A 466728-nucleotide genomic window follows, 5' to 3' on the forward strand; every position below is an offset into this window, starting at 1 on the left:
GAAGGAAGGAAGGAAGGAAGGAAGGAAGGAAGGAAGGAAGGAAGGAAGGAAGGAAGGGGGAGGGAGGAAGGGAGGGAGGGAAAGAAAGAAAGAAGAAGAAAGAAAGAAAGAAAGAAAGCAAAGAAAGAAAGAAAGAAAGAAAGAAAGAAAGAGAAAGAAAGAAAGAAAGAAAGAAGAAAGAAAGAAAGAAAGAAGAAGAAAGAGAAGAGAGAAAGAGAGAAGAAAGAAGGAAGGAAGAAATAGAAAGGAAAGAGAAACAGAGGAAAAGAGAGAAAGAGAAGAAAGAAAGAGAGAAATAAAGAGGAAGGGAGAGAAAGAGGAAAAAAGAAAGAGAAAGAGGAAGAGAGAGAGAGATAGAGAGAGAAGGGGCTGGAGAGATAGAAGAGGTGAGGCACTTGCCTTGATTGTGGCCAACCCCCGTTTGGATCCCTGGCACAACCTAGGGTGCCCTGACCACACTGCCGGAAATGACCCCAGAGCACGGAGCCAGGAGTAAGCCCTGAGCAGCGCCAGGTGTGGCCTGCCAAGCAACCAAACAAAACAGCAAGTGTTCGTGGAAGTCTCTTTGGGAGTTCTTACCCGTCACGCTGTTCTCCGATCAGAATGGGGGGAGCTAGGCCACACAAGGGGCGGGACCCCTGGGCCCTTGGGCTGCGGGTGCGTCAGGGGACAAGGAGCAGCGTGAGGGCTGTGGGTGCCAAGGCCTGATTCGTAAACACCAAATCTTGTTCTCTGGCCATCCTGTTCTTTAATGTTTGGGACCCTGATGTTTTCAAACCCAGACCAAGCCGGGATGGCGCGAAACAGGAGCGGTTCTCCCCGTCCACCCTGGTGGGGGCCCGTCCGTGCCCTACTCCTCTACCTGCCTGCTCCCGCTCTCTTGTTTTGTTCTGTTTGGGGGTTCGGGGCCACACTGAGCTGTCCTCAGGGCTGACTCCTGTCTCTGCACTCAGGCCGGGCTCAGGGATCCATGCTGGGAGTTGAACCCGTTAAGTGCCCTTCCCATTGTCCCCTGGGTGGAACGTCTTAACCAAGACTTACTATATTTATCGCTTTTCTGATATTTCTTCTTCAATAATAGGCAGATTTTTTTTTTTTTGCTTTTTGGGTCACACCCGGCGATGCACAGGGGTTCCTCCTGGCTCTGCACTCAGGAATGACTCCTGGCGGTGCTCAGGGGACCCTATGGGATGCTGGGAATCGAACCTGGGCCGGCCACTTGCAAGGCAAAAGCCCTCCCCCGCTGTGCTATCGCTCCAGCCCCATGGGCAGATGTTTTAAAAGCAGCCCAGAGAGACTGGGAGGAGAGGAGCGCAGGTAAGGGGGCATGCAGCGAGCCCGCTTTAATGCCCAGCATCCCGGCTGGTCCCCCAGAGCACCGCCTTGAACTTAGAGCTAAGAGTGAGCCTGAGAAAAATAAATAAGTGCACAGGACTTTGGGGACAAATGACGATTTCTCCAGAGCACTGATAATGTTGCTGGTGTGATAGCCCAGCGGGTAGGGCGTTTGCCTTGCACATGGCTGACCGGGTTCGATTCCTCAGTCCATCTCGGAGAGCCCAGCAAGCTACCTACTGAGAGTATCCCGCCTGCACGGTAGAGCCTGGCAAGCTCCCCGTGGCGTATTCGATATGCCAAAAACTGTAACAAGTCTCACAATGGAGACGTTACTGGCGCCCGCTCGAGCAAATCGGTGAGCAACGGGATGACAGTGATGATAGTGTTGATGCCTGATAATCTTGCAGTTGAAACACCACTTTTGAAACTTTAGTTTGTCTCCTTTCTTCCACCTTCTTCCTTTACTTCCTCTCTCTCCCCTTTCTCCTTCCTCTCTCCCTCCTTCCTTTCTCTTTTCCTTCTTCATCTTTCTGTTCCTTCCTCCCTTCAGTCCTCCTCCCCCCTTTCCTCCCTTCCTTCCTCCATTTCTTTCTCCCCGCCTTGCCTTCATCCCTCTCTCCCTCGCTCCCCCCCTCCCACACCACACCACACCACACCATACCTGTAAGCATGATCCCAGCAAACAGACAGGAAAGCACAAGTCTTGGGGGAGGTGGAGAAAAGGAAGTCTCGTGTACTTTTCCATGTAGAGAAACCAATGAAATCACTAACTCTGGGGCTGGAGCGATAGCACAGCAGGGAGGGCGTTTGCCTTACACGCGGCTGACCCGGGTTCGATTCCCAGCATCCCATATGATCCCCTGAGCACCGCCAGGAGTAATTCCTGAGTGCAGAGCCAGGAGTAACCCCTGAGCACCACTGGATTTGACCCAAAAAGCAAAAAAAAAAAAAAAAAAAAAAAAGCAAATCCTACCTTTTCATCAGGGTGAGTGGATGAGTGGGCCTGATCCTAAGAGGAATAGGGCAGACAGAAGAAGGGGTGGAACGTCGATCTGACATTTCTCTCGAGTCTGGGAGAGCCAAGGCTAAAATCAGAGTAGAGCGCAGAGCACCCAACACTGGGAGGGGGGGAGGGGGGGTAATGGAGAAAGGGAGCGAAAACTCAACTATACAAGATCATTAAGGCGGGAGCTACTCGGAACGGCCTAATTACTGCAATTAACGATGGTTTTTACATACTTAATTTTTTGTTTAAAAATAATTGACATAATTAATTAAGATGATCATGGCAATTAGCAATCATGTCTGTGCGCTTCCTCGTTTTTGTTTTAAAAATGATAGAATTGACTTTAAGTGTTCTCATTACACGCATAGAGCTAAGAGTGAACCCTGAGAACACACCACACACACACACACACACACACACACACATGAAAGCACGAAAGTAGAGAGAGTGATGAGTAACGGACGAGTTGTAGCCTTGATTGTAGCGATGATGGTCTCAGATGCAAACTTATCTCCAAATCATCTGGTGATGCAGCAAATTATGGACAGTTTTATAGACAAATTTGGGCTTGGGGGCTGGAGCAATAGCACAGCGGGTAGGGCGTTTGCCTTGCACGCGACCGACCCGGGTTCGATTCCCAGCATCCCATATGGTCCCCTGAGCACCGCCAGGAGTAATTCCTGAGTGCAGAGCCAGGAGTAACCCCTGCGCATTGCCAGGTGTGACCCAAAAAGCAAAAAAAAAAAAAAAAAAAATTTGGGCTTGCCGGTGCTATGTCCACAGAGAAGGTTTTGCAAAGAAGAAAAGAAGATGGAACTATGGGGGAGGGGTGTGCTCTGCAGACCCCCAGGGACAGAGCCACTCTGCCGTCAGGTGCTGAAATATGATATCACAGCTTGTGAGACTCCTTGGCCCCTTCCCCCTGAATCCCCCTGAAATTCCTTTCCTAAGCCTATTTCCCTTGAGCTACTTCCATGAAGTCAAAATCTCACAGAACCGGGTGTTCCAGACCGGAGTGTGCGTCCTGCTTTGCCAGTCCCACGTGGAAGCCCTGAGTCCCCCACCCCCTGGGGAGCTACACGGACATGAGTTCCTGAAGGAAGTCTTTGAAGCCATCTGGTCCTCTCTCACTCTGCCTGCACAGCTGTGGACAGGTCAGATGAGGACACGGCAAGATGGAACCTTCAGCAAGAGCCCCCACCCCACCCCCCACCGGCAGGCACCTTGGTCTTGGACTTTATAGCCTCTGGAAGTGTGAGAAACCCATCTTGCAGTAGCCTCCTCATCTGTGGTATGCTGATAGCCCAAAGAAGACCAAGACACCAAGAGTCTCTGCTGTTGTGGCTTTCAATCCCCCCCTATTAGCTGGGGCTTGGCTCATGCTGATGGCCGCAGAGGTCTTCGTGGGAGCAGTTTTTATAGGCCTGGGAAGAGTAATTCACCATCAGCGTATTAGAAGGCGTGCCATAAATCCTGCAGGGGACGGGGGTCTGAGGGGATTATTGGAAACCGTTTAAACACTGCTCCCAGCCCATTCATTTGCCCAGCAAATGTTTACTAAGCTCCAAGCACCTGCCAGTATTGTACCAGGAAACAAAGCAGGGACCCCCTCTCTCCATGGGGGGTCCCTGTTCTGGCGCAAAGCAAACACGAACAAAGACCAAAGGAGACAGCAGGGCAGTGTCAGAGAGTGACAAGAGGTGTCCCTAAAGGAACAAAGCCAGGGATCGTGGTGGAAAGCGACAGGGCATGTTGTGGGGGCTCAGGGGAGGTCCCTCAGAAGAGGTAACATTTAAATTGAGGTCTAAGAGGCCAGCAGAGACCTGGGAAAAGAACAGTGCAAGATCTCCGGCACAGGGTTCAACAGCAAACCCCCCAAGGCTGAGGAGAAATCATGTCAAAGCCTTTTCATGCAGAGCTTGGCGTCCTCACGGGGTGGGGGAGGGAAGCTGGAGGCGCTCACCCAACAGCTAGGGCTTAGGCCCACCTCTCCCGGGCCAACCAGCTTGAGCAAGCTGACCCGGGTAGACCAGCAGTCCTGAGAGTGTGGTGCAGGCTGGTTCCACTGACACGGGTTTAGAATCCTGGTCTGCTGCTTCTCAATGTCAGGGGGTTAGAAGCTTGAGTGGTGAAGGTCAAGTGTTTGGTGTTTTCCTCAATGGTAGGGGGCTGGGAAAGGTTAAGTGTGTTTGTAAGAGGAGCCAGCATTTATCTAGGGGGGCAACAGCCATTCGAGCCTTATTACGGTATCCAACCTTTTCATTCAAAGCCTGATCCTCCCTCAGACCCGCCCAAGAGAATCACTTGGGAGTCAGCTAGGAAGGCAGAAACCCTCGTCCAGCCAAGACCTCTAGGGTAAAACCCCACGTCTTCTCTTCTTATAAAAAAAGTTACCTAAAATTTTCATTATTATAATTAGGTCACATGTTTACAACAGTGCTAATGTTTATGGTTTGGAGGTTATTTATTTATTTATTTATTTACTTATTTATTTATTTATGGACTGGAGCGATAGCACAGCAGATAGGGCATTTGCCTTGCATGCGGCCGACCCAGGTTTGATTCCTTCGTCCCTCTCGGAGAGCCCAGCAAGCTACTGAGAGTATCCCGCCCACACAGCAGAGCCTGGCAAGCTCCCCGTGGTGTATTTGATATGCCAAAAACAGTAACAACAAGTCTCACAATGGAGAGACTTGTGACTGGTGCCCGCTCGAGCAAATCGATGAGCAACGGGGATGACAGCGATACAGTGACATTTATTTATTTGGTTTGGGGGCCCCACTTAGCAGTGCTTAGGGCTTGGTGTTCAAGGATCACTCCTGGCAGAGCTTGGTGGGCCAGTGTGGTGCCAGGAGTTGAATTCGGGTCAACTCAGTGCCAGGCAAGCACCCTGCCTGCTCTACTCGCTCTCTGACCCATGTTTATGGATTTGATACGCCCAGTTGGTTGCACAGAACCACCAGGAAACTATCCAAGACCCTCCATGACTGTCTTTATGTTATCTCAAGTCCAGAGGACTCTCCGTTCTCCCCGCCCCACTTCCCACCTTACTTAGGAATCTCAGTGCAGTGATCCAGGGCCAACAGTTTCCCGTCATTTGAGGCTGCCTTTCCCCTTGTCTCACCTCTCTACGGAACAGGTGAGAGAGATCATCTGGTGTATTTCCTCATCCCTCTGATTTGTTCCGTTCAACATGATGCCCTCCGGTTCGGCCCAGGTTGCAGCAAGCTGGAAGATATCATCTTTTCTTACAGCTGCACGGTAGTCCGTTGCGTCTGTAGACCTCAATTCACTAATCCATGCATCTGTCGTTGGACACATGGGTTGTTTCCATGTGCTGGCTATTGAACTCAGTGCTACCATGAACACAGGTGCACACACATCTTCTCAAACTAATGTTTCGAATTACAGTCTATGTGAATGTTCTCATGAACATTTTAGGTGGAGAGTCCTTCTTTGCACCCTTGATTTCGTTTCATCCTGGGAAGAAAGACATTAAAGCATAGATAGCCATCTGTGAAGTAGAGTTACGCCATCCTCTCTGGGCCTTCAACAAATAACCTTCTTTTTTAAGAGTAAACATTTGTGGAATATAAAATAACACAATATGAGACCGACACCCAAAGACAGTAGAGACAGGGCCAGGAATCTTGCTCCATGGTTGGAAGCCTGCCTCATGAGTGAGGGAGAAGGCAGGTGGGGTAGAGAAGGGATCACTAAGTCAATGATGGTTGGAGGGATAGTTTGGGATGGGAGGTGTGTGCTGAAAGTAGATAAGGACCAAATGTGACGGCCTCTCAGTATCTGTATTGCAAACCATAATTCCCAAAAGGAGAGAGAGAGTATGGGGGAAATTGTCTGCCATGGAGGAAGGGGGAGGGGTAAGTTAGGGGTGGGGGGGTTCTGGGGACATTGGTGATGGAAAATGTGCACTGGTGGAGGGATGGGTGTTCGATCATTGTATGACTGAAACTCAAACATGATAGCTTTGTAACTGTAGCTCACAGTGATTCAAACAAAAAGTCTCAGAGAAGGCCCCGTGGTGCTTGTGGACAGTATAGTGCCGGGGGTTGAATCTGGGTCAGCTCCATGCAAGGCTAGTGTCCTACCCACTGAATTATCACTCTGGCCCCTGTTTATGGTTGATTGGGCTGGTGAGAGGGAATTCAGAAGGAAGAGTTAGAGCTTGTAAGCGTTCATCAGACAGAAGAGAAAAAATTTTTTTTTGCTTTTTGGGCCACACCCAGTGATGCACAGGGGTTACTCCTGGCTTTGCACTCAGGAACTACCCTTGGCGGTGCTCAGGGAACCATATGGGATTCTGGGAATCGAACCCCGGTTGGCCGAGTGCAAGGCAAATGCCCTACCCACTGTGCTATCGCTCCGGCCCTGAGAGAAAAATTTTTTTAAAAGCATAATGTTTGGTGTTTAATTTCTGTTGGGCTTGTTCCTCAAACCAGAGTGAAACAAGGACAGATTCCCCTGAGAAACCAAGACCAGCCAACCACGCTGAGTCACAGCTGGTGTGTTTGAGGCGGGGGAGAGCACCTTGTAATAAGCTTGTAATGTTCCAGAAAGAGGAGCAGTTACCAGCACTGATTACACGCTCCTTCTGGGTCTGCTGGCCGAGAGGTCAGGGCTCCCAGAGGAGCCCGGATGTGGATGCTTGTGAGTCTCTGTTACCTTATTGCAGAGTCGGCCCTGGAACGTGACTGGACCCTGGTACAGCCAGGGGTCACTGCCCAGAAAATTAGGGCTGTCTTGTCTCCAAACCAGTAAGTGAGGAAAGTGCAGCCTTGGTGGAAATGGTCTCAGCATTCATGGGGACAGATTAAAAGGCAAAGAGAGAATATAATTTATAATTTAAGAGCCCCAGCACAAGATAGAGTGAAAGACACTTGGGTATGTGCACGTGCGTGCACACACACACACACACACACACACACACACACACACACACGAGTTCTGTTGCCTGAATGTCTTCAGGAAAATGACTGCAATTATTTTGCACAGGGAGGATAAATGTTTCCCAGAATCAATGAAGGACATTGTTCGGACATGATTCCCTGGCAGGGCAGGACAGGAAGGGCCTGAAGGTCTATTTTACAGATGGTTTGTAAAAGTGTTGGTGGTTCCATTGATGACTTGTAATGCATCGGTCTTGTCCACAAGCAGCAAATGGGAGGGCAGATGACCCCAGCACCAAGGCGACCCAGAGGCCGTCCTCTCTGTCCATCACTGGGCTCAGTCAGGGCTCTACCGGGGCTGAAAACATCAACCTACCTCAACTTCACTGTAGCAGAAAGGCTAACCAAATCAAATCCACACAGAGGTGTAGTGAGGGTCCTCTACACCAGAAATCAGCACAAGTTTTCTGACAAGGGTCAGGGAGTAAAACCTTTCCGAGTTTGTAACACTCAGAGCCTCTGTCGCAATCAATCAACTCTGTTAGAGTCTCCTGAAAAAAGAGTCATCGGTCATGTGTCAAAAAGTAGCATGGAATTTTTTGAATAAAACTTTATTGACTAGGAAGGGGCGCGGGGCCGGGCGGCAGGAATCGGCTTGGGGGAGGTAGGTCCGTAAAAAAAAATAAAATAAAAAATAAAATAAACCTTTATTGACTAACCGTCCACTCCATTTTCTACAGTCTCCCCTCACCCCTTCCTTCCCACCTTTCTTAAATATTTTGTGCTAAATACCGGAAGTCGCAGACAAGCTCTGCACTCAGAAATCATCCAGTATGTGACACAGAAAAGCCATTTATAAAGAAAGTGATGCTTGGAGAAGAAACATTTTGTTTGTGTTGTCCTGCAATATTAATATCCTAAAGCCACTGCTCTGGAATTACCGGAATGGGGGTAATTTTTTACCCCCATTTGTCAGAACAGAGACGAGAGCTCAAGGGTGAGGGTGTCAAGCGCCCACCCTCTGTGTGCGCCCCTCTGCCCTGGTGTAGCGTGCCTTCTCCAAAGAGTCTGTTTGACCTTATCAATCAACCTACCAAGAATTTCTGGAACACAAATTAATGATGAGTCAGCATTTCTATGAATTTCTCAGCTGATCCTAGAGCCTAACTCGGAGCAGCTGAGGTGGGGGCAGGGGGGTCCTTAGATGTGCTCTGAGACCATCCACAGCAGAGAAGGTTAAGGCAGGTGGAGTCCTTGAGTGTTTCGTTCTGTGACTTATTTTCCCAGTGGCTTCACTTTCTGGCGATAGCACAGTGGTAGGGCGTTTGCCTTGCACGTGGCAGACCCGGGTTCAATTCCTCTGCCCCTCCGGCAAGCTACCTAGAATATCTCGCCTGCATGGCAGAGCCTGGCAAACTACCTGTGGCGTGTTTGACCTGCCAAAAACAGTAACAACAAGTCTCAAGATGGAGACGTTACTGGTGCCCCTCAAGCAAATCGATGAACAATGGGATGACAGTGACAACAGTGACAACTTCACTTTCTAGGCTGATGTTGATGACCTAGAAGTAATCCCGTGCCATTCTGTAGATGGTGATTCCTAAAAGGTCCAGAGCAGGGAAGGAGTACGGCAGGTAGGCGCTTGCCTCGCATGCGGTCGACGGTCAACCCAGGTTGAATCCCCAACATCCCCATGGCCTCCTGAGCATCCTCAGGAGCACTTCCTGAGCGCAGAGCCGGAAGTAAGCCCTGAGTGCCTCCGGATGTGGCTCCAAAACAAGCAAATAAAGATCCAGAGCAGTGAGTGTACAGAGGCTGGCAGGGGGAGAAGCAGAACATGTCCTAGGGGCTCAGAATTATTTTGTTTTTAAGCTTCTCCATCTCAGTTTTACAAAAATAGATTAAAAAAAAATAAAGATCATCTTCAGGCCAGGAACTTGTGATTGTCACCCATAAAATTCCCTGCTTGCTTTGAGAAGTTGCCTGAGGTGGCATGAAACTTCCTGTTCCGGGACTGAAGCAAAAATCCAGCAGGGAGGATGCTTGCCCGGCCAGAGACTGACCCAGGTTCAATCCCCGGCATCCCGTGTGGTTCCCTGAGCACCGCCAGGAGTGATCCCCGAGCACAGAGCCAGGAGTAAGCCCTGAGCGTTGCCGGGTGGATGCATATCGATCCTTCCTAGCCTCCTGCTTCTGAGCCTCAACCTTGTGAGGTGCTCGTGGAGGCTGCTCTCACTTGTCAAAACATACACAGCAGTGTGGAGTCCTGTCAGCAAAGCATGCTGGGAAGATCCCTGGGAAGCTGAACACCCTGAGGGAGAGGCTTGGGGGCCCCAGAGAGCCCGTGTCTCAGACTTCCAGACTCACATGCGATCTCCGTGGCATTCCCTGGATAAGTCTTGGCCACTTGTGTGTAGACATGACCTGCAGAAACATGGTCCCGTCAGCAAGCCTGATTGGGAAAGGCTGCCATTCTCCTCGGGTTCTAAAGGGGCCCTATGCTCCCGGTTAGTGCCTGGGAGCTGCCACGAGGGTGGGTGGGGGCAGAAGGGCAGTTAGCAGGGAGACAGCAATAGTTGGAAATGATCAAATGATCACTTTGGACAGGAACTGGGTGTTGAAAGTAGGTTAAGGGATATGCCTGATAAACTTTCAGAATCTGTATTGCAAATCATAATGCCCAAGAGGAGAGGGAGGGAGAGAGAGAGGAGAGAGAGAAGAAGAAGAAGAAGAAGAAGAAGAAGAAGAAGAAGAAGAAGAAGAAGAAGAAGAAGAAGAAGAAGAAGAAGAAGAAGAAGAAGAAGAAGAAGAAGAAGAAGAAGAAGAAGAAGAAGAAGAAGAAGAGGAAGAAGAGGAAGAAGAGGAAGAAGAAGAAGAAGAAGAAGAAGAAGAAGAAGAAGAAGAAGAAGAAGAAGAAGAAGAAGAAGAAGAAGGAAGAGGAGGAAGAGGAAGAAGAAGAAGAGGAAGAGGAAGAAGAAGAAGAGGAAGAAGAAGAAGAAGAAGAGGAAGAGGAAGAAGAACAAGAACAAGAAGAAGAACAAGAAGAAGAACAAGAACAAGAACAAGAAGAACAAGAAGAAGAAGAAGAAGAGTGCCTGCCATAGAAGCTGGGGGTGACAGGAAGGAAACTGGGTACATTGGTGGTACGAAATGTTCACTGGTGAAGGGACAGGTGTTGGAACATTATATGACTGGAATGCAAGCATGAACAACTTTGTAACTGTGTATCTCAATGTGATTCCATTTTTCAAAAATTTAAAAAGGAGGGGCTGGAGCGACAGCACAGTGGGTAGGGCATTTGCTTTGCACGTGGCCGACCCGGGTTCAATTCCCAGCATCCCACATGCTCCCCCGAGCATCCCCAGGAGTAATTCCTGAGTGCATGAGCCAGGAGTAACCCCTGTGCATCGCCGGGTGTGACCAAAAAATATTTTTTTTAAATTATAAAGGAAGGGGTGTACCTTTTGGCTGTCCAGGACCTCTATACTTTAAATATATATATTTCAAGTAGAGAGGGCCTATACTTATCTGTAAAAGTTCCGCAGCAAAGAATGAGCATTCTCTCACTTCTAAGCCAAAGAAGAGAGGAAACTTTGAGAATCTCAGGGAGCCCGAGAATGAGCCCTAGACACGGAGGAGCTTCCCCCCCCACCCCGGGCTGGAGCGGGGTGGTCCTTCCCCCTCTGTGGAATGATGAAGGTAATGGTGCTCTGCTGTTTGCTACAACATGAAGTAATTTCAACTTCTGCCTCACTTTGAAGTCATGTCCTTCCCGCGTGGGTATTTCATTCTCCTTCTTCCTTTAGAAACAGATGGTTTATGGTATTAAAGGAAAGTAACTGTCTCTTATCAGTTTATACTTGCTGTACAGAAAGAAAAGGCCTGAAATGTGATAAGACATCTGGGCAATACCTTGGCTCCGAGTGTTAGCTGGTGAGCAGGAGAGGTGTAGACAGCTGACAAGTGCCTCATCAAAAAGATGATGACTGGATCAAAGTGGGGGACAAGTGAAAAGTCCTCACACCTCAGAATTCTTGCCTGCCTCCCTCCTCGGACCTCTGCACCCCCACTCCCCTCTGCACCCCCACTCCCCGACTTGGGATGCAGTATCCTATTGTCATTTCTCCCATGGAATTACGAGTTTCCTCATCCTTTGGTCGCTGGGTTCATTGGTTGTTGACTGTTTGTTTGGGGTTAGGAGATTTTGTACCCACGTTGACCCAGGTGGTTGTACGGCTTAGGGTCATTCACCTTGGATGATGTAGCACAGTCCTGGGAAAAATGGCCCATTCTAGTTGTTGGCAGTTGGCAGTTTCGGCAGGGAGCACTGTAGGGACGTGGTTGGTGCAGGCATTCTGCCTGCAGACAAAAGCATTCTGTCAGATGCAGACACCGCGGGGCCCTGTGGAGTTGATGGGTTGGAGGCAGGAATATGTTCAACTGAGCCCATTAACCAGTGGCTTAGTTTATTCCCATTGCACGTGTGGGACCTCTCAACATTCCCCTTTCTTTCTCAGAAATGAATAGGGATGAGCCATATATTTCATGGCCATGCCAAATTTAGAGCATCCTCCCCCCTGGCTCCCAAGGAAGGGGCGCTAATATTGCTAAGTAGGGTCGAGAGTTCTATCTCTTCTTCTTCCTCGCCCACACTTAGCATTAGCGTCTTTCCTTTGATTTTTTTGTTGTTGTTGTTGCTTTTTGGGTCATACCTGGCGATGCACAGGGTTTACTCCTGGCTCTGCACTCAGGAATCACTCCTGGCGGTGCTCAGGGGACCATATGGGATGCTGGGGATCGAACCTGGGTCAGCTGCATGCAAGGCAAATGCCCTACCCATTGTGCTAACACTCCAACCCCATAGCGTCTTTCCTTTGAGTCGCAGAGGTGAGTACGAGCAAAACCTTGGCCAGCATTTTCCTACTGTCTCTGCAAGAGATTCCTCACAAAAGCACCGGCAGTTTGGAAGGGGAAAGTGTGTGTTTGTGTCTCGTGGATCTGAACCTTTGGGTGCTACAATTTTCTAACCAATGCAGGGAGGTCTTTATACATTCTGCAAAGAGTTCTTGAGTATGTGTCGAAAATTTTCTCCCCATCCCTGTGCGTTGCTGTGTCATACTCTCCCCCTGCCCCTCACCCCAACACCTGGCTTTTGGACTAGTGGTTCTACCCAGGGGAACCATGGGACCATTGAGGACCAAGCTCCGGGGTCTGGCATGCAAAGCATGTGCTCCGGCCCTCTGAACCATCTTCCTAGCCCTTCTCCTGCTCCTCCTGTCTTTTTAAAACTTTCTTACCCCTCTGTGGAATTCAGACATCTCTTTGTTGAGCGGATCTCAGAGGAAGGTCATGGAGGGAATTGTGTTCCTCTGCCTTCCTGGACCAGAGCTGTCTTCAAACGCTCTGGGGCATGTGACTGGGGATATGTCATCTTACTTGGAGCAACCGAGTCTTTCTGTTTTTTACTGAACCACTGTGGGATACACAGTTACAAAGTTGTCAGCGATTGGGTTTCAGTCATACAATGTTCCAACCCCCCATCCCTTCACCAGTGCACATTTTCTACCACCAATGTCCCCAGTTCCCTCCCTATCACCCCATTACCACCCCCACCTGCCACTATGGCAGACACTTCTCTCTCTCTCTCTCTCTCTCTCTCTCTCTCTCTCTCTCTCTCTCTCTCTCTCTCTCTCTCTCTCCCCCCCCTCTCTCTCTGCATTACAGTTTGCAATGCAGCACTGAAAGGTTATTATGTATCTCCCTTTACTTCCTTTCAGCTCTTGTCCAGAAAAATCATTTCCAACTATCATTGTCATCATGGTCCCTTCTCTGTCTTAACTGACCTCCCCCACCCCCCATCCCTATTTGTGGCAAGTTTCCAGCCATGGACCAATCCTCCCGGCCCGTATTTTCATTGTCCTTGGGTATTAGTCGCATACTGTTTTTTTTTAATATCCCACAAATGAGTGCATCAGTCTATGTCTGTCCCTCTCCCTCTGACTCATTTCACTCAGCACGACACTCTCCATGCCCATCCATTTAACAAGCACATTCCATGGCTTTGTTTTCCTGGTGCTTGAGTGGCATTTCATTGTGTAGATGTACCATGGTTCCTTTATCCACTCATCTGTTCTGAGGCACTCGGGTTGTTTCTAGATTCCGGCTACTGTGAATAATGCTGCGATGAATGTAGAAGTGCAGAAAGCACTTCAACGTGGAGCAACCAAGTCTTAAAATTTGAGAGTCACGTGAGTAATGGCGGACCTGCGGTGGGGTGTACCCCCAGGGATGGCGGGCAAGAAAGGGCAGGCAGTCTATTTAATGCCCGTGTAGGAAGAGTAATGCGGCGGAAGAATTTACCTCCAAATCTTGGTCAAGGTGCAACAGGTTCAAACTTTCCTACATCCAGCACCACCTCCGAGTTCTGAATCCACACAGCCACGGGGCCACTTAAAAAACTCACGTCTTGTGGATCCATAGCCATGGCACAGTGGGGAAGACACTTGCCTTGTACACATGCACCCAACCCGGGTTTGATCCCCAGCACCACATAGGGTCCTCCTTCCCCAGCCCCTCCAGGAGTACCCCCAGGTGCAAAGCCAGAAGTCAGTCCTGAGCACCCCCGTGTGTGGCTCACAAAAATAAACACACACACACCCCAAAATTCATCTTGTCGCCTTCCCTGGTTTCGTCAGGTCCTTCCTACAATTGTCACAGCCTGACCCGTCCCTCACACCCTTGGTCCCCCTCCCCCCACCTTATTCCAACTCCCAAGGTCCTCAATCTCCCCTTCAGGAAGAGACAGGGACTCATAGCGCCCCCTCTGTCCTGGATTCACCTTCCGTGGTGACCCCTTTCCCTCGGGGAGACGATGTGAGGGTCATGGGGCAAAGGAGAAGGGGTCTGTCTCGCCCTCCTGGGACAAGCCCATTCTCGGGCGGGGACGCCCGAGTGAGGTGCGGGCAGGGCCAGCTGCTCGTCCTGAAGGTGCTAGGGAAGCAGCTGGCGGATAGCCCCCTTCCCCGCCCCCCACCCCCACCCCCGCTCGGCTGCCTTCCTGTTCAGGGCATATGCTCTGCGGAGGGGAGGGGGGTGTCTCCCGATTCTCTCTTCTCCCAAGGATGCCCGTCATCCTAGGTCCCGACACCCCAGACCTAGGCCAGGACTCTTAACGAGAAGTTCCTCCTTGGGGGCTGCGGGTGTGTGGAGGGCGACAAGGAAATGGGGGCGAATGGTACCACTCAACTCCTCGCCCCACCCTTCAAGGCTGAGAGTCAGATGTCCTCTGGGCAGTCAGAGAGAGAGAGAGAGAGAGAGAGAGAGAGAGAAGACAAGGGTCATGACTGTTTCCTGGCACATGGCTGACCCCAGTTCAATCCCTAGCACCGCCCACGGCTCCCCAGGACTGGCAGAAGAGACCCTTGAGCACTGAGCCAGGAGTAAGCCTTGGGCACCCCCAGCTGAAATCTATATACATCTCTCCCCGAGCTCCCCTCCCTCACTCCTCACTCCTCATGACTTATTTTCCTCTACCAAGTCCTGCCAAGCTCAGGCCAACTGTTTTCTTGCCCACCCTGAGGTTCACGGGGGAGGTGGGCAGGGACAGGTGGGCCACGGACCCGCAGTGCCCAGCATGCCCCAGTACCTCCGTCCATCCTGTTTTGTCACGAATACGTCACTCACGTAGGGTGGCGTTTACAGGTTTCAGAGGCAGGTGGGGCAGAATCCAACATCGCCACCCATCCTTCCTGAAACCAAGGAGCTGGCTTCCGAGGGCGCCGACTCTCCGGGACTCAGTTTCCCCGCCCCCCCTCCATCAAATAGGGTGCTTAGAGTGTTCACCCATATGGAGGGCGTGGAGGTTGGTTTGCGGGGCAGGGCAAGAAGTCAGCGGCGGCCTCGGCCACCACCAGCTTGGGCGGCTGCTGTCGAAATCCGCCCCAGGAGAGCGTTGGCCAGAACACGCCAGGCGACGGCCACGAGGTTCCCACACTATCCCCTCCTGTTTCACAAGGCCGCGGCTCTTGGGCCCCTTCCATGCCTGCGATTGTGTTTTCTGGTCTCTGGCTCTCGGCGGAATGCCATTTCATGCGGTTTGGGGAGAGATGAGGTTCCTTGAAACTCCGGCCCCGTGGCTCTCTGGAGATTCCTCGGAGATAGAAAAAGCCGATTTGGCTCCGCTCGGGACCTGTTTGAACGTCGGTTGCCCAGACTTCAAACAGCCGAACCCCTTGGACTTCTCACCCATTTACTCTTGGCAAAGAAGCGGCTTCCTGCTTCTGCCGAGTGGAGCTTTCAAGCGCAGGGGAGAGGCTTTCTTGGACAACAAACAGCCCTTTAAAAACAATATTTTGATGAGTTAAGTGTAAATGAATCAGAAACACATGGATCAAGCTTTTCTTGATGTGCACATGGGTTTAATCGTTGCTGGAGGTGGGGCGAGGGGAAACGGGCTTGAAGAACCGTGTCTTGGGTTTTATCAAATCTAAAATGTGGGGGGAGTAATTCAAGACATTCCACACGACCCCAAATGTAGCCAGATTTTCCGATTCTGCGTCCAAGGAGCCACACAAGATCTTTCTAGCAATTTGGACCAAGCCCGCCAAAGGCCCGGGGTCTGGATGCTGATTGGCTGGGCCGAGCGCTCGTGATTTATGAGCCCATTCAAAGATTTATATGTTGCCATTCTGACAAATTCCTAACCCACCCCCACCAAAAAGTGCCCGAAGGCAGCTTTGTAAATATCCTTCCTGTTAGAAGCTGCTTCCGAGTCACAAAACTCACCTTTGCCTTTTTCCCCCCCAGCACCGCCCCACCCCGTTACCCCCAACTTAAGCCTCAGATTCCCCCCCACTCCAGCCCCCCATGAGGTTGGGGGGGCGCCAATGAGAAGGGAGGGAACTCATTTCACCGGGGCTGAAACCTGCTCCCCTTTGGAGCCGGTCTAAGAATGACCTCGTCTCTAGAAGCTGCGGGTCAAGGGGAGGTTAGAGCCAGAAGGCTCGTGAGTTAGTGGAGGGTGGAGGAGCTGGAATTTTATAACCGCTTATTGCGCTCATAAAAGAAGGAAAGCTAAGATGTGTTGGCGGCAAACGCAGCCAAACGCTCGCTCGATTAGGGCGCGGGCTGTTCCCTAGGGGGAAAGCCCTGGGCTTGGGGGCGTTTGGGGGGGGCTGGAGGGGGGACCGGTCTTCCTCCCTGTCCATGGGGTTACCAAGATGGAGTTCTTCCACGTGAGACCCTAGGCTTTCTGCCCCCAACACACACACACACACACACACACACACACACACACACACACACACACACATCCATCCCGAGTCACTCCATGCTCCAGGGGCCCCCAAGGAGGCAACACTTGGCATCAGAAGCAGAAAAGTGGGGTGGGGGCCGGTGGGAAGCCCCCACGCCCCCGGTACGGATTGGTTATCCCAGAGCCCTGTCTCCCTGGAAACGCTGTCCAGTGAGGCCATGAGGGGCATCTCGACCAGGCCGGGGGCCAGCACCGGGAGGCCGCACTGGGAGAAGCTTCTGACCCGCATGACACAAGGGTGCTTCTGAGCTGGCACCAATGTAACCCAGGGCACCTGGCCGTGCCCATGATGCTTCCCGGGGCTGCCTGCCAGCCGGTCCTGAGCTGCAGGGAGTGAGGAGGACGTCGGGGTGGGGGCAGTCGGTGTTCCCCGGGGAGCCCCCAGCTCGCTGCTGGAGGTGGGTGCAAGGCTCTGGGGGGGGGGGAGCCAGTCCTTAGCCTGGGGTTCCCGCGGGCGGGGGCTTGCTGAAGGGGAGCCCTCTCGGCTGTGAGCGGAAATATGCTGCTGTGGCTTCTCCAGAGAAGCTGAGCTTCCGGGGCCAGAGCGGCAGTCTAGCGGGGAGGGTGCCCGCTTTGCATGTGGCCGACCCGGGTTCGATCCCCGGCATCCCATAGGGTCTCCCAAGAAGCACCACCAGGAGTAATTCTTGAGTGCAGAACCAGGAGGAACATCACCTGAGCATCGCCGGGTGGGGCCCAAAAAGCAAAAAAAGAGTTGAGCTTCCGTCTGAGTCTGTAAGTCCCTTCTTGGCCTGCCCCCCACCCCACCACCCGCCAGCAGGAGAAGAGTGTTTCGGCAAACGCACACAGGAGGGTCCGTCTAGTGCATCAGCCCATCTTCCGCGCCAATCCCTTGGCGCTGTAGAAAATGCAGACCGGAAACTCTCCCCCTGAGTCTTGCACGGCCCCCGTGGCCTCCGGTTCTCCAGTTCAGCCGCTGGTGGTCACCCTCCGCTCGGGCTCCCGTCAGCCGTGGCGCCCCCTTCGCTGGGAATGACCCCCGCCTTGCCACCGCCCTCTCCCCTGTGGGCACTCCACTCCCCCATTAGGACCCAGCGCAGGGGCTGGAGCCATAGCAGAGCGGGGAGGGCGTTTGCCTTGCACACGGCCGACCCGGGTTCGATCCCCAGCATCCCATAGGGTCCCCCGAGCACTTTTGTCAGGAGTAATTTCTGAGTGCATGAGCCAAGAGGAACCCCTGTGCATTGCTGGGTGTGACCCAAAAAAAATGAAAAAAAAATTTTTTAAAGACCCAGTGCCAATAGCCGTCCCCTTCTCCCCTGAGAGCTGACCGGACGTCACCTGCCTGCCTCCCCACTCTCAGGAAGCGTCCACTGCCAGGACCCTGATATCTCGCCCAGCGCTTCCTCGAATAACCCCAAGATAACTATCGGTCGCAGCGATGCAAAGCAAGATGCGTTTCTTCCCCGCCGGACACTGCACGAAGCCCCAGGCCAGCGGCTGACCTCGGGCGGCTGGGAGCGCCCAGATAAACTCGCCTCTCCCCCCGCACCCCTCCTGAGCTCACCAGCTGTCGGCCGGAGCTCGGGGGCTCGACCCCTCCCTGGGCAGATGCAGCGAGTCCGCTTGACTCAGCCGCCATCTGTCCTCTGCTGCCGTCAAGCCGCTGGTGACAGCCGGCTCCGCAGATAAACACGCGGCACGCTTGAGCCCCAGCTCAGCTGCCCGGGAGCCGGCATTCGCCGAGTGACGTCAACGCTGGGCAAACAGGAAAGGACGAGCGGGCAGGGAAAGGACCATCCGCCCCGGGGCTGCTCTGCGGGGAGATGAGAATGTCCTGAGGTCAGGACAGCTGAGGAGCACTGGGACACAGAGTACCAGTAGCGGGGACCAGCGGTGTGAATCACCACTGCAAGCCCACTTGAAGGAGATTGGAGGGTGGGGGGCCAAGGAGAAGGGGGGGGGCAAGGCAGAGGGGTCATCGCAGATCGATTTGGACGTCGTCTGTGCCCCCCTCCCCCAGGGCCGAGATGCACGCTTGTTCTCTGGTGGGTCACAGGGAAGCCAGAATACACCTGAGGCTCGCCCTTGTTTTAACTGAAGTGAAAAAAAGGAAGGAAGGAAGGAAGGAAGGAAGGAAGGAAGGAAGGAAGGAAGGAAGGAAGGAAGGAAGGAAGGAAGGAAGGAAGGAAGGAGAAGGAAGGAGGGAGGGAGGGAGGGAGGGAGGGAGGGAGGGATGAGGGAAGTGAGGGAGGAGGAGGGAACAGAGGAAGGAAGGAAGGAAGGAAGGAAGGAAGGAAGGAAGGAAGGAAGGAAGGAAGGAAGGAAGGAAGGAAGGAAGGAAGGAAGGAAGGAAGGAAGGAAGGAAGGAAGGAAGGAAGGAAGGAAGGAAGAAAGGGAGGGAGGAAGGAAGAGAGCACTTCGTGAATCCTGCCTCTGAGGGGTAGAACCTCGCTCTGCCCGGGAGACCCCAGATTAATTAAATGGGGGGAGGTGATAGATGGAAGCTTCCTTCAGAGACTTTTCCCTGCCAGTAAAATGAAGGTCAGCAGCCCGGAGGGGCCTTGTGGCGGGCAGGGTCCTGCCTGAGTGGAGCTGATCCAGCTCAGTCCTCCGGGCGCTGCGGGGAGCAGGCCCCTCGCTCTGCCAGGGTGGCCCCAAGTCCCCCCAGTAACCGACACTCGGAGTGGAAAGCGCGTCTGTCCCCTCCCTGCCCGAGTCGCCGGAGCCCTGCTGTACGCCCCACCCAGAGCTGCGACAAGCTCTTTCGTTCACTCCTTTGCCCAAGCTTTCGGGGGCCACATCCGGAGCATCTCTGTGTGTCTGGATCGCTTCTGGGTCCCTGAAGTGGGTGACAACCTTAGGTGTGGGCCACCAGGGTCCTAGGAAGCCGTGGACGCATCACAGGCAGTGCCTGAGGGGTGGGACATACTCCCCGTGGAGCTGTCAGAGTGGGGGGGCGTATTTAGAGGGGTCTGAGCTTGGAGCCAGGGAAGGCCGGCTCCAAGTCGTAGAATGAACTGGGCCAGGTGGGGAGTGGAGAAGGGCCCTGGGCAGTGCCGATAGGTTGTGCAAAGGCCCTGGGGTCGCAGTGAGTCTTGGTGGAGAGCAAGCTCTTCGTGTGGCCGTAGTGGCACCTATTTCCCACCTTGCTAGCTGGTGCCCCATAATTCAGAGTGACAGGCAAGCCGCCAGGTGAAATCAGCAGGTAAAGAAATTAACAAACGAACAGACAAGAGCCAGTGAGGTCTCCGGGCTTCGGAGGAGCCACAGAAAATAAGTCTTGTGATGACGTTGCTTCAGCGGGGGCCACAGCGCGAATGCTGTGAACTCGGGGGCCTCTGCCATGGGCAAAGCCTCTGCTGGGGGCGCCTGGCCAGGCCCCGTCCCCGGCGACGCCACCCCAGGCTCCCTGTCAGACACCCCAGCACCCCCGGCAGTCACCGGTCAGGCCCGCAGCTCAATGCGTCCAGCCTCACCCTTCCTGAGACAGTGCTCACGCCCACCCCTCCCGGCGCCTTCAAGGCTGGGACTTTGGGATCCCCTGGGCGCTGCCCTGAGGTCTACACCCCGTCCTGTGCTAATGACCACAGAACTGAGGAGTGGGGACACAGCCCCACCGCTGACCCTGAGCCCCCCTCCCCGCCCTGCCCCCCGCCCCGACACGGGGCCCCTTGGCTGTAAATCTGACACACCCCGGCACGGCTTATCTTTGGAAAACAAAACCCAGATAAGTCGAGGTTGTGCTGAGCCAAGTCATGGAGCAGAGGAGCCGGAGGGAAAGGGGGGGTGCCGGGTCACGCGCCGGCATTCTGGGGGGACGGGGGGAGGGTGGCAGACGACGCCCACCCGCCGTGATACAGCCTGACCCCCGAAGCACCCCAGAGGACCTGCCCGGGGACCCCGAGCCCCCAAGCTCACCTTTCCCCGGCAGCTGCTGCCTTCAGATGTGTGAAGAGGACAGGAAGTGCCGGTTTCAAAGCCCCCCGCGGACGAGACACGGAGCTGCCCAGGACAGGCGGGTGGAGAGTGGACACGGCCACCAGACGCGGACGCCGTCTCCCCCCACCCAGAAATGCCGGCAGCCCCCCAGAGCCGGGCAGAGGGGCTGAGAATTAGGCCGAGGCAGCCCCTAGGCTGCGGCATCAGGAAGTCTGGACGGCCCCGAGGCCGGGTGGGGACGCCGGGCAGCACAGGGGGCGTTCCCGCTGTGCCCCCAACTCCCGGAGACTTCCCGGGGGCAGGCCCCCAGCTCAGGACGCGCCTGGGAGACCCGCTGGGCAGTCACTGGGCAGTCGCTGCTGGTGCCCACCCAGAGACCCGCTGTCCCGGCACTCGCCAGCGGCCAACGGGTGCCGGCAGGCAGGGCGGCTGCTCTCGCGTCTGTGCTCTGGTCACGCGCCCCCTAGGACTGAGTTCCCTGCTGCTGCAGACTCACTTGTCACCAGGAGTTCAGGGCCCACCTTCAGGGTCTCCTGGTTTGGTGGCGGGAGAACCGGGGCCCCACTCGGCTGGGGGATGCTGTTCCCCTTCTTCCAGAGCTGGGGTCGCATCTGGAGGCCGCGGGCTCGGGGGCTCTGCCAGGACCCGCCATCCCGGGGGGCTTGTGGGAGGGACCGTGTCTGCGGGTCCCAGGGCACTCTTGGCGAGTCCCCACGCGGCCACATGCCTCGTCAATGCACGGGGGCAGGTCTGCCTGCTCCTGAGACGAGAATTGGAGTAGGGTCCCACTGCAATATATAATAATATATAATATATATTACATATATATATTTGATATTAACCCCTCATCAAAAGAGTATTGAGTGAATAACTGTTTCCATTCCCTACACTATCTTTGTATCTTGGTCACTGTCTCTTTTGAGGTGCAGAAGCTTTTAGCTTGATGTCGCCCCATCTGTTTATCTTTGCTTTCGCTTGCTTGGTCAGTGGTGTTTCATCTTATCAGATGCCTTTAGCTTCAGTATCGTGGAGGGTTTTGCCTGCATTTTCTTCCATGTACCTTATGGATTTGGGTCTGACGTTGAGATCTCTAATCCATTTTGATCTGACTTTTGTCCCAACATATTAAGATCCAATTTCCACTGCGTCATTAGCATCACGGGAATGTAGGTACAATCCCCAGAGGGCATAGCCCGGAGCTTAGTCTGTCAGGATGCTGGGTTATGGAGGGCCCCAGGCTCAATGTGGTGTTACTGAAGAGAGGAAGGAAGGGGAGGAGGGGAGGAGGAGAGGAGGGGAAGAGGGGAGGAGGGAAGGAAGGAAGGAAGGGTGGGAGGGAGAAAGGGAGGGAGGAAGGGAGGGAGGAAGTGAGGGAGGGAGGCAGGGAGGGAAGGAGGCAGGAAGGGAAGGAGGAAGGAGGAAGGGAGGGAAGGAAGGGAAGGAGGAGGGAGGAAGGGAGGAAGGAAGGGAGGGAGGAAGGGAGGGAGGGAGGGAGGGAAGGAAGGAGGGAGGGAAGAACAGAACAGTTACAACATAATTCAAGCTTTTCTCACCTGGGACACTGAGGCCCAGAGCCCAGCGGCCTGCTGAGGCCCGCCCTGCAGGCAGTGTGTGGTCACTGGCCGGTCAGTCTGGCCTCCTGGGAACCCGCAGTACAGGGGTCCTGGCTGGGGCCCCGCAGAGTGGCCGTGAGGACGCCGCCGCCCCCCGTGGCTAGCCTGGCTGAAGGGGGCCCTCCGGGAGCGGAGTCTCAGGACGGGGCGCGGGGAGCCCGACGGGGCGGGGCCTGCGGGGACCTCGGTGCTGGCCCTCCGGGTCCCTGCGTCCACGCACAGGCCTCCTGCTCCCTGCTCCGGGAGTCCGCGGCTGCCCTGCGCTGGCCTGCGGCGGGGTCGGGGCACTGAGCAGGGCAGGTTAATACGGGCCGTAATCCCAGAACTGGCGGCCGAGCGCCCCGCGCATTTCACCGCCCCCCAGCACCGGCGTCCTCGGGGGGCTGCCCGGCCCCGCCGCCGTGTTTACGAGCCCGGCGGCCTCCTGGGCAGTGTCCCGCGCGGGCGGCCCTTTGATCAGGGAGATGCGATACCTGAGGTCCGGGCTTTACGGGCCTCAGTTAACCACTGTCAATCCGACTAATAAAACAGGACCAGGACCCCCCGCCGCGCGGGCCTGGGCAGCCGGGTCAGCGCCCGCCCCTCCTTCCCGGGCAGCGCGGGGAGGAAGGCTGCACGTGAATGGGGATGCATGCGTGTGCACGCATGCACGTGTGTGTCTGTGTGATGCATGCATGTGTGTCCACCATGCACATGTAGACGTGTGTCGTATATGTCCACATGCACAAGCTGCTTGTGTGTATGCCCACATGCTCATGTTCACACTTGAGCGTGCCTTTGTGTGCACACGTGGGTGGTGTGTGTGCCTATGTGCATGCATGTGTTCCTGTTTGTACGTCTTCATACATGTGTTGTATATGTCCGCATGCACAAACTGCACGCATGTCCATGTTTACGTCTGTGTATGCCCACGTGCTCATGTCAGCATATAAGCATGCCTCTGTGTGCACATGTGGGTGGTATGTGTGCCTGTGTGCCAACTTGTATTCCTGTCCACACATCTTCACACATGTGTTGGCATGTGTTGCATAAGTCTGCATGTGCAGGCTACATGTGTGTCCATGTTCGCATGTGTATATACCCGTGTATTCATGTTTGCATATGAGCGTGCCGCTGTGCACATGTGTGGGTGGTGCATCTGTCCTGTTTGCATGTCTCTGTGTTGTGCGCTTGTGTGTCCACGTGTGGGACTCTGTGTGCTACATCATGCTACACCTATGTCGGCAGCCGTCCTGGGTCTGCTCCTCCCGCCCCTCCCCGTCCCCTCCCAGCCGCCCGCCATGCTTCTCCGCACGGCTTGCGGGAACTCAGCAGGCTCAGGGAGGGTCAGTTCCCGCGACCCCTGCCCAGGCCTTGGGCTCCGGGAACAGGCTCAAACATCCATTCCGAGACCACCGAAAGGAATATTCTAACGTGAGGAGAACACGGCGAGAGCAGCCTCCAGTGAAGCGGGTCCTCGGCACCCCGTGGACGGGCTCACCCAGTCAGCGGAGGCCTGAAAGAAAGCAAGAAAAGACAAGACAGGGTCCTAGAGGAAGAGAAAATTCTGCACCAGAGACCCCAGGCTCAGCTGACCCCGAGTGCAGACACCGCGGGGGGCTTTCAAATGCTGCAGTGCAGCAAAGCCTCACAGTCCCTCTACCTATATGTGTGTCCAGGTGTGTCGTACTTACATGGAGATAAATCACCTATGAGTGGCTCACATAATTTAAAATGTACACAGTCCCATTGTGTATGCATGTGCATGCACATGTGTGCATGTGTGTGAATGTGTGTTTGTTCTGTGTGTGCATGCGTGTTTGTTCTGTGTGTGCATGCATGAGCATGTGTGCATGCACGTGTGTGCGTGCATGTGCGTGCATGTATGTGCACATGTGTGCATGTGCGTGCAGCACATACATGTGTGTGAGTGCATGTGTGTGCATCTGTGTGCACGTGTGTTTGTTCTTGTGCATGTGCATACACGAGCGTGTGTGCATGCACGTGTGTGAGTGCATGTGTGTGCATCTGGTACATGTGTGTGCGCATGTGCATGCACATGTGTGTGCATGCATGCCCGTGTGTGTGGTTCTGGGGGTTGAACCCACGTTTCTCGCTTGCAACATTCTCACCATCAATCTTCGTGTTTTACCTTCTGTTTATTTGTTGGCATTAATGGGTCACTTATTTGTCCTGTTTCTATTGTAATGAATGACCACAATGTGCTAATAATGTCACATTCATCATTCATAATCATTTATAACTCAGAGCTAATTAAAATTCTGCCCGTGCGAATGGCGTGTTTCCTGACATGCAGATAGGCTCGCGCCTGTCTCCCTGGTGACACTAACTCACCCTCAGGCCCAGACCCCGCCTGCCTCGGCTGCACCCCTTGGCTTTGCTGCGTCTCGCCATTGCCCCTGAGGGTCCCCGGGCCTGGACTTGCTTCCTGCTCCACGCCTCTCCGGCGTGGCCCCGACGCCAGCCCCCAGCCAGCCCCTCCCCAGGACTGACCCTCCGAGGTGAGCCTGGCTCAGAGCAGACCCCTGACACTCGCCTCCTCGCCAGAGTCAGGATGCAAAGTCCAGAGCGGGGTCTCAGTGGTGGACACTTGCCATGTCTGTCACTGTCACTGTCATCCCGTTGCTCATCAATTTGCTCGAGCGGGCACCAGTAACGTCTCCATTGTGAGATTTATTGTTACTGTTTTTGGCATATCCAATACGCCACGGGGAGCTTGCCAGGCTCTGCTGTGCGGGCTCAGTACTCTCGGTAGCTTGCCGGGCTCTCCAAGAGGGGCGGAGGAATCAAACACGGGTCGGCCACGTGAAAAGCGAACGCCCTACCACTGTGTTATCGCTCCAGCCCCATGAGCCCCTTGTCCCCATGGGGTTTCAGCCGCCACCAGCCCCGCCCCTTCCTGTCTCATCTGCCCAGCCCTTCCCCCACCCTTCATCTCCGAGCATCATCAACCTCTCCATCCAATTCGTAAACAGTTCAGACTGTCTCTCTAAAAGCCTGGGGGTCTCTATCTGAACACCACCACCACACCGTCCTCACACACAAATGGGAAGAGTTGTTGAGCGATGCCATCTCAAGGTCGGGGACCCCCTGGGCCAGCGCCCTAATTCCCAGTGATTCCTTGTATGTTGCTGAGGGTCCCTCTCCATCGACGTTCATTAGAAGCGGGATCCAAGCACAGGCCAGCATCATGCCCGGTGGTCACAGGCTCGCGTGCTGGGCTAGGGCCCCCTCTCCCCTCCCCCAGACACCCCAAGAAGAGGCTCTGGGTGTGGTCGATGAGTTTGGAGGTGACCCCTGAAGCCCGCTGTCGCCTGCCGCAGAGCCCGTCGCTGTGTGCTCCCTTTCCCATCCCGCCGCCCTGGCCTGCCCCCGTCTGCTGACCGAGCATCCCCCAGGCCCTCACGTGCCGCAGGGGCCTGGGGTGGGAGCCTTCTGTCTGCCACGGTCCTTTGTTCTGGAGAGTACGTTTTGGATGTGCCGCTCACCCCGTGGGTCGCTGCTGCTGTTTCCTTGTCCTGTTTTCCTCTAAGTTGCCGATGTACCGAAACACGCCGCTGAGCCTGGGTCAACTCCCTCCTGGCGAGAAGGCTCTGCCACAGCGGGCGCCGTGGAGGCGAGGAGGTAAGGAGCCCGCTGAGGTGTCAGCATAGGGTCCCCTCTTTGATGCCCCCCACTGAGAGTTTACAACAGCGACTAACCTGCTCCCCTGCAGGGTCCTGGACCGACAACAATAGGTTGCAAGAGCCAGAGGGATGGACAGGGGCTAACGCACTTGTCTTACACGTTATCGACCCAATTTCGATTCCTGGCACCACCGAGGGCCCCCCAAGTTCCTCCAGGAGTGATCCCCGAGCACTGATTCAGGAGTAAGCCCTGAGCACCACACCAGGTGTGGCCAAAAACCAGAAGAGGAAAAAAAAATCGAACTGGATAAGAATTTCAAAGAAAGAAAATATCAAGAAGTTAAAAAGACATATTTCTTAAACCTGAGAACTTTGTAACTTTCCACATGGTGATAAAATAAAAATAAAAATAAAAATAAAAAGGTATGCAGGACTGGCCACTTGGGAGTGGGGCGTCCCTTCCTGTCCCCCCCCACCTGTTTGTTATGCCCAAGAACTGCCTCTGGGCAATATTTAAGCAAGTCCCTGGCCTTGATCCAGAGACTCACAGATGAATCTCAAAATGGATCAGCTCTCTACAGAGATGTCTCTGAACCCCAATCATTTACAATTTCAGAATTCCAGGAGCACACGGATGCGGAAGCGGCCACCCGACCTCTCATGATAATAAGCAATAGAAAATAAATTATCTAGCATCTGCCTGTGGCAGGCAGGATTGAATGGTGGTGGGAAAATTCAAAATAATGGTGGTGGGAAGGTGTAATGGTGGTGGGATTGGTGTTGAAATATTGAATGTAATCAATATGAACAACTTTATGAAAATAAAATTTAAAAATAGAAAAAAAAGACATATTTCTTTTATGCCAGGTTGTCCTTTCTATTCCCACAAAATGGAGTGATACTACAGCGGGGAAGGCGTCTGTCTTGCATGCGGCTGACCTGGGTTCGATCCCTGGCATCCTGTAGGGTCCCCCGAGCACCATCAGTAGTAATCCCTGAGTGCAGAGCCGGGAGTAACCCCTGAGCATCGCTGGGTGCAACCCCCAAAACCAAAAAATAAAAAAAGAGGCTTTCAAAACATACTTTCATGTGCTTGGGGGGAGGAAGCATTTTCTAAATCAGGCTGGATATTTGCATATGTGGCCCATTCCAGCACTGGTTCTAAAAAGCAAATTTTATCTGAGCTCCATTTCCTGGGCACACGGACTCCCAGATCTGCTGGATGATCCTAAAACTATGTACACAGGAATTAAGGGCCCCTGCTTCTAGCCAGTAACATTTTAAAAACTGTGTGAGACTGGAGAAATAGTACAGTAGGCAGGGTTCTTGCCTTGTCCTGACCCTGGTTCGATCCCCGGCACCCATATAGTCCCTGAGCACTGCCAAGAGTGATCCTTGAGCACAGAGGCAGGAGTGATCCCTGAGCACTGCTAGATGTGCCCTAAAAGCAAAAACACCCCTCCCCCCAAATGACAAAACAAACTCATTATGATATATCAATGAAAACCCTTTTGTAAGTCTATTCTTCAAACAAATGAACGGTAACAAACTAGCACACATGGTTTGTTAGCTTGTGTAGAAACGGAACTGCCGGCGTAGTTGCTGGATGCTAACAGGGCATGAAAATGATGCAGGCCCCGGAGGCCATTACAGTCTTACCATAGACTCCAGCAACTACACCTGGAGATGGGTTCCTGCAAAGCATAGAAAGCAGGACCTCAGGCAGCTTTGTGCACTGCCGTATGATATACAACTCAATGTCCATCCAGTGATGGGAGAGAGACAAAAATGGGGTGGAATAGTATGCAGCCTGGAAAAAGGAAAGAACTTCTGGTACCCACGATAACTAGGATGAATCTTGAAGAGATTCCGTAAGCTTGAAATAAGTCAGACCTCAAAGGTGACCTGTCATAAATCTCCACTAACACGATCCAGAAGGGTAGAATCCATAGTGGCAGGATGAAACCTTGGTGGCCACCATGTGGAGGAGGGCAAGGAGGAGGAGGTGGTATTTGGGATGTGGAGTCTCAGCCCCAGCTGGTGGAAAGACCCTGGACGGTGTTCCATCCCACCCTGATCTCTTGAACTGGGCACGTAACAATCAGTGCCCTGTTCCTTGCCGGGCGGGTAAGAGAGCAGAGAGACAATCGTGTGTAACCATCGGCTAAGCCACAGTCTCCAAATGCAGACAACTGAGGGAGGGTCCGCCAGGGGCCTTGGGGGGAATCAATCACTCCCAGCCAGACCAGAGAGGACCGATCACCACTCATCCGGGCTGTGAGAGCCTCGTCTTCCCCGACTGTTACCACTCATGTTTCTGATTTCCTCAGGCGGCTCTGCGCTGGGCTTCCCGGTGTCAGAGGGGGGGTTTCTCACCAGACGGTCTCCACAGGCCTGTCATCAGACTGCGGGCCGGTCCTCGGGGGCCGCCGACGCTCATCTCTGGCAGGAGGTGCCTCATATTTCAGAGCGGCTGGTCCTGAAAAGGGGTGGAGGGAGTGTGGGCGGGGGCTTGGCCGGGAGAGCGGGGAGGGGAGGAAGGAGGCACCCAGGAAGGAAAATGGTTTCTCAAGGAGCACTTAAGACGGCAGAGGCGGTGCGTTGCTGCGTTGGTGACGGTGCGGGTTGGGTGGGGTGTAAGCAACGCGGTCCAGAAGGCAGTGGGCGGACCCAGCCTCCGGACAGAGAACTGACCTCGCACGGGTCCTGGGGCCTTGTGGATTCTTTGTCTTTGCTGGTTTTCTAATTCAGGATATTCCAGCCACGTAGTGAGGCATAAATTAAAGAACAGACGCTTTTCACCAGCCTTCATCTGGGCAATTGTTTTCAGCAAGGCCAGGATAGTACGGCGGGGGGGGGAGGGGGAGAGTAAGCCTTGCATGCAGCAGACGCCCCTTCGACCCCTAGAACCACTGCGTGTCCCCTGAGCACTCCTAGGAGTGACTCCTGAGCACAGATCCAGGAGTAGTTTCTGAGCACTGCTGGAGAGAGAGTACCTACCCCCCCCAAAAAAATAAAATATGGTGGACAATGTTAAATTCTTTCCCAGTTTTTGTAGACAGAGGACTAGATCATCATTTATTTGCATATTTGGGAAGGAAACTGATAGCAAGATGCATGGAACAGGTACAATTACATAGGACATGTACAATAAATCATAGGTCGTGTCACATGTTGAAAAAGCACATAGAATCATAAGGAACATTGTCTTTGGAGGCTGGAGAGATGGCATAGCAGCTAGGGTGCTTGCCTTGTACACAGTCAACCCAGATTCAAGCCCCGTCACCCCGTACGGTCCCCCTAAAACCTCCACTAGGTCTGATTCTTGAGCACAGAGCCAGGAGTAAGCCCTGAGCACCCCTGGGTCTGGCCTCGAGAGCAGAACAAATAAATAAACAAGTAAATAAGAGATGTCTTCTGGGGCCGGAGTGATAGCACAGCGGGGAGGGTGTTTGCCTTGCATGCAGCCAACCTAGGTTTGATCCCCGGCACCCCCTAGGGTCCCCTGAGCACCACCAGGAGTCATGCCTGAGTGTAGAGCCAGGAGTCACCCCTGAGCATCACCGGGTGTGATCCAAAAAGCCAAAAACAAAAACAGAAAAAAGAGATGCCTTTTTTTGTAAATTATTTTTAATTTTTGGATTGAATCGCCATGAGATATGCAGTTACAAAGTTGTCCTTGACTGGGTTTCAGTCACATGACGTTCCATCACCCGCCCCTCACTGGTGCACATTTCCCACCACCAATGTGCCCAGTTTCCTTCCTGCCGCCTGAGGCCTCCCCCCGCCCGCCTGCCTCACCCCCGGCTCCACCTCTGCGTCCCTGCACCCTGGCTGTGGGACAGCACCCTCTGTCTGACTGCAGCCACGTCCAGCCAGGGCAGCACTGAGGGGCCAGGGGCCAGGAGCTCTTCGCCTGATGGGGCAGGCCCTGGGCTCCATCCCCAGTGTCAGAGAAACATGTTCGGGGGCTGACTGACCCCTCCCCCATGCATTTGGATGGGATCTTCCTCAGGACCTTCTGGCGGGGAGAAAGGAAGCGTATAAAAGCCAAACGGGGGCTGGAGCGATAGCACAGCGGGTAGGGGTCGCTTTGCACTCGGCCGACCCCGGTTCAATTCCCAGCACCCCATAGGGTCGCCTGAGCACCGCCAGGAGTAATTCCTGAGTGCAGGGCCAGGAGTGACCCCTGTGCATTGCCGGGGGTGACCCAAAAAGCAAATAAATAAATAAATAAATAAAAGCAAGCCACATAGATGTTGGCACCGGCCAGAGTAAATGAATGGCCATGCTCGAACCCTCTTCCTCCACCCAGGAAAGCCCAACAGGGTCCTCTCTCGTCCAGGGTGCGTGAGCCCCGTTTTCCTGCCAGGTGGCCCACAACCCCAGTCATCCCTTCAACCAGACTTTAGCCCTGATTTCCTCGGGGTGGGACTCTGTCCTCGCCTCTCGGGGCCTTGCTGGCTGATTTCAGTCACTTTCTAAGACCATTCCGAGGACTCACAAGCCATAGGGAAGCTCACCTATAACCCACATCGTCCCAGCTCCAACCCCCATGCTGCCCACCTCAATATCCATCCTGAGTCTTAGCTGCTTCCACCCCCATCTTGCTGGCAGTTCTTGCACACTTTATGTAGCACTATTGTCCCGTTGTTCATCGATTTGCTCGAGTGGGCACCAGTAACGTCTCCATTGTGAGACTTGTTGTTACTGTGTTTGGCATATCGAATACGCCACGGGGAGTTTGCCAGGCTCTGCTGTGCGGGCGAGATACTCTCGGTAGCTTACCGGGCTCTACGAGAGGGACGCAGGAATTGAACCCGGGTCAGCCGTGTGCAAGGCAAACACCCTCCCTGCTGTGCTATTGCTCCACACACTTTATGTATCCCTTAAAATTTTTCTTTAGGGGCCAGAGCAATAATAGCACAGCGGGGAGGGTGTTTGCCTTGCATGCATCCACGTCAGGTTCAATCCCCGGCATCCCATATGGTCTCCTGAGCACCGCCCGGAGTAATTCCAGAGTGCAGAGCCAGGAGAGACCCCTGGGCATCACCGGGTAGGCTTTCAAAACATACATTCATGTGCAAAAAAGTGAAATTTTTTTTAATTTGTTTTACCTTTTTCACTTCCAAGGGAGTGTCAAAATGGATACAACTTCTTGAATTTTTATTTTAATAAAATAGAATTTTTATTTCTGTTTTACCGGGTCCATGCCCAGCAGCTCTCAGGGCTTACTCCTGGCTCTGTGCTCAGGGATCTCTCCGGGTGGATTTAGGGGACCATACAGGGTGCCGGGGATTGAATCTGGGGTGAATGCGTGCAAGGCAAGTGCGCTAAACCCAGAACTCTCTCTCGGGCCTCAGAATTTTCTATTGGGGTCTCCAGGGGTGCCAGGACCCATCAGGACCAAACTCAAATACACAAGGTGTGAGCCCCTTGGCGCTAACACGAGACTTCGACCTCTTGGAAGTTTTATTTTATACTATTTTATTCTAGATTTTGGAGTCACACCCGGCAATGCTCAGGGGTTCCTCCTGGCTCTGCACTCAGGAATTGTTCCTGGAAGTGCTGAAGGGACAATATGGGATGCCGGGGATCGAACCCGGGTCAGCCACATGCAAGGCAAACGCCCTACCTGCTCTCTGGCCCCCTCTGAATTTTTTCTCACCCCATTTGTGAAGGCTTCCCCATTCTCTGGAAAGGAAGAATCAGTGGTGGTGCTTTTGGGGATAGGAAAATGTTCGTTGAAGTAACTGTATTTTTCCCAATTTGTTGCATGCCTCTCACCCTCAGGGAGAGGGAGTGCTCCTCACACAGTGCTCAGGGGCTCAGCAGCTCATGTGTCGCTGTGGCCCAGCTGCATGCGAGTCAACAAGTGCCTTCATCCCTTTCCTGTCTCTTCCTCCTCTGGAAGTGACATGGGTGGGGAAAATTCTTAATATTCAATCCAATTTTTGTTTTCATTTTTAGTAAACAAAATCTCTTTCCCGGCAGATTTGGGGGACCATAAAGGGTGCCAAAGAGGTAGTCCAGGGGGCAGATAGGGAGCTGGCTTTGCACAAGGCTGATCAGGGTTCGACCCCCGGCACCACGCAAGGTCCCCCAGATCCCATCAGGAGTGATCCCTGAGCACAGACTCAGGAGCAAACCCTGAGCACTGTTCGGTGTGGCTCCAGACCCCAAAAAACAAAATAAGTAACTCATGCCTGATCAACTTCGAGCCAACAGAGTGTGACTCCGCATACGACCTAGCAAAAGGAGAATGATTGTGTCGCAAAAAACAGTTCTCAGACCCGAAGATTGTCTGCAAGGCGTTAAGTCAAAAACAAGCAAATCGAGGGGCTGGAGTGATAGCACAGCGGAGAGGGCGTTTGCCTTGCACTCGGCCGACCCGGGTTCAAATCCCAGCATCCCATATGGTCCCCTGAGCACCGCCAGGGGTGATTCCTGAGTGCAGAGCCAGGAGTGACCCCTGAGCATCGCCAGGTGTGACCCAAAAAGAAAAAAAAAAACAAAACAAGCCTATCGAGAATGAATACGTGTGAACTGTGACTGTACAGGGGTCACCCCGGGGTGGCGCTATGTACGGCGGGGGCTGGACTCGCGCCATGCTGCGCCAGGCATTCACCCGTCACCTGAGCCGTCTCCTTGGCCTTGGCACTACTGTTTTGTTCCATGCCACGTTGGCAGGCTGGCGGCGTGGGGCTGTCATTCGGTCACTGGCGGAGGCTTGGGATAAACAGCCCCTCCTGCCTCTCAGCCCCGCCCCCCCACAGCCCGGGGTGCTGTCCAGAGCGAAGGGGTGTCCCAGGATCTCGGGGAGCCCAGTGCCCTCGGCAGCAACAGCCCTGGGCCCTCCGTCGGGGGGAGCGGCCTGTGTGCCCCGCCAGGAGGCCGGAGCGGGGATTCATTCCCCCCACACGCAGCTGAGATACTTGGGACTGAGCCCCCTCTGCCCCGCCTGCCCCTCCCCCGTGCCCCCATCCTTCGGGGAGAGTCTGCGGTCCCAGGAACTAGGGGCCCTTGTGGGGGCCTGTTCCTCCGGGAAGGCCCCCAGAGCCTGAGAGTAAACAGGAGGCACCAGGGGGCCGCTTCCCCTCCGGCCTCCGAGAAAGACACCTCGGCGGGCAGGAAGGCTCACCCGCCACGGGGCTGCGGGGCCAAAGACACAGTCATTTATTAAGTCACTTGTCTCCACTTCGGGAAGTCAGCGTGGGGGAGGGGCGCGCTCCAGGCAGACAGGCACCTCTGAAGGGGGGGTCTGAGGCAGGGGCTGGGGGGCGGGAGGGGGTTTTGATTTGAAACACTTGTCTCCAAACAGCACCAGTACAACCCCAGGCCCACAGCCGGGCTGCAAATCTCATACAAGAGGACTTGCGATGAACACTTTTCCAGAACCTTCCAGGGGAGCAGGGCAGAGAGCAGGGCCCTCTCCAGACCACCAGGCCAGGCCTCCACCCAACACACACACACACACACACACACACACACACACACACACACACACAGTCACACTCACCCCTCACTGCATGGCAGGACATGTTTCTGCACGTGGATCATCAGGGAAACTGAGTCAAGGCAAGTCTGCAGGGGCCCAGACACTGCAGTTTCCTGCTTCCCCCTTTTAGAAGTGGGGTAATGAGGGGGGCTGCCTGTGCTGGGAATCTGCGTACCCCCGACCCCGCCCAGGACCACTCCGCTTCCCCGCCCCAGCCTGAGAGGCTGGCTCTCAGCTCAGCGCAGACCCAAGATTTCTCAGACACCTCCGTGAGCTCAGAGGCCTGGACACCCCCTCCCCTGTCTGCGCCTGTCCCCGCCCTGCGCTGGGCTGGCCTGTGGGACGGAAAGGGCCATGTCACGCTCCACTGGGCACTGCTGTCCAGGGACAGGCATGCTGCCCTACTCACAGTCCACTCTCCGGTAGCACGCGGCCAGCGAGTGGATAACCGGTCCCCGGGAGAACAGGTGAGCAGACTCGGCCTCCCAAGCAAGGCCCTGAAGACTTGAATGTGCAGGGATGGACGGACGCCAAGTGAGGGAAGGAATGAATGAGTGAATGTGTGAGTAGTGAAGGAAGGAGGCACTAGCTGGATGTTGAGTGAGTGAATGACCCGTAGGAGAGTCAGGAGTGAATGAATGGCTGAGCATGCGGATGAATAAAGGTATGCAAATGCAGAGATGGGTGGATGAGTGAATGAGTGAGTAACTGAGTGAATGGATGAATGAGTGACTTGAATGAATATACGGATGAATGAATGAGTGGGTCAATAAAGGAGTGAATTGCTGAATGAATGAGTTGGTGAATAAGTGAGTTAATGGATGAGTGGGTGAATCAGTGGGTTAATGGATGAGTGGGTGAATCAGTGGGTTAATGGATGAGTGGGTGAATCAGTGGGTTAATGGATGAGTGGGGGAATAAATGGGCTAATGGATGAGTGGGTGAATATAAGGGTGAATGAATAAATGAATGAGTGAGTGACTTGAATGAATGCATGGATGAGTGAATAAGAGGGTGAATAAAGGAGTGTATAGATGAAGAAATGAGTAGGCGAACAAATGGATGGGTGGATGTATGAATGAATGGGTGAATGGATGGATGGATGAGTGGATGAATGGATGAGTAAATGAATAAGTGGGTGGATGGATGGATGAGTGGGCGAATAAATGGGGGATAGATGGATGAATGAGTGAATAAATGTATGGATGGCTGGATGAATGGGTGAATAAATGGGTGGATAGATGGATAGATGGATGGATGGATGGATGGATGGATGGATGGATGGATGATCGATCGATGAGTGGATGAATAAATGGGTGGATGGTGACTGTGCAGATAAATGTGTGAATGTAGGGGCTGAATTGTTTGTGAGTGAGCTGATGAATGAATGAATGAGTGAACAAGTGAAGGAGTCAATAAGAGCAGGAGATTGGGGAGTAGCTCCCAGGGGGATGGTGGGGGGCTGGATCCCGTGGGATTTTTCTGTCTTTTTTCCTGAGATGCAGCTGGAGAAGACGGGAGAGCTGGGACTGTGTGTGAGTGGCACCAAAAGGAGGGTGGGGGGATTTCCCGGGGCCAGGGGGACGCCTGGGGTGAGGAAGGGGCTTCCAGCAGAAGCTGAGCCCCTGGGGACACTCTTTCCCTGACCCCCTTCACCTCCCCTTGTTCTGATCTTTATGAGGCTGTCTGCCTCTTAGCATCAAAGGGGGCCGAGGCCGTGATTTGTCTCACAACAGCTCCATAAAAATGTAATTACCCGGTTAACCCCCTGTCTGCCGGGCAGAACACCCTCCTGCTCCTTCGCCCATAAAGAGCGTTTGACAGCCCCGTCCCACCGGCGATTAAACCCGGAGAGCATCAACTTTGGCCTCCCCGGAACCAACACCCACGGAGAAGAGAGGAACCCCACCGGCTCCCAGACCACCAGCTTCAGCGTCTGCTGCCGGCGAGTTCTGGGCTGATGTGGCTCTGGCCAAGGTGACCGTCACCCAGAAGGGCGGGTGGGGGCTGGGAGGTGCCACACTGCCCCCTCCCCGGACCCTGGTCCCTTCTATCAGCTCCCCCGGGGTCAGGCTCCTAGCTGATAGCACCAGCAGAGCAGCCCACGCGAGAGAAGCCCCCAGGAGGCCCCCCATGGTCCGGGGGGGTCCGCAGGGCCCAGCCTGCAAAAGGCAGGAGCCTCTCCACGCCGCAAGACCCCTCAGCCCCAGTGCCGGGATTCTCAGTTCAGGAGGAAAATGAAATCCAGGGAGGCGGGGTGGGGGGGCCCTTGGTCTTGGGGGCGGGGCCTTGTGGGTTTGGAAGGGCCGCCCCCCCCCCCCGAAAGGAACGGTCCTGGCCAGCGCAGGTGGGACCTCAGCCTGGCTCGGACACAGGCAGGCTCTCTGTGGACGTGTGGGGGAGCAGGCGGGGCAGTGCTCCCTCCTGGGGGAAGGAGAGCAGGCTGGGGAAACGGGCAGGGGGGTGAGGGGCGGGCGCAGAGCACGGCGGGGCCCTGGGCTGGAGGACAGGGAGGACCCACGGAGACTTTTCCAAGGGAGCACCAGTCAGGCCACGACATCGTTGAGCCCCGCCTCCAGGGCCCAGTGAAACCACCAGTGGGCCTTAGTTACGGGGGCCACCGGACACTCACACAGGGGACACCAGGACCTGCTCACCCCAGTGGGAAACTTGGACCTGATGCGGTTCTCGCGTCAACCAGCGGTGTCCTGAAAGCAAGGCAGTGACGTCTTGGCCATTCCCTTCCCCAGAGACCAGGGAACGACCAGTGGGTACAGAGAAAGTGGTGCCGGCTTGGTGGGCACTGGGCACACGGGAGCTGCTGCTGTCCAGGAAAGGCAGATGCCAGGGGGGCATGGGGGACTCTCAGAGGCTTCTATGCTGTGGCCCTGCCTGGGGAGGGGTAGACGTGGGTCAGCTACGATGGTGTGTGTGCAACGGAACAGTACATCCTGTGGCGTGTGTACAATGGAACAATATATCCTGTGGTGTGTGTACAGTGCAACAGTATGTCCTGTGGTGTGTGTACAATGGAACAGTACATCCTGTGGTGTGTGTACAATGGAACAGTACATCCTGTGGCGTGTGTACAATGGAACAATATATCCTGTGGTGTGTGTACAGTGCAACAGTATGTCCTGTGGTATGTGTACAATGGAACAGTACATCCTGTGGTGTGTGTACAATGGAACAGTACATCCTGTGGTGTGTGTACAATGGAACAGTATATCCTGTGGTGTGTGTACAATGGAACAGTACATCCTGTGGTGTGTGTACAATGGAACAGTACATCCTGTGGTGTGTGTACAATGGAACAGTACATCCTGTGGTGTGTGTACAATGGAACAGTACATCCTGTGGTGTGTGTACAGTGGAACAGTATCCTGTAGTATGTGTACAATAGAACATTATATCCTGCGGTGTGTTACAGTGGAATAGTACCTTCTGTGGTGTGTATATAATGGAACAGTGCGTCCTGTGGGTATGTACAACGGAATAGCCTGCTGTGATGTTTGTGCAATGGAACAACTTGCTGTGGTGCATGTACAATAGAAAGAACAGTATGTCCTGTGGTGTGTGTACAATGGAACAGCCAGCTGTGGTGTGTGTACCATGGTACAGTATGTCCTGTGGTGTGTGTACAATGGAGCAGTATGCTGTGAGATACGCGTACAATGAATCAGCCTGTCGTGGTATGTGTGTACAATGGATCAGCCTGTCGTGGTGTGTGTGTGCCATGGAACAGCCTGCTGTGGTGTGTGTGTCCAATGGAGAAGTGTGCTGTGGTGTGTGTGTCCAATGCTGTGGGCTGTGTGTGTGTGTGTGTGTGTGTGTGTGTGATCAGCCTGCCGTGGGCTGTGTGTATTGTCCGTCGGCCGTGGCATGTATGTAGACGATGGACGGGTATGCCGTGGGCTGCGTCTGTGCCCTGGGCCAGCCTGCCGTGGGCTGCCCACACACGGGCACAGCTGCTGTGGAAGGTGTCCAAGGGAACAGCAGTCAGACCAGCAGAGCAGCCACACGCCAGAGCCCGGGGGGAGTCCGGAGAGCTTGGGGGTGAGCGGAAGAAGCAGTGAAGGACCCAGGCCACGTGGTGCCCTGCTAGAAACACCCAGCACCAGAGGTGCTGTGGGGGCAGGAAGGAGCACACAGGGACTCAGGACAGGGAAGGAGCGGAGGCGATGTATACAGGGTCCTGAGTTGTTAGGGGGTGTGGAAAGTTCTGGACTTGGGCATGGTTGTGAAGTCGGACCAAATGCTCAGAAATGCTCACAGTGCAAGTTTACGTGGTCGGTGGCCACGTGCTGTAGGAAGTGGCGAGTGTCTCGCGTGTTTTCTTACATTTTGCACATTATCAAATAGGAACAACGCCAGGTGTCCCAGAGGATGGGGGCCGTGTCCTCTCTTCAATATATATATTTTTTTGCTTTTGGGGTCACACCTGGCGATGCACAGGGGTTACTCCTGGCTCTGCACTCAGGAATCACTTCTGGCGGTGCTCAGGGGACCCTATGGGATGCCGGGAATCGAACCCGGGTCGACCACGTGCAAGGCAAATGCCCTACCCGCTGTGCTATCGCTCCAGCCCCCATTATTTTATTTTATTTTGGTTTGGGGGTCACACCTCGCAGTGCTCAAAGCTTATCCCTGGCTCTGTGGTGCTCGGGGGACCCTCTGGGGTGCCGAGGAACAAACTAGGTCACGTTCAGGCTGAGCTGAGCCCACCCTTCTCTTCTTCCGCTTTGTGGTGTTGGTGCTTCTAACACCTCACTAGGGATGCGTGCTGTGTAAAGAACGGGTGGGGAGGTCTATAAAGTCAGGGGGACCCTAGCTGCAGAGCAAGGGGACCCCAATCAGGCTGTAGGGATACTGTGATCGGGGCCACCGAGAGTGAGAGCTGTGAGCCAGAGGGAGTCAGGAGAATGTGAGGTGGACGCAGAGGTCTAGAAAGTGCTGGTCTTCCAAGCGCCTACTCCCTAGCTGGGCGACCGGGTCAGCGAGTTTGCTCCACCTCAGGCTCCTCATCTGTCAAATGGGACAGTGCTCATTAATATCCCACAGTCGTGGGGCCGGAGCGATAGTACAGCGGGGAGGACCTTTGCCTTGCACGTGGCTGACCCAGGTTCAATCCCCGGCATCCCATAGGCTCCCCTGAGCACCGCCAGGAGTAATTTCGAGTGCAGAGCCAGGAGTAACCCCTGAGCATCACTGAGTGTGACCCAAAAAGAAAAAGAAAAAAAAAACAATATCCCACAGCTGTGAGGTGCTAGGAGAACGTGTGGAAAACGCTTCCCGGAGTCCGTCATGGACCAGGAGCTCAGAAACGCTCATTGTCTGTTACCATCGTCCTCAGCGAGGACATTGCCACTTCGAGTCTTGGTCCGACGGCTTGTTTCCTTGTTTGCTGTGTGTCCTGGGGTAAGTTAATCAATCTCTCTGGACTTTCCACTTTCTCTTCTATAAAGGAAAGATAGCTGTTCTTACTCCGGGGGTATGGTGAGATTAAAAGATTTAATACATAAAAAAGCGATTACAATAATGCTTGTCATGTGGGAAAGACCATACAAGAATTAGCTCTTTTTTTTTTTATGACTATAAAGGACAGGAAACTTCTGGAAATAGTACAAAAGAGAGATGGAAACGCAAAAGGAGCCCGGGGGAAGAGCGATGTAAGAAGTGTCCTCGCCGAAACACAAAGCAAATGAAGAACTTGGAAAAAAAACAAAGGGAAATCACAAATCTGAAAATAAAGTGTCTTGTGATGACAGGATTACGTTTTGGACCCAGATATTTATAGCGGGCGAAATTGAGTTGAAATGGGTTTTGACGATGCTGAAAGATGCTGAAAATGCACAAACGGGGCCGGCTTGAAAGGGGCTTGCAGGCCGCCTCTCCACGAGAGCAGCCTCCGCCGCGCTCCACATTTGGAACTGATGACTTGGTGGTTTCCTGCGGGGAAGCAAAGCTCTTGACGCTTCCTGGTAACTCTCCCTTCCACCCCCTCGCTCCCCTCGACCCTCCGTCTCTCCTGCTCAAACGCCAGCGGGGATGACGGACCCAAGGCAACACTGGGGATTCCAGCAGCTCGGAGGAGGCTCAGCGCCCGGTCAGGTCCCTCGGAGACGCCAAGCGAGCTGAGTGCGAGAGGCATGAGCCCCCCGCACCGAGGCCCAGCCCCACGGAGTCCAGCTCAGACCGTCTCTGGGCCAGAAAGTAGGCCTGCTTCCTCCGTGCTCGTCCCCCAGCCCAGGCTCCCTGGAATCACAGCCCGGGCGTCTGGACGCCTCGCTGGCCCTTTTCAGCCGCCCGGGGCCAGTGGGGGTGGGGACTACCCACTTGGTCTGGGACCGCGCGAGCTCCAGGGCGCGGGAGTCTGCCCTGACGCGTGGGTGGAGCGTCTCAGCTCCTCGCCCCAAGGGATCGTCTTTACACCCGGCTCAGCGTTGGGCCCTGGCCCAGAATCCATGACCCGAGAGTCTTTGTGGGAACTGGCTTCATTGGAAGGTAGAAAGCCGGTGCCGGGGCCTTCCAGCTGAGGGACGGGTCTGGAGGCCTGCAGGAGGAGGTGACACTCCACTGAAAGGACCAGAGCAGCACGCGCAGAGCTGACCAGCAGGAGCCACTTTTCTGGTGTAATAAAAATTCTGGAGGGAAGGAAGGCCGGAGTTGTAGTACAGCTAAGGTGCTGGCCCTGCATGACGCCGGCCCGGTTCAGTCCCCAGGACCCCACATGGCCCCCCAAGTCCTGCCAGGAGTAACCCCTGAGTGCCGAGCCCAGAGTGAGTCCTCAGATGCACAAATGCACATACACAGATGTGCACACGGACACATGCATGACTATACACATGTGCATACATGCGTGTGCATGCATGCACACACATGAACGTGTGTTCCCATTTACATGTGTGTATAGCCACATGTGAACACATATTCACACCCACATATGCACATACACACGCCCCCCTAAGCCCATGTGCATATATATACACACATTCACAGGTGCACACAAGCACATATGTGCATCCCCATGTCTGTGGCCCCACACACACATGCTGCACACATGCAGAGGGTCTGCTCGGCCATGCGGGAGGCGGGCGCGGAGAAGGCCGTTGGTCTGCAGCCGGGGCCGGGCCGGGGCCGGGAGCTGACCGTGCCTGCCGGTGTCTGGTTTCGGCCCGTGTGTGCCGCCAGCAGCAGCACATGTGTGACCCGACCTGGGAGAGGTCAGCCTGACCCGCAGCAGCTGAGCGTTCCTGGCCGCGGCCCTGCCAGCCCCGAGCTGGCTCCCGGGAGCTCCCGTCCCCCCTGCCAACGGGGCCGCCCACGGCCACCGCCTCAGGCCAGCAGGAGGCTCAGGGGGGCCGAGGCGCCCTCAGGGCTCTGCGGGGACACGAGCTTCCTCAGAGGACGGGAGGGTGAGCCGGCCGCGGGCTGCAGCCATCCTCCCGCTCGAACCCCGCCCGGACCCCCCACCCCCTCACCTGAGTCCCGACACCCCTGCGCGGCCGCTGGACCTTCTCCAGGCGCAGGCCCAGCTGGGAAGGTCCCGGGGCCCCTCCAACGGGCACGGCCAAGGGCACCACCCAGAAAAATCACGGCAGTGGTTGAGCCTGACGGGAAACAGTTCCTCGGGCCGGAGGGTGGGACAGCAGGGAGGGCGCGTGGCTTGCACACCGCCCCGCCACACCCCCGCACCCACACGGCTCTCGGAGCCCTGTCAGAAGAGAGCCCTGAGCACAGAGCCAGGAGCAAGTCCTGAGCACTGCCAGGGTGCCACCAAAAATATATTTAAAAAAAAAAAGAGAGAAAAGAAAACTGGAAATGATTTTCAGGGCCTGGCTTTCGGACCTTAGCCGTCTGTCTGGCCGTCCGTCTGTCTGCCTGCCTGTGATCTCCGCGGCCCCTTGAGGGAGGAAGCTGGTCACGTTTCCCAGAGGCTGACAGCGCGGGCTCAGGCACCCTGAGTGAGGCACGCAGACGTCAGGCACACGCGGTCCCCCCTGGCGCCCCCCTGGGCTGCTCCTCTCTGGGCCGCAGCTTCTCCAGGGCTTGTGCCCACATGCCAGGTCAGGGCCGGGGCGTCCGGGCTCGAAGCCAGGGTCCCGGGAAGCTGGTTCTCTGGATTCTCAGCAGGAGAAGGGTGTGGGGGAGTCAGAGGGTCACTCAGCTGGCCAAGAACCCCTGGGCTGCCTGCCTACTCGGAAGCCCAGCTTGGGGAAACTGAGGCAGTGAAATGGAGTCGAATGTTGCCATCATACTGGAGCCCCCATGAGGCCCCGGGGTCACCGTTAACTGAGTAGGTAGCATGAGGACGGCTACGGAGCAACGCAGAGAATGTTCCAGTCCCCTCTGTGCTAGAGGCACATGCGTGCAGCCTCCTTTCGGTTACTCAGAGCTGTGACCCACGGTGGTGACTATCTACACCCCATGTCACAGTGATACTCTGGGGGGGACGGGGGGGATGAAACCACTCACGCATGGGGACCCCCGGGAATGAAGAGGTGCGGGTGGGCTGCCTGAGGTTCTGGAGGGGGACTGAGGGGCACTTCTCTGGATCAAAGGGAGTGATGGCGACTAATGTGGTGGAGAGGCAATCCATCAGTGACTCAAGAGTGTGGCGTGTCACCAGTCGGGAGCCCTAGCCCCTTTGTCAACCGCAGTGTCAAAACAGAACTTAAAAATGGAAAAAATGAAGTTAAATTAAATCCATGCTTTGTTTCCCAACGTGAGGATCACTCTAAAACACTGAGGCCCAGAGGACTGGTCAGTGGTGGGAAGCTGGCCACAGGAGGGGGGGCACGGTGGGGAGGGGGGGCGAGGGTAGTTAGGATACAGAAGGGACCAACGTGACAATAATAGTTGAAAAGAATCATTTTGGACAGGAACTGAGTGTTCAAAGTAAGCAAAGGGATATTCCAATATCCTTTCATTATCTATATTGCAAACCAGACGGCCTGAAAGGAGAGGGAGAGATGGAGAGAGAGAGAGAGAGAGAGAGAGAGAGAGAGAGAGATGGAGAAAGAGATGGAGAGAGAGATGGAGAGAGATGGAGAGAGAAATGGAGAGAGATGGAGAGAGAGAAGGAGAGAGAGAGAAGGAGAGAGAAGGAGAGAGAGAAGGAGAGAGAGAAGGAGAGAGAGGAGAGAGAGAGAAGGAGAGAGAAGGAGAGAGAGAAGGAGAGAGAGAGAAGGAGAGAGAAGGAGAGAGAGAAGGAGAGAGAGAAGGAGAGAGAGAAGGAGAGAGAGAGAAGGAGAGAGAAGGAGAGAGAAGGAGAGAGAGAAGGAGAGAGAGAGAAGGAGAGAGAAGGAGAGAGTACCTGCCATAGGGGCAGGAAGGGGTGGGGGCAGGAGGGAAACTGAGGCCGCTGGTGGGCCTGGTGGTGGTGGAAACGCACGCTGATGGAGGGACGGGTGTTGGGACACTGTAGGACTGAAACCCAACCATGAACACCTTTGTAACTGTGTATCTCACTGTGATCCATCAACAACAAAAATTAATAACAAAACACGGAGGCCCTAGGAGGTAGAAGGAGCTAGAGCAAGTGTCTCGTGAGCACTGAGCTAGGAGTAGCCCTGAGCACTGCCCTGTGTGCCCCCCACCAAAAAACAAAAAAGCAACATTTATGGGCCACTGCCTCGACAGGACAAAGTTTCTCCCGGGTGACATGAATGTTTAAATAACTGGAAATCTTACTGGAGGGGGTAATTACAAGAATATGCACTTAGCACAACTCATTGAACTGTTGTGTTTGGCGGGTGTGAGTTTTATTATAGGCAAACAATACTCCGGTAAAAATAAACACAAATAAATAATAGATTCCTGAGACAAACTACCTGGAGTTTTTTTTTTCTGACTTGGCAATGTCATCGGCAGCTCATCAATTAGCTGAAAATATTCATCCTGACTGCATGGCGAGATCACCAGAAAGCCATTGGATAGGGTTAAAGAACCACATTGTTTTATATTACAAATGAAGGTTTTGGGGCTGGAGCAATAGCACAGCGGAGAGGGCGTTTGCCTTGCACGAGGCCGACCCGGGTTCGATTCCCAGCATCCCATAGGGTCCCCTGAGCACCGCCAGGGATAATTCCTGAGTGCAGAGCCAGGAGTAACCCCTGTGCATTGCCAGGTGTGACCCAAAAAGCAAAAAAAAAAAAAAAAAAGAGGGTTTTGTGACTTCAGGTGCCTTTATTTCCCCGGCCTTCCAAACCGTCCTCGGACCCCAGCCGAGCGTCAGCTGTCTTGCATGGTGGCAGTTCCACCCCCTTTGCTATTTTGCTCGGCTATTAGAGCCCGAATCCCGGGGCACCCGATGTTCATTCTGCGGGATGAGAAGTCTGTGCTGAGGGACGCCCCGTGAGGACGTGCCGTGCCGGGCGCTGCTTCCCGGGAGAGCATCTTGATCTGAGAGCCTGCAGAAACCGTCAGCACAGCCTCTTGTTCCGGCCTTGGAAATGTCAAGGCCGGTCCGGCCGGCGGCCCCTCAGCCCCTCCAAAGCCGGCCCCGCGCCGGGCTGCAGGGACGCCTCAAGCATCACAACCGGAAGTCAAGTTCCTCCCCCCCCCCCCCCCCGCCCGGCAGAGCCGCGGTCCAAGCTCAGTGCCTCAGTTTCCCCCTCTGTGAAATGCGGTGACCAGCCGGACAGACTTTACTGGGAGACGTAGCAGAGATCGTGGCCTGCCCCCTGGACAGGGCGTGGGGCAGCGTGGACCTGGTCCCCCGGGTGTTTGCTCGCCTTTGGAGGGGGTCGCCTCCCTGGGCTCTGTCTCCCCCCCCGCCGCCGCCCCCGCAGCTGCTCGAGACCTTTAAGCTCAAGGCTCGGCCCCCAACCCCATGCCTTTCCCAGCCGAGGGAGGTGTGGGCTGGGGCCTCTCCCTGCCTCAACCTCCCGAACACAAAGCAAGAATGGTGGCCGTGGCGGGGATTAAGGCAGAAGGTGCAACGTGATTTAGTGCGCGGCGTGAGAACACACCCCTACACGCGCTGGTGGGGGGTTCACTGTGATATCGGATGGTGAGCGCTGCACAGAGCCTCTCGGGGGAGGCCGAGGGCAGAGCGAGGGATGCTTCTTCCTCCACGAGCAAAGACAGCAGCCGGTGCTGTCTGCTCGAAGTTCTCTAGACCTGACCTTTCACCCCAGACCTTGACCAGGAAGCGTCTTTGAGGGGCTGGAGCGATTGACTCTGTGTTGGTTACGTACAAGGCAAACACAGCGGGGGAGGGCGTTTGCCTTGCACGTGGCCCACCCAGATTCAATCCCCGCCATCCCATCGGGCACCGCCCACAAGCACCGCCAGGAGCCATTCCTGAGTGCAGAGCCAGGACTAACCCCTGAACATTGCTGGGTGTTCAGCAATGTTTTTTGATTAAAAAAACAAAACAAAACAAAACACATCTTTGACTCGAAGCTGTTTCAAGAGACCCCAAATTCCCGCTAACACGGACTCATCACCCTGAGCCCGGCCTGGGTGCACGGTAGGGAATTTAGGGGCCAAACGCCGCACTCCGCACCTTGCAAAATGACCAATCGAAGGCTTTCGGGATGATCCGTGTCGTTGCCATTGTGCTAATTTTACATGCTCGTGATTGACATAGCTTCAGTATTGACCCCCTGCAAACTGACACGTGCGGGAAGGTATGTAGGTGATGGTGCGTGATTATGTGCGTGGGGACAAGTTTAGGATCCAGCCGGTGGTCATACTCAAGTTCTCCACCGCTGCTGGCCAGAGGCTTGGTCACTTCCCACTCCCCCAGGATGTCCTCCACGTGCCCTCCCCGCCACTCCCTGCCCCATGCCCACCCCCACCCTTCCCGTCCTGCTCTGTGCTGCCAGGTCCCTCTTTCCGGCTGCCTGTGTGGGTTGGCCAAGGGGACTCTGGCGAGGACCGACAGGCAGAGAACAGCACTGGACGCTTCACGCCACTGAGATCCAGAACAGAGGAGGAAAACGAGGTGGACACACACGTAAACGTAGGCCCGGCCGGAAGGGGCCTCGGGGACCTCCTTCGTGCCGGCCACACTCGCAGCTTCCCTCTATGTCCAAAATCGCTTCCAACAAGGTCGCCTGCCCACGGTGGGGTGGATCTGGGGGGAACCCCCAGCCTCGTGGGTTTGCAAAGAACATTTTTGCCAAGGCCAGCTGGCCCGCAGGGGGGGCGGGGCAGGAGGGAGCAGCCCGGGAGAGGAGGGCAAGATCCTCAGCCCCCGGCAAACGCGCCTGGCCCCCGTGGCCGTGCAGCCCAGGGCCCCTCCCTGCAGACCCAGCCTCGTCCCCCTCTCGACCCTCCTTCCCCCGTGACTGCTGGCCTGGCACTCCATGTCGCACAAGGGCCCCTACAGAGAAAGTCCGTCCTGGCAAGGCACACGACAAAGGCCCGGCAAGCCCTGGCTGGAGGGGGGTCCAAGCTCAGCTCCGAGACCTTGACATTCACTCCTTCCCCCAAACCTGGAATTCGTTTCATTTCCATGTATGTGGCAAGAGGATTCGCGCCTTCAGGCACCTGTAGACCCCCAAGATGGTGACAGTCACCTTCCAGTCGGTACAATCGCTCCTCCATCTGGTGCCTCAATTTGCCCATCTGTAAAATGGGGCTGAGCTCCTCCCCTCTCCAGTCCTCGTGATGGCGACAGCCAGCTCGGGTCACCGTGAGACAGGGATGACCCCCATCCCCCACAATCTTTGCCGCCAAATTACATGATTATGGGAACCGTAATTACCCAAATCAGAGTCATTATCCTGGTCCCCTTTTTGCTTACTTCCTCCTCAACACCCCCCCCCTCCTAATGGAGCTCTGTTTGCCTGGAACACTCGTGTGTGTGTGTGTGTGTGTGTGTGTGTGTGTGTGTGTGTGTGTGTGAGCAGCCCGCCGAGCTCGCCCGCCTTGAACCTAAATCAGGCTGGAGTTTCGAGAGAGCGGTTCTATGTCCATTTTCTCCGATTATCAGTGAAAGGTTAAGTGCCCAGCCCTCGGCCCCAGCTGTCCATCTCCCGTTTCCATTACGCGCCGCCGTGGAGGAGCGGGGCCTGCGTCCACTCTCGGGCTCCGGCCCTCGGCCACTCTCCGGAGCATAAAGCTCTCCCCGCAGGCCGAGCCAGCCCATCCTAATGGCACTCAGACCTCATGCCCGCATGCCAGGGGCTTGAGTACTTGCAAGGAGCCGAGCAATAAAAATCTATTAGGTCTCCTTTGTCCCATCTTGTCGTGAACTTCTAAGAAAAAGGCACTAAAGAGGCTGAGTACCCGGGAAAGCCTCCGTAATCGCACGGCAAATGAGCCTGATTGCCAAGGCAACCGGCCCGGCGTTCTGCGTCAGGGCGGAGGAAGTTTAGCTCAGAGAGGCTGAGGCGGGCTCTCGTGCGCCGTAATCAGAGAGGAACCGACATTCTAAAAGGCCCTTGTGGAAGAGCAGGAGGAGCAGCGGGGGAGAGAAAGAGGGAAAAATTAATTTCCTCTCATTTCCTGCCCTCTTGGCGGCTCAAGGCTGCTCGCTGTCCTTGCACCTGGGGCCACGGGGCTGGCTGGCGGAGCTCGGAGCTGATGCTGCCCCATTCCCGTGGCCCTTCACGGCCCACCCCCGGGCCCCTGGCTCCCCCGAGGCTGGGCCCGGCCACTTGGGCTAGTGCCACCCTTGGTGACATTCTCTGTAAAAAAAAAAAAAAAAATTTTCTCGACTTTTTGGATCACACCTGGTGATGCTAAAAAGGGCTTCCTTTTGGCTGTGCACTCAGGAATGACTCCTGGCGGTGCTTGGGGGACCCTATGGGATGCTGGGGATCGAACCGGGTCGGCCGCGTGCAAGGCAAACGCCCTCCCTGCTGTCCAGCCCCCTCTTGGCAAAAATATTAAAGGATGGAACAGAACTTCCTCTAGAATTTTCTAGCCTGGTGATACAAGGGAACATCCATGCCTTTCCTCCCTCTCGGCCGCCTCTTGGTCCTCCACTGTCTCCACTGCTGGCCGCGTGGGGCCTGGGGAACCATCTAGCCCGCCTGCGTCTCTATGCTGTGGGATTGGGGGGCACTGTGGGGAGCAGCCAAGGATGGGTATATTGGCATCTACAAAGCTCCAGAGAAGCAATAGCACGGCGGGGAGGGCTCTGGCCTTGCACGGGGCTGACCCAAGTTCGATCCCCAGCATCCCATAGGTCCCCCGAGCACCACCAGGAGTGATTCCTGCGTGCAGAGCCAGGAGTCACCGCTGAGCATCGCCGGGTGTGGCTCCCCTCCTACCCACCCTCTAAAAATAAATATCCTCCGACTGCTTCTGCACCCGGGGAGGTGAGAGCAACGGGGTGTGGCTGAGGAAGGATCTGACTCCCCCCCCCCTCCGCTGTGCACTCTGGGCTGCTTCTCTCTCAAGCTTATCTTCCCTCGAATACTCGGCGATGTCTAAGAGCCGTACCTGGCGGGTCCTCACTCGTCTGCGTGTTTCCAGGCACGGAAACTCTGAGCCCAGGAGCCCGTCTGGCATGTGGGCGTCTTCCTCTCTGAGTCCCAGACCCGAGCCCGCACCAGAGGGTCCCGCCAGTGTTGGTTGCTGGATGGAAGCAGAATCCAGGACCCGCCCCCCACGCCTGTTTTTCTCCAGGCTTCCACCCAGCCAGCTTCTAAGGGCATCACTCCTCACTGTCACTGCGGAGAAATTTCACGTTTTCCAGGCTGCTCCCTGTCCTTCTCTGGGCCTTGGGTCGCCTCTGGTTGGGCCATAGCCCCGGCCTCGCCAGCCCATTTGTCTGCTCTTAGATGGTCGCTTCGTGCCACTGTGCTGCTCTTGGGGTTCACGCTGTCCCAGTGCTCATCACCCGGCTCTGATCCCCCCCCCCCGAGGTTCTCAGCCAAAGCTCCCTGTGACCCTGGGGACGCTGGGCAGTGACTGAAGGTCTTTAAATGCATAAAGATGGTTCCAGGAGAGGAAAGGTGGAATCAGGGACAGCCATAGTACAGCGGGGACGGTGTTTGCCTTGCATGTGGCCAACCTGGGTTTGATCCCCACCATCCCATAGGGTCCCCTAAGCACCGCTAGGAGTAATTCCTGAGTGCAGAGCCAGGAGGAACCCCTGAGCATGGCTGGGTGTGACCCAAAAAGCAAACTAAAGAAGTAAATAAAATAAAATTAAGAGTCTCTTACCCGCACACCTGGCTGTCTTCCCCGGGGCCCCTCGGAGGGGATGGGCTTCAGCTTCCCTCCCCACCACGAGCAGAGCTCCCGGCGACCGAAGACCACCAGAACCTAGCTACAGCCATGCTGGAGGTCCCTCTACACACGATTGGACAGGCCTCACGCGTGAAGGTACCGGCGGAGGAACCCAGATGTGTGTAATCCCATCAACGGCCAACATCCAGAGAGAGATGTTGATATCTTTAGCTTTCTTCTCCCTCTGGGAGAAACTGGCAATCTTCTGAGAGTTTCCTGCCCACATGGGACAGCCTTGTAAGCTTCCCATGGTGTATTCATATGCAGAATCCAGTAACAAGCTGGATCTCATTCCCCCGACCCTGAAGAGCCCCCAGTGCAACATCATTAGGAGGGCCGAGTCGAGATGGACTTCTAAGATCTCAGGGAAAGGACGAAGTGAGAGGTTACTGAGCCCGCCCGAGAAATCGGTGACTAATGGGATTTCGTGATTTCGTTTCATGATAAATTAAAGAGTAAAGGTGGATCTGTGTCAGGGTGTGATGTGACCACACCACACCCACCACCAAGGTGCCACCATTCCTAAGGCCTGTCACCGCCCACCCTCCCCACCGGGTCCCCCCAGTTCTGAGCTCAGAGTCCAGGGCAGGTGAGTTCCTTGGGCAGTGGGACTCCCTGGCTTCATTTTGTCATACCCCAGCTAAGCGTGTGGACACACCATCCTCGTCTTGTCCTTCAGGCTTACTTCTCGTGACACCGTGACCCACACTGGAGCTGTCCATGTTCCTCCGAGCTGAGTCACGCCCCCCGGTGTATTCAGACCACGATGTCTTTATCCACACCCCGTCATTGCCGGGCGTTTGGGGGTCCCCAGACATGGACTGTTGTCACAAGGACAAGACCCTGCTAGTACTGACCAGCACTGACGTTCAAGATTCCCCTGTAGAGTCTGTCACAAGACCCTCAAGCAACAGTGCAGACGAGAGCCGGACAGATGACTTCATCAGTGCTTTTAGAAAATGCTCAGCATAGGGTGCAAAATAAGCACAATAGAAATGACATCTGCACCTGTCTGTTCATCGCAGCACTGTTCACAATAGCCAGATCTGGAAACAACCCGGGTGCCCGGAGAACAGACAACGGGTTAAAGAAACCTTGGTACATCTACACAATGGAATACTATGCAGCTGTTAGGAAAGATGAAGTCATGAACTTTGCTTAGAAGTGGATAGACATGGAGAGCATTGTGCTAAGTGAAATGAGTCAGAGAGGGACAGACATAGAATAACAGCACTCATTTGTGGAATATAAAATAACGCAATATGAGACTGACACCCAAGGACAGTAGACACAAGGGCCAGGAATATTTCTCCATGGTTGGCAGCCTGTCTCATGAGCTGGGGGAGAGAGCAGCTGGGGTAGAGAAGGGATCACTAAGTCAATGATGGTTGGAGGGATTGTTTGAAATGGGAGTTGTGTGCTGAAAGTAGATAAAGGACCAAACGTGACGGCCTCTCAGTATCTGTATTGCAAACCATAATGCCCCAAAGTAGAGGGAGAGTATGGGGGAAGTTGTCTGCCATGGAGGCAGGGGAAGGGTGGGAAAGTAGGGGTATACTGGGGATATTGGTGGTGGAGAATATGCACTGGTGGAGGGATGGGTGTTTGATCATTGTATGACTGAAACTCAAACATGAAAGCTTTATAACTGTATCTCACGGTGATTTGATTAAAAAAAAGAAAAGGAAAAAGTGCTCAGCTTCATGAGTCATCAAGGAAATGCAAGAAAAATGATATTGACGGTATTGCCTCATACTGGTAAGCGTAGTAGACATGAATACAGAAACAAATCCATTCTGGGTCATGGTTCAGTGCTCCAGCACTTGCTTGCTCATTTGAAGCCCTGGGGACCATCCTCAGCACAGACAAAAAAAAAAAAGACCAAAAATAGAAACAACAAATGCTGGCAAAGATGTGGGGAAAAAAAGAACTTCTCATTCACTGTCAGTGGGACTCAAAACTGATTCACTGTATGAAAAGCAATAAGGAGACTTGTCTAAAGCATGAAAAGAGGATGTTAGTTAGTCTAAGAACAACAAAACACCACACAGAAAGGAGAGGCACATCCAGGCTTTCTGGAGGAGGGATTGATTGTTGCAAAGGGGAGAGCTGCAATTGGTGTCTGGTGTGTGGAAGTCAGGGCGTGTCTCTCCCTACTGTCATGCTACCTGCCCTGGTCTGCACCCCACATGTCACTCATAGCACAGTGGGGAGTCCCATCTAATCCAGCCCACCCCCACCCCCTACCGCCAGGGAGGCATAAGGACCCTAGCCCCTCCCCTCATGTGGAATCTTCCAGAACCCGAGGCTGAGGGTGACACTAGCTCTCTCCCGCACCCGAGTCCACGGTCTTCGGGCCAGTTTTGAGTCTTTTTAACACCCTTTGTTTCCAAACAAAACTCTCCAACTCAATTTGCAAGAAAAAAATAATAATAAAAGGATATTTCTGATGTTTGTCTAAGCTTTTCATCCTTTTTAAAATATGACGGGGAGGGGGCTCTCGAGTGGCAACGGAGGAAATAAAAGCAAGTGTTCAAAAGCATCGGCGACCCAAAGGCCACAGAAAATCAAAACAAACTGGGCTCTCAGTGTGCGTAATTACGGCACAATCAAGCAATGAAAGGTCGATTCGTTTAATGTGATTCCATCAAGCACCAAGAAGCAGGGCGGAGGGGAGAAGGGCAGCGGATGGAAATGAAAGGGGAGGGGAGGGGAGGGGACATGAAAGAGGGTCCGCACGGCCGGGGCGCATTAAGATGCATGTGTCATTAAGCTGCGAGTTTGGGGTGTCGCGTGGCATTTATGAGGGTGGCTGGCAGCCCCGTCTCCAGTCGGGCACCTGCGTGGACACTTTGCTGCTTCTCTGCATGTCTTGGGCACTGTTTGAAGCCTTGGGGGTCTGGCCATGAATGCATCGGATATAATCCCCGCCCCCCTGCCCCCCCCAGCCTACCTTCATGGGGGGGGAGGGGGGCGAGGCAACAGGCATGGAGTGAGATCCTAGCAAGCGTGGTTCTATTTCACAGAGATGACAAAACAGAGCAGGAGGCAGAAAGAATCAGGGATGGACCAAGTCCAAAAGAGAAAAAAGGAGTCCAAAGCAGTTAGGGAAAGAGTCTTCCGGACCTAGGGCCCCAGGATGTGCAAATGTCCTGGGGTGAGATGCAGAGACTCCCGTGACTGGGGCAGAGTCAGGCAGGCGGTGGAAGCAAGTGAGACACTACGGGGTGTTGGAGAGCACAGGGAGGCCTTTGTCTACCCCCAGAGGAGGGAGAAGGGAGCCCGAGAGGGTGTGGGATGAAGACAGGACAGAGGTCACTGAGTTGCTCTATGGAGAGGAGAGAGAGCAATCAGGGTAAGACAGATGGAGGAGGTGCTCGGGCCGGGGGCTCCGTCCCTGGCTCTCCTCCCACATCCAGTGCCTGGAGGAAAGGAAACTTAGTCCTCCCCCAAGAGAGCCGGTGCTGGACACTAGCCACAAGCCGTGAGCTCCAGCCCCGCCCCTCTGGTCCCAGGGGCAGGGAACAGTCCCCTCGGAGAGTGGGGGCAGGGTCAAAGGCCGGCAAAGCCGGAGACGAGCACCCGTGCAAAGGCGGGTGGCTGCGCCCAAGGGAAGGAGCCTCGCCAGCCCCTCAGGGCCCCCGCGGAAGCAGAGGGCGGGGGCAGGAGAACCCGGGGCCACAGATTCAAGGGCCCTCGACGTGGTTCCCCAGGAAGGGACGAGCAAGTGGGGACGGGCATCTCCGGGCGTGCGGTCAGGGCAGGACGTTGGCAGCCTGGAGTGTCTGCGCCCGTCGAGGCCAGGGCTGGGCCGGGGTCTGCCCTGGCTGCTTTGTCTGTGCCAGTGAGCTCACAGGGGTGGGGGGAGGGGGGGTCAGCACATACAAATATAAAGAACCTTACAGGGAACGGGGTGGCTGGGAGGGGCCCTGGGGCCTGGTTGAGGGAACGGGGTCCCCTAAGCTTGGTGTTGGGAGGATCACTGTAGCACTGTCACCCATTGATTTGCTCGAGCGGGCGCCAGTAACAGCTCTATTTGTCCAGGCCTGAGATTTTAGCAGCCTCTCCTTACTCACATTTCCCAACAATTGGAGGCTCTTTCAGGGTCAGGGGAACGAGACCTGTTATTGTTACTGTTTTTGGTGTGTCGAATATGCACGTATGAAATGGATAAGTAACAATGTTGTAAGTCCCGGTATGTCAATTAAAAAAATGGCCATCAGTGAATCAACCAATTGATTCATTTGTTTTTTGTTTTTTGTTTTTTAGTCAAACCCAGCAATTCACAGGGGTGACTCCTGACTCTGCACTCAGGAATCGTTCCTGATGGTGTTCAGGGGACCATACAGGATGCCAGGGATCGAACCCGGGTTGGCTGCATGCAAGGTAATTGTCCTACTATGGCTCCAGCCCAATCAATATTTTTTTAAAGAAAGCTCACTTGGGGGTAGAGAGATAGTACAGTGGGTAGGGCACTAGTCTTGCATGTGATTGACCCTGGTTCAGTCTCCAGCATCACATATGGTCCCCTGAACACCACCAGGAGTGATCCCTGAGTGCAGAGCCAGGAGAAAGTCCTGAGCACTGTTGGGTGTGGCCCCCAAATAAAACAAAATACAAACAAACAAAAAGAATGTTCATCTCAGGGTGACCCCACAAATGACTTATCCATGCAGAAAAATCAAGCACCCTTTTCAGTGCTGCATAGTATTCCACCACACAAATCTACCCCCTTTCCTTTCTATTTCAGAGAACATTGGGCCAATAGACAGACTTCAGAAGTATTTCTCTCTTCAACTAGCCAATAAGCACATGAAAAAATTCTCCAATTCATTTGTTACCAGAAAAAGTGCAAGTAAAACTGGAATAAAGGGCCAGGCCACACCCAGCAGATGGCAGGAGCTGTGAGGGTGGAGAGGAGACAGTCAGGTGAGGCTCCTCTATCCCTGCTCTGCTGCATGGCAGCTGGTGGCTGGATCCGGAGCCAACTGCTGGCCCCAAACCCAAAGCGCTAGGCGAGACTGTGGATCCACTTGGAAGCTCTTGGATCCGAACCCAGAACCAGTCCCACGGCCAACCCCTCACCTGCCCACATGGCTTGGTGGGCTCAGCACAGGGTGGCCAGAACAACCATGGGGACAGATTGTGCGGGGGGCTCTGGGTAAAGACAAGGGTGCCCTCAGTTCGTGCCAGCCAGCTTTGGGGGGTCGTCGGGTTTGGCATCTGAGTGTGTGGCGTTAAGCCCCTACCTATGGCGGATGGAATCTTTCAGAGCCCTGCCACGGCGAGCCACGCGGGGGCAGAGGGTGTCGTCCCAGACGCACTGAGGGCTGAGCCCTGAGCCTGGGGGCCGACGGCAGTTCCCGTCTCTCCCCAGAACCTGCACCCGCCCCCCGGGATCAGCCCGGGCAGTGGTTGATGGGCCTCCCAGCGGCCTCGGAAAATCAGGACAAGAGGCTCCAGTGAGAGCTATGGAACTGCACATCCGAAAGCCCGGTGTTAGGGGCGCGGGGGGGGGGGGGTCGTCCTCCCCTCTCCTGACAGTCCTGAGCCCGCCCTAAGTTCTCTCCCACACTCATCTCTCTCTCTCTCTCTCTCTCTCTCTCTCTCTCTCTCTCTCTCTCTCACACACACACACACACACACACACTCTCTCTCTCTCTCTCTTTTTTTCTTTTCCTTCTTGGGTCACACCCGGCGATGCACAGAGGTTCCTCCCGGCTCTGCACTCAGGAATTACTCCTGGCGGTGCTCAGGGGACCCTATGGGATGCTGGGAATCGAACCCTGGTTGGCCGCGTGCAAGGCAAACGCCCTCCCCGCTGTGCGATCGCCCAGCCCCGCCACACTGATCTCTTGCCTACGCTCGTGCTTGTCTGGGATCACTGAACGTGACTCGGTTGTGATCCTGCTCCCGGCCGCCACGGGTCCGCTCCGCACTGCAGCGTCTGGGGGCCAGCAGGGGCCCGTTCCTGCCGTCTGTCTCAGAACTCGGCGGGGTCTGGAGAGCGGGCGTCTGCACCGAGGTCAGGCGCCGGGGCAGCCCTGGAACCCAGGCCATCTGCTCTCCTGGTGGGGGGACGAGACAGGCTCTGTCCGCCACCCGGACGCCAGTTCCACCTGTGACCTTGGCGCTGACGTATGCGCTGCAAACCCTCTTTGTCCGACAGGAGGTAAAGGAGACGCGGGGTCTTCGTCTGGGGGAGACACACTCTCCCCTTGACTCTCAAAGACCCCCAGGGCCAACTTGTCCCCAACACCCTGCCCCAAAGGGTCTCCAGAAAATCGTTCAGGTTTCCCGGCTGCCCTGTTAATCCTGGTGGGCAATGGTGACCGCCATTGGGTTTTTTTTCCTGCTCCTCGTGTATATTGAATTCTCTGCCATGTGAGTTCATACCCCAGCGGCCAGCAACGACAGGCTCTTGAGCCGTTTGATATTCCTCTCCCAGAAGCTGGGTTCGGGAAACGAGGCCCTAAGCAGGAACCGAGTGTTGACCGAGTTCTCTGCAGTCACCCAAGATTGGCTGCGACCAATCTCGTGTGCTGGGGGGAAAGGCAGCTGGGATGGAGAAGGGACCACTGAGTAAGTGACGGTCGGAGGGCTCGCTCAGGTGGGAGATGCGCTGAAAGTGGACTATGGACCAAACACAATGGCCGCTTAGAACCTGGATTGCAAACCATCACACCCAGAAGGAGAGAGAGAATCAAAGGGGAGGTGCCCGCCACAGAGGCAGGGGTGAGAAGGGGTGGGGCTGGTGGGAGGGACACTGGGAACACTGGGGGTGGAGAACGGGCATGGATGGAGGGATGGGTACTTAAACATTGTATGACCAAAGAGTAATCATGAGTTTGTAAGTCTGTAACACAGGGATACACACCCGGACACACGTAGATACACACCCAGACACACATAGATACACACCCGGACACACAGGGATACACACCCGGACACACAGGGATACACACCCGGACACACGTAGATACTCAGGGATACACACACAGACACACTCAGAGATACACACCCCGACACACTCAGGTATACACACACAGACACACTCAGAGATACACACCCCGACACACTCAGGGATACACACACAGACACACTCAGAGATACACACCCGGACACACGTAGATACACACCCGGACACACACAGGGATACACACCCGGACACACTTAGATACACACCTGGACACACTCAGGGACACACCCGGGCGGCTCCTGAGCACCGAGGTGGTCCGAGACGGTGGATGCTCCCAGCGTGTCCCGTCTGCGGGGACAGGCCTGCAGGAGCCGGGCGGCGGCGGGGGCGCGACACCCCTCACAGTCACGGGTTCGACGGCGCCTCTTCCCTTCACGCCTTGAGCCCCCCCCCGCCCCCCCGGGAGGCAGGTCCTGCTCGGGCCGGCCCCTTTCTGGAGAACCTGAGGCCGGTGTGAGAGGGCTGGGGTGCGACCCAGCACACGCCTCGCCGCCCCGGCAATCACGGCCTCGCTCCCGCGGGCCCGGGAGGAGGAGTGGGAGGGAAGTGCCCACTCGCCAGTGCTCGCCAGGGCTGTCGGGCTGCTCGAGGGCATAAAAATGCAGAAAAGAAAAATAGCTTTCCTTGGCCACAGGGCGCGGCTCACTGGCTGCTGCCCTCGGATTGGTGGTGCAGAGGGTTTGCTCCCATCTCTGTGCTCAGATTACTCCTGTCTCTGTGCTCAGATTACTCCTGTCTCTGTGCTCAGATTACTCCTGTCTCTGTGCTCAGGGCTTGCTCCTGTCTCTGTGCTCAGGCCTTACTCCTGTCTCTGTGCTCAGATTACTCCAGTCTCTGTGCCCAGATTACTCCTGTCTTGTGCTCACGGCTTGCTCCTGTCTCTGTGCTCAGGCACCCTGAGTGGGACCTGGGCTGGCTGCGTGCAGGCGGCGCCTTCCCCGCGCCTTCCCCGGCGGCCTCTTGACAGGCTGTCCTGGCGCGCGGGGCGTGCGGGCGAGGTCAGAGCCGGCCCGGGGCGGCGGTCACTCGGGTCCTTCTCCCTGGACAGTGCAGGAATCCCGGGGCTAGCCCCCGCTGCCCGCGGCCCTGGACACGCAGCCGCCCCCCGCCCAAGGACCAGCCGGCCCCAAGGCTGCCGCTGGGAAGCGCCTCTCTGGGCCAATGGGTGCGAGTGAGCCCAGCTGGGGCCCCCTGCCCTGTCCCCCCCACCCCCGCCAGCCTGCAAACCCCGATCCCCTGAGCGGGGAGATTAGGCCAGAGGCCCCTTATCTCCAGAGGAGATTCAAAGGCTCTGCAGCTAGAATGTAACTAGATCCCTGCACCGGAAATAATCACCCTGAAAGCTTTGGGGGGGGGGGTGCCGGGGAGCAGAGAGGCGGCTCCCTTCAGCCTAGCACAGGACCCCAAATCTCAGCATCCATCTGGGTCCCAGAGCCCCAAAGCTCAGCACAGCTGCAGAGCTCAGAGCAGAGAGAAGGGCGGGACAGTGGAGCGGACCCATTGCACAGGCAGGACCACTGAGGCAGAGACTCTGAATTATCCGGCGATGCTGGCTGCCTTCTATCATAAAAAAGTAAGCCTGGAATGCGCCAGAGGTCCCGAGGGTCAGCGGAGGGCTTCTGGGAGCCAGCGGTGGGCAAATGTGGCCACCAGCACTCTGTCCTCTCCCGGCTTCCCTGAGAGCTGGCGGTGCCACCCATGGGCTCCTGCGGGGGTCGGTGGGAGCTGGTGGGGCCCGAAGCTGGGAAGCCGGGGTCCACCCCCCACACCCCCAACCTGCTGCAGCTGAGCCTGGGCCCTGCCCCCGGGGAGGCAAAGACACGAGTCGCCCCTCTGAGCCTCAGTTTCCTCGGCTGGCACCAGAGTGGGCCAGCAGCAGGGACCCTCAGGGCCCCCTCGCCCAGCCACTGCCGCCCCCGCACTGCTCTGTTGAGCTGCCCGGGCGTGGCGTGGCGTGGCGTGGCATGGCATGGCGTGGCGTGGCGTGACATGGCGTGGCGTGCTGGAGTGGGGGTGTCGGGAGGACACAGCAGAGGGAAAGAACCTGACCCGAGAGCCAGGATGGGGTGCCAAGGTCCCCCCCAGCAAGGGGCCCGGGCCAGCCCCCCCTGCTTGCAGGCACCGCCCTGTGAGGTATCTCACGGCTGGCCTCGCCCGGGGGGCCTTCTGCTCGCCAGTTCTGGGCCCCCAAAACATCACACCCCGGCTAACGGGCCAGGGGTTGTCACAGGGCACCGGGCAGGCAGCAGGGGCCGGGGGCCTGGCCCAGGGCTTAAATCACTGTCACTGTCACTGTCATCCCGCTGCTCGTCGATTTGTTCGAGCGGGCACCAGTAACGTCTCTCATTGTGAGACTTGTTGTTACTGTGTTTGGCATATCCAATACGCACGGGGAGCTTGCCAGGCTCTGCCGCGCGGGTGCGATACTCTCGGGAGCTTGCCGGGCTCTTCGAGAGGGGCGGAGGAATCGAACCCGGGTCGGCCGTGTGAAAGGCGAACACCCTACCGCTGTGCTATCGCTCCAGCCCGGGCTAAAATAAAATAAAATAAAATAAAATAAAATAAAATAAAGCTATTAGGGGTCGGAGCAACAGTACAGCGGGGAGGGCGCTCGCCTTTGGACCAGCCAACAGGGCTCGGCCCCCGGCACCCAGCAGGGTCCCCCGAGCCCTGAGCTCAGAGCCAGGGGTCAGCCCTGAGCACTTCAGTGCGTGAAACCCGCTCACCCACCCCCACCGCCTCAAACTCGGGGTGGGGGGGAGAGTGTAGGAAAGCGCCGGGCAAACCCAAGCCAACAGCCACAGTTCAGCACAGGGCGTGTCTCCCCAAGGCCGGGGGTCTGAGGGCTTCTCACTCCCCCGCCCTGCCGCTGCTGCTGGGCGCCTCTCCTTCCTCAGCGCACCCTCTCTGATCCTCTGGCCTCTGACGCAGGGACGCCGCAGGAAGACGGGCTGGCTGGGGTCTCGCAGGGAAAGGGCCCTTGCTCGGAGCCCCCCAGGGTGGAGGGGGCGGGAAGGGATGCAGGGACAGGTGGGGGTTCAGGCCGACCCCCCCCTCCACACGCACACAGATAAACCTCCCCCGACACACACACTCTCGGCTGGTTCCAGGGCGCGGCCTCAGTGCCCCCTCCTGGGGCTCAGACTCTTCATGACTCAGGTGAGCGCGGGCGGGCAGGGGCCAGGTGGAGCCTCCCCTCGCCCCGGTCTGTGGCGACACCTGCTGGCCATCCACGGAGCTGCAGGCCGGACTCGGCCCACCTCTGCCTTGCCGGTGCCAGGGGTCCCTCCTGGCCCCTCTCCTGACCCACTTCTCCTCGACGCGGTGTTCTGCGTCCTCGAGGACTCGGGCCAGGGGCTGAGTGGAATGTGTGACCCCCTCGGTCTGCCCGCAGGACTTTATTTACTTACTTATTTTGGAGGGTTTAGGGCCACACCCGGCGATGCTCAGGGGTCGCTCCTGGCTCTGCACTCAGGAACTGCTCCTGGCAGGGCTCGGGGGGTGGGGGGGGGCCCTGTGGGATGCCGGGGATCGAGCCCTGGGTTGGCCGCTGAAAGGCAAACGCCCTCCCCCCCCCCCCCCCCGCTGGGCTGTCTCTCCTGCCCGGTGGTCTGCTCTGTGGCTAAAGGCGCCAAAGCACTTCCTACTTGGCCCTGTCTTCCCCCAGGGAGAGTCGTCCCTCTGGTCCTGCCACGTTTGGGCCGGGGGCGCTTGCTCTGTCTTCCCGGGCTGGCGAGATGTGCTCACTGGACCCGTCTCACTGGCTGTCCTGTCCTCCGTGCTTGGGCCTCAACCCTCAGTAGCAGCAGCTCAGGAGATGTCCGTGGGACGGCTGGATGGATTCTTGGGTGTGGCCGGCACCTGGAGGTGGAGTGAGGTGGGGGAGGGTGATGTGTCTCATCCGATCCCAGCCAACTCAGACACAACGCCGTGTTCCAGCCTTTCTTGCTCCTTTAGAGAGCTGTCTGCCTGCCCCAGTGCCTTTGCACATGCCAGCCCTGCCTCTGGAGTTAAGTTCATCCCCCTTCCCAGTGTGTTATCTGCTGCTTTTACAGTTTCTCTGTCACCTCGGGGTCTGCAGGTGCCCCACCTCCCCCAGGTGAGCCTGGATCAGAGCCAGGAACGGCACAACTCACCCCCTTTTCTGTCTGTGGAGGTCTGCCGTCAGTGGGTCATTCAAGTCATAGATGGCAAGGGGCAGAGTTTTGAATTAAACTCATTTTCTCAATCCTAACCCACACGGGTTGCCAACCTCCTCCTCGTGGTTCATTTGTGGTGGAGTGCTGGGACTCGAACCCGGGGCCTCACGCCCGTGGGCCAGGCACTGCGCCATGAGCTGCACGCCCACTCTGTGATTCGGCTTTTCTGATCCACCGGAATGGAAAGGCCGGCAGGCAGATGCTCCACGTTCCATTTGGGGCAGGGACAGACTCCCCACCTCTGTGCTCAGGGGTTCTCCCTCAGCAGTGCTCAGACCGTGCGGTGCTGGGGAGCAAACCCAGGCCTCCTGCATGCGGGGACCTGTCGAGCTCTCCCCGCTCCCAGGTTTCATGGCCACGGAACGCAGGAATATCACTGAACCCGACTGTCACGTTGGAACCACGACCCCAGGACTTGGCTCGAGGAGAAGCTCGCGGGGACACGCTGCTTCTCTGGTGACGGGCTTGGGACACGGAACCTGTACCTGTGACTGGCGGAAGGAGGAGGGTGTCGGGCCCTCTCACACAGTGCTCCTGGACCGAACCGGAAATGCGCCCCGGCCCAGGGCCCTGAGTCGGAGTCAGTGGGCGCAGCCCCCCCCAAGGCAGCATCTGGTGAAGCTTCCACGTGCAGCATAAAAGCCTGCAAACAGAGCTGTATAAATTTTTATGGAGACATCATCTGTAATAAAAGTACAAAAATCGGCCCAGGACCGGCAAACAGGATAACGGTTGTCTCCCGAGGCAGGAAACAGACGGGAGGGGCCGGGCCGGCGAGGCTGTAATTACGCTCTTTAACTGTAGCTTTTATTCCTTAAGCCAAGACATGTGAAGGATCGTTATCAGATCTTTCCGTCCTGGGCGCCTCTCGGGTGGGTTTCCCAAGTGTTTCTGCAGCGCGGCTGTGGGAGGAAGAAGCCCCCAGAGCGAGGAGAGACGCTGAGGCGTCCTGCAGGGAAGGCGTTTCCCGTGCACCCTCCGCGGAGCAAGGCTGACCCCCGGCACCCCTCCGCAAGTGCTCGCCGAGAGACAGAGCGGGGTGGAGGGTCCTCTCGTGTCCGTGTCAGAGCTCGCTCTGCGGGGCCCGGAGGGAGCTGAGAGCGGCTGCAGGCGTTGCTCCCCGTGGTGCTGGGGTCCCGGGAGGTACTTGGGGTGGGCTCGGCCCTGAGTGCCGGTTCCCCACCCGAGACCCCTCGTCTCGGAGATGCAGGCTCAGCCAAGGGCCCGCGTGGGGCTCTGGCGGGCAGTGCTGGTCCTCTGAGCCGCGGGCCGTTGGGGGGTCCCCAGGAAGCATCTGGTTGTCTCTGAGCCCCCCTCCCCGCAGCACCACCACCTAGCACCTAGCACCTTATACCTCCCCGCAGCACCAACACCTAGCCCCCAGGGAGCAGGAGGGTCGGCGGCCTTGGAGATGCCTGCCCAGCCCACACTGACCAGCCCAGGGAGCCACTCCCGCCCCGACCGCCCGAGGAGGCTGCTGGTGCGGCCCTGCGGGGTCTGCGGGGGTCCTGGCCACCGCGTGTCCAGCAGAAACACCACCCCCCCACAATGGACAGTGGCCCCCACGGGGCTGAGACCACCACCTGGAAAGCTCTGAGTTGCGTCCACGGCCGGGAGGCAAAGACAGAGCGAGTCCCTTCTGGTGAGCAGCAGGCCGGCGGCGGAGGGTCTGGAGCCAGAAGGCGCTCGAGGCCTCACCGCTGGCCGGGGGTCTCCCACTGCCCCCTCACGGTTTCCCTTAGAGAGGCACCGCGTTAAGCCTGACCGGTAGATGGCGCTGGAGAGACGCGGAAGGAAAGGGCTGCTCCAGAGCGCCCCCCGGTGCCCATCTCTGGCAGTGCCGGCAGGCAGCACCGCGGGGCTCCAAAAGCACTGTGGGTTATGGGGAAGGGGAGAGTATGGGGTTTGTGTGTGTGTGTGTGTGTGTGTGTGTGTGTGTGTGTGTGTGTGTGTGTGTTGTATGGTTGTGTGTGGTGTATTGGTATGTAGTGTGTGTAGTGTACGGTGCGGGTGGTGTATGGTGTGTGGTGTATGGTGTGTGGTATATGTGTGTGGTGTATGGTATATTGTGGTGTGTTTGGAATATGATATGTGTGGTGTGTGTAGGTATGGTTGTGTGTGTAGTGTGTTGTTGTGTGTGGTGCATGGCATATTGTGGTCTGTGTGGAGTATGGTGTGTATATAACGTATGAGGTATGTATGGTGTTACGTGCTTTTATCCTATGGTGTGTGGTGCATATATGCATGGTGTGTGTAGCATTGTGGCGTGTGGTATGTGTATTATATGTGTGGCATGTGTTGTATGTCGTATATGTGTAGTGTATATGATATATATGACGTGTGTGATCTGTGGTGTCTAGGTGGGTGGTGTGTATGATATGTGTATGATATGTGTAGTATGTATATATTTGTACGGTGTGTATGGTGCATGTAGGGGCTGTGTATTTGTGTGGTATGGATGGTGTGTATATTTGCATGTTGTGGTATATGATATGTGTAGTCTGTGTCTCAGTGCTGTGGCATGTATGATGTATGTATATTTTGTGGTATGTATGGTGTATGTAGTGTGTGTATACTTGTGTGATATGTATGAGTGTTGTGTGGTACAGGATGTGTGTGGTCTGTGGTGTCAGGGTGCATTGTGTGTATGGTGTGTGTAGTGCCCATATATTTATGTGGTGTGTGAGTGGTGTGGTGTGTGTACGGTGTGTGTGTGTGTGTGTGCGTGTGTGTGCGTGTGTGAGTCCCTATAAAGGACCAGCAGTCACATTTCCAGTTGATCCTGATTTGGAATGGCCTCCTGTTACCGTGACAACGCGTGCTCAGCCCTCCCTGGCGCTGAGGTGGGGGTCGGCGTGTCCTTGCGGGGTCAGCCCCAGCAGCGGGGCTCTGGCCCTCGCCAGCCCGCTTCCCGCTGTGGCCCCACGCTCCCTGGGAGTCGTCTGCACAGTCGCCGGTGGCGCCTTTACTCTAGACCCACACTGTGGAATTTTTTTTTTCTTTTTGGGCCACACCTGGCGATGCACAGGGGTCACTCCTGGCTCTGCACTCAGGAATTACCCCTGGCAGTGCTCGGGGGACCCTATGGGATGCTGGGATTTGAACCCGGGTCGGCCGCGTGCAAGGCGAATGCCCTACCCGCCATGCTATCGCTCCAGCCCCCACACTGTGGAACTTAGTGCCCAAGGTCCCCGCCCAGCCCTGGGGCTCCCGCCCAGCAGTGTGTGTGTCTGTGGGACAGACAACGGGCGAGAGAAGAGCTGCTGGTCGGAAGCGGCCTCGGACCCCCTGGGGCCAGTGTCTCCGCGCCTTCTGTCACGGGAGGGGGCGTTCAGTGTCCCGCGCCCAGGAGGCGGCTGCCGTGCCACCCCGATGGTGTCAGGGCAGTAGGAGGCTGAGGGAGGAGGCTCCGGGCTTCCGGGGTGAAGGTCTGACCCTGATTCCCAAGGCTCAGCACGAGGCTGGGTGACGCTTGCTGGTCAACCGTCTGTCTGCACTCGGCCCTGTTTGGAGGTAGGGTGCTTGCTTTGTGTGTGGCCCACCTGGATTTGGTGCCTTTGGGCAGTGAAAGTAGCTATAGATGACGACAATCCAAACATAGCGTGTGCCGTGTTCCAATAAAACTTTATTCATAAAGACGACCAGTGGGCAGGGGGTGGCCCCCAGCTCCCCCCAGTTCTGTGGGACTGGTGGCAGCCCTGATGGTCCTACCCACACCGCCGGACCCCCGACCCTTCCTGGTTAGTAGGAAAGATCGCCACCGGCCAGTGCAGATGGAGGGGCCGGGGGTGTCCCTGGCCTTCGGCATGGCCCCCATTTTCAAGCCGGAATGGCCATTTACCCCGGGACAGGCAAAGCTCTGAGAACGGGGACCTGGGCAACAGGAAGGAGCTTGTTGGGGGCGGCCCAGCACCTGGGTCTTCTGTTCTTTCTCCTTGACACAGATTTCTCGGTCACCGCCGAGGGTTGTTTGGTTACCTAGCTACACGATCCAATTTGGCAAATGCCTGTGCGGTGTGTTCTGCGGGTCCATTAGACCCAAGCTGTTAATGACGCAGCCCCGATCTCCCCGTGTTCTGACTTTTCATTCCTCTCTCAATTACCGGGAGAGGCATGTGAAGATTTCCTACTGTAATTGAGGGCTCAAGGCAGGCTAAGTGCACACAAGTTTAAAATGACGGCGGCGGCGGCCTCTTAACGAAGTCCTTGTGCATTTTTGCCGGGAGCCACTTTCATGTCCGAGAGTGGTTTGGGCCTTTTCGACATAAAGACTTGGGGACAGATCTGAATACAGACACGCAGGCTTGTTCCCGAGTCCTCGCCTGCCTTATTGCTTCCTGTCCTGGCGCTTGTACTCTCTCACCGTCCTCCTGGCGGCTGTTCCGCGCAGCGGAGAGCTGTTTCTTGTTTGCGTGCTTGCTCTGAACCCAGTAAGACCGTGCTTCCCACTGCTATTGCGCATGTCTTTAGGTTGACGTGACGGCTTGATGGGTTTGGACTGAAGTGAATGTCTTCTTTTAGCCCGTTTTTTTTTTCTTTCCTATGCATCTCTTTCCTTTTTCTACCTTTTTTTGTTTTTTTTGTTTTGTTTTGTTTTGTTTTGTTTTTGGGTCACACCCAGCGATGCACAGGGGTTACTCCTGGCTCTTCACTCAGGAATTACCCCTGGCGGTGCTCAGGGGACCCTATGGGATGCTGGGATTAGAACCCGGGTCGGCCGCGTGCAAGGCAAACGCCCTCCCCGCTGTGCTATGGCTCCAGCCCCTTTTTAATAGATTGATAGTTTGGGGTGTTTTCCCCCCTCTTTTGCCCTGCAGTGGGATGGAAACTGTACATTCTGGTGTGATTCTTTTCCTATCATCTCTGAAACTGAATTATATATAATTGAGGCAGCTGCATCTGTGTCTTCCTTTCCCTGCGATACAAAGACTCAAACACTCTCATCCAGGTCACATTGTAACAGGCTTATGGCTACACGAGTTTCTAGCCTCAAAAATGCTTGCTGTAGGGCTAGAGCAAGAGTGTAGGAGGTAGGGTGCTTGCTTTGTGTGTGGTCCACCTGGATTTGGTGCCTTTGGCCATGTATGATCCCCTCAGGCCCTCCAGGGGTGAGCCCTGGGTACAGAGCAGGATGTGGTTTAAATTAAAACAAAAACAAAAGCCTCAGGTGCATCCACATGGTGGTTCAGTTACACACGTAACAATCTTTTAAAATCTCTTCTCCACAATCTATACGGATTCCTGCTGGATTTTGGTTTTAATCTTCTTTAAATATGTTGATCATTATTTATTTTGGTGTGTCAGTTGATGTTAAAAGCTTCTCTTTCGTTAATCTGTAAAGGTCTATTTCCACCTTGCCCTCCAGAGATAATTTCACTGGGTATAGAAGTCTGGGTTGACTGTCTCTGGCTTCTCACACGGAGCGCTGTCTCCCGGGTTTTCTGTCATTCTCGCTGGGGAGTGTAACATCAGAGCTACAGGACCTCTCTCTCTTTTCCATTGGGAAAGATCTTCAACTGATTGTGACGTTTCCTGCAGGTTTTAGTTCTACGGCTGTGTAGATGAAACAACTTAAAATAACTCCAAGTTATTTTAACTTTTCCTTGTTCAGTAGTTGTCCATATGGAAGGTCCACGTTTTCCATTGAATATATATACATTAAAAAAAAAAAACCAACACTACTGGCTGTGGTTATTGCAGCACTTTTGACAGTAGTAAAGATCTGGGAACGACCCAGGGGCCCACTGACAGATGTCTGGATAAAGAAATCCTGGTCTAGACACACAGCGGAACACTACCCAGTTGGAAGGCAAAATCCTGCAGCTCACCTGGACATAGCGAGAGGGTTTCATGGGAAGCAAAGTGAGTCGGAAGGAAAAAGACAAATATCAGACAATCTCCCTCCTTCCTGGCACGGAAAGAAGCAAAGGGAGGGAAGAGACAATGGCCAACGAGTACACCCCGGGGTTCTGCCCGGGGAACTCAGTGCAGTGAGGTGAGGGTGGGCAAGAAGACCCCTCGGGACAATGGTGCGGGGCTACGGTGGGTGGGCGTGAGTGTGGGGCAGGAACGTTGTGTAATACCACGGTCAGTCGTGGCACCCCAAAACAGAAGCAAACCCTTGGAATGCTTCCGTGGTCCCCTTCCCTCCTGTGACTATTCCTAAGAGACACCCACCCAGCGTCTCATTCAGACGGCAGGGCGCGGCACCCTGGGGTGAAGATAACTGGCATGAATCAAAGACATCACTGGAAGGTGCCGAGCTGGGTCCTTGGACGAGTGGAGGGGGTGTGGTGAGGGTGGATTCCTTAGGGCCGAGCAGAGACAGGGCGCGTTGGGGCTGCCCCCCGCTGTGTGCCGGAGTCTGGGCCAGCCGGCGGGAGAAGAGGGATGTGCCAGGGTGACTGTCCCGCCTTGGACATGCTCATGGCCCCACGGGGGAGACGCCCCCGCCCCCCCCCCCCGCCCCTGTGAACTCCGGGACTCCCAAATGCTCACCCCCGTGGTAGCAAGTGGCGCTGAGGTCACTCGAGGCTCAGGCTGATTCTCACATGCAAAACCCTCGCGTGGGCGAGTGGCTTCGTCCCTTGTCACCCGCTGGGTGTCCCCGTCAGAGACGGGGGAGCAGAGAGCCGGAGCGGGGTGGGGGTGGGGAACGTGAGTCTTCACTGGCCCCGTCGCTTCATCTACCAAGTGCGGGTGACAAAGGCGCCCTCCGTGCCAGGCCGGGACCCACACCAGGGTCTGTCGTGGGCAGGCACCCGGGGCGGGAGGAGTCACGGTGTGGTTGTCAGAGCGCCCCCTGCTGGCGTGGAGTCTGCCTTTGCTTCCTCGGGGGCACTGGCTGGCCCAGAGCATCGGAGTGGATGCTAAGACGCCTGTGGGGGCTGGGTGTGGGCCTGGGGCTGGGGAGCAAACAGCCCCGAGACACCCTCCCGGCCCCCTTTGCTCCCTCAGCTGCCACCAGGCATGTCCGGGGGTGGGGGTGCTGCATTTTCTCCAGCTTCCGACAGGTGGGCACTGCAGACCCATTTTAGACACATGGAAACTGAGGCCCCGAAGGGAGGGTGGCCATCACGTCCAAAGAAGCAGAAGGGCGCTGTGGGCTGGACCCACAAGCAGGGCCTCCAGGCGACCCCGAGACATCCCGCCCCCACGAGACGTGCCCCCCCACCTCACATACAGGACCGCAGGTGCCAGACTGTGACCCCCACCAGGCCTGGCTCCAGAAGGCGGCGTGCAGCCGGGCGATTGATGCGGCGTCCATGATGCCGGGGTTGCTGTCGAACCCAGGGGCTGGCCCAGTGCGAGGGTCTTGGCTCAGCGTGACGGGAACCAGGCCCCGTGGCCTGCTGGCCCAGGGTGGGGTACGCAGAGGCTGTGTGTGTGTGTTGGGGGGGGGCTGTTGCCGAACCCCCCACGGGGACCTAGCGGGAGAGTTCTGGGGAGGGGCCAGTGGGCCTCGGAGGGAGACGGTGGCCAGTGGCCGTTCGGCCGGGGTCTTGGTTTCTGTAGCGGAGGGAGGTGGAGCTGAGACGCGGCTTCTGTGAAAGGTGGGTGGCAGGCACCCAGGTGCCCGCTCAGGGCACAGTCCCCTAACTGACCTTGGGGCAGGACAGCTCCCCAAGACCCGGGTTGATCAACAGGCATGGCTGTGTGCCAATAAAACTTTATTGACACAAATAAAGGAGGGGGCCGGGTTGCACCCACCAGCTGTCAAACTGTAGTCAGCTGCCATTTGACGAGACGGTCACGAAGGACCCTTAAGCTGCAGACCTCAGGGTTCGAGCACCTACCACGCGTGTGGGAGGCCCAGACTCCGTCCCCAGCACCTTGGGGAGCCCCTCAGCACCTCCAGTGAGCCCTGAGCACTGTGCTGGGAGCAACCCCCAGCAGGGTCAGGCATACTTTCCTCTCCCTACTCCCACGCCCCCCTGGAAAAAGCCAGGCTGGGAGTAAGCAGGTGCCCATGCCAGCCCAGGGTGCATAAACAGGACCCTGCAGGGTGGGCAGGACAAAGCCGAGCCCAGCAGGCAGGAGGCGCTGTGAGGACTGAGCTGGGCCTGGGGTCCGTGGGCACAGTCGGGGTGCCTTGCCCGGCTCCGGGAGGACGGCTGTGCACTCCACATGCTGCCCCAACCACCAGGTCCTCCTACCTGGGCTGCGGCCCCCGCGTCCCGCTGACGCTCCAGCTTCCCTGTGCTCGGGGTCAGCCCACAGGGATGGTCTTGGCGCCTGCGCCTTGCTCAGGAGCCTCTCTGCGCCCCGGCGGCTGCGGGTCGCTTCCCAGGAGCCAGAGAGGGTCACCCGCGGCCCGTCCCTGAGAGGGTCACCCACGGCCCGTCTCGGAGAGGGTCGCCCGAGGCCCGTCTCGGAGAGGCCAAGCGCTAAACTGGGCCCTCCGCGCCCTCAGCAGAGGCCCCCATGTGACCGAGCTGCTCGAGGACCCCCAGGGGACTGTCGATGGGCCCTCCCCTCCGGAAGCTTGCTGGGTCGGGCCGGCCGGGGCAGCCCCAAAGCTGAGCCCTGCTCCCTGCTGTCAGGGTGGCCGCGAGTGGCCAGGGACACACGCCAGCCAGGAGAGGCGGGACGGGGCCTTTGTCTGGAGCCATCACCAAAGGCCAGTCCACCTCTCCGTGAATCTGAGAGGGTGAACTCAGAGCCGCCAGCGAGGCCGGGACCCCAGGAAAGCCCGCCATGGCCCCCCCTGCTGGGTCTTGGCCGGCAGCTTCCTTGGGCGCCCGAGGGACAGGGCAGGGGCGAGGCACCCCACAGACGCGGGCTGGTGCCCCGGCGGGCGGTAGATACGACTCCTCGGGCTCACTCCCCGCACGAGCCAGGCGGGGCCCAATCGCCTGATCTGAAATCTTCCTTTGAAAGCCACCTTGACCGGGGGTGCCTCAGCCTCCCCCCGACACACACACTGGGTCCCGCTGCCGGGGAGAGGAGTGACGGACGGGCCCCCCAACAAGGAAGAGCGGGAATCTCTGGGGCACAGCTTCGCACGCAGCCCACCCGGCTACAGACCCTGCACCCTCCTGACCCTCTGAGCGGTCACCTCTGAGCGCAGAGCCCAGAGGGAGCCCTGAGCTCCTCCCGCTGTGGCCGAGACAGTCAGACAGACAGACAGTGAGACAGTCAGACAGACAGACAGTCAGACAGTCAGACAGACAGTCAGACAGACAGTCAGACAGTCAGACAGTAAGAAGTAAGACAGACAGTCAGTCAGACAGACAGACAGAAAGTCAGACAGACAGACAGTCAGTCAGTCAGACAGACAGACAGTCAGACAGTCAGTCAGTCAGACAGACAGTCAGTCAGTCAGACAGACAGTCAGACAGACAGTCAGACAGACAGTCAGACAGTCAGTCAGACAGACAGTCAGACAGACAGTCAGACAGTCGGACAGTCAGACAGACAGACAGTCAGACAGTCAGTCAGACAGACAGACAGTCAGACAGACAGACAGACAGACAGACAGTAAGACAGACAGTCAGTCAGACAGTCAGTCAGACAGACAAGCAGACAGGCGCCACTGACAGGAAGTATCTGCAGGAGTCCCATTTATGGAGACGGAAGTGGGAGGGGGCTGGGGGAATGGGGCCGGGGCGTTACTGAACGGGTTTGGGGTCGCAGCTCTGCCAGAGATGAACGAGTAAGCTCTGATGCGCAGAGACGTGAGTCTCCACCCCAGGGCTTCATCTTAAACACGGCCGAGACCCTGCTACTGGGCAGGCTTGGGTGGAGGTTGGGAACATTCAAAACAATGGTGGTGGGATGGGTGTTGGAATATTGTATCACTGTATCACCGTGTCACTGCCGTCCTGCTGTTCATCGATTTGCTCGAGTGGACACCAGTAACGTCTTCATTTGTCCCCGCCGCGTGCTAGTGTAGCCCAATGGCATCTGCTCACTCCAGGAACACGAAGAGCGTGTTGTTGTTACGGTTTTTGGCGTATTAAATACGTCACGGGGAGCTTGCCAGGCTCTGCCATGTGTGTGGGAAAAATTAAAAATAAATAAAAATAAAATAAAGTGGTCGAATGTAATAAACAATTGTGAACCATTTTTTAAAAAATGGCCAAGACGGGGCCCAAGGAGGGGGTAGAATGCCCCTGCGCAGGCGTGAGGCTCTGAGTCCAGTGCCTGGCACCACCCACACGCCAAGGGCCAGCCTGGCAGTGCTTTTGTTTGGGACCCCAGCTCCCCACCCAGGGCTGCCCCCGTGTGGAGAGCGGGCTGGAGAGCAGCCCTGACCTCCAGCGGGGCCGCTTGGGGCAGCACCGAGTGCAGCAAAGACAGCAGGAGGGAAGGAGAAATGGCCGAGGTGCTAGGTTTGACGCTGGGTGCTTCTTACTAAACACAACCTTTAAAAAGCCCCTTTGGAAGGCTCAGGTTTCTTTGACCGTGCCAAATGGGATATTTCCCCACTCCAAACAGAAACAATTTCCTCCCCCTAGAAAGTTCTGGTCTCCCTGGCAGTCTGGGCTGGCTTTTGACATTCTGTAGAATTTAAGTTTAATTTAGCCTGGGTGACGTCCCCTCTGTCCCGGGGGTCAGCGTGACGTCCCCTCTGTCCTGGGGGATCAGGGTGACGTCCCCTCTGTCCCGGGGGTCAGGGTGACGTCCCCTCTGTCCCGGGGGTCAGCGTGACGTCCCCTCTGTCCTGGGGGTCAGTCACACTCAACGCTCTGTGCCTCCAAGCAGTTGTTTCTCCCACCGTGCCGCTTACTTGGGCCTTTTTGACTGACTGAGAGTGTTTCTCTGGTCTCTTAATTTCTTTCTTTTCTTTAAATTTTATTTTATTGTTTTTGGGGGCAGGGTCACACCCGGCAATGCTCAGTGCCTACTACTTCAGGCTCTGCACTCAGGAATTAACCCTGGTGGTGCTTGGGGGACCCTATGGGATGCCGGGGATCAAACCCGGGTCAGCTGTGTGCAAGGCAAAGGCCCTCCCCGCTGGACTATCCTTCCGGGCCCTGGTCTCTTAGTTTCTAATGAGCTGCCCAGTCATTGAGAACAAACATCCTCCCCTACAGTCACGTATACACAGATACACACACACACACACACACACAACATACAGACACACAGGCACACACATATGCACACACACACACACACACTCTGTCTGTCTCTGTCTGTCTCTCTTTATTTTTTTGCTTTTTGAGTCACACCTGGCGATGCACAGGAGTTACTCCTGGCTCTGTACTCAGGAATTACTCCTGGCCGTGCTCAGGGGACCATATGGGATGCTGGGAATCGAACCCGGATTGGCCGCGTGCAAGGCAAATGCCCTCCCCACTGTGCTATCACTCCAGCCCCTCTCTGTCTGTCTCTCTGTCTCTGTTTCTGTCTGTCTGTCTGTCTGTCTGTCTGTCTCTATTCTTTCTACAGCTGCTCAGGTCTTCTGTTCGTAACCCCCCCTATGGCTGTTCATTCTCACCCAGGATAGGAACCCCCTCAGTCCCCACAGCCTTGACCTATGAACTCCTTGATCTTTGTTTTGTTTTTGCTTACAGATTTCTCAGCAAAGATCGCCCCCTGGTGGAAAATCTTAGGCACAGCAGGGACAGATGTTGGGGTCGGAGGCAGGCTATGTTTGATGTGATGGATTGAGAAGGGCATCCCCCATTTCACAGGCTCAGCATGAGGGTGACAAGGGTGAGACTCATGCAGACTGACAAACACCCGCACACACACACACACACACACACACACAAAGTGTCAGGGGTCAGCGCAGAGGGCACACAGGGAGCTCAGCTCAGTATGTGGGAGTCCCTCCGGGGTCTGGGCCAGGGAAGGGACAAGAGTGTGAGGCGGGACGTGGGGGCAGTGACGTCCTGGCCGTGTGCCTGTGTGAGAACTGGCCAGCAACCCTGCCCGGCCAGCTCACGGCTCAGTCCCCACAGAGGCGCAAGCCAACAACTAACATGCACGAACACAACGGTCCCCCGGCTGAAAACTCCGGGGCACCCTTAGTGGGGAGTCTCTGTCCTGCTGAGTCCCGGCCACCACACGCATGTGCGTGCACACACACACACACACACACGCGTGCGCACACACACACACACACACACAGCTGCACCGTGCCCACCCTTACTCTCTGCAGAAACAACACACTGTGAATAATTTCAGTACCTGTTTAGCCCCGTCAAGCTCTGGGGTCTTCTCTCGAGTGGGGCCTGGCAGCCTCTCCCCACCCCTGCACTTCCCACAGCCCGGGTGGCCACACCCACCTCCCAAGGCCGTGTCAGGTGGCCCAGACCACACATCTGCGGCTGTGTGACACTTCCAAACGCCTCAGTACTGAAATCCAGTGGGAGCCACCCAGTGAGGTGGGACAGTGACACAGAAGCCCACTAAACTCAGCAAACAAAACCAAGGCCACAGAAGGCTCGACGAGCAACACACAGCTCGGCAAACCCTTGGGCTAGGAGTGAACAAGCCCCTGGTGAGACAGAATGATCTTCACACTAAAAAAAAATCGACCTTTTAAACTTATCGATTTTAATATTGGAGCTTTGTTATCAATCAGTTTTAAAAGCATTGTATCCAAAGTTGTTGGTTTTGTCAAACTAAAAGAGTATCTCTGTAGTTTTCTTCTAAAAAATTAGATTATTTCTGGCCTGGAGGGATAGTACAGCAGGATGGGTGTTTGCCTTGCGTGCAGCCAAATTGGGTTCAATCCCTGGCATCCCACATGGTCCCCTGAGCACCGCCAGGAGTAATTCTTGAGTGCAGAGCCAGGAGGAACCCCTGAGCATTGCTGGGTGTGACCCAAAAACAAACACACAAATTATTTCCAATTCAGGATTAAAATACTAAAATAGACACTTTACCTCTCCTACTTTCACATCTATTGCTTCTGAAGTGATTATTTTTTTTCTAATCACTTTCTACTGCTGCGCTGAGCATAAGAAAGCCATTTGATGTGGAAAATGATGCCAGGGCCATGTTATTTTATCTGACAAAATAAAAAATTTCTACCGAAAGTTTTGAGGAATGACTTGGCCCCAGAACTGCGCAGGAGGAAGAGAACAATGTGAAACGCCTTCAAGAGCATCAAAGAAGTGGTTAGGAGGACGAAGAACCTCCAACTCCAGGCACATCTTTTCGATTCCACCGTTCTTCCTGCACTAACATATGCCTCAGAGACCTGGGCCCTACGCAAACAGGATGAGAATGCTATTCGGGTCTCCCAAAGAGGAATCGAAAGAGCTATGCTAGGAGTATCACATCTCACTCAAGTGAGAGAAGGAATCTGGAGTTCTGACCTCCGTCGATGGTCAAGAATCAGGGATGCTGTTGCATTTGCCATGGCGTCAAAAATCAGATGGGCCAGACATGTAACTCGATTCAGAGACGACCGTTGGACTAGAGCTGTCACTGACTGGATTCCATAGGACATCAGAAGACCGCGTGGCCGCCCACCAGATTTCTTCGTTAAAACCCTAAATGAACGATTTGAGGCTCTTCCTGTTCCTGGAGCAAGCAGATATCTTTGGGCTGCACTAGCACTCAACAGGGACAGATGGCGATGTTACTGGCGCCCGCTCGAGCAAATCGAAGATCAACGGGATGACAAGTGATACAAGTGAAGTGATACCAAAAGTTTTTAAAAAATAAAGAACTGGCTAACCAATCAAAGGGCCAGAACAGGAGATGCAAATGGTAACACGTGCCTTTGAGATGATCTTTTTAAAGAAATAAAACGCAACGACTTGTCTGATGTACACAGGACACACAGAGGTCGAGACAAAATGAGTGACGGGGGAGAGACCCAAGGGGAGCACTTCTGCAAGGGAACAGGGAGCACTTAGAGCAAGAGTGAAAGACGCGGGAACACTCCCTCTCATGGGCTCTCTCCTTTGGGGTGTTACGGCTTGCAATGCAGGTACTAAGCAACCATCGTGTTTGGTCCATGGTCTACTTAGAGCACACATCTCCCATCCCGAGCGAGCCCTCCAACCGTCATCTACTTAGTGGTCCCTTCTCCATCCCGGCTGCCTTTCCACCCCCCTCCCCCACCCCGCCCGGCACATGAGATGGGCTTCCAAGCCATCAAGCCGTGGAGCGACCCTCCTGACCCTTATCTCTACTGTCCTTAGGTGTTATTCTCATATTATGTTCCGGAGGCAGCGGGCGGGAAGGGGTGGGGGCGGGGGGAGGGATACTGGGAGCATTGCGGGTGGAGAATGGGCACTGGTGGAGGGGTGGGTACTCGAACTGTAACTGTATCTCATGGTGATTCATTAACATAAAATACATACATAAATAAAAGCAAAGCAAAACAAGCAAACAAAAGGGCAACAGGAAAGACAGCAGGTTGGACACAGGGTCAGAGTAGAGAGATGGTGGGACCGGCAGAACCTGGAGCCCTGGAGCCCAGATGATACAAATGTAGCAAAGGAAAAAGACGACCCAAAGCTTGGGTTGGGGAGGAGTGAGGGGGAATGGGGCAGGAGGTGGGGGGTAAGACTCTTTTTTTTTTTTTTTTTTTTGCTTTTTGGGTCACACCTGGCAATGCACAGGGGTTCCTCCTGGCTCTGCACTCAGGAATTACTCCTGGCGGTGCTCAGGAGACCATATGGGATGCTGGGAATCAAACCCCGGTCAGCCGCGTGCAAGGCAAACGCCCTCCCCGCTGTGCTATCGCTCCAGCCCCGGGCAGGGCGGGGGGGGGGGGTGGGGGGTTAAGACTTTAAAGATCAAGACTAAGTCGGGGCCAGACAGGCACCAAGGAAAAATCACCATTTCAAGCCTAGTGCTGCCCGGAGTTGATATTTACATGTTGATGAATTTCTAGGTAATGAAGCAGGATGAAGGGTTTTGGTTAAGGGCGACTTTAGTGTTGGTTGGGCCACATCTTTGTTTTTTGTTTGGGGGGACACACCGGGCAGTGCTCAGGGGCTGCTCCTGACCCTGCATGCAGGAACTACCCCTGAGCACTGCTCAGGGCACCGTATGGGGTACTGGGGATGGACGCTGGGTCGGCCGTGTGCTCGGCAAGCGCCACGATGGGGTCACGATCGGCAATGCACGGGGCCACTCCCGGCTCATGCACTCAGGAATTACTCCTGGTGGTTCGGGGGACCCTATGGGAGGCAGGGAATCAATTCTGTTTGCATTCAAGGCAAACACCCACCCTACCCTACCAGCTCCAGCCCTGAAATGTTTTACTTCAGTAAAAATATCCAAATTTAGGTGTTCTGTGAGCACAAAATACTGTAAAAGGAAGAATGGTAAGTATCTCACTGATAATGTTTACGTAGTTTCATGTAGAACTACAAACATTTGAATATAACGGGTTAATAAAACGTTATTAACATTGATGGCACGTGTTTCTCTTCCGTAATCACAGCTTCCACGACATTTCTCTGGGGCAGTAGGACTGCTGCCTCTCACTCTGAGGGTGTCTGAGAATGTGAAAACGGATCATTGATCATGTGGCAGGAGGAGAATATTCTAGAATGAGATGTTCCAATCCAAATAAAACTTTTCCTTATTGAAAAAAAAAAAAACACCTCGGGGCTGGAGTGATAGTCCAGCGGGTAGGGTGTTTGCCTTGAATGCAAACAGAATTGATTCCCTGCCTCCCATAGGGTCCCCCGAACCACCAGGAGTGATTCCTGAGTGCATGAGGCAGGAGTAGCACCTGTGCATTGCCGATCGTGACCCAAAAAGAAAAAAAAAAAAAAGAAAATGAAAAAGAAACCTGAAAATAAAAATGAAAACATTAAACATCAAAACTCTCTCCCAGGCCAGGACTCTGAGAACTCGCTCCGCTCCGAGAGGCCTCCTCCCGGCTAAGGGTCCAGGAAGGCGTCGCTGTCTGGAAGTCACCACAGACCCAGGTCTCAAAAGTGAAAACAAGGGGCCGGAGCCATAGTACAGCGGGTAAGGCATTTGCCATCCCTGGCATCCCATATGGTCCCCTGAACACTGCCAGGAGTAATTCCTGGTAATTCCTGAGCACAGAGCCAGGAGTAACCCCTGTGCATCGCTGGATGTGACCCAAAAACCAAAAAAAAAAATAAATAAATAAATAAAAAACACCAAAGAACAACAGTGAAAACAAGACCACGAAGGTGACTAACAATCAAGGAAAGGGAAACTAGACCCTCAAGGAAATGAGGGGAAAGGGAGCAAGATAAGCAGGATAAAAACAGTAAAACGGCTCCACCCACAAGCTCACTCTTCAGCAAAATCAAACAAAACTAAATAAAATGAAATGACTTCTAAAAAATGGCCAAGTGACTAGACAATTCCTTTCAGAGGAATCCTTAGACAGGAGGTGGGCACGCATTCCCCCAAACCACCAGGGAGCTGGGAAAATGCTGAACTCTTGACTTGCCAAAGTCCAAATGATCCAAGTAGACAAGGGAAGCAGAGAAGTAACCTCCAGCAGCAAGAAGGAGTGGCTGATTCCTAAGCCGCACCGTGTATTTCTGCAGCCGTCTCCCACAGGATGTGGTGAATTTGCTGGCAAGTGATTTAAGATTTTTCAGGTGCCTCTGGGCTGGATCAGTAGCATAGCGCTAGGGCGTTCACCTCGCACGCAGCCGGCCCAGGTTCAATTCCTCCATCCCTCTCGGAGAGCCCAGCAAGCTACCGAGAGTATCCCACCTGCACGGCAGAGCCTGGCAAGCTCCCCGTGGCGTATTCGATATGCCAAACACAGTAACAACAAGGGGCTGGATCGGTAGCACAGCGGGTAGGGTGTTTGCCTTCCACGTGGCCCACCCGGGTTCGATTCCCAGCATCCCACAGGGTTCCCTGAGCACGGCCAGGGGTACTTCCTGAGTGCAGAGCCAGGAGTGACCCCTGAGTATCGCCGGGTGTGATCCAAAAAGAAAAAAAAACACACACACAAAAACCCCAGTAACAACAAGTCTCACAATGGAGACGTTACTGGTGCCCGCTCGAGCAAATCGATGAACAACGGATGACAGTGACAGTGGCGGTGAAGGTGCCTCTACTCTGTCAACAGCAGAGCCAAGAAACAGTCCCAGGGGCTCACTGCTTCCCAGCGAAAGCCACTAAGTGAAGGCACTGGCTTTACTGGTGACTACTCAGGACCCTGATCCCCGGGCGCGAGATGGAAGGAATCGCCCCGGATTCTGCGATGAGAAATACCATCTGAGAAAACACATATTGGTGTGCATGTAACTGTCTGGAGCAATGGCACAGCGGGGAGGGTGTTTGCCTTGCACACAGCCGACCCAGGTTCGATCTCCGGCACTACATATAGTTCCCTGAGCACCACCAGGAGTCATTCCTGAGTGCAGAGCCAGGAGTAACCTCTGCGCATCACTGGGTGTGATCCAAAAAGCCAGAAATAAATAAATAAACAAACAAACATCACACAATTCAAAACCACGTTCCCGGGGGCTGGAGAGATAGTACAGTGGGCAGCGTGCTTCCTTGCGTGTGACCGACCCAGGTTTGCTTTCTGGCATTCCACATGGTCCCCCGAGCATCGCCAGGAATGATCCCTGAGTGCAGAGCCAAGATTAACCCCTCAGTTTCGCCAGCGTGGCCCCCAAAGCAAAAACAACCAAAAACAAAACTCCAACATTCCCCAAAGGAAGCAGATAGGAAATCACTCCTGAGAATGACACATCCAAAGGAACTGGACCATTCCAGACATCACGGCCTCCAGGTGAACAGCGCAGGCTGAGGAAGGGCTGACCTGTGAGTGCTCATGGAAGAAACCAAAATCCACCCTCCGACTCAACCTGGACAGCTACTGTCAGGAGAGGGATCGAAGTCATCGTCCCTCCGAGCACCTGGCTCTGTGAACCGGCCAGTCCTGCCTGACGCGGCCCCTCTGCCCACCCCTCCCCCTCTAACGAGCCTCACTCTGCGGGAGATGGGGCTGTGTGGGGTGTGGCTCTCCCCGGTGAGAGGGACAGGGAAGCTACTCTAACAGTCCGTTTCCAGCTGCGTGTTCGGATGAAAACACGTGCTTGTCATGGAGCAGGCAGAACTGGGCCAGACAGGACAGCGGGTAAGGTATTCCTTTTTTTTTTTTTTTTCTACTGACAACTGCACTTTTTTTGTGGGGAGGGGCAGGGTTTGGGCCACACTTGGCAGTGCTCAGGGGACCGGATAGGGTGTCAAGGATGGGACAGGGCTATAGCTTGTTGCCATGAGCACGGCGAGTGTTTTGCCTCCCGTACTCTCTCCGGCCCCTGCCAAACAGCACTTTTCACTGGTGTTACTGTGGCGCTTCCAGCTGCCCATGGGAGCGACCTCTTTGGCTCTGAATTAGCGGAAGCACGGAACTGTGTGGGCCAACCTGGGTGGGCATGGACGGGCGTTAGACAGGGTGGGCAATGCGGGTGGCCGGAGGCTGATGGCTCCCGAGTCCTGATGGTGATTTAGCCACCGTTGCCCAAGTTGGCACGGCTCATGTTTGCTTATGAAAGCAACATTCCTATCATACATAAACCCGATGTCCACTAATTGTTTATTTTTTTGCTTTCTGGGTCACACCCAGTGATGCACAGGGGCTACTCCTGGCTCATGCACTCAAGGAATTACTCCTGGCGGTGCTCAGAGGACCTTATGGGATGCTGGGAATTGAACCCCGGTTGACCGGGTGCAAGGCAAACGCCCTCCCCATTGTGCTATCGCTCCAGCCCTGCCCCCCCATGTCCACTAATTGTAAACAATGTATGTGCACCATTGCCAAGCTAATCAATGCTTGGAAAAATACCACCACTTTCTCCAAGGGAACAATGGGCATCAACTGGCTGGCCTGACGACAGGTGATGTGGAAGGTGTGATGTAACACTGCTTCCGGCAAGTTCCAAGTGGTGCCGGGCACTAGATACGCAGCGAACCACAACGGTGCTGTGAACGGACACGCAGCTCCCCACGGACACGCTGCCTTGAAGCAGACGGCAGGTGAGGAAAGCAGGTTCTGGAGTAAAGCTGTTGCCTGCCTGCCAGCTGCTTGTTTTAATCAACATTGTAACAAAACCACCAAACATTTTCCCAAGGACCTGGATGCCAGAGAGGAAGACCAAGCTTTGAACTTAAGAAGTGATCTCAAGGGGACAAGCTGGTGGGGAGGGGGTGGCTGGTGAGCTTGGCCAGAGAGAAACTGGAGATATTGGTGGTGGGAAATGTACACTGGTGGAGGGATGACCGTTGGAATATGGTATGACTGAAACCTAACTGTCAACAGCTTTGTAACTGTGTACCTCACAGTGATTAAAAAAATTAATGAAACTCAATAAAAAATAAGGTGAAAAAAAAAAAAAAGAAGTGATCTCAAGGGGGCTGGAGCAATAGCACAGCGGGTAGGGCGTTTGCCTTGCACGCGGTAGACCTGGGTTCGATTCCCAGCATCCCATAGGGTCCCCTGAGCACCGCCAGGGGTGATTCCTGAGTGCAGAGCCAGGAGTAACCCCTGTGCATTGCTGGGTGTGACCCAAAAAGAAAAAAAAAAGTGGTCTCACTTTCCCAGGCCTTTTTCTAAAGCTCAACTGTAACATGAAACCTAGCTTTTTCATCCCCAACGCACTTCTGGGGGACTGCCCTGGCCCCGCAGGTAATGCAACCAAGCTTAAGTACTGAGTACTGTTCTCAGTAGAGATCTACACAGGTGGAGGGTTAGACGCAGACAAGCAGGGTCTCTGGTTCACTCGTTCTGCCCGGCCGTTCTTCACGTCCTGACGTGCACCCTCCTGGCGGAGATCACCCCCTTCCAACATGCGCTTCTCCTGCATGCCAAGGCCACGCCACACTGCGGCCCATGATCGGGAAAACAGTCAAAAGATGCATTTCTCATTTGTTTGGGTTTCAAGCCAGACCTGGTGGGGCCGAGGAAAACCCCCAGCTCTGTGCTCAGCGGGAGGCTCAGGAGGTGCTGGGGGACCACGAGGAGCTGGGGAGTGAGTGTCTCTCTCCATGCGCAGAAGGGGCTGGTTGTATTCAGTCTCTCTGGCCAGATCTGCCTTTTTTTTTTTAAGGAAGAGCAAAGTGGAGCTGGCTGGGACGGGGAAAAGAAAGGAATCAGAAGAGACTTGGGGCTAATAATCTTGAGAGTCTGGAAACGCCATTAGGTCTCATCTACTAAAAAAGTTGAAGTTTGCACTGGGAGCCCTAACTGAAAGGGGAGAGAGAAGGAGAGGGAAAGGGAAGGGGGGGGAGAGAAAAGGAGGGAGGGAGAGAGGAGAGAGAAGGGGGGAGAGAGAGACAAGAGGGAGGAGGAGAGGAGAGAGAGAGGAGAAGGGGGAGAGAGATGAGAGGGAGGAGGAGAGAGAAGGGGGAGAGAGATGAGAGGGAGGAGGAGAGGAGAAAGAGAAGGGGGAGAGAGAGACGAGAGGGAGGAGGAGAGGAGAGAGAGAGAGACGAGAGGTTGGAGGAGAGAGAGAGGAGAAGGGGGGAGAGATGAGAGGTTGGAGGAGAGAGAGAGGAGAAGGGGGGGAGAGAGACGAGAGGGAGGAGGAGAGGAGAGAGGAGAGAGCGCGTGAACAAGAGTGCGTGCATGGGTGCGCGTGCACACACTCGTACCAGGAGTAAGAGGATACCAGCGCGGTGACCTGGGCAATAAACGTCGATGTCCATCTGGACCTGAATGTAGAAAGTGACTCCCGGCCAAGGGCGTCCAGCTCCTAACACACACACCTTCTGACCGGGCACAGATTACTGTCACAAAGGCAGGATGTGAGGGGGGAAAAAAGCCACTCAAAATTTCAGTAATTCAATAATTTATTCCTCTAAAAAAGTGTGTAAAAGTATATAGCTCTCATTCACAAGGTATATATGAATGACATTTAAAATGGAGGCCTTTTAGTATTGTTTCTTTTTATCAAAGTCTTTTAGTGTACGGTACCAGCGCTATACTGTAGTTTTTTTTTTTAAAATGAACTTCACATATTTTTGTATCCTTTCAAATTGTTTGCTATATATAAAAGAAGCTCACTGCAAAATGCTTGAAGGAAAAAGGAAACAAAAAGAAATTCAGAACTTCCCAGAAATGTACAGCTTTTACATTTAAAAAAGGCTCTGAAATATACAAGCATGCCGGCCAACCCGCCCCCTCCCTCCCCGCTTCCCCCTTTTAGTTCAAACCTTGGTAAGAGTTCTGATTTCTGCAGAATTTCCAAAATTAAAAATAAAAAGAAAAATAAAATAACTTCTCACTCTGTAGCAAATCCAGGGCTTTTACATTTCAGATTAATTCCGTAAAAAACTCACAAGTAAAATAATGCATATTTAAGGGAAATATTATACAGACTTTCTCACACAGAAGTACATAATAAGATTTTTTAAAATCTATTGCCATTCATTTATTTTTGCACAAAAACGTATAAATATGTCACCAGCTTTTAACTTAAAAAACTTAAATAAAAGACACCAGATGAAAACTACCCTTTGCTGCCTTATTTTTTTTTTAAATTTTTGTAGGGGTTTTTTGTTTTTTGTGTTTTTTTTTTCTTTTTGCTTAGAATTGGGTTTCTAGGGAAGAAAAGCCCCTGCATTAAAAACAGCCCGTTTTTTTTTAAAAAAAATTCAAAATTCTGATGAATTCTGGGAAAAAAGCAACCCCAAAGTGGTAAAAGATTACAAATATCTACTTTACAATTTGTCTTCTCACCAAGATAATTTTATACAAGTTTACAATCTTCATCATCTTATGCTCTTCAAAAGGCCTTGAGAATTTTTCCTTTCTGATTAAGAAAAAATAGCACTGCAATATTTTTAAAGTCAATTTTACACTGTACACATTAGATACAAATGGTTTGATATATCAGATTTTTTTTTAACCTATACATTGCGAAAGACCCCCACCCCACCCCCGCCCTTCGGTTGGTGGGACAGAGAACAAAATTATCATTTACAAGTTATTTCTCTGTTTTCACATTCCCACCACACAATTTTTTAATATAATGTTTTAAACGTTAGATTATTTCAAGAAAAATACTTTTACAAAATCATATCAATTATTACATTTTTCATTTTTTTTCTTTTTTTCTTTTTTTTTTTGTTAACAACCAGGATCTGGAAGTCTCTTGGAAGAACTTTTAAAATTTGCATGATTCTCTCCACAGATGACTGGGGTTCACCTGCCTGTCGGAAGCGAGCCTGGGCGCGCGCCCGCCGCAGACGGGGCACAGAGCACAGAGCGGTTAGCAACGGAGTCTTAGACACCACCCTCTCGGGCCTGGAATGAGGAGTCATAAAATACTTGTTAGCCATTAATGCTTTAAAAAGGCATTTTTTTGTGTGTTTAAATTTTAAAAAGTCCCGCACAAAGGCTCAACTTCAAGTACTAATTTAATGGTTAAATTGTAATATTTATTTGAAATAATATTCCTATGGTCCAGAAAAAAAAATTCACGATATTCGTAGCTGATTTTATGAGCAAACACTTTTGATTGTGATATGTACATGAGTCCCTTTTGAGATCACGGGAGGAGAGACCTGGCTTCCGACAAGAATTCATTAGAAAATATATTTCCATTGTGACGATATAAAACTGACGAAGGGACTTGCCTCCACGGCGCAGGGCGAGCGAGACTGCCGTCGGTATAGAAAAATGGGATCCTTCAGGGCGCGCTGCCGCTCTGAATAGGGGACACGGCAGGGCGCCCGCCCAGTCTGCCGCGAGCCGGCCACGGCCGGGGGCTGTGAGCAGACCACGCGCGAGGCAGGGCCTCCCTGCCCTGCTTTCACTCCTGCTGCAGCCGGGGGCCAGAGGTATGTAGTCGGAGTCCTAGGGTGGGTCTGAGCTGGCTTTCAGCTACTGTACCTGGTCCTTGCGAATTAAAAAAAAAAAAAAAAAATGAAAAGAAAGTCACAAAAATCATACGACGAAACAAGAGGAAATAAATAAACAAAATGAAGATGTCTCCAGACCTTCTGCATCTACACACAGGCGTGACGTCTCGAAGCGCTCGCGCCGCAGAAACCCCGTCGTGCAAGCAGGTACTTGGGCTGGTTCTGATTTTGAGAAGAGTCCCCAGGTTATGGAGTTCGGGTAACCCACAGGCCATACACCAAATAATCAGAGGATTTCATCCGAAGGGCTGATGCACCCTGACTCTAAACAGAGACTGAAGACAGACTCTTGTGCAAAAGGAAACTGTCTTGTCCATTTCCCTCTTCAAAAGAAAAGAAAAACAACCAAAAAAAAAAAGAAAAAGAAAACCAACAAAACCAAAAGCCTTCCTGTGGCCCAGTGGTCTGGGGCGGCGCGCAGCCTAACACTGGCAGAGTCCCTGCGGGTGGAGGTGTCCGGGTCCGTGGGAGAAGTGTCAATGAGTCACTCTGAATGAACACTGCGGAAATGACGAGTGCCTCTGAGACGGAATCACAGGGCGGGACTGTGGAGAGTGGTCTCGAGAAGAGGCGGCGGGAGACTTGCAGAGGGTCGCAGTTCCTGGGACTGAGGTCGCAGGGGGAAGGAACGGAGCCCGAGAGAACAAGTGCTTTTCCATTAGAGTATATTCATGATGGCATTGTACAACTGAGTGAGCACCACGAAGTGGACGGGAAGGCAGGAGGTCCGGTCCTGGGTGGCCGGATTGCACGTGAGCCACGAGAGCGCGTTGTACTGCTCCAAAACGAACCTGCGGGAGAGCACACACGTAAGGGCTTGGCAGACCCACGCGCAGAACCCACCCGCGGCAGACGGATGGGAAGCAGGCCCTGGGTTTCCAAACCAGGAAGTCCAAAAGCAAGTAAGATAACAGAGGATTATCTTTTATATTGACAACTGTTGAAATAAAAATTGTTTTGACATAAGACAAAATCTACTGCGGGAATTAATTTGACTGATTTCTTCTTACTATTTCAACGTGGCTACTAGAAAAATACTAACTGCAAATGTGGCTCAAACTATTTCGAACAGGCCCTTGCTCAAGAAGGCTTCGAGGTCCAAGTTCCGTAGATCAGATTCTTACGTGTAGTTTTCACATCTTGTAAGAGTTAGAAGCCTTCGAAAAGGCTGGCATGGAAGAGCACATGTCCTGCTGAAACGCGTGCTGAGCGGGGATTTCAACCACGAGACTCATGTTCTGCTGGCTGTATTTACACAGCCTGAGTCCGGAAGGGAAGATGCTGATAAAGCTGAGCTTAGAGCCCCGGGGCTCCCTCCCTCAGCCCCCTATTCTGATCCATTTCCGTCGGCATGAAATGAGCAAGGGTGACCGTGTGGGCAAGGAACACAGGGGCATCACCAGCCCCGCACACACAGGGCCACCACTACCCTACTGGGTCCATCACACAGTGCTCTTCCATACACACAAGTAACAGGTGGCAGCTCTTCCATGACCACAACCCCTTGGGAACACAAGAATAAAGCAAGATCACTGCCCGCTGGATGGCCATATCACCTGGGACCAGCTCACCTTAAAACATCAGATGTGGTCTTGGAGTCAAGAGGATGCGGAACCCGCTGAGAATTCCTGGCAGGGAGAAGTTCATCCGTCTGTGCTATAGAAATATGGTGGTGCAGTGAAGCCTGGCGAGAGAGAAGAGACAGTCACTACCCGCCCGCGGAGAGGGAGCCCGCGCCTGCCGGAGATGCCCACGACAGGACTCAGAAGTTGGGGTCTCCGCGTTTATGTCCTTTGATCGGTAATCACCCCAAACTCCAGACCCTAGGGCTGGAAAACAGGTTGGGTTTGGCGTTGCAAACCCAAATGCACTGCAAATGGTTACATGAGGCCTCTCGGGGTCCTGACGCCACCCCAGGAGGCAGCTGGCCAGGCCTGCGGCGGTGTGCTCTCTTGACTACCCAGAAGGTCACAGTTCGTTCCAAAGACTCAATTAGGTTCAGCTTCTTTGGGATAGAGGGGGCGGGTGGGGGAGTGAGGGCTAAAACGACCTCACAGCTGGTGTCATACACTTCTTACTGCCCCCTCACAAAGCCCGGGCGTGAGCTGCTGCGTCCCTGCCTGCCCCGTCCAGACAGTTCCCTCGCTTTCAACCAGCCGCCGCAGCGGGACCTGCTGTATCAAAACTAAGAATAACTCGGAACATACACAATGTGAACGCTTATTTTCCCATCTTCAGATCAATGAGCTGCTACTCCAGCAGTTTCATAAGGCGCTGCTAAGTGTCTCCCAGCATCATGGTTTCTACCCATGAATCTATTGAAATACACTGCTACTACATAACTTAGAAATACATGTAGGATTTAAAACAAAAAATTTTATGAGCAAAAACGATCTCATCCTTGGCAAATGGGAAAACTGCCCACTGGATCCCGCGTCTCTGACAGGACCCCATAACCTTGGGCAACATCCTTGCTTTTTTCTGGTCTGACACAATGTCCTGGTCATTCCCAATATTTCTTTATTCCAGACCTGCCACCTGTCATTTCTTCAACTTCCATCCTTTCTGCTTCTTTTCGGAATATCTGTATTTTAGAACCTCAGTCATGGCAATAGAGGTGCTCATGGCTACTGAGTGTCATTTCTTCTTACGCCTTTTCAGTCGACGGAGTTAATGGCAGAACAGACTTCTCAAGGACCCAGAGAGGGCTCCTAGGGCTGGGGTACGCATCCTGCACACTACAAGTTCAACCTCTGGCACCACCTGACCCCAGGGCCAAGTATGAAACCTTTAGGTCAGTGCTGTGAGGCCCAGTACCACCATGAGTGACTGCAGACCCCTGAGCACTCCTGGGAGTGCCAGCCCTTGGAAAGCGTGTGCTGTTCTGGGGTGTGGAGGGGAAGGGAATAAGTCACTGGTCCACAATGGCAGCCAGTTTCCAAACAAAGATCAAATACTTTCTCTGATTTAATATGCTAAAGTCACTCACTGTCACTGTCTGTCACTGTCATCCCGTTGCTCATCGATTTGCTTAGGCGGGCACCAGTAATGTCTCCATTGTGAGACTTGTTACTGTTTTTGGCATATCGAATATGCCACGGGGAGCTTGCCAGGCTCTGCTGTGCGGGCTCCATACTCTTGGTAGCTTGCCGGGCTCTCCGAGAGGGGCGGAGGAATCGAACCCAGCTCGGCTGTGTGCAAGGCAAACACCCTACCCGCTGTGCTATTGCTCTAGCCCGTTAAAATATGAGAATTGTGGGGACCAGAGCAATAGTACAGCAGGCAGGGAATTTGCCTTGCCCTGGCCGACCCGGGTTTGATCCCCGACATTCCCTATAGTTCTCCCAAACATCACCAGGAATAATTCCGGAATGCAGAGCTAGGTGTGACCCCTGAGCATTGCCAGGGGTGACCCCAATGCCCCCTCCCCACCAAAAAAATATTTATTTTTGATTCAGAGGCCGGAGTGATTATATAGCAGGTAGGACTTCTGTCTCACACACAGCCTGACTTCACCAGCAGGAGTGCGGGGCCAGGGGTAACTTACGGGCACCAATGGGTGAGGCCTGAGAGGGGAAAGAGAGAGAGGGAGGGTGGGAGAGAGAAGAGAGGGGGAAAGAGAGACAGAGAGAAAGAGAGGGAGACAGAGAGGGATGGAGGAAGGGGAGAGAGAAGGGGGAAAAGAGGAAGGGTGAAGGGAGGGAGAGAGATGAAGATGAGAGAGAGAGAGAGAGAGAGAGAGAGAGAGAGAGAGAGAGAGAGAGAGAGAGAGAGAGAGAGAGAGAGAGAGAGAGAGAGAGAGAGATCTGCTGGGCTTAATTGCCCAGACCATCGGGTCCGAGAGGAACGTCGGTGCATCCTGCAGACCACGTCACAGCACTGCACGTGGCGCCTGAGTCTGTCAAGGACGAGCCGGACCCCCGCACAGATAATCCGACCAGAGCAAATTTTAATGCTACAACCCCAAACTCACCTTCAGGAAGAGGGGACACTGGTTTTGAGCCTGAGGACAGGATGACCAGAACCACTGGGGGAGATTCTCAGCTTTGGCAGTGGACACGAAATACCCAAGGGCCAAAGGCTGCTGCTTCAGCTCCTCAGGAGCTTCCCGAGAGAGAAGACGCTCGCCCTGGCTCTGAAAGACAAAGCCCACGGCCCCGTCAGAGCCCACCCTGCGCGGCATGCGGACGCAGCTCACACGGAGCCGGCGGGAGGCCCTGAGCTGTGCTCCAGACACGGATCTTCCAGAGAGCACCGCGCGGGCGAGAGGTACCAGCAAGGCTGCCACCAGCTGAGCACGGTCCATCTGTTCAGATCTCTCGTCTGCAGCACACACGGTTTCTCCCAGCGTTGCTAGGAAGCGAGCTGAGAGCCGAGTGCGGATCCGCCTCCACCCCCGAGAGGCCCTGGAGTGTCTCCGCGCCCAGGGCTCGCCTGGCACGACTGGGCCCCGGCAGCAGTGCGCCCGCCCTCCCCTGCAGGGGCCTCACTGTCTGCGCGTGGCACTTCCCTCACCCTGGGGTCTTCCTGCCAGTTTCCGGACCTGAGCCCGTCCTGCACGTGCACGCCAAGAGGAAGTATCCCCGTTTCCTAAGGTTTCTGTCTCAGGGGGAAAGAGGGTCCCCAGCTACTGCCACAGTCACTACTGACTTTGTGACAAATGAAACTCTTTCTTCTGTGGCAAGGCCTTGGCCGGGTGTCGGAGTGCTTAATGGCTTGGAGAGAGGGGATGCCAGAGTCTCTGGGGCCGGGGGCCCAGGTGTTGAGCACAGAAACGGGCAGGATCGGAACCAAGCTGCTTGGAAGACGCCAGGCAACTGCGGACGTCAGGGCATGAGGCGCCAACAGGCACGGGCCAGCTGTTTCCTATTAAAACTAATGCAGCCCTTCAAGTCCTAATTCTTTGTTAATAAATAAACTGGATTACAACAATGGGCCCTGGGAGGTAGTTGCTCTTATTCCCACTTCACAGATAAGGTCACCAAGGCTGAGAAGGCAGAAGAGGCTTGCCCCGAGCCACAGAGCTAGTAAGGTGTGACTCGAACCACCATCAGAGTGGTTGGGCCGTCTGCTCAGAGAACTCACATTAATCCTAGAGTAAAACTATCCCATGTAAAAGTGTGTTTCTGGATCACAACAATCTCCAATGAGCCAATAAATTGTCATTAGCTGGCAAGTGACCGTGAAAGAAATGAAGACATCTGAAACCCCTATTCCGGCAGGGGTCTGGGGGTGGGCGGCATGTGACAGCCGTCTCCTGAGCCATCTGCTTTGTGACTACAGTTCTGCATCTTCCTTCTCTTTCACTGATGTCCACCTGACGGAGACCTACGACCTCTGAGTGCACCTCTGGAGGGGAGAGGGGCGGCCCGCATGCTCTGATCTGGGGACATCAGGCAGCCCCTGCCCGTGTCTTAACCTCTCCACTTATGACTTCACCACGAGACAGGGCCCGGGAGCGAGGACCAGGCTAGGAGACACTCCCCGGTTCCCTTGGCACCACTGGGCCTTTCTAGTGCTGCAGGCCCCCGACACGTTCCTGGGGACAGCTGCAGAGCACACTGCCGGGGGATGCCCACTGCACTGACTGGGCTGCTCAAACACCACTGGGAGTGGCCCCAGGCTCCCCAGCACCGCTTGGGAGTCCCCTTCAACCCCCTCCCCCGCCTGCCCCCCAAAATACCCCAAAAAACTCAATACAATTGTAAGCAAGCAGCACCTAGCTTTGAAACAATTTCTCATGAGCACAAGTTATGGCCAAACCCTTTAACTCCTCAATGTTCTGTTAAACCACCGCTGGGGATATTTAAAGATGAAACTAGCTATAAGCTCCGGTCTTTGCCCTTAATACTCTGGCATTAACCGCGGCATCCCTCCCGGATCAGCCTGCGGGGGGCCTTCCATTCCTGCAGGCCGCTCAGAGAAGACGGGGGGGGGGGGGGGGGGCACGACACAAGCAGGTTGGGCGCTTCTCAGGGTAACTGGTGGCCAGCAAGGGCTCTTCAGTAAGAACACTCTCTGCGCAAGCTAACTGAGCAGCACGGAGGAATGAGCATCCAAAAAGCCGCACATTTGGCACAAGTAAATAAACAGATAACTGGGAAGCGGCAACAACCAAAACCTTTTCCTTCCCCCCTAAGAAAAACAGCCATTGTACGAAACCTGTGCGGCTGTAACAGGCTGCTCCTCTGACAAAGCACAACAGCAATAATGGCCTGTTTCTTTCAAATTCCTGTTTTTATATGAAAATGAAACTGAGAATCACTTTCCCACATTTACTTCTCTCTCACTGGGGGGAGGCCCCTGGGCAGGCGTGGAGAGAGGGACGGTCTCACTCCTACAGGCCACTCTCATGTGGGCGCAGACGGGCTGGGACACGGGTCGTGCGGCGCCCTTACCCGGCTGTGCTGGAAGTGAGAGCCCACGCCGATGCCAGGGGAGCCCGGGGAGGGCACGGGGGACGAGTTGGGAGAGGAGTGGAGGTTCCCCGTTATCAAGATGCGAATGTCATTGTCCATATCGTCCGGGAATGGAAGGTCAAACATGTCATCTAGAAGAGGGGTGGGCGGAGAAAACACAACGTTAAAAAATACCTGTTTCCTCTTTTTAATCATGATTTTTTACTTCCCCTTCAGTGTATCACTATCACTGTCATCCCACTGTTCATCGATTTGCTTGAGCGGGCACCAATAATGTCTCCAGTGTGAGACTTGTTATGTTTCTGGCATATCGAAATATCTTACTGGCTGATGATTGCAGTGTTAACACCTTAAGAGTTAACTGTGTGCACTGGGTGCTAATCACTCAAGTGACTGAATTCATGCTAATGAACTGTGTACTTCTGCCTGTGATCTGGAAGAGCTGAGACCACTGTGACAACTCTCCTTTACGAGGGACTCCTAGGACCGGAGCAAGAGATTGAGTGGGACGCCTGCAAAGTGGGATCGGTTTAAGCTCGCTGCGCGCTGACAGCTGTGGAAAGGTCAGAATCCTGAGTTAGTAACAATGTCTCAAGTGAGTCTCCTGTGAGCGCTGGTGGGGAGGGAAACGGCACCTGTCGTTCTGTGTGGCGCTGCCCACCATGCTGTGCCACATGGCAGAATCTGGAAGACCTGAACTGAGAGGGAATGAAGGAGCGTTACACAGGAACTCTGTGGGCTGTTTCTGCAAGCTTTTTGTCATCTGAATTTGTGAGAAAACAATTTAAAAACAAACACAGAGCAAGAAACGCTTGAGGAGGGATGGCCCGAGAGGCTGAATCGAGGCTGTGCTGCAGACCCCTGGGACCTCTAGCACTGCTTGGTCCTCCGAGCACCACCAGGGATGCTCAGGAAGGAATTACTGATTCTAAGAGTCACACCTACGTGGAGGGCCTACCAACCAGAAACTATTTTTTCTTTAATGAAAAATTAAATAAAGTTCATCTTCAAAACCAAAATGAACCTCAAATTTCTATTTCATCTTCATTTGTTGTTTTAACACTTATTTCAACAGGGGGAACCACGGCAGCCGGGTGGCTCCATCCCCTGCATCTGTGGACTCTGGCACTCAGGGTCTCTCACCGTTGTTGGGGCTAAACCCATCTTCATTGGGATAGTTGGCTGGAGCCACCTGGATGGTTGATGAAGTTGGGAACACCAAGATGTGTGTACAAGACGCGTCCTGAGGGGTGTTCAGCTGTGACGACTGCATGTTCAGTGCAGTACTTCGGCCAAAAACAGAGCCCATGGTGACAGCATCTTAAGGGAGAAAATATGAAGTGTTAAGAGGACCTGAGCTGGAATGACAAGAGTTAGACACAACTGCCGTGCTGGTTACAGACTTAGAGTTCAGCCCCATGGTTTAAATACCCTTCAAAGAAATGGACTCAGAGCAGACAGCTACCTTAGCCCAAGGCTTGTGCCACATGGGGAACGTGAAGATACAATGGGACTCAGTCTGTCACTGTCACTGTCATCCCGTTGTTCACCGACTTACTCAGGCAGGCACCAGTAACGTCTCCATCGTGAGACTTGTTACTGTTTTTGGCATATCAAATACTCTGTGGGTACCTCGCCAGGCTCTGCCGTGCGGGCGAGATACTCTCGGTAGCTTGCTGGGCTCTCTGAGAAGGGCAGAGGAATCGAACCCGGGTCAGCCGCGTGCAAGGAAAATGCCCTACCGCTATGCTCCAGCCCGGGACTCAGTCTGTCAAGAATTTTTCTTTTTAAAATTACTTATCTATTTCTAAAATTCAATTCCCCTCTTTTGACTGTCAAAGCTTTATAAAGTTCCCGTCTCCTACATGTTAGAAATGGTGCTGTTTGACAAATAGTCACATTACTAACACTTACTGAAAGCTTACTGCATGCTAGATTCTGTACCAAATTCTTCATTTATGTCACGACATGTAATTACTCAGCCACCTCAAGGAGCTACTATGCCCATTTGGTGATAAAGACAAAAGCACGAGGAAGGCTCTAATTTGACCAAGTGGCACAGACATCACTGCAGCTAAGACCCACAGGCTGGCCGGCCAGGGCACGCCGCTCCCACTGGGCTTCACAAGGAGTGGGCAGGGCCTCCCCTTTGACCAAAGAAATACCAGGACAGTAGAAACATGTTTCAAAAGTATAAGACTTAGTCAGAAAATTATGAAATAGCTTAGTTGGCAGATTTTTAGAAATTCTGTGGCATAGGGCAGCAATACAGCACTTGCCTTAAACGTGTAGGACTTGGACACATACGTGCAAGCGTGTGCACACAGACACGTGTGTGCTCTATTTGTCTTTAAAAATTCCAGGTCTCTTTTTCTGTGTCTCTTCTCTTCTCTTCTCTTCTCTTCTCTTCTCTTCTCTTCTCTTCTCTTCTCTTCTCTTCTCTTCTCTTCTCTTCTCTCTTCTCTTCTCTTCTCTTCTCTTCTCTTCTCTTCTCTTCTCTTCTCTTCTCTTCTCTTCTCTTCTCTTCTCGCTCTCCACATACTATCACTTACATCTATTCAGCATTTGCTGTGGGCAAGGTGCCGTTTTAAATGTTTTATTCCCATGTGCCTCACCATACATCCCTGAACATACAGGCCACTTGGAGATTCTGTCAGCTGTGTCTTCAAAAGGCTAGTCAAGCACATTCGTGCTGGCCCATTCTAGTTACTCTTGAGAGGGCAATCTTCATATACTAAACCCAAGTTGGGTTCAGTCAACAATAACTAGCCATTATGATCACACTAGAATTTAAATTTCTCCCCCAAGCTATAGCCCATGAATATATATATATGTATGTATATATATATATCTCCCATATATATTTATATCATCATCATCATCATCATCATCCCCCCGTTGATCGTCGATTTTCTTGAGCAGTCTTCATGTCTCCATTCATCCTAGCCCTGAGATTTTAGCAGCCTCTCTTTACTTGTCCTTCACAATGGTGCCGCATTAGAGGCTCTTTCAGGGTCAGGGGAATGAAATCCATCATTGTTACTGGTTTTGGCATATGAATATGCCACGGGGAGCTTGCCAGGCTCTCCCATGCGGGAAACTCTCAGTAGCTTGCCAGGTTCTCTGAGTGGGGAGAACCAGGCTATAAGATGTCGCACTTCTGGGAGCTTGGTTTTATAGTCTCTGGTTCTTGGCCATTGATGTTGGTGGGATTACACGGCGCCGGGGGCAGTTTCTGGGTATGAAACTGGAAACAGGGATCTGGGCGCAAGAGGCCCAATCCCAATCGGAGCAGCCTTGGGGATCTCAGCCCCGGGTGTCACACACCTGGGTTCCTCTGCCGGTTCCTTCATGCGAGAGGCTTGTCTGAACGTGTGGAGAGGGGCCTTGAGCATGGCTGTCGCTGGGTTCCGGAGGTCTTCGGCTGCCGGGGCTCTGCTTGGGGCAGGGAGGGAAGCTCAACCCACTCCCTCCAAGGGGCATCGGTGAAGACAGCCAGACGCAGGCGCGGGGGCAAGAGACTCTGCGTCGTTCTCCTCTGGGAGCTTGGTTTTATAGTCTCTGGATGTTGGCAGTTGGTGGGACTACACGGCGCCGGGGACAGTTTCTGGGCGTGACCGCCTAGCTACTGGAAAATGGGCGACCTGGGCAGAAGAGGCCCAGTCTTGATCTGAGTAGGCTTGGAGATCTCAGCCCGAGGTCCCACACACCTGGGTTCCTCTGCTGGTTCCTTTATACATGTAGCTCGTTCAAACATGCGGAGAGGGACCTTAAGCATGGCTGAGACTTGGATTCCAGAGGTCTTCGGCTGCCGGGGCTCTGCTCAGGACAGGGAGGGAAACTCAACCCACCCCCTCTGAGGGGCCCCGGTGAAGACAGCCAGGAGTGGGGGCAAGAGACTCTGCCATATATATATCATGAAAATGAATACAAACACGTACACACATACACTCACTCACTCACTCACTCACTCACTCACTCACTCACTCACTCACTCACTATCATACACTAAGCCCCTCGGAGGAAACCAAATAGCTTCCAGTTTGAGCCTTAAATAATAAAGACATTCTTTCTACCTGTGTACCCAAGTTTGAATGGACTGAACTGATCCGATCCCTAATCAGCAGAACTGACAGGAGGAGACTCACCTGGCATCACTACAAAGGACCCCTGGGGCTCCATGGCGACCAGGCAGGCACTGAGGATAGAAGGAGAGTCTGCGGCAGAGATTCCACACATCCGGCACACATCCTTGAGCCGTTTGCTGATTGTCTGTAGTGAACATTCTCCAAGGAGGATACTCCAATCTAAAATCAAATACCACAGTCACACACAGTCTAAGCGGCCTTTAGAGATTCATATTGATAGGAAGCTCTTGAGCACTTTTCTCTGACAGCTGAAATCCCTGGACTGAACCTGAAAGGAATATGGCTCTACATTGGCTACCTCCTTGCTACAATAAGAAAACGTCACTTGATGTCTGTTCCAGAGAAATAAAGGTCTCCTCTTCTCTAGACTGTTTGGAATGACCTGAGAGGGGCTGGCACACACCCAGGCACATCCGGATACGCCAAATACTCTCTGATTATGATGCCAGTGTTTGCTACCTGATTCCTTCTTCTGTTTCTCGTCCTCCCCCGGGCCTGGTTCCTTCCATGCCTCTAGTTGCATTTTCCTTTGGGTGAGCACAGCTGGAGGCAAACCCGAGCTTGAGCAGCAGCAGCAGCAGAGACCAAGGCGGACCTTTCCGAGGCTGCTCCAGAGAGCCAGAACCACGAGCAAGTGCTTCCTGTGCTGCCACACTGACTGTTTACGCCAAACACTGGCACAGGGATGTAGCTCAAGAGTAGGGACACTTGACTTTCAAGTGTGAGGCCCTGGAGCCCACTCCTGGCACCACAAATAAGTAAGTTAGCATAAACATCTAATGTTTACTGCCTCCAACTCAAAAGCACACCCACCGTATCCCCAACACCCGCCGGGGGCTCAGCTGGCCTGGGTGCTGCCGAGTGCCCAGTCCCACTGTGGCCTCCTTGCACACCTGAAGCTGGACCCACTGTCCTGTCTCAGCCCCTGCGCTCAGCTGCTCTGCCTCGGCATGCCTGTTACTTCAAAGCAGGAGTCTACCTTTAAAGCAAAAGAACAGTTTTTCATGTTCCTGAAAACCCACAAACTGGAGTGGCGACAGTCAAAGTGGCCAGGAATTAAAAACATATTCCTAAAAACCACAGAAAAATCAAACAGGTAAGTAGGGAAAGGTAGGATACCTGGTAAGACAGAGGGAAACTCAGAGAGCTGATAATGAGATTGACGGACCGCTATCCAATACCGTAGCACAGAAACACAGTCTGCACACAGCCCAGGTTAAGAGACAAACTTCCTGTACATTCACACTAGGCTCTTCTCTCTGATTTTACTGCCTGGAGCGAAATTTTCTTTCAATCTTTTCATCAGTTCCTCTAACCACACTTACAAACATCCCTCTCTTCTGAAAGATGAGAGTATGCCCCTTTTAGATAGTGTATGATGGACAGTGATGACCTCCATAATTTCCCAAATCACCAAGTGACAGCACCACTGAGCAACCTTTGATTGCCCTGATCCTTTTCAATTATGCTGTAATTCGTCCCGAGGGTTAAGAGTGGCGCTCAGTTAATTCCAGTATGGAACACAGCCATACCCATTTACTCAGTACTGGTTATGAATGCTTTCACACGACAAGCCCAGAACTGAATAGCTATACAACTGAACAGTAGAGACCAGCTTCAATGCCAAGTTGCAAATACTATCTGGCCTTTCCAGAGAAAATCTGCTGATTCTGCTCTAATGTACTTACGTACACAAGACTAACAAACTATTTTCTGACACTCGCCTTGCTTTTTGTGCAAATCTTAGGAAAAAATTTCTTCCATCTATATGCATATATTGAACTTTCAATAAACGTGTCATTAATAAGGCTTAAAAACCTAGGGGCTAGAGAGATAGTACGGCAGGTCGGGCACTTGCCTTGCACACAGCTGGCCCAGGTTTGATCCCCGGGACTCCACAGGGTCCCCTGAACCCTGCCAGGAGTGATCCTTGAGTGCAGAGTCAGGAATAAGCCCTGAGCACTGCTGGGGCGCCCCTCACAAACCCTTCCCCCCATCAAAACAAAAACCAGCAAAAAGTAATCCAGACTTGTTTGTATGGATCACGGAAAGCATCCATGTAGCTACTCTGGTGCTGACATGAGCCAGACTCTCCATGTCCAGCTGCCGAGAGTCAGCTGTGGCATGCTGGCTCCTGCCAGTGTTTTGTGACTATTATATACAAGGAGTGTAAGTAGTTGTTGGATATATTAATGGAATCAGCTTAAAAAAAATTCTTCTCTCAACTTTCTTGACTGAAGAATACTAGACAGTGACAATGTGTATCAACTGCTCTAATTTACAACTACTTGCATTTGTGTATCAGGATTTATCTTGCTCCTGTGCCACCAAAAAGTAACAAATACAAAACCAATCACCATCAACCACCCCAAATAAATAAATGAAGGAGTCTAAAAGTTTTTATTATATATATCTTCTATCACTCATAATCTGTTATAAAACTTTCACATAAAATATTTTGTTTTCCCCTCGGGGACAGGAGGGAACCCGTGAACACTGGTGAGGGAAGCTGACACTGGTGGTGGGATTGGTGCTACAACACTGTGTGTCTAAAACTCAACTATCAACAACTTTGTAAACCACAGTCTTTAATAACATAAAATGAAACTACTTTCTTCTCACTTACTCAGTATATGAATATTAGAAATTTAACTGCATTGAGTGCCAGTTTTCTTTTCAGACAGACCACTCCAAGGTGCACGTAAGGGGTCTGATATCGCTCCAGGCAATGCTCAGTCTTGCTGTGTGACCCTCCAGTTAGGTGCTTGATCCCAGTGACCGGTGCTTAGGGGTCACTTGGGATATACCTGGTTAAAGCCCTGGGGGTGACGCTGTGCAGAGGGTCAGACTTGGAGCCTCAAATTGAAGGCAGATGCTATACTTTGAACCAGGTCCTGAGCAAATGGCGATGGCGTCAAGAAGTAGCTTTAAAACTACTGAATCTCTCTTGTGTGTTTACAGTGTCTTTTCCATCAACTTCCTATTCCTCCTGTGAGCTCAGTCCTCTTGCCTGTTTCATGAAGCAGTATGTAAAGTTTCAAATATTTCTCACCTTTAAGTTCCCCATGTCCGAGACGCCCCAGTCGCCCAATTACAACTCTCCAGGGTAGAGATGTCATCTGAACAATACCTATGCACCATTCCCACAACTTCTGTAGTCCAATTTTACGAGCAGATACTTTACTCCTCCGTGATCTAAAATTTAAAACAAAACAAAAAAGTGGGGAAGGAGTACCCAAATGAATCCGTTATTATTTAGGAAGACAAACCAAGAATGTTCCAAAGAAACCATCTACGCAACAAAGTACCCACTGCAAATCAGAATCATTCACATCTCAAAGAGGTGAGCACTGGGTTGGAGTGATGACAGTACAGCGGGTAGGGTACTTATCTTGAACACAGTGGACCTAGGTTTGATCCCTCACACCCCATATAGTCTCCTGAACCTCACTGAGAGTGATCCTTGAGCAGAGAGCCAGGAGTAAGCCCTGAGCATCTCTGGATATGGTCCCAAAACAAAACCAAAAAAAAAAAAAAGAAAAGCAAGAAAAGTCAGCATCAATTTACACGTACTATTAACCAAGGCTGCTCACCTGTTTGGTAAAGCAATATTTACAATGCAAGTCTCCAATAACTCCCCGTGGAGATCTGTACAGGAGGCCAGGAGCCAGCGCTGGTCGTGAGACAGACAATAGCCCACGAAGAGCACATTGTATTTCTGGCTTGCTTCTCCAAACGTCTCCCCGAGTTCTGTCTGCTTATCTTTGATCGGGGCCAGTATAAAAGGAGGGGAGTAAAGCTGGATTGGGCTGGGCCGCTGAAATAAAATCAGAATCAATTTCACAATCACGAATCACGAATCCCCATTAATCGTCAATTTCTCGAGCAGGCTCAGTAACCTCTCCATTCGTCCTTTCCCTGAGATCTTAGAAGTCTCTCTCGACTCGTCCCTCCCAACGATGTCGCACTGGAGCTTTCAGGGTCAGGGGAATGGGATCCAGCTTGTTACTGGCTTTGGTATATGAATACACCATGGGAAGCTTGCGAGGCTCTCCCATGTGGGCAGAAGCTCTCAGAAGCTTGCCAGTTTCTCCCAGAGGAAGAAGTAGGCTACAAGATATCTGGGATATCGCTCCTGGGAGCTTGCTTTTAAGTCTCTGGATGTTGGCTGTTGATGGGATTACACACACCTGAATTCCTCTGCTGGTACCTTCATGCGTGAGGCCTGTCCAAATTGTTTGGTTTTTTTTTTTTTTCAGACAAAATCAATTTATCAACACAAATTCACTCAAGGTTGAAAGACAAAATTCAGAATATGACTGAGTAAAACCAAGAAGGAATAATGACATGACCATCCTCTCCCACTTCCAACAACTAAATGTTTGTGCAGATACAAATGATGACACATATAAAAGTTTTTCCTAATGATATAACCTAGGGTACCTAATCAAATTAGTATTTCCTTATTAAAAAGAAATCATTATTATAGAAAGCAAACTGGTCCAACTACTTTACAGAAGTGGATATTAAAACCACAAGCTCATATCACTATATACCTACAGGAATGTGTGAAACAGAGATGGAAAAACAACAAATATTGATAAGAATCTGAAGCAAGTAGAACTCTCATAAACAGCTGATAAAAATCCTTGGGGAAAAGTAACGTATCTACTCAAGCTGAGCACACACATATCCTGTGACACAATAAAATATGTGTGTGTCTATCTCTTCACTGAAAGGCAGATAAAACAATGTTTACACTATTAATCAAGACAATAGTCTAAATTCCCATCAACAAGAAAATAGATGATAACATCTAATGTGGTCATACAATTTGAATATTAAATAGTAAGGAGAATGAAAAAAATCTACCACTATAATATAGCAAGGAAATGAATGAAACTCAACACTGTGTAAAAGAACACAGAAAAAAATGTCATGGAGGTGATTTATATGGAAAGCCAAACACAGATATAACTGCTTTTCTAGGCATGAGAGTAATTAGCAGCAGAGTGACTCGAGAGGTAAGGTAGGCTTCTGGACACTTGTCATGTGGCATTTTTACTTGAAAACTCATCAGAAATGTACAATCATCCACAGTTTTTTTTTTTTTTTTTTTTTTTTGCTTTTTGGGTCACACCCAGCGATGCTCAGGGGTTACTCCTGGCTCTGCACTCAGGAATTACTCCTGGCAGTGCTTGGGGGACCATATGGGATGCCGGGGATCGAACCCGGGTCGGCCGCGTGCAAGGCAAACGCCCTACCCGCTGTGCTATCGCTCCGGCCCCTCATCCACAGTTTTATGACTGGAAACATTTTAGTAAGAATATTATAGTTTGGTCATTAATTTAATAAATCAAAACATAGCTATTACCCAAAGACAGGTATTTTAGATAAACGGTGACAAAATTTAAGTGTCACTGTCTTTGTTTCTAGTTATTAAACACATTTCAATATTTAATTATAGCAAGGGTCAGAAAACTTGCATAAAGGGTCAGAGAGTTAATTTTTTTGGTTTCTGCTCTCTGTCATAGAATCCTCTCCTTTTCAGAGTTATTCACACCCAACTGGCTGTAAAAACAAAATACACTGTCAAACGGGTTCACTGATGGTCACAGTGGTTGGTCTCTGAACTATAAAGCATAAGAAACTGCAATAACAAAATTGCAGAATTTTAAAGGTAAAAAGAGACTTGGGAAAGGATTTAATCAAATTTCTTTTAGTAACACAGAACATAGGCCAAGAGGTATTAAATGACTTGATCAAACTTTCACATTTAAGTCTCTGAGGTATGATTTACCGGAAGAACTGAAAATATTAAACACACACACACACACACATACACACACCCGAAACAAAAACTTACACGGGTCTGTACATGGCAATATTATTTACAAGAGCGTAAAAGGGGAAATAACTCAACTGTCCATCCACCAATGAACTGATAAAAAGATCTGCTCCAAAATAAAAAGATAAAAAACTGCAATGTTGAACATTTGTAAGTTAAAAATAATAAGGATATTGTGTTATCTTAGGTCTAAGTTAAGTTGGCATTTTAGATCTATAAGGAAAAAAAATAGCAAGAGTTCGCTTGGTTATTTGTCTCGAAAGAAAAAGTATGATCTACTTTAACGAAAAGATTAGAGAAGTCTGCTAAATCTTACATGCAGTAGAAGGACCAACTAAGCAGTCAACTTTCCTAGCTTGCAATTTTGGTATAAAAGCATGCCACTAGCACGTATCTTAGAGTCTTTCTGCAAACTTCTCCTGTGCTATTACCCACCTCTGGGTTCTTGAGGGTCATCTCGATGCTGGCAGCAGGCCCAAATCCTGTGAGGGATTTAATGTGGATCTGTGTAGGCAGGGGGCGCCTGCACTGGCAGTACACTGAAAATGCCATGGACTTCAAGTATTGAATGTAGAAAACTTGTTCATCCTTCATTGTCTGCAGCATGTACTGGCAAGGCACAATCTACAGACAGATACAAACAAAACAGACCCCTGAGAGACACGCTGACTGAGAGAGGGGGAAAATGAACAGGCCTAAGTTTTCTACCTGAGGTGATTTCAGTTTTCAAGTACTTAAGTACTGTCAACGTCTTAATTCCATCCAGTGACACAAAATTCTACACTCCAGATGCATGCGTATGAGCAGTTTAAGAAGAGGTGGTACCTTGCGGTCAAGTTACATGTCATTTAGGAATGACTCTTCCCATCTGAGAATACATTCACTACTGCTGCCATGGTGGCAAAATTTAAACACTTGCATTTTTAAATTTATTCCTCATTTTTATAATGTACCCACATAATGTGCATGACATCTCTACAACAGTCGAATCATTCAATCACAAACTTCAAGACAATGATAACTATCAACAACTTAGGTAACTTTAATTTCAATCTTTTAATTAAGATGTCTTTATTTAACGGTAAAACAAAATCTAACACCCAGGGCATTATTTTCCCCAATGAAGTAACTGTTTTAGCATTACAACACTCTGGGCAGGAGAACTGGCAGGGGCACAGTGAAAATGGTCCTGTTCATTCACTACTGAATATAAATAGATGTAACCTTTAAGGGAAGAAATTTGGGAACATTTATTAATATCTATATCTAAGAATCAAACAACCTAAAATGTGAAAAACCAGAGATTTAAATATCTGAAAGTACAGCAATAGAATATGCACTATAATGGTAAACAGGCACTTAAGAATCTTGCCTGTAAGAATTTTAACATGAACAAGTATAAATAATACATACAAAAGGAATATGATCTCAAAAGGACTATGATTTAGAAGTATGATGTCAACTTGTAAACAGGGAAAAAAAATGACAATGCAAGAAATGTTAGTAATGATGATTAAGTCCGAAGCATATAATTATATATACGTATGCTTCAAAACCTTCTTCATATACTTCTTAATTTTTTAGAAAATGATCTTGTACTCACTTTTGAAACAATAACCAAAATGTCAACATAAACTTTCAAATGGTTACCTGGAGAATGAAAGAATTTCTCATATGTTCAGGTAAATTATCCAGCATCTCTGTGTAGCAGCGCATCAAACTCAAGAGCCAAAAGTTCCCGGAAGTGGAGTCTTCCTCTGCGGTGTACGTGAAGGGGTCCACCATATAGATGACGACAGCGGGAGGGTAGGCGTGGCTGTCTGCGGAGTCGGGCTCCGTGGGGATGCCGATCCTCTCCCTGTCTGTGACGCTGCAGAGACAGTCAGTCAGTACACGGGTAGAAGACATACAAATCCATTCCACGTCACACTGACCCCAAGTAACGCTTACTTTTAAAAGATTAAATGCGACACTAACATGTATCCTATGACCAAAATGCAGGCGATCCCAGCTAATAAACCAAAACCAGAGGGAAAATGACAATATCCTCTTCTAAACTGTAAGGTCCTTTCCCTATTTCTCTTTTGCCCCTCTGTATTTCTAAGGAACTTCTTAATACTATTACTATTATCCATTCATAAAATAGTAACTGCTTACTACCATGCTCAGAAATTTAATACAAATTTAGGTTTTGTAAGTTAGGTTAGAGAAAGAAGCCTTAAATGTCTTTCCACTGAATTTAGAGTGATCGCTCTTTCTCTTGGGGGAAGAGAAACAGAGAGTGTTTCCAGACTTGGAGCCCAGTGAGACAGACCCGGAAGCAGCTCAGCTGCCCAGGCTAGAGCCGGCGAGGGCCATACCTCTCCTGTCCGTCCTGGGAGGGTTGCGAGGAGCTCTGCCCGGGCTCAGTGTCCGCACCGCAGCCCACGGTCCCTTGCGTTCTCTCTGCAGAACTGGCCCCGGTGCTGGGGTTCTGTCCACCAACACTACCAGCGAAGCCTGAAGAAGAGGTAGTGCTTATCTGGTTGATTCCGGGAGCAGACGCGGATGACGAGACTGGTGGCACAGAGGAACCCGATGCGGAGCTGCCCGCGGCTGGGTTTGCAGAGCTACCATTGGAGGTGGGGTTGAATGCACTGCCAGTGGAAGGAGCGGCTGATCCTGAATTTGGAGCTAAAGGCCCAGCATTCCCAGGTGTCGTCTGTCCCTGTGAGGCTGCTGGTGGGGTCTGGTACTTAGGTGGTATCAGCAGGCTGCTGTCGAGCTGCAGAGTGGCTAGGTAAGGTGCTGGAAAGATACAGGCAGACAGCTGCCGTTAGTGACACTGCAGTCAGGCTGGATCAGAAATTGAGAATGATAACTTTCTAAGAAATTAAATTTTCAGGATGAAGCACTCTGATTATGATACCTAAAATGGTATCTCCACACTTGGACACTTGCTTATCATTCTGCAAATGTGGAGTTGAACAATGGAGCTACTTAGTACACATTACACAAGAGCCTTCTTCGAAAAGGAAGAGAGAATTAATCATCTGGAACATTTTCCTTTCAGACCAACTGCATGTGTCTTCACTAAAAACCGAGGCCGGCTCTTCTGCAGCCGTGACAGCGCAGCATGCTTCTACATACACAGAGCTGTCCAAGCGTCTATAATTCTCCTGGGACCTGGGCTAATAATGACGCTGTTAATACCAAGTCCTGCTGCCAAGTTTTTAAAACGTGAAGTAAACAAGATACGGCTGCAGAGCAGAGTTTAGAGGATTCTGAAAGGCCGTATGCACACATAAAAATCGATAGGCAACTAGCTAGACTGCAAGCATCAGGCCTTAAGAAGTACAGTAATGGGACATTCGCGTGACCTGAGATAAAGGCAGAGACATTCCGAACAGCCGGGTGGCCAGGCGGAGGGTGGGAAGTGGAGCTTGCGATGAACTCCCGAGTTCTACTTTAGGGGGAAATGAACCCTCACTTACCTAGGTGATGGCGGCAAACTTGCGCATAAAGTTTGAGTCTGGAATGATTGTCATTCTCCTCGCTGCTCCACGGTTGGCTAAACCACTCACTCACAAGCTCGTCGGTCAGCTTCTGGGCCACCGTCTTGCCCACACGCATGATCCCGTCCCGCAGCACTTTGCAGATGGGCTTGTGCTGCCCGAGCCTACACATCTGACACCAGCACAAGACTCATTTACAACGGGAACGTTCCTCTGCTCAGCACACACTAGCAGTCTGGGACAGTTTTGGTTTTTTCTCTTTTCCTTTATGGGGGCAAGGGAGCTCCCAAGCAGTGCTCGGGGGTTAGGGACTCACTCCTGGCTACTCGGTCAACAAAACTGACTGGCTTCATGCACTGATCCAGCAGAGCCAAGGATGAAGTTTGGGTACTTGCCCACGGGGAAAACATGCACCCCTGACCTATGGGGTATCTTCCCACCCCAATGGGGGCAATTCTTGTGTGTGCGAAAAAATAAACAGTTTATATCGCTCACTGCAGCTCCTTGGTACAGTAAAAAATACTGCATATAATCAATATGTTTATTTTGGGCTTGGGGACAGAAGCAGGGCGATTGCCTTTTTAGAAATAGCCCACATCAGGAGGGCGGAGCCAGGGGAAACGGCAGGAGCCCCCACTCTCCAACCAGAGTCCAACTCCTCTGGGCAAAAAAGGGCCAAGGACGCCCCTCTTGGGCAGATCTGTGGCTGGCAGCCCCTGATGCTGAGTGAGGGGATTTACCATGCATATGGATATATTTTGGTTGCTTTGGCATTACCACATGCAATGAGACACTGTTAGCTGCTCATTCTGGTAACTGGAGTGTGTCCTGCACCTGCTGTCCCCAGGAAAGCTGCGAGGGTCCTGCTACAGAAACCGTGTCTTCGCTGCAGAGGGAAGACCGCTAAGCACTGCCTGAATGCTAATGGTCAGAGAAAGAATGAACCAGACTCCTGCCAACTAAAGCTGACGGAGACATATGTCCACTAAGGCCTCTTAAGTAATCTCACTCATAATGTTTTCCCATAAGGTAACATTAAACTTTTATGGGCCATCTGTTACGTTGTTACAGGCTTTTGGAGATCACCAATAGCAGGGACCACTGAAGCAGAGGCTATGCGGACCACTTTCAGAAGTAACTATTTACAATGAGATGCTAGGAGATTACACAGGTGACCGTGGCAGAGAACTGATACAATAATACTGTAAGAAGTGAGCCATTTCATTTGTTTGGCACTCAGCTGACACACCGAAGATTTACCAAGCCCTACAAACACTCGCCAGTGACGTGCTCCTTAGCAGGTGTGTGTCACCGCCAGTGGCCAGGCTCGTCTCTTACCTGTCTTCCTTACATCATTATGGTTATTACTAGGGTTGAGAGATCTTTCCATCCTCTCAGAGGTTCTGTAACTTATGCTGAGGCTTCATTCAAGGGACCAAATGACTTTAGGGGTTCTTAGATATGTTTCCTGTGTTCAGGTAATTCTGATTTAGAACTATTACACATCCATGCAGTAGGTGTTGACTAGAAATGACTGAATCCATGAGTGTCCCCTCAATAGTTTAGCCATTAGCTTGCTCTTATGTTTTGTCTGGGAGCCACATCCAGCTGTGCTCAGGGCTTTCTCTTGGCTCTGCACTCAGGGATCACTCCTGGTGGACTCAGGGGACCATGTGGGATGCTGGGGATGGAACCCATGTACATGGCCATGTACACGGCAAGAGCCTCACCTGCTGTACGACTGCTGCAGCCGGCCAGGTGTGCCTGTGCTGCCGGAGCCTCACCACCTCACAGCAACACGTACGTTTACTGCATTATGCTTACTGAAGCATTTGAAAATAGCGAAAGCTCTGTTACAGAGTATTCCTAAAATTCAATTTGGCAATTTAAACATTTTCTTAATGCTTATGACTGTTAAAGAATTCTAACACTTGGGGCCGGAGTGATAGCACAGCGGGTAGGGCGTTTGCCTTGCACGCGGCCGACCTGGGTTCGATCCCTGGCATCCCATATGGTCCCCCAAGCACCGCCAGGAGTAATTCCTGAGTGAAAAGCCAGGAGTAATCCCTGAGCATCGCTGGGTGTGACCCAAAAAGCAAAACAAACAAACAAAAAAGAATTCTAACACTTGACAAATACTAATTTCATTTACTCTCACCAAATACAAGGAGTATACAGATACAAAGAATTCAGCAATTACACACTTTGGTGAAAGAAATCTGGCACTCTTCAAAACTAGGCATGAGGGGATGAAATGATAGCACACCGGGTAGGGCGTTTGCCTTGCACGCGGTTGACCTGGGTTCGATTCCCAGCATCCCATATGTTCCCTGAGCACTGCCAGGAGTCAGCCCTGTGCACCATAAGGTGTGACCCAAAAAAGAAAAAAAAAAGGGGGCATATTCAAAGAAAATCTGAATTTATACCCAAAATATATAAAATTATCTGTCTTACATTATTGTGGCTATTATCAACGAAAATTTTATTATGGTGAATATAGTATTAATAAAAACATAACAGATGTGACTCATTAAACTAATTTTTTGACTCAAACACTTAAAGGTACATGTTTAAGGAACTTTCCCTGTCTCCACCTTTGCCTTTGTATGTAAAGCTCGTCTCTGAATAGTCATCTTCCCTTGGTGAATAGTATTTTTACTCGTCATTGTTCTTATTTTTTAGTCATTTTTATTTTGGTTTGGGGCCACAGATGGCCGTGTTGGGAGCTACTCTCCAATGTGCTCAGAGGACCCTGCAGCACTGAAGATTAAACCAGGGGCTTCCACATGTAAACTTGAGCAATATTTTTAAACTTAAGTAAAATATGGGGGCAAAACAGCTGACAGGATTTTAAATTGTGTTTTCAGGTTGGCAGAGAATCCATACGAAAATAAAAAATATGAACCCAAAGTGGGAATGCAACTTTCAGGAAAAAAAATTACCTATTTGCAAATTTTCTTAAATTTGCAAACTATCTGAAGACAGTTTAATCTATAAAATCCAGGCAATAACCACAACCTGACAAGCATGTCTGAAAACCCATCTGAAGTCTTCTAGCATCTTTCTCACCTCATAAACAGCGCTCAAGTCCCTGAAGAAAGTTTTGGCTCCTTCGAGCAAGGCCTCGTTTTCTGGACACACCACAATGTAGGCAACGTCCCGGTGGCCCCCGTATGGGTCCAACAGCAGCCGCTCCCAAAACGGCAAGGAGAACGGGGAGATGGTGAGGAAGTCCTTGTCGTAGCCCACCAGCAGGGTGGGGATAGGCAGCGGCTCAGGAGATTCTTCAGAACCTGGAACAACACCGCGCTTTAGAGGGGGGCTTGGAAATCCACGGACTACGCCGGGACCATTCAGAATGGACGGTCGGCATAGGGAATTTTGCTGGAGGCTGACAGTGATGCTCCCAGACTGTTCTTCCTGCAGACCCTCAAGTTAAAGAGCCCCCGGTGAAGAACCTTATTTAAACGAGACAGAACATGCTGATAAAGATGCTCTAGGATTGAGTGGGCAGACCAGACTGCAACAGGGAAAGATCCTTCCCCGAACAGCACTGCCTTCGCCCCTCTTAAGATAAGCGTATAATCCCGACTCTGAAGCCGCTGCCAGAAGCGGCCCAGAAATCCACCCAGAGGAAATGTGACGAGGACCAGAGAGGTGAGAAGGGAAGAAATACTCTACGGAGGGGTCTGCTCGTTGGCTCAGATGATGCCAAGGTTGCTTAGGAAACTGACATTGCTGGAGGAAAGCTGGGACTGTAAAAGTGTCACCCAGCCACGCTGCAAGGAACAGACAGGTGACCTGACACAGCGCCCTACCGTAGGTGCCCCGGCCTGCCATCTTGTGGAACTGCTGCCAGGTGAGTGGTCCCTGCACGTGCTGGATGTTCTCCCAGGTCCTGCCCGTGCGCTTCTTCTGGATGGCATCTTGGAGAAAGGGCTGCAGGGACAGGAGCATGCGGACCACGTCCTGGGAGGAGAGCATGCTGATGTCGAGCACTGTAACGGGAAGGAACGGGAGTCAGCAGGGCTCGGCGTGCAACTCTCCCCATGTTATTCCGAGCCTCGGTTATCGCCCCTGACAGAAAGGTCGCTGGCAAAGGAGCCGATTCTACAACACCTGACTTAAGAGGACAGCTCTAAATTGGGTTAACTCTCCGCTTCCCAAAGTGGATGATGATGCTGCCCTGGCCTGGGGGGTGTGCTGGAATGATCCAGGGGGATGGAGGGGGGCAATTCTGGAGGATGCTTTCTATTTGTTTGCATTAAATAGAGATTGCTAGGAGGTGGTTTGTTTTATTTATTTATTTTTTTGGTCTGAAAGGTAGCAGCAGTAGAACAACTAAGTCTGGGAACCTCTGGGTTAAATAATCTGGAATTTATTGGTGGAATTAACGAAAGGGAAAACAGGTTATTCCAGAAAAGAGTTTAGCTGTAGAAATGATTTAAAGTGAAAAGGGTAAATAGGTTTGACTTTTTAAAAATTGTACAAACCTGTCTTGAAGGTTTCTCTTTTCATAAGAGAGTTGCAAAAATTTACTTATAAATATTGATGATTTGATTATATGATGAGCAGGGGAAAGGAACTTAAAACTTAAATAGAAGCTTTTAAAAGCATACTTAAGGTACAATAATATCTTCACCATATGCAAAACACGTGAGGAGAAGAGACGAGAGCAGCAATAGGACATGGGGAAACATCCAAAACTAGGACTGTACGTACAGAGCGAGGGGAGCCGGCATTTCAGAGCCCTTGTTCCCTCTGTAGCACGGCATGTTCTTAATCTAGGATCCGAAAATCTTCTGAAACTCTTAGCAAAACTAGGCATGCATACATGCATGAACATATGCGTCTTTTTCCCTAGAGGAGAAGGTTCATAATGCTCATCCAATTCTCCAACAAAGGACCTGAAGAGCTAATTAAGTTCAGGATGATCAGTTATGAATCCACACAGCTGGGTTCCTGGAGGCCTTGCTCTTACTTTTCTAGTTGATTAGGAAAGGGGCAAGAATGGGAATAGGAGATTTATCTACCAGGGTGCTCTGTGGGTTCTTAAGATACTGTTAATAAGTCCCTTAATCAAAGCAGGTAGAAAATATAAATATATATATATATAATGGAAGGAATCTCTCAGAAGTTGCATGTAAAATCTGAATTTCCAGCTTCTCTTGAAAACTGTGAGACCTGGAAACCAGCCCCGGACTCACCCAGAACTGGGAGCAGCTGTCTCTTCAGCCATCTCTCCACAGCCCACCCCACTGCCAGTCTAAGCGAGAGCTGTTAATCAGCTTGATCTTTAAGGGGACCTACATTTTTTAATTTATTAAAGAGAAACAGTAGAGCACTTCTACCCATTGCTCTGTAGAAGCATTCAGAGTTCGTGTGCCCTGTCTTCCAGCGCACACAAAACAGAAAGCTAACTGTGGAAGCGTACATGTAGGACATCGCTTTTTGCAAATCCGGCTCCTGCATCCTTCATTTATATGATTGTCTGCTCTCTGCGTTTGAGACCCACACCTCCCCTGCAATGAAAGGTGCTACTTCTCATATTCAAAGGTGAAAACACTAATCGACCCACAGGCTGCTTTTGAGTCTAAAGGCCATTATCTACTAAATGGAGCCACCAAGACAATCACGCACAGTTCTTTAGAGAGAAAGACTATACTTTCTTTAATTCCTAAATCCCTGCAGAAAGCGTTAATTAAAGGCCTGCTAAGTATAAGACAGTGTGATTGTATCCAAGCAATTGCAAAAGTGAGTCCAATCCTTGAATACTTTGGATACCAGAAAGTCACTCTGCCTGCCATTCTCTACCCTGCTGATGCCTGGCTGTCAATAAGACGTTTCGGACTCCAGACAGCTGTCCGGAAGCAGGGCCCCGCCAGCCTGCCCTGCTGCCACTATCCATAGAAACAGTTTTCTGCTATGGTAGAATTCATGTTTCTAGATCTAACCTAAAAGTTCAGTTAATTTATTTTTTTCACCCTTCTCTTCCTTGAAATGAGTTCTGCGAAGTTCCCTTCTGGACGCTCTCCGGGTCTCCCTCCTCAGAGAGCGGCTGTGGTACCCTGTCCGGGCAGGTGCCTGCTCATGACGGGGCATGGTGGCACTACCCGGGGACCTCAAAAGGCATCTCTCTCGGGCCCAAAATCTAATCAATGAACTTCCTCACAGTCCCACCCTTCCTCTGGTACATGGAGCACTGAAAGGCCCCGCCGTCCAGGTGGGCAGCCAGACATGGGTGCTGTGAGGAACACACGTTCTCACTCCCCTCGAGTTCATCCCATGACGGAGCCTGGCGGTGCCACTTCCTCAGACTGCCCTTGGACGCGTCTGCATCTTTCCCCACTCCTCTGCGGGACACGAAGCCACGCCCTGCTTTCCCTCAGGGCTCCTCTAAGTGGCGCACCAGCTTCTGCTTTCTGACCCACACAAACACGAGAGCAAAGCGCTGCAGACAACCGTCCAACGTCCGCTCAAGTGTTCCGCATGAAGACCAGCTGCCAGCAGGTTTTCAAAATGCTCCCGGGTAACCTCGGCCCTCTGGTCTCTGCGTTTCTTTCCGTTCCTTGAAGGCCATAAAGCTCCATGCCACCCCGGCCTTCACACTTGCGGACACAACTCTGTAGACCCGCTCCCTCACTCCCCAGCGAGTATGGAAGCGCTCTCAGATTTCAAACGTTACTTCTTCAAGGAGTCTTTCTTGCCATCTGGCTAGGGTGCCCTTCCTAACCCCTGCTTTCACGACTTATAATGGATTGATATACTTATTATTTTGTTACTATTCTATTCATGTTATTTTTTTTTTGAATTATTTTACTGATGTCATTTTCTGAAACAAACTAAAAAGACTGTGAGAGCAGGTGGCTTGTATCTTTCGGTCACCGTTTAATCCCCCAGGCTGAGCCGCCATATAGTAATTAAAGAGGAAAAGAATAGCAAGTTGCTCAGGACCCAGAGCTCATCACTGAGAAGCATTAGTCAGAGAGACCTCTGCATTCCAGAAGAGCCGTGATGTCCCAGCAACACAATGATAAAATCTGAAAGCTATTAATGGGACTTCTGAATATCAGAAATCACAAAGAGAAAATAATCAAACGATTCCCTATCTAGTACAATTATGCTGCAACGGGGTACAAGCTTCAATGGGAGAATTATACGAAAACTTGATCTCCAACAATGGATTGTAATACTCAAAGGAGTGCATATTACCCATGTACATACACACACCTGACAACCGTACTACTCAGCACTACTTGGCAGCGCACATTACAGATTTCTACACACGAGAGCTTTTCATTCTTAACAAAAACCTACTGTTTCCAAATGTACGTGTGTGTGTTGGGGGGGAGGGGGTGTGGGCACAACAGTTCCCAGGAGCCCTAGGGGGCCGTTCCAGCACTGCTTGGGCCCAGGGGAGCGGCACTCCCCTAGCCCAGGGAGCAGTGCTGCTGGGGTTCAGGCCTCCAGGGTCACACCTGGGAATGCTGAGGGGTGGGGGTGGGGGGCTCTAAGACTGCACCTGACAACGCTCAGGGGACCAGCTGTTGCTGGGGGCGTGTCCCTTGCCTTCATCCATCCTATCTCTTTATATTCCGAACATATCTGTCTATGGAAAGCTTCCGCAGTCTATCAGCAGAGCTCTCAATCCAGTTTAAAAAAAAAAGAAATGGTGAAGCACTTTGGCCATCAAACAGAGTAAGGGAAGCCTGCAAGTCATCATCACACTGAATTAATTCCCAAAGCCAACTTGTACTGAGACGCCTACCGTTGCTGTGAGGCCAAGCGTGCACGGTGGCGCTTCTCACCAGAGCTTCGTCCACCTTCCCACCTGTGGGATTATCCACGTACTGCCGGCCTTGTTCCAAGGCATTAAAGCATTCCGTCCAGTAATCGTTATTATCGGCTTGCACCCGGTCGTAACTCCAGCTGACACAAGGAAGCGTTTGGCGGCTGTTGGAGGCAATGTAGTCCAGGAAGCTGAGGGAAGCGAAGGGTTGTGTGTGCTGACTCTGGAGGAGGAGGAGAAGGCTTATAGGTGGCTCCTGGGACTTCCTGGCTCCCTCCGTCTGAGGAAGGAAGGTAGTTTGACACATCATTAAGCGCCTCTCCGCAGCCTGACCGATATCGGAATTCTTCCCAAAAATATCCAACTCATCTTCCAGGAAGAGTCCCGAATTATAGCCGAGCTTCCGATTCATGATCGCACTAAACCCACAGGTACAGCGGTACTGGTCTTCATTGGAAGAATCCGGGATGTAAAGTCCCACATCTGCCCCTTTGATGTTCATGTTGCAAGCACAGATGCAGCAGCTGTCAAAGTTCCTGTCTTTAAAGATGTTCATCACGGAGTCGGAGAGGATCAGGGTGACGTAGAGACTGTGGGCTTCCGGGATGGGCTGCATGGTGGCCGGCTCCACAGAATTAAGGGGCCGTGTGGTAGAGGGGGTGGAGGCTGGTGACCCCTGATCAGTGCTGTCGTATTTAACAGACCCTTGACCACTGGCAGTGCCGCCCCCTCGGGGAGTTCTTGGGGTCCTGGGGGTTCGTGGTGTGGGGACAGAGAAGCGAGGGGTCGCTGGGGATGGCAACACTCCTGCTCCACTGTTGCTGGCTGGGGCCGCACTGTTGAGCGTCACGGGCGTGCTCATCTGTGGCGTGTTCAGATAGTCCGGGTCTGCGAGGCTCCCAACGCTAGGCACGTTACTGCAACAGACAAGCAACCAAGTAAGGACAAGGCAGGTCCCAGGGGCCAGAATCCACACACGGCATCTGGCCGCACGCTGGCAGGACCGAGCGGTCATAGGGGGCAGGGGGGAGTCCCACTGGGTATTTCCGATTGTCTCCTTTAAAAAAAAAAATTCAAGGAGCCAGGGTAGTGCGTGGAGAAGCAAAGCCAGGAAGACAATTTTGCCTAAAGCACTTTCCTTCCACCTATTCTACATTTGGGGCTTCAGCTTTTGAGGGTAGGTTTACAATTTTTTTTTTTTTTTACAAGAAAAACATGATGCTAGGTTTGGTCAAAGTAACTCTGTAAAATTATTAAGTACTAAATAGAACTTTAACACTTCCGCTTAGACGCTAAATTAAGGGAGGGGATAAAAGAATAAAATTTCCATCTGACTTCAATTACGTTTTAGTCAATTTTTTTTTGAAACTGAAAAGTGTACTAGTGTACTTGTTCTCTGAGGCTATAATCTGCACATAATTCTAAAGCACCTATACTCAAATGAATATGGAAATTTATAATTCTTCTAATTCTCAAAATGCAGTCCTATTTAGAACTGCATTTTTATGGTAGTGAGTGACCACCGGAAAATTCCATTTTGTGAAGCTCATTGGCTAAAAGTACAATTAATACTATTATTTCGTATACTGCATAGTATTAACCAGGTGAAGCACACACGTAATATATCACAGCTTCCAAACTTCTAACAGATTTCTTGGGGCAGGGGGGTTGTGGGCAATTCTAGTATTTTTTTTTTCCAACCTATTGTGCATTGTAATAAACCAAGTATTATTATACAGGTATTTATACAAGTCTTCTTAGTTCCAATAATACAAGTAGTTCTAGTTTGGAGAGACTCATCATACTGTGTTATCTATTTCCCAAAGGCAGGGTCTTCACAATAGTGCCTATGATGTCCTCCTGGTTCATTATTGTATAATTTTTTTCTTAATATACTCTTCCTAATAGTACATGTTAAACATTACAAGATCATTTTTCCACTTAGAAGTATCAAAAAATATAGACTAAAATTCTTAAGATTCTTTTGATATCTATTAATACCGTGTTCTTCCATAGATACATTCACTTATAATTTGAAGAAAGAATTCATAAAGTAATGGATCCTCAAATAATTTCCTTATGGTTTTTAAATCAGCTGTGCCTACACTACCAGCTTGATAATCTACATTAGGCACTGTAAAGTAATTTTAAATCTGAGACATGGTGGTATCTTTCAGCAGATTAAAAAATGATCCAGAAACCTTAGCAGTCATTGTTATCTCTGAGACCAAAATCACAAGTGAATAATAACAATTTTTATTTGAACTGGATGCTTTAAAGTCTTTCTATTCAACAAAGCCCTGAAATCACTCCACAGTTCAGATCAGAAAAGGAACTGTGACAACTAAATGAAAATCCAAATAGTTTAATTGCTCTCTGGGAAGTAAGAATAGCTGACCTGGCATAATAAACTGATTTTTTTTAACTCAATAAGGTATGAATTAAATTATTAGCCCTAGACCAGGTGTTGGATATTCAACAGTGAAAACCCAAAAGAGAAGCCAGTCCACAGCAGGGGAAGGAGACGCTAATAACTGAGCAGAGGGCGCAGGCCCGACAAAGGAGGTGCAGGACGTCACACGGTCTAGGACAGTGATTCTCAACCGTTAGCCCCCAGGCTGGGCTCTGTCCTCAGGGGCACTGCAGCGGGAAAACTGCTCTAGAACTACGCTGCCAGGATGTATGGGGCCCTGGGTCTGATCCCCAGCACCAATAAAAATAAAACATCCAAAGGCAATAAAATAGGGCCATGGAGCTAGCTCAAAGGGGTCGTGTATATATTCCGTAGGCTGGTGGCCAAGGGTCACTGCCAGGAGCAAGCCCAAACACTAGGCTGGGAATGGCCCCTGAGCACTGCTGGATGTGCCTCAAAACAAACCAAAAAAATCTTTTTTGATTTAGTGAAATACATTCACTTGAAAAAAACCTAAAATCTCAGCCTTGGTCTCAACAAGCCACATTTCAAGTGATCCACAGCTGCAAGGTGAGTGCAGCAGCTGCCTGGGGGACAGATACAGAATGCTGCCTTTATCATAGAAAGCCCTATTAACAATGCCAAATTAGAATACACGGAAGCTCTGGGATAGCAAATGATAGATTCCGTAGGTCTAAAACACGATGTGATTATTATTTAAATTCTTGTACAGCAATTTGCAAGAGCCTGTGCATAATACGAGATAAACTGTGAAACGGGATCCTGAAGCTGATGCATCACTTCACGTGGGGCTACTGAGCGCTGTGTGCTTAGCTGCACTGTGCCCGCCCCTGAGAAAGCAAACTCGCATACAAATGAAGAGCCGCAGCAGAAAACGAGCTGGGCGCTCAGCTGACAGCCCAGAAACTTCTGAGGAATGGATGTGGCTGGGGAGATGCTATTTCCACAGAACTCTGACAATTGTTATCTGGAACCTTTCAAAAATTTTGTGTGGGAAGCGGAGCAATGCCAATCACATCTTTCAAAAGGGAGCATTCATGGGACTGGAGTGACAGTACAGCAGGTAGGGCGCATGCCTTGCATGTGGCTAACCTGGCCTCAATCCCCAGCACTCCTGAGATCCCCTGAACCCCGTCAGGAGTGATCCCTGAGTACAGACCCAGGAGTAAGCCCTGAGCATCACTGAGTGTGGACCCAAAATTTTAAAAAGGCAGTAGGTCGGGGAAAGGTGGAAATTCAGGTTAAATGGTCATTTGAGGTCATGGAGAAAACAAAAAGACAAGAATCTGGGCCCTAAGAAACTATGCCTGCCCTTCCCAAATCTCAGGCCCTTTGCTAAAATTACTTCTGTCACAGTTTTTCAGCCCGTCTACGACATTATCATTGATTTCATGAAGTTTTTATGTAATGTCATAGAAGTATTCCAGCCATGACTGAATATGAACCAGGAACTTCTTATCTGCAATTCTAATTAAACTGTCAAACTTAAAAAAGGCGACTGAAAAGTCCGGCTCTCCAATCTCCCACACACCTGCCTGACAACCTGCTGCCTGTCCCTTAGCAGAGGGCGCCGGTCACCGAAGACCCCGCTCACCGCCCCGCAAAGGGACACTGAACGCGTGCAACGCCGAACGTTCAGCTTTCTCCTGCCCCTGCTACCTGGTCCCAGCAGAAATCCGAGTGTGGCCTTTTATTTCATAGGATTCTAATCCTTTATTAAGAACTCATTAACTCGAGGGAACACTGGTACTATCATCTTGCTCTAAGTAGTAGCGGAGGGTGGGGGAGAAGTATGAAAGATGGCCAAGCTATGATAAATATTTTCTTTCCTTTCCTTCCTCCCTCCCACATCCCTCACCAATCTGTTGGGGCTTATATGACGTGTGTCAATAACAGAGACAAGATCTATGTTGATTATTTTATAGTAAGATGCCTGAAGTAAACATATTTAAAGCCACTGAGTATGTGAAACAAAGCTCCTACCCCAAAGTACTACCAATAACTACCTCAAGTTTGATTCTGTGGATGATACTAACTTTATACTGAATGAACATGAACATTATGGTTTTCTATAGCCCCCTCGCCCCCCCAAAAAAATACCCTTAACTTTTCCACGTATATGAAACTTAGTGACATTTTCATCACAATGTTCATTAAAACCATGAAAGTCTGGCCAATAAAGAATAGTTTCACACGAAAGGCTACTGTGAATGAATAGCTAAGATAAAAGTAACACGACACAGGGCAAAGCAACGCGCCACAACTCTACGTACTTGTAGCCGTCTCTGATGAAAGAGGCCGCAGGTGGCAAGGGCAGGTGTTCGATTTTTGGAGGAACTGCCCAGGAAGGCCGAAACAGACAGGCATCGGGCATCTTCAGAGGTAGCAGGCACTGGCTCGGCAACATCTTCAGTGGAGCAAACATGGAGGATCCCATGAGAGGTTGAAAAGTTGGGACTTTGTGCACGTATGAAAAGTCCTGTGACCACAAAGGAGGAATGGCAACGTTACTGGTCACGCAAGACAAACCACAAACACGACCACACTGCAAATCAAAATTCCTCTCTGCTGATCAGCAGAAAACTACTGCTGATTTTTAAAAAGTAACCCAAAGGTGCCATCATTAACTGAAGAAGCAATGCACCTTCCAACCCAATTTAAAGGGTCTCCGAAACTTAAGTCCGCACTGCACACGGATACTACTATTTGAAAGACACATGCGGGTCCACTAGAAATCCATACCACTTGGCCCATTTCTACTGGCAATTACCTTTATTTCCTCTGGCTTGGGACTTCCTAGTCCATCTTCCACTTCCATTCTGAATTCGGTGAGCTGGGTTGAAACCATACTGACCATGGGGCTCTCCATCATCCCCAACGCTGTCACCGTCTCGGAGCTGACCCCATCTTTGTAGCTCATCACGGGGGAGAAAGCAGGATGCTGTTCCAAAGAAGGCGGGGTGGGGAACATCCTTTGCAGGTCTGCAACTGCTAAAGACAGAAAACAAAAGACGACACATGACTTCTAAGAGACAGGATTCCTGAAAATTCCCTGGTCATAACCAGGTACCCTATTTGTTATCAAAATTAATGCTAATTGGTCATACGGCTTGCACAACAGAGTATTAATAATGGACATTTCTAAAAGAAGGTCATCAAAGAAAAATGTTACTTTTCTGGAGCTGTATCTCTTGATGTTTTATGATTTAGAGTACATGAATGAAGCATAAGTGTAACACATATCTTTCTCCAAACAACTGATTCTCTGAGAAGTCTAAGGAAGTGAACCAAGTAAAAACTGGAAGCAAATAGATGGGGTAACTACTACAAACATGTATAAAATATTACAGCATTAACAAATGCTACTTTGTTTCCAAACAAATTTAAAAATGAAAACTGCTGTGCCTGGGAGACAGCGCTAGGGGACGGGCGCGAGTATATGCTGTGCATGCGCTAGGCCTGCAGTCTTCCCTCGGCACAACAACCCCCCAACCCTAGCATCACTGGGTGATGCTAACCCCTGAGCAACGCTGGGCCCGAGCAGCACCAAATCACCAGGCATGCACATCCAGAAATCACCAGTAGGGAGGTACTGGAAAGTAAGCGAGTAAAGTAAACCAACTAGCAGACTGCACTGTCACAGTGAAGATTAACAATCCTACACAGAACTGAAAGGCAATTTACTGAAAGTCAGTGGGGGTGAGGGCAGGACGGGAATGAGGCTTATATTCTGAGAAATACGCTGAATACCTCAAAGAGTGATTCCGAACACCCCCCCTTAAAAAAAAAAAAAGAGCTATCATATCAGTACTGTAAAATTCCTCAATAAAAAGAGGGAGGGCGCAGGAAATCACTTTAATACTTGAGATTGTGGTTGTACACATTGGCCACTAGGGGGTGTCTGGTACAGCAAAATTTTACTTACAAGGTTTGGCGCCAACGGTTAAAAACTCATGCGATTTGAAATTGCACTTAATGTTCCAATTTATAATCATAATGCTATTTCTAGCAACTTCAACATTTGAATAGGCAAATAATAACCAATGAGCAGACCACATTAAGTAATAATCAATGAGGAGACTGCTGGAGCATATTCTAGCCTTGAGCCGGGCTAGGCTGCTCCCGCTCAGCCAGGCTCTCCCTGCCAGCGGCTCCTGGCACCACATTTCCAACAACTCCCTTGGAGACGGGGCTCCCGCACCTGGAAAGGGAACGCTTGGTTGCCTGTGATTCTCACCAGGTTCTCTCTTTTCTTTGGTTATGGAGGCAGGAAAAAAACCTCCATCACACGGAGGCAGAAAAGTGAAAGGTTCTGGATTAGATCATGCTTCTCCCTAAATAATTACCAAATAGTCTTCCCTCTCTGGACTTCAGATACTGCTTATCCACAAAAGAAAGGGAGAAAGAGGCTGATGGGCAGAGTTATTTATGCCACTTTTATTTCCAGCAGAGAAATTTCTATTTATTTTCTGTAACAGTTAAGTTTTGTGTAAGATCTCATCAGACATGGATATCTGCTATTGCCAAGAAAAAGAAACCCTGTCCCAAACCCCTCCTGCTATGAGAAGTTTTTACCCTTAAGAAATTAACAACTCATAGAGTTAGGAACACAAGCCAAGCCAGAAAAAAAATAGGGTATCACTGAAGCTATTATGTAATTGATAAATGCTGAGGCAGAAAAACAGGATTTCAAATGTAGCTGCAATCAGATAAACAAGCTTTCTTTAAAACAATGCTTAAGACTAATAGAATACATGTGAAAAAATACTGTCTTTTTCCTTGAGTCTCTATTTTTTATCCCAAGCTAAAGAACAGCTACCAATTTTAACGTTACTTTATAAGTACAATATTTTAAACCATGGCTTCATAAACTCTTGAAACTCACATATAATAATTCCAAATGACTAATATAGACATTTGAGAAAAAAATGTGTACATTTTCTGAGGCTTAAAAAGATGATCATGGGACTGGAGAGATAGGACAGAGGGTAGGGCATCTGCCTTGCATGCGGCTGACCCAGTTCAATCCCTGGCACCCCAATTCCCTCAAGCACTGCCAGGAGTGATCACTGAGTGCAGAGCCAAGAGTAAGACCTGAGCACCACTGGGTATGGCCCCACACCCCAAAATAAATGAACAAAAACAAACAAAAAAATGAACATAAAAATAGTCTTCCATCACTTACAAGTTATCTGGGTATGGTACAATATATTAACAAAAATCATTTTACTGAATCAGTTCTTAAATTTTATCTAAGGAATATTAAAAGGGTATTTCAACCTGAGAAATCTTTGATGCTAGCTCACACCATTATAAATCACAGCTGTCAAAGTCAGTCATCTGCCTTGATAATTTTTATCAAAGATAATAAAAAAAAAGCCTGTACAAAATGAAGCTAATCTCAGAAATTCACTTTAAAAACTGATCTTCACCAATCTGACTGTCAGGTATTCTTTTCATCCACTCCCCCATCCAAGGGATGATCAAATATTCTTAGGGGGGGATTTTTCAGTGCACTAGATTCAATGTCCACATCTGGAAAGTGGAAGTAATACCATCTCTTATTTTTGTGCATATTATCTTAGAGAGAATATGTGCACAGAAGTGAACTCTTTGTCATGTAAATCTAAACACTGAACAAGTCAAGTCAGTACTTTGTCTTTTTTCTTATTTTTGGTTTAATGGAAAAGAAAAAACCTTTCTGGGGGAAAAAAGACCTAAAGAGGTTTTGAAGTGATTAAAGGGAGAAGAAAGAAAGGGAAAACAGAAGATAAAAGATCACAGGAACAGGGCCGGAGCGACAGTACAGTGCTTAGGGCGCCCGCCTTGCGTGCGTGCGGCCGACCCAGGCTTGATCCCAGGCATGCCATATGGTCCCCCACGCACCACCAGGGGCAACTCCTGAGCAGAGTGGAAGCAAGTCCAGAGCCCACCAGTAAGGCTCAAAAGCAACAGTGGGGTGGGGAGACAGGCAGGCAGGCAGGCAGGCAGGCAGACAGACAGACAGACAGACAGACAGACAGACAGACACACACACACACACACACACACACACACACACACACACAAACACGGAAGGGGAAGAGAGAGACAGACAGAAACAAAGAGACAGAGAGAGAGACAGAGATCAGAGAAACATTCAGAATCCAAAACAGAAAAACAGTTTCTTGTCCATTCTTCTTCCTAGAAAGCCGCTCAACAAGGGCGTGAACAGCTCCGAATGGACTCCAGCTCTGGTGGCCCGCCGACACCTCATGTCCCCATCACTGGCCTATCCAAGAGCCCTCACACCTGAGCTGCGTCAATTCCGGACACCGAAGCACCTTCGAGCCTGCCCTTCAAGTGTGCACCCATGGCATGGACACCTCTCACTGGAGCCCCGTCACCGACTCCTTGGGGACCTGGCAAAGCCGCTTGCAACAGGAGGCTGCCTGCCAGAGCAGATACGGCCACCGTGACGGTGAACCCTCCACACAGAGAAGCTTCAAATGGTAAGTTTTCTGAGAAAAGAGTTCAAGAGTAATTTAGCTTGTAACAAAATCTAAGGAACATCATTCCTTTTGTTTATTATGACCTAATATTACCCTAACATTGACCTGAGGTAAAATCAACCTGCTGTTCCTTTCTTCATTGTGTGTGCTTTCTCCAACATTAAATACAGAAATGACTAAGTAGGGAATTATGCTGTCCAGTAACAGTAAACACTTTACCACATGTGGCTATAAGGTACCCAGAATGGGCATATCCAAATTGACATGTGCTACATATATATACAATATTCAGATTCCAAAATCTGTAAAATATTTTATACTGATTACTTATAAAATGCCAACATTTGGAATAACTAAAATATATCATTAAAAAACTAATTTCACAAGGCCTTTTATTCACCCTTTAGGGTATCAGAAAATTTTGGATTAACTTATTGTGTCGCTCATTTGTGGCTCACCTTATACTTCTATTGGATGGTACCATTCCAGTCATTAAATTTCAATATCTATCTTTTTTTCTTTTTTGGTTTCAATTTAGAGGGCCACATCTGGAGTTGCTCAAGGCTTCCTTTTGGCTCTGCACTCAAAGATCACCCTGGTGAGGCCCAGGGAACCATTTGGGGTGCTGGGAATTGAATCCAGGGCTAGCCACGGGCAAGTCCAGTACCCTATCCTACTGCACTACACTGCGGCCCATCTTGTCTTTCCTTTGACCCTCACTGTACAATAGAAAAGCGATTGCAGGAAGGAAAGATCGTCACCAGGCTATTTTCACTGGCACAGTTTGGAAGGAGATAGTATCCATGTACACACAACATGCCAACACAGACGTATATGCACATACTTTGTGCACATGGAAAGTTTCTTGTGATACTTTGTCTATCTTTGTTTTCCTGAAGCTAGTATTCCTGTGCTTTATTTCAAAGCGAATAAAGCTGGAATTTATATAACTCAGACTTATCAAAATAAATCACTTCTTCCTGAAAGAATTCCCTGGGGACTGAGGGGGCAGCTCCCAAGCAGTGCTCAGGAGGCTAACTGGGCTCGGCGTTACATGGTATGGCCTAGGGACCACCTGGCCCACCCCAGCAGTGCTGAGGGCCTTTAGATCGTGTCCAATAGTGCGCAGGGGGCAATGGGTACAGAAGTTCACACCTGTGAACCTGTCGCACTGCAGACCATGAGTCATCTCCCTAACCGCAACAATTTCCTGCTAATGCTACACTCGTCCTTTCATTGTTTAATTTAAAGAACGACTCCAATGCGAGAGGTACCTAGCCCATCCCCAAATGCCCCGCTCCTCACATGCAATCACTTTATCGCAGGAAATCTTTTCAGTCCTCTTTCTCTGTGTCTTCATGTAGTTTATGTGTATGTTGAATATAAAATCAGTAATTTCTGCTAAGTATAGATATCTGTGAATTATAATTTTCCCTCTTTCAGTGGTATGTAATGTATGTAATATTTGTCATATTTGTCATATTTGTAATATTTCCATTAACTCCATTTATATCAATACTCACCCAGTTTAAAAATGAACAGTACAAGGCTCGAGGCACTTGACTTTCCACCGGTCCCTGTTGGATCCCCTCAGCCCCACCACCAAACTGACATTTCACAAAATACATCTAGATGATTTATTTAACCACTTCCTTATTGTTGAGTACCGAGGGAGAACTAGCTTTTGAGCTTGAATTGTTAGTTTGTTTGCAGGCCTCATTCCCAGTGGAGTTTAGACCCTCTCAGGGTCACCAGGGCCACTTCGGGGAGTACGCAGGAAGTCAGGAAGCAGCAGGAATCAAACTCAGAGAGCCTTATACGTGCTAGGCATATGTTCTACCACTACAGCACTACACTTATCCTCCCAGCCCAAGTATTTCTTGTTTATTAAAAACAACAACAACAACAACAACAACAACAACAACAAAAACCCTCTCTTTAGGCTTTTGTTGAAACCATATAAATATTATAAACAGGGATTTTTACAAAAACAACCTCATGGTAACCAAATTACCCAGACAATAAGATTAATTTTAAAAATCGAAACAATTTAAAGAATTAAATAAAATATATAAGGGGAGGACTGACATTGTTAGTAACTGCATTCACTGAATGATTCTCCACCCCAATGACAGAGGTGTTCTAAAGTCTGTTTCAGTGAACACTACTTTCGAAAGTGAAAGCATTTTCATTCTTCCAACAATGGGTTTTCTAAGGAAGAATTTGTTCAAGATCACTGAGCTGATCACATATCTTAACTACATACTCTAAGTACATCTACTCTATCTACAATCTGGTTTGTGAAACTTAGAAACTGTCCATCCGAATCTTTTATTCATGATATGTTCTTTTTTAAAAAAACGTTTTTAATTGAATCACTGTGAGATAGACCCTTACAAAGCTGTTCATGATTGGATTTCGGTTATACAGTGTTCTAACACCCATCCCTTCATCAATGTACATTTCTCAGCACCAGTGTCCCTAGGTTCCTTCCTGTCATCCCAGCCTGCCTCTATGGCAGGCATGCACCTGCCCACCCCGCCTCCCTCCTTCCCTCTCCCCCGCCTTTTGAGCACTGTGGTTTGCAATATTGTCATGATCTGCTCTTGAAATGCTTTCCCTCTCTGTGCTGAGCACCTGCTTTGAGTCTGTTAAATGAGGGTCTCTCAATGAACAGTGGTCTGTCTATACATGGTACTCTTGTAGTGACCATGCCTCTTTTAAAAAAAAAAGTACATAACAATTTTTTACTCACCATGAATTACAAAGTCACAAAGTTATTCACTACTAAGTTGCAGGCATACCATGTTCCAACACCAATCCCGTCACCACTTCCTTCCAGCAATGTCCCCAGTTCCCCCCTCCTGTGGCCCGGCCTGCCTCTAGAGCAGGCACCTGGCCCTCCACCACGGTCCTAGTGTTTCCTCCAAGGTTTCTGCCAGAAAACAGGTGGAGGGGAGAAACACGAATGGAAAAAAACTGTGGTTTTCTCTTTGACTCTCCCAGCTGATGGGAGTCTGAATGAAAGCACTAAAACTCAGCTTGTATAAAAGGAACTCCTCTAGTCCTTCAGTTATCCTTAATGAGAGATAATAGAAAATAATTACAAGCTTATTATAGAGCAACTGTGAAAATAAGCTAGAAGCTTTAACAATTTTAGTGTTTTTTCTTATAAACACACGAGTTCAAGAAAATGGATTCATATATCCATATTAAGAACCAAAACAAGGCTGGGGAGACCGTACAGTACAGCAGGCCAGGCACCTGCCTCTGCAGGCGCTGACGCCGGGGCACCCTGTACGGTCTCCCAAGCCCTGCCGGAATGATCCCTGGGTGCAGAGCCAGGAGGAAGCACAGGACAGGGCACGGCTGGGTATGGCCCAGAAACCACACACCAATTTTTTTGTTTTTTGAAAAACCCTCATAGTTAAGAAAGATCTTCAAAGTTCTCATCCCAGGTAAAATAAGTCTGCCCCACTCCTGGTTGCAGTGGTGGTCATTTACCAAATACACATATATACACACATAAAATATATAAGATCATTAACGCTGTTCACGTGAAATCAACATAATGACACCATCCCTCTCTGAGGAAGAATGAGACAATGAAGGGAGCTTGCCTATTTTTCTGAGTAACACCTCGAACTAGCAGGATGGTTGTGAATAATCTTGGGTAAATTCCCAGATATTTTAGCATCTAATTCTGCTACGCCTCTCTCACTTAAACTTTGCGTATTTTAAAAAGTTATGGATCCACTGACACTGTCTAATCCACACCCTGCACGCTTCACCCCTGTGGTTCTGAAGCCATCAGCACTGCCATCTGCGCTCGCACAACTTCTGACTCATCCCAATAAGTGACGGCTTCCCCTCCATTTGTCCTCATTTCACGTGAAGTAAATGAGAAGGTATTAAAGAACAATTTGTTATGGAATTATGCTGCAACTTCAAAGTGCTCCCATAAGTTACTCTGATTTTCTTTTCTGTTACAAGATAGTGCGGTTCCTTTGGGTAAAGAAGAGCTAGGGAAAAGGGCAGCTTTTCTTTTTGGCAACATACAGAATACAAGTAGTCGATCTAGAAAGGAAACCCAAAAACTTATGAATAAATCTGAAAAAGGGCCACGAGAAAACAAATATTCACGGTCTTCCTGTGAATTAAATGTGTGAAAACTGAAAACATTTTACACACGCTCTTAAAAGTAGAAAGTAGTGCTGAAAATCATCTCTGTGGCATTTATCCTAAAGGAAAGGGTTATTAGATCAAAAACTGGAGCATTTCTCCACAATTTAAACCAGAAATGTTACTTCACTGAAAATCAAAGAGGAATTCAAGTGAAGATGGTCTCTTACCTATTCTCTATCTCAGACATACCAACTTACACAAATGCAATGCTTAGTGCTCAAATGGGGAGAGGGTGAGGCCCTCAGAGAAAGTGCGGGTCTATGAAATACCGAGAGGATCTTACTTCCAGCTGCAGCTACCCAGTCGCGGTTCAGGCCAATCCCCCACTTACTTGGTGGGTAAGGAACAGCAGCTCTTCCGTCCTTCCCGAGAGGCCGGTCCTCTGCTCCAACTGTAGGCATTTTGGATGAGCGCAGTGCAGGCGACACAGCCTAAGAACATAGCATTTTTCAAACAGAGTAGCACATTCGCACATACGTAGAGCACTAGCCAACTATTTCTTGGTGTACAGCTAACATGTAAAAGGAAGGGAAGTATGTTTCCTTGCATAATGCTCCCCAGATGAAATTCTAGACAGACCAGCAGACAGTAAAACAAAGGAGACAGTTTAACAGCTTCTTAATTTAAGAAACTGAGTGAGTTTTCTTTCCATAGCCCAGGGCAGGATAGGCTGGGCTTCAAAGAATAACTTGCACACCTTTAGCAAGTCTTTATTTTCAGGATAATTGTGCAACAGTTTGGGGACAATGATTATTTCAGGGTGCTGCCTCTGAGGAGTAACTTGCTCTCAATTGGCTTTCCCCTGGAAGCACAGTTAAAATATTCGCCAACTATGATTCCTTTATTTTAACCACAAAAAACAAATATCTTCTGCCTTTATTCAGCAGTGACTGTTCAAGTTCAAATGCAAAAGAGAGAGATCCTTAAAAATGAAAGCTCTTTCCTTTGTATATGCTTATACAGTGTCAGAGTGGAAGTGCCAAATTAAATACAGATAACTGACATGGAGAAAAAAAAAAAAAGCCCAGACAAATACTCTCCCAACTCCTGATAGCAGTAAACCGAAACAGCAAGTAATTTTTAAGATAAACTGTTCTTTGTTTAAATCCCAGGCTAGGAATCAAAGCAAAGCAGCAATACTCATTTCGGAGAAACAAAGATTACTTTAAAGAATGCCCACTGTCTTTGGCACATTAACATTACCAAGAATATATCCAAAATAGAAAGTATTCTTCATTTGCTCCGATATTAATTCATTACTTATACAGAGAATAAATCCAATGGCTCAGAGCAGAGACAATAACCTCCAGGGATGGTGGCTGTGAGCACAGTTACTCAAAGCTTGTTTTTCCTCCCAATCCTCTACTTCTTTGCTATTCCTTGCCTTCATACTTAGTTCCTATATAACCATCAAAGTCTTTAAGGAACCCTCCAGGTCACTAACACCAACCCTAGATGATACTTGGTTAGTCAAGTTTTAAAAAGATCTCCTATGTTCAGATGACAATAAGGAAAGGTGCCATTTCTTCTACCAGAGAAATGTCTTGTCTTCCCCTTTTGTCTCCTTCTGGCACCCACAGCCTGTGTTCAGGTGATTCCATTTCAGTGCAACACCAGTTCCTAAAGAGTACTCCAGCTTTCTGGTAACAATGTTGTAGAAAAGCACTGACCTTACCAGGTCAGCTGAATACTCAGCAGGTAAGAGGAACACAATACCAGCAGAGTTCAAAAAGCCTTCCTAGCCCCAATAAATCTTTCCCCGCCGTTCAGAAAATAGACTTCCCTCGTTCATTCTTGCTCGTTAAATAAAGTTCATTCCAGGCTCAAATCCCTGTCCCTCCCCTACCTCTATTAACTGAGTCCTTTTACATTCCATGTCAAATCAATTCTTCACGGCCATTATGCTCTCATCATTTACTAAGTACTCATAATACAAAAGGTATATAATATCTGTTCATCATCTCTATTTTAAAGTGCGAACAGGCTCTAGGACTCTGATTCTATTTAACCTTTAAGCTACAGCTGAAACATGCTGCTCAAGGGTTTCTTTATACCAAAATGCCCAGCACCTTTAGACTCAGGTCATTTACAACAGTAAATGTATTTTATATATGCCTTTTTTTAAAAGTCATTAAGTGTTTCAAGTATAGGGAGATGATTTAATAATATTTGTAACCTCAAAGATAAATCTTAGAACAAGCAAATCTTCTCTGTTGGAGAACCGACCTTCAAATCAGTAACAATATATGATAATGGACGAATGGGGACAAAGAACCTAAGTGGAAAGTGAATATACTTCTCTAAAGAAACATATCCTTTCTTCCCTGTACATATCCTTGAAATACTGTATTTCACACATAATCGTAGCTACCACATAATTGTGGTAATAATATTGTTTTTATGCAATAACGGTACTTTTTTAAATTGGCACAATTTTTTTTGCTTTGTTTTTGGGCCACACTCGATGGTGCTCGGAACTTACTGCTGGCTCTGTGCTCAGGAATCTCTCCTGATGGGCTCAGGGGATCACGTGGGGTGCTGGGGATCAAACCCAGGTCAGCTGTGTGCAAGACAAGTGCCCTACCCACTGTACTATTGCTCTGGCCCCCCAAATTGACACAGTTTTTAAAAGGGCTTCACATAATAATCACACCCCACTTTTTTGGGAAAAAGAAAAAAGGCAGAAAATCTGTGACAATTATGAAGTGAAATGCAGTTCAGAGGTACTTCTATTTGCTGAGGTAAAAAGCGGGGAAAGAGAACGGGAATACCAATTTCCTGACCCAGCCCAGCTTTTCACCAAAATATTAAATTCTTATCTGTCACTTTAATCATGACATACTGTATTAGTTAACTTCTATATGCACAAATTCTACTTCCCCACTATCCTCAAGTCTGAAAAGGGACACATAATCTCATTATAGCTCTCCAAATACAGTCTAATCTCTAACAGGTCTATTACATGAATAAAATGTTACGGACATGATTTGAAAGACAAGATCTAAATGGAATACATAACACCTCTCTAGTCACCCTGAGATATCGGGAGGACTGGAGCAGGGGAGAAGCCTGAGCCCAGCAGGCAGAGCCCAGCAGACCTGCGGAGGGTGGTCCACTTCAAGGGCTTTCGGGGACCCCTTCACTGGACGTGCCATTTTTTTCCCTGTTAGCTTTCAATAAAAGTTTTTACTTCTCCAAAAGTTTTATTTTTTATTTACTTTAGCTTTTGGTTTTACAGTGAGTCTTGTAAATCAATGTGCTTTTCCTCTTCTCTAGAGCAGACAGGAACCCAATTCTGACCTACAACTCATGAGTTACAAAATTTTCCGACATATGACTTGAGGACTAAATTTTATTAGTAACTATCTGAAATTTCCATCTATATTTTCTTTCTGCCCTCACACCTCACCTACAAATAAATATTTTACATATATCTTTTCTTTCTTTCTAAAGCCACACATTGATTTTTGTAATAAGTGAGTTTAAAAATAAACATCCAGAATTATTGCACTCTCCTAACATTTAAAAAAAAATGAGGCAATCACAACAAGGATTGTTCACACCTTTTTAAAGAACATTCGGGCCCCGAAAGGAGAGTCTCCAACATCAAGGGAGACCGAGGCTCTGCTGGAACTCTTCCCACTGAGCAATCGGGCCCGTGCGGCTCTGGCAGACTCACCCCAAGTTCGTCCTCATCGGAGTTGTCAAAGATGTTGTCTAGGTCATGCAGGGAAGGGGCCAGATCTGTCACCTGGGTAAGGCTGCTGGAGCCGGCTCTGCCCGCAGCACTATCCTGCCGTACATCTGCGGGGAAAGGAGGCAAACGACGCGGAATAAGCAACTTCACCGTCGGGGAAGGCGTGAGGAGAAGCACAGATCTTAATCAACAAGACCTGCCTGAGACTTTTCCCTGTTTTCAGTTAAATTTAGACATACTTATTTCCAAATATGGTGATCAGTTTTAAAAGGCACTGAAAAACTATGAAATATATAGTAAAGAGATCAAACTATTGCTATCACAACAGGAATATCATTTTAAATTAAGAAGTCTCTCCCTTACATTTTATTTTAGCAACAATCCAAATGAGGCAAATAATCATTGTACACACCTGTTTTAGTAGCAGAACTGAAAATAGACATGGCATTTTTCCCATCAGGCACCGGCGTGGAATGACCTGGTGTAGTGACATCCTTGGTACCAAATCCATCCTCTGACTGTATAATAAATTCAGCCAAACAAAACACATGAACACCAACCCAAAGTGTGAAATATGAGGGAGAACACAAAGAATTAGAGGGAGGAATGGAACTTGTTATGAGCACAAGTATGATAAACCATGGTCTATGCAACCAAAGGAAATAAAAAAAATGTCCTTTTCACTGAATTTAAGTAGAACCAGAATTCCCATACATCCCCCTTAATCTTTCGGGGTATTTGGATCAATCAGGGTTTTGTGCCTAAATGGTACTGGTGGCATTTAATTAAAGGCCGCCATGGTGTTAAAAGCTGCCTTTAATAACATTTCAATGCTAAATTAGGAACTGAGATTTCTAGATTCAGGTATCTTAGAGTAACTTAAGAAGCATCTCCTGGTGGAGTTCATGCCAGCTTCAGTCAGCTTAATCAGTGGCTGAATAAAGAACAATACTCTCACATTTAAAAAACAAAATAAAACATATTTCATTAAAAAAAAAAAGAAAAACCATCTCCTGAACTATATTGTCCTTTTTTAATCTCCTCCGTTCTCAAGAATACCTCTAAAAATGTCCCAGTATTTCAAAATTTAAGGCTAAAGCCAGCAGCCACCCCCAGTACTCATTTGTATGACAATGAAACCAGAAAAATTAATAGTGACAGACTGATATTAATAGTGCTGTTATTAATTCGGAGATGTAGAGGTGAAAAATATTAATCCAGACAGGTAAAGCGCTGAGCACAGTGAACACAGTAAGCGCTCAACAAACAGTAGCTGCTGTTACCAACATGATTCTTTTTATTTGGGGTACTTTGGAGTCATAATTAAAAAGAAATAAGCAGGGAGCATAGGCCAACAAGAACCAGCATATGAGAGGAACATGCACTGTACGAGAGCTACAGCCTGGGGAATATGAGGCTTCATTTATGTTCGGCTGACTTTTAAACAAAGGTGAGCCATGACATAAAAAGGAACAACACTGTTTGATACAATAGTACCAAGAGCATGAGTATGGGGACAGAGCAATCAGGCAAGACTACCTCAAACATTCTGCCTCAGAAGTTTTCTCACACATGTTGGATCCACACAGACTAAAACCCACACCATGCTGGACGCTACGTTAAGTGGTACCTTATTCTTTTTCAGGGAATCTTTCTCAGTCCCTTGTTTGCATTTCTTGTTGGTAAAGATGTATTTGATGTCGCCGTCCTCGAAGGTGTATGGGTCATTGACTTCTCCCAGACTGTCTCCAGGTTGTTGTGATAGAGGCAATGGGTCGAGGAAGTGGGGTGGCTGCATCTGGGGCTTATCATGCCAGATTTTAAACCGTTTGTTAGGCTGTGCTAAGAGTCTAAACAGGGAAATAAAGAACAATTTTAGCAAGGTAAAGTAAAAAAGATTACCTTTTAAAAAGTAGCATTTCAAAGTACTTGTAACAGCATTAGCTATAATTTCATCTACAAAGTAAATTTCTTTGGGAGATTACAATCACAATCCAATAAAATTTAGCAGCTTCTGTCAAGAACACACATTTTTTGTATCTGATTCCAAGTATTCATCTTAAAGAACATTAAGAAGCTCTGAGAACAGATTGCCTAGGTTCAAATTCCATCTGTGTCATTCACTAATGACATGACCCTGGTTTCCTTCTCAGCTATGAAATTAAGGTAATAAAATGGTTGTGATGGAGTTTAAAAGAGGTAATTGGTGTTAATTATTTAGAGTATCGGGTAGCTCAAATACACTGTAAATATTAAGTTTCATTACTAAATGCATGATACATACTTGAATGCAAGCAAAGCCTTCATTACAAGGGTCAGCATCCAAAGGCCAAAAAATATGAAAAACCAAAAAATATGAAAAGTCTCAGCTATATGTGTTGATTAACAAACAGCAGACCCAAAATAAACTAACATGTGCTGATCTACTAAATGTCACGAGACCTTGCTGAGGCAGCAGGCTTAACCAAGGATACATGGGCCTAATTTTCATGAGCATTTTTCAAATGCAGAACCTATAATGGTAAAGAAAAGTTTCTTTTACTTTAAACCTGAAGCTTCGGCAAGGAAGCACTGTGAGGACAGCCCGGTTCTTAAAAGACCACAGCAGTGTGGAGCTTGAAAGAGAGTACAGGGGTGAAGGCATTGGTCTGGCACGCAGTTGACAGCACTGTGATCCCTGGCACCAAGAAACAGTCCTCCTGAGCAGCAGCAGAGTCAAGAGAAGCCCCTGCACATCACCAGGGATGGCCCCCAAACCCAAACATGAAAAAGCCAGTAGCCCTTTGGTGGGTGAACGGGTGGGTGGGATGAGTGGCCATACCTTTGTAACGCAGTGCTCTCGGAGTTTACCTCCGTTTTGGCATCGCATCTCTCACCCTGGAGCTCTGGAGGCCGGAACTCAGCATCATCGATGGGTGGGAGACGGTAACTCTGCCACCACTTCTCCGAGGACTCTGGGTTCGAGGGCCTAATCCCACAATATAAGGCTGTCTCGCTGACCTCTGCCATCAGAGGCAGTCTTTGGCCAACGAGGACAGTCCTGTCATCCATAGTAGACAATTGCTGAAGTTCTAGCCCATTTCCATAGAGGGCTGGGTTCACAGGGACGGATGGTGGGTCCAAACTCTCTGTTTCCTGACCCCGTGGCTGAGGGCTGAGTGTTGGAGGCAGAGGGGAGATGGGGGAATGAGGTGAATCCATAGGATTCAGATTCATTTGCTTGCTTGGGTTTCTGGAAGGCACGGCCATTTGCTTATCATACTTCCTACTGCTGGACACCTCCAAGGAGGAGTCCATCCCCGCCAACCCTAGTTTCTGTCCCGGTGTGTCTTGCTCCATGCATAACTCTTCAGCCACAGAGGGCCGATGGTGAAACGGTATCAAAGGTCTTTTTTGCAACTTGTCTCCCTTTTCCTGTCTCTCTGCTGTTTTGTGCTTAGAAGAAGCAGGAGGTGGTAAAGATGAGGATGATGATGGTCCTGTACTGAACCCTGGTTGAGATATTGTGGGAGGTCGACTGGGTCCCACAGCACAACGTTTTAAAAGTTTATGCCTGAAATGAGAAGTGAGATTAAGTCAACAAATAGATGAAAATAATATCATCATCATTTTACAAAAGAGGTGCCTCTGATGAGATCATGTCATTTCCAGTAACGTTACAGATGACTCAATACACCAAAACTCTAAATGCTAATCAAATTCATGAAGCTAAAAACTAGAACAAACCCTGATGAATCAATTGCATTCAAGACAGGCAGAGAAGTTAAGGACTTAAGAAATATGAACAAATAGAACACTGCTCTTACTAAATTAAGTGACCTGAACGTCACTGTCACTGTCATCCTGTTGCTCATCGATTTGCTCGAGCGGGCACCAGTAACATCTCCATTGTGAGACTTGTTGTTACTGTTTTTGGCATATTGAATACGCCATGGGTACCTTGCCAGGCTCTGCCAAGCGGGCAAGATACTCTCAGTAGCTTGCTGGGCTCTCCGAGAGGGACAGAGGAATCAAACCTGGGTCAGCCTCGTGTAAGGCGAACACCCTACCCACTGCTTGACCTGAATAATCACCCAAATTTTCCAATCTGATGAAGGTCTCAGATATTGTATTCAGACTACATCTTAAAGATGAAAGGAGATCATTTGCCAAGAAGAACACAGTAAAACAGTCTCCACTTTCTCTTTAATAACACCCTACCAACTCCAATAGAGAATGGTCTATAATGTCTTGTAAACTGGGAATAAAGTAAGTCTCAACTTCCTCAAAAACAATCATAAATGAGCGTCAGTCTTAGGAATGTTTGATGGTCTAAATATACTAAGAATCATATATGCCACAGTTGACTAAAACAGAAAGGAGGAAAGATTGTATCTGGACCACACAATAAAATGAGATAGAAGTGAAAAGGCTGAAAGTGAACACTAAAATAGCCTGTATATGCAACTGCATGAGAACTACCTACAGGAACACCAAGTCTGCTCACATCCTAATAAACTTCCTGGCAAGCATTGGTATGAGAAATTGCTCAGTAAAGGCCCACTCGATGATGCCAGGGTTTAATCTGCACTACAAAGTTATACAGCAGGTCAGTTTCTACCAATACATAAATCATTCCCAGGAAAAAATGTAAGCTCTCTTGCTGGTGTAGCAGTAACTCTTTGAGGCCACTAGGGTGGCATTAAATCACTACTGCTTTGCACTAAACGGTGCCCTAGTGGGTAGTAAAACGGATTTGTGTGGCATAATAGGATGGTTTAGTGGGACAACAGGATGGCCACCATGCCCCACTAGGCCATTAAATAGTGTGAGGAGAGGACCATTCCCTAACGGGGCTGGTATCCTACAGGAGAGAGCATGAAAGCACTCTTGCCAGAGCATCTGCTGCTCTCTGCAGTCCCTACCTTCGCCCATCACCATAACCCAACCCTGACCTGGAAGGAAGCGGTCTCTGGACAAGGCATATTGTCAATAAGGCATAGTACCATGGTGACAAATGAATGTATCATCTAAAAGTAAGTCAAGCGTATCATCTAAGGATACTTACTTTACAGCTAAGCCCTAAAAGTCTTTTCCCGTGAATTTTTTAATGTGGAATTTTCTCTTTTTACCAGACTAGCCCTCTGGTAAATATTCCATGGTAATTTCTTCTAAGTAAGAACTTTTGGCAAAATGATTGTATTTACAATTTTTTGTAAACTGTAAGTAAATTGTAAAATTGTAAACTGTAAACTGCCAGTTTTTGATTGTATTTGCAATTTATCTACACTGTGAAATGATTACAATTGTCAATATGCTAGTGACACAGTATCATCACCAAACTCTGAAGAGGAAAGGCAAGTCACTGAAGAGGCAGGTAGACCAGGTACGGAGGGCTAGATGTTTGGGGACCTCACGATAAAAAGGGAACACAGACAAGGCCAAAGAGTGTAAAAGTACACGGTAGCTGGAACAATGAGGCAAGCACATGACGAAAACATATTTCAAAGAAAATTACCGTGAAATGCAGTAATAGACTAGACTTAGCTAAGGAAGTAAGCAAATGATTAAAATTTTTAGGTAAGGAGGAAAATGTACAATAAAAAAGACCCTAACAGGATACCTAGCTTTTTGGAGAAACAGACACATTTACCTTGAGGTATTCAAAAAAAGACAAGGTAGGTTCAAGTTGAGAAATAAATTTCTGAAAAGTCAATGGAATGGACTATGTAGTTATAAAACAGAAACAACCTGATGGTTTCCTTAGAAGGAAATAGAAAAATAACTTAAGGCAAAAGAGTCATTTATTTATTTAAGATAAAAAAGAGTTCACTGCAACAAATGAAAACAAGAAGTTAATAAAAGTCTACCTTTAAAAAATTGAAAAAAGCTCCTGTAAAATGCAAGAAAAATAAGATTAAGGCACAAGTGATGTTAAATGCACTAAAATTTATATTCTAGGTAGACAATAACTTGACTATGAGTTGCTTTTAAAATAAAATCAGTATTAATAGAAAAATACTTATTTTCCCACACAATTTACAATGGTCTGGAGACAAAACAGTTATTTAATGGTATACCATACCTATCCCAAAACTAGAAATTCTCATGCGCTAAGCAAACTGATCCAGAATAAAAAAAAATGACTTTTTCAAAAACACTCTCATGGGAAAAAACTAACCTTTAGTTTCATTAGACTGACAAACTTATCTTCTCTCAATAAGAAGCTACCTACTGAGGAAAAGCTCCATAAAAGATAAGCAATTTGGGGGACAGGAGAAGTGGGGAAAGGCCTAAATTTTGTTGCATACATATATATACGAAACAGTCTGCACAAATCATGTAAAGGTATGAGAACTACTTATGTTCATTCATGTGTACCTTGAAGAATTCCGTTGGTAAAACCAGAGTGAAAAGAGCCTCTGCTTTAAATACAACAATCAATGGTAGTCTGGTAAATACTGAGTAGTAGTAAATGTGAAAGTAGATACTTTAGAAGTAAGCCAATCTAAGTTCTCCATTAAGTAAATAACCATCAACATACGCTCAAATATATAACTGAGCTGGATACAAAATCAGCTTTCACTTGAGAAATCTGAGGGGCTGGAGAGAGTACGGAGGGCCAGGTGCTTGCCTGGCACTCAACCTACCCAGATCTGCCCAGATCTGCTCCCCGGCATATCATAGGATCCCCTGAGCACAGCACCAGAAGTATGAGATAAGCAGAGCTGAGTGTGTCCCACCCCCTCCCCCATGAACAAAGAAACAACAAATTTGAAAGAGCTTTTGGCTAGATGTTGCTATCACACACTATCAAAAACTTCACTCTCACCCACATAAAGGATCCACAGAAGAGCTATGGGATCCAGATTCTACTAGTTCAAGCTAAATTATTTCATGGGCAAGAGGCTATCTTGTTAAACTGAGGCCTTTACGATGCTGCATTCTTTAAGGCATTAAAGGAATCTGTGGGAGCAATTTGTTAGTGAGAGAGCCACTTATCCATCAGGTTTCTTCTGGAACTATCACTTGCATAGAAGACGAAACTTTTCACCTTTATTACTGATGGAGAGACAATATTTCAAACCAAACAAAGTGGAAAGAGTGGTAGGACAGACCAGAACACAACCAACAAAGCCTCGTCTTTCTGAGTACGGTCCTGCCTTCTGGAACACCTACCTAGAGCAAGAACAGCTGACTCTTTGGGTTGGATCCACAAAGTCCCAGGTAGCAGGATTGTTAGCAGGCTCTTCTTCAAGAGTTGGAGTTGACATTTGAGTCCGCCTAAAGAAATATTTAAAAGTGACTTGTATAAGCATCAGATAACAGACATACGTCTGGGGAGGAGAGAGATATCAAGAGGCTTGTGTACACTTTACTAACAGTATTATCCTAATGCAGAGCAACCCAAAGGGCTGAATTGGGAGTAGGAAAGAAGAGCTGTATGGGAAATACCCATTCTACACAGTGTAAGAAGCAGGACACAAACATATTTTATTTCTGAGTGGTACACACAGTACATATCACAAATAGAACAGTACCAGGTGCCATTCATTGTTTTTAAAAAGTCAGACATATATTTTTACAAATATGTCACTGTATTTGCGAGCTACATGCCCTTAGATTATTTCAATCATGCTGAAACTCCTATATTTATTAGCAGTTATGGGCATCATTCCATACGTGTCACTGTCACTGTCATCCCGTTACTCATTGATTTGCTCGAGCAGGCACCAGTAACGTCTCCATTGTGAGACTTGTTGTTACTGTTTTTGGCATATCGAATATGCCATGGGTAGCTTGCCAGGATCTGCCGTGTGGGCGAGATACTCTTGGTAGCTTGCCAGGCTCTGAGAGGGGCGGAGGAATCGAACCCGGGTCACCCTTGTGCAAGGCGAACACCCTACCAGCTGCACTATCGCTCCAGCCCTTCATGCATGTAACTCGAGCAAATCGATGAGCAACAGGATGACAGTGACAGTAAACTAAAAGATAAGAAACGTAAATACCTCTTATACACGTCACTGATAACTGAGGACACAAACTAGGCTGCTTTCTGAGTGAAATAAGCATCTCTATCAAGTTACATCAGTTCAGTTAAATCAGTACAATTATGAAAAGAAGCTGATGTTTGTATGAATTTTGATATAAATAGAATTTATCGACTACTATCTGCCATGATCATGAAACTCAAGTGATTACAAGTTTTGTTTTCTATGAATGAATCCTCTTTTCCGAAAACATGTTAAGGAAGGAAAGAGGGAGAGCAGGAGGGGAAAAAGAAGGAAAGGAAAGGAGGAAAGAAAGGAAAGAGGCGGGGGGACGAAGATGGGCAGAGAAAGAGAATACTGACTCCCCTAACAAACAGAAGCAGAGCAGCTAGAAAGCACCCTCATAATCGTTGTCAGTACAGAAATGTCAGTTAAAACACAAAGCCAATGCATACCAGAAAACATGGTGATGACAACCTTTCTTTGTAAGTACAAAACATTCATAAATTGGCAAACAAAGAAAAAAAAAACCAAGCCCTCAATAACTAGCTTTGAGTTATCTGTGCTATAACCTATGAGATAAACATCATAGTCATTTTGAGATATCTGGAACTTCAACAATTTTCCTGGATAATTAAACTATGCAAAATTCTTCAACATTTTTGGTTTGATTTTTATCCTATATGTTCAAAAAATAAAGTAACAATCTATACATGTCACTGATAACTGAGGACAATCTGGTAGATTATCATTTTATTTTTTTTTAATGTATAAGATTAAAATTGACTTTTCATGTAAGAATGAAATGATAATATAAAGATGTTCACTGGATTCCATATGAGACACAATATAAAGTGCGTACTTGGACTGGGTTCTGTTGAGGATGCATTCCTTCCAGACTCGATGGACCATGTGATTGTGGAGTTTTGGAGGAATCTTCCCCGATCTCTTTGGACTGTGCATAGTTATCATCCCACCGTCTTGGGAGCCCACATGACTGGCGGCACTCTGGGTCCCTCCACTCTCACCTGGGAAAGAAGAATGATTTGGAGTGTCAGAATTTTCTGAAAACATCTTCTAGAGCAGAGACATAAATATTTTAATTGACGAAACCCATAGCCCTGTGGCTTTGACCGGATCTTCTGGGAATAATGCTACCTGAAACTATGAGTTTAATCTGGTCAAGGGCATACCTAAACAGAGCTAATCCTACTGACAGAATTTTGGATTTTGTTTTGGTGCCACCCCGGGGCGACTACCTACTCTGTGCTTGAGGGGTCCCACCGGGCAACCATCTGGTACCATGGATTAAACCTGAGCCTCCCACATGCAAAGCCCTAGAAAATTTTCATAAATCACAGCATTAAAGAAAAGTCATGAATTATTTTGAAATTTTCTTTTATTTTTCAGGTTTTTGAATCATACCCAGTGGTGCTCAGAGCTTCTGTGCTCAGGACACCAAATGTGGTGCCGGGGAAAGAACACAGATCTGCCCCATGCAAGGCAAGCGACCTGCCCTCGGTACTACCTTACCAGCCCCATTCTGAAAGTCTAAATCGCGAAGCAGTACAGTTCAGGCAGAAGCGAACAGTGGACAGAGCTTCATTCTCATTAGCTGCCCGGATGTTTAACGACTGCTACTGGTGTTCTGGATAAAGAGCTCAATGGCGCAAAGTATTTTAACAAGGTCAAATTTCAAATTGGTGCGTGGAACTGTCTGTCCTCATGCCTACCACCACTTATGAAACCTTAGTACTAAAATACTGAAAAAGGCTATCTCAACCTTTTATATCACAGGATTAAAAAAAAAAAAAGTTACTGCTTTTCTCTAATAACGCTACTCATTTTCCCACTCTAGCTAACAGGCAATCCATTTCTTTTAATATACCCACTATGACTGTTGACAATATTGGCTATTGAGTATATTATGAGAATTTTATTACTTCTATCTCATACAAGACAAAGTCAGTTTCCAGTATTATAACCTAATTTGATTACTTCCATCTTTCTCATTTAAGAGATATATGGCGAGTTTTATTCAAATCAAACTATTATATAAAACATCTTGACCAAAATAATCTCAATTACTCTAAAAACTCTACTCTTTCCTGGAAAAAAAAAATAACTCAAACTAATATTCTTGGTATCAATACAACAGCACCACTAAATGTGAATAGTTAGGCTTAGCTTAAAGGTTTTATTAAAAAAAAAAAAAAGAAGGGGGAAGGTAACCTTATCATGCCTACATTCTAAAGAACTAAAGTTTTCGTGTTCCCAGAATTGAGAGAGAAGAAATTTGCCCCTTTATTACTGTTGTTTGTGTTTGTGTTTTTTTTTTTTTTGCTTTTGGGGTCACACCCAGCGATGTTCAGGGGTTACTCCTAGCTATGCACTCAGGAATTACTCCTGGCAGTGCTCAAGGGACCATATGGGATGCTGGGATGCTGGGAATGGAATCCAGGTCGGCCACATGCAAGGCAAACGCCCTACCGGCTGTGCTATCGCTTCGGCCCCTTATTACTGCTTTTTATCTTTAAAGCTCCTTGAGTTGATTCACAGTGCAAAATAAATCATTTCAATTTTTACAATGAATCTTCAAAAGTCTATTACAAAAAAAAAGTAAAGTGAAGTAAGTAAATAAATAAAGTAAATAAACAGATGTTAACACAGTCTTTAACTTTCCAAACATATTTAATGCTCTACAACTTCTGATGACTTAAAATGTGGTTGATACTGACATGGACAAAAACAAAACTTTTAATCTCTGCTACTCAGACTACTTTAGTTAACATTTGTACACTTATCCTATGAACGTAAGAGGAAAGCTGATATGCTAGGTGTAAGTGATTTCACCAAGCTAGTTGGCCTTGGGGCCAGAGAGAGAGAGAGAGAGAGGGAGAGAGTATAGCAGGTATTGTGCTTGCCTTGAGAAAGACTGACCTGAGTTTGATTCTGGCAGCCCATATGGTCCCCTGAGCCTGCCAGGAGAAAGCCTTGAGTACGATGGGTATGACCCAAAGCCAAACAATACACAAAAATATTAACTGACCTGCAAGTCCAGGAGTCTGAGGGGCATTTACAGGAAGGCAGTAACCCCCTCTCCTCTGTACGGAGGAGAGACAGGCAATACTCAAGGGAGTCAGTCACCTGCACCTATGGTTCCTAAGCTCCCCCCAGTAATGACCCCTGAGAACAGAGCCAGGAGTCACTTCTGAGTGTGGCCCCCAAACAAAAACATAAAGGGATCTAGTCTCTCAGCAGCTTGAAGTTTACCCTAACACTATATGTGACCAGATCTCCAGAACTAATATTTATCAACTAGCTGCAAGCTATCCATGAACAGCAATGATCCAGTTCTTCCCCTTCCCATCTCAGTCCTCCTCCCCCACCATTCTAACCTCTGTGGAGATCTTTTACTCACTGCTTTAGTAACATGTTTAGGAAAGCTTTATTATCTGCGGTCCTGCCGTGGAACAGATGCTCCTCTCCTCAACCAAAGTGCCCCAGACCCTCTGCCACTGTCATTGTTCCTTAGCTCACTCTTCATTCCCCACTGTCCCTCTCGCCCCAACTGGTGATCTCCGGTTTACAATCCAGGAACCAGCGTTTTCAGGGTTACTATGTATTTCCTTGCTTGTTTCTCTGTACACTGCACTTTCAAGCATGCAACTTAGTAACACATAGTAATAACCCTGCAAAGTGGGTAGTGTTAAATAGAAAAACTGACATTTAGGACAGGTCTGAAAATCAAATGAGGTCTTTAGCCTATTAAAAGTGGTAGCACTGGAGCACTGTCGTCCTGCTGCTCATTGATTTGCTTGAGCGGGCACCAGTAACGTCTCCATTGTGAGACTTGTTGTTGCTGTTTGTGGCATATCAAATATGCCACAGGTAGCTTGCCAGGGCAGGATACTCTCAGTAGCTTGCCAGGCTCTCTGAGAGGGACGGAGGAATCGAACCCGGGTCGGCCATATGCAAGGCAAATGCCCTACCCGCTGTGCTATCACTCCAGTCCATTTTAAAAGTGGTAGGCTGTAAAATTAATTTCTATCACAAAATCTATATATTTCTCTAATATTTTACTTATTGAAAACTTACCAAAATTTTTATATACTTTATATATAAATTTTATATACTTTATATACTAAGGAAATTTTGAAATACTATCTGATTATCCTATCTAATCCTCACAAAAATTACCATACAAGAGTGTATCAAGATTGTATTGTGTTTTCAAAGTTTTCCAGCCAAGACTTTATTTACTCTGTAGCTCCTGCCAGCAAGGCCCACATTAAACTCCTATAAATAATCTCATTTCAGCTCAAGTGTGATGAATAGCCTCTCCTGAGTGACTAGACTGCCAATTAAAATGAGCTCAACTATAACAACAAAGATTTTAATACAGGAAATATACTACTCAACCAGGCAGGCAAAACCCACCCAATCTAAACAATTTCTGATTTTTTTTCCACAATGGAAGACTGTTTAAACTGTCACAAATTTCACAAGTAATTCATATTCATCATTAAAATAGATTACTGATAGGAAACAAGCCTTATTTTGGTTCCCGGGTGCTAACGTAACTTCATATTCTAAAAGGGAAAGAATTATCCGAGATTTGTCCCTGGCTAGCAATGACCCAAGTCCCCGAACATAAGGTTTCTGCCACTCTCCGACTTAGCATTTTCCAGGCAGCCAACATCATCTCTCCATTGTGTGGAGGCGTGGGGTGGGATGCAACAGCATGCATGCATTGAAAGGGAAAAGATATGGGAAGAACTAAAGAGAAGCGCCTAAATGGCTCTTCTACGGGCACAATTAAAATTCTAAGGTCCTTTTAAACTTCGCCTAAACTTCTTCATTTTGAAAAGCTCTTATCTTCCACCTCCACTTTTCCACTAGGAATCTCCCAGTGTTCATTTGCTTCCCTTCTCCATGGAGGCCAGGGAGCTGTGGCTTGTGGGATGGTCCTGGCGGGCACTCACCGATGACAGCCTGCTCCGGAGACGTGGGCGGGGTGAGCGGCATGCCACAGTTACTTGGGTCTTTCACAGCGCCGAGTCCCTGCTGCCCAACTGTGATATGGCCTCCGGCACTGACGATGCTCTGAGGAACAGGGATGTCGTTCTGAGAGATCAAAACGAAGGCTGAAGGATAAACCATCCGAACACCACCTGGAAAGAAGGAAGGAAACATTTCTCACAAGACTGCTAACTTTGATACTCCTGAGAGTCAAAGTCATTAGGTTCTCCAGAGATGGATACGTTTCTAAGGTAAGAGCTATTGAAGCATGTGTTCTGACATTATGACGACAGCACTTGTGATACTGGACCACTGGTGTTCCAGGCAAGGTGACTACTCCACATATAATAGTGGGTCAAGAAAATTTTTTTAAAACGGGAAAACTGTGAGGGTTAAAATTTTTTTTTTAAAAAGTCAGAATGATTATCTTTTTAAATTAAGATAAAGATGATACAAAAAGTTCTTCAGGCAAAATACTTTCTCTTACCAACAATTACTTCCACGGCCACAGGGAAATCATCATCATAGCCCAGCTCCTCCTCTTCTTTCAATTCTTCTTTCTTTTTAAGCACCATTGGGTAGAAATACTGCCATTCCTCGATCAGTTTACGAGTGGCTGGGTCTGACATCTTGTATGCTTGGCCTGTTAGCGTCCCATTTAAGCCATAAGGACTTACCAGTACTAAGGGAAAGAGAAATGTGTTAGAGCCCAGAATAGTAAAGGCCTACCGAGGTGTGGTGACTTCGTGTGTCATTACAGTATAAAGCCCAGTATCACACCATGCCGCTCGTTCTCTATTTCCTAACCCCTTCTACTTATTCTTTCAATTTTCTTTTTTCGCTTTGGTAGGGATCAAAGGTCTCACACATACATAAAGACTTCACTTTACCGATAAGCCACATCTCTGGTCCCACAATGCCTTTGTGAAAGTCTAGCTGCCGTTTTTCCCCTTCAAGTTTCTAATTTAAATGCTTTTATTTGTATGACTCAACTCACATCAATATTTAAAGATGCAATCAATTGGGTGAACTGTAACACTCTCAGCTCTATCAACACATGACACATAACTTTCTATATACCATTACATATGCTTATCTATTTAATAACAGCTCAAACAATACAAAGACCTAGTCTTCAAGAACGGCAATCATTCACTACACCCCCAACTTGCCTAGAAGTCGTACATCCTGATGCAACAGGAGTGAAAAGGTGGAGCACCAGGTGAGTCTATCACTTTAAATCCACCCATCAAACAAGTTACCAATCAAAACTGATGACTTGATGGCTGGGGGGGCAAAGGGGGGGTGAGAGATAGAAGCTAATAGAAGGAAATCCCCAGTCTCCCTCTCCCCTCTTCCCTCTCTCCCTCCCTCTCCATCTGCCGAGGCCGACTGCAGGATCAGGTATGGCTCGCACAGGCCCAGATTGATGGCAGACTTGGGCAGGGACAGACACTGAGCACGGGATCTTGCCCACAGCACCGGGTGGCAGACTGAGACTTCAGGAAAGTCAGGACAAGATGTCAGGGAACCGCTGGGTACAGTCTGGAAAAGGCCCAGGACACGATTTCAGACTAGAAAAGCATACACTGGTGTGGGTAGACCTGGTCTCGTACACTGGAGGTGAGTGGACAGCGCCCAAAGGGGCTTATGAAGCTGTCCATGGATGGGCAGCCCCAGGGCCAGGATGACTGACATCGCACATGGGTAAAAAGAGGCCTGGATATCTGGGGAGGGATCTGGGCCAGTCTACTTAGACTGTATGATAAACTCTAGCTTCCTAAGCTTCCTAGCTTTGTATGCAACTCTTTCATACAGTTCTCAAGTACCCACCAACTCAGGAAAAATCCACTTTTGTGGTAATGCCCTTACAATGGTTGCTGAAACTTTCTAAATATCTGAGTAATTAAAAATATATAAACAAATTTCCAGGAGCAGAAAAATCTCAATGTATCAAACCTGAAATATCACAATTACTTTAGATATAGAGATTATATTTTAAGTAAAAATTTAAATACTAATCTTAATAGTTGTTACCTCCAGATCTATATTCTTGGAATCATGGAGCAAACGTAAAAGGCATTCACTTACACAGATTTGTCTAATGCTCGCTGAATTACAATTTTGCACACCCACATAAATACTGTATGTTGGGCATCATCAAACTAGTCATAATATATGTGAGGCTGTGCGCAAGCACTGAACTTTATCCTCAGAGATGATCTACTTCAAATATACCTATTGTACAAAGGAAATGTTCATAATTTTATTCCTCAATGCAACTTCACACAAAACCCTGTGTGCACGGGAGATTCTTCCCTCCCTGTGAAATGGTGGTCTTTCCTTTCTTCTGCAGTAACTGACTCTGTTCAGCTTTCAAGTGTCTCTTGGAGATGGGTCTTCATCAGCTAGACATGCGTGGGTCAGTGGCTATTCATTTGGAAGAAGGGCCCGAGAGCCAGGTCACCACCACTTACTCACCTTGAAATGGTGCAGGTGAAGACTGAGCCATGTGTATATGCTCCTCATTGATCAAATAAATTGGCTGGTGTTGGGCAATTTCCACACTCGTGCAGACATTGCTTTCCCCATGAAGGAAGAACGTGAAAGCACAGGACAAATGCTCACTGGAAAAGAAAGAAGGAGAAACTCAGTTCTACATTTTTGGGAGGTAGGGAGGTTTGAAACAGGAACCAAAGATGCGAGAACACTTTACTTTATTAGCCATACAACAAGTTAGCCTCGATGAATTTCTAACTGGATATGGACAAGCTAAGTAGCAAGGACTTGTTCACAAACTAAAGCATCCAGGTTAAATTTGAGGAGCTATTTGCTGCACTGTATAATTTTGAGAGCAACTGTGCAGAATTCTTCCTCCTTCTTCTGCATTAGGTTACCTCTGCCTATAAAGAGTTTATATGGCTATAAACTCTCAAGAACAGAAAAAGCAGCATAACGTTTTGCTTTGGTTTCCACCTAGTGGTGCTCAAGGGCGACTCCCAACTCGGTGCTTGGCAGGGCTCACTCCTCGGCGGGGCTGAAGGAACCACAAATCACCAAGGATCAAAAGCAGGCCTCCAGCATAAAAAAAAATATGTGCTCTGCCTTGGAAGCATCTCTCTCTATAAGACTTCTCTACTTACTCAGGCACCAGCATCCAAATTCTAAGAACAATGACAAGATACTTGCTTGTATGGTATGACATAAAGAGAGTATATTTACAAGCCTTAAAATATTACATAAGGTTAAAATAGTTGATTAAAAAAAAAAAGCTGTTCAGGAGACTGCTGTATATAAATTCCCAATAATCACTAATGCTATACATGTTATACAGGCACCTGTTAGTGCCAATAGTAAAAATGTACTGTCCTTTACGAAAATGACCTTTCTGAAAAATCAACATATAAAATTATGCTGGCACATAACTGGGTGATTGTAGGATGACATTACTTTGTCCTTTCCCCTCTTGCCTCAAGGAGCTCATCCCGGTTTTTCCTGGAGTCTAGGCTTACCCCAGTCACACCCATCAAGGTGTTCCAGAGTCACTCCCATTCCTTTGTTTATCTGTAAACTCTTCTCTGCATCCTCCTTCCCAACCAGTTAATCACTTTTTCCTAATCAGATTCTGTAAGATTAGATTCTTCTAAGGATCCTGAACTTGTATTATAAATTAGTGCCTTTTGCATAGTTTATCTTAAAGCAATGGCCTTTCTGTATGGACACAAGAAGACAATATTATGCTTTTGTAATTTGGGATTTAATTGGCTTTGAATATTATTCATTCCCGGGCATCTGCTTTCTTAACTCGGTTGCCCTCAGTTCCTAGCACCTCAAAAGCAGGGTCCCGACGAGGGACAGGACGGATCCAGGGCAAGTGGTGAGTTATGTGCTACCCTGGCATCGAGATGGGCCTGGCTAAAGTGCCTAATTCTTAACTATAAGTTAAGAGTTTGATCATAGACAAATGCTGTCATGATCCAAAAGACTAGGACCCTGCTGGGGTTAGGAAGACTAACCTGGCCTGAGGACTGTATAGTGAGATGTCCTCAGGAAGAACCAAACTTTATATCTTTTACTGTGCTCATACAGAATGACATTGCTAGAAATATTAGAAATATTAGAAGTACATTTACTATAACTATTTAAGCAGATTACTAGCTCACACCCTGACACACCCTTGTTTGGAATCACGCCCTTGAGCGGATCTCTTTAGATGAGATTTCCTTAGATGAGATTTTGTTAATCTCCTCAAGAAATGGTTTTACCCTTCTTTGTTGATTTGTTGATGTTAAACCCAACTTTGTGCTACCGCCCTATGTAATTTGCTATATAAACTAAGACTGTGGGGCAGAGGGGGCTCCCAGACTCAGAAGAAGCAGAGAGAGAGAACGAAATAAACTGATTGAGCAACCAGTTTGGCCTTCTTCCTTCCGCCGCCTGCCCTTGACCGACAGCACACACAGCAGTTCCGAAGCACCAAACTCGGGCGGTGAGAGAAAGCCGCTCGGAGAGCCTGCGAGTGCACGTGCCCCTCGGTTGCCTTAGTTTTTTACAGGTGATAACATAGCTTTACTAACTGCAGACTGGTAAATGTTGTATATATAAAATTCAGAGGATGTATTGATGTATTTATGCTTATTATCTCACACAGTAAAAAGTATATTTTTAAGGTGTTTTGAGGTTTTTTATTTCTTGGAAGGGCCACACTCAGCAATACTATGGCTTATTCCTGGCTCTGCACTCAAGGATCTCTCCTGGCGGCATTGGGGCTTCAGTGGTTGAATCTGAGTCAGCACCATGAAAGGCAAGCACCTCACCCACCTACTATACTTTTCAGCCCTTCCAGCAGATTTATTTATAAAACAACAGAAATACAGATAATGAATGAATTCCCTGGTTCCAAATTTTTCATGAGAACAACTGTAACCATTATTTACCTACTGACTAGCAAATGCAGAGAATAGTGCAAGCAGCCTGAAGTTGCGCTGATTAAAGCATGACCCTTGCCCTGTGGGGGCATATATGCTAATCAAACACTGATATAAATGCATAGCAATAAAACAAAGAAATAGAATAAAAACAAGATTAACAGGAAGTTCAAAGTATTGAATTTTTTTCAATGTGGAAGGTACAGATAAATTTAAAAAAATCAAGAACAAATGAAAATTGAGCTTTAGAAATGGAGAGAGAGAACTGAAGAGAGAACATGCGGTAAGGATAGACAAACACCACCCCCTCCCTCCAAAAAAGACATAGTTTGTAAATTCTAAAAGGAGAAATGACTTAATATGATAGGAAAGGTATCAAGGAATCTGAAACAGAAATCAGGCCACCATTTGAGTTTGGTTAAATAATATCAGTTAAATATAAGTTTTGATGAAAATTTCAAAACAGCATGCATCTGATTTTACTATATCCCAAGATATAACAGAGAAGCACAAATAGAAAATTAGACCAATGATCTAATTTTATATTGGTAACTTAAAAAGGATAATTTTAAATTAATTTATTTGGTTTTGGGGTCACACCTGGCAATACGCAGGGGCTACTCCTGGCTCTGCAACTCAGGAATCACTCCTGGTGGTGCTCAGGTGACCATATGGGATGCTGGGAATCGAACCCAGGTTAGCTGTATGCAAGGCAAATGCCCTACCCGCTGTACTATGGCGTTGGCCCCAGAATTATATTAGTTTATGTACAGAAAAACTATGGAATTATGAGAAAAGAAGCCTTACTTTCCTTCTTTAAACCTTTAAACTTATTTTGCCATTGGGGGCATGAGGGGGTGGAATGGGACAAGATGAGCACTGGTTTGGGCCACAGAGCTATAGAAATTACTCCCAGGTCTGTGCTCAGGGGCTACTCCTGGCAGTACTGCGGCCCAGGAATCAAACCCACAATCCTGCATGCAAAGCACGTGCTCAGCCCACTGAGCCATCTCTTCCAAAGTTTCTCAGTCTAACTTTGTTAAAACAAAGTTCTTAATATTATCTAATACGGGTTTTTGATGTTACTGATTTTTCCCTGTAGAATCTAATCATTAAAATATTTTAATATTAAAACAATAAACACACTAAAAGGGCCAATTAGGGATGTAACTCAGAGTGAGAGCACTTGTCTCACGTGTGTGAGGAAGGACCCTGGTTTGATTCCCAGACACACCAACAGACACACACAAACACACGTACAAGATGAGAATAGGGCCAGAGAGACAGTCCCCTGGGTAGGATGCTGACCTCGCGTGTGGCAGAAATCGCTACTCCAACTTTCATCTCTCATGGTAGAAAGTCAGAAACCCAGAGATTCCCAATACCCAGCTCCATTAGAGTCGCGGCTTCCCTTTCCCCATTCTAGTCCCCGAAGTATCTACAAAGCTTTCTCTCATTTCCTATACATATGGCTTAACTGTGTTTTCTTCAGCAAGGTTTGTCTTAAACACACACATAGCCTCCTCCCACTCCCCCACAGCACTCATGGATCAGAGTTTTAAAAAAACGTTCATCAGTAGTCTCAGTCCCCAGCACCACTGCCCTGAGCCCCGCTGGAGGCGATTCCTGAGTGCAGACCCAGGAATATGCACTGAGCACCACTGCCTGTGCCCCTCAAAAAAAGCTATCTGCTCTTATATTCAACACCACTCTAACTATTCAGTCACTGAAACTACACAAGGAAAAAGAGGTACAGAAATCTGGAAGGAGTGAGTAATGATTTTACTTGTGTATCACAGAATTCAGATATTCTACAAATATAAGATAGGCAAACAGACAAAAAAAAAAAAGACTAACAGTTATGTTCCTATATACTACTTAGAAAAAAAACAGTAGGAAAATACCCCATTTGCAATAGCAATGAAAAGGGACCAGTATCACATAAATTACAATTCTCCCCAGCCTGATCAATAAATTCAGGGCACTTTCAACCGCTGTGCCAAGTAAGGCTTTTGACAAATTCTAAGGTTTACATATAGAATATAGTCAATAGCCAATGAATTTTGAAAAAGAACAAAGCAAGAGACTTAAGTATCAAGATTTATTACTAAGCACAGTAATTATAACCTGGTGGTAATGACCTGAGGACAAAAGCCAATGAAACAGAACAGAGAACTCAGAAATCAATCCTCCAATTGATTCATCTCTCAGGCAGAAAGTTAGAAACCCGGTGAATCTCAATCCCCAGCCCCATCAGTGTCTCAGCATTCCTTTCTCCATGCTAGTCCCCCAAAGTATCTACAAAGCTCTTTCTCTCATTTCCTATAAATCTTGTTTAAGCGTTTTTTTTTTTCTCAGCACGGCTTGTTTTCAACACACACATAGCCTCCCTCTTGCCCCAACACCCAAGGATCAGATTTTTTAAAAATGCTCATCAATAGTAGTTTCACTATTTTTTTTGGGGGGGAGGGGGCATTTTGGGTTACACCCAGCAAAGCTCAGTGGTTACTCCTGGCTCTGCATTCAGGAATTATTCCTGGTGGTGCTTGGGGACCATATGGGATGCTGGGATCAAATCAGGGGCAGCTGCATGCAAGGCAAACGCCTTACCTGCTGTGCTATCACTGCGACCCAAGTTTCACTCTTTTATGTTCTATCTGTTAGCACTGGGGAAGAAGCAAGATAAAAGGCAAGATTTGGAAAAAAAGAGGAGAGGAGAAAGGAAGGGAAGAAGGAGGGAGAAGGGTTGGACAGAAGGGGTGAGAAGTGGAGAAAGAAGAGCAGGGAGAGAGTGAAAGTTAGGGAGAGACAAAGGAAAAGGGAAGAATGGGAGAGGAGGCAGAGACTGAGAAAGAAGAGGGACTGAAAATGAAAAATTTTATACTGTGTTTATTATGTAACTATATCTCAGAGAATTAGTGTTTTCTCTCTTAAAGTCACAACCACATCAAAGATCTTAAGATCCGACTTGAAACTATAAAGTACAGTGAAGAAAATTTAGATAGCACAATCCAAGATTTGGAACTTAAAGGCATGTTCAATGATCTGATACCCCTGGCAAAGGCAACAAAATAAAAAATTAACAAATGGGATACATCAAATTAAAGACTTTCTGTATAGCAAAAGAAGAGAGCTCAGACCAAAAGACAGCTAACTGAATAGGAAAAAATATTTGATCCAACACATCAGATAGATGGTAGGTACCCAGAATATATGTACTCACAAAGATCGAGTGACAGGGAAATAAAGGAAAAAGAAGAAAAAGAAAAAAAAATTCCAAACCCTATCAAAAATGGGGAGAAGAAACGAACAGACACTTTTCAGAGGAAAACAGATGGATGACCAATAGGCACATGGAGAAGTGCTCAGAAGAACTTATCATTAGAGAAATCCAAATCAAGACGATTGTGAGGTACAATCTAACACCAGTGTAAACAGCATATAGCAAAAATAGTGGGAACAATCTGTGTTGGCCGGGATGTGGTGAAAATAGAGCTCTCATCCACTGCTGGGGGGAATGCTGTCGGGTTCAAGCCCTGTGGAAAACAGTATGGAGGGTTCTCAATAAACTCGGAATTGAGTTGCCTGGTGACCCAACAATTCCACTTCGGAACATCTACCCTCGAGACAAAACCCATTCAAAAAGACATACACACACCATTCATTGCCACATTTAGCACAATAGCTCAGAGACAGAATCAACCTAGGTGTCCAACGACTTCAATGGGTACTATGCAGCTGCAAGGAACGATGGAATCATGCCATCTGCTGCTACCTGGTTGGAACTAGGACATATGTTGGGTGAAGTAAGCCAGAAGAGGAACAAACACAGGATGATATCACTTATCTGTGGTATACAGAATAACTGGACGAGAAGACACAATGTAGTGGAGGGGGAATGTGTAGATCGCCCTGGACTCCGGAGTACAGAAAGAAGAATGACAAAGAAGGAAAGATATTGAGGGGAGGAGGGAGGAAGAAGATGGGATATAATGTGGGAACAGGAGTCCTGGGCCTCTGGTATACCAATGGTGGGGAAGAGTGGCACAGCTATATAACTAAAGCACAGACTCAACACTGAAAACATGAGATCTAAACTGTAACAGCCACTGACTCTGAAATGTGCCTGTCACGGTGGCAGGAGGGGGGACAGAGGTTGGGGTGGCGGTGAGCAGAAGGGAGATGGGAACAATGCAGAGGGAAGTTGACACTGGTGATGGAATTGGTGTTATACCGTATGCCAAAGATTCATCTATCAATAACTTTGTAAATCACAACCCTTTAAATAAAATAACTATTTTTAAAAAAATAACATCCACAAATATAATTACAGTATTGAAAAACATTTATACAAAGAACCTGTATAACTTCTTGTTCTATAGCTTTGTATCAGTTACTTGTTTTATTTAAAAATCAATGTGAGGATTTTTGAAGAAAAAAGTAAGCAAATGTCAGATAGTTATTTTATGACTAAAAAACAGCTGGACTTTTTGTATAAGAAATTTATTCATGAAAGCAGTTTAAGTGTCCTATATAAATATCAATAAGAAATCACTGTAGCAATTTATTAAACCTTTCAAAATTTAAAAAAAAAATCTTACTTCACGAATATAACATGACTTAGGGAGGCCTATTTTAAAAATATCACTTTGTGAGAAATCAAAGCTATTGATTCCTACTTCACCTTGGGGCTTCCTAAATCATTAGGGTTTAGGCAACATATTTATATTTTTCTGAAACATAAATCATTTTTTATATATTTGCCACGCTAGAGAAACCTTTTCTATTATTTTCTACTATTCAGTGTTACTGCTAAACAGAACACAGACTCACCTCCCAGCAATCCTCGTGAGAAGACTGTGAGGGAGACTCCCTGTGAGGGCTGGTGCAGTCTGAGCACGGCGCTAACCTCCGCCCGCCACTCAGCGGCAGGAAGAGTGGGCCACTTCCTAGCAGACCTATGTTTAAATCTGAGCCGCTCTTTGGCACAGAATGAACTTCCCGATCCTTCATATCCATGCTCCTTGCCTTTTCCACGACTCCGTCCCTAATGTCCCAGGGCAGGCTGGACACTCCTGGACTTCACCATTGACATGTTGATCATTTTTAGTCCCCCTGACAAAATTTTGTTGAGGACATAAATTATATTAGATCTATCATTTTGGATCCACTATTCACCATGGTGTTTAGCATGGCGAGATCTTTGTAGGTAATTTTTGTGACACTGTGTACCTTTAAAATTTTCTGACATTTACTAGAAGACTCAGAAACAAAGTACCATTCTGGGTCATGAGACAGGGAAGAGCACACTAGGTATTTTGCCGGAAATAAATTATGGGCTACCTACCCCCCCTCTTGAGAATTTATGACAGTCCCTCTAACTTTTTTCCCAGAGGGAAAATTATTATTATTTTTAATAATATTTACAAAATTATAATTATTGCCTTCAACACCCAACTATTATCTGACATTCTGTCAGATATGCTTGAGGCATCACTGAGAGCTCTGGAGAATAGTTATCTTATGACCTTTAGGGGACCCCAGGGAGTTTAGAGTCTCTAGGCTAGAAAGGAGACGAGCACATAAAACTAAGTAGCCATGTGCATAGAGGTCAACAGGGCATTCCGTCCAGGAAGCGGCAATAAGGAATTCGGTTAATTTACTCTATCATCCTTCTAAGCAGCATGGCCAAATCAATCCTCCAAAAACACATTTGGAGCCAAAATCTATATTCCTCACTCTGCTGTTTCATGTCACTGTCGCCCAGGACCAGAGAGGAAAGACCTAAAGCCCTTCTGCAATTAGCCTTATTATGGTGTGACCCACTTGTTTATGAAGTGTGTGTTTGCTAGTATTTAAAAGCCCCACTTCCCTGAATAAACTCTTAGTGAAGGCCAATGTGGAATGGTTAATACCTGGGGCATTTCTCACCAACATTTCTATTATTCCACACAAGTTTCTACTCATTCACACTAAATCCTGTCCTTCATGGTTCAATATCATATCGACCATCCCCATAGAATATTCCCACATTAGCTCTTTGGACCGGTACCTCTTTCTTCTCTGCTACTTCTTGTTTCATATTCATACTAACAGAAAAACTCATTTAGTCCCCAACTTTAACTTAAGAACAATATCCTTATGCCAGACGTTCTGTCAGATTTAACAGATAAAACAGATTCAGCCGGGAATATTTCACAGGTTCCTAAAGAAGCACCTAAGGGACATTTTGTAAGGTTACTAATCAAAATACCTAAAAGTTTTTTTTTTCTGATTGTGTGTGTTCAGGCCCACACCCAGCAGTGCTCAGGGGACCACAGACTGAACCCGGGTCTGCAGCCTGCAAGGTAGATGCCCCACCTGCTATACCACTGCTCCATTCCCCAACAACTAAAATTTTTTAAAGGGCAAAAGTAGAATAATAGAACTATGGTACCTATCTACATAAATATAGCAGGATCTCAAAGATGTTAAAAGTGAAAATATAAAGTAAAAATACAAAGACGATTTCTGGTAGCATAAGTCAGTCAAATTTCTATTCTTTATTAAATTTTGTAAGAAAAACTGTCATGGTATAATTATTATCATCCTCATATTAGTTTGTACCCTACGCAATGTACAGGGGTAAGTTTATGTAAGGAGTAACATGAATCCATGGGAATGAGGAGAGGGGAGGGAAGGGGGAGGAAAGGAAGAGAAACAAAATAACTCCCCCCCAAATAACTGTTTTTAATTACTTTCAAAAAACTGTACTTTATGATTCATTCGGCACCCACCCCTTCCCCTGTGTTTTCCTTGATAAAAACCCCTCCGGTGGCTATGCAGGCAAGATGACTTGAGGACACGAGCAGTTTCTTGTTGGCTTGTTACCAATCATTGCTCCGGTCAGAGTTTTTTTTTTTTATTTTTTAATTTATTTTTTACTTTTTATTTTTTTTGGGTCACACCTGGCGATGCACAGGGGTTACTCCTGGCTCTGCACTCAGGAATTACTCCTGGCAGTGCTCAGGGGACCATATGGGATGCTGGGATTTGAACCCGGGTCAGCCGCATGCAAGGCAAACGCCCTACCCGCTATGCTATCACTCCAGCCCCCAGAGTTTTTTTTTTTTTTTAATAATAGGAGAGTAAATTCCACTCTTTTGACTAGAATTCTCTGATGTACACTAAGAAACCAGCTAAATCTCAACAAAGAAACATGGTTTCCTCTTTGCAGTATCATCTCTTGCTGTGCTAACTCACACAGCCATCCTGAGCCCACGCTGAGTGGGTCCCGTCGGAGCCTGCGCTAGTCTCGACCATGGCTCATGCCAGCCAACACCTAGTCCCTGAATGGATGGATGCTGTTCTGGTTTATAAGCAAAGACTGCTTTCCTGTGGAGAGTTCATCACAGGACAAACAAGCCCAATCGATGTGCGTGGTAAATGACTTCATTAATCCGCCCCTTCCCTTTGTCACTGCCATGACCCTGGGCCGCACACACGTGACTGATGCGTGCATACTCGAGCTGCGGTGCTTACACACAGGGCTGCAGTGCATTTGAGGGAACAGTTTGTTGTGGTGCCCACGACCCCACAGAGTCGGGCTGCACCCAAGTGGTGCTGTCTCAGGCTAATAAGGCAGGCCGTGGTCACCGAGCGAGTGAGTCTTTTAAATGCAAAAAAAAAGTCCAACTATTCTGAGGAGGAGGTAGTATGTAATTTTCAAAGACAGGCAAATAGAAGTTTGCAGGATTTTGTTGTTGCTGTTATTGCTGTTTTAAAAAGGTGTTCTTTACAACTGAAACTATTTACCAAGGATTTAAATGCAAGGGTTTGGTGGAGCCTGTATCCGGGAGGCAGGGAAAGGACTTGTATAAACACAAAGAAGGAAAGATGAGGGTTCCAGATTATTTTATTCTATTAAAAATTCCGAATCTTAAAAAAATTCTTTTTACTTCTTGCATTGAGTTTTTAGAATGCAAGTATTAGATGTGCTTTCAAAATGTATTATGAATATTAATACACTCCTGTTCTTTTCAGGGTGTAAGAGTGTTTTGATAACAGATTCACAATACAGAATGCTTTTAGATAATTTTATCTAAATGCTTTCTGTGGTATGAACTTATTATCTTAAAATTTTCCAAGTTGTCATTAGCCAAATGTCTTGCCAGCAGTAATTTGCCCCACTCTATAGATCCTCATTTGGGAATATTTTGTTCATGCTACTTTATCATTTTCTTTCCTTAAAAATAAACCATTTACCTTGGCAACCTCAACAAAGGCTCTGCTGAGATCCTCTGCTCGTTAGCATCATGAGTTTCTCTCATTGGACAGCGCTTAGCTTTCATCTCATAAACAGAATGGCTTACAATATTCAAATAAGACTTGATTAAATTATTTTATAAAACTCTGAAATACTATCACCATTTTACATATATTCACTTTAAACTAAACGTTAAGCCTGATTACAAAGGCAATGAAAATGTTCAGGAATGTCAATGGCCCATAATTTTTAAATGGTAAGTATTACTTGTATTACAGATGTTAAATTACCACTGCAAATCTACTAACCATCACTCTTGTAAGACTGCTACCCTGGTGCAATACAAAACCGCACCAGTAAATAGCTTTCCTTAGTGTATGTGTGTACTGTATATTTACAAACATACACATGAATGCATTCACATACACTCACGTGACCAACCAGCATGTGTCTCACTGCTCTTTTCTACCAGTACATCTGCAAAGCTAAGTCATTCGCAGCAGTAAATCTGGCACTGGGGTAATGCATTAATTCTTCCCAGTCACAAGGGTACTGCTCCTGATACTGCGGTGATAACAAAGCAGCTGCAAAAACAGTGCCCTAGTGGCCTAAGCACTTGATGTTTCTCCCTGGGTCCCTCACTTACTAGAAGCAAATGACATGTGGAGGCTCTGATATCCTTAACGGAAAGGCTGAACGCACTGGAGGTTTCCATCCTTGAGATACAAATGATATCACCTACATTTTAAGAGGCCAAAATGCACAGATGAGTACTCCAGACAGTGATTCATACTTGAGGATCAGAAGCCAACATACACAAAATTTGAGGAGAACAACAAAAATCATCTCATTAAATCTCATGGGTTCATGAACTGAGTCACAGATTAGTCACAGTCTCTGGACAATCTTTTGGAAATCTCATGGGAGTGTCCAGCTGAAATAAAGGTTTAAGTGTCTAGAGAGACAGCACAGCAGGTCAGGTGTTCGTCTTGCATGTGGCTGACCAGGTTTGATCCCCAGCACCACATGTGGTCCTCTGAAGAGTGACCCCTGATTACAGAGCTAGAAGTCGACCCAGAACGCCTCCAGTGTGACTCCCCTTCACAAGACTGATTAAAGTGACATTTATTTTAGATAACTTATAAGTATCAAAGAACTTTTCATCCTCATTTAATGACATGCTTGGATTCTTAAAATATAAAACAAAAATTTTTCATCTAGTTTTTTTACGAGAATAATAGACAAAGAAAACATATTTTCTTGGGGGGGGTAGAAATAATGGAAAACCACACGTTTTTTTCTCCTTAGTACTATAAAAGAATTATATATAGACAAGAACAATAAAGGCCAACTGATACGGAAATATCTAAGACTTTTCTCTTTTTTGCCTCTATATCCAAGTATAGTCCTTTCTTCATTGTGACTAAATCTTCCCAAGCTACCAAATAAATTTATAAAGTACATCTTAAAGTCACAATTTTTTAAATGTATTTTATAAAGTAATCAACCATTATGATAGATTTTTGCCACCAAAGGAGAATTCTGAGTGGCAGTTATAGCAGAGTTCTTGCCAACTTGAAAGAAAGGTAGGGGACAGACCTCTGACATCTGTCTAGATTCCCGAACCCAACTCCCGGTGGGAGAAATGAGCTGCCAGAACAGCATCACGCAGATGGGGACGGCGACAGGCGGCCATTCACCAGGTGAGCACCCCCAAGGAGGACTCCGCCCACCGCTCAAACCAACAACAGGAAGAAAGGACAGAGAAGGGGAAAGAAGGACAAAACAAAGGACAACTAGGAGGGAGAGTGAGAGGCTGGGAGGGAGGAAAAGTAGGAAGGGAAATGTGATACTACTGGTGCTGTGTACGCAGCCGGTTTTCTGAAGTAAAGTGTCATTTCTCCACATTCCTCTCCTGGACTCTCCATCACATGTGAGTAACGGCTGGTGGTGCTATTTTTTCCTGCCTTGTTAAATAAAAATAGTATGATATCAAAATGATTTTATGTTTCTATTCTCAGGAATAGTTTTTTTTTTTTTAAATCATTGTCTAGAATAAACAAAGCAGCAGGGAAAACCTACCTCTTCATATGGCTCCATTTCAGATTTAACAGCTGATACTCAATGTGGCCTGGCAAGTTCTTTAAAGGCTTTCTAACATTTGGCGTTAGCTTACCAGAGAGCAGGGCCTTTTATACTCAGCATTGTTGGAAAATGTCTCATTCACCAGTGCTCAAAGGCGGTCACAGCTTTTCCAGCCAAAGGAAAATGAAACTGATGCTGATACTTATTTGGTAGAGTGCTCCTGCCAGCAAGGGTTTCTCCGCCTGCCCTTCCCACGGCACAGGCCTGGCCCAGCGGCTAGGCCTTCCTTCTCTCTAATCACGCACACAGCAGCCTGTCAGCACTGCTGTGATTCCTGCCCTCCTATCCCTAATACAGGGCAAAAATAAAACTGATGGCCAAAACAACAAAAAAATTAACATGAATTACTTGTAGGCATTTCTTATCATCTATTTAAAATTATTTATCATGATAGCTATATTTTATGCAAGCTGTGCATAATTCTGAGTAGAACTGATGTTTCTTCATCAGACAGAAAATATTAAGCAAGAAAAAAGAAAATATTAGATAATCATTAGGTGCTGCAAGTCTGGAAAATTTTATTTATATTTATTCAATATAAGGATGACTTTAGCACCGTATCAGACAAAGCTGGTCCTAAGGTGATACTGCCCCTAAAAAACTGGTGTATAAACCAAAGACCACCAGTAAATGTGTGCTCTTTAAACACCTGAAGTATATGCCATAATTATTTCACTGTTTATTTAATGACAGTAACATACACATGGTCTGTGGTATCAAACAAAATGAATCCTTAAAGTTAATGCATTAGGGATTTTTTTTGGAAATCACTAAACTTGAGCTTGAAAAGGGTAAAAGCTTCTGAATGAGACTCTCTTGCTATGACCAAGAATCAGTCATTTAGGCATGTCCTTATGTAACCGTCTGATGACTGTCCTCTCGGCTCTCAGTGGTGAGGTTCACGGAGTCTGATTCTCAGAGAATCTGACATTTCGTAGGGGAAGTTTGCGAATTTAAAAAATATTATTAGGGGGAAAACTATGAAGAAACAAAACAAGATGATGTGTTTGAGAGAAGAAGGGGACGAGACAGGACAGGACAGAGCTGATACCTGGGCTGGGAGGGAGAAGTGGGTGGGAAGATCTCTTGAAGGGGAAATAAAAAGGTGGGTTTAGGCAAACGACACATTGAAACACCCCAAGTCCAGGAGCCATGTGGGAAGCTTCTAAGCAGGAATGGGGTCCCAGAGGGTCGCAGCATCGAAGCCTTTCAACTAGAGAATGGGTATGAAATTTTAGGTTACGTATATTGTCAACTCCTACAAGAATTTTAAGCAAAGGAACCACTGTGGGCCTCATTTCCAGTTGTTAAAAATTATTCCCCAGAGAATTAATTATGAAGAGCAGGATCGGGGGAAGAGCCATCGGGCTACTCGGCGGCCCAGAGGAGAATGCCAGGAGTGTGTGTGTGGGGGGGGAGGGGAGAGCACCGAGGGCTCAGGCGGGAACTGCAGAGAGAGGAAAGGCGAGACAATGGCCTTCGCTTGGTCATTCTTTGAAAGAATAACGTGGAGCAATGTTACAGTCCTCCGGACATGCGGCGTGTGAGGCATGCTTTTCAGTGGTGTTCCTCCTAACCCAGGTAAAGAGAAGGAAAAAAGCTTTGGGGGACTGGGTGCGATTCAAAGGGCAACTGCCCACCGCCTTGGCCCCGATACAACAAACCACAGAACAACCAAAGGATTCCACAGGCCCCCGAAAGAAGGATGTGGCAGTAGCCAGAGCACAGCTCTAGGAGAGCTCCAAAGGGTGGGGTGGGGGCGATGCGGGCTTGATGGGGATGGAACTGCATGAAGGCTGCAAATCCACTCCATCCACACAAAGCCTGAGCTGGGGAGGAAGACAGCCAGGGCCTGGAAAGGATTCCAGACTGGCAACTGCAACTCGGAGCACATGGTCCCAGGTAGGAAGTGACTCACCCGCACCCAAGCGTCAGGGGCCACAGGTGAAGCCAAGTTAAAAGACCAAATCTTCACTCAAAAGTGCATCTGAGTCCAAGAATTTACCTCATTGGCTGCTGTGAACTGGAGAACAGGAAGCTCACTCTGCAACTCAAGCCCACCAGAACCAGACCCTCTCCCCGAGCCATCTCAGTGCATGAAGCATAACAAAGCAGCAGAGAGGCCCACCAGTCTGGAAGGGCCCCAAAAACCGCAACCCAAAGTCACCAAACCGAGGAGTCTGGCAGGTGAACTCAAAATGAAGTCAACGAAAGGGCTTGCAGAAAAGAGATGGAAGTCAAGGAACAAATCTATGTGCTGGAGGGTAAGATTTAATGAAAACATCCATAAAGAATGGGGGGAGGAGTAGGAAAGGGGAAGAAATGAAGACCCTGTTAGAGAATTATGTGATCATTTTAAGAGAAATGATATCCGAATTATTGGAGTCCCAAAGAAAGAGGAAGGAGAGAGGGACAAGAACTATTGAAGAAATTTTAGCTGAGAACTCACACAACCTAAGAGTTGAGTCATACAACTAGATCCAAAAATTTTAAAAGAAGTCCTCCCAAATTGAACCCAAATAGAACTCCAAGGGTAAACTGTCATTAAAACGACAAAAGTCAAAGAGAGAGAGAGAATACTGAGAGCAGCAAGGTCAATGAAGAAACTTACATGTAAAGGATCCCTGGTAAGATTCACAGCAGATCTATCAAATGAAACGCTACAGGCCAGAAAAGAATAGTACGGCTGAGCAAACAAACTGGATTAAATAAAGACCCCAACAAGAATACCCTCCAGAGAGGCTGTCATTCAAATCAGAAGAAGTGACACAAAGCTTGATACTCAAGTAATAACTAAAGTTGTTCATGGTCAACAAGCCAGTTTTGTTGCTTTTCTGTGACAGGGAACTAAGTGCTTCCTTTAAATAAAGGCAAGACAAACTTCACAAACACAATCTCTACAAAATGGTGGCAATAAATTCCTTCATCTCAATAATCTCACTGCCAATGACGTAAATCCACCAACCTAAAGGTGGAGTGAATGGATGAACAAAAGAACTGAACCCAACTTCCTGCTGCTTCAGAGACAAGCCTGAACAGTCTTGATAAACACAGGATCAAAGTAAAAGGCTGGAAAACAATCTAACAGGAAAATCGTTGCCTAAAATAGGCTGGAATGGCCACCCTTGGGTGAGCCAACATAGACCTCAAATTAAATAATGCTACTGGTAGAAGGAAGGACATTACTCAATGATCCCCAGATCTATACATTAAGAAGAGAAGACTCATCCCGAAAGCAGCAAGATCAAAAAAAGGAACTTCCACACAAAGGAAAACCCAGGTGATGCCCGGCAGATCTATCACAAGAAACTCTGTGAGCCAGAAGAGTATGGAGAGATGTAGAACAAAAACTCAAAGTGAACACCTCACCAAGAGCACCCTAACCAGCTAGACTATCATTCAGATTTGCAGGAACAATACTGAGCGTCATGGGCATGCAACAGCTTAGGGAACTCAGAGTCTGGAAACCAGTTTTGCAAGAAGTGTTAGAAGAGCTGCACTAAAGGCAGGAAACATTACCCAACATGTGGCATTGAGTATGGCATCCACTAACATGCAGATGGTTGGCCTCGCTTGAAATAGGTATGTTTGCCCCAAGCTGGCTGAAGGATTTATACATTTTCAATAACGAATTAACATCTTACTTACATTGGGTAAAACTACTTAGCAATCAATCATCACAAACTGGCTTTTTAAAATTTATTTTCCGGTAATTCCATTTGCCAGTCCTTACATTTTTCTGGAGCAAGTAATACGAAATAAATTTATTAGATGCCTGCCAGACGGGCAGGCTTGTGGGTCGGGAGGAACCTGGGGACATTGGTGGGAGCAGCAGTTCACTGGTGGTGGGGCTGGTATAGATCAAACAATGCAAAAAAGAATCAGTAAGAAAACACTGGCCTTAAAGGAAGAAAGAGAAGAAATGCGTCTCAGAGATGTGTATAGAACTCTCCACCCCCAACAAAACCAAACACACATTCTTCTTCAATGCACATGGGACAATCTCCAAGACAAAACACATGCTGAAACACAAAACAGGTCTCCATAAAAATCAAGAGGACAGAAATCATATCAAGTACCTTCTCAGACCACAATGTTTTGAAAGTGAATAATTAACCACAAACAGAAAGATGGGTGAAACTCAAAGGCTTGGAAACGAAACAATTTACTAATGAACAACCATGGATCAAAGAGGAAACCAAAGAATAAAAAGATTCTTGGAAACAAAAAGAATGAAGACATGAGTTACAAAAACATATGGGACACAGCATACGCCGTTCAGAGCAACGCAAGTATTCGTGAGGAAACATGGAAAGGCCCACATAAATAACCTAACTGCACATCTTCAGATGGAACAAAAAGAACAACAAAGGGAGCCCACAGGAAGCAGGAGGAGGGAAATCATGAAACTGTTCTGAGGAGGTTCGCTCTTCAAGTCCTGTTCTGAACACGGATCTTGCTTGTTTGTCTCTACTTTCCTTTGCTGATTTCCACCCTGGAGAGGCTCACAGTTCTCTCTTGAACACACACTTCCCCATTTCTCGCCTCTTACATCTTTCCAACTAAACTACCTTTAAAAAAAAACAAACCTTTACAGTCTCTCCTCAAAACTATCTTTTAAAGAGCAGAGCACATAACTTGAATAACAAAACTCACTAAAAACAAATTTGGATCAAACTATCATCTGAATGAATAGCCAATTTTTCCAATTAGTAATCACACTTATGAATCTGATTAAAGATCACAATCTTTACAATAAATAAAACATTGACACAATCTGCTTTTTAAAGGCTAAGATTTCCATTTGAAACATACTTCCTTGTTTATAATACTAATTAAAGGTAAGGGTGAAACATGCTGGTCACTTTATTTCTGATTCAGGCTGGTTCATTTATTCAAGGACAAGCAACTCCATACCAGATTTTTTTTTCTCTGAATTAATTTTAATAAACTCAGGATTTGAAATTACCTATATTCTATCAACCGAATGGAAAAAATGTCATGTATTTACCCAATAAAGAGCAATCAGAATAATTAACACTATACAGAACATGGACAGTATCACTGCTGAACAAGAGACCAAGAATTTGTCTGTGACTGAATTTCCATTACATACAGTATAAGTTTAACTACGACATTAGATTGAAAACAATACTTAAACTCGGGATGGTAGGAACAGGGACTTGAAAAGAGAAAGAGAGCAAGGGAGGTTTCCAGGTGCTGTTAATATTCTATTTCTTGATCTGAGTGCTAATTATATAAATGTTCTAAAAGTGTGAAAAACTCATGCATTTTGGCTAAATATATAGTACAATATGAAGCTATACAGAATCCAAGAATATGGCTCATAGGTGGAACACTGTAAGCCCTGAGTTCAATTCCCAGCACTGTCCAAGAAGAGAGGAAAATAGGTGAAAAGTGCAATCTGAAAGAAATATATCAATGTTGATATCTGGGACTATTAAAAAACAATTAGGTAAAATCTGAGTTACACAGTCATAAATATTTGCCATTTTATCTGTGATAAAGTAATTGTTTCCCAAAATACGATTCCCAATTCTCAGACACTAATTCCCATAAATGAAATGTATATATGTTATGCTTAAAAGAAATGAAGAATTAAAGTTCGAGAGTGATTAAGGCTGCAAAAACAACTGACATTAAAATAAGGAGATTATCTGGATGATCCATTGGGTTCAATGCATTTGAAGAAGTCAGAAAAATCAAGTAACTGAGTGATACGATGTGATAAAGATGAAACAACGACTGCTGACTTGGAAACAGAAGAGGGCCACAAGTCAAGGAATGTGGCAACTTTTTTTAAAACTATTTTTTCAAGTTTAATCTTTAAAAAATTATTTTAATTGCTTTATTTAAAATTTTTTAAATTTTTATTTATTTTTAAAAACATAAACATCGTGAGATACTCTGTCACAAAGTTGCTTGTGATTGGGTTGGGTTTCAGTCATACAACGTTCCAACACCTATCCCTCCACCAGTGCACATCTCCCACCACCAATGTCCCCAGTGTCCCTCCCACCCACCACCTGTCCATGCTTGGGAACTTGCCACAAGTGTGTGTGGGGTGGGGGGCAGTTAGGATAGAGAAGGGCCCACTATGAGAATAATAGTTGGAAATGATCACTCTGGGCAAGAACTGAGTGCTAAAAAAGCAGGTAAAGGGATAGACATCTGTATTGCAAACCATAAGGCCCAAAGGAGAGGGAGGGGGGGAGGGAAAATGTGCAAATTTAGAAATTGTAGCAGACAAACACAGATTCTCATTTAGAGAGTTCAGAAAGGAACGTAATTCTGCCAACATCTTGAATTTAGCTTCAATTCAGGCTCATCTGAAAAATTCTGATTTTCAGAATTAGAAAAATAGTACATGTGCAAGATAGGGTCAGGAAGATGGCTCAGAGCCTATGCTGAGTGGGAGACCCAGGCTCACCCCCAGCACTGCAGGAAGCTCATTCCCAGAGCGACATACTGGAAGCAACCACCATTCCCTAAGCACTGGCAGGCGTGGTCCCCAAACCAAAATTAGTAAATAATAACTCTGCAAAATGACAAACCACCACCAACTTTGTGGTCATTTGATACAGTACAGAAATCTATTGTATTGTCTTCTTAACCTGATACGCAATTTACATAAAAATCAGCAGGTTTTGAATATGTAAGAGAAGATACAATAGAAAAAAATGTTTAACTAGTAAAAGCAGCCTAGTCTTAAGTGTGAATATTAGCACTCCTTCCCATATATTTTAGAGGTTTATCTTTAAATCCTCTGACAAGCAAGGTATTCATTCACTATCCATTTTTCAATAAATATTTTTCATTTCATCAAGTCATAGAAGTTACTTCTCAAATCCGTTCATTGCATAGAATTAGCACAATTATTCCAGAAAAATCAGTCTCTCAATTCCCCTGAAAGAAAATTTCTAATGAATAATAATATCCTTCACTTCCTGAAATCTGTTAGCAACAACAACAACATAGTAATAAACATCACTTGGAAGGGGAAGAGATTATTTTCTGCTATTCAATAGAAAAGCAACATAATAAAGAAAAAATCATCTTGGAGATGTCAGCATGTGAATCAGACTTCTAGCTACTCCCAATGAACCCAAAACCCACGAAGAGTCCAGGAATTCTGGAACGAAGCGACAAAACCAGAATGTCAAAAAAATCCCATCTCTAAGGAAGTCTGTAGTAATTGATCAACTGCATTTACTTGTTAATGAGATATCTAAATAAATACTGTATTTCGATGAGAGTTCCACTGTGCTTTTTTCCTAAAGAAAACTGAATAGTTATTACTTTAAGAAGTTAGATTTAGGATTGCATCCACAAAGAAACAGTGAGACAAAGATGATGTCTTGTTAACTTATAAACTTTGAAAACAACTGCTTAAATTAACTAACATGGAACTGTTGAAAGATACTTTCATCCAGCCCCGCCCAGTAATGCTCAGTCTCTGGCAACGCTAAACTTAAATCCAACTGTGTTGGTTGGGCCGTAGGTTGCCAGGGATGGAACTCAGGGCCTCTCGTATATGCTCAACATTGGACCCACATCCCTACCCCTCGAGGAAACATGTTACTGACAATATAAGCATCTAAATGTTACCGGCCAAAGAAGCTAAGGCCAGCAAAGCTAAGATACCACAGTGATGGCTGATACAGTGATCAGAGACTCAGCGCTGGGAGACACGCAGAGACCACCATCTCCAGGGAGGCTGCTCCTCCTACTAGCCGGACCATCACCCCCAAACCACTGGCCTGCTTAAGACCCACTGCTCCTGATAATTATTTGCCCTGTGCACCAGATAGGTTGGGGTACAAAATGTTTTTTAAAAATCACTGGGACTAGAGCAAGAACAGAGGGAAGGTTCGCTCCCCCACAGCCCCATGTGGTCCTCCAAAGCACCAGCAGGAACAGTACAGAGGCAGCAGTAACCCCTGATCACTGCCAGGTGTGACCCGAAACAAAACAAAAAAATCACCAGTTAATGATGAGTATGGTGTTGAAATTATTTACATGGGAAAGAATCATTAAAAGTACTGTCAATCACAGTATACTTTTATGTTTAAAAAGGGCTAAGAAATAAGTAAATTAAAAATCGTCACTTGGCAGGGGAGGGGAGGGTTGGAATGATAGCACAGTGGGTAGGGCATTTGCCTTGCGCAAGGCTGACCTGGGTTCGATTCCCAGCATCTCATATGGTTTCCCAAGCACTGCCAGGAGTACTTTCTGAGTACAGAGCCAGGAGTAACCCCTGTGCATTGCCAGGTGAGCCCTGCCACCCCAAAAAAGCAAAATAAAACAAACAAACAAAAAAACAACCACCAAACAAACAAATAAAAATTGTCACTTGAGGCCAAAGCTATAATATAGCAGGTAGGGTGTTTGCTTTGCACGCGGCCAACCCGGGTTCGATCCCTGGCATCTCATCTGGTCCCTGAAACACCGCCAGGAGTAATTCCTGAGTGCAGAGCCAGGAGCAACCCCTGAGCATCACTGGGTGTGGCGCAAAATCACCCAGTGGGGGAAAACAAAATCACTTAAGAATAAAGGGCCTAACAAGCTTTTCTAGCCTACGCCTTGTTACACAGAGCTTGGATTTATTTCTGGATGCCACACTTAAATATAAAGCAAACTAGCACACCTTCAAAGGAGAGTACCCAAAGGACCAAGTCTGCCAGCAGCACGAAGAAGCAAAGATCTAGGAGACGAGAGAGCTCAGGGAGGACACCCAGTCTGCCCTGCACAGCGACGCTGAAATGCACCAGGCCATAAAATCCACTTTGCTTAGCAAGATGTTTTATAGCCACTGTTGGACACGTTCAGGCTGTCCTCACCTGTGACAAATATGAATTTTACACAGTGTGAAGATGTGACAACATACCAGTCAATACTTCATAGCATACCAGAGAACGCAGGCACTGCAGCAGCCACCTGTCACTGGTGGACACACTGCAGAAAAACAGGCTTCGACTCAATCTAGAGACTTGACTTTCAAACCTGGTTGTTCAAAGGAAAATAAAAGGGGTTGTGAAAAATGTAAAACATTTGTTATCTGGAGGAAACTAAAGCAAAGTGGTAGAGAAAAAGGACAGGGTGTCAGTTCAGGAAGACTTCAATCCTGAGAATCAAATGACTCTATTTCTAGCCTCACCAAAGTCACACCTCTATTGAAGTAATCCGTCGTGACCAACTACCATGGAGCAGGAGAGACTGGGAGGCAAAAGATATCAAATAATAACGCAATGACACAGCAAGATAGGGTAGAGAAATATCTTGGAAGACACTATGATGAAACAAAATATATTTTGTTAAATAAAGCCACAAATCAAGAAATTCTTTTTTTTTTTTTTTTGCTTTTTGGGTCACACCCGGCGATGCACAGGGGTTACTCCTGGCTCTGCACTCAGGAATTACCCCTGGCGGTGCTCAGGGGACCATATGGGATGCTGGGAATCGAACCCGGGTCGACCGCGTGCAAGGCAGACGCCCTACCCGCTGTGCTATTGCTCCAGCCCCCTTTTTTTTTTTTTTAAGAAATTCTTAAATTACTTCACAATCACAAACTTTCTGGCTCTCTTTTTATGAGCAGCATAACTATTAGAAGGCAGAGCAGACACGAAAGCCAATTTACAAACGCTACAACAGTACAGACACGAATAAACACAAATGAATTCTTCCTGAAAAGCAGCAGCACCCTGGAAGACTCTTTTACATCAGTCTCTGAGTTGTAGTAAGAAAAAAAAACATGATATTCCTCAAAGCGACAGTTCCACGACGCAACTAGCATGTAGTGTGCTGTTTACCTTCAAGAGAAGGCTCAGTCAGACTCTTTGAAGGTAAAGAGCGGCGCTGACCCGGCCAGCTGATGTGGATCTGACAGTGTCCACACATTGGGTGAACTTCCATATTTGCCAACACTTCACAGCCAGGGAGGTGTTTGCCTTGCACGCAACTGACCCCAGTTCATTTCCCACATCATCCCCATCCCCTGAGCACTGCTGGAGTGAGCCCAGAGCCAGGAGGAAGCCCTGATCACAGTTGGGTGTGACCTCCAAACAGAACAATAAGTCAAAAAAAAAAAAAAAGAAAGAAAGAAAAACCAAAAACCAACTCTGACTTCTCTCTGTTGGGGTTATCACTGGTAAGAATTCTAGAAATATTCTTTTTTGTGGTGCTATTTCCAGCTATAGTGGAAGAACTACTACCTTAAAATGCAATGGATGGCTCCAACCCTCTCTATCCATTTAATCATTATACACTGAATCCCCTCTGCATCAATTAAGCACACAATGGAACGCACTACATAAAACCACAATAAGCAACACAGAAAAAAAAAGGATTAGAGCCATGAAAAATGTATTAATTTATTCTATGCAATGCACTTGTAATTCTTCCACTTTCAGTCAAGATCACAGTGCAGTTTAATAGTCTGGTTCAGGGACCAATTAATCCTTTTATATTTAAATCAATCACTGACTCCTCTCCGAATAATTTAACTTCTACATGCTGCCTCCCATTTGATGTCTTTTGGGAAAGAGCACAGTTAACAGTATGTGGCACATTAATCATGTTTGGTAATAGGGGGGAAATGCATTATCAGATAAATTTAATAGGGACAGTAGAAGCAAGGGCTGAAACAGGTTATCATAATCAGTATTTGTGGCATCATTCTCTTAAAGTTAAAGCAGGTCATTTAATTCTGGAGCCAAGAGGTCCCTTCATTTGGCTTTGTAAAATATGTGTACATGCATATATCAATTTGATTATTAATAAATATGTGGATCCAGTAATCAAATCTACACAGCCCTTCCCAGAATATTGGTAAAATCGTCTCTTGTCTCCCAACCAAAAGCAGAATGGCTTGATGATGCTTAAACAGTGAGAAAGGGGAAAAGAAACAGAAAAGCATGTATTTCATTCAAATTGGCATGTGCCTGGAACTTTGCCACAAAGCTGGGTTCTTTCCCTTGAATTTTAAAACCTAATTAATAGGGTAAATTCAATGAAATGGTCGTGTGCTGTCTAAAGATTACCATTGCAAGTAGAAAGCAGGTGTCCATGTTTGGAGAACATTTTCTTTAAGCAAATGTGTACAGATGTGTCAAGAAAGCATTTAGAGTTCAAGTGACTAAAAATGATAACATCAGATCAACTGCTACTTCTTCTGTCGAGAAAGAGAAAGTAAGAGAAAGAGATGCCTTCTTCATTCCTGGGTCTTAGCACTAACTCTATGTTTCACTACATGGCCATACCATGGATTATAAAGTCATGATTTATCTCCAGACAATTCAAAGCAAACATAAGCAAGCACTTTTCAAATGGTCGGTTAGCAAGTGCTTTCAAAATTTTTAACTGATTGGCTTCTATGTAGATCTAACACTGAAAAAAGGGACGGAAAGGAAAGGTAGCCCTGTACCCTGGCACAGCCCACGTGCACTGCTGACTCAGGAGCGCTGCCAGCTCAAACAATGCCAACGTGAGGAAAGCACAAGTGCCGCTCCCTCCGCACTCACTTCACACCAGCACAGAGAAAGCAAACAGCAAAGGCTAAAACCAGCCTCTGACACAGGGGAAAGAGCTGCGGGGAAAGGCCATGTTACAGGTAGTAATCTGAACTCATAAAAGTTCACAGCATCTAAAGCTAGAAATTCAAAACTCTGAGTATATTAACTGTCACGATGAAGGAAGATTTCCCTGGGCTTGTGAACTGTGAAAACCTTTGAGAATTGAGTTGACAACTATGACCTTCAGATAATCATCAAGTGGAAAATGACTGAATGCCTTTTCTTTCTACTTCCCAGAATAGTCACATAAAAGAAACATTTGAAGAGAACCCAAATCTTCGGTCTATCTTTTATTTCTCTCAGAATAGAATCCTACTAATCAGGATTAGCCAGGTAAACCAGCGAGGGAGGGGGACGGTAGTACGTGGGCCACCCCATGACCCATCTCTGGCACCTCCTGACACCATGTGGTCCCCCAGAGTGTCAGACCGCATTCTCCAGCCCCTTACACTGAACTGCAGACCTAGCTGACTGAGAATTGCAGGGGGCTAGCAAGGGGGGGTGCCAGAACCCTGGCCTAATGAGCACTGCTTGGGAGAGGCAGAAATAAACAAAATAGCAAACTGCATCTCATTAAAAAAAATCCTCGAGAATATGAAGTTACACCAGTAAAAAGTCACAAAAATACGTGGGTTTTTTTGTGTGGATTTCATGGTGGTTGGGATAAAGCAACACACACCACTGTCTAGTTTCCCCTTGCTAAGAGAGATTTTTCAGTCTCACAGACAGCTGCGAAGACGGGGAAAGCCCCTACAGCTCCTTAAAACAAACATATTAACAATCTCAACAGCTAAACGCAAGGGGAGGTAATAAAACAAAACCTCTTGATTATGTTCAGAGTTCAGGTACTGTACCTATCACACGGTGAATTCCAAGAGAAAAGGTGTTCCTTCTAGACAGTTTCCAACAGTGCCGGGTCAAAACAAGATTACAAAATGCCAGGCACAACCCTGCCAAGCACTGGGGCCTACTTCCTTCATGGCTCTCTACTGCTGTCCTCCATCCTCATTACAGCCCCACCAAGCACCGACTTTTTCAAGCTGAGACAATCATCCGGGTGGCTGAAACGTCTCCAAGACCCCTCAACTGGGAGGAGACTTTGCAGGCTCAGCTCCCATGTGAGCAGGTGTGGCATGCCGCCCTCATCTGCGGCACAGCCTGTACTCAGCTCCCAGATGAGGGGACCGTGCACGTCTTAACAGCCCCCCGATGTGGTGGCCCTTCTCTTCCACTTCTGGGGAACATGGACTCTAACAAAGTTCTTCTCCCTACGGGCAGTCATACGGGAAATTAAAGCATGGCACGAAGTATGTGTCACAGCGTATTTGGGAAATGCTCTTCTATAAGTCTCCCTTTCAGAGACTTTGACCAAAATACCGGGTATCTAGTCAGGTCAGGTTTCACTGTCACTGCCATCCCGTTGCGCATCGATTTGTTCGAGCGGGCACCAGTAACGTCTCTTATTGAAAGACTTACTGTTAGTGTTTTTGGCATATCCAATACGCACGGGGAGCTTGCCAGGCTCTGCCACGCGGGCTTGATACTCTCGGTAGCTTGCTGGGCTCTCCAAGAGGGGTGGAGGAATAGAACTCGAGTCGGCCGCGTGAAAGGCGAACGCCCACAGCTTGCATGACCATTTTGTTTTCTAGTTTTGTTTGGGGACCACACCCACTGGGGCTCAGCACTTGCTCTTGGCTCTGTGCTCGGAAGTTGTTCCTGGAGCTCTTGAGGGCCTGTCCATGGTGCCAGTAAGTGGCCTAATGCAAGGTACATGTCTTACCCTGGGTACTATCCTGGCCCCTTGTTCCTTCTGAATTACGACAGACTCAAATACAACGCTAATAATAATCGATAACTTGGATATTTAAAAAATTAACACATATATGTTAAAACATTAAAATGTAACACCTCTTTCAATTCATAAGGGGAACTGTTTCATTAAAAAAAAACAACACACACACACACACACACACACCCATTTACAACTGCCTGAATAACCTGGGAACAAAAATTTGCAAGCGAATAGAGGCCACCGTTACTACCACATGTCATGATAGGGAATGGACCGGGCACCGGGTCCCGCTCTAGGACACTGATTAATGGCAGCTCCTTAGAAACCACAACGTATCCTAGTAGAGAGAATGGGGAGTGGGGACCAAAGCCACTCTGCCATTGTTCCTTCTCTAGTTCTTGACCCTGGAATAGGAAGAAAGGGCCTTGAGATTCATATATGACCACACCTGTGAGGGATGGGACAGTGCTTGATGTGGTGAGCATACAGGGAAAGGTGTAACTGTAGCACTGTCATCCCGTTGCTCATCGATTTGTTCGAGCGGGCACCAGTAATATCGCCAGTGTGAGACTTGTTGTTACTGTTTTTGGCATATCAAATACGCCACGGGGAGCTTGCCAGGCTCTGCCGTGCAGGCGGGATACTCACAGTAGCTTGCCGGGCTCTCCGAGAGGGCCGAACCCGGGTCGGATGCGTGCAAGGCAAACACCCTACCCGCTGTGCTATTGCTCCAGTCCAGGGAAAGGTGCAGGATGTCAAAATAATTAACATTAGTACAAGGTGCCAGAGTAAAATGATAAAAACTACGATTAGATTCTACCAGTGCAAATGGAACAGTAAAACATCTTAGAAGAAATCAAGAAGCACTCGTTATAAATATAAACTAATTGATGGATCAGAAAAACGTATTTTTCTGGGTATGTTCAGAAGAACAGGCTAAATCACATCTTTCTATTTGTAGTCTGAGGACCCTGACTGGGAAGTGAGACAAAGCATTCAGTCACAGGCAGCCACTACTGTAAACTGACTTCATTTTTAATTTGGAGGTAGGGGTTACAGGTCCAGGAGCCAAACCCAGGGCCTCACACATACGAGGCAAGGATTCTACCACTGAGCTAGAACCCCAGTCCTTGATTTTCATTTTCAAAATCACTTTTTTAAGTAGCTTCTTTAAAACCGAGGCAAAACAATGATGTAGTAATACGCAATGATAAAGTAATATTCCTGTACTGTTTTCACTTAAACCTTGATTCCAGGGAAGACAACTGATGGCTTAGTATCAGACTCTGAATAATTACTGACAAGGATGTATGGATGAGATATTTGCATCTTAATAGAATCAAAATGACCACCCCAGGTTTTTGTGCCTTAATATTTTTAAGTCTCACTTCCACACAGAGAGCGGCACTCTCTACTAGACATATGCTGACAGGAACAGATTACATTACTTAACATGTTCTCACATGCAGACTGTTACTATTTTCGGTGGCAATCTATTCTAGATTAAAACAAAGACACAACTGATACCACCTTTATTTTTAGGCACTAGCAACTGTCTCTCTGGAAGAGGCTCAACTCTGAAGCCAGTTCTTGTTAAACTGTAAGTGGAGAAAATTAATGGATGAATATATTTCCCATGGCCAAAGGCTTGATATTAACTCGAATTTTTAAAAATTTTATTAGCAAAAACCTCAATAGCATAAATTTTAACTATATCACATAATTTCTCTACCAACTATCAATCTTCCACTTTCATAAGCAGTCCTTTCGACAAAGCACTGCACAATTCTGGCAGCGATCAGGTTACGTGAAGCATCTGTAGCATCAGGAAAGAGTGAATGGGGCACAGAGAGTTCTTTATAAGCACTGTCAGAGCCTCTAATCTACAATTCAAAATAAAATTGTTTTGTTAAAGATTTACAAATATTCAAACCAGACAGCCCTAGGAAAACTGGTACTTGATCTAAAAATATGTAGACATTGTATTTTACTAAAAATATTGAAATGATAAAGGAAAGCTGGCTAACTAAAGACCAAACCTCATTCACAACTGCATTTGAACTAAAAAAAAAAAAAAAACACTGATTCTGAAAATCTTTGAGAAATAAATTCTAGGAATTTTTCAAATGGTAGGAGTCATAAAATTAATTTAGATCCAATGAATATTTTAATACAAAACTGAAGAAAAGGTAGATTTGCTTGAAAAGAGCAAGAGAGAAACGCACAGATGCCATGTAGAATTAATATCTTTGAAGGCAGTCAAAAAAAATTTGAAAGAAATTAAAAAAGTTCTCTGAAAGATTAAACATCAGGGTTTAACCTCAATTCAATATCAAAATAACATGAAGATTTATATTACAGTGGCCTTTTATTTTTATTTATTTTGGTTTGGGGGTCACACCTGGCAATGGGTCAGGAGATACTCCCCACTTAGGGATCAAATCTGGGCCTGACACTGAGTATTAGCCCTCGGGCCCTGCAGTGGCCTTTTAAAATATTCTGTTAAAGTCCCAAACCACAATTTGCAATTAAATTCTTCCAGGTGGAATCATATTAAAATGAATATTCTGCAAATTAAATGAGCACCTTTGTGACAGTGGTGGAGCTCACTTCCTGAATGCTGGCATCCCTGGGCAGCCAGTACATGCATCCAGAAAATAATTGAGGAGATGCACAACACTACAAAGGAAATTTTACAAAGCTTTATTAACCAGACTGCATGTTATATGTGTGCATCAAGAACATAAAATGTCAACACCATTGTAAACATATTACCTTAACTATAATAAGGTTTTAAAAATTTCAAAGATCTCTTTGTGTGTGTGTGTGTGTGTGTGTGAGTGCGCGCGCGCGCGCAACATTAAATGTGTAACAGTAAACATACAGGTTTTTTCTACTGCCCGCAAGTAGAAGGTTCTTATTTGGAATGATTTGTCAGATTGTTTCTGGGGCTCTGAAAACTCAAAATAGGAATGGAATTCATATCAAACAGGAATATGTATCTTCCAATATGAATGCAAACCTGCAATCTATATGTAGCTTCTGAATAGGAAACTAGAGTACCAAATGCCACTAAGAAGTTCTAATAACATGTGGCAGAAAGCCAAGCCTGGCTAATATAAAAGTAACAAACTGAACTAAAAAGTTCTCCCCTGAATTAAAGCACATCCTATTCAGGAGATGATAATTCATCTTTTTTATTAAATAGCTGTGCAAGCTCCATTTACTGACACCCCAATTTCACTAGGTTTCTAGTTATATATATTACTAAAACTTTTTAAATGCTCATTTATCAAATATGTATATCTGAACACCCATACGCGGGTTGGGGCTCTAGATCTGAAAACTGAATTGCATGCTGACTCTGCCTGTGGGGTACCCTGAATGAGATCCCCAGTACTGCGTGGAACCTCCCTCCTATCCCCAAAACCCAAAAGTATATTACAAAGCCTCACTGAGACTGGCTCCGGCTACCCCAGCACTGCTAGGCCTGAGGAGCAATGAATGCTTAGTCTGAGCACTGATCTACAAAGCAGAGCTGAGTATTTCCACAAATGGCTCCAACCCTCCAGCAATGCTGGAGAGGACCAAAACATAAATTTAATTCAATGTTTAAAACATATTGATAAAAGCTTCTGTATAAACACACACACACACACACACACACACACACAACATAAAAATTAATCCGTAGTTAAATTCCTGGATGAATGGAGACGCTACTGGTGCCCGCTCAAGCAAATCAAAGATCAACGGGATGACAAGTGATACAAGTGACAAGTTAAATTCCATGAAAAGGAGCTGTTAGCAGATTCTTATGTTATAAGCAATTTTGATAGAATTAAAATACAGAAGGAAATAACATTTTAATGTCAAGAAACCAAAGATATTTTGCTAAGACAAAATAATGATTAATTCTGCTCAAAATAATTTTAGAAAACTATAGATAGTTTTACTCTTCACATAAGTCTCTTAAAATCATGCTGGAAAACTTAATCCCATTTATCCCAGATATTAACTCCGTGATTGGCTCAAGATTCATATACATGATGATAAATGTCAACCAATTCAATCAGGAGACAGTCACTAAGGCCATGGAGTAAGGTGAGACACGGCCATATTTCTATGTTGAAAGACAGGTGTATATAAGATATCATGGCCAAATGTCACAAGTAAATTCTGGTTTGACCCTTGATTTTACAGCAGCAGCAACCAACCAGTTTTCTGTTTTTGAAATCTAATGTTTACCAGGTATTTACATAAACCTCAAAAGTAAAATTCATACCAAGAAACTGGGACTTGGCGGGGCGGAAGCGTGTGGGAGCACAGGGTGCACTGCCCTGCGTGATCAGAAGAGTTGTTACAAGGCAGGGATTAGAATTCAGAGCCATGAATGATTTGTCTTCTGTTTGGTTCACAGAGATGAATTGATACACAGGACATAGAAATAAGGTCAGAATAAAAGATAATGAAAATCCTTAAGCGATAAAGGCTGAGAGGGAGAAGTGATAGGCCTGAAATTACTAATGTCTGCTTTATGACCCAAAACTCAATTTTGGATCCCTAGAAGCATCGCCATGGTTGCAGAAGTAGACAGAACCAAGGAGATTAACTAAAAGGAAAGCTGTTTCAAGATTTTACTGGTTATGCTGTAGAAATTAATTCTACGTCAGCCAGTAACAAAAATGTCGTTGTCATTCTAAAAGGCTATTAAATCAACAGTGATCTTGATAGGTTTAAAAGCTGGGTGCATCATTTATTCTTACATGTCAGCCAGAAAAGAACAAAAATCACTAATCATGTGTCTGACTTTGGCTACCATTAACTGGTTTTGACAAACTAAACATTCCAATCTGGTTTTGCTTCAACTAATACTAGAATCTGCTTATATTCTCCTACAAACTGAGAAAAGGGAGAGCACGGTGCTGGGTACATAGGAGAAGCTAAGCAGGTATAAAAAATTAACAAGAGAGAATTTACAATAATAATTCATACATGAATAATTGAAAATTTAATGTACTCTGATTAAATGAGGAAGTAAAATACATTTTGGTAAAACAACAGACGATGCACAAGACGCTCCATCATTAATATCATACAAAAGCACTGAACTAATCTAGTACATTCCTATGAAATAAAATATATAGTCCCTTATTCTATTTACCATACAAATATCTGAAATCTGACAATTACTCAGGGCTGGTAGAAATTATTATCCGTACTTTAAAGTAAGGAGAAAATAGTGGAGAGAGATCAAATAAACTTGCGCCAGGGCACAGTGGTCCTCAGAGTCCTATTTCACACTCATATTTGACTGACATGAGGGTGCATGGTCTCCAAACACTGAACTTTATGCCTTAATTAAACTGCAATTAGAATGTTATTTATATAGTTTCATAACTGTTGACAGAAGGCTTTCCCGACACATCCATTCATTTTCACTTTTACCTTTACAAAGTTCATTAGAGGTACCTAGTATTCTCATTTTGAATGATACAAAGGCACAGCTTCTCCAAAGTCTAGAGGCACAGGTAAGCAGAGTATCTGGATGGTGATACATTGTGTTCACGGAGTCCAAGAATGCCCCATGCAAGGCCCACAGAGCGACACAGGAAGGTGTCTGTCCCCCCCACCCCCTTCCGGAAGCACAGGTTTCACTGTGGAGGGAGAACAGGGCCAGGGCACTAGCCGTGCAGGCAGGAGACTGTGGTTAGATCCCTGGCACAGCATAAGGTCTCCTGAATGCAGAGAGGAGTGATCCCTGAGTGCAGAGCCAACAATAAGTCCTGCCACCAAAAACAAAAACAGCAGAACAGTATACTTCTATTACTAAAATTAATCTATACATAGGCACGTAGGCATGTGTACATCTTGGTTCTAGTTAATTTATCCTTATTCCCTATCATGTGTGATCTAAAAAAACCTATAACATTGAAAATCCTATAACGGATTATATAACTTTTTAATTGTCTGAATAATTTATGATTTATGATCAGTAAATGCTTCATTTGTACACCAATTTTATCTGTGTACAAATAAATATATTTCCCAGGTAAAAAGGAGTCACAAGTGGAAAAAGTTTCAGTAGTCCAGCTCTCAACCATAAATGACACTAAGTATGGGGGACGTGAAGGGTCAGGGTTGTGGGCAGGCTGTGTGGGGAAGTGGAGTAGTAACTTTGTATAAAGCCCTCAAATTTAACACTATTGTGGTAACCCTGTTACTTAGCACTGTTGCACTGTTGTCCTGTTGTTCATCCATTTGCTAGAGCGGGCACCAGTAATGTCTCCAGTGTGAGACTTGTTACTGTTTTTAGCCACGCGTAGCTTGCCAGGCTCTGCTGTGCAGGCGGGATACTCTCAGAAGCTTGCCGGGCTCTCCGAGAGGGACAGAGAGCAAGGCCAACACCCTACCCGCTGTGCTGTCGCTCCAGTCCAACACTGTTACTGTTACTTAAACTACAGAAAGCCTGTTTTGTTTGGAGGTTGGTGGGGTTTTCTTTGTTTTTGTTTGTTTGTTGGGTTGGGGTTGGGGTTGGGGCACACTCAGCTGTGCTCAAGGCTTACTCCTCACTCTGCATCACTCCTGCCAGTGCTCGGGGGACCATATGGGATCCATATTCTTCATAAGTGATTTATTAAGGAAATTTTTTCCTTCCTAACACTTACATATCTGCATTTGCTGAACTGTGGTTAGGATATTGTTGAGAACGATTATCGTTGTTTCTGATACACTTGCAATCTAAGTACATTTGTTTTGTTTGAATTGTTCAAGTGGCAATAAGACGAATACGGGAATCATTGTCAGATAAGATTCCTTAAGAAATTACTTTTTATCTAATCTTAAGTGCTTGTATAATTATAGGATAAAATTAATATCCTGGCTACTAATTCAAACTGTACTTAATGAATCTGATGAAATGAATTACTAGAGATAAAAGAGATTTTTACTCTGGTTTCTGATCTTTACTTTTTTTTTTAAAACTTAACAGTCCTCTTTGTTTTTTTAAGTTGGCAGATTTACTGAAATCTGGAATATACTGCAATTACTTAACTGCATATTTTTGTTCTATTTCCTTCACAACTGACATAAATAGTAAGAGAGCCAAATAGTTCTGGTAAAGGAACAAAAAGTGCCTTTTCCCCCCCTCCCAGAAACAAAGTTAACTTTTAAGTGAAAGTGACTATAATATAATCCTTGGGGAAAACATAAATAAAACTGATGAACATCTAAAAGAATAACCGCAGATTATTCTCAGGGCTCAAACACACAGTTCATAAGATAAATCCTCTTAGTCAGACAAAAGCTCCAAAGAGATCACACCTAATAATCCCCGCGAGTTAGCAGAGGAAGAGTTCATGAAAATATAATGTACTCTCAAAGAGTGACAAAGAATGAGCCGGAAAGACAGGAAATGGTGGACGCTTGGAAGATCCAGATCCAGTTCTGTCCCTGGCACCCCATACAGATCCCTGAATCCATTCAGGAATGACCCCAAAGTGCAGAGCCAGGAGTAAGCCCTGAGCACCGCTGGATATGACCACACCCCTCCCCCCACCCAAAAAATGACAATGAGCAGTAAAAAAAAAAAATCTCCAACATCAAAACTTCCTCACTTGAATGCGTCACTTGTTTTGTTGAGATAACCCACCTCTAATTAGAGACATTAAAGGGGCCCAGGACCACATGGCACACAAACCTACACACCATCTGCCCACTGATGCTGCTACCATGTCCTGTCATCAGCATGATTCTGGGGGGACACTTGCTGGCTTGCTGGGCGATGATCACAGGGAGGTGATAAATGAAGCTGTGGCATTTCGGCTGACATGGTGCCTTGTCATCCCCCTAGCTAAGTCAGCCTGATCCAAAACTTAGGCTTCACTGGTCTCTCTACCCATCTCAGAAGCAGTTTATACACGAAGAGCATTCGGAAATCCGTTTTAACACATCTACATTCATCTTGCAAATACCGTCTATTTCTTCAGAGTTGGGGGTGTGTGCACAATTCTAGAGTTCACTCCTACTCAAGAGTTATTCAAGCACTCACACTGAGATACTCTTGTTTTAAGAAAATGACTTTCACAGAATTACTAAGAATTTCACAGAATCCATCCAAAATAAATAAACATGGAAGCACACAGAAGAGAAGGAGGGTAAAGACATGACAAGATGGTGTGTCTTGAGAAAGAACGGGATGGGGAAGGCCTGGGTCAGATCCCCAGTACCACGTGGTTCCCTGAGTGATCCTGAGTGGCTCCTAAGAACCGCCTAGTGTGACCCCCCAAACTAGAAAGTCAGGACTGTAGGCAGGGCTCTCGTTTTGCAGGCGGCCAACCCAGGCTTGATCCCATATGGTCCCCAAGCACTGTAGTTAGTGTCCTCTGAACACAGAGCCAGGAGTAAGCCCTGAGCACTGGTAGAAAAACAAAATTTTAAAAAGTAGAAGAGCTAGAAGTTCCTAACAGTGGAAGATGGGCTGGTGGGTGCCTTTACTCTGTTTCTTGCTTTCCTAAACCCCATCCCCACCCCCTCGACCCCATCTCTGAGGCTCAGCAATGTCTCAGAGGCTTCTTTTATCAGAAAACTTGATTAGAAATACAGATTACTTGTTTCATCTCTAATTAAAAATTTTCTAAGTTGATCATCTGAAAACAACTTGGGAGAAAATGTTTCTTTTTATTTTCAGGTGGTAAGACTCACTTGTTTCCCTATTTCAAAAATCTGAACTCATTTGTTCAGACTTTTTAATTCCTTTTGTTCAGATTTGTAAATTCCATTTCATAAAACAACACATAAAAAAATTTTTGCCCGGGGGTTTGCCCTGTGGCTCAGGGGCTTGTCCCGGCCCTGTGCTCAGGGGACCAAATGGTGTGCCACGGATCTAACCCAGCTTGGGTGGATGCAAGGCAAGCACCTTATCTGTTATATTACCTGCCCAGGCCCCTACCCCCAGGTGTTTTAAATCTAGTTAAAAATTAACAGTAGTTATAAATAACACGCCTACTTTTGTGTGAGGTTATACAATCAATTCTCAACTACTCAGTACTAAGGCAGTGTCAGAGGTTCTTGCAATTAGGCACAGCAGAGTTCAAATCTTATCCTTGATGAGTTGCCTTATAAGTTAATTAACCTCTCTGTGTCTGTTTCCAGTGCTATCAAATAGAGATAATAGTGCCTAATTCACAGAGACAGAAACATTCAACAAAGAAGTGACCGACCATGATCTGTATAAAATAATTTCTAAAATTAAAGTCCCCACCACAGATCAGAATGAAATTCTCTTTTTGCCTACAAATATGCCAGCTTGGAAAGGTGATTTAAATATAAAAATTCAAATAAGCGCATCAGAAAACATGCCAGAAAGCAAGCCCAATGCAAAATCCAAGAACAAAGCATTGTGCAGTCGGATCCACACACCAATACCTTGAATGAGTTTTGCCCCCTTGTTTTCAAACCCTTCTGAGCACCACTGCCTTCCTTCCATGAGCAATGCCACAGCGGCCTGCTAAGCTGTAAAGGAAGGAAAAGGCCAGGGTGGTTAGACTGAAGAGAGGCTGCTCTGACTGAGGTGGCTTTCGAGTTCCACCCCGCTCAAAGCTCGGTGAGCACCCCTAGTCAGTCCACAGGATGTCCCACGCCACCAAACAGCCACCGGGTGCCTTTCCTGCTCTCTTCCAGCTCCTCCAGCTTTCTGTGAACTTCATTCATTTACATGTGCCTGAGTGCTCAGAGGATACATCCTTCTCTGAACGTGAAGCTGACTTTCTGGGCCCGCAGAGTAGTATCTTGGCACTGGATGCTATTCAGAACAGAGCATTTCCGTCACCTGTCCAGGCCTTACCCCACCATGCGTATGAGGTATGCCTCTAGAGATCCCCGAGGGGGACCCGGCAGAACTGGGATAATCAGCATTGAGTGTGATTTATGGGAAGAAAAGCAAATGGCATTTTAATTAAGTACCATTTGGATAATCAAAATTTCATATATTACATGTATACACACACACACATATGCACAGCTACCTTCAAAACTGATTTTCACTGGCCCACATCAATTAGTATCAATTGAACCTAAAACAATCATTTAAAGGCCTTTTTAAAGCACCACCATGAAAAAAATGCCATCAAAGTGTAAAGCCTCAAAATTAAGCTTAGTGCATTTATGTTGGTACTGTCATATACAACCATAAAAGTATAAACTGTAGCCCTTATATCTTATGGAGAGTAACCTCATTAAGTCTCTCTACTGTCAAAAACTTTGGAATGTGGTTGCCCAGACGCCTAGAGTCTGACCGCCTACAGAAGAGAGCATGACTGGGGGGGCTGGCGGGGAGAGTACAGCAGGTAGGATGTTTGCCTCGCACATCGCCAGCACAGGTTCCCCAAGGCCCGTCAGGAGTACTGTCCAGCACTGTCGGGTGTGGAGGGAGGGAGGGAGAAGGAGGAGGTACGCCTTGGGCTGGAGAAGGTGTGCCCAGGGCCTCATTCATACCCAGCACAAGTCACTGAGAGCCGCTCTGGCTGAGGTAGGGAAGCAGAGCTCCTCAACACACAGCAAAGCAAGTGCGCCTTCCACATACAGGCCTCAGCTGCCCCAGAAACAGCACAGCCCTCTCCGGGACGCTCTTCATCAACACCCCTAGAGCACCAAGACTCATCCCACCAATAAGCGGCCACTCGGTGGAGAACTCCACAACCATGAATGGTATAAACAGTGGCCACATCGGTTCTGTCCACTCTTACATCCTTTGCACCTAGGTAATACATGCCATGTAACAATCTCAAATACATTTAAAAAAAAAAGAGAGGAACCAGAGATAGTAGAATAAGACACTACTTGCCTCGCATGCACCCAACCCGGGTTTGGTGCCCAGAAACCCTATCAAGTCCCCCAAGCCCCCTAGAAGTGATCCCTGAGCACAGAGTCAGGAGTAAGCCCTAAGCACTACCAGGTGTGCGCCCCCTCCTCCAAAGAAAAAAAGAAAAGGAAAAGAAAGAAGAAATCTGTGTATATCCGAATGCATATCCTGGGTATTATAAAATGGATGCCAAGGAAAGCATTTTTACTATCTCACTATCACAATGTTTCACCACTGTTTTTACAATAAGGTCTGGAGATAGTTTTAAAATTATGTTCAAGATAAGATATCACATCAACAACTTGCTCCACGAGGTAAGACTGCACGTAGAGCCTTCAGTATACGCAGACCTGAGCCCAGCCCCCCTGAGCAACTACGCGGGAGCCTGCGAAGCACACGCGACTGCAGCACGGGTCCCCGTCTGCGCTCTGGCAGCACACCGGAAGCCCTGTCCCGGGAGGCCTGGCAATGCACGGCCAGCGGAGAGGGAAAGGGAGAGGAGTCTCTACTCCGCTGCTTCTTTGAAAGGGGAATCACATTAGGCCATTAAGGAGTCAGATACATTATTTTATTGCTTGCAAAACCCCTGGGTAATAAAGAATGAGTACAAATTGCCACAGGCAGTTTGGGAGGAAAAACAGAGCTGCGACACAGGGACAGCTGCTCCGCTGCAGCGCCGGACACTGCGGGGAAGGGAGCAGTGAGGGGCTGCCATGTCTCTGCCCAGACACTCGCCCAGGGCCAGGGGCGTGCGGGCACAGACCAGTGCAGAATGTGGGGTGAGCACACAGGCAGGAGAGGGGTGACGGAAGAGACAGACACAAATGTACTTAGGAAAGCTACTTCCAAGGCCGATCTCACCGCATATACATTTCCATTATCTTCTGAATAGACGTCTGGGCCGCTGCAGTGAGCAGAGGCCCTTTGAAGCGCCCCAGGGGAAAAAGGCAAGTACTTTTTACAGGGGAGCCAGAATATCCTTTCACTGAAAATGCCAAGACACAAAATTAAAAGCTCTCAACATACTCTATGATCTATATCTCACCTTCTATACAAAACAAACATCCTTATGTACTATTTTAATAGGAGTAAATGTGAGAATTTTATTTTGTATATGCTATATTGTTACACTTTTAAAAGTATGTTCTTGTAACACTTTTTAATTACAGTCTCCTTAAAAAATTACGTAAGCTTTATCTGAAACATTATATTAAAAAAAAAAAAACACTTACGGCCTGAAACTCAGAATTTCATGGTAAAGAAAAATAACCATATAGCTTAAAACACCAACTCTACCAGCTACCAACAGAGGGCGCCAAGAGTCACATGCAGAGATTCCAATACCTATCTCTCCTCTGGAGTTGTCAACATTCATGCTCAGTTTCATAAATTTTTAATAAGACGACTGACCCCATCGTGTTAATAAAAAGCAACATCATGGGCTGGAGCAATAGTACAGCAGGTACCAAGCTTGCCTTGCACGCACCAAGCTTGCCTTGCACGCAGCCAACTCGGGTTCAATTCCCGGTATCCTATATGGTCTCCTGAGCCCCACCAGGAATGTTTCTTGCATGCAGAGTCAGGATAAGCCCTGACACTGTGTTAGATGTGGCCCAAAAATGAAGAAAGAAAAGCAAGGAAGTAAGGGAGGGAGAAGAGAGAGAGGAAGGGAGGGAAAAAGAGGATGGGAGAATGGGAGGGAGGAAATAAAACTGGAGATCATTTGAACTAAAAGTCATGTGATAGTGATGAATGAATGTCAGTGAAAGTAATTGCAGAGGACAAAGTGAACCTTGTGACAACATCTGCAAAATAATTAGCAATAAATAAGGGATAAGGAATAATTTTCAGATGGAAAAACATTACAGCATAAAGAACGGTATCGTCCAGTGTTTAAATGCTTGATGGTTTAGGGGAATTTTAGAGAATAGGGTCAAAATATTAAGAGAAAATATTAAGGAAGACAGTCCAATGACTGGGTTCATGGCCAAAGGAAATCTGCACAACACGGAAAACGGTGCTAAGGCAACAATGCCCCCTGAGACCCCTCTGTAACCAGCAGGTGGAAGCTCGCCTGCTTCACTGATTCTGAGAGCCTGCTGCAGAGTGAGAGGAGCGAGAGGGAGCAGAAGGCACGGGAGCACATGTGGTGCCATGAATGTCAGGTCAAATCATTCTAAACAGAGGAGAAAGTGTGCAAACAAAGCACTCGGGCAAAATACTATCAATTAAAATGAAATAAGGCCCAGGCAGAGAGCCCTCAGGGCGGGAGAGCAGGCCTGGCAGACACCCCCCCCATGCCCCCAGGGCCTCAAAGGACTGAGAACCACCAGGTATATCCCTGGCAACCCAAGCACCACTGGTCCCAGTGGCAATGTCTGCTGGGGCCCAGCACTGAACCATTGGGCCCCACAGAGAGACTGAGTGTCACCAGGAATGGCCCCCAGGCTACCTGAACCTCACCTGGGAGCCCTCCTACAAAAAATAATTAAATAAGTACATATATCCTGCATTTTTCTAAATCTCCATTTGTACCTTTTTATGTCACTGGTTTAAAGAAATCACAAGTTGCAGACACACTGTCATTAACCACCAAGAAAAAGAAAAAAGGCACTGTAGTTCTTATGGGAGAAATACAATCTGAGATGCTAAAATGGAGGGGGCTGTGGGAGGTCACCCTGGAGACAACAACATACGCTTAACACATTCTGTTTGTAACACACAGTGGAGCTAGAAATGCAGCTGAGTGGTACAGCACATGCTTCACATGTATGAGTTCCTGTGTTTGATATGTGGCACCTAAAGATAAAATCAGAATAGTAAATTTTTCTTAAATAGTAACATTTTCTGCCTTGCACTTTAGCAGACCGACTTCGGCACAGGGATCTGAAGATTCTCTATCGGGAGAAAAAAATAGAAGGAAACTAGCAGCAAAGTGGCAGGTCTTAACAGTGGACGAGTGTACATTCCCACATTCTGCTTGTTACAACTCACATGAACGTGACCTGTGATAAATGCAACATGAAGAAAAAGCAGACAGTAAACATTTCCCATAAATTACTCCCTCCAAAGAGGCCTTCATTAGCTACGGCAAAGGGCATAAATTTCAGAATCACAAACACTTTGGATTTGTAGTTTGACTATTGGAGACTAGTAAGGACACTTTGGTGTTCTCATCAATAAAATAAAGACGGTAGAAATTCTCCTCTCAAAGGATTAATGTGGGGGTAAGGAAATCACAGAGCACTCAGCCTTTGCTCAGAACACAGCGAGATTCTACAAATGTCAATAAAGGAATCATTTACAACACTTTATTTCATTTGTAAAATTACATTACATGAGGTGTTAGAAAGTATTTGAAATTATTTGACTTAAACCCAGTCTTATTCTCCAAGGCCCCTTTTATCTACAACAATCACCGTTAAACAAACACTTGTGCTGGAGCCTCAAATCCAAATCTATTTTGGCCTGGAAATCTGAGTCGAGATCAGCTCAGAGGACGGCTCGGACAGTCCCTCGGCGGCTCTGGCTACTCACAGAGCCCGTGTTGGGAGCCATCTAGCACTGGGGAGGTCTCAGGGCCCCACACACAACCGACCGTTGGCAGCACCAACGGACAGCAAAACACAAAGTCCTAGGAATCTCCAAAACAGCAGAACTTATTTCAACAGTTTTCTTAACAAGTGCTTTTTCTTAAGTTTAAACAAGAAATTTCCATAGTCTGTTAGATAAGACTAAGTTGCTGATTAGCACTTTTCAAACATGAGTATCATTCACTCATGTCTCCCAAACGCAAGCATTCCTGGTACAGTGCCTAGGATTTTCCAAATGATGAACTAAAGAACTCTACCTTGACAGAGATGCAAAGCTAGAGAGCCAAGTCTTGATGATGTAGAGGGGAAATGGGACACAGCGTCCCTGGCCCATAAATGGTTTATGCCCCCTGCTGCTTGTTTATGTCCTTGAGCTGGTAACAGTTATCCTGAGAGTAAGAAATCTGAAATCTGTTAAACTGACTTTCCACATACAGTTTTTAGACCATCACTGTTCTAACGTGAAATCTGAATTTACATTTAAGAACTCTCGGTCTGTGCTCCCCCATGTTAGGGCAAAACTGTAACTTGCAATATTAATCTCCTGTGATGGATGTTGCATGACCAAACCCTAGTCCTGCCATCATTCTTTCTATACTCATGGTAGTTGCAATTAGGCAGCAAGTTCGGGGCAGAGAGTGAGAGCTCAGTGAACTGAGCATACACTTTACATGTGGGAGCCCTGGGTTCAAGATCTGGCACCACATACCCTCCATCTTTAGCCAGTACTGCTGGGGGGCATGCCCAGAGCACTGAGCTGGGAGTAGTAATATACCTAAGCAAAAATGGGTATGGCCCGAACCCCCTCACTCTCAAGAGGGAGGGGAGGAGGGAATAGGATGGATCCCAGATTGCGGTCTGTACCTTGAGCGCACTGCTTATAACCTAGACCAGGGCTGCAGGAACCAGTCAAGAGACTGCAGAATTAATGCCAGGATCCAAGTCCATGAGAATAAAGGTGCTACATCCCCAAAAGTGACTGAGGGAAACTCATGGTCCAAGAAACTATAGAAACTATGCTGCAAATTCCCACACCCAGATGCTATAAACCAGAAACTCAGTGGGAGACATGAAAATACCAGAATGTCAAAGGGATTCTGAGCAGCCCGATGAGAAGTGACATTCCAAATAGAGACTTGTTGACCAAGCATCCCTTATTTTTAAAAGTTGCACGTCTCTCTTTTTTCCTAAAAGATGCTCCATTGGGGGCTTGAGGGGTAGTACAGCAGTTAGGGCATTTGCTTTGCAGGCGGCCGACCCCGGTTCAATCCCTGGCATTGCATATACCCCCAAGCACTGCCAGGAGTAATTCCTGAGTGCAGAACCAGGAGTAAGCCCTGAGCATCGCTGGGTCTGACCCAACAAGAGGGTAAAAAAAAGAAGAAATTAAGAGTAGTGCTCTTATGGATGCCCAAATGCCCTCAATTCTTCAGATTGTCAAGAGCTTTCTCCATTGGCTTGGGTTCCCCGTCTCTAACCAGGAGGAGCTGTCTGAGCTAGTGGCAAAGTCCTACCCATACCACATTCTGGGCCAGGTCATCCCGTCTCAACATCTGACTATCAACGACACCCCACACCCTGGCCCTTCACCTCAAGTCTAGAGCAGCGAGGCATGGAAGCTGCGGTATGTCATGCTCCAGGTTCAAACAACTGCATCCTACTAACTTGATGGCTGTCGAACACTGGGTAAGTGACTTCCCCTCTCAATAAGGGTAAATGTTTTATTTATATGGATTTACAAGAACACAAGGGTTCCTGGAAAAGGAATTGTAATAATACCATGATTTTCATTTAACCAGCCTTGCAAAAACATTTAACCAGCCTTGCAAAAAGATACCAAACTGTTTCAGCATGGTTGGTAGAAACATTTTAATGAACAAATAGAAGCCATTATAGCATCAGACATCAATTCATCCTTTTACCTGTCCTTCAGGTGACTTATTAGAATCCCATGTAAAAGACAGGAGGTTGTGCTTCTTAATACATTAATAAAGAGGACTTGTGGGAGTACAAGGGGGAAGGGTAAAATTCTGACACAAGAAAATTACAAAAATCTATCATCCCTTGCAATCCCTGGTTCACAGAATCAGTGTTAAGGATCACATCATCTTATATAGCCCAAGAAATTAGTATTTAGAGAGAATGATACAGAACCATTATTCATAATAATTTAAATTATAACAATATTCACCATGTGTATGTATCATTCTGCACTTGATTCAGGTGACTATTACTTAGGTAATGTGAATGAAAATATCAATTCATATTTATACAAGTAATTTTGCTTGGCTATTAAAAACGGAAAGAAAGGAGCTCCTAGCTATTGACTAATTAGAATGATACAACTACAAATACATTTATAGAAATGGCCTTTCCCATAATAACACTGTCAACAAAGGTATTACTAGGTGAAAGAAGAACATGAATTTTATACTTGTCACTTTATGGAGTCATTATCACAATTCAAAAATGAACTCAGACATTAACTTACACAGTAATAGTGAATAAGTTGTATAGGTTAACCCTCAAATTACCACCTTTGGATCTGCCACTTCATTTTTATCTCTCCACAAGAGAAGAATTTGTACTTTCCATATTTTTCTGAATTTCTTTGAAATAAAAAGATTGGAGAAAGAAATATGTTGTCTATAGTTTATTATGAAGATTGGCTATTCTTAATGACCAATAATTTGTAGAGAAAAATTAAAGTGCTCCTTTTCATTACTTTTGGGATAACTTGATGCATTTATCATGATCAAGCTGCTCTTTTCTTTCTTTAGCATTTTGTGAGGAATTTTAATGACACCACCAATAAAATACTGTTTCAATAAAAATGTACTAAATTTATTTTATAGTACAGCTGAGATAAAAACAAAGTTCTGTGTGCTTTCAACGAGAAACTTAATTTTATATATGACTTTAGTGCACATATTTTGAAAGATAAATTTCAGGTTTTCTATACTTTCCTTGGGCTGGAGCAATAGCGCAAAGGGTAGGGTGTTCGCCTTGCAAGTGGCTGACCCGGGTTTGATTCCTCCGCCCCTCTCGGAGAGCCCCGCAAGCTGCCGAGAGTATCTTGCCCGCAAGGCAGAGCCTCGCAAGCTACCAGTGGTGTATTCGATATGCCAAAAACAGTAACAACAAATCTCACAATGGAGACATTACTGGTGCCCGCTCGAGCAAATTGATGAGCAACGGGACGACAGTGAGAGTGATATACTTTCCTCAGGTTATTTATTTTATTCCTTTCCCAACCATGTCATTTCATCCCAGTATTAACACTTACACAGTCACCACTTCTAATTTTATTAATTGGTGTTTTCATTACTTTCGGTAGTTTGATTTTAAGTTTTCTACGTTGTATCAGTTGGGGGTAAGAAACTGGGCCAAATCTGCAGTGCCTGGGGGCTACTCCAAGTGGTGCTCAAGGGAACAAGCCAAGCAGTGCCCAGGATAGATCCAAGATTAGCCGCAAGCAAGGCAAGCTCCAATACCATCTTGCCAAGCCCCAAGTATTCTAAATCTGAAACAACTTTAACTTTTTAGCAGCAAAGAAATACGTAAGGTAATCCTACAGATCGTTTTTGCCAATCAGAATCCCGCCTTAGTATTTTCCCCATACACTTGACTATAATTTATGTCGGCTTTAATGAAGCATGAGCATCGCTCATTCTTGGCACGATGGATAAGGGGTCAGACTATATTAAATAACTGTCAAGGGATATGTCCAAATCAAAGCGCTACTATAAGACAGGTACTATGTGACTGTAAGCAAAATACAAAATCTGAGTCTTCTTTTTAACATCATACATGGGAATACTATCATCTCTCAGAGTTACATTGATGACTAAATGAAAAGCTTATCTGATTAAGTTTTTAAAAACACAAACTGCATGCTTTAAGCATCACGCTCAAGTGCCTCTCAAAGTAATTTGCCTGGCACCCGGCAGAAAGATAGAAAGATGACGTGTGTGCAGAGTCCTACAGACCCTATCAAGGTGCCAAAATACTGATTAACATGACATAGGAGACACACACATACTTAAAGATAACACCACTACATCGATCTGGCAAATAATTAACAATATGTTAGTCCTATCAACACTTAGCTCTCAATCATAAACGAAGAACACTAAATGTGTCTTGCTGTTTAGTTGGGGGCCACAGCCAGCAGTGCTCAGGGAGTGTTTCACTCCTGGGAGTGCCCAGGACGGAACGAGGCATCAAGTTTGGGTTGACCACGTGCAAAGCAAGTATCTTACCCACCGTACCGACGATACTAAATGAGTCTCATTTTTCAAAGAAAGTATTCAAGTGTGCATTAGAAATTCTTTAGAAGAAAATTAAACGTTATTATACTGTTTATGTTTTTAAAAGATCATTTTTTTTCTAATCAAGTAACACGTGCCTCACTATAGAAAACTGAAAAATACGGGCATACAAAGAAGAAAACAATCACCAGTAATTCAATATCATCTTTACTTTCAATTGTAGTTTGAGAAATTTAATTTTCAGATGACAGCTTCTTTCTTTCAATTCTGAAAACAGATGAAATCTCATGAATCGAGGTAATTACTGTCAAGTTGCTTAAAAATAGAAATGTTCTTCAAATAGGTAAGAAACATTAACTTCACTTATAATTGTTTTAAATAATGAACGCTTTCTATTCCTTTTATGCTTAATGTAAACTATGTTCAATCAACAAACATGACAGACTGAATTTAACTAAAATATTTTTAAACAATTGAAACATATTTTGATAAAATGAGTCATGTCTAGAAACTGATTATAATTAATTAGTGAAATTAAAATTCACTCTCTTCAACAGTTCAGATAAGGCCAAGTCACTTAACAGGCATCCTTCAAGCATAATGTGTTTTAGCTTGGTTCCAGATATGCCAACAAACTTTAAGGAAAAGTAACTTTTGTTCTCCTAAATAGTGCTTATGAAAACAAGTTTCCAGGAAAAACCAATACTAATTAAAAGAATGCCTATTTGAAAGGCATTTACACTTTCAGTATATTAACATTTAATAGCCCCCCCAAGGCTGACCTTAAAACCTCAGGCTTAAATTACACAATGAAAGGCAATGGAATTTATAATAAAAGTACTTAAGGAAATTGCCCTTCTCCCCAACTCTGTGTTATGAAATCTTTCCTGGTTTACAACAATAAAACCCAGAGGACTTATTTGACATGATCTTATTTTACTCAAATTTGCAGCACAAATTTTTACAATTTTCTAAACTAATACTAAAGTCCAAGATGATACTTTTAAGTCCCTTTTTAAATATCAAAATATCATCTTGAGTCATTCATCAAACTAGTCAGCTTGCCTGAAATCAACAGAAGCTTTTATCTCAGAGAGAGAGAGAGAGAGAGAGAGAGAGAGAGAGAGAGAGCAGGCAAGGACCAGTGAGCAGGCCCGTGCCCAGGGGCCCTGCTACAACCCCTGGAACCACACACAGCCCTTCCCACAAGAGGAAGTAGCCTTGTGGCCCCAAAACATCAAAACAAAAAACAACCCCCCAAAAAAGAAAGCCTTTCAACATTGTGGTAACTCAGTTTCACATCAGTTTTAAGAAGTGACTTTTAAAATTCAGGACAGTTTAGTTGACCTGCAATTTGAAGAATAAGCAAGCTTGCCATTCTGCAAATACTCCTGTTCATGCTCCTTTATGTCCTGTTTGTTGTTATTGTTGTTTTTGTTGATGTTAACTTTTGGGTGTCAAAAAGCAAGATATGCCTAGTTTTTAACTGCAGAGTTAAAATACATAAATATTTCATATTTCATTAATACTTTTAAAAACAAAGCTCATTCAAAAATCCCATAAACTTCATAGATATGTATGTGCCCATAATTAATTGACACAGCGGAGCAATGAATATTGTTTTATATGGGCTATACTTACGCATGCGCACGCACGCGCGCGCGTGCACGCACACACACACACACACACAAAGATATGAGAGAGAATCTATTATTGGCTTATAAATCAGCTCACTGAATTACAAAGAACAAAGTTGTAGTCTGGTCTAAAATGTGTGAGATTAGATTTTTATTCCCACTGGATGTTGCCTAACCAACCCTGGCTCCGTTATACAACTTTTCACATTCATAAAATTCCCTTTAATTGGAACAAGCAAACGAAGGGAAAGGATTAATAGGAAGTTTAGCACGACAGAACAGGAAGCACTTGCAGTCCGCAACAGAATTGTGCCCACATGGAAATGCCAGGTCAGTCACTAACATAACTTGTTTTAGAGTGTGAAGAAAAATAGCTCGATTTTGAGGAAACAATGAAACTACAGAGACACTGATTTGTAGAAAGGTCCTTAAACAAGATTTGATCCGATCCCCTTGTTTTCATGATGAAATGGAGTAAAAAATTAGTTCAAATCATTTCAATCCAAATACCCAACTCCCTGCTATGTTCTGGGTTTAGTTCAAGGATTCAATTTTGTAAAGAGACTCCTTTTACTTACACATGAAACATGTCTGTTTATGTTAGACACTTCATTTGTAAGTCTTTAAAATTAATTGAGAGGCTGTCAGGATTGGTGGGAAGAACTGAAATCTAAGCCTTGCAAACAGTGGGATTAAAAACTGTGGGCTCGGTGTGAATCTCTTATTTTAAAAGTAAAGGAACAATTTTACTTCTAAACCATGAAAGTAACACAGCAAATCAAATTCCCTTTCAATTAAAAAAAAAAAAGTAGCATTGAGAGTTTGAAAGTTCATACTTTAGAGACTAGGAAATTGAATTAAAATATTGTATCTAATTTTCCAATTATGATGGAGTCAAGAAAAATTATGTAAATATTAAAATCTTCTGAGTAAAATTTCTGGAAGACTACATAAAGAATTTATAGAATCTCGGGGAGAAAGAGATAAGAACAGAAAGTTATTTCTCACCTTCAAAACTATATCTGGGGCTGGAGCAATAGTGCAACGGGTGTTTGCCTAGCACGTGGACAACCTGGGTTCGATCCCCGGCATCCCAGATGGTCCCCCATGCACCATCAGGAGTATTCCTAAGTGCAGGGCCAGGAACACCCCCTGAGCATCACTAGATGTGATCCAAAAAGCAAAAATAAATTGAAAAAATATTTAAAAACTGTTTCCAAGATTATATATTATTTTAATAATTTTTATGAATTCCAGGTCTTGAAACCTTACAAGCAATCTCACAATGGAAAGCAGTGCAACATAGAAGCAAGCACAGTGAACAGGGGAAGGGCAGAGTTTATTCCAGCTCCATCTAGCGCAGTGACCTTGGAGAATATACTCCAATTCCAATATTCCACCTTTCTAACAAAAACAAGAAAGAGAAGGATCACTGTGCCATCATTTTGCAGCATTCAGTTTTATATTAGCTCATCTTAGGTTATTTTTCTCTCCTTTAGTAGATAGTCAGCATATCCATCAAACACTGAAAGAACAGAAACTAAACAAAAAGAAAAGATGCAAATGGATTTCCCGAAAATAAGAACAATTAACACCCCCCCGCCCCCGCCTCACAGCCACCATGTCTATCAGAATTCTGGAAATGTTTCATTTGCAGGAGAAAAATACAGAAGGAATAAAAATTAAGGTGGTGAGTGGCTGAAGCAATAGCACAGAAGATAGGACGTTTGCCTTGCACGTGGCCGACCCAGGTTCGATTCCCAGCATCCCATATGGTCCCCAGAGCACCAGGGGTAATTCCTGAGTGCAGAGCCAGGAGTAACCCCTGTGCATCGCCAGGTGTGACCCAAAAACTGGGGAAAAGAAATTAAGGTGGTGAAATACCAAACTCTATACTCAAAAAGGTACATAAATACAAGTCAAAACCACGCCCTGAGTGTTTTATTAAAACACCTTCCAAGTGTGTAAACAACATAATTAAATTCTAAAAATTATTCTAAATTACACAAATTACAATTCTGCTGGAGCTAGAATATTGTCTTCTGTTTCTTAATTGACTGACTGGCCATACTTTCTGTCCCTAAGTACTAATTCAATTATTGGTTTCCCTAATGATGAATCAGAATGCATAAAATTTTTCTATGTAGTTTCATGCTGTAACAGGAAAAATAAGGTACATTACTGTATTTTTTTTCAGCTTTATGTGACCAATCATAAGGTATCATGGTTATCAAATTTATCCAATGATTTTTCATAATCTACTATTACAATGTCTATTGTAAGTTTCTTTTGTAGTTTTCCCCCAATTCACATCTTTTGAATAAAATCTGTACCAAGGATTAAATGCTAAAAAGTCTTTTTAAGCATTGGAGAAGCCCAATATTTGATCTTTAAACAAGAGATCAATTTTCCTATACTTTGAATAAACATAAAAAGAGGAAAACTTACTATTTTCTCCCATTATTTGTCTAACTGCCACAAATAAGTCATATATTTCGATCTGCTAGTAAACCAGCCACTGGATATTAGACAAAGCATCAAGAGGCAGATCAAAACCGTCACCTCTTGGACCCTGATCCCCATTTCCTTGGCCCCCAAATTCCAACTGACTTGAGAAAGCGGAGTTGCTAAGATTGTCCGTTTCAGACCTCTCAGGAAGGATGCAGCCACACATATCCAACCAGAGGGGGTCTCTGACTTAGCAAAGTCCAGCTGAGTGCCTTAGGACAAGCGTCTGACCGCTGCGTATTATTTAAGAAAGTGCAAGATGAAATCTTCCTTCAGCTCAAGCATCTGAAATACCTGGGGCTTTTGCCTCCACTCCCTGCACTGTTACAATGACAGGAATCTTGCCCATGCAGGGCTGTAGTGCACACATGTGACCAGAAGGCGACAACACTTTCACACAATTAAGTTGCGAGGTTGCACACGTGACCGCAATGTTCCTTAAAGGGTGCATTTCTTTGGTACTAGTGGCCAAATATTCCAGTGGTGGTGCTCTCCCCCAGTGGGCCGTGTGGAGTCTAGGAGTCCCTGTGTCACCGTGAGAGTAACCCCTTCTCAGATCATACACACCCAGCCCTGTGGCAGCATCGGGGGTTAAGCACACAGCCAGACAGCTGCAGGGCAGGCTCCGGAAGTCACTGTGGTGCCTGTGGATACACTGTCTCATTTCCACCAAAGATTTTTAACGCTCATGGTCTACAGCAGAGGTTTCCAACCCTGGTCGGGTGGAGGGGGGCGGCGCGGAGATCAAACAGAGGATCTGGAGAGCCTCCTATTTGGGGGTCTTTCTGGACAGTCAAGGTTCAGGAAGAAAAACAAGATTCTGAAGGCCCTTCAGCTGGACAGACGGCGTCTTCTCTTTGGCAGCCCTCCATCGACAGCTGCTTCTGTGACAATTTCCAGCCAGGTTTGCGAAAGACTTCCTTCTAGAAACATGGAATTCCTACAAAGTTTTGTGTAAGTTTTCTAGACCAGAAACTAAAAAGTGAACCTGCCTATTTTTTATTTAAAGCCACCACATTTTATACTTTGCTTCTCCTTTTTGCTATAGTTAAACACACGCGTTTCAGAAATCCTGACTTGATCTGCTCTTGGGTAGCATTATGTATCTGCACGTATGTATGTATACATGTGACACACTATGTATCTCTCTGTATCTGAATGTCTGAAAGAAATGCAGGACTAAGACTAGCACAACTGCCCCCCCCCCCATAATCTCACAGTGCTGCTTAAGTCCTCAAAATACCTCTGAACTCCAGAGTTCTGTTACTGAAATTCTCTAGATCTCTATTTTCTCAACAGCAAATCCAAAGAAAATAATAAAAACCTCAAGAAGAAGACCAGAAGTAATTTATAAAACATTTAGCAAAGAATTTCAACAAATGATAATCCCATTTTACAGATCTGGGCTCTCTTATCTTTCCATCTTAAAGCCATGGTAATCAATACTTTGATGTTTTCTATTCTACTCTTTGACTTTTCAGTAACCATCCAAAAAGGCACTGGAGGCTTCAGGAAAAAATTTAATAGTTCCCCTTCATATCTGAAGGTGATGCCAAATAATGAAACCCATTCGGAGGATACAGTTGCACCAGTGAATACCATCTAAAAACTCCAATTAATGGGGCTAGAGAGCAAGTACAGTGGGTAAGGTGTTTGCCTTGCACGTGGCCCACCTGGTTTAATTCCCAGCATCACAATGGTGTCCCCAAGTACCACCAGGAATGATATCAAGTACAGAGCCAGGTGTAAGCCCTGAACACCACAAGGTGCCCCCTGCCCCACCAAGAATCAGGTAAACGCTATTACTAGTGAGCAGATTCTGTAATACAGTGTTGGAGTTTACAGACTCTGGTTCACTTTTCCCAAAGTGGGGGATACAACTTGCCTAGGGGGCAGGGGACAGGCGGGGTGGGGAACAGTCGTCTCAGTATGGTAGAGATGTGCTTTCTGCCAGTTTGTTTAAAGAAGGTAGATTTCCTGGCAGACACTGAGTGATTCTCCCCACACTGCTCCCCCGAACATGGTTGGAAATCTCTGCTGTCAACTATAAATCTATAAATGCTAAAAATCTTTGGTGGGAAATAAGACAATAAATACCAAAGGCATTAAAAAAGGAGCCCTAAAACTGGTCCAAGATTATATTAACAAAATCATAAATCTCAGTCAAGAGCAATAAAAGAAGTCACACACTGAATCGTGGTAACTTTGTTACAAGTTTGGCCTGGACCCCCAAAAAGAAGACTTGGTGTGGTCTTTTTAAAATTTTTTTATTATTTTTGGTTTTTAGGCCACACCTGGCAGCGCTCAGGGGACCCGTACTCAGGAATTACCCTTGGCAGCACTCAGGAGACATATGGGATGCCGGGGATTGAGCCCAGGTTGGTCAAATGCAATGCAATCCAAATCACTGTACTATCACTCTGGCCCCTCGTCTTTTTATTTTTCAAGTTTGTTAAAAATCTTTTACAATGCTTATTTGTGGGTTTGGAATTTGCCAATTCCTGAAATCTTGCAAGCAAGCACTATAGTTTAGTCTTAGTTAAACAACTGTCTGCACAGAAAAATTCTGAAGTATCTCTCTGGCTCACTAGAAGTCTGCTTGAGAAGCCATCTCTTTAGACTGTCCACTTCTAGGCATACACTCTCCTCTGTCATCAGCCAAGTCCTTTGTCACTATTGTTTCCATCTCTATGATTCTAAGTTTCATGGCATGATTCCGTCATGTTATTTTATTCAGGTTTACCAAATGCTAAAACAAGATCTCTTTTTTAAAAAGCTACTGTTGGAAGGGCCTGAGCAATAGTATAGGGGGGAGGGCATTCTCCTTGCATGTGGCTGACCCAGGTCCGCTCCCTGGCCCCCAGAGTTCCCCAAGCACTGCCATGAGTGATTTCTGAGTGCAGAGCCAGGAGTAACCCATGAGCATCATTTGGGTAAAAACAGAAATTACTACTAGAAAAAAAAAAATCTCATAGAATATGCACCGTCTGTCATAGCAGTGTTGTCCTGTTGTTCATCGATTTACTCGAGCGGGCACCAGTAACGTCTCCATTGTGAGACTTGTGGTTACTGTTTTTGGCATATCGAACATGCCATGGGTAGCTTGCCAGGCTCTGCCATGAGGACAGGATACTCTCGGTAGTTTGCGAGGCTCTCCGAGAGGGACAGAGGAATCGAACCCGGGTCAGCCGTGTGCAAGGCAAATGCCCTACCTGCTGTGCTATTGGTTAAACTGATTAACATTGTCTCATAGAATATAGGTATTAAAAAACCCTCCAAAATTAGCAAATCTGATAGAAGAAGTATACAGAGTGATTATAAAGTAAGCTTTTGCTTTCAAGATGACAAACAGTGAACTGATACTCAGCAAACCACGATTAAATAAAGCAATGAACCGATGAGTAGCATACATGTACCCATTTTTATAGCATCTGTATAGAAAAGAGGTGTGTGTGTGTGTGTGTGTGTGTGTGTGTGTACACATTTGTGTATGTTTGCATAAAAAGAACTGATGACAGGATTCAAGAATAAGAGCAAAGCCACCAAAGATGGGCAAGGGAGAAGAGATAACCCCCCGCCCTCTGGGCCTCCCAAGAGGTGCTCAGGTGCTCTCAAGGCCCCACCAGTGACTCTCAGTTATGACCCTCAGCTCTGTGCACGACCTTACATGTGTGATGCCGCTCAGGCCCCTTCATGCTGGGGAGAGCCAAGACCCCCTACTGGTGCTGGGCACCCCCAGGGCTTCTGTCAGCAATGCTTGGAAGACTGCTGTGAGGAGAAAAGTCTTTTAATTACACTGTGCTATTTTATCAATTACAGAGGATGAAATTTAAGTTTGTTGCTGAAAAGAAAACATTTTCAGATATGCAAGTTTTAATGAAAACATATACACTTTGGAATCAAAATTTTAAAATCCAATCATTTCTTAGGTAAGTACAGAGACTCAATGCTGGACCTAATACAAATTTGAGATGTTTGTTTTATAATCAATAACCAAATCTCCATTAAATTTGTAATATTAACCTTGTTAGTGAGGACAGCATGAATAATTCAAGCAATTATTTACGCAACTGGCATCTATGAAACTAGTAACACTTGGGTTTAAAAGCGTCACTTACCAGCTGGGTGGCTATTCAGCTCCTCATTTAACCTATTTGTGTAGTGACTTTCCTTTGAAGGGCAGAGGTCAGCAAATGGAGGCCTCATTGTCTGTGCCCTACACATAAAAATGTTGGGGGTGTATCTTCTGGTAAACATTTTAAATGAAACAATCCACACCCAACTGCTTACAGTTTATGACTGATGTGTGGAACAAGGTCAGAACTGACTCATTCTGACAAAGACCATTACACCCTGCAAAGCCCAAAATAATTATTCCTAGCCCCTTCACAACTGAGACCAAAAGGCAGGCAAACTACATCCACATTTGAAATACGTTAGGCTGAGAAGGTAAAGCTCTATCCTAAACCAGAAACAGGTCAAACCATTTTCACACTAATGCAGAGCCATTACTTATCTTTTTGACTTTCATTGACTCCAAGTGCAAATGGAGTTTGCCAGAGGCTCCGTGACTTGTGATGTCACCTCAGCCGAGCAGCAGAAGCAGACAGAATACAGCTGCTTTCTCTTAAGCCAGGCACTACAGAGATTTGCAAAAAAAAAAAAAAAAAAAAAACAGTGCCATTCTTTATAGAATTCTTAGTTTAGTTTTAAAACGTTTATTTAGGTCAATATAATGGATTTGCTTGGTCTGTCACCCGGCTGTCCTCAGGGCTGGGCTCAGGGATTGATACTCCTGGTGGTGCCCGTTGTCCTGGGGTTCATCGAACCCCGGTTGACCAGTTTCATGGCAAGTGCCTTAGGTCTCTGTACTAACTCTCTGGCTCTATTGCTATTTTTTGGTTTGTCTGTTTGGGCCAAACCTGCCAGTGTTCAGGGTCTGACATGAGGTGACAGAAATCGAACCCTGGTCAGCAGCTTCTGCACTATCTCTCCAGCTCCCCAAAATCAAATAGTTTAACTTTTGTCAGCTTAACTCTTTTTTTTTTTTTGCTTTTTGGGTCACACCTGGCAATGCACAGGGGTTACTCCTGGCTCTGCACTCAGGAATTACCCCTGGCGGTGCTCAGGGGACCATATGGGATGTTGGGAATCGAACCCGGGTCGACCTCATGCAAGGCAAACGCCCTACCCGCTGTGCTATTGCTCCAGCCCCCAGCTTAACTCTTTTAAGGTAAATACTGGTCAATATATAGTCTACATAAAAACTCCCTGGTGTGCTCAAAAAGTTTATAAGTGTTTTGAGAACAAAAATTTTTAGAATCTGCCATCCTATATCTCTACTATGCAACCGTGGCATGATTAACTGGTCTACCAGAACAGATTTCTTGGCAGGAATTGGAAAAACAGAGTCTACCAGAACAATAAATAAGACAATTCCACATGCGATTTATGGAGAAAAATTGACAATTCTAATTAAATAGAAGCTCCCTAGGGTACTTGTTAAAAATTTTCATTCAGAACTTTGAAATACAGCCAAAGGGAAACAACTCAGTTTTTCAAAGTTATACAAGGGGAAAGCCCATCTGAAAACTATGTATTGTTTTGGCTCTCCAACTTGTACCACCGCCAGAGTAAGGCAGCAAAATCACAGGAGTGTGCTGGGAAATTTTAAATGAGGGGCTGGAAGAGGGGCAAGAGAGTCAAAGCAACCCACTGTATGAGGATGCAAGCTACTAGACTAGACTGCATTCCATAAAAGAAAGCCAGGTCTCCATTAAGTTTCCAAGTGAAACCTGCAATCTAAAGTAAAACTAATATAAAAAACACGAGTAATGACATCCAATTTGATTCTAAGGTTTGAGATGTTATACAAAACCCAACCACCACTTATGTCCAATTAATGAGCAATTGTTGTTATTTAAGAATTTCTTTTCCAATTTAGATGCATAACTGAACTGTAAACTAGCACTAAACTGGAAGTATATGAAATGTAAATATTTTATTAAAAAGTAGCAATTTAAATGTCTTCAAAACTGGGGAGGAAAAGAATTTTTTTTTTTTAATTTATCGCGAGCATTTCTAAGACCAGACCAAGGTAGATAAAAAACTGGGCCTGGGGACACATGCTTGGACTTATTATACTGAATGCTTAGCCTGTCCTGATTATTTACAAAATCAGAATAACGAGAACATCCACAGGGAAATATCTTTGTAAAACAGGAAATAGGCAGGACGGCTTTAACATCTTACCTATTCTGTCACCATTTCACTTATTTATTGTGGTTTTTTGGGAGTGGATGGGTAGGTGGCACTCTGGTGGCCAGAGCCAGGGGACCATTTGGGATGCCGGAGGTTAAACCAGGGCAGCCATGTGCAAGGCAAACACCCTTACCACCATTACCCCAGCCTCAACTTAGATGATGTAAAATGTTCAGTATCCGTGCATTTTATATTTGGATTAAAGTCCCAATTTTGTCTTCTTGTAAATTATATTTTGGTATGCCTAAATTGTCCTTTTCCAGATTATCTACAAACTGTATAGCCAGGGTAGCTATCTAATCTTATCACTAGAGACACTTGACTTAACAGAACTTAGAATAATCTTTCATATTAAAATCCAAAATAAATAAACCACCCTCGGGCCAGGAAGAAATCTTAGAGTGGAAAATATGTTTTGCATGCAGAAGCCCTGTGTTCGATCCCCAGCAACATGGTTCCCCAAGAATGATGAAGAGCTCCCACCAAAACAAGCAAACTACTCTTAATTCTCTAAAGGCTTCTTTATAACAATTTTAGAAACAAAATTAAATTTATAAGACCCTGGTTTTAAGGGTAAGTTTTATAAAGGTTCTAGCATTTGTTTTCAGTACCTGGCTTAAAGAATATTAAGACTATATACACAACGTAAAATTCTTTGAAAGAGGATAAAATAAATAAATAAATAAAAAGAAATAAAAAAGAAAGAAAAAGAAAAAAAAAGGAAAAAGAAAAAAAACAAACAAACAAAAAAAAGAGAGGATAAAATAAAATTATTCACACTGCTAGTTTTACAATTTAATCTTGAAAACTTTATCATTCTGTGCGTTGATATGAATTATCCCAATTAAATCTTAGGACAACCTTTATAATGTGGACGTCATCGTTATTATTTTCTCTATTACTATTCCCACTAAAGAGTTCAGCAGGAGGCTGTAGAGATGGGACAGCAAGTAAGGCACCTGCCTTCATATGAGCAACCTGGGTTTGATCCCAGGCACCACATACGGTCCCACGAGTACCGTAGGAGTGTTCCCTGAATGGAGAGTCAGGAGTCAGCCCTGAGCAGTCACTTTGGCCCAAAAACCACTAAAAAGAAGATGAATAAGAATGCAAGAACAGAAACACAAGCTCTTGTGACTAAACAATTAAGTTATGTATACGAAGAGCATAATTTGGGCAGGAATTAGAAGAAAGTATTAAATTACTGTCACTTGCTTCTGAAAAAGCAGACTATGGACAGATTTAGACTCAATGGTAGTAGCTGCATGGATGTCGATGAACATCACTTTCCTGAAAAAGCCACATGTATAAAAGCCCTGATTCCAAAAGCTCTAATTTACAATTTATAGTCCAGACACTCAGACCCTCCCTGCTCATTACCCCTCCTTGTGTCACTTCAGTTGATATTTTTGTTTGCCTCCTCATCAAGTTCAAATGTCTCTGAAAATATTACTTGTTCGATCAGTTAAAATGGATACTTTAACTGAATGCATACTTTTTTCTTTTCTGGCAAATTCAGAAATGATACTATAAACAGCAAGGGAAAGAAAGAGAAGGCAGGGAAGCGCCCAAATTATGGGGGTGTGGGGGGTCTCCTAAAAAAAGGATTCCCTATATACACCTTTCAAAGGGATCAGATAGGTGCCAATGTCCCAAGGAAAAGCTTCTCTGTGTGTACGTGGAAGGATTCCAAGAGCTCTGAAATGCCTGTTTTACAGAAAAGCTGAAAAGAATTAAAAGACCTCTAAATTAAAAGTAGAATTAGAAGAGTTCTGATAAAAATTAGTTTACAGAAACTCAAAGCACATATAAAGAATGATCTGTCCCATTATGACTGAAACGTAAGCACAAAATTTTGTAAGTCTGTAACTGTAACTCACAGTGATTCATTTAAAAATAAAAAACATTTTTTTTTTTAAAAAATGAAAAGAAAAAAAAAAAAAGAATGACCTGTCCTACAACATCATCTAAGCCCGAAGACACAAGCCCTGCTAGAGGACAAACATGAGCCACATTCAAAGTTATCTGTATATTTTTTTAGTTGATGAATCCACTGTCTTGAAAAATATTTAAACAAGGTATTTCAATCCAGTTTTCATGCACATTCACAGTGCATTTCTAAGAGTTTGGGTAAAGGGAAGAGGCCTTTCTCCTATTAAAATTGTGTCTTTAGTAACTTACCTTTTGAACCCATAAAATATGCTTTAAATGATCATGGAGTAATTCAAGAAAGTACATACTTAATTTAACACTTAATTGTAATCATCTGCTCCAAACCAGTACCATAAGTTTTCAGAGGCTGAGTAAACAGTGGACTGGAAAGATAAAGTTGAAAAGCAAAAGCATATTATCCCAAGTTTTCTGTTTTCACATATGGGTATTCAAGGGCTGGTTACCACAAAGTCTCGTTCTTTCCCCCAAGGTACTCTAGCTGAGTCCGATATTTTCTTTAAAACAACTATTCATATTTAGTAGAATAAAAAACTAGTATCTTGAACTATTTTGGATTATGACTTTTTCATATTTATCCTTTTCCTTTTGAATATCATAATGACCTCACATGTGCTCATGATAATTCTTTTCATAGTGAGAGTAAAAACCATAAATATTTATTCAAAGAATAAATCATTAACAGAGGAAAGATGATAATCCCAGATATGTGAACCACACTATGATAAATTCTAGATTTGTAAGTTATGAGAAAAAAAGGAGAAAGTATGCTACACTGAAACTAACACAACGCTCTAAAAAGTCACTGAAATCTCAAAATTCTAACCACTAATTTGTTTAACCTTTTAATCTGTTAAAAAAAATCAGTCATTAAAAAAAAATTCATCTAACACAGAAATATTTCAGGGTACAGCCTTATAGACAGTTAAGACGTCTGCCTTGCATACATCAGATCCAAGTTTCAGTCCTATCAGGCAAGATCCCGGAGCACTATGGATGTGTGCCACAAAAAGGAACGGAGAGAGAGGGAGAGAAAAGAGAAAAAGAAATACTTTTTTTTTTTTGGGGGGGGGTTGGGTCACACCCGGCGATGCACTGGGGTTACTCCTGGCTCTGAATTCAGGAATTACCCCTGGTGGTGCTCAGGGGACCATATGGGAATCGAACCCGGGTCGTCCGCATGCAAGGCAAATGCCCTACCCGCTGTGCTATCAACTCCAGCCCGGAAAAAGAAATGCTTTAAGTCTACTATATATGATAAATGTTTTTGTTCTCTTATGTTCTCTACACAATTTCTATGTAAATATAAGAAACTAGTCAGTTGCAGTTGACACTTCAACTAAAGTGAGCATAAAATAGCCCAAATGCTCAAACTTGAAACTTGAACCAACCAACCACTCATAACTAAGTAACACTGAAAAGTGTACAGAGGACTGATCGTTACAAAATATTTCTTAAAAGGTTATCCCTTAACAATAAAAGTAGAAATGTAACTTCTTAATAGCTCAGCCACTTATTATTGTTAGATAATTTTTAAGACTATTTTCCAATTTAAAAAATTAAAGAACTGCATTTTAAATTTTGATCTTAGGGCAAACGAAATAGATTAAAAGCAGAAAAAAGTATATTTTATTTTTTTTTAGTAAGGGCCCTGCACTAGGGATTATAGTAGAGGTTGGATAGAAAATAAAAAATAGCTCCCACTGGGCATCAGAATAAATATTACGTTCCAAATACTGAATTTAGGCATAATATGGCAATGGGAGAGGGAAGGAGGGGAAACATTCATCTTTCATCATAAATTCAAGAGAATAAAAAAATTTAAAGAATAGTAATAAAGACATGCTATTGAAAAATTTAGAGGTAAAATGCCAGAAAAGATGAGCTAGAAAAGTTGCCTCAGGGGTCCAGCTCAAAGGCGAGAGATCAAAGTTAACTTGAGTTGCCATGGAAGACAGAAAGGGTAGGAGGGAGAGCGCGAAGACGCAAATCAGTTTAGACTGTGGCAGGAATTGTGAAGGGCAATCCTGAATGAAAAGCCTCTGCTGAGGAGGAATGAGTAAATGCTACATAAAGTTCATCCACATTGTAAACACAATTGACACATTATACTTTCATGATAGAGAGGCCTCCCCGAGAACAGTGGGATCCAAAAACCATAAACTCCCACAAGCAGAAGACCGTAACAGCAGAACTAGTTTGAACATTACGGCAAAGAGACTGCACAATTACTAAGGCAATATTTTATGTTGGTACTTGCAGGCTTTTCCTATTCTTCAGACATAAATATTAAGCTGTAATTCTTCACCCATACACATCTATTAATAAACCCAAAATGAAGCATCTTCCCCTCTACTGACAGTCCCAGCTATATTTCTAAGAACCACACTCCTAACACTCCAAATACAAGAGATCAACTCATTGATATAAAGTAGACATGCAGATACATAGGGCTTAACCTTCTTTCTTTAATTCCATGAGAAGTGGTCAAAAGAACTATAATGCCAATAAAGATATTTCCAAATCAGGATGACTTTACTAACTGAAACAATTGTTTAAAACCAGAAAATAGCTTGAGGCCAGAGAGAGAGTACAGCAGGTAGGCTATACCTTCCACACACCTGGGTTCTAGCCCTGGCACCCCATAAGGTCCGCCCCTCCCCCTTTCTGCCCCCCCCCCCCGCCCCTGCATAAACACAGAGCCAGGAGTAAGTCCTAAGCATAGCTGAGTATGAAAGAAAAAGAAACCTAAGAGGAAGAGGAGAGGAGAGAAGCTAGTCAATATTTTAGGGCTAAAATATATAATGTGCTCTTTATGATACAATATTTTATAATTATTTAAGAAATATTGTAAGAAATGTAATTAATTTTATGTGAATCATGTATATAAATAAAACCTGATTCAAATATATCTGAACAGCAAGCTTCTTGTTCAAGAAATCACCAGGAAAAAAATCCTATTTATTCTATTTTCTAAATATCACACAGGCACATAACCATAAAAACAACCACATGCCAAGTTCTCTGCTAGCCACTTTGCAGTCTTATTCCACTTTAAACGGTCTTCAAAATAATCCTCAGACTACTAAAAAGAAAAAAGTAAATCCAGGTCCAACAATATTATTTACATAACCTTTTTAACATTTTAAAGTATACTGCATTAAAATGATGAAAGGAAAATAACAATGAAAATTACATAAAATCAACCAAAACTGATTTCAAACAGTATTCTAAACCTTCTCTTAAGAAGTGAACATTCCTGTTTAACAAGAAGGAGAAAATGTCCTGAAATCTAACTCTAATCTATAATGGTTTCCCCCTGCTGGTAACAGACTACACAGAGGCCAGAGTCAAAACATTTTATTGCACCATTATCATACCTGTCAAAGACAGGACCCCACATGGGCCATTCTGAGCTTGGCTGACCTCCCTGACCTTCCATCCTCTAACGGCCCCCTACCCAATTCCCAGCCTACCCCACCCAACAGAAGGACCACTAAGGAACAAATGACAAATTTATAAAGGCATCTTAGGACAAGACATATAAATATCAACACATAAAAGAGATGATAAAGACCTGTCATGCCTTTATATTTCAGAAAAGGTTTTCAAAGTTTAAAATGTAAGGAGATAGTGAGTCTATAAAAATTAATGCCTTTAAAACAGTGTAACACAAAAGTCATCACTTAACAAGTTGGGGAAAATCCTATCACTCAGACACTGGAATTACTGAGGAAGTATCACTTTAAAAATCAATTGAAGTAAATTATTACATGAAAGCCTCCACCATTGGTGATGCAACCCCAGAGGCTATGCAATCCCACTTTAATAGACAAGTAAATCTAAGGGAAGCACAGTAACAAAGCAATACTTTGATGTCCTAAAATACTCCCTGTGTTCCCATTTGGGTAATAACAAAAAATAGCAACTGAAACTTAAGAAAGTACAAAATCTGCTGAAGCAGGTAAAATTTTAGAAAGGGAGTATAAGAGTCTCCATTAAGAAGGGAAAGGAACTGAGGAGCCATCTCACTCTCAAAATTAAAAACAAAGACATACCCCAGTTTCCAGCAAAACAGATTAAACCATGTGGGGTGGACTTTGGGGGTTACTAAGCCTGATAGGAACTCTACCTTATTTGAAAGTATCACTGCAGCTAGAAAACGAAAACAGAAACACTAGAAAAACAAGCTGCAGAGCTATAAATTGTCTCCTCCTCAGAAAACCACCTCAGCACCCCCCCTGGAAATTTGCTTTCTCAAGTGAACGAAAAGTGCGCCAACTGCACCGGGACTCCAACCACCCCCTGGAGTGCAGTCTAGCTCTGGGAAGGGGGAGATTTCCCACTTAGCTCGTAAATGTCATTTGAAGTTAGAAATCCAACTATCTGTGTAATAAATGCATTTTATTATAACTAATAAATAACTAAGTATCAAAATACATAGCTGACATTACTAAGAAACTACAAATAATAATCTCAAGTCTCATATTTTGAATTATCATCACTAATTCATACTTAGGACTGGATGAAGTTTTCTAATGACATTACAAAATGTTCCTTCTGGGGGCTACAGCGATAGTACAAGGCACTTGCTTTGCACTCGGACATTGCACATAGTACCCACTCCACCCAAGGGAAGGGGGCTGAGAGAGAAAGTGGGGGGAGGGAGGGAGGGAGAGAGGGAGAGAGAGGGGAGGGGGGAAAGTGAGGGGATAATGCCTTAATTTCTTCTGAAAGCCCACAAAGTCCCATTTTGTAAATTAAATAGGTGTGTAATGGTCATTTCCCCTTTTTACGTTAAATACATTTTTCTTATCAAATTCTTCAGTGCGTTTTCCGCTCCCACTTTTTTTTTTGTTCATGATGAATTGTTGTTACAGGCATTCAATATTCCAATGCCACATTTCCTTTCCATATCTGTTTTTAAAAAACATGAGCAAACTTAACAGTACTTCCTAGATACTACCAAAAGTTTAATCATAGAACCTATAATTTTTCATGTACTGTCTCTTAAGAGGACTTCTTTTCCAACAAGGAAAGTGGGCTTAAGCCAATATATTATGTGCAAAAAAAAAAAAAGATGGTCAGTTTCATTATATAAGTAAAACACACACAAAATTATTTCCCCTTAGTACCAGATTTTCTCTCCCCTCTCTTCTGATTATAAATACCATTATCAAAGTTTATACAATCGTTTTTTCTAGACTTGTTCTTTAACACTTTAATACCCTCAGAAAAAATACTGAATTTCCTAGAGCTATAAACAAAGGGGTCACCAACATGCTTAGAGCTACACCAGACACAGACACAACAATATGCTCCTGGCGGTAAAGAAAAGAAGGACATATGGAAAGGAAAAAGAAAAGAGTGAGATGAAATATATGCAGACTTTATAATTTTCCTAGAATCAGAAAGGCTAAAAGCTGAAGAACAGTTTAGAAATAATAAATGCTGGAGCCAGAGAGATAGTACAGCCGGAAAAGCGCTTGCCTTGTTTGCACAGGGCCAGCCCGGATTCGATCCTGGCACCCCATAAGGCCCCCCCAAGCACTGCCAGGAATGATTCCTGAGTGCAAAGCCAGGAGTAACCTGAGTATCACTGGGCGTGTCCCCACACCCTCAAAGAAAGAAATGCTTACAACTAACGTCCAGAGTATAGATACAAGTAATCCCACAATATCAAAGTTACTAGAAAGTGATTCATATCTCTAAACTGTGCAGTACATAAGAAAAGTTTTGTTTCCAACTTCATCTCATTTCTCCTGCAGGAATTTTTTTTTATTTTAAGGAATTACACAATGGAATGTCCCAACCTCCTAGTAATATTAAAGCGCAAGTTCTATACCTTAAACTGGGGTTTAAGATTAGAAGTAGAGCACAGGCCTCACAAGAGTATCTCACAAGAACACACAAAAACAAAACACACCAAGATATATCTCTTACAATAAGATGTTTCAATCCTTTTTGAGACAGTATCTACACATTATTAAATATGAAAATCAATAACTAGTGAGAAAAGTTTTGTTGCAGCTAAGAAGACAACAAATTAAGACAAAACAATTAAAACAATCAAAATACACATACACAAACACACACAAGATAAAACTAAAGATAACTATTTGAGGGCAAAGAGGAAGAAAAACTAAAGGAAGCCAGCCATGGGAAAGCACAGAGTCCTCTGACCGTCACCCCTAGCTACTGGTCTGTGGATTTAACATTTCCTCCTATGTACACTACGATGCTGAGCACATGAAAGGAACTTTGAAAAGCCATAGGCAGCCGGCCAGGGGTGCGGCTCAGTGGTGGAGCTCGGGGTCTTGTTAAGTACTTAGCTCCTCCGTTTCCCAGCAGCGAAGGTTTTCCACTTTGCAGTTATGTCTAACAGAAATAGCCAGAACTCCTCCTTTCAACTTTCCTTTATGATTCAAACCACTGCAATCTGAAATTCACCCCATCTACACCGCTCTTTACAGTCGTAAAAACCATACAACTGCCAAATATGCCTTTCACATAACCTCTTAGGCAGGCAGAGCTGATTAATCTGGAAACTTAACAAATTCATCCTTCGGTGACACCGGTCACTTGCGTATCATTTTACAGGGCCCTTTCTTAGTCTCCTTCACCCACCCTGTGACCATGAATGCTTCCAGGACTGCTGAGCCCATCCCTCTTCTCACTTCCACACAATTCTTAAACATGTCCACATGACAAAATATACAATAAAAAGAAAGTGATAGATATTACAGATCTATTTCACATGAAGTTATAGAACTACTATTCATAAAGACAAATTGTCCCATGGTTTCCACATTATTTAATGTTTGTTAATAAGTGTATGGCAAGAGATACATGTACTAGTAAAATGTGTAAGAAAAAAAAAACAGAAAAGGGTTACTCATCTTGTTTCATGGACAACAGGAAGAGACTGCCTTTACCTTTCACTATAAAATATATCTTTCACCATTAAAAAAAATTCAACTGGAGCAATTTCAAGATTATCTTTAAAAATGTCTTTCATAGGTTTGTTTTTAAACATATTCTGACAGCAAAGTCTTTTTCATATTCAAGACACTTTAGAAACCAAAGATCATATATGTTTGATTAAAGTTGTCACAACTCTTTAGGGAAATGCCAAATTTTTTTTCCTACTTGTTAGGACATATTTATATGGTAACATATTTCCCAAACTATGAATAACAAGAGATATGTCACTATGGAGAGGGGAAAAAAGATGGTAGCAGATTTTGTTTTTCATATTACACATATAACAATTACATATGTGTGTTATACAATCATTACATATTATTATGGTGTATGTGTCCCATACCAGTAAAAATTATATAATATTGTAAAACACATTAACAGTATGCTCATATTACATATAATAAAATTTCCTGGGCAATATCTCATATCAAACACTTAGAAGTTTCCTAAAATTCCAAAAGCAAGGCCCAGGGATATGCCTCACTGGTAGAGCACCTATGATGCATGTGTGATCCTAGTATTACTTTACACTTAAAATACTTTTCCTTAAAATCTATTTCTCTCCTTTGTATCTAATGTCATGGAATAAATGATCTCATTCAACCTTAAAATTATTTCACTTAGTCTTCTCAATAAATAACTTCCATGATAATAATTACTACCAACTAAATTGCTAGTTGGCAACAGCACAGCGGCCGACCCAGGTTCGATTCTTGCGTCCCACTCGGAGAGCCCGGCAAGCTATCCCGCCTGCATGGCAGAGTCTGGCAAGCTCCCCGTGGCGTATTCGATATGTCAAAGACAGTAACAAGTCTCACAATGGAGACGTTATTGGTGCCCACTCGAACAAACTGATAAACAACGAGACTACAGTGCTACCAACTAAAGTAGAACAAAAAGCCTCTAAAGTTCTGCTCAGCAAACTAACCAAGTTGCCCAAAAACTCTGAGTACAGAGAATTCCTAATCTTCTAATTCCTTTGTTTGCTTGTCTGTCTTTCAGGGGCACAACCCAGTTGTGCTCAGAGCGTCCTCCTGGCCCTGAGCTCACGGAGGGCCTGGGGGCCAAATGTGTGGCTGAGGAGTAGAGACCGAGTCAGCGCATGCCGGGCAGGTGCCCTACTCTCTATATTGTCTCCCCAGCCCTAACGCATCTGGCTCTTTGCCTCCCACACCATCACTCTGTCCATCCAAAGTAACTTGACCACTAACAGCCCTACTTCAAAATAAAACCAGTTCTTAGGAAACTAAAAACCCTAATGAAGTTTTATTATAGCAGACAGTAAAGTTTGGGTTTAAAGCTTTTCTAATTGTCAATATCTTCAAAAATATTTTTCAAAATCACTTATATTCTTACATTACAGAAAACAAAATTGTATTTCCAATCATGAGTATAAAGAATAAAAATAATGAAACAATTCAACTACACTGTTCAAAAGTCAACAACCTCACAACTACACAAAATTAAACATCCAGATATATAGCACACACGAATCAGAACATCTGGTTTACTGAAAGTTAGGAAGACTTCTACAAACCAAAATGCGTCAAGATAAACAAACTCAACAAATTAACTACATTTGACTTCTACACAGCATTATTTTTTAAAAACTTTCCTATACTAATTGCTACTCTTTTAATGTGTATTTTATTTCTACATTTCCTCTTCACGGCCAAATTCCTGTCAAATCATCACAACAACACCTACCCCTCCTGATCAAAAAGTCTGAGGCCTGGCTCTGCTCACTCCAAGCGGCCAGCTGGGAGTCGCTGAGCTCAGAGGGCCGAGAGAACAAAGACGGCGACTGTGCTGGGGGAGCCTCACGTGCCCGCTCAGACGCACCAACATGAAAGTCAAGATTGCGACCACTCATGGAATGGGAGCTTCTATCAAGTTAAGGAAAATGTGAAGACTTTTATAACCCTGTAGAATGTCATTATAGTTCAAGAAAAATCCATCAAAAATTCCTCTTCACCATCAAAGCAACCATAAACAAGACACTTTGTGCACTTACACCTTTCTAAAGGCATTACTGTTCATTTCAGACAAATTTAGTAGGTAGAATACCTAAATGCAACATAATTTTTAAAATAAATACTAAAGGTTTCTAAGTACAAAAATCAAAAAAAGAGGAAGGGAAATATTTCAAGACACTCATGGTGATTTGGGAGATTTAAAAAAAAAATTGAAAGGGCATATATCAGAAGGCATAGTGGGTGGAGACAGGCTGATAAAGAATCTCTGTTAGGAATAAGGAAGTAAACTTCCAACCCAGGCAGAAGCTCCAGCTAAAATTCTGGCAAACTATCTTAAAGATCTAACTTTAAAGACTGGGGGTTGGGGGGTCAGTATAAATAAATAAAGGCTGCCAGACAGAGTTTTCAAGAGCTGGAGCCATTAATTAAGGACAAGTTAAGGAAAAGTAAAATACAATTAAGATGTGTGTCCCATACTGCTGAAATGCAATGACTTCGAGAAAGTCTATATTATGTCCTAAGGTCAGTAAGGCAAACATTTGATTTTCAGGGTTTTTTTAAATTCTGGTTTGATCCAAATGTACATGCTTGTTTAATATCAAAGACTGCCTTTAAAGATATGCATGTAATAAATGATGGTTCAAAGTTTAGGAATGTTTAAAGAAGTTGAATTCAGGGGCTGGAGCGATAGTACAGCGGGTAGGGCGTTTGCCTTGCATTCGGTCGACCCAGGTTCTATTCCCAGCATCCCGTAATGGTCCCCTGAGCACTGCCAGGAATAATTCCTGAGTGCAAAGCCAGGAGTAACCCCTGTGCATCACCAGGTGTGATTCAAAAAGAAAAAAAAAAAAAAGAAGTAATTCAGTATTCATCTGACAATTATTAAGGATGTATTGACTGATTTTTTAAGGCATAAATCAATTCTATAAACATTTTTACCATTTGAATTCACTTGACTATCTCTAAAGTTATAATACTGTAACAAAGAAAGGGAAAAGAAGCTAATGAAAGTATCAAAAAATTTTTCAATTCCAAATACTGTAATAATAAAGAGGTTAAACGTGGTTATATTAATGGCCTAGTGTAATTTTTTTATATTCAACAAAAATTTCACAATGTAGTATTTACTAAAATGCTTTACTAGAATCTATTTTAGGTGTATAAACTACTAACATCATAACGAAATTAATACGCTGCTTTCTGACCCCCAAAGATAGGTGTGTAAGGAAAAAAATAAAAAGACAAGAGTATTTTAAAAACTCACCTTTTGTTGACTGGCTTTTCATCCTTCTCATAGGGCCGCACAAACCATTTCCCAATCCTAACGAAGTTTTTATCCATTAGGCACCTGCAACAATTACATGAAAAATTAATGTTTTATGACTGGGGGCAGGATGGGGGCTTGGGGGGTTGGGAGGGTGGGTAGGAGCCATGCTCAGGGACTACCCAGGAGGTGCAGGAATGGGAATGCTCCTTCCTGAATATAAAGCACGCCCTCAGCCCAAGAATGACTTTCTAGTATTTCAATAACAATAATACAGGTAAGAGACACCATTGATGGAAGCTGCCAAAATGTTTGATCACTTTTAAAATGTTCATACTTAGGGAAAAAAAAAACACAGCATAATTTTCATTGACATATTATTCTTGCACATATAAAACCAATGAGCCACATTCACTGGTTGCTGGACTCTTGAACATCTCTGCGCTGCTTTAACCCTCTGCCACGGGCAATACTGAAGACACAGACAGCTTCTCCGCAAGCACCTCACGGAGAGTCTTCCAAGTCACTAAGGTCTCGTCTGTAAAGTTTTCTTGCCTGGCTTTGCTTTTTGTGGCATGGCACAGGCACTAATTTAAAAGGGGTCTCAGAAACAAAAGCACCCACGTCTCTATTTGGGTAATCTCCTTTTGTAGCATGGCAAAGCACTTTAACAGATGAAGAACTAGTCATTTTTTCAATAACAAATATTAGCTTTCCTCAGAGCTAAGATGTGCTACTGTGTGTACACAGTCCTTCAGCACCAAAGCACAGGGTTCTCCTTCTACAGACACAGTAAACAGCCACCAAACTTAACTCAAAGGATCCCAATTACACACATAATTCAGCAAAGTGACAATTCAGAGAACTCCATGCAAGTTCTCTTGTGTGTAACAAACGACAACTATATCACAACTGCCAAATGGCCAACTGTGAGATACCATCGTTTGTAAGGAGTACCTTGATTTTAAGAATATAAAAATGAGGACGTGTGCATTTCTGAAATTTATGAAAAACAATTATCTCTAACATCAATCAACAACACTTACATTTAAGAAAACATGTCAGAAATCTGAATGTAATTCTACTCTACAAGGTAAAAGAGCTGCATTTGCAATTTATTCTGTATTCAGGCACTTCTGCACTTGGCTTCTGCCTCTTGATGGTATGTCCACACCAGCAAGGAGGAAAATAATTTGGGCCTTCATCTGACTCCACACAGGTGAGACGGAGCAAGAAACCAGGTTTGTTGGCCAAGATGTAAAGCTCTGCTACACCGAAAGTCACTGGCTTCAACTAATTATATTTTGAAAATGAATTTCTACAAGTTGTCCTTGTTTGCAATGAAGACAATTATTTTCAAACTAATCCAATCTGTTTTCTAAAGATTAAAAGTTATTTAACCTTTTTTTTAAGGATTAAAGACTATGTGACTGCATTAAAACCCAAGTAGAAAATTTAAAAGAAGTACTAGAGAAGCAACACTGAAAAGCATTTTTGCAACTTAATTCACTAGGCAAGGGACTGCTGGAATTTTTACTTGTAAATATACATACACACATAGCTATTTCCACTGAAAAATTTCTGTGTAGGATCAGGATCTTCATCCACTAATCCTACCTAGAATCACTCTGGCTGCCACATTTGATTACCAAGCACACCTATTTATGTGGGATGTGAGAGTGTGTTTTATGTAAGAAGCTAAAGCATAGTAGAAAGATCACCGAGACAAGGTCACACGGCTAATTATGAGAGCTGGGAGTAAGCTCAGGTATATCTGATCACAGAATTGAAATATTTCCTTGTTACCAAAGGCCTTATCAAACTTCCTTGCCTTCTTAAGGGAAGGGTGGGGGTCGGGCTCCCTAGCAGTGTTCAGGTGGCCTGGGAGCTCTTCCCAGAGATCCTCAGCCAATCAGTTCCTTGGCTGAACGCTAGTGCCCGAGGACGCAGTGCTGCCCAAGCCCTGCAATGCCAGGTCCCTCAGAGCCATCCCTGTAGTGCTGGCGAGTGTCTGGGGCTACATTTAGCAATGCTGGGGGCAAGAATGGGGGGTGAACTAGAAGCATCCGGTGCCAGGGCTAGAGCCACAGTCAGGCACATGCAAGGAATGACTAAACCCCCTTTCCTCAGTTAAGAAACCCAGAAGCATCTTCTAATTATGCATCTATTATATGTTTATTCATTCCCCAAAAGCTATTACTTAAATTAAAGATATATCTTAAAATTAATAATGCTTGGAATGAAAGTAATAAGGCATGTAATATGTTCAGAATCACATCAAACACTAAACAATGGCTTCCACCAACACACATCCTCACTTAATAAATGCCACTTTAAATAAAGAACTCATTCTCTCATTTATGTCTTGGATGTCAGAATTCAAAAGAAACATTCATTTATGTAACAAAACAATAAGAATTTATGGGCAAAAACCTTCTTAGTTGAAAGCCTAAACACAATATAAGATGAAAGAAAACATACAGTATTTCTAACTAAAGAGGACAATATATAGTTTGACTTCAGTCCAGGAAGGCAGGTCAGCAGCAGATGGTCAAGAATACGCAGCTACACAGGCAAAGGCAAGGCAAACATGAATCTAGTTACAGTACAGCGGGCAGGGAGCTTGCCTTGCACATGGCCTACCTGGGTTCAATCAACTGCACCCAATATGGTCCCTGATCCCTGCCAGAAGTGATCCCTGAACACAGAGCCAGAGTGAAGCCCTGAGCACCTACAGGTATGCAAATAAAACAAATAAAATACTGAGAGCCTGGCATAAATACTGAGAGCACTAATGTATCTCTTGGAGCCTGGTTTCCACTACAGACCATATGTCTTTGTTGGGCAATATCAACCTAAAGTCAGTAACACTGATGCACGAAACAGCTATGGAAACTACTGGTCTGTCTATCTGAAGCGCCCTGGTTCCGATGAGTCGTAACTGTGATTTTCAGCTATTAGTCAGTTTCTGTGTGATCAGTGATTCACTGCACACTTGGAACACAGAATTGCTCCCATTAGTGATTCCCACTCAGTTTTGTAAATACTGGGTATGCAACTGACTTGTCTTTATGAAGGAGCTGGCACAAGCCAGGCTGTCAGCAGTGAAACACAACAGAAAGTTCATCAAGTCACCCCAGTACCCCAAGAAAGGCTGGGACCAATGACGGAAGTTAACTTAATACTCTGGGCTCCTTCCTCTGATCTGACCCCAAGCCAAGAGAATTGCTGAATTAGATGGTTAAAGGCAAAGTCATTTTTTACTTAAGAAACAGGTCAAAGGAACTCAGCAAAATCACTGTAAGTTTTCCCAAAATCTAATTGTACTCACAAAATTTTTTTCTCTCTCCCTCTCGCCTCTACACATCCCCCTCCACATGTTTATACTCTATCAACCTTTATTTTATTATTTTTGAGAAATAAATTTATACTTAATACATAAGATTGGTAGATAAACTCCATCTGCTAAAAACTGCTTCAAATCAGCATCACTAAGAAAGCTGTGTATCGGTGAGCCCTGGTAGACTCGATCATGATGAAAACAGAACATAACTCTGTAAAGTACTGTGTTATTATCATTGTGCAATTCCAAAATTTCTTTAATGACTAAGGAAAAGTATTTCTTTTTTGAAATAGTTTCAAACTACTATACTCAAAGAAAAAATTCTTTCAAATGAATTTTTAAAACTAAATGAAATCAGGTAACGTGTACGTATTTATGTGTACACAAATGTTTCCATGCTGTGCCTCAAGCTCTGAACAATGAACTACACCAGAAGCCTGACTCTGAGGTTGGCAGACCTTCCCCTCGCACCTCAATACCACGGCAGAGGGGATGTACGACGACCAGTGGAACAATAGCAGCCACAGCCTAACCCCTCAGAGTGTGCATTTCAGAGATGGAAAAATTGGGAGGGGCAGAAAGGAGCCACCAGAGGCTTTGCCTGTTCCTTCAAGCCCCCTCAATGCTGTGACAGTTTTTATAGATTAAACAGTACAAGGATGGGGTGGGGTAGGAGGACCGGCAGGGGTCTGGGGACACCAATAGCTATAGACAAGGAGGCTGCATGGGGTGCTGGAAGGACATGCACACAGAGACTAAGATCCCAGCATTGTAAATCCCAGGACTGCAATACAAATGGTGTATTTAAAACACACATGCGCGCGGAGAGTGTTCCTCTCCAAACCAAGTGATCTTAGTGTTGGCGTGGCATGAAAGAGTTGAGCAGACTAAACTTCACAGCGTTTCATGCCACGTCAGCCTCAACAGCATAAAAGTTCATCTTAAACACACACTCAAGAAGTTTCCCTCCTAGAAACCGTCTCACACAGCTTAGGGATGAAGGCAGTTTCATCCCTTCCAGCTTGGTCATAAGGGGAAGCTTCTAGGTTCTCCCCTGGTCAGACAAGGCATCTCAAACAGTATTTCTTACTGAGAGCCAGGGGGACTCAGGTAGATGAGGAACCGTGGCATGGGACTAGGGAGCTAATAGAAGGAAAACTCGGTGGGCAAGAGGTCAGAGAGGGCTGAAAGGACCCCTCTAAAACCCTGGGAAGGCGCTGTGTTGGCCCCACCTCACTGAAAATATTCACCCCAATGAAATCCAAAGAGAACATCTTTTTCAGTTTTAAATGTTCACAGTTTTACTCCATTCTCCAGCCACGGAAATATTAAATGCTTAAGAAATTTTACACCTGATTATTTTCCTGTCCTAAAACTACAAAACCGGTAACAGGCCAGCCTAAGAGAATACGTGCCTTACGCTATACATTTTCATCTAGACACGGGTTTTCCGTCTGTGTGCCCTATCTCCCTTCAAAGTGTATGCCCCTTGGCCCAAAAGACTGATCCTTACCTCCTCCTCTAGAGAACTGCCACTGTGACAGCTCGGTAAAACGGGACTTTCTTCAGCATCCATTTCCCACAGCTGCTGTCATATCACCCCCAAAGACTCTACACGCTATCACTGCTGGTTCAAGGGTAGTACCTACCACTCTGCTCTAGTGAGAAAATCTATTACTTTGAAACTCCTGAACCACCATGTCCAAGGATGCGATTCAATTGCCCTCTGGTGAGCATATCAAAAGACCCTGGCACAATGAAAGCCAGAAATTTACAAATATAATCTTCCTATTATCATAATTTTAATTCTGATTTTCTCTGTGCTATTATTACTGTACTTTTCCAAATGATTATCTTCACTCTAAACAACAGTTCTTGGCAATCTAAGATCTGGGCCAAAGGCAATTTTGCAGCTGTGTTATAAACTACCATGGGGTAAAAATGCTGACAATGCATTAGGAGAGCAGCGCCAGAGGACTCCTCTGAAGAGTCATGATGATTTACAAGTGTCCAGTGCCCACAGATTAAAGTCTCCCTAAGTAAGCACGGACCAAAGGACCTGCGTAACTGCCCACTGTGCACAGAACAATGGCTCTGCATTTTTGAGGAGGAAAAAATTTCTTTTCATCAAAATCAGCTTGTCTATTCAAAGAACTTAATAAAAATTTAAATATACTACCACATGTAAAGGAAATCTGATAACATTATGCTTAACATTTTAAGTATCCCTACAAAGTTACCAAAGCAAAATTTTCTAAGTCCCATATGTGGTGCAGATAATTGAGACAATAATGAAATCTCTGGGCATTATGACCTACAAAAATCTTCTAGCTCTTTAAAAAGCTTTACAACCCAACATTATACTTCATTTCAACAGTTAGGTGAGGAAATATGGTGTTTGGTGATAACTATCACCATTACAATAAGAGAACAACAGCCATTTAATCTCTAACAGTGAGCTACTAAACGAAGACACTCCTGAAAGACTAGTGTAGTTTTTTTTGTTTATTTGTTTTTGTTTTTTGGGTCACACGCAGTGATGCTCAGGAGTTACTCCTGGCTCTGCATTCAGGAATGACTCCTGGTGCTTAGGGGACCATATGAGGTATCAGAGATTGAACCCGGGTCAGCCGTATGCAAGGCAAATATCCTTCCGGCGATGCTCCAGCCCGAAGTCATGCAGACTTTTGTTTTCTATAATGTGTTCATCATGAACATACTTGTCCCTTACGAGTATGACAAGTTAAACTTAAAATACAAAGGGTATCCTTTGAAAATCTCATTATAAACACAAAGCTAATTCCATATAAACTTACCAGTGAAGAACAATCTCAGCTAGTACAACCTTAGTAAAAGAGCGAGGGAGGAATGAAATGGGAGGGTCTCTGGGGAGCCAGATCAAAATAGCACCGATTCCAGTGGTATTTTACCACTCTGGGCATTCTTGCCATAAAGGGAAAACCAATCATGAAGGAAACAGGATATAAACATTATCAGAAGTGAGGAAAAATAACCCTGATTGCTCGATCTCAAACTGTGAAAGTTAGATGGCCTAAACTCTGATACTCAAGTTCTCTTTGAGAGACCACAAATGAAGGAAACTTCAAAAGAAGTCAATGTGCCTGAAAGATTTTATGGCTATGTATAAACACACCCGCGACTGTTCCTGAAGTGCTGCTGTGCTTAGTAATATAGCCGTACTTGTCAGGAGGGTCGAGTGCTTGAAGGTGGGCAGACGTCACTAAGAAGGCAGAGTAAACTATATTCTCCACCCCTATGTGCAGAGTCCCTGTTGGCCACGTGACATTTCCTGAAAAGGGAAAGACTTTGTCATCTATTTGACTGTTTATGCCTAGAAGTACATGTTGTGGCCAATGAAGTGGGATGCAGGAATGACCCAGACCACTTCTGGACTTCAGCAGCTTTCAATGGGTCCCCTGAGCATTATTCTCCACCAGGAGCCGAGAGCACACAGGAACAAAAAGTCTTTTGGGAAGAAGATGCGTTGGTATGCCTTCTGCTTAACTGTGGGAGCCTTTCAAGGGAGTCAAAGAACTTGCCTTTTACTTAAACAACTCCATATGCTTACAGATAATAAGATTGGGGCTGGGGAAAGAGTTCAAAGGGCCAGTGCATATGTTTTGCATGACGGATGACTGGGTTCAATCCCTGGCACCACATGGTCCCAACAACACCTCCAGGAGAGACTCCCAAGTACTGTGCCAGGAGTAGCCCAAAGAACTGCCTAGTGTGGCCTCAAAACAAAAATACAAAATAAATTAGAATCAGAAACAATAAATCACTGTACAAATTTGCTAGTGTGTGTGTGGCTGGGTGGTGGAGATACCTATTAAGTGATCCATCCCTTAATAATCTATTTCAATAACCTCAATTCTGGCTTTTATGCTAGAAACATAAAACATCTGCTGGAGGACACAAAGTCTCTCTTACCTAAATAGATATAGAAAATTGCCAGGAACAAGACAGTAACATATGTTTTAACAAATTTAGATTGCAAATAAGTAAGTCACATCAAAAGGTCTAGGCAACGGGACTTACAAAGGGCAACCGTGTATCAGCCAATTCACTCTTAATGACAACAAAATTAAGTGAGCTACAAACAGCCATTTAAAATGCTTCTCTCTTTGCCAGTGGGATAATTTCATTGAGAGAAAGAACATAGTTGCTTAAAGTTTGAAGAACAAGGTTGGAGCAATAGGACAGTGAGTAGGGCACTTGCCTTGCATGCAGCCAACCCAAGTTCAATCTCCAGTACCCCATATGGTTCCCAGGGATCCCTGAGCACACAGCCAGGAGTCAGCCCTGAGCACCACCAAGTGTCACTCCAAAACAACAAAAACATTAGGAAAGGAGCAGAATAGCTGTTTTCTCAAAGTGTCACTATCTGTTTCAAAATAAACTTACAAAGAGGATTCAAATGAAAACATGGAAATAATTTATGCAGCAAAGAATTAATTGATATTAAACATTAGCAGAATGCCAGCCATTATATGGTACACATCATACATCAATTGAGGAAAAAACTCTAGGTGTAATTAAAGGGTGTTGACTATGGCTTACTCAGATTAGGATAACTCCCACGTGACAGACCCTGAGATAAAACCTAGGTCTAGTGCTAATTTTTTCAAATAATTTCAAAAACTATGTTACAGTATGACATATTACATGTCACATTTCATTTTCCCAGAAAATATAATTCAACTCAACCTGGAATTCAGTTTTATCACAAATTCTCAATGCACAGGTTAAGAATAAAAGAATAATCTATATTCCTCTTCCTTCTCAGTTTTTCTACTCGTAAACTTTCTCACTTAACTAAGAAAAATATATATATAATAAATTCACTAGTATTTCTTCTTTAAAAGAAAATCATGATGTTAAAAAAAACCTGCAGTTTTTAAAACTATGGACCATATTCCATCTACATTTACAATTTTATGAAGTGTTGTGTTTAAAAGTGCATCACTTAGTATATGAATATGTGAGTTTTATTATAGCACAGGACTGCAGAGCAATAATATTACACATTTTCTCAAAAGGAGTTTGAGTTATATTTTGTTCAGCATTGAAAGAAAATTACCAACTACTTGAAATATTTAAAAGTATTTAAATCTCTGGCCAAAACGACAGCTCAAAAGGCTGGGACCATGCACACCAGATGTTTAGGCTGGATGTCAAAAACCTCACAGTGTCCGAGCCACATCAGACATGGTCCCAAACAGCAAACACTTAAGAGAAAAAAAAAAAAAAAGGGCCACTTCTCAAAAATCAATGTTTCTAAAAGTATATTACCTCAATAACACATGATGTCTAGGTCTGCTCCAAAATCTTAAATAGCCAAGTCTTAAAACATCTTTCTAAAATGACCACTTATCAGCTGCAGCCTGAGCACTGGAACCTACAACAGGGAAGCGCTTTTACCTCTTGCCAACATCTGAAATGAAAAACTGATGCTCCGATGGCCTTCACAGCTCTGCTCACCTCAAGGTACGAGAGACATGCACAGGGAGAGGAGTGAAGCGCGTGAGCCACATGAGCTCCGTGTCTCCTCCTCCTCCCTTGGGAGTTTCTGGTGTTGGAGTGCTCAGGAGGCAGCTGGAGTACTTGGCCGTGGTACTGGCAGCTGAGTCACAGTGCTTGCCACTGACACTCCTGAGTGGGGTGCCCACACAGCCTGTGAGTGTCTCACACCCTCATCTCCCTACCTGCACGCACCTGGCTAGGGTGCACAGGAATGCACCCTCTGTCGTGGCGCTATGGACCATCCCAAGAGAGCTACCAGGACTGAGCTGGCCTGGGAGGGGACTCCTGGGATAGAATTTCTAGACTCGCACCTACAAACCAGGAGCTTCTTTGCTATTGAGCAACCTCCCAAGCGCCATCACTGTTACTGTCATCCCGTTGCTCATCGATTTGTTTGAGCGGGCACCAGTAACGTCTCTCATTGAGAGACTTAGTATTACTGTTTTTGGCATATCCAATATGCACGGGTAGCTTGCCAGGCTCTGCTGTGCAGGCTCGATACTCTCGGTAGCTTGCCGGTCTCTCTGAGAGGGGCAGAGGAATCAAACACGGGTCGGCAGTGTGAAAGACGAAGGCCCAACCATTGTGCTATCACTCCAGCCCAAGCGCCATACAAGCTCTAAACTAACCCATGCCTTCTCATTTACTTCTCCCCTTAAAATCATCCAGAGCATGAAACAAAATTTTGTGCTGGGGGGAGAGGGAACAAAATCTTAAAATTCCAATTAAAAAAAGTAAATAAATTGGTGGCATTTGAAAATAACCACTGGGTTGGAGCTCTTGCTTTGCACAAGGCCAACCGAAATTCGATTCTGGACCCGATATCGTCCTCCCCAAGCCCCTAGAGCAGTGATCCCTGAGTGCAGAGCCAAGCCCTGAGCCGTATCACCCCCCCTACCACGCCGACCTACCTCCCTGAAAAAAGCAATCACAATAAGGCTAAGATAAATAAAACTTTGACAAAGGACAATCACATAATCTCAACATATCTGAGCACAAATTAATCACAAATCAAGAATCAACAAAGATGTGAACAAAGTACTTAACAACTGACAGTGCAGAAAGCTGAAAGAGCAGCACCCACGGGCCGCTGGCGTGTCACTATCGCTAGCAGCGGGGAATGGTCTCAGAGAGCGCCGCTATGATAAAATAAGAAAGCACAAGACTATTTCTATGGTAATTACTATTTCCATTACTACTAAAATGAGGCATAATCTTGAATTGAATCGCGAAGAAACTGTCTGAAATTGAGAAATAAATATATGGCCTAATCTTCTCAAGTCAATGAAAAGAAAGAGAAGGGATACAAAAATGTTCGCGCTTTAAAGAGATGCAAAATTAACTGTAATGCATGACCATGAATTAGAATGGAAGAAGAGCACAGGCTATCTACCAATCGAAGGTGGTGTTAAGCCATAAGGCTTACCCAGTGCTGGTCTGCAGGGATTAAAAAAAAAAAAAAGTTAAAAATAACTGCTATAAAGAATATACTTGGAACAACTGATAATATCTGAATTGAATTAAAGATTAAATAATGGTCTTTTATCAGTCTCAAATTTTCTAACATTTATAACTGTGCTGCATATGCTTATATGAGAGAATCTCATCTTTAAGAAATGTACACTTAAATGCCTAGAGATTTGAAACAGAGTATCAAAAAAATATGTGTATTACTTGCAAGTGGCTCAATAAAAGTGCAGACACCCAGGGAGGGCAGCTGAAGTGAACAGCAATCCCATAAATGAAAACAGAAACTGGAGACTGCAGAATCAGTACCTGAGTACAGTGCTTGCCACGTATGCCGCCAACCCCAGTTTGAACCCCAGAACTATTTATGGTCCCCAAAGCAGCACCAGCAGTGATCCATGAGTACAAAGTCAGGAGTAAGCCCCGACCATCATCAAGTATGACCCACAACACTCCCAAATCCGAAAAAAAGAAAACGTAAACTAAACTGAAAAACAAAAAAATCTATGGTAACTTAGCAGTTCTCTGTTCTATTCCCAAAACTTTTCTAAGTATAAATTATATCAATAGGAAAAAGTTATATTTATATAGGTTTATTTTTTAAAACTTCATGTAAAAACTTCCTGGTAATTCTAGATACCTGAGTATTTAACAATACACCTGGGTACCCTCAAAACCACCCCATGCTCTTCTTTCTCTTACCTTTCTAATAGATTGTGGATTGCTTTGAAGAGCAGCGTCCTACATTCATAGGAAAGACCATTTTCCCAGAGTCCTTCTTCCACAACTGAAACAACAAAAAAACAAACACCACACATAATCAAATTATGAACCAGTAAAGGAGGACATTAAATTTAACTGAAACATACAAAACATTTTCCTAGAGCAAACATAATGAGCAATTTTAAATAACTAACCTAACACTGAAACAGAGAAAGAAGTAAGATATTTACTCAAAGTTTTAAACTTAATAAGGAAGGATATGATGTATTTGGACTTTCTGATTTTTGAAATCTGGCAGATATAATCACACCACTTATAAAGTTCCTTCCAACCTGCCTTAACAAAGTTTAACACCTATTGACTAAAATTCTCAAATTAAATTTTCTAATTAGTAATGTCATAAAACTACAATTTTGTTGACATTCTATTAAAAGGTAAAGAGAAGGGCAAAAACAAATGTGCACATTATCAGAAAGCAAATTAAAAGAAGAAGGAAAAGAACTGTCAAAATTATACAAATTCCTTTCTTCCTTGCTTTTCTTGAGGGGGTGGGGGTGGGGATGGGAGTGCCCAGTGCTTATCGCCCCTCTGGCTCAGGGATCACCCAGGTGGGGCCCAGGTTCAAACTTGGGTCAACCATGCGCGTGGCAAGCCCCTTGCCTATGTACTGTCTCTCTGTTCCCATCTTTCAATTTTTTGAAGATAACATATAAATAGGATTTTAAGGAAATGACTTTCGGGCACATGTCAGTAAACTTTAATATATAGCACTGACTTATTTCTGAACTCATGGCTTTATTGATATTCGAGTCTGAAATGCTATATTTGCCTCTGAACTATAACAGAAAGAGAATAAAAAAAACACTGTTCTATGCACTAATATTCCTTTCATAAATATATAGAAAATGTTCTAAAGAAGATAATCTCCTTGTAAATTATATTAGTTTGATTTAAGACAACAAAAAATGTGGAAGGATAGAAAAGGCATTTGCAGAGGAAACTTTCCTCTCCTTTTCTTCACTTGTTATCTTGACAAAAGCATACAATGAGAATATTTTGACAGAGAAATAAAACATGTAAAATCCACAATGCATTATTCCAATACAATACCAATCGATACCTTAAAATGCATCCTTATATTTTCCAAATACACAAATTCAAATCTATGTGTTTACATTCATGGGCTTTAAATATAGATTTTTTTTTAATTATAAAACTGGCATTCGTGTGTGTGTATGTGTGTGTGTGTGTGTGTGCAGACGCAAGCGTGCGAGAGAGTGAGGGAGCACTATGGAAACTCAGGAGCCAGGGGCTGTATAAAGTGCCCACAAGTAGGAGGTGGCGTGCAGCCCGAGTCTCTGCTGGGCCCGGCTACTCTGCACGTGAGGCTGCACCCAGCCCTGCCACAGCCAGTTGTCTCTAAGTGCCTGGGAGAATGGGTACAGCGGGAAGCACTTCGAGGCCCACAGTCCAGACCGTGACCCCAGAGGATACAAAGGTGAGCCCAGACCCCCCCCCCCCCGCAATCATTCCAACTGGAACAGGCATGAGCACCCCTGGAATGTGAGCCCTGGAGAGCACTACCACCGAGTGTGCAAGCACTCACAGACCTACTATGCGGCTTCTAGCGAGCCTCGCAGCGTGCAATCTAGCCAACACAAAGCCAACAGTGAGAGGGAAGGTCAAAACACAAAACTCAAAAGCCAACACATACGAAAAAGTTGTGTGAAGCAAGGTAGTTTTTACTGACTGAAACTTGCTTAGGAAACATGTGAGAGGAGAGAAAAAAGAGGAAATACATCTTCAAGAGAGAACACATGCTTCTCCAGTGTGGAAAATACAGCCAGAGAGACAAGAAAGCAAGATGAGTTCAGAGGAGAACACAGGCTTGAAGATCAAGCCCCCACACCCCCTTGCCCCCCCCCAAAAAAATTAAGGACAAAAGATTTTAACAAACATTTCACCAATGAAAATATATGAATAGCAAATAAAAAAGCATGAAAGGGTTCTCAAAACATCATTAGTCATTAAGAAAATACAAATTAAAATCACAATTATACATCATCTATTGAAACGATTTAGAAGTAAAACTGAAAATATTACATGCTAACTGAGCACAGAGATTAACTCACACTGCTATATACTGCTAACGGAAATGCAACAGTGGCACGGAAATGTTGGAAAGCTGACTTTGGTGCTAAAAGAAATAAATGAACGAACCAGAAGATGGCTTCAAAGGCTAGCCTGCATGCCCTGTGTTTGGGAGACCAGCTTCCATCCACAATTCTGCATGGTCCCCTAGTACCACTGGGAACCACGACAAGCACACATGCTTTCCATAGAGCCTAGCAACATTCCTCATGGGTGCACTACCCAAGCAGAATTCAAACTTCTGTTTAGAGCCACAGATCAAGAATAATACAGGGTTTAATCCGCTTGCTTTGTACATTGCACACCCTGATTCAAATGCTTAGCACCAAATATGGTCCCCAGAATACCTCCAGGAATGGCTCAGAGACACCAGTAAACCCTGAGTACTGCTGGGTGTGGCCCCCAAACAAACAAATGACAATGGGGGGGGGGGGAAATCCTTGTGTTCACATGAAAATCTGCTTAAGTTTTAAAGGGTTTTTGTCTATAATTGCCAAACACTAGAAACAACCCAAAATGCCCAACTGGAAAAAGGAAAACATGAAAAAAATATTAACTAAGGAACACTACTCAGAAACAAAAAGGAATTATAGAAACACACAAACACATAAGTTAATGTCATCTAAGTATGTGAAAAAACACATACTCAAAATGACACATGCTGCACGATTCATGTGAACTGTACGCTAGCAATGGCAAAGGGTGTGTGATGTGAATGGCTTGGTTTGAATGTGATGTGAATCCTTGGTTGTTTTCCAGGGATTCCAAGCACTGGAAGGGGTTAGGACCAAAGGGACATGGAAGAAATCGGAAGGTGACAGAAGTGTTTCAGATTATTCTATTTTGTGGTAAAAGGTTATATAACTGTGTAGGGACAATGGATTAATATACCAACCCTTAATGTTTATTATAGAGATGTACTTATAAAACACACTTTTACATCTTCTTCACGTTCAGAATTCCCAGAAATGCAATTACAATACAAGCTATCAGCTCTCAAATTCCAAACTAAGTTAAATTTAAAATAACATATTTTGAAATCCCAAGCCAGGCTGCCTTCACCCGGGTCCCTCAGAAGGGGACGGGTTGAGTTTCCCTTCCCGCCCTAAGCGAGCCCCAGCAGCTGAAAACCTCCAGAACCTAGCCACAACCACGCCCAAGGCCCCTCTCCACACGCTCAGACAAGCCTCATCCATGAAGGAACCATCAGAGGAATCCAGGTATGCAGGACCCGTGGTGGAGATCTCCAAGCCTCCTCAGATCAGGACTGGGCCTCCTCTACCCAGGTCCCCAGTTTTCCAGTAGCTTGGCAGCCACACCCACAAACTGCCCCTGGCACCATGTAATCTCATCAATTGCCAAGATCCAGAGACTATAAAATAAAGCTTCCGGAAGAGAGTGATGCAGAATCTCCTGGAGCCTTCGTCCCTCTAGGAGAGCCCAGAAAGCTACTGAGTGTATCATGCCCATACGGCAGAGCCTGGCAAGCTACCCGTTGTGTTTTCAACATACACTACGGGTAGCTTGCCCAAAACAGGAACAATAATGGGCCTCATTCTCTGACCCTGAAAGAGCCCCCAATACGGCAGCATTGGGAAGGATGAGTAAGGAGAGGCTGCTAAAATGGTTTGATGCTCTTTGTGTTCCTGGAGCAAGCAGGCGCCATTGGGCTATATTAGCATAGGACAGGGATGGATGGAGACATTACTGGAGCCCGCTCAAGCAAATCAATGAGCAACTGTATGACAGGTGATACAGGTGATAAAGTAATAGATAACTGGGCAATATTTAATGGCCAATAATTCTCGGTAGTACTATGCCTCAAGCACCAGGCTAGAAAACAGGAATGCTCACAAATCTTTAATATGAAATATAAAAGTCACCATGAGGCAAAACTATTGAATTATTTTGCAGACATCTACTTAACATAACAAAAAGTCCTTTCTTTTAAAATGACAATAAAATCACCTACAGTTAAGATTGTTTCTCAATTCAGAAAGCAATCTTTCTTATTTTCTGTTGTTTAATACTCTGTGCTAAACTGAGAACCGAGCATTATATATAAATGAGAGGGGTGGGGGTCGGAAGACACTATGGAAGTATGAGGGGAACGATCTCTTCATGAGTCAGTAAAAGGCAGTAGCATTTATTGAGCCTCTAGGTGTTCATGAGTTCTCACTTGGGTCAAAGATAATCAGCCCACACAGAAGCTGAAGTCCTGCAGCACCACGCCTTGATGTGGATCTACTGACACAAAAGGGAGTAGCAGATCTCTGTACCAGCACTAGAAAGAGGCTGCAATATCAAGTTTCTGTTACTAAAAATAGCAGAGGTACTGCAGCATCTAGTACACAGGGCCTGCTCAAATTTTCTCATGAAACCAACTCCGCTAATTCAGGACATCTCCTTTTCCTTAATTTACAACCAAGAATGTAAACTGATAGTTTATTACAATCTTCGTCTTATAAATAAGAAAACTAAAACTTAGAAAATCTTTTAAAACTTGCACAAGGTCACATAACAAGGTCACGAAGTCCCTGAATCTGGGGTTAAACATCAGCTAGTATTAGCTAAGAAAACCATAAGTATTTTATATCTAATTATGTAAGCAGCAAATACATGGATTCTTCTATGAATGGGACTCCCCAAGGAGTTCACAGCCACAGTGAACAGGACATTTCAGATACTCAGAAAAATGTGCTAGGTTGATTTTATACTACATAATGCACATATTTTCACATTCCATTGGCATCAGGATCAATCTAAATTCTCCTTATCCTCCAGTTGAAAGGATGGCATCTTGATGGCAAAGATGAGATTTAAATCCTAAATTATTGGCTATCATTTATGCTGTTTCTAACAATGTAGCACTGTAGAACTGTCGTCCAGTCATTGATTTGCTCGAGTGGGCACCAGTAACGTCTCCACTGTGAGACTTGTTGTTACTGTTTTTGGCATATCAAACATGCCACGGGTTGCTTGCCAGGCTCTGCCGTATGGGTGAGATACTCCCAGTAGCTTGCCGGGCTCTCCGAGAGGGACGGAGGAATCGAACCAGGGTTGGCCGTGTGCAAGGCAAATGCCCTACCCACTCCCACCACCCCCTTCTGCCCTTAGCACCAACTTACAGAACATCATACAGCTGTGAAGTCAAATTTTCCTTTGATTCCACAATTCAAAAGTTAAATTAGTGTTTTCTACATAGCTGCAAGTCAATCATACAAACCTCAAACCTGAAATTGTTTCCACAACATATTTGTAAAATCCTATGATTAAAGTCAGAGAAAATGATACTGAAGCTTTTTTAACAAACTGACCTGAGACACTCTCCCTCCAACTTAATCAACACTTCACCTGCTCGCTATTGAGTCTTCAAAACTGTCCTTTCTGGATGGCAGCCAGAGAACAGTCTTCCTGAGTTTGTATAAATCACATTATATGCATTTACTGTTTAACTCTCTATTTCCATTTCAAGATGGACTGAAGGAAAAAAACAGCAAACAGTTTGTAAGAAAACCTGCAGGTGCTGGGTCCACTTGAAAGAACCCTACAATCGGCCCAAATCAGACCATGGAGAAGGAAGGAGAGAGGACAAACAAGTGTTTCAAATTCTTTCCCCCTTTCAGATTTCAACTTAAATACGTATTCAATCCCTACATGTACAAAGTATCAATAAGACCTATTACATAAATATGTAATAATTATGAGTAAACCTGCACATAATGGAAAAAGTCCTTAAATTTTCCTACTCTGGGGTGCAGGGAAGCACCAAGATACATGTTCAATAAATTAGTACAAACCAAAACAAAAATTTCAGAATTAAAATATCCTCCTGCTCTTATTTTATCTATCAACTAAAATTGACACAGAATTTAGTACTACCACAACTGCCTATTCACAAAGGAAAACTATTCTGTGTCTCACTTAAATTGCAGAAACTACATTCAGAATTCATTTAAATTCTAGCTATTCAACATTTTAATGTAATTCTCATAATCAAATATTTAAACTGCAAACAAGCTATATAAATGTTTTTCTTTTAACAGAATAGACAGTGTTTCAGAAAGGAAATTTAAATATCAGTAATTACTCCCTAGTACCCAAGTAATATTTCATATCCTCACAAATTGTAATACAACTTCTTTTAACTTTGCAAACATGGCTCCTTGCAGAATTAATAAGCTTCTTTGAAAGACAAACCATATAAAAAGGTTCAGAGGAAAAAGTCAATATGGGGAAATATCAAAGCAGCATATACTTCAATGATTTTGTGTTTCCCGGCAGAGGGCCTGGAAAGATATCCCTTCCAATTCACCAAATCAAACTGACATACTTTACTTGAAGGGGGAAAAAACGGAAGGAGGGTGAATTGAACAGGGGAGGGGAGGAGCATAAAGACTGTAAAACCTTTAAGAAATTCAAGCTCATGCTCTTAGAATTCAGGTCACCCCGCCTTTCACAGTTTAAAAGTAGAATTACTTTCAAAGAATACATATTTCCTCTGAGCCATGATACATATTTCCTTTTAATGTATCATATTGCAGCAACAGCTGAAATGAACGTCTAGACATCAAAAACACTTCTTACTCCCACCTACTGCTTTTTTACCTCAGGCATCAAAACTAATGAAACCTATTATCCAGAACATTGAGTTCAGTCACCACATTGGCCACTGCAAACACTGGGCGGGGGAGGGGTGCTCTCAGAAAAGGCTCTTCTTATTCAGCCACTGAAATTACCGAGAACCGCAATTTGCTCCAAACTCCAGAAATACAAATAGATTAAAGCAAGGCATATGGAACAAGATTAGCTCCCAGTTAAATTTCAGTGACAATCTGCTAAAGATAGCAGAGTTCTAAACCCAGGGTTTATAATCTGTCCCTGCCTTTGTTTCCCACCTCTATCTGCAATTATGTAAGCACACTACTTTTCATTTTAATTCTTCTAAATTAATAAATCAACCATGCAATAAGAATTGCACTAAGACAAAAAGAATTTACCAATTTTTATGTAATGTGTTTAAAGTACTTTTAAAATAGGATTTGAAATGTTTTCTAAAAATTTGACTTACCAAAAAAAAAATATTGATAACAGAGAAGCATAATGCTACAATAACTCAAAAATAGAACATTATACCCATAAAAAATCCAATTACAGACCACACTGTTGATCACAGTTAAGCTGTTATATGTCTTGTAATAGGTATCAAGTGTCCTGTAATATGTATCTGAACTCATTAATATCTACATGGGCTTATTACTTACATCAAATTCAATCCACTTAAAGCTTTTGAGCTTTTTGCTCATGGGTACAGAATATTTGTTATCACTTAACAAATTTCTGTTGAAAATGGATTTTCAATTCCCCAATGTCACTTCATCAAATGTAAATTAGTGATAGAAGGTATACATTAAATGCTCCATTTTGTGTCATCCTTTTTGCAATTTGAATGACTATGTATATTGATCCTATTTGTCAGAGAAGAAGTTGTGATTCAAAATTTTTAACAGTATAATGTCTTCCTAACCATGAGTTCTGTCAGTTGTACGATAATCGGAATTTTAAATGACAGTTCCTACACAGCGCTGTAACAGTTAAAACAGGACTCAAGCATCTCAATGGCTCACAAGATTCCATGTAAAGACACTAAGCTTCAAACTGGAAACAGAAAAACTACATTTTTAGATAAACTGCTCAAGCCCTTCAAAACCCAACTGCTACAGACAACAGGCAATTATGTTTCTTTACGAGCTGTGCACTGTGGGAAAAAAAAAAATTCTACAATGGCTGTTACCAATTCTAAGAATCAAACTTGCCCTGTTTGCTACTCCCTTTCAACACTTTTTAAATAATTACTTTTTTACCCCGTAAAGCTATTAAGAATTCTCTTAACTATTATATTATGCATGTACAAATAAAGGACTGGAAGATCAGTCATCAGCCTACTTTGGTTGCTGGAATAATATAATATTTTCTAAAATACCTATGTGTATTTTCTAGATTCTTACAAAAATCATTACCTCTTAAGATACACGATATTTGAAACAATTTTTAACACGCTATCATTATTTACTAAATAGCTATATTCTCAGAAATGACAAAACATTTCTTTTTTTCTTTTTCCCTAGCCATTGGGGATGGGGGAGGGGCACCACAGGGGTACAGGACCACTCTTGGCAATACTCAGCTGCTCAGATCCAACAGTGCCAGGGGCTACCAGGGTTACTCTGGAGGTGCTTTGGGGACCATGTGTGCCAGGACTGAACCCTGGGCCTCCACACACCAGCATGTGCTCCAGCCCTTGGAGCTGTCTCTCCAGATTTAGAATAACAGCCGAGAAAGGGAAATCACAAGATAAAATTAAACTCTGAGAAAGAAAACTAGACTTGTGGCTCAATTAGAACATTTATAATTAAACGCAAACTTATCAACTTCTTTTAAAGACAATAAACTTTTAAATCAAGTTAACTATTAGTACAATAAGAAACAGAAAAACTTAAAATGTCTTTGCACTCCTCCCTCAGAAACAATCTGATTTAGACAGACCTGCACATATGCATGTGTGCACCTCTCTCTCTCTCTCTCTCTCTCTCTCTCTCTCTCTCTCTCTCTCTCTCTCTCTCTCTCTCACACACACACACACACACACACACACACACACACACACACACCCCAACAAGATTCTGACAGGGCAAGTCCCCAAACTGCCTTTTACACTAAAGCTCAAACAGTTGTGTGTTACTGCTACTCCAGCGAGTAATCCTTGCAGCTGTAACTGTTTGAAATGCAGCTGTCTCCTTGGCAGTCTCTCCCCACCCCCACTCACCCAACATTTCGGTTCTTGCTACAATAATCTTCAAGAGCATTTTGCAGGAGGCTTAGCCCTAGCTGAGGGCACTCCACTGTGTGACCGAGAGAACATGGAAACACGATTCATTAGACACGCCTGGAGTGATAACAATGGTGCTGCTTCTTGCTGCCTTTCATTTCGTACATCAGGCTGAGACTAATGCATTCTCGTTACACAACAAGCACATTTATAGACAGAAAAAAACTGTAATCACCTCTGATTAAGAGACAGCATTTTTTCCTATATGAGCCGCCAGCCATACTGACATAGTAATTATTTTTTAACAGACAGGTTAAAATAGCAAATGTAGCAAAAATAACATGGGGGGGTGGGGAACAAACAGGACTAGAGAGGGGTGACTACTATGAAAATCTTAACAAAGGGTCCGCCAGACTGGGCTCAGTACTGGATCTTTGGGGACCTCAGCTTATGACAATCTATGACAATTTGATGGGCAACTACTATCTGTATCTCCAATGTCATTTTTATTTGATTTTTTGGTTATGGTTTTTGGGCCAAACCTGATGGTGCTCTCCCTATGCTCAGGATCAGGGTTGGGGTGGGGGAGGAGGGGTGTGGGCACCTGATAGGGTACCAGGATTGAACCTGGGTCAGCAGAGTAGAATAAGGCAAACACCCTACCTGCTGTCCTACCATCCCTGCCCCTATCTCCAACTCTTTAAAGCTAAAAGTTACATGATTTATTCTGCCACTTTAATTATTATTGATCTACCATCTTTCCACTTCATTCACCAGAGGACTACAACATTTAGCAGCAGCATTAATCCACTTCTCCTATTACATCGCCTTCATTATAACATAGTATGCCCTCCTCACTAATTCCGTAGTTTTATTTTACTACAGAATAAGTTGCTTTCTTTTACATAAAATACTAGGGCAAAACAGAAAACCTACTCTCCAATGTAAAGTTTAAAAAGTAATGTTGAGAAGATAAAAACAAAAACAGGAATGTAGGGCTGGAGAGAGAGTACAGCAGATCGGGCATTTGCTTGGATGCAGTCGGCCTGGGCTAGGACCTCTGGCACCACATATAGTCCCCCAGCACCACCGGGAGTGACCCCTGAGTGGATCCAAGGGTAAGCCCTGAGTATTGCTGGGTGTGACAGGAAAGGAAAGGCAAAACACAGGTGCACAACTTCCAACAATCACTGTACCAGATCACAGTTCAAACCGCAAAGAAAGGGTTAGGGAGAGAGCTCACTGGGCAGGAGCCAGAGGCAGTAAGTGTGATTCCTGCATGCCAACCTTCCCCCAAATACCAACTCTGTGCAGTTCTGCTAGCCTCTAAGCACAGGCTATCTAAGTTACAGGAATGGCCCCCAGGCCTCCTGAGCACAACTTGGGAGCATCTCCCAACCCAGAAAATGTAAATATAAAAGCCCCGATTTAAACTGGGGGAAAATCATAGACCGTTATATCAACAGTAAACTTTTTACCAGGTTTTGAAAGAACCACTTCTCACCCATACAGTGGCAGTCCTGTGAATGTATGCATATGTTCAGCAGGATTACAGTTTATAATTATAGACTATGACAGCTGAGGGGGCCGAAGAGATAGTATAGTGGGCAGGGTGCTTGCTTTGCATGCAGCCAATCAACCAAGGTTTAATCCCCAGCATCCCATATATTCCCCTGAGCATTACCAGGAATGATTCCTGAATAAAGAGCCAGGAGTAACCCCTGAGTATCACTGAGTGTAGCCCCAAAACAAAGAGCTTGACAGCTGATAGAAAATACATAGTAGTGGGGCTGGAGCAATAGCACAGTGGGTAGGGCATTTGCCTTGCACTCGGCGGACCCGGGTTCGATTCCCAGCATCCCATATGGTCCCCCGAGCATCGCCAGGAGTAATTCCTGAGCGCATAAGCCAGGAGTAACCCCTGTGCATCGCCGGGTGTGACCCAAAATCCCCCCCCCAAAAAAAAACATAGTAGTAAGAGACCATATACATATATGAAATTATGAATCATATCAAATATCCATATATGCCATCTACATATGGACACTGCCAGGGATTAACCCAAGGATTCATATGTATGAGGCAAGCACTCTACTGAGTCTAATTAAGCATACTCTGAATTAATCACTCTTTTAATTTTTCTTCAATGCTACTACACTTTACAAAAGAACTGCTCCAAAACCAAAACATGCATGAAAATTTGTAAAACAGATGAAAAAGCAAAACAAAGAAAATGAAAAGGCAGTTATGGGGGGGCTCAAAAGAGAGGGAACACATGAAACCCCATGGTACCATGAGCAGTGCCAGGAGTGTAATCTCAGTATTGCTGGATGTGACACCCTCCATCCCACACAAAAATAAAAAAGAAATTAAAGAAATCAGACAGAGTACACACAACTTTTTGTAAAGCAGAAAAAAAATGCTTAAGGAACTGAATTTTAGAACTTTCTGACCTGGTCAGAAATTAGTTCCAACCCACCTGTAATGTGTCCTTGAGTGGACCACTGAAATAGAATGTACATTTACACACAGTGTGTTTTGGAGAAGCCTGAAAAGTACTCTGGTGTCAGAATTACATAAAAGTTTAAAAACTGTATCTTATACATTACGGTGTTATTAATGAGACAGCATCCATATAATTTCTACTCTTTAAATTTCTTCTGTTTTATTTCTCTACTCGGCAAGCTACCGAGAGTATCGTGCCCGCACGGCAGAGCCTGGCAAGCTCCCCGTGGCTATTCGATATGCCAAAAACAGTAACAAGTCTCACAATGGAGACATTACTTGTGCCCGCTCAAGCAAATCGATGAATAACCGGGCCAACAGAGCTACAGTGCTACATTATTTAAAAGCATGACTACGTCCAAACTAAATTATTTTTACAAGTTTTTCTCAAATATATACATATAAAATACATGGCAATTATCTTTTTTTATTCAAGAAAACCTACTCTAAATGATGGGTTTAACTTGTAATACTTCAGTGGTTTTGGGTTCCTGGATTGGCTAGGATTTGATTATAAAATATCTGAACTCTTTGTGATTTATCTTGGATAGTCTTCTGTTGTGGCATGCCTCATTTGAATCCTGCAATTGGGAGCTGAGAAGACTCAATGAAAGCAGAGGAAAGTAGGGAGTGCAGGGAAGCTGTTGCCCTGTGTGCGTGATTCTCCACAGCCCTGCCGTACCCCAGACATGCCTGTTCAGAGCACTGGGCAACATGAAAATTGCAGAGCCGTCCTACCAAAGAGTCCAAAGAAAATCGACTGAACTCATTCATACTCCTGTGAATAATCTGATCTTCACTTGCCAAAGCACAAGCAGTTTTGTAATCTCCTGCTAATCTGCTTATGTACAGGAATCTGAAATACCTATGGGAAGAAAATTTTGGCAGCTCTGGGTCCTTTTTCTTGTTTTCTTTTGCTTATGAGTTGTAAACTACTTAGCTTGTTAAGAGTTTGGGATAATAACACCTTTCCTTCCAGCTATTTCAACTTAAAAGTTTCCTAGTTTGTTTTGGGGTCACACCCTATGATACTCGGGACTTACTCCTGGCTCTGCACTCAGGAATCACTGCTGGCGGTTCCTGGGGGATCATATGGGATGACAGGAATGAACAAGGCAAGTGCCCTCTCTACCCATGAAACTATCTCTCCAGCCCTTCAATTTAAAGGTTTTAAGATTTTTATTGCTCTCCAACAGTTAAAAAGCAAAAGTCAATTTTGAATACTTGAGAGTTACTTTCAGGTTTTAAAAGTGAAGGAGAAATAGTATATGACTCTTCCAGGAGCTATTTTAATAAGGTAGAAATTCATACATAAATCATATTTATTATCAAAGTAAAGTTTTCTGATCACCAAGAAGTCACTTAAATTGAATTTTTAAATAAACATGCCTTGTGGTAATATATATGAAATGTGCTTAACATGTTTGGTGATTTAGTTCTGCATTTTTCCATACAGAAGATAGGTAGCAAAAACATATGCATAATAATTACTCAATGTAATTATTATGTAATTACTGTTAATGGACACTTCCCCATGTTGATTCTCCTTTCCACAGCTTAAAAACCAATAATTACAATAAAATATGAGTTCTGGTAGTAAAGCAAACTATACAATCAAAGTTTAAATTCTGAGATATCTTTAATATCTCAGAACTTAATGTACTGGGGCTGGAGCAATAACACAGTGGATAGCGTCTTTGCCTTGCATGACGCTGACCCAGATTTAATCCCTGGCACCTCATATGATCCCCTTAGCCCCACCAGGAGTGGTCCCTGAGTGCAGAGCCAGGAGTAATCCTTGAGTACCAAGTGTGGCACCCCCTGCCCCCTCCCAAAAAAAAGTTGAAGTATAAAATGAAAATTAAAAAGTTCAAGTATATATTCTGATTACAAGGCTGCGTAGTTTGTTATTGGGGATTGGGGAGAGGGCTCCAAGGCAGTGCTCAAGAGGACCAGGGGTCCCTCTTGCTGATACCTGACCAGCTGTGCAGACCTGGAGGTTCAACGTTCAGGTCTCAGTTCAGTGCTGCTCAGGGGACTCCTGGGAGGTGCTCGGAGGTGCAGGTAAGGACAAAGAGTGAAATCGGGGCGGCAGCACGGGAGGCATGCAGCGACAGTCCTTGAACAAGGAGCCAGAACAGCCCCCGAGCACAGCTGGTTGGAGCCCAAACACACCCACAATGATTCAGAGAATCACTTTGTAACTTTTGCAGTTTCTGGATGGAGTGAAGTTGGGCCACTTCAACAAGTAACCCGACAAGTGTTACTCCTGGCTCTGTGCTCAAGAGGTCAAATCCGGGCAACAATAAGAGGACGGTATGTGGTACCAAGGACGTAATAAAGGTCATCCACAAATAAGGCAAATGCCTCAAATCATATGGCCCCAAGTTTAGCAATTCAATGATTCTTATCGCTAGAAAATCAACTTTAATATTATTTTCAACTCTCCTTTACACAAGGACACCAATTTTAATTCTGTCTCAAATATCTTATATTTTCAGGTCATATCCCAGCTGCTGAATTATCACCACGAAAGGCCATGGAAAAGCAAGCACCTTAACCCCTAATGCTAGAGCCCTTGCCCTGCACATGTGTAATGTCCTGAGTTCAATTTCTAGGACAACACACACACACACACACACACACACACATACAAATAATAATAATAATAGTAATAATGAAAAATTATTTTAATCCAGAATAATCAACATAAGAATTGATAAAAAACTTTGAATTAGGGAATATTTAAAGCATGTATTTTATCTCTTTGGGGATAACCCAAGTACTATACTCTGGGCTAGATTACTAAAATCACATTTTTCAATAGAGATGCTAAAAAAAGTGGAGATTAATAGAGAAAAAGTGGAAGTACAAGGGCTCTTTTTTTTTTTAATGACTGAATAACTATTCACTATTCAGATTCATCCTGTATCCTTTAGCCTGGAATAGGCAATGCTCTTCTAACTCTTAAATTGTTATAAGCTTTCCTGTTTAATTTTTTTCTAGCCATTTTACCCTTTTGAAGGTGAACTCAAGTCAAAGACATTGAACACAGAGATAGTAATTTGGAAGTGGATTTTTGCTTCCTCAAACCAGAAACTGTGACTTGCCAAGGAGAAACTGTATGAATAAAACCATTCACAAGATGGGAAGCATCAGAACAAGCCCATTTACCTCCAGGGTAGTCACCAGAACTTCAAAGCACCATTGAGCACAGCATCAATGCTTTTTGTCTCAAGGATTCCAGAGACTCGGTAAGAGGACTTAGTATCATAAATATCTATGAATTTTCAGAAAACAAAGAGGTTTCTTAAACTCCCAAGAGACTAAGTATTTCTTCTCAACCATGACAATCACAGACTAATTCTTTGAAGGTGATCACACAGAACTGTTTAAGAAAAATAACTCTTGACCACACCTAAGTAACATAAAAATGATTTCTACTTGCTTTACTTAGTTTGGGTTAAGAACAACAATTTTAAAAATAAAACTCTCCAGATTGTGGGATTTCAATTTCTATTGCTCATTTTCGACAACAATCTGATCTAGAATTTCCCTGAGGAGAAGGGAAGATGCTCAGAAATCTCATTCTTAGAAAAGTATATATCTGATAACATGTCCTGCTTTTCCAAAGTATTAATGAAAAAGTAACGATATCATAAACTGAAGTCAGTTTTAGAAATGAGCGAGTCAAACTCAGGAAAGGCCAGAAAGGCCTCTGTGGAAAGTATGATAAGCATCTTGGAATCTCACTACCTCTCTCACACACTGAGCGTCAATCTGCAGCAGTTTCTCCCCGAGCCAAGGCTCTTGATGGGTGTGATAACAGATGGATCACTGTATCTGCCAACTTCCTATGATATACTGTACGGGACTGGTAATTTAGCAACTCCAGAAGTCCTACAACAGACAATGCAAGCAACCCTGGCATTCAGGAAGTGGCTGCATGCAGTCCTTTGGCAGTCTGGAGGTGTTGAATGTATGTGGATCACTGTTCACTGTCAGTTGTCTTCAAGTCTTTATGGCCACTTAAAAAAATACTCAAAGGTCTAATTATTAGCACTTTAACTAGGAATACAAATGTACATAAAATATATTTCACTATGGATTTGGTTTTCAGGTTTCACACCCAGGGCAATAGTGACATTTTGAGTTAAACAGTTCTTTGTTGTAGGGGATGCTTGTCTTTTACATTAAAATGTCTCACTGAAACAGCATTCTTCTCTCTGCCCATAAATGCCTGGCCATCCTCACAGTGGAGACAACCAAACCATAAATTCCAATACAAAATCCCCACCACCTCCACCCCTCATGCACCCTGAATGAGAAATACTAAAGAAAAATAGTGCAGAAATGCGCTCTTTCAATTATAAGTTAACTTTGGGGCACAAGAAATACAAGGAAAAGAATAGTTTTGGACATAGTACTCAAAATAATCAAAAAATCTACATGGGATGGGCCAGTTAAGCATAAACTATTAAAAGGCAGTATTAATATTCAGTAGGTAGACTGTTCACCAAGCTTAATGGGAAGTAGAAAGGCAACTTCCAATGAGAAATGTGAAGTGTGTATTTAATTCTCTCTACAAAACAGAGATTGCATAGCTCTGCTACAATAATATTCTAATGATGATATTTCCACTATTATATAACCTCATAAAATAAACTATTACTCTGAGCAACGAATTACAGAATGTTCAACTTTAACAGATGCTTAGAAAGGAAATGTTATTGGTTTTAGGTTCTGGTTTTAAAAATCAAACTTTGCATTCATGAAAGTGTGTGCATGTATATACTCAAAATTGCAATGCAATCACATTTTAGAAATACCAGTTCCAAATTAAGTATGGTCATGTTACTTTGTTCACACATCTCTGGGACCTACTAAAATTACTTAAGTTATTGGGGAGAGGATTACGGTATGTCATTTTTTGGGTAACAACTCTAGTGTTGTATGATTCTCTAACTTCAAAACACTAAGTTTCTTTCAAAATATTATACTTTAGTATACTGTCACTGTCATCCCGTTGCTCATCAGTTTTGCTCAAGCGGGCACCAGTAATGTCTCCATTGTAAGACTTGTTACTGTTTTTGGCATATCAAATACTTTAGTATACTACATAATATTATTAGCATCAAGCTATGTGTGCTATTTGTACACAAAAATGTGGTTATCCTTCTCAACATTTCTCTCAATCTGCTCTTTATTCACACACTGGGAGTGAACAAGAGGATTCGGTCCACACTTACCTCGGTTCAGGGCTTATTTCTGGCTCACTGCTCAGCCATCACTCCTCACAGGACTGAGGGACCAGATTCGCTGCCAGGGTCAGAAGCAGAGTGAGGCTAATGCCTTAACGATCTCTCTGGCCTACCCTCTCTGCAATTAATCCTGATCTACAAAGGAAGTGAAAGGAACAGCTCCATACCCCATTGGCAGAGCAGGAATAAACGAATTGGATGAAATGAGCTGCCATTACTTGCTGTACAGTTTCGAAGCTTTGGCTGGAGAGAGTACAGTGAGCAAGGCACTTGACTTGCATGTGGATGCCTGGGGTTTAATCTCTGGCACCCCATAGGGTCTCTTGAGTACCAACAGGGTGACCCCTGAGTGCAGGAGACATGCTTTGCGTACAGGAAGCCCAGATTCAGTCCCTGGTACTAAGGGTCTTCTGAACACTGCCTGGGAGGGCCCTTGTGCACTGTTGGGTTTGCCCTACATCCCTGAAGGGGAAAAAAAAAAAAACTGGAGGCGGAAGTACAATTATAAATAAGTTAAAATGTCAATAAATTATAAAGGAAAGATGCCTTGACAACTTAAGGGAAACCTCGAAAAGGGCAAAACTTCCCCAAAAAGCAGAGGACATTAGTATTATTTAGCAAAAACCCAATCCGATTTTGGACACCCCACAGTTTCAGCTTCTCGTCTTCTTTTGCCATCTTGCGTTCTTCTTTCCTCCGTGAGCGTTCTTGATTTCCAAATTCCCAAGGTGCACCCACGAAACACATCGCTTTTCTCTGCAACTCTCACCATGTCACTCCTTCGAGCCCACCCAGTGGTTTCCTCCTCCTTCCCAGGCTTCATCCAAACAAAAATGAAAACAGGAAACAATCCAGGAATTCCCAGCAAGTGGAGTTAGGGGCAGCCATGAATGTAGACCAAGCTGTTACTCTGCTCAGGGCCTTGCCTTAATCCGCTCTCGGCCCTTCGCCACTGGATACAGACTCTGGAAGTCCAAGCTGGGTGACAGGTCACCTTCCTGGACATGTTCTTATCACCCAGTTACTTGTTACTCTTCCTCTCAGGTGATAAGGTCTAACTTCTCTCCCCTGAGTCTAAATGGCTCTTTGTAACTACTTCAAAGAAACAAAAGTTCAGACCTGCAAGACAGTATATCAGGGTTAAGGAGCCAGCCTTGCATGCGGTGGGCCCAGGTTTAGGTTCCCAGTCCAACACATGGTTCCCCAACTTAACTATAGGAGTGATCCCTGAGCACAAAGTCAGGAATACGCCATGAGTAACACTAGATTTGGCTCCAATTTCTCAACCCCCAAACGCTGGAGAAATAATACAGGTGCTTGTCTTGCAGGCCGTTGATCCCAACCTGATATCCCCCGCATGGCATATAATGCCCCGAGCATCACCAATGTGAGGGCCCAATTCCATTTCCTCATTGAAACAAAACTGATCAGGTCTGCACGTTCAAACACTGGCAGTCTTCACACCCTTGCTTGTTTGGAACAGTCATTAAAGAAAGCGCCCAACACGCTGTGAGGAAAGCCAGCCCACAGGGGCGAGGCATGTGGTTTGTTCTGAGCAGCTCTCTCAGCTAAGGTCCCAGCCAACAGCCACCAACAACCACCAGGTACATGAGGAAAGACATCTCCAGTCTCATGCCCGGCCATCCCCACAGCCCTCCCCAGAGTCCCTCCAGAAGGTGCTCTCGCTGTGCCTTACTTAAGTTCTGGACCTGGAATCAAAACCATTCATTCCCTGCATAGAATGAATGGTTTTGTCACTAGGTAACTCAACCAATGCAAGCACTATGCCAGACAGAATAAATTCAAAACACAGTTCACAAAGCAAAACCCTTCACACTAGTTTTACTCTAACAATCTAAACGAATTATCATTGTACACTGAGAGTGTAAAAACTCAATCTGAGTAGCGCATGAGTTCAATACTAAGCACGCTGTAAACTAAAATTTGCTACAGTGAAAGTAAGTTTGTAGTTAACATTACATACTAATACAGGATATCTTGTGATAAACATTAGATATAATAGAAGAGAAAGAGAAGTCAAACAGAAGTCAGTCTAACAAGCTATGAGGCTTTTAATCCTCCTATTTATTCATTAACAAAATATTTACTGAGTGCTATGATGTGTTAGGCAACACTCTGGACTGAAGATTCCGTAATGAGCACGAGAAAGGGTCTCTCTGTTTTCATCTCATTTTAGTTATACGGCAAACCAAAAAATAACCTCAGTCACAAAAAATTACTTCAATAAATGTTGAATGCTAAGAAGACAGTAAAGAATGTGACAGAAGGTCACTGAAGCCAGAATTGGAATGCTACAAAATGAAACAGCAATGCTAAAACATGACCTTAAATTTTGTGAGAGTTCTTTTATCAAGAGACAGAGTTTTTACCTCCTCCTTTCCTTAAAGGAAGGCGTGATGTCTCAATTAGTAAAAGTGAAGTTATGTGATTTTTAAGGCCAGGTTTAAAAGGTCATGCAAGCTTTCCCTTCATTCACCGGAACACTGGCTCTGAAAGTACCGATGTAATTACTCTGACTACCCTGTGGCCGCGAAGCTGAAAGGAAGTCCACGCTACAGAGAGAGGCTATTTGTAGGGATTCCAACTCAGCAATCCCAGCTGAGCCCAGCCCTCAGGCCATCCCTGCATAAAGTCAGATGAGTCAAGAAGCCTCCAGATCATTTTAACACCAATTCAATTTTCCTCATTTCCCCAGGTAAGGCAGCAAACCGTATCTACTATGACTTGTCTAAATTCTTGACCTAAAGACTACTGAGCATGATAAAATGGATGTCACTTACACTTCCATGTTTGGGGTGGTTTGTCACATAGCTACAGATAATTGGAGTAAATGATAAAAGGAAGAACATAACAGGCAGATTTACTTGCTCTGAAACTCAATGCTGTCTGCGAGGCTTAATGAGGATGTGAAATTAAAACAAACAAACAAACAAACAAAACTGTCCAAAGGGGAAGAGTTAAATCAAAAGCTGGCAAAAGCTAGAGTGTTGTACACCTTGATGAGTTATTTAGAAATTACCTTTTGTGTGGAGGAGGCCCAGTCCCGATCCCAGCAGGCCTTTTTCCAGTAGCTAGGCAGTCACACCAACAAATTGCACACACCCACACCCACACACACCGACACACACACACCCGCACCGTGTAACCCCATTACTGGTCAAGATCCAGAGACTATAAAACAAAGTTGCCGAAGGTACCGGCCACACTCGAGGCCGCTTGACCTCTTATTGTCTAGTTCTCCCTCTTGGAGAAGCCTGCAAGCTATTGAGAGTATCCTGCCTGCACGGCAGAGCCTGGCAAGCCCCCCCCCCCCGTGTTGTATTCAATATGCCAAAAATAGTAACAATGATGGGTCTCATTCCCCTGACCCTGAAAGAGCCTCCAATGCAGCACTGTTGGGAAGGACGAATAAAGAGAGGCTGCTAAAATCTCAGGGCTAGGACGAATGGAGATGTTACTGACACCCGCTTGAGCAAATCGATGAACAACAGGATGACAGTGATACAGTAATACCTTTTGTGTGCAAGGAATTCACTACACTGCTTTAAGTAGGACAGTTTTTTTAATGACCCCTGAGGCTTCTGTGTCTCTTAAAGTTAAATGAGGAAATGGAATAAATCACTCCCTTAGATCTACACAGTGTTTCTCAGATTAGGTCACAAAAAAATAATTAAGTTCTCTACAACATATGTATCCTCTATTTTCAAAAAATTAGAACTTTGAAAATAAATGCCTATTTGAGTTCAAAAAAGTTCAAAAGACCTCCTTGTGAATGAATGCTAATTTCAGTGTGCATAGATTTCCATGCATGCTCTCCAATCAAGAGCTGATGAGAAAAGAACAAAAACTGGCACTCTTCATAGGATGCAATTACACTAAGTGAGTGCCAATGAAGCCACAGTAACCTGTGCAAAGGAAAGCTTTAAGGAGTTCAAAAAGCAGGAAAAAATGGAAGAAACATTAGCACACCAACCATAACATCTATTCTAAGATCTGTTCATAAGCACGGTACCTACTACTTGCATCGAGTGAGACTTTACATCCTTATAAACATCAGGTAGCATACGACATCATATTGTTGATCTATACATTTATTGTATATAGGTCTGATATTTCAACTGATCTGTTAATATTTCCAAGCTAACATTTTTCCACTTCAGGAAATTATTTTGAAAACAGTAAGACACACAAAAAAATTGCAAGAATGAAATCAATGGAAATTACTATCCTGAGATTATTATTAGTAAAATAATTTCTGTACTGATCCTTTTGCTTTCCACACTGCTTAATTATGATTTATTGACTTTACACAAGTGTTTTACCAAGTTGGGGGTGGGGTACTAATTATAAAACTGTTTTACTTTTAAGGGCAAAACAGCTGTTAGGATACAGGCCTAGCATGTTCAAATCTCAGCACCACAAGGTCCCCAAAGCACTGCTGGGTTCAGTCCTAGAGGCCTCAGGCCCTTGCACTGACCCACTCGCCCAGCTTGCTGAGAACCACTGGTGAGACCCCCAGGCCTCCTGAGTCCCAATTACGAGACTCCCCACAATAAGAAAAGAAAAACTCACAATTTTTTCACTTTTATAATTATATATGCTATAAACATAGGCATTTATTCCAAATTATGTCCAAGCCACGAAAGCGATCTCAAAAATGTTTTCAGGGGCCAGAGAGATAGTTCTCAACTTAGTAGATGTTTGCATTGCACATGACCTATCCCTACTTGATCTCCACATCACAAATGGTACCAAGCACCATGAGGAATGAGTACTGAGCACAGTACTGAGCACTGTCAGGTATGACTCCACCACCGCCTACTAAAATGTTTTCATCAGCAACGAAAAACTGATGATTTCATGACACATATAGTGTTACATAAGTACTTTACCAACATTGCTTTCCTGAGTAAACATAAGATATCAACACATACATACATCAATTATTTTGAGAGCATAGACAGAGAATACCTGCGATAAATGACGAGTGAAAATCAAATAAACCAAAGAAACTTATTTTTAAATGATTCTATTTGAAGGAATAATCTTGTCCTTCCTAAACTGCTTAAATAAATCTTTCCTCATTCCTCAAAGTCAAAGTCAAGTACCATCTCTTTCTATGAACATACAACACAGACTGCACCCTGTACTCTCTCACTCCCAGACTGTCTCTTCACCACTATCACGCCATGGGACACAGTGAGCTGATCTGTGTATTCTGGTCGCTAAGATGGCTAGTGATGAGATGACAATGGCACTGGTATCAACGGTGTGATAATGATGGCCATAATGGCAGCAGCTATTATTTACTAAGTGATAACTTAAGTTCCCTGCACAAAATCCACTTTCCATTATAATCTCCACTTTTCAGATAAGGAAGTAGAGAGAGCAGGAATGTGTGATTTTTCTCAAGGCCAAAAAGCTAATGAATGAGATATAATTTAAAATCTCTATCACAGCATAGCCCTTTGAAAACTCCTATCAGGATCACAGGTAATGTGAACACTAGACAGAAATTCACACGGAATATCAAAATACAATAGTAAGTCAGCGAGATGAGTTTGACAATCCATGTTCTTACATATCCTAACAATTAAAAGACACACTGCACCCAATGCAATTCTAACTATATCTAGGTTTTATTGCTTTGATAATTTGGACCACCTTACATAGCTCTTCCCTAACTAACAAATAGAGCATTAGGCCTTGAAAATACTAAGAACTTAATAAATGTTGATTGCCATATTTTTATACTGACAAAAATGAAAAACAAGTCATAAAGTATTCTGGTGTAAAAAGGTCTAACTACTTCACAAAATAAAATTAAAGGTGAGGAAGGGGGCGCTCCAGGTTGAAGCAAGGTGGCATGTTCAATCCCCAGCACCGAAAGGTCCCAGGGTCCCCTACAGCACCACCAGGAGCAACTCCTCAGCACTGAACAAGGAGTAACTCCAGGGTACCACTGGGTTTGACCCAAAAACAAACAAGAGTAAATAAATTTTAAAAATAAAGGTCTCATCGCTTAGAAAGAACACATGGTTTCAATGATCTTTGTTTTGTTTTTTTAAACAACTAGTGTGTGTTGACATTGTGTGGCGCAGAGCGCTGGTCTCTGACGTCGGTCCATGGACCAGCCCCAAGCCACGGGTGTGGAAAGGCTGGAAACCACTGGCCCACCACTTTGGCTGGAAATGCCAGCCCAGGGGCCAGCCGTCAGACCAGGTGCCAGTGAACAAAAAGGGAAGAACACTGGAACAGTGAGTGAGTGTAGGATAGAGAAAAGGCCGATAATAACATGGGAGGCTGGTTACGGAAAAGATGCAGGAAAGTGCTTAAAAGACCCAAATACCTCTTGGGTGGTCTGGAATACTCGCTCTTAATGCTCCATTTTTGCAGGAGAGGCAAAGGCTAAATTGGAATGCTTCCAATGTTAGAATGGCTTTTTAGTGCTTCCATCTATCTAGCTCCAGTTTAACGACTCGGTGACGTGGGTGGTGAACTAGCTGCTGTCTCCCCGTGTCAGACATCAGGCTGAATCTGGGGAAGTTCAATTAACATGCATCTCACCTTGATCACATCATAATTCCTTCTAACAGAAACTCCCAAGCAAAGGTTACTCACTCACAGTAAAAAGTAAACTATTCTGTGAATAACGTGAATAAAGGAAAATGCTTTATTTTGTAGCATTTTTTAATTTAAGCAATGGTTTTGAGGTACGATAATTGAAGGTGCTTAAGATACCCACAGCCTCAGACTTAGGATATTGCCTTTAGTATCTCAGGGAGAAAGAGTGCTTTCAGCTTACACTACCCTTTAAGGACTATTTCACTAGTAGCAGCTGAAATATAGAGCACTTAACATATCCGGCCAATAGATGACACCATAAAACCATAAAATAATTGAAAAACACAAAATACCCTGAATCCCACTGATAGCTACACAGGTTTCAAGGGCATGCTGGAGAGGAGACGCAGAACTTGCTTCAAGAGAAGAGAAATACAGTACGTCAAGCCTTCACGCTACTAAGCAAAGGACCTTTGAAACAACAGTATCATTATCCTACTTTATTTTGTTTCTGAGCATTTACCACGATCTGACAAAATATGTCTGTTTTTGTCACTTCATACCCCACTAGAAAGCAAGTTAAAGGAAGTTGATTTAAATATCACATCTTGGCTTGTTTCAAGACTGTATCCCCGGTGCCCAGAACACTGCCTGTGACACATAAGTAAGTCTATGTTAAATCTATCTCCAGGGTTCATTAATGGTGTTCTTATTTCTTTGAGTAGCATCTGTAGAACTCTAAGTTTTATAATAACAAATAATAAGCCTTACAGATATATAAATGCAAGAGTGCAAAAATTATTCTGCCCTTCATGAAATGCCATCTTTAAGGGGTTACACAGTACGTACCTGGAAAGAGGGATGTTTAAGGGTAGTAACTCATCACATCCTTTCCCAATCTCTCTCTCTCTCTCTCTCTCTCTCTCTCTCTCTCTCTCTCTCTCTTTCTCTCTCTCACACACACACAAATAAGGACCCAGAAAAACAATTACTAAAATGGGTCCAATAAGATAGCCTTCGATAACAAATGGTCACTGCTGAACTTAGAGTTCTCACGTAGCAACCAATTTAAAAATAAAACAAACAAAATAAAACAATTTTAGGGAGGAGAGAGAATGCAGTAGGTAGGGTGCTTGCCACGCATGCCGGCACCCCAGGCTTGATCTCCAGCACCCCAGGTGATACTCAAGCACAGCTGGGAGTGTTCCCTGAGTGCAGAGCCAGCCCTAAGTCTTGAGCACCGCCAGGTGTGGCTCTAATACCAGAGCCAAAACCAAACCATAACTGAACAGCAGCAGTAAAAATCCCATCCCGCATTAAGAAACTGTCATATTACTATCATTATTCCTGATACATCGCAAGGTGTTTCAAGGAGGTCTCGGACTAGGAGAGACCTATGCATCAAGGAAAGTGGTTAAAATGATTCGAGCTTCACATTTGAATCTAAATACTTTGAAAGTGCAGTATTGGCCTCTAAGTTTTGTACCTGCTATTCTGCTCACTTCCTTTAACTGCTAATTCTCTCATCATTTGTTGACTTTAAACAAACAAAAAGTTGTCCCTGCCCATTAGAACATCATAATATAGATGGCAAAGATGACAAGGCCAAGAACAACAAATAAATATTTGTAGAACTAAATTCAATTCTGCAATCAAGATGCCAATAAAACTAACCTTTTTTCTAGAAAATTCAATTATCACATTAAATATCCATACCAGGAACATAACATGAACGCAATTAAATAAGCCTCAATTAATCTGTTAACATTCTGTTTCAAACCCATATTAAAGCTGTGCATAACCAGTTACTGTAATTATATAAGTGAAATGCTATAAACATTAGGTGGCAGCAGCAGCACACTGTATGATAACCCTGAAATTGATTTCTATAACCCTCTTATGGAAAACCCAAATCATAAATGGGTCTGCACAATAATCTCATATACATAGGGCCGAAGAGATAGTACAGCGAGTAGGGCACTTGCCTTGTAAGTGGCCAACCCAGGTTTGAGTCCTAGCACTGCATATGGTCCCCCAAGCCCCACCAGGATTACCTTGAGTGCAGAGCCAGAAGTAAGGAAGTGATGCACACTCTAAGCATCACTGAGTGTGCCCCCCTGCAAAAAAACAAAACAAAACACCAAAGTCCAGCATGCAGGGAGTTTGCCTTGCAAGCAGCCAACCTGGGTTCCATCTCATGCATACCATATGAGCACCACAAGGAGTAATTCCTGAGTGTAGAGCCAGGAGCAAGCCCTGAGCATTGCCAGATGTGGCCCCAAGACAAAATGAAAAAGTTAACATAAGGGACTTTGTTATGTTATGAGGCAGGCCCAGGTTCAGTCCCTAGCATCACAAATGGTCCCCTGAGCACTGCCAGGAGAGATCCCTGCACAGAGAGCCAGGAACAAGGCCTAAGCATCACTGGGTATGGTCCAAATGCCAAAAAGAAAAAAAGGGAAAAAAATGTTAACTTCCATCAATCACCTCACTGCTCTATTCAGAAATTTCAGTGGCTTCCCAACTCAAAAAAGGTTCTAAACTATTTTTCCTCCAAGAATGGTCCCCCTTGAAGGCACCTACTCCTACTTCTCTCTCCGTAGGATGGTTGGTCCAACTGCAGACCTGCCTCCGCAGCCATAACAGTTATTCCTTTGGTTAAAAAGAAGTCTTCCTTTGACTTCCTTTTGAGTCACAGGCCTTTGTATTTGCCATTCTTTTTCTTCCTTACGTGCTGTTGTGATGAATTATGATCCAGTTTTCCCTCCATTATTTCCTCGGATTGTCACTCAGATGCCACCTTCATTAGGACACCTTCTAAGACCATTCTATTTAAAACAGCAAACATGTACCTTCCCTGCTTCATTAATCTCCATTTGACATCATTTATATTTTATGTTTGCTTCTTCGCTATGTCCCTATTAGAATGTAAAATTCAAAACAACTAAGAGTTCAGTGCATTTTATAACCAGTGCCTAGAACAATGACTAGCTTAAAAGAACAGGCTATCAATTATTTGTCAGTAAGTGACCTCTATTATCAAACAAGCATAGAGTAATAGTTTTATAGATGTTTCTTACTCAAAGTGACTACATTAGACATTCAAGACTACTATTAACTTACTATTTTTTAAATTCAAGCATAGAGAATTTATGTATGCAAAAATAGTTATTTTTGCACAGGAGCAATAGTATAATGGGAAAAGCACCTGCCTTGTACATGGCCAACCTGGGTTTGATCCTTGGCACCACATATGGTTCCCTGAGTACCCCCAGGTGTGACTCAAAAAACCCCAAAAGTTATTTTTATAAACTTATGCTATAAAGTAATACAAATGTAAGCTAAGTGAGTTTAGAGCGGTTACCATGTCAGACTTATCAAGGGTATTGTTTTAGAGCTGCACTCAGCGATGCTCAGAGGTTACTCCTGCCTCTGTGCTCAGGGATCACAGGGTACCAGGGACTGAACCCAGCCAGCTGCATGCAAGGGAAGTGCCCTCCCTGCCTTACTAACACTCCTGACCTCAGAATTATGTATTTTAATAAACACTGTTTATTAGTGTCTTTGTGCTGAACTATAAGCATCAACTCCTTATTGCAATTTAAAAAAGGTAAATTCCAGACTATCTGCAATGTTCCATCTTATCTACTGACAAGCTTTGTGGGTTCAGGCACTGCTGGCTTAAGAGAGAAGAAGAATTACAGGTTTGCTCTCTGCCAAATGGCTCTAATCGGTGCTGATTGCTTAATTCTGAACTGCATCAGAGCTAACCACTGATTACGAAATGCCCAGATTTAGTCTATTTTCTTTCCATTTACATACTATAGAATAAACATTTGGGCAAGAGATGAAAACACTTAAAGAACCTCAGAAAACTTTCAAAATACAGTACACACCTCTAAAGTGTGCACATGTTCTTTGTCAGAATGATCAGTTACAGTTAACCTCTACAAAGGAGTTTGGAAAGCATCAGGGACACATGAGGAAAAGTCAACAGTGTCACTTCTTAAATGTAGAATGTGGCAAGAGTATTTTTTTTCCCATAGCATACTTGTATGTATTCCAAGGAAAAATAAAACTGCTTGGGAAAAGTTCCTGGTTTTCATTGCTTTGCGATGTTTATCTTCCTTTTTTGTTTGGGGGAGATGAAAGACAAGAAAGCATGAAGAAGAAATTTCAGAGTTTAACAAATGTTGAATATTTTTCTTCCTCTCTTGGTGTCAAAATAAATGAAGCCTCTAACTGTGCTATTTTGCCACATCAATGGTTACAATTATATATGGATTGTGCTCAAAACTTACTTGGAATTCAAAATGTTGTTTCTGATAGAAATAGTAAATATGTCAATTAAATCCCAGCTTGTCCATTACAACTATTATTACTTTACACTTCCCTTTGGAGTTTACTCACCTTCACCATTATTCTCTGAAACCACCTCCATCTAAAATGTTTCAATAAATTGTGCGTTAATTGAGTTTTGTGGCCTAATGTAGCTATATAACCATCATGGCTACTACACATTTCTATGAAAAGTAGAACGCTAACTGCAAGGTAAAGTAAAAACAGATTAGTAGTTAAGTCTTTTTGTTCTTCAGGTGTCTAGTGAAGGCTGAACTCTGATACAGTCTGTTCAAGTGAGTAAGTGGGATATATTAAGATTCTATATTATGAAACCCATCACCAAGCAAATGGAAAATCATAGCAATTTGTATCTTTATAAAAAAGCTACTGAGAGTTAGCTAAAATCACATGATTCCTTACTCATTCAACACTACAAACCTGAATGAAAGTCAAGTGTCTACCCAGAGCTGCAGAATTTGAAGCTTGCTTTATTTGGTTTGTAAATTCCCTATGCCTCACAGAAGGAAGAGTGCTAAGTGAGCTGAGAAATTCTTCTTTAGCCCAGTGTTCCAAGTCTCTTGGGGCCAGAGAGAAAGCCCACTAGGTAGGGCATTTGTTTTTATTCCCCGACATCCCATATGCTCCAAGCCGCACCAGGAATGGTCTATGAGTGCAGAGTAAGGAGTAAGCCCTGAGCACAGCAAAAAACACAACAAAAAAACCAAGTCACTTAGTAATGTTATCATGTATAGGGAAGTATGACAATGAATCAAAGTTAGCATCAAGGTCACAACCTTATCTTGGATGAGAAAACAAACCTGGTGCAAATTCATAAACATTCCTCTAATCTTCACCTCTTATTGTCCAAAGAGCACAGATACCAACAGCCTGAACCTGATGGTAACTTCAAATTCCCTTTTGAATACTGAGTGATTCTGAAATGGAGCTTGGTCTAAGTATCTATGTCCAAATTCATGTTTCCACCCCCACCAAAAAAGCCCATAATAAGGAAATTCCCCCCCAGAAACATGGCATTTTTGCTCAATGCACCTAAAAATAAAATTTTCATAATAATGGTTAATCGATTTGGCTAGTAAAGGAACAGCTCATCTACTGTTGCTTTCGCCAGAAATTCATAGCTGTAGTCACTATGAATTTATCTTCTCTAAAGCTCTAACTACTTTTTGGAGAGGCTTTTAATGATTAACCAAGATAATTAACAGTACCTACAAAGGTGTCTCTAGCAGGATGTAAATGTTCCATAAAAGTCTGTGGTCAATAATACAAGTTTACAACTGACTCCTGTATGCTACTCTATCTAAAGAATTTAATTATTTCCTATCTCACAATCACCACTTCTGCTACACTGTTCCAAGCCGTACTCCACAGCATTACTGTAGCATTTCTGCCCTTGGCTGCCTAATTCATCTCATACTATGTAGGAAGCGAACTGTATGTATCCGCATGTTTAACGAGATCACATTTAGGGCATATGAGTCTGTTGTCAGTACACTAACTTCTATTCTCATCCCATTATCTCTATGAGGCCATTTAAAGAAACTGATTAATAACATCCTCTTCTTCAGGTCAACGAATAAATAACAATTTGATAACAGATAGGTAACTAAATTTCTGGAAGATAAACTGCTCTCTGGAGAGGATGAGCAGAAGGTTATTTCTGTACTAACTGATATGACCCAAATCAATAGCAGGTCTAAATGAAAGATGAAAATCCGTAACAAGGACACCTGATGTTTAAATTCTTTGCACATCACTATTTATCCTTTCCGAACTGGAACTCAAAATGTACAAAGATTTTCACAGGCTGTAAAACAGCATAATGGACTCCACAGTGGAGAGGAGCCTGGGCAAGCTCGCTGGTAAACGCCCCCTCCAGTCCTAAAATTCCTTACGCTCTTATACTGTTAAATAGCTTTCAAAACAAACGGCATGGTTCCTAAATAACAACTTCAAATATTTTATTCATTAGTATAAACCTACTGAGGAAAAAATATTTTAATTCCCAGATGACAGCAACATTTTAACAGCATGTTCTGGGTTGTCTACAAGAGCTAAACAAACCAAAAGAGAACACTGTAATTCTTTCCTATTTGTAACCGGGTTTAAAGCTAGACCAGAAACGGGCAAGGCTGAGAGGCAGGGGCACATGTCTTGCATGTGTGAGGTCCCGAGTGAAATTCATCCACTTACCCCCAAGCCCAGTACCACCAGGCATAGATCCAGAAACCCTGGATTACATCAGGTATGGCCCTGGTGACCGCATTCGGCCTGAACAACATCACCAGTCCAGATGGTTGTGTATAAATGGGAGCCGCCCTCAGGGCCCTGAGCACTAATCAGGAGAGCCCCCAAAATATGCGTTAGTCAGAAAGTTATTAAAACTTTAAGAAAATTCCCTAAATAGCCCCAACTTAAAGACTGGCAATAATCACAGAGATGAAATGTACCAAATATCTGTCTTTGACCACTATCTCAAGTATTTAGAAGACACAGTTCCATATAAAAGGAAATACACCTAGTATAAAATAGTTACACTCCCAGGCCCAAATACTTGACAATAACACAGATTCATTTAATAGTCAACAAATATTTTTCATGCAAACTATATGCTTTCTAAGCAAGAATATGCTGTAAGGGGAAAAAAAGGAATGGCTAGCCCAGAATACTATCATTTGTTGATTACTGAAACAAATGGGAGAAACCAAACATTGCCATTTCCCTTTCCCTGACACCAATGTAAAGAGACAGGCTGGAACTGGAGAGACAGTGCAGAAGGTAGGCGGGGCCCCGCACGCAGCCAACAGGAGTTCGATTCCCAGGACTCCATCTATGAACGATGCCAGGAGTGAGCCCTGAGCACAGAGCCTGGAGTAAGCCCTGAGCACAACCCCATGTGGCCCCCCAAAATTAGAAATAAATAGAAGACCAGACACGTTAATGAGGTTCTAATAGCATCTGTCATTTCATATACCAAACAACAGCCCCTTCACAACACTCATCTAATTTGGCAATGCTAAATTGAATACACAGATTTAGTGTTTTTCATGGCATGGGTATAATGCTGATGACTCTGGAACTTAAAGAACTACCAGGTACTTCACATCATTATTTTTATCAGTGGCAGTAAAAAAAAAAAAAAAAGAAAAAAAGAACTGTTTTACTGTTTTCTGCTACCCTTGCTGAATACAACTCAAAAGGCTAAGATAAAAAATAATAATAATAAGATAAAAAATGTCCATACCTAGAAATACTCCTCCAAGACAACAGTAACGGACTTAAAGGAAACCAAGAAAAGGCAGCCTTACGCTGATGACTCCACCACAGAAACATTAATAACTAGAGGTTATTAACATCCTAACTGGGGTAATGAACTCTCTCCCTCATCAAGTCTGAGTAGATGTGCCCTTGTTACCTTTACACTCAAACAAGAGTAACAGTGCCTGGCCCACCCAGTGGATAATTGCTCACTTTGGGAAACACAAGCTTATTCTAAAAACTTTATTTAATGTTGTCTATCTCTGAAGTATAAATATGAAATTATTAGCTATACTGCTAAAAATATTGTCAAGCTATAAAAAATGATTCCGCATTGAAATGGTTTTCCTTATGAATATATAGACATTTCTGTATGCCTGCACAACTACTTACTTACATAAAAGTTCAGGAGGAAAGTATTCAAGGATTCAGTGATTTTCTGAATTTCTAACTCTCCTATCTGCAATTACATATATTTTATAAGAAAATAATTTTTTATGGAATTAAGCAATGTTTTACACTTAAAATCCATGTTAACTATTGCTGGTGAGAGTTTCTCACCTGCACGCTGACTGGTCCAGCCTTTCTGGAAAACAATATGGACAGTCCTTCAAAAACTAGAAATTGAGCTTCCATATGACCCCGCAATACCACTTCTGGGAATATATACCGAGGATGCAAAAAAGCACAGTAGAAATGACATCTGTACCTGTATGTTCATCAGCACTGTTCACAATAAGCAGAATCGAGAAACAACCCAAGTGCCCTAGAACAGATGACTGGTTGAAGAAACTCTGGTACATCTACACAATGGAATACTATGCAGCTGTTAGAAGAGATGAAGTCATGGAATTTGCTTATAAATGGATAGACATGGAGAGTATCATGCTGAGTGAAATTAGTCAGAAAGAGAGAAACAGACATAGAAGGACTGCACTCATTTGTGGAGTATAGAATAACATAACATGAGGCTGACACCCAAGGACAGTAGATACAAGGGCCAGGAGGATTGCCCCATAGCTGGAAGCCTGCTTCATGAGTGGAGGGGAGAGGCAGATGGAATAGAGAAGGGATCACTAAGAAAATGATGGCTGGAGGAACCAGTCAGGATGGGAGATGTGTGCTGAAAGTAGATAATGGACCAAACATGATGACCTCTCAGTGTCAGCAAGCCATAATGCCCAAAAGTAGAGAGAGAGTATGGGGAATATTGTCTGCCATGGAGGAAGGGGGAAGGTAGGAAGGGGGGGGGGGGAAATACCGGGGATATTGGTGGATTGGTGGTGGGAAATGTGCACTGGTGGAGGGATGGGTGTTTGATCACTGTGTGACTGTAACCCAAACATGAAAGCTTGTAACTATCTCACAGTGATTCAATAAAGTTTAAAAAAAAAAAGAAAAAGAAATTTTCTCACCTGCAAAATGAGGACAGCTTCTGCTGGTGACTCAAAAAGAAAAAAGAGGAATTTTTGTTTGACCATTTACTATGCATAGCAAAACTGTACATTATAGTGTAACAATCTATGGATAAAATCAATAATGAAGTTGTGTCAGCTGATAATCTAAAGTTTTCCCAGTAATTCTACCTTTCTTGGCTAGAACCATTGTGCCTTAAAAAAACGTAAGGGGGGGGGGGCTGGAGCGATAGCACAGTGGGTAGGGCGTTTGCCTTGCACGCGGCTGACCCGGGTTCGAATCCCAGCATCCCATATGGTCCCCTGAGCACTGCCAGGGGTAATTCCTGAGTGCATGAGCCAGGAATGACCCCTGTGCATTGCTGGGTGTGACCCAAAAGGCAAGGAAAAAAAAAACAAAAAAAAACGTAAGGGGGGGAGGGGGGAGGTATCCTGTGATTCTTGGTGGTGGAATATGTGTACTGGTGAAGGGATGGGTGTTCGAGCATTGTTTAACTGAGACTTAAACCTGAAAGCTTTGTAACTTTCCACATGGTGATTCAATAAAAGAATAAATTTTTTAAAAATGTAAGGGACTAATTTTGATTTTGTTGTATTATGGAGAGCAGAGTAAACCAAAAATGTAGTACTGGACTATACACAGAACACTTGACTAGAAAGCTAGTCTTGCTTTGATGAAGTAACTAAACACAGCATTCATGTGTCCAATCAATATCCATAGTTTTAAAATCTTTCACTTGCCCTGTTTCCCATCCAAAAGTTCCTTCCCATCCTTATCACTTTCTAAGCAACCTGCTAACATAACACAACTGTAATCAGACCACTCCCTCAATGGAAAATGTTCAGTGCCTGAGGCCGGTGCAGGGAAGACTCTTGCCTCTCCAATGGCCCACCCTGGTTTGAGCCCCAGCACCACATCTGGTCATCCCAGCCCAGCCAGCAGGAAGCCCTGGATGTGGCCCAAAAAGCGAAACAAAACAAACGAAAAGCTGAGTGCCTAAAATACAGTCAGTGATCTCAGAAGTACACTTTTCTTTGTTCCACCTGTTTGGGTTCTGCTGCTGCCGCTTTGGCAGAGATGGTACAGGACAGGACTCAGGGCCTCTCGAGTACAAGGCAGGTGCTCTTCCCTGAGTCACAGCCAAGCCTGCCCAGGAAACCTGTTTAGTTTTCTCTCTTACTTCATTCAAGTGTTTCACCTCACAGAAAGTTAAACAGTTGAATCCTCTGAACACACCCCATAGTCATCCTTCTGTTCGTGCACTGTACTATGGTATCTAGAATCCACAATACTGCTTCCGCCCCTTGGACTAGAATGGCAGATTTTCCCTAACACTTACCTCATATCCCTCCAAGTGGAATGAATTTTTCTTTCCTGACTCATCAAGATACTCTTTACTATATTAGATTACAGACCTTCTCACATTTTGCCATATATGATAGCTAGAAGCAGTGATTATTACATTCCAACAGATTATAAACTTAGCACGAGGAGCTGCCTAGAGCAAAGCACCCAGCACCTCTCACCAAATCTGAAAGAAAATGCTACATTTTATTTGTTTGCTTGTTTGTGGGCCACATGGGCCGCAGTAACTCCTGGTTCTGCACTCAGGAATTACTCCTGGTGCTGCTCAGGGGGATTTGGGATGCTGGAGATCAAACCCAGGTCAGCCACATGCAACACAAGCACCTTATCCGCTGTCCTATCACTCCAGCCCCTGAAAATGCTACATTTAGATTTAGATGTAGCATTTAGATGTAGCAAAGCTAGACAATAAATTTCATTAAACCAATCTGAGATTTTATTCTATAATCAATGGGGGGGGGTATTTATTCTCACTTGATAAAGCAAGCTGACTTTATAGAGAAGAGCTGGGGGACGTGGGGGAGGCAGCAGCCCCTTGCATGTGTGACACCCTGGGTTCAACCCCTAGCACCACGTAAAAACATTTTGTTTGTGTGTGTGAATTAAGATAGCTATTATTGAAAATTATTTAGAAAGACATTAGGGGAAAGAGAAAGAAGAAGTACATGTTCAAGAAAGAACACAGGCTTTTCTCCAGAGTGGGGAAAAAAGCAAAGAGACACAGAGACAAGCAAGATACTTGTTCAAGGGAGAACACAGCTTGAAGTGCAAGTCTATTAAAAAAAAAAAAAATTCAAGAGTAATGTTCAAGAAGTAAAAAAAAATAAAAAATAAAAAAATAAACAAAAAGTCAAATGATCTGTGACAAAACAAGTAGCATCTTAAATGTTGGTAAATAACAAAATAACATTCAAAGGAGGTTTGGAGAGGGGAGGCAGGGAAAGGGAAGAAGAAAACAGAACCTTTTCATTCTGCTTATGATAGTTTCATTTTTTAATGTATTGAATATAGCGGCAACATAAATGGATATACTCATTTCTCCTGGATATACTCATTTCCCCTGAATTTAGATATGTGAAATTTTTTCTAAGTATATACATTTAGTATATGCACAGAGAGAATCAGCTGCCAAAAAAAAATGGTTCTCGCTGCAACAATGTCTGCAAAGACTCCGTCTGAATGAGGCGTGTGCTGCAGGCGTGTGTCTGCACCTGCAGACTCCCTGGAGGCCCTGCCACTGAGTATCAACTTCGTACAGCATGCAGCAGCCCACCAGGCCTAGTGCTCTGGTGTCCATGTAAGGTGAAAACCTATCCTCATGTATGATATAACCAGCTAACAACCTATTTGAGTTAGCACAACAAAGTCTTGGGGAAAAATGTAAGAAAGCAGAAACCAAGTCTCCCTGGACATTAGCATCCAGTTACTGTCCCCTCTTGGCAACCCACACTCCTCGGGGTTCACCAGGCTGGCATCCACATCTCCCACAGTTTAGGGAGTTCACCTTGGTCCCACCTCCTACTACTCCTTTAATGCATTCCAACCCTCAAAGTCCTTGGCAGCTCCCTCATACGAGCCCCGTTGACACAAAATCGTCTATTACTTCTCTGACCTCCCATAGAACTCAAGCACATTTGGCATTTTCTGACTTTTATTATTATTATTAATTTTTATTATATCTATCTCTAAGCCAGAAAGATGGTGAAAATGTGCTTTTATTAATGGACACTCAGAGGTGGGGAAACTTTTTCCTGCCAATAGCCATTTGGATCTTTACAACATCATTTCTAGGCCACAAGACCCAGGCCAATCAACCACAGGCAGCCGACAAGAAGCACATAATGGTTCCAGTGTCATGTGCCAGAGTCAGACGACATGATTTCACAAGCATTATATGAACCATGGTCCCAGGTGTTCTCCAGCTCTGCTCCAGAATTAGGGAGATATACAGACAATTTTTAGAATTAGTTGAGGCTTGACCTCTGACCTGCTGTTCGCTGGCTATATAGTCTTAGGCAGGTCATTTGATTTTCTCAATCTAAAATACTTCTTTTGTAAGTGTAATCTATATCACTAAGTCATTCTGGGAATTAGAGCTACGGTGGGTAAAGCATACAGTTCTATCCTAGGCCCCTACTTGTGACCCTTACATAGCCATTATTTCATCATTCAGTTTTTTGCCTCCTCCAATACTCTTTTCAAAGAACCATCACATCATCTTATTGTTTAAAAATGGGAAAACTAAAATTACAGAGAATAAACTAGGCTCATAATTTAAATTTTATCTCGACCAGACTGTGCAACCAGAATATGGAAGTTGTTTAGTTATAATATTGTTATTCAAAAGAAAATTGTATAAAGAGGTCTTCATGAAGAAGCCAATTTTCATATATAATTGGTTAAAAGATCAGAGATGTCTTGAGTTGCTATAGCAATGTCAGAACTGTTAAACGCATTAGGTGAAAATGTTTCTTCACATCCCATCTTTAAATTGCTTCTTTGATGAAAAAGAAAATTATTTTAAAAGGTATCATGAAAGACTCCATTAGCAAGGGTTTAGGACAAGGATTTAATAATAAACATATACAATAGAATTCCTTTGTTATATTGATTTTTGGAATAAAATGCAGCAAAAACTTTATTATACTTTATTATTATCTTCAGGAAAATGTGGATGTGATGGATTTTATGAAGTGGCTAAACCTGAAAACAAGAAGTTGCATTACAAATAAAAAACAAATTTACAGGTCTAGATTTGGAAAACCAGGACTATGAACCAGAAAGCGAAAGGATGCCTTTTGCCTTTCGCTTATTGTGGCTATGGAAGCCATACAAACTTACGTATGTTTACTGTTACCAGTCAAGTGAAAACTCACCTAAGAACAAGATCAAAGACTGGAAAACAGAAGGCAGTGAGGAGCTTTCACTTATTTGTTTTTTCTTTTTGCCCTCATTTTGTTTGGGGGCCGTATCATGGGGGCTATGTTCTGGGCTTACGCTCAAGTACCGAAAGATTGAATCCTCGTCAGCTGCATCCAGGGCAAGTGCCTTACCTACTACACTATCTCTCTGGCACCAGAAATGACAGTCCTTCAGAAAGACCTTCTAAATCTGAGGATGTGATGGCCTTAACATTCAATTCTAGCTCCCCATGTCTTCTCACCTCTACGCTTCTGTGACCTTCTTCAGTTTGCCCACAATGCCTACCATCAAATTCTGCTTACCTCCTCACTCACCACTCAGGTTTCCCTGCTCCCCGACAACTGGAATTCAACAGGAGACATTCCCACACAATCTCCTAAACATTTCCACTTACCCCAACTTATAGTACTTGCGTGCTCCATCCTATGCAGAAATGCACTTTGTTTCCTAAAAGTTTTTTTTCTCCCTTACTGGATTTTAAAATCCTGAGAGAGGGGCTGGAGTGATAGCACAGTGGGTAAGGCGTTTGCCTTGCATGTGGCCGACCCGGGTTCAATTCCCAGCATCCCGTACAGTCCCCTGAGCAGGGTCAGGGGTAGTTCCTGAGTGCAGAGCCAGGAGTGACCCCTGAGCATTGCTGGGTGTGACCCAAAAAGAAAAAAAAAATCCTGAGAGATACATCTGCTTATAGTAAAATTTGTAACCGAAAAGAAAAATCTTCTAGCTCAAATATGCAGAAGATACTTCGTTTAATTCTTCCTTCTGTGCTTAGAACACATTTGCCCGTAAGCACACTGAAGGTCTACAAATGCCAAGACCCCAGAGAGCCTTCCCTTCTCCTAGCTGACAGCATTCAGATAAAAATAAACAATATGTTCATTAAAAACATAAAATAGAAAGGTCCTACTGCATATACATACATCAATGTCAGTGAAAATTAATGAAGAACTAATGAACAGCTATAACAAGAGAAGTCACCGCTGCCTGGACCACTGTTCTTGCAGCAGCAGCAGAAACAGTCATGTTAACAATAACACCTTACACCTAAGGAGTTTTCTAGCACATGACTAAATGCTATGCTAAGTAGTTTCCATGCATTAACTCATGTGGTACTCAAATTCACTGAAATATTACCATTCTAAATCCCTACTTTGCACACAATGAAAATTAAATTTAGAAGCCTGGCAAAGGCCATACAAACACCTACTATCTGAAAGAGGTGTTGAGCACTAGACTGCCTCCAAAGCAACTGCTGTTCATTAATGAACTAACTATATATAGACTTTCTCAAATGGATTTCCCACAACTGCTATAAACCTTAGCTATAACTACAGTATTGGTAAGACCAAGTAATAGCACTAACAATGATACACTGGCTATTTTCCAACTTCAGATTAAAAAAAAAAAAAACTGTTAAAAGCTAATTCCAGTCAATATACTTTTAGAGAACTGAAAATTGCATTTTTAAAGAAGGAATTCCATGCAAAATTATCTTTTCCATGCTGTGAGTTCAAACTCACCTTATCCAGATAGCTCACTGTTTAGAATGACTCACTTTCCGAGGGTTTCGGGTAATTAATGTTACTTTAATGAACAAAACATCTCTGCAATGATGTTGAGGAGACACATCAGTAATTCAATAAAAATTAATATGTAAAGTACCAATCTAGCATGAAATATACATAATCAAGTTCGTTTTTTTTTAGGTGACATAGAATAGTTTTATTTAAAGAAATTTGCTTAGAGAAACATGAAGAGGAAGAGAAATACATACATGTTCAAGAGAGAATGAGGGCTTCTCCAAAGAGGAGGGGAAAGGAGAGAGCACACATCAAAGGCCCAGATGTGGGCCAACCTCCTGGGTGGAGAATTAGCCATAAGGTGAAATTAAAAAATTACACATCTCAGGTCTAGATGCAGTCCATTTCCAAAAGGAAGAATGAGCCCTGCATGCCTTTACAAGGCTGGGTTTATAGTTGGGCTTCTTCCAATGTGTTTTGGCCCAGAGTTCTCTTGCATACAGAGAAATTAATCTCTGTGTTATCACTCTTGATAGTCCTTTTAAATTCTTATCAAGACCACAGGATTATCTAGAAGCTTCAGCTTTTCTGAAAGAGTCTCCACCCCTGTTTTGGTGGTAACTCAGTTTATGCATCAAATTACTTTTCAAACGTATTAGAACACATTTAACTCTAGCCACAGAAAGCAAGTACTCTGCTTTTTTAAAAGTATTATTTCTACATAAAACACTCATTTCTCAAACCTCCCTTTCTTTTCCCCTTTCTCTCGTTCTTCCCTTTCTCTTCCCCCCACCCGCCTTCCCAGTATTTTCATTTGTTTTTGTGCCTCACCCAGAAATGCTCAGGGGCGCTACTACTGGCTCAGAGCTCAAAGGTCCTTCCTGGTGGCAGGATCAAATGTTGGCTCCTGCTTGAAGCACATGTACTCCAGTCCACTGATCTATCTCCCCAGCCCCCACATTTATTTTAAATTAACTGAATGTAATGAAGGAAGACAAATAGGCCAAATAAAGCAGGCCAAAATTTAGTCACAATATGTGCATTTCATATTTGTTCATAAAAAATGTTCACAGCACTGAAAAAGGCCAGGCATTCTGATGGAAGGCTACTGGAGCGGAGCTAGAGTCCATCTAACTGCTGGAACAGCTTTTCACCACGGGAGTCTTAATGAGTATCTGGTCACTCTTACCTATAACTGGCTAGAACTAAGGTGTAATTTTAATAAACAAACAAAAAAAAACTATTACTGCATTACTCTTTATTCTTTTCTGAGAAATTTTGCACTCCAAAATATAGGAAACTAAATATATTACATTTTGCTCACAAGAATATTTTTTCCTTTAATAAAATCATAGTAGCTATATATTATATATTTTATGATTAAGATAGTAAGGTAGTAGAAACTAAAGTAACATTTCTATTGTTGTATACATTTACAATTCTGTTATTTTCACTCAACTCAATAAGGGAAACATGTCTACACATTGCCATGTTTCTACAGAAAATTCACTCTACAAAGATTTCCTTTCACCTTCTATATGGCATCAGAATTCTTAATGAGCAATGTACCATGGTTCAAGTTTATCAGCTTATTTTATTCATAGTGGTTGCATCTCTCCAACAATAAAATGAATGTCCTCCTGCAAAAATAATTCATTTATAACCTGCAATTTCATTTAAGCAGCTATTTTACCTAGTACATGAAAATACACAATAAGATGTCAATTTTCACTCAAATTAACCAACGAAAAAAACAAGAACATTAAAGATGAACAGTATAAATGTGAAGGCTCTCCAATTCCTCAGAAATGGCCTCAATAGACCAAAATTAAGTACTACACATCCAAAGAAAGGAAAATGTCATTCACTCAAAGTCAAACATCAACTGTAAATTAAGGAATGAAAACTGCACAATGTGGGTAGACGAGGCTTCTATATATCAACCTCTCCCTTATACTCTAATATCAAAGTGCTAAAAGCATAAACAATTGCATACGCCAAGGCAATTAAAAAATAGTATCTGGTGTAATTTAAACAAATGCATGATACTGAGAAAATACATGATAGTAAAGGATAGTAAAGGAGGAAAAAAAAGAGTATATAATCCTCTCTGAAAGATAATATTCATAAAAGATTTTGATTTCTAGTAACAAAGGCTGCCTTCCCTGGGGTCCCTCGGAGGGGATAGATTCCAGCTTCCCTCCCTGCCCCAGCAGAGCTGCTGGCGGCCCAAGACCCCCAGAGCCTAGCCACAGCCATGCTCAAGGCCCCTCTCCACACGTCTGGAAGAGGCTCACGCATGAAGGTACCAGCAGAGGAACCCAGGTGTGTGGGACCGGGGCCGAGACCTCCAAGCCTGCTCGGATCGGGACTGGGCCTCTTCTGCCCAGATTTCTCATTTTCCAGTAGCTGGGCGGTCACACCCAGGGACTGCCGCTGACACCCTGTACCAGAGACTTAAAAGCAAGCTCCAGGAAGACATTTTATAGCCTATCTCTCCCCTCTAGGAGAACCATCAGGCTACCAGAGTTTCCTGCCCACAAGGGAAAGCCTGGCAAACTCCCCATGGTGTATTCATATGCCAAAATGAATAACAATGCTGGGTCTCATTCCCATAACCCTGAAAGAGCCTCCAATGCGGCACCATTGGGAAGGCTTCTAAAATCTCAGGGCTAGGACGAATGGAGACGCTACTGAGACCACTCGAGAAATTTGATGATCAACATGATGATGATGATGATGATGATGATGATGAATAACAAAGGGACACTTAGACCAATTAGAACTGATACAAACTAAAGATGAAATAAACAAGAGAAGATATGGAATTGAAATCACAACTCATGCAACTCGCATTTTGATAATACTAATAATATGAACAAATAATAGATAATTCCTTTCTATCCCTTTTGTTGTCATTGAGCTGAGGCTAGAATCCAGGGTCTCAGGTCAGGGAGACCACACAAGGACTAAGTGCTTGTCCTGAATACCACCAACCCCAGTTTAGTCCCCAAGCACCCCACATAGCACCAGGCAGGCGTTACTCCTGAGCACAATTAAGATGTGACCCAAAACATCACCCCCTCCCAGTCACTTTTCATACAGCACCTCATTTACTAATTTCAATAACCCAGCGAGATCAGTAGTATCAGTAACACCTTTTTACAGAGAGGGACAATACTGTACAGAAAGCTAAAGAAACACTTCCAAGAACACACGGTTTGTCAATGGTCCTTTGAGACTGAAATGCTGAAATTCTCTAACAAACTCAATCAATAGATCTTAACAACTCACTTCTTTGGGGAAACCAAAGACACGTTCAAGTCTACCTTCTTCAAAACAATGTTTAAAAAATTTTAAAAACCCACAATCGTAACTTTCTAGGGATGAGTTTTCTTTATTTTTTCTTAGTTTTAAGAGGACAATATTAATAGGTAAGTATGTACATAACTATTTCTTTAGAAACATCTTAAAATAAATAAATTCTCTTCTCTGTCACTGAATTATACCAGGGTTAATGTAGTGGCTCTGAGATTATTGTGTCCAAGAAATAAAAGCCCCAAACTCAGAGTTTATATACAAAAAGTTTCAATAGTGCTAATTTTAGCATTGGCTGTCTGCCAAGAGAATGCCAGCATACATTTTAACCAAGTGAACAGAAAACAAAATGGATGGATTTGAACTCCACTTTAAATCTAAAGTCTAAATAATACCACAATAAAAATTCTTCTGCCATTACTTTTATATATAGTTAGGAAATAAACAGGTAATTTTTTATTAATAGTTTATTTTTAATCAGTGAGTCAACGTGAGGGTACAGTTACAGATTTATACATTTTTGTGCTCATGTTTCCCCCATACAAAGTTCGATAACCCATCCCTTCACCAGTGCCCATTCTCCACCACCCGTAAACCCAACATCCCTCCCACCCTCCTCAGTCCCGTCTCCCCCCACCCCACACTGCCACTATGGCAGGGTATTCCCTTTTGTTCTCTCTCTCTGATTAGGTGTTGTGGTTTGCAATAAAGGTAAACAGGTAATTTTTAAGTAATTAATTTCTTATTACTCTAACTTACAGTTTACATTTCTATTTACTTCAAATTTACACTTTAACAGCATTTTGGTAATTTAAATGCACCAAGCCACCACCTTACCAATGTCTGGTTTTCTAAAGTGACACATGTGTAGAAAAGATATAATATTCAAAGTATAAACAGGGTATATTTTACTATATGGATTGAAGTAGAAAGGCTGTACTCAGTGAGTGCACATACACACATACATATAATTTATGAAGTCATTTATAGGTGAAGTGTGTACCATCTAACACTTAATTTCTTAATAACAGCTTCTCTCATTTTTTAGAATCAAATCTTACACTTGTGTGACTGATTCTCAAGAGAAAATAATTATAAGTGTGTCACTTCCTGTAATTTATTTCAAAGCATCAGTGTGGAAAATAAAGAGCTAATGTGGTCCGAACAATTGCTGTACATTTCATTAAAATGTCATCTCTCTTTACCATCTGAGAGCCCACTAGATGCTTCAGGCCACATGGAAACAGTTACACAGACCACGTGATTTCTTCTCTAAAAATGTCACCTCACAACTTGCATGGGGAAATATCATTAACTTTAATGACTTTGTAATTCATGGTCATTCAAATTTTTTTCATTTTAATAACCCAAGTTTTTATATATTTCAAAAGTAAGCAAGCGCAGATTCCTTAAGTACGGCTGGGTTAAAATATCGGATGTTCCTTAAGCTAATCTTCAATCATACTCATGTCATTCTGGAAGCCATCAGAGCCGTGTGCAAGACACAGGAAGATCAACATTAAAAGATCTCTCCTCCAGCCTCCTCTCTCCTCTCCTGTTCTCCTTCGCTCCCTCTTCCCCAAGGACTAGAGCACAGGATTTGCAAGAAGGTCCCGGTTTGATGCCTGGAGCTACAGCAGAGCCCACTGAGCACAACTGGGTTTGGCCCCAAAACAAAACAGAATGTAGAGAGAGATGGGGGGGGGGAGGGAAGGGAGAAGGTACTACAGGGGAAGAATAAAGATGGGAAAGGAAAACTTGAGTAATTTTTTGTGTTTTCTTTTTGAGCCACATTCAGCATGCTCAGGATTCGCTGCTGGATCTGTGCTCAGGGACTGTTCCTAGCAGGGCTCAGAGGACCATATTGGGCGACAGGGATTGAACTGTTGGCCACATGCAAGGCAAACACCTTACCCGCTAAACTATCTCTACAGCCACCAACCTTAGTGATTTTTCTCCCATAGTTATTTTACACACACACACACACACACACACACACACACACACACACACAGAGTTCTTGCCTTTGGTGCTCAAATATATTTACACAATTCTATGTCAAGGTATACCCCATCCAATAAAAGACGACTCAGGATTAGAGCAATGGACTATGAAAGAACGTCTGATTACATAACCAAAACAGAGGGCGCTGCAGCTGCAGGAGCCTCTTCTGAGTGAAGTGACATGAGTGGCTCCATTTAATAACAGACGCTTGAAACAGATGACGATTCAGTGAAAGGCTTCAGGCATTCTCGCCCATACTCAGTCACATTTGCCAGGGAAACTACAGCTTTAGTATAGATGTACTGACAATTACACACAGGAACACAGATCGGTGATGAATAACTGCTAACCAATGGCACTTCGACTACTATAATTTACATCTTTTCGAGTTGCTGGTGACAAAGAAACACCAAGTACAGAATTGAAAACCTGGGTAAAGAATTAATTTTGAATGCCTTAAATGTAGGTTACAGCTAATAATACAATTCAAAGACTACCATGTACTAATAAATATTTCAAGCTATGTTTACTTTGAGTCATGTCAGAAGTTTTCACTGCCAAAGTTAATGACTAGCAAGAAGTTTGGGAGGAGTACAATCCAATTAAGGATTGCCCTGTACTCCCTATAATTATATTTATTTAAATCAATCCTCCAAAAGCACATTACAGAACAAGCTTAAGAATACTCACCTGCATATACTTGCTTTGGAATGAGTTTAAGTGAAACGCTCAAAGGACCACAGCAGTATTCTGCAATGGTACTGCATTAAAACTAACGAGAAATCCAACGGCACAGCAGGTGGGGCGCTTGCCTTGCATGAAGCCAAGTAGGGTTCCATCCCTGGCACCCCGTGGTTCCCTGAGCTCTACTAGGAGTGATGCCTGGGCACAGAATCAGGAGTAAGCCCTGAGCACTACTGGGAGTGGCCCCAAAATAACACAAACCTCGAGAGAAATCCAGGCTCCAGACACAAAATGCACACTAGAATCTGTCTCTGAAAGGGGGCAGAGAACATTCTGAAGGTCTGCAGAGATTGCAAAAGAGCTTCAAAGGGGATAGCATGATCTCTTTGGACTCCTACGAGAGCTTTCTAACTAGAATGCCCATATGGACTTTAGAATAGGCCCACTTCTGCCCCCTTATATGCTAAAGACAGCCACGGTCACACCCATTTTTTCTCATCTGCACACAATCCCCTCATTACCCACCCCAATCTCTGTTCAAAATTCTAACATACATTCTCCTTATTCTTTAAAGAACCATGTCTTGGGGGCCTGAGAGCTAGTACAGTGGACAAGGCACCTGCCTTGCATGCAAGTGACCCAGGTTCAATCCGGAGTATCCCATATTGTCTCCTGAGCACAGCACTGCCAGCACTGAATGCAGAGCCAGGAGTAATTCCTGAGCTTTGCCAGGCGTGCCCCCTCGGAAAATAAATAAATAAATAAAGCAAGACCCATGTCCTTACCACATAGAAACCCCGAGGAAAGCCATGTGTTCCCTGGCTATTCCTGCTGACACTCCACTGCACACGCTGAGCATTCTCTCCACCAGAGCCAAATGGTCTTTCCCTCTGAACGGGACCAAGCCTCCTGCCGCCTGGGGCCGCTGGCTTTCACTCTGCCACAGAACACTGTCATATCACCTTTCCACCTACTTCCAAATCCATTTATTCCACTCTCACATCTCAGTCCAAAGACCATTTCCTCAGCTAAACCTGAGCTTATGTTTATGTTTCTTTCTCTCCCAGTGCCTCAGGGGCAACTCCCAAGCAGTACTAAGGAGAGCCCGGGCCACTCGGGTGATTCTCCACCAGATGGGTCAGCAGCTCAGTGTGAAGACCAGGCAAATGGAGCAGCAGCACTGCTCTGGCTCTGTGGTGCTGGGGATCACTCCTCTGGTCTGCAGCATGTCCTGAAGTGCCTGGAGACCAATACTGCGGAGCTACATGTGCGGAGGCGCAAACCCAGGCTGACACACGCCAGGCTTAGCCTGTACTCGCTCTCCTGCCCTCGCCTTGGTGTTCTTCTATTGTCTATATAAACAACTTGCAAGTCATACTACTACACTTAACGGTGGCTTTTTTTCCCAATGAGATATTTGATTATATGCATGCATCCACCCGCTTAGCACAAATTGAAAGAGTGCAAATTCAAGCTTGCTTGTATTCCCTAGTGCTTTGGCTTTGACTGATACAAACAGAACATTGCAAAGTATTTGTTGAATGAATGACTGAAGAGGGTGATTTTAAGATCAATATGCATTCTTAATAGGAAAATTTATTGTCAAATTCTGTATCACGATTCCAAAACAACTTATTGTGACTAAACTGGAAGTCTGTAAAAAGAACTCTTTACAAATTTCTCATGCCTTGGTCAAATTGATCATGGATTTTTATGAAAATAAAATTCTTCATACATAGCTCCCCCACATCACACACACACACACACAAATTTGCATCACATAAATAGGGTACTGAACAGCTAAATCTTTTAAAATTCAGACAGCGCTATAAAGAAAACTGAAAAGATTAAAGATAAATCTGTTAAGACGTGGACAGAGGGCCAAGAAGGTAGCACAGGGGGTAAGGCACAAGCAAGGTGATCCCTCACTACCGGAGACAGCCCTGGGGGCACCAAGCACTGGCTGGCTGAGGTGGGAGTTTCTGGACCAGAAGGGCCCCAGTGCTGAACCCCAGACCTAGCTGCCCCTGTGTCACTGAGAGTGGTTTCCAGGGCTTACTGAGCACTTCATGGAACCTCACACCCTCCACCCAAAAATAAATGAATGAAAAACTGGATTTAATAGAAAGTTTATACTCCCTGAAGAGAAGAAAGAGTTTACTGCTAGAATTTAAATGTGAGGGCCAGAGAGAACAGTGGATAGGACCCTTGTTCTGCTCTCAGACAACTCTGGCACTGTTTAGGGACCCCCGGGGCCTCGTCAGGAGCAATCTCCGAGCACAGCGCCAGGAGTAGGTTCTGAGCACTGCCAAGTTTGACCAGAAACAAATACAAAACAACAAATTTAAAACGAGGGTATAAAATTGTTGGCAAGATTAACATGATGGCTATTACATATGAAAACGAACCCTCAAACAAAGGCAGATTAAACTTTTTCTTTTTTAATTTGGGAAGATCAGAAACCAGCCTCTGACAAGATGTACTAATTTATTATGGAACTTTCAAAGTAAACAAGCCAGCAGGTATCACAGAACACTAGTTTTTCCTTAATAGAGTTGTGCTGACCTGAAGATTTGAAGGTTTAATTTTTTTCCCCAATATGTATACTTCCAAAGAAGCATGTTCTTTAAGGGTTATTACTCATAAGTATTTATTTCATGTAGAGATCATTAGCTGTCCAGCAATCAATTCATCACCTTCTGTGCATTTATTAGAACACAATTACTATGCTAGAAACATAAATATACAATTAAAATGATAATCATTAAAACTACTGCCTTGAAAAAGCCCCTGCTGGACCGAACAGACAGTACATTAGGCAGACAGTACTTGCCTGGTTCAGTCCTGAGCCCACCAGAGTGGTTCCTGAATGCAGAGCCAGGAGTAACTCATGCGCATAAGCAGGTGTAGTCCCCAAACAAACGAAAGCAACAATATGTAGGACCATGTTGCTATTATATACACATTCCAGTGTGTGCCTCCTCATCTAGTTTTTTTTTCTTCAATTTTGAGTTCATTATTGCTTCACTGCTCATATTTCGTTTGAAGATGTATTGATCAGCGTAATCCCTGTCATACTGTCTTTTGTGCTTGAAACTGATGGGCTTTATTTTGTGAAAATCCATATATACTGATAAACAAGTTTAGTGGTTATTCAAATGAAAATGTCTACAGACATTTCATTATGTTATTTGGAAACATTTACTTTTAAAACACAACAGAATCATTTTAACACTTTCTAATAATTCGTGTCATTTCATAGCGCCTCAAAGTTACATGTTTCAAGTCTATCACCATTCAAAGCCAACTTAATCTTGTGCTCTCTACCTTATCAGAAGTACAAAAATGAGTCAAGTGTTCACAGTTTAAGACAAAGTAATTTTTACTCCTGTTACAAAAATTTACTGGATCTTAAAGTCAAAAGAACAAAGAGAGTACTAAATGCAAATAATATACAGTCTTTACTTAAATTTGAGAACAGAACTTGGTACTTAGTAACTCTTCTGACTGAATGAACACAGGAATGGCAAGAATCTCTGCAATGAAAAGCTACATGCAAAACAAAAATCAAAACTACATGCCACCTTCCTTGACCTCCAACAAAAAAGGGAGAAAACCAAGCAAAACTGCCAAATTCAACTAAATCGACACGTACAACTGTTTGATCTTGTCAGGTACATCTTGAAAATGTATGTTTCCTGTTCTGTACAAGCTTGTCATTTTAAGTCGAACTATGGGATGATTGAGGACAATAGCACTGTCTGTCCATAGCACTGTCTTCCCATTGTTCATCTATTTGCTCGAGTGGGCACCAGTAATGTTCCCATTATGAGACTTCTTGTTACTGTTTTTGGCATATCGAGTATGCCACAGGTAGCTTGCCAGGCTCTGCCATGTGGGTGGAATATTCTCAGTAGCTTCCGGGCTCTCTGAGAGGGACTGAGGAATCGAACCTGGGTCGGCCGTGTGCAAGGCAACTCCTGTCCCTCCTCCTCATCAGGACAACATGCAGTCAAAAAAATTTCTTTTTCAACATCCCTCAAAAAGACAGCTCTGTTTTAACTATACCAACAATGATTCAACGAGGGATGTGAAAACAGAGTATAATATAGATGTGCCAGAGTACAAATATAGACAATAGAGACATACATAACACATATAATATATAATATGGAAGTGATGGTGAAACATGACCCAAAATGAACCCCAGCAGAAGTCAGAGCAAGGTCAAAAAATTTTTTTCACCCAACAAAAAGGCTAAGACTCTAAAGGAAACCCCTGTCTTAGTTTCAGAACTCAGATGTCTGGTGAATCCAATTAAAGTTTTCAAGTTTGGCTGCAGAAAAAATCCTGAACGTGAATGCAGTGTTCACCTATCATTGAAGACGAACACAATGTGCACCTATCACTGCACTGACTCAATTATGAGACAATGGGGCAGACTTTGGTTGACACTTCTTTTAAAAGAAATTTTTTTTTAAAAAGTCATGGGTGGGGTGGAGAAGATCCCTGGATGAGCTGGAGTGCTTTATACTCTGGGGGTCACTCCTCCAGCACTACACAATCCCCCAGGCCCTCCTGGACCCTTCCCAACACTGGGCCCCGAACAGTGCCGTAAACACCAATGGGTATGGCCCAAAACCTAAACAAAAAATACTGAAAAATAACAAAAAAGCAGAAGGAACTGTAAATAATAAAGACTAGACCACAGAGAAAAGCTTGCTACTTTGAAACAGGAACACAATATTAGGCTCTCTCACCCCCTGAATAAAGCTCAGAGAAACAATATCCAATCCCTTTGATACTTTGTTCACCAAGCAACCTTCTGACTTCAGGCTAAATTTTGGCTGACACTGATACAATGAGAATCTATTTAAACAATGTTACCATATGGATCTAAAATTATTTCTGCACTTTCTCTAATTTGAACTCGAGAAACTTTAAGCACACATTTGTGTGGGGGTGATGTGCAACTAGGAAGGTCTCTCAAGGTTAAATCAGGAAGGTCCCTCAAGATTAATTACAGTGTCAGACAATGGGGACATTCATGTACCTGAGCAAGGTACCATCTTTTACAAAAAACACTACAGGAGACAAGAAGGGAAAATCAAAGGCAGAGAGGCCAGAGATGAAGTCTTACAGTACAATCGGGCCACTCTCAGTGGGGCAGCCTCTTACGAAAAAATATTCTGAGACCATGGCCACATCTGCAAAGAGGAATTTAAGTAATTACTTGAAGGGCTGTTATAGAAGATTCCAATGATCTCCAAGTAAGCACTAGTACAATGCTGCTTACATCTTATAACTGTGAGTGTCTTTAAGTCGCTTCTTCCATTTCAAATTTCTATAATTTGCAACAGGCATAAGAGAATCAACCTCATCTCAGCTTTGTGATGTGGCACCACTCACTACCTTACATCTGGTACCTTCTGCCACAGAAGACTGGTTGGCACTACCTGTGCCATGGAGCTTAAAACAGGAAACAAAGTCAAGAAAAGTGAAGGCTAATCAAAGGCAAGGAGAGAAATACTTTCTGGAAAGAGCAAATGGCCAGCTGGGCTCAAAGTAAGAAAAGGCTAAAAAAAAACTCAAGTTTTTTTTTTTTTAATCTCACAAGTTTTAGCACAAGTATAATCTCCACAGTCACTTTAACCACTATGGATTTACTTTCTAATATTTAAGGCCAAACATGCAGCTATTATAATCACTGTCTGCACAGACTCTTTACTATCTTCAGTTTTCTCTGATACTCTCCAAAAGTATTTGCAATGTATGAAAATCAGCTTTTCCCAACAAATTTTTGGTCTCCCTCCTTCTTTTAATTTGTGAATTATCAGAAGTGCATTTCAAAATTCTTTCTGCCATTCTTTTGAAGAACATTTACTGCCTACTGATGTCCCAGACATTGGTTGCTAAAGCATAATCTTTAACTGTTAGGAGCCTAAAATCTTGAGAAGAGATAAACATCCACATGTTTGTAGTACTTGAGTAGCAGCTTTTCTGCAGGGTGATCAAAGCCTTCCTCAAAGTGCCCTGCAGGAACTTTGGGGGAGGTGGGAGGGCATTATTAAAGGTGGTGGTCCTTAAGCAGTATCCAGAATCTCAGGGTGGGGAGAGTGAACAAGTGATAAACATTAGAGAACCAGTGGGCCTCCACATTACAATCTGCGAATCTCTAGGATTATTGCAATTATAGCTGGGCTTTTTGACTTCCCCCTATGGTTTTTTTAAAAAAAACCTCACTTTAGGAGCCGGAGCCACAAAACAGCAGGTAAGGTACTTGCCTTGCACACAGTGACCCAGGCTTCACCCCAAACACCACACCCTGAGCGCAGAGCCAGGAATATAAGCTTTGAGCACTGCAAGGTATGGCCCCAAAACAAAAAACAACTACAAAGAAAACCTTACTTCATACATAGGGACTAGAGAATGAGAACGTAGTAGAGAATAAGAAACAGACAGTGCCCAGGAAAATATGCAGAATATGCTGGTACTGTGGCTTTCAGAATGTTACCGGAAACAGAAAAAGTGCAGAAGTGAAGAGTTGGCTTTTATAAAAGCAAGGATGTGTCAGATGTGGTAAAAGAAGAGAGTCATAAGTACAGATGCAGATAGGACGGACATGAGGAATATGGAATTTCTCTTTCAGGGGTTTCTGTCTTTAAAATGATAAGCAACATCATCAGCCGATGACAAGGAGAGGACTGGGGGCTGGCAGGGGGTTAGGATGCATGCTGCACTGAGTGAGCACATGTCACTGCACACTCCCTCCCGATACATCCCCCGGGATATGTGTACTACACAGAGAGGTCTGAAGTAACTGAGTTGTGTACATGTTGATCAAACAGTCCTTGATTAAAAGGAAAAGAAAGCATGACACTGACCCGAGTTCAATCCCTGACACCACTTAATCCTCCAGGCACCTCTGGCTGTAGCCCGGGAGGCTCCCAAGCACTGCTGGGGTGGAGCAGGTAATGAGAGGCCCAAACAGCACCGCACCACAGCGTGGAGGCCTCACGATGAAATGCCAAATCGGTTGATAGAGGACTGGAGAGTGCCCAGAAGAAAGACGATGTGTAAGAGCTGGAGAGGACAGTAACAATGGAAATGGCTGGAACGTGGAATCATTCTCTACAGAGACAGTGAGGACCCACGTGACCTGAGGTTCGCTTTTAAGTGCTGAATCAGTTTGCACAGGTTTGGATTTTTGTAGTCAGTTTTAATGACACAGATTCAGTTAATGATTAGATGGAGAACTGGCTTCAACTAGGGTTAAATCCTGCACTATTAAATAACCCAAAAAAGGTAAAATTTTTAGCTACAGTACATGGATGGTATGTGAAACATAAATGGAAACTATGCTTTCAGGAAATGTGGAGTTTGTGTAACAAAAGTGAGAGGGATGTGTTCAACTAAGTGGCAACCAGCCAATGTTTCACTTTGAATCAAATCTGACACTAAAATAAGGTTTTCTGGGAAGCAACAAAAATAATAAAACTTTAGACTTCAAAGAAAAGTAGCTTAAGAAAATACTCTGTGGCAAAAACTCCAAATATCAGTATAGTAGTAACACTAAATCATTTATCCAACCTGAAATATGACTACTTCCCAAAGATGTCAATTCATCAGACCTCTGAGTTGCAGGTTTAAATTACTTTGGGAGGGAGGGGTAGTTTTTCTGTTTGAGGTGGAGAGTTTCTGGTCTGTCATAGGGTCAAACCCAAGAGTGCTCGGTAACCAAAGGCTCCTCCTGGCTCTCTGCTCTGGGTTTCTACAGTACTCAAGGGTCACCCGCGTGAGGAACCATGTGGTGCTGCAGATGGAGCCAAGGCTGACAAATGCAAGGCAAGTAACCTCACCCCAAATTATCCTGAAATATTTCTTTGATGTGAAATATTCACATTACATCATATTTAAGTAATCTACCTTAAAACTATTTTTTGGGGGGTTGGGAGGGTTGCTCGGGATTTACTCTTGGCTCTGCATTCAAGGGTCACTCCTGGCGGCCCTGGGGACCATAAGGGATGCTGGAAATCAAACCCAAGCTAGCCATAAGTGTGCAACTCAAGCGCACTACCCACTGTACTATTGCACCCGTCCCAAAACTAGTTTTTTATCACTTAAATTAATGTTGTTTTCTAAGAATACTAAAAGTCATTGCTATTGAAGTTTAACTACGTTATAAAGGTTATTTGACAATTGGCAATATTAATAACCCGTAAACATCAGAAGTAGTACTGTCTTGTAGGATTTTCCACAAGGATACAGTAATTTGAATTTCAAAAGGACACTTTAAGGAATCTCCTCACTGGAAGTGTCTCCAGGGTTAATGAATCACAAAGGGCCTAGGTAAAGCCAACCCATTCAAAATATGCTATATATCCATACTAGATCAGCAAGCAACATAAAAGTTCTATCAAAATTGTATGCCAAGAAATTTTTTTGCTTTTTGGTTCACACCCGGCAATGCACAGGGGTCACTCCTGACCCTGCATTCAGGAATCACACCTGGCAGTGCCCAGAGGACCATATGGGATACAGGGAATCAAACCCAGGTCAGCTACATGCTAGGTAAATGCCCTACCGGCTGTGCTATCACTCCAAACCGCCAAGAAGTTTTTAACAAGCAAAAATCTTTATTCTTAAAGAATCGTCTCAGCTGGAAAATTTTCAAAATTAATAAAAATTAGGATACAATTAATCAAATTCTGAAAAAGTAAAAATTTCTACTCTTTCACAAAGTTCTCAGTAGAAAACAGTACTATTGGATAATCAAATGAATGGATGGTGACAACCACAACATTATTGTTTCTGAAAATACAGACAAGACTTGTGTATCAGGAAATTCCTACTAAGGTCAAAAGATCAATTCTGAAGTGTTATTTCCAACACCAATTTTAAAAGGATGTTTCAGAAATCTTTTTAAATTTAAAATTGCTCTTAAATGGATTGGTGATCATTATATTTAACAAGATGCGGAGCCCAAAATTCCTTAACACACCAATCAAGGCCCTTGGATCATTTGTTCTCCTCTCCTCCTCTCTTACCTTCCTGATCAATGATTCATGGTCATACCGACTTTATAACACTGCCAATTTTTCTGGTCAGATCTTTGTCTTCATGTCTCTTTTTTAACTGAAATAAATATACTTTTTTACTGAAATAAATAGCCTCTCCTCATTATATGAGCATCTCATCACACTTTTCCCTCAAATAAAGTTTTTATCATTTTCAAATACTTTTTCACAAACTTCTCCCATTTCTCCAAAACAATAAAAATATCTATTCCAAACCACAACTGTCCCAAGAAAACATCATTTTGTATATAACATTAAACTTAGTTTTGTATCGTAGTGTTTTCTTTCCCCTACTTTACTGAGTGGGCTGGAGCAATAGCACAGCAGGTAGGGCGTTTGCCTAGCATGCTGTCGACCTGGGTTCAACTCCTCCACCCCTCTCAGAACCCCGGCAAGCTATGGAGAGTATCTAGCCCACACAGCAGAGCCTGGCAAGCTATCTGTGGCATATTCGATATGACAAAAACAGTAACAAGTCTCACAATGGAGACATTAATGGTGCCCGCTTGAGCAAATCAATGAGCAACGGGATGACAGTGACTTTACTGAGTGCACTTGGACAGATCATGCCTGCTTAATCAGACACAATCAGTGAACCATAGAGACCAAAACAATCACGGCTAGATATCAGGATTACAGGAACAAAATGGCCCTACTCAACCTGAGGAGGGACACAGCAGGGAAGGGTGCAGGGAGAACTGGGAGAACTGGACAGGACTTCCATTTCTATACTTGCATTTTATTTTCCCCCTTTGGGAAGATGCTCTCAAGAAATATGGGGGGGGGGGGGGTGCCTGGGGGTCATTCCAAGTGATACTGGGCCAGCTTAACCTTCTGGTTGAATGCTAGTGCCCAAGGATGCAATCCTCCTCAGGCTTGCCATTCAGGGATCACCAGGAGCACACCCAGGGGTGCTGGGGGGGGGGGGGGTGAGGGAGGCAGGCCTCCAGGATTACACACAGTGCTCCTTTGAAGCCTGACACCAGTGGTACAAGCCCCTGGACCATCTCCCCAGGCTCAACATCTGGATTTTCAATCCTATTCAGGGAATTTAGTGCCAAGCAAACTATTATTTCAGATATCACTGTCACTGTCATCCCGTTGCTCACCAATTTGTTCAAGTGAGCACCAGTAAAGTCTCTCATTGTGAGACTTATTGTTACTGTCTTTGGCATATTCAATACACCACGAGCAGCTTGCCAGGCTCTGCCGTGTGGGCTAGATACTCTCGGTAGTTTGCCGGGCTCTCCGAGAGGGGCGGAAGAATCAGACATGGGTCAGCCGCATGAAAGGCGAATCCCCTATCACTGTGCTATCACTCCAGCCCGTTATTTCAGATATAATTCAAAATTGTATTATTCATTTGTACTCCAAAATACAAAGCCATGGGGCTGGAGAGATAGTACAGCAAGTGGGGTATCTGCCTTGCATGAGGTCAACCACGGTTCCATACCCATCACCTAACATGGTCCTTGAGTCCAGCCAAGAGTGATTCCTGAGCACCAAGCAAGAAGATGCCCTAAGAACTGACATGGGGTGGAGCAGGGTGTTAGGGAAAAGAATGTTAAAACCCGGTAAATAAAAATTCTTATAGTATCTCACTAAATTGTCGCAGAAATCCTGGGTCACGTATATGATACTAAGTCCATCACATAGTGGAGAAAATTAAGCTTCAAATGAACAATCGTGGGCTACAATAGCATGCAACAGGGACTAGTTGGAGACGCTACTGGCGCCCACTTGAGCAAATCGAAGATCAACAGGATGAAAAGTGATACAAGTAATACAAAAGGAACAAGACCATACTCTCCTGTTATCCTCTCACAGAAACCTCCCAAACTCAGCAACTGGTACAGGGCCCAGAACTGACAACTTTGTATTAGAGAGCAAAAAAAGTAATTCAACCTGCACAATAAATTTAGATTTTTATGGAAAAAAAATGAACAATGGTTATAAGATCATTACAACAAAGGAGAAAAATTGGAACTAGAGACGAAGCTTTTGTTTAACTACAGAATCCTCCTCTCTGTGGGTAATCGGTAGCAAAGCTAAAATACAAAACTTAGGGTCAGGGCAGACTAAAAAGTAGAGATACAATAACAACCTTTATAATCTTCTCTAGATCCAAAAGCATCTATGATAGAGCTTAGTTAATTCCTCTAGAAACAGTGCTCCCATATCTACCTCACAATTCAAAATCCTAACCTATCTGACCTAACCGCTCTTTCCAGCCCAGCTCTCCCAGACAAACACTCAGCTTCCAGCAGCTGCTTGCTTCTGCGCCACCTGCGGCGCGTTTATTAATACCCACTGCTCGGAGCTCAGGCTGCTATCACTTTCCTGCCCACACTTGTCCGACTTCTCTGTTTTCTCCAGGCAAACTGCCTTAATGACTCCATCCCACAGCTTCCTATTACCTATGAAATCACATTTCACATTTTATTATGTGTACTCTGTTCTATTTCTCTGTGTAAGTCAATATGTAGTAATGGTGAAAACCAAAGACCCTGGAGTCAAATTTTCTTCTCTATCATTTTGGGTGCCCTCTGGATGATTACTTAACTTCTCCATGCCTCAGTTTCTTTATGTATAAAAAGAAAATCACAGGAAGGATCATCTTGATTTCACCATCATGAAATAATGATAAAAAATAAATTAACACATTAAAAAGTGATTTGACCAACTCCTGAAACATAAACATTCAATGTTCTAATATTAGCAGCTACCACTGCCATCATTTCTTCTAGTATATCGTTGGTTTAATCGCTTCAAAACTATCCACTCCACAAGGCTAGAAATACCTTGCTTTGCTTATGTTCTATTTTAATAGTATCCTTTTAAATCTTTACCACAAAAGTTCAATTAAGAAAGTTCTTAGGGTGGGAGCAACAGGACAGTGGGTAAGGGGTGTGCCAAGCATGCAGCTGACCCTGGTTCAATCCCTGGCACCACAAATGGTCCGTCCCCAGAGCCCACCAGGAGTGATCCCTGGGCACAGAGCCAACAGTAAACACTCAGCACCTGGGGCTGCAACCCAAAAAGAAGGGGTGGGGGGAAGTATTCTTTAACATGTCTTTTGATAATACCAGCAGTAAATACTAAGATTATTTCTATAATATAGAAAATATGACTGTTAGTCACAGAAGAGGCAAAGAGGTATCTGTTCCATTAAATCTGGAACCTATACTGATCCAACTGTTCCATTTACTCAAACACCAGGTAAACTATTAAGAGTTCCTTCTGACTTTAACAGGCAATTTCCCAGAGAAAGAGCAACTGGCTGCTAAAAGATCTTAATAATCCACAGGGCCTGGAGAGTACTGCCTTTATTCTTTTTCTTTTTTAAGTTAAAAAAGGCTTTCCTCTCAACAGAAATCAATGAAAAGCCTCTTGAACACAGCCAGAAGATAAGGTTGATTTTAGCTACAATGTAAGTCCCTGCAGAATTTCAGAATGCCAACAATAGTGTCACTTTTCTCATTCACTAGATTTATTCCTGTTTTTTCAGGACTACAATAATTTATGCAATACTGCTGCCTCTTCACCAGTATTACATTCACATAATTAAGAAATTATAAAATCATTATCTTATCACAGCACTATTATTTGTCCTGAAAGGAAATTCCAAATATGAAGGAAAAAAATTAATAATATCATGGACAACAAGAGCACTTTTTTATTTCTAAGTGCTTTTTTTTTACGAGTTTGAGAACAGCTTTATATTATTTTAAAAAGTGCAGAAAATCTGTACCCAGATTAAAGGATATATTATTCAAAAATTCTCTGTTTCAGCAACTCTAAGAGGAAGGGCAACTAACATAAACAAATTGTGACTTGAGTTCCTGTTTTATATTGTTGGCCAACAATACAGAAGCTAAGAAGTAAAACAGAAATGTAATCCCTGTATCACCAGGAAAAAAATAATTCACTGGCATTTTTTAATACTGTATTTTATTTAACTGCATAAGCACAGGTATATGTGAGGGGAAAAAACCAAAGTATGTCGTATACCCTTAGCCCAGTCCCCTCTGCAAAACTTTTCACAAAACTACAGTCCAGTATCACGCCCAGAACACTGGCATCAGTGGGCTGAGAGAGACTACTCCCATCACTACAAGGGTCCCCAGGGCCCCTTTCGTGACCATACCAACTCCCTGCCCCTCAAGCCCTTCCCAAACTCCTGTTAACAACTAGTGTGCTCTCTGTCATTTTGTCAATTCAATAACAATCCACAAATGAATTAACCATAATGAACCTCTGAGGATTCTTTTTTACCCGGCATTCTTCCCTGATGATACATCCAGGCTGTTAGGTGCAGCAACAGACCATTGCTTTCTATTAAGCAGTGCATTCCACTGTTACACAGCATTCTCTATATGGATTCATCATAACACCACAAGTGTTTAAGCTTTATGGGTTATATGAAGATTACATCACAATTCATCTAATCAGGAACCTGCTAAAGGACATTTCAGTAGTTTCCAATTTGGCACTTTATGAATGAACTATTTACTACAGACACTGATGTACAAGGTTTTGTGTGAACACACATTTTTATTTTTATTTTCTGGGATAAGAGCACTGGAATGAATGCAACTGCTCAGCTGAATGGTAGTTGATATTACACACTTCCATAACCAGCCCAACTATATCTATAATGGCTGTACCATTTTATAACCGCACCAACAGAGAGGTGACCAAGTTCTTCCACATATGGTACTGCCACCAGTTTTTATTTTAGCCATTCTGACTGTCTGCAGTGATAAGGCCCAGCCTCATGTCTACACAAGGTAAGCACTCAACCACTGGGCTGTCCCTGGACCCTCAAGTCCAACAACTCTTCCAAGTCCTAGATCTTAAAATTATTCCTCTGGACAGCTACACATATTTATAAAAATATAAACATATAAAGTCTGACATTCAAAGTCTTTTGTAAGAACAACCTTAATTGACTTTTGTATAACACTTAAGTAAAGGTCCATTTTAGCTACTATCTTTTGGTTAAAAAACACCCTACACTTTCAGCATTAGATGTTTGTCAGATTACAATGAAACATTTTTTCAGGCAATTATAAGCGATGTTTATTATACTTCCAGTCCAGCTGACCACATGTTCACTGCTAAAAATACACACGATTCATCTGCTTTTCTTATATCCTATAACCTTCCTGAACTTACTTACTAGTTCTAGAGTTGGTTTTGTATGTGTGGATTAATACAAATCATCTACAAAAATAATCATATAGTCTACAAATGGGGAGTGTTTCCTTTCTTTTTGATCTGTAAAACTCTTCCCTCCCCACCTCCCACACCCTTTGCCTTACGTCGCTGGCAAGAACTTCAACATTATATTGAATAAGAATGGTAAAAATAGAATATGGTGGCAGAGAGGAAAAAGAGAATGGTAAAAACAGCCACCCCACCTTAGAGGGAAAGCATTCAACCTTTCCACTGTATGTTAGTTACGGGTTTTACATTTTTTTACTGAAGTTGAAAAAATTCCCCCATTTTTGTTTTTCTGATAGTTTTTGTCATGGAATATTAATTTTCACCCTTGATTTGTGAATATTCACAAAGGGAATTCATGAAAAAGTCTAGCTTTGAAATGGTTTTCAATTCTGTTCATTTTTTTAAGTAGGAAATTTGTGAATACAGAAAAATTGCTCACTCTATCAAACCTGAATTAAAGTTCATACCTTTTTATTATACAACATGCTCCCTTTATCAACTATTTCAAGTCCTTTTTTTTCCAGGAAGCAATTTGAAACATTACTGTTTGAGCAACATGTCAAACAATCTAATACTTCAGTTAAATCTGTGGGTCATGCTTTTTTCACTTGTTTTAATTAGAGTGTAAATTATGATGCAGTGTGCTGTTTTAAATACATGAAAACAACATAATTTGACCTTGTCAATGAAAATATGAGACATTCCTATCATGGGATATTTCTGCCGGTACCTTGAAAATTACAGCTTACTTTAATCAACAACTAATCATTAGCTGTCAAACACCTTATACAAAATTTTATCCTTTAACCACTATTTACTTAATGTTTAAAAAGAGCAATGGCATGGCCAGGAATATGGTTCAGCAGCAGAGCACAGGCTATTAATGTTAAAGGCCCATGGCTCAATCCCTGGTACGAAAACCAAAACTGAAATGGTACTCTCAAGGATCCAATCATAAAGCATGAATTCTGATCTTACTCACGTATTTCTAATGCACAATTTAAAAACTGAATTTGAAGGGCACTGAAAGCTAGTTTTAATTTAAATGTTAGCGACATTTTAGAGCCCATTTATTTTCAATCACCAATGGACTACAAAAGAAAATATAAAGGGGGAGGGCTGCTGGAGAGGTAGTACAGAGGAGGTGGTACAGGAGTGGAGCGCTGGTCTTGAAAGTGTCCAACCCAGGTTCAAGATAACCGAGGACATCGGCCACCATCCAGACCACACGTCCGTCTTTCCCGGAATGGAGCACAACATGATGCCCGCCATAGCCATGCCACCAGGCTCCGCGCCAGGCTGTTTCACTTGGGGCGCCCCAGAGAGGGGTGGGTGAGAGCCCTCCCCGCCCCAAAGGACTCAGCCCCGGCAACCGAAAACCTCCAGAACTCAACACCCGCCAGGCTCAGGGTGAGCCTCACGCACACGTAAACCTATTCCTGGACCGCACGGCCCCATTTGCGCCACGTGACACATTATAAGACACTCTCCACCCATTTTCCAATAGTACCACACCACATCTGATGAGGTTTAAATAGTCGGCAATCAATCATAGATAGAGGGAAATATATGTATATGATTTACAGATATATATATACATATATATATGAAAATTTATAATGCTAAACCTTAAACAACATTTTAGTGATATTTTGAAGGTCTTAATGGCCCCTACCAAAATAGAATAATCTTCAACAGTTTCATCTATGGATACATTTTTATAGCATTTTCAGCGGTTTTTCATAACAAATAATACAAAATATATTATTTCGGTTCTGCTTTGGGACAGGGTTTGGGGCTTGGGATGGAAACATCCCAAATACGGTGGTGGGAAGGTGTAATGGCGGTGGGATTAGTGTTTGAATATTAAATGAAATCAAATATTGCGAACTACCTTATAAAATAAAAAAAAAATTAAATAAATAACCGATGAGCATTGCCAGATGTGACCCAAAAAAATATGGAGAGAAGAATATATTCAAACTATCATAAACTTTAGCTACCACCTTAGACTTTATCACACATTCCAGCAGTGATCCTTCAGTTACATTAGTTGCGTTAAAGCCCTGAATATGTCAAAAATGTTAATATTATTTTACAAACCTACGGAAGCTGGATGGCCTAAGATTCTTCAGTTTTCAGGACAAGGGTAAGAAAAGTACAAAGGAATAAGAAAAATTTACTCATGTTTCTATACATCGATGCTAAAATAAACAGGCATTTCCTTAGCTTTTGGTTTTGCTTATTTTGTCTTGGGGCCACACCCAGCAGTGTTCAGGGCTTACTCCTGGCTCAATGCTCAGAATCACTCCTGACAGGGCTCAAGGCAACAGAGACAGTGGCAGAAATTAAACTGGGGTCAGTCATATACTAGGCAGGCAAGTGTCTTAATCCCTGTAATATCTCTATGACCCTTCATTAATGCAACAAGGGTTACAATAGTCTTAATTATGCTTTACGAACTGGAAAAATAGGACAGCAGGTAGGGTACTCACAGGGCAAGTGGCTGACCCAGATGTGATCCCCAGGTCCCCCTACAATCCCCCAAGTCCTGCCAAGCCTAATCCCTGAGAACAAAGCCAGGAGTAAGCCCTGAGCCTAGGTGGGTATGTCCCCAAAATTACAATAAAAATTTTTGCTTTAGGCACACAATGTTACTGTATCATACTCACCATCAATGTGGCAATATCTCTTCATTTCTGTCCTTGGGGGAGTTCTCATAACTTACTTTTAAAATTATGAATTTTCCAATGCAACTGAAATACTGTCAGAGTTTGCTTTATCTTAATCCTAAATTTTAAACTTTAAAAACAAAACAATTTAACTAAAAACCTAAATTTTAAACTTTTAAAAAAACATAAAAAGCTTTAAAAATAAGTCTCTATATAACAGATGTGTGTATTAATTCTTCAGAAAAAACTTGAAATGTGGGCCATCTAATTATTTTGTCAATGCTGTTTCTAAAAATAAATAAATAAAACTCCTAGAAGTATATTCAAATACATTAAACCAACAAGGAGGAAGATTTAGCATCAAGCTGAAATATATCTTAGGAAACATCAATTGCTCACAATCTCAATCTCCATCCCCCACCACGAAATGGGCAATAATTTCTAATCCATCATAATCAGAGTACTCAAAAGTCAAAGAAAATCCACAAAACACACAAATGGAAGCCTCACATTTACTCTTCGGGAAAAGAAAATCTGCCATCATAGGAATAGTGATAGTTACAGTAAAAAATGCCTCCATTCCAAAGGAGACACATTATTCACAAGGAAGCTAATTCTTTTGACAAATAATTCATAAAAAGAAAACAAAAACAAATCAAACAAGAAGCTACTGAAAACAACTAGCGAACAGACTTTGCTATAGATCAATTTCATTATTTAAAAAATTTCCAGTTGGGGGTGGGGGTAGGAAAATATCTAAGGGGTCAGAGAAAGAGTTTGCAAGCTGGGGCCCAAGTTCAATTCTCACTGCAGGTCATAGCTCTGAAGCACAAAACACTATGGACTGCTCAAGTAATCAATGGTCCCCAAACACTGTGTGGAAGCTTTCTTCCCCCAGCCATCTCCAACAGTCTACCATCCTTCCAATAACTTATGAAACTTCAAATAACCAGAGGGCTGGAGCAATAGCACTGCGGGTAGGGCATTTGCCTTGCATGCGGCTGACCCAGGTTCGATTCCCAACATCCCATATGGTCCCCTGAACACTGCCAGGGGTAATTCCTTAGTGCAAAGCCAGGAATTGCTAGGTGTGACAAAAAAAAAAAAAAACTTCAAATAACCAGAACCTAAATAATAAAGCATTCTCTTAGGCCAGCTATACTGAATATTAAGAATAAAATTTAAAAGCAGAAACATACAGCAAGGGGGCTAATGCTAAATTCTGGTTTCAGAATGAACCAGGAGAGATCTGACCCCATGCGAACAGAAATAAAATGACCTACCCAAGTTGCAATATTGGACCCCAAATCGGGCAAAGAAAAGAAAAAAGAAAAACATTACTATTAACAGTTGCCCAGGGAAAAGTAAGCACAGTGCACAAAATGTGTCTAAGCTGAGCACCTAAGAAAGTGAAAGACACAAGTTAATAACTGGAGTCTGAGTCATACCATACAGGTGCCTGGCCAAAGTTTCAACCAGCAAAAAAAAAAAGGGGTGGGCCCTAGACAGGGGCAGGAGGGGAGAAAACAGAACACTTCAGAGCATCTGTTGAAACCCCAGGTAAGAAGAAATCTTGAGGCTAGGGAGCTGTGCCAGTCAAGTTTTATCATAACATAAAGAAAATTTTAAAGTCCACAAATGCCTCAATTTAAATGACTAAATCCCTTCAAACAAAACAGAATCAGCAAACCCTAAAGAATACTGAAAATAGTATGTTTAATATATTCTAAGAAATAAATATAAAAACTTTTAAAAATTTCTTTGTAAGAGGAAAACTCAAGCAGAAGAGCAGATAGAAAAGAAAATCAGTAATGAAAGTATGAGCTCAATAGAAAGAATAAAGTTTATACTAGAATAAAATTAAAAAGGAATTAATGAACTGAAAGAATTTATTCAGGATGTAACAGAATTTTTTTCTTCTAAACACATGGTTCTATAGAGAACAGATAACAAAGTTCTAAGATCTAATAAATAGCAACTTCAAAATAAGCAAAGAGGCAAGAGATTCACCTTACTACAGAAATTATTTTAAAAATCACATCAAAGCACATATTATCCAGTAGATTAATACTCGTACAACCCCCCCAAAAAAATTGCTGAATGAATTAAAACCCTCCAAACAAAACAGAATCAGAGAAGCCTAAAGGACCAGTTTTTTTTTTTTTTTTGTTAAAGGACCAGTTTTTTACAATTGAAAATTTCTTTAAATTCGTAACTTCTATGCCCAAAAAAAGGGCAAGAAGAGAATGTTTCAGCCCCCCGTCGCCCCCCCCCGTGCGCTCAAACACACACACACAAAAAAAAAAAAAAAAACCACAACCTGTGACTGGAGAAGAGTTAATAGTAGGTGGCAGAACTGAATAATACTATTTCCAACAATGAACAAAACCTGTTAAGTAAAGCTAAATAGCACTGTAACACTTTCGCACTGCCATCCCATTGTTCATCGATTTGCTCAAGCAGGAACCAGTAATGTCTCCATTACTGTTTTTGGCATTTCGAATATGCCAGGGGTAGCTTGCCAGGCTCTGCCATGCAGGCAAGATACTCTCGGTAGCTTGCCGGGCTCTCCAAGAGGGATGGAGGAATCGAACCTGGGTTGGCCGCATGCAAGGCAAACACCCTACCCACTGTGCTATTGCTCCAGCCCAAAGCTAAAAATATAAACAAAAATATTTACTAATAAATATCATCCTATCAAAAGCATTAGCCTTTCTAAACATAATTTGGTAGTCAGGAAAACAATACTGCTGAAAGTTGAGGTCATGGCCATGAAAATGATTAACTATTGAGGGGGTCAGGGTGTGGGTTCCCATCCAAGCAGTGCTCCGAGCTTACTTTTGCTGTGTTCAGGAATCACTCCAGTAGTGGTCTAAGTACCATATGTGATGTCCGGGGTTGAACCAGAGCTGGCATCGTGCAAGGCAGGCACCTTATCCTCTACTATCTCTCAGGCCCAAAATCTTGCACTTACTTTGACAATTCAACTGGTTCTGAGTGAATGAAGAATGTGAATGGGGCGGCAGGGTAAGGAAGGGCTCAATGGGCAGGAGTGCTTCGCATGCAGGGCCCCGGCTCTGTCCTGGAAACCTCAAGTGCCACTGGGTGTAGTTCAGAAAACAAAACCCATGAAAAGGGGCAAGGAGAGGGCTTTCTGGTTTTGTTTTTTTATTCTTATAATACAGTGCTAGACATCAAACCCAAGAACTCACAAAAGAAAGAATATCGGGTCTGGAGCAAAAGTACAGTGGGTGGGGCATGTGCCTTGCATGTAGCAATAAAATATCACCAGGATTTCTTTTTATAAAGAAAATTCATTTTAATTTAATCTAAAAGTATCCAGGTGATCCAAAAAGTTTCAGTGAAATTCAGTGAATGAAAACACGGCGACAGAAAGGAGGCCCAACGCAGAGAAGCTGGCCTTGCCCACCAACAGTGCTGGGAGCAGCTGCCAGCAGGAGAAACTGCTTTCCTCAGTCAACCCTAAACGTCAAGAGGCTTCTTGGCTGCCTGCCATAAGGAACTCTTATCTCTGTTCTCTGCTTTATCTCTGTCCAGTCTTCAGTCAGTTAGCAAAACCACTGCTCTATTTTCATCAGTAAAATGTTCCTGTAGAACAAAATGGGAGCTCCACTGCTTCAAATGCAGTTACTCACCAGCTGCTAGCTAAAAATCGAGAAAATCAGAAATCAACACTTCATGATTTTTTAATCAATTAAAGAAGCATAACATTTCAAATTGGCCATTTACTACCCAACAGTCCATTCTCTTTCAAAGAAAGCCAAAAAATATATTAATGTGCTAACATGAAAGTCCCTTTGATAAATTTTTACTTAGAAACAGTCACTTAGAAAATGTCTATGAAATCGCAAACTCATGAGCAATGAAAAATATCAAGTGTTTAGTATTTTGAATATGGCAGATATTCAAAATAATAGCTATTGTTATTTTTCATCCATACAAGAACCCAATACATTTTACTGATGTAAAAATGAAAAAATCACTAAGAAATTACATAAAAAAAATTTTTTTTTTTTACTTTTTGGGTCACACCCGGCGATGCACAGGGGGTTACTCCTGGCTCTGCACTCAGGAATCACTCCTGGCGGTGCTCAGGGGACCATATGGGATGCTGGGAATCGAACCCGGGTCGGCCGCGTGCAAGGCAAACGCCCTACCCCTGTGCTATCACTCCAGCCCCATGAAAAAAAATTTTTTAACTTTTCTTTTCTCCTAAATTTAAACCACCAATCTTATATCGCAAACTTGCTTTAATACTTTTATCCACTCTGCTGACACAAAATCCTGAAGAAACAAAATCAAACCATGCCTTTCTGACAGTGTCTGCTTTAGGCTCTCTGTTTCTTCCTTCCTAGTAACATATGGGTCACACTATTCTTTAAAGGTGTAGGTAGTATCATCTATTTTTATAATATTATTATCAATGTCCAAATAAATTTTCTCCCCATGATTCCCTGTAGAAGTTAAGGCACCTTCGAAACTGTGGCTTGTCTAACAACTTTCACTCGTTGGAGTGAAGACAGAACATTTCACCTGGGAAGCATCCTGAGTACTAATAAGTCACTGCAACTTATAGTTTTAAAGCCACCTCTTAGTGTCTTACAATCCTGTCTCCTCCAACTCCCTAGCAACAGAACTCCAAGAAATACCTCTTATATTCACAGTTCTTACAGCTTAATCTCCACATAATAAACATGCAAAAACCAATGAACAAAATGCAATGCGCACGCGCACACACACACACACACACACACGTTAAGAAAATTAACACACTGGACTACAGTGACAGTTTTGAATAAAGGTATAAAGCTAAGGAACATAAAATTTTAAGAGTACAAATAAACAGTTGGTATCTCCTACTGCTTCTCTTTAAACCCTGAACTCTCAGCCTCTCTTTCCCTGGGAACTACTAAAATTTATGTGTACAGTAAAGTACACTATCTAATCCATGCAGAGAAGTTACTTTCCATCTCCCTCTCTGCCGTAAGCACCTGGACACCTGGTACCAGCCACCTCTATAATTCTCCCATTCTCTCTCTACTTCCATTTGTTTCTCTCAATCTCTTTCTTCTCTCCTGTATCACTTTTATATAAAAGGGCTGACCCCACTTTATACAATACTATTTAATCAAAGAAAAAATCATTTTATTCTGTAAGTAAAGCAATCTTTGATTTTTAATTAAGTCTGTGCATAAAATCATAGCCATTTCTGCTTAAGAAAATCAAGACCAGAGTTTACATAAAAGTGATACGGGTTTCACATGCTTATTTTTATGTCAAATAGCTTCCTATAGCAATAAATCCTTGTTTCAGCATACTAAATTGTGTCAAACTGTAGGGTTAAAAAAGCTTAACCTATGACATTTGAGCATCCTCTACTAGGAAATAGCTCCATCAAGTGTCTAAACTTCAACTCTCAGTAAGGATGTAAAAGTATAGAAGTGATTGCCCTAAAGCACTCTCAGAAAAATAGCTTCTATTAGGTCAAACAGCAGTCAAATTTTAAGACTAGGACTTTGCAATTATTTAACATTATATCTGATCCAGTATCAAATCTCCAACCTCCCCCTCACAAAAAAAGAAACCTCTCCCTAGTAAGTAAATGGATCTACCTTAGGATCTTAGCCTAAAGATTTTAAAAGCTAATGAACTAAAATCCATGCCTTTAAAGAGAGGGGCCTGAGACAGTGAAGCAATGAAGCTGCCTGTCATGCAGGCAGCCACCTCTGTCCAGATGTCCAGCACTGCCAGGAGGTTCCCTGAGCAGGGTCAGAGGTCAGCCCTCTTTGAACACTTATATAGGGCCAACACCCCAGTAAACAAACAGGAAAAAATAGTAAGGAGTATTTAAGATAGCATAAAATTTTCTATCATGTTTTCTTTTGAGGGGGAGAAGAGGGCATCTGGGATTTGGAAACAGACTGACAGTGCTCAGGGGTCACTAGGTTTGATCCTGGGTGCTACAGGTCACACCCAGATGGGCTGCGTGCAATGCAAGTGTCTTACCCTGCATTATCTCTTCGGCCCCTTCTATGCTACTTTCTATTCCAGACTGATTCTCAGCAAAAAGTCAGAAGAACTGCCATGATGGAAGTAAAGACGGAATAAAACAAACATGTTCTAAACTACACCTCCAAAAAAGACTTGATTTACCAAGTATAAAGAATTGATTTATCAAGTTTAGACTTCTCTGATAAAGTAACAATTCTCTACCCTGTTTTGCTTTTTGTTTGCAGGGGTGTGGCAGGAGTAGAGAAAGGGGGAGGAAGCACTCCCAGCAGTGTTCAGAAGTCAGTCAGGCTAGTCCCCACACTGCTAGGTGCCAGAGTGGGGCATGGGGTGTGTGCAGGTGCCTAGGATGGAACCCAGGGCCCTCAGGCATACAGACATGCAAGGTAAGCCTTCTTCCACTTGGGAGATATCCCCAGCCCTCTGCCTTTTTAAGTGGCCTATTTTCCTCAGAATGCCAAGGAAAAAGAAGTAGTGGCCAGTTGGTAGTCCTTTAACACTTCCAGAGGATTTTTGTACTTTTAACATGTTAACAATATATTGTGATAGCTTTCTCATATTGCATAAATGACACTAAGCCAAAAATATATATTATATTCATAATAAATAAGCATGCTAGTAAAACAAGATTAGTAACTGAAAGTAATTTGAGACATCAAGAAGGGGGGGGGGGGCGGGGTATTTCCACTCAGGTCAGAACTGTAGAACTCGTGAGAATTCATTCAACCAACAGTTGTTCATTTGTTGAATTATTTAGCAGCTACTGTATCAACTGTGCCAAGAGTACTTCTTGTGGAGACAGTCCTACGGCCCAGCAGGGGCTGAAGAAACCAAGTGAGCACACACTTATGCCTGCCACCTGTGGCGCGAGCCTCACTTCCAATACCTAGTGAACTTTAATTTTCTATCAATGAGTCAGAGATGTTTTAATGACAAAAGATAATTGATGGAATTTTAAAAATACTGGTCAACAAGGTAATTTTTTCACAAGAAAGGACTATAGATTGAGAATGCCATAAAAATAAAAATTCCTATAACTGATGGTTTAGCTATTACAGCCACTTTACATAAAAGGGAGGAAGATCTGGGTTCTATACCCATGCACAGAGAAAAATATCAAGACATCCAGAAGGAAGAATGTGCCCTTCCTGGGTTGGGAGGGGGAGAATAAGGAAAAATAATGAGATATAAAAACAAAAATAGAAATGACAGAGATCAACACCATGAAGTAAACTGATATCAAATAACAGCTTAAATTTTCTATAAATCAAAACTATATATATAGAAGATAAATTAGTCTACAGTCACCTGTTTTATTAGTGTATTTACCAATATATGTTTGGGCTGTCAGAAAGATAATACAAAGGTGTTTGTCTTGCATGTGGCTTGCTTTGCACATGGCTGACCAAGATTCAATCCCCATATGGTTCCAAGAGTATGCCAGAAATGATCTCTGAGCCCAGAGCCAGGAGGAAGCCCTGAACATGGCCAGGTGTCACAAAAAGTACAAAAAAAAAAAAAAATGAGAGAAACACACACACCTGACCAAAAAAAAAAAGAAAAATCACACATGGAGCACATTACATATGGAAAGGGAGGCAATGGACATAGAGAGCTGCCCTAAAGAACTCACTGCAACTGTACACATGAACATATAGAAGCTTTTCCTAGGAGACATCCAAGATTTTCTGTATATCTCAAATGAGCAAATAATCTTTAATAAAAAATTTAAGTCTAAAGCTAAGTTTCCAATATTCTTAATGTTAATTTTCCTTTAAAGTGAACAAGTTTTAAGAAATTAAAAGTAAGATGAAAACAAACTATGATCAAAACTCTGTAGAAACTTTTTTTACAGCACAAAAGAAATATACTATACTCTATTTGTAAGCTACAAATTTGAAATTTTAAAGTTTCAGAAACTAAACTGGTGGTACAAAACAGATGTTGCTGCCTGCGCCATTTAATCAATTCCAGTCACATTCCTAGAAGACAATATAGCCATCTGATGAGTTCAGCGTCAATGGAATGAGCCAAATCCACACAACAGTATTTTACAAAAATAATCAGTGGTTTAAAGCAGGGCATGTGCAAAATTCCTGAAATAACACACACATAATTCACTGCCAAACTCAGATCAATTCAAAATCTGCAGAGGCAAGAAGCATTATTATGGCTCTGAAATCCATATTCAGTAAGGCTGTGTTCAGAAAGTTTCGTTTCAATTTCAAGAAAATAAATGAGTAGAGAAGCTCAATAATGATTTTGGCAGATAGCAGTACCCTTTATTCAAAGCAGAATCATTTAACACAGCTTAAGATTTTTCTAAGATAAAGAAAAACACCAATTTATAGGACCTAAGTCAAGAATTTAAAGATGAAATGTCATCTATTAGAGAAATACAGCATTGCATCTCTTCAGATATTTTAGCATTCCGAACAACAATGAGAAGCAAAGAAAAAGGAAAATTCACAGTTTTCATTAGAGATCAGGTTGAGATTCTCATGTCTCTAAAAACCTGCATGATTTTGACCAAGACCTCACCAAAAGGTGGTTGCTTGCCTCATTTCTAAATTCTCCGTCCAGGAAACACAGGAAGCCTATCGTGTCCCCTCTTACCACCAATCTGCAACCACCTGCAGGTCTCCTAGAGTCTTCAGAGCCAGCACCTTTCAAGTCCTTCTCATAAGGAACTTTAATACTTCGTGAAAATTAAAGATTCCTTCTCACAAAAGGCTTGGCAATAAATGCAAACTCTGAAGTCTCAAAAATGTAAGGACATCTTGAAAAGGAGAATGAAAGGAAAAAATGTTACAAAGCACAGCTGTTCCTATGGTAAATATCTGGAAACTAGAGGAATGGTTTTGCTAAAAATTTCTCAGATTTCATGATTGCCTTCTACGAATAAATATATAGAATCTGCGCTTCTTCATCTGCAAAAATAGTGGTGCAGGCATTGCTGGACTAAAAAACTTCAAGGTTCTATAAAAGTGCCTCACAGATCTCAAGTCAGGTATGTCCACATTATCTTCAAACAAGTTAATAAAAATTTTTGTTGATTTATATATGATTTGGTTTTACACGTCAGATAAAAAAAAGTAAGAGTTTCGTGGAAATTTTGAGTTTACAAATAGGTTTTGCTAATGTTTATGTTTGCAAGTTACACAAATAAATAGCCCTTGAAATTCTGATATATGGCAAATTTATAACTATCACTTCGACATAGAAAATAGTAACAGAGTGGATGGAGCGACAGCACAGCGGGTAGGGCATTTGCCTTGCACTCAGGCGACCCAGGTTCGATTCCCAGCATCCCATATAGTCCCCTGAGCACCACCAGGAGTAATTCCTGAGTGCAGAGCCAGGAGTAACCCCTGTGCATCGCCAGGTGTGACCCAAAAAGAAAAAAAAAATAGTAATAAAGTTACTTTATAGAGAAACCTGTTTTGCAGCAGATACACTAAGAGGTTAGATCTTTAATACCGTAAAAGATACTTAGCATTACTTTTCAAACAATATGGCAATGTGCTACTCATAAAATTTAATTAAAAGCCTTAATACAATTCAAAGAGTGAGCAAATAAAGATGTATTTCTTCATTGGATATTGAAACTTTTATTGAAACTCATCACTTCTTTCCAACAGAACTGTAAAAGATGAAAGTTAAAATGTCAGAAACTTTAAAATCTAACATTAAAATCTAACATTACAACTAAAGGGACCCACTGCACTGTGCATTATTATAGCAGAAGGTCCACAAACAACCACAGATGATGGGTGATTAAGCAGTAAGCCCCTTTCGCTCCAATATCAGGGCATTTAGCACTACGGCATATAATGTTTAAAACCCAACTTATAGGCTTTCTAATTTAAAAATTACAATACTGAAATACAGCAAAAGTTAAAATAGGAAGCGGGAAAGATAAATTATACCAGAAAATTAACAAAAGCAGAGAAATAGCTGTTCAGTTGCTCTATACTTGTTTCTGCTTTGTCAAGCAATCCTCTATTGATGATCAACATCCTGGCCCTGTCTTATGTTTATTTTTTGATGCCTGCTTTTTAAACTTAACTTAAATAGCTAAAATTTTAAAAATCCCCAAAACCCAATTATTACTGAAGTTAATACTGATTTACAAGATTTACAAAGAAAATCTTGCTTTAAATTTTTCAAAGACAGCCACATAAAAATGGAAGACTATGCAGAGAATCCTAAGGCAGTAATAATTTTTAAGTCTCTAGTTTCAACTATTCAAGATGCTAAGAACACCTGTAATTTTGCAGAGATCTGATTGTGACCTGCCAACACTATCAGGCTGGTGAAAAGAAAAATTAGTTCAATGGCAAAAAGACCACACAATTGCTCCTTCACAACTTTTGTTTCCTCCTGCGCCCCCCCCCACCACTTCTTGTCTGAAACATAGTAACTATCCTGTAGCTATTGTTTTAAAATTGTATGTTTTTTATTAGAAATAAGAAGTAGATGTAAAAACTAAGATGAACAGTCTACACCTAGATCTGGCGGTAAAAAGTAAACAGTAAAACATGAAGGAATGACTAGGATTAAACAAAAGTACAAGGGAAGAGTCAATGGTGATTACTCTAGATTTATGAACAGTGGCCACACTGAGGCAGTCAGAAACAAGAAAAAGCCATCAGCAGCGACATTTTTAGTAAGTAATCACAAGCAAAATTGTATTTCATGGAAGAAAATTATGTATCATAATGGTCTTTACAGTACTGTGGCTTTGGGGAGGCTGCAAGAAGCCTCTCTCCTGATGAAGATGGTGAGCTGTGTCACAACAGCCCCGAGCACACCTGTACCACATGACCAGGCCACGGTCCAGGCAGGCAGTGGAATCTTCCCATTTGTTCACTTAAAGACAGGTCTCCAAAATTTGCTGAGTGCTATTTTTTTTTTAATGAGAATAAAAATAAGAGTTACAAGCCCTATCAGTTTTGGAAAGCCTCTGTGCCCTGATTCCAAAGGTCAACCTAACTGCATTTCAAAAAGAATTTAAGGCTTTACAGACCGACATCTAGAAAAATGTCTATTTTGAAAGAGAAGAGAACGTAATAGAACCCAACTTACCATAAAACCCCAGTGATTTGGACCAGCTGCTCAAAAGTAATGAGCTACCAGATGTAAAACAAAATGCTGCACTCTTTGTTTGCTGAGCAGCTACTGCCGGGAAGAAGCTGGAAGGACCTGCTGGCCAGGGCAGACTGCAGTCTCTGAGCCACACAGACACGAGGTCGCTCACCAGAGTTCTCAGAGACAGCTTTTTCAGCACAGATGAATACTCTGATTTTAAATTGAAAGCACTTAACCAACTACTTTAGTTGTTGTATTCAGTAGTTTATATGTTGTGGTGTCTGAACGCTGCCCTGGCTGTTTATTTTACTTTGCTGCCCTGACTATTAACTTGCTTATCATTTCTTTTTAAGTTTCATGCAGTCACTACCTGTTCTCTCTCTCTCTCTCTCTCTCTCTCTCTCTCTCTCTCTCTCTCTCTCTCTCTCTCTGTTTTCTGGACCACACCTGGCGATAATCAGGGGTTACCCCTAGCTCAGCACTCAGGAATTACTCCTGGCGGTGCTTGAAGGACCATACAGAATTGCTGAGGATCAAACCCAGGTCGGTCACATGCAAGGCAAATGCCCTACCTGCTGTACTATCACTCTGGCCCCTCTTTTTCTCCATTGTGCTGCTTCTTTTGGTCTACCCACTCTTTACTTCAACCAAAGTATTCCCTCTACTGACTCTTTATCTTAATCCTAAACTTTATCTTGTATGCAAAACGAACTCCTATTTGCTGTCTTGCTTCCATCAACTAACCCAGCTAAGCAGAATGTATAAAACTGCTAAAATGAAAGAATAAGAATGCCATTGTCTAATAAAAGCTGCAGTGCAATTGGTAATAATCACGGTTGGTATTACTCATAAATACCATCTACTCTTATAACTATCTAGGACACTCTCAGTGAGAGGACGACTGGCAGTAATCAGGGTGGGAATTACTCATAAATACCACCTACTCTCACAACTATCTAGGATGCTACCAGTGAGAGGCAGTGGGTAGTCTACACCTCCAAGCACACATAACCTCCAACAATTAACTGCTGGGGAATACACGTAGATGTTTACACTATTCCAAAGACTAACCAGGAATGAGAAAGTTATGATGAGACCTACAAAGCTACTACAGTAAAAGAAGAAATTTTACCTTTATCCATTTGTCCTAGAGTTCCGTCTGTCTCACAAGCCCTTCACACTGCAAGTTAAATGTGTATTTCAACAGTACATGGGGCTGGAGTGATAGCACAGCGGGTAGGGCGTTTGCCTTGCATGCGGCCGACCTGGGTTCGAATCCCAGCATCCCATATGGTCCCCTGAGCACCGCCAGGAGTAGTTCCTGAGTGCACGAGCCAGGAATAACCCCTGTGCATTGCCAGGTGTGACCCAAAAAGCAAAAAAAAAAAAAAAAACAGTACATGAACAGTAAGTGGCACTTTAAATGGTCTGCAATAGAACGGTGGGTAAAGTACACAGCCAATGCAGGTTCGATCCCCAGCACTACAGTTACCACCAGGACTGATGCCTGAGCACAGAGCCAAGAATAAGCCCTGAGCACAGCCCAGTGGGGTCCTCCCTACCCTAGAAAGAAAGAGGCATACTGTAAATAGATCTGCCAAGTAACTTTTAAAACCTATTTTTCCCCAGCTTCTTTTTACTTAGTGTGAAATAGGAAGTCTCGTCTCATCAGTTAATGGTGGTAACAAAAACAAGCATTATTACAACCATTTCTGGCTGTCCAGAAAGAATCACAAATGGCCACTCCCCACCCATTCCCCCCATAAGAATCACCTTCTCAAATACTTTTTGGAGTAATGCCCCCTCCAGAGCAGGAGGCAGTCTTTAAAGTCAAGGGGTGAACAGTGTTTTCTACATTTCTCACCCTACGCAACCCTCTCCACTTTGGCAGGAGAGAAAGGAACTGCTAGACTGGTACCATGAAGAAGAAATTGGTCTCTGACAATTATATAAACAGGTATGTTTTGTTAAACGTTCAACCAACCAAATCCACTTGAGATTGACCCCAATTACTTCTTATTCCATCCTTTTCACTCAAATTCATCTTCATTCATTCCTGGAGCCTTGAGAAAACAATAAAACTTGCTGTTTAGAGGAAATAAAAGCCTCATCACAGAGATACTTTAACAATACATATTATATCCCCCATTAAAAGACATGTAATAAAATTTTTTGTCTGATGAACTTAAATTATCTTGCATAAGAAAGTGAGACTCCTTACTTTAACTACATAAAAGAAATGTAGAACCCGTAAAAGCAATTATCAAATTCAATTTAGAAACCCACTAGCTTTTGGAGGACTGCAGATACAGCAATATATGTATTACTATACTTTTGTAAAAGAATGAGTATCTATAACCCTATAACAAAATGACCCCAAAAAAGTGTTCCTTGATAGCTTATACATACGTGACTGTGAAATCATATCTAAGACAAATTTTTAATAACCCCTAAAACCTCAAAAATAAAATGAAATACTGTGTTCATACTGTGTAAACAGTTGATAACAAAAATCACACAGAAATTTTTCTTGGGTGTATTTAGAACACGATCCTAATAAGACACAAAAAATAAAGACAAAAGGATTGTAGGGGGTGGGAGTGTGTGTTGGGGGATGATGGAAGGGAAACGAGGGAATTGATGGGAAATGTACGCTCAGGGAGGGATGAGTGTTGTATCACTGTATGACTGAAACCCAATCATGAACAGCTTTTGATCTCATGGATATTCAATAAAAAATTTTAATTAAAATAAAAAAAACTAAATATACATATATATATAGTCCAGTAACAACAAAACTGCTTTTGTTGACAGTACCTTTGCTCTTTTCATCACAAGGGGAAGGGAACAAAACGGATTCATATTTTCTGTATGACAAGTAGAATAATCAGGATTATCTGGTGTAAAATGTAGTATAAAAAGATAAATGTTTACCCCCAATGACAAAGAAGCAACACTAAAGTCAGCATTTAGGCACCCACTACTATCAGACTTTAAATTTTTCAAGTATGTTGTAAATATATTTATGTACTACATTTTACAACAAAGAGGGCTGACTTTGAAGTTTCTAATCTGCAGAAAAGGAAAACACCTTAATGTTCCTGAAATACTCTTTAGAAATACATAATTAACCATTTTTCCCAAAATTCTTCAAATGTTTTAAGAAGTTAACTGTCATAAAATACACTTAGAACATCTCAGTGAAGACAAATTCAACTTCTTTCTTTCCTGTTGCAATTTACATGTTACACATAAGATATAGTATTGGGAAGTAATGATTAAGTCTCACAAGTAGAACAGATTAGTAGACACCTCAAAATGATTCCCAACCACCATAGTTGCACACACACATTCACTAGATTATATTCAAAAGAATCATCAGTCAAATAATTTCAGGATAGAGCAGTGCTGCACATCTGGATCTTCAGCTATATTCAAGGAAAGCAGAACACTTTAAAAACCTGCCACATTTACATTTCTAAAGGAAATTAGAATAGTACAAGTAGTATTCTTACTTGTCCTGAAACTTGAAGAACATTTAATGTTTGCTGAATTGCCCTCTTTCATGAAATATTTACCAGAAAAAAGAAATTTTGTAGCATCTACTCCCAAAAATGAACCAAAATCAATCTTGGACAGCAACCAGCATACAGCTCCATGGAATCGCTATGATGGTATCATAGAACCCTAAAATACAGCCACGTGTCCATCAGTGAATGTGTGCATGTCTCGTGCAGAGCCTTGTACTTGTACAAGAGCAACCAATGACTAAAATCCAAAACTGACACAATCTATCACTTTTATTTTAGCAAACAAGCCTCTACAAAAGCCTTGCTAGGTGTAGAAAAAATGTAAATAATAAACTAACAAGATCATGAATTTAGAAAACTTCAAGCAAAGTTAATGGAAGAGAAGTGGCATTTATAAATGAAAGCTCATCAGGAGATTAAAAACAAGGCAGATGAAAAGTAGACACTGAAAAGCACTCTCAAATTTACCAGCTGAAGCAGTCAACTTGGAAAACCTAGAAAAGCCTCCAAAAAAAACAGTCCTGCCATAATTAATAAATTAACCAGTAGGAAGGAAGGGAGGAAGGGAGGGAGGGAAGGAGGGAGCTAACTCCCATTTTATGTTGCAAGAAAGACAGTGACTAACAGAAGACCTAATCTAGCAAAGTCCAGGATTTTGCATATAGATCCAAAACTGCCAATTTCTATGTCCCTAGTTTTAAAGGTCCTCTCATATTTAATATTTTATTAGACTCCTTGTTCTGCTTGGTTTGGGGCCCATACCCTGCAGTGCTCAGATATCATGCCCCCATGACTACCAATACAAAGCACATGCTGTTTCGGAATCACCTCACTAGCCCTTGCATTCTATTTTACATGTTTTGGTTTTGTTTTTGTTTTTTTGTGGTGTTTTTTTTTTGGTGTTTTGTTTTGTTTTGTTTTGTTTTTTTTGGGGGGGTGGCTTTTGGCTTTTGGCTTTTGGGATCACATCTGACAAAGTTCAGAGGTTACTCCTGGCTCTGCACTCTGGAATTACTTCTGCTGGTGCTTGCCAGACCGTGTGGATAGCAAGGGTCAAACCCGGGCTGGCCACATGCAAGGCAAACACAGAACTATCACTCTGGCCGCCTGCATCCCATTTTAAATCTTGGCTACACATAACTCCATTAACAAGAATTCCTTCACAGTAATGGGACAGACCTTTTTTTCCTCCCTCCCTTCTCGCTGTTGTTGCTGTGATGGCTGGAGGTTACACGCTTGGTTGGGGTAGTCACACCCCTGGTGGTTACACATTTGGTTGGGATGCTGGTATGCACTTGGTTGCAGTGTGCCAGAGATACAAAGTAGAAATCATATACTTCATTGTGGCACTGGGGCAATACCAGGGTTTCAACTTAGTTAGGACCTCCTGCTTGCAAGGCAAGTGTTTCTGTGATTTAGCTGTCCCCAGATCCCTTAAGGCTAAAAAACACAAGAGCTAAAATACAGTAGTTCAGTAAGTAATAAAATAAGCTGAATAATAAAAAACATCTTTTTCCTGAGATGTGCGTTAAATATTGCATATATGCAACATTTTCACTGGGAGCAAACCAATCATAATCCTATTAAACCTATTACTTAAACCTATCAGGTTAAACCTAAATTTTATTTATTTTTATTTTGGGCTTGGGGGTCACACCCAGTTCAGAACTTGCTCCTGGGATGGCTCCAGGAGCATAAGAGATGAAACCCGGGTCAGTCGCATGGAAGAGAAGTGCTCAACTGCACTATCTCTCCAGCCCAGAAACCTAAATTTTAAAGTTTACAAATAACATCCTCATAGAAACAAATGAAAATAAAATTGCCGTTTAATAATAATAATTAAGTCAATTTCTGGAAATGTCTTAAGTAGACATTATTATTTTCCAATTTGAATAATATAACTCACAAACAATAAGTAACATTTGCTGATGAAATCATCCAAACTTTTAAATTCTGGAAGACAATTCCAGAATTTTCTTTAGTCTTATTCAAGAGTACACTACCACAATATTTCTTTTAAGCTGACCTTTCTAGTAGAAATATTTTAAGATCAAAAGATTATACAGAGAGATAGATATAGTGCTTGTGGAATAATTCTATCTATCTCTCTTGCTCTCTCTCTTACTCTCTATATATATATGTATATATATGGGTGTATATGTATATATACATATATATGGAACAACTTAAACAAAATGAACTCCAGTCAAACAGAGAATTCAAAGTTAATTTGCAGTTGATACAAACCAAAAAAGTAGGCACTGGGTTGGAAAGACTTCTAGCCTATACTTTTGAGTAAAATACGCAAATGAAAAACAAAATCTAACAAGTTCCACTATGATAACCAAATTATACAAAATAACAGGCTTATAAGAATCTCAGGAACATTCAGTAATAATATTATTTCAAAAATATAAAAATATTATTTAAAAAATGTAGGTCTTATAGACAAAATTACAGTAAGAATGGATTCAGAATTAAAGCATACATTATCACCTTCCTTCTGAAACTAAAAAAATCCCAGAACAATCTCAGAAAGTCAAGAATTTTGCTTGAGGCACTCCCTGATATGCTGCCATTAGATCAAGCAGATTGTCTTCTGGGATGTTGCTATGGCAATCTGAGATGGCTAACCTAAAAAGAAAAGCAACTACCGCTGTCAACTACAGTCTCAATACTAGTATATAAAAGCAAATCCAAAGCTGGAAGAAAGACATTTTATTTCAAAAACAAATAAAAAAGGTATGAAACCTTATGTTTCCATAGTTTCCAAGTTCTGATTAATTTACTAATTTAGATTTCAGTTCATGCTCTAGTTACCTTCTTTTGAGAGGATGGAGGAACCAGCAGCAGATGGACAGGCTGGGAAAGGGAAGGGAAACAGAAAGAAAAGGAAGGAGGAAAGAAGCAAAAGAAACGTCCAAATTTTGTGTATACACACACACAAAAAAACATACACATACGCACACACTTTTTATAAAAAAGAAAATTTTACCTTTGACCTACTACTAAAATAAAGACAAAGGCAAAGATGAAGGGACAAATAGTTCAGAATTTTTTAAAAAATAGTAATACTAAAATTAGTTACTTCCTCCAGGTGTGCAAGAATTATTTTCTAAGGCATTTTGCAGGGACCAGAGATAGTTCGGAGGTAAGGTGTTCACTTTGCAAGCTTGTTTCAATCCCAGGACCACATATGGTCCCCTGAGCACAGCCAAGAGTGATCCACAAGCACAGAGTCAAGAGTAAGCCCTGGGTGTGTCCCCAAAACAAAACCCAAACATTTTGCAATTTATTCTTCCCAATTTCTAAACTTGGTATTTCTGATTTTACCTACATATAGTCTGGAGTAATAACACAGCAGGTAGGGCATTTGCCTTGTGCGCAACCAACCCGAGTTCCGTTCCTCCATCCCGCTCAGAGAGCCCGGCAAGATACTGAGAGTACCCTGCCTGCAGCGCAGAGCCTGTAAAGCTACCCGTGGCGTATTCGATATGCCAAAAACAGTAACAAGTCTCACAATGGAAACGTTACTGGTATCTGCTCGAGCAAATCGATGAACAACAGGATGACAGTGCTACAGTGCTACCTACATTATTATCATCATCATCATCATCATCATCATCATCATCATCATCATCATCATGATCATCATCATCCCGTTGATCATCAAATTTCTCATGCGGTCTCAGTAACATCTCCATTCGTCCTAGCCCTGAGATTTTAGAAGCCTCTCTTTACTCGTCCTTTCCAATGGTGCCACATTGGAGGTTCTTTAAGGGCCAGGGGAATGAGACCCATCATATACTACCTACATATACTACATATACACTACATACATGTACTGATCAATACTGAATAAAAGTTACTTTTATTTCAAGGAGTATTTGCAGGGGCGGGGATGGGGGAGAGTTAGCTACAAGTTAGAAAAAGCCAAGAAACGCTCCTTGAAATCTTTGTTCATAAGCCCAGAACCTTAAATTCATACCATGTGACGTAGGCATAACATTACATTCAAAGAGACCCTTTAAGTATTCCCCCATACAAATTCACACAAATCCCTTGTGGTAAAAATCCTGAGATATCCTTAAAAGCACAACTGAATCCCACAGTCAAGTGTAAGCTTCCTTAGTGATTTGACAATTCCACTGAACACAAAAATCTTAAGTGTTTTGTTGTATTTTTTAAATCAGCATGTCAGGTTAAATAGCAACTACAAAATACTGTATTCTCCTGCCAGTATGGTATCGTCATGGTAACCACAACAACAAAAACCTGAACTGTTTCTTGGGGCATCTGACTCATCTTGTTATGCAGTAACTCAGTTAGAAGAGTCAAGAGCCACTTCATAAAACTGGAATTACCAAAAAAAATCTACTTTCCCTTACTGTCAAAGGATCTAAAAAGAAAAAAAAGTTTACAACACCCTAAACCTTCACACTATTTCTGAAATATGTGTATAAGGCTGAGTCAAATGTTTGTAAAACATTAACCAGAAATCTAATCAACACAAAATCAAATTTTTTCAGTTTGAATAGTCATATGTAGTTTGGATGAAACTTAAGTCCTGAAGTTTTTCCCACTTAGGACTATCAAGAGAAAATACAGTTCTCAGTAACAATTTCTCTCTTTTGGTTTCCTTCAAACTTATTAAAAATGAGTAAAACTGAACAGTTCAAAATTACTACATTCAACATGCTCAAAAGAGACGCCAGAGACAGTACAGTGGATAAGGCACTGATAGTACAGTTAAGTGCCTTACCCAGTGGGAAAAAAATACACAGCTAATTTTTGCACATGCTTTTATTGCGCTAAATTTAGACTACCCTATTGGAAATACAAGTTTACCCTCTAGCCTCATGTTTGCTACCAAATATGCCTAAGATGCTAGTGAGTTCAGAATAATCTTTATCGTATGACTGCATGCCTTACATACTGGAGCCCTTAGGTTTGATCCCTAAGACCACACAGTCCAAATAAAGAACAAGCTGCAAGTACTGGGCCAGGAGAGGAGCTGTGTCCCCTCCAACACACACACACACACACACACACACAAACACACACAAACACACACACACACACAAATGTTAAATTTAATAGGTTAATTCCTTTACAAAAGAAATTTTAAAAAACAACAATCTATAATCTGGCCTATTATCTTTATTCTTTTTCATCCACAAAAAAAAAAAGTTTCCTAAATGGTATTTCCTTTAAATAAGCAGTCCCTATTATTTTTCGTTTAGAATGACCAAAGCATATTACAGGCTATTTCTCTCAATATTCTTGGAAAAATTGGTCACTACATATTCCAGATAATCATCAAAAGTTTGTCCGCTGTCTGAGACATAAAGTCAAAAGTCTGGGGCTGGGAAGATAGTATAGTGTGTTGGCCACTTGCCTAGAACATGGACAACTTGGGTTCAATCCCCGGCACCCCATATGTTCTCCATATGTTCTCCAAAGCCCCTCTAGGAGTGATCCCTGAATGCAGAACCAGGAGTAAGACCGGAACAGCACCAGGTTTGGCTCAAAAACAAAGTCAAGAATTCATGTACAATAATTCCTATTACCATCAATTATCTTTCCAGCCTCCTGCCTTCTGCTGCCCAACTCCAATCACACAATTTACAAACCCAGAATTTACTCAGATTACAATTCAAATTCATCTTTCCTCTTAAAAAAATTTTTTTAACCCTTAAATGCTAGAATCACATCTTTCCTCCTTTTAGAACTACAACACATAACAATGGGGCTGGAGTGATAGCACAGCAGGTAGGGCATTTGCCTTACATGCAGCTGACCCAGGTTAGATTCCTCCATCCCTCTCAGAGAGCCTGGCAAGCTAGTGAGAGTACCCTGCCCGCAGCGCAGAACCTGGAAAGCTACCCATGGCATATTCGATATGCCAAAAACAGTAATAAGTCTCACAATGGAGACGTTACTGGTGCCTGCTCGAGAGCATCAGTGAACAACGGGACGACAATGCTACCGACAGTGCTACACATAACAATACTAACAATACTTAAGAAGGACTGTGACATATATATGTATATTTAATAGAGAAAATATAGACATAGCCATTCCCCTCTACATTTCAGTTTGATTCACTTTAGTATCAGTGAATAAAAACTCTTCCAAAATGCTCAACATTTAAAAATGAAAGACCAGATATAATTTAAAATACTTTTTTCAAACCAGCTTTTAATGACGCATTGTATCTCACCAAAAATGATGAAACAGACTCCTAAGATCCTCCTTATCATTAATTTCCCTGCTAAAATTTATTTAGCAAGTTGCAGTTCAGATTAATATTTCTACCTGTTGAAGACTCTGAAGATATCCCACTAATGATTACTGAATGTCAGTAATGCCCAGGGCTCAAGGTCCTCCATGATTGGATTTAAAAATTCCCTCTTGCCTTTGTCACACTTTTTTCCACAGCCAAGCTAAAGCTCCAGATATAACTCACACTTCTCCACTGCACTTTTAATTCTTACTGTTCATTTATTATATTTTTTTCTCCCTCCTACTCCTGGAACAACATATCTTATTCATATGTAAAGCAATTTTTTTTCCAATTTTACTCTATGTTACATTTTCATTTTGGAGGTCACACCCAGAGAAGCACAGGGCTTTCTTCTGGCTCCTTGCTCAGGATCACTCCTGACAGTGCTTAGAAGACCAGGTATAGGAGCCAGGTATAGAAGGGAACTAAGAGTACAAGGCAAGTATTTACATGCCCTGTACTACCCAGTCCCTCTAATGCATCACTTTGTAATCCACCCCAAGGTATCATTTTAAAATATGCCATTTCCTCCATAAAACTTGCTTACCCCCATAACAGATCAGGTCTACTCCTTCATTTTTCCAGACAACTTTATTTTATTTATTTAAGAGTCAATATGGACTCTAGAGAAGGGACAGAGAAGGGGCGAGTCCAGACATGCTCTGCCTGTTGCACATGGGGGTGGGGCAGAGCAGATCCAAAGGCCACTCGGGCCAGAGTCAGGCACTCGCCTTGCATGTGGCTGCAGCACGAGAGGGCCTTGCCTGAATCCCCAGCAGCACACCTGGTCCCCTCAGTACCACAGAGGTGCCCTTCCTCTCACCTCCCTCCCAGGAAAAGGGTCACTCACAGGTCAAGTTAAACATGCAGCCAAACAGGCTAAATTCATATTCCGGTATTTCCCTCACAAACATGCAGCTCACTGTAAGGGATTCGAGCTGGTTAAAACAAATATGGTGGCTTCGGAGTCTCTGTAGGATAACATTGGCTTGTCCTTCCTCCCTTGCCACAAGGAGTTTAGGTTTAAGTGCTCTGGAGACACTCCCATTCCTTTGTTTATCTGTAAACTCTTCTCTGCACCCTCCTTCCCAACCAGTTCCCTAATCAGATTCTGTTATCTAGTAAGATCAGATCCTTTGAAGGACTCTGAACCTGTTAGTGTCTTTTGCATAGTTTACCTTAATAAAGCAATGTCCTTTCTGTATGGACACAGGAAGACAGTTAACATTATGCTCTTGTAACTTGGGAGTTGATTGACTCCGAATAATATTTACTCCTGGGCATCTGCTTTCTCAACTCAGTTGCCCTTAGTTCCTAGCACCCCAAAAGCAAGGTCCCGACGAGGGATGGAATGGACCCAGGGCAAACTGTGAGCTACCCTGGCATCAAAATGGGCCAGGCCAAAGCACCACAATACTCAACTGTAAGTTGAGGACATGATCATGGACAATGCTGTCATGATCCAAAGGTAACGATGAGACTAGGACCCTGCTGGGGTTAGGAAGACTAACCTGGCCTGAGGACTGTGGGCTGGAATATATAGTGAATGTCCTCAGGAAGAACCAAACTTTAAGTCTGATATATCTCTTACTGTGTTCATACAGAATGACATTGCTACAAATATTAGAAGTAGATTTACTATAACTATTTAAGCAGATTACTAGCTCACACCCTGACACACCCTTGTTTGGGCCCCCACCCTTGAGTGGATCTCCTTAGATGAGATTTCCTTAGATGAGATTTTGTTAATCTCTTCAAGAAATGGTCTTACCCTTCTTTGTTGATTTGTTAATGTTCAATCTACCTTTGTGTCACCACCCCATGTAATTTGCTATATAAACTAAGACTATGGGGCACTGACAGGAGACAGAGGAAGAAGACAGAAGAGACAGAGAAGGAGACACACGAGAGAACGGGGGAGAAGTAGGGGGAAAAGACAGAAGCGGGAGAAAACACAGAAGTAGGGGAACACACAGAAGGATGGGAGAACACGAGAAAGCTCGGGAGAAGACATAGAAGCAGGGGAGATACAGAAGCAGAGCACAAGGCGAAAGAAGTGAGTAAGCGGGGTTTGGGAGAGAGAGAAGCAGAATGGAACGAAGACTGGAATAAACTGCAACTGATACCAACCAGCCTGGCACTCGTTCCTTCCTTCGCCTGCTTGCCTGCCCATCTCCATCAGCCTCCCCGGGGTGGGGGAAGTGACGTGAGACTACCGAACGTGGTCTGTGGGAGAGACAGAGCCCCCCACTTCTTTTGTGAACACACACATTTGCTACTGATTTTGATTCAACACTGAAAATGACCAACAGTGTCTCTAACAAGGAGATATCTGGTCTGTGGAAATATGTAAAAACATTTTCAAATAACAAAAAAGTTGGTACTGAGGACAGAAAACATTGAGCAAAATATACTTTTACCCGGGGAAAAAAATGTTAATACTTGAACATTTTTGGCACAACTGACATTAATTTGGGAGTCTTTCTCCATAGAGTTTGACGAGCTCTTAACCGGAGTGTGGACAAGCTGTGCTGGACCGCCGCTCTCGCCCAGTGCTGGGAAAGGCAGCACCACACATGAGGGCACCCCCGGCTGCTGCCCACAACCCGCCGGGATGAAGATGCAAAGCCCGGGGGAACAAGGAGGAGCCCATGGGGACAAGCCCGGCTTTTAGAAGTAACTATTTTGTGTTATTTAGGGCACAAAATCAACAAAAAAAGTTGTTCAAGAAGGGAGTGGAAGAAAATGACTAAGGAAATATTGTCACTGTCACTGTCATCCCGGTCCTCATCGATTTGCTCGAGTGGGCACCAGTAATGTCTCTCATTGAGAGACTTGTTGTTACTGTTTTTGGCATCTCGAATACGCCACGGGGAGCTTGCCAGGCTCTGCCGCGCGGGCTCAATACTCTCGGTAGCTTGCCGGGCTCTCCGAGAGGAGCGGAGTAATCAAACTCGGGTCAGCCGCGTGAAAGACAAACGCCCAACCGCTGTGCTATTGCTCCGAGGAAATATTGTAAAGCTTTATATTTAAACCTACTAATTGAGCTGCTTTGAACTTACGTATTCCTAAAGTTCAAACATAAAATTAGTAAAACTGGGTCAGAGAAATAGTCCTAAGGTAAAGACGCTTGCCGTGCATGTGGTCAAGCCAAGTTCGATCCATGGCACCACATATGGGCCCTGAGCACAAAAGCTCGGAATGGTCCCTCATATAACCACTGGGTGCACCCAAAGCCACTTAAAATTGTATCAGTGTCCTTCCACAAAATAGAAAGCTATGTCTAGCTCTCTTTCCTGTCACCCTAAGGCAATGGCATCTTACAAAAGACAAAACCTTGGATGGCTAAACCTGTGAAGGGAAGAAGGGCACCATGGCATGCACAAGAGTGCCCTGTGATATCCAGCCAACAAGGCCAGAGGTTCAGTGCCTGGGACAACCAGGGCTACCACAGCAGGGTTCAAGGGCCTCCAGGGACACGCCAGGCAATGCTCAGGGAGTCAGGTGATGCCGGGGTTATGTACCCCTGACAACTGAGTCTCTATTTTTTAAAATTTTGGAGGGGAGTAAAATGGGGGGGGGGGCCATTTAGGACATACCCAGCAGTGCTATGGGGTTACTCCTGGCTCTGTGCTCAGGGGACATGCAGCACTGAGGAGCAAACTGGGGCTGGTCACAGGCAAGGCAAGGACCTTAACCCCTGTACTCTCTTCTCCAGCCCTGACTGCACACGTTAGCCCAAGTAACAAATCCCAGATGTCGAGGAACAACTGGAGGAAAAACATGAAGGAAACAGTGTCTGTCCCAGAGCACTTACACATTGTATTGTACCTTCCTGTCCTTATCTAACTGTCCATTAAGGAAGAAACACAGATGAAGAACTGAGTTATCCAGTTTATCGCTGAATGCTAGCACTTTATCGGGTTCATGTTCAAAGCTAAATAATTAAAGACTGAGTGAATGAAAAAAACACAATAGTTATCAAAAAGGTACCCAGGATTCAATGAGTTAAATTTCTAGGGGAGAAAAATGAACATGTATTCCTATCATTTAGATACCTTGAATTTAATTTATCTTTTTCAGCACACAGCAAAACACCTCGTACTCACTTGTTAAATTCTATAGTATTCCCCTCCTCCAAGCAGAAGAGATTAAATAATACAGAGACTCCAAAAACAACTTTCTAAATAGTTTTTTTCTAATTAAATTTCTTTAAGAGATCACTTTAGGAACTACTACATTACATTTTAGCTTAGAGGCAGTCAATGATTAAATTTAATCTTTAAAAGCCAAAACAGAATGAAAAATGGGATTTTAATTTTTTTCTATCTTTCCTTAATAGTGTCCTTAATCCAGTTCTATAAGTAAAAGACTCTCTACATCTATTATCTAATACATTAGACAATAATTATCCACTCACCCTAAAAATATGAAATTCAGGATTAACTTTTATTTTATTCAAAACAGGCACTTGAAGAAAACTCTTGCAATGATAATCCTAAAGATGTCAAATGGCCAATATATACTATATTGTGCCACTATTCAAAAAAAAAATGTTTTTTACATTTTGTACTTAGCATACCTTTAACCTAACTCTGGAATTCACAGTTCAGTACTCTGTGTACTTTTTGGCATTTTCCAGAAATTAGGTCTTCAAAAACATTTTTAATTAACACATCAGCAATTTTTCAAAATATTCAGACTACACTTTTGAGAAAAGGATGAGAAAGTTGTATTTTCAAACATCCTCTCCATATAATCTAATACAAAATTTGTACTTCAAGAATATTTTTATAAGCCTTATGCCAAAACTTTGAGCAACAAAACACTTTATTCTAAAGAACTGACTACACTTAAAATTCAACAGGTTTTTTATTCACAATATTTAGAATCCAAAAGCCCACAAATAATTTTAAAGATTTTCGATTATTAAGAAAACATAAATGAACTATATCTTTCTAATTATCTAAACAAATATATATACCTCAGAGGTTTGTATCATGGCACTTCCCAGTAAGAGTGAACAGTGGCACTGCATAGCTAAGGTTCAAATGCCAACTCCATCCATGACTTCAGTCAGTTCAAAACATTTCAGAAAATGAGATAATATCAGTAACAAAAAGAGGCTTTGAAATTTTTCTTTTCCTGTACATATCTATGCCATTTTTAATGTATACTGAAAATTTTAAATATATAATTAAGGAAAATGAAATAAAGAGGAAGATGCCTACTAACAAATATAAATAAAAAGCAATTTTGTTCACTTTGGATCACATCTTGCAATGCTCATGAATCACTCCCAGGGGTGCCCAGGGAACAATCTGAATCATTTTTATGCTACTATGTACCTTTCTGCCATGTTCAAAAAAAAAAAAAAAATCTAAGCAAACTGTTAATGGCAGATTTTTTTCTTTTCCTTTTTTTTTGTTTGTCGTCTTTCTTTTTGGTTTCTGGGCCACACCTGGCAGTGCTCAGGGATCACACCTGATGGGGCTCACTCAGAGGACCTTGTGTGGTGCCAGGGATCAAACCCAGGTCTGCAACAAAAACAGCCTCCCAGTCTACCATCACTCCGGCCCCAAAAATCTACTTTTTTTCAGTAGTCCAATAACAGTATAATAAACTACTTAAGAGTTAAACTAAAGATGAACAGTTTCACAAAAATTAAAATGAAATAAACTTATTTCTGAAAAAAATAAAGATTTCTACACCCATCCCAATCATTATAGATAAAACTTCTAACAGATCTTTGGGGCTTCTTTGCAAGGAGACAGAATGTAAAAAGTGACCATCTGAGAGTGTGGGGTGGGCATGTTGGACAATGACAGGAATCCAACCCAGGGCCTTGCACATGAAGCATATTATTTGATCCCTGAGTCATATCCTACCCTACTCATACTTTTATATCCATAATATGAACTTAATTAAAATTCCTAGATAACCATAAAGCTAGGCTTTTAGAAGCATTTGTCTACTGCATATAATTAGTTCAAAGTTGTGACGTAAAGAATACATTATTTCCAAGACAAAATTATTTTGAACATAAAACATTTAATACTGAAACTGAACTACGGTTCTTTTTCAAATTTTCAATCTTCTGATTTTGGCACGCAACATGAATTTGTAGTAGTGATCCTTGATAATCAAATATTCTTACAAATTCTGTGTACGTGATTGTTCATTAAAAGTCCACAATACTCCAATTAATTGACAATTAGCACACACCATTCACTTATAGCAATTTTTAAGGATTAGATCATAATTTGTTTAAACCAAACTGAAGAACAATTATCACTTATCCATGCACAGTCAAAGCAAAATAGTAATTACCACTTTTTTCTAATGACAGCTTTTTTAATAATTTTTAATCTGATTAAAGAACTGTGACTTTAAAGTTATTGATAGCTGAATTTTAGGCATATATTTCAACACCAATCCCACCGCAAGCATCAAGTCCCCTCTACCAGTGTTCCTATGTTCCCTCCCCACCCTCATGCTCCCCGCCTGTCACCTTGACAGGCTCAAATTTTATCTATAGGCAGAAATAACCACGCTTACATACTTGAAAATAAATTCATGAGGACTGGAGAAATAGTATGAGAATTAAGGCATTTGCCTTATAAGTCTTCAACCCCAGTTTGATCCCTAGCACCATAAATGATCTCTCAAGTGCAGCCAGGCGTGACCTCTGAGCCCAGAGCCAAATGTAAACTATGAGTACTGCCACGTGTGGACCAAAATCAAAAACTAAGATAAATAAAAAGAAAAATCATAAAGATTAAAGGTAAAGATAGTGTTCATTAAAAAGTATGAAATGAGTTTACATGGTATTCAAATCTACCAGCTTTCACGGTACTTAAATAAGGCTTAAAATATAGCTGTTAATACCCATTTATAGATAAGCATAAAGGAGAAAATTTAAATGACTTGCCTGTGACATATGACAGAAGAGGCGAAATGTGATCATAATTTTTAAGTTTACCTACCATACTTATACCATAATCTTTACTTCTCCAAAGGCAAAAGATAAATGAAAAGTAAATTTCTTCCTGGTCTGTCCCTTTGGGATTTGTGAGAGTGAACAGGAGAAAAGAATACAAAATACTATACTTTTATTGAATACCAGATGAGCATGATAACAAATAATAAAAAGAGAATGATAAGCAGTTTCTGCCAAGAAGGTGTGATTTGCTAATGATGAACAGGCTTTTCAAGCATCCAGTAAGATGTGACTGCATTCCATGTGATGCCATTGGGAAATTTAAACCTTTCTTATTTAAGCTTACTAAGAGTTTATGTGCATGCATCCTTGGAGAGACTGATCAACCTCACTGACAGTCTTTGAAAAGCACCAATTTAATATTAGTGAACTTGAGGCACGAAGAGATAGTACAGCCTGTACGGCACTTGCCTTGCCCACAGTCGACCCTGGTTTGACCCAGCACCCCTGAGCACCTCCAGGAGTAATCCCTGAGCACAGAGCCAGGAATAAGCCCTGAGCTCTCAAAAGAAAACACAACAACAATTTTTAAATTTCTGTACTATTTTGCACAGCACCTAACACAACGCAGGCTCGATACACATCTACTGGAAGTGGCAATCCTAAATGTAAAAGATCATTAAACAGTACCACTTTATATATATAAAGCTCAAATAATCCTTTTAAAGGGTTCTTTCATGTACTATTTTGTTGCCAAACAGTATTATATGTCTAAGTGCAACTGAAGTGACTCAGTCTGACCCAGGGATATTCCTTGAAAAGGTTTCTCCCTCCAAGTATCTTCTAGTTTGCTCACTGTCCGCAAGCATTCTGGGAATTCAAGAGACATCAATCCATATCTACACTATGACTAATGATGCTATAATTAAGTCACGTGTGTGTGTGTGTGTGTGTGTGTATGTGTGTGTAGTAAAACTGTAGTTCTTTCAGATGGATTGTAACATGAGCATGTCAGAGTTTGTTTGAGGACTGGTTAACTGGGTTCTGATTAATGAAGCCTTGGCTGTAGAAATGGGGATAGATGAACTATCCACGTTTGCTATTCAAACCAAGAGCTTCTCTTTGTTGCACTGTTCATGAAACCAATGGCATAGTACATTTTTCCATAATACAAGCATTATTTCCTCCTTCAACAATCAGAGATGTATATAAGCTGCTCAAGGATGCTAAGGCAAACATACTTTCCATTATTACTATCTACTAGGCTATTTTTTAAATAATTGCTAAATATATTGCTTAAAATTAAGTTGAATATAAATGCTTCTCTAATAGTCTAAGTATACCTGAATGTGAGTAACATGTCCTCAATATATAAGGAGCAAATATCAAAACTGCTTACATTTGAAACAAATCCAAGATCACCTGTGAAAAGGTATCTGAAACTTTTTTCACAGAGGTGACCTTGTTTTAAACCTACATATACATAGACAGATAGATATATGAAGTGGAGAGACTGCATCTTGATGAGGTTCCCGCCCTTTGCAGGCAGTCATTCCACAAATATTTACATGTTTTCTGTAGTAAGTCTTCACAGAGATTAGCAGAAAGCCTGACCTTCTCCTCAGGTTTGTAAGGCCATAAACAAAAGTAATTTTTAATGGAAGATATTCTGCCTGTGACAATGAATTAAACTGGAGGAAGCAGTTTCTAATTACAGATTTGTGAAGCAACATGCTGTAACCTTCACTTTACCATTGTATATAATCTTCTTCAACATAAAAACACTTTGTCTTTATCCAATTTCCACCTTATTCTTAATTTTTTTTCTTAAATCAAGCCAGTTCTGCTGCATGATTAACTACAAACTGCAGGGTATTATTCTACCACAATACCCTGGCAACCAGCTCATATTCAGTTACACTATCACAGCACAAAAAAGGAAAGAAAAAAAACCTAATTGTATGATCATGTGGATACTGTAGAAGCCCTTTAGTTCAATCTAGATGGGCCTCAAGAGGATAATGCTTATTCTGTTGAACTCACTGCCAAATCACAATATGAAAGAGTCAGGATCAAAACAAGACCCAATTATACAAAGAGTGCATTTTATCAATGTCGGGGTTTATAAAAAAATAGGTATGTGTCCCAGTACTAGTAGAAAATTGCTCAAAAAATATTTACACAGACGGAGCACTAAAGAAAATTATCAAACACTTACTAGCCATAATGATATTCAATAAAGAATCTCTTCAGGGCAGAGGGAGAGCGCGAAGGGCTGGAGCGCTTACTCTGACTCAGGAGGCCCAGGGTTGATCCCCGGTAAAGAATGGTCCCCCAGCAAAGCAGGGAGCAAACCCTGAACTCCTCCAAATGAGGCCTCAAAATAATTTTTTAAGCTTTTTTAGATTATCAAAAGGCTTCAGAACAACAGCTCAAACGTGTAATATTTAAAGCTGTAAGTCTGCCTTTAAAATATCTTTAAAGTATTTTTTTTAAGATCTGGTTTGTGTTTTGGAGTCCCAGCTGGTGGTGACCAGGAAACCACAGGGTGCAGGTGCTGGAACCAGGCCTTCGGATACAGTACGCACTCACTCAGGACTCTGAGCTGACTCCTTTTTAAGTCTTTTCAAAATCTTAGTTTCTAGTGGTCCTCATGGCTAAGAATATCAAATTCTAGTTACCATTTGCTCTACAACAAAAGAAAAATAAACAAAATGGAAGCAAATCGCAAATCGCTTTTTCAAACAATTACTCATAAAAGTTAAGCTATAAATCAACAGTCTACAATATTTTAAACTGATCAAAAGGCCACGTAATAACTACATGATAGCCTCAATCCTACATAATCCAGTAGTTACCCTGTTCTTTTACTACATAATTCTAGCCTATGGTAATAACTCTATCTTCTAAAAGAAAAGAAAAAGGGGCGGAAGCGATAATACAGTGTGTAGGCCATTTACCTTGCGCTCGGTCTACCTGGGTTCGGTCCCCGGCACTCCATATGGTTCACTGAGCACCACCAGGAGTGATTTCTGAGTGCAGAGCCAGGAGGAACCCCTGAGCACAGGCAGGTGTGCCCAGCCCACACTCCGCTCCAAAAGAAAGAGAAAAAAAAGACTTCTCATGGCAACAGATAATTCTAACTTTTCAATTACCTCGATAAAATACTTCAAAAAAAAAATAAATACAAGTATCATAGCAAATCTAAGCAAGCACACTGATGCAGAGCTAGGAAAATAGCTCCATGGGCTGGAGCCCGTAATTTGCATAGGGGAGTGTCAGGTCCAATTCCCTAAGCACTGCAAGGAACAACCCCCAAGCAAAGTGCCAGAAAGAGCAGCATCCCATGTGCAAAAAAAAAAAAAAGAAATTTAATTTAAAACTATATTCAGTTATACTACATTCTTGTCAAGTTTTTATGGCTATAAACTTTTTTTTTTTTGAGGGGGGATCACACCCAGTGGTGCTCAGCGCTTACTCCTGGCTCTACACTCAAGGATCACTCCAGGGGGTGCCCGGGGGACCATCCATGGCAACAGGGAATTGAACCAAAGTCAGCCACATGCAAGCCAAGCACCTTTCCTGCTGAACTATTTCTCCGGCACCTACAAACTTATTTTATACTTTCTCATCATCAATTTGATTTGCATTCAAGTTAGTAGTTCTAGACTAAATATATAAATTGGTAGGAGTGGAATCAACATTTGTCAAGTATTATAGAAAAATATTTAAAATCAAGTTAAGGCCTCTTTCCAGAATTATGCAAGTCAGTTCTTTTCTGTTAAGCATGGTTTAAAAAAAAAAACTGATATAAATAGAACTGTAAATGTGGGTTTTATTTTAAATGATTTGACATTGTTGATCTATTCATTTTATGCAGCACAATCATAATTTCAAGACATGTGGAGCTTGCGGCCAAAAAAGGGTTTCAATTTTTTTTTTTTTTTTTTTTTTTTTTTTTTTTTTTTGCTTTTTGGGTCATACCCGGCAATGCACAGGGGTTATTCCTGGCTCTGCACTCAGGAATTACTCCTGGCGGTGCTCAGGGGACTATATGGGATGCTGGGAATCGAACCCGGGTGGGCCACGCACTACCCGCTCTGCTATGGCTCCAGCCCCGGACTTCAATTTTTAAGTTACAAAGTGTGGGTTTGACTTCCAACATGACAAGTAACAAACAAAACTAAGAGATGAACAATTTCTAACTTCAGTCTCCTTTGGGTGTGATTATTTCAACAGTATAAATGGAAAAGATTCTTCTCAGTGATGATTCACTAAGAGAGAGTCCTCCTTTCGTTAGAAAATCCAAGGGTGTTTTTTTAATCACCTATATAAAATACTCTAAATCACAAGTCTCCAAATGTATTGGCCTACCACACCTTTTTTCAGAAAGCTTAAAAAAAAAAAAAACACTGTGCCCTTGGAAATTTGCACTTTCTTCTTTTTTTGCTTACACAACTACACCTAAGCTACTACCGTCCACCCACTCCTTGAAAGGAGTGGAGTACCGGGCAGTACCATCCGCTTTTGGAAACACTACTCTAAACAGTGAAGCGAGCCTGATGTCATTTGAATATTAGTACTGAAATTTGCTTGCATTCTATAGGAAAACTTCAATTTTATATCTTTCATCCAATTTTGTTTTGTTTGGGGGCTACACCCGGCAGTGCTCAGGGCTTACTCCTGGCTCTGTGCCCAGGGATCACTCCGGTCAAGTTTCAAAGGGTCATATGGAGTGACAGGGACTAAGCCAGGGTCAGTCGTGTGCAAGGCAAGAGCCGTACCCATTGTACTACTTCTTCAGCCGCCTCGTTCAATTTTAATGCTCAGCCACATAATTTTTTTGTCTTAACTGGGTCCTTAACTGCTATTAATACATTTTCTCTCATTTACAATCTTCAGAATCTTACATAAATCTCACTTAAATGATAAAATGAAGAAACTTATACTGGGCAGAGAAACATTTATACCATCTTAATGGCTTTTGGAAGGCATCACCTGGCAATACTTGGGGCAATATTCCTAGCTCTGCACTCAGAGATCACTCCTGGGGAGTGAGGGGACCATAAGGGGTGCCAGGGATCAAATCCAGGTCATCTGCATGCAAGGCAAGCACTGCACTATTTCTCTATCTCTCCATTCCCCTTAGTTTTCTAATAATGAAAAAAACTGGAGATAGAATAGATGTAACAGGAGAGAAATCAAATAGGATGTCCTTTAATCCTTGAACAAGGGCTAGAGAGATAATACAGGGGTTAAGTGCCTGCCTTGCACACAACCAACCCAGGTTCAATCTCTGGACCATATATGGTCTCACAAGTAATGCCAGGAGTGAGCCCTGAGAACAGATTCCAAAGAAACCCTGAGTACCACTGGGTGTGGCAAAATCTCTTCCCCCAAAAAGTTCTAGACTAAATATATCAATTTATACATTTATTAAAATTATGTAATATATTCATCTCTAAAATGTCCTACATAAGGAAAAAGACTATAAAACCAATTTGCCCTGTTTGAGTTAATTTTTAACTCTGCATATTCCAATGGGCTGGAGCTAAAGCACAGTGGTTGGGCGTTCACCTTTCACACAGCCAACCCAAGTTCGATTCCTCCGCCTCTTGGAGAGCCTGGCAAGCTACCGAGAGTATCAAGCCCACGAGGCAGAGCCTGGCAAGCTACCTGTGTGTATTGGATATGCCAAAAACAGTACCAATAAGTCTCTCAATGAGAGACGTTACTGGTGCCCGCTCGAACAAATCGATGAGCAACGGGATGACAGTGTGACAGCATATTCCAATGGTGATTCTACTGCCTCATTATTAGGGAGATTTTATTCAAGTTCATTTTATGTACAAAGGTGAGTTTATACTAAAGTAAAAATATCAGATCATACACTCCTATCCCCTCCCCTAAATCAACTGATCATGTTTAACTTTCCCCAAAGTAATGATCTCTAAATGATAATTTTACCAACTCTTTAATTTTCATATCACAGTACATAAATTCTTCACATGCTATTTTGCCACTAAGTATAAATGTCTCATTTTTCAGAGAAGAAACTAATTACATGGTTCAGTAAGTTGCCTGTGGTAACACATCGATTTTATTTACATTCAAAAGTTAGACTTAAGCTTGTTCTTCCAATTTCAAGCATATTTAGTTTAGTAATTCTAATTCATTAGATCTTTTCCTATTGTTCATGTGAAAGAATTCAGAAGTCATTACTCTGATCATTATTTTACATTATAAATTTATTGCTTACCAAAGTCCTAATAAGTTATTTTCTAAGGATATAATTCAGAATTATCTATTAAATCTAATGTTTCAATAAGTATTAGCTAGAATCACTTAGGTAATCTTCATACAATAAAAACTATTGCTACTGCACAGCCTTAGCAAACTGTTCTTTTGAAACTAAACACAAACTAGGAAACTAGAACAGTATAATCATTTTTTAAAGATCAAAACTTTCAGATCAAAGCTGAATAATTTAGACTCCAATGAAAAGAAGGATTATTAAGCTCTCTGTGAGTCACACACACAACCTTAATTTGGAGTAACATTATTTCATTACAGGGTGCGTGCGCGCGCACGCTTGAGTTCTCGCACTCCCTCGAGTTCTCTCTCTCTCTCTCTCTCTCTCTCTCTCTCTCTCTCTCTCTCTCTCTCTCTCTCTCTCTCTCTCAAGCTATTTCACTTAAAAACAAAAGGATTATTTATCTCACAAACTACTTAGAACTTGCTACCACAGCATGTACAGTTTCCCTAAAAGTGCTTGTTTCACCCCAAATTTTAATTTTCAAAGTGAGAACAAATGTGAAACTAAAGGCCTCGCTCAACTAGCTGACTAGCTGCGCACGTGGCTGTGCATGCTGGAGGGCCACACTTGATCCCCAGCACCGCAATCAGTCAGGAGATACTCCAGAGCACTGATGCAGGAGCGACCACTGAGCACTGCAGGGTCTGGGCCAAAAACCAAAACAAACAAACAAAATAAAAGCAAATATAAATGATAAAACAAGTACCTCTCAGGTTCCTTGTGTTAGCAATCTCAAGCATCATTAAAGACACGCATAAATTTTCATACAAATGCTAATACACAAAATAGGACATATCTAGAACGTAACAAACACAACATACCTAGAATCTAAAATAGTACCTAAAAGTGCTATTTATCTAGAAGGCAACAAACAGAATCACATAACTCAACAGTTAAAAAAATTATTTTCCAGTTTAGTTGGGATACTAACTACCAATAATGAAAAAAAGCAGATATAACAAGGGGGAATAAGAAATCCAATTTTCTCTGGAAAATTTTTCAAACTGAATGACATTTCACCTATAAACATTTCATTCCTCTCAATGTTATATACAAAGGTATCTTTATTTTCCAGAAAACTGATTTTACACTTTAATTAAACTCATTTGCATTATTGTCATTTTGGTTGGTAATTTGTTTAACAAGGAGTGTTGGGTAGGAGGAGTGGAGAGTTAGTGTTTATTTTGTTTTGTGTGGGCAGGGATGAAACCAGGCCAACACTCTGAATTCTATTTAGGATGTCGATTAAAAGAATGTTATCTCATTTAGTAAAAGACAAACAGCACTAAAAGACAACTGAAGTCATAGACTTACACACACAGAAATATATTCCCACATATTCTATTGGTATGACTTTAGGTAATTCCATATCAACATTTCCCTTTTTAAAGGTTTTGTTTTGCAGGGACCCAACTCGGGCCTCGTGCATCTGAGACACGTGCCCACTAGTGAGTCATAGGCCAGTCCTCCTTCCTGGTAGGCCAAGCAGCAGAATTTGACTTCACCTGTCACCACTGCCTCTTCAATGATTTCCTTCCTTTTCCTTTGCTCCATCCCTCCCCACTCCTCACCTTTCCAATGATTTAAGAAGGTAGTAGTTTGGGGCAGGGGGGCAGAGAGGGGAGATCAAAGCAATAATACAATGAGTAGGGCACCTGCCTTGCATGTGGCCAGGCCAACCCAGGTTCGATCCAATAATCCTATATGGTCCCCTGGGTACCATGAGAAGAAATTTCTGAATGCAGAGTCATGAGTAACCCAAGCCCCGCCAGATGTAATCCAAAAACCAAAATTTTTTTTTTCAATTTATAGAAGTACAAGTTCACAGCTCTGTTTTAAATAGAATCAATGGTAAGTTTTTGCTCAAAAACTTTTCAAAGGGGGGGGGGTCTTAATATAGAGAAACCTGACAGACAATGCCTTCACCAGGTATTCCAATTTAATGGGATCACTACTCGGGGCAAATTGAGATGTGCCTGATGAGAAACACCAACTCAAATGTTTGCTTTGCTTTCTTTGGGGGCCACAGTCAGCAGCTCAGGGCTTACTCCTGGCGGGCTCAGGAAACCATATGGGATGCCGGGGATAGAACCTGGGTCGGTCACATAACAAGGCCAACACCATGCCCACATGCTCCAGCCCCCCAATTCAAAATGTTTGACAAAAGTGCTTAAACTTGAATCAAATCATGAGGCAAGATGGGCTGGCAGGTGGCTCAATGAGCTGAGATTAAATAGATGTTATCTAGGTTTGTTGGAACTTGTTACAGCCAAAGAAGAAGCATGTTCTGCATGCAGGAGGCCCACGCCTGCTCCCTAAGCATCACCAGTCACAACCCTAAGCACCTAATCAAGAGTAGCCCCTCAAACTACTGCTGGCTGTGGCCAAAAAATATTTGAAAAGAATTTGAGGCCATAGAGATAGGGTCAAGGCACTGCCTTGAACGAGTTTGTCCCAGATCCAATCCCCAGCACCACATACAGTCTCCCAGGTCATGCTAGGAGTGATTTCTGGGCACAGCTGTGATGGCCCCAAACCAAAAAAAGAACTAGGCAAATTATGGGGCAGGGAGATAGTTTGATGCCGAGTACTGCATTGCTCCACTAATCAAGCACCTCCTAGTGTGGTCCGAGTAGCCCCTGAGCAACACCAGGGTGACCTTGGTGGCCTGTACACAACCAGGACCCAAGTAGCATCAAATTACGAGTCCAAGAATTTAACCATCAGCAAAGTTAGATTAGCTCTGGGAGTGGTCCCAAGGGCTCCCAAACATTTACTTGGGAGGTCCTTTGACCAAAAAGTAAAATTTAGAGTAGAAAACATTTGACAGAACAATTGAACTTCAACCCTCAAATAACATTTGTTTAAAAAAAAAAAAAAAGGACAATCCGGGGAATGTTCTAAATTATAGGGGTCTAAAGAAACAATACATCTAAAATACAACATGTGATTCTTAACTAAACCCTAGATTAGGGAGGGGGTGATAATTAAAAGGCATTACTGAGAAAATAGAGGAAATCTGGATAGGCCATTAATTATATCAATGTTAAATTTCTTAAGAATAATGACAGTATTACAGCTATGTAAGAAAATGCCTTACATTCCCACAGGAGTTACATGCTTCATCCTTGGCTACAACAAATTCCAACAAACCTAGATAACATCTATTTAATCTCTAAGTCCCTCTTCGTGCCTCACCAGCTCTGGACTTTCTCCTTTATGTTCCCTACTCTGTTCTCTGAGGAAAAAGGCTGAATCTGATGCTTTTGCAAGATCCCGTCATTAAATAATTTACAGCACTTACTCCATTACCATAAAAACAATGGATTAATTTAACTACCTCCCCAACCAGACTGTCAGGTTCTTAAGGAAAAGGACGATCACTTCTCTTACCTAATGGTAGAGGCTGGAAAATGGACCAAACCAAGAAAGGCACTAAGGGTCACAGTGTTCCTATTCTCAGTGTATAAGCCACTGATAAACATTAGTTCTGGAACAGAATGCTTGTCCATATGTAGGCAATCTATATACTTAACAGTTCTCTTCATTACAGATATTTGTATACTTGTCTCATATCCTTTTTAAACTGTTTATAAAAAGGCAGAGATTATATTCAAACCCTTCCATGGGTACAGGCACTAGGTGGACACGAGGAAGGACATACACAGTCACTGTTCACCCGTTAGAATGCAGAATGGCAGTGAAGTTTTAATTCTACATGGAGCAATATAGCCATAGGTAAAAGTCTGACCTTTATAACATCACTGAGGGTTTATTATAGTTTTATTTATAGCCTGTTCAGAAAAACTTGTCAGAAAGAATATCTTTGATACTTAACATTTTAATTATTTCCAATTATTTCACCCAAACATTAAAAGTCCAACTCAAGAGTCAGAGAGATGGCTTGGTAGGATAAGCACATTCTTTGCACGCAGAAGGACCAGGTTTGATCCCCTGCATCACATACTCCATCTCCAAGCTCTACTTGTATAAAAACAAGTACAAAAACATTTGTTTTAATTATCTTTGCTATTTAAATTAACACATATGTATTTTAAGTATCTCTTAGAAGGTATCTGACTTTTTTAATTAAGTGGAATCCAGATGTTTAAAAAAACTACCTGCGTACACTATTAACTGCCTGAAACAAGCTTTCAAAAGCAATTTTTTAAGATTCTGCTAACCAGTTGACAGATAATCTTACCCAAAATGGGTTCTTATACCCTAGAAAAGATGGAAAGGTAATGGGCCCACGGGTAGACAGTTGAATTAAGTTCACTGTGGTTTACTGCCCTCTGGCTGTTACGGCAGGAGATATCACAGATTTTTTTCTTTTTTGAATGGCTGCAACATAAAACTAGGAAGGAAGATGTCAAAAAACTATCAGGAAATCCATTAGGCAAATTTAGTTTTTAGGGTAATGGGCCCTCAGATATATTTAAGTTAGTTTCACTTCTTGCTTAAAAAAATATGAATGTGGGCTGGAGGCTTGCCTAGGATGCGGCTGACCTTGGTTTGCAGTTCAGCACTGCAATTGATCCTCCGAGTAACACCAGGAGTCATCCCTGGCTACAGAGCCAGGAGTAAGCCCTAAGCACAGTCAGGTGTAGCCCAAGAACCCAAAAGAGGGAAAAAATAATACTAAACATAGAAACTAACAAAGCATATCAAACACTATCTGAAAATTTTCAACCACAAATTATCAAAATATAGAATAGTCTGGATATCACGATGCTTACTCTAAGAGACTGTCAAAAAGAGTGAATGTTCTGCTCTAACTGCAGATTAGAATTAGTCTTGATGTAACAAACACCTTTAGCATACTAGATGGATATACTTAGGTAGCAATAAAATCTTTTTTCAGAAGTTCAAAGAATGTTGATAAATTTTCAGCTAGTTATAAATCTGTGGTAAATATACTAAACAGCTTAAGCCTCTAAAGAGTACATATAATCTGAAATTTGAAAATAAGCAACATTCAAGAAAATATTTCTTAGAATCACCTAATTACACTAAAAGCAGGACTAAATCAAAAGTACTACACAAAAACTAAAGAACTTTTATATCAGTCTTCAAAATACTATCTATAATTGTGTCCAGTAAATTTATACTAATCTTCAACTAGTACTTTACAATTTTCCACTAGAGTTCATCCAGCAATGAACCACAACAGTCACGGTCTAAGCAAAAAACAGTTCTTTTCATTTCACTGATTTGCTAATTGCCCTACAACTCACTACCAGTTTTAAACAGTGGATCTTAGCCTTACTTCCACACCAACACACCCAGGGAACATAATGCTTCCCTTTAATAATAGTGCCTTTTCACAATGACCCCTGACTGGAAGGACAAGAGATTTTGAAAGAGTTGAATAGAAGAAAAAGGATGTTTGTTGAGAAAGATACTCATTTAAATATCTTATTTTGACTCTTGGCAAGTTTTAATACCTTTTTGGAATTTGCATTGTTTAAATTACATATATGATGAATATACTATGAAAACAGTATTTTTTAAGAAAAAGCAAAAACCTTACCCTGCAGTTCATGATGTATTACACCGACTAGGTTGGGTTCATCTCCCCACCAGAATATCCATAATTCTTTGCAATCTGGTTTGACATCACGACGCCATACACACAGCAAATTGGCTTGCAGACAGCGGATGAAACTTAACAGGATTGGATCATCTTGGGCTGGGGCTGAAATTATGGGTCCACAGTCCCCATGCCCTCCGAAATTGTACCTACGCCATTTGATTCCTGTGAGTTCCGCCTGTAAAAAGATAAGAAAGTTACAATAATTTTGAGTTTTCCTTTTATACCTACTGAAAATTAAAAACTTGCTCCAAATAATCAAATTTGCTAAAATTAATTTAAAATTTACATCGTAAGATTTCTCCCATGGGGAACAGGGGAAATTTCTCTCACTGAAGAATGAAAATTTCATTTTGTTCTATCAAGATTTCCACACAGCTCTTCTTATAAATTATCAAAATGCAACAATCATTATTTTTGGATTTATCATTTTATTGTATAAACACTCAAATTCCTATATATAAAATCATTTTCTCTATTCCTTATTTGATTCACAAATTTAATCCTACTTAGTTAGGGAAGCAGTTACAAGCAGTACCATAATACTTTATCCTTTACCACAAAATAAGCTGTTACTAAACACTTGTAAACTTGTCAACAGTTTTTTCATGCTACTTTGCATGGAATACAGAGAAAAGCCATGCTTCTAGAGCAAATTCTGAATGTAGTTTGGTTATTTTTTTAAACATATTTGAATACATAGGAACTTTAAACCAGCTGAGAAGAAAAACCTGTATTTTTTTTCTATTACAATTGCATTTTTCATTTCTTAAAACCTTAAGTTTAAGGTTTTTCAACACAAATGAAAGTTGAATGTCATCCATAAGTAGCTATGAATGACAACTATTTATTCAAGATTGATAGTAAAACTGACTCATGATTCTGTACCTAACAACCCTTATACTCCTTGCAATCATTAACTCATTGTCCCCTCCCTTCCACTTTCCCCCTTCTACCAAGTCAATTTTAGTTAAGATCTTTCCAAAAACAAGTACCACAGAGTTAAAAATTGTATTAACTGCTAATACAATTAAATTTAAGGCAGCAAAATAAAGTTAAGTGCATTAATGCACACTTGGGAGGGATCAATTCAGTTTAAAAACAAGTTCCAAAATTAATAGTAGTAAGACTAAAGTCTGAAACTCAGTAACACCTTTTTTACTACGAGGCATGTAATCTAACATTTAATAAATATTCTTCCTAAATGATAGTACTGGCATCATTTAAGCTTCTTACTTGGTTTCCTAAGACAATAAAAGTACCCTATGAACAGTGCAAAAAACTCAAAAAGAAATGTAAATAAACCAGTACGGGGATTAAGGCACGTGTCTTACATGTGGAAAACCCTGGTTTGATCCCTGACACCACATGGTTCCCAAACCAAACAACAGAGGATGCAGCCCCAAAGCACCCGAGCACTTGTGGCCCTACAGGTCCCTGCATACTGCAGGGTGGCCCCAGTAATCCCAGTACTGTGGGGCCTCTGGCACCTGCAGTCCCTGGTAGAGTCATGGGCCCCCTGACCAAGACTAGGGAGCACCCCCAAAAAGGCAACACGTCATACCAGAAGTGATGACTTTCCATGACATTAGAAATATTTTTTTTTACACTTTACTGCATATACTCTTCCTATTTTTTTGAATTTATCAGGTGTTGGGGCCACAACTGTAGGTCTTGAGGCTATTCCTGGCTTGCCCCCAAGTGTCTGCAGGGGATGATGCAGTGCCAGACATCAAATCTGAGTCTCCTGCATAAAAATCATGTGCTCAGCCCAATGAGCTCCCTCACTCAACTGTCTCTCTCTTTCTCTCGCTCCCCACCCCCTGTAAATATTTTTTTTTAAATTGGCACAATGCCACAAGGCTTTATATCCTGCTTTTTCACTTACAACTGTAGCACTGTTGTTCCGTTGATCATAGATTTGCTTGAGCAGGCACCAGTAACATCCCATTGTGAGACTTGTTGTTACTGTTTTTGGCATATCGAATACACCACGGGGAGCTTGCCAGGCTCTGCCGTGCAGGCGGGATATTCTCGGTAGCTTGCTGGGCTCTCCGAGAGGGGCGGAGGAATGGAACCCGCATGTAAGGCAAACGCCCTACCCACTGTGCTACATTGCTATTGTTTAGAGGAAAAAAGGTTTTGAATGGAGAACATACACAGCAGTGCTGGGAGTGAGGGAAGGAATGTGACCACTCCAGTGATAGCTAAGTTCTGTGCTCAGCCTTATGTGCTCAGAGGGTGTGGTAGTGCTAGGGCTCTAACTCAGAGCCTTGCATTTATTTGCAAGTGCTCCATCTTTGAGCAAGTATCTTCTGGGCCCACAAAGACTTTGTGTTTTTCTTTCTGGTTTTGGAGCCATAACTGGTGGGTGGTGCGTGGGGGCTTCTCCAGGCTCAGTGCTAGAGGTAACCAAGCAGTTCAACTCAGGGAGCCTGCAGCAAAAGCATGGCCTCTAGCCCTCTGAGCCATCTTCTCAGCCTCATCAAAAACAATTTTAATGCTTGCATAATAGTTTGTACATAGTTTAAAGAAAACAATGTATTCAATAACCACTGACAATCACTTTTTCACTACTTGGTGGCCATTTTTGAGCATTGTTAATCTTCTAGTTATTTCCTTAGAAGAAATTTTTTATTTAAAATTACCAAAGAATATGACCATTTTAAGACTCTTGGATGAGTGAAATTTAAAGGATGACTGCTTTTTAAATCAACAGTCCATACAAATAACCTCTTCCAAAAATTGCCTCGCTTGCTAAGTTTGTGCCAATTTAAATGGCTGGACTGTTTTTCTGCTAATTTGTAAGAACTGTTCTATTAAATGAAAATAATCACGCATTTGGTTAGAAGTGTAACCTGGTGCCAGTAGTTCTCAGTTGAAATCCCAATTCTACTTACTAGCTAAGCAGCAAGTAACTAACAAATCACTTAACTTTTGTTTCTGTCACCTCACCAGTAAAATGAGAATGACATTATTTACAAGGCTGAGTAAACGGATTAGTACGGCTATACTAATACCCAGACACACACGTGTGTATCATGTGTCATTCATGATAATCGGTAAAAACAGACTCGTGATTGCAGCAGTGACAGCAGCCACAGAAGTGTTCTGCTCAGACCCTTCACGCAATGCTATTTATAAGATCCTTTGTTTCTTCAAATAAAAACTCAATATTTTATTCAAAAAGCCAACAACATTTTAAAACAGATGTCTAAGGAGAAAAATAATTTAAAAGGTTGAGAAGAAACTGTTAAAGTCAGAAAAGTTAAGAAAAGTAACTTCTTTTATCACCGAAACCTGTACTCCATGCCTAAGGATGGGGGGAGAAGATATAAGAGGGAGTTAAAAATACCAAAAAAGATTAATCACTATTATTAGCATTAATGTATTTTAAAGGTTAAAAAATGATAATATATCAAAGATTTCAACATCAGGTGAGTCAGTTCCCAAGAAAATCTGCGAACAGCAATTTACTGTCACCTGTAACATCTGTTATGGTTCAGCAGACAAAATATTTGACTTTGATGCAGAATAGTTTCCTAATCCTCGCTCTTCCACTGCCTTTCTATCAATGCTTCCATGGTTTCAGTGATAATGAAAAGCCTCCGCCACCTGCTCTATGATCTTTATGGGGCAGTTCTAGCAAGTCATAGAATACTAATGCAAGTGACATAACAGAGAGACTATAAACAATCATTTTTACAAATTCAGCCGAAAGAACTGAAAAGTGACCAACTGTTTATTTAGCTATCCATTGAGGGGAAGGAAAGTTTTGAAAGAATGGTCAGTGGGCCCGGGGGTATGTCCTGGCAATTCCAGGACTATTTATGAGAGCCTGCCAGTTCAAAGCTAGGGCCTGGCAACTTGGAGGTTGAGAGCCAGCTGGGCCACTCTCAGTAGTACTTGGCAGTGGGGGACTAAGGGGTGGGGAGGACAATGAAGTGCCACAAAGTGAGGGGGAGAGATTGCCCAACTGTTCTCAAAACAATTTAGTACTTTAAAGCTACAACTAAATATTATCATGCAACTATTCAGTCTAACAGGAATAACTAAGTATAAAGTGAAAATTCACCTAGCTAAAAAGTTCAAATTAAAGTTTGATAAAAGACCACTTTGTACTACCAAAATACTCTGCCCAAGATAAAAATAAGTTCTCAGAATTATATAGTTAAAAGTCAATTTCAAAATTCTGTGAACCCAATACCTAACAAATGTCTATTTTTGTCAATATAAGACCTGAAGTCTTTATCAAATACTTTCAAAATTACTAAGCAACCCTTCAAAATATTCCTAGATACACAACATTAAGTAAAAGTGCATTGACTTTTAAAAATAAAAGATTCCTACAGGAAATAACCCAAACAGTGGCTAGGGATGAGTTCAATGGTTTAGTTATGCCTGCCTAGTAAGCTTAAGGCCATGAGTTCGATCCCCCGGGCCCTATGCACTGATCAAGGTTCAGATGGCTCTGCTGCATGTGCCTGCCAACTTCTGCCTCCTGTGATTTTCAGTGCTACAAGAAATATCCAGGTATATCACAGTACAGTGTACACAAACACTGCGACTGAAGAACGCACCCCTGGTTCCCACTGCAACTAAAAAGATGTGTGAGCATTACTTTCAGAAGTACAATCCACTTTCTCAATACTCATGTGAGCAACACTATCAGACTGCACAGCATCACAACTAAGGCTTGTGAACACTATAAGCACATCCACGGATGTATAACTCCATCACAGCAAAAATCTCTGCACACACACAGCCAGGTACATATACTCTGGTCATCGCAACAGGGACAGGAAGGAGTGGAGTGGGAGCCCAGAGGATCAATCAAAGTCAAAATTTTCATTTTTGTTTTTGGGCCACACCTGGCAGTGCTTTAAGGTGACTATCAGCTCTATCCTGACTGGGCTTGGGAGACCATTTGGGGTGTGAGGGACTGAGCCTTCGTTGGCCACATGCCAGGCAAGCACCTTTACTCGATGTACTATCACTCCGGCCCCCAAATTTGAAAACTTTAAGTGCAGTATTTCTCACTGTTAAAACAATCTCCATGATGCATGCCGAAAGTAGATAATGAACCAAACATGATGGCCTCTCAGAGTCTGTGTCACAAGCCATAATGCCCAAAAGTAGAGAGTCTGGGGAATATTGTCTGCCATGGAGGCAGGGGGAGGGTGGAAAAGGGGGGATATACCCGGGATATTGATGGTGGGGAATGTGCACTGGTGGAGGGATGAATGTTTGATCATTGTGAGATTGTAACCCAAACATGAAAACTTGTAACTATCTCACGGTGATTCAATAAAATTTAAAAAAAATTTTTTTAAGTCTCCATAATTAAACATAAATTTGCATGATTTTAAAAAGATTTTAAAATATTCCATTAAAATATACACGGAATAGGATCTTGAAATTAGAGGGGATAAGGTTGGTGCCTTGAATCTGCTGACCCAGCACTGTCAGTTCCCCACGAACTGTCAGAGGCGCATCCCTTTCCCCCAAGCACAGAGCCAAGAGTAGCCCAGAGCTCCATCAGGTGTGGTCCAAATCCAAAAGTATAGTAATAATGAATGAATTATTTAAAATAGGGGTTGGAGCAATAGCACAGCGGGTAGGGCGTTTGCCTTGCACGCAGCTGACCAGGGTTCAATTCCCAGCATCCCATATGGTCCCCTGAGCATCGCCAGGAGTAATTCCTGAGTGCAATGCCAGAAGGTAACCCCTGTGCATTGCCAGGTGTGACCCAAAAAAAAAAAATTTTTTTTAAATTATTTAAAATAAGCAAGGAATAAACCATTATGTGTATGGATCTATAAACATTACTTAACAATGACTTAACATTAGGCATCAGACTAGGGTCTTTACATAATTCCTAACCTTCACAAACAGAAAACTAAAAAAATTAGGATTCATGGGGGCTGGAGCAATAGCACAGCAGGTAGGGCATTTGCCTTGCACTCAGCCAACCCGGGAATAACCCCTGTGCATGGCCAGGTGTAACCCAGTATCATCAGGCTAATGTAAAAATTAATCATAAAGGGTTATAAAATAGCACCAAAACATTGTCATCTACTTAATTTAATAGTGACTAGAACTCATGGCCATGTTTCCTAAATTAAGAAAATTAATAAGTCTTTCTTTAGAGTTCCTGAGATATTAAAAGAACTAGTATAACAGTGCACACATACCATCCTATGAAAACAAGAGACTATAACTTTACTCAGAAATTATATGTCTTCTTTTACATTACCATGTAAGACTGTATCTACACAAGTGAATTTTAAGAGTAAGTACAACAAAACAAGAAAATAACTTTTAATAGTAAGAGGCTAGAGGGATATTTACTCATTAATGGCTGATATTTGTTTTACAGGTACTCTAAATCTTCAGAAAATGAAACTTAAGAGACTCCCCCGGCATAAACAGAATCTATTACAAATCAATTCAAAATGGTTTGGATTAAACAGATTACAATAGAGTCAGAATAAATTCACTTTTTATCTGCATGAACGTTTTTAAAGGAAATTTATATTGATTCTTAATTTCCTATTATTTAGTTACAATACATAGGAAATGAACTGACAAATTCTCCCAGTGGAAGACATTTATTTGCACTGACCTACTGCAATCAAATCTCTCATAACACAACAACATGAACTTGCGACATGACTCCCTGGAGTTAAAACTGTATTTGGTAATCATGGAACAGAGTAAAAGTAATAGGCCTTGATAAGAATGGCATAGAGTGTATTATCATGGAAAGAATACTGGCTGGAAGTCAGGAGGATATCATGGTACAAGTTCTAAGTTTTCAACTACTTGCCTATATGATAGGAAACCTACTCCCTCTCAGGACACCTCAGCTTCCTGACCTGTAAAGTGATATGGCTGGCCTAGATTCTATAAATGAAGTTAAGCCTCCCTGCCCAGGCTAATTACATCCCACTCACAAAGACAACTTGTATATGAGAGTGAACTATTAGATGCCTTAGAATGATCGGCAGCAATAAGTGTTCAACCAAAAGATACTTGAATTGTCAAGAAATCGTTGAGGAAAAGAGACTTCTTAAACCACAGAATGGTTAGCTTATTGTCAATCCTGGACAGGATTCTAGAACAGTATGTCTTAGAAAAGCTGTTATTATTTGGGGGAAGGAAATTCCAAGTCTGTCTAACGTCACGTATTACTGTAGAGTGTTTCTACTCTAGTAGACCAGGAAACTACAGAATACATATTAAGTCACCTGTCAATTTCAGTCATAGGAAGGAAAAAAAATCAATACAACAGAAAACTTCTGTTAAAATATAACTCATCAACCCCAGGTAAAAGCGTCAGAGTAAACACACACATTTGCTTTCGCTCTCGCTTAAATCCCTCCAAAACATCAGTGAAGATGTTTTTTGGTTTGGTTTTGTTTCCTTAAACCATAAAATTACAAAGGTAGGTAGGAGAGCAAATAAAAACATCAAAATTTTTTAAACTAAAGAAATGCTCAGAAAGTAGCCATTTATAATACCTAAGAAGGACAGGCAAAGAAGAGTATAAAAGGAGTATAAAAGGCTCTCAGAAACCAGTTACTAGCCCCATTTCCCTTCTTGATTCCAGCACGTAAGTGGAAGGGCGTTCTCTGGAGCGAATAAAACACACGTCTTGGCTGAGAAACAGAAGCACAACTGGAGGCAAGGAACCAGTATAGAAACTGGTGTTTCAGAAGCATATACATAAAGGCCAAAAACCACCCTCTCCCACAATACTGCTTGACCACCCAAAAGCTTGCAGCCACCCAGAAGCTTCCATGCCTGAGAAAGGAGAAGGGAGAAGACAGGTTCAAGGAGTCAAGATAATGGGCTGCTTTGCATGCTGGAGGCCTGTGCTTGATTCCACACCAGGAATGACCTCAAAAGAGCCAAGAGTAGCCCCCCAAAGTAGCATGTGGCCCAAAAACAGAAACAAAAAAATTGGAAGAAAGGAGGGGAAAGAAGGGAACAAGTCTGGAAAATGTGACCAATTCAAGGGAAAAAGCCTAAGATATTGACACCAACTACCATTCCCCAACTGAAGAACCCACTCAGACCAATGAACTACCCAATAAACAAATGTTAGTCACATACTCAGAAGTTCGGGCAGTTTTTATTACACCATTACTAAATATAAACAATCAGGAATTACTGAATAACTGAGGGGACAAAGCACTGTAGCACTGTCATCCCATTGTTCATCGATTTGCTCAAGCGGGCACCAGTAACATCTCCATTGTGAGACTTATTGTTACTGTTTTTGGCATGTTGAATATGCCACGGGTAGCTTGCCAGGCTCTGTCATGTGGGCAGGATACTCTCGATAGCTTGCCGGGCTCTCCGAGAGGGACGAAGAAATCGAACCCCTGTCGGCCGTGTGCAAGGCAAACTCCCTACCTGCTGTGCTACTGCTCCCAAGGGGACAAAAAACAAGGAATTATAAAGATAAAATCAAATTTTCGAAATGACTTAAAGGGAAAGACAACGCTGGGAGAAGAAAACTTTGGTGAAACTTTTTACTAATATTCTCCAAAAGATAAAAATAATAAAAGCATTACAAAAGAACAGGAGTCAGGAATGTGAATCAAGTGGTGGATACCTTGCAAGTCCAAGGAAGGCCCCATGCCCAAGCCTGGGCACTGCCAGGTTCCTCAGTCACCTCCTCGAGAGAGCCCTGGGGGGGCACTAGCACCATCACTGGTGTGGTCCCCAAATGAAACCTTAACAAACAGGGAGGGGCAGGAATGTAATTTAGTGACAGAGTACATGCCTTACATGTGTGAGGCCCTGATTCAGTCGGGAGGGGGGGGGGGCAAGAAGGGCAGGGAGAGGGAGATAGGACCAGGGAAACACCAGAGCTGGTTCCCAGATACCACAATGCCTCCAGAGCAACACTGGGAACAGCCCTGGAGCCCCAAACATTGCCAATGTCACCAGGAGGCACCCACACCACCACCAGGGTGGCCCTGGCAGTCTCCAGCACACAGGGCCCCAGAAGCACTACAAAAACCCTCGCTCTGAACCACTGGCCTGCTGGGCTAAATATAGCCAGGAGTTATCCCTGTGCCCCCCAGAGCACAGCTTGAAAGCCATCCAAATATATATATATAATATAAAATGAAGAAGAGAACAGGAAACTATTTCAGAAAAGAGAGAACTAAAATAGAGTTCCTAGAAATTTCTCTATTATGGTGCCAGCAACTAAGTCAGCATTCAAAAATTTTCCAGGAAAGAGGTGGGGTAGAGGGGTAAGAGGAAATAAAATTTCTAATCTCCTAGGACTAACCTAGGAGGAGCAAAACAATATAAGAGCTTTCAAAATGAGAAAATAGGAAAAATAATGACATGATTGGTAGGAGATCACTGTAGCACTGTCATCCCGTTGCTCATCAATTTGTTCGAGCAGGCACCAGTAATGTCTCCATTGTGAGACTTGTTGTCACTGTTTGGCATATCGAATATGCCACAGGTAGCTTGCCAGGCTCTGCCATGCGGGCGGGATACTCTCGGTAGCTTGCTGGGCTCTCTGAGAGGGGCAGAGGAATCAAATCCGGATCAGCCTTGTGCAAGGCAAACACCCTTCCCACAGTGTTATTGCTCCAGTCCAGTCTCTAGTAATCAAAATCAAATAGAAAAACTGATGATTTGATAATAGCGAGGGTTTCCTCAAGAAGGAATCCTTGACTGAGATTCCTAAGGAGGTCAATACTAGATGTGATTCAAACATCAAAGGACTGATATTCATAATATTCATAATATTCCTTTCAAATTTAAATATAAGGGGCCGGAGCGATAGCACAGCGGGTAGGGTGTTTGCCTTGCATGTGGCCGACCCGGGTTTGATCCCCGGCATCCCATATGGTCCCCTGAGCACCGCCAGGAGCAATTCCTGAGTGCAAAGCCAGGAGTAACCCCTGAGCATCGCTGGGTGTGACCCAAAAAGCAAAAAAAAAAAAAAAAAAAAAATTAAATATAAATCTCAAAGATTTCTTCCTCCCCACCGTAAGATTTTGTAACTTTCAAGGGTTGATAAATAGTGGCTTTTGGACAGGCCACCTGTCGTAAATAACGTTTTATTAGTACACAACTAAGCCTATTTACATACTTTTGGCAGCTTATTTCTGGGTTGAGTGGCTTCAAGTAACTAAAATTAAATGGTCTACAGTATCAAGTTACTACTCTCAGGTCTTATTGGGGGAAGGGATGACTGTTTTGCTTTGTTTTGTTTTGCTGGGGGAAGTGGGGCCTTGGGGTCACATCCAGTGACTCTCGACTTACTCCTTGTTCTGGAGTCAGGGATCACTCCTGGCAGGGCCTGGAGAACCATATGGCATGATACCTGGGATCAAACCCAGATTGGTCACGTGAAAGGCCTACCCACTGTACTTTCATACTTGCCCCATGGAAAATTTGTTTTTAAATGAAAAAATTAAAAAATGTGCTGATCCCAAAACTAGGATAACATACTTAGGGAAAGGGTCAAAGAGACAATTCAAAGTATATAGTTTGATAGTTATATTGAATATATTCAATGATAGTCCAAATCCATACTTTGCATGCAACAGCTCTAGGTTCAATCCCCAGCACCTTCACTGCAGCTAAAACAATACATAAATAAAACTACCACATTCTGGCAAAGATGACATTTAAAATATAAATGAATGGGGCCAGAGTGACAGCACAGTGGCCGGGCACGTGCCCTGCAGCAGCCATATCCAGGTTCAATCCCCAGTACCCCATATGGTCTCCCAAGCCCTGCCAAGAGTGACCCCCTTAGCACAGAAGAAGGACTCAGCCCTGAGCACCACTGAGTGCAGCCCCAAAACCTAAACACAAATAAGTGCCAGAATTGTCTTCCCACCAAAATAACCTAGAAACTGAAAAATGTGTATGTCAAACGTTCTGTACTTTAAACTACCGTTATCAGACACTATGTAAGTGGCGGCACAGACCAAGGCTCTGAGAAGAAATGGTTGAGCAGTTTCTGAGAGCAGAGAGAATACCAGAAAAAAAGAGAACTATCTGGGTGTGTCCCCCCAAAGAAGGTTTTATTAAAGCCAATTCTTCATGACATAAATCTCAACAGTGTAGGAACCTAATAACAAAGCTTCAAATTATATGAAACAAAAACTGGTTATCTAAAATGATATTAGACAAATCTAGAATTGCAATTGGAGACTCATGGCAAAAACTAAACTAGAAATTAAAGGAACTTTCTCAACCTGACTTAGGCAATGCTGGACAATCGACAGCTAAGATGACAACTAATGAAGACAGACTAATGAAAAAATGACAGAACAAATACACACACAAAAAAAATCAATAAAAATACTATAAACATATATATGATAAAAGTCAGACAAAAATGACAAAATGTCATTTGTCATATCAAAATATCCAAACTGACATTATAAAGCATTATATTAAGTAATAAAATGTGCATTTTGACACATTATTTTATTTTATTAAAGTACCAGTCTGATCATACATGATCCAAAAACACTCAAATAAACCAGCTGTTCAAGATTGATCTTCAAACACTGTAGCCAATGAGGCCACGCTTACCGATGATAAAGCCACATCCACACTCCATGTCCACCAAACCATTCAGCAAAGCTTCCTGAAGTATAAACTTTCTCTCTCTCTTTTTTTTTTTTTTTTTTTTTTTTTTGCTTTTTGGGTCACATCTAGCAATGCACAGGGGTTACTCCTGGCTTTGCACTCAGGAATTACTCCTGGCGGTGCTCAGAGGACCATATGGGATGCTGGGAATCGAACCCGGGTCGGCCGCGTGCAAGGCAAACACCCTATCCGCTGTGCTATCACTCCAGCCCCTGAAGCTTAAGCTTTCTGAAGCTCCCCGTTTTAGAACTATTGACTGTTTTTTCCAAGCGCTGAATAGCTAGTGGGATCTCAGCAGGGGTTGGAGGAATCAGTTCCACGTTGGCGAATTATAAAAACGTGGCCTCATGAGACTCCAAGAAGCCACACCAGAGCTCATCAGCCACAGCCTTCTCCAGGATACTGTGCACAAACTGCCAGGGCTCCAGGACGGAGACTCCTAAAATGGACACTCTTTTTCAAATGCACATGGAACTCTCATTAACACAAACCATAATACTGGTATGTAAAACAAATATCAATATATCCTAATTGCAATTTCTGAACAATTAAGTTAGATGGGAACAAAATAATTAAGTATCTACCTAGTACATTCTCCCTCACCTGCAAATTCTGGAAGTTAAACTCTTCTAAGAACACATAGGTAAAAACACACAAAAGAAAATAGGAAATACTCTGAGCTGATTATAAAAACAAAATAGAAAACACTGTATAGGATACAAATAAAAATGTGCTCGAAGAGTATTTATAGCTTTAAATATTCATGAGAAAGGAAGAAAGGGACAACATTGCTTTAGCCTTCCTTCAGAAGCTAGAACAAGAAGTTTAAACTAAGCCAAATATAAACTGAGGGAAGGAAATAATGATGAAAAATTAATGAAATACAAAACAGTTACAATAGAGAAAACTAATAAAATAAAAAGCTATTGGGGCCAAGGAGATCTCACTGAGGCACGGGCACATTCAAACCCAGATCTGATTCCCAACACTGCACTTCCTTTCTCCTCTGCAGACCCCACTGCCCCCAGCGCCACCAAATTTGGACCTGGTTGTCCCCGAGCACCAACTGGGTAGCTCTGACACCACAGGGCTGAGCACACGGCGTCCTTGGGCCTGAGCAACGGCTGATCAAGTGTTACTGAGATTGGATCCAGGGCACCCTAAGCTCTGCTTGGGAGCTCCCCCAGCCCCAAAAAGGAAAGGTTGTTTACTTGAAAGATCAATAAAACTGATGGCCTTTTTATTGTAGAAAGACAAATTACCAATATCAGGAAAAAAAGAAGAGGATTTATTTCATATCTTAATGACAATGAAGATTATGAATAACTACCTAGATTTAATGAACAAATTCTTTCAATCACCAAACTAACAGTAACAGAGAAATCTGAATAGCCTATTCAAGAAATGAAGTTTATGATTTAAAATCTTACCACAAAGAATTCTCCAAGGAAAGATGGAAAATTCACTGGTAAGTTACAGCAAATATCCAAGAAACAATATCACCAGCAGCACACGAATTCTTTCAGTTTTCAGAAACCAGAGATAACTTCCCAATCAAGTCATGAAAATAACAGTACTAAAATTAAAATCATTACCCCCTAAAGAAATCTACAAGTCAATGTCCCTCATTAAGATTAAAATCAGTACCCACTATTAAATGCAAACCAAACTCAACAATACATTAAAAAATAACACCTTCCACAAGCAGTTTATCTGGGAAATTCAAGCATAGCTGATTTTGTTCAAAAGCCCATCAATGTAATTTGAATCAAGCTTCGTTCAAAAACTCTTCATGTAATTATCCATATTAGAAGAACAAAACCTGTGATAAGCTCAGTAGACTGATAAACATTTAACAAAATTCAGCACTGACTCATGGCAAAAACTAAACTAGAAATTAAAGAAACTTTCTCAACCTGACTTAGGCAATGCTGGACAATCAACAGCTAAGATGACAACTAATGAAAACAGACTAAAATCAATCCACCTAAGATCAGGGGAAAAATAAGAATATTCACTCTTTTCATATCCATCCACCTTTGTATTGCAGGTACAATGTAATAAAGAAAAGGCTTATATATTAGAAAGGAAGATACAAAACCATCTTTATTCACATACATCACCAACTACACTTAGCAAAAAAAAAAAAAAATTACTACAACTAGTAAAACTGAATGTAGAAAAGTTGCCAAATGTAAGATTCACAAAATTACACCGTATTTTTACATTTCTAGCTGTGAACTAGAAAGTTTACTTAAAAGCAAGGCAATTTTAAATGACTGGGGGAAAAGTACATAACAACTTGATGAAAACACATTCTAGAACCAAATAAGAGTTATGTGGGTCCAATGAAACAGAAAACACAAAAATAAACCCATGTATATGTATATATACACAAATGCATATACTCAACTGAGTTTCTAAGATGTCAACATACTTCCTTTATTTTTTTGTTTGGGAGCCACACCCAGCAATGCCTCAGGCTTACTCCTGGCTCTACACTACAGGGATCATTCCTGGAATGTTTGGGGGATGACTATATGGGGTGCCAGGGATCAAACCTGGGTCAGCAGTGTGCAAGGCAAATGCCCTTTTTTTTATAAATCCCACTGTACTATAGCTCCAGCCCCTGTCAATGTAATTCAAAGGGAAAAGTACAGTCTTTTCAATAAATGAGGCTCAAATAAGTAGATGACCAACATGCAAAATGAATTAACAACTCTTGTCACAAACCACCCAATTCAAAATAGATGACCACATGGGGCTAGAGCAATAGCACAGCCAGTAGGGTGTTTGTCTTGCACAAGGCTGACCCAGGTTCAATTCCCAGCATCCCATAGGGTCCCCCTGACCACCACCAGGAGTAATTCCTGAGTGCAGAGCCAGAAGTAACCCCTGAGCATCGCCAGGTGTGGCCCAAAAAAAAAAAAAAACAAAAACAAAAACAAAAACACCAAAATAAATGACCACACACCTAAACCTAATAATTAATACTTTAAAACTTCTGTAAGAAATGGGAGAAATTTTGCTACCTTAGAATAGCAATAAGGATTCACATATAACTGATGGGAATGTAAAATGGCATTCTTAACTCTTTAAAAGTCAAGTGCAAGGCAAGTCAATAGTACAGTCGGTAGGATATTTACCTTGCACATGGTTGACACAAGTCCAATCCCCAGAACCCTAAATAGTCTCCCAAACCCCGCCAAAGTGATGCCTGACTCAGAGCCAGGAGTAAGCCCTGAGTACTGCAGGATGTGCCCCCAAAACAACAATAAAATAAAAAGTGAAATCTGTATTTCCCAAGATTCAAAACATGCCCCACACAAAAGCCAGAGCATGTTTAATCATCAATAAATGGTTAGATTTATGTACCATAACTACAGAAGACTACTACTTAACAGAAAGGAATGACCTACTTAAGCAAGAATCTGAAGCTAGACAAAGACTACACTCTATGAGTCCATGTATTTTAAAACTTCTAGAACATGTAGAATTGATCTATAATAACAGCAAATTAGTTTAGTATAACGTGGTATAGTGGATCATTTCTTGTCTGAAGGTGGAGCAGGGGTAGAGTTTTTTGCATCATAGATTTGGTCTCTATTTTTATTTCAATGACAACTTTACATGTTTATGTATTTGTCAAAATTTCTAGAACTTTACTGTCACTTAGTGTTTTATGTAAAGATAACTATAAAATGTCAACAATGGCAATTAAAAATGTATATATTAAAAAGAATCTACATAAAAACAAAAAAAATCTATTTTCAATATAGCCAAAGTACTATCTTACGCATTTCCAAGGTTAACTATGAATCCCTCTTAAAGAGTATACAAGATTTTCTTAAAAGAAGATAATTCAGGCCAGAGATAGCAGAGCAGGTAAACCCGGGTTCAAATGCAAGCACCCCATATGACCTCCTGTGCCCACCAGAAGTGATCGCTGAGAGCAAAGTCAGGATTAAGCCCTGAGCACTATCGGGTGTGCCTCCCTCCAAAAAAAAAAAAAAGGTTTTTTTCATGCTTAACAATTCAAAATGCAAGTTAATGACTAATATTTATTAACCTAAAATAAAAGAGAACTCGTAAGATTTCTGGAAACTGTTCTGTACAATTTAATAAAGTTTATTAGTGCTGTTTGGGTATCTTGCTCAACTGCAATAATAGATTATAAACAGAAAGTCGAACTATTCTTCTCTGAATAGTGTAGTTTTGTTTGATGCCTATTCTAACATGAATGATAACAGTAACAATCGATTCAAACTGCTGGGGAAACAACATACCCCGCTTTCAGCACTTCATTTCACAGCATCCTTTGAGATGAAGCATAGGTAAGGAGTTCCTGAAGTTTCCTGTCAAGGGAGGTGCCTTCCCCTCGTTTCCTACTCCTTCCTATTTAGAATGCCACCATGATGACTAAAGTTTAAACCATCATCTTTGGACTATATACAACTCATATACTGTGATAAACGAAAGATGACAGAGTAATAGGAAAGAGCTAGCCTGGGTCCTTGGGTTAATGAGTAACCAGATATAAAATGCTTCTTCCAGTTTGCACACACACACACACACACACACACACACACATATATTCATTTCTATCTTGCTTATTTTATTAAGTGCATGATCATGTAACAATAATAAATCATTTTTTAAATATTCATTTCAGAAACTGATTTTCTGTGCTCAGGGCTTACTCCTGACAGTGATCAGGGGACCATATGTGGGACTGGGGATTAAACACAGGTTGGTGCCTTACCCACTGTACTATTTCTTTATCCCTTGATTTTTTTTTTTATTAAAAAGCATTTTGGCCTCGGGGCTGGAGCGATAGAACAGCAAGTAGGGGATTTGCCTTGTACATGGCCAACCCGGGTTCGATTCCCAGCATCCATCCCATATGATCCCCCTAGTACCCCCAGAAGAATTCCTGAGTGCATGAGCCAGGAGTAACCCCTGTGTGTCACCGGGTATAAGCAAAAAAAACAGGGGGAAAAAAAGCATTTTTGGCCTTTATCGCCATCAGGTGTGGCCCAAACCTTCTTCTCCTCTCCCCCTGCCAGCAAAAAAAAAAAAAAAAAAAAAAGTTTTGTGATAGTTTTGTGAGGTGATCAATTTTTGTTAGGCTTGGTTTGGGGATTACCCCCAACAACACTCCAGCTTAGTCCTAGCTCTGTACTCAGGAATCCCTTGATAGAGGTCGGGGGACCATGTGGAGGGCTGGCAATTGAACTCAGGTCAGTCATCTGCAAGGCAAGCACCTGCTCCATGTACTATCCAATTCCCAAGTTTTGGTGGGAGGGGAGGTCTTTGGTTTTTTTTTTTGGATTTGAGGGTGGAGTGGGGGTAGGGCTGTGCTGAAGCCTCAGCTGGCAGTAGTTCAAGGGGACTGTGCCATGCCAGGGATGGAAGCTGGGTCTACTGAATGCACAATAATGTTCTCAGGTAACTATCTTTCTTGTCAGTTACCTTGATTTTTATCTTATCCCAGACATCAATCAAAACAAACTAAATTCCTAATTTTTCATTTTCCAAATGACTCCTCAATTTAAGATAAAAAGGTAAAAATCTATGTGAAGAAATTTTTAAGTTGCATTATTACTCCAATAATCTCTGATAAAAAAAAACCTTAAAACAGAAACTATATTATTATTCCATTAATCAGGTAAATTTATATGCTCCAATGATTTCTTTCATGCTTGCATATAGTCTACACTGTTAATTAAATGACTCAGAAAAGAGATCAATGATGTCTAGAACAGCTGAGAGAAGATCCCTGGAAGCGCTATGAGAAGTTAGACAGGTTTAAAAAAAGGAGGTAAAGTCACATGCACGATTTCCCATCAGTAACAATACTATAAACCAGAGCACCTAAAAGAGCGGGGGGGTGGGGGCTGAGAAGGGAAGAAAGAAAAGTGTCTATCACAGCGGCAGACTGGCAGGCAGAAGGGAAACTGGGGACTGGTGGAGGGACGTGGATGCTGGTAAAGGAACTGGTACTGAAATCCAATCAGGAATAGTTTAGGAATAGTTTTTTAATTCACACTGATTCATAAGAAAGGGCTTTTTTAAGATAGGTTTTTTCAAAAAGAGCATACAAAGCACTGATAATTGTTCAGGCTCTACAGTCAGGGACAGTCCCATCACCTGCGGGTTACTGTGACTAGGGTAAATTACTAAAGAACTTCCTGCTTTTTTCTTCTGAATAATATAAATAGTAGTATCTGCATGAAAACAAAAGTTTGTTTAGAGGGGTAAGTGTAGCTGAAAAACCAAAATAATAATAACAATAATAATAATAATAATAATAATGAGAGAGAGGCTAGAGAGAGTACAGCGGGTAGGGCACTCGCCTTGCACATGGCCAACCTGGGGTCCCGGCATCCCTATGGTCCCCCACCACCACCAGCAGTAGTTCCTGAGTGCAGAGTGACCCCACAGCAGCACTGGTGCGCCATCCCACCCCCCACCTGAAAAGTTCTTTTATAGATTATATGTTTTGAAAATTTTTAAACACAAAATATGTACACCTGTATGTATAAAAGATACACATAATCTCATTGAAATAAAGAAGCCCCAAACTCAGAATTTGTTTTTTGCTGAGTGGCAAAAATTAATGTTTCACTATAGGTGAGGACAGAAGAAATGATTATTTACAAGTCACCCCTTAAGAACTTACCAATTAATCTATTAAATAATCTATAGCTATCACTATCATAATTTTATGGATAGCTTCAGTTCCCAGGGGGGAAAAAATCTTAATTTTTCTCACCACTGATGTCAAAATCAACAGTACATATATCCTATGATTCAGGATACACTTTAAAAAATGAATGATGTGTGCCTGAATTTACTAACATGAAAAAAACCTGAATCAATGTCAATGCAAAAAAGGGCATGTTACAAAAAATTTAGAAAATTTATCGTTTATATGCAAAGGTTTATTTTTATTTAATCTTTTTGTCAAGGGGAGGTGTTTTGGACCACATCCAGTGATACTCAGGGATAACTCCTGGATCTACACTCAGGAATTACCCTTGGGAGTGCTCAGGGGACCATATGGGTGCGGGAGATCAAACCCAGGTTGCCTGTATGCAAGGCAAGCGCTCTCCCTGCTGTACTACAGGCCTATCCCCTATTTACTTATTTTGGTTTTTCAGCTACACCTACTCAGGGATCAGTCCTGGCTGTGCTGAAGGCACCATATATGGCCCCAAAGATCAAATCAGGATCAGCCACGTGCAAGGCAAACACTTAACCTGGATTTGTTTGTTCACCTACATTCTGCGATGCTCAGAGGCTACTCCCAGTTCAGTACCCAGGAGTTGCTCAGTGTTGCCTGAGGAACCACATGGTGTCAGGGAACAAATCCGTGCACATAATCAAACCTTTTTGAACACAAGGAATTAGAAGCATAAAAACCAGGATAAAGGGGTCAGAGATAGAACAAAGAGCTGGAGCACACGCTCTGCCTGCAGGAGCCCTGGGTTTGGTCTCTGGCTCTGCATGACCCCTCAAGCACTGCATTGGGAGAAGGACAGAGCACTACCAGGTGTGGCAGGAACTCCCACCACCACCAAAAAAAAAGTCAGTTCTGCAGAAAGAAAAGAACAAGAAAGAAATCATACTGCAGGATATCACAAAAGAATGTTTTCTTTCTTAATCTGAGTATTAGGCACATGAGCATTCATTATACTGTGATCCTTCCTACCTATGTATGATTTATGTGTACTGTTTGCATCTGTTCAACAGCAAACAAATAACATCAATATTACATACATGTATAGCAGACAGCCACATGCAAAAGGGGGTGGGGAAAGGAACGGTTAAGAGTTTAACAAATAATGACCTCATGAAGTGGACTTTTTACATTTTCTGTTAGATCCTTCAATTCTGTTTGAATTTAAGATCAATTATATAAATCTTTTTAGATTTATGGAAGATTCCTGTCTATTAAAATTATGATTAAAAATTACAACTACATGGAAAATGTTAGTACAGATGAACTAAGAATTTTATTTATACCATATTTGTATCTACATACAAAAAAGTAAACATTAATGAGAAGAGTTGGGGTAAACCTGGTCTAATGGAGTGGCTGGACTGTAATTTTTTTTTTTATAGTTTTAACTTCTTGGAAATATGCTGTTTTTCACTAGACCTGTCTCACTCCGAGAGAAATTAAAGAAAAATGACAACAGCAAGCTAACTAACTTTCCACCTTCAGGGTCGCCAAGTGAAAAATCTATCCACATGGGAAGGCTGACTGAATTAGAGCCAACTGACAATGGACAGCTCACGCTGTGCCAGCAAGTGCACTCAAAACAACTGGAGAGAATCCCCACCACACCAAGGAGATTACGTCAAAAGGTTCTGAAGTGCATATGTACATTTAGGGCTTAAGTGAGAACTAGAGCTGCCAAGTAAAAATGCGGTGGGGGGCACCGAATTCCAGTGCTCCAGGAGCCCAGGAATGAGCTGGAAAAAGGGGCATGTACAGAGGAAGGAGTGGGTATGGAGAAAGGGAAGGGAAAGGGAGGTTTTCTCCAACATGTTAAGCTGAAAATATGACAGGACAGAATAATTGCACTCTCAATACGGGATAAAAATAAGGTGTAGCCCCGAAGTGCTAAGGAAACAAAAATTGGAATGATTAAGATGAAAAAATAGGGCCAGAGTGATAGTACAGCAGGTACTATCTTGAATGCGGCCAACCTGGGAAGGTGGAGCTAAATACTTTTCTGAGCTTAAAGTAGGTCAAGTAATAAGGTTGATAGAGAATACCAACAGCTGAGAGGACACTCCCCACCTCTATTTTCTTCTGTTGGGTTGGGATAGGTTATTTGGGATGGGGGTAACACGGAGCAATGCTCAAGGATTACCCCCTTGTTACCAGATGTCACAGTTATTAGGGTCAGGTGCTTGCGAGGGGCAAGGCAAGGATCCAAACCAGCCGTCCTACCTGCAAAGGTCACACTCCAGCCCTTCGACCCATCTTCCCAGTACCCTCACCTCTATTTGCTTTGTGTCCATTCTGAACATTAAAACTGGAGCATTAACCCTGCCAAAATATTCTGACTCCTATTGCCAATTACCTCCTAACCACCTCACATCTCCAAATACTCTTCCCACCTTTTTCTTCACCCCATCCTTTTCTTATAAATCTTAACTTCCCATCACATCAGGTTTTCTGAAAACAGATCACAAACACTAACAATTAAACTTTCTTTTCATAATCCCCTGGCACTTTGCTCTCTGTTCTCACACATAATTTTTAAACTTTTTAAGTTCTGTGTGACTTAATCCAAGAAAAATATAGGTTCAGTGAATACTTACAGATACTCTGATCAATGCAAAAGTCTTCTGATAACAACTATTGCTCATGGATATTGCCAAGTGTTCCTCTTGTTTTGAATACACAAGATGTAATACAAATGCCATAAAACCAAGAACATCTGTTTGCCATTTGATTCCTCTTATGACATACATAATAGGTCACCAAGTCCTGTAAATTCTACCTCCAAAATAGTATTTGGATATTTATTGAATAATTACGGTTTAATTGAGAACTAGAGCTGCCACGTAAAAGTGCAGCAGGGGCAGGACGTTTTTATTGTTTCTTTTTCATTCTCTTTTTATTATTTATATTTTATTATATGCTAAAATTTATTGAATAAAATAAAATTTGAATCATTTCTTTCTACCTATTCTGACTGGCCCTACATGTCTCACTCTAGACTTCTCTCAGAGCCTTCAACCTTAGGTTCCTCCCTGATACAATTGACATTACCCTGAGTCCACAGGAGTTTTCTCTCTGAAACAAAAATCTGACCACATCTTTACCCTAAAAACCCTTCAGACATTCCTCTCTGCATAGAATATAAATTTCCAGCTCTTACATGTCATCTACTCTGGCATCAAACATTCCATTTCAGTGATCTCCTATCTATAAGAGATTACACATTACAAAAGAGCTAAATAAATTTAATAAAGAAAAACTAAGTTAAAGATGTCAAGAAATGTTGTTTGTGATTTACTAATCTATTATGCATGTAATTGCTTATGTAACTCAGAAACTTTGTCATCTCAATCATACACTTTTCCAAACCAAATCAAACTTGCACAAAACTAATCACAGTTTACTATAAATGTTAAAACTGAATTTAGGCTAACTGAAATAGTTCAATTTTCATGATCAAAAATTAAAATGTAAGGTCCAAGAAATCTAAATCAATAGCTATCCTGTGTTAATTTCTCAGTTTTCACAAAAAAATTCAAGTCAATAATATGGGTTCTTAACAGCCTATTATACACTTACCATATAAGAAAGCTTAGCAAAGGTACTTTGCAAAATAAATACCTACCTTAATTCATTTTCAGCTAGAATATTCTATGATATAAACTATCAGAACAGCAATTTATTCATCTGACCAAGCACATAAATTTCCTAAAGAAAGCAAATACTCATTTCAAATCAAATTTATAAACTACACTTTTAAAAAACCAGTTTATTAGCTTACACATATCAAATATATAAATTCTCAGGAGAATCATTCCACTTTTTAATTAAATGTTATAGGATCTTGCACACTCCAAAATAGCACCATCTGCCTGGATTGCAAAGCTCAGTTTCACCAAGGTATCACCAAATAGCAATAAAACATTTTTATTTATATATATATGTATGGTTTATAGAAAACTCACTTAGTCTACTTTGGATCAAGACATGATTATACTTTGTATATAAACAAATACACATAGAAAAAAAATTTTTCTTGCTTTTTTTGAGGGTCACACCCAGCGATGCTTAGGGGTTACTCCTGGCTCTACATTTAGGAATTATTCCTGGCGGTGCTTGGGCGACCATATGGGATGCCAGGAATCGAACCCAGATTGGCTGCATGTAAGGCAAACATTCTGCCCATGGTACTATCACTCCGGCCCCTGAAAAAACATTTTTAGTAACTTAAATTTTAGCTGAGAATTTATATTTCAAGAAGGTAAATATTAGTAGCTAAAATATAGATTTATAGTCTGATATATATATAATTCAGGCTTTAATGTTCAACTTTCAGATGTTCAGTATCTGGAAAGCTTAAAATTGTAACTCTTGCTTGTTCAGAATAAAAATGATATATCTAAAAGTTTTCCTAAAATATCTGAATATCTAATATTATATCACTACACTTTTTGATAAAATTTCAATTCCTTTCCCTACTGTGAAATGAGAGCCCGGCAAGCTACTGAGAGTATGGAGCCCGCATGGCAGAGCCTGGCAAGCTACCCATGCGTATTCAATATGCCAAAAACAGTAACAATAAGTCTCTCAATGAGAGATGTTACTGGTGCCTGCTCGAACAAATCAATGAGCAACGGGATGACAGTGACAGTGACAGTGACTGTGAAATGTAGTTTAAAAAAAAAAAATTTAAACAAGATTTACAGGGGCCAGAGCACGTAAGCCTTTGCCATGCAAGTGGCCACCCTGGGTTTGATCCCCAGCATCCCATACGGCCCCAGAGCCCTGCCAGGAGTGACCCCTGAGCACAGAGCAATGAGTAAGGTTTGAGCACAGCCACGTGTGGCCCCAAACCCAGCAATAATAATAACAAATTTAATAAAAGCTAAAAATAAAGTTATCTATTAATCTGAAGAACATGAGCAAAACCTCATTATACTCCTGAATTTAAAACAGAAATACTAACCAATGCAGTTTATCTAAACAACTACTCGAGTCATGCATCTCTGTATTAGTATAAAAGATCCTTTCCACTTCCCCTAACACAAAGTATTAATGCAAGCTACAATAAAGTAAAATCCTAAATACATAGGAGAGCTACTATCCTAATCTTCAACTGTTGAAGAAATTTCTGAAAGGACACTTAGGGGATACTACATGGCCTATGAAGCAGTCTCAAATAAATCAACATTAAGTGGGCAAAGGAACCCTTAAGAGACTGGGGCCAGAGAAATAGTACAGGGATTAAGGTGCTTATTTTACATGTGTTTGTGGCCATGGAGCTGGTTTAAATGGCCAACGCCACACACGGTCACCTGAAGACCGCCAACCATGTCCCTGAGTATAACTGGGTGTGGCCACCAAAAAAATAACCTAAGAGATAACTCAACAGGATGCTTTTATCTATGCCAAGGCTATTCTTCAAAGTGATTCACGAGGCCTGATGCACTGTACCTTCCTTGCACATGGCCGACCAGGGTTCAATCCTGGCACCGCATGTGGTTCCCTAAGTCTGCCAGGAATGATCCCTCAGCATAGAGCATGCCCTGAGCACCACCAGATGTGGTCCAAAAACTAAACAAACAAAAAAAAGTATAGATTCACCAAGTAGAGTGCAATCCTACATAAATGTCAGCAGTACAGCTTCACAACTCTGTATTGTACAGGCCTCACCCTATCCAAATCAAGGCTGGACTGTCATGCCTATTACCATAGTAATGATTGGAGTATCACAGCAATTGACCCCTCTATCAATTCATCCCCCTTTCTCCTCCCCTTATGATAACCACATTCTAGGCAGAGTCTACGTCATTCCGTTCATCAGCTGTTTTTCCCATATGACAGAAACTATCCTATACCTGTCTTTGACTTACTTTGCTTAGCATAATCAAGAATCACCTGTTCGTTCATGTTACAGCAATGCAAGACTTCAGCTTTCTGATGGCTGAGTCGTGTTCCACTTGGTCTATATACCACAACTTCTTTATACAATCATCTAAAAATGGGTATTTATTCTAAGAATGGTCTATGACGTTGGACAGTGCTGCAATGAAGATATTTCTTCTAAATATTTTCATATTCTTCCTATAAATACCAGGAGAGGAGCTCCAGTAGCACAATCAGTTAGCAAGTGGTACTTACACAGCAGAAAAATACCAGACGAGATATTACTGAGTCATATGCTCTATTTTTAGTCTTTTAAGAAATCTCCAGTTTTTCATAAAAGCTACATCAATTTACATTCCCACCAGTAATATACAAGGATTCCTTCTCCACACCCTTGTCAAAACATGCCGCTTCTGGTCTTTTTTGATATTTGGGTTATTTGCTTTTTTCTTAAATAAAGTGTGTGAGTTATTTGTAGTTTTTTATATTCAAACCTTTGTGTGCTAATGATATGAAAATATCTTCTCTTAGTAGATACCTTGTTGTTTTTTGTGTTGGTTTCTTTAACTGCATAAAAGTTCCGTTTATTTACTTTTACTTTTGTTTTCTTTACTAATTTGAGTCCCAAAGATATCTCTGCGGCTGATGTTCATGACTTCATGGACTTTTTGTCTACCTACTTTATGGTCTCAGGCTTAATATCCAATTCTTTAATATACCAAGTTAATTTTCCGCTGCTAAATTAATGATCTATTTCCATTTCTTCACATGTGACCATCCTCCTTTCTCCAAAATACAGTTTTGCCTACAATGTCACAAATTAATTAACATCTATTCTAATTTCTGAGCTTTTCAGTCTCATTCCATTGGTCTGTGTCTAATTTTTGTTCGAAAACCATATTGTTTTAATTATTTTTACTTTATAGCGTTGCATAAAGTCAGGGAGGAGAGACCTCATTTTTCTTCTGTTTTTGTTGTTGTTGTTGTAGTTTTTCATTAATGCATTAACTACCTTAGGGATCTTTTGTTGTTTCATACAAATTTTAGAAGTTTCAGTTCTACTTCCTTGAAAAATGTGATTTGAGATTTTGACAGAGATTGCACTGAATCCATAAAATGCTTTAGGTAATGTGTTCATTTTAAGTGTTTATTCTTCCAATCTAAGGATATCTTTTCATTCCTTTGTCTTCTTCAGTGTCTTTTAAAAATCTCTTACAATGTTAAGTGGAATGGTCTTTTGCTTTCTTTGTAAGCTTACTCCCAACTATTTTATCCTTTTTTGATGAGATTATAAGTAGAATCATTTTATTTCTCTTTCCTCTAATTTACTGTCTGTATACATAAATCCAACATTTTTGTGTATTGATTTCCTATCTTCCCACTTTATTATTATTCCCAATAATTTGGTATAGTCCTTGGAGTTTTCCATGTCATCTATAAACAGTGGTAGTTTTGCTACTTCTCCAATCTGAATTCCTTTACATCTTTTTTTTTTTTGCTTATGCCTTTGGTCATGTCTTCCAAACAAAGCTGAATAGCAGTGTTAAGAGTGAACATCCTATGGGCTGGAGAGATAGCACAGCGGTCGGGTACTTGTCTTGCATGAGGCCAACTCAGAAATGATCCCTGGCACTCCATGGTCCCCTAAGCCCTGCAGGGATGTGACCGATTAGCACAGAGCCAGAACTTAGCCCTGAGTACTGCTACGTATGGCCCCAAAACAAAAAAAGAAAATAAAAAGAGTATCCTCATCTTATTCTTGATCTTAGGAGAAAAGCTTTTAGTTTCCACCATAAAATAAGATGTCAGCTATTATGTTAGATGGTCTTTATTATGCTGTAATATGCTTCTTCTAATCCAAATTTATTGAGTTTTTATAATAAATGGGTATTAATATCTTTTCAAGAGCTTGTTCAAATACTTCAACAAATATATGATTTTTATCTTTCCTTTTGTTGATGTGATGGTATATTACACTGGTTTATTTCGCATATGCTGAACCATCCTGGCATTCCTGTACTGAATCTTACTAGATTTTGATGACTGACTCACTCAGCATACTGTTGTGAAATTTTACCTGTCCACCAAAGCTTGGGGGCGGGGGGTGACACGCAGGTGGGAGAAGGGGCCCATACCCAATGGTCCTCAGGGTTTACTCCTGGCTCTGCACTCAGAGATCACTCAGGAAACAGTATGAGATGACACTGGTCAAACCCAGGTCTGCCGTGAGCAAAGCAAGCACTATACCTGCTGCCATATCTCTTCGGTACCTCAGTGCTACTCTCTTGTTTTGTTTTGTTTGGAGGCCACATCTGGCTGTGCTCAGAGATTACTCCTGGCTCTACTCTCAGGAATCATTCCTGGTGGTAATCAGAAAACCATATGGATGCTGGGGAGCAAACCCAGGTCAGCCTGCAAGGCAAGAATCCTACCCACTCGTCCCAAAGCTTTTCTTAATGATTACTTCCTTCTAGTCAAAAACAGGCTTCAGAAGCATTATTTGATGTTGGCTAGACAGACAGAGACAGATCACAACCTATATAATTCCACTCTCCCCAGTGATAATTTGCTTTGATCCCCAGAAAGTACAACTTAACTACCTTCCCAACCTAATTTGTCCCAGTATCTGGTCTTGCCAATCAAAGAACTACAAAGTTCCCTTCCACAGAAACTATACTGATAATGCCAAATCTCTAGACTCAGGACCTAAAAAGAAAAGTAATCATCAAGAAAAAAGTGTCAGCTATCAATATGATGGTTGTTTGCCAATAAATCAAAAATCAGAGCTTTTCCTGGCATTTTCACTCATGTCAGAAAGATTCCCTTATCAAATGGCAATGAATTGTAGACTTTGGCAGTAATTTAGAACAAAAAGTAAAACTCAGAGAATAACTTTCAAAGAACAATGACACTGACCAAAGCAGCATCCTTTAAAGTTAAGATTTTCAGGGGCCCAGAGAGAGATAACCAGTACAGGAGTTAAGGTGCTTACTCTGAAATGCAGGTGACACTGGCTCAATCCCTAGCACCCACATGGTATCACCAAGCATCACCAGGCTTCACTCCAGCACAGACTGGAATAGCCCCTGAGCACTTGCAAGTGTAACCCAAACAACTCCCAAAAAAAACTTTATAAAAAAGATTTTCAGGCTAAGGAGATAATTCAAAGGTCTGGAGTGCATGCAGGAGTCCCAGGTTTGATCCCTAGCACTGCCTGGAGAAACCCCCGGGTAATGTCTAGTTCCTGAGCAACACTGGGTGTGTTGTGCCAGTTCTTTTAATTTTTAACTTTTTAATACATAAAATAAGGTGGGATGGAAGACTAAACTGCTTCTAAACAATTCAGAAGGAAAAGGACCAAAAATTATCAGGGACTATGCCATCAGTATTTGAGTCCTAACAAGATAACTAATTTTTGAAGAATACTCTCATTTGGGCAGAGGTATATAGTAGTTAGTCCTGGCATAACTACCTCAAAATTAGTTTTATAACTCTGTAGTGTACAACCAATGGAAGGGACATCCAACCTACTTAAAACAAGCATTAAATGAAAATAAAGATGAGTTACTGCAATAAGCATACTGAATAAAATGCAAACATTTCAAGTAATTTTTAAAATTAGATTAATTTAAGTTCCAGCTCAATAAGCATAATCTTTGAATTTAAAAAAAATCACTCAAGCTACAACGGAAGTGATCTGTATTCTCTTCACACTTATTCATTTCTTTATATTGTCACAGCCTTTATTTCTCAGAAGTGCTGTACTATTTTTCAGTCATTAACTCCATACCGTGGGTTCTTGATATTTATCTCCATCTCTCTGTCTCTCCATTACTGTTGCTCCAAAATTTACAAATACAAATGAGGCTTTCATTTTCTAAAAAAATTGCTTTCAGTACCAGGAACAGGTTCAAAGAACTGGAGCATCTACTTTGCATGCAGGAGCCTGGGGTTTAGTCCCCAGCACCCATGCCAAGCCCATGCGTGGTTCCTAAGCACTGTATCACTGTCATCCCGTTGTTCATCGATTTGCTCGAGCGGGCACCTGTAGCATCTCCATTGTTAGACTTGTTGTTACTGTGTTTGGCATATCGAATACGCCATGGGTAGCTTGCCAGGCTCTGCCATGCTGGCAGGATACTCTCGGTAGCTTGCTGGGCTTTCTGAGAGGGACGAAGGAATTGAACCCGGGTTGGCCACGTGCAAGGCAAATGCCCTACCCGCTGTGCTATTACTCCAGCCCGGTTCCTAGAGCATAGAGCATAGAGTTAGAAATAGTCCTTAGGTACCACAGGGTAGGGGACCCAAAAACAGAAACAAAACTTAATTCTAATAATCTTCAGCCCATCTCTTAATCTCTTAACCTCCTCATTCCCACATCACTGACTGCTTCACAATCATTCTTGCTCCCTTCCTCAACCCATTCTATTTTCTCTCTGGGCTGTCAAAAGTAATGATTTTAACTAAATAATAAGCTGAGGGTCAGAAATAAAGTCCACACAGTAGTTTAGTTGCTGACCTAGGTTCAATCCCTGGCAATACACATGCCCCCCACCCTCACCTCTGCCCAAGCCCCATCAGTAGTGAACCCAGAGCACAGCACCAGGAGTAAACCCTGAGCATAGCTAGTGGAAACAAGCTGCCCAACTAGCAAACTTATCTTTCACTTCTTACCTCTGCCCTGAAAGACCACAACTGTGTTTGAAAATCATTATTATTCTTAATTTTTGTCAGAGAAAGCAAATGACATTATCTACTTTAAAATCTTATATATTCATGAGTTAAATGTCTAAGTTTCATGAGAAATAATACTGAACTACATCTTAAATGCACAAAATTTAAATAAGACTACACCATCTAACAATTCTAAATTATCTATGTACGAGTGCCATCCTAGAGTTTCTTTTAATTATTAAATGTAATATCATTTAACACACTTGTTTTTCCTCAATTCATTTCTCATAATAGTTTCTATATCATCTTGGATTACCTCCCACTTTTAGTTTCATATCCCATCTGCTCATTTAAGATTCACGTCTGTCCAGTTTCTGAAATATTTGTCACTTTAGTCATTAGCATTTTGCGTAACATAGCACTTTTTTCAAAGTTCAGAACTAAATTATTTTAACATCACCATTTCTAAACCTAAACTGGCCTGACCACACTTCAGATTTTTCACCTAATAAAAATCAGATTTCGATTAGTTCTTATACTGCTGCTTAAAATAAGTCACGAACCAAGACTATGAATCAGAAGTACTCTGGTATGTAAATATTCTCAAGATCACAGAGCCTTGCCAACCAAACATCCGAAGACTGTCCTTTCCATTCCTCTCAAACAAGCTACATCCATAGAGTACTTCAATATTCAATTCAAAACTCCCCTTCTGAGTGTTTCTCGCTACAAAGTACTAGGCCATCCTGCCATACTGCTCTACCTCTGCACAAATCATATACTAACTTAGACATTAAATAATACTTTTAGGTGTCATATCTGTATCAGATCCTTGGGTTTTTTATAAGCCATGGTCAGATTTTAATCATGCTCGGTCTATGCACACTATCTGAAAATGAATTACATATATCCAAAATTTCTCCAACAAAAAAATTAGTATTTCTATAATACTAGTTTATTGGCTACCCTGCCAAATCTTACCCCTAATTCCTTTTTTTTTTTCATTTCACCCCATTAGTCCTCATTTACTACACAAAACAGCAAGTAGAAAAGTTTTTTCTCTATGGGTGAGTGAAGGAAGAAAGCCGAGATAATAGCTAGACGGAAAAGAAATACAAAATCTTTTCCTGAGGATATCATCCGAGCTAAAGTCTTAGCTCTCAGTGTTTTCATGAAGTGTATCAGCAAAGAGGAAGCATTAGTGGATCCCTGCAGGGGGGTAGGAAAAACTGGCTTCAATCCTCAGTACAAAATGATTGCTCTTTCCTTTTGGGGAGAAGGGAGAAGAGAAAAGAACTGCCCTCCCAACACTCTCTTCAGGCCTCTCTTTTCGATCGCAATTCTCTCCTGGGCCTAGAAGAGTGGAGAGCCCAGACTGTCCTCACCCCACTGCCAGTAATGAAAAGATTTTAGGGAGTAACTGTCCTGTCAGAGTTACAAAACAGTCAGAGGAAAGATGCTCCTGACCTTTTCTGAACAGAAAAAAATTAAGTTCATCCCCATAAAAATACTGCCATAAATAGCATTTGAATTCCGTAACACAAATAATTAAGCACAAAATCAGGCTAACCACCAACTACAGCCAGAGAGCACAGGGTAGGTTTTTATGTGAAAACAAATTACAGAACAATTGTTCTAGTGTACTGGAATGCTGCAGAGCACCTACAAGTAAAATTCTAAACCATGGAAAAATTTTAAGACACTTTTCCTAGTCAACATGACTTAAAAAAAAAAAAACTACATATGTGGTATGTGTGCCACGGGGTGGGGAAGGGAGGATTCCTTCCTTCAACAGGGGCTAAATAATATTTTTAAATGTTGTCACATTATTCAGTGGAATATAGAAATTAGCCAGCAGTTGAGGACTAGTGTATACTTTGTTCAAAACATAGTGGGGCTGTGACATGCATGTAAGACTAAAATGTGATTTAGTATTTAAGACGAAAAAGATATTTATTAAGTGCTATTTCTGACAGTTCCTGAGACAAATCTCAAAATGTTAATAGAACTGCTATTTAAAGTTCAAAGAAGCACTCCAGAGCTGCCAAGGAGTTAATAGCTTAAACTACCAAACAAGAGCCCGAGTCCAATTTCCACTCTGCGCCAGTAGTAGCTCAGGATTGGTACAGCAAAAACAACCAGTGTAGTAACGATATACCATCAGCTGTGAATCACGTACACAAATGAAAAATGACTAACCATATAAAGTTCTCAAGTTTTTCTTCTCAACCATGACTTACTTATGAGGAAAACTGCAAGAACAATTTAATCTTCTGTTCTCCCTTTGAAAGTACAAATATAACTGCCATTTTGTTATTACAACTTCCTGATTGGAATGGCAACCTGCCTACTCTAAACTTCAGCTATGATATGCTCGAAGTCTCTTCCTATTAAAAAGCACTGATTATCTAAGTGGTTTCCTTAAAAGTCACTCAAAATGATTTTTCCATTAAGTTTACAGGAGAAACTAAAGTACAGAACCATTATGGGTACCAACCTGATCTATGATTTTTAAAACTGGCTACAATTCAATTTTTTCCTATTACCTGTTCTCTGCCTAATGCTTGAGGGAAGCAATCTTGTAACTTATAAATCCTATCAATTGTTGAAGATCCTATTTATTAATGTCATATAAGATTCAGTCTTATAAAGTTGAAAAACTCCCTCCTATGTAACTTTAACAATAAAAATGAAGGAATTATAGGTCAAACTCCAAATGAAATTTCCAAAAGAAGTATAAAATGTCTAATAAAACAGAATCTACAGGTTGCCTACTACATTACAAAACCCTTACAAAAAACAATTTTAAAACTAATTGAATTTCTTTGAGGAATAAGCACACACCTCTTGATTAGTTCAAATTATCTTTAATAAAGATTTTTCTGGAATTCACATTACCAGAGTATACTAAGTACTGTGTAGATAACATTCAGAAATTAGAGCTAAGCACATAAACTGGATCAGAAAAATAATTGTGATAAGGACCTAAGTGAGAACTCACTTAAGGAATAAGATAAGAGACCAGTCGTCCAGTAAGGTTCATTAGTTTAACAAATGAGCACCTAACTGAGGAGAATGTAAGATAATTTAGACAGGGTCACTGCCCCCCAGAAGCTCACTTGCTTATCACAGATGCATAGGAGGAGGTATACGAAAGGAGCAAGAATGACAAGTTCTGCCTGTGGCAGTCAAGGAAAGCTGCAAAAAAGAGACATCTGACCTACTTCAAAAATGAGGAAGATGGGGGTTGGAGAGACAATACAGCACAAGGCCAACCAGGATTCCATCCCCGGCATCCCATGGGGTCTCCCGAGCACCACCAAGAGAAATTTCTGAGTGCAGAGCCAGGACTAACCCCTGAGAATGCCTGGGAGTGGTCCAAAAACAAACAAAACAAAAAAAAAAAAATGAGGAGGAGGGTCAGGCAGATACACATGTTGGGGAACGGGGGAGCTAGTTATGAGTTATATATGTTTTCCCTTATTCCTTTTTAAGACATTAAAACTCAATGATGAGAACTGCAAACACAAAATGTTTTTACACCAATTATCTTTTTTAGAATACCTTACTTATCAGCTCTCAAATCAATCAGTCATCTTTCCGACTTAATGAAATAATGCAAAACTATTATAAAGAAGCTTCTTACATGTCAGACAAAAGTATCTCCTCATAAAGTCATCCATTTGAGAGAGGGGAAATTGGGGAGGAAAAAACTAAGTTTCCTCAAGTTTATATTCTTATTGATGATCAATCTTAGAAATTCCCACTAAGTTACAGAAATCCTAGGAATACTTCAATTTTATGTAAAAAATATAAAATGCATAGTTTGTTTTGGTTTGGTTTGGGGCATTCCCAGCTATGCTCAGGGCTTAATCCTGGCTCTGCACTCAGTAGGTTCAGTGGATGATATGGGGTGCTGAGGAACCCACTACACCATCTCTCCAGTCCCACAATTTTCTGAGACAAATAATTCCCACAAATTTAATTTTAACATCAGTTACAAGTATATCCAATTAATGCAGTGATTTAATATAAATTAAGACTTGATTACAGTCAGTGGGCTGGAGTGACAGTACAGCATGTAGGACACTTGCCTTGCACAAGGCTAACCGGGGTTCGATCCCCACCATCCCAGAGGGTCCACCAGGAGTGATTCCTGAGTGCAAAACCAGAAGTAATCCCTGAGCACCAGTGGGTGTGGCCCAAAACACAAAACAAAAACAAAAAGAGTTGACTACAGTAAAAAAATAAAAAATTTTTAAAAACTAAAAAAGATTGAGAAAACAAGAAACATTTATCTAAACGTTTATCTAATTCTTGTTCCCTTCCTACCCTTTTTCTTTTTGGAGGTGAGGGGGTGACTGGAGGCCACACATGGTGGTATTAGCTTGAGCTGTTCCCTGAAAAGATGTTCCTTCAAGAGACCAGGAGAAAGCAAGGAGTTGGCTCCAGCCAGCACTTTAAACCATTTTCCTGTCCCACCTTTTCCGTTTTTTAAGTTAGAGTTAACAAACTTGAACTACGCAAAATAAAAACACAAATGGAATCAATTCAGGAGGTTCCTTTAATGGAATTTCACTGTGTTGGAGAAAGTATAATATAAGAAAGCTGACAATCAGAATTCTGTGTTATTTCAGAGGCAGAAATACAGTTTTATAAGATTCTACCACAATTCATTTCAAACCAGAAAATAAACATTCAGGCATACACATCATAAATCACTGCATGGAAGTGGCAATGAAATAATACTTTCCTATGGGTACAATTTATTCTTCTAATTCTCATCTATAAAGAACAGGGCAAAGGTCATCAATTTCTTTTATTCAGACTAAAACCTAAATGTACTCCAAATAATTAGCACTGTAGCACTGTCATCCCATTGTTTATCAATTTGCACGATTGGGCACCAGTTACGTCTCCGTTGTGAGACTTGTTGTTACTGTTTTTTGGCATATCGAATACACCAATGGGGAGTTTGCCAGGCTCTGCCAGGTTCTGCCCTGCGGGCAGGACACGCGGGATACTTTCAGTAGCTTGCCGGGCTCTCCAAGAGGGACAGAGGAATCGAACCCAGGTAGACCTCGTGCAAGGTAAACACCCTACCCGCTGTGCTATAGCTCCAGTCCTCCAGGTGGGATCCCTAGGCCTCTCCAAATAAGCTTAGGAGAAAAAAACTTGATTCCAAACTAAAACATTAATATGAACATAGGTTATAAAGGAGTCCCTAAATGACTTCTTACAGACAATTTATGAAGATACAACACTACGCAATACTAACAATGCTTTTTTATCTTTTTTTTTGGGGGGGGGTCACACCCAGCGATGCACAGGGGTTACTCCTGGCTCTACACTCAGGAATCACTCCTGGTGGTGCTCAGGGGACCATATGGGATGCTGGGAACCGAACCCGGGTCGGTCGAGTGCAAGGCAAATGCCCTAGCCACTGTGCCATCACTCCAGCCCCAACAATGCTTTTTTAAATTAAATAATAAATATTGCAGAGTAGGGGAACTGGCCCTGGAATAAACACCAATCAAACACTTAACAGAATTTAAAATAACTTTGTATTAATTAAAGTGAAAATAGAAAACTATGCAGATGTACATAAGTGACTTTATACTAAACAAAAATTGGGCAAGCATGCCTATTTCACTCATGTATATGTGCCTGAATCCATAATTCTTTGTTTATGTTAATATTTACCATGATTAATGGAAAAGCACATCCCTTATGTAATGAAGGGAATTTCCCAAACAGAACAAAGCTAACACCCTCAAATCTTTCAAATAAGCAATGAAATCATATACTTTAAGAGAAAATTATCTGGGCAGGATCAAAAAGAAATTAAATGACTCATCGGCGGGAGAAAGTCCTAAATTCCAAGGACACATTACAAATATTGATTAATCCCAAAACTCAAGAAAATCCTATGAAACAAATGTGCAAATGTGTGTGTATGTGTGTGTGTTAACTATACAGCACATTTTTAGGCCAAGTACTTCACTATGCAATTGCATTAAGTGCAATTTCTCAGGATAAGAATGTTTATAAAACAAAACAAATCCTAATGACAAATACCTACACAATATATTTTAATCAAATATTAATTGCAATGCTGCAGAAATCCTTTCTCCATTTCTAATAAATGGCTGTGATGCACAATTTAATGCACCTAACATCCAACCACTTATTCTCATAAACTTTCTCTACTCTCCCACACTAGCTAGCTTCTACAAAATAAATGCTATCATTCACTTTTAGAAAAATAAATCAGTGCCTTCTATTACTAATTTAAAAGAGGCAGAGGAGATGATGGCAGAGGTGGTGGCAATGGTGGTGTGGCTATTACTGTCACTTTGCGTGCTTCTAGGACTGAACCCAGGTCTCACCCAAGCGAGGCAGGAGCTCTGTCATGAAGCTACACTCTGGGTTCTAGTAGAAGATTCTATCAAAACTAAACTATTTCAGAAAAGAATCTTGTCTACCTTTAAGTAAAACTTGAAGATACCTGAATTAACTGTTCACTTAAAAAATTCAGATAATCTCATTACTATCTACAATGAGATCATTTAACCTCAATTTTAATTAATTTGACCAATATCAATATACAACAGACTTATCTTTTATAAATGGTTATAACTTATAGCACATAGCATAAATTAGTTACAGGGCATTTATTAACCTTAAGAGTAGAAGAGATATCTTGAAGTGTGTGATGAATACAATTAATTCACAATTAACCAAGGCTAAATTAGCCAATGAACAAAAAAGATGAATCAATTTTTCCATCCTTAATTAATAAAATCTACAACTAGGTTACCTAAAGAAATGCTTAAGAGATTTGTTTCCCCAAAATAAATATTAATCCTGGAACAATGACCAAAATGCTTCAGAGAAAAGTGATAAGCTATATAAATACTTGGCATAAACTAAGCAAATTCATATTGTCCTAAGGCACTCCCCTGCTTTTATCCTCACAAAGAAGAAACACCCCAATCTAACTTCCTCTAATAAGCACCTCAAGCAATAACACAGCAACATATTTTGTAGCATACAAGTCTTAGGTACATTATTTTCTCTTTAAAATTATGAACTCATCACACTTACAAATGGCTCTTTAAAACAGTCCAGTAAACTGCTACACTATGTCTTAAATTGCTGTCTATTATGTACTTAAAAATATTTACTAGCAATTGGAGGTTAATATGGCAACTATTACAGGGTGGCAATTATTGCTATTAAACATATATAAATACTTTAACACCATGTGCTAGTAACAACAAAATGCTGAACAAAAACACATATCTGCAAATTATAAATATTTTCATTAAAGAAAATGAACCATTATGAAAAAGATTTCAATGTAAATACTAAAGTTGGAAATTGGAATGAAAAAGATACCCTGTGTATTTTGGCACTTGAGATGATTAGAAAAACCATTCTCATTTTCAACTGGTAGTCTTCTCCATTTGATTTTGACTCAAAGAATAGAGCTAGAAGTTTCTGCATTTAAAACTCTCTCTTTTCTGCAAAAAAATATAATCTCTTAAAAAAAAAGTCAACAACAGATTACCTTAAAATTACACAACAAATATATATGTGAAAAAAAATTACACAAGTTGTGTTTCAAATATGGAATTAAAGGTCCTTAATAAGAATTAAGCACTAATGTGTGTATCTGAAATCAGGGAGGAGGAATATGTTATCACATGATTACCCAATAGAAAGAGTTTAAGCAAACAAAACAACATGAATGTGGAGCAAGAATTAGATCACCTTATGTCAAAAAGGGCATGCTTAAATCTAATACCAAAGATTTAGATCCCATTATATAAAAAATACATGCTTAAATCTAATACCTAAGAATTAGATCACCTTATGTCAAAAAGCACATGCTTAAATCTAGTTAAAAGGCACAAAATCACTATCATCTCAATAGAGAAGCAAAACTAGTGATATGCTTACATCTGGAAAACATGTTTTCCCACAAAAGTGAGCTGGCATACTATAGGGTGTACTGTTACTTTCCCAAAAAGACAAACTTAACTCACTCAACTAAATTCTGATTGACTGAATATATAACAAGAGTCTCCTAGAAATGTGATGGACAGTCTGAGAAAATAGTTTTGAGTCACAAAGGCACGGTCAGGCAGGCACTTAGCAGTAGCTACAAAACTCTCACAATAGTCAAGACTAAGCAACACATACAACGGTCAACATCATATAAACACACAAAGACATCATATATACATTTCACGTGCTGGGAAATAAGGACAGGGTGACAGAGAATTTAGGAAATTTGATGCCTTGCAGTAGAAAACCAGCAAGCCAAAAAGAAAAAAAAAAAAGCAAAAGACTAACAAAAATCTTAAGACACCCGATTGCACAATAAACTTTTGCTAAGCCATAATGAACACCTCAAGGTAATAAACTGGGTGGGTCATTAGTGTGGCCCAGAACTTTAATCTCTAGTTTATACTTCAATCTACATTAATGAGTATCTAAGCAAATTCTTATTAATAGTACTTCTCTCTGCCCAAAATAACTACAGGCCGAAAACATATATGCTCTATAGCATCATCATCACTATTTGCTATTATTATTAAATACAAAGCTCTTATAAGCTTTATTTTGAACAGATGGTTTTATCTCCTTTGAAATTAAACATTTTACACAATGATTAGGCACAAAGATAAACTTTAGGCAACATTTTTTATATTCCAGGATGCTGCTATACTTAATTTTAAGAAAATCTTAATCTAAAATTACATTAAAATAATCATCACCTTTTTTTAACCCAGTAGTTTATGACATGTCAGTAGTTTATGACATGAGCACTTTATCCACCCTCCACAAAGCCAAAGAAAATTAATGAACCTATACATTTCTACAAGTCAAAGTTGCTACTAAAGATCATTCTTCTTTTTCTTAATTTTTATTACAGTTTAGGTAACAAAGATAATTCTACTTTTGTAAGTATATCAAAGAATCGATCAATGGCTAAAATTGATTTAAGAGAGATACTTAAAGGAGCAAACCTTTACAAGCACAGAATTCTGTCCCAAAAAAAAAAAAAACCACTTCTCCCAAAATCTCAAGCATCCCTGTAACACTGTCATCCTGACTTTTAAGCTTAAAATAAACAAGAAATAAATTATATACTTCAAAGATTGGATGCATGAATAAAGCACTTTCGGTTGTCTACAAAACCTACTGTATATAAATTAGCCACATATACACAAGCCATTACCAGTCAGCATGATATATGGTAATTTAGGGGATTTCTCCTCACTAATATTGGTCTACTTGGTTATTTTAATTACCTATTAAAGTGTCAATGTGGTCACCAGCCGCCAAACAAAAACCATCTTAAATATCCCTTAATCAATATGTCTGCTAATCTATGAAACTCCCTGAACCTGACTAATAATAAATGATAGAAAGAGGAGAGAAAAGAGAAGACAGAATGACTTAATATACACATATCAGAAGATCAAGGGGAAATTGTCACAGTACTAAGAAAAAGAATGGCAACTTAAACATCTGAACTAAAACGTTGGAAGAAAAAACAGTATGGCTTAATCTTACCATAGTAAAAGCACAGATACTATGTAATTCATCCTTTGTAGGTAAAAATCACGTTTTGATTTTTTTATCCCATAAATAATTAAACATATTTAATAAAATAACACTTCCACTTGAAAAGTTGGCAAGAATTTGTATTTCTCCGCTAGTCTCAAAGAAAGCAAGCATCTATGCTACCCATAATTAAATGTAACTAATTACAATTTGAACACTAAATTATTTATCCAGTGTAAACAAGGATTAAGAGGAAATAATGCCTCTATCTTCAACAGAGGTTGCAGAAAATAATTTTTAAAACGCATGTTTCTGAAAAAGCAGGTCCCCCCCCAAAAAAAAGGGTGCACAACTTAAAAAATAAGTTGGGCTTTTTAAAGACTGAATTAACCAAACCATGCAGCCAATTTTCCAATTATATTCTACGCTTGAAACATAATTGCCTTACATCTGTTTACAAATCTTTGCTCAATATTTAAACAAATTCGTAGTCTCCCGGGCACATAGCTATACATACAGTAACTCATGCACAAAGCACATATTTAAAGACCACGCACTGCAATTATTAGCCTAAACGCCAGTTTTAACAACGGGAATGTTTTCAGAGCTAGGTAATACGACCCAATAAAAAGCAAAGATGGCATTTACCACCAAATGTCACCGCCCCCGCCAGGAAAAAGGAAAGAAGGGGAGAAGGGGGGGGGGGCGGGGGAGAAGAGTTGCTGCAGCCCTGGACGTCTTTAATTTCCACGCCTCTAAGCCGGCGCGGCCGGGTGCCGGGCCTGCGGGAGAACAATTGACACCCCGAGCGCTGGGCGGCGGAGGCCGGCGACCGGGATCCCCAGGAAAAGTTGTCAATTACCGGAGCGAGGCAGCCAGCGCACGAGAGCCGGCGCGGCCCGGCAGATAAAAGCGACGTTATCCAAGCGCCCCGCTTGTTGCGTGCGTGTGCGTGTGTGTGTGTGTGAGTGTGTGTGCGTGTGTGCATGTGCGTGTGAGTGCATCCGTCGTGGCTGGGAGCGAGAAACACAGTTTGGAGCCAGCAGGCAGCGGCCGAGCGGAGGTCGCGGTGCCCGGGGCTGCGGGGCCGAGCGCGGCCCGGCGCGGAGCGGGGCGGGCGGCCGCGCGGTGTTTACCGCCGCCCGAGCGCCGCGCTGCCGGCACCCTTTGCCCCACACAATCGCAGCCGTCCCGGCGAGTGTTTTCGGGCGGAATTGCAGGTGTCATGATGGAATTTTTAAAGGGGAAGGGTGAAAGAAAAAAAAAAAGAAGAAGAAAAAGAAGAAGAAGAAGAAAAAGAAGAAGGAGGAGGGAAAAAAAAATCCCCCCGGCAAAAGGCGGGCGAAGCGAAGCGAAGCCAAGCGCGGGGCGCGGAGGGGGCTGCGGAGGGGCCGGCAGCGCCGGGCAGCGCCGGGGCAGCGCCTTCCCACACGGAGGGGGGCCGGGCCGGGCCGGGGCCGGGGCCGGGGGGCGGGGGGAGCGAGCGGGCTGCGATCCCGCGGGCGAGGCGGGGTGGGGGTGGGCGTTGGAAGTGCGACCCAGAATCCGCAGCTCGCAGACTCGCACATGCAAATTCCACGGCGAGCGGCGGCGGCGGCGGCCGCGGCTCACAAATGATTTTTTAAAGAGCCAAATAAACACTGGACGGGGTCCAAGGCGAGGGGGAGACGATCCAGAAAGGAGGGGTGTGGGGGGGGGGGCCGGGAGGCGGGGGGGTGGAGAACGGCGGCGGCGGCGGCGGCGGGGGGGAGGCGAGGGAGGGGCGAAGTCCCGGCGGCGGGAGGAGAAAGTTGGAGCCCCCCTCCCCGGCCCCCTCGCACACACTCACACTCACACACACACACGCGCGCGCGCACACCCCCGCGGCCCCGCGCGCGCCGCCCCCGCCCCGCCGCGCCGCGCCGGCGACTCACCAGCGAGAAGAGGTTCGAGTGACAATCCTCCAGGCTCGCCCCGTTCGCCACCCAGTTCGCCGCCGCAGTCATGATCCTCCGCGAGCCCGGCCGCCAGAGCGGGGCATGTCGGAGCGGGGCGTCCGAGGCGAGGCCGGGCCGGGCGGCGGCGCGTCGCCGGGGCGCGCGGGGCGGCCGCGCCGCCGCCGGGGGAGGGCGCGAGGGCCGCCGGCCGGGCGGGCGGGCGCGAGGAGGCGCCGCGGCGGCGGCGGCGGCTCCGGCGGCGGCTCCGGCGGCGGCGGCGGCGGCGGCGGCGGCGGCGGCGGCGGCGACGCGCCGGGGGCGGCGGGCCCGGGCGCGGGCGCGGGCCGGGGGGGGGGGTCCCCGCGGCGGCCGCGCGGCTCCGGCCGGCTCCCGCGGCTCCGGCGGCGGCGGCGGCGGCGGGGGGCGCTGTCCGCGCGGCCCGGCGCCCTCCCCGCCTCTCGGGGCCGCCGCTGCCTCCCGGGCCGGCCGCCGCCTCCGCCTTCCCTGCGCCTCAGCCGCCGCCGCCGCCGCCTTGTTTATCTCCAGCCGCCGAGTCCCCCTCGGCCCCCGCCGGCGCGTGAGGAGAGGCGAGCCCCGGAGCCGCCGCCTCGGAGCCGCCGCCGCCGCCGCGGAGCGCGAACTCGCGAAGGGGGGGGTGCGGACGGAGCCAGCGGGCGACCCCGGCAGCCGAGCGACGTCCCCTCCTTCCTCTTCCTCCCCCACCCCCCCCCTCCTCCCCAGTCAGCCTCGCTTCTCCCTCCCTGGGCTCGCTCGCTCTGACAGCAATGGCGGCCGCCGACCGCGGCTCGGCCCGCCATTGGCCGGCGGCGCGTCACGTGACGGGCGCCGGCCTCGCGGGGGGGCGGGGGCGGCCGGGGGAGGGGCCGGCGCGGCGGCGGCGGTGGCGGCGGCGGCGGCGGCGGCGGCGGCTCGCGGGCGGCGCTGCTGAGCCGAACGCGGCTGGATTCTCGGGCCGGGAGCGGCAGAGAAAGGAGTGCGGGCGGGCGGGCGGGCGGCGCGGCGGCCGGGTGGGGGCTGCCCCGCGTGGGCGCCGCGCCGAGCCCGGGGCACGCCCGTGCCGGCCGCGCCCGAGGCTCTCGCGTGGCCCCCGCCGCCGCCGCCGCCGCCGCCGCCCCCCGGACCGCCGGGGCCGGCTGGCGGGGCGGGGGGCTCGCGGGGGGCCGGGCGGCGGGGCCGAGCGCTCGGGGGAGTGACTCCTCGAGGTCTCGCCCGGCCGTCAGCCCCTCGAGGAGGAGAAAACTGCAGCACAAAGAGATTAAGTCACTTGCCCGAGGTCGCACAGCTGGCAGGAGGCGGCGGCGGGACTGGAACCCCGGCACCCCTGCACGGAGAAGCCGGCGCTCGCGCTGGGGTTTTTGTTTGGAGTGTGTGTGTATGTGTGTGTGTGTGTGTGTGTGTGCGTGCAGTGTGCATCCACGGCTACCCCTTGGTGAGCGCCGGCTGGCTCACTGGCACTGTGCATTGAATGCAGAAGTGCTTCCCGAGTTCCTGCGAAGGCGCTGGGTCCCTGCCTCCCTGCACCCACCACCCATCCATCTTTCCGTCGCTCCAGCCAGCCACCAGCCACCTACCTTCCGTCTGTCCCTCCCTGCGTCCGTCATCCGTTCACCCGTCCTGCCATGCCTCCGTCGCGTGTTTCCCGAGCCCTTCCTTGCCCCGCGACAGAATATGTCCTAAGTGCCAGGCACTGCGCTGGGCTGTGTCGGGAACACCCTCCCCGCCACACACACACACACACACACACACACACACACACACACACACCTCCTCCGTTCCATTCATTCAGTAATTTCCCCCAGAACATTTGGAGTCCGGAGGAGCCCTGCTCGCCCAGCCAGAAAAAGTGCTCTGGGCAAAGGCAGGAGGAGAAAGTCACCGCTTCCAGCATCCACGCTCGGAGGAGCCGGTTGTGCCAGGGGGCCTGGGCTCCTCGAGCAGAGAAAGGAAAGGGAGAGGATCAAAGGAGACATCTTAGACCCGCGTGTGACTTGGGCTTTGGAACGAGCACAAAAGACTGCCAAAGCCAGAGCCGAGCGTGTTACGATGTGTACTCTGAGTTTGTGTTCTAACCCAGTGGCACTTTGTTAATGTTGTTTCACAGACTCCCCACAACAGCCACGTAAGGTTGGTGCTGGGATTGTCCTTAAACTATCCAAAGAGGGGACTGGAGTGATAGCACAGCGGGTAGGGTGTTTGCCTTGCACGCGGCCGACCCGGGGTTCGATTCCCAGCATCCCATAGGGTCCCCTGAGCACCGCCAGGAGTAATTCCTGAGTGCAGGAGCCAGGAGGAACCCCTGTGCATCTCCAGTGTGACCCAAACAGCAAAAACCAAAAAAAAAAAATAAAAGCAAACTATCAAAGAGGTGAAAGGACAACGCCAGACCCACCATGAGTCTCCCTGGGCTCTGGTTGCAGTTGCAGAAGCCCTGGTGAGTGGTTAGGTTTGCCACCCTGGGTTGTGTCACCTTCCCAGTCCTGCCTGCGGTGGGTGGAAGCCTTTGTAGTTGCCGACCCACTAGCCTCAGGCCACGGTGGGGTCATTGATGAAAGTATTTCAAGAGGGGAAAAAGAGTCCGTCTGAGGCATCTAGCAACATCCATCATATCCAGGTGTATTTCTGGCCACCAAATTCTCATTCTTCAAAACTTTGGGTTTGGGGGCCCGAGAGACAAGCAGGTTAGGCGCTTGCTTTGTACATGGCTGGCCCGAGTTCGATCTCCAGCACCCCGTATGCTCTCCTGAGCCTGCCAGGAGAGGCGGGTAGGTACCTAAGCGCAGGATCACCTAGTAGTAAGCCCTGAGCACCATCAGGTGTGACCCAGAAACTTGAGAGAGAAAGACACTTTTTTTTAAAGTGTCTCAGAGTAACACCTAATTTTTTTTGTTTGTTTTTTTTGTTTTTTTCTTTCAAAAAGTTGGGTTTTTTATTTATTTTTATTTTTTATTTTTATTTTTTTTAATTTATTTATTTTTAATTAATGAATCACCATGAGGGTACAGTTACAGATTTATACACTTTTGTGCTTATGCTTCCCTCATACAAAGTTCGGGACCCCATCCCTTCACCAGTGCCCATTCTCCACCACCAGTAAACTCAGCATTCCTCCCACCCTCCCCAATCCCATCTCCCCCCCACCCCACCCTGCCACTGTGGCAGGGCATCCCCTTCTGTTCTCTCTCTCTAATTAGCTGTTAACACCTAATTTTTTTTAATGACTAAATATCATAGTTTACAGAATAGGAAAGACAAATGCATTTTATTTTATTTTTTTTTAAATAACTATCACTCCAGCCCAAGACACATGCCTTTTAAAATATATCCAAAGGTGTTCAGGGGAGCTATCAGGAGAGATAGGATACATACTTGCCTTGCACAAGACCAACCCAGGTTTGGTCCCTGGCACCCCATATGGTCCCCAAACACCATCAGAAATGATCCCAGAGTACAGAGCCAGGAGTAAGCCCTGAGCATCACTGGGTTGTGACCCCAAAACAAAAATATATAAATTTCAATGTCACACGGCATACTGGATTGAATGTGCCCCCCTAAAACTCCTGATTTAAAACCATACTCCCCTTTTCTGGCATTTTAAGGCAAGGCCTCGAGACGTAATTAAGTCAGAAGGGTCCAACACTCTGGATGGAAGCAGAGCTCTTCCAAAGGCACATGTGAGGGGCTGCAGAGACAGCACAGAGGGTAGGGCACTGCCTGCCACACTGCTGACCCAGGTTCAGTCCCCAGCACTGCCAGAACCACCTTCCCAGCTGCAAGAACCATCTCTCTCACATGCGAGGGAGATATCTACCCCCCACCACCACCACCTGGAAACATCGTCGTTGGAAAGAAGGCTCCTATATGAAATTATGAGTTATAGCAGCCTCTAACATCATGAGAAATAAATTTCAGGCTTTGTTATACTATTATTGTTGGTTATGGGGGTGGGGGGTCACACCGGGTGGTGTTCCAGGGGCCACGCAATGCCGGGGAACAAACCCAGCACCTCCAGCCTGCCATGTGCTCTACCCCCTTGAATCATGACCCTGGCCCAAATTTCTGTTCTTGGGGCCAGAGCAGTAGTCCAGTGGGCTGAGCGTTTGCCTTGCACACGGCTGACCCAGGTTTGATCCCCGGCATCCCATATGGTCCCCTGAGCACTGCCAGAAGTAATTCCTGAGTGCAGAGCCAGAAGTAACCCCTGAGCAGCACTGGGTGTGACCCAAAAGGATTTAAAAAAAAAAAATTCTGTTCTTAAACCACCCATTCCATAGTATACTGCAGCCCAGGCATTCTAGTACTATAGCAGCCCAGAACAAATAGAACAAATCATAGGAAAATTTGAGAGCTTTGGAGTCAGCATAAAGGGCTGGAGCACACGATTTGCATGTAGGAGGTCTGGGTTCGACCCCAGCACTTGATGGTTCTCAAACACCACCAGAGCAAACCCAGGACCCAAAACCAGAGTATACCCCGATCATTGCCAGGTATGCCACTCCCCCAAAAAAAATCCAGAAATTGAAGCCATCATAGGTATTGATGATATTTTTAAAAAGCCAAGACAGAATGTGAAGGTAGGAATAGGAATTAGCACCATAGTAATGGGTGTCAATTTGGAAAACACCAAAATGCATAAAGCATCTACCTTCTGACTCACCAATTCTAGTTCCGGAAGTATGTGCTGCAGAGGTTTTGCATCCATACATGAAGACCTGTAGTATAAGGATGAACTATTGTACTGTTTGCAGGGCAAAACTGGAAGCAATCTATATGCCCATCATTCGGGGAGTCGTTAATGTAATTGAATCCCATACAACCATTAAAAGTAATGAGTTAGTACTATGTGTATACTAATAGAGAATCATTTCAAAAATAGATTATTAATTGAGATATCCTTGGAAGGTTACACAAGACACTGGTAATAACCATTGCCTCTAGGGATGAGGTGTCAGGGTGGGGTAGAGGAATTACTTTCACTGTAGTATTAGCATTTTCTTTCTTTCTGTGTGTGTGTGTGTGTGTGTGTGTTTGTGTGTGTGTCTTCCCATTCCAATGTGTTAAGTTACAAATGCTACCAATCGATATAATCAAAATGCCGAAGTCCACAAGACAGCACCATGCAAGTAAGTTAAAAAGCAAATAAATGACGCAAGACCAAAGGGGAAAAGATCTCATCGTAGGACACCTCCTCAGATGGCAGCCATGGCCCCAGAGTGGAAGAGAAGAGGGCAGAAGTGCCACATGTGATCACCCTGGCAACGTGCTTGCAGCACGAGACTCAGGGGAACCCAGTTCCAGTCTCAGAAGTGCCCCTGGGTTCCTGCTCTGCCTCCCCAGGCCTCAGCTCCCTCTCGTGTGAAAGGACAGCCTGAGTGACCATTCGGGTCATTTCTAAGCCTGAAATTCTTCAAATCTCTACGCAGCTGACCAGTTGATAAAAACCCACTGTGTTCTCACTCAGTGGGGAAATCACTAGGAACTGGTGGAAAGATTCGGGAGATAAGATCAAAATAAAACAAAGCAAAAACCATCAACGGTCTTGCCACGAAGCAGCCAGGCTCTGAGACTACTGAATCAAATTTCCCCGAAATTGGGGGCGTGGGGCCGGAATGCGGGCTCTGGGCAGAAAGCAAACTCATGACTTAGTTTCCTCCCCTTTTGTAGGAACGCTGCTTCCCCGGGCAAAACAACAGTAGTTGCATGCTGCACCCAAGTCTCAGGCTTGCTTCTGAGAAGGGCAGGTTACTTCCCTTTCACGGTTACCAAACGTCGTGGCAGAGAGAAACTGGAAGCAAAAATATGAGCAGAGGAGGAACCATCTATTAGAAAGACCACAGGAAGCTGCCACAGCTGCAGGGTGGGAACATTCTGTAAAAGTTCAGAATGTCACTTCCGAGGACGACCCACCTGGGTTCCAATCCCTGCTTTGTCGCGCACTAGCTGTGCAGCCTTAAGCAGGTCATTTAACCCCTGGGACCCCCTGCCCCCCGTTTCTTCCTGTGCATTGAGGGAGTGGAGAGAGAACACCGGAAATGTTCTTAGCCTAGAGCCTGGCCCCATAGGCAGTGATCGATTACCCATAGGCAGTGATCAGTCACTTACAGAACTGGGAGTCTCTTGTCAGCCTTTTACAACCGGAAGTGATACCCAGTCACCTCTGTGGAGTTTTTTTCCCCCCACCAATCTGCATTTTATGAGATTAATTTTTATTGTAAGTAACCAGAGTACCAAGATGTTGGTTGTAGCAAGTCAAGCAGCACAGGAATAAAAATCAGGAAGGAAATCTAGCTGGCCCCTTGGACTACATACTTTAGAATTGCATAGATCCAATTTTCTTTTCATTTTTGTCCACTTTTGTTTTTATGTGGGGTATGGGGGTGGGGGAAAGGAGCTCCATGCCTGGCTGTGCTCCAGGTCACTCTTGGCAGTGCTCAGTCGGGACCGTATACAGTGTCGGGGATTGAACCAGGGTTCGCTGCATAGAAGGCAAGAGCTTTAACCCCTCTGTTATAATTTACAGGTCCACTTTTGCATTGATATTTTCCAACAATATCAGAGTGGAGCGATAGCACAGCGGGTAGGACATTTGCCTTGCATGAGGCCGACCCAGGTTCAATTTCTCCATCCCTCCCAAAGAGCCCGGCAAGCTACTGAGTATCCCGCCACATGGCAGAGCCTGGCAAGCTCCCCGTGGCGTATTCGATATGCCAAAAACAGTAACAACAAGTCTCACAATGGAGACATTGCTGGTGCCACCTCGAGCAAATTGATGAACAACCGGGTGACGGTACTACTATATTTTCCAATAATTATGGGCCCAGTCTGTGGGTAGGTATATTGTCTCTCTTTCCCCCTCCCCACCATCCCCCCAGCCTCCTTTCTCCCCGGAATCAAAATTAGGGCCTAAGGCATTCAAGGGCTGCGATCTGTCCAGCCAGCACATCCCCAGCCGTTCTTCTCCTTTTCTTAATAACATTTTCCTTTCTCTGGCTTATGTGTTAATCAACTGTTACCAGTAAGGATCCCAGTCAATACTAATTCAATTTAGGGGATTCAAAAGGTAGACCGAAGGGCCAGAAACACGGGCTAACTAAAGTTAACAAGTTGTTGTGAGTCTTTACTCTCTTTCCTCCAGGCACACACCCACTAATGCCATTTAAAGACACATTTCGAAGGGAACTTTTAAACATTTTATGAAAATGGGATCATGTCACCGCTATTCCCTTGCAATCTGCTTCCTTACACTTAGCAATTTGTCACCAATAGACCTGTAGGCCTATATGTTAGAATTCATTTTTTTTATTAGTTGTGTAATGTTTCCTTGGACACCTGGGCCATGATTTACCCAATCATACCCCGCTTCCCCATCATCCAGGAGCTTTTCGGCATTTCCCCTATTCGAAATAAGGGCGCTGTAAATATCTTCATCCGTATATCTTTATACACTGACACTTTTATTTCTCTAGAATAACCCCCCCAAACGGGATTTGTTTTTTATTGTTAATAAATATGTGTTTTTATTGTTAATAAATATAGCCGGAAGAATTTCCCCAAAGGTTATAGCAATTCACACTCCCTCAAGCAATGTGCAAGGACTCTTCTCCTGTCTCCCAGCTTCCCAGCGTTTGGATGTTGCCAAACTTTTGAAAACGTTGCCAGTCTGACTCTTGCAAAGGGAGATCAGCTTTTTGTTTGTTTGTTTGTTTGTTTGTTTGGATCACACCCGGCGATGCACAGGGTTTACTCCTGGCTCATGCACTCAGGAATTACTCCTGGTGGTGCTCAGGGGACCATATGAGATGCTGGGAATCGAACCCGGGTTGGCGACATGCGAGGCAAATGCCCTACCCACTGTGCTATCGCTCCAGCCCCGAGATCCGCTTTTGAATTTGAACTCTGGTGAGGCAGCTGTCTGAGGGAGTTTGACCTTTTGCATTTCTTCTCCAATTGTTTGGAAGTCAAGCCAGCCACTAGAACAAAAGAAAACCAAAGCTCCTCCACCTCTGGGGCACAATGACAAGCCAGTTCTGTCTCCCTCACCTGGGACAGGCCATTAACTTCATAAAGCATTTCTCCATGCTTCCAGGAGACAGGCCTGCACACACACCAGCCCCTTCCTCACCCCCACCTTTTTTTTTTTTTAACATCCCTTTGCTCTCAGAATTAAATTTTAAGTTGATGCTTTAAATTCTCTTTGAGAAAATGGTCTTTTACCACTCGGGTCTTGGCCAATGACAGTATCGTGCCTAACCTCTGAGGAGGTCTTCTTGGCCCCAGCCTCTCCCTTAAGGCCCTGCAGAGGATGAGGTAAAGACTGTGGCCCCTGGGAACACAACTTGTGGCCTGGGTGAAGACAAGCCTGCTCCCCACTCCAGCTCTGCCATGCTCTAGAGCTCTTGGGGCTGAGATGACGCATGCAGCCTCAGTTTCCACATCCCTAATGCAGGCTCACTCTTGGGCGACTCTGACAGCTGTTGTAAGCACACAAGGGGGAATGGCACACAGAGTGTATCGCACTTGCCCAAGACATAATAGGTGTTCAATAAAAAAAAAACCCTACTATTTTTAGGCCTCAAAGCTGCATTTTCTAAGGAGGAGGAGACTGTACCCCATTCATGGCATTTGGCACAGGGAACTGGGGGGCTCCCCAGCTAGTCAATGTTCAAACCCACCAAAGCAGAGATGGTCTGGGCCAGCAGAGTGTAGTACAGTGGGTTACGGGTCTTGCCTTGCACGCGGCTCACCCAGGTTCAATCACCAACAACCCCATAAGCCCTACCAGGAGTGATCCCAGAAAGCAGAGGCAGGAGTAAGCCCAAAGCAAAGTGGGGTGTGACCCCAAATTCAAACAAGAGCAGAAAGCAAGCAAGGAAGGGAGGGAGGGAGGGAGGGAGGGAGGGAGGGAGTGAGTGAGTGAGGGAGGGAGGGAGGGAGGAAAATATGGCCCCGTGAAACTTGAACCTTTCCTTTGTGTGTCTCTGGCTCCCCTCCACCTCCCACCCTGACCCCTCACCCCTCGCCAGGGCCAGGCCTTGCTGCCCACCCAGGGTCCACTGGGCTTCTTGAGTCACCACTGAGGGTTCTGGGCAAGCACCTCATCTTGCTTGCTGGCATCTCAGTTTTTCCGGAAAATGGGCCGCTCGCCCCTTCGGCTGCTGTGGAGTTGTAATCAATTGTTTTGTGTTTTTCTGTAAATCGCCGACACCATTTCTCAATTTTCAAATGTGCTGACTGCAAATCTCCCACGGATGGAGATGGGGTTCATCACAGAGAGATGCCGGGGCTGCCGACGGTACAGATCGCTTCCCCAAGGAAATAAATTACATTTCATTCTCTCTATATTGTTTACTTTATAGTCTCTTGATCTTACTTTGCTGACTTCTTGTTGTAGATTTTTCGGTAGCTTGGTTCCCACTTAATCACAACAGCTTCTGTAAATGTTAGCGAGTTGTGTTATGGGGATTTGCTGCCGGCATTTTACAACGGTTACTGAACAGAGAAGCCCCTTCCTTCCTCCACCAAAAATACCTCCGTAAATATTCCCCTCGCGTAACAAAAAAAAAAAAAAAATAGACCCTTAACATGATTTTTCCAATGAGCCAACTTTATTTCATGCGAACCCCGGCCATAACTCAAAGCACATTTTGCATTGTTCTCCGGTTGAGGTTTTCCGAAGAGGTCAGTGTTTATATAGCGTGTGCGCCCCGACGAGCCTGTTCATTATCATCTCATCAGTCACTTCTCCAAAGCCCAGAAGAAGAGTTTCTGCATCCCTCGGCAGAGCCTGGCGGTACGACTTGAAGGAGGCCAGCCAAGACCCCCCCACCCCCCTCACCGCCCACCCCATTACACCTCTGCCTTTTGTCAAATCCATCTTGCAGAAAGGCCGCTGGTGGGGGTGGGGGGGGGCGGGCTACTCTTATTCTTTTCTGAGTGTGTCTGCTGAGTTCATTTTACGCCAGGCCTTTCTCCTCACCATGAGTGAATGAGGCTGAGCGGCTGTTCTGTTCCCATTTTACAGCCCAGACAACTGAGGCTCCGAGAGGTGACCCGCTGAAGGTCACGCGGCTTGGAAGGGTCAGGCAGAGTTGTGGAGCTCAGGCTGGGTTGTTTCCTGTACCACCAGGCTCCTTGGACCACCTGCACCCCAAGTTTCAGCCTCCCTCCACCCCGTGTTCTGATTTCCCTGCGGCTGCTTTGACCAAGCGTCAGGCCCGCCGGGTCTTTTGCCCCTTACGCCTGGGAGCAAGACAGCGGCGCCGGGATCTGCACTTGGATAAGTGGCCTCAAGCCCTCCGAGCCTCAGGCTTCGCCCCCATCATGTGGGCATGACTTTAGGGCCCCGCAGGGAGCCCTGAGCGGCGAGGCACGCTTAGCGTGCAGTTCCCAGGAGCCACACGTCTTGACAGAGATCCTGTCATCGCCCTATTTTGCAGATGGGTAAAGTCAAGGCTGACGTGGAAACTGACAAAACAGTCCACACCGCCCACGCCGCTGTTGCGCTTGTGGTCTTCACGCCTCCAGTCCCAGCCGCGGTGCTCTGGCCTCAACTCCCCACCAGGGGCCCCTGCCTCTCACGGGGGCCTGGAGCCTCCCCTTGCCGGGTGTCCACACGTCGGGGAGACCTTCGGGCCCTGCACCAGGCCCTGCACCTCAGGGCCTGGCTTCTCCTGCGCGGCCCCTGTCTCCATCCTGCCCTCTTGCCATCTAGCGATTCCTTCTGCGGGAAGGAGGAGCGCACCCGGCAGTGCTCCGGGCTCCGTGCAGAGCGCGTACGCGCTCCAGCCCACTGAGCTTGTCTCCAGCCTCCCTTTTGCTATTATTTTTTTTTTCTTTTTGGCGAGACTAAGGAAGAAACGCCAGGCCTCACATATGTGGTGCAAGAGTTCTCCCGTTGGCCTGTATCCCTGCCCCTCAGAGAGCTGAAGCCAGGGGTCATGGGGTGTAGGTTATTTTTGTGACTACATTCAATGATGCTCAGAGGTTACTCCTGGCTCTGCACTCAGGAATCACTCCTGGCGTTGCTCGGGGGACCGCAGGGGATGGCGGGGATCAAGCCCTGGTCAGCCACATGTGGTCGAGTGCCTCCTTGCTGTATGATCTCTCTGACCCCTAGGTTTGATTTTTTAAAAATATATATGTATCTGGGCTGGAGCGATAGCACAGTGGATAGGGCGTTTGCCTTGCATACGGCTGACCGGGGTTCGATTCCTTTGTCCCTCTCGGAGAGCCTGGCAAGTTATTGAGAGTATCCCACCGGCACGGCAGAGCCTGGCAAGCTACCTGTGGTGTGTATTCGGTATGCCAAAAACAGTAACAAGTCTCACAATGGAGACATTACTGGTGCCCGCTTAAGCAACTCGATGAACAATGAGACGACAGTGCTACAGTGCTTGGGATATATGTATCTAGTTTTGCCCATCCCCTCCTCCTAGGGTTGGATTATAAATTCCACGAACACAAGGGGGTTGGGTTTGTCTAGATTCTCAGCGTCTGCCACCGTGCTGGTGAGAAACTAATGTATGTTAAACAGCAGTCAGTGTGTGTCACCAGCGTTAGTTGCTGTTTTCAAAAGCATTAGAATTAGGACCTGCGTGGTACTCAACCCTTGGCCAGGGGAGAAGCACGTGGCCGCTCTCTCTCCACACCCAGCAAGAATCTGTGGTTCTGGGGGAGTGGAGGGTCCATTTCCCTGGCCTGGAGGGAGGAGGGGACCCCAAATCATCAAGAAGAGAAGGCTTTGGCAAGCGCATGTATATGTGTGTGTGTGTGTGTGTGTGTGTGTGTGTGTGTGTGTGTGTGTGTACAGGGCATTCTGCAAGGTCATCTCCTATAGCATGAGAGGACCCTGGTGTTTAACGCCAGAACTAGGGTCGAATCATCTTTGGTGAGTTCTTTGACCCTCCTCAAACCTCCTGGTGACCTTGAGGACTCCATTCGGTATAATACTGCAGTTTCCCCTTTAATTCTGAAAGTCACATAGGCCCTATAAAATAGTCAAGTGTCGAAGAAATGCTTACTCTAGAAACGCTTCCTCCTCCTTCCTCTGACCCAGGAAACGTTCTCTTAGCGACCGGGCACTCAGGGCGCGTGGCTACAGAAGCCTCCTCCAGCCTCCTCTCTGCATCATCCGTGTCATTACTTACAAAACAGGACCATCTCCTGTGTGACTCTTGCACCTGGCTAGGTTTTTTTTTTGCCCCCTGCAGGCACCTTGTTGAAATCTATTTACATGTAGAGTCAAATCCACTGGGATTTGTGTATTCTGGCAGCACATCTGTAGCCACATGAGCAGCGCCCCCAAACAGTTGTCACGTCCACACCCCCTCCTGCCCTTCCTTCTGGCACAGACTCATCTGTTCTTTCTCTCTCATTTTGACCTTTTCCGGGATGTCTTATGCTTGGCTTCTTTCACTCAGTCTAATGCACTAGGGCCAGGCAGGGCATGCTCATCAGGATGATACATCAACTTGGGGTTCAGAACTTCTTATTTTCTTTTTGGTGGTCAAGAGGGATTAAGCATGCAATGACATAGGCTCTACCACAGAAGCACCTTGTGGCCTCGTTCCTTTTTATTGCTGTATAATATTCTACTGGAGGGTTTCATTGCCACTGCTTACCCATTCAGCAGCTGGAGGCCATGCGAGTTGCTTAAGTTTGAGGGCGATTACAAATAAAGTCATTTTAAATATTCACATAAACTTTGGTGTGAATGTAAGTTTTCTGTTGCTGTAAGAGAATATCTAGGAGAGGGTTTGCTGGGCCATATGGCAACTATGCATTTCATTTTGTAAGAAACTCCAAAACTACCTTGCAAAGTGACTTTTCCACATACTTAAAAAAATAAGCCTGGGGGGCGGCTGGAGCGATAGCACAGCGGGTTGGGCATTTGCCTTGCACGCGGCCAACCCGGGTTCGATTCCCAGCATCCCATATGGTCCCCTGAGCACCGCCAGGAGTGATTCCTGAGTGCAGAGCTAGGAATAACCCCTGTGCATTGCCAGGTATGACCAAAAAGCAAAAAATAATAGTAATAATAATAATAATAAGCCTGGGACAATAGTACAGTTGGGAGAACATTTGCCTTGAGCATGGCTCACCCAGTTTTGATCCCCATCACCCTGAACACCGCCAGGAGTAGTTCCTGGGTGCAGAGTCAGGAGTAACCCCTGTGCATCACTGGGTGTGACCCCAAAACAAAACAAATTAAAAGAAGAAAAAAAAAACCCTAAAAAATCTGCAGTTAGGACCAGGGAGATAGCTCAAAAGGATGGTACACAAGCTCTTTGCATATGGAAGGTGTGTATTTGAACCCTGGCACTGCAAGGTCTCCCAAGTACCACTGAAATGATTACCACCCACCCACCCACCCCCGCCCCTACCCGCAAGCATCAAGCTGAATTTGTGTTGCAATATAGAGCAGCGATATCGAGTGTGGCCCCCTAAGTCAGACATAAAATTAAAATATGCGCTCACTCGAGCAATGTACTTGTTTGTGAAATGCTTCCCAACAGAATGTGAGCTCAACCCGGTTAAGAGCACTGGTGAGCCCTGCCATCTCCTCTGCCAGGTGGGCAGCAGGTGGCTAAGGAATGAGTTCTGGATGAAGAGGGTCCCTGAGGCCCCTCTCTGGGGGCAGATCCATGCAGCGTCAGGGGAGCGGACAGGTAGGTTCAAGCCAAGAACCCACAAGGGCCAGCGCTGCGTGGCCTGCTGTTCTCGTTCCGCTCACTTTCCCACACTCTGGGTCCTGGGTGAAACATTCCTCACTCTGGGTCATGTTGTACCACCAGACAAGGCTACCCTGGCTGAGTTGCCTGTTACTTTGCAAATCGATTTGCACTTCTTTAAACAAATCCCAGAGGTAGAATTGCAAGGCCAAAGAGGATACAAGAATGCAGCTTACTGTAACTTATTGCAAATAGGCTTTCTCAAGACACACCTTCATGGCCGTGCTCGGGATCATTCCCAGCTCTGTGCTCGGCGGTCCCTCATGGTGGTGGGCCTCCAGGGATCAAACCCAGGCTGGCTGCAGGCAAGGTCAGTGCCTTCACCTTTGCTGTATTTCTCTCTTTTTTTCCCCTTTTTTTTTTCGGGGGGGGGGTTGGTCAGATCTGGAGATGCACAGGGCCTACTCCTGGCTCTACACTCAGGAATTACTCCTGGCAGTGCTCGGGGCAACTTATGGGATGCTGGGAATCGAACCCAGGTTGGCCACGTGCAAGGCAAATGCCCTACCCGCTGTACTATTGCTCCAGCCCCCTTGCTCTATCTCTTCAGCCCCCTGCGCTGTCTTTTTTTTCCATTGGGATCAATGTGAAGTCCACACAGCCAGAGGTTCAGGGTCAGCAAAGTCAGAACCAGCTCCGTTTGGGGATTTCCTACCTGGGTCCCAGAAAGAGCGACGGAGTCTGCCCAGGGGCGATCTGCTTCTGACATGACCAAGAATTGAAAACATCGAGACTCCCACAGACCTATTTGCTATGGCACATTGTATCTCCTGCCACCTGATAAATAAAAAGATGGATCAGTTCATTGAGAAATTAGAAAGCAAACAGATGATAAGAAATCTAACTGGAGCACCGGGTTTGGGGTTTCCCTGTGATCGGGGGGGGGGGGGGGGGCCGGGGAAGAGAATTCTGCCCGAACTTGTGGCGGGTTTGAATGGGAGCCTGGCTACGGAGGTCATCCCGGACAAGCTCGAAAGGAGAACAACAAAAGGTACTTGGGGGAAAAATGAAACTGAACAGGGAGAAGAAATGAAAGTGTTAGAATTAGCTAATTGGGCCCAGTTCCTCCTCGCTGGGCTTTATCTCCCCCACTGAGTACCACGCTCCTCTCCACATCAAAGACGGCTGCACGCCTGGAGAATTGGAACCGATGTTTATGGAGTGCTTTGAAGATGTAAAGTACTGTTTAAATGCTAAGTAGTATTATTACTTTAAATTTTAAATACCTTTTCTTGGGGGGGGGCAGATGGGAATTTTTAATATGTTTGTGATTGTTATTTAATGCTAAAAGTGAACCTGTCTGCTTCATCCACCTAGCTTCATTCAGGCTGGGGGAAGCAGGAACCCCAAATCCTCTGGAAGGCTGAACCAGATTCACTGCTCTGTCCTTGCAAATTGTGTTTTGTGGGAAGATGAACACTGTCAATCCGATGCTGTCAGTTTATGTAAGAACATGTCTCCAGATCTAATTGAAATACAGTATCTTTCCAGGCAGAGTTGATAGAGTTATCACATTACAGATTTTATTTGACTCTGCATCTCAATTCATTCCTTTGTATAGTTTCCAGATTTCTTCATAAAATAGAAATTAGACACAGTCTTGACATTAGAATTTCACAAAGAAGCAATCAAATCCAAATTACTTCAAAGAAGGGAAGGACTATAAAAAAAAAGTGACTAAACAAAATGAAAGGAAAAAGCATTCTGGAGGTCCCGAGTTCATGAATTAATTTTCTTATTTGGTCCTTGGGATATATCCAACTAAATTTAGGAGCTTGCTGGCCATAAACTACAAGGAACAAATTTTGCATCTGTGGCTACTAAGAGCTTTGGGATAAATATTGCAAAGTTTAGAAGTTGTGTTTACTTTTCATCCCCCCTCCCTTTTTCTTCTTCTCTTTTTCTTTCTCTTTTCCTTTGAATCTAGAATTTAGACAATAAACCCCCCTGGCCAGCATCCTTTCACGTGCTTACCGTGTGCTAATGGATTTAGGGGAAGCATTGGTGGAGAATTTTTTAAATTAAAAAATCATCAAAGCTAAAATGAATCACCCTGACATAAAACTTGGTCCAAAGTGGAACGCAGTCACTGGGCCTTTGCAATTCCCTATGGTAACCAAAGCCCAAACTGTTTTAAAAACTATTCTAGTAATGAGATTCACAAGAGGTCTCAGGTTACTAAGTGGCTTTGAGACTCCTTTGAAACCAAAGTAAAGGAAAATCTCATTAATTTGAACTGCTCTAATAGTGGAATTTGTTATAATTCAACCTGACCTAAACTTAGCAATTTACCTTTGCTCTACCTGTGGAAACAAACAAAAACAAAGTGGACCAAAGTGATAGTGTGAAGACAGTCACGCAACTTATCCTTCCTGTCTTTAAGAGAATAAACTGTTTTTAGGGTTTTTTTGGCTCCTCCTTCTTACCCAGATAAATTCCTGCCAAATCCAGATGAGTATTCAATGTTGAATTAGCACAGACAGGAAGTAATACAACTTGGGAACTCTTGCGTTGTCAAATTCTCCTCTGTAAGCAAAAGAAATGAGAGTTCATTTTGCTGAAGGATTCTACATGGTCACTTTAATGTGGCTGGATCTTTCAACCTGCCCTTCATTCCGATTGCTGTGAATGAATGAGGTTTTATTGAAGCAAAAGCCAAGGTCTGTAATTATAGCCACGAACAAAGGAAGGAGCACAGAACACTGTTTTGTTTTGTCTTTTTTCTGTAACACTTGCGTATGCCAGGCTGTGTACTGCTCAGCGCTTTCTGGTTTCCTTACATTGGGCCTTAGGTGCACTGAACCATCCCTTCTGTTCTCCGTAGATGGTCATGTTTACTATGGAAGTCATCGCTATCTTTTTTCCATCTGTAGAAATACATATAAAAAGCACACAAGGCTCAACTTTTTTTTTTATTAGTGAGTCATCCTGAGGTACAGTTACAGGCTTACAAACTTTCGTGCTTATGTTTCAGTCATAAATGATCGAGTGCCCATCCCTCCACCAGTGCCCATTTTCCACCACCAATGGTCCCAGCATCCCTCCCAACAGCCCCAGCCCGTCCCCTCCACCCCACCCTGACTCTGTGGCAGGACATTCCCTTTTGCTCCCTCTCTCCTTTAGGGTGTTGTGGTTTGCCATAGAGGTATTGAGCAGCCATCATATTCTGTCTATAGTCTACTTTTGGCACGCATCTTTCAACCCAAATGGGTCCTCCCACCATCCTTTACTTGGTGTTCCCTTCTCTATCTCAGCTGCCTTTTCCCCCAGCATGTGAGGCCAGTTAAGGCTCAACCTTTAACAACATGTTAGTGATTGCTTATAGAGGGCTTAAATGTCCCTGGGTGAAGTACAACAATCTTCACACGCTTTCCTCTAAGGATACTTTCTGTAGCATTTTAAGAGTTTTTAAAAATATATATGTATATATAAAACAAACAATACAAAATATATTATTTTGGTTCTGCTTTGGGGCAGGGTATGGGGTTCAGGATGGAAACACCCAAAATATGGGGGTGGGAAGGTGTCATGGTGGTGGGATTGGTCTTTTTTTTTTTTTTTTTTTTTGGTTTTTGGGTCACACCTGGCGATGCACAGGGGTTACTCCTGGCTCTGCACTCAGGAATTACTCCTGGCGGTGCTCAGGGGACCATATGGGATGCTGGGATTTGAACCCGGGTTGGCCGCGTGCAAGGCAAACGCCCTACCCGCTATGCTATCACTCCAGCCCCGGGGATTGGTCTTTGAATATTAAATGTAATCAAATATTGTGAACTACTTTATAAAATTTCAAAAAATTTAAAAGAAAAAGAAAGACATTAACATCTGTTGATCTGGTTGGGTTGGGGGTTTTGCTTGGTTTGGGTTTGGGTTCTCTGATAGGGGGCCACGCCCAGTGTTGCTGAGGGTTGCTCCTGACTATGTATTTGGGGGCAGCTCCTGGAGTCCTCAGGAGATCTGAAGTGCTGGGGAGTCTACCCAGCCCTCCCCCATGCAAAGCATTCACACATCCCAGGAACTGCTTCTCTGGCCCAGTCTCATTGGCACGAGCGAGCAGATAAAGGCTGATTGGAGGAAAAGCCGGAAACGGAATATAAAGAGAGTCAGGTGTAGGGCTGGCGCGGGTGCTCGGCAGTAGAACATTTACCTGGTTTGGGCCATGGGTTTGATGGCCAGCACTGGACAAAGAAGAGAACAAAGGTAGAGGTGGGTGATTGATGGTAGATAAGTAGTTAAAAAGATGATGGGAGGTGCCAGAGCAATAGTACAACAGCTAGGCATTTTCCTTGCTTGTGGCTGACTCAAGTTTGATTCCCAGCATCCCATAGGGTCCCCTGAGCACTGCCAGGAGTAATTCCTGAGTGCAGAGCCAGGAGAAACCCCTGAGCATCATTGGGCATGACCCCAAAAGCCAAGTAAATAAATAAATAAAAAGGTGATGGGTGCTGATGTGTGCAAAATAGTAAAGAAATGAAAGGATACAAAATGGATGGATTGGCGTGTGGGTATACGGAATGGGTAGATGATTGGATGCATGGACGGACAGACAGAGAGACAGATAAGTGGATGTCAACAAAGAGGAGAGCCAGGCTAGCTAAGCCGTAGCAAAAGGTCTTCCTTTCAATTCAATCCAGAAGGTGGCACGCACATTAAAAAGTCAGCCTTGAGGGGCTGGAGTGATAGCACAGCGGGGAGGGCATTTGCCTTTGCATGCAGCCTACCTGGGTTTGATTCCAAGCAAGCCATATGGTCCCCCGAGCACCACCAGAAGTAATTCCTGAGTGCATGAGCCAGGAGTAACCCCTGTGCATCACCGGATGTGACCCAAAAACAAAAAAAGAAAAGAAGAGAAAAAAAAAGAAAAGGAAAGGAAAGAAAAGAAGAGAAAAGAAATGAAAAGAATAGAAAAGAAAAGAAGAAAAGAAAAGAAAAGAGAAGAAAAGAAAAGAAAAGAAAAGAAAAGAAAAGAAAAGAAAAGAAAAGAAAAGGAAAGAAAAGAAAAGAAAAGAAAAGAAAGTTAGCCTTGAGCCAGGAATGACACAGCTCTCCTGGGGGCAGCTGTGGACCAGCTCAGGCCCCAGAACTCTGCTCCTCTGATAAAGGTGTGACAGGTGAACCAGGGGGAGAGCTCGGGCAGATTCCGTCTCAATTTATGAGGGAGACTGGAAAGGCGCAGTGGGCCAGCTGGGCGCCAACTCTTTGTCCTGGTTGGGTTAACTTGAAGGGTTGGTTTGAGCGTATGGTGATGGAGTTTGAACAATGATCAGTTTACTGAGTATTGAAAATCCTCCTTTTTATGAGAGGAAAAGGCATTTGGCTCAATGAAATAACAAAATAATTCCAAAATAGTAAATACATGAAGGAAACAAGAACAGAAAGCGGATGAGGGGAAATCACGCTCACCATAAAAACTGCAAGCAGGGGGGCTGGAACGATAGCACAGCGGGTAGGGCGTTTGCCTTGCACTCGGTCAACCTGGGTTCGAATCCCAGCATCCCATATGGTCCCCTGAGCACGGCCAGGAGTAATTCCTGAGTGCAGAGCCAGGAGTAACCCCTGTGCATCGCCAGGTGTGACCCAAAAAGCAAAAAAAAAAACAAACAAACAAACAAAAAAAAAAAACTGCAAGCAGGGTGGAAGAACAGATGAGCAAGCAAAAGCGGTCCATGATTCCACCTCCCAGAGATGCCAGAGATAGTGGTAAACATCTACCTAAGGAGCAGAAGCAGGCTGAGATGATGCTCAAGGTGCTATGAAAGTGTTTTTTTTTTCTTTTTGGGTCACACCGGTGATGCTCAGGGGTTACTCCTGTCTCTGCACTCAGGAATAACTCCTGACAGTGCTTGGGGGACCCCATGGGATATCAGGAATCGAACCTGGGTTGACCACATGCAAGGCAAACACCCTATCCATTGTACTATCGCTCCATTTTGTGTGTGTGTGTGTGTGTGTGTGTGTGTGTGTGTGTTGGTGCTTTGCATGTGGGACCACAGGCTTAATTACAGTGCCTCAAGCACCTCTGGGAGAGACCCCAAGCACTAAGCCAGGAGTAGTCCCCCAAAATATCCAGGTATACACCCTTAAACAAAACCCACAAGGCTTTGTTTTTTTTTACAGAAAACCAAGCATGGGCCAGGCTCAGAGATACAGGGGGATGGGTGGGGGGAATTATGGAGACACTTCGCTTATTAGTGGAAATAAAGGAAAAAGTAACGGAGTATTTACAAGAGTGAAGAATATTTTCGCAGGGATGTGGCTCAAAAGTGTGAGGCTCTGTGGTAATAATAATAATAATAATAATAGTGATAATGGTAGTAACAAAGGAATTGGGTCCGGAGCAATAAATGGGCAAGGTGCTTGCCTGGAATGGACCCCGGTTCTATTCCCACCCCCCATATGGTCCCCACAGCCGCTAGGAGTGATCCCTAACTATAGAGCCAGGAGTAAATCCTGAACACGTCTGGGTGTGGCCCCCAAACAAAACAAAACAAAAGAATGAATCTTTGTAACTTCTTTGGACACAACCATGTATCAGAGAACCATCCCAGACAAACCTGTCTTTACAGAAGGCAGAAAATGCTACTAAGTTGCCAGCACCATTTTGCCCTAGTTTTTCTTCTAAAGAGCTTTGGACCAGCGCCTGATTTGCCCCCATCCTTTGTGGGGGCTCGTCCAAAACTAGAGAAAGCTACAACAGCGAGATAGATGAATGAGAGGATTGATGAGAGATAAAGAGCTGGGAGGAGGATCGATATATGAAAAGAGAGAAGGAGGAAGAAGGAGGGGAAGAAAGACGATCAGATTGTGGGCCAGCCGGAGACTAGAATACTAGTCAGCAAGGGAAAGGCACACAGCACACATAGTTGCAACAACCCAGATGAACTGCAATTACTTATGCCGAGTGGAGGAAGCCAGACACCCCCATGTGTAGGTTGGTAGACAATTTATACCAGAAGTAGATCATTAGCTGCCTTGATTCTGGGGATGGGAGCAGGAAGCAGAGGGGAGAGCGGAGGCCGTGGAGAGCTATCCTGCCACATCTTGGGAGTGGGAATGGTTTTTCAGGGGTGTGTACTACATCAAAACTGAGATTTGTGGTGCTGGAGACATAGTACCGAGGTTAGGGAGCCTGCCTTACTTGTGACCAACTTGGGCATCTCATAGGGTTCCCTGAGCACTGCCAGGAGTAATTCCTGAGTGCAGAGCCAGGAGTAACCCCTGAGCATCACTGGGTGTGCCCCCCCCCAAAAAAAATCCCTGAGGTTTGCATTCAGGGTTCTGTTGGAAGATGCAGTTATTGCCTATGAACTATAACTCCAGAAAGCTGGAGAGGAGATGATGACTGCGAAGCAGACAGGCAGATAATTTGGGGTCTGGTGTTCTGAGGGTGGGCAGAAGAGACCCAGCTGGCCCCTCTGGGCAGAGGGGTGGGGTCAGTGCACACAGGGACTCAGAGGGACAATGATGTGCAGAGGGTCTGGGGGCCAGAGGAAGCCAAAAATAGGCTTCCTCTAGGCATGAGAGGGGCGGGGCAGCGGGCCTCATCCCTGAGCCCCAAACCCTGCAGCCTTCAGGTCCCAGGATGGTCCCCTTCTAGGTCCCCCTCTGTCCCAAGGTTGATCTCACCAGAGTCTAGCACTGTGCCCGGCATGGCCCAGGCACCAACACATGTCAATATGAACAGCACCTGCCACCCCCCCTCACCATGTCCCAGCCACCGGAACCACACACGGGAGTACCAGGCAAGCCCCACACTGTCTTCCTTCTGCCTCTGTCCCTAATGCCCCCTGGCCTGGCATACGTCCCTGTGAGTTCCTCTAGGACCCCAAAGAAAGGCTCTCTCTTACAGCCCTGCCCTCTGAGCACCTCATTCTGGTCTCAGGGGTGGGAGTAGGAGGGCTGTGTCTGTAGTTTCTGGGCAAGAGAGTTTATCGGAGGCATCGGAGAGATTGGGTCAGCCCTGGCTTCCTGCCTTGGCTCTGTCGCTCTTTAATCTGGCAGGTGAATTCTCCTTTCTGCACCTCGGTGTTCCGATCTGTAGGATGGGAATAGAATATCCTACAGTCGTGGGTGGGATGAGTCAAAGTCCCATGTGCTCTGCACACTGCTTGGCACAGAGCAGGCGCTGGATTAAGAGCCCATTGTTGGGGCTGGAGCGATAGCACAGTGGGTAGGGCGTTTGCCTTGCATGCAGCTGACCCAGGTTCGATTCCCAGCATCCCATATGGCTCCCTGAGCACCGCCAGGGGTAATTCCTGAGTGCAGAGCCAGGAGTACCCTTGTGCAATGCTGGGTGTGACCCAAAAAGAAAAAAAAAGAAGAGCCCGTTTGATTTGTTTTGTTTTACTTGTAGTCATTAAGAGCCTGGGTTCCAAAGCCGGCTGACCTGAATTCAAATCCCACATCACTGACCTCAGACAAGTGACTTAATTTCTCCAAGCTTCAGTTTCCTCATTATAAATCAGAGATGATAACAAACGCAGCGGTTGGAAGGCTGGCAGGGAAGAAGGTGCACTGAACCCCTGGTTGTGGGGTGTTTATAGGTCGTTTGCCCAGGTGTGGGCTGGGTGAGGAAGAGCAGGGCTAGTGCAATACTCAGGCCCCGCCAAAGGGAGGCGCTCTTCTGACTTCAGGGTTTGCCATGGGGAGCAGATGGGTTTGATACAGTTCGTGGAACCGGTCTCTGTGTCCCAGGGAATGGGGAGGTCGGACCAGTCCATAGCAAGATGGCCAAGAGGGAAAAGCTGAGGGCTGAAGGCCTGCTTTCCTTGTCTTCCTTCTTCCAATCTCCTGCACAGCCCCAGAAGCCAAAGCGCGTGGAAACCCACGCGTGCTCTCCAGCTCAGCCTCTCTCATGGGCGCAGAACACGAGGGGAAAGAGGCGAGAGGGTTTGCAGATGAAGCAAATCGGAGCATCAGGTGGACGGATGGAGATTTCGGGAAGAGAGCCCTGCGCGTGCCTGAGGCTTTGCTAAGGGGAAGCCCACGGTCACTCCAGAGCGGTTCTGGGGTCGGGACCAGGCTGTCCTTGACCCGACCCACAGTGCTGGAGAGAGCGGCAGGCTGCTCCTCTGCTCCATTTTGCTTCTCTAGAGGAAACTCTGCGGCTGGCAGCCAGAGAGTGCGCCGGGGTTTTCTGGAATGGCTGGGCAGAGGGGCGGCCGAGCGAGCGAGCTGGAACCCACAGGATCCTGCAGGCCAAGTGACCCCCCCCACCCCGCCCAGAGCCCAGGAATCTGAGGAGGGTCCAGGGGAGCTTGGAGGTCCGGCCCCACACCCTGTCCTGGCCCCCTCACCACCTGGAGGCAGGACCCGGAGGAAGCTGGGCAGTGTCCAGCCCCCGGCCAGTGGCACACGGCCTGCTTGGATCCCAGACTCTCGCTCCTGAAAATTGGCTTTGACATCTCTGTATAGTTCTCAGGGTTTAGGAATTTTATTTTATCTGGATTAAAGACATGTTCTGCTCTGGCATCGGAAGGCGTTTATGACCGCTAAAACAAGAAACGAAAAATAGAGGCCTGGAATGAGCCAGCCGCCTCCTTCCCGCCAGACTCCTGGGGGCTGGTGTTGGGGGGCCAGGAAGAAGGTGGGGGGCTCAGCCCAGGACCTGATTTGGAGTCAGGAGGGAGCAGTGTGGGTGGGATACAGCCGGCAGGAAGGCGCAGGGCAGGCTGGGAAATGGTCCTTCCTTCCTCTTGGCTTAGCTGGCTTGCTTCTCTTGCTGTGGTTCCCTCTTGGAGCACAGGCTCCAGGTGGCTGTGTAAGGGCCCGCACTGTCACCTTGACTGTCCCTTGGTCTAGGGGGCAGATGGCAGATGGGACTCACCATTTGGGGATGGCTCCGAGCTGCCCAGATTGCAGTAGGGGCAGGATCTAAATCACTGGGACTCCAGCCTCTCTGACCTACTTTGCCTTCTCATCAGCCCCCCCACACACACATTTTTCAAGCGTGCACAGACACACACACGTGTGCGGATGCTTTCCTGTGCCTTATGAGAAACCGTCGGAAAGCAAAGCCGTTTTGGAGAGACGGGGAGCAGGGGGCAGCAACAACAACAATCAAAACTCGCTGAAAGTTTTGGCAAAGATTGTTCTAATATTTTCCTTCCCACCCATCTACCATCTATCTGCATGTTAAAAATAGTTTCACCGTCTGTCTGTACGCACGTCCGTGGCCTGCATTCCCACTTTGCGCTTATGAGCACCTTTCCGTTCCTGCCGCCGAGGGAGCAATGTTTTATGACAGTAATAATAAATAAGACTGTTAACTTACTAAGGCCTGCGGTAAAAAAAAACAACTCGGGTTTGGGCCGGAGCGATAGCACAGCGGGTAGGGCGTTTGCCTTGCACGCAGCCGACCTGGGTTTGATCCCTGGCATCCCATATGGTCCCCCAAGCACTGCCAGGAGTAATTCCTGAGTCAGAGCCAGGAGTAACCCCTGAGCATCGCTGGGTGTGACCCAAAAAGCAAAAAAAAAAAAAAAAAAAATCAGGTTTGCTTGCCGGGGAGACCTGGGTGCGAATCTTACTTTGGTGCGATTTTGAGCTGTGTCTTTAAGCAAGTTCCTGAGCCTGATGGGCCTGATTTCCCTCATCTGTGAAATGGGTATAAGAATGGCCTCTTGGACTGGCGAGATAATCCAGCGGGGAGACCACTTGCCTGGCATAGAGCCAACTTTGTTTTGATTCCCGGGATCCCATAGGGTCTTCTGAGCATTGCCGGGAGTGATTCCTGAGTACAGAGCCAGGAGTAATTCCTGGGCATCGCTGGGTGTGACCCAAATATCAAACCAGCCAACCAAACAAAGGAACACTCAACTACCTCAACAAACAGACAAACAAATGAGATAAAATCCAACGTCAGGGCCAGAGCGATAGCACAGCCAGTGTGTGTGTGTGTGTGTGTGTGTGTGTGTGTGTGTGTGTGTGTGTGTGTGTGTAGGGTGGGGGTGGGGGAGAGGTGAAGGAGGGGAGGAGTAGTTGGGGCATTTGTCTTGCATAGGGCTGACTTGGGTTTGATCCCTGGCACCCCATATGTTCCCCTGAGCAATGCTAGGAGTGATTCCTGAGTGCAGAACCAGCAGTAACCCCTGAGCATGGCTGGGTGTGACCCAAAAAGCAAATAAAAAATAAGACAAAAACCAAAACCAAATAATCACCTTCCCCCACACCCCCCACAGGAGAATGGCCTCTACTTTAAGTGGATTGGGGAGATGACTGCCTTAGAAGGCCCCTCCCTGCCACGCATGGAAACTCCTGCACCTTCTTCTATGCTGGGGTGGTCCTGGAACGAGTGTGTGCCCCCCACCCCCCAACCTTGTAGCTGTCACTGTCACTGTCATCCCATTGCTCATCAATTTGTTTGAGTGGGCACCAGTAACGTCTCCATTGTGAGACTTATTGTTACTGTTTTTGGCATATCGAATATGCACGGGGAGCTTGTCAGGCTCCTCCATGAGGGCAGGATACTCTCGGTAGCTTGCCGGGCTTTCCGAGAGGGATGGAGGAATCGAACCTGGGTCGGCCACATGCAAGGCAAATGCCTTACCCGCTGTGCTATCACTCCACACACTTTATGTATCCCTTAAATTTTTTCTTTAGGGGCCAGAGCAATAGCACAGTGGGGAGGACGTTTGCCTTGCATGCATCCACGTCAGGTTCAATCCCTGGCATCCTATATGGTTTCCTGAGCACTGCCAGGAGTCATTCCAGAGTGCAGAGCCAGGAGAGACCCCGAGTAGGCTTTCAAAGCATACGTTCATGTGCAAAAAAGTGTGCAAGGCAAATGCCCTACCCACTGTGCTATTGCTCCAGCCCAACCTTGTAACAATGGGGAAAAAATTTTGTTTTTTCGATATTTATTTCCGAGGAGAGGTTGCTATGAAGATCACACCTGGCTCAGTCCGATATGTTGAACGGGCTTGGGTCCGTGGAAATGCTCCCGCAGAGCCCCCGGCGGCTGCTGGACTCACCAGGGCTGGAACTAGACCTTAGACCAGCGCTTGGCCCCACCCTCTCTTGGGCGCCGCCGCCTGATTTCACAGCAGGCAGGCAGTTAGCGATTTGAAACTTCTGTCTTCCCCCAAGAACATGACAAAATTGGCAGTCTGCAATATGTAAAACTTCACCCAGAAAAGGAAGAGAGGGACAGTCGCACACGCTGGGTTGTGTCTACAGAATTAGAAGGCACAGTTGGACTAATTTTAGTGCCTAAAACTCAGAAACATTGGACCCGCTCCACGGGAAAGGCGAGCGCTCGCGAGAGGCGAAAGCGAGCGTGTGCGGCTGGTGGAGCGCGGGGAAGGAGCAGCCCCCACCCCCCACCCCGACCCCCCAGGAGGTGGGCCCAGGTCACCTCTGGCTCCCGGTGGCCGGAAGTGACAGAAGGGGCTGGGAGACTGGGGCCTCCGGGGTGGGGCAAGTAACCGCTCGGGTCCTCACGTTGGAGAGATGACCTGGTGGCTTTGCCTGTTCATTGTGGCTTGGCCCCAGCCATCTGCTTCCCTTTGTCCTGCCCGGGATCACTCTGACGCGGGGCCCCTGCCGTGGCGGTGTCGGGGCGCTCTGCGACTCTGTCCTCTGGGATTCCTGAGAGGCGCGGGGCCCTGTGATCCGCCTCACGTGCACACAACGCACTTTGTATGGGCGCAGCCGGGCGGGAGCCAGCTCCTCTCCGGCCAGGCCGGGGGAAGAAAGACGCCCTTGTCTGCGCCCTCCCCACCGCCCTGGGGGTGCCGCGTGGGGCGTGGGGAGGGGGGGCATTCCGAGGGCCCGTGCCCTGGGGGAATGGATGGGGGAAGAAAGGAGCCGAGACCCCAGGGTCAAAAGTCTGTGCACAGGAAAGAAAGCTGAGCCGCCTTCCGCTTTGCAGGTGGCGGAGCACTGGGGGATGCTGGGGGCTTCCCAGCACAGCCCCTGCCAGCCGCGGCCTCTCTGGGACTGCCCAGACGCAGAGGGTAAGACCGTGCCCCCTCTCCAAGCCCGGACTGCTCCTCTGACCCAGCCCCAGCCCGGGCAGAGACAGCCCGGGAGCTTCTAGTCTTGGTCTCTCTGGAACCTCAGCTCCCGCCCCCCCCCCCCCCCCCGCAAAGGGAGGTGATTAAGAACAGTAGCTTTTTCCCAGGGTGCTGGGGTGCTAGGGGGGCGAGCCCAGGGCCTGGGATTCCGCCAGTGTTCGATAAGCCAATGCTATTATTACTATTATCAATAGCCATGCTACTTGACCTCAGAAGAGGTGTGTTGTGTTCCTTGAGGTCCCCAATAACCTCTTTTCTTTCATTCACTTTTTTGGGGAGAGGGTGGGGGTTGCACACTGCACAGTGCTCAGGGTTTATTCCTGGCTCTGCACTCAGGAATCGCTCCTGGTGGTGCTTCGGAGACCCTATGGGATGCCGGGGATGGAACCCAGGTTGGCTGCGTGCAAGGCAAACGCCCTCCCCGCTGGACCAGCACTCAGGCTCTTGTTCATTTGTTTGATTTAGTTCGGGGCCTTACCCAGTGATGCTCAGGGGCTACTCCTTGGGGAAAGGATGGGTGCCTGGGAGGGAACTGGGGTTCCAGAATGCGAGGCAAGCTCTGCAGTCCTTCAGGCCACCCTGTCCTCATCTTTCCCTTTCTTTATTCGGCCTTCAGTGGAGAGGTACCAAGCCTGGCTGGAGGAAGGAGAGAGGAGCAAGTACTTTCTCGGGGCTCACTCTGCACAGGACTTCGCCCGGGACCCTGCATGTGTGCTGACCTAGAGAAGCGGCAGCTGCACCCGGCAGTGTGCTGTAGAGAAGCTCGGGCGTGGCCAGCCCCCGCAGCGAGTAAGTGCACCCATCTCTCACTTCCAAAGCTTGGGCACACGTGGGCATGTGAGAAGAATGCTCTAGAAGAGTGCTCTTCAGGGTTGGGGGGGGCGGAGAGAGAAAGAGAGACAGACAGACACAGATGCAGAGACAGACAGAGACACAGAGATAGAGAGACAGAGACAGACAGAAAGACAGAGATAGAGAGACAGAGATAGAGAGGTACTTGCCTTGCAAGCAGCAACCGACCCAGGTTCCATCCGTCAACACATACATCTCATCCCCACTCACGCCCTTAGCCCCACCACGGGTGATCCCTGAGCACAGAGCCAGGAGTAAGTCCTAAGCACTGCTGGGACTCACTACCCTCCAAAAAGAATGCTCTTTAGAGGCTGGAGAGATAGTCCAGAGGGCAGGACACTTGCCTTCCTTGCGGCTGAAGCAAGCTCCATCCTGGGCACCCCCTAAGGTCCCCTGAGCACCACCAGGAGTGATCCCTGAGCACAGAGCCAGGAGTAAGTGCTGAGCACTGCTGAATGTGGCTCCCCCCCAAAATCAAACAAAAAGAAGAAAACAGTGACACCGACCCAAACCAACACGTCACCCGCCAGCGGCAACCGAGTGTCTGAAACATGGTGGGTGCAACTGAGGGTCCGAATCTTTCATTTGATTTCATTTGTATCATTTCCATGTAAGTTTAAAGGGCTGCCTGGCTCAGGGCTATTGTCTAAACCAGACCACGCTAGGAACCCTCGGGTGAGGCGAAGCAACTCACACTCAGCCAGAAGGGGGACATTAGCCTGGACAACTGGGATCCCCGCCTGGTGGCGGAGGTGTGACCTGGAGCAGGGTCAGAGAAAACTATTTTATTTTTTCTTTTTGGGTCACACCCGGTGATGCACAGGGGGTTCTTCCTGGCTCATGCACTCAGGAATTACTCCTGGCGGTGCTCGGGGGACCATATGGGATGCTGGGAATCAAATCCGGGTCGGCAGTGTGAACACCCTCCCCGCTGTGCTATCGCTCCAGCTCCAGAGAGAACTTCTTAGCGAAAGTCATCTTAGAGCTGAGTCTGAGGAAGAAGGGGGGTGGGGGTGGGGGGGAATGGAGATCTTTTTGAAAAAAGAAGCTGGGTTTCACAATCCAGCCAGCACCCAGCCAGTGCTTTGTGGGAGAGGGAATTCTGTGATCAAACCCCAGCTCTCGGCTTTGTCCTCCGAGAGACAGGATGCGGAGAGACGGGGCTCAGGAAGGCGGCCACGGAGTGGACCAGTGGCAAGTATCAGCTCATATTTTCCTCCTGCCCTCTTGGGGGAATCTGAAAACACCTGGAAAACAAATTTGAGAGAGTCACCAGCACCTCTGAATGCTTTGTCAATATTGTTCCAGAGTTGCGAGCCCGTTGCAGGCAGAAAAGAGTCGTCGTAATCATAAGGATAATGATGATAATAATGAAAAACAGTTACCACTTATTAAGACACTTACTTGGTGCCAGACCCAATGTTAAGTGCTTTCGAGTATTGATCGGCTCACACGAGCCTGACATCCATTCTCTGCATGGCAGCAGAGAAGCCTTTTTCAGACAGAACCTCTAAATCAGATCAGGGCTGGTCTGTGGCTGAAACCCCTTAAGTGGCTTCTCATTAGCCTTAGGATGAAATCAACATTTCTTGCCCTGGTCTTGCCAGGTCTGACCACCCCCTTTCTCTCCCCAGCTGCTCCCACCACTCTACCCAGGGCCACTAAAGCTGGACACACAGCCTCCTTCTCTGATATCAAGCGCCAAAATGTTGCCTGCCCCAGGATCTTTGCACCTGCTGTTTCCCCACCTTAGCAAACTCAGCTCTCCTCCCCACCCCCCCTACTCTCTTGGAGTGAAGGTGATGGGGAGAAAAGGGGCTTTTTCTTTTTCATCATAGGTGCATCTCCACCCACCAGGGACAGCAGATTTATTAAATGATTGGAAGAGTTCCAGTCATATGTACTAGATACAGAAACTGAGATAAAGAGATGATTCAAGTGATAGAGGACATGCCCAGCACCTTCATATTCCTGAGTTTGATCCCGGGCTCCATGTGTCTCCCCTCACCACTAGCTCGCTGAGTGGGACTCCTGCTAAAAAGAAAGAAAGTGAAGGGCAGAGAGGGTTCGTTTCGCTGCAAGTTTCCGAATGGATGTCTGCGGGATTCTCTCCCTGTCCTCCCTAGCCCAGACAGCCGCCTCCCGCGCAGACATCCTTCAAGATGAGGTTTCTATCCCCTCACTCTGTAAATGGTCCTGGTTTGCCTCACTAAGTCCTTTATTGCCAGGATCTGTCTACATAATAAGAAACCCCAGCTTGCAAAGCTACCCAGGGTCCCTCTGGCTTTAACCTTATGTTTCCTTGGAGCATAAAAGTGATTGCTGGGGCCGGAGCGATAGGACAGCAGGGAGGGCGTTTGCCTTGCATGTGGCCAACGTGGGTTCCTTCCCCGGCATCCTGTATGGTCCCTGAGCATCGCCAAGAGTGATTCTTGAGTGTAGAGCAGGAGTAACCCCTGAGGATCACTGGTTGTGATCCGAAAAACAAACAAACAAACAAACAAACAAAAAGAGTGCTGGAGAAAGACTCAAGAGCATAGCACACACATACAAACAAACCATTAGAAAGAAACTGGCGTGGGAGATGGGGGTGGAAAAGCTCAGGACCCCACATCCCCGAGGTCATTTGGTGAATGTTCCGGTTTCCTTCCTGCCTGCCAATCTTTTCTATTGTCTTGACCACAGAATTGAGCTATTGTTTCTATGTAACTATGTGTTACATTTATCCCATAACATTGTATCTTGAGTGTGTCAAGGCATTAAGAGGCTTTCCATGAGTCTTGCCTACCCTCCTTCCCCCAGTGTGTCACATGGCCTCAAGCAAATTTCTAAAAGTGTGGGGACCCCCCTTTCTCGTTTCTCTTTCACCCTTTGCAGATCAAAGCCCACCCACAGCTTAAATGAGAGGAAGCACCTATACAATATAGCTTGAGTACAAAGAGATGCATGCACAGTTGTGTTTTCCCCTTGGAGATTTAACACTAAAACAAAACAAAACAAAACAACAACAACAAAAAAAGTCATGTCTAGATTCCTCCAGAATAACTGTTGCTTCTCTTTTTTTATTTCCTGTGGTTTTATAATATATCAACGTTGTGGCTATTTCAAAAAGAATGTGAATATACCTAACCATCTTCTCCCAAAGCAACTGAAGTTTAGGAGTCTGTTGACCCTTAGCAAAATGTTCTCTGTTGTCACCTTCTCGGCCACCCCCCATTCCTGCTGCCACCGGAGTCAGAGGGAGGAATCCCTGGCCAGCTTCTAGGCTAAACTCTGCACCCTTGGACATGGCTCATCCTTCCTGTGGAATGAGGATGTTTGTCCTGGGCCTCCTGGGAGCTGTGAAGACCAAGCTGAGGAGCAGAGAGGGAGAGTCTGTCAGGAGCTCAGGAGAACAATAAAGTTTATTCTTATGATCCAGTGAGTTACAGCCACAGTGCCTGTTCTATTTTATTTTTTATTTGTTTATTGGGGGCGGGATAGAGTGCTCCCAAGAGGTCCCAGGGTCCTCATTGTGAGTCTCAGCCACTCGGACAGGGGTTTCAATGCAGGGACTAGACGGTGGGACGCAGCTGGGCCCCGAGATCCTTGCAGACTCGGGGTTGCAATCAGGGATGCTCGGGGTGGATCACGCCTGTGGGGATGGAGCCCTGGTCCGCCACATGTGGAGCAAGTCCTGTCTCTCTAACCCAGCAGCGGCTATTTTAAAACAACGAAAAGGTCTGCAAGAGACAACGTTCCCCGGCTCAGATCTTCAAAAAGATAGACTTTTCTAAGGTGTTCTAGATAAATAGAAAAATAGACAGTTTGTGTACTGGATTAGCTGGTCCCCTGCTTGTAACACCCGGGGATTTGCAGGAGTGAGTGCAGGAGGCTTTGCCAGTTGCCTACTGGACTTCCAGGTCCTTCTTCCCAGGTCCTAAGGGCAGAGCCCCGCGTGGCTCCGGGCTTCACCCAGGCCCCATTGAGCCTGAGATGTGGCAAACGGGCTCCACCTGCCAGCTCCAGGGCTACGTCTGATTGGTTAAAGGATAATCCCGCCCCTGGCCAGAGATTGGTTGGCCAGCCCAGCACGTGACCTCATTTTGACTTCGAAGACACGTGGGGGCGACGGCGATGTGAGAAGACAGTCACCTAATGAAGCCTGGCTGGGGAAAAAAAAAACTGTTTTCTGTTCTCTGAGGACATACCTTGAACCCTGGCGGCCTTCTTGCCACCAGACTTGGGGTGGAAGCCAGTGTGGAGGTGGATGGCGCTAGTGGGAGGGTAGTAGTGACTAAAGACAATAATTAGGGGCTGGAGCGATAGCATAGCGGGTAAGGTGTTGGCCTTGCATGCAGCTGACCCGGATTCGATCGTCGGCATCCCAAGTGGTCCCCCGAGCACCACCAGGAGTAACTCCTGAGTGCACAGCCAAGAGTAAACCCTGAGCATCATCAGGTGTGACCCAAAAGGGAAACAAACAAAAAAAGGACAATAATTACAGCAAACACAGCAGACTTCGAGCCGGCGCAGGGATCTTTGAAATATATGATATACTTAGTGGGGAGGTGGGAGTGGGTGGGGACGGAGGCATCTCTGTTTTAATGGTCCTGAACTAAGATTAGACTTTCACTTCTTGTTTTGGTGTGAGTTGGGGGGTCACACCCTACTGTCCTTATAGTACAGTGATGGTGGAAGCTGAACCCTCCCCCCCCCCCCCGCGGGACGAATGCAAAGTACATGCTCCAGTCCTCTGAACGATTTCCCTGCTCCTCCCCTTACGTTTTTGAAGGGTTGGATAGAAATAGGAATACTGTTTCATGACCCATGCAAACGATATAAAATTCAGCTTGCAGTGTCCATGAGTATGTGAAGGAAGCGCTGCCCTTAACCTTGCGGCTGCCTTCATGCGCCAGCAACAGCGCAGACCCGTGTGGAGAGAGAACTCGGTCTGCAGCCGATCCTGAAAGTTTGTTCTTGAGTCACCGCAGTGAGGTCACTAGTGCTCCGTGGTGTTCAATGTGGAACCTGGAACTCCCACACGCCATGCTCGGGTTCTAGTCCCTTGAGCCATCTCCCCAGGCCTTACAATATTTTCTGTCTGCCCCTTTATAGAGAAAGTGCGGCCACCCTTGCTTTGGCACTGACAACAACTCTCTAAGTTGTTGGACACGCATGACCCTGCGTGTAACAGATGTGCAGAGCAGCGAAGGCACATGTTCCAGTCACACCGCTATTAAAAGGTGCACTTGAATTCCAGATCAGTCTGGTTCCAGGCCCAGCACCCTGAACCACTTGGGGAAAGAACCCGGATTTCCAAGGACCTTGTTGAGATGCCGAATCCACCAACCTCCAGCCTGCATCCGCTTGGGGTTTCCAGACTGATGACATAGGTGCCATTGCTGTGTAATCCAAGCCAGTTTTTGAGGCCGTGTTTTCTGCCCTTGGCAGGTAGAAGCAACCCCGCTGAGGCCGTGAGAAAGCCCCCTTCTAGGAAGGTGAACGCAGGAAGGCCAGGAAGGCGATTGCCGTTCGCCTTTTGTCCTTAAGCAGGAGAAGCAAATCCTGCACTCTCCTTCAAGTCCTTGTGAGTTCTTCCCTCTAAAATGGATTATGAAGGAAATCCTATTTTAGAGCTGCTGCTGCTTTTGGCAATTTGCAATATTAGCCTGATGAGGAATTACACTTGCTAATAAAAGATCTCAAGTTGGGTTGAGCCTAATTGTTGCAAGTGTGAGTCGTAATGGCCTGTCGCTGGGCTTTCTGTGCTGGAGTAGCTTGGCTACAGCCCATGTGGAAAATCAATTTCCTCTAAATGTTTGAAGAATGGCACAAAAGGGCCTGATTTCTTTTCCCTCTGCTGGAGTCAATCTGGAGACAGTGAGCCTATGAAATGAATGAAAATAGCTTTGGTTGCAAGATACAGGGCGGAACGTGGAGCCGGGCAGAGCCTTATTGCAAGCTCTAGTTCTAGTTTTGTTTTTTTTTTTTTTTTTGTCCTAAGGCCAGACACAATCTATATATCTGTATCCCAAACTGTTAGGCTCTTAAGAGACACAGAGCAAAAAGAATTTGACTTCAACCTAGCCGTTTCACTTCTAGGACACCCATGAGGATGTAAGAATATGAAGAGGTTGTTCCTGGCAACTGGTGTGTGGCCGTGAAAACTTAGAGGCAAGATAATTATCTCACAAGAGGACACTGGTGTGCTCAATGGAGACACAACCCTGCTGGGTCCATTGAGGAGAAAGAGATAAATCTGTATGTTCTCATATGTTGTGTATTTGTGTTGAGGATGAAAAAGCAAGCTGCATAACCCCATTTTTTTTTTTTGCTTTTTGGGTCACAACTGGCGACGCGCAGGGGGATTATTCCTGGCTCTGGACACAGAAATTACTCTCAGGGCACCATATAGCATTCTGGGAATTGAACTAGGGTTGGCTGCACGCAAGGCAAATGCCCAACCCACTGTGCTATTATTGCTTCAGCCTCCTTCATGCCCATTTGTATCCTTTAAGTTTATTTTTATTTTTAAAAAAGCCCTTCAACCATAACCTGTACATTTATATGTAGATATTTGTATGTGGGTAGAGAATGGTCTGGAAGGATACACTCCAGATTGTAGTTGGTGGTGGCTCTATCTAGGGATGGACAAGGTGCAGAGGGAAGAGGAATCTTCCCTTCTATCTTGCTTAGACCTTTTACAACAAAGCAACATGGCCTGGTTCATGAAAAGAGAAATAAAAACATTTGGGGGGGGGCTTATTCGAATGACACTTTGCTGAACCTGCCATGATTTTAATTCCATGGTTCTTACAGTCCAGTGAAGCCCGGGAAGCCTTGGATGCCAGGGTCTCTGGCCTGATCCTGCTTAAGACTTCCAAACCCGCAGTTGCCACAAAGGAATTCTGTTCTCAGCCACGTGCCTGCCAAACTCAGAACCAAATTTGAAATATGGTGACCTAGCATGGTGCTTACAATCTGAAGATTGTGGTGAAAGATAACAGAAAGGGGTGTCGTTTCAGAGTGCACAAGTGAGTAACATGGGTATATTTACAGTGTTAAACTATGAGCCATCCTGTGCTTCCAGAACTTTCCTCGCTCTAAACTCTATCCTCTTCAGTGTATCTTTCCGTTTCTCCTCCCTCAGCTTCTGGAAACAAACTGAACCCAGCGCCTTGCACACGGCAGGTTCATTCTCTACCATGTCCCTGGCCCTATCCATGTGCTGTCTTGTCCTTGGCCCCTTGCACTTACCACGGTGCCGCCGACAACTCCATCTGTCTTCTGCAGGCTTTATTCCTTCTCACACCTGGGTAATATTCCATTAACAGCATTTGCTTATTTATACATCGGTCAATGTGCATTTTGCTTCTCTGTCCAAAGAGATGGCATCACTCAATATATATCTGCTATAAACATCACTGTGCGTGTTTTGTTCAGATTCCTATTTTCAATTCTTTAGAGCATACGCATGGGAGTTGAAATGTGGGGTCATATGGTAATTCTATGTTTAACTTATCACATCTTGTTTTTAAAACCCCAGACAGCTAGTGTCCTGACCATAGGGGATATGTGACAAGTGGGGGGAAATCTCTCTTGTCTGTCTCTGATGTGTCCCCTGAGTCTAGGCAGTTAAGTACGGAGATCAAGATAATTACCGTGCAATTATCTAACTATTCTTTAAAAACCATCTGCTAAGATCCTTCTTCTAGAATATTCTAAATATTGCTATTCTATGAGCAATTGGGGAACAGTCATTCGAAAATACATTAATCAAATGATTACTTGAGGATTTCTCCCGTAAGTGTCTCTTTCTGTTACACTTGTAGAAATCCGACCATCCGGAGTCTCCTTCAACGCTGGCACCGACTCTAAATTGCCAGGCCAGATCCTGCCTGCGGGGTCCTGAAGTGGGTCTCTGCTGAGCGCAGCCCGAGATAATTAGCCTAGCTTAAAGCAGACTCTCCTCGCCCTCAGTAAATAACGGAGTTAAGCTACTTGGGGTCAGTAGGACCTGATTCAAGTTCCAGCTCTGCCACCAACTCTCTTGGGAGTGATGTTTCACCCTCTGAGCTCCTCAGTGTCCTGTCCAGCTGCCTGGATCCTACTAAAGGGCACATTTCCCATGTCATCTGCTCATTCGACAAACATATATTGTATATCTCCTGTGAAATGCATGCATAGCATGTATGCTTACAGCATACATAGACCTATGCAAGATATGCACACTTGCAGTGGATACACATGTGTGCCACTCATATCAGTCCTGACTAAAACAGACAAAAACTTCCTGTATTTTGTGGGGAGAGACGGACAATAAACAACCAAGAGAATGAATAACTAGGATGTGGTAGATGGTGATACATTTTATGAGGAAAAATAAAGCAGGAGAGCCAGGAAAGGGTTTGGGGGGAGAGGATAGCCTTCTGGATGCAGCCTTTTTCTTTTTTTTTTTTTGAAATATGCCCACTATTTATTTCATGTCTATGTATGAACAATTGCACACATTCACACATTTTGAAATATAAATTCACAAAATATATGCCAAGTGTATAAAGGAAACTTTGATTTTGAAAAATTGTCGGTTTTTTACATTTTTCCTGAAATTTTGCTTAAACTCCATGAATACCTCTAGCTTTTAATTTATTATTTTTTTATTGACTCACCATGAGATACAGTTACAAAGCTTTCATGATTGAGTTTCAGTTCCAACACCCATCCCTCCACTAGTGGTACATTTCCCACCACCAATATCCTTATATCTCTCCTGCCAACCCCCACCCCACCCTCCAGCCTGCCTCTATGGCAGGCACTTTTCTTCTCGACCTCTCTCTCTCCTCTTTCTCTCTCTCTCTCCCCCCGACTCCTCTTTTGGGCACTATGGTTTGCAATACAGATACTGAGAGGCCATCATGTTTGGTCCTTTGCCACTTTCCATTTTCCGCATACCTCTCCCATTCAGAGCAATCCCTTCCAACCACATTTGTCCTAACGGTCCCTTCTCTTGTCCCAGCTACCCTCTCCAGCCCTTTGACACATGTGGGCAAACACACATGTTTGGGAAGACATGAAGGGAAGAAAGGAGATGGTATAGGTCATCTGCATGGGAGGGAAACCAGAAGTGGGAAGGCCCTGGGACAGGAAGTTCCGCCATGTTCATGAAAAATCGGGGAGACCCAGGCCTGGATGGGACAACGGAAGGAGCTGGTAGACCCCCAGGAGGACTTGGGATTTGTCCCAGAGAGACATAGGAAACTTTGGTGTTTAACCTGAGCTGACCTGTCTCAGAAACACCACTCCATGTGCTGTGTTGGGTCTGGACCACAGCCAGGTGGGGATGGTGTTGTGGGAGGTACGGAGGAGCAGACGGCAGTGCTGGGGCTCGGACCAGGGCAGGGGCAGGGGATTGGTGGGAAATGCTTGTTTCCGGAATCTGCTCTGAAGGGAGAGCCAGTCTGGTGCCTATTGGAAGGATGGAATAAATGATGTTGGCCGAACTCTGATCACAGAGACTGCGTGGAGTTTGCACGGATCATGGTAACCACGATGATTACCGAGGTGGGTAGAGTTCCTGCAGAGGCTGATCGGGGACTAAAGAGACAGTGAGCAAGAGGAAAGCTATTGTGATTTCTGTGTGATTTTGCGGTGAGTTCTAAGGCCCCTGGAGGGAACGAGGCTTTACCCCAGCGCCCTCGCGCCATCCAGAGAACCCGGAAGCCCAACCAGCAACTCGACTGAGACCAGAGAGATTTTTTTTTTTTTTTACCTTTTGGGTCACACCCAGGGGTTATTCCTGGCTTTGCACTCAGGGGACCATATGGGATGCTGGGAATTGAACCTGGGTCGGTCGAGTGCAAGGCAAATGCCCTACCTGCTGTGCTATTGCTCCAGTTCCAAGACCCAGAGAGATTTTAGGGCCAAGTCTTTCACATAACTGCGACAGTGCCTTGTGCCTAATCATGAAAATGACACAAGCAAGGGGAAATGTTTCTAGGTCCCTTAGCTTTGGAAAGAATTAGCAGCGCTAGCGTGCTAGGGCGGGAAAGGATTGGGGTGAGGTGAGATTCGATTGAACTGCTCAAGTCTGGAATCATTTTTTTGGTAGGAGAGCCCATGATCATGAAAAAGTTGGATTCTTTTTAAAGAACTTTTTTTCTTGGGGCTGGAGCGATAGCAAAGCCTGTAGGGCATTTGCCTTGCACATGGCTGACCTGGGTTCAATTCCCAGCATCTCAACTGGTCCCCCAAGCACTGCCAGGAGTAATTCCTGAGTGCAGAGCCAGGAGGAACCCCTGTGCATTGCCAGGTGTGACCCTCCAAATTTTCTTTTCTTTCATTATTATCATTTTAATTTAATTTATTTTTTAAATTAATTAATTAATTTTTATTGAATCCCTGCGAGATCCACAGTTACAAAGCTGTTCATGGTTGGGTTTCAATCATACAATGTTCCAACACCCATCCCATTCCACCCAGTGTATATTTCCCACCACCAATGTTCCCCGTGTCCCTCCTGCCACCCCCATTCCCCTTCGCCCCTCCCCCCAGCCTAGTGAAAAACTCAATGAAATGAACCCTTCACATAGTTGGAGTCTTTATGACTCACCTTCTCTCACTCCAAATTCCTGAGACACGAGGTCGTTTCTGAGGCCGATGGAGATGGATTTTTCCAGCTGAATGCCAGCCCGTACCTCCCACCTCTGGGAATAATGACTTCTCAGAGGCCCCTGCCAAACTCTTCCCCTCGGACATCTGGTCCCAGCAGGGAGAAGAGGGACCACGGCATTTCTTTTGGCTTTGACATCCGCGAAGGAAGGCTGATGAAATCCATCATCTGTGCGGATGAAAACCCGCTGAACCCTCTCTCCTCCCGGGATGCCCTCCCTCCCGGAGACTGATCTCTTTTCCTTTTGTTTTCATTTTGTGCCGGATTAAGGTGTGATTTTCTTTTTTTACAGTTAATTAGAAGATAATAATGCTGGCGAGCTTATTGTTAATTATTTGTATCTGTACTTAATACTTATAAGTGCACTCAGTTCTCGTGAGCTAATATTTGGCTTGTCAGACGCGTTAGCCATGGTAATGAACGGGGCTCACACACGTTTAACTGTGAGAGTTTCAGGAGGAGCTACAGATAGATGTCTCCAGCACCCCGTACATCTTCAAGAAAGAACTTGGGGGGGGGACCGATTCTCTTGCAACATTCACTTTTATGAGGGCACTTTGGTGGTGCTGGTATACACCAGGTACACACCTGGCAGTGCTGGGCATGCCAGGCGGTGCCAAAGATCCAGCCTAGGGCCCTGTGTGTGCCAGGTGTGGGCTCCGGCCTTTGATCTACCCACCCAGCTCCATCACTTTCTGTTTTCCTTAGCTGGCCTCCGCATCCTGATCGCTCCTAACCGGGCCTTCTCTAGGAGGCCCTTCCTGTCCTCTCTCTTAGCTCCTGGTGTAGTTCCTTTATGCCAGCAGGCTCTGTGTTTTCTTTTTTTGGTGGGGGGGAGACCCAGCAGAAAATAAAAATGTGAAACTCCCACCCCTGCTCAAACATGCAAACTTTTGAGATGGCCAACTGCAGAGTTGGTTTCCCCCACACACACACCTTCTCTCTTCTCTCTCTCTCTCTCTCTCTCTCTCTCTCTCTCTCTCTTTAAAAATAGGAACACAAAACTCAAAACCAGGATAGATTTTTTTAATTTGAAGTTGAAGCTATGTGACTTTTTTTTAAAAAGCTGCTCAAAATCAGAGAGTTTTACTGCTGGAGAGTGAAAGGGGAATGGAATGGAATTCAGAAGGGACACACATGGGGGTCCATTGTGTTCATCATTTGTGGTTTATTCTCTGCTTCTAAAAAAAAAAGAAATGGTCCCCACCACAATTTTAAAAAATCATTATTGTCTATTTTTTAATTGATAGAGATTCTGTGGTTGACAATACTCTTAGTAATGGTTTCTCATACACATGATTCAACAGAACTTTCTTTCTCTCTTTCTCCCTCCCTCCCTCCCTCCCTCCCTTCCTTCCTTCCTTCCTTCCTTCCTTCCTTCCTTCCTTCCTTCCTTCCTTCCTTCTTTCTTCTTTCCTTTCTTCCATCTATCCTTCTTCTTTCTTCCGGATGATCCTTCTCCTTCAAATTAAATTCGAGGGTCTTCTCCAAAACCCTTGTCTGATCCCCTTTGTCCCCTTACTCTCTCCCACCATCATCTGTTAATAGCATTGCCCACATAATCTCAGCTGGTGGGGATGCTTATTCTTTCCTGTTTTCTCCATTTCCTTGACACTGAAACCATGACTCCTAGTTAGGGGTCCAGGATGCTCTCTCTTTCTCCCCCTCTCCCTCTCTCTCCCTCTCTCACTTTCTCTCTCCCTCTCACACACATATACACACACTCCAATGTCAGCATGACGAATGGGATCTCCTTTCTGGCTTTCCTAGCCCAAAGTATAGACACGGATACACACATGTGAAGGACGAATGAACGTGTGATAGGATGAATGAATTCCCTCCCTGCCTATTTCCTTTCACTGGGGCGGTGGGAATTCCTGAATCATGGCTCTGGAGAGACGGTGTCTCTATGCATATAGTTGTTCTTGTGGTATGGATTCATTTATATGCCAATTATAGGAATAGGCAAGATGGCTTTGTACAAATTGGAGAGAACCTTTGGAAGGTGAAGACACTAGAGGTATCAGAGGACTCCAGGCTCTGCAACTATTCTGGGAGGGAGAATAATTTGCAACAACTCGGATCTCAACTCCTGGGCTGGGGTGCGTGGAGACACCCCAGTTCTTATCAGTTGGCCACTGTGGGCAAGTGGCCGACTCGAGCAGCAGAACAGCTCATTATTGAGCTGGTGGCACCAGATTGTTGAGGAACTCCCCCGACACCGTGCCTGCAAAAGCACTGAGCCATCAGCAGCTCTGGTTGAAACAGAAATTGGGCCGTCTTCCCCAGGGAGCCTGAATCAGTTGATGTGGCCGCCAGACCAAAGGCAGAGAGGGGCCCCACCACTTTGCAGCCAGCCCCAGAGAAGTGACTCTGATTTCTCCCGCCTGATCCTTCCATTCTCCTGGTTCTGATGATCATCCAACCGATGGCAAACTCACCTGTGAGGAGAACAAGACCAGGGGCAGATGCTACTGAACTGAAATCTGGAAGACAATGCATGGGCGCTTTCTAGGTAGCCGCCAGCTCCTCGCTCTTCTGCAGGAATCCAACCCTCCAGCTTCCATTCTCTTTCTTTCTTTCTTTCTTTCTTTCTTTCTTTCTTTCTTTCTTTCTTTCTTTCTTTCTTTCTTTCTTTCTTTCTTTCTTTCTTTCTTTCTTTCTTTCTTTCTTTCTTCCTTCCTTCCTTCCTTCCTTCCTTTCTTTCTTTCTTTCTTTCTTTTCCTTCCTTCCTTCCTTTCCTTCTTTCTTTCTTTCTTTCTTTCTTTCTTTCTTTCTTTCTTTCTTTCTTTCTTTCTTTCTTTCTTTCTTTCTTTCTTTCTTTTCCTTCCTTCCTTCCTTCCTTCCTTCCTTCCTTCCTTCCTTCCTTCCTTCCTTCCTTCCATTCTCTTTCTTCCTTTCTCTTTCTTCCTTTCTCTGTCTTTCTTCCTTCCTTTCTTCCTTCCTTTCTTTCTTTTTCTCTTCCTTCCTTCCTTCCTTCCTTCCTTCCTTCCTCTTTCTTTCTTTCTTTCTTTTTCTCTTCCTTCCTTCCTTCCTTCCTTCCTTCCTTCCTTCCTTCCTTCCTTCCTTCCTTCCATTCTTTCTTCCTTTCTCTTTCTTTCTTTCTTTCTTTCTTTCTTTCTTTCTTTCTTTCTTTCTTTCTTTCTTTCTTTCTTTCTTTCTTTCTTTCTTTCTTTCTTTCTTTCTCTTCCTTCCTTCGGCTCCTGCCTGGCCCAGGTTTATTCCCCAAGGGCACTGGCGTGTTTAGGCTCTTCTCTTAGACTGGCGTCCCACATGTGGAGGACAAGGGATTCGGAGCACCAGGGTAGACGTGAGCCGATGCGTCTTGGGGGCGGGGTGTCACTGGAAGTCGCCACACTGCTTGGTTCCTCTTCTTTCTACACCGTTGACCCCAGGGAATCATACTTGCCTAAGCTCGGCATCCGTGGTCCCTCCCACCCTTACCTCCCCTTCTTTCTAAACCCTGGTCGCCCAGGCCCTGGCTGTCTGAGAAAACGAAGTTGTTCATCCTCCCTAAGATCTCAGAGGTGGGGAGACTGCAGTTCCAATACTCCCTACCTCTCTGCCTCTCAGACCAGGAACTTCCGGCCCGGAGTCTTTCCCTCTCTGTGCAGGGAGGAGAAAGGGTGCGTTGGAGTATCGGTGAGGATGGCACGATGCTTGCCAAGTGGCGGAATGTGGTGTGAGCCATGGAACGTCCGTGGGTACAAGACTCACTGATTTCCAAAGAGAATGCAGGGTGGAAAATGGCTTTCACTTGGGGGCTGGGAGATAGTGCAGCCATGAGGGTGTGTCCAGCATGCCCCCAACTTGGGTTAGAGTCCATCATTCCACGGTCCCCTAAGTGTCACTGAGAGTAGCCCTGGAGGGCCCTGAGGATCACTAAGGTTGCCCCAAGGACTCTTGACCCAGAAGACCTGAGCACCATCGAAGTCTTGGGCCCTTCCATCGAACCGTCAGCCCAATTGACCAAGAGTCATCAGCAGAGGCCCTAGACTTCCTGAGCACTGCTCAGGAGCCACCCAAAAGCCACTTTAGTTTATTATCAGAGACGTTATAGACCGAAAGATGGAAAAGACCCTTTCTTTTTTTTTCCCCTTCATTCTTTTCTTCCATGAAGGCTCTCTGCAACTCTTCCCCACAGTCCCAGAACTGCCGCCCCGGAGCCTGGGGTGGTGACTGCTCGGGACAAGAATCTTTGCGGGTATATCTAAGTTCAGGATGTTGAGCTGATTTTTTTTCCTGCATCACTGTGGGTCCTGAGTGGAATCCAACAAGAGAGAGGAGAGGAAAAGGAAAGATGGACATGATGTCAGTCCTGTGAAGACAGATCAAGAGACGGCCGAGGGCTGGAGCGATAGCACAGCGGGGAGGGCGTTTGCCTTGCACACAGCTGACCCAGGTTCAATTTCCAGCATCCCATATGGCCCCTCAAGCACCGCCAGGAGTAATTCCTGAGTGTATGAGCCAGGAGTAACCCCTGTGCATCGCTGGGTGTGACCCAAAAAGCAAGAGAGAGAGAGAGAGATGGCAGTGCCCAGCCCCCGAAGCTGAAGGAGACGAGAGTGCCCTTATCCAGAGCCTTGGGAGGGACCAGGGATCTGCCAGTACCTGGATGTCAGGCTCCAAGTTTCTGTTGCTTCTTTGTGCCATCCTGAGCATGGCAACTGGCTCCAACCAGGCAAGAACTCGAATCCATCTTCAGTCGAGATGTCACATCTGCTGTTCTGAGGATGAAGGGGATGATTCTGCAGCTTTCCTGGCAGATGTTGGTTCTGTCATCAGATGGGATTCTCATGGCCTGGTGGCTGAGAGCAGGCTGACTTGGGTGAAAATTCCAGCTTCTGTGTCAGAGATCTAGGAGAGCAGGGGCGGGGGGGGGGCATTGTCTTGAATGCAGCAGACCAAAGTTTAATCCCTTGCACCACATATGGTCCAGCATTAAGTCCTGAGCACAGCCAAGTGTACCTCCTCCCATCACCAAAATAATAATAATAATAATCATGATCATGATCACAAAATCCCGTTGTTCGTTGATTTCTCAAGCGGGCTCAATAACTTCTCCATATGTCCTATCCCTGAGATTTTAGAAGCTCTCTCCGTTCAGCTTTCCTAACAATGCCACATTGGAGGCTCTTTCAGGGTCAGGGGAATGAGATCTGGCTTGTTACTGGCTTTAGCATATGAATACACCATGGGAAGCTTGCTAGGCTGTCCCATGTGGGCAGGAAACTCTCAGTAGCTTGCTACTTTCTCCTAGAGGGAGAAGTAGGTTCTAAGATATCGCACGGCCACTTTGCGGCCACGCGCTTCTGGGAGCTTGCTTTTAAGTCTCTGGATGTTGGCCGTTGATGGAATTACACACATCTGGGTTCCTCTGCCGGTACCTTCATGCATGAGGTCTGTGCAAACATGTGGAGAGGGGCCTTGAGCATGGCTGTGGCTAGGTTTCGGTGGTCTTTGGCCACCAGGAGCTCTGCTCGGGGTGGGGAGGGAAGCTGAAGCCCATCCCTTCTGAGGGGCCCCGGGGAAGACAGCCAGGTTGTTATTAATAATAATAATAATAATCACTGTCATCCCGTTGCTCATCGATTTCCTTGAATGGGCACCAGTAACGTCTCCATTGTGAGACTTGTTGTTACTGTTTTTGGCATATAGGATATGCCACGGGTAGCTTGCCAGGCTCTGCCATGCAGCTGAGATACTGTCGGTAGCTTGCCAGGCTCTCCGAGAGGGGCAGAGGAATCGAACCCGGGTTAGCCAGCATGCAAGGCAAACACCCTATCCACTGTGCTATCGCTCCAGCCCTGGATTGTATATAAATCGTTGATTTATATACAATCTTCAGATCATATATAAATCAATAATAATAATAATAAAGAAATTCCAGCAATTCTTGGCTGTGACTCAAGCAATAGAACACACGTTTTGCATGTATGAAGAGCTATATTCGATTGCCCACACTGTATGATCCCCAAGCACCACTGGAAACAACCCTTCCCTCCACCCCCTTCACCCCTGCCCCCCCCCCCCCGCCAAGAATGATCTCATTTAACTAGTTGTAAAACCTATGTTCATGGCTGCACTATTTACAACAGTCAAGACCTGGAAATGGCCCAAATGCCTACGCAAAGATGCGTGGATAAAGAAATTGTGGGCCGTATACCCAGGGGAACACCACTCGGTTATAAGGAGAGATGAAGTCTTACTTCGGGCTCCATGTTGGAGCTAGAGGGTGTCATGTTCAGTGAAATAAGTCAGAGAGAATGACAAACGCAGGATGATCTCACTCCTATGTGACACAAAGAAACAAGGCAAGGAGTGACAATGATGAATGAAAATAAACCCTGGGACTCTGGTAGTAGAACCGACGTTACCAACCTGTGGGCGGTATCTGTGTGCGTATGTGTTGGGGGGGGGAGGTGAGGAGGAAGAGAGGGACGTGGTCTATGACACTAACATGACTGCCAAAAAATCATAACTCAGATTAAAGAGCTGTGCAATCTCAGGCAAGTGACTCAACTTGTCTGAACTTCCCTTTCCTCAGATGTCAACCAGGGCCAGTCACAGAGCTGCCTCTTGAGATAATGGGATGATTCAGAGATGCCTTGTAGGTGCCAGGGAAGCAGAAAAGGCTTGAGGAGGGGCCACCAGGAGGGTTCTTTGGGAAGAAGCCATTGGTGGCTCACACACGTGACCAGAAGCGTGAGTGTGTGTGTGTGTGTGTGAGAGAGAGAGAGACAGAGACAGAGACAGAGACAGAGATAGAGAGAGATGTCTGCCGGGTCTGTGCTGAGCTAGGTCACCTGGTCTTTCCTTCCAGATGTGTGTGTGTGTGTGTGTGTGTGTGTGTGTGTATGAGAGAGAGAGAGAGAGACAGACAGACAGACAGACAGACAGAGACAGAGACAGAGACAGAGATAGAGAGAGATGTCCACCAGGTCTGTGCTGAGCTGGGTCACCTGGTCGTTCCTTCCAGATGTGTGTGTGTGTGTGTGTGTGTGTGTGTGTGTGTGTGTGTATGAGAGAGAGAGAGAGAGAGAGAGAGAGACAGAGACAGAGACAGAGACAGAGATAGAGAGAGATGTCTGCCGGGCCTGTGCTGAGCTGGGTCACCTGGTCTTTCCTTCCAGATGGGTGTGTGTGTGTGTGTGTGTGTGTGTGTGTGTGAGAGAGAGAGAGAGAGAGAGAGAGAGAGACAGACAGACAGACAGACAGAGACAGACAGAGACAGAGATGGCCGGTGGTTCTGTGCTGAGCTGGGCTACCTGGTCTTTCCCTGGGATGGGCAGGCCCAGGTGAGAGCCCTCTGGGCCGCTGCAGCCAAAGGTGCCGGAGGGACTCAGGAGGCGGCAGGGCACCCCCGAGTGAGCATTGCTCTGCATCTGCATGTTGACTGCCCACCCGCGGGACCCATCACCCAGCCTGTGGACTCAGGGGTCGGTCCTGCCCCTCTTCCTGTTGCGGCCTGTGTCCAGGGGCCTCCAGCATCCAGGACCCTCCTCCCCCAGGCCCAGAAGGGGCACATCCTCCCGGCTCTCGGTTCAAAGAACTGGTTTCCAATGAGCGCAGGTCGTATTTCAAACTGCACTGCCAAGGTACCGGGCGCCAGTAAAAGGGGGCATTTAACACCGTATTTATTTTGACTGGCAAAACAGGTCAGGGCTGTCAAAGAAACAGCTCTGGAGGGAGCGAGGCTGCCTCTCGGAGCCTGGGCTTCCTCCTACCCACACACACGCTGTTCCGAGCACTCGGGAGCTGCTGCCAAGCTCCTTGGCACGGCTCTTATTTCTTTACATGTATGTTGCATGCCATCTGCTTCATGTGCGCTCTGTGCCATTTGCGGATTTTGGCAAGGCCTGGCGAGGTGGCACGGCACGCTCAGGCTTGCTCTCGGCAGAACGAGGCAGGAGGCAGGGGGAGACAGGGGGGCCCCCGAGATTGGGGCCTGTTTCTCCCGGGGCTCAGGGCGATCCCTCCCGCCCCGCCACCCCCCATGTTGTGAGAGCTGGAGAAACTGCTTCCCCAACTCTCTCCAGATGGGGTCGAATCACGCGTGATCTCCTCTTGCATGGCGCCCCACACCGGGCTGGGGGGGATGCAGTTTGCTGCTTTTGTTATTTTATAGGGACTCCCCTTAGCAGTGCTCCGCCCGCTACCCCCCAGCCCGGAGTCATGCACAGTGGAACTTAGCCGCTTGGGCAGTACAGGGCGGTGTTGGTGGCGGGGGGATGCGGGCCACAATGGATGGTGCTGGGGGGCAGGCAGTGGGGTGTAGGGGCTGGGACCTGGAGGCTCACACATGCAGGCATGTGCTCTGCCCTTTGAGTCATACTTCCAGGCCCTTGGGGTACAGTTTTTACAGCTTCTGATACATGGCCAGAAAATAAAAGAGAGGGAGAAAGGAAATGTGTGTGTGTGTGTGTGTGTGTGTGTGTGTGTGTGTGAGTGTGAGTGTGTGTAGGGTAAATCCACTCACACTCAGCCATTGGGGGGGTTATCTAGAAACACTGAAGCCTGCTAAGACCCCCAAGTGCAGAAAATGCCCACACTAAGCCCCACCCGTCCCTAGGCGTCCAGAGAAGGGAACCCCAGCTCTGCACCCCACCAGAGAGCCCGCTCGGACGCATGGGGGGCGTGGCATAGAGGCCACGTCCTGGGGTTTGGCCCCCATTTCATGCACGCCAGAGCCAGACCTGCGGGTCCCAGCATCACCCCGACATCTGCTGAATTCCGTTACAGAGGAAAACGCCAGGGGAGGAAACCAACCCCCGCCAGACGCAACTGTGGGGTCCTGGGGGACAAAAACCCTCCCTGCCCACAGGCTCAAAGGGTCACATTTTTCACGGTTCCTGTTGCGGTGTGTGTGTGTGTGTGTGTGTGTGTGTGTGTGTGTGTGCGGTGGGGGGCAGGGGGCTTCAGAAAGGGGAAGTGCTGACTCCGGATGGAGAAAGGAAGAGATGGGGTTCAACGGGGGACACAACCCCACACCTGACCCAATTTACTAGCACGCTGCAGTTTCCTTTTGGGTTCGCTTGTGTGTCCGTTTGTGTGTCTGAAAGCTGGCGCGTGGGGCCAGCTGCCCCCGTTCAGAGAATGACTCACCTGAAGCAGGAGGGAAGAGAGAGCAGCCGGCCAGGGAAGGGACAGTCTCCTAATGAGAACCAGGGTGTCTTGTGTAATCCCCGCTGGAAGGAACAGGGAGGAGAAAAGGCGTTGGGGGAACATGTCTCAGATGTGAGTTGTGATTCAGAGGCCTGGAGCCAGTCCTGACCCTCTGGGTTGGAATTTCTGACGCTCTTTACTGCCTTGACTCAGAATAGGAAACAGTATCCTGACCGCGTGCTGCTTTTTATAGCTCTCGGCTTTCTTGCCAACTTCCCCCAGAACCCAAGACCATCCCTCCCCGTGTCTAAACACTCACGCCCATCCAGGGACGGGGGGCGAGGGGTGAGGGGCGGGCTGGGGAGGGCATGACCCGTTCGCTCCCAACAGAACCCAGGCTGAGAGCAGAAGACGAGCCCCAGAGTGGGGTTTGGCTCGCGCGCCGGCCTGGTAAATACAACGTGTTCTTACAGGTTGGAAAACCGTCTGGCTCAACTTTGTACTTTCTCCTCTCTCTCTCTCTCTCTCTCTCTCTCTCTCTCTCTCTCTCTCTCTCTCTCTCTCTCTCTCTCTCTCTCTCTCTCTCTCTCTCTCTCTCCCACTTCTTCTAACTTGGATCACGGCGCTCGCCTTCGGAGCGGGCCAAGTTCATGTTTGCCAGTTACCGAGTGGATAATGGATGGTTTGTGAGATTAGTAATGTGCGAGGGATGAGGAGGGAGGGAGCCAAGCGTGCAGGTCTCTGGGAGAGAAAGGCCTTCCCTCCCTCCGAGGCTTCCCCTAGCCCCGGGCAGGTGTGAGACCAGGACAAGAACAGAGACGGCCTCGCTCCTCTTCCTTTGGGTGTCATATCTGTGTCGACAGTAAGACCCTCCCCCCCAACCCCCCCCCCTGCTCCAGGGCCCCAGGACACCCTCGGCATGAGCCGTAGGTGAGCGGGGTGTGGATTCTTACATGGAAGTGATCCTAAAGCTCGGAAGCCTGGAGGGGGCATTAAAGAGAATGCACAGGATTTAGTAGTCCCTCATTAAAAATGGAGCTTGAGCATTCGAGCGGGGGAACTGGAAACGGCCCCTGTAATTGGGAGCGGGGTTCCTGCCAGATTCTCACAGCTTTAAGGGTGATCCAGTTTTAGGTTTACAGTACTACATTCTGGCTCATTGAAATTGCAGCGAGACGTTGCCAGGATGTGTCCTCAACTACAAAATCTGCACAAAAATAGATCGACAGAATCGCTCTGGAGACTGAAGCCGGTGGGGTCCGAGGGCAGCATTTGTCCCCTGACGGAGTGACGCTGCTTCCGTCTCCCCTTGGGCTGCCCGGAACAGCTGTTTCTCTGGGATTCCAACCCTGGTCCAACTGCTTAGAACACTAGTATTTTTGGTTTTGATTTTTGTTGTGTTTTTTTTTTTAATTCGGGAGCGGGGCTCACTCAGGCGGTGCTCAGGGGTTACTCTTGGCTCTGCCCTCAGGACTTGCTCCCCGCAGGCTCGGAGGACCATTTGGGGTGCTGGGGGTGGGACCTGGGCCAGCCAGAGGCGAAGCCAAGTGTCTGACCTGCTGTACCATTGCTCCGGCCCCAACTTGGTTGGAAGGATGGACAGGTGGGCCTCACCCTGTCCTGCGGTCAAGGGTGGCATTCCTACCTGGTCCCCACCAGATGAGCACTTGGGGCTCGAGTCCAGTGGCCCATCCCCACTCACTGCTAGAAGGAAGTCCCACCGGCCTGGCCCGCAGCTCCCCCTGCCCCAGGCCACTCCCCTTCCTGCTCACCTGGCTTCACTCCCCTCGAGGTGCCAAGTCTCTCCTGCAGCAGGTCGGGCTCCTGCCTGTCTCCAAGCCTGTCCTCCTGCCCCCCCCCCACACACCAGGCTCACTCTGCTCCTGGCTGAATCCTGCTCCTCTCCCAGTGCTCAATGCATAGGCTGATGTTTCCCCCAAAGCCTCCCAGACCCTCACACCCAAGCAGCTGTCCCGGCCCATGCAGGCCGCTGTAACAAAAAGCCAAGAACGGACTCCAATGGCGAACATTCCCTTCTCTTGGCTCTGGACGCTGGATACGTTTTCCTATGGAGAAGCAGGGACACCCGGCTGGAATCCACGGAGTACCGCAGGGAGCACTGGGCCGGGCTTCCCGCCTCTGTGCTCCAGCCCGAGGGGAGATGAGGAGGCGTTGTTGGCTGGAGGACTGGGGGTGGGGGGGGTGGGGGGTGTCCTGTGTCTTGGAGAGCATCTAAAGTCAAACCAAGGCTGCCATCCTCCAGCTGGGACACCCCCAGCTGGGCCTTGCCCGTGGTCCTCAGGGCGGCAACCTGGTCTGGAAGAGAGAGGGGTTTCTTTGGGCCCAAGGGAACGTTCTCTGCAGTTCTCTGCGAGTCTCTGGAGAGAAGGGCTGGAGAGGCAAGAATGTGATTGGCGGGGCTGGAGCGATAGCACAGCGGGGAGGGCATTTGCCTTGCACGCGGCAGACCCGGGTTCAAATCCCAGCATCCCATATGGTCCCCTGAGCACTGCCAGGAGTAATTCCTGAGTGCAGAGCCAGGAGTAACCCCTGTGCATCGCCAGGTGTGACCCAAAAAGCAAAAGCAAAAAAAAAAAAAAAGAATGTGATTGGCTCCTGCTCGGTTCCCTTCGTGGGGAGGCCCTCAGGGTTGACGGCCTGTGTTCAGGAAAGAGGAAATGAAGGAAAATGAAGTCCAGGGTCTGGCCTGAGTGGCATGGGGAGATTGAAAGAATTGCTTTGAGGGGCCAGAGAGGTGATGCCAGAGTTAGCCTGGTCTCCCGGCACCACCGGGAGTGGACCCTGAGCACACAGCCAGGAGCGGCCAATGAGTTTGGGCCCCCGAGAAGAGTAACCCCGGGCTGAGAAGATTGTCCCAGGGTCACTGTGCTTGCCTCACACGTGAGTGACCCAGGCTCCAGCCCTGGCACCCCGAGGTGCTCGGAGCATCTCCGGGGGCAGCATCAGAGGCCCTGAGCCCTGCCGGGTGTGTCCCTGCAGACCCCCAAGCACCGCCAGGGTGGTCCAGGTTGTCTTCAGACACGTCCTCGGGTCCTTGCGCTGAACCTCCGCCCTGCTGGCAGAGAATCCCTGGAAGGGAAATACTTCTTGGGAGGCCCAGAGAGGAGAATCGCTTCCACACAGCCTCCGAGACTCAGATCTAGCAGGCCAGTTGTCATCCAAGGCACCATTTTTTTTTTAATGTAGTATTTTCCAAAGTAAATATCCTCTTGGAAAAAAACGCAAAGAAAAATTCTTGCTTGAGATCCTTCCCCCCCACCCCAAAGTCTCCAATGACTAAAATCCTTTTACAGTGAGTACCCAGAGAATTGAATTTGCTTAAAGGGGGAGAGAAAAAAAAAAAGTTGTCATTTTTAGTTTCAAGTGTAAAAAGTACTTGAAAATCACTTTTTTTTTTTTTGCATTGGACTGAGTCAATTAGAATGGCAGAATTAATTTTGGTTCTAGATTGTTTCAAAAACCATCCCTGAGACTGAAGTCATGTGCACAAAGGAACAGCAGGAAGCTCGTTTCAAATCCCTGGAGTCAGAGCCTCAGAAATAGGAGGGATAACAGCAGTTGCAGGGTTTTTTGTTTTTTTTGGGGGGGAGGGAGGAAGGAGTGGATATCTGGAGAGGGGGCGCAGTATAATATGTGACTTCAAGAGAAAAAATTGCAAAAAAAAATTATATTTTTACCTAGTGTAAAAGCTATGGACCCAGGTTCTGGGAAGGAAGGTGAATTCTCTCCATTTTCCTGTTCCCCATTCACTCAAAGACAGGTTTTTGAGCCGAATGGCGAAAGTTGCTTCTCCTGTTTCTATTCTAAGCCCTTTTCTTCGAAGCAAATGGGATGGGGAGCACCGGCAGGGGTTCTGGGAAAAGGTACATAGCTAGTGACATTGCAGGGCTTGTCTGAGTAGAACCTTCTTCACCAGGTAGAGGGGGGAGGGGGCTTTAGTCTCACAGGCCCACTCCGCAACCAGTTGGTCGTGTTGGCAAGCCGGGTTTTTATTTTATTTTATTTTATTTTATTTTTTGCTTTTTGGGTCACACCTGGTGATGCACAGGGGTTACTCCTGGCTCTGCACTCAGGAATTACCCCTGGCGGTGCTCAGGGGACCCTATGGGATGCCGGGAATGGAACCCGGGTCAGCCGCGTGCAAGGCAAACGCCCTACCCGCTGTCCTATTGCCCCAGCCCTAAGCCGGGTTTTTAAAAAAAGAAAAGAAAACTGTGATAGATTAATAATGTCTGCCATGGGCAGGCAAACTTCTGTCATCTCTGGGCCCAGATTGTTTCCTTCACCGTAGGTATCCCAGGCAAAAGTCTACGAGAAGGCAGAGTAGAACACGTCTCACTCCGAATCACAGACAGAGTCACTTGGCCTTGCAGTTCAACAAGCTTCCAGGATGGGGCTGGAGAGGTTGTGCAGGTGGTGGACATATGTCTAGGATGTGCAAGGCCCCGAGTTTGATCCCTCGCCCTTGAGTTCGGCTCTATTAAAAAAAAAAAAGAAAGGGAAAAACGTGCCAAGGCAGATGTGATACAGAAATGCGACATTGGGAGGCATTTCTCTTCCTTGTTGAGTCACATTACCGTAAAAGAGCAGGGGGTCTGGAGTCACAGCACAACAGGGAGGTCGCTTGCTTTGCAGATGGCCCACCTGGGTTCAATCCCTGACACCCCATCTGGGCCCCCAAATCCTGCCAGGACTGCGCCCTTTGCTCAGTGTTGGAGTAAGCCTGGTGCACCACCAGGTCTGACCCAAAACAAAAAACAAAAAGAACCAAAAATAGAATCAGAAATTATGGGGCCAGAGTGACAGTCCAGCAGCTCGCCTCGCCTGTGGATGACCTGGGTTCCATCCCTGTCATCTCATGTGGCCCCCTGAATCCATCAGGAGTCATTCCGGAGCACAGAGCCCTGAGTACTGCCAGGCGTGGCCCAGCCCCCCGACACCCCCAAAAGGAAAGAACGAGGATAAGAAATCATTTGTGTGACTGGCTCTTAGTCGGTACGGCCAGAACGTATGATTGTCACCTGTGAGTTATGCTACATGTGATCCTGTCACCATCGGATGTCAAAATGATACATCCTCCTTCCTGGGCACAAAAAGATACCATATTCATCATTATTCAATCTGCTTAGTGTCCATAAAACAGAAGAAAGATTTTTTCCCTTTCTTTTTTTTTGGGGGGGTGAGTTTTTCAACACACCAAGGAATAAATAATGGTGAGGAAGAAAGCAATAGTATTGACAAAAAAAAAAGGAAATGAGAGGCCAGAGCAGTAGCACAAGCCGGGGGGGGGGGAGGGGGGGTTTATCTTGCACATGACCAACCTGGGTTCCATCCCCGGCATCCCCTATGGTCCTCTAAGAACCATCAGGAATAATTCCTGAGTGCAGAGTGAGAAGCAAACCCTGAACGTCACCACGTGTGGCCCAAAGACAAAAGTCAAACAAAAAGGAAACGAGGGGAGGAAAACAGAACCCCATAGATGGACTCTTAAGTTTTAACATTAACCTATTTAAAACATAAGGGGGAGAGATGATTAAGGAAATGAATTCATATTTGAATCGGGTCCAAATGACTTCAGAATTACTTGGACTCAAATATTTCAGTTGGACAAGGAATGGTATTAGCTTTATGTGATACATCAGGGGTTGAAATGAAATGGAAATATTTCTTTCATTTAAGAGCAATTTTTGGCCTCAGCGGTCCTTGAGAGTTTCCTAGGTAGTTGGTGCCAACCACCCTCCTCCACCTTTGTTTTGAACTCTTGGGTTCCTCTTTCAGATCCAGCCCGGGCAGAGGAAATGGGTTTGTGTTCTTGAGCGCTTCCTCCTCCCCCACCCCCTTTTCAGGCCAGTGATGGTAAGAAAAGGTTTTGGTAAGAAAAGGTTTTCCAAATTCAGGGCGGAAAGGTCAGTAATTCTGAATGCAAATGAACTTTGGGGGAGCAGCAGGACCCCATCTGACTTCAGAGTCTCTCTCTCCCGGAGGACGCCGCCTCTCCCTAAGAGGGCAAGACAGGAAGTGCCAGCCTGCGGAGACCGGAAGCAGAGAACAACTCTCCACTAACTTCCTGGGCGGTGCCAGCTGGGCCACCTGGGGGGGGGTGGTCAGCTTTCTCTTCAAAGCTCGTAATGTTTATCGGACTCTCACTATGTGCCAGTCCTGAGGGCGCTTAGTAGGCACTGGGGAACCCCCGGGAGAAGCAGAGACATCCTCATGGATGCCGCCCACGTTTCTTCCTGCCTGTGGACTGGTGAATAATTGATTGCTTGGGAGGGGACTTTTCTGAATCCCGTAGGATGCTTAGCGCCCTCCCCGATCTCTGGAGGGATGCCAACACCCCTCCCGAGTCATGACGACTGAAAACGTCTCTGGGCATTGCCAAAGTCTGCTGGGAGGGCAGAATTGCCCGTCTTGAGACCCACTTCCTTTCAAGACCAACGTTCTTCCAGGTAAGATGAAATGGGTCACGTGTCCCAGCAGCTGTCCATAAACATTCCTTTTTCTCTTTGCTAGTCTGACTCGGTCCTTCTCACACCTGAGTGGGCTATGCATAATATCGTAAACACCTTACTTTATGGACAAGGGATTTCCCCTGGTCACTAGGCTTCTTCCCCACCGCACACCACCAACAGCTCCCAGAAACCCTGCACTGTCCCAAAGGTCTTCTTGGCAAGGGACCCTATGTGCCCTGGCTTGTGCCATAAAGCCAGCTGGGGATTAAGGCCAGGGGACCACCTCCCATGGGTCAGGCCAATCTTTGCATTCTCATTTTGACACCATAATTGGTCACTCTTGCTACCGAGGAGAGGCACAGGGCTCACCCAGCCAAGGCGACGTGCCACAAACCACACATCTTGCAAATGGGGGCGTCCGGCTGACTCCAGGATGAATCGCTTTTCAATGGAAGATTAGTCCAGTGTACACTCAAAAACTCTTAGCAACTGTTTACTAGTGGGAAACAAATCTGTCAAATTTGATCCATGAGCAATGATTCAAAAATTATTTTCCTCCAGCCCCAGAATAGAAAGGCAGATTTTATTGGCCGCCATCTCTCAACATCACAGCTAGCCAGGGTAAGACGACATAGAGTGTGAATGTATATCTACTCCCCATTGTGTTTCTCTTTCCAAACACAAAACATGCACGAACGGTCAAAATAAAACAGCTCCTTTGATTCGGAGCTACGGAGAGAGTGGGGTGCTGGCAGATACTATGCAATCATCGTGCCCTCTCTTGCCACTTTGGAGTAGCACCGCGCTTTTGTTTGACATTTCCCCCGTGTGACGGGGAGACACACGTGAGGTCAGGGGCTGCCTTACTCATGCTCGCTCTGCCCGGGTTCCATACTACACTGTGGAGTCTGTGAATAATGAGGGAATCCACACTTCCAAACTTAACACTCAGCACCCTCTAGCTCCGTGCTCTGAGTCACAGTGGGTGCCTCTGAGAGCCTCTTTTTCCTCGGCAGAGATGAAAGTGGGGACAGATGAAGTAAGCGGGAAGGAGGGAAATCATCTCTGACAAGCCCGGGGTGTGTGTGCAGATCAACCGGTGTGCTGGTGGAGAGAAAGAAGGACACATCAGCAGAGGACGTGCCCCGGCTGACTCCGAGATGCCTGTCCCAGAGACTTGGGCAATGGTGTGTGTGTATTGGTGTGTGTGTGTGTGTGTGTGTGTGTGTGTGATGGGGGGGATATGGGGGGACCCAAGGACAACGAGTCTCTTGTCGGCACCCACTTCCCTCACGTCGCCCTGGGCTGGTCTGAGAGGGAGTCTAGTTTATAGGTGCGAAAACATTCCAAAGGTTTTTATTTCTCATAAAATCTCACCCACTCCCTGGCTTGAAGGAAGGAAGGAAGGGGTTTCATTTTGTTCTCAACCCAAAAGTGAAGGGGAGCAAACTGAAACCAGGCAAGGGCCACTGGGGTGACGGGTAGCTTATGTGGACCGACATGGCGACTTCCTTAATTTCAGGGGTGCGGGAGGGAGATGCCTGGTGGTGTTTCTCCCTGTGATTCTCGGCCGACCGGGTCAGTGACTCGTTGCTCTGCTGCTGGCTTCTGCAACTCCCCAGGGATGCTGAGGGGTGTCCGGGGCCACGTCCAGAGATGCTCAGGAGACTGTGGTGCAGGAGATCACCCCGGCACTGTTTCCAGCCCCCACATGAGTGCTTCTTGAGGGTAACTTGGGATACACATGACTATCACCAATCATGTCAATTTTTAGAGACCTGGAAGACATCAAAATGCAGCTGTACACGAGCGAATGATGACCTCAATTCAAAACACAGAGTTAATGTTTGGCATGGATTTGAGTGCTGGGTATTGCTCGCTAAAGGTATAAAGTGATGACCCCTTCTGTCATTCTGAACTGCCTCTTTGGTATGCACTTTTGTTATCATTCCCATTGCACGAGCGGGGAAATGGAGGCACTGGGTGGATTCAGGAGCTTGCTCAAGGATATAGCTAGAAAGGAAGAGAATCAGGATTTGATGCCAGCAAATAACCTAGATTCCTCGCTCCCCAGCCAGCCAGCAGTCCCCAGGAGACTTGGAGTATATGTTCTCATTTCTTCCTCTCCCCCCGTCCCGACCCTGCCCCGTAACAAACACTGGGGAATTCAACCAAGACTCCTCCTTTCAGCCTGAATCAGCCCCTTAGATCTCTTAGATGGTCGACTGTCCTTTTTGAGAAGGGGAAAAAAAGAACAACGACCCAGGAGCTCGGCATTTGAAGGCAATCTATAGCTTGGTAAGCACACCAAAGGGGCTGGGAACAGGGTGAGAAAATGAAATATAAATAGCCTCGCATTGTCTTCCGAGGACGCGAAAATGCACAATAGTAGCTGGGCTCTATAGAAAACGCAGCCTCTTTGCTGCGCTTTGTTTTTGCTACTGTTCCTGTGAGTGTGAAAGGATTCCAAATAAAGAGTGAAACATTTAAGTGAAGATTCTATTAATTGGGCCAGGGGTTGAATGCAAGCCCACGTCCCTCTCCTAACTCTGGAAAAAAAAAAAAAAACGCTTGGAGAAGCCGCGCGTGCACGGATGCAAGGTAGCAGGGGAGAGGCTTAGCCTTCTGCAGACAACCGTTTTCAAGCAAGTTGACAACCACTTCGCCAGAGTTTCTTTAATGAGCTAATTACAAAGGGCTCTTAGGTGTTCTCTGCAGCCAGTCCTGAAGGATCTGTACTTAAGAAACACTGAATGAGTCATTAGCACCTGAAACACTATAAACACTATAGACTCTAAGAACTTACAATGAAGCGAATGTATCTGCCTCTTCAGGCTGATCTTCTGGAGGAGCCCGGACTTTTTTCAGTTGCAAGCAACAGAAAACCAACTCCAATGGGCTTAAACGGAAAGGAATGTTTGCGGGCATTAAGCATGGCTGAATCCCTGTGCTTAAAGGATGCCAGCAGGAATCTGACTTTGGCCGTGTCCTGGCTTTTCTTCCTTTGTGTTCATTCCATTCTTAAGCCAGCTTTCCCTAAACGGTGTTAAAGAGGCTCCTGGCAGTTGCAGCCTCATAGTCGACCAGCTTAGCATCCTATTTCTCAATCATTCCAGCAAAAATCCCAGGGCTGGGATTCGTTGACTCCGATTGGCCCGGCTTGGGTCACGTGTTCATCTCTGAGCCAATCCCAGAGGCCAGAACCAGGGCCGGTGTGTAATATTACTACTTCAGACTGGGCCATGCCTACTGCTAAAACCAAGTTGTGGGCAGGTCCCCAGAAATCACAGAGATTGAGAGAGAGGAGGGAATTTTTTCATCCCCAGAGAAATAGTCAGATTCTGGGTGAGGCTGTGGAGTGAAAGGATGGATGCTGGGAAGCAAAACCAGTGAACATCCTTAGAATCTTTTCTCTAAATTATCTCCAACAAGCCTGGAGAAGTCCAAGCAGAGGAACTTCGTGGTGGTTTACAAGCATGACTGAGATACTTGCTTAGATACCTGAGGTCTATGAAACATGACTGACAGGTGCAGGGAGATGGTGCCAAGGACTGGAGCACATGTAGTAGTCCTGGCTTTGATTCCCACCGCCACATGGTCCCCTAAGTACCCAGCCAGTGTGACCCTTGAAGACAAAAGCAAAACCCAAAGAGTCAATATTGACCACAACTGCACTGTCGCACTGTTCATCGATTTGCTCCTGTGGCCAGCAGTAACGTCTCCATTGTGAGACTTGTCGTTACTGTTTTTGGCATATTGAATACGCCACGGGGAGCTTGCCAGGCTCTGCCGTGCGGGCGGGATACTCTGGGTAGATTGCCGGGCTCTCGGCAAGGGACGGAGGAATCGAACCTGGGTTGGCTACATGCAAGGCAAATGCTCTACCTGCTGGGCTTTCACTCCAGTCCATTGACCACATTTTGGAACTATTCCCTGCAAGTTGTTCTCACCTACGTGACTTGAAGTTTTGGGTTTTCTCTCTTTCTAGCATAATTTTTTCCCTTGGATTATGGTTCCTAAGGAAAAGAGAAAGAGAGCAGGGGAGAGGTAGGAGGTACCAGGAAGGAACCTGGGGACACTGGTGCTGAAAAGTGTGCACTGGTGGAGGGACGGGTGTCAGAACACTGTATGACTGAAACCTAATTATGAACAGCTTTGTAAGGGTCTATCTCCCAGTGATTCAATCAAAGAAATCTATTAAACCCCCCCCCCAAAAAAAAAAAGAAAAAAGAAAAAGAGGAACAGAAATGCCACAAAGTGATTCAAAACAGACAAATTTGAGAGCAGACAGAGGTGACAAATTAGCACACAGTTGGCACTCCTTCTGTCCTGGTGACATTCCTTGTGTTGAAAATTATTCTCAGAGTTCCTCTCTCTGCTACTTTTTCATGATAATGAGTGTTTCAAATTATCAAAGCAATATCTGCTCAATTTAGAAATAAAAGAAATCAATGTAGGAAACACCCAGAGCACACATATGCCCACACATGCACATGCATGCAAGCATGCACGTGTACCCTCCACCCCCATTATTGTTAGAAACACCTATTTAATAAGTGCCATGTCACAGATGAGGAGCTGAAACTTACAGCATTTAAACTGGTCAGTGGTGGAGCCAGGAACAAAAGTCCTGTCTGTTTGTCCTTGTCCCTTTTTCTTGGAGTGGGATGCCACAGATTGAACCCAGGGCTCCATTTATCTGAACATGTACGCTACCACTGAGTTGCAGCTCAGGCCCTGTAAAACTCTTATCCTTTTCTTCATATTATTCCTCTACTCTATCCTGCCATTCAAAGGTTTCCCAAATTCGCCTCACAAGAATGACATATTGCTCATAATATTTCACGGTCTACTTTTTCTTCTTTCACCTTACATGAAATGTACTTCTAAGAGATTGGTTTTGCACCGTATTGAATCTATCATTAGATGTGCCATCATTTACTTAACCAGTCCTCGACTGTTGGACACTTAGGTTAATTCTAATTTTTCAGTACTTTATTAACCCTCCAGTGAACTACCAAGGGGGAACGTTCTCACATCCATCTCTGATGAAGTTCACAGCACACACTCTGGGACTCGCCTGGCCAAAGAGCTTGTGCCCTTTGCGTGTCCAAGACCTATTGCCAAAATGCTCCTCAGGCAGACGGGCGCGGTGTATGATCCCACCGCGACGTACGAGGTTCTGCCTCCCCACGTGACTCCCATTACATCTCTTCCTCAGAGAATCCTAGTCATTAGCTAATTGTGCCTCTCATCCCCTGCATTGGGACAAGGGAGGCCCTTTCAAAGTATAAATCATTTAATAGTATTCAAATGGCTTAATGCAAATGCAGTGTAAAAAATTGCCCAAGTAATCATTTGCATCCCCGCCACAGTCATAGGCTGTGCTGGGAGGATTGATAACATTTTCCTTTCCGCCCCTGGGGCAAAATCCACAACCTTGGCATGGGATGATGGGCTCCGGGACCAACAAGATCACTCTGGGTACCATTTGGGGGAGAAGCCCTGATATCAGCCCAGCATGGCTGGGACTGACCTCCCCCGATGACCCTCACTTCTGACAGCCACTGCAGTCTGTTGCCCGGATCCCATCCATGGAAAGCCCTGGCTTTGGCCGGCCACTGTCCACTGCCGTCCAGGGGAAGTGCTGGTTCAACTTGGGTCCAGAAAGCAGTTGGACTCAAAGCACCAGCAAACTAGAGATGCGTTTCGGCAATTGGAAGTTGAAGAACTGAAACTGTTAGAGCAAACGGAGAGTGACTGGGTCCTGATTGGGCCCACAGGGGTGATTCTGGACCTCAGGACCCATAGCTCAGAATTATTCACAGGCTTGGCCCAAAGAAGGTGCCCCATGCTTATTTGTGGCTGAATGAACAAATGAATGAGTGAATGAATTCTGAACCTGACTCCGTCTGCCTTCACACTTTCCTTGGGAAGAGCATGCCTGGTCGGACTGTCTGGAAGAAATGCATCTGGGGATTGTCACTACACTGTCATCCTACACGGTCCTTCTAGGGGGATGGGGCCACCCGTGTGGACCACTGCTGCCTGCCCGGCCCACCTGTGTTCAGAGGGGAGCAGAGGCTCCTCTGCTCTGCTGCGTGGAGCTCTGTCGCTGGATGTCCCCTGGCCGTGGATGGCCTTCGGAAGCTTTGTCTCCCCACATTAAAGTGGGGTAACTAGAGCGACCGCACCAGCAAGCATGACCATGCAGGAGGGCCCTTACACAGGCTCCCGGCCGGCCCAGGGGATGCAGCCAGGGCCGTGGCGCTTTTGCTGAACCTGCGGGGAGAGAGGTCTCCTTCCTCCTGTAGTGTCGCTACAGTGTAAGACTGAGGCTGTGAGCGGCAGCCGGGGATGACGGGGGGGGGGGAGGGGGGGTAGGACGCGCCTACAGGAGGACGCTGGGCCAGAGTGGCCGAGCTGGAGGGGAACAGAAAGCCATTCCTGAGGCTGCCTTCTTCCCACTGCTCGCTACAAAGCGAGCATGAGAGGGTCCGGAGAGAGAGCACGGCAGGGAGGGCGCTTGCCTTGCACCTGGCTGACCCCGGTGTCGTCCCAAGCACCCCATATGGTTCTCTGAGCCTAATCAGGAGTGAACCCTGAGTGCAGAGCCAGGAGGACGCCCTGAGCACTGCCCAGGGGCCTCCCCATCCTGAATATTTTTTTAGTTTGTTTTTTTGGGTCACACCCAGCGACACTCAGGGATTACTCCTGGCTCTGTGCTCAGAAATTACTCCTGGCGGTGCTTGGGTGACCATATGGGATGCCAGGGATTGAACCCAGGTCAGCCGCGTGCAAGGCAAATGACCACCCCGCTGTACTATCGCTCCGGCCCCACCCCATCCTGAATTTTTGAATGAGCATCAAAACCTGTTGCTGTGGGGGGGGGGCGTCACACCAGCCACATTCGACTTAGGGGGGGCTTCTCTCTGGGCTCACCTGAGCCGTGAGGGAGGCGGGCAGCCCTGGGGGAGGCGGAAGTGGTGGGTGCCCTCTGCAAGGCAGGAAGGATCCCTCCATTCTTCCTCTGCCCATTCAAGGTGGAAGCAGCACCAAGCCGAACCCCCCCCCCATCCTCTCCACGGGGACCCCCCTCCCTGCCACCAGGCTTCTGGGCCCTCCCAGTGACGAGCACCCTGTGCCTTTTGCAAACCCCCGTGTCTCCCCTAGTGTCTGAGAGACGGCACAGCAGCTAAAAGCCATGCTGGGTCTCTGCGTGTGGGAAAGAATTTCAATTTATTTGGTTCCTTTGGTGTCATTCCGAGATCCTTCCTACAGCGGAGTGTGGGAGGCATTGTCAGTCCTTTCTACGGACAATTGCAGCTGCCCGGGGCTCCCACACAGCCCAGCTCCCCGCACCCCCCTCAAAGTGTGCAAACACCACGCAGCAGCTCTGGGTTCGATCCCGTCCCTCAGTGGGTCTGCGGTACCCTCCCCCGGGCCAGCGCCGGGTCCCCTGAGGCCTCCCTCTAGTTCTTCAAAACGGCTTCTCCATCCATCTCCAGCTCAGCGTATGACTAAGTGCCACTTTCTAGGAAACTACTAAGTGAGTGACTACCACTTACTAGTCATGACTAAAATTAGTCTGTTACTAGGGTTTACTAGGAACTCGCCTGCCTTGTGCTTCTTAGAAGTCTGGCTCCCCTGAGTGGTATCTGGGCTGCAGAACTCCACAGGCACAAGTAGCCTTCGGAAATGGGCTTCGGGAGAGGGCTGGGGGCGGGTGGGGGTCAGGGGAGGTTCTTGACCTTGGGGAGTGAGCCATGGGGGCAAAAGAATCTGAGAGCCATGATTATGAGGTCCAGAGTTTAGAGACCACCCTGCCGGCGGGGGGGTCTGACTCTCTACCTGCTTCTCCCCAGTTTCAGTCGTCCTGACATTGCCACTTGCCCCTGTGTCCATCCTGGCTCCCCATTTTAAGCCACAGTCACCCACACAATGCGCTCTGGACAACAGGCATCCATACATAACATCAGAATTCCAACTGTGAGCTTCGAATGTGAAAGGCGCCTTTCAGACACCCGTAAGTACTCCTCAAGATGGGCTATCTGGTGGGTGCTGGTTCAAGGGCATGGCAGGCTGACCGAGCCCTCGAGACTTACGGTCTGCATCGAACTTCCGGTCCAGGGCCAGGAAAAGACATCAACTGAGTCCCAAGCCAAGCAAGGGCACGTCGCCAGGTGTGTGGGAAACGGAGGCCGGCAGTAGAGGCTAGCAGGTGAGGCTCGGTTTAAACATGGGACTTGGGGATGGTCAAGAGGCTGGTCCATACATGCTCTGTATTGTGGAAGACCCCGGACTGCTGGGTGTGGTGAGCCTGGAGTAGTCCTTGGAATTAGGCATGCCCCCCCCAAACAACAAAAGAACCCCCATGTGTTCAAGGAAGTTGTAGGAGTCAGGGCTCTGTGGTTCTTTGGATTAAAAACATCAGGTTGGAAATTGGGGTGTCCCCCCAAAGTAAAGGGCAAAGCAGATAGGGTGCGAGAGGGACAGGAACCAGGGAGACTTGGAGATGGGGGGGGGGTGTAGGGAGCAAGCACTGCAGCACTGTCATCCTGTTGTTCATCGATTTTCCCGAGCAGGCACCAGTAATGGTCCCATTGTGAGACTTGTTACTGTTTTTGGTACATCGAATATGCCACGGGTAGCTTGCCAGGCTCTGCCATGCAGGCGGGATACTCTCAGTAGCTTGCCGAGCTCTCCAAGAGGGGCGGGAGAATCGAACCCAGGTCAGCCGCGTGCAAGGCAAACGCCCTACCCGCTGTGCTATCGCTCCAGTCCAAGAAGGGAATATCTTACATACCCAGTGACAGCATGCTTGGAGGTCAACTGTTTCCTAATCTGGGTCCACTTGGGCCGGGGGCTTCTCCCAGGCTGGAGAAAGGGTCAGAGGAGAGGTCCTTCCCCGCCACCCCCCGTAGATCGTTTCTCCAAGACCACCAAGAGTGGAGGGGGCGGGAAGGAGTCTGGCAGATCCCCCTGGCTGGCCAATCCCACGAGCGTTTCCTGCTCCCCTTCCGCCTGCTTCCACGCTCAGGCTAATAAAAGTCAAATCCGCACCTTCCCTTGCAACAAGGGGTGGGCACGTGGCACAGATCGGGCCAATGAGACGAAGTGTTGGGCGTGGGGGGCGTTGTTCTGAAAAGACCTTTGTTTTGGAATAAAAGGGGCAGATGTTGCCAATACCACCACTTCCCACTTCTTCCTGTTTTTGAACATGCACATAAAACCCAGGACAGCAGCCATCAGCCTGGCTCCAAACAAGACCGACAGCGCGCAAGAGAGTGAATTGAATGCCACTGTGCCACGGAACCAGCTCTGAGTCACCTGAGAGCTTGTTTTGTGAGGAAGATGTACTGCTGGGTTCCTCTCTCCTTCTCTCACGCTTAAAAAATAAAAAAAGTGTTGGGGTTTTGTTTCCTTGGCTTGTTTTTAAAGCCATTGTCTTTCAGATATTTTCCTGTTACTTTCGAGCACTTGTATTTTTAGCAGATTGTGGTGGATTGGAGGATGGCTCTTAGCCCTTTGCTTTTCTTCCGGTCCGGGGATCCTGCACCCAGTTCCTTGCTGGGTGAATTCTCTGCCCCCTGCCCCCCTCCCCCCCACACCCCGGAGGTGGTGGGTGCCCCCATTCCTGATGAGCTTAGACTTGCTTATCTGAACTACTGGACTGTCGGCGGGAACAAACTCACATTCACACACCAAGTCTGAGCCCAGAGCTTTAAGGGCGACTGTGCATTCGATCACCTGCTATTTCCTTTGGCAACATAGTTGACTTGGCCCCAACTGAGGCTGATCTTGGAGCAGGTGCTCCACAAGGAGACTTAGACCCAGGGGTCCTGTTGCAGCTGAGATGCAACAAACATGAAATAAACGTTGTTGCAAATTGTTGCAAAATCCCTAAGCCTGGCAATTGTTACTGTGGCAAAACTAATACTCTGGAGTTGTAAGAAATTGGGAAAGGGCCAGACCGGCAGATAACGGGGTTTTCACTCCTTATTCTGCAGCCACTCTTGTGTCTCCAGTCACTCCTAGCCGGTTCATGTTCCCAGAGTCTTTCTCTATGGGCTGGTATTTGCTGGCCCAACTCAGATTTGCATGCCTCACCCTGCATGCACTTCACTAATGACCCTTTCTGGATGGTGCCATCCTTAGTAACTTAGTATCTTTGTCCACTCCAGCTCTGAACCCCGGGACTGAGCACCATCTTGGCCCCTGTCTGGACTGCTGCAAACAGAACACCAGACATCAGACAAAAGGAATTTCTCCCCATTTTATTATCCAGGCTCACTGAGAAGTGGGGGCGGGTGGGGGGGGAGATGTTCCAAGTCACCACCAGGAAGGGGAAAATCCCTGTCCAACTCCTAATGGTGTCCAGCTCCTAAGCCACAGGCAGCTTGTTGAGCTTCATTCAACTCATTTCTGTTTTTTTGTTTTTTGGGTTTTTTTTTCTTTTTGGGTCACACCCGGCAATGCTCAGGGGTTACTCCTGGCTCATGCACTCAGGAATTACTCCTGGCGGTGCTCGGGGGACCATAGGGGATGCTGGGAATTGAACCTGGGTTGGCCGAGTGCAAGTCAAACGCCCTACCCACTGTGCTATCGCTCCAGCCCTCAACTCATTTCTGTAGCCTCGGTGGGAAGTTGGATTCTAGATGCAGGTTGGAAAGACAGTTTTGATGGTGGGCAGGTGCTTTTCAATGCTAGATCGTATTCCTGGTTGATTCCAGTGGGATGCTGGATTTTTTTTTTTTTTTGCTGTTGTTTTGGGGTCATACCTGGTGATGCTCAGGGGTTACTCTTGGCTCTGCACTCGGGAATCACTTCTGGTGGTGCTCCGGGGATGTGGAGGATTGAACCCCGGTCAGCCACAATCAAGGCAAGCGCCCTCCCCGCTGTACAATCTCTCCACGTCCCTCCCCCCTCAGGGATGTTTGATCTGAAACAGTCCAAATCCCAAGCTCATTAGACTTGATATCCAGCTCCTGGGCTGCAGAGATCTCCCTGCCCCTCCCAGGGGAACAGACTTGCCTGTCCCCGTCCCATCTCCAGGAACCCGACTTCCTCCCGGTGCTGGATGGAACTTCCCACTCTCCCTTTCCCAGGAGGCTTCTCCACTCTTTGTGGATCCCTGCCCCGTGTTTTGAAGAAAGTTGTGTCTTGGCAGTAAAGCCTGCCTTGCTTGGGGGAGCAGAGGCTCATTGCCATCCCGGGCAGCTCCTGGCATGCAGACGGCGCCACCTGACCCTCCTTTTGCCCACGGCTGCGTGATCTGGGAGAGGCCAGAGTGCCATTACTTGGAGGAAAGCTGCTTGGGCTGCCGGTCAGCCTGCGTGGGGCTTCTGAAGGGTTGGACTATTCTTGGTGGAGCCTAGTAAGTCTCTGCAAGGAGGAGTGAAGGGACACGGGGACATGGAGCTGGGGGCTGAGGACAGACAAGGCTGGCAGTGCTGGGATTCAAGAGTGGGGATTGCTGGAAGCTGAGGTTAACCTTGCAGACACAGCTAATTGTGCTAGCACCCTGTGCGGTCTGCTTATTTGTTTTGTGTGTGTTTTGTTTTGTTTTGGGGCCACACCCAGCAATACTCAGGGGTTACTCCTGGCTCTGCGCTCAGGAATTACTTCTGAAAGTGCTCAGCGGATCAGGATGGGATGCCAGGAAGCGAATCTGGGTCAGTCATGTGCAAGGCAAACGTCCTACCTGTTGTACTATCTCTCTAGGCTCTGAGTGTGTGTGTGTGTGTGTGTGTGTGTGTATGTGTGTGTGTTGGTTTTTGATTGGCAGGAGAACACTGCCAGATGTGTTCAGGGCCCACCTCTGGCTCTGAGCTTGGGGATGGATCACTCTGGCAGGGCTTGGGGAACCCTACGGGGTGCTAGGGATGGAACCCAGGTCTGTCGCATGTACTACAAGCATCCTACTATCTCTCTGGCCCCTGGGTTGCTGGTTTATAAATTCTTGAATGTAACTGCTTTGAAGGGATGGAATGCATTGGATTTTTTTTTTTTTTTTTTGGTTTATCCCACTCCTCACCACTCTCGGGTCCTGTGGGGTCCTGCTGAGTCCCCGTAACTGACAGTCTGTTCATTTGTGTTTCGTAGGGAAAGTCTGGTGAGAAAGACTCAGAGTACCTCAAGCATCCACTTTAACCCTAAGCCCACGTGAGCTCTTTTCCACTGGAGTGTCTTACAAGAGAGCCAATAAGAGAGTTTCTCACGAGCCCCGGTTTGCCTTTCTAATGACTCTATTGGGCTAAAGAGACGTGTGCACACGTGTGTCAGAAGCAGCAGCATCTTGGGGCTGGAGCGATAGCACAGCGGGGAGGGCGTTTGCCTTGCTTGCAGCCGACCCGGGTTTGATTCCCAGCATCCCATAGGGTCCCCTGAGCACTGCCAGGGGTAGTTCCTGAGTGCGGAGCCAGGAATAACCCCTGTGCATCACTGGGTGTGACCCAAAAAGAGAAAAAAAAAAAAGGCAGCATCTCTTGTTCTGGACTCCCTCAGAGAAGAAACATCACTGTTTCATTTTGTGGTTGTTTGGGGGCCACACCCAGCGGTGTGCAAGGCTCAGGCCTGGCAGACAAAGAGAACAAAATGAGGTGCCAGGGATCACACTCATTTTGTTGGCCGTGTGCAACGCAAGTTCCCTAACCACTGTCCTATCTCTCTGGCCCCTGAGGGGGGGGGGGGGACACTTCTAGGGGGTTGCTAATGCTCAGAGATGGAAATTAACTTTGGGAGGTCCTTTTGGAAACGGAAGAAAAGCAGCATCGGGAACCTCCTGACTTTTCCTAAGAGAAAAAGTCAAAAAAATGTTTCTCTAAAAAAAAAAAGAAAAAGTTTCTCTAAACTAGAAATGGGGGGTGGTGAGGGGGGGTAAGAGGGGGAGAAAAATGCCCTTTAGGACTGCTGTGTGGGGAGGCCTTGTCCGGGGGGGCCTTGGGGGGTGTGCTGGCATGACCTGCATTCCCCAGCTCAGCCTGAACTTTCGACCCCATTGTCTACTCTAATTACTGGAACCAGCAGGATTAATTCCTCGACCTACTTTCCAGTCCTTTTTGCTGCCACAGAACGATAAGGCCTCTCTGGGTTTCTCTGTCATTCCCATCAGCAGAACTCGAGAGGGCTCGCGGAGGAGTTCTGTGCAAAACGAACATGCAAACCCCAGGAACGGCTCGGCTCGGAGCGGGGGAGCAGGGCTCGGGGTCGCCCTCTTGAGAAGAAGCAGATCGAGAGACAGAGAGAGCCTGGCATTTCATATCTGCGGAATTAGCCTGCGCTGTAAACACGACACCCAGCGCCGGCGAGGTTGGCTGGCTGACTGGCCCGCGTTAGAACCAGCGTTTATCCACCAGACGCAGGGGGGGAAACAAAAAAAAAAAACAACAACAGCACGAACCCGGGCATCCAGGAATCTCATTCCTGGGAAGTTGTCCAAAGGAAATGGTTCAAAAGAAGGAAAAAGCTGTATACATAGAGGCCTCCGCCACGTACAGTTGGGGCGGCAGAGAGACCCAGAGGTTGGCCAACCCTGGGCCCTGTTCAGCCACAGGCCTGTTTTCATACAGTCGAGCCCGCTTCCGAGGGGCACTTAAAGGAGTCCTCAAAGATTGTTCAAACAAACAAACGTGAAAGGGTCATGATGTTTGCTGACCCCGGCGGGAGAGAAGGCTGAAGGAGGTCGGACAAAAATGAAGCTGGGGGGTGCGGGGGGGGGGGCGGGGGGGGCGGGGGTGTTGTTGACTAGACACTCAGCAGTGCACAATACAAACCGAACGTTCACTCTGATAGCAACTGCATGGGAACGGGTCAAGTCAAACGCATCCGGATGGGGGAAGAAGGCAAAACTAAACTCTTCTATTAATTTTTTTTTTTGGTCTTTTAGGGTCACACTCAGTGATGCTCAGGGGTTCCTCCTGGCTCTGCACTCAGGAATTATTCATGGAGGTTCTCAGGAGACCATATGGAATGCCAGGGATCAAACCCAGGTCGGCCGCGTGCAAGGCAAACGCCCTCCCCACTTGTATTATTGCTCCAGCCCCAAACTGAACTCTTGTTTGGAGGGCGGTGGTGGAGGATGAATGGAAGTAATTTATTTAAAAAAAAAATAGAATTCTCTCTTGCACCAGGGAAGTGGCTCAGGAGGCAGAGCACATGCCTAGCACATGTGAGGCTCTGAGTTTTTACCTCTGGCACCCGTTATCCCCCTCTGCCCCCTGCACAGTCAACAGGAGTAGACCTGGGTCTTTTCCCCTAGGACCAGTGGGGGTGGTCTCTTAAAAGAAAGCTGAAGAATTCTGTCTAACAGAGGGTACCCAGAAGCTGTTGGTCAGGCTGTTGTGTGTGGAATGCTATATAGCCAGTAAAAATGGTGCTGTGTCTGTATTTACTGAGATGGGAAGATGCAGGTGAAAATTGAGTGCAGACACATTCTGGAACTGCAGGTGGGACCGTGTAGGTGTGATACAGATTCCTCTGTGTGTGGCTGGGAACAACCACTGGGAACAACCAGTGGGAACAACCATTGTGAATGGATGGGTCACATACCAAATGGGTTGTAGCAGTTTTTCAGGGGGATGGGATTTGCAGTACCCGTTCTTTTCTTTTTACAGTTCAAACTGCTTTTTTTTTCTTTTGCCAGGACCCTTGATTATTTTTAGACTCGGAAAGCAGTCTTTTCTAAACATTTGTGAACGTTTCAAAAACACTGAGAATATTGTGAAAAGAAGTTTGTGTGAGACCTGGGGTGTTGCTGGGGGGCTAGGCCGTACCTCCAATGGGCACAACCTGAGTCTTTGCAGGATAAGAGCAAAATCATGGCACCTTCTCTGTGGTCTGTGCAGTTCCACCCCCCACGGGCCCTGGGGCTCAGGCCTGAGACCAGGCCGAGGGGAGGCAAGCATTAGCTTTGGGGTCTGAATTCAAGGTGTTGCCAAAAAGCTCAACAATCAAATAAATGGGAGGCGGGGGAGCTCCCGCGGTTTTTCAGGGCTGGAGCCGCTCCCAGCTGCACTCTGAGAGCTGCCCTGAAGGGTTAATGCCCTGCCGGAGAATGCGGTACAGCTCAGTTCCTGAGGAACTGCCAAGGCCACACCAAGGGTGCTGGGGGACACTTCAGGGGGTAGAGTCCTGCTGGGAATCAAAATGGGGTCCCTTGCCTGCCAGGCACGCGCCCTGCCCCTCTGCTATCTCTCTGGTCCTACGTGTCATGTTTTACAAATCAAACTTAATGCGAAAAAATCCTAATCAGTCAAATATTAACATTTTTAATAGACACAATCAGTGGGACTGATTTTTTTTCTTTTTTTTGGTTTTGCTTAGACCCTCAGCCCTGGCACCCTTATGATTCTGCCTGTGCTTTAACGTGTGTCTCTTCAAAGATAGTTGGAAAGGATGACACTGGGCAAGATCTGAAAGCTGAAAGGAGGGAAAGGGAGGAAACATGATAACCTTTGAGCATGCCTGAAAGGAGAGAGAGAGAGGGGGAGGGAGGGAGGCCCATAGAGGCAGGTTGGGGGAGGGGGCGAGAGGGAAACTGGGGACATTGGTGGTGAAATGACACTGGTGAAGGGACAAGTAATGGAACATTGTAGGACTGAAACACAATCATGAACAACTTTGTAACTGTGTCTCTCAAAAAAATTAAAACTTTAAAGAAAGAAAAAGAAAATGTGTCCTATTTCTTGAAGGTATATATATATATACATATATATATGTGTATATATATATATATATATGAAGTTCCACCCCCCACAGGCCCTGGGGCTCAGGCCTGAGACCAGGCCAAAGGGAGACAAGAATTAGCTTTGGGGTCTGAATTCAAGGTGTTGCCAAAAAGCTCAACAATCAAATAAATAGGATGCAGGGGAGCTCCTGCGGTTTTTCAGGGCTGGAACCATTCCCAGCTGCATTCATATATATACACATACATATATATGTATATATATATATGTATATATATGAGCTCAGCCCCTAAGATGGCTCCACACTGTCATGAATGATCCCTGAGCACAGAACTAGGAGTCAGCCCCAAGCACAGCCAGATGTGGCTCCCAAACAGAACCAAAAACAAACAAACAAAAGCATTAGCTAGGCTGGGCTGGGAGAGGCCATGAGCTGAGCATTAGCTTTGCCTGAGGGAAACCCGGGGTCACTACAGGTCACGTCGTGGCCCTCCAACACCCCTGGCAGGGACCCAGGCACCCAGAGGAGAGTGACCCCCAAATGTGGGCATGGCGGCCGGACCCCAAACCAACGGGCACCTTCCATGCTTGGAAAAGACTGAACTGGACATCCCCTCTCACTGATGCTGCTGTTGGCCAGCCTCCGCCGGGCAGGGCCGGGAGCAGCCGTATAGCAGGGGAGGGCGCTCGCCAGGCACGCAGCTGACCTGGGTTCAATCCCGGGCACCACCTATGGTCCCCCGAGCCCTCCATGGGGTGATCTCTGAGCACAGAGCCAGAACTGAGCCCTGAGCACCGCTGGGTGTGGCCGGAAAACAAAGTTCCACCGTGGAGACTGTAGTTGGGATTTCATGTAATTTTTCACACGGCACAGAAGTCTCTTCTGCTTTTCTCCCAGCCTCTTCCAGGGGGCAAACGGGCGGAGTCCGGCTGTGGTGGTGGGGGGGGGGTACTGGGGGCTGAAAGGGGGGGTGTGACACAGCTAGAGCGGAAGCTGCAGGGCCCCCTGGCCTCTGCGGAGCTGTGTGCGCTAAGGAGGACGAGCAGGACCCTCCCCGGGGCGCGCCAGACCCCAGAAACAGAGGCTGCCTTGGAGGCGGGGCTTGTGTGGAGTCCCCCCACAGCACACCCCAACTCTGGTGTGTGCACCCCGGCTGGGACCAGGACCTGCACCTCCACCCCGTTGCTGTCTCTGCACCCGTTACTGGCTCCTGCCCGCCCGTTTCTGGGCCATTTTAAAGGACGAGCCAAGCACCGCGCACTTATCTGCTTGCAGGCTGCACGGGGCCGGCTGTGAAGACGCAGATAAGGCGGCTCTGCGGCCGCGGGGCGCGGCCTTATCAGATGGGGCTGCCGGCATCGACCGTGCAGGGAAATGCACACAGATAGGGGCCCCGGGACACCTCAGCCGGCCAAGAGCCTCGGAGAATGCAGTGCCTAGCCCTGCCGAACAGGCGCCCGCACTGTCGCTCTGCCCCAGGGGGGAGGGGCAGAGGGGGCTCCCTGCAGAGGTCCCCAAATCACCCCTTCCTGCACCACCCAGCGCATTTTGTGCCCCCAAATTCTTCCACTTCAATCAGTCCCGGCCAACCACCAAAACGGGGTGAAGGGCGGCTCTGCCACAGGCATATTTGGAGGCAGGAACAGATAAGGCCCCTCCGGCCAGACCTGGATCGCTGGGGCAAGGCTGATAGCTGCCAGGCCCGTGCTCAGAGCTCCACATGGAGCGGACACCCCTCCCCCCAGTCCAGGCACCCCCAAGGTGGCCCAAGTGGTCCCTGGGAACCCGAAAAGCACCACATCCCCTAGCCCTAGTTTAAATCATCCTCGGGTCCTCTGAGCACTTCTGAAGGAGTACCCCCCAAAGCAGAGTCTAGAATTTGTCCATATTCCTAGATATCCAGACCCCTGTAGGTCCAGCTTTCCCTCCCAAAGGCAACAAGTGTCTTGCCATAATAGTTCCTGTTTCATTCATTCATTCATTCATTTATTCAACAGTGAGGAGCTTTTAGGCCCTGCTAAGTTATTTGGATTGTTTTTTTGGGGGGTAGGCATTGGAGACACTTACATTTTTAATTTTAATTAAATTAAACTAATTTTTTGGTGATTTTGAGGCTCATCCAGCAGTGCTCAGGGGCTACTCCTGGCTCTGTGTTTGGAGATCATTCCTGGAAGTGCTCAAAGACCATGCGGTGCTGGGGATCAAATCAGAGACTCCTGCATGCAAAGTGTGCGCCCGGCGTGCTCAGCTCTCTCTCAGTGTGTTGGCATTTTAAATTTTATTTATTTGGGTTTTGGCCCATATCCAGCAATGTTCAGGGCCTATTCCTGGCTCTGTGTGCAGGGCCCACCCCCAGCGGGACGTAGGGAACCACAGGGGTGCTGGGGATTGAACCTGGGTGGGCCGTGTGCAAGGCAAACACCCAGCCCACTGGACTGTCTCTGGTCCCAAGTGGTGGCTTTTTTTTTTTTTTTTTGCTTTTTGGGTCACACCCAGTGATGCTCAGGGGTTCCTCCTGGCTCTGCACTCAGGAATCACTCCTGGCGGTGCTGGGGGACCAGATGGAATGCCGGGGATCGAACCCGGGTCGGCTGCGTGCACGGCAAATGCCCTCCCCACTGTGCTATCACTCTGGCCCCAGTACTGGCATTTTTTTTTTTTTTAACAAGCTCCATGAAGAACAGTTTCACAAAACATTCCTCCTGAACCTCGGTGCCCTGGCCTCCGTTCCTAGCCCCAGAGGTTTCCAGGACAGGACCCAGAAGATCCGTCCTGAAAGAGTGTTTCGGGGGTGATTCGGAGGGGCGCCAGGCACGCAGAGGCGGGGGGCTACAGCTGGGCCGCGCGGGGCGGTGTGCGCTCCACGGCACCAACTGTTTGCTCTTCCCGGGGGTCTGAAAGGCTTGCTGGAGCCCCAACTCTCCCCATAAATCCACGATATCTGCACTGGGGCGGCGGTGGGAGCGGAGTGAGGCGCTGACGCGTTCTATGCTCCCGTTTCTGCTTCCAAAAAAAATGGAGATGATAAAGACAACCCCCTGGGGGCGTTATCAGGATAAAATGAAACAACATAAGCAAAACATTTGGAGGCTAATAAAAACTAGATATTGTCATGCATATTTATCCGTGCCAACTTCCCCCTCCTGCCTGCTCCCCCACTCACAAGCAGGAGGAGGTGGAAGGGGTGCCAGACAGTTACCAAACTCAAGCATGAAAACCGTCTTTGAATCACCTGTGACACCCCCTGGGTTTTAGTGAGACTCTCTCCGCAGGTATCTGCCTCCCGACACCTGGGTGTTTCCAGGTGCTTCGACAGTTGGTCGATCCTGTTAGTTGTTTGATCAATCTCTGTTCCCTCATTCTCCTTTCTACACAGATGCGGTCTTGTAGCAGTGTGGCCGCCGCTGAGGAGGGCACATGATAGGTCTGAGCCAATCTGGCCACGGGACCCCGCTTTGGTCAGTGTGATCTAAGTGGAAGGCTTTTTGACTACTTGATAAGTGAAGTCAGCACCGGCATTGCCAGCCCTGAGCTGGGACAGTGATGGCTGGAGCTGTGGCAGCTGCTTTGTGATCGTGAGTAAAAGATCAAAACTCTTAGAGACCAGGTCTCTGAGGTGATGAAATTGTCAACCAGCATACTATTACTCGTGAGGTGAAGACAGAGGAATGTGTTTGACCACCGCAATGGTTTTGGTTAGTTATAGACAGTGGCAAAGGCAATTAATTCTGACGGTTGAGCAGGATTGATTGTTGGGCTAGCATTCCGAGTCAAGAACACCAAAGCAAAGCACCAAGTCGTGCATGGTTAGGGCCTCTAGAATAAGAATCAGGCCGATGCAGCCATTTAGAACTCAGGTCCTGGCAGTGAGGTGAAGACTGTCATGCAGTCATCAAAGCACCCTTTGCTGGGCCTTAAACCTGGCAACAGATTAGCTGGGAATAGAGCAAGTGCCCCCTTTCATCCTGGCCACCCAGGGCATGTTGGGGCCAGAGAAGTGAGTCTCCAGTAGAAGCAAGAAGGACTCCTGAGACCTGCCCGAATCTGAGGCGTTTACTCTCCACACGCCCTCTTGCTCCCGTTTCCTCAATAGCTCTTGGCATCTGACAACCTTCTGCCTCTGGCCCCTTGCTGATTAGGCAGAAAGCCGATAGGGCAGCAGCAGGATTGAAACTCCACGGGGGGCCATGGAGGTGGTCCAATGGTAGAGCAAAATGGGTGGCAAGCATCAGACCTTGAATTCACTGTACGTCCGCCCCCAGCACCATCCAGGGTGGCCTAGTTGATGCCCCCAACACTTTGGGCGGGGCTAGGTTCATACCTCATGACAGTGGCCCTGAAAAAGAAATAACAGCAATAATAAAAATACATGGGGCTATTACACCTTCCCCCTGCGCACCACCCCCGCCACACGCAAACATCTGGGAGGAGGGGAAGAGCTTGGATGAGCTTCCTTCCCCTTTCCTCTCTGTGCTAATCCATAATAATTTCTATTTGACTTTGGAATGCATTATGTCATTTGAATTCTGCAAATTTACCTTCCCAATTATGTTCTTCTTTAGCTAACAGAAATTACTTTGCACAGACTGAGTGATTGCAGGGGGAAGTTTGCTAGGTGTGTGGATCATTAGGCAGATAATCCATATATTGGCAGTCTGGCGTTGTCTGTAGCGGAAAGATCAACTAAGCTGATATTTGAAGTGTGCGTGCGTGTGTGTGTGTGTGTGTGTGTGTGTGTGTGTGTGTGTGTGTATGAGAACCTGCTGCTGTGTTAGCCAATCCACAGATGGAGTCAACTTAAAACCCTGCCTACTGTCCAGGAAGGGAAAGCTTATGTCCAGCCCGATACCTGAGTTCAGGGTCTCAATGCCAGGAACGAGATGGTCAGGTTAGTGTCCCAGGCACGAGAGGGCACTGCCTTGTCCCCCAGCCTGTCTGATACATAAGTGGAAGAATGAGTGACCAGCTGGCTGGCTGACTGGCGGGGAGTTAGATGCCCAGATGGGCGAACTCTTTCCATAATAGGCTTCAGGCTCGTCTTCATTCTCCAGGAGTGATGGCTTTTATTGATTCTGACTGCCCTCTGTCCAGCTCTGGGACTCCATTCACTGAACCCTCCATTTGGGCTGGAGTGGGGGGGTCACTTGGTCCTCGATTCACAGGCCCTACTTTCCCTCGGGAAGGATCGCAAATGCCCAGCCTCACTGCACTTTCCTGGCCCTCGGTGCCTGGGCATTCCTGGCTTTGCTCCAATGTTTAGATGTTCGATGGGGCCGGGCCTGGCCACGTGCCGTGAACCTGGCAGAGCTCAGCCCTGCTCCGTGGCCAGCGTTCCGTCCAACTGAACCACAGACACCCTCAATCTCATTCATAGCCTTTGTCCCGAGCCGTTCGCCTTGACTCAGCTCGCTGGGTTTTCGTTTGTAATATCCTCACCGTCTCTTGGCTCCAGTTCCTAAGTCAGGCCCAGGTTGACTTATGATTCCACGTCCCTGGCCATGATCTCAGAGTTGTCTCGAGGACAGCGGGTCACATTTGACTTTCCCAGGCCCAGTTGTGTCACTGGGCTCTGCCATCCCTCCTCAATGAGGCTTCACGCCAGTCCCTCTGATTACATCACCCTGGGCTGCTCCAAGCCATCATGTGACCAAACCAAGGACACACACACACACACACAGACACACACACACACACACACACACACACACACACACACACACTGTCCACGGCATCTTGCAGTTCTCATCCCAGGGTCCACGTGGCCTCAGAATCCAGAGCAGCATTTCTCTGAATGCCTGTTCGGATCACCCGTATCCATCACCCCGAGGCCCTCTCCAACTTTCTTGGCAATTTACATTCATCAGACGTTTGTCGAGCACCTACTTGATGTCACACGTGAGGGATGTAAGGGCAGTGTGTCCACACACAGTCACGGCACCGAAGCCTCTGGAGAGACAGATGCGTGGACAGGCCACCTGACGGGGTGAATGAAGAGCCGGCACAGAAGCAGGAGCTCTGCGAGGCGTCCAGCAGGGAAATGTGGGCGCATCCCAAAGGGTCCCAAGGAGAAGCCCAGGGAAGGGCCGCCCCTGGGTGCCCACTTCCTTCTCTGCAGGGAGAAGCCCTGTGCCCCGCCTTTGGCCACCAGGCATGGCACCTGCTGTCCCGTGAGCCTGGCTGGTGGCACCGCTCTCTCGAAGGCAGTTGCTCCAGAGAGAACCCGGGGTCTCTCAGTAAAGACTCGCGCCAACGCCGGCCCGCTCTGTACCAGGCAAGTGGGGCGAGGGCTTTCCTCGTCCCTGGAGACCGGGGACAGAATCGTTGGAAAATGGGTTTCTGGTTCCAGGAGTTAAAGGGGGAGTCAGGGCCAGAGGGGAGGTGAAGGAAGACGGTGCAGAGAGCAACAGGGGACAGAGCCCGGAGGCCTCTCCCTTTCTGAGCTGGTGCTTTTGGCAGGACACTGCACTTGAACTCACAACTGCCACCTGTGTTGGGAGAAAGTCTTTTGTTTTTTTATTCCCTTAAGAACATTTCTGGTGTGGGGCTAGAGCGATGGCACAGTGGGTAGGGCGTTTGCCTTGCACGTGGCCGACCCGGGTTCGATTCCCAGCATCCTATATGGTCCATTGAGCACCGCCAGGGGTAACTTCTGGGTGCAGAGCCAGGAATAACCCCTGTGCATCGCCAGGTGTGACGCAAACAACAACAACAACAACAACATTTCTGGTGTGTTTATTTCTTTACTATAAAATTTTTTAAAAAATTGAATCACAGTGAGATACAGTTACAGAGTTGTTCATCATTGAGTTTCAGTCATATAATGTTCCAACACCCGTCCCTTCACCAGTGTACATTTCCCACCACCAAAGTCCCCAATTTCCCTCCCACCCCTACTCTACACTGCCTCTATATTTATATTATATGATAATATTATGTTATAATATTCTATTCTATTATTATATTAATATTATAGGTGCCCAACATAAGTTGTCTTTGGTTGCTACATATACCATTCTGTCCCCACCAAATTTCTCCCGTTTTCCAAGCCTTCCTTTCAGACAGTTTTAAAAACGGAGTTACTTTTTTAAAGTGATTAACGCTTCAGAAAAAGCAGTAAGGTGACTGAATTATTTCCCTCTTGTTAAGTTGGAAGTCTTAAATAATGCATGTTGTTTTACATGCATTTGCATGTTCAATTCCACGCTGCTGTCTACAAGAACAAAAAAAATCTAACCTCCTAATTCAAGTCACCTGTGTCTGATTTCTCCTCGTCGAAATTTCCGAACTGACCCAGCACTGACCGTCCGTCGTCTGCGCTCACCGAGAGATGATTAAATCATTTGGGAAGTGCAGGGCAGTTCGTGGGGTCAACCCAGGAAAGAGGGGTCACGGAGCCAGCTCCTGACTCCATCCCTTCTGGGTTGACAACACTTTCTCCTTTCATGTCCTGCTGGATTTCATAACCGGCTCGAGGCCCCTTTTCCTGTCGGTTATGATCCCCGAGCCCATTCGGACAGGAAGGGCTCAAGTGTGAGGTCTGTCCTCTGCCAGAGCCCTAACCTTGGCTGGAAGGCGACCGCCTAGAGATTCGAACCAATGGGACTGCTGCATGCAGATGCGAAAATAAGAGCAACCTAGCCATTGGCTGATGGCTGCTGTGACGTCACAAAAGCCCTGCCCAAACGTGGCCACAAGTACTGTGGGCAAGATTCTGGACCAGCTGCATAGCTCTGCATCTGCGTGTGTGTGTGTGTGTGTGTGTGTGTGTGTGTGTGTGTGCCATTTTAAAAAAAATCAGCTGGCGCTGGTTTCCTGCATTTCATTTCCTGTGTCAGGGGGAGAAGAAGGTGTTCTTCCACAGTGAGTGTGAAGGGCTCCTTCAGAAGGTATTTTGTGCCTTGAGTGACAGCCCTGTCCCTTGTCGTAGGCTGGACCTGTGTTTTGGACATAACGACATGGGGAAAGCTGTGAATTCCAAATGAGCCATGGGCTTTTCCTTGAACCTCTTCTGTTTCATGGTTTCCAAGGAGCCCCTGGCTGACTCAAACCGTGTGAGTCAGCTGGTGGAAGTTTCGGGCTGTGATCTTGGTCCCATCCCTAAAAACTTTCAGGCACTGGCGGTGGTGGGGTTCCCCCAACTTCTCCCTAGCCCTCTGCTAGATTCAAGGCAAAGAGAGAATCAAGTTCCCTGGCTTGTGGACTTGGGACAATCGCCCCATTTTTGTGAAGTTTCTCATTTTAAATCCTTGGAAGAACTGAAGTCTGCATGAGAGAAAGCTTAGGTAGAAAGATAAGAAACAGATAAAGACAAGCTTTGCACACTCTGGAAACTTGGTTTGGCAGATCCTACGATACTGCCTGTTTGGTCTCCTAAAACCACTGGGAATCTTTCCAACATTTCTCCCGATGGGGAATCCCTCCTTCCCGGATTGGCTCAGGCATAAATGTAACACAGCTAAAATGTTTTGGGGATGGTGGGTGGACACTCCATATCGTTTGTCTGGTTTGCCCAGAATCCACTTGACTTCCCGGACAGAGCATCTAAGCCTCTTTGCTTTATTCTTCTGGATGAATCATTCCCACTTCATGTTTAAACTTTGCGTGGAGAGAATCCCTCACTTATAGCTCTAAATGTGGGCATGTGTCCCAGACCTGCTCAAACCCCAAATGCCATTCTTCCATCTGCAAAGGTCAGGACTGGGCCAGTCACACATGCTGGTCCAATAATGCTCAACCCTGGGGCTCGATTCCCAGCAGCAATTGAGGATAAGGACTCTCTTCTCTCAGGGATTGCTCAACGGGCGGGAGGCAGCCAGGGAGGTGATGGGAGCCATTTTTTTTTTTTTTTACCCCAACTGGCGTGGAATCTGTCAAACCACAAAGACAACACAAATAAAAAGAGGAGCCAAAAGAAATTCCTGGGACACTATGTGAGCAAGCACCTGGATCCATCTATACCTGAAGCATACACCTGCAGATTTTGGTTAGTGGAGCCAAGACGTTTCAATTTAATAATTGAATCAATCCAATAAAGCTGCACTTCTCTTAGGGGAATCAAACAATCATCACTTGTGTATCTAGACACAAAGCAAGCCTTACCCTCGGGGATGGACTTGGGGCTCCCCCAGCGCCCCCCATCACTGCTTGGTTTCTTACCAAGTAGTGGGGAGGGACAGGTAACGCTGGAGTGATCACATATGGGGACAGGTTGGAGGGAATTGTGACTCTGGAGCAGAGTGACGTGGTGACCCAATGAAGGGACGGCCACCACAGCACCTCGCAGGGCCTCAGTTCTCTCATCTGTCACATGGGGGGGGGGGCGGGGAGGATAACCTTCCTTCCAGCGTGGTGTGGGGTTTCGTACAGCGTCAGGCACAGGCTCTGGGCTGGGGAAACAGAGGCACTCCACTGGTCCTAGACTCCTGCTGGGGAAGAGACAGGCTTTCTGTTCCAGCTTCTGGTGCTGCAGAGACACAACAGAGAAGAGGCTTGAAGAATCCTCTCTGGCGCTTGCTGACAATTCTGAGCCTCTGCCGACTCTGCCAGCCACAGCCACCTGCCTGGCGAGCGGCGCCTTCTGCCACCTGCCATTCCGAGGAGGGAGTCTGGTCGGCCCGCGCGGGCAGCAGCCCCTGAGCGTAGCCAGAACTTGGCTGTGTGGCAGAGACCCCAGGTACTCTAAGACTCTGTTCTGCCCCCCAAGCTGGGCTCTGGGCTTTGTGGGTTCCACCTCCCACCTGCATCTGTCCTTGAGCCGGTGCCTTTCCTACGCTCACAGGAGATGCAGGGAAGGAAGCTGGGCACTACTGGAACACTTTCCACCCGCCACCCAAGGCCAGGTGCGGGTCAGGCATACGTTCATCTCTCTCCTCACGAACCCCGAGCTCTGGGTTCCACCCACCCATTTTGCAGCTCCCTGGACTGAGTCGGTGCCCACTGCTGGAGTCAGGATTGAAATCCTGGTGTGTTGCTTCAGGGAAGGCCCAGGGTCCTCCCTCCACTCTAAGAGTGCTCCCCATGCTTGCGAGCACAAAGTGGCACTCCTTGGCCTTCCTCCAGAGGAATGAAAACTTCCGGTCACCTAAACACTCAAATGAACTGTACACAACGTGCCCAGGGATCATTCTGGGCAGTGCTCAGGACTCACCTGGGGGGACTGGAACTTGGGGTCAGCCGCGTGCAAGGTAAATGCCCGACCTGCTCTAGGTGCTTTTCGTCTCTCCCCTTCAATGCCGCTGACCGTGAATCTTTGATCATTTCCCAAAGACTTTCCTTCCGCTTCCTCTTCCCCTCCCCCTTCCCATTGCTGAGGCTGCGGAGAGCGATCTCTTGTGAGTGTGGTGGCCACACACTCGGCTCACTGCTTGCTTGGGTGACACGTTTGTTGTGATCACAGACAGTGGTGCTGTGAGGGGCTGCTTTGGCTTGGGGGGCCATGCAGGGATCAAGCTGGAGAAATCTTTCCTGCAAGCTGAGATATTCTGCCACCCAGCCACTGAGTCAAACCCTCGAACCTCCAAAAAGAGTATTTTGTGGGGTGTGGGGTGTGAGATGTTGTCCCCACTGGTGCTCGGGGCCACTCCCTGGGGATTACTCCGGGGACTGTTTAGGGGACCATGCCATGATGGGGACTGAACAAGGGTCTGCTGTGTTCAAGGCAAACACCTTCACCCCTGCACTATCTCTCCAGCCTACCCAAAGATTTTTTTTCCTAAAGATTCAAAAATATATTCAGGAAACCTCTACCACATACTCAATAAAGTTCCTGTCATAGAGGCAGGCTGGGGACGAGGGGGCAGCAGTGGCAGGAGGGAAACTGGGGACGTTGGTGCTGGGAAATATACACTGGTGAAGGGATGGGTGTTGGAACATTGTATGACTGAAACTCAATCATAAACAACCACGTAACTGTGTATCTTATGGTGATTCAATTTAAAAAAGAACTAAATTTCACAAATAAGAAAAATAAAATATATAGAAGCTCTAAGCCCTCCTTGAATCCTAGCTCTTATGTAACCATAGTACCTGGAATAGACAGATCTATTCGCAACAGACTTTAATATAAGGAAACAAAAATAGTGGGCCCACTGCTGAGTGAAATGGGTCAGTGGCAACTAAAAACCTTAAGAACTCAATTGCTGCCATGCTCATGGCCACTGTCCACAGGCTTGAAAAAGCTTCACCCATGAGTTTATCTTCAGAAAAACCCAGGTATGCAGGCCCTGTGACTGAAATCTCTAAGCTCGCTTGACCGGGAATGGGCCTCCTCCTCCCATCTCCCTAGTTTACCAGTAGCTTGGCAGTCACACCCACAAACTGCTCCTGGCACCATGTCATCTCATCAATGGCCTCATCCTTGAGTGAATCTGCTGTATAATTGTATTTTAAATTTTGGAATTCTTGAAGCACATGGCCACAAATGCAGCCACGCAACCTCTCATGCTCTCCACCACTAATGTACCAAGAGTAGCACACAACATTTGATGGTGGTGGCGGTGGAGGTAACAAACATGTTAATAATCTTTTATATAAGAGTTTAATGGTTCCAGGATAAAATATAACAATCTTCACACACTTTCCTCTAAGGAAACTTTATTGGACCATTTTGGTGGATTATTCATAACACTGTCACTGTCTGTCACTGTCATCCTGTTGATCATTGATTTGCTCGAGCAGGTGCCAGTAACGTCTCCATTCATCCTAGCCCTGAGATTTTAGCAGCCTCCCTCTACTCGTTCTTCCCAGTGCTGCCGCATTGGAGACTCTTTCAGGGTAAGGGGAATGAGACCCATCTATTTCAAGTTGCTCACTTCAGTAGCTGTGCTTGTTTCGGCAGCACATATACTAAAATTAGAATGATACAGAGAAGATTAGCATGGCCCCCTGCGCAAGGATGACACACAAATTCGTGAAGCGTTCCATATTCATAACAAGCAATACAAAATTAATAGTTTTGGTTTTGCTTTGGGGGCACAGTTTGGGATTTGGGGTGGAAACATTCAAAATATGGTGGTGAGAAGGTGAAATGCTGGTGGGATTGGTGTTTGACTATAAAATGTAATGAATTATTGTGAACAACTTTATAAAAAATAAAATAAAATTAAAAACGAAATGGGGCCAGAGGCCACTTAAGAGGAACAGATGAGCAAGAGATGCTGATGAACCCAACATGCAACCAAATGTCATCATTTCTATATTCAGAAATTTATGAGAATCACTCTTTTTTTTTTTTTGCTTTTTGGGTCACACCCAGTGATGCACAGGGGTTACTCCTGGCTCTGCACTCAGGAATTACTCCTGGCAGTGCTCAGGGGACCATATGGGATGCTGGGAATCGAACCCAGTTCCGCTGCGTGCAAGGCAAATGCCCTACCTGTTGTGCTATTGCTCCAGCCCCTCTCTGTTTTCTTTTTTTGTGTCACAACCAGCATTGCACAGGGGTTATTCCTGGCTCATGCACTCAGGAATTACTCCTGGTAGTCCTCGGGGGGCCATATGGGATGCTGGGAATCAAACCCGGGTCAGCAGCGTGCAAGGAAAACGTCCTACCCGCTGTGCTATCGCTTCAGCCTTATTCTCTTTTTTTGTACTAGATCTTTGGGAACCCCATGCAGGTAAAGTACATCCTGATTCAGACAGATAGCTTTCATGGAAAATACCTAATCTGAATTTACATTTTGTAATACGTATGTACACTGGAGAAAGCCGACTTCCAAACATCCCTCAAGTTTTTCTGATCACACTGAGGGCTGTACAAATTTTGAAACCCAGATGTACATGGATTAAAATGAAATCGACATTTAAGTGGAATCGACATTTAAATGAAATCGACATTTAAATTTGGGTACTGGCTTATGCTACCCCCCCCCAACTCAAGGTTCTCGGGTTTCCAATGGGTTCATACCAACAGACTAACAGGTGTGTGGAAGGGGTGCCAGGTGAGACGTTAAGGATGGATTTGAGCCAGGTCGGGAAGGGTCAGTGGTGGGGGGATATGTTGGGTTCATAAACCATCAAGGTGGGGCTGGAGAGATACTGCAGCAGGTAGGGCACTTGCTTTGCATGCGACTGACGAGGTTTGACGTTCCCAACAGAGACCTCAGCTAGCTCCCGAGTCCTGGCTAGAACGCCCACACCAGCTCTCCTTGGTGGCCCCGGGGTCGTGGTGTGCCCATTCGGGAAGGTTGGTGAGCACTGCCTCTGGTTACAGACCATGTCTTTGCCCTCATGGACTCTTGGGCGCACTGGACTGCTGTACTTGACTGTGTTCCTCCATGACATGGAAACTTGGACTTCCTGTCTGGGGTTCCCGAGAGGGCAATGTTGTCTTCGAAGTTTAGTGTCGGCTGAACTCGCTGGCGGTGTCTGGGGACTGGGAGTTAGAGGCAGTGAGTGGGGCAGTCCCTGATTCCATATGGGCAGGTCAGCATGTGCTGGGCCTCAACTGGATGACGAGGGAGCACAGCCTAGGTGATGAGGGAGCACCGCCTAGGTGATGAGGGAGTACAGCCTAATGATTAGGAACCATGGCCTAGGTAGTGAGGGAGCAAAGCCTAGGTGATGAGGGAGCACAGCCAAGGTGATGAGGGAGCACCACCTAGATGATGAGGGAGCACCGCCTAGATGATGAGGGAGCACCACCTAGATGATGAGGGAGCACAGCCTAGGTAATGAGGGAGCACAGCCTAGGTAGTGAGGGAGCAAAGCCTAGATGATGAGGGAGCACAGCTTAGGTGATGAGGGAGCACAGTTTAGGTGATGAGGGAGCACAGCGTAGGTGATGACGGAGCACACCCTAGATGATGAAGGAGCACAGCTTAGGTAATGAGTGAGCACAACCTCTCAGCTCCATCCTGGAAGGGAAGCTGGCATTGGATGCCAACGACCTTGTGCCTGCATCCTGCTTGACTGCCACCAAGGGACAAGGGATAAGCTGCCACCTTGGCTTTGAATATGTTGGGGTGTCAGGTGGACAGGTGGGGACCCGAGATACCACTCTGTGGGAGGAGCAAACGTGGGACTCAGAATCTGGGGTCCGAGGGAGCTGTCTCTGAAAGGAGGTGACTCCTGGAGCTAGAGAGGCAGCTCAAAGGGCTGGAGCACAAGATTGGCATGTGGGAGCCCCAGATTCGAACCCCAGCACCACATGGCCCACCTCAGCACCACTAGGAGAGACTCCCGAACATTGAACTGGCAGGAAGTCCTGAGTGCTTTTAACTGCGGCCTCGAAACCAAGTTAACCATAAAGAAGGTGAGCGTGGTCACTGGGGCTGACTCTCCGACCTCGGTACGGGCACCTGACTCCATAGCCGGCACTCGGGCTGGGCATGTGATATTTTAGGGGGCCAGAGTGACAGCACAGTGGGGAAGGCATTTGCCTTGCAAGCCACAGGTCCAGGTTTGATCCCCAGCATCCCACAGGGTCTCCTGAGCAACACCAGGAGTAATTCCTGAGCACAGAGCCAGGAGTAACCCCTGAGCATCTTTGGGTGTGACCTAAATAAAAACAAACAAACAAAAGAATGGAATCTCATTGGATTTTGTATTCTTTCCCTGTTGTGGGACCACTCGTGATGCTGCCCAGGTGTGGTGCTGCTTAGCAAACCACCAGAAGCGTGTCTGGCAGTGTTAGGGCACCAGTGGTGGCATGAGGTGCCAAGGAAGGAAACCAGCAGCGCCTCCTACATGCAAGGCCTGCGGTGTCCTGCTGGAGCCACCAGCCCCAAGGATAGCATTTATTTTATTTTATTTTATTTTATTTTATTGGGAGGGAAGGGTGTTTGGGCCACTCTGATGATGCTCAGGGGTTCCTCCTGGCTCTGCACTCAGGAATTACTCCTTGTGGTGCTCGGGGGACCCAGTGGGATGCCGAGGGTTGAACTTGGGTGAGACACGTGCAAGGCAAAGACCCTACCTGCCATACTATCACTCCTGCCCGAAGGATGGCATTTTAACCCCATTTTACAGAAGATGCGATTAAAGCCCAGAGAGGGAGATCACGTGCCCAAGGATTACACAGCTGGGAGCCAAAGTAGAAAGCTTGGATTTTTCTGGCAGTCGAATGAGAAATCAATCCAGGTGTATTCGCATAGCGGGAGGGGGGGAGGCAGAGAGAGGCGGGCGGTCACTCCAGCCCCCAACACAGCTGTCCCTGGCGGTGCCATTTCCCTTGTGGGGCAAGAGGGAATAGCAAAGTCCCTGGGGCAGGAATGAGTTTACTGTGTTCAAGAAGTGAAGCTTCTAGAGACTGCTCAGGGTCTGAGTCAGGCTTCGCCCTCGGGAGGTCCTGGGGATGACCCTGGCACCCTACGATTCTCACCAGGGAGAGCACAGAGCTAGGGAAAGTAGCCCTTGAGCACTGCTGGGTATGACCCTCCAAAAAAAACAACAACAAATTAATTAGCCCTCCCAATCTTAGAGGCACGGTGAGCGAGCCCAGGGTTAAGACGCTGCCTTGCACATCGCCAGTCCAGACGAGAGCCTCGGCTCCCAGGGGCCGAGGAGTGATCCCTGAGCACAGAGCCAGGAGTGAGCCTAAACCCAGATGAATACCATTAGATTAGAATAGAGACAGGAAGCAAGTCCGTGGCCGAAGGTGGCAATTTGGAGAAGGGGGGTGCCCAGGCCCCTCAGGAAAGGCGGGAATGAGGAACGATGCTTCTGCCCTACCAGTTCAGCCATGAGCTCCTTGGGCTCTGTCCCCGTCTGCCTTCACCCCTGCTCTCTCCCTGAGCTCCAACCTGTGTTTGCATCAGCAAAGCAGTGGAACCAGCGAATGCATCGGTGCCCGCATTGCCCTCGACTCTGCTCCTGTCCTGGGCAGCCAGTGACCCCCGCCACACACACACACACACACACACACACACGCCCAAATTGCCCTAGACTCTGCTCCCGTCCTGGGCAGCCAGTGACCCCTGCCTCTCTCTCTCTCTCTCTCTCTCTCTCTCTCTCTCTCTCTCTCTCTCTCTCTCTCTCTCTCTCTCTCTCTGTCTCTCTCTCTCCCCCTGTCTCCCTCCCCTGGCTTTGGGCTGGCCCCTGGGTGCCTCCTTCCCCAAGGAGCGCATCTCCGTTGTGAGTTTCTGAAACCTTGGACAACTGTTGCTGCGCTGACTTGGTCATGCCTCCTGGACTCCCCAGGTCAGCGCCAGGAGCCTCCTGCACCCCGCCAGCTGCTTGGAAACCCGGTCACGTCAATAATCCACTTCTTGCCTCGACCCGGGGTCCCCAAGACAGGGAAGAAGTTAACTAGCTGGACTGGGAAGGGCCTGGGACTTGTTGGGAACTTGGGGGGGACTGAGAGCCCCCCTCCAAGCCAGAGGCCCTGCCACATTCCCCCCACCTGGGCCTGGGCTTCCCCGGGCACTTCTGGTCTTGGCCCAGCTGGGTGTGCCGTACCTCAGGGTCACCCAGCCCGTGGCTGCTGCTCCCTTCAGCTGCCAGCACAGTAGCTGGGCTGTCGCAGGGTTAACGGGATGATGAAACTGTCCTTGTCCTCTGCCCTTTCTCTGGGGACTGCAAATGGCTTCCTAAGCACCGGGCCTGGGGGGGCGCAGTAACCCGTTTACCTGGGGTGGCTGGCGAGTCGAGTCCATTAGGCGGCCTCTCCGAGCCGGAGTTAATGTTCCCTCCAGGCCTCGAAGTTAATTCAGCCTTGAAAATAGTTTCTCAAAATCTATTTGCCGGCCGCTGGGGCCCCGAGCGACGGACACGCCTCTCACAATCCACACACCAGGCCCGGCCCAAGGGAGGGGACTTCCAAAGTGGGGAGGACACTTTTCTCCCACCTGCAGCGGTGCCTGGGCTGGAGAGAACCAGGGGGGCTCTCCTCGGGCCCCCAGTCTCCAGGGCCAGGAAGTCAAATTCCCAAGAAAGGACACAGGAATCAAAAGGAAACAGTTAAAGCAAAACTTAGAAGTACCAGGAACCCATGACGGCATCCAGGATGAGCAAAGCACACAACCAAGGAGGGGGGGGGGGGATATTAACCTCAGGCGGTGACCTTGACCCCCATTCAACCAGTCTTGACCCTCACTCATCTGACCTTGACTCAGTTCCTTTCTCTGCAGTCCCAGCCCAGATGCAGAATGACGGTGGTCCACCTGGGAGCCTGTCACATATGTGTCCCCAGGAATGCGCTCCATGACGGCCAGGGCCTCAGTTTACCATTCACGGCGGGGAGGGAGCCTGCTTCTTTTTAGCAACATGACTTTAATAACAACCAAGTTTATTGAGAGAAGTTGTCTGGGGGGAGCGAAAGGGGCCTCTGAGGGGGCCCAGAGTGCGTGTGGCGGCTGCTTCCCGCACCCCTGGAAGGAAGGCCGCTGCTGTCTTCTCCCCCACTGTCTTAGGGTCCCCTGGTCCCCATCTCGGGGGCCTACCAGAGGGCGACCATAAGCCAGGTCAAGAGCCGGAGCGATAGGATAGCGGGCAGGGGTGTGCCCTGCAGGCTGTGCACCTGGGCTGGGTCCCGGGCACCCCACATGGTCTCCCAAGCCCCACTCAGGATTCCTGAATGTGGAGCCAGGAGTAAGCCCTGAGCATCACCAGCGAGGCTTCAAGACAAAACAAAAACACAGGAAGTGTTTGGTGTACAGTTCTAGACACTGGGGCATGATGCGTGACCTGTCCTCGTATTCTTTCTTTTCTTTCTCTCTCTCTTTTCCTTCCTTCCTTCATTCCTTCCTTCCTTCCTTTCTTCCTTCCTTTCTTTTTCTTTCTTTCTCTCTTTCTCTCCTTCCTTCCTTCTATTCTTCCTTCCTCCCTCCCTCCCTTCCTCCCTCCTTTCTTTCTTTCTTTCTTTCTTTCTTTCTTTCTTTCTTTCTTTCTTTCTTTCTTTCTTTCTTTCTTTCTTTCTTTCTTTCTTTCTTTCTCTCTCTCTCTCTTTCTTTCTTTCTTTCTTTCTTCCTTTCTTCCTTTCTTTCGCTTTTTTTTTTTTTGCTTATTTTATTTTTTATTGAATCACCAAGTGGAAAGTTACAAACTTCTCAGGCTTATATCTCAGTTACACAATGCTCACCCATCCCTTAACCAGTGCCCATATTCCACCACCAATATAAACAAAAACAAAAGCAAAAACAAAACAGACAAACAAACAAAAGAAAAAACAGTATACAGACCACCCCTCACCCCCCAACCCACCCCATAGGTGAGTGATAATTTCACTTCCTTTTCTCTTTACCTTGATTACATTCCAGATTTCAACACATAACTCACTATTGTTCTTAGAGTTTCAAAACAGACTCACTATTCTTGTTGGAATTTATCCCCTAAGACTACAGCTCTATTAATGGGGAAATATTTGATAATAAGTTTTCCATTGATGTGAATGAAGAGATAAAATGTCGCGCGGCCGCGGTAGCGGCCGCGCGGCCCCGACTGGGGCTGGCCCTGTATCCCGCGGCTGTTTCAAGTTCAAAGCACACATTTTTTTTTTTTTCCGCGCCAAAGTTCATACCTTCTCAACGGACCCACAAAATGTCGGACACCACGCCTTCTCCCGGAGGGGAGAGAGACCAAGAAGGAAGGTTATTTCCTCCGTTAGCCGGCGTGGGGCAAAAGCTTAGTTCACAGTCTCCATACATGGGTGCAAGCACTTGCTGGAACCCCAATTCCTAAAGCTGTCTCTGGTTCCCGCTTGTTCCACATCCACCGGCTCTGCAGGGCCATGGGCGCCCGGGCCGAAAACCCGGCCGGCCGGAGCCGAGCACGGGCCCCGACTTTCTTTCTTTCGCTTTTTGGACCACACCTAGTGATGCTCAGAGGTTACTTCTGGTTCTTTATTCAAGAATTACTCCTAGTGATACTCAGGGGACCATGTGAAATGGTGGGGGTCACACCTGGGCTGGCTGCATGCAAGACAAATGCCCTGCACGCTGCACTGTTGCTCCGCCTCCCCACCCCCCGCCCCCGCCTTATTCTCTTAAACATGGTTGTGGACACAGGCCTGAGCAAATGCTGACCTCCCCAGGCTCCGGCTTGGGTCTGCCCGCTCCTCCTCCTGCCCTCCCCGCACACCCCAAGGTCAGGGCGCATTACACAGGTTATTTTTGCTTCGAGTCTTGAATGAAAAATCATGTCATGGATTCGTTCTTTCTCTGGCATGACACCCATCTATCATCTTGTTCAAATGTAAATCTCAACTGGGGGCGAGGGAGAAACCGGGACTGCTGAGATGTCTCAGACGCAGGAGTGGATGTTTTGGGGTTTTTTTCCCTTCTTTGTTTTAGTGACACCCGGTGATGCTCAGGACTTACTCTTGACTCTGCGGGCCCAGAGGGACCCTACGGGGTGCTGGGGGGGGGGTGTTGAACCGCCGTCGGCCATGGGCAGTGCAAGCCCCCCACCCAGTGCACTATGCTCCTTAACATGTAGGAAGCCCCAGTTTCCCTCCCCGGTGTCACCTGGAGCAACCCCCAGGAGCTAAGCCGGGAGCAGACCCTAAGCCCTGCCAGGTGGGCCCCCCCCCACCCCGAATAAGAATGGATTCAAGGTTCTCGTCCAATTAAAGTGGCTACACCCCAAACAAGCACACAGGCTTCTGGAAGTGCTGCCCCTTGGTGGCCCAAGGGTGCTCTGAGCCCCCCACCCGGGTGCTGGGGGCGCATGACTCATCCCCCCCTGGGATTTGCCAGCCTGTCCCCTGCCAGGGAGGTGCAATGGGAGGAGCCTGGGCTGGCGATGAGGTCACACACCAGCACATCTTTCCTGGGTCTCATCCCCCTAAAAGATGCGAAACGGAAATTGTATTATATGATGACAGGGTGACCCGAGTGACGGCCCGCCGGGCCCCACACAGCCCCTTCCCGCCGTCACCGTCAGGGCAGGCAGGCGGCCCCTGGCAGCACGCTGAGAACTACGTTTGCGGGCTCCTGAGAGCACCCCAGACACAGGCCACGTGCTCTGGCAAGAGACCAGGGCTGCCAGCTGCCAATGTCCCTCTGACCCGGTCCACTGCCCAGTGTCAAGGACAGGGGCCATCGGTACCACGGAGAGAGCGTGGCTGTGTGCGTGCGTGAGGACATGAGCCTGAGTGTGAGCATGGCGCCTGTGTGCCGGTGAACATGTGAACACACACAGTGCCCAGCAGTGCAAATGTCTACGCCCATACGTGTGTGTCTCCGTGTGTCCACTTGCACATATGCCCATATGAACAGGTAGCAGGCACATAAGCGTGTGCATGGGCCTGTGTGAATGTGCGGGCATGCAGGTATGCAAACCCAGGGCTCAGAGAGGTTCAACGACTTGTTCGAGATCACACAAGTAGTGAGTATGGGCAGAGACCGGAACCCAGGTCTGCTGCTCCATTCGAGAAGGATGAGGGGGAAAAGGGGAGAGGGGGAGAGATAGAGGGAGGGAGAGAGAGAGAAGAGAGAGAGAGAGAGAGAGAGAGAGAGAGAGAGAGAGAGAGAGAGAGAGAGAGAGAGAGAGAGAGAGGAGAGAAGTGCCTGCCTTTAAGGCAGTGGGGTTGGTGATGGGAAACGTGCACTGGTGGAGGGACGGGTGTTGGAACACTGTATGACTGAAACCTAATCATGAACAGCTTTGTAAGAGTCTGTCTCAGTGAATCAATAAAAGTTAATTAATTATTATTTGGCTTTTTGGGTCACACCCGGCGATGCTCAGGGGTTACTCCTGGCTCTGTACTCAGGAATGACTCCTGACGGTGCTCAGGGGACCCTATGGGATGCTGGGGATCGAACCCGGGTCGGCTGAATGCAAGGCAAACGCCCTCCCCGCTGTGCTATCGCTCTGGCCCAATTATTATTATTATTATTATTTTTAAAGAAGGACTATAGCTGTGATGCCAGCCAAGCCCAGACTGAGGGTAATATTCAGCCCTGTGGGTCGGCAGGCCCGGGGTCCTGGCCTCTTCGCTCTCCTGCGGGCAGGGGCTGTGGACACGTGGAGGTCAGTTGCTGGAGAGTGTCTGGGCGCGGGGCCCCGGCGGCAGATGCCCTCCGAGGCGCGGGCGGCTGCGCTCCAGCTCCCGCAGCGGCGCCTGCTATGTGCTTCCACGGGGCGTCTGCGTTCCTGCAAAGGACAAAGAGAAAGCGAGATAAAGAACTTTGGCCGCGGACCAGCGCGACTTGGGCCTCTCACTCCGCGGCCCCTCGCAGGCTCCTCGCCGCGCAGGGCCTGGCAGGTGTCACCTGAGCAAGGGTGGACGCCCTCCCACACCACACACGCGACATGGCAATTTCCAACAATTGTGGCTTGAGACAAAGATCCTCCCGGGGAAGGAAAATCCAACCGAGTTTGCAGTTTCCAGCGTCGGCGCTTCCTGAATTATACATGGGCAAAGCCCCCTTGCAGGCTGCTGTGTAAGCCGGGAGGGAAGGCGTATAATTTTGGTCTCTGGCATTCGACTGAGGCACTTGCTGAAGACGGGGCCCTCCCCAGCCAAGAGGCATCTGCCTGGAAACCAAGGGGGGACGTTTGATGCCTCAAATGGCTTCAAGCTGCCAGCAGAAACGGGTGAGGGGGGAGGCCCCTTCCTCCTCTCCTCCTTGCTGCACCGCTGTCTCGTCTCCCCGGGTGGGAGGGACGGGAGCCTGGCCCCTGGGCAGCTGGGCGTGTGGTGGCCGCTGTGACACAGGCCGCAGGGACCATCTTTCCTGGCTGGAGGCGAGGTGCTGTGTCCTCACGAGGAGGAGGGCAGGGCTCTGAGGGCAGCCTGGACAGAGCCCGGAGGGGAGCAGCTCAGGGCCCGGCCGCCCCGATGCCACACGGGGTCTGCAGGGCCGCCACCACCCCTGGCTCCTGGCATGGGACAGGCAAAGCCCCGTCAGAAGGGGCAGCTGGGTTCTCTCGTCAGTGGAGGTCACTGGGGCCAGGGGTGGCTCAGGGCTGGGTCTGGTGACACTCATGGGTTGGAATCGTGCTTTGTCACTTGCTGTGTAAGCCTGAGACCGTTCCTGTCCCTCTGTGCCAGCGTGGAGAATGGGTAGAAGCCCTTCTCCCCAAGGTTCCAATGAGCACAGAATGTGAGTGCTTTTAGCAGAGTAACTGGGCGGACAGATTCTAACTCTCACAGAGATTTCATCCTGTCAACAGAATGCCAAGTACTGCGCTAGCCCACTGCGGGGAGGGTGTGTGTGTGTGTGTGTGTGTGTGTGTGTGTGTGTGTGTGTGTCCGTGAGTGTGACTGTGAGCACGATGAGTGTGAGGGCCTGCCGGTGCGTGTAGATGCACGAGTGTGCATGTCACTACACATGGATGTGTGTGTCTACAGGAAAGTGTATGTGTGCACACATGCACATGTGTACACATGTGCGCTCATGTACATGCATGCACATTTATATGTGTGAGCCATACATGTGTGCTCATGTGTGTGCACATTTACATATGTGTGAAGACATGTGTGTGCACATGCACATTTACGTGAGTGCAAAGATGCACATGTGTGTACATGCACATATGCACTTGTGTGACTGAAGATATGCATGTATAGCCATGTGCATGCATGCCCATACACATGTATGAGAGTGAGAAGATACATGGATGTGGGTTTTATGTGTAGTGCATGCATACATGTGTTTGTGAGTATGAAAGCACACACATGTGTGCCTGTGTGCAAATACATGTGCACAGCTGTATGGATGCTTACACAGCACACGTGTGCCCGTGTGAATGTGTGCAAATATATGTGAGCATATATATGTATGTGTGTGAGTGGCATGTGTTTGCATGCATGCACTTATGAACACAGGTATCTGTGAGAAACCCCATGCATTTATGTGTGCCCAGGACTTGGCACACGTGTGCCTGTGTGTGGCTGTGAGCATGTGTGTATGCATGTGTGTGCCCGTGCGATGTGTCTAATTGCACACATGTGAGCAGAGGTCAGGCGAAGAGCATTCTCTGCCTGAGCCCGTGGAAACCCGAGAAGGGCAAATACTTCATTATTTAGATTCAAAAGCTACTCATTAGGCGAGACTCGAGCACTTAGAAAGAAGAGCGAGCCTACAAGTGTAAAATGTTATTATAAGTAATGACGATGATTATAGGATGAGGGTGAGAGCTGTGAGGGGAGCCGGGAGGTTAATGTCCATTAACTACCAGGAATTAGGAGCCCGAGCTTCTCGGACACTTCCCGGCTAAGCCTAAAGGTCTGTTTATTTACCTCGTCGGGAGCTCTTAGCACATCAAAAAGGTATTTAAAACACAGCCCCCAACAATTAGCTTTCGGGAGGAAGAGTAAATACGGCCCCATTTGCCACCGGAGAGCCTCGCTATCACAGACAGATGCGTCAGTTAAATAAAACAGACCCGAGACCCGCCAGCAAGGTCCACCCAGACATAATTTGCTAATTTGCTGACCAGCGGTGGACAGTGAGGTTCAAAGGCGCCGGTACCACTCCGCTGAGTCTGATTCCTAGCCCAGGTTCCAGGGTCCTCGCGGGGACTCTGGCGAGGTTACGGAGGTGTCCTGGGCTATGTTTACCTGGAGGTGAAAGGGTGCTCCCAGCCCTGAGAGCCGCGGGGTGGGGACTTGGCTCCCCCGTGGCCAATCAGCCCTGTGACCTGGCACATGGAACTTTCATTTTGAACCGACAGCCCGGACCATCGCAGGACTGCTGGGTCACCCTTCACCTACCCAGCCAGGAGGGACCGTGGGGCCAAGTTGGCTGGTGACTTTCCATTCAGAAATCGTCCCTCCCTTCCAGAAGGCAGAGCAGACGGTGAACCCATTAGCAGCAGGGCTGGGGGGTCACGTGGGCGCTGAGGGACAAGGCAGAGAGGTGAACGCAGGCGCGCCGGAAAGCTGAGCTTGAACAGATCCCTTTTAACGTCCCTGGGAACTCTGGATAGGAAATCGCAGAGCCCGGCACACACACACACACACACACACACACACACACACACACACACACACTCACACGCACTCTCACACACACTCACACACACTCACACACACTCACATTCACACACACACTCACACACACACTCACACACACTTTCACGCACGCGCACACACACACACTCACACACACACACTCACACACACACTCACACACACTTTCACGCACGCGCACACACACACTCACACACGCTCACACACACTCACACACTCACACACTCACACACACTTTCACACACACTCACACACACTCACACACACTTTCACACACACTCACACACTCACACTCACACACTCTCACACACACACTCTCACACACACTCACACACACTTTCACACACACTCACACTCACACACACTCACACACGCACTCACGCACTCACACACTCACACACACTCACACTCACACACTCACACACACTCACATACACTCACACACTCACATACACTCACACACCTCACACACACACTCTCACACACACTCACACACACTCACACACTCACACACACTCACACACACACCTCACACACACTCTCACACACACACACTCACACACACACACACTACCCCCAGAGCGTTACATAAACCAGCCCGGCGCCCGCACGCTGCCCAGAACACAATCATTCCACGGCATCTGAGGTTCCGTGCCGAAACCCCGACGTGGGTGAGTTGGTGTGTACATTTCTTGACATATTTACGAAGTCCCAGTTTGCCAACCTTCGGCATATACCGCGAGAACTATTTTTCATCCTAATCTGCTGTAATAACATGTTTTATTATACGATTTCAGCTGTTTCCATTGCTTCCACGGGGGCGTGTTTTTACATATTTTTAACTAATGCTTTAATTCGGGTGTCTCCGAAAGCCGCGGCACGCGGGGTGACTTTTGAAGATCCAGCGGGCGGGCGTTGGTCACGGAGGCCGGTGATGGCAGTTGAGGCCCAGCAGGGCTCAGGAGGAAGTGTCTGGGAAGGGAAGCACTCACACACACTCACACACACTCTCTCGGGGCAGCTGGGTCTGCCCGAGGTGGGGCTGTGTCTCCGGGGCAGAGCAGGGACCGTGGGTCACCCCCAGGGTGATAGACTCTGACTTGGCCAGCCACGCAGGTCCTACGAAGGTGGCTGGTGAACTCAGGACTCCTCGAAAAAGCCCCGACGGGCAGTTTCCCCGTCTCAGTTATAGACCCCACCCAAGCTGATGTGTCGTTGGGATGCCAGGAAGCCCCTGGGACTTGTCTGCCTTCATTTGCTCACTTGGAAAATGGGCCCGAGTGATAGCACAGCGGGGAGGGCATTTGCCTTGCGTGCAGTTGACCTGAGTTCAATCCCCGGCACCCCATAGGGTCCCCCAAGCACTGCCAGGAGTGATTCCCGAGTGCAGAGCCAGGAGTGACCCCTGAGCATCGCTGGGTGTCACCCAAAAAGAAAAAAAAAATGGTGCCGTCACTCCCCACTCCTCCCCCCATGGAAGGTGCCCTTAGGGACATGGGACATGACGTGTGTTCTAGACCCCTTGGGTGTGCTGGCGGCCTGGGGGCAATGAGTGACGGAGCTCTCCCCACTCTCAGGGGTTCCATTCCCCGGGTCCCGAGCTAGCAGCTAGGGGGTGGGGCCGCAGGCTTTGCCCTGTCCACTCCTGTGCGGACGGAAGGGCTGGGCGTGCTACCTGGATGCGGACACCATTGTGTCCCCGTGGTCCCTTTCTTTTTTTTGGGGGGGGGGTCACACCTGGCAATGCACAGGGGTCACTCCTGGCTCATGCACTCAGGAATTACCCCTGGCGGTGCTCAGGGGACCATATGGGATGCTGGGAATTGAACCCGGGTCGGCCGCGTGCAAGGCAAATGCCCTACCCGCTGTGCTATCACTCCAGCCCCCCCCCCCCCCCGTGGTCCCTTTCACCGAGGTTGCCGAGGGCACTGGCTCCTGCTTACTAGGTGTTTTCCTTGGACGTGGGTGCCCGCCACCACGCCACCGAACACCGAAGCCCCCCGGAAGGCCCATCGCTGGAGGCGGGGCTCTAACCCTGCTCGGCAGAAGCACGCAGGAGACTCTGAGGAGTGAGGGTGCTGAAGGCCACACAGAAGCACATCTGCACGAGCGTGTCTGACCTCCCGGAGTGGCACCTTGCCCGTGCTTCTCTGCCACACTGCCCTGGGAGCCATGGAGGAGCTGGGGGCCCAGCAGCCGATGGAGGGGACCGGACAGTGCACGCAGTGGAGATGACCCCTGGTCTGGCCGACATCTTCCTCCTGGAACATCCTTTCGTGGGTGCTGATCCAAGTCAAGGCACCCGGGGAGGGAGCTGATCTTTGACACCTCTCTAGCTCCTCCCCCTCCCTCCTCCACCCCACTCCATCCCCAACAGCCCTTCTGCCAGGTCTATGCACATGCTGGGCCCCAGTTCTTTCCCTCTCCTGTTCATGAAAACTCCTATTCATCCTGCAAAGCCCAGCTGCTCTGTACCCAGGTCTTTGTTCCCTTGGGGCTCATTCGACCCTTAACTCCTCGCAGCTGCCCAGTGCCCGGCATGAAAGGATGTCACGGGGAGTGAGTAGGCCAGCACACCCCACCGTGACCCCGGGAAGGGGCGTGGGCAGCCTCATTCCCACTTTCAGGCTACTGCCAATCGACTATTGATAAGACAGAGTGTGTGGGACACGGGTATGTGTGTTCAGCTTTGGATGACTACGGCTGGCGACAATGGTTCATGGCTTATAGGGACAAAGGCTTCCACCGAGACATCTGATCTCCAAGGGCGTTTCCTCTCAGACCCGCACAGAAACAGCTGTGAGCCCTGTAAACCGGAAGAGGATTGTCGCTCAGAGAGGTCGAGCAAGTTGCCCCGGGAGGCACAGCAAGCCACAGACAGCGCTGGGGTTTGATTCTGGAGCCCCATGTTTCAAGGTGCTCCTTCCAGGCCCACTGCCAGCTCCAGAAGACGTTGGGGACCGTGGCAGGTGACACAGAGACACAGACTCTGGGCTAGAAGAGGAGGCGGGGCTGGGACTTTTGTGGTCTTTTCTTTCTTTTTTTTTTTTAGGGGTGGAGGATGAAGAATAAAAGTGCAAGGCTGGGGTGTGACTCACTGGAAAAGTTTCTGTCTTGGGATCTGGGTCGACTCCTGGGCACCAAAAAAAAAGTAAATTAAAAAACAAGTCGCAAACAAAAAATAAGAACGTGGGGAGGGCGTAGCACTGCACTGTCGCACTGTCGTCCCGTTTCTCATCGATTGCTCGAGCGGGCACCAGTAACGTCTCCATCGTGAGACCTGTTGTTACTGTTTTGGTATCGAATACGCCACGGGGAGCTTGCCAGGCTCTCCGAGAGGACCGAGGAATCGAACCCGGGTCGGGCGCGTGCAAGGCAACGCCCTGCCCGCTGGGAGGGTGTAGGCAAAAGAACAACTTCCACAGGGCGTTTTCAGCACCGTCTCCGTTGCCCCTCTGCCCCCGCAGGCTCGCCGGGAGACCCGCCCCGCCCGCCGGCCCCGGGCCCTGACGCCGCCCCTCCCCCAGGGGACCAAACTTCCCCGTCCCGGCTCCCCCGCCCGCCCGCTTGCACCCCGCGTCTGGGCCCTGCACCCCGGGGGTGCGCTTCCCCTCGGGCTGGGAGGTCACTGCAGCCTGAGAGGCGGTGCCAGATCGAGTTCCTGCCTTTCCTCTTTAATGAACCGGCGTCCCCACCCCTCCGCATTCCTCGGCTCCCCTCCCCCTCGGTAGGAAATGTCTCGGATTCTCTCACCGGGGTGTAATGGTTAAATTGCTACCAGCTGATTAAACAGCGCCAGCCCGGGCTGTAATCCTCCGCCCCGGGGCCCCAGGGAGGCAGAGACAGGCCCTGACCCGCGCGGTCCTGCTGACCCCCAGCCCTGGGCTTGCCCCCCTTCACGCCTTCATTTGTCCTGGGGAGTCTGATGGAATCCTCTGGAAGGGGTGAGAGGAGGAGAGGGGAGGCTGGCGGGGGGAGGGCAGGGAAGCGGGGGACCAGGCGGCCAGCCCAGGCCCGGCCTCCGGGGAGTGTCTGTCTGCACCACCAGCCTTCTCCCTGCCCCCTGCAGACACACTCGCACATACACATGCGTCCACACACACATGCTCACCCACTCTCACTCGCTCCCCCATGGTCACATACACTCCACACTCTCACATACTCACGCTCACACACACACGCACACACTCTCACACACTCATATACACCTCACACTCATACACACACGTGCTCACTCACACATATACACACATGCTCACGCACACACACACACATACACACATGCTCCCACTCCCACCTGCTCACACACGTTCACTCACGCACTCACACACTCACACATGCTCATAGACACGCATAGCACCCACACGAGCTCATATACACACGCCTGCACGCACACACAAGGACACATGTGCACATGCCCTGCCCCCAGCACACACACAGGCTCTTTCTGGGCTCCGCAGATCAGGTGCTCCCTGGGTAATGCCGCCACCTGGGAAGGATCTGGGCCCCGGGGGACTGTGAGGGCAGCGCTGGCAGCTGTGGGACCAGGGCACCCCCCTGCCCTTCTTGGGGGGGGGGGGTCCCTGCTCATGGACAGATCCAGCCTGGTGACGTGGCCGGAGGAGGCCAGAGAACATGCCATCAGACATCTGCACAGGGGCTGGGGGGGGGCTCCCGGACAGGCTCCCCGGGGTGGGGGTGGGGGCGGCCGGGCCTGACTCAGCTCTGACAAGTGGGGAGGCAGCTTCAGAGGGAAAGTGGATTCCATGGAAAGTGGAGCTCAGGGCAGGGAGACTCCCCTGACTCATCCTCCCCCACAATTACTCAGAAACCAGAGGGAAGAGCCTGGGGCTGGGGGTGGGGGGAGGGGCCGGACCCACACCTTCAACCGAGCTCTCTGCATTTGGGCAGGGGGGCCGTGTCTGGGTTAGCTCCAGAGAAACAAAGCTGTCTCTCCGTCTGTCTGTCTGTCCACCATCTGTCATTTTCTGTCATCCATCCATTCTCTATCATCGATCACCTCTCTATCTCTGTCATCCATCCATCAATCGTTCTATGTATCTGTCATCTGTCTTTCACATCTCTGCCATCCATCATCTGTCAACAAGTCACCCTCCAGCCATTTATCCATCCAGCCATGTACCTGTCATCCAGCCAGCCAGCCATTCCTCCATCCGTCTACCATCCATCCATCCATCCTTTCCTCCATCCATCCATCCATCCATCCATCCACCTACCCATCCATCCCTCCCTCCCTCCCTCCCTCCCTCCCTCCATCCATCCATCCATCCATCCATCCACCTACCCATCCATCCATCCCTCCCTCCCTCCCTCCCTCCATCCATCCCTCCCTCCCTCCCTCCCTCCCTCCCTCCCTCCATCCATCCATCCATCCATCCATCCTTTCCTCCATCCCTCCCTCCCTCCACCCATCCATCCTTTCCTTCATCCATCCATCCATCCCTCCATCCCTCCCTCCCTCCCTCCATCCATCCTTTCCTCCATCCATCCATCCATCCATCCATCCATTCCTCCATCCATCCACCCATCCATCCATCCATCCATCCATCCATCCATCCATCCATCCATCCATCCATCCATCCATCCATCCATCCATCCATTCACCCATCCATCTATCCCCCCACCTCTGCTATCAATGACTTGCTATGAGCTTCTGGCCCTGACACCCCCGACTGGACATATTTTTGTTGTTTTCAGACACTCTGCTCCTGCCAATTTGTTAGAGCAGCCACAGAGCACATCTCCTGGAAGACAGTGCCGTGCCAAGGTGGGTGGTTGTTCGCACAGATGCCTTTCCAGCCCAGTCTGACTCCAGACTCTAGGGCCCTGGAGCCCCGAGTTCACAGAGCCGGGGCAGTTGAACGGCCTCATCCCTCCTCTATGGGAGCAACGGATCTTTCTAGGGATCAGCTCAGGTCCCTGCCCAGCCCAGGAGAGATTCTGCTCCTCCTACAGTGCTCCTGGCAGTGAACCCTGCAGAGAGAGGTTCAACTTGTCTTTGTGCTTGGATGGTTTGGGGCCACATCCATCCAGCAGTGCTCAGAGCTTACTTCTGGCTCTGTGCTCAGGGATCATTCCTGGTGGGACTAGGGAATGAAACCAGGTCGACCACGTGCAAGGCAAGAGCCCTCCCTGCCAACCTGTCACTCCGGTCCCTTGACTTTTTTCTTCTTTTTTTGCTTTTTGGGTCACATCCAGTGATGCACAGGGGTTACTCCTGGCTCTGCACTCAGGAATGACCCCTGGGCAGTGCTCGGGGGACCCTATGGGATGCTGGGAATCGAACCCCGGGTCGGGCTTGTGCCAGGCAAACGCTCTCCCTGCTGTGCTATCGCTCCAGCCCTGCCCGTCTGCTTTTTTTTTTCTTTTTTTGCTTTTTAGGTCACACCTGGCGATGCTCAGGGGTTACTCCTGGCTTCTGCACTCAGGAATTACTCCTGGCGATGCTCAGGGGACCATATGGGGTGCTGGGAATTGAACCCGGGTCAGCTGTGTGCAAGGCAAATGCCCTACCCGCTGTGCTATCACTCCAGCCCTCGCCCGTCTACTTTTAAGCATGTCATTTGGCCCTGCTGATTGATGGCCTCCGACGCCAGAGACGGGGGGGGGGGGGGGGGGGAAGGGGGGGGCAGGGAGGGAGGGGGGCCGAGTGCTTGCCAGTCCCAGCACTGAGGGACTCTCTGGAGCAGCCCCTCCCAAGGTTGCGACTCAAACTGCTGCCTGCGCCCATTTCCCGGGGCCTGGCTCGGACCCAGCCATTGAATCTGTCCCTGTGCCAGGCCCCCCGCAACTTCCCACTTCTCCGTTGACACGGGGATCGCGTTCGTCAGGAGGGCGGCGAGCATTCGCTGAGCTGGGAGCCAGCCCCAGGTGCGGGGCCTGGATCCCTCCTCACCCACCTCACGGAAACCTGGCAAGCAGCCCACGAAGACAATTATTTTATGGAGTCACATAAAATGATTCTTTGATGCTGGAGGATTAGACTCCAGAGAAGGTGCGTGCCTGGGGCAAGCCCACCCAGCCGGGCGCAGCAGCTTGGATACAGATCTGTTCGCTGACTTCACAGTGTGGGCCGGAGACTTCCTGCAGAGCCGGGCTAGGCTTCCGGTCATTCTAGTCCCGTCCCCTCCCTCTTCGCCACCTCCTACGGGATATAGAATTTGAAAGAGAGAGGGGGCCCAGCTATATATATATATATTTTTTTTTTCTTTTTGGATCACCCCTGGCGATGCTCAGGAGTTTTTCCCAGCTCTGCATTCAGGAATTACTCCTGATGGTGCTCAGGGGACCATATGGGATGCCGGAGATTGAACCCGGGTTGGCCGTGAGTAATGCAAATTCCTTCCACTCTCTTCTATCACTCTGGCCTCCCTGTTATTAATTATTATTATTATTATTATTATTATTATTATTATTATTTTGGCTTGTTGGGTCACACTGGAGATGCTCAGGGGTTACTCCTGGCTATGTACTCAGGAATTACTCCTGGCAGTGCTCAGGGCGCCATATGGGATGCTGGGGATTGAACCCAAGTTGACCGTGTGCAAGGCAAACGCCCTCTCCACTGCACTATCACTCTGGCTCCCTAGCTATTATTTTTAAAACTTACATAGGAGCGATAGCACAGCGGGTACGGTGTTTGCCTTGCACGAGGCCAATCCAGGTTCGATTCCTCTGTCCCTCTCCAAGAGCCTGGCAAGCTACCGAGAGTATCCCACCTGCACGGCAGAGCCTGGCAAGCTACCCATGGTGTATTCGATATGCCAAAAGCAGTAACAACAGGTATCACAATGGAGACATTACTGGTGCCCGCTCTAGCAAATTGGGGAACAATGGGACAATTGTGACAGTGCTACAGTGCCACATAGGGACTGGAGACATAGTACAATGAGTCAGGTAGTGACCTCACATGTGGCCTACCAGGTTCAATCTCTGGCCCCACAAAGGGTGTCCTGAGCCCTGCCAAGAGTGATCCCTGAGCTCAGGGCCAGGAATAAGCCCTGAGCAACCTCGATGTGTTACACAAACTCATCTTAAAAGCCAGGGAAACAAGTTGTCAACATTCCTCATTTAATTGGGTTATTACTCTGGTTTTCCATGATCTCTGTTCCTGGAATTATTTATATCTAGTAGGTCTATATGGTGAGAAAACTAGAATGGCCCGTCCTACTGGACATCTCGTCCTAATTCGGTGGGCAGTGACCTCACGTGAAATTGGCCTTTGTGAAAGTATTTACACCAAAGTAATTGGCCAAGGCTACAAGTCAGGGTTTTCCTCCAGAGAGTTGGTTATCAGACATTTACCTGTACACCACTAATTACAACCTTTATCCTAGGCATTATAATCCCTTGGAACAGATGAAGCAATTCAGGCTCAGGAATGCTAAGTGATTTGCCCAAGGTCAACTGCTAGGAAGGGCGGGTGGTAGGCAGGGTTGGATCCCTCCATTTTCACTGCAATGATGACTTGGCGCAGGGGGAAGTCCCCTCCTCCCTTCCAACCTTCTCTCCCGCCTCCCCCCCACCCCCACCCCCACCCCCTGCTCTCCTGCGCTTGGACGCTCCAACCTTGCACAATTCTGATTTTGATTCAGAGAGGAGAGGGGTGAGTCCTCGGCCAGGAAAGCAAGGAAGGTGAGACCCAGCTCTGCAACAGCCCCAGATGAGAAGAGAGAAAAATAGAGAAAGCCAAAGAAATAGAAGAAATAGAAAGACCAGAGAGAGAGAGAGTACAGTGGGCAAGGCAAGTGGCCGACCTGGGTTCAAGGCCCCCCACCCCGGAGAGTCCCCAGAGCCCTGCCAGGAATGATTCCCTGAGCACTGCCAGGTGTGGGCCCCCAAACAAAAACAAAACAGAAAGGAGAGAGAAGACGACAGGCAAGCAAGTGGGAACATCAAGCTCTGAACAGACAGAAATCTCACTGCACTCTCTCGCACATTCAGGAGCGAATGTGCTAAGTCGGCCAATTAAAAGTAATTTCATCTCTTGCGTGCCTCCTTGAGGTTATTTAAAGAAGACTTAAAATCAATCTTTCATTTATCCCAAGAATAAAACAACCTTCCCTCCTCCCCCTCGCCCCCAGTCACTCTGCTCAGAATGATGCAGTGTGGTGTGAAATTAACCTTATTAATTGCTGATCCAAGCTGCCACTTTCCTGAACTCGGTGGACCCGGCACAATTTGTTGCATCTTTCTGTTCCACATGTATTTTTATGCAGATTTAAAGTCCCTCTTGTGAAAGAATCATGAGCTCAGCAAATATCAAAAAAAAGCCCGAAACTCAGGGCTTGGTAAATATCATTTGTTCAGCCAGACGGAAAGTTGGGGGTCCTGGCCTGGGCATGGTACCCCAGGGACGCGTGGTCCTTGCTCCGGGGAGTTTTACCATCTTATCGGGGATTCAGAAGCAAGCATCTACTAAATAGCATTAAGCAAACATGGGAGGGCATCCAACAACTCTTCCTGGCGAGATGCAAGCTTAAACAACATTTACAAATGAGGTTCAGATAAGCAGAATCCCTCAATAATGAAAAAAAAAAGAAACCAAAACACAAACCCCAAGGATGGTTGATGCTTGTGAGAACTGGGTGAGCTGGATGTTTTCAGAGTAAACAGCACAAACTTTGAGATGCAACGCCTTAATGCCATGTTCATCTTCGTGTTTATTACACATCTCCCCGGTGGCTTTGCCTTTGCCCTTTGTCCAGCTTGGGGGCAGCTTCTTATTCTAGTTCCTTCTTCTATTCTCTGAGCTCTGCAGGAGAACTGGGCTTCCCCGGAGCTTAGCCCCCCCCCCCCCTCGCCATGATCCTTGCCTCTGAGTCCTTCTCCCCTCTGGAACGTGGACAGTACCCAGTGATCCCCACCACAGAGCACCCCCAAACGCATGAGACGGCGTGTCTGTGATTCAGTTCCAGGAGGCGGTGGTTTCTATCTCGCTGGCGGGGTATCTGCATTTCCCCCTGACCTTGTGCGCTCTGCTGACGCCGAGAGCCACGGGGGACCCCGCCCTCGTGGCGAGGAACTAAAACTGAGACCTCTTGTCCAACACCCTGCAAGGAACTGAGTCCTACCAGCCTTCGTCCCGTTGGGCCCTCAAGCGACGTGGCAGATTGACACGTGGAGGTCAACAGCTTGAGCATGGCAGAGAGTGGGAGGCAGGCCATGGGGTCACACGGTGCCTGGCCTGGTGGCCTATAGGAACTGTGATGAGAAATATGGATTGTCCCCAGGGCTGCGGTTTGGTGGGAATTTACTGCACAGTGTGAGACCGGGGTGGGGTGGGCATGTGGCCAAGTTTGACCAAGCAGGGTATTGGATTCCCGAAGCCTTGATAATGAGTTCAGGGAAGTCCCTGGGATTGGGTCAGAGCCAGCCAGGGAGTGTCTGGGGGCTTCTGCTAAATCAGAGCGGGGGTGGGGGAGGAAGAGATGCTCCAATGTTTTTGGTCTTGGGGTTGAGATCCCCCTGGCCCCAAAGACTGTCTTGCAAAGAGCATCTGACACACTTGGTACCCAACCAATGTTTATTGCTCGTGAGGGCATCTACCAAGTACCGCAGCATGCAGAGACGGGAAATCACCTTTCAGGAGGGTGGGGAGAGGCTTCATGAAGGAGAAATCGGAGCTACTGGGTTGGGAAGGAGGCACTGGGTAGATGTGCAGAGATGGTGGGGTGGAGGGTCCACGCAGGGAGGCGGCGAGAGCTGGGAAGAGCAGGACATCGATGGATTAGTGGGTGGGAGGGTAACTCAATAAGGGGCGCTGGGAGAGGCAGGAGGGACCATCCCAGGTGTGCGTCCTGGGTGTGTTGCTGATCTGTTGCTGCGTAACACAAGTCCCCGCATTTAGCGCATCAACCCTGCGACAGCTAGTCTGGGGACAGCAGGGGCTCAGACTCTAAGGAGGGGGCCGTCCTGGCATGTGTGTGTGTGTGTTGGAGGGAGGGTGGAGTCCTCAGAGGCCCCGAGTAGGGTTGGAGG

The 466728-nt window shown here is 45.8% G+C and overlaps 1 protein-coding gene and 2 non-coding genes across 5 annotated transcripts; 1 reads left to right on the forward strand and 2 right to left on the reverse strand.

Annotated features, from left to right (window-relative positions):
• Positions 1-80255: 80255 nt before the first annotated feature.
• On the reverse strand, positions 80256-362495 carry MED13L (mediator complex subunit 13L). 3 transcript variants are annotated; one of them, XR_008631414.1, is made up of 32 exons: positions 362339-362495; positions 321839-322076; positions 220937-221021; positions 209881-209964; positions 142356-142501; positions 140362-140556; positions 139838-140026; positions 135715-135880; positions 134041-134145; positions 129704-130435; positions 128513-128732; positions 127295-127400; positions 126865-126989; positions 123517-123616; positions 115280-115500; positions 114783-114988; positions 110055-110992; positions 106105-106284; positions 105356-105579; positions 102266-102458; positions 101153-101579; positions 100443-100662; positions 99228-99416; positions 96538-96761; positions 95997-96139; positions 92945-93103; positions 89940-90116; positions 88776-88927; positions 86351-86512; positions 83949-84061; positions 82456-83168; positions 80256-82354 (listed from the first exon to the last, which is right to left on the reverse strand). XR_008631414.1 is itself a non-coding variant. In XM_055147001.1 (31 exons), exons 1-31 carry the CDS (start codon positions 362408-362410, stop codon positions 83036-83038), a joined length of 6621 nt encoding a protein of 2206 aa, XP_055002976.1. In that variant the 5' UTR covers positions 362411-362495; the 3' UTR covers positions 80256-83035. The 3 variants fall into 3 exon arrangements, 2 of the variants coding, with proteins under 2 accessions (XP_055002976.1, XP_055002975.1); XM_055147001.1 differs by having other exon boundaries at positions 80256-83168; positions 115280-115497; XM_055147000.1 differs by having other exon boundaries at positions 80256-83168.
• Positions 197510-197646, reverse strand: LOC129399007 (small nucleolar RNA SNORA72). The gene has a single exon (XR_008626857.1). It is a non-coding gene; the product is annotated as a small nucleolar RNA SNORA72 (small nucleolar RNA).
• An 81198-nt stretch (positions 362496-443693) lies between the features above and the next one.
• On the forward strand, positions 443694-443801 carry LOC129398963 (U6 spliceosomal RNA). The gene has a single exon (XR_008626822.1). It is a non-coding gene; the product is annotated as a U6 spliceosomal RNA (small nuclear RNA).
• The last annotated feature ends 22927 nt before the right edge of the window (positions 443802-466728 follow it).

Source organism: Sorex araneus, chromosome 9 (genome assembly GCF_027595985.1).
Source record: "Sorex araneus isolate mSorAra2 chromosome 9, mSorAra2.pri, whole genome shotgun sequence".
In the NCBI taxonomy this organism is placed as follows: domain Eukaryota; kingdom Metazoa; phylum Chordata; class Mammalia; order Eulipotyphla; family Soricidae; genus Sorex; species Sorex araneus.

Excerpts from the sequence above, each read along its gene's own strand:
- MED13L (XM_055147000.1), bottom strand. The coding sequence starts at position 362,410 with ATGACTGCGGCGGCGAACTGGGTGGCGAACGGGGCGAGCCTGGAGGAT. Across the intron at positions 134,146-135,714 it reads CTCAACAGAACCCAGTCCAA|GCGGACTCAAATGTCAACTC; the intron begins GTACGCACTTTA and ends ATATTTCTTTAG. Across the intron at positions 123,617-126,864 it reads CCGATGAGGACGAACTTGGG|GCTGTGTCGCCTGCACTGCG; the intron begins GTGAGTCTGCCA and ends CTATGTTCTTAG.